Source organism: Bubalus kerabau, chromosome 15 (assembly GCF_029407905.1).
Source record: "Bubalus kerabau isolate K-KA32 ecotype Philippines breed swamp buffalo chromosome 15, PCC_UOA_SB_1v2, whole genome shotgun sequence".
NCBI lineage: Eukaryota > Metazoa > Chordata > Mammalia > Artiodactyla > Bovidae > Bubalus > Bubalus kerabau.
In genome coordinates, this window is record NC_073638.1 from 25,547,461 (window position 1) to 26,124,176 (window position 576,716).

A 576,716-nucleotide genomic window follows, 5' to 3' on the forward strand; every position below is an offset into this window, starting at 1 on the left:
CTGTACTGGCATCTTCTCTGTCCTGTCTTGAAGTACTTTTTTCTACTTGAATTTACAAAAAAAAAAGAAGAAGAAGAAGAAGTTATTTGTGGACTTTTTCAACCTTGCTCCCAGAGGAGAAGAGTAAAAAGTGTTCCTCCCCTAGAAAGCCCTGGTCCTCCATCTGATGTCTCCTGGAAGCCAGGGCGCATCCTCCCCAGCCAATCAGAAAGCCCTGTCCAAATGTGTCTGTCCCTCCCTCCCCGTCCGCGGAATATCCTCCCCACTCCCTGCCCCACCCCACTCTGCATGGAACCAACACCCTTGGGTGTGAGTCTCTGATCTCAGTCACTTGAAAGCAAAGCTCCAGGCTCTCAGGGGCCAGAAGCTTTAGGGTGCTGAAAACCCCTGTTGTGCCATCTCAGAACTGGGCGCTGTTCTCCCAGGATGGGTTCTGGTTCCTCCGCCTTCAGTCTCACAGACAGCTCTCTGACCTGGGAGCGGAGCACAGCTGGTTGCCCCCACTCCTCTCAGGCTCTGTGGTGCAGGCTGCACTGTCGGCCCCTCTACCCTGTATTCACACCTCCATGTGACCCGGGATGCTCTTCAAGAGCTTTTTTATCCAGAGTTGTCTCCCTGCTCTTGACTAGAAGAGAAAATGGATTCTCTGCTCAAGAGTCTGGGAACCATGGTGATGGCATCGCTGAGGCGCAGGAAAAGAGGGAAGCTGGTGAGGCTTCCTAGAGACAGAACCCTACAGGATGGGGCGTTGGTGCCTGCATCTGGGTCCACAGAAAAGCCCCACTGGCAGAAAGCGAAAGGATCCCATCTCCATCCTGCTGTGAATCGTTCGTGCTAAGTCTCTTCACTCATGTCTGACTCTTTGTGACCCCATGGTCTGTAGCCACCAGGCTCCTCTGTCCATGGGATTCTCTAGACAAGAATACTGGAGTGGGTTGCCATGCCCTACTCCAGGGGGTCTTCCTGACCCAGGGACAGAACCTGCATCTCTCACGTCTTCTGCACTGGCAGGCGGGTTCTTTACCACTAGTGCCACCTGGGAAGCCACGGGATGAGGGTAAGGCTGCCAACTTGAGAGTTGCTGGGGGGGTTGGAGATACCGTAGGGGAAGCATCCCTCATTGTGTGTGGCACCTAGTGGGGATTCAGTGCCTGGGAACCGGTTGTTCCAACGGGGCTGGGGGTTCTGCGTGAGAGTCAGGGGAGCAGGCTCACAGATCAACACAGCCCGTCCTTGGCCCTCTTTTCCCTGATGCGGCTGTGTGCTTGGGAGGGAGACTCCTTATCAAGGGCCCCGGGGGCGGGTGGGCCTCGGGTGGGGGGTCAGGACCGGGAGCCACAGCGGAGGATGTGGAGGAGGGAGGGCGGCTCCCTCCAGCTCATCCTTCCCTCACAAACACGACAACAGCAATCAGCTTCTCCTCTTCCCTAACCTGTTTCCATGGTTCCCGCCCAGACTGCCTCTGAAATCTGACACACTTTTAGCATAATGTGCAGCAAGCACCACGGCAAATATTTCTGTGTCACCCATGGGGTCTAGGCCGAGCCCCTTCCTCCTGTGTCCTGGGGATGCTTCTGGCCCCGGGTGGGGGCGGAGGGGTCAGGCAGGGCACCTGAAGCCTGGGTCTCCTTTGAGTGCAGCACTCTGTCCAAATTACCGGTGCTCGCCAGGTCCCTCTCACAGGTGGACCCATTAGCAGCACTGCGCGTGCAGCCTGTCAGCTCCCTAATTACACCTTTCGGTGGAAGGCTGGCTGGGAGAGTTCCATGCTTTCTGTTGGATACCTTGATCCACGCTGTTGTCGGAAATCCCTGGGTGGCCCGCGTGTGTTGGGGGAGCGGCTGCCTCTCTTCAGCTGGTGTCCTGTTTGGGTGTTTTGGGGTTTGTTTTTGTTTTTTGCCCTTTTCTGCCTTTAGCTAAGCTGGATTTTGAACTGAAAATGGCAAGTAGAAAGAACACACAAAAGAAACCAGAAAACATGAATTTAAACCTCGCCTTCATCGTTTGCTTGCTGGGTGATGGTCAGCAGACCTTTCTGGGTCTGTGCATCAGGCATATTAAAAAGACCTACTCCAGCAGAATCACTGTGACAATCAGATGTGATAGTGCATGAGGAAGTCTTTCTTAACTGTAAAACAATCCATAAGTGCTTATTATTCTTGCAGAACCATGAATTTTGGAGCAGAGCATGTAGTTAACTTGTTGAATGCTTCAGATAAAGCATTTAACCTCTCCAAGCCTCTGTTTCCTCATCCACATTGTTGTTGTTTAGTCCCTAAGTCGTGTCCGACTCTTTGCTACTCCATGGACTGTAGCCCGCCAGGCTCCTCTGTCCATGGGATTTCCCAGGCAAGAATACTGGAGCGGGTTACCATTTCCTTCTCCAGGGATCCTTATCTATTAAAAAAAAAGAAAAGATTAATAATATACACCCTTATCTTCTAGAATTTTTGTGAGGACCAACAAAGGTTCAAGACAGGGAATTATTTGAATGTGATTCATTTCTATCTTTGAAAAATATGTTTGAAACAATAGGAAGCGCTTCATACCTGTAAGGCAGTTGTGTTACTTAAAGCAGGCTTGCAAATCAGAATAGGTCTGGGGAGGTAGGGGAGAGATGGGCTGGGAGTTTGGGGTTAGCAAATGCAAACTATTACATATAGAAAGGATAGACAAGGTCCTACTGGATAGCACAGAGAGCAATATTCACTATCCTGTGATAAGCCACAGTGTGAAAGAAAATGAAAAAAATATATTTATATATAAGTATATATACGTGTATAACTGAATCACTTTGATGCACAGGAGAAATTATTAACCAACTATATTTCAATAAGATATATTTAAAAAAAAAATGGGAGACCTCCAGGTTTTGAAGACTTCACTGATCACACTCTCCCAGGCATGTACCAGTGTGTCTGGGAGTGAATACCAGGAGGCGGTGGGCCACGGAGAGGATCCTAGTGGGCAGTGCAGGGATCCCTGCATAATATTACACAAAATAGAAATTTTGCTGAGTGTTTGCCATGTTCCAGACACTGTTCCATATACTTAGGGTCCATCAGATCTCATCTAATCCTCCTACCAGCCCGTAAGACAGTTCCATGAGTATGACCATTCAGCGGATGAGAAACTGAGGCTTAGGGAGACAGAACAACAACCCAATTTACCACATCTAATTAGTGGCAGGGCTGGGACCTGACACTGAGTTCTGATACCAAAGCCAAGTAACAATAATAGCTGCTAACATTTTGTGAGCACCCACTGAGTTCCAGTGGCTCCCGTGTACTAACCCAGTTAGTTCTGGTCCAGGTTATAGGGATTGTATTGTCCCTGTTTTATAGATGACAGAACTTGAGGCACAGACAGTTCAGGTAACTCTCACAGGGTTTCACAGCTGGTGAAACCAGGGCATCCTTTATGTCAAATTTGTGTTAAGGGCATCTCTAATGTCCCCAAAGAGGCTTCCCAGGTGGCTCAGTGATAAAGAATCCACCTGCCAATGCAGGAGACTTGAATTCGATCCCTGGGTTGGGAAGATCTCCTGGAGAAGGAAATGGCAACCCACTCCAATATTCTTGCCTGAGAAATCCCATGGGCAGAGGAGCCTGGAGGGCTATAGTCCATTGTGTCTCAAAGAGTCGGACACAACTGAAATGACTAAACAGCAATAACAAAAAGCCCTGTCTGGATGGGGCAGAAGTCAAGGATTCTGGTTGCTTCCATTCTTCATCCAAAAGTGAAAATAGCTGCTTCCTCAGAATCTAACATAAAAGCTGTGTTACACAGATAAGAGTTTGCCCTTAGCAAAGATCCATTGCCTATGGAAATCATCCTTTTTGTCTAGTAAATACTACAGACTTGTGAATGATGATTTAGAGTTAACACATATTTTTCAGCCTCTTGCCTTTTTTTCTTTGCAAATGCTCATAAGGACCCTTTATTGGGAGGGCTCCAGGCTAATCTGGAACTAGTTTAGGAAAAGGGGGACCACCATTTAATACCTTGTTATGGTCTGTATCATGGGATCACCCACAACAGTCTCATTATACAGATGGGAAATCTGAGGCTCAGAGATATTAAGTTCTTATGACTAGTAAAAGGCAAACCTAGGATTTTAATTCATTCATGAACTTTCCACTAAACCCCAAGAAGCACCACTGAAAGCATCTCTGAGGTCTGTTACTAAACTCACCCCAGGAGATGGAGGGGGTTCAGCCTGGGCACAAATCTCCCGGGACGGGAGCTGGTACCAAATGCCTGAGGAGGCTGGGAAATCCTTAGCAAAACATGTAGTATCACTCCTCCCACAGAAGCAGCAGATCATGGCCACTGTCCCTAGGGCTGTGTCCCTCCTCTAACGCGTGTGCGCATGTGCAGGCCAGACAGAGAGCATCCACTCCACGTGACTTCAAGCCCCAGCCTCCGCTCACCGCCTCACCAGGATGTCACCTGCAGAAGCCATCGATCAGCGGCTCAGCCCTCATCCTCACTGACAGCAGGGCAACGCGCTTCACTCACCTCTGAGAGGCCTGTCTCTCTCAATGGACTCTGCCGGACAGATACAGAAAGTGAAGTTCACAGCAACCTTACCTCGCCCCGAGATTCCCACTTCCTAAAGAAAGCATTTCTTTTTAAAAAAAAATGTATTTATTTTTAATTGCAGGATAATTGCTTTACAACGTTATATTGGTTTCTACCATTCAACAACATGAATTAACTCTCAGTATACATACATCCCCTGACTCTCGAACCTCCCTCCCCACTCCCCCTCATCCCACCCCTCTAGGTCATCAGAGAGCACTGGGTTGAACTCCTTGTGTTATACAGCAGCTCCCCGTTAGCTGTCTATTGTACATATGTAGATGTTTCAATGCTTCTCTCAATTGGTCCCAACCTCTCTCACTAAAAAGAAAGCTGAGCGAAGAAGAAATGATGCTTTTGAACTGTGGTGTTGGAGAAGACTCTTGAGAGTCCCTTGGACTGCAAGGAGATCCAACCAGTCTATCCTAAAGGAAATCAGTCCTGAATATTCATTGGAAGGACTGATGTTGAAGCTGAAACTCCAATACTTTGGCCACCTGATGCAAAGAGCTGACTCATTTGAAAAGACTCTGATGCTGGGAAAGATTGAAGGCGGGAGGAGAAGGGAACGACAGAGGATGAGATGGTTGGATGGCATCACTGACTCAGTGAACATGAGTTTGGGTAAACTCTGGGAATTGGTGATGGACAGGGAGGCCCGGTGTGCTGCAGTCCGTGGGGTCACAAAGAGTCAGACATGACTGAGCGGCTGAACTGAACTCTCCTTCCCCTACTGTGTCCACAAGTCTGTTTTCTATGTCTGTGTCTCTATTCCTGCCCTGCAAATAGGTTCATCTGTACTATTTTTCTAGATTCCATATATATGCATTAAAATATGCAATGATTGTTTTTCTTAATGCAAAAGAAGAGAGCTGGGGAGAGCACCATCCAGAATAAAATGCACCCCTTCCTAGGTCAGCTGCTGAACAACTGTCTCCTGTCTGTCATCAAGGGTGCATCCAGCCCCCGTAACTGGCAAAGCAGTGTGAAAGCAACCACGCACTCAGGGTCTAGAGAGCTGAGTGCAGGTCCGGACTTTGCTGTGTGCCATCAAGTAGTTTAGTTACCCTCTCTGGCCTTCCTTTCCTTTCTCTGCAAAATCAAGAGATGGGACTCTGAGCTGTAAGCATCTATACCCACAGTCTCCACCAGAGCAGTTCATTTCCAGTGCCCTGCATGGAGTGCCAAGGAGCATTCAGGGATGACGAGAAGTCCAGCTTCTCCTCAGAAGCTGGTGCTTGGGACCTTCGGATCCCACAAGTCCCATCTTGGGACATATCACACTGATGCCATCCTGAATGGTGGTGAATCCAGCTCCTGGCAAAGTGACAGACTCAGGAATGGATGGAGGGATGAGGAATTGAACACAGATCTTTGGCCTTTTGGCCCCCTCCCTCCATTATCTCCTGATTATCTCCAAGGTTACCCCTTTCTGGAGTCGGCTTCGAGACCCCACCTGGCCCTATGGCCTGCACTCCGAATGATGGCTTCCCCACAAAGTTGTGGCCCTGGCCTTGCCCATGTCCTGATGGACAGATGTCCTCTGTGCAATGAGTAACCCTTTACCTGACAAGTAATTAGCTATGGAGAAGGCCAATTAAAAGAGACGCCATATGAATAAGAGGGCGTGGGTGTGTACTTGACTACAGATGCACAGTGAATTACTTTAATATGCCAAGAAAACTCTTCTGGTCTGGAGAGCTTGTTTTTGCTGCCAGAAGGATGGAAAGTGCCAGAAGATGAGCCCCTACACTCACTTCACTCCTTTAACCAGCGTATTAGTCCAACACGCATTCAGTTGCCCGGGGGTCAGCGTTCCTCCTCCTGAGACGCCCAAGTAGCCCGCAGCACCCAGAGGAGCCTCTGGCTGCCACCTACCCCCGACCTCAGATGCTGTTACTACATGTTTATTTCTGCAGGCAGTGTGCTTAGGAGAGGAGCGAGTCCTGGGACAGTCTCACCTGGACACTAGAGGGTGCCTGCGATTCAAATTGTGTGCGTTTCTCTGGGAGTGTGCTCCCCACTCCCCGCTCCCCACCCCCCACCAACCACCTTGCTATTGAGTTGAACAAATCCAGTGCTTTAGAGGACTCAGCTAAGACTCTGAGGACACCAGAGGACTCACCCCCTCTGGAAGGCCTCCCCTGCCAAAGCACGTTTGATATTGTTAGTTATCTAGAGCAGCTGTGGTAAAGCATGAGCCTTAAGTCTAGGTATCTGGGTTCAAATCCCTGCTCTGTATAACTTGAGCCAGTGACTTCTCGGGGCCTGTTTACATCTGTTAAATGGGCCAACAGCATCTTCCTCACTGAGCGGTCATGAAAGTTAAATCAAACAGTGCACTAAAGCATCTGGAACAGCATTTGTCACTTGTTAAGTGCCTACTATCACCCAGCCTCATTGTCTGCTTTCTTATTAATACCCCTCTGGGAACTTGCAAGTTCTGAGAAGGCAGGACACACACACACATACACACACATCTTCTCGTAGTTCCATAAGCACTTGCTCAGTGACAAAAGGAAGGACTGGGCAGCCTGACCCACCATATCAGAGGCCACACAGGCTTCAGGAATCTCACACCTTGCAGGAGAGTCTGACTTATCCCTCAGGGCGACTCTCCATCCCCACCTCCTTCCCTGGGAGAGCTGGTTCCTCCCTCCCTCCCTCCCGCACAGGTGGTATTTAACGCCATAAAGCAAAGTGAGAAGGAGAGAAAGAGAAACAGCTGAGGTAAATGGCTCTGAGATTCCCAGCCTCCCTGGGAGGGGCGGGGCCTCTGGGGAGGGACGCCAAGGCAACAGCCCCTGGGTGTGGAACCCAGGAGCTGCTGGAGACATTAAATGCCGATTACCCCTAGGGCTTGTGGTTACAGCGCTGTGGGAACCCACCCCCTGAAGCGCCTGATTGCTTAAGCATCTCTTTGCAGAATGTTTATTTTATTTATTTTTTCCCCATGAATGTTTAATCAGGTACCTTGAGGAGGAGCACAGCGGCCCTCTTCAGAGCAGCTGGAGGTGGTGTGATCAACCCTGGTTTGTACAGAAGGTGGCAGAATGTGGCCACCGCCTGGCACTTGCCTCCTGATTGTCCCCAACCCATGTCTCCCAGTCCCCCATCCCGCTGTGCCCAGCTCAGGGCATCCAGCACCCTGGCCAGCAAGAGGACTTGAAGTGCAGCCACTTGGGCCTCTGCATCCCAGTCTGGTGGTGATGGGGGTCCTTGCTCTCTCCCAACCTGCTGCCTGCAGAGCCTGGCCTCCTGCAAGGAGGAGGCAGGGGTCCCTCAGGCAACCCCTCTACTTGGACAACTCTGCCCAGACCAGGCAGGGGAATCCCCGGGGCCTGCCCACTTGAGGATCTTGAAGTAGTTTAATCCCTTTTTCTTCTGGTCTCCCTTCAGTTTTTATCTTTGTCCAAAGCCATCTGCATAAACAGGGGGCTCTCTCTGCCTCACCCTCATTCTGGGGGGAGGCGTCCCCTAGGTGGCTGTTTGGACGTCCTCCAACTCCAAGGGATGGGACGCTGGGTTCACTGGGGACTCCCAGCTGCAGGGGCAGCCGACCTCTCCTCCTTCCTTCTTCCATCCCTGTTCACTCCACGCTCAGCTCCAGGCAGCCTCCTGGATTCTGCCTCCCCCTCACTTATCCCCAGCCTCCTGGGATTACGGGCAAAGCCATTACCTCAGGATTAAGCTGCAGTTTGATCCTCATCAAAGACTCTGGTCACCGAGTATTTGCTTAACACCAGACCTTTCAGGCCCCATCAAATTTAACAAGGCCTGACAGATTTGGGATTAAACAGAGAAACCCAGACAAATCCATACTTTCATAGGAGCCCCCGGTGACTGCGGCAGGACAAGCAGGATTCTCGAAAGCCAGAGACCCTAAAGTTAGCGCGTTCCTCCGGTGACCACGGCAGGGACTTTCCTCCCCAGGCTGGCAGCCCTCACCTCTGCCCACCCACCCTGAGACTGGATTTCATGCTTCACTCTCTCCAGTGAGAAGGTTTCGTATTGATTCAGGACCAGAGGCTGCAGGGAGAGTTGGAGGGGTGGGGAGGGCAGGGGACAGCATGAGAGAGACCCCCCTCCAAGGTCCGCTCAGTCTGTCCCTACCTCGACCCTGCACTCCGCCATGGTCCTCTGATCTCCGAGGCTCCTCTGGGGTGGGTATCCCCCTCGACCAGATCTGCTCCACCAGCCACAGACCCCCACCGTCATCACCCCAATTCCCAACTCTCCATCTAGCCAGACATAGAACGGCAGCAGCATCAAGCTCTGGGCAGCAGACCCAGTGCAGCCTTGCAAATTGATTTCAAAAATCACTTTGTGACACATGTAATCAAAGAGACAGCAGGATGATGTGGAAAGCTTGGAGGCCGCAAAGCAGGTTTTAAATCTGACCCACTGGTCATGTGGCCTTAAAGCCTTCAGTTTCCTCGCCTCTAATATGGCAGCTGATAGGAAACACCCTCCTCTGAAACTGTTAGGCGAGCTGAGAGAAGCTCTGTAAAGTTTCCCAGGGCGGTGTCTGGGCAAATTTGCAAGTAGATGCTTTCCGACTTCTCTCCTTTACTTATTTGATTATACGTGCATGCATGCTAAGTCGCTTGGGTGATGTCTGACTCTTTTATGTAGCCTGCCAGGCCCCTCTGTCCATGGGATTCTCCAGGCAAGAATATTGGAGTGGGTTGCCATACCCTCCCTCCAGGGGATCTTCCCAACCCAGGGATCAAATGGATTCTTTTACCTCTCCTGCATTGGCAGGAGGGTTCTCTACCACTAGCACCACCTGGGAAGCACCACTATTTGGTTATGCAATTTGATGAATTAAAAAAAAATAATTAAATGCCTTCACCTCTTGCTTCCTCACTTAGTGTTTCTACAAGAAGCACGTACAATAAGCTTTTACCGTCTCAGCTCCTAAAAGGTGTAGTGTTAGATGAAAATTCTACACCATCAACACCAGAGAGTTAACACCACTGCATTTCTCGGAGGCCTGTTACCCAGTTTCTCCCAGGCTCTCTGCCCAGTTCATTTGGCCCTGCCTAACTGCTAATTTGCCCTCCACCCAGCGCCTGGCTTAAGTTCAAACTTCATCCTTAAAAGCCAGAGAGGTGGGGTAGGAGGGCAGGGGCGGCTATGGAGGCTTCATTTTAACTTTCATCATTGATACAAAGGAAAACAATGGCTCGTGTTTACTTGGAAATTAATTTTTTGGGGAAATTACTTTGTCATTTGTTTTACTCTTCTTAATTAAAATTTACTTGGTGAAGAGAACACCCCATAAATTAACTCAAATGCAACAGCAAATTAATTAGCATTTAGTGACTAGACATTACTCACAGGCCGGACAAATTGTTTTCAAGCTGTCGTGCAGGGGCGGGGCTGGCAGGGTGCTGTGGGTTACTTTGGCTGGTTCTCCAGACAGTACCTCTTTGTCACCTTGGCCTTCCAGGGACTTAGGTCACTGTCAGAGCAAGGGCCCTCTGAGTGCAGGTTCAGGCCAGACCTCTGTATCTTCACATTGGGGATACTCACTCCCCACTCGAAAAATCAGGACAAAGGCATCACAGAACAGAAAGACTGAGTTGGAGCAGCCCTGCCCGGGCTGGAAGACAGCACCGTGACCTCGGGGAGCCCCTGCTAGTCACAGGAACCTGAGGATCTCTACAACTTGGGCTTAGAGGATCAGGGCCAACCAGCATCTAGTCTTAGATCACGTGTGGGATTCCTGGGCCTGAGGAAGAGCTTCCCAAAGGAAAGAACTGGAAGGACGGCAGGGAATTAATACAAGAAACAAGCTGGACTGAACTGTTTCTGATGATGAACTGCCCTTATTTCTTGCAAAAGAGAATTGGAAGCTTAGTGTCAGCCAGTTGAGGACCTAGGCAGACTGCCTGGATTGGCATCCCAGCTCATCTTGCTACTTTGTGACCTTGGGCAAGTTACCTAAGCCCTCACCTTTGTTTTCCTTGATCAGGAATAGTATCTATCATAGCTGCTGGGCAGAATCAACCAGAAGGAGCATGTAAGGCCCTGAGGAGGGGTCTGGCATGCAGCAAGGGCTTGGGAAGCATTGGCAATGAGTTTGGAACCCAACCTGGCCACTTCCAGCATCTCAACTACTCTATGCCTCAGTTTCCTCATCTGCATAGTGGACACAAAAGGAGGTTCTTGCTTTGAGGAATAAGTGATTTAACACATGCAAAGTGCTTCAAAGAGTAGAATAGTGTCTGGTGCATAATAAATGTTCAGTAAGTGATTATTAGTATGATTTCATAAATATACTTTTTGTGACCAAGACAGGGACATGGAACCAGAAGCTCACAAGAGGCCAGTTCTCCTCCATTATTTTCCAGTGTACAGGAAGCTCCTTCTGAGAGGGAGTTGCCTCCAGGAAGCAGCCAGTCCTGCCAATGAATGGACAAGTCAACCCAGCCTGGCCTGGCTGGTGGCAGCAGCAATGCCCCCACTAATGCAGCCTGACTCCTTCCTAGCTCTGCAGAGCAGCAGCCCCATAAATAGTCCCCCTTCCTGACAAACGGGAGGAATGGCCTTGCTGGGGTGCTTGCTCACTGATAGTGATGCATGGTGGGCTTCTCCAGAAAAACAATGCTCCCAGGGGAGGGAGGTGGACATGGGAGTGGCCTGACTCTGTGATCAGAAGAAGGATCACAGGGGGCTCCTGACCCACCCAGGAATTTTCCTCCCCCACCACAGTCGCCTCCATCCACTAAGTGAGCTATGGGGTCTATCAGAAGCAGCTTGAAGGAGTAGCTTTGCTGAGTACTCTGTTAAGAACAGGTACCCTGAGTCCCCCTGAGCTGGTTCACCACCTATGAACCACCTACATACTCAAAGCAAGGCTTCCATGTCTCAGTTGTTCCAGCTGTAAAGTGGGAATTGCTGTAGTACCTAACTCACAGGAACAAATACATGTAAAGTGCTTCCTTATCCCAACATCTGGAATAGAAGCAGCACTCGGGAAGCATCTGTGATCATTATTAAATAATAACGTCTTCCATAAAATAAGTGCAATCCACTCACATTTTTGTGGAGTATGTAGGATGTTGAAGATGTTGTATCCCATGCAGGAAGCATGAGAGTAAGTGAGAACACAGCCCCGACACTCAGCAAGCAGTGTCTGTTACATAGTGAGCACGTCCACCCAAGTGGTGGTGTCCCATCCTATCTCACTTTTCCTGCCATCTATTTCATTCAACAAATATTTTAGCAGCATCTACAACATCCCAGGTACTGTAAGACTGGGGTCCCCAATCCCCAGGTCACAGAACAGGGCTACAGAGCAGGAGGTGAGTGGCTGGTGCGTGAGCAAACCGTCATCTGCATTTACAGTTGCTCCCCGTTGCTTGCATTACCACCTGAGCCCTACCTCCCGTCAGATCAGTGGCGGCATTAGGTTCTCAGCATCAATCATGGCGAACCCTACTGTGAACTGCGCATGTGAGGGACCTAGGTTGCACACTTCTTATGAGAATCATCCCTAAACCGTCCCCCACCCCAGTCCATGGAAAAATTGTCTTCATCAAAACCAGTCCCTCATACCAGAAAGGTTGGGGACTACTGCTATAAGAGGCACTGGGGATATATAAGGCCACACAGAAACAGTCCCTACCTTCAGAGCATACAGTCTAATGACAATATTGGTACTAGATGCTATGGTATCTACCCAGCATTCATCACTCCAGTGTTCTTCCTGCTAGAGCCCCCATGTTCCACATCATCCCGCCTGCAAACCCATGAACCTGACTGGCCCAAGGGTCCCCTGCCTTTGACTGTTGTAGGAATGGATCTATGAACCAATTTTTATAGAAATATGAGAGGAAGGTGCTGAAGGGCTTGGGATAAACTTCCCCTCTCTCCCAAGAGAGAGTCACAGGGAGAGAGAGAGTCTCTCTCCTTTCTCAGAATAGCATTGTCTCTGTAGGTGATGCCTGTATCTGCTAAGCCATTTTAGACCAGGCTACAGATCAAGCTGACATCCAGGATGGCAGAAGAGACAAATAGAACCTAGGTGCTGAAGACACCACTGAGACCTTGAGCCCACACACCCTGAAGCTTGATCTACCTTTGACTCTCCTGTTATAGGAGATAGTAAATTTCCCTGTTGTTAAGCCAGTCTCGGTCCTTTTTTTTTTCTGTTCTTTGTTGCTAGAGCATCCTGTGGAATCATAGGCTAATAAAAATACATATTACTATTAATAACTAACATTAAAAAGCACCTGACATTTCGCAATATGCTTTCACATTTATTATTTTATTTGATCTTCAAACCAACACCATCAGAAAGGTCTTCCTTTCATCCTCATTTTGCAGATGAAGCAGCGAAGGCTCAGGAGGTTTGATGACTTGCCAGGTTGTACAGTTGGCAAGTGAGGAGCTGGTTCTGCCTGCCTGGGCTTAGGTATGCTGATTCCATTTCCTGTTTCTTGCTCTTGTCTTTGCTGGGCTACCATTGCTCCAGCATCTTTGGGGACCATCTCTCCTGGAATGGACTGTCATCAATCTAATAAATAACAAACAGCTCCTAAAGGGGCTTTCTGCTGTTTCTAGAGGAATCCAGGCGTGCTGGTTTGAATCACTAGGGTCTTTCCTTCCCTAAGGCTTCAACAGATCTCATCAGAAATATGAAACTCTGGAGCCATCCAGAAGGCAGACAAAAGACTGAACCTTAATGTCTTGGGCAGTGACCTCCATTGACTTCTCCCAGTGGACAGATGGAGTTCAGTCCACGGACACTGCTAGACCGCTGAAGAAGAGGGATGATTCATTGTTGCCCTTAGCAGTGACCCTTGTGTTATCTCTCAGCATGGTTCCAGAGGGATGTGGTGTCAAGTTCATGAAAGGGGAGCATATAATATGAAAGCAGGAGCCACATGAAAGACTATGAACAAGCACTGGCTCGGAAAGAAGTAGGGGACACAGTGCAGCCAAGCTTGGGCATGGGGGGAGAGTCTTAGGACGATAGTTGTCCGGATCAGGATTGGATAAAAGGTGAAGCAGGCCAGAGGCCTGCACATGTTTGTGAATAGAGAGAGGTAAGTCAACAGAGCAGAAACCAAGGCTGAGCTCAAGGAAAAGACCAGAATCTAATAGTGAGTCTGATGTCAGGAGCTCCTCAGATAGTGAGAGGCAGGCCCCACAGGGAAAGTGGAGCTGAGGTCAGTTGCAGGGGAATGAGATGGTCCAGACAATGGCCGTTTTAAAGGTAAAGAGCCCAGGCTGCCTATTGTCTAGCCTCTCGACATCTGCACTTGTCACAACCGTGACTTTTGATCAGGCAGCCCTACTTCATCTTATTTTGGGGTCTGGTACCTCTCTTCAAGAGAAGGTCATTTCTGTTTTCTCTTTCGGTCCCTAAACAGTCCTCACCTCCAATAGGAGAGTATCACCCCTTCCTCAGCGCCCACCCCATTCCCAGGACTAATGGTTCAATAGCAACTCTAATAACCCATCTTCTAAAACTTTCAGAATCTGTGCATGGCTCCTTTAAGAACTAGAGGAAGATAGCAAATTGGCAATGTGGTCAAAGGGCCACATCAGTGAGATAAATCAACATTGTCTTCACTTTTGGTCTTGGTTCACACTTTCTGTAGTCTGAATGATATTGAAACTCTCCATGGTATGCGTGGGCTCGTAGCTTCCAGCTCACAGCAGAAATGGCAGCAACAGAGAACACTAACCAGGCACCTTCTCTACGGAAGCTACTAAACTATTATTTGCATGTAATTTTATGTAACCTTCCCAGCAGGCCTATGAAGTAAGATCCTAATTTCCATATTCTAGATGAGGAACCCAAGGCTCAAGAGGGAAATTAACTTATCCATGGTTACTTGGCTAGTTGTGGGAAAGGCCAGAGTTAATTCTAGTTCCCGCTGGTGCTAATGTTGATGTTGTTCAGTCACTCAGTGGTGTCCAACTCTTTGCAACCCCATGGACTGCAGCATGCCAGGCTTCCCTGTCCTTCACCATCTCCTGGAGCTTACTCAAACTCATGTCCATTGAATCCAGTGATGCCGTCCAACCATCCCATCCTCTGTCATCCCCTTCTCCTCCTGCCTTCAATCTTGCCTGGCATCAGGGTCTTTTCTAATGAGTCACCTCTTTGCATCAGATGGTCAAAGTATTAGAACTTCAGCTTCAGCATCAGGCCTTCTAATGAATATTCAGGATTGATTTCCTTTAGGATGGACTGGTTGGTTCTCCTTGCAGTCCAAGGGACTCTCAAGGGTCTTCTCCAGCACCACAGTTCAAAAGCATCAATCCTTCGGCGTTCAGACTTCTTTATGGTCCAACTCTCACATCCATACATGACTACTGGAAAAACCATGGCTTTGACTAGACAGACCTTTGTTGGCAAAGTGATGTCTCTGCTTTTCAATATGCTTTTTAGGTTTGTCATAGCTTTTCTTTCAAGGAGCAAGCATCTTTTAATTTCATGGCTTCAGTCACCATCTGCAGTGATTTTTTTCCCCCCATCTATTTGCAGTGAAGTGATGGAACCAGATGCCATGATCTTAGTTTTTTGAATGTTAAGTTTTAAGCCAGTTTTTTCACTCTCCTCTTTCACTTTCATCAAGAGACTCTTTAGTTCCTCTTTGCTTTCTGCCATAAGGGTGGTGTCATCTGCGTATCTGAGGTTATTGCTATTTCTCCCAGCAATCTTGATTTCAGCTTGTGCTTCATCCAGACCAGCATTTCACATGAGGTACTCTGCATATAACTTAAATAAGCAGAATGACAATATACAACCTTGACATACTCCTTTCCCAATTTGTAACCAGTCCATTGTTCCATGTCTGGCTCTAACTGTTGCTTCTTGACCTGCATACGGGTTTCCCAGGAGGCAGGTAAGGTGGTCTGGTATTCCCATCTCTTTAAGAATTTCTCACAGCTTGTTGTGATTCACACAGTCAAAGACTTTTATGTAGTCAATGAAGCAGAAGCAGATGTTTTTCTGGAACTCTCTTGCTTTTTCTATGATCCAATGGATGTTGGCTAATGTTGATACTCTTCTTCAATACCACACAGCATCCCAAATTAACTTTTTATATCTCAACATGTATTGTTTCATCTGTCTTCTTAAAACAAAAGTCAGAAATAAATGCCAAGACTTTATTGTTTCTCTTCATCATTCCAACTGTATAGTAGAAGTATAAAACTTCTCTCCAGTTCAGATTTCCTTTCAGGAAGAATTTATCCCTTTATCTAATTTTAACTCTTCAGCTATCCTTTTTTCTGAATGTGCAAAATCTCTGACTTTTTCAATATTTCAACTGGGCCATGGGACAGCTGCTCCATGTATCGCTATGGACAGCTTGATTTTGGTCTCCAGAATGTGGGTGCCTTCCCAAAAGTGATGCTGATATGACTTCATCTGCCTGTGCTGCTTTCAACTTGCTAAGGGTCTCACCTGCAGATTTATTTGTCCTCATCCAAAAAACATGACTTGAAACTTTTGCTAAAGCATCAGCCATGTACTTTCATATCAACACAGGACAAGATACACTTCTGGTCACCAAAGCTACTTCTTCAAAGACAGAGTGATCTACCATATTTTAGCGAGGGTCCGCATCTTCCACAAACCACTCAAAAATTTCATCTTAGCATTCTAGATTCACAGCACAGAGTGATACCCAGATCTCTTCACATAATAATAAGTCTACTCTCTAATAAAATACAAGCTAAACATCACCCTTTGACTCAGTAATACCACTTCTAATAATCTACCCAAGGAAATAATTGAAATACAGACAAAGATTTATGTGATGTTCACTGCATGTTATATATAACAACCCAAAACTGGAAACCATCTGAATATTAACAATAAGAGAATAGTTAAATAAATTATAGTACATAACTACAATGGAATAATAGGAAGTTTTAAGAATCATATTTTCTAAGAATATTTAAAGACACAGGAAAATATACACAGTATAGAAGTAGGGTTTTTTTCTTTTAAAGAAAGAAAACCACTTTCAGATATATAAGTGAAGAAGGAGTTGTAGCTTATTCTGGGTGGTCTTTGAGGAAAGATAGAAGTAGTACCAATATGAGAAAATTACCTAGAAACATATTTGGGGGCAATTATAAGTGTTTCAACATTGTAGATTTCCTGGAAAAGTAATGATCTCCCTAATACAGGAGGAATTTCAAACCAAGGCTGGGCAATCATTTGAAGGGGACATTGAAAAGCAGACTCGGGCACTGAGTGTGAAATTGACCCAGATAATTCTCAAGGGTCCATCTTCCCCCAATATCACAAGATTATGTTAGAGTTTTTGTATTCTACCTGTGTATCTGAGCATGATCAGTGTTGGAGAAGACTAAACAGAAAAGGCATAAATCAAGGCATGAGCAGGGCAAGTATGAAGTCTGATCAGCCAAAAAGTTCCCCAAATGACAGCAGGTGGGTCCAGCTTAGAGGCTGCCCTGGGCTGTATTTTAAGAAAGCATGGCTGCCCTTCATTCAGCCCACATGGGTCAGTCTTTGGTTCTTTCAAAGAAAGGAATTCTCTTCTCTTCCTCAGTGACCTGTTTTGTATGGAACAACCCTCTTGCTCTTGTCCTCTTGGAGTCTATATTCACCTTTCAGCATGGAAAGTTATGGTCTTCATTGAAGAGACTTGCAATACGGAGATGGAGGGACAGAGCAGTCTGCGATGGCTACTGCTCTTTCTAAAAACAGCTTCACCGTGATGTGGCCCACTCCTTCCTCAGCTGTTCAGCAGGCTCATTGTGCATATGTTTAGTTATACCAGGGACTTGGGAAAATAGTGGCTTGTGAGGCAACTTTAAGTTGATGACAGACCACTGTGTTAGATTGGAGGTGCTTAATTGGAAATGTGGAAAAGAGAAGATTTGTGTAAGACAAAGAGGGGGTCTGAGCTTTCAAAAGATCTAAGGAACACCCAGCACCTAGACCTTGATTTTTAATCCCACTCCCCAGTAAAAGGAATGAAAGTTCCACGGAGAAATGGTCGATTCTAAGGCTGGTGCTGGAAAGATGAGCCCAGAGCATCTAATATAGTATCAGAAAATAAGGAAAAGCACAAAAAAATTAAAGGATGAGCAGATCAGAGGGATACAGGAGCCAACCTGAATAGGCTTCCATTGGCTAAAACTGGAAAAAAAAAAAAATTGAGCAACCCAATAAATAATGTAACATGCTATTATAACCCAAAATAAATATATAAAATAAATATCCATGAGTCCATACTGGTATAAAAAAATGATTGAATAAATAAATAAATGGGGAAGGAGAGACAAATCTCCTGAGGGAAAGAATTCCAAATAATTTATGTAAATGCTTTCCATCATGAGGGAGTGAGCAGAACTCCTCACTCCTTATGTGTGTGTTGCAAACAGCGACTCCCTTCCAAAGAGTGTTGTGTGGGAAGAAAGAGGAACTTCACAGGCAGAAACCTGACAAACACGACCTCAGCCAAGGGACCAAGGTCAGCCTCAGTGGTGATAATATATGCCCATGATATACTTGATGAGAAAGCTCCGTTACCTCTGTGGTCCTCCTCCCCATAATGCCAATCTAACCATGAGGAAAGTGAAAAGTGAAAGTGTTAGTCATTCCGTCGCATCCAACTCTTTGTGACCCCGTGGACTATATAGCCTGCCAGGCTCCTCTGTCCATGGAATTCTCCAGGCAAGAATACTGGAGTGGGTTGCCATGCCCTTCTCCAGGGGATCTTCCTAAACCAGGAATTGAAACTGGGTCTTCCATATTGCAGGCAGATTATTTACTGCCTGAGCCACAAAAGCATAAGAGAAATCCTAACAGAGGCACATTCTTTCTACAAAAGAGCTGGCCAGTACTCTTCAAAACTATCAAGGTCATCAAAACTGAGGAGAATCTGAGAAACTGTTACAGCTAAGAAGAGCCTAAGGAGACAGACAACTAAAGGTCATGTAGTGTATTGAAAGGAATCCTGGAACAGAAAAAGGACATGGGTGAAAAAATAACGAAATCTGAATATAACGCCAACTCTCGTTAATAATAAGGCATCCACTTGCTTGTTAGTTATGACAAATGTATCATCCTAATTTAAGATATTATCAGTGGGAGAAACTGGGATGGAGCATGTGGGAACTCATTGAATTCTCGTCCATTTTTTCCCGTAGATCTATAACTATTCAACAATAAAAACTATTTTTTAAAAAAAAAGTGTAAAGAAGAAACAGGAGAGGGTTTGACCTTCGTGAGCACTTTGTAGAAATTGACTGAGGCCAAATGCTCAGAGAAAGAAGCAAATTGGATGGATTTCCAACACTGGCAAACCAAGAAGAACAAAGCAATAGGCAAGGAGAAGCAGGGTGCTTGTGGGGGGAGCTAGTTTCATCCTGAACCTGGGGTTTTGCCCAGCTCCTGCCAGAAATGCTCCAGCTTCCTCTGTCCTCTAGATCTGAAAGAGACTGTCTGCCTGCTTGCGAGGAAAGCTGGAGCAAAGATCAGAGGCTTTGTGTTAAGCAAGACAAAGCCATGCTATGAAACTCTGTCGTACACAAGTCATTTGACAACCTGTGTTGTTCTATAGTCCAAACTCCAGGACTCACTCACCTGGAATGAAGTCACGCTTTCATTTTTAACAAATAGTGAGCAAGTCGATGTCTCAGGCACCTTCCAACAGAGAAGATGGGGGTATAGCTCAGAAGCCAGAGCAAGGTCCACAAGGCATCATTTGGAGTGGCACCGGGCACGTCTTCATTTCATAGTTGCCAATTAGTGTTTCTTGGAAATGGAAAAACCAGGAGCCAAAGAGGATGGATAAGATCTCTGGCTTCTGCCTTCTAGGAACTTGAGTGACACTGAAGCCAGAAGACGGTCAAGGAATAGGGCACCCAGTAATGATTGAAACATTAGGAAGCCAAACACACTCCTTGTTCAGAAATCTTAGAGGAAGATTTGTAAAAGTTTCCTGGGATTTAAATGTCTGTGTACTTAGCCCTTGACTCTGGGCTTCCTACTGCCCATGGGGTCAGCCCCACCTCCCCATCTGTAATCTACCAGGCCTGGGGATCACCACCCCCACAGAACATCCTCCTCCCAGAGGCTGCTCCAGGGCTGGCTGGCTCTTTGGACCCAGACGGTGCCCTCTGGCAGCACCTCCTCATTTCCCCCACTTGCTTACATCCCAAGGCAAAGTAGTAGAGAAAAAGTTTGGGGGGTCTTATGATTAAAAAATTGGCTAGGCGATGTTTTATGCATGCATCTGTTATGCTAAAATAACCATCCTTTCTAACCAGGCCCACCTGCTGTCTTTTTCAATTTTAAGTATTTCTAAGTAGCAATCAAATCAGTATAATTTGTTCTTTATCTCGGCAAAACCATTGTGAAAGAAAAATGTGACCATTATGTTACATCAGGGAAAAAATACAAGCCCTTTATTTGCAGCCTTCTCTATATTCTATCAGATCTCACAGTTGTCATTATGCCAGTTGTATTTAATGTTGTTCAAATGAACAGAGCTTTCTTTAATCACTACAGCCTTCTTTCCCCTAAATGCTTTTTTCCAAGGTTATGGTTTTCAGAGATAAATACATAAATACCAATGTTATGAATACGTTAAGGGTATCCAAGAGACAGCTTTCAGGATTTGTAGCAAGAACCTGCTGTCATTGGAGTTACACAATAGCTGGCTGATGTTTTGAGTACGAAGTTACTGGGTATTAGAAGTCCTGATACCCGCACAGAGGCGGAAGGCTATTTTGAGCCGATCACAATAGACCACTCAGCAAATGCTGACTTTATAAAGCTGGTATCAGGATCCTCGCTGCTAATAACCAAAGCCAGCAAGTCCAGACCTGTAAACGTCCATCCTTCAGATCTGGGTTGGGGTGCTCTGTCCTGAAGGCTTCTGGACCAAACCTGTAGGCATGGTCCCCCATGTCCCTCTGACACCAAAGGCAGGCAGACATGAGGACTGAGGTCAGCCTTTTAGACCATCCACTGTGATACACTTTCTTTGCAAATTAGCAATCAGAAGCATGAAGAAGTTCATGACTTGCCCAAATGCGTATGTCTAGTTGGAAGCAGAGCTGGGATTTGAACCTAAGTCTGTTCCCTGGTGATTCAGACGGTAAAGAATCTGCCTGCCATGTGTGAGACCAGGGTTCAATCCCTGGGTAGGGAAGGTTCCCTGGAGAAGGGAATGGCTACCCACTCCAGTATTCTTGCCTGGAGAATTCCATGGACAGAGGAAGCTGGCAGGCTATAGTCCATGGGGCCGCAAAGAGTCAGACATGACTGAGCAACTAACACACACAGTTCAACACGTATTTTTCCTTTACTGCTATCTCAGGCACTCTAACTTTTTAGCAGACATTACCTGGATGATTCTGTGGTTATGTGAATCCTACATTTATTCATTTATTCATTCAGTCATTCTGTTAGCAAATATTTACTCTTTGCTGAGATGCTGAGGACAGTAGTTACATGTATCAATAGCTAATATTCTTGAGTGCCTGACACCGTCCTCAGCACCTAATATAAATGAGAGCATTTCTCCCTGATGGTAACCCTCAGGGGTAAATGCTGTTCTCCTCCCATTTTACAGATGAGGGAGGAAGTCCCCGCAAGGTTAAGGCACTTACCCGAGGTCACACATCGAGGAGACCATGTCATCCACAGCCTGGGTTCAGAGTCAGCACTCTGACTCACTACAGAGGCAAAATGTGCCCATGTCATCGCAAGTGCTGAATAAACGTTTGTTGAATGAAGCATTGTAACTTGCCCCTGAGAAGCTTACAATACAGAGAGGAAACATTTATGTAAACAAATAACTGAGATGCAGATATGATATAATGTGTTAGAAGAGAAACATAAACAAGTATAAACCGGTGGCGTGCTGAGGATGGCGCGGTGAGAGCCAACCAGGAAAAGTGGGGAGGAGCATAGTGCAGGGAAAGAGCGGCAGTGGGAAAGTGGGCGGGGCCCGGAGATCTAGCTTCCCTCTTGCACCGTCTGTCTTCAGGACAAATCACGAGGTGTCTACCCTTGCCTATGTCTAACAGGAGAATAATGCCTGTACTTTTTATCTCAAGGGGTTAGGTCCAGATTTATAGGAGAGACTATAAGCAAAAGTGATGCATTAATATAAATTGCAAATCTCTTATCGATTTTATGTATGATTAGTGGTTTTTGAGCTCCTTGAGGGAAGGATAGACATCTTTTTCACTGATTGTATGCTCTTTTCTCAGAGCAGGGTCTGACATACAAACAGGCATTGTTGAATCAGAGAGAGAAAGCTAGGAGGGGAGAAGGATGGAAGGAAGAAAGGCAGAAAGGGAGAGAAGGAAAAAGGGAAGGAAGGAAGGAAAGGAGGAAGGAAGAAGGGAGGGAGAAAGGGAAGGAGGGGACAATTAATCAAGAGGTCAGAAAAGATGCTGTTTCAGTCAGGGCTTTCCAGAGAAACAAAGCCAATAGCATCACTCATTAAGCATCAAATTTCATTAAGAAATTTATTTCAAGTTGTTCATCCAACCAATTGAAGGTGCTGGTAATTTCAAAATCCATAGGGCAGGCTGGCAGATTGGACTCTCAAGCAGCAGTTAATGCTATAATCTGCAGGGAGAATTTCCTCTTTTTTGGACAAATCTCACTTTTTGCTAGTAATGCCTTCAACTGATTGGATAAGGCTCACCCACACTATTGAAAGTAATCTTTTACTTAAAGGTAACTGATTGCTGATGTTGACCCCCATCTACAAGTTACCTTCAGAGCAGCACCTAGATTAGCATTTGATTAAATCACTGGGTACTGTAGCCTCGCCAAATGGACGTGAACATAAACTTTTACAGACGCTCTTCCCAAAGAAGAAACTGAAAGAGGGAAGCACAGAGGCAAGGAACAGATCTCAAAGCTAAAAACTAACTTTTACATTGGGATTTTGGTCTGGGTAGGAGCATGGACTGACAACTAGAGACCATGTCCATCATGGTCAGCTGGAGACAGCTGAAGGAACATAAGCATTATGGGTTATCTCCTCTTCAAGGGATGGGTGGACTCAAGGAACTGGTTAAAAGCACAGCTAGGGGAAAAAAAAAAAAAAACGAAGCTAGAGACCCCATTCAAAAACTGCTGCTGCTGCTGCTAAGTCACTTCAGTCGTGTCCAATTCTGTGTGACCCCATAGACGGCAGCCCGCCAGGCTTCCCATCCCTGGGATTCTCCAGGCAAGAACACTGGAGTGGGTTGCCATTTCCTGCTCCAATGCATGAAAGTGAAAAGTGAAAGTGAAGTCACTCAGTCATGTCCGACTCTTAGCGACCCCATGGACTGCAGCCTACCAGGCTCCTCCGTCCATAGAATTTTCCAACCAAGAGTACTGGAATGGGTTGCCATTGCCTTCTCCGCATTCCAAAACTGCTTAATCTGAATTGCTAAGGTGAGCCCAGCAATAAGAACTGTAGAGCTCCCTGGTGATTCTGATGTAACCAACGAACACCATTGTGTAAATCAGAAGTTGGGGAGACTTCCGGTTTCTTTAAGGGGATGGATTGAGGAGTCTCAAAGATGTGGGTTCAAATTTTGCACGTACCACTCATTAGCTATGTGCCCCTCAGAAAGTCACCTTCCCTAAGCCTCAGTTTCCCCATCTGTAAAATGGACCGCTTCACAATGCTTCTGGGGTTGTGAAAGTGAAATAACACATGTAAGAATAAGACCTAGTCCAGGACCTTGAAGGCACCCCTTGGACATTGTGGGACTGGAATTAGTCATCTGGGGACAGTCAGTTCCTGGTGCTGCAGGTACCCCACAAAGTCTGCTACTGAAAGGCTCTGGGGTTAGGAGTGTTGGTGGGCCATCTGCCCCGACACAGCATCACGGCCTGTCCACTGTACAGAGCATGTTGGTTGTGGCAGAGGATCTGGAGCCCACACCTAGGTTCCTTTATGTCACCCTAACCCCAACCCTGCGGAGAAGGCAATGGAACCCCACTCCAGTATTCTTGCCTGGAAAATCCCATGGGCGGAGGAGCCTTGGTAGGCTGCAGTTCATGAGGTCGCTAAGAGTTGGACACGACTAAGCAACTTCACTTTCACTTTTCACTTTCATGCATTGGAGAAGGAAATGGCAACCCACTCCAATGTTCTTGCTTGGAGAATCCCAGAGACGGGGGAGCCTGGTGGGCTGCTGTCTATGGGGTCACAGAGAGTCGGACACAACTGAAGTGACTTAGCAGCAGTAGCAGCAGCAGCAGCAACCCCAACCCTGAGCCCTCTGTTCCTAGCAAACTGCACTTCCCAGAGGTTGGCCTGGATGGAGGACTTCTCAAAGTCTTTTCTACACTAAAGGAAATTCTGAAAAATACAAAACCAACCACTGTGAACCGGAAATCCTTCACTTGTTTATGAATTCAGCTTGCCCACTGCTCTTCTCACTCACTTCACCGTACATTCATATACCTTTGATTCTGAGTTTTCTCAAGACAGAGAAAGCTGGCAAGTTAACAAGTGGTGTAGGCTTTATTCTGGAATTCATCTTCCAGGGCAGGATATGCTCAGCTCAGAATCTTCTACTCTTTCTATGTAGCTCTGTGCAGTGTTTGGAGAGGGGCAGTGGGTCATCGAAGAGACAGATAGCCTATTTTGTTGCTAGCACTACTTGCTAAGGTGGGAAAATAGATTATACTCTGTTTTACAAAGATGTGTGGCTGCCCTGGTGAAGACAAAAGGAGTTTTCTCAGTAACACTCAGTTAATCAGAGAATTCAATTCACCGCCACAGACATTGCCACAAACATTGTGTAATTGAGATGTTAGACCCAGCGATTAAGCACTGTCTGGGAGGTGAAAGGGGGGAGAGGAGTGGGATTCATCTAGTTAGACGGTTCTCAGAACTAGGGTGGCGTGTGTGTGTGCCTGTTAAGTCACTTTAGTCATGTCCAACTCTCTGTTACCCCATGGACTGTAGCCCTCCAGGCTCCTCTGTCCATGGGATTCTCCAGGCAAGAATACTGAAGTGGGTTGCCATGCCCTCCTCCAGGAGATCTTCCCAACCCAGGGATCGAACCCCCATCTCTTATGCCTCCTGCATTGGCAGGCAGGTGCTTTACTATTAGCGCTACCTGGGAAGCCCAGGTGAGATAGGGAAATCTCTTAACACAGTAAGTCCCCTACATGTGATCCTTGAAGTTGCAGACCTTCAAAGATGTGAATGTGCATTCGCATTTGCAATCATGTAAGTGAGTTCACGTGTCTGGTGTACATTGCCACATGTGTGCACCCTCTGTAAGTGGTTGTGCTTTTGTGTACTTTACTGTACCATACTGTATGCAGTACAGTAGTACAGTGTTTTATTTGAAGGCCAGGATGTCCAGAAGCAAGCATAAAAGCAGCGGTGATGTAGTTGGTACAGTACTACCCAGACGTCACCAGATTATCTTCTCAAGGGGGTAAATAGAATTGAATGCAGCAAGGAACCAGAACCTGTGCCATCGAAGCCAGGCCTGAGTGACACTGCAGCTCACCCTCCATCTCCTGTTGCTGATGATCCACCAGCTCTACCATCTCCCACCTCCACTTCCTCCTCCAGTCAGCAACTCTTCTTGCTTGTTCACTCGATGCCAGCCCCTGTACTGTACTACTGTTCATTTCAAGGTACTGCACTATAAGATTAAAAATGTTATCTCTATTTTTGTGTTTGTTTTTAATGTGCCCTTTGTATGAAAAGTATTATAAATCTCTTAGATTACAGTACTATATAGCTGATTGTGTTAGTTGGGTACTAGGTTAACTTTGTCGATGGACATGAGTTTGGGGGAACTCTGGGAGTTGGTGATGGACAGGGAGGCCTGGTGTGCTGCGATTCATGGGGTCGCAAAGAGTCGGACACGACTGAGCAACTGAACTGAAGGTTAACTTTGTTGGACTTAGGAACATGCTCTTGGAATGGAACTTGGTTGTATGTAAGGAACCTACTTTAGCAAGAAGAAGACTTCTTCACTGAGCTCCTACCATGCACCAGATACTGCACAAAGCACTCTGGGGATGAGCACATTTGCTTCTGGCAACAAGTCCATCTGCTTTGACTCCCATTTTAAAGATAAAGAAACTGAGGCTCAGAAAGGTGATGTGATTTGCTAAGGTCACAGAAATAGTAGAGTTGTCTGACACCAAATTTCCGTATTTTATCCTAGCGATCGAAATATCAAAGCCAAATAGCACAGTTTTCTTCATATTGAATACTAGAACTTTATACAGTGAGAGATTGAATCACAGTTTTCCCAAGTTTATTCTCAGATGCTGTTCCAGCTGAAAAAGAACCAGTTTCAGGGCTGAGGGTCCTTTGTTTGAGGCCCTAAGAGGATCACTGGACCTGGTGGATTAAAGGGAAGGGAAGCAGAGGGAACTCAGCTCAGGAGTAGGGAGGCAGTCAGGTTCAAGAAGAAAAGAGGGGATCCTCTCCCCCTCTTCTTCCCCAAACCTTTTGGCCTCCTCCTCCAGCTCCTACTTTTCCAAAATCATTTGTCACTCTCCAATGCTAAGAAAATTCCTTCAGGAACCTCTGGCAGTTGATGAAGATCCAAACTGACTATGGAGAAAATACAAATCATTAATAACCACAAGCAGTAATGCCCAACTTCACTTGTAATACTAGGAAATGGGAATACAAATGAAAATAAGATGCTCTGGAAGATTTTTTAAGTGAGGAAGGATATAGTCAAAATGCTCTCTCAGTAATACTTCTTTGATTAGGAGTTTTAATGCAGCAAATCCGTCCCAGATGTCTCAGGATGTGAACAATTCCAATTTCATATTTTTCAAACTTTTGAAATAATAGTACTCAGTATTTATTAGAATATAATAATAATCTCTTTTAAATTGTATTTATATTATATAAACATTATACTAGTATGTAATAGCATAAGATTATATAAATTATAATAGTTAAATCCTATGATTTTACTATTATAAAAATAACAGTATTTCACACCAGTAAAAATACCAGTACTTTTGTACTTAAAAATAGTATAGTACCCATAATGCTGGAATACCCCAAACCAGGACTGCAGTCATGAATTATATTCTTTTTCTGTATTACCTCCCGTGAAGCCAGTAAATACTGTTATAGCTTCTGGAGAAACACCCTCTGCACATTAGCTCATTCACTCCTCATATCAATGGTACGAAGCCAGAGTGAGTTTGATACACATTCTGCAGATAAAGAAAGCACTCAGTGTCACACAGTTTGAAAACATCTGAGCTGAGCGAAACTTGAACGCAACTTGGAGAATTCCAGACCCCAAACTGTGACTCTATTTCCCCTGGGGTCTTCGATCTGTGCTTTCTTCCAACAGTGGGAGACCCTCTGTCTGAGATTTCCACGCACCCACTCTTGTTATCTAACCTGCTCCGTCCCCGGTCCAAGAGCTTTTCCAGGTGGAAAAAGAAAACAAGAAGAACTGGAGCAGCCAGGCCCACTGGGTCTGCAGACGTTCCCGGACCCTGGCTGGCAATCAAAACCTCCAGATCGCTTCCAGCCAAAGCAGGAGGAGGGTTCCCCTGCTGCCAGGAAAGAAAGGTTACAGTCATTTTCCTGCGAAAGGGTAGGGTGATGGATAACATGCAGAAATACTTTCTCATGTTGGGAGACCTCTTGAAAAGCCCTGGGAGCGGGAGATGGAGGTACACCAGGCAGGAAAACATTCTGCTCACCTTTGGCCCCAGTTCCCAGCTGAACACCCACAGGGAGGCTGCACAGGTATAGACAGAGACCCCTTAGGCAGGATTGGGCAGAGGCAGGGGGGCAGCGATAGGTCAGCCCCTAGGGATTCTGCCCAGCAGCCAGGAGTGGCTGGGATGAAGATGGAAGGTCTGGGGGAATTCCCTGTGGGTCCGATCACTAGGACTCTACCGTGCTTCCACTCCAGGGACATGGGTTTGATCCCTGGTTTGTGAACTAAGATCCTGCATGCCACATGGCATGGCCAAATAAATAAATAAATAACAAGAGGAAGTCTGAGGAGGACGAAGGCTGGGCCAGCAACAGTGGGATCATGGAAGCAGCACTCGGCAGAGTTAAAAGCGGGGCTGGCTCCACATGGCTTTCCAGGGACCTGGGCTCTGAAGGGTGCCCCTGGCTCGGGTTTTCATGCTCTGGAGTTGTCACCCTGAAATTCTTAATAATTTTATCGGTGAATTTGCATTTTATAAGAAATTCTGACTGGACCATGGAGCATATGCTAAGACCTGGAGAAACAGCTCACATGTGGTCCCAACTACCCCACCTCCTGCCCCCACCAAGACCAGTTCTCAGCAGCCAGGTCCCTCAAGGGTGCAGGTATGGAAGGGTCCAGAGAGCCTGCCCCATGTGCGGAGTCACAGGCCAGGGCCCTGTGTGCCTGTGAAAGTCTGTATTTATTGCAAATATTAACATCATGTGTTCAAGTGTTGTTGCTGTTTAGTCGCTAAGTCATGTCCAACTTTTTTCGACTCCATGGACTGTAGCCTGTCATACTCCTCTGTTCATGGGATTTTCCAGGCAAGAATACTAGAGTAGGTTGCCATTTCCTTCTCCAGGGGATCTTCCCAACTCACGGATCCAACTTGCATCTCCTGCATTGGCAGGCGGGTTTCTTACTGCTGAGCCACCAGGGAAGCCATGCCCAAGTGAGCACACGCTATACAGCAAATAAAAACACCATGACATGCCCAGAGAAAGGAAAAAGCTTTTGAACAAGAAGCACACATTTTTATATCTCACTCATCCCTGGAACCACATCACCAATCTTGTAAGCGGAATGGACATTAGACTGGGAACTTAGACAGAGACATAGTATCACTCCACTAGCCCCATACAGCAGATGTGACCAATGTGAAGGATAAACCATCTTATTCTACACACCCCCACATTCTCTGGGGATTCCCTGATAGCTCCATTGGTAAAGAATCTGTCTGCAATTCAGGAGACCCTGGTTCAATTCCTGGTTGGGAAGATCCGCTGGAGAGGGGATAGGCTACATCCTCTAGCCGGCACCCTCTTAACTCCAGGCTTCTTATCTCTCATTCTACTTCTCCTCTCCTCACCTATCAAAGTCAGATCTTAGCTGACCCCACACTATGAAAGATGTAGTTAGTCATACTCTAAAGATACAAGACAATATTGAAGATGTAGATGATTTCAGATCTTTACCCTTCTCAGGGAAACTAGAGCATTTTTACCATAAACAATGCCTTAACTCAAAGAAGTGAGTTACTACTAGCGGGATTTCAAATCCTTTAGAAAGTCAGAATGATAATAATGATAATAAATAGCCATGGTTTATTGAATGCCTATATTGTCAGACACAGATAAAAAACATTATCTTTAATCCTCACATTAACTCTGGAAGGAAGATAATATTGCCTCTATTTTATAGAGGAAGAAACTAAGGTTCAGAGAGGTACCTTGCCAAGAGTTATGCAACCAGTAAGTAGTAAAATGGGATTTGAACTTGCTTTTCTTCTGACCTTGACAAATTTCAGGCAGAATAAAAGCTTTAAAAAAAAATTTTTTTTAACTGGAATATAATTGGTTTGGGCTTCCCTGGTAGCTCAGTGGTAAAGAATCTGCCTGTCAGTGCAGGAGACAGGGTTTGATCCCTGGGTTGGAAAAATCCCCTGGAGAAGGAAATGGCAACTCACTCCAATATTCTTGCCTGTGAAATCCCATGGACAGAGGAGCCTGGGAGGCTATGATCCATGGGGTCAAAATGAGTCGGACGTGACTTAGTGACTAAACAACAACAATAACAAAAAATGTCTTACTACCCCTATGCATAAGGATGGTACTGGATTTAAGAAGGCCAGGAGGGCCTTGATGAAAAGAAATGGCTCTTCCAGCTTCCAAGCCCAGGCCCAGAGGCCTGCTGAGCTGGTAGAGAGCTGCCCAGGTTCATTCAACCTGGTTTAGGAAGCAGGGGCAGTCTCGGCATTGGTCTCAGCCTGCATCTCCTCATCAAGGGAAATGAGACTGACAAGCAGCTCCAGCCATCCAGGCTGCTTCTAATTAAAGTCACCGGTAGCTCAGATCACTGATAATTCATTCATAAGCTAATTTTTTGAAAGCCCCTTGTGCGAGGCACTGTGATAGGCGCTGGTGGTCCAGGATAAATGAGACTGACTAGTCCCAGGCCACGTGGATTTCACAGACCTAGTAGGACTGTCTCTTCAAACAACCACAAAACAGATTAAAAGGTACATTTTACACGTCAACTTATACACAGGACCAATCCACACACCCACATGCTAAAACAAGCTTCACAGATCTTTACTAATCCTTGCTGCTGCTGCTAAGTTGCTTCAGTTGTGTCCAACTCTTCACGATCCCATGGACTGCAGCCCACCAGGCTCCTCCATCCATGGGATGCTCCGGGCAAGAGTACTGGAGTGGGGTGCCATCACCTTCTCCATATCATATACTATTTTGTGTTCTAGTAGTTTCAGTTTTTAAAATCCTAGACAGGAACAAGTGGACTGACTTTGATGGATCGCCAGAAAAACTTCTTGTAGGAGATACAGTCAAGTAAGTTAGTGATGTGCTAAGAGCTTCCAGGTTTATGGAAGCACATGGGATGAAGAGCTCTTCAACCAGTCAGAAGGATTAGGGAGGGCTTCCTGAAAGAAATGACCTCTAAGCTGAGATATGAATCTAAGAGAGGTAAATAAGAGCCAGATAATGCAGAAATTTTTAGTTCTGCAAAGGAATTTGGACTTAATACCATGAGCCATGGAAAGCCACTGAGGACTATTAAATAGGCATGGTCATCACTGGATCTATTAACAGCTCTCCTCTTAGGCTCAGGTTAGCAATGCATTTTCCTCTCCCTTTTGAAGTTAGATGTAGCCATGGACTTACTTGGTCCAATGAAATAATGAGGCTTTAAAAGCCAAAGAACAATTTACATATCTACTTCTTCCTGTCATGGTGACCCTCAAGATGGAACTTAGCAATCATAACTGAAATAGAGCAGAAAGTGACCTGATTCACTGAAGTTCATGCTGTGCTAAGAAAAAGACAAAGCATTGAAAGAGGATATCAAAGTGTCTTTTACATGTGAAGATCTCACTGCAAAGGTAATTTTCAGTAAAAGATTGAAGATGAAGAAGGAGTTGGCCATGTAGCTATCTGGAAGGAGGACACACCAACCAGAAGGAATAGCAAGTGCGATGGACATGAGACACATGTGTGCTGGCATATATGACAAAGAACTAAGGAGCCAGTGTGGCTGGAGCGAACCAAGGGGAGTAGGGTGGGCAGTGTTTCCCAGACTTCCTGACTACGCAGTACTTTCTCCAGGAGACACAACTTCTGGGACTGTACTCAGGATCTCTATGGAAACAAAGAACTAGACTCTCTCAGTTCAGAAAAGGGGCAATGATATGGATGGATCTTGAAGGCATTATGCTAAGTAAAGGGCTTCTCCGATGCTCAGTGGGTAAAGAACCCATCTACAATGCAGGAAACAGACACAGGCTTGATCTCTGAGTCAGGAAGATCCCCTGGAAGAGGAAATGGCAATCCACTCCAGTTTTCTTGCCTGAAAAATCCCACAGACAAAGGAGCCCGGAAGGCGACAGTCCGTGGGGTCGCAACGAGTTGGACACGACTGAGCAACTAAGAACGGGTTAAGTGAAATAAATCACAGAAAGACAAATACTGTATAAACTCACTTACATGTGAAATCTAAAAAAGCAAACTATAGAAAAAGAGATCAGATTAGTGGCTGCCAGAGGGGGCAGATGAACTGGGTAAAGGTGTTCAAAGGCTGTAAACCTCCAGTTATAAGTAAGTACTGGGGATGCAATGCATAACATGATGACTATAATTAATGCTGTTTTATGGTATAGTTGAAAGATGCTAAGAGAATAGGTTCTAAAAGTTCTGATCACAAGGGAAAAAATGTGTAACTATATGAGGTGATAGATGTCAAGTATAATTATTTTGCAATATATGCATGTCAAGTCATTACATTGTCCTCCTTCAACTTACACAGTGTTGTGTGTCAATTACATCTCAATAAAACCGGAAGGAAAAAAAGACACAATGAATGGTTGAAGGACTCATTTCAGAGGGGTCCCCAGAGACTTTACCTGCTAGGGTCAGGACTCTTGGGTGACTTCTACCAAAGTGACATTACCTCCTTTGGTCAACTCTCTCCTGAAGAGGAATGTGCTTTAAGCAAAAGAGGTTGTTCTGAGTTGCTGGGATTTTAAGTCTTTTCTTGCTAAAAATACATCTATTGTGGAAAAATCCCAAAAGATGAAGCACATCACTAACCTCAGGGGGTCGAGCGGCCCTTCCTCACGTGCATGGAGCTGTGCTTCCAGCTCTTATCATTAGCAGTAATCTCAGGTCAGGAGGGGTTGCCTGGCTGTTCCCAGCTACGTGGGCTGCTTGCTGATTTCCTGGGGCCCTTGAGAGAGAGAAACACAAATTCTACTTTAGAACAGTGCCTGTGTTTGTTTATTGGTAATGATCCTTTTCTTAAGATTCTTGAATGCGTGGTTGTCCCTACAGTCCCAAAACCTCCACCTCCTCCCCGATCACTCATAATGTCTGCAGTCCTGAGGGTCTAGGAGATCAAGGCCATGCACCCCTCCCTCCCAGCCAGCACCAAAGGGAAAAACAAAAACAGACCCCATGGCTTCTCTTGGTTTTCTGGAAAATAAGGACAAGAAGCTTCTGCCCCCAGAGGCAATCTCCAGTGACAACGGGGCCCAAATCGCCTCTGCTCCTGCTGCCCCAGGCTCTGTGGGTCCTCACCAGCCTGAACATGTGCATAATAATAGGAGTGGCCGTGTGTCTGGGCCAGGCTCTGTATGAAGGGTCCAAGTTGTTTTGATCTTTCTTGGCTCTAAAGCCACACACTTATTCCCAAGTGGTCTAATGGTCACAGCAGGGACCTAGAGCAAGAATACAGATGGATTAGAAAAACCTCAGTACAAGAAAAGGAGCTTAAGGCACATGTACCACCAAGCATTTAAGCCATTCTATCCTCGTGTATAACATCAATAGAATAGCTGCTAGATGCTGAAGACTAAATTATGAATGAGGCACAGTCTCTGTTCACTACTACATATATAGAGGCGTAGATATATATGTAGAGTCAAGATATACATGTATCTATGTATATATGTATGTACATGTATTATGAATGAATGAATGATTCACGCCATTCGATTCGTGCATAAAAAGCTTGAGGAAGGAACAGTTAGAGGTAAGGGGATGTGAAATGGAGGCAGAGAGTCAGAAAGAGCCAAGAAAGCAACACTGGATTGGACCTTAAAGGAAGAGAAAGAGTGGGCATCTCAGAGGGAGGAGCAACTTGTGCAAAGACACACCAGTGTACAAGTCCTTGACCCAGGTCACCGGACAGCATGTACCATTTCCCAGTAGCCAATGTCAAAGTTCATGGGAATCAAGGAACTATCACAAATGCCTGAACTCTAACCACCTCAGAAAGGTTAGCTGCATCATTCTATCACTGTGTAAAAGACTCTTGTCATCACCACACAATTACATATATATCTAAAACCAACCATGTTCAAGGCCCATGCCAAGTAGGGAAACTACAAATACATTGTTCCCTACAATGTATCTGGGGGGATCTGGTTGGATCTCCTTGTAGGTTGCAAGGAGATCCAACCAGTCCATCCTAAAGGAGATCAGTCCTGGGTGTTCATTAGAAGGACTGATGTTGAAGCTGAAACTCCAATACTTTGGCCACCTGATGCGAAGAGCTGACTCATTAGAAAAGCCCCTGATGCTGGGAAAGATTGAGGGCAGGAGGAGAAGGGGACAACAGAGGATGAGATGGTTGAATGGCATCACCGACTCAATGGACATGGGTTTGGGTGGACTCCGGGAGTTGGTGATGGACGGGGAGGCCTGGCGTGCTGCAGTTCATGGGGTCGCAAAGAGTCAGTCAAAACTGAGTGACTGGACTGAACTGAACTGTCTTTTCTCCATTGCATATTCTTGCCACCTGTGTGGGTTTATCTCTGGGCTTTCTATCCTGTACCATTGATCTGTATTTCTGCTTTCGTGCCAGTACCGTACCGTCTTGATTACTATAGCTTTGTAGTACAATCTGAAGTCAGGGAGCCTGATTCCTCAAGCTCTTTTTTTTCTTTCTCAAGATTGCTTTGGCTCTTCATGATCTTTTGTGTTTCCATATAAATTGTAACTCACAATGATGCTTAACATTTATTGAGCATTTACCATGTAGCCACTCATAACAATGCCTAATTTCCAGTGGTCATGTATGGATGTGAGAGTTGGACTGTGAAGAAATCTGAGCGCCGAAAGAATTGATGCTTTTGAACTGTGGTGTTGGAGAAGACTCTTGAGAGTCCCTTGGACTGCAAGGAGATCCAACCAGTCCATTTTAAAGGAGATCAGCCCTGGGTGTTCTTTGGAAGGAATGATGCTGAAGCTGAAACTCCAGTACTTTGGCCACCTCATGCAAAGAGTTGAGTCATTGGAGAAGACTCGGATGATGGGAGGGATTGGGGGCAAGAGGAAAAGGGGACGACAGAGGATGAGATGGCTAGAGGGCATCACCAACTCGATGGACGTGAGTTTGAGTGAACTCCGGGAGTTGGTGATGGACAGGGAGGCCTGGCGTGCTGTGATTCATGGGGTCGCAAAGAGTCGGACATGACTGAGCGACTGAACTGAACTGAACAGAACATTTATTGAGCCCTTACAATGTAATAGGCGTGACACCAAGGATTTCACATGCATTAGCTCCTGAAGCTTTGCAATGCCCTTATAAGGTCGACACTATTATTATACCCATTTCCCAGAGAAGAAAACTGAAGCACAGAGAGTTCAAGTAGCTTGCCCAACATTACACAGCTCGTCCAACTCTAGAGCCCATGACTCATAAGCTCATAAGTGTAACCCCTGCGGTTCACGTCCCCCAACCTCCGCCATGCTCCGGGTGCAGAGAGCAGGTACAATGGAACTTATATGAGGAAACACAGGTCGTTAGTCTTACCAATGTGCAAGGCTAAGCTGAGCCTTCCAGAAGGACAGGCTTTAGATACAAGAAAAAAGCTGGAGTGGGCAGGAATAGGGCACCAACTGGTCTTGCTCCAAGTCGACAGTCTCCACAGGGCTGCTCAGGGGGGCACCCGTGTCCTTCATGAGTTGCTCCCATCCAGGGTTTGATTGTCAGTCTTGCAGGCTGGAGCACTCGATTTTCTCAGCTCACTAAGAAAAGAGGCATATCTCAGAGGTGAGCTTAGCATATTAGAATCATATTGCCTTGAGACAGAGTAGTTCTGTTTATTTGACTAGTACACCCTCTCCATATGAAGAAAGTCAGCTCATAATCAGAATAATAATAACAGCTGGTATTTGTTGAGTTCTTACTCTATAGTACGTGCATGAAGCATTGTGTAAATAACGAAACAAAAGGGAGTTAAGATAAATTTAATATACAATGGCATCACCCTAAGACAAACTGATGTGCCCATTTCTCCAACATGGAGGGTCTGGCCAATGAGATGGAAATACTTGAAATATAATGGTCATGACGCCTGCTGGAGTCACCATAATAGGGCTCTTGGCCCAAACTCTGTGCCCTTTGTATGGTCATTGGCCTGGTGACTGTCTTTTCTTTATGCATTAGGTTGAGCAGTGTCACTTCTGATTAACACATGCTTCCCGTAGGTGTGTTAATACATTCAATCAGGTTACTGTCAAGTCTTACTGCCCAGGGAACCATTCTGTCTCCTGAAGGTGACTTTGCATATCTCTGCTCTGTACAGATCTTAAAGTTTAATTCTCAGCAGACAATCCTAGTTCCCTTATCTACAGATGCTTGGGAGATGCCTCATTTCAGCCCCCACCTACAGGCAACATTAAAAAATGATACCAAATATACCAAGAAGCAATGTGTTTTACTGAGGCTTCCCAGGTGGCTCAAGTGGTAAACCTGTTGGCTAATGCAGGAGATGCAAGAGACTCAAGTTTAGTCCCTGGGTTGGGAAGATCCCCTGGAGGAGGAAATGGCAACCCGCTCCAGTATTCTTGTCTGTAAAATCCTATGGAGAGTGGAGCCCAGTGGGCTACACTCCATGGGGTCACAAAGAGTCAGGTACAATTGGTTGAGCACACAATGAGTTTTACTGAGGCAGGAAAATTGTGCAAGGGAGTTAAATTTGGAGAGATAGGTTGGATCATGGAGCACTGAATGCCAGAATCATCACTGCCCAAAATTACCACCAGGGTCCGCCATTGTGTTGGGGGTGTGTGTGTGTGTGTGTGTGTGTTTGGGTGTATGCTCAGTCACTCAGTCATGTCCCACTCTTTGGGACCCCAAGGACTGTATGTAGCCTTCCAGGCTCCTCTGTCCACGGAATTCTCCAGCCAGGAAAACTGGAGTGGGTTTCCATTTCCTTCTCTAGGGGATCTTCCCAACCCAGGAATAGAACTCAGGTCTCTTGTGTCTCCTGTATTGACAGGTGTATTCCTTACCCTGCTGCTGCTGCTGCTAAGTCGCTTCAGTCATGTCCGACTCTGTGCGACCCCATAGAGGGCAGCCCACTAGGCTCCTCTGTCCCTGGGATTCTCCAGGCAAGAATACCGGAGTGGGTTGCCATTTCCTTCTCCAATGCATGAAAGTGGAAAGTGAAAAGTGAAAGTGAAGTCGCTCAGTCCCCTACAAAGCACAAATAAAAGTATGTGTCTGTCTGTCTGTCTCTCTCAGAGCATGTGTGTGTGCGTGCGTGCACACACACACACACACACACACAAGACCTGCCCTTTATGAGCTTCTATTTTAAAGCAGATATCACTGCATTACCAACAGGATTATAAATTCATTCATTCATTCATTCATTTTTAATTCATTTTCATTCATTCACTTATTCTGGATATATTTATAAAGTACTTCCTGTGGGTCAAGGACTATTCTCAGAAAGGTATCTTCTGGTCTCACAGAGGCTCCCTCTCCTCCCCAATCTTAACCCTGATAGAATAAAGAATTGATGCAGAAGAGGGAGGAGGAGGAAGTACCTACCCCTTGCCAGACCAAGCTCACTTCCTCCACTCCAAAGGAGGTATTGAAGCAGGGAGAGCACAAAAGACGAGGCCATATATCATTTCTGCTCCAATTCCAAAGCCTGGTTAGGACTGAGGGAAGTGGAACAGATGAAGTTTGAGTCTGATTTGGGATTTGAATTTTAAACTCGATTGGACTTGTTTTTTCCAAAACCAAAGGTCACTGTAAAATTAAAGATTTTACCCAAAGTATCAAGGGAAGGAAAAAAGCCCAATTGAAAACAGGCTCTACAAAATAAGAAATTTAAACCAAGTCCATAAACATTTACATGATTTTTTAAATTGGTCCAATTCTTCACAACCCCACTCCCTTCACTATGGTTTAATCCCCCATCATTTCTCAGGGGGATTCCTGCCAAAGCCTCCCCACAGATTCATCTTTATCCACTGTTGCCCTGGATCCAATTCCCTTTCCAGCAAGAGTCAGCCTGACTTTTGAAAAACCTTCTGATCATGTCAACATCTCACTTAAAACCCTCTGCTGCATTCCCATTGCTCTGGATAAAGACAAATCTCAACAGTAGAATTTTTTGTTTAAAAGGACATATTTGGGAAACATATACTAAGGCATATATTAAATCCATATATGGATTTAATCATGGCTCTGCCATTCACTAGTTGTTAGTCAATTGTTGGCACCATCTCTGTGCCTCGGTTTCTTCAGTAAGATGGGGATAATCACGGGATCACCACATCAGGGACAGTCACAAGGATCAAAGGAGTAGATATGTGTTAAGATCTTAGAACACTGGCTGGCTCACAGCAGTGAATGTGAAGTGTTCCATGCTGATGTGTCCTTGGGGAGCTGGAGTGCTGCAGCTTAATTTACAAAGAATGGAGGGAGCTGCCAGCTATGACTGGAGACTCACTCCTGATTCCTCACTACCTGGCCTGGAGCCTGGCATGCAGGAAGTGTTCACTGAATATTTGATGGATGGATGGATGAGATAGAATCCTCCTCCTACTCACATAGGACCCTGGGCCCTTCTGCGCCTCTTCCCTTCCTCAGCTTGAATGGCTGCATGGAAGGGGCTGTGGTAACTTAGCAACAAAGGGCTTCTGCAGAGATGAAGCTGCAGACATAAGATCAGGCCCCTGGTCCCACCCTGCCCTTGAGAACAGGGTGTGTGAAAACAGGCTCCTGCACCTCTACCCTGGCCCCCTTCAGGCCTTGACTCTGCTGGCAAGAGCAGTCCTGGCCCCAGTGATATGCTCTGGGAGGTGAAGGGACAGGACGCCCTATAGGCTGTCCCACCAGTCCAGGGGATCTGTGACGGGATGGGAACCTTTGGTACCCTGGACTCAACAGAGAGAAAAAGCTGAAGGTTGAGGGTATTATGGAAGCATCTCCCCCCAAACCCTATTTCAGCCTTGATGTGAGGTCCAGGCTGGTAGTCAAAGAAGGATCCAGGATTCTTCAAAAGCCACAGTTAAACAGACAAGATGATCTCAGGATGAGGCAGCTGAGGCTTGTTATGGCAGGCGGGGCAGAAACAGCATCAAAAGACAATAGGGTGGAATGTTCCAGATAAGATGCCTGCACACAGAAGGTAAGATTCTGGCCTGGGAGTGAAGGGACCGGGATTCTGGTGATGATCGGCTGTGGGTGTGCCGCCACTTTGTTCCAGGGCTCATTCTTTCCTTTGTAAAATAAGGAGCTGGACAAGATCTAGGTCCCTCTAGAGCTATTGGCCATGAATCCATGCCAATAACCACCCCACACACCCCCAAAACTGCTCATTTGTATTCCTTTTTTAAAAGAAGCATGCCAACTTGTTTTCTCCAACTCCAAGTTCATTTTACATGTTCCTTGCTTGGAGGATACAAACATTGGCATAACCAATTCCCCCATCCTCCCTGCCCACTCCCCAACCTGCACCATTCACTGGAGTGGGAGATGTATTCAGAGTGGCTGCTCCAGAGCTCAGGGTAAGAGAGAGAAGCTGTCAGAACCAGGAGGTGTCAAGGTGTCTAGAACCTAAAGGACGCCAGACGGGCCCTTTGACCCAAGCCTTTGAATCAGGAAAAATCTAGGAGGATGATCAGATGCTAAAGAGACTCCTGATGGAGCCATGGCCATTGTGATGGAGTCAGGAATCAGGAGATGGGCTACTGTTAAAGGGGAGGAAGTAGTCCTCGTACGTCCTACCCAACCTAGGTAATCATTAGTGAAAGCGGAGGCGGAGGGCTTGGTGCAGGGCCAGGAGCAGGGCAAGCTGTGGTAGCGTGAGGGCGACTGTGGGGGTGCAGTTCGGCACGGCTGCACACCAGAACCTAGCAGCCCTGCCTGCTCCCTTGCCGGTGCTGAGAAGCCTGAGCTGGGAGGAAACCTTCCCAGGGAAATGCCTGCCAAGAGGTGGTCACCCGTAATGAGGCAATAAACGGGGTAATTACTGGGCAATTACTGGCCCTCCAAGTGTCTGGGAAGCTGCAGGTGAGAGAACTTGGCCAGCTTGAGGCTCACACATCTCTCGTGAGCTGGAGGCCCAGCTGATGATTAGACGGTGTGGATGGGCAAGGGCGAGGCTTTGAGAACATGCACTTCATCTTTTCTTGCTTCTTTTTTCCTTTCCCTCTCCTTCTGGCCCAAATTCAAGGCAGTCAGCAAGTGCCCGAGGCCTGGGTATTGGCCAGGAGACAGAGCCTGCTGCAGACTTTCTTGGCATCTTTGGAGACCAGAGTCGACCCCACCCTACTTGCTTCCACCCACTCCACCTGCTCCATCCCACAGAGCCGAGCCCCTGTGCTCTTGGATAGAGGCTTCCAGGAATCCCCCCCTCTCCAGGACCAAGGCTGGGACAGGCCCAGTGGGACCCCACCTGCCAGCAGAGACAAATTCAACCATGCCGCTGCAGCCTAGCAGCCTCAGTGGTAAAGAATCCACCTGCCCGTGCAGGAGACACGGCTTTGATCCCTGATCTGGAAAGATCCCACATGCCATGAGACAACCAACCCGGTGTGCCGCAACTATTGAGCCTGTGATTTAGAGCCCAGGAGCCACAAGAGAAGCCACTGCAAATTAGAAGCCTGTGTACACTGCAGCTCGAGAGTAGTCCCCGGCTCACCACAACTAGAGAAAAGCCTGCACAGCGACAAAGACGCAGCACAGCCAAAAATAAATAAATAAATACATTTTTAAAATGCAACTTCTTTGTAAATGTCTTTTTCTCTTTTCTTATTCAAACTTGAAGTTCTCATCCCTCCTAGCTCCTTTCTTCTAGTTAACCAAGTTGGACTAGTTACCCCAGGAAAAAAAAAATGGAAATAGTTAAACATGCAAAATGTCTGCAACTGTTGAGGCTATTGAATAAAATGGGTTTGTTTGCTCTGGCTGAGTGCAGGGTGGAGATTTGGGGGGAATGTGGAAATGAATGAGAAAATTTTTTTGGTCTCTTTTATATATTGCATGTCACTGTGTTAGTTTAGGAGCATTAAAAATGTATAATATAAAGCTTGTTCTGCTCATAAATGATCCTCTTTGGCATATTAAAATTTAAAGTATAGTTTATTCAGGCAGTAATTACACTTTTACTAATTGAATTTATCTTTAAATATTTCAAAGTTTTGTAATAAGTTGAGCTACAAGATACTAAGCCTCGAGATATTTGTATTCAATGGTGTTTCAGAAATAGGCAAAAGCTGGAGAACAGAAGAAATCACTAGCATTAGATTAAAATGAGAAAAAGGGTTTGCTTTCTGGCGTTCTCTAGTGCCCAGAAAGACAAGAAGCCAAACAATACATGACACGGTGCTTTACTTTATAAAGCTCCTTTACATACATTACCTTATTTGATTTTCACAACAGAAGTCTAAGCAGAAAAAGAAAAGGCTATGCATCTAAAGATAAGGAAAATGGAAATCAGAAAAGCTGAGTGACTTGCCCAAGGTCACACAGGGATGGCAGAGCTTAGATCTGTCTTCTAACCCCAAGGCCCTGGCTTACTCACCCTTGGAAAAGATTCCTGATAAAATGTCCTCAGTGGACGACTGGATTGACAAAATGTGGTCTGTACATACAATGGGATATCATTCAGCCTTTAAATTCTAATACTTGCTATAACATGGATGAAACCTGAAAACATCATGTTCAGTGAAATAAATCAGCAGGAAAGGTTTTATTACAGGTTATTACAAATATGACAGGTTTCCAATTATATGAGCTATCTAGAATAGACAGATTCATAGAAACCGAAAGTAGAAGATGGTGGTTGCAGGGGCTGGTGGGGTGGGAGAAGTAGGAAGTTGTTTAATGGGTGCAAGGTTTCAGTTTGGGATGATGAAAAAGTTCTGCACATGGACATTGGTGATGGTTGGCATAACATTATGAATGTGCTTAATGCCACTGAACATTTTGAAACCATTAAAGTAGTAACTTAAAAGAATATGTCCTGAACACGATTTTTGTCCCCAAGGAATTCATTTTATTTTCTCAACTAGTCTTTTCAGCACATTCTGCTGCCTCCAAACCACGCACCGCCCCCCCCCCCCCACAACTTCCTTCCCATTCACACACTTCTTGAAAGAGAAAGCTTTGCCTTGGTTACTGTAAGCTTCTCTTCCATGACAAACCAACCTAAACCAGTTTGGTTCTTTTTGTAGATAGTTGAGGGCCGTGCTCTCATTTGCAGATAGTATGTTACAACAAAAAGAACTTTTAGGCTGGCTTCTCCCTTGCAGACAGATTTATTGGCAAGCTGACCTCAAAGAGCCTATCCAACAAATTCAGTGAAGTCTGTCTTCTGACCTGTGAGGCCATGTGACAGACAACACCCTGCATGAATGTGTGGCCAAACTCTAGTGATGGGTTAGGAATTAGGCTTTCAAATCCTGTAAGTGGCTATAAATAAAACTTATTTTAAATCTTAGCACACCATTCCAAAGAGCACACGTTACCATTGGCCTTGGTAAACTGTTAGACCTTTCCCACGCAGGGTGGGGAGAGCTCCTGTCTGATAGTCTGCACATGTCAAAGCCTACTTGTTTCACCAAAGAGAACCATTTCTAACATCCGTTATGCTAATGAGCAAGGCCTCTAGTGTTGATAGGAGATAAAAATAACTGAAAGTCTTGGAGTAGCTGCCCAGAGAGTGTGGTTTCTGCTTGGAGTCTTTCAAATGTTAACTAACCAGCCCTGAAGTCTGTATTCCTGATTAAAATTCTTTCCGTGTTAACTAACTGGCCCCTAGAATTTGGATCAAAAGCATATCTCACAGTCAGGCTTTGCCAGATGAAATATACATAATATTTGGGACATACTTCTGCTAAGAAATTATTTGGTATTTATGTGAAATTCACATTGAACTCTGCGTTCCATATTTTTATTTGCTAAATTTAACAACTCTGCTCAACAATACTCTATACAACACCAAAGTATTTTGAAATGAACAACAGATAATATAACACGTAACTTTGAGAGGTAAAAAATGTTACAAGTTAATGTTTCTCTTGACTTGATTGTGAACATTTCTAAGCCTAGGCAGACAGTTCTCAGCAGGTGTGACAATAAGCTACTTGTTTTAAAATCCACAGAAATGAAGGGATGTTCCTATCTCTCTCCGTGGTCCTTCACTTTCAATCCTCGATGCCTAGGAACACATCCACTGACGCTGAGATCAAAATACAGCAAGAGCAGACCCACAAGCAAAGAAAGAGATTCCTGAATCTCCTCTGTGCGTGTGTGTGTGTGTGTGTGTGTGGATGGTATTGCCCCTGGATGCAGAAATGTTTCTTTTACTCTTGCCTGTGAGAATGATACTACACTGCTTGATCCTGGTGGACAAGAATTATAATGATCTGATAGTCCAGGTAGTTTCACATTAAAATCTTTTCCTTGCATTGAGGGATTTAGAATTCACTGGTAGAAGGTGGGGAGGCAGAGGAATAACAAAGACAAGATAATAGCACCTTCGCTGAAAGACTGTAGTCATCATTCTAAAACAAAATGAACATAATTTTTGCCCCTAAAATGAATTTTATTTTCCAAAGTGTTACTGATTTTCATTTTTACCATTGTTTAGGTGGGGAGGGGAGTGCTAAGGGTAAAAATAAAACAACATTGTCCCCCATTCCCACCACTGAAGTATTTGGGGAAAGAACAGAGGCAGGAAAGAAACCTAGTCCTTTCTAATTTAGAATTCAATGACTCCTCCTAAAGGCCCCAGAGCAGGTGAATTGTTTAAAAAAAAAAACAAAAACACACGCCCCTCTCTGGCCCCTGTACCTCCAGAGCTCCTAGGAAAGGTAGCCCAGCAGGTCAGCCCCTCTGTGGGGCCCAGGGAACCTGGACTCCCACCACCTCACTCCCTGCAGCTGCAGCTTAATAAAGCTTAATAAAAGGTGTGATTGCCATGGCAACCTCAGTAACACTTTCAAATAGATAGCCAATTATTATTCACTCATTTACTGTTTATTGTGGCGATGCCAATCACAGTGAACACCAGGAGTGTATTAATGGAGATGTGAGTGGAATTGGGGCCCTGGGGACTGACATTGTAATGCATCATTCATTAGCAGCATGGCTTCAAGGTGGGTGGGCACACAGCCATTCCCTGTGGTCCTTCAGCCCCCAGCCACCCAAGCACACACACACACACACACACACACACACACACACATACACACACACAGCAAAAGGGACTCAGCCTAGAGGTCGTTGAAGGACTCAGTCCCCTTCAGGGTGGCCCCCAGCGCACACCTAGATCACAAGACAAGCAGATGGACCCAGACCTTGGCTCAGCCCCAGAAGGTATTTTCAGTAGTACTTTTTATTATTTTTCACCCTTCCCTATGAACCTGTTCCCCATTTCGCATCTGATAAATACAATGCCTCATTAAAGTCCACCAAGCTTTTAGGGGAAGATAGATTAGCCCATCCCTCTTCCAGGAGATCTTCACAGTTGGAGATTCAGGAGACTTGAAGGGGAAAATACTGGGAGTCCTTCTTTTAAAAACTCTACACTCTACTCGGGTGCCTGCTCCTTGCAACCTGCCTGCGTCTCCTCCCAGCCCGGCAAAGGGTCACAGACCTTCATCTCATCCCAGTGATGAGTGGTCTGGGCAGCGTGACTTAGTGAGATGCTCAACTGTGTATCATTCTGAAGGTAGCCAGGCATTTCCTGAAAGCAGAAGATGCAGGAAGACAACTTCCACCCTTGGTTTCCTGGATGGATTTTGCCAGGCCTTCCCGGGAGAGGGAAGAAAGAGGGCTGGGGGCATCAGAGGGTGCTGAGGAATTTCCAAGGCCAGCAGGGGAGACGGTCTTCCAGGGAAGGCTTCCATGGCATAGCTGTAGGCCTCCATAGGTGTCCCTGCTTGTCCCCAGATCTGATGTGAAAGCAACAAGATCACCTGCCCTCCCAGTCCACGCGGACCTGGAAATGGCTGCATCAGTGGACGCGTGGGGACCAATGGTGGAAGGCTTCCCACAGCTCCCTCTGTGCCTGACCCTGGTCCAAGGGAAAGAAGGATGGGGAAGTGTCTCTGCCAACATGGTGGGGTGGGACCCAGCATCACATTTCCTTTGATTTAAAAAGTCAACACAGCAGAGGCATGATGGTGCTTGTACAATACACTGGAGTGTGTGGTAAAACCCAGACTCACTCCACAGGCTGGCAGCTCCAGTTACCAGGGAGACATCACCCCCAGGCAGCCTGCTCTTCAAGCCAGCAGCTTGTTCTTGCCCTGCCTGGATCCTTTCTAGGGTCCTAAGGCTCCAGGCCCCACCGCAATGCCTGCAGCAGCCCCCACTCACAGCTCCCTGTCTCTGGTGCCAAGCGGGACCAGAGACAGACGGGGGTGGGAAGGTGTGAGCGTGACTCACTCACTTTTGCTTGTCTCTGTCTTTGCCCAGGCTCAGGATGTGGGGGCAGTGTTAAAGAAAAACATTTTTTCTGACACTCATTAAAGAAAAGACTTTATTCAGGACTATCCTGAGCCAGTCAGTCCTAAAGGAAATCAACCCTGAATATTCATTGGAAGGACTGATGCTAAAGCTCCAATCCTTTGGTTACTTGATGCTAAGAGCTAACTCATTGGAAAAGACGCTTATGCTGGGAAACATTAAAGGCAAGAGGAGAAGGGGAAGACAGAGGATGAGATGATTGGATGGCATCATCGACTCAATGTACATGAGTTTGAGCAAACTCTGGGAGATGGTGAAGGACAGGGAAGTCTGGTGTGCACAGTTCATGGGGCTGCTAAGAGTCAGAGACATTAACGACAACAATCCTGACAGGAGAGAGAGAGACTGGGACTCAACCTGAAATATGGCAAGGACAAGTGGGGGTTTATAGCTAAGGAGCACAGTGAGGGGGGTCAGTGCATGGAAAGTTACTAGAAGGAGACTTCCAGGCTCAGGGCCACACCCTGTGGCTTTTGGGATCTCAATTTCCCTACCAGAGATGGAACCGAGTCCTAACCACTGCACCAGCAGGGAATTGCCCAGAGTAGGGGACTCTTGCTGAAGGTAGGCCAACAAGATCAGAAATCAAAGGACTTCCCTGATAGTCCAGTGGCTAAGACTCTGAGCTCCCAATGCAGGGGGCCTGGCTTCAATCCCTGGTGGAGGAACTAAGATCCCACATACTGCAACTGAAGATCCTCCATGCCACAATTAAGACCCAGCACAGCCAATTAAACAAATAAATCTTATTTTAAAACAGATCAGAGATCAATAGTAGGGGGATTTTCTGGAAGTTGGCTTAGCAGCAGCCTTGCTAAAACTGAACCCTGCAAGGGATGGACTTGGAAGCCCCAGTGAGGCTTAGAAAAAGAGAGGGCTCAGAGGAGCCTGACTAAAGTTTGGTCAGGAGAGGCTTCATCTCCACCCCTGGGAAGGAGCTGGGGGACAGGTGGGGAAGGGAGAGCAAAAAAAGAAACTGGATGGGGAGGCAAAGCCATTCAATGGGCAGCCAGCTAGGAAGAGCAGGACTGTTAGGGCAACTCTGAGATCGCTGGAGAAACTCAGGGAGCCACTTCCTGCGACTGTGTGTAGACCAGACTTGGGGATCTTGGCACCCATCACCATCATAAGTCAAGTCATTTCTGGTGCCCAAGAGACTTGATGCCCTAGGCCCTCGCTCAGAAAGGGATTCTAATCCTACCTCAACTTTAAATTTTATTGATGCTTATCAAAATTGGAAACCTACAGTTCCATTTAAATAGGAGTGTATGCATGCATGCTCAGTTGCTCATTTGTGCCCAACTCTCTGCCGACGCCATGGACTGTAGCCCTCCAGGCTCCTCTGTCCCTGGGATTTCCCAGGCAAGAATACTGGAGTGGGTAGCCATTCCCTTCTCCAGGGGATGTTCCCAACCCAGGGATCAAATTCAAGTCTCCTGCATTGGCAGGCAAGCCACTTTACCACTTAGCCACTTTAGCCACTTTACCACCGAGCCACCTGGATTCTTTTCCACTGAGCCTTAAATATGGGTAGAAGGATTCTATTTCTTAACAAAAGTTCAATAATAACAGATCTAGATTCTGAACTTTTTATGCAAATGACACCGGAACCTATTATCCTGCAACGTTTCCTAAAGACTTTTTCATAAAACACCAATAAACTCATTAAAAGTTTAATATTCTATTTCCTTTTTTGATATATTATTTTTTTAAGTATAGATGTTTACAATTTGCCAGGTATACAGCAAAGTGACTCAGTTACACACACACACACACACATATTATTCTTCAGATTCTTTTCCATTATAAGTTATTACAATATTGGGTATAGTTCCCAGTGCTGTACAGTAGCTCCTTGTTTCTCTATTTTTTACATAGCAGTGTATATCTGTTCATTCCAAACTTCTAATTTATCCCTCTTCCCCTTTCCCCTTTGGTAACCATAAATTTGTTTTCCACATCCATGACTCTATTTCCGTTTTTGTAAATAAGTTCCTTTGCATCATGTTTTTAGACTTTTGCTCTCTGGTGACCATGAACACCCCCTTCCAGCTCAGTTTCCTCCTCACAGAGGTGAGGAGATAGAGGGACCACCCTCGGGGTTAGTGGGGTCAGTTGAGTGTATGGTGTTTACAAAGCCCAGGAGAAGTGCTCAGTGAACACGACCTCTCCATCCTCACCCAGACAGGGAGGACCTGATGAGTCCCAGGGAAGACCTCCAGCCCTTCCGAGGCACAAAACCTTTGTCTCAACAATGAGGGGCTGGATTGGGAAGATCCCCTGGAGAAGGGAAAGGTTACCCACCCCATATTCTGGCCTGGAGAATTCCATGGACTGTATAATCCATGGGGTCGCAAATAGTTGGACATGACTGAGTGACTTTCTCTACCACTACACTACCTGTTCATAAAAGATAAAGATGCATGTTCACTTCTGCTTCCCATGGTGGATGGCCACACTGCTCTCTGGTAAAAGTGAGAGACCCTATCTGGTGAAGAGACTCAGAGAGGCCAGAGTCCCCCTGCTGCCATGGAGCAACACGGTGGAGGTGCCAGGACTTGACTCTCAGTCAACAGCTCCTGAAGGAATGAGACCCTGGGGGAGGTTTGGAGGGAGCATGGGTGGGCCCATGGATCTCACAAAGAGCAGTGCCCAGAAAGCAGACCAAGGCGGGCAGTGTGTAGTGGAATAGCTCTGACAATCTGATCTTAACTCAGCCCAATAAGCACTCACGTCTGGCTCCCACACTAGCTCATCATGTGCTGCTGGGCAGGTCCTGGAGTCTTGCTGATCCCCAGGAGCCCTGTCTGTAAAATGAGTATCTCGATAATACCTCCTTTGTGGATGGGCTGAGGATTAACTGAGAGAATATTATCAGCTGCCCAACAGGGTGGTTCTGGCTCACATGAGGCGTTCAAAAAATGATGGTTCGCCTTCAGGCAAAATCATAGGAGGGATGTGTTTGAAGTCAAAGTGAAGGATGTAAATGAGTGTCAAGCCAACAGTAGGCTCTCAAAAAAATATTTGTAGAAAGAATAACAAATTAAATCTGAGTGAGGGGGCAGAAAGAAGCCGAAGATGATTCTGAAGGTTCTAGAAGGGTCTTTTGGCTGGGCGTTGAAGGTAGACAGCAGAGAGCTGACATGGCTGCCGGGGGTCCTGCCATCCTGACTCCCCCACCCACTCTCCCCAAGGCGGCCTCATCCCGCCACCACAGCAAGACCCGCCTGAGAGGACATTCCACCCCTATCAATATTTGGTTCCCCTTGGGCTTCCCTGTGGCTCAGCTGGTTAAGAATCCTCCTGCAATATGGGAGACCTGGGTTCGATCCCTGGGTCAGGAAGATCCCCTGGAGAAGGAACAGGCTACCCACTCCAGTGTTCTTGGACTTCCCCTGTGGCTCAGCTGGTAAAGAATCTGCCTGCAATGCGGGAGACCTGGGCTGGATCCTGGGTTGGGAAGATCCCCTGGAAATGGCAATCCACCCCAGTATTCTGGCCTGAGAATGCCATGGACTGTATAGTCCATGGGGTCGCAAACAGTTGGACACAACTGAGTGACTTACACTACCACTATACTATATGTTCATAAAAGATAAAAATGCATGTTCACTTCTGCTTTCCATGGTGGATGGACACATGGCTATCTGGTGAAGGCGAGCTAGGGGATAGTCATGATCAACAGGGGAAGAGGCTCAAGAGCATCCGTCACATGGCCTCCATGTGCTAGACTCGGGAATTATTCCACTTAGTCCCAACAATAAATTTTAGGTGTCTGGTACTAGTACCATTATGCACATCTCACTGAAGAGGAAAATGAGGCTCAGAGAAGCTAAGGGGCTAGCCTAAGATCACACAGCTAGAAAGTAAGGAAGGCAGGGTCCAACCAGGTTATCTGGCTCCAAAACCTTTCCTTTTCCATCACCCCTTCTAAAGAAGCAGAGACTGAAAGAGAAAAAGATAGATGATAGTGTCTGAGTCCATTTGGCAGCTATGATAAAATACCATAGACTGGGTGGTATATAAACAAAAGAAATTAATTTCTCAAAGTGCTAGAGACTGGGAAGTTCAGAATGGAGGCACTGGAAGATTCACAATCAGTGAGGACCCACCCTCCTGGTTCATAGCCCATGCCTTTTGCTGCATTCTCACACAGTGGAAGGGGCAAGGGAGCTTTTTCAGGCTCCTTTTCTAAGGGCACTAATTCCATTCATGACCTAACCACCTCCCGAAGACCCACCTCCTAATTACCATCCTCTCTGGGTTTGATTTCTGGGTTGGGATGATCCCCTGGAGAAGGGAAAGGCTACCCACTCCAGTATTCTGGCCTGGAGAATTCCACGGACTGTATAGTCCATGGGGTCTTGCAGAGGCAGACACGACTGAGTGGCTTTCACTTCACTGGGGGTTAGGATGCAACATGTGAACTTTGAGGGGGACACAAACACTCAAATCATAGCAGATAATAGTGCAGATGCTGAAAGAAGTGACAGAGTAAGAAAGACTGTAGAGTGGATGTGAAGGTGGTACCTTTAGGATGAGTCCTACCTTCCAGCCTTGATGGGGGCAGCTGACACCCACTCACCCTCTTCTTGACAACAGGTGCAGACTGAGTCCTACACCATCTGCTGTCTGTGTCATTCTGCTCTAAGCTCATCCCCTGTTCTCCTCCCACCAGCTGTCCCAGGGCCCATGGGAGGCCCACCCTCTTCTCAGAGGCTCCTCCTACTCTCCACGTGCTCACAGTCCTAGGGAGTCCAGGTCCATAGACCTGGGACTAACCGCCAAAGAAAAACAGGCTGGAGGAGTCCACCCAGACACCTTGGTGCCCATCTCCTAATATCTGAATAAGCTCTGGGGTCTCTGAGGCTCGTTCAGACCCAGTGAGAGAGGCCCCTCTTCGGTGAAGTCCTTGCTGACTGCAGTACCTGGAATAATTATTACTGTTACTACGCTGTTGTTGAGGGTCTAGTCTGCACCAGACATTCTATATATGTCCTTATTTAAGGTAGGTGAGATTGATTCCACCTTAGAGGTGCAATGATAGAGGTGTAGAGAGGTTAAATAGGTTAAGAGGTTAAAGTCCACATCAGTTAAGAGGGGCAGAGATGGCACCTGAACCCAAGCTGACCTAACTCCAAAGGGTGCACTTTTGTCCTTTATAATGCAACTGTTCTTACAGGCAGCTCTGGGCCCCCCAAGGTGACTGGGCATAGAGTAGATATTTTAAAAAGAAACACACTGTTCTTTTCTACCCACAGGATACTTCTGACACCAACATGTAGACATTTTCCCCATATCAACTGATTTTCCGACTCTTCAGATGCTAACTGGGTGTCTGTGCATTCAATGCAGTTAGGACACTAACTACCTGAGTTAGTCCAGACCCCACAGGTTAAAGGTTCAGCCCCAAACTCCTCCCTCCTCTTCAGATGCCAGCTGCAAGTCCAGGTCGTCACCTGAACAACAACCTAGAAACCAGGCATTCTCATGACTCTCTCCTCAGGTTCAATACTTTGCAGTAATGGCTCACAAAACTCTAACCCTTACATCTGCCTTTATTATAAAGGATTTGCTCAGCAGGTAAAGAATCCACCTGCAGTGAAGGAGATAGGAGATGCAGGTTCGATCCCCGGGTCGGAAAGTTCCCCTGGAGAAGGAAATTCGACCCACTCCAGTGTCCTTGCCTGAAAAATCCCATTCAGAGAGGAGCCTGGAGAGTTATGGTCCATGAGGTATCAAAAGAATTGGACACGACTGAACGACTAAGCGTGCTAAGAACACATAGAACAAAGAATACAGATGAAGAGTCAGATGAACAGGCAGAGAGGAGGAGGTGAGAAAAGTTCTGAGCCCAGGAGCTCCTGTCCCCGTGGAGTGGGAGTCCTTCATCCTCCCAGCATGTGGACGCGGTCCCCAGTCCAGAAGCTCTCAGTCCCTCTTTAGGAGCGCTGATGGAGGCTTCATCACATAGGCATGATCAGTGATTAACTCCAGCTCCAGCTCCTCCCTGTCCCCAGAGGTCAGGGGTGGGGCTGAAAGTTCCCACTTTCTAATCACACCGTGGTCCTTCTGGCATCAGGTTCCCATCCTGAAGCTACCTATGGGTCCCCAGTCCCCAGTCATTCATAAGCATACAAACTTGGAGGGACTTAGGAGCTGTGTGTCAGGAAAAAACATCGAAGACTAAATACATGTTTCTTTTGTCACTATGTTATTCAACAAACATCTGATGAGTGACAAGCTAATACGGCAAGTGGATACTGGAGCCACACCATCAGCAGGAGTGACGACTGGGTCCCAGGAAAGAGGACTGAGAGTCCTGCTCAGCCCTCCCCTCATCTCAGTCACTGCTAAGAATGCCAGGTGGAAGGACAGGGTCCCTGGAACAGAACCAGGTGATGCCCTTATTCTCTACCCTGGTGGGCATCTGAACAAGTCACTTAAATGCTCTAAGTCTTATTTTCTTCATCAGAAAAATGGAAGAGATAAGACGCACTCTGCATTAAGTCACAGGGTTTCATGGGGACTTAATGGGATAATGAATGTGAAACACTTTATAAACTGTAAAGTACCACACAAATGTGAGGCTTTTTCATTCCTTATAGATGAGCACACGCATGCCCACACACCCACATCCACAGGCGCCCATTCACTCAAAAGCACACACTCTTGCACCAAAGAGAAATCAGCATTGTGCTGCGACCCCCTGTGAAATCCCATGCTGGGACCTCCCCCTGCCCTCCATCCTTCCTGGGCCATTACCCACTTAGACTGAGTGGGTTCAGGAAGGTTGAGGAGGGGCTGAAGAGCTTCGAGGAGAAGCAGGTGAGTCTGGAGCACAGACTGCTCAACCCACACCTGCCCGTTCTTCCTGGCGTTTGAGTTTGTCTGCCTCTCCCTGACTAAGAGACACGTGTTAACCATAGAAACCGCCCACCCTCTGGGAGGAAATGCTTGTCAGTGCAGGGCTAACTCTGGGTAAGAGGCTCGGATTCAGCAGCTTTCTTTGGGGGCATGGGGGGAAGTCTACCCTTCATTCATTCACCCTTCCAGTCAACAAAATTTATCAAGCATCTACCATATCCCTAGAGAAGCGCTCTTTCTGCTGGGAATCCAAAGACAAGCAAGTCATCCCTGCCTTCGAGGGGCTCGCAGGAGCAGTTACAGAGGAGGACCAGGCTGCCGGATACAGTGAGCACATTCGGGAGTGGTCGGCCGCTCTGATTGGACAGAGTAGATGAGCCAAGCCAATGAGGATGATGAGGTCAAAGGCAGGGGCCCGCCCCGAGAGGCCTTGGTGCCACACTGATGAGTTTGGATTCTATGCTGTGTGCACTGGGAGCCACTAAAGGAGGTTAGGAAAAGAAGTGACAAAACTAAGTAGATTTCCTTTCTTTTTTTTTTTTTAAAAAAAGGATCTTTCCCCTCTCTTTCTCTTTTACTGTATTTCTCTTCAAAACTGATAACATGGCACTGATGAACCTCTTTGTAGGGGAGCAACAGAGACGCAGACGTAGAGAACAGACTTGCAGACGCACGGGGGAAGAAGAGGGTGGGACAAATTGAGAGAACTGCATTGAAACAAATACACTACCATATGTAAAATGGATAGCCAGTGGGAATTTGCTGTATCACACAGGGAGCTCAAACCCCGCACTCTGTGACAACCTAGAGGGGTAGGAGGTGGGAGGAAGGTTCAAGAGGGATGGGACATGTGTATACCTATGGCTGATTCATGTCGATGTATGGCAGAAATCAACACAATACTGTAAAGCAATTATCCAATTAAAAATAAATAAATTTTTTAAAAAACTGGTAACAGTTACCTAAGTGTACGAAACTGGTGAAAGAAAAAAATGCTATGTGAAGAAAACTTGCACAATTTCTTTCACTTCATTTCTATTACCCGTCTACACCAGTGATTCTCAAAGTTTATTCCCTGAAAGAATAGCATTCCATCATCCAGGAGCTTGTTAGAAACGCAATCTGACTGCAATTAACACTACTGTCTCAAACACTGGAAAGTTGCTAAGAAAGTAAATCATAAAAGTTCTCATTATAAGAAAAAAACTTGTACCTATCTGTGGTGACTAGACCTATTGTGAGCACTTCACAATATATACAAATATCAAATCACTGTGTTGTACATTTGAAACTAATATAACACTATGTGTCAATTACACCTCAAAAAAAGGGAGTAAATGCAAGGACTACCAGCCCTTCAGGTGACTCTGATACTTGCAAAAGTTGAGAACCGTTGCCCTGCACGCAGCAATTTTTCCACACTGGTCTCTGTGTTCATCAAGCAAATATGAGTATGTACACTTACAATGCCATTTTTTGCACTGATTTTTTTTAAAGTACATCATATCCTTTACTAAGAAACCTGCTTATAGCAACATACCTTCTAGTCAGTAGATAACTAGCTCATTTTTTTAAAATGTCTATTTAATTCTCCAGTGCATGGATGTAGTAAATCTATTCAACCATTTACTGTTGGACATTTAGATCATTTATAATTATGTTGACACCACAATGGTGCTTCAATAAATAGTCTTACCCATGTAGTAGTACATATAGGTGCTTTTATTCCCATAGGATAGATTAGCAAAAGTGGGAATGCAGAATCAAAGATTACAGTATTTTAAATTTTTATAGAATTGCTAGTTTACTTTTCCTAAAATTGTAGCAATGTACAGTCCTATCAGAAAGATAAAGGATGCCTGTTTCATCTCATCCTCACCAGTCCTTGATAGCGTAGCTCTTCACATTTTAGAAAGCTCAATATGGCAGTTCTGTTTAAAATGGATTTGAGCCAATGAGGGGAGGCACAAAATTGGAAGTCAAGAGTCCAGTTGGAGGACTATTGGATTATTCCAGGTGAGAGATGGGAAAGGCCTGAATTACAAAAGTGACTATGGGCACTATTTGTAATAGTCAAGACAGAGAAACCACCTACATGTCCATCAACAGAGGAATGGATAAAGAAGATGTGGTACATACAATGGAACACCACTTGCCATAAAAAAGAATGAAAGACTGCTGTTTGAAGCAACATAAATGGTGCTAGATATTATACTAAGTGAAATAAGTCAGACAGAAAAAGACAAATATCATACAATACCACTCATATGTGGAATCTAATTTTTAAAAAATGATGCAAACGAACTTATTTATGAAACTGAAACAGACTTACATATACTGTGAACAACCTTATGGTTAATAAAGGAGAAATGTGGGGGAGAGGGATAAATCAAGAGCTTGGGATTATCATTCACACACTATTGTATGTAAGATAGAAAATCAACGAGGAGCTACTGTATAGCACAGGAAACTCTATTCAATATTCTGTGATAACCTATATGGGAAAAGAATCTAAAAACAGAAGGAATATATGTATACGTAGGACTGAATCACTTTGCTGTACACCTGAAACTAACTCAAAGTTATAAATCAACTATACTCGAATAAAATGAAAAAAAAAAAAAAGGCAAGTGGCCATGGGGATAGGGAGGAGGGACCTGATTTACCTTGGGCACTTTACTGACTCATTTAATCTACATAATAATCTACATCATATACAGATGAGAATTTGGAGAGTTTGATATTGAGACGTTATGACTTCCTTACATGTCTGACAACAGCTAATCACTTCCTAACCCCTCTATAGTCCATTCTAAGGGAACTTGCTGCACCTTAAACCCCCATCACGTAAGTAGCACATGACCCCACTCTTCCAGCCTGAGATGAGTCCATAAGAAGTGGGCATGGAACCTAAGAGAAACTAATCCTTAGGCTAGTGATCTATGGTATAGGGGAATGAGGAAGATCAGGTTCTTCCTGGGGTTTGAGCAAAGACTGTCAGAGGAAAACTGCCATTGGTGGTAGTGAGTGATATAGCAGAAAGCCTGTGCAAAGACAGGGCTGAGGAGGCCATGGGCACAAGTCGGTTGAAATAGGAAGTGAGAAGGAATGATGAGTAAGTAGTGTAAGGTGACTGAATGGAGGAGGAACAGAGCAGTGCGCGGAGAAAGGCCAGATGCTGAGAAGGGAACACCAGGCTGCAGAGCGAGACAGAGAAGCAGTGCCCAAGGGCCACTGTGAGCTCAGACTCACCATCACCTTCATTGCCCGTGCAGCCCTGCAGCCCCTGCCCTCCGCCACCTATGAGATGCCTGTTTCCTCAATAACCTCTCCCCTCTCCTCTACACCACTTGAGTGTCCGTTTAGGGATCCCTGCTGTGCCCCACAGAGTTCATAAGTATTTGAGTATATTTTGTTTTTATTTAGTTGCTCAGTCATGCACGACTCTTTTGTGACCTCACGGACTGTAGCCCTCCAGGTTCCTCTCTCCATGGGATTCTCCAGGCAAGAATACTGGAGTGGGTTGCCGTGCCCTTCTCCAGGGGATCTTCCCAACCCAGAAAGCGAAACTTCATCTCTTGTGTCTCCTGCATCGGCAGGCGGATTCTTTGCCACTGAGCCACCAGGGAAGCACTAGTTGAGTATTTACTGAATCTAAAATTACTTTACTTCAATAAAAAGCTATGCAAAGCAAAAAATAATACCTTAGTATGTCATTTACAAAGTGCTTTTTTATCTACAGTATCTATTTCAGCCTTGTCCCAAAGAGAAAATAGAAGTTTAGAGAAATGAAATACCTTCTCCAAATATGTATCATTAATAGATGGAGGGTAAGAGGCAATCCTGAAATCTGGGTCATTGGATGCAAATCCCATGTATGTCCTACCTGGCTCTGCTGAGATGGTACCCAGCCCCTGGGGACCTATTGCCCTGTCCCATTTCATTCACCCACTTGCGTCCCCTTTGTCACCTAGCTGTAGTTCTAAAGCCCCCTGCTCCATGTTTCAGCTGAAGGGTTCTACTTCAAATCAGGACCTTGGCAGACAGATCCAAACTTCAGCTGGTGATCCATCCCTGGAGCCTATGATGTCGTCTGAGATTAGCTGAAAGTGAAAGGCGCTTAGTTATGTCCAACTCTTTGTGACCCCATGGACTATACAGTCCATGGAATTCTCCAGGCCAGAATACTGGAGTGGGTAGCCTTTCCCTTTTCCAGGGGATCTTCCCAACCCAGGGCTCAAACCCTGGTCTCACACATTGCAGGTGGATTCTTTACCAGCTGAGCCACAAGAGAGGCCGAAGAATACCAGAGTGGGTATTCTTCTCCAGTGGATCTTCCCAACCCAGGAATCGAATCAGGGTCTCCTGCATTGCAGATGGATTCTTTACCAACTGAGCTATCAGGGAAGCCCTTTGAAAGTGAAAGTGAAAGTTGCTCAGTTGTGTTTGACTCTTTGCAACCTATATAGTCCATGGAATTCTCCATGTGGGAGACATCAGCACTCAAAGTGGTTCTGTCCCAGGGGAGTGTCTTGGGACTAAAATCTCCATCTCTTTCTGGTAAGGCCTTTCCTCAATTAGATCTCTGGAAAAACACATCTATTTTAACTTCGGAATGAGTGAATCATTAGCCTCCACCCAGATAGGAACATGAATAGCTTTAAAAACTAAAAATAACCAACATTTATCAGATGTTTATTATGCTTCAGGCATGGTGCTAAGTTCTTTACATAAATTCATTTAAACTCCCAATAACCCTATGAAGTAAGTATGATTAGTCTCATTTCTCAGATAAGGAAACTGCAGCTAAGCTAGGTTAATTAACTTGCCCAGGGATATGGGGCTAATACATGGTGGAGCCCGGATTTGAACCCAGGCAGTCCACCTTCACTAAGCCTGTCAGATTAGCTGGATCCTCTTACAGAGGGCAAGCCTTGAAGAAATGGATCAGAAGAGAAGGAAGTTTGCCTGCAGGCGGAGAGGGGGTGGGGGATGCCCGCAGCATTTGCTGCTCCTTGCTTTCCAGGTGGCACCAGTGGTAAAGAACCTGAACCTGCTAACACAGGAAGTGTAAGAGACAAGGGTTCAATCCCTGAGTTGGGAAGATCCCCTGGAGGAGGGCATGGCAACCCACTCCAGTATTCTTGCCTGGAGAATCCCATGGATAGAGGAACCTGGCGGAGTACAGTCCATAGGGTCATGAAGAGTCAGACACAACTGAAGCGACTTAGCACGTAAGGGCACCGGTGAACAGCCTAGAGAGCAGGTAAATGGTTCCAAGAGGAGAAGGGAGGGAAGAGTGGTTTCCTTGGGGAAACAGAATAACCCTTCTTCACACATGGTTAGCTGGGGGCCAATGGCCATCCACACTTCATGGGTCATAGCCTTATTGTGGTGAAGGGGCTTGCATAACTTAATGAAGCTATGAGCCATGTCATGCCCTGCAGACTCAAGACAGATGGGTCATAATGAACAGTTCTGACAAAGTGTGGTCCACTGGAGGAGGAAACAGCAACCCACGCCAGTATTCTTACCTGGAGAACCCTAAGAACAGTATGAAAATACAAAAAGATATGACTCTTGAGAGTCCCTTGGACAGCAAGGAGATCAAACCAGTCAATCCTAAAGGAAATCAACCCTGAATAATCTTTAGAAGGACTGTTGCTAAAGCTAAGTTCTAATACTATGGTACCGTGATGCCAAGAGCTGACTCATTGGAGAAGACCCTGATGCTAGGAAAGATTGAGGGCAGAAGGAGAAGGGGGAGAAAGAGGATGAGATGGTTGGATGGCATCACCAACTCAATGGATATGAATTTGAGCAAACTTCAGAAGATAGTGAAGGACATCAGAGCCTGGCGTACTGCAGTCCATGGGGTCACAAAAAGGTCGGACACGACTTAGCGACTGAACAACAACAAATGGCCGTCCCTTCCATCTCTCTGTTATCCTTTGGCTGCCTCAGGTCTGGTCTAAGCAACAAAAGGTACCACATCCCTACATAGGAAGCCAAGGAGCAAAACATCCCATCTGGCCCCCACCAATCACTGCCCTAGTTGCTTCCCAGGGGAATTCCACTGGAGGATTCCTAGCTTTCACTGGGGTTTTGCAGGCATGGCTTTTTTTTTTTTTTTAATTGGAGGCTAATTACTTTACAATATTACGGTGGTTTTTGCCATACACTGACATGAATCAGCCACGGGTGTACATATGTCCCCCATCCTGAATCCCCCTCCCACCTCTCTCCCCATCCCATCCCTCAGGGTTGTCCCAATGCACTGGCCCTGAGCTCCCTGTCTCAAGGCATGGCCCTTTAAACTAGTTTGGGGCGCAAGAAACTCACACTCTGGACCCTGAGAAATTTGGAACCTTAACTAAATCAGCTCTCCTCTTTGGTCTTGAGATTCTCCTTCTGAAAAACCTAGGCATCTGTGATGATGCCTCACACTGCTACCAGTTCAACGCGTCCTTGGCTCTGGAGACAGAAAGACCTAGGTTCAAGTCCAACCCTGTGATCTGGGTGAGTTATAGAGTGTCTTTGCAACTTATTCTCTCAGCTCTGGAACAGGACAAGCTACTCTGCTTATTCCCCCAGCTTGCCTGGAGTGAAATCAAGACTCTGAAGTGCCCTAAACTTGGTAAAGGCCTTTACATGTACAAGTGTGAGGAACCCAGATTTGTGAATTCTTCCTTCCCTCTCCTAAAGCCAGATCTGCGAGGATGGCATTCATACCCCAGCTCCACAGGGAACAGAGTCCAGTAGGATGGCATGGAGCCAGAATTACCATCTTCCAGGCTTGGCCCATTCAAGACCCTCGCTCAGGAGGAGCATCCTCCCAGCACCAGAGGTGACTTTCCTTTGCCCACGATTCCCCGAGGACTCTTCCTCCCCTCCTCCACCCAATGTCACCTCTGAAAGTCAGATCTGCTCCCTGGACTGTAATCACCTCCGAGCTGAACTTGGGGCCATGTCGGCTTGTGACAGCCGCTGCCCAGGCCCATCTGCTCTGAAAAGCAGAAGGAGCTCACTGCACCACCATCTCACAGTCCATTTTTCAAAGTTTGACGTCAATTTGCGGCCTTAGATTGGTTTTTGTTTCTCCGTACTTTGTTTTCTTTTTTGTGATGAATGGTTATTGTCAAGCCAGCTTAGAAGAAGCGATAGGCAGGAGGCGGGGGGCCTGGGGTGGAGATGGCACAGCGGTGGGTTTTTCAGTTGGGCTATTGTTTACATTTCTCTTTTTAGGAAAGAAAATGGAGTGGGAGGTACCTGAGGTCATGACTGGGTCAGATGAGATGGATACCGGGGCTGGGCGGTAGCTGTCTGGTCCCTTCATCCAGGATGGGAGATGCTGAGACCTCTACCCTCTGCTTCCCCCACAAGCACATGCCTGGTCTGGGGGACGGGCGGCGTGTCACGGCTGCGGCGGCTGATGCTGTCAACTGCAGATAAATACAACCAAAACAGACCCAGAAAATTATTTCCTCTTAATGGAAAAATTATCAGGCCCTGAGCAGCCTGATCTAAGGGCTTTTAGAAGTGCACAGAGAAATATACTTGAGTCTGCTTTCAAGCTCCTCTTTCCTCCCCACTGTCCCTGGGTGGGGAGGGCTCTGCAGAAAGCACCCCCTCCCAGACTCTCTGCTGGGGCAGAGCACACACCTCTGGCTTGAAGACAACAGGATCTCAGAGGTCAGGGCTTAGGATCACAGAGAACGGTGTCGTAGAGTCTTCAACAATACGAGCTTGAAAGCACATTAGAAATCACCCTGCCCACCTCTCTCATGTCCCAGTAGTTACACCGAGGCCCAGAGAGAAGCGACTTGCCAAAGGTGCACAGTCACTCACAGCAGGACGAGAAACTGAGACTGTTTTTAATTGAAGTATAGTTGAAATGTTGTGTTAGTTTCAGGAGTACAGGAAAGTGGTTCAGACACACATACCCCAGGTGGCACTATGATAAAGAACCCACCTCCCAACGCAGAAGACTTAAGAGATGCTGGTTCGATCCCTGGGTCAGGAAGATCCCCTGGAGGAGGGCATAGAAATCGACTCCAGTATTCTTGCCTGGAAAATTCCATGGACAGAGGAGCCTGGTGGGCTTCAGTAAGTGGGGGTCATAAAGAATCAGACATAACTGAGCATGCGCACACACACAATGCCTTATTAATTCTCTACAATCCTTCTTCCCTTCAGACTCTGCCGAGTCTCACAGTCTGCAGGGTAAACATCTCCACCCGATTGACTCTGGGCTTGTGACTTGCTTTGATGAATGGGATGCGAGTGGAGGCACCGTGAGTGGGAGCTGAAGCCTGCCTGCGTGGTTTAGCTCGGTGGCTTGTGCCTCCGCCATCTGCCACGAGGCTGCGATCCCAGAACTGGAGACACGTGGAGCAGATCTGAACACAGTCCTCAGCCTGAAGCAGGGCTGCCACCCTATCTACAAACAAATCTGTGCGTGAGGCCTGTGAATGCTGCTTGTTGCAAACGGGAAGCTTTGCAGTAGCAGCACAGCAGAAAGCTGCCTAGCACAGTTACTCTAACTCTCCTCCTCTTCTGCTAGTTCTCAGGGGCCACCTCAAGTTTATAGAGGAACAGAGAAGAAGGGCCCACAGAAGCTGATAAGGCTGAAGCAACCTTCACAAGCCCTCACTATAGAGGCTAAAGGTGGTCCAGTCCACCTGCTTCATTTTCTTCTGTGCGTTCCTAATGTATACCTAATGTAGGATACCTAATGTATCAGTCAGGACAGATTAACTGCTGCCTCAAACAATCTCCAAATCTCAGTGGCTTGACATAGTGCATGAGTGAGATCACGTCACAATCCAACATGGTGGTACAGTTGGGTGTTCTGCTTCAGAGACTCAGGATCCATCTATCTAATGTCTTTGTCATTCTCTAGAGCCTTGGAGTCCTCTCATGGATCCACTTCATTCAGCCAGATGCTGAGCAAAAGACATCATGTAGAAGGCCTCAGAAGTGACTTTTGGGGCTGGATCTGGAAGTGGCATGCATCGCTTCCACCCACATTTCATTGACCCCATTTATCTGCAGGTGAGTTGAAACAAGGTAAAAACAAACAAACAAACAAACAAAAATGGTGGTTGAACCATGCCAGGATTAAAAGGAGAAACAGGTATTGGGGAACAACCAGTCTTTGCCACAGCTATAGTGTAACCCTCTCTCCATACCAAACTGGTCTCTCCTCTCTGGTCAAGGCAGCAATTGCCCTATAAAAATTCCCTGTGGTTAACTTCTCAAGGATCAAAAAGTTTCTCTAAGTATCACCTACAGTTGGAGTTCTGCCTCTCTTTTACATGTCTCAGTTCCTGCTGCCTCAGATCTAAAACCCGCTGTACCTAGACTCTTCAAGTGGATTTGTTGCATGGTCTGCCTGACTCTGGTTGGTTCCACACCAGGAAACTTCTTCTTGGATCCACCTCATCTTGTTTTCTTCTCCAGACACTATAGCCACTCCTTAACTTGACCAAACTTCCAAGATACCCTTCTCTGGCCACTCCAAGAGGAAAATCTTACATTTAATCTGAACACTGGAAGTTATTTTGAGCTATTGACTAGGGGTGTAATAGTTAAGTGAAAGTAAGAACTTAAGAAGAGTCATTTATATACAATGGAATATTACTCAGCTATAAAAATGAAGGAAATACTGCCATTTGCACCAACATAAATGGACCTAGAGGTTGTTACACTGAGTGAATTGTCAGAAAGAGAAAGACAAATATCATATGATATCACTTATATGTAGAATCTAGAAAAAGGGTACAAATGACTTATCTGCAAAACAGAAATAGAGTTATAGATGTAGGAAACAGTCATTTAGCTGGATGAATGAGAATGGACTAAAAGAGGGCTTCCCTGGTGGCTCAGTGGTACAGAATCTGCCTGTCAGTGCAGGAGACATAGGTTTGATCCTTGGTCGGGGAGGATCCCATGTGCTGTGGAGCAATTAAGCCCATGAACCACAATAACTGAATCTGTGCTTTGGAGCCTGGGGACCACAACTGCTAAAGCCCATGTGGCCTAGAGCCCTGCTCCAAAACAAGACCATGTGGCCTGAAGCCCTGCTCCAAAACAAGACCATGTGGCCTAGAGCCCTGCTCCAAAACAAGACCATGTGGCCTAGAGCCCTGCTCCAAAACAAGACCATGTGGCCTAGAGCCCTGCTCCAAAAGAAGACCATGTGGCCTAGAGCCCTGCTCCAAAACAAGAGAAGCCACCACAACGAGAAGCCTGCACACCACAGCTGGAGACTAGTGCAGCAGAGAAGACCCAGCACAGCCAAAAATGAATAAATAAATAATTTTTTTTTAAGAATGGATTAAAAGAGATGGAGTCTGGGAAGATGAAGAAATGAGGAGATGGTTGCCATCACCGGGAGACAGATGTCAAGGGTCTGCACTAAAGCTGAGCTTGGAGGGATGAAGAGAGAGGAGGTGTTCAAGGGTTGGCGGGAAGGCAAAGCCAATACTTGGAGGGACATCTGGCTTCGGAGACGGAGAGAGGAGGAGGTGGGCTGCATCCCAGCTTTCTAGCCCTGGGCTGGCAGCACACTTCCCAGTGCCTCTGATTACCTGAACCCACCTCCTGGCCTCCCTCAACTCAGCCCCACCATGTGACAAGACTGCCCGGCCCTTCCAATCTATTTGGAAGGAATGTGGAGTTACATTTAATTAAAAGTATCTACACAGAAACGAGATTAATTAAGTCTCTTTTACCCAGGAGCCCTCTCTTTGTGTTCACTTAAATGAGGTTTTAAATGTTGTCTCAATGTTGTATCTGGGCAAGATTTCTCCAGACAACACTTCGCATGGTTCCGAGACTCCCACCTAGCTGCCTGGAAATTACTTAGTGATGAGAACAATCCAAGGACAGTCTTCTCCCCCCACTCATTCAGCTGAGCTCCAGGCAGGTGGAGACCTTGGGCCACAGAAAGCGGAGTTTTATAATGAAACGGAAGGAAGTTCTCTCAGACAAGAGCTACCTCCCAAGGCCACCTGTGGATGCAGAACAGGTGGCCTGGGACGGTCTTTTGAGTCCTGTTTATGGAGTGCTCACCTGAGCAAAAGTTGTTCTGAATGCAGACATGCAGATGTGGCCTCTCACAACCGACTGTCAGAGGCAGCACCACCTCCAGGCAAAGTGTCCCTTGTAGCCAGGATGTCGATACAGCCCAGTGAGGGAGCGGGAGCCATGCTGAGGGACAGCCTCCCCCGCCACCGCCCCCAGCCACCAACCACTCTCACCATCCCTCGGGCGGCTTTCCTTTGCCCTGGTATCTTAAAATTCATTTTCCAGAAAAAGTTCATGGGCTGGGCTGTTCTCAGGAGCTATGAGCGGAAAACTGGAGATGCAAAGTGTATCACAGGCATCCAGCATCACCCAGAGGAACGGTATGAAGTCACAGCGAGGCAGTGTGCAGACAGGAACAGGCAGCTACCATCACTGCCTAGGCCCCCCAGCAAATCTTCACTGACAACCAGCCCCAAGGCCCAGAGGAGGCTTGTCTATATAAGAACCCAGCCCTGAATTCATCCTTGAATCATCCTCATTAGAACAAAGGTCTCTACATAACCAGCCCATCTCTGCCTCTGAGTTCTACCACGAAAACACAAAAGAGGTTTCCCTCTTTTGGGTCAGATGGTGCTTCTTGCAGTGAAAAATGTAACTACTTGGTTTTATTTGTATTGCCCAGATTTGGATTATTTGTTAATTTAATTTGAAAAGCATTTATTGAGCCCCTCAAAAAGTGTGAGGTATTGTGCTAGATGCTAACATTAGGAGAGCAGTGAGTCAAAGGCATCCTTCTTGGGCTTAAAGAACGTACAGTCCCTAAAGATGAGCAGACAACATCAGGGAGCAGAGGAGCGGTGCTAGGACAGGACCGGCTCAGAGACCGCTGGAGCACGGAAGAGGGGCATCAACTCTGACCTGGGGTGTGGGATCTTGGGGGAACTTCCCAGGAAAAGTGTACATCAACTCCTAAAATATGAATGGGGATGATCCAGAAAGAGGGGGCAGTCCAAAAGCGTGACACCTACTCCCTTTGGTTGGGCTGTGGTGGGGGTGGGGGCGAAAGGACCTGGAGGGGCATGGCATGGAGCAAGACCCAGAGGAGAAAGGCAGCAACCTAGCTCTCAAAGGGTCTCTACCACTTACTGTAGAGCCCATGGCTTCTTCAACTAGAAAGTGTAGGAAATGATTCATTAGGTGTTTCAAAGAGCTTTGTAAGAATCAGATGGAACAATTCCGGAGCCCAGTCCATGCTATGTTCTCCAGAAATCTGAATTTCTCTCCTGACCTCCTGTTCTGTCCGCTGAAATGCATGATTGTAGTCAGATGTGTTAGCTCCAAGCAAGAGAACCAACTCTGGCAGATTTAGCAGAAAATGAATTTATTTAAAAGATGTCCTGCTACTGCTGCTAAGTCACATCAGTCATGTTCAACTCTGTGCGACCCCATAGACGGCAGCCCACTAGGCTCCCGTCCCTGGGATTCTCCAGGCAAAAACACTGGAGTGGGTTGCCATTTCCCTCTCCAGTGCATGAAAGTGAAAAGTGAAAGTGAAGTCGCTCAATCGTGTCCGACTCTTTGCAGCCCCATGGACTGTAGCCTACCAGGCTCCTCCGTCCATGGGATAAGATGTCCAGGGGTTCCCAGTTTTCCGGAAGGTCATCAGGAAAACCAGGCTTGGAAATGGATGACCGTGCAGCCACAGAACTAGAAACTAAAGGGATGCCTGGCCCTCCTTGGAGGGCACCAGCATCACCACCAGCTTCATGAACCTCCGTCACCCGGATCTCCCTTGTTCTCTGTCTTTGACGCTGGGCAGATCAATCTAAGGTGGGAGGACCATATTGGCCCACCCGAGGACACGTGCCCACCCTGCTTAGAAAACAATAGCTAGAATTGTCCCTTTTTTTAGAGAAGAGCATGATCTGTGTCCCAGCAAGACTCAGAATGTGGGGACTCCCCATCCTACCAGCAAAGTACTCAGATGCCTCTGACCGCCCCCCACCACTGCAAAAAAAGAAACCACAGGTGTGCATCATAGCTGTCTACCACCCATCCTGTCTTCCACGGTGCCCCCCTCTGCACTGCCCGTGGGATGACCCAGCAGCAGGCATCTTCCTTGCAGCGGACACTCCCCAGGGAGGGTGGCCAGAGCCTGGACCCCAGGAGGATGGGTTTCTCCAGCTCAGAGATCCTGCCTGTCAGTGTTTCCCCTTTCCCAGCTCACTCCAGAGCCCCAGGCCCCTATTGATATGGTGAGCACGAGCCTCAGTAGCCAAAGATTAATTGGTGGGGGATTGGGAGATTTCTCGTCCATAACAATGGGCTTTTCAGCTTGTACTAATGAGATGCCAATTAGGATATTTACATTTGGGGTTTTGCCCACTTTCCCAGAGGTGGGCCAGAGGGTTTGTAGTTTGTTGTCTAGTCCATCTGACTCTTTGGAACCCCATGGACTGTAGCCCATCAGCCTCCTCTGTCCTGAGATTTCACGGGCAGGAATACTGGAATGGGCTACCATTTCCTTCTCCAGGGGATCTTCCAAACCCAGGGATCAAACCCATGTTTGCTGCATTTAGCAGGTGGATTCTTTACGACTGAGCCACTGGGAAAACCCGGGCCAGAGGGTAGAGTGCTCCTAACTGGGCTGTCCAGGATCGGACATCAGGGTGGTCCTAGGAGAGCTGAGACTTCCCTGGGACCCTGGGAGTTTGGGGGAAGTTCACAGGAAGCTGAGCCCCCTCCCACTCCATTTTTTTTTTTTTTTTAGTTTAGTTCCAACTCCTTGGAGTGGCTTCAGACAGTATCTTATTACATATGCCAAATGCTGTTTCAGAAAAAAACGAAAAGACACAGAGAAAGAAAAACTCCATTAGACACAAGAAACCAATTCTGTTTTAATTTATTTTCACTCTTCTCTTTATTGTCCCTACCTCCTCCTTGAGATCACATCTAACCATCCCCTCCACTGGGTAGAGCCTGGACATCTGGCACTTGGTCACTCACCCTGCCTGGACATGGTCACTTCCATCCTCAAACAGGAGGAAAGCGCCTGGACTGTAGAGCGCATTGCTTTACACCAATAATATGCCTAAAGCAAAGGGTCTCAGAGGCTCTTGGGGGAACACGCTGTCCATGCAGTGCTTGGTCCTCTTCCTGGACCCTCCATGGAGAAGCCAAGGCATTTTCCAAGCTGTGCTAGAAGCTTGATGAACTCAGGAATTAAGATGCATATGTCATAGGCAGGCACTTCATCAAGCACTGTCCTGTTCCCTAGGCTAATTGTTTCAAGCCTGTGTCTCTTTCTTCCTGAGCCAGCCCATGAGCATCTTGAGGCTATGAACCACTGCTTCCAATTCTCTGTGAAGTTCTGAGCACCTCACCAAGGGCTCATTTCATATCAACTGATTGGCTAAGCTCAGCATCATCTCCATAAGCCTGACCCTCCCAGGGCAGGAGTCCTTCTCCAGGGCATTTTCCACAGGGGAAAATTCAGGATAATGTCCCCCATCTCAGAATCCTTAATCACTTTTTCCAAATAAGGACACATTCACGGCTTCCACAATTAAGACCCAATATCTTTGGGGGTCACTATTTACCTCCCACACCCCCTCCCTACCTCTTCTGATCTTGCACGGGTGTCCAAATGTCCTAGATCAGACACTCTGAGTCTTGTTTATCCCTCTGTGATACAGGAACAATTTTTATGGATCTGCTGGCTTCTTCACAGAGTGGTGGTGAGGACTGAGAGGTAATATATATATTGAAAGTATTTTCTAAGCTGTAAAGCCCCACACAAATGCAAGACAATATTATTGCACTGGGAGAGTGGCAAGTTCAGCACTTGAGAAAACTATCAGATTTTAAAACATGTGAGGGAACAGGAAACCAATGTTATTCCAAAACCTCATTTACACCCACACCAAAGCCTCTCTCTCTGCCTACTTTGACTCTCCCCTGTGGCTACAGGGGTGTGACAGAGGCCTGTCTTGGGGGTGGCTCTGTGGCCTGAAAACAAATCATTCTTCACAGCTTGCTCCCAAGTCCAATAAGCCAGAAGGAATTGGTAGAGAGATTTAACGATATGTATTTCAAGAAAAAGATGAAAATGTGTCTACTTTTAGGAGACGCAGTAAAAATGCATCAGCCCCACAATAAACTTTACGGTGAAGATGCATAGAGGAGAAACATAATGCAGTCAGGACAGTAATGTCTCATTTATAGGGAAATCCGCTCCGAGATTGATTAGAATTTGCCCTCCACCCATGCTCTATCCACAGCCTGAAAATTGTGGGTTCTCACCCCTCCAGCTACCTCCAGCCTCTGCAGGGAGCCTGTTGGCTCAAAGGCACCTTGGCCCTTGGTCTCCCTTTGAAGTCCCCATGAGATATTCAGGTTGGCACCTCGCTGGTCATCCAGTGGCTAAGACTCTGAGCTCCCAATACAGGGGTCTTGGGTTCTATCCCTGGTCAGGGAACTAGATCCCACATGCCATAATAAGTAAATATTTGTTTTAAAGATATTCAAAAAAGAGTTTGCAGACCAATTACACTAGAGACATGATAGCCCCCAGAACTTATCTAGCTGGCTTCCTGGTTCTTATGTGTATGTGCTCAGTTGCTTCAGTCATGTCTCACTCTTTTGCAACTCCATGGACTGTAGCCCACCAGGCTCCTCCGTCCATGGGATACTCCAGGCAAGAATACTGCATTGGGTTGCCATGCCCTCCTCCAGGGGATGTTCCCAGCTGAGGGACTGAACCAGTATCTCCTGTGTCTCCGGCACTGCAGGTAGATTCTTTACCTATTGAGCCACCTGGGAAGCCTTCTAGTAAAGCTATTCCATAAGATAAAGCTTAATTGGATCATAGCCATGCTAGTTTTGTCTGTGATTGCAATGGTGCTCTAATAAGAGAGTTCAATAATTGCAATTGAGATCATATGGCCTGAAAGTCTAAAATGTATATTATTTAGCCTTTACAGAAAAAGTTGGTCTACGCCCAGGTGATACCATTAGGTTATAAGTTGTCTTTAGGCAAAACTGCCCGTAAAGCTGATTACAGGACAACAGCTAACATTTTTTGAGCCTTTTTCTGTGCCACTCATGGTGCTGTGCCCATGGGAATGTTACCTTGTCCAATTCTCACATGCAGTCCTATGAAGGAGGTAATACTAGTTGTATAGATGGATGAGAAAAGTGAGGCTCAGGGAAGTGAAACAGTCTCAAGGTCTCAGCAGCGAGAAACTCAGAAGTGGGATTCCCAGCCATATCTGTCTGACTCATGGACCTCGCTTTGGCTGTCACTGTTTCCAGGTGGGCAATTCCAAAACCCTCTTCCGGTCTTCAGCACCTTCCCAGTTGTTTAGGATCTTCAGTTCAGTTCAGTCGCTCAGTCGTGTCCGACTCTTTGCAACCCCATGGACTGCAGCACTCCAGGCCTCCCTGTCCATCACCAGCTCCTGGAGTTACTCAAACTCACATCTATCAAGTCGGTGATGCCATCTAACCATCTCATCCTCTGTCGTCCCCTTCTCCTCCCATCTTCAATCTTTCCCAGAATCGGGGTCTTTTCAAATGAGTCAGTTCTTCGCAACAGGTAGCCAAAGCATTAGAGTTTCAGCTTACTTTCTGTGTCTAATCCCCCATCATTAGCCTGCACACCATGGTCCCTCTGCTAAGGAGTGGAGGAAAGGAACTCTTCCTTCCCCTTCCCATCCTCTGTTCCCCACCCCTGTCCACATACATGCTCCCACCAGCCCAGCTGATTATGCACCACTTTTCTGCAGGACCCCTATCTGGCTGTCTTCCCTGCCTGCCCCACTCCCGGGTGAATTTCTGACTGCTCTGGAGCCTCCGGTCCACGAGCAGCGCAGAGGGGGCGCTGGCAGAGCCCTGGGAAGGGAGGCATTTGCATTCCACTTCCTGGGGCTGTTCTGATCTTTACCTGCAATTCTTCTGACAAATCCTTATCAGCGATGCCCATGGCGAAGTCTGTGGTGACTTTGTTCATTCTTATTAGCTCTGCACAGATTAGCTCTTCACAGCGCTTGGCTGGTTCATACCGATTCCTGATAAATGTTTTGACTGATTTTCCTGACTTGGGAGCGGCTGGGGACTGGAGCTGGGGTGGAGGTGGAGGACCTTGAGGAGAGGGGTGCTGGCAAGGGAAAGGAGAGAAAATTGTGGCCAGGATTACATCTGGGCTATAAAATATTCATCACATGCCTGCGAGAGCAGGGTCAGCACCGCTTCCCCAGGAACAGCTCCCTCCACCCAGGTAGTGCTTTGAAATGCACCAGCCCAGGCGGGCTGCTCCCAGACAGAGAGGCTTCTGAGAGAAGAAGGCAGAGAAAGTTAAAAGAAAAGAAGAACACGCCGGCTCACTTGGGCTTTCCTGTCCTCCTCGGTCCCTCCTTTCTCATCTGCTCTTCCAGAACAGCTTTTGATGGCGGAATGTTGATGTTCCAGGTGGGCTTCCCTGGGTCCTCTGCTGAGTTCCTCCTTCTCCCTCGCTGCTCCAAGAAGCCTTCCCAAGAATTCCAGTCCCCCTCTACTTCCCTTTTCCATGAGCTCCTCCAGCTCCCCTCGTTGAGGACTTTAGACAGTGCTGATTAACAGTGTTTCATCTCTATTTCCTATATTTTCCCAACTCCGTGGGAGTCTGCCTTACACTCACCCCTTCCCCCAAGTTCCTAACATAGGACTGGGCACCTGGAAGCTTCTTGAAGCATCTTTGCTGAATTAGATATTCCCCTTTTCCTTGGCAGGGCCAACGTACACCACTGACCATGCTGTACCAGTGCAGACATTGCTAAATGATTTTTACATGCTTCTTCCTAAACCTAGATGAAGAGTTACAATTTTCCTTAACACAAGGCTCTAAGCAACCACTTCTGCTGCTGCTAAGTCACTTCAGTCATGTCCAACTCTGTGTGACCCCATAGACATCAGCCCACCAGGCTCTCCTGCCCCTGGGATTCTCCAGACAAGAACACTGGAGTGGGTTGCCATTTCCTTCTCCAATGCATGAAAGTGAAAAAATGAAAGGGAAGTCTCTCAGTCGTGTCCGACTCTTAGTGACCCCATGGACTGCAGCCTACCAGGCTCCTCCATCCATGGGACTTTCCAGGCAAGAGTACTGGAGTGGGGTGCCATTGCCTTCTCCCAACCACTTCTAATCAAATGAAATTAAGTAGATTTAAAGAAAATTGCCATCCAGGTTGTCAGGTACCCCCCTGTAAGTTTCTTGCAATTAGGCACTACCTTTATAGTCTAAGAACTTAGCACTGTGCCCATACAAGACAGGTGTTCCATACATATCTGGAGATGAAATAGATGACCGTTCCCCTGTTTAGACATATGAGTGTACATTCTAACACATCCCTGGACCTATGTGCATGCTAAGTCGCTTCAGTCGTGTCCGACTCTTTGCAACCCTATGAACAGTAACCCATCGGGCTCCTCTGTCCATGGGATTCTCCAGGCAAGAATACTGGAGTGGGTTGCTATGCCCTCCTCCAGGGGATCTTTCTGACCCAGGGATCAAACCTGCATTCTTAAGTCTTCTGCACTGGCAGGTGGATTCTTTATCACTAGCACCACCTCCCTGGAACTACAAAAGAAAGCTATTTTGGAACTTTTTGCAAGTATCTGGTCAAGGCTTATCCTCTAAAAGTCCTTTCATGTATCTAACCCAAATTCCTCATGCTGCAGTGTAAGTACATTCCTGGGCTTCTCTCCCACGGGAGATAAAAGTCAGATGCTTTGAGAAGTGACATCCTTGCTCACTGCCTTTTGCCACTGCCCGGAAGTTTAAACTCTGGTGCCCAGTGCCTCACTGGAAAAACCCAACCCATGTCAACCACATGCCTACTCACTCCAGCCTCCTGGAAGATGACCCCCCCTGCACCCCATACTCTTGGAGGCCCTCTCTTGCCGCAGCCAAGTTTACTCATTAGCCTTTTGCCAGATTTATCTTCTCCCCAGTAGCCTGCAGGGCTTTGATTTGTCCTCCTGTCACCAAGGACTAATGTTGATGGCAACCCCCCAGGGGCATCGGGCTCTCCAGCCTCCTGCCAGAGGCCTCAAGGAAAATGGATGAGCAACTGACCTGCAAAATAAATACCAGGCTTCCTGGTTCTGATAAAGATTAAATATTGGAGGAGTCATTTCAAATGAATATATAAAAGCACATGGAAGAAGCCTTTTAGACACCGACAGAGTGAAATACAGGCAAACAAAGAGAGATGTCTTCGGGGGAAGTTCAGTGGCAGGGAAGTTGGAGGCTCAGAAAGCAATCTGCCCACAAATACCCCTGCTGCAGGAAAGATTCCAAAACCGTCATCCCCGCTTCCCTCCCCCTTCCCCACCCAGATCGCAGGCAAGCAAGGAAGAGAAAGTGCTAAGCTCCAAAAAGCCGCATGCCAGCATGATGCTGAAGTCAGCTCTGCCTCCGCTGGCCCATCCAATCGAGGGAGAAGCCCCATTACTCAACACCATCTGCCTTGGGCGTGGGGCAGCCAAGAGCCAGGATTACTGGCGGGGATGGGGCTCTGGGCCCCAGGGGAGAGAGGTACTGGGGAAGAGCAAGGTCAGGCATTGCTGAGACAGAACGGGGAACTGGGAGAGAAGCCAGATGACAGCAGATGGAGCCAGTGTTCCTTGAGCCTGGGGCAGAATGCTGTTTCTGGTCAGAAATGCGTACAGATTGATTGCGCATCCTGAAACCCCAGATAACCAGAATTCCATCTCTAGAGAGGAAAGCTGGGATCCTCTAGGATCAAAGCTGGAAGGGAGGGACTTCCCTTGTGGTCCAGTGGTTAAGAAGCTGCCTTCACATGCCGGGGACATGGGTTTGATTCCTGGTTGGGGAACTAAGATCCCAGATGCAGCAAAGCAACTAAACCCACACGCTACAACTGGAGAGAAGCCAGCACGCCACAATGAAAGATCCCGCATGCCACAATGAAAGATCCCGCATGCCACAACAAAGATCGCATGTGCCGCAACGAAGACCCGATGCCGCCAAAAATATGTGAATGAAGACGTTTGTTTTGCTTCTAAGTTGGAAGGGAACAAGCAGGGAGATGGAATAAGAGGAGAGAGGCAGCCTCAATCTGTCTGGCGCCTATAGTGCCAGGCCTTTTGCACCCATGCCCACTTCCTCCTCCCGACAGCCCTGGGAGACGGGTATCAGCACCCACACTTTACAGAAAGGAGGCCGAGGCTGCAGGAGTGGATGATCATGAGGAAGAGGGCAGCTCACCACCTGAGCACTCACTCTGGCCTGGATGCTGTGCAGATTCTTCCTCCAGCTCAGTGATTCCCCACAACCTGGCTGTGGCAACCACTGACCCCATTTTTACAGAGTAGGCAGCGGGGACTCAGCGAGGTCCAGAGTACGCAGTCTCCAAGCAGAAGTCCCAGTTGTGTCCGGCTCCAAGTCCCATTCTCTTTCTAACAGGGGTGATGTATAGACAGCCCTAAGGGAATGAGGAGGTATGATGCCACTGAGTTTTAGGTGGCGTTTCCCACTTAGTTTGAGCCATAGAAACTGAGCCTAAATGGGTTGGTATGTGGGGGGGGGGGAATGGGAGTGAGGACCAGCTCTCCTCACTCTCCTTTTCAAGCAATGGAAAGAGCCCAGCCAGCCTCCAGGGCTCTAACTGTCCTGAGCGGTTCCCAGGTGGTAGAACTCAGGGCCCAAAGCTTTGGGCTCCTCAGCTCCCTTACTTCCTGCTCAGGCCTCCCCCTTAGAGCTGCCACTGCCTTCACAGAGTAACGAGCCTGCTTTGGGGTCCCTAGTGACCCTGCAGGGCTCAGGCTGGCCAGGTTTACTTGCCTGGCAATCACAGGAGAGAAGGTCTATTGAGTCAGGGAAGAATGAAGTGTCCAGAACAATTCCCATCTCCTGGCCTTCACTCCCTCCATATTACTGTGTAACTGTTTCCTAGGGCACCCGGGCAATTTAGCAAGTGTATTTTGCATCAGTCCAGCAGTTTCTGATATTGACTCTCCTGGGGCTTTCTGCATCTTCTGCACAGACATCACCTCTCCTGGCTACAAGAAGTCAGCAGCAGGCGCCTCCTGGGGCCAGCCCTGCTTCCTTGGGAGACAGACCCACTCCAAGCCGGACTCTCCCAAAGCAAGGCCTTGGGGCTCTCACGGAGGGCCGGGACCTTTGATGACAGACTTGCATTGTTTACAAGAGCTATGGCTACAGATATGCTCAGGCCCATTTTGCAAAGGCTGAAGCCGAGTCACACAATGCATACTTGACCTGCCCCATGAGGATGCTGCCTACTGATTGCCACTTCTGCTTTTTAGTTCTTATTTCCCCATTCTTCTCTCCATCTCCCCTAAGAGAAAAAGCAAAACTGCCCCCATTTTTTCCCCCATGCTTTGGCCCAAGGTGACATTCAAAATGTTTAGCATCCTCTAAGGCAAGGGCACCAACCAAGCAGAACAAATGCCTTAAGGCTCAGCATGGTCTTGAAAGGCCCCTGTTGTGCCAGGTTAACCCTTTAGTGTCTAGGCCTGGAATTAATATCCTATGGTATGTTGGCTATACCTCAGCATGAAAAATTTTAAAAAGAAAAAAAAGACCAAGAGTGTGAACTCTTTGTAGTCCCATGAGGTTTCAAGGGACAGACAAGAGCAAGAGGAGTGGGTGAAAGCCTCAGGGCAGTGAGTCCATCGTCATTTAAATATCTGCTCAACTCCCGCAGTCCCATTGCTCCTCTATAAGCCCCACCTGAGAACCAGTTTCAATCACATCCATTTCAGTCACTCCATCCCCCACCCTCTCCCTCTCTCTTTCCCTCCTCTCTTCTATCATCCACCATTTCTCCTTCTTTCTTTTAAATATAAAGATGAAAGAAAGAGGCAGCTTCCTTCCAATAATTTGAGATCCCCCGCATAGGATGAGGGCACGCCAGGATTTGCGGGTGAACAAAAGGGAAAGTTAGAAGAGGCTGAAAATTACCGCATGCCTATTAAAAATCAGCCGGGCTGAAGCAGTCCTGACTAGCAGGCAGGGCCTGCAGCCCCAGGGAAGTGGTACTTAAGGGAATTTGCAATTAAGAGAAGCTTGGAGCCCTGCCACAGACTGCTTCTCTTGCCTTTATTTATTTATTTAAAAAAAAATCACGGTGCAGGGACCTAAATGGAAGATGACAATAATGTAAGGCGACAGATGCCGGTCTGGCAGAAAACACCAGGAAGACCAAGCCACTTACCTGTAGCATCCGCACAGAGGCCACGTGCTCCGCTCTGCGTCTCGGTCTGGAAGGCAGAGTCTTGGTGGCCGTCCAGGGACAGCTGTCCAAATTCCCGAGAACCAGGCTCAGCAACCAGGTCCTTCCAGCTTGCCCTGGGTAAACATGGGCATCTGCAGGCAGGAGCCCCAGCCCCAGCAGGCACGCCCACTCCAGAAACCCTGCCCATCCAGCTGTCCAGCGGGGGTGGGAGCTGCCACCGCCACCCCCCACCCCCAGCCCCAAAGCCAGCCTTTCCAGGGACTTGGCAGCTCAGTCTGCCAGGAGTCACATAAATCTTTGAAGAAGGCTCATTTCTGTTTTCAGAAGCAATTGACACAGGGACCTAGGAGGGACGGATTGTTGCTAAGGGCTGGGACACTCAAGAGAAAGAGGGGCTGCTTATGATGCTGTCTTTATGAGTCAATGGTCACTCTATTAGGGATTTCCAGCTTGCTGTGTAGCAGAATCATTTGGGACCATTTACAGAATTATAGCAGGAAGATTGCCTGGAGAAGGAAATGGCAACCCACTCCAGGATGCTTGCCTGGGAAATCCCATGGACATAGGAGCCTAGTGGGCTACAATTTATGGGGTTGCAAAGAGTCAGGCATGACTTAGCGACTAAACAGCAACAACAATAGAATTATAGAGTCCTAGGATCCACCTTCTGGAGAAGGTGATGGCACCCCACTCCAGTACTCTTGCCCGGAAAACCCCATGGCTGGAGGAGCCTGGTAGGCTGCAGTCCATGGGGTCACGAAGAGTCCGACACGACTGAGTGACTTTACTTTCACTTTTGACTTGCATGCATTGGAGAAGGAAATGGCAACCCACTCCAGTGTTCTCGCCTGGAGAATCCCAGGGATGGGGGAGCCTGGTGGGCTGCTGTCTATGGGGTTGCACAGAGTTCGATACAACTGAATCAACTTAGCAGCAGCAGCAGTAGGATCCACCTTCAGATATCTTGATTTAGAGGAGCCTGGGTAGGACCTGTGGATATGTGTGGTTTTTTTTTCAAAGCTCCCGAAATGTTTGTGACGTGCAAGCAGGTTTGAGAAGCAGGGGGACCATATGACAGGATTTGGAGGCCTTCTCTCCCTAAGAGCCCCTCATTTAGGGGGTCTGCCCCAGTGCCTCCTTCTGTGGGGTAACAGTTGGTCAAGGTGGAGATACTGTGACGCTTTGATTAGCCTTCTCCATTCTTTCCACAGTGGCTTCTAGCTGAAGCTGCCATTGCTGGGGAAAGGTTGTGTGTGTGTGTGTGCATGCACATGCGTGTATGTGTATGTATATAGATCATCATGTGCATATCAGGGGGATGGGATCACCCACAACGGATGGAGCAGGACACTGGCTCAAGCTTGTCTCCCTCGGCTCTGGGGCACCCTGGCCTCCCTGACACACTTCACTGCCACTCCTGAGCCCAGTTTTATCACCTGCCCAAGACGGTGATTGTCTCCCTTTGGACCATGTCCAGTCACTTTCCTGGCATCAATTTTCAAGACTTAATCCCAGCCATAGCCCCATATAGCACTTTATGGCTTACAAAGTAGTTTTCACATGCATCATTTCATTTCCTCTTTATGGCATCTGCTACAGACTGAAGGTTTGTGCCCCTCCCCAAATTCATCTTTTGAGCTCCCAACCCCAGATGTGATGATATCAGAGGAGGGGGCTTTGGGAACTGATTAGATCCTGAGGGTGGAGCCCTCAGAAATGGGACTAGTACCCTAATAAAAGAAGCCCCAGAAGCTCCCATATCCGTCCTGCCATGTGAGGACATAGCCGAAAGACTTCATCTATGAACCTGGGAAAGGAGTATGACAGGGCCTTATATAGTCACTCTGCTTATTTAACTTATATACAGAGTACATCATGGGAAATGCCAGGCTGGAGGAATCACAAGCTGGAATCAAGATTGCTGGGAGAAACATCAACAACCTCAGATATGCAGATACTACCACTCTAATGGCAGAAAGTGAAGAGGAACTAAAGAGCCTCTTGATGAGGGTGAAAGAAGAGAGTGAAAAGACTGGCTTAAAACTCAACATTCAAAAAACTAAGACCATGGCATCCAGACCTATCAGTTCAGTTCAGTTCAGTTGCTCAGTTGTGTCCGACTCTTTGCGACCCCATGAATCGCAGCACACCAGGCCCCCCTGTCCATCACCAACTCCCGGAGTTCACTCAAACTCATGTCCATTGAGTCGGTGATGCCATCCAGCCATTTCATCCTCTGTCATCCCCTATTCCTCCTGCCCCTAATGCCTCCCAGCATCAGAGTCTTTTTCAATGAGTCAACTCTTTGCATGAGGTGGCCAAAGTATTGGAATTTCAGCTTTAGCATCATTCCTTCCAAAGAATACCCAGAGTTTATCTCCTTCAGAATGGACTGGTTAGATCTCCTTGCAGTCCAAGGGACTCTCAAAAGTCTTCTCCAACACCACAGTTCAAAAACATCATTTCTTTGGCACTCAGCTTTCTTCACAGTCCAACTCTCACATCCATACATGACCACAGGAAAAACCATAGCCTTGACTAGATGGACCTTTGTTGGCAATGTCTCTGCTTTTCAATATGCTATCTAGGTTGGTCATAACTTTTCTTCCAAGAGTAAGCATCTTTTAATTTCATGGCTGCAGTCACCATCTGCAGTGATTTTGGAGCCCAGAAAAATAAAGTCTGACACTGTTTCCCCATCTATTTCCCATGAAGTGATGGGACCAGATGCCATGATCTTTGTTTTCTGAACGTTGAGCTTTAAGCCAACCTTTTCACTCTCCTCTTTCACTTTCATCAAGAGGCTTTTTAGTTCCTCTTCACTTTCTGCCACAAGGGTGGTGTCATCTGCATATCTGAGGTTATTGATATTTCTCCTGGCAATCCTGATTCCAGCTTGTGCTTCTTCCAGCCCAGTGTTGCTCATGATGTACTCTGCATATAAGTTAAATAAGCAGGGTGATGATATACAGCCTTGACGTACTCCTTTTCCTATTTGGAATCAGTCTGTTGTTCCATGTCCAGTTCTAACTGTTGCTTCCTGACCTGCATATAGGTTTCTCAGGAGGCAGGTCAGGTGGTCTGGTATTCCCATCTCTTGAAGAATTTTCCACAGTTTATTGTGATCCACACAGTCAAAGGCTTTGACATAGTCAATAAAGCAGAAATAGATGTTTTTCTGGAACTCTCTTGCTTTTTTGATGACCCAGTGGATGTTGGCAATTTGATCTCTGGTTCCTCTGTCTTTTCTAAAACCAGCTTGAACATCTGGAAGTTCATGGTTCACGTATTGCTGAAGCCTGGCTCAGAGAATTTTGAGCATTACTTTACTAGCGTGTGAGATGAGTACAATTGTGTGGTAGTCTGAGCATTCTTTGGCATTGCCTTTCTTTGGGATTGAAATGAAAACTGACCTTTTCCAGTCCTGTGGCGACTGCTGAGTTTTCCAAACTTGCTGGCATATTGAGTGCAGCACTTTCTCAGCATCATCTTTCAGGATTTGAAATAGCTCAACTGGAATTCCATCACCTCCACTAGCTTTGTTCATAGTGATGCTTAAGGAGAAAAAGTGGAAGCAGTGACAGATTTTATTTTCTTGGGCTCCAAAATCACTGTGGATAGTGACTGAAGTCATGAAATTAAAAGACACTGGCTCTTTGGAAGGAAAGCTATGACAAACCTAGAGAGCATATTAAAAAGCAGAGACATCACTTTGCCAACAAAGTCCTGTATAGTCAAAGCTATGGTTTTTCCAGTGGTCTTGTATAATGTGAGTGTTGCACCATAAGGCTGAGCACTGAAAAATTGATGCTTTCAAATTGTGGTGCTGGAGAAGGCTCTTGAGAGTCCCTTGGACTGCAAAGAGATCAATCCAGTCAATCCTAAAGGAAATCAACCCTGAATACTCATTGGAAGTACTGATGGTAAAGCTGAAGCTCCAGTACTTGGCCACCTGATGCAAAGAGCCAACTCATTGGAAAAGACCCTGATGCTGGGAAAGATTGAAGGCAAAAGAAGAAGGGGTGGCAGAGGATGAGATGGTTAGATAGCATCACCATCTCAATACACATGAATTTCAGCAAACTCTGGGAGACAGCGAAGGACAGAGTCTGGTGTGCTGTAGTCCACGGGGTTACAAAGAGTCAGACATGACTTAGCAAGTGAACATCATGAACCTGGAAATGGGCCCTTCCCACACAGAATCTGTTGGAAACTTAATCTGGAGGCTTCCAGTCTCCAGAACTGTGAGAAATAAATTTGTGTGCTTTAGAAGCCACCCAGTCCATGGTATTTCATTATATCAGATGGCAACTCTGAGACAGCTTGCTTATCTCCATTTCACGGGTCAAGAAACAGGTTCAGAAAGGACCGGGGACTTGGCCCAGGCACACGCCTGGTCAGGATAAGGCAGGGGAGGCCTGTCTTTACTCGCCGTGTCCTCTCCGAAGACATGTGTAGACATTTGGGGAGCTGGGGTCAGGGCACCAGCACTCTACAGGCCCAGGGCCCTGGGTGTATCAGGGTTGGAGGTTGACATCTACCCAGTAAATAACCAGAGTAAGATCTTATATTTTCTCATGAGAAGACAAGAATCACAGGCACATTCATCTCTTGCCTGGTTCAGAGGAGAGCGGACTCTTGTCAGGATCTGTAGCCCTTAACAAGATTCTCTGCCTGTCTCTTTGGGGCCTGAAACCATGCGGTGCATGGGGCCATTCTGGCAAAGTGATGACTCCTGGGCTGTGGAGGTGGCACAGGTTCAGGGTCAGGCTGGTGGCTGCCCCGTGCTTCATGATGGCAGCTGTTTCCTCAGGGAGCCAAGTCTCAGTGGCGGGGCCAGAGCACACCTGTGCAAGTACGCACGCACACGCACACACACACACACCCCATCATGCCTCCAGAGCTCAGGCACAAGAGCCTGCCCTCACCATAAAGGAGACTACAAAGGCAAACATGCAGCTCACCTCCCAGGCAGATGCTCAAAGGGACTGGGTTTGGGGACTTCATGTCCCGGGCCTGGGGTTATCGTCCTGGATGGCTGCAGGAGCCTGGCTGAAACACGATGCAGCTGGCTCTGCTGGGAACTAGGGATCCTGGATTCCAAACCACGTCTACGCCTAGTGAACTGTGTGGCCTTGCAGTAGCACTTACCCCCTTTTTGTTCAGCGTCCTCACCTGGAAATTGTAGACGAAACATCCTTTCAGGGCCAATGCAGTGAGTCTGTGATATCTTGAAATGGCTTAAAAAATAACAGCTCACATCTACCAGCTCTACATGCTAAGTACTTTGTGCCCATGCTTTCACTGAAGGCTCATAATGAGAAGCAGCTTTTATTAACCCTAGTGAGTAGGTGGAAAACAGGTGCAGAGAGGTTAAGTCACTGACTCAATATCAGATGACTGTCAAGTGGCCCTATGGGGCTTGAGAGTTTCAGGTCTTGCTTAACCATGGTGCTATACTTTTTTAAACTGCATATGAAAAGAAAAAACACAAATTTCCACTTCACAGAAATGAAATTAGTTTAGGTAAGAAGCAGGAAACTTGTAGTATAATTACATTCAGTGCTACCGTTCAAGCAGGACAGTCTCATACATGACAGTTTGCTAAGCTTTTGTTCCAGAAGCTCTTCTTTCAGATTCTATAGTGGATGCTTTTTGTTTTTACACACCAGCAGCCATTCAGTATGCTTTCTTTGGGGGAAAAGAACTCCACTTTCTCTCTGTGGAATCACTTGTACCCATGCCTTGGATGTAGTTGGCTCCATGGGGTGGGTGTGCTGGGTACCCTGGAATAGTCAATTGTTTCCCTGGCCAGAATGATGATTTTGGAGATGTTCCTGGGACCTGGGCAGATCCAATGAGACACAAGACTTTCAAATATAATTTTTTTAAATGAACCTATTAAGAACTCTTTTCTCTGTGTGTGTGCCACTGGACTTGGCCTGGCAGGATGTGGACTTAGAGCTGAGGCCAGTCATCTTGCCACCACCTAAACCCTGCCTGAGAAAGAAGCTGAGATAAAAAGAGAGAGCAGAGGGATTTCCCTTGTAGTCCAGTGGGCTTCCCTGGTGGCTCAGATGGTAAAGCATCTGCCTGCAATGCGGGAGACCCAGGTTTGATTCCTGGGTTGGGAAGATCTCCTGGAGAAGGAAATGGCAACCCACTCCAGTACTCTTGCCTGGAAAATTCCATGGATGGAGGAGCCTGGTAGGCTGCAGTCCATGGGGTCGCGAAGAGTCGGGAACGACTGAGCGACTTTACTTTCACTTTCCAGTGGTTAAGACTTTGCCTTCCAATGCAGGGTGTATGGGTTCGATTCCTAGTCATGGAGCTAGGATCCCACATCCCTGGAGGCCAAAAGACCAAAACATAAAAGGGAAGCAATATTGTAACAAATTCAATATAAACTTTTTAAAAAGAGAAAGCAGAGCTCCTGGGTGGAAATGCCATACACCCCTGAAGCCAGCCTCTCCTGAAAATCTAGGTCTATCTACCCACTGGAATTTGCAGTTAGAAATGCCAATAAAGGGGCTTCCCCAGTGGCTTAGCAGTAAAGAATCTACCTGCAGTCCAGGAGCTTCAGGAGACATGGGCTCAACCCCTGGGTTGGGAAGATTCCCCTAGAAGAGGGCATGGAAACCCACTCCCATATTCTTGCCTGGAGAATCCCATTGACAGAAAGAGGAGCCTGGCGGGCTACAGTTCAGAGGGTTGCAGAGTCGGACAAGACTGAAGCGACTTAACATGCCTGCACACATGCCAATAAAATCTTTTTCTGATTTTAAGCCTATTGGAGTCTTGTGGTCTGCCACTTACAACCAGAAGAGTCCTAATTGACCGAGAATAAGCAGTTACTAGAGTCAAGAAGCCCAATTATCTGGCTTCAGCCTCTATCCTGGTGGGAGGTGAGCCACTTTCAGAGTAGAATCTCCATTCTAGGAAAGACCACAATCTGCCTGGCATTTCTGGGGATCCCCAATCCTCTGAACTGAGGGGTACCTGGGTTTTACCGGATAAGAGAGGCTGCTTCCGGGACCAGTGGAACAACTGGGCTGAATTGTTCAAAAGCCCAAGAGTTGGTTGTGAGAAGCAGATGGTGACACCCGTCATTGCTGCCCGGGGTGGGGAGGGGGCTCAGTGCATGTGCGACAGTGCCCTCCCCGCCACCAGGCCACTGCTGGGAAAGGCTAAGGACTGGGGAGCATTGCTGGAAGAAGCATTACAATTTATAAATTTATCAATCAGTGTAAATCCATTGTGCCTCACCCCCATTCACATAGTGAAGTCCCAAGCCCCAGTACCTCAGAATGTAACTGCATTTGGATTTAGGGCCTTTAAAGAGGCTATTATGGGGAAAGGGTGGGGGGGATAAATCGGCAAATTGGGATTGACATATACACACCACTAGAGCTTCCCAGGTGGTGTTAGTGGTAAAGAACCCACCTGCAATGAAGGAGATGTAAGAGCTTCGGATTCCATCCCTGGGTCTGGAAGATCCCCTAAAGGAGGGCATGACAACCCACTCCAGTATCCATGGAGAATCCCATGCACAGAAGAGCCTGGTGAGTTATGGTCCATGGTGTCAAAAAGAGTTGGACATGACTGAAGCAACTTAGCATGCATGCAGCCCAGTATAAAACAAATAACTAATGAGAACCTACTGTATAGCACAGGGAACTCCACTCAATGTTCTGTGGTGACCCAAAGGGAGGGAAATCCAAGAAAGAGGGGATATCTGTGCACATGTAGTTGATTCACTTTGCTGTACAACAGAAACTAACACAGCATGGCAAATCAGCTATACTTCAATATATATATATATATATATATATATATATTTTAAAGAGCTCATCATGGTAGCTCAAACAGTAAACAATCTGCCTGCAATGCCAGAGACCTGGGTTCTATCCCTGGGTTGGGAAGATCCCCTGGAGAAGGGAACAGCTATCCACTCCAGAATTCTGGCCTGGAGAATTCCATGGACAGAGGAGCCTCACAGGCTGTGGTCCATGGGGTTGCAAAGAGTTGCACACGACTGAGCAACTTTTACTCACTCACTCTGTCATGGAAGAGCTCATAGGGGCGGGCCTTAGTCCAGCATGGCTGATGTCGTTAGGGAAAGAGGGGATTAGGACACAGACACACCAAGAGAAAACTATGTGAGGACAGGGAGAAGGCTGCCATCTACAAACTAAGAAGAGAGGCCTCAGAAGAAACCGACCCTGAGACACCTTGACCTTGGACTCCCAGCCTCTAGAACTGTGAGAAAAATCTATTTCTGTTGTTTAACTTCCCTGCTGCCCCTCCTTGGCCCTCCCTGTCTGTAATACTTTGTTATAGCAGCTCTAGCATATTAATATGGAGAAGGCAATGGCACCCCACTCCAGTACTCCTGCCTGGAAAATCCCATGGACGGAGGAGCCTGGTGGGCTGCAGTCCATGGGGTCGCTGAGGGTCGGACACGACTGAGCAACTTCACTTTCACTTTTGACTTTCATGCATTGGAGAAGGAAATGGCAACCCACTCCAGTGTTCTTGCCTGGAGAATCCCAGGGATGGGGGAGCCTGGTGGGCTGCCGTCTATGGGGTCACACAGAGTCAGACACGACTAAAGTGACTTAGTGGCAGCAGCAGCAGCATACTAATATGATATATAAATTAAATCATACAATAGTGTTATAAATATGAAAATAAATATATACTTTAAAATAAAGATGTATATACATGTGTATGTATGTGTATCTATATATCTATTGGGCTGACCAAAATGTTTGGATTTTTCTATTGAATCTTGCAGGAAAACCCAAATGAATTGGCCCACTCCAATAGAAATGGCAACCCACTCCAGTGTTCTTGCCTGGAGAATCCCATGGACAGAGGAGCCTGGCAGGCTACAGTCCATGGAGTCACAAAGAGTCTGACACAACCGAGTGATCACGCAGAAACAATATACCTACATATCTAGGGCCCTATCTCTACCTGTGTATGTATGTATAATCTTGCATGAAGCCCCTCCATTGCTTTTCCATTGTCAGAACAGGTCCTAATCTGAGAAGTGGGGGCCCTCCTTGCCTCCCCAGTGACCGCCACTCCAGCACTTCCTGTTCACAGCTTCACTGGCACCCCACTCGTGGCCGTCTCCGGGACAGGTCACCCTCTTGGCCCCGCTGTCCCCAACCAGTAGCGCCGGGTTCTCAGCCTGCTCACTCCATGAACTTCTGCTCACCCCGCGGCTGCAGAAGCTTTCATCAGCTTTCGGAGAGAACAGGAGTCACTTCCTCCCCTGCTCCCACCACCATCTGGCACACACCTCTATTAAGACATTGATTCCATTGTGTGGTAGTTATTCGTGTATCGGTTTGTTTCCTCGCAACAGCGGCTCAGTTCCTGAAGGAAGGAGCTGGTTCCTTGTCATCTTGGCAGCGCCGGCCAGGTTTTGCGTGGGAGAGGGATGTTCCTGCCTCCCTGGGCCGCTCGCTTGTAGGGTGCGCTGGGGGCCTCAGCCCACGAGCCGCCCCTCCTGTGTTTTTTCCCTCCCTCTCTAGAGGGGCGATCAAAGGCAAATTCGGCGCGCTCCACCCCAGAGTGGCGCCCCACCGGTGGGACAAACAAAAGCCTCGGGTTCAACGACAGGACAGCCGAGACCGAATTGCAGGAGCTCTCGACAGCAGATTAGGTATTTAGAGCCAAAGCGCTGTGGCTTTCAGAGATTAAAGGCATTATAGATTTGCTAAACGCGAGGCGAGCCAAAGAATAGGTAGACAGAGCATCGCTACCCTTCAGGCAGCCGGGGGTGGGCGTGCGGGGGACGCGCAATCATGCCGGCGTGAACGCGAGACACGCGGGCTTAATTTTTCATTTGCAATCAAGGCCACGTCCCCCCTTCTCCTAGTTTCAGAAACACCGGTCCTTCCTCGGGCTCCTTTCACAGGCCGAATTGCCGAGAGAAGGGAAAATTATCCAGAGATAATGGTGCTGATTATGGGACAGCAAGTGGCTGCGAAGCGCAGGCGGCGCCTACAGATGAGGAGCGGCGCGGGCCGGGCTGCGGATGGATGCGCTGGGCGGGGATGTGCGGGGCGGTAATGCTGTGTCCTCCAGTCCCGCATCTTTGGCGAGTTCTCGGGTCCCAGCGTTCAGGCCCTGACCCAACTGCACTTGGGGATTTCATGTCTCTTCCTTGAATGGGGAACACGTTTAGGCTTCATGGAAAGTTCTTTTCTACCCCCCCCCCCCCCCACAAACACACACACATCGGTTCACCGCCACCCCTCTTTTAATCCAAGAAAAGGAGCAAAGACTGTCCTATAATGAAGAGAATGCAGAGAAGGCAGAGTGCATAGGATTACAGGAAACGGGATCTCAGGAGCTAGACTCAAGGAGTCTGAGGACCTGGATTCTGCTCCCTGCCCCTGCCTCGGGTGCGCCTTCATGAATCTGGGTGGGGCAAGTGCCTCTCCGGACCAATAGTCTGCACTTCAGAAGCAGGCGTAGGACCCCGTGAACGTCACTGTTCTGCGCTTCGCAGGTGGAAGGAAAACGTTTCTATACTCCTGAAGAAAAATCAGGAGATAAGGTGATTGTCATTCTCTTCTGAAAAGGAGACAAAAGAAAATTACCTTGAGTTGCAGCCCGATGGACTCAGGCTAGACCTAAAAGAAGAATTCTCACCAGAGGGGCATTGTTAAAACATGAAACCGGACCCAACAGAAAGTTTCAAAACTTCCTACTGGGTAGCATTTTCAAGAATCTCAGTGCGGGCTAGACTCGGCACGTGCCTCTTCTGAGAGGCGACGGTGGATGGACCCACTGCCTTCTGATCTTCCTGACTCACCATAATTCAATCTACGAAGTTCCTCGATGCGCTGGGCGCACATCCAGACACTCTGGGAATACTGTTTCATTACCCCTCCATTCAGACCTAGCAGGTGGATGTTTTATCCCTCAAACAAGCATGCAGAATTTGGCGGCTTTGCCAGGGTCACTGCTGGCTGTACTTGGGAGCTGAATCTGAAGCCGAGTCTGATTGGTTTCAAAAGTCTCTCTCTCCCGGAGGCCCGCATCCTCTCTTGCTGGAAAGAGGCAGCGGGGAAGGTGGGCAGCGAGGGCTCAGCAGGAGTTTCTATGCAGCCTCGGGTAGGACCCACTCACCACCGCTCACAACTGCTCACCACTCAGATGAAGAAACCACATTTCACGGCAAACAGGGGTGACACCTGAGAGGCGCATCCTGCCTACTCCCTTTACCGAGGTGGCTGTAGAGTCCTGGGTGAGGGCTGTGGCCTTGAAGGGGGGGGTGGGTGGGTGGACTCCCAGAGGGCGGGAAGCACCCAGCCCAGGACTTCAGAGACTATGGGCTGACAGCAGCCACCTGTGATCAAATATTCCTTTTGCTTCTTTTTCGGGCTTAAGGAATTGCTTCCACGTGCTTCCTGACTGAGCGGAGGAGCAGGTCATTAAGGTCTGGAAGACAGAGGCGGGACCATCAGCCCTGGAAGAATGGGAGGGTAGCTGGGCTCCTAGGCAGCTCCAGAGACCCACTCATAACCCTGGGGGCTCTGAGCGCCTCGGTGGCTGCAAGGACCCACGCCCAGGTCCTGCCACTCAGGCTCCCAGAGGAAAAAAACCCAACTATCCTGCTTCTCTTAACCCTCTAAGAACACAAGGCTGGAATGCCCTAGTGCTCAATGGGGCTGTCAGGTCGGGGCCCAGAGGCAGGGCAACTAGAGTCAGACTACACTGAATAAATCTCTACCCACTAACTAACTGCAGGCTATGTGTGCTTAGGCACATGTAAACTCTTTTATCCTGTTTCTTCACCTGTAAACAATAATAATACCTGTATCAAGGAGTAAAGAGACAGTTAACTGGAACTTGGCTGCCAGGTTGTCAGCACTGCGTACAGTTAACTGGGATATTGCTGTGACCCCAGTGACTACCACCATACAAAACCACTACTGTGGTTTTGTGTACTGAGAAAAAAGGGTACAAATGCAGGAGCAGGAGAAAGAAAGATGAGGTCATTTTTTTTTTTTTTCCTTTTTAAGATGATCTCTCCCCACTCACCCAAGATCCTGGAGCCTGTCCTCAGGCTCCATGTGGATGTGAGAACCCACCCTTGTTTAGACAAGGGCTTTGCTCTGAAACACAGGCTACAAGGAGATGGAACCAGGTGGACAAGGACCACCAACTAACTGGTCCTGGTTTGAGCACTGAAAAAGCCCCCTGTCTCAGGAACCTCCTTTGTTGTTGTTGTTCAGTCCCCCAGTCGTGTCTGACTCTCTGCAACCCCACAGATGGCAGCACGCCAGGCCTTCCTGCCCCTCGCCATGTCCCAGAGTTTGCCCAAGTTCATGTCCATTGCATTAGTGATGCCATCCAGCCCTCTCATCCTCTGACATCTTCTCCTTCTGCCCTCAGTCTTCCCCAGCATCAGGGACTTTTCCAACGAAGGACAAAAAGAAACCTCCTTATTCCCAGGCAAATCTGCAAAGTTGGTCATCCTATACCAAGAACCACCTTCGAGAAGACAGTGGTGGGACCACAAACTCAGTCACACAGGCAGCCGCTTAGTGTACACTGCGCTGGGAGCACAACATCCCCCCACTCCATCTTCCCCTCCTCCCCTCACTCCCTCACTTCCTTCTTGTGTTTATTTAGCCAAGATTCCCTTCTCCCCTTTGGTCCTTAGTATGTTCACACTGGCAGGGCCAGACACACCAGGGCCAGCTATGGAGGGGCGAGGGAGCCTGTGAGATTAGCAGGCAGGGCCTGGGGTCCAGAAGGGGGCTCTGCCCACCCTTGTCGCTTTTTAATGCGATGGTTCTTGCTGGGGAAAACAGAGGCAGCATTTTCTCATCAGGTCCAAACTCCCTCTGGGTGGCCCTGGAGACACTGGTGACCAGAGGTGACTGGGGGCGTGGAAGAGAGTGGAGAGCTGGAGCCCTAGCCCCCAGCCCTGTGTCCTGAGATGGCTGGAGAACAAGCAAAGGGCCGGAGTGTGGGCAAGAGCGAGTTTGTGTGTGCTTCTGCAAGTAGGCAGGTCTGATGGACCAGATCTTCCAACAGAGCCCTGGCCAATGGTTCTGAGAGGCAATCATGAGAGTGGAAGAGAGAACAGGGGTGGGAGATGAGGCAGGAGGTGATTGGATGGGACTCAGAACAGAGGGGTCCCCGAGTTTTGGCCCTCTCTCTTCTCTGACTTTCCCAGGGTCAGGGATCAGGAGGGGCTGGGGCCTCAGGGCATCATGCTGTCCCGGCCGGTTCTGACCAGGGACGAAGAGCTGCAGCCGAAGAAGGGTGGTGGGAAACCCCTCCTCCCAGCACACAGCAGGTATGTGGCAGGGCTTCCAGCCCTGAGAGAGGGGCCTGAGCTGTTCTTCGTCCCCTCCTGGGGACTTGGTGGATCATAAAAAACAGGGTGAGCACAGCTGAGTGCCTCTCCTCCGAGGTCCTGCCCTGCCTTGCTAGTGGCAACCAGAGAAGGCACTCCGGGGGGATGTTTCTGGGATTGCAAGGTTGTCTCCTGCTGCCTGTGTTCCCTGACCTCCTCCTGCACCCTGGCACCTTTCACAAGCTCTCACTGTGAACCACTGGGCCGGCGGAAGGGGGTGTCCTACCTCCATCAGCCAGTGCAGAGCTCTGGGCAGGGGCTCCTCTGCTCTCTGCAGTGGAGCTGAGCGGCACTGCCTCCTCCCAATCTGGGATGCCACTCAAACTTCTAATGCAAACCTCTCTTTGTAAAGGGAGCCACTGGAAGGCCGGGCACCCTACAGGCAGCGTGCTGGCTCGAAGACCTTTTCTGGTTCCAAAGGCTGGGAAGTCAGGTGTGGCACCCTCGGTTTTGAAGAAGTACAAGCCCATGATGAGTCCCCCTAGAGGCAGGGGTCTGTCCTCATCCTAGCGTCTAATACGGTGGTCCTCAGCCTTTTAGGCACCAGGGACGGTTTTGTGGAGGGTAATGTTTCCACGGGGTAGGGGCGGGTGGATGGTTTCTGGATGATTCAAGTGTGTTACATTTGTTTTGTCACAGATGATCTGACTGTAGGCAGAGCTTAGGCGGTGGGTGATGGGGGCTGTAAATACAGATGAGGCTTCGCTCACTGGTCTGCCACTCACCTGCCATTCAGCCGGGGTCCTAACAGACCATGAACCTATACTCTTCTGTGGCCCCTGGGGGTTGGGGATCCCTGATCTAATATACTGGATATTTGTTTCTGTTTCTTTCCCCAAGAAAATGTAAGCCTCATGAGAGCAGGAACTTCATTTTTTTCTTATCTTCTGTCTCCCCAGCTCCTAGAAGAGTGATGGGCACATCGTAGGTCTCAGTAAAGATTGTTGGGTGAAGGAATGAATTAAATAGAGTCATCATTCCATTCCATTCCCATTTTACAGATGATGAAACTGAGGTTGAGTTGGATTAATTAACTCAAGGCTCCCTGGTAGCCTTGGGCTTTGAGGGAAGGCATGTTTACAACAGTTGTTACTCCCTGGAAGTTCTTCTGCTAGTCTGACTTGCTTCCCTCCAAATCCAAGGATGGCCCATGTCCAGCAGTGAAGACCAGCTGAGGAGCACATTCCTGGGGGGCTGCCCTCTTTAGGTGAAGAAAGAGGTTTCAGGTGAGGCTGCCATCGTGAAGGGAAGGTCCTCAACCCCCATATCCACATGGCTGGTTGTCCCAGGAATCGCTTCCTCTGTACATATGCCTGTTACTGTGAGGAAGGGGAGGGAGGCTTTAAATGACTTCAGCTATAGATCTCACAATTACTCTCCCTCTCTCTAATTTGGATGTTAATGTATTAGCTACAGCTTTGCCTTCCAGGCTAGAAATTGTTTTCCCCCCCCGCCCTGAAATTATACATCCAGATAGAGTAGTGTTCATTAAAGTAAGATTAGGAGAGGATAATATGTGAGAGGTATGTAATCTTTTGCAAATGGTTAGTAAATTGGAACTACCCCAATTACAATCTTGTTCATCACACAGGGCTGAATTACTCTGCCTGGGACGGGAGTCTCAGCCACAGCTCTGCTCGGCTCACATTTCATAAATATTGTATACACATGATATTCTCAGCCATCTGCTTTGCTGGTCGCCGAGCACATTTTCTGACTTTCTGGTCGACTGCAGAGAGCGGTGGGCGTGAGGCGGCCGTCCTGCCGGCCAGCCTCAGAGCCCAGCCTGGCAGGCCCTCCTGGAGGGCTCCTCCCGTGCCAAGTGCCGCAGGCACCTTCCCCCAGGCTGTGCCAGGCCCACTGTCCCCACTAATGCCTCCTGCGGCTCCCAGGGTCTCACCCAGCAGGGACCTGTGTGCAGTGGGGCTTTGCCGGCAGGAATCTGCTCCAGAAGGGGTGTGTGAAGCTGATGGAGCTGATGCTGAGAAGAGCTCAGGGTGTGGGGTCTGGGTGACACCCTGGGTCATCTGAAGTTTTCCCTCTGCCTTGCAGGACAGACAGGGAGTGACGCACCCACGGTTCTCACAGGTTGCTGCTCAGCATTAAGGGTGAGTCTGTCTCTTCCTCTCACCCCTTTGGGTTTGGCCCGAGCTGCTCCTTGTGATCACTTTGTGTCCTGTGTCTTTCAAAGAGGCAGTGAAATGTCATAATTAAGAGTGAGAATCTGGCCTCAGAGTGTCTGGACTTAAATCCTGCTTTGCTATTGACCAGGCTTCCCAGGTAGCTCTCTGGTAAAGAATCCACTTGCAGATGCAGGAGGCGCCAAGAGACACAGGTTCAATCCCTGGGTCAGGAAAATCTCTTGTAGAAGCAAATGTCAACCTGCTCCAGTATTCTTGCCTGGGAAATCCCATGGACAGAGGAAGGCTATAATCCTTGGGGTCACAAAACAGTCAGATACAATTTAGAGACTAAACAGGAGTAATAATCTGGCTCGGAGTGTCTGGGTTTAAATCTTGCTCTGCTGTTGACCAGTTGTGATCCTGAGCACATAGTTTAAGCATTCTGTGTCTAGGTTTCTCCGTCTATAAAAAGGGTATGATAATAATAATACCTATCCCAGAGGATGGTGATGAGTTAATATTTAGGACAGTATCTGGCATACAGTAAGTGCTCAATAAACATTAGCTATGATTTTTTTTTGCAAAGATATTTTGAATCTCTTCCTCAGATCTCAGCATCCCTTGCAAAGAGCATGCAGAAGGTTTGTGCAAGAAGTAAACTCCAGGCAGGAGGGAACCAAAGATAAAAGACTGGATCCACCTGGTAGCACATTTCCCAGAGCTTATTTCATTCCATCCTCACAGGTCTTTGAAGCATATATATTTTTATGCCCATTGCACGGATGAGGATGGTGAGGCTCAAAGAATTTTTAAGAAGCAGATTTCTTCTTGCTTCCCTGTTTAAAACTTTCAGTTTACCCTTTGTTTTAGAGTAAAGCCCCACATCCTGAACAGCCTATAATATCCTCCGTAATCTTGTTCTCATCTACCTGCTTGTTTATCCTCTACTCACGCCTGATCCTATCACCTCACCAAGTTGTTCTTTATCCACATCACAAACCCCCCTGCTCCAGGGCCCTTGCACACGCTATTTTTTCTGCCTGGTCTTGACCTCCCCTTCCTGCTTTACCGAAATAATTCCTATTCATCCCTTAGATTTTTTTTTATTATTATTTATTTATTTACTTATTTGGGGGCTTCACTTGTGGCTCAGCTGGTAAAGAATTCTCTGCAATGCAGGAAACCTGGGTTCGATCCCTGAGTTGGGAAGATCCCCTGGAGAAAGGAAAGGCTACCCACTCCAGTATTCTGGCCTGGAGAATTCCATGGACTGTATAGTCCATAAGGTTGCAAAGAGTCGGACACAACTGAGTGACTTTCACATTTTTGGCCATACTGGGTCGTTGTTGCTGTGTGTGGGCTTTTCTCCAGTTGTGGTGTGCAGGCTTCAGTATTTGTGGCTCTCGGGCTCTAGAGCCCAGACTCAGTCGTGGCAGTGCACGGGCCCAGCTGCCCCATGGCACGTGGGATCTTCCCAGACCAGGGATTGAACTGGTGTCCCCTGCATTGCAAGGCAGACTCTTAACCCCTGGACCACCAGGAAAGCCCCATCCCTCGGGTATTAACTTGCACTTCTCCAGGAAGTCTTCTTGGCCCCACTAATGTATGCTTTGTTAGCAACCGCTGTGTCTCCTTCATAGCATCTCTTACAAGTGTGACTAAACACTCAACTGTGTGTGTGTGTGTTTTCTGTCTTATTAGAGTGCAAGACTCATAGGGCACAGCCTGTATTAGTCAGGAGAAGCTGGGCTAAGCTGTGGAAGCAAAAGTCCCAAATCTCACATTTCTCTCTGCTGCTGTATGCTCCATGCGGGTCAGCAAGGGCTTCTGCTCCAGCTGGTCACTCAGGGATCCAGGACAGTGGAGGCTTTAACACTTGCGGCTGCACCATCTGGCACACCGAGGATCCCTGGAGGCTCCAGCAGGGGAAGGAGAGACTGGAGAATCACGTGTGAGCAGGGACTGCGTGGGCTCAGCCCCAGATGTTGGGTGTCCCTTCTGCTCCATGTCACCTTGTCTGTCCAGCTGGTAGGGGAATAGGATGTATATAGAGGCCATTTGCTTCTCTGGGGGATTTTCCAGACCCAGGGATTGAACCCAGGTCTCCTGCATTGCAGGCAGATTCTTTAAACCACCTGAGCTACCAAAGCTCCAGTATACAGGGGAGCAAGAGGAATATTTGATCTGCTGCAAGGACCCCATCCAGCTAGTTCTCTTGTGTGTTCTCCATGCCGAGCACATTGCTTGGCATGTAGTAGGAGCCCCTGACCCCAAGTGTCTGCTGAATGAATGAAGGTGTCCATGAGTGTGGCTCAGGGGTCTCCCAGCGAGCCCACAGTGGAAGAGCTTTGGACCAGTGATCCTCCCGGGTTCAAAGCCTTTGGCCTGTGCACTCTACCATGTCTTCCCAGGTTTATGACATGTTTTTTCCCCTCAGAATGGAGAAAACAGTGTATCATGCATTTAGGTACTTAATAGATTTGTTTTTCCTGATGAAAGTGATGAAAGTTGCATGTCCTCCAATCAGTCTTGCAATCAGCCATTCAACCACTCACCCAGCCCAAGTGGCAATTCAAATTCAGCGAACGTTTCCTAAATGCCTACTGTGTGTCGGACGTGTCACCTGGGCTGGTGTTGGGAAAGCCTGGCCAGGTGGGCGCTGCAGCTCGTCTGCTTTCCCAGCGAGGACTCTGATGCTCCCTAGTAAGTAGGACCTGGATTCAACTCGGGTTTGCCGACGGCGCCCTTTCTTCTATGGTAACCAGAGGCTCTCAGATTAGAGCAGGCATCAGAATTGCCTGGAGGACCCCCCCCCCCGACCCCCGCCCTGACATGCAGATGGCTGGACCCCATTCCTGGTTTGTCAATTCCATAGAGATGGGCGGGGCCCGAGAATCTGCATTTCCTAATGAGCTCCAGGTGACGCTCTGCTTCGGTTCCCAGCCTCTGAGAGCCACTAGCCTGTGGTGTGCTGCCTGGTGGTGGGCAGCAAGGTGCCCTTCTCTCCTGAGCTTGGCTCCGGAGTCCTGGCTGGGGGAGAGGGGTGAACAGCACAACCTCTGGGTAGCTGCTATTGGGTCCTTGTCTGTGAGGCTGCCTGCTACCCTGGTGTCTAAAGCGAGGGGGTTCAGCCCAGGAGATCTGACATTCAGCAGTCTGTGATTGGATGAACTCAACCAGAGCCACAGGTCCATATGAGCCTCTTCCTAGGTGGGCAGCGGTACAAACGGAAACCTGCGTAACAGCTGGTGCCCAGGGAAGTCACGGAGCTGTGGAGTAGTCAGTGAATCCAGGACCAGAGTCGGGTGTGACCCCACTGCTGCGAAAGGCACTAATAGCCTGCTGTGGAGACAATACAAACGTTCGAAACCATGAGAAGAAAATGCGTCAGCCTATAACCAGGTGCTAATTGGCCTCTCTTGAGGGGCTCCAGGCAGGGTTTGGGAAGCCCCAGGAGGGAACCCGGAGGTTTGACAACAACCTGTGACTACCATCTTGTCACAGCATGGCATTTACCTATGTGGTACTCATAGCCTGGTGGTAGGTGGGCATTTTAAGGAGCAAGAAACAGACTTGGAGGCCAGCCCAAAGTCAGCTTTTATTAAGAGAAGAGTTTTGGATCCAAACCCAGATCTGCCGAGAACAAAGCCCATCTTCCTTGAAAGACTGGGCAGGGGAGCACAAGAGACCGTGCAAGCGAGGAGATGCTGGGGGGGGAGGAAGTCACCGGAGAGGCTGGGTGGGCGAAGTACATGCCGACTCCTTGAACCCCAGAAGCCTCCCTGAGGTTCCTGAGCATGCTAGGGATGCTCAGGATGGTGGAATGGCTGCAAGAAGGGTTTGGTGTTGCTAACTTTTCCGTCCAGGACTGTCCAAGGGGAGCGGCCAGGACTCAGATGGAGCAGAGCCTGTATAACTGGGCCCCTCTGCATTCTGGCAACTCTGGGTTTCCACTGCGTCTCTCCAGGCCACCAAGAGGTCACACGGCATCTTTGTGTGGAGTGGGGAAAAGGCGCGTCTTCCTCCAAGGAGGTGCAACTGGACAGCACATTCCCGAGCTGCACTAGCAGAGTTGGGCTGAATCTCTGTCCACACATACCTGCTCGATCTGACACTCTGGTCAAGGGAATGATCTATACCACTGTGTCTGGGAGCCTGAGGATGTGCACACACATGTGGACCTGACACCCTCTCCCTGCCCAGGGAATTCACTCCCAGAGGGGGACTGGAAACCTCTGTAACTTGAACCTGCTTCATCCCTCCTTCCCCACAGGCTTTCTAACTGAATCTCTTCTAAGGGGGCTGGGTGTCTGCACTGGGAGCTGCCGGGAGAATACAATCCGCAAGGTCAGGGAGAAGCAGAGCCGGAAGCAGCGCAGTGATGCTGTGTGTGACTTTAAGGATGGAGTAACAAAGGAGATAGAGCGGAGAGGCGCAGTCAAGGGCAGACAAGGCTTTCTAGGGGCCCCCTCCCCCATCAAACTGTTAACACGAAATACAAAGCTCAAGTCTTTATTACAAAAAAAAAAAAAAGAAAAGAAAAGCAAAAGGTAGCAGCAGCTGAAGAGTGCAAGCCAGAGAGAGGGGAGAGCCACAGTGAAATCAATACTGGCCAGGACAAGCATTATCCCATGTGGAACACCTCAAGCCTCTGCCTAGAAAATTTGATTGGATCTTCAGAAAAACCTATTAGCGTGTTGTCAGGACCTTCTGGTGATAACTGACCAGCTCTCTCCAATCGATGCTCTTCACTTGTGGAGCTCCTGATTTTTTAACAGCATAATTGTTTTTTTAATAACCGGCTGGCTCACCCACTCCAGCAAGCGGGGAGTCAAAGTCAGACTCCCAACTTAAAATATAGAGAAACGTGATGCCCCAGCCACTTCTTCCTAATTGCACAATTACTTTATGGAGCAGGGGGGACCGAAGGCGGGAGGGTGAGGCTTTTTTTCCCGGCTAAGCCAAGTTGTTAAGAAAAGTCACAGAAGTAATTACACAAGTCAAAATTATTTACTAAATGAAATCCATTCTTCGCAAAGGAACCTTTATTTATTTTTAAAGAAAAATGGCCAAAAGGGGGATGGTTTCAGCATGGCAAGAATACCATAAAGCAACAGTAGAATCAGTCATCAATTATTACAGCATTTTCATTTTCAACTCAAGAACCAATAACACATTTTACTGGGGATTTTAAATGCACTGTAAGGACAGCAGTATTTTTTTCTTTTTTTTTGCCGTGCTTTGGATCTGAGATGTCAAAGTACTTCACAAACAAATAACTGGAAACAGTTTGGGGTGAAGGCTCTTTATAACTGAGAGCAGGGCCCACAGAGGAAGCGATTCGCCCAAGGTCATGGGCTGAATCGGAGGGACAGCTGGAAAGAGTAGGCATGAATACTGGCTCCCACAGTCAGAGCTCATCACCACTAGTCTGCGCCTTCCCACACATGCCAAAACAAGCCCCCAAAGTCGGGAGACAGCAGCAGACCAGAGAAGTCACGTGCCCTCCAATGCCCAAGTTGTCCATGCTGACAATTTGCTGTACAGAATGGAAGCTGGGTGTGCAGGTCAGAGGTCTTTATAGACTGCTGTTGGGCTAAAACCAGGAAAAGCAGTTGCTAGTGAAAATGTAGAGGGTTCTATGCTTGTTTGGGGCAGCCTGGCTTTCCACCTGAGCTCCTGAGTGTATTCATCAGATTCTTCAAGGTGTCAGCCTTCCAGGAGGGCCTAATGGCTCACACAACAGTTGTTCTCAGCCCACCTGGCAGGTCTCACCTTTCTCTGGTCGGTTCCCTCCAGAGCCTAGTCTGTGTACCCAGGGTTGGCAGGGGAGATTCAGAGGAGGAGGGGAGACAGAGCATGGGAGAGGGTGAAAGAGAGGAAAAGAAGAAAGTGGAAAAGAAAAAATAAAAATAGAGAGGTGGGCCCGTTTTAAAACCTTTGCAGGCCCTAGGACCTCTTTGTAAGGAGGCTTTGTCCCACAAATATATTACAATCCCAATATATTACAATCCCACACTGAATACACTTTATTCATGATTATTTACCAGTTGAGTTTGGTTGAAGTTTGCTGGCTGATAATGTTATGGCTTTGTAGATATTTAATTAAACATTTAATAATTTTGATTTTACACTTTGCTTCTCTGCCTTTTAGAGCTCATATTCTTTTCTTTCCAGGCCCTTGAAATGTTTATAAGACATAGGCACTATATGTATTGACCTTAAAACAGCCCAGAGGGCTAGAAGAAGGGAGAGATGGGGCGTGGGGAAACAATGTTGATTAAGACAGCAAGAAACAGACTTGAAACCACATGGGGACAAATTTCACAAAGCAGACAGAGGGAGCCCTCAAAACTACAGAATTGTTGGTTAGAAAAAAGAAAGAAAGCAGGCTTTACCAGGATAGTTCCAGGAAGAAAAAGAAGAATAGATGAAAGACCAATCCAACCACGGATGAGGGAAAAAAAATCTCTCTCTGATTATTCAATAATTTATTAAACACAGGGCCAGATACTGTGCTTGGCTTCTGAGATACCCAGTCAGATCAGATACAGCCTCTACTCTCAAGGAATTTACTGTTTTATTGAGGGAGACGGAAAGGTAAACAAACAGTTCAGATATGTGATAAGGACACAAATTGAAGTAAGCATGAGAGGTTGGGGAAGCACAGAGAAATCACCTAAGGCAGGCAGATGCTCCTGGAAGGTTCAAAGGCACCGAGGTTTGACCAGGAACGAGATGGAACTGGATGGGAAGTCAGGTGTGGTGTGGGGGGTAGCGGGGCAAGGAGGAAAGTGGGTGTGAGAGGAGATGGAGGGTCACGGGTCGGACTGAAAAGGGTCACACTAAACTGAAAGCAGATCATGAGCACTTGGACTTATTCTGCCATCTAAGGTCAGCCAAGAATGGTTTCCAAGCAGGGAAGGGACCACGTGCACTCCAGTTAGGCCTGATTTGGGCTGAGGCACCGGGGATCCAGGGAAGAGGCCATTGCATTCCTGCTATTGAAGGAAGGGGCCTGGAGCCAGCCAGTGCCGTGGAGATGGTGAGGTGGGTCACTCGGAGACGTATTTAGGGGACAGTGGGTGGGGTTGGTAACCAGTTGGAAGTGGGAGATGAGTGCAAGAGAGGACTCAAGGATGACTCCCAGGTTTCTGGTTATTCGTAGAGAAAGGGGATGTAAGAGAAGGAACAGGTTTGGAGGAGAGACTTTTCATTTCCCCCAAACCTGATGATCCTCAGGCTGGTGCCATGCCCCAGTAGGGCCCTTGGAAAGTGGTCAGGAAAACCCAGCAAAACTCTTTAAGAGGTGTGGCAAGTAGGGATGCAGAGTCGCTAGTAGGTTATGAGTTTCTCTATGGGGATTCTTGGCCAAGACAGACACATGGCCCAGAGACCAAATACTAGAGATCTTTCCATTTGGCCTCAGAAGAAATGTGCTTGAAAATAGCAGGGATGAAGAAGGAACTTGATGGGCACCTCTAAGACTGCTGAACGCTGGACTGGGGCTCCAGCTGTGATTCATAGTTGGAAAGGGAGTTTATTGGATGTTAGCTCATGAAAGCTCCAAACTATATCTAGAAGTCTGTATTCTCCCAGACTAGCAACGGAACCTACGTAACAGCATGTTGAATTGAGACACAGACATCTATCAATCGCACCAAAATTCATTGGCTTAAACTCCATCACCCAGAGCTGACCCTTTGCTACCGCAGGAAGTAATGGGCTAGAAATAAGTGCCATCAGAAGCTGAGTCTAAGTAGATCTGTGATCATGGACATTTTGAGACACGGATTCGGTGTGGGCTTTCAAACAGATGGATCTGCTAGCATGAAATTGCCAAGAGTAAAAAGAGAACGCTAGTTTAATACACACGGCTGGGGAAGAGGCCGGGACTGGATTCCCCAGTCCTGGCCCAGGACTTGCTCAGCATTCACAGCAAGTATGCAGCCCCAGAGCAAAGCAACCACGTTTCTCTCCCTGGTTTTTGATGTTGGCAAAGGGAAGACAAACGAGGGTTCTCTGGTTTGGGGACGGCGTGAATGAACCACACGTGTCCATAAATAAACCAGGAGCCCTCCAAACACACTGCTCATTTGTTCGCACAAAAGCCAGGCTGGCAGCCCTCTCACCGAGCCATGTTCACAGTTGGATCCTTAATGCATTGCGAGCGTTCAATCAAACTTTTAGTGGTGAAACTCTGGGAGCAGAAAGCCAGATAAGTCCAAATGGTCCCTTGGCTTTTCCATCTTTTGTGGCTGCCTGGCTGTGCTCTTATGGGTTTTGTTGTCAACAAACTCCTGGCTTGCCTTTGAGCACTCCAAATTATTGAAAATGACTACAGCTTAAGACTGGCAGGATGATTGTTAAAAAACAGCCCTGGCATTAATCATTGCTTAAGAGCTTTTGGAAAATGATTCTAATTCAGAAGGGGTGGCTTACAAAGAGGCTTGTCGAAAGCGAAGCAGGCATCAAATTCTGAAAGGCAAAAAAAAACCTCCTTGGTACCCACACCTGGCTTCTTCCCAAAACCCAGCTGGCAGGAGTGTGGGGGGCGCAGTTCACCCCACCAGCTCATCCTGTCTGAGGCCACCTTGGGCCTGCCACGAGACCCACAGCATGCCTCCCCCGGGATCCAGGGCTGTTGAGATCGGAAAGACTTCTGGGAGTGCCCACAGTCACAAATTTACTAGTGGTCCTCAGAATAAGGAAGAAGTGGCTGGGCGCCTCATATTCTGTCAACAGTTGGATGCCTTAGAACCAGTGCTAAAATAAGCTGTGTGCACAGAGGCAGCTGCGTGGGCAAACACACGGTCAGCATTTGCAAGGAGCCAGGCAGGGCAACGAGCTAATCCTTCTGCCTCTTGCCTGCTTGGCACAACAAAGGAGAATGATTTTTGCCATCAGCATTCTCCCTATCACGGAATCATTGCACAATTTAGTATGATTAATGGTTTCCATTTAGGAGAAGCTGAAAATGAAAACAGTGGGAGAGAGGCGGCAACCCGGCTGGGGGTGTTTGTGGCTGCACCTCGGGCGGAAGGGTGGGGGAGAGCTGGCCAATGGCCTCTACCTTTCCTGCAGGCACGACTGGGGAGGCACTCTGGGGCGAAGAGACACATGGCTTTGGACATGCATTTGCAGGAACAGTCTGAAAGCTGCAAGCTTGTGATGCACTGTTTGCTGTTTCCTCCTTGCAGCCTTCCAAATGTTTGCGTAGGAGAAGCTACTCCCTCTTGACCAGCCCAAGGGAGGGCTTTTCCTCCCAGAGGTTCCTAACTAAGGGCTGGCTCTGGGAGGCAGCGTGGTGATGGGGCCGGATGGCTGAAATTCGCAGAACTACCTATGCCACTTCTTGGCATTCCTGATGGCCACGTGGGGGTGCCATGCAGGGAAGGACCCCCACCTTTGCACTAGGATGGTAGCCGTGACCTTCAACATGGCCACCTCTGTCTCTGGAGCTCTGTGGGTGCACCTAGACTCAGCTCTGAGCGGCTGGCTCCCCCGGGAGTTCTTCTCTGCTCTGCAGCGTCCTTCCCTTTCCGCGTCTGCAGGCTCTGCTTCTGGTCAGATTTCACGGCTGCTGGAGGTGAGTGGTGAGACAGAGGCCACCGTAGCCAGAGACTTGTGGGTGCTGATAGAAACCAACCAGGAAAACAGAGGATTCGAGAGGGCCTGATTTTTTTTTTTTTTTTTTTTTAAGCAATAGCCACTGTTACTGAAGCCAGAGAGGGAGAAAATTGGTGATCTTGGCTGGGTCTAGCATGACTCAGAACCCTTCTTGATGCATTGGTGTCTCTGCAAGGAAATCTATTATTTTCCATAAACTGTCTTAAGCATCTCCCGGGCTACATTTCTGGCTGTGTTAAGAATCAAGCCATCAAGAACAGCTGTGAATGTTACACACTTTCAGCAGCAGCAATGGGCTTTGGCAGGGAAGTAGGAGCAAAAAAACCCAAGTAGGACATTTCAGTTGACAGTAATGGCATTTTCCCTTCCTTGTCCAAACGATAAAAGATTCATGCTCCTAATTGCAACACTATAGCTGCCCCCATCACTTTATTCTGGGAGAGGAGGTTAGAGAAAACAGGCCTAGAGAGAGGGAGAGAAAGAGAGAGAGAGAGAGAGATGGATAGTAATTTCATCACTAGCTAACAGAGACTGATTAGTGCAGAAGGCTTCCTTCCATAGCAATACTTTTTAATCAGGGCTGCTGTGTCTGGGCAAACAGCTTTTGTGGATTAGCTAGACTGGAGCCTGCCAGCATCCGTTGCAAGTTTAAACGATGAAATACACAACTACAGAGAAAACAAACCAAAAAGAGTAATAAAGTCACACATTTCAATATTCAGTAACCATTAAGGGATTTAAATATTTGCTTGCTATTAAAGGCTTGCATTAGGCTCTTCCAACACCAGCTCTGGAAGACTGAAATATCAATTACGGATCAATTTTCCCCCCAAGTAAACACTAATGCAGGATAAACAGTATTAGAAGAGGCAATCGTAACATTGCTGACTTCAGGATGGACTTCCTGCTGGTAACAGCAAGTTTAAGCCTGGTGATTAATTAACCTGAGAAGATAGCACTTAAGGAAGATTTAAGACGATCATGTCTGAAATATGATTGTGAGCAGTGCGCGTCTAGAGGGCAGCTGAAGTCCTGCGTTGATTTCACCCTCAGTGACAGTCTTCATTTTCCCCGGAATCGCCACCCACAGCTCAACACCTCCAAGGATTAGGAGGGAGTAAAATGGGAATTGAGGGTGGGTGTGTACGTGTGTGAAGAGAAAAATCAGTAGATTTTAAGTTCCTTGCTGGAATTAATTCCGTATTTCAATACGCAAGGTTCCAGTTGCATTTCCTGCACTGACCACCAGGGGCAGTAGACATTCTACGTTCACTTTGGAAGGAAAAATAAAAACACACAAAAAACAGATTTTGCCTGGAAACTGAGGGTTGAAAGACTTTAAAATGATTCTTGATTTCAAGTCTCAGTTTTGGGGTGCTCACATTATTCTTGTGCCTATCACCCTCTTGCCAGCCCGTGGTGTGTGTTGGGGGGTTTGGTGCAGGGGTAGGTGGAGGGGTTGGGGGGTTGGCATGGGGATATTGAATGGCTCTTACTGGAGGCACATGTTGCAGTTTTGAGATGAGCACAAGGCAGGGATTATGGTGTGTATTTTCCCAACATGGCATACCTCATTCTAAGGGCTCCTTACCGTATATGTGGGCAAGGGTGAGGGTTTGCTTAGCTGTTCCCAAAAATGTCACCCCCCCCCGGGAAGGACAGATATGCTGTTCCAGTAGGTCCTTGAGAATGATGGGTTGAATAGGGCCAGCTGGCTCATTACTGCAAGTCCAATCTGAAAGCTGCTATATGGAGGATGGACTTATAAATGTCAAGATCGACATGCAGAATTGGTGACCTGTTCAGACTAAGTGGAAGGTGAGATTCGGGCAGTCCGATGCCTGGCTGTCTCCCTGTAATGATCTACTGCTTGCTGAGTGCCTACTACGTGCCTACGACTGACTTCAATTTATTGGCCACCAGGTTCTTTTGGACGACAGCCAAGAGTCGCTTTCCCTTCTCTTGTACAGTGTGTCAGGACGTCTAAGTGCTTCATTCTGGAAATATTTCCCAACTATATAGTGTGGCTGTGGCTACAAATTTCACCCCGAATTTGGCTGCCAGTTCTTCATGACTAAGGGCCATGTACTTAGTATCCTGAGAAAAGGATGTGAGTGTAAAAAAGGTTTTAAGTAGGCATGATTTTATAATAAAACCAAAATGCCTTTGCTTTAGCAGGGTCCTTCCACCTGTAGCATGGTGACTGCCTGGTTGTTTAAAGGCTCTGGATGGCAGAATCAAAGGAACATTTTCCCATGGAGTTAAGTCCACAGCAGTGCAAGAATTACATTGCATGTAGACAGAGGACAGTGAAAGATTGCAATTAACACCCACATAGCACCTTGGGGTTCCAGTTGATGTATTTGGAGAACGCAAGCTGGCCAAAACATTTGTGAAAACTCTCTGGAGGAACTGAGGACCGTTTCACTCCTACACCAAAGGAAGGACCAGGCCACCTATCAAGCTCCTGCTGACATGGGTTGCTTCGGGCACCTTCTTTGCATACCCCGTGGAACTCAATCACCACCTCACATTTGCCTCAGTTCAGTTAAGGTCTTTCTTGGGTCCCCCTTCTCTGCAGGTCACAGCTGCATCTGGAGTCTCATGTGACAGACAAGGGGAGTGGGTGTGGGACTCTAAACATCCCATATGCCATGTGGCCTGGAATAACTACGCTAGTGAGTGGTGAGGACAAGGGGATCCTTGGATGTTCTAAGACCAGCTTCACAAGGGCACGGGGTGTCCAGACGCATAGGAGCCCAGATAGCTCCTTCCACTTCAGTCTTAACTGCATCTTGGTAGCCTTGGGTAACCTTCTATCTTTAACCACCATTTGCGTCTATCCTGTATTATGACTAACATGTAATGGGTGCTTAGTCCACATCTGGCATATTATTCGCTAAGCACTTCCAGCCAATCTGACTTCTCTCTCTTAAGATGGTGACCCCTCCCTTAGAGATCAGGAAAACAAGGCCAGGTAGGTGGGGGGAACTCGCCCAAGGCTTCACAGCTAACAAATGATGGGGTGGGGATAGGGACCAAGGCAGTCTCTTAGATCTCTCCAGTCTCCCTTGATCTCTAGGCTTCCTCACTACAGGTCTTTTTACAGAGTCTGATGATAGTACTCCCCACTGCTTCCTACCCCGGGGCAGAGGCTGGGAGAGGCCTCTAGAATCTTAACTCTGGTCTGGACTTTGAGAACATGCACAAGACTGATCCCACCCTCCATGCTTTCCTTGATTTTGCTTTATTCTTCCCATGCAAATCAGCATGGCTGGGCTTAATGCTGTCTGTACCTTGGACTCACTTCTCTTTCCACTAAACTTTCCTTAAAGGTTCAGCTGGAGTCCCAGCTCCTCCAGGAAGCTGTCTTGAGTCTCCAGCCTCCTCTGATTTCCCTTCTCCAAGAAATTCCCCTGGCACTCTCTGGGCTCCTTATATTTGGGATACCTCCCCCATGGCTGGGGACCGTTTCATGTTTTCCTGTGGGTGTCACTGATGCCCCGGTTAGTCTCCAGGGATGATTTACAGTTCCCCGTGTTTCTCACAAGGCTGAACATGCAGCAGGAGCTCCATAACCACGTGTCTGATTTGCTGGTTTTTACAGAGACCGGTGAGAGGCCAGGCTGGGATGGGAGAGGCTGAAATGAGGCCCACAGCCTCACTTGGATTTTCTGGAGCTTACCTTTTCTCCCACTGCCGAGCTCTCCCCGTCACCTGCCTGAAGAGAGAAAAAGGGGACGGACTCAGCCACAGCTGGGTGAGCGGTGGGAAAGGGCCGTCTGGGGCCGCTCACGTGTGATCTGAGCATTTGAGAGACCGGTCACCGTACAGTGCGGTCACTGCTCGCCTGGGCCTGCAAGGCAAGGGGGAAGGTGACAGACCGAATCAGGCGGTCCACCCGGCCCGGAAGCCCCGGCAGCCTAGACAGTAAGTGAGAACCATCTCCCGCGGGCAGCCAGGCTTGTCCTCTGCAGATCTTGTCTTTTTGTTAAAGGAGAGAGTACTTGAAATGAAGAAGGAAGGATGATTGTGAAGACATGAAATCCCAAAGGAAGAGACAGGTGGAGCAGCCAACACAGGGGAGTGGGTGGGGTGGTGGGTGGAAACAGGGAGTGCGGGCAGGAGACGGATCCACTGGAGGGGCCGTTCCCCGCTGGCCTGCCACTGCAGCCGGCGCGCCTGCACAAATCACTGGGTCCCCGCGTGATGCCAGACACCTGGCCCACCTGGCCGCTAAGAGGGGAGGAGAGAACAAGAACAGGAAGGATGAGCAAAGGAAGAGAAGGCGGTTCCAAGAAGCCCGGCCACTAGCACCTCCGAGCATCTGCTGCCCGTGTTTCCGGCCCTGCGCGCGGTCCTAAGGTGGACGTTGGACCAGGGGCCCAACTTCTCCCAGGCTGAGGCGTCCGTAAGAAGTCCATAATGAGATGAAAGGATCACTTTGTAACATTAATTTTTTTTTTATTAAGAAGACAGATATTTTATAGTACTTCTTTTTTTTTTCTTTTTTTTTTGTAAAAATGGTATACATGAACCAATACAAAATGCGAATGGAACATATGGATATGGAATTTCTTACACCGTCACATCGTTCATGTACACCTTAAAAACAGAACTGGCCTAAAGGGAAAAGTCAGACGTCGGTGTGACTAAAGAACAAGCTTATTTGGCATCAATTATACATCCTTCATTATTTTATATTCCTTTAAAAAACACAAAAAAACAAGTTTGTTCTTTCTTCACTCTAAAAAAAGTGATCAACCTGTACAAAGTAATACTCAACAATACATTTCAAACAGTGCACTGTATACTTAAGAAAAAAATACATAAACCGATATACAACTAAAATCCATAATTTCCTGTTTTTGCTTTGTTTTATTATTATTATTATTTTTCCAATGCGTGGGGCCTACACTTTGCAATCTACCTGAGACGGAAAACACCAATCAAAACACGTGCACCTGAGACATGTCGACATCGTAAGCCATAGAGTCACGTCGGGGCACCGCACTACCGTACACTCGTCGAGACAGAAAGACGGGCGGTCCCCAGAGATGAGATGCCAATTCGATGAGCAATGGTGGGGTTGTTTTTTTTTTTCCTTTTTTTTTTGTTGTTGTTTTTGTTTTTTTCCTAAAAAGAACAGCTGAAAAAAACCTTTCAACGACATGCTAAATGGTTCTCACCCTTTGATACGATTATACTATGGTCGGAATGGGCGCTAAGGGCTCGGAATAGAGCTGCACATTATAAAATTCATTGAAAAAGGGATGTTCATTGTGGCTTTTTGTCTTGGTTAAGTGCCTAGGGATAGGAGAGGGGGAAAACAAAATGCTGCTCGATATGGATTTTCTTTTACATACCAGTCCGTTCCCAAAAGGCCCCCATATTGCAATGGTTCTATCAAAGGTTAAAATAAAGACAAGAAAAATAAACACGCTTTCAAATAACAAAGAGTTGACACTTTTTCCCCTTAAATAAATCAGCGTTAAGTTTTCCACATAATGTAACAATAGTAAAAATGCACCTTGCAAAATCCAAAATTACTCACTGAAAATGTTATATAATATATATTTATATATATATAGATCTATCTTTTTTTTTTTTTTTTTGATGCCATCTTTCCATAGGGACTGTATTCTGGAGTCTGGAGCCTTACCAAAGCACATGGTAAGAGTTTAGTTTTCGTCCGTTAGGACTACTTCTAGATTTCCTAGACGTTTCAATGAAAATCCCATTTCTTTAAAAAAATGTCAATGGTAACTGGACTCCTCTTCCTTTTCCCGAGGCTCCCCATCTAAGATATGTTCAAGGTAACTTATTTTAGTAGCTATGCACTATGGCTGCCATCATGCGAGGATCAGTAATTTTTTGGCAGATGGTTCTTAAGGCTGAGGAAAGAGGCCAAGGCTAGTGTATGAAAGGTAAAAAGATAAAAACACTCACATCTGAGTTTTGATTAAGTAACTGAAAATCCCCTACATGCTGTTTTTCCACCTCTGCTCTGACCTTTCGAGAACTGAGATGGGCGGCGGGCCGGCCTGAGAACAATACCGACCCTTCTTTTGTACCTCCTGCCTTTGTCAAGCCAAATCGTAAGGAATGAAAGTTTCACACGGATTCGAGTTGGAAATCCCAGCATGCCAATATCTGTAATATACAGTACATGCAGGCCACATCCCACTGCCTTCCTAACTAAGCACAAAGGAAAAAAAAAAAAAGAAAGAAAAAAAAAAAACCAAAAAAACCTGTCCCATTCAGTCATTCACACATCACATGGACTTGCTTTCTCCTACAAATTAGTGAGAAGTAAGGCCGATTGGGAAAGGTGGATGGAATCATTTGGAACAGAAATAACCAGAGCAGAACTATCTTTCCCCCCTCCCTACTTCCCCTCCTGTGGCAACTCAAATTCGTCCACTTATATAAAAGGAACAGACCTCACCTGTCAGGTCTGTTTAGGGCACTGAAAAAGGAGGAGCCCTTTCTGCCCCAAACCTTTCTGGACAGCGTGGGGTATTATCTATAGTGAGCCGTCTACAGATACAGAATTAAAGACAGTTTCAATCTCATTGTGACACACCTCACTTGCAGATAACCCTGTACAGTGATGTAGTTCCACAGCAAACAGAACAGTTTCTGAATCACAGTCTAAGTTTCTAGTCTTCACTGCTCTAAAGTATTTGAAACATGGGCAGCAGCAAAGAGTTCTCATGGTTTGTTCACCCAAATCTTTACGACAACAGAGAAGAATGCATTATGGATACACTAAATTCTGAACTATGAAATCTAAACTGTGCTGGTTCTCCTTTTATGAAACTGAATTTTGAACAGAAAGCTTCAAAAATAAACAAAGGAAAGGAACAACAATAACAAAATAAGGAGGGTCAAAAGGTTCTAAGGAATCCCAGCAGGCAAATTCCAAAACGGGAGATTTTTTTGGGGAAAAAAAAAAATCCAAAATTTTTTGGGGAAAAATAAATTCACACAAAGGAGGGAGGGAAAAGAAAAATAGGAACGCAACCAACAAACGAAAAACAAGGCACAGAATTTTCTGCAATCTATCCAAACTAAATCCAAGCGTCCAAGTATGACTTGGTAAGAAGAAATAAAAATTGAAAAACCAAACAATCAGAAAAAGAGGTGTCAAACAGCAGAGTGTACTTTTCAAAGAACATTTCTTTTCATTTTTTTTTTTAACACAGCAAATCCCAAGCCTTCCCAGTCTCACACCTTTCCACCCATTCATAAAAAAACACACGAATTTCTCGCAAGTTCCGATATCACTGTCTCTTTATCATCTAAATAGGGCCAGTTGGACACCTCATTGAAATAAAAGGGCTGATCTAGATGAAGTACTCTTTCTTTTCTTCAGAGTTGTTCTGTCCTCCTTCTGCATTGATTATAGCTGTGTCTGCGTCTGCTGCGTCATCGGCTCCTTTGGCTTCATGAGTGAAGTATGTACCTGAAAGATGAAGGGGTAAAGCACCGTGACTGTCTGATGGCCGCTGTGTAAAGTGGTACAGAGATGGCAACTTGCTTTATGGCCATCATCAGCCGAAGTGGTGTGCAGGCAGCAGAGGGGAAAAAACAATTGGAAGAAGAGAGCGAGGTGGGTGAGACAAATGGGGATCCGGGGGTTCCAAAGGCACCACTCCAACTGAACCGCTGCGATATAATTCAGCAAATGAGACATTAGAGCCGTGATTATGACCAGAGGATGTCAGCAGAAGAAGACGTGAGTGGGAGCTAAAAATGCAGGAAGCTGGAGAGCTGCTGACAGTAAACGCCCAGGACCAATGGCCAGATATGTGCACGTACATGGTTAAAGACCAAAGCAAGGAAGAGCAATTAGCCAATAAATGAATTAGGGCCCTGCTGATTTTCTACCGTCATCTCACACGGTTTATTTGAACCCTCGCCTCCTGTCTTCAGGAAGCACTGGCGCCTGTCCATGAGTGAGCATGTGCTTGAACCCGCACAAGTAGGTTTGATTTTTCTTCTGCCTCCCATTGCAGAGTGGGGTTCCAGATCAAGAAAGAATTTGATGTTGTATCAGCTGGAAGCAAGGCATGGGATCTGCCTTAAGAAACAAGTGATTCTTGCTTCTGATGTCACTCTAGCCGGGACCCAGATTCATGGATTTGCTAATTGGCACAGCCACTTTATAATGACAATAGACAGAACATTAACGGAGTTGGTGACACTCTTTATCAGCAAGTCCCAACGGTTTACGTGGAGAAAGACAAGGGTTGCACCTCTGTATGAAATACAGGTAGAGCTGGCACTGCCCATGATAATCAAATCACCCTCCTCCCGTTAGGTATCGTGCTCGCAAAGATTCTTAAGTAAGAAAAGGCTGTTGAACTTTCACGTTTTCAGAGTGACAAATCCAAGAAGGCAGGCATTCGGATGGTTCTCCCATGTCCCTCTTTCCTCTGTAGAGTACACCCTCCTCCCAGCAACTCGCAGTATTGTGCAGACTTCAGCCCTGCTCTCTCGCCTGACCTTCCTGGCTCTATCAAGCTTAACACCAAGAGGCTGGGAGTTCTCTGCCAAACAGACTGCCTCTTGGGAGTGGGCAGAGTGTATACAGAGCCCTGGGCGTGGGCAGAAGGACCCCCAGTACGGAGGGCCCCGAACTGTTTTACATTCGAGATGGGCACTTTGGATTCTAAAGGTGATTTTGGTCAAGCACCTTGGACCTCCACTGCTGTGCTCAGGGGACCCACCCTGAACCCAAGGTCTACCATCCAGCAGTCTGCCAGCACCTCGAGTTTATACTACAGGAAAGGCCCGGAAGCCCACTGCACAGTGCTTGAGAAAAATACCCGAGAAAGACCAGGGCCAAAAAAGAAAAGGAAGAATAAATTACCGAGAGGGAGAAGAGGCTCAGAGCAGCGTGGGGTAGAGAGGAGCACTCGCAAAGATGATTGCCCATCCAGACTGCACAGTTGATAAGTGTGATGATTAATGGCAATTTAAATCAATTGCACTGATAATTTTAAAAATACATATTTATGTGGCTTTTAAGGCACATCAAACCAAGGAAGTATTCCAGCCGCTGTGACCAGCTTACCCAGCGTTGGGGGCCGGGGCACAGGGCTAGCCCACATGTTTCCCACAAAGAGGAAGGTCACGGGGGTTCTTTTCCCTGTTTATCATTTTGGGGTTCATGCCACACCTCACACATCAGCCCCTTAGACTTTTTACTCTATCCCTGATGATGGATTGTAGAATAACAAACCTATAAAGCTTTTTATTTAGAAAAAAATCCAAATCAAGGAGTGCTACTCAACAACTCTCAGAGTCCTTCCTAATCAGCGGCTGCTAAGATTTTTGTTTTTTTTCTTTCCCAGTTCCAAGAATCAAAGAGGCTGTGTGGCCCCAGAAACCAAACTGCCTATTTAAGGACAAGCTTGCCAAGTCCCACAGAGGCAGCGGCCATGGTGACACGAGGCCTCCTGGCTGCCCAAGCTTACAGGAGGCCCCCTGGCTTACCTTTATGTCTGGCAAAATAGCGCCCCAGAATGATGAGCAAACACAGCATGGCAAACACCACCACAGCCACGACGCCGCCAATCACGGCGTGATCCACCGCCCTGATCGCGCCTTCTTCACCTGCTCGAGAATCTGTTGAGATCAGAAGAGGAATAGGGATGTAGAGTCTATTAGGAGACACCAGAAACCCTGGAGACACTGCCTCCAGGATCAGAGGTCACCTTCTTTCTTAATGGAGGAGTCAGGATAGTCGAGATGGATCGAGTGCCACCGAGGGGACCTGTCCAGTGCTGAATTGACCTGTTCTCCCCTCAAGGCAATTTCATTCTAAGCGGCATCGGATGCTAACACGTGTGAACACGCTTAGGGAGCAGAGAGAGAAGAAACAGAGTCTGTCCAATCCTGGCCTGGTCTTGGCGTTCACCCTCTCTGCAACCACCTGCAGATCCTATGCAGGAGGCTGACCTAACTATTTAAGGGAGCTCGGAAAGGTACCTTCAGGCAGTAACAGGAGCTGTGGAAGGGTGGCTGGAGCATCTTTCTAGAGATGCCCCGCAACTTATTCCCCACTAGGCATTTGCATGGGAAAAGCAAGGAGCTCAAAAGCCCCAGCTGCCTAGAGATAAAACAAGGATTAGGGGACTAGAGACAAGTGACATGCCTGCTACATTTAGGATGTACGAGGGAGTAAGCCTCTGTCTAAAAACCTAAAAACCTATTTCAAAAAAAGACAGCAAGGAATAATTGTCCATTGCCACAGACGGTTTTTCTTTTATTTATTTAACACTCCACGATGCAATTAATTTTCCTTTATAAGCATCACTCCCTTGGGGATGTCTTCTTTCGACTGAGGAACGACATGTTTGGCTGGGGAACAACTCCAAAATGAACCCCGAATGAGCTATGGCCATGCAGAATGGATGTATGGCAGTGTAAACAATTTTAATTTAGGAATGTGGCTACATCACCCCTTGCTGAAATTCTAATGGCACCCGAGATTTATAATGTAGTAAAAAACAATTATTCTCCCGTTGATTAATACATTAACATTTTCGAGTGGAAGCTAAACCATTGTCTTTTTTTTTATTGAGTCAAGTACGACACCTCCATTAAAATGATTTACTAGCTGTACCTTACAATTTAAGCACAGCAGCAACAGAAACGGTAAAAATCTTTTAACTTTACATGATTTGTGAAGTCATATGTGAAGGATTTACCATTTAAATCTTTCAGTACAAGAAGCACATGGCCTATAAATCTGTCCCCGTAGCAGTTGCTGGACGCCTAAGAGAAATGCATTTCACCAGGAAGACGGAGAGTGCAAATTCGAGTCAATTTTTAAGAAAGATTTATCTCTGTCTCTCTCCAAAGAACAGAGCAAATCTCTGAAGCCTCCACCTCTAATAATATTTGAAGTTTATCGATCAAGTGTACAGATCCGTGACAGCTAAAGGTAATGGTGCTCTTTTGAGCCGAAACCTGATACAACGCTTTCAGCAGGAGGGCATGATTTACACTTTCTATCGATATTTCCAATTCTGCTCTGAGATTAAGTACTGAAGGATGTGGGGAAATAACTCGTGACTGAGGGTTCCATGAAAAGTGTTTTAATTAAAAGAGTTTAAATTTAAAAATGGAGTATTTAAAGTGTTTCATTAAGTTACCATTGGAAGGATGACCAAAAAAAAAAAAAAAAAAATTCCCCACTCCAAACCCAAATAGAAATGTGGATGGAATCGGAGGCAGCAGCGGGTCGCCCAGGACAACAGGATGATGGGAATTTAATTGGAGAATGGAGATGGGTTGGAGGCAGAGTGCACTGCAGCCAATTAGCCAGATCTGTGACGCACGGGCCCCTCCAGCCACACGTCTAATAAGCTCGCCTTGAAATGTGGCAGAGAGGAGTCTCCCCTTGCATCCCAAAGTGCTGCCTACTGCAGGGGCAGCAGCCTCCGTGTCTTGAAAGTCATCTCAACAAGGCAGAACTCAGCTACGGAAACTTTTTTTCTTTTCTTCTTTTAAGACAACAGGGCTTGTTGAAGGGGCGCGCTCCCAGGAGGACGTACCACGACACATGGTACCTGCTGGAGGGTAATGCTTTACACACCAGAGACTCTCACCCCAACTGCACAGGATCAAAATTGCTCACAGGGAGACCAAAGTCATGGATAAGCCAGAAAGCTGTGCTTCCCTTAGGGAGCTGTCAAAACAGGGGCTCTTGTGGGAATGAGAATTAACTCCTCTCCAATGGCCACAAGCTTCAGACCTATTGAAATATGAGGCTCTTTCAACTAACTCCCTGTGTCTTAGAATGGGGTAAGAAAAACAAAGTGATTCCAGCTACTGAGCAGCGGGGAAAGCTGGGTTTGAGAGGTGAGAGGTGAAGAGAGGTCCGGTCCCAGGAAGATGGAGCAGAGAGAAGCTGCCCCTTCTGGACTTAACCCACTGGGGGAAGCACTTTTGTGCTCTCTGTTCCAAGACTGCCTCCTCCATGCCGAGGCGCAGGACCATCCTAGAAGCCTAGGGAAAGAAAGCCAGAGAAAGAGAAGTGGGGAGGGAGGGAAGAGAGATGAAGAAGGAGGGGGAAGCTCTGATAAGAGAAAACCAACCAACCAACATCATAGGGTTTGTAGCTATGGGATTAATTTCTCCAGCCAAAAATCATTCATTTGACCTTTGCTTTCCAGGAACTCAGAGCTGAAGAGGCTCATTTCTCCTTGTCCTGTGCCCACATTAAATACCTGGGTTCTAGTTATCTTTCCCATCCTCAGGGACATACATATTTTATAGATACTTATTTATATGGGTAATCTCTCCAGCTATCTTCCGATACTCACTTTGATCAGAAAGTTTACTACCACCACTTAATCACTGAGACATCTCTCCTGCCTTCAATTATTGTGGACGGACACAGAAGGTAAGTGGTGTTGAATGTACAGGGAACAGAGTGGGCTGCAGCTCTGCCCCACCTCTTTCCATCCCTGGCCTGCCCCGGAGTTTACTGCGGGAGGCCCTGATACAGTCCTGGCCGTCCTCCAGCGTCTGGTGTGGCCTGGCATCCTCTATGAAGAGTGGCGCTGTCTCCAGACTTGTCTCATTCCTTTCTGTGTGTCCACGTGTGGGCTGAGTGGGGAGTTTTTCTAGTGTCGTTGATTGGTCCAAGGTGGTAACTCAGTTAGTAAAGAATCTGCCTGCAATACAGGAGACCCTGCTTCCATTCCTGGGTCAGGAGGATTCACTGGAGAAGGGACAGGCTACCCACTCCAGTATTCTCGCCTGGAGAATTCCATGGACAGAGGAGCCTGGCAGGTTATAGTTCATGGGATCGCAAACAGTCAAACGTGACTGAGCGACTTCCACTTTTTGGGTGGGGGGCCCAGGTGAAGGCTGGTTCCCTACCCCTGGATGCAGTGGGCTGGTGCCTCACTCACAGTCCTAAGCAGTTACACAGGACGCTATACAGACAGGAGCCAGGCTTCGGGAGTAGAGTGCAAACTGGAGCCCAGAACAGTACCGCCAACCAATAGCAGCATAGGTTCCCACAAGGTCCACTGGCCAAGTGACCTTCCTTGTCCTGCTCACAACTGTTCCTTGAGCAATTACCTCACAGAGAACACTGTGGAAATGCCCCTGCCTTTCACCATCGCCCACACATCCTGCTCCTTGAGGGGTTCAGAGCCTTTCCCTAGAGTCCCATCAGCTTCCCTGGGGAACATCCTCTCCAGATTTCAGGCTCGCTTTTCAAATCAGGCAGAGAAGGAAACTGACAGATTCTACAGCCGCCCTCACTTCTACACTGTTGTTGTTCAGTCACTAAGTCGTATCTGACTCTTTGTGACCCCCACAGACTGTAGCCTGTCAGGATCCTCTGTCCATGGGATTTCCCAGGCAAGAACACTGGAGGGGGTTGCTATTTCCTTCTCCAGGGAATCTTCCCGACCCAGGGATCGAACGCATGTCCCATGCATTGGCAGGGGGATTCTTTATCGCTGAGCCACCAAGGAAGCCCTAGCTTCTACATTACCTAATGTATAATATAGCTAGCTGCTGGGAAATTGCTGTATAGCACAGGGAGCTCAACCCAGTGCTGTGATGATCTAGACGGGTGGGGAGTGGGTGAGAGGAAGGCTCAAGAGGGAGGGAAATATATGTATATTTATGGCTGATCCACATTGTTGTACTGCAGAAACCAACACAACACTGTAAAGCAATCATCCTCCAATTAAAAATTTAAAAATTACTTATTAAAAAAAGTATGTGGGCATTAAAGCACTAGTAAAGCATTAAAGTGCATTAAAGCACTGATCCTCAGGCAGTGGGCAGCTCTTGGTTTAGAAGGGGGTGTTTTCCTATCTTTAAGAGACATGATTGTCCCTCTCAGTACGGGTGTAAGTGTTCACTTCTGCTGAGAGTTCCTCATCCATCACTTCTCACGGGACTTCAGGTAACTCAGGCCCCGTCCTTCCGTGAGCCGGATTTTCAGGGGCACTATGGAGCTGTTGGGAAGTGTCAACTCAGAGATGGGGCACAATCCTTCCCGCATCGTCCCGTGCTGCAAGCCCTGCAGGTGCTCAGCGTGACATGAGACTCTAAGGACAGATCAATCATGGACTGTTTAGTATTCGTGAGTTAGCTCTTCTTTGGGCCAAAAGCTGGGACAACTTGACTCCAGGTGAGGGCTTACGAGCAGCTTACAGAATACTAAGTTGGCTACCACTGCTTGTTTCAACTACCCGGTCACAGTTTCAACTACCAGGGGTTCCCATCAGCATCTTAGAAACTGCAAGGACAAAAAATTTCAAAGACTGTCCCAAGAGTGATGCCCGGACCTGCTCAGTTTTCTTTACTTTGGGCTGGGCGACCTGGCTCGATCCTTTTCTCATGGGCAGTGTGCAGGGGGTAAATTCTAAAGGCACTCGTTCCCTAGGCCCTACAAGAAAAGTGACTGCTAGGGAACTTTGGTCTCCTTCTCTCTCTGGGGCCCTCCCCTTTCTCTACTTGCTCTTATTCCCCAAATGTCTTGCCAGGGTCTCCTGAGCGCCGGGCTCTGGCAGTCACACCGCCTGTGTTAAAACAGGGTGCTTTAACAGATCCCCGTTTCTATGGCTACTTTACCACCTGGCATGGGACGCCTGACATCAACTGCTGTGTGAATGCCTTAATCATGGATCTGTGAAAAGCCTAGAAGCCTCCGCTGCCAGAGGCAGAGATCCATGGATAGCCACGGAATGGCCAGGATGTCCTAGACAAGCTCCTGGCAGACAGGGACCTTGGCAGGGGGGTCGCTGAGCCAAGAGCCCAGTGCAGCTGCAGCCGCAAGCTTCGGCCCAGGCCACGCGGACAGGACACTAAGCTTGTCACCTTGGAGGGGCCCAAGTGCGATATAGTCATACAGTTCAAACACACGGACCACCACCCTACCTTGGCTTCCTTCACATTTCACCCCTCCCTTGGCCTTGGCTAGAAGGCATACTCAAAAACTTGGGGAGAGCTATTACTCCCCTTAAATGCGCATACTATTTTTTAACAAAGGTTATAAACTACCCGAGGTCTCATCTTTAAAATTAATACCAAAGACATGGGGGAGGTTCTAAGGAGATGGGTCTTCCAACCTGTATTTATTGGACTATCCTATATTTAACCTTCTGCCATTTCTCGATGAATGACTGTTGCCTGTTGACCTTCGGGAAAAGTGAAACTGTTGACTTTTCACAACAGTTCTGTCTGTCACTCGCTTTCGTTCTATTCTTTTTTCCTGGGCTGAGATCTGATTGGACAAGTGAGTTTAATTAGAAACTTCGAGAAGCAGTGTTCATAGCGGAAATGCTGCCCCCTGGGCTACAGGGATTACTCGATCTCAGAGGATGCTTAATGACTATGACGTCATTTGCTACTTTTTACCAGAAAGAAAGAAAAAGCTTGGCAGTGGATTTTTCATATCCGGGATGAAACCAGAATCTGACCTCAAAGATAAAACCAGTCCCCAAACCTGGCACCATCTGAGAACTGCAGCTTCTCATTCTCATCACCTATTGTAGCTCCCATCACGACAACAAAAATAAGTGTGCATTTTAAAAAGCACAACTTTATTACTGAAGGGGAACAAACTGAATGGCATGCACTGACAAAATGCCACATTATTTGCTAATCCTAATATGTTATTCTTCTTTAAGATTTGCTTTTCTCAGCACCAATTCAATTATAGATGCTACAAATCCTTCTGACATTTAATTCCCTCTTGTCAGAGAGTAGTAAATGTACACAGTACATGCACAGCTTTCCCATTAAGATGTTAATACATATTGGAGCACACCGGCCTCCATGCAGCATAACCTTTCTTTTCTGTCTTCTGAGAGAGTGGAAGGGAAGGAATAAATGTAAGGCAAGAAAATCATGAAGGTTCTCAAACAGCATCCCAGGCATCTAAGACTATCCCTCGGCTGCATCTCATTCTAGCAATGTAGCTCCAGCTATGCTAACATTTCAAAAGAACTATGTTAAGCTACTTAAAGAAAAACTGCAGCCATCATCACCACATCATCCTGCCGCCCAGAGCTCCGTAGGCATTCACTGACCTCAGAAGCACTGCTCACGGGCTCTGGTTGTATAATGATCAGGACCCGTGCTCTTAGGCAGTTACTGTCTATTTTTTCCTCCAGAAAGAGGCCCGAACAGCAGATGCCAGAAGAGGTAGGAGCTCACCTCCTGTGTGGCCTGCTGGAAAGGGCACTGGACTTGCCCACAGCCTTCTAGCCCAGGCTAGAAGCTGGGCTTCGCTGCTTTTCTGTGTGACTTCAGGCAGGTCAATGAGCCACTCTCAGCCACTGAGCAGAGACATACAATTCAGAGGACTGTTTTGAGGAGCCAGTGTGTTGCTGAATATGAAGGGGCCTCTCTGGGCTGGGGCTTGGCATGTCATAGCCACTCAACAGGTGTCTGTCAAATTGAAATCCACTGTCATAAAGCCCAAGGCAGGCTTTATTCCAGTTCTAATCACTGATTCCAGGCAAATACTACAGCACTTTGGAGTAAGGGTTATACTGCACACAGTGCTGTTCTCAGAGGCTAAGATGCCCCAGAGACATTAGCTGACGTGAAATCACCAAGCCCCTTCTTTTCATTTATGCAGAAGGGCACACAGTGTGACTGGTGGTCCGGGGTGGTGGTCAAGGCTGTGGGCCTGCCGAAGGCCACCCCGTCCAAGTCCTAACTCAGGTCTACCATTTAAGCATCAGGATATTAAGCTCTTGTTGTCAGCTAAGCATGAGAACAAGATTTTTTTTTTCCCAAATGCTGATTTCTCTCCCTTCTCAAGTGACTTGATTTTGTTAATTTAACCAACAGTGGAAATGACTTGATGCAATAGGATGCAAACGCTCCCAAGGCATTAAGCATCACCAGAGACCACAAGGCACACTCCTGAGTCCTCTCTACTCATCTAATGATGAGGGCTTAGAAGTGTGCTTGCCCTTTCCATTTTAAGCAACAGGAAGGCACTGACGATGAGACTGGAGTTTCCCTTAAAGGAGCAGACATCTGATAAAGAGGGCAAACTTGTGAAGTATTTCCAAACATACATTTCCCACTCGAATCTCTCTCTGGAGAAAGATGCGTCAGTGGACCTCAGGCATTTGGGGGTGTGAGGATGGATTAATGAATATGGTGAAGTCACCCCAAAGCAGTGTCCAACCTGTAGAACTGGAATTCACATTTTGTGTTGGAGCCCGCCAACTTATCAATTTGGAAGGAAAAGTTCCTATTTGATGGTCTCCTTCCTCCCCATGGGGGAAACAGTAGCATGTTGGATTATGGGAAGATCAGCAACATCACGAAATTCAAACTCATGTTGTGGTAAAGTCATGGCCAAGCTGGCACAGACCCAGTATGATATGCCAGTCTACTGCCTTGTATTAAATGGAATTTTGAAATAAGGGAATCTACATGTTTTAATCCTCTGCAACCCAACACCTTCCCATGGCATTTAAGGACCGGCTCAGGGGGCAATCCATCCCACAATTTAGGAGATCAATGGGATAATGGTACTGAAAGCAACTTAGCAGAGTTTAAGGTCGCCACTGGATGGGAAAGAGCTTGATTCAATGCTGGAAGAGATCTTTCCTGGTTGTCAGCAATATGCCTGATGGGCTCCGGAGAAACCAACTTCCTCTGCCTCTTTCTTTCCAAGCACAGACTGAATCAAAAAAGGCCAAAGAGGAAAGGATTCTCAAGATCCCAGAACAAAGGGAAGTGTGGATTTCACAGGGGAAGGATAGTCACTTTTTAAACCAAAGTCTGTATTCTAAAAAGGCAGGAAATTCTATGTTTAAATTCTGATTCTGTCTCTTGAGTAAATCATTTAATCTCAGGAGCCCCAGCGTCTTCATTTGTAAACAGCCCTTCCTCAATGATCTCACAGGATTTTCGGGACGAGCCTCCCACGCTGGCTCACGCTCGTCTCTTGGTCTTCCTGTCCCACTGGCCTCCCCTGGTGCGCACTGGTGCCCTCCACCTCTTCCCAGGAAAGTTATTTGCTTTCATTTTACCCAGCTGTATTTTTCTGACATTTCATTGTGCTTTGAGCCTGTCTCCTGGACAAGAGCATAACTGTGTAAGGGCAGGGTCCTGGCGTGTGAAATCTGGGGCAGCTCCAGCCCCTGGTTGGTTTTGTTCACTGCTGCATCCCTGGTGCCCAGAGCAGGGCCTAGCACATAGGAGCTCAAACAACTGCTGAATGGATGCAGATCACTGGGACCACGTGTGTGCATGAGCTAAGTGCTCAAGCACTATACAAATACAAGCTAAAGAAAACCTCACTTGAAATTTAGGGGCCATATCTTAAATTTGTCTACATAGTCCAGCTGGGTTTTGATGTTTTTCTTTATCATCATTATTATTACTAGTCTAACAACAACAACAAAAAATGCAATTGCATGTTTGCCAAATCTAGGCCATACTTTATGTGGGAGCCAGTAAGGAAAGAGTCCCCCCAAATACCAGGTCTACTGACAGTTCCTTACACATATTTTAAGCAAGTTAAGTCAGACTTTGAGGACACCCACCAGACAGATGGCCGTATATTCCACCCCAGAACTGACAATCTGGATCTGAAGGACTTTCAGGGCTTCCATTAAAGGAAGTGTTAGTTGCTCAGTTGTGTCCAACTCCTTGCGACCCCAAGGACTGTAGCCTGCCAGGCTCTTCTGTCCATGCAGTTCTCCGGGCAAGAATACTGGAGTGGGTTGCCATTTCCTTCTCCAGGGAATCTTCCCGACCCAGGGATCAAACCCAGGTTTCCTGCACTGCAAGTGGATTCTTTCTGTCTGAGTCACCAGGGAAGCTCCATTAACTAAACCATGACCATAGTTTAAGCCCGTGTTTTCTCTGTAATTCATTTAAGGGACTAGAGCTGGCTCACCTAGATCCTTCCTTAACAACTAACATGAATTATCAGGGCCACTTAGAATTTGCCTTCCATCCACACTCTCCTATGGATTGTGAGGGAGAAGTTTTTTCTTCCAGATCACTTTCTTGTATTAGGGCCGGAACTGAAAACATGTCTTTGGGAAGCATGAGAGCTCTGAAATTTCTTGTTGGTGCCTTTGCTTCAAAAGCAGAAGCCTGATGGATTGCTCTGATTGTGCTGGAGGGCTATTCTCTGGCACGCTGTATATTTACCACTGTACTCCACTAAACAGTCCCCAAAGGCCCTTCCATCGCTGAAGGGAGCAAGGCAGTTGGAGACATTTTTTAAAAAGTTTTAAAATAAAATAGAAGGATAAATAGGCTTGAAGCCATTCTATTCCACATGGGTGGCAATAACTACCAGCTGTCACAGGGAAACAGCAGATGTAATTGATAAAACAATTGAAAACTCTTGTGGATCCATCATCAATAAAGTTAACACCCAAAAAGTCAATGAAAGGGTTCAGAGTAGAACTGGAGAAGCTCCCCAGGCCCACCAATAATAAAATCACCGAACTACACACAAGTGTAATTTTGTAATGCAGATTAAAGAGGAGGATCAGCTGGGCAACTTGCTTTGCTGGGTGAGGCTGGGGCACCATCTGGTGCTGATGAAATTGTCATTAGCTGAGGTGGCAGTGGTGAATGGGGGAGGAGGGGAGCAGGGGGCCAGCAGAACACAGACCAGCATTATTTTGAAGGAAAAAGCAGGATGTAACATTTATCCATAACAAGAAAAGAATGAAATTTCTACCCAGATGGAGCAGGGAATGGATGGTAATATTATTCATTACCACACTTTAGCATTAAATGTGCAACACCTCCTCTAATTTATTGATGGACTGTTTAAGACGGGTGTTAACCTGTTTGTCTTGTCTTATAATTGAATTCAGTCTCCAGGCTACAGAAATTTGAGAAGTTCATCCTTTCTCAATCAATATGCTCCTCTTCAGTGACCCATTTCAAGACAGCTTCATAAAAAATAATGTATTTTGTTTTAATAAATTTAAACACTATGACAGCTGCTCAATTTTTATTGGGTGTTTTTTTTTTTTTTCCCTTCAGACGTCTCTTTGCTGCCGAGTGAAGCCATGCTCACAATCAATAGTAATTGATTAATCAGCATCCCCTTTGAACAAAGGTGCTAATCAGTTTTTGATTAGTTCATCAAACCAGATGCAAAGGCAGCCCAGCCCCTGCCTGATGGATCACCAGGGTTCTACTTGACTTATGGCTTCCGTGCAATGTGTGACTGCAGTGTTCCTGGATGGGGGGGGAACAACGTAATTATTAATTTAACCGAATTATTATGAACACAAACAGTTGTTGGTTTATTGCTCCCGACTCAGGGGTGATTGATAGAGCTGCGGCAAGGCTGCATCTGACTTGGTGCAGAGCTGAGAGACCCAGAGTAGTCTTTAATTGATGATGCTGGAGGAAGGGGTAATGGCTGCTTTAGTCCCATTTTCCTAAGGAGGAGAAAAATGACTTCTGCGTATCTGAGTGATCCTTGTCTGGCTGATATGCCAAGAGGGATCAGGGCCAAGGAGAACTCAGTCCCTTCTTAGGATCCTTGAAATGATCCAAAGGCCACTGTGTCACAGGGCTGTTTTATTTAGGGTCAGGGTCAGAAATGAGTGGACTATTTACACTCAGCATGATATTCTAAGCAGGGAGAAGATTCATCTACTCTCACTTCAAAAAAAAAAGATCAGGCTAACGTTTTTGCAACTTCTCTAAATCCATCACAAATGGGAGGCAAAAATAAAACACTGCTTTGATGGCCAGCTATCTTTCTAATCTTCTATTTATTTATCTATCTAAATTCCTTGGGATTTGGAATTTATTTATTCACCCAACAAGCATCAGTTGAGAGCTTACATAGTCTACACCCTGACAACAGGTGTACAGCAGTGAACGAAACCGATATGGCCTCCTGGAGCTTCCACTCTGCAGGAAAATCCAACAGTTCAAGTTCAAACTGGGACACGCTACATAGCAGAAAAATAAAGGCATCCTTGAGGCTTGACAGCACAGAGGAGGCAATATATCCATTGACTGTGAAAGACAGTGGTACTATCTCATTCTCTCACTGGATAAGTAAGACCTGTAGTTAAAGCCACACCTCAACAACCAACTATTCCAGGGAGCTGCAGTGAAATCTCTCCAAGAAGGGCAACATGGAACCCTTGTTTCCAAATGGCTAGAGTCAGCATCTACGGTCCTATGCCTTGGTTTCTCCTAATGAGGAAGGGCCCTTCCTTACTGACTTATTAAGAAGCAACTGATCAAAATGTTTCAGAAGCTGTAGCTGGTTGGCAGTGAAGTACCAGGACATCATGGGAGATCATATAATTGTTTAGCTCTGACCATTTTAAATCTCCTTCCCCTCCTTTTTAGGATATGCTTCTTCTTCTGGATTAGTAACACCTAAATCCTAGAATCAAGCATGAAACCTACTTTTGCAAGAGCTCAGTGTGCTGTGAAAAAGGTCTGAGGTGGATAATTAGTTTACATCATGGTGTGTGACAAAACAATTACCCCCCTCCCTTCCTCTCTTCCCCTCCCTGCCCCCTTCTAAGATTAACTATGACCTGGCTTTTCTAGTATATTCCACAGAAGGGGATGATCAATATGAGCTTTTTTTTTTTTTTTTTTAATAAAGATCTTGTCTCATAATCCAACATCCTTAAAAAGCTTTGAAATGCAACAAATTTTCATGAACCATTATATACTTAGAACATAAAAATTATTTTAAGCCACTGAACACAGTGGCTTTAGCGCAATTCCAAAGATGATTTGACCTCTACCGCTTTACAGAGTCAGCCCCCCAATCTGAAATATACATGCAATATACAATCAGAGAAATACACAGGGAAGAGAGGTGGGTGGGGAGGAAGAAAGTGTTAATAAAAATCTGTTCTTTCTTTAGTCTCAAAACCCACAGTTTTGAATTAACTGTTCAGTGATCCAAATGGCCATGTTGTGGAAGTGGACGGAGGGCCCACAGGTTGGACACTGCAGAGCCTTTTACCTAATAACTAGCCCTTACCTGAGAGGTCCTCACTGTCCAGTTCTTCTGCGGAATTGGGCAACTGAGTAAGGCCTTACAAGTAAAAACAAATCGTTTTTCTTTTCATTCCTCAAGGGACATAAACAAAACACTTAAAAACTGAGGATGAATTTCTTAAAAAAAAAAAAAAAAACATGAGCCAAATCTCTTGCCATCTCTCTCTCTCTTTTGGAGAGCTTAAATGTATTAATCCATAAGTACATTTCTCCAATCATTTCATTTTGTTATGGATACGCAATCGAGGCAGAAAGATTCCTCAGTCTCCACTTTCAAAGCACATGAAACATGAAGGTGAATGTTTCAAATCACTCATTCATAACAGCATGCAGAAAGAAAAAAAATAAAGCCTGATTGTTCTCTGTCGATGCTCTGATAGAGCTCTTAAATACAAATATATTTAGATGTTACATACTGATGTATGTAAGTTTTAGTTCACATTTTACTATAAATTGAAATTCCTGGCCAAGACTGACAAACACAGTTCATTATCAGTTGATGATGATCTTGGATCATTTATTTCAAAATGGTACGGCATCTGCTAACTGCAGATTGCAGGTTATGCTTTCATCAGAAAATCTGATTTGCAAAATATTTTTCAAAAAGAGATTTAAAAAACCAGTGGTATTCCTGGAAAAAAAAAAAAAAAGAAACCCTCAAAGCTGAAAAAGCAGTTAGGTCAGGAGATAATCAACTGGAGCCTGAAATGCCTGTATCTGAGTTAGCACCAACGCTGGCCAGCTGGGACGGCTCTCAGCCAGCTGCGTTTGGAAGGGAAAGAGGTGAAGGTGGAAACGGATACACCACGGGGGGCTTAGCGAGTAGACTACCTCCCTTTCCTCTTGCTGTATTTGCAGGCTACTCCCTTTAATGAAGTTAAAAGCACCACAAAATATTAGGCAATCAAGGGGGCCTTTACTTGTTTCTCCCTGTTTAGCTCAAAGTCATGTCTGGTTTGAGCAGACCTGCTCCAGGCCCCCTGGTCTGCACAATAATCGGCTAATATTTCTCCGATGAGATTTGTCACTTTTGAAGATACCTGTGGACCTGTTAAACTGGAATGAGGGGCGTGCTTTTTTTTTTTCCCCCCATCTTTCTCTTCTCTTATGGTCAAGCACAAAATATACTCAGTAAGTATTTGCTGAATTAATGATTTGGGAGTAATGCTCAGTGAACTGCCAGCAAGAGCATAATAGCAACTAAAACAAATGCTCTAGAAATAAGCAATGTCAAACTGATCACATGATTCAAAAGGTCCCAAATCAACAGAAACACTTATGTAGAAATGGACAGTAAAAGCTTGGATTTTGTAAGTTGTTTTATAAAGAAACCAAATGAATATTGATAGCTCAGTCATGTCTGACTCCTTGCGACCCCATGGACTATATAGTCCATGCAATTCTCCAGGCCAGAATACTGGAGTGGGTTGCTGTTCCCTTCTCCAGGGTTCTTCCCAATCCAGGGATCGAACCAGGGTCTACTGCATGCAGGCAGATTCTTTACCAGCTGAGCCACAAGGGAAGCCCAAGAATACTGGAGTGGGTAGCCTATCCCTTCTCCAGCAGATCTTCCAGACCCAGGAATCAAACCAGGGTCTACTGCATGCAGGCGGATTCTTTACCAACTGAGCTATCAGGGAAGCCCCTTTATAAAGAAGGCAAATGAAAATTGATAGGTTGGTGCTGTGAAAGAGTCATATGAGCTCTTGAAGAATTTCTATCGTGACCCTTGGGTGCCAATATTCAAGGACATGTGCCAATTAAACATGGGAGGATTCAAAATTCATGGATGTTCCCAAACTATGGATTTAGGCAACCATGGGAAAGCAATGAGTAATGCAATAAATTACAGAGGCAACTGAGTAGGGATGTTATGCACTGGTTCTGAAATCTGATTGGTTGAAAGTGTTCCCATTTCTAATTGGCTTTATTCATTGTATAAAGACTGATGAACACAATTATTTGAATAATTGTTATAAATGGGCAACATAAAGAACTTCTTTGTAGTTAATTATGAATTTGCAGTTCTCAGGAGGCTAATCCCTCACTTTTACGTGGCCCAATGAATATCAAAGCATTCTACATACGTGCTTGGCACCCACTGAACCATATTAAACGAGGATGTTTCAAGTAGGCAGCTCTACTGCTGAAGGCTTGTTTCCCTGGGGAGGGCATTAGAAAGCTAATTTTACAAAATAAAGACAAATATGTTTATGAAATATCATTGATATGCAAAGTTTCCCATTAAAAAGTGACAGACAGTTTATACACACCTCATTAAAGATGAAACTGTCATTTTTAATGGCATAAACTTTAAAATATACCAAATCATCTGGAATCTACTGCTCATATTACATCCTAAAGTGGGAAGCCATTTAGGTTACTGGTGTTAAATTTATTTTTGCACAACTACTGCTCATTTTATGAAACTATAGTGCTCCTCCATAGCTGGCTAATTTCAGAATAAATATAATTAGGAAGAGTTTACTGAAGCACTGAGTGTACACGTAAAGACAAGCAAAATTTACCTCCTAAAATTGCTTTGGTTTACGTAGTTTTCTTTCATGATAAAAATTATACAGCTCTCATTTTCTCAAAGAAAAAGACAAAGATGCATTTTATGAGGCAGAGAATAGTCTTCAAAAGGAAACTCCGCCATTTAACAATAAGTGGGAAATCACTTCTAAGTTTTGCTCTTATCACTTGTTGAAACCTTTCCTCGTCACTTCAATTAAAATGTATTCAACACATTTCTCTAAACTTCGTTAAACAACTGAAAGTTTACTTTTGGTCCACATGGAATTTTCTTTTGAGCAATTAATAAAATCCTGAGGTGCAAACATGATGATTTAATACATGAGACTCATCTCTTCCACAGACAGGAATCTCACTTCTTCGTGATGTGATTATGGGCTGCCTATCCCATGCTTTTCTGCAGACAGTGCTTCTGCTGTTGGGATAGCTACTCCTCCTTTCCAGCAGAAATCACTGGCTTCTAAAACTGGTATGAATGGCATGGCAATTTTAAACCAGGTTAAGGAAAACTTCAAAAATTAGAAACAGCAAGAAATCCTAGAGATATTTAAATAAATTCAAGGTCAAGTAAAATCTGAATGTTTGGGGTTGAGTTCATCAGGGTTTCCCCCCTTTTTTCCCCTGAAACTTCCAAAACAGAATGATCAAATTAAACCTCTAGGAAACAAACAACTTCCCACTGGCCCTAGTATTATTCCCATTATGAAAAAGTAGGCGATGGTCTCTCTCTTACCTAAGCAGCACACATCTGATCACTTGGCCATATTATGGAATCTGTTACTTCCATCACCAGCCATTAAGAGTTCAGACGCCCCCGGTTGTTTTATTCTAAAAGCTCAGTCAGTCATCCTGTTCTTCCTGCTTTGTCAGCTTTTCTGGAGAGTTTTCCCCTTCATCCCATTAGCAGAAATTTGGTTCACGCAGTTAAACAGTAGCATATTGTTTGCAAACTGCATAGCAAGGCTGAAACACAATCTTCAGGTCCTGCAGCCATTCGTAAACCTCTTTAGCTTGGTTCTTGAGTAGAACACACATGTCTGCAGAGTCCCTTGACTGAATGACAGCCTTCGAATGCCATTGTTGTGCACTCAAACAGAGAGATGTGCAGAGGGGTGCATACACAGGTGGCGGACATAGAGGTTGTAATAATGCGCACTGCTGGCTATTGCTCCTTAAAAATAGGCTTCAGAATTTCCCCACAATTGAACAGAAAGATAAGAAATTTCATGTGATTTTAGACTTCCATCACGGCTTGCACTACTTATAAAATAAGTCAGAGAAAGAGATTTGTGGGGTAGTTACCTAAGGGCAGTGCTCTAGGAGAAGAGCATGGATCTAGCACAGGGCAAACATTTTGGAATCAAAACTGAAAATGAAAAATTATGTCAGAGGGGTTCCCGGTGTGAGTCTCGCTACGCTTGCAAACTGAATTAAAAACTAGTTACCTCATTTGGGGTTATAAATCATGAGACCATCAGCCTCTAATGTATTAAGAGGTGGAAAGCAAAAGGACAGGTAGCCTTGAAAAAAAAACAAAACAAAACAGCAGGGGGGTAGAGAGAGAAAGAGAAAGACAGAGAGAGAACCCCAAACCCAGAGGAAGCCAGCTGACTGCAGTGCAGCAAAAGCACAAGCACTATTCCAGACCATGGGCATGCTCTCACCCGGAACCTCACAAGAGGGAGGCGGGTGGGGAAGAGAGGGCACGCAGGGCGCACACACAACAAGGCACAAGACACGCACGGAGAAGCGCCCACGTGGGGACGGACAGACAGAAACCACCACACACACCCGCACGGCAAGAGCCAGAGGAACGACGACACCATCCGTGCTCACATCACTCATGCATTTCTGCCATCAATTTCAGACCATACGGTACCAGGATTTGGCAGAGTGTTTTTTTTTTTTTTTTTTGGCATTGCTCAACATGCATACATGACACAGGATTCTTCCTGTCCAGGCCTTAAGGATGAGCTCCAAAAACACAAATGCTCAAGATCCTTCTTCAAAGAAGATCCCTTCAGTCACCCTAGGCTAGGAATCCCATTCTTACACTCACATTTATCTTTACTATCAATTAGATCCTTAAAGAAACACTGTGGCCGATTGTTGTTTGGTTTCTTTTTGGAGAAAATCCATTTGCTTTTGAATCATGCCCATGCACTTCTAACCTTCCAATACATGCTTATTTCAATCAGATATTGGTAAGAACAAAAGGTCAACATACATCAACAACTGATATACTTCATACGTACTCTAGCAACACAAGCTTGAATAAAACATTTTAATGAGTCTTCAAAGGGAAAGTATTTTGTAAAAAAAATTTTTTTTCCTTTTTAGAAAGGAGAAATATGGAAGGAAATCCACTATGAAAACTTTAGGACCAGTACAATGGTCACAACTGGCTGATCCAGTATGTCTTGTCATTTAAGTTGCCAAGTTATCAAACCACATTTTCTAGGCCCAGATCCCCAACACGAACACCTCAAGATAAGTCTTGAGTGAATCTTAGTCACATGGGCTTACCGATAAATCACTTCAATAAAATCAGTTCTATATCCTCATCTCCTTGGAAATCTGGTCCCTTGCTTTGTAACTTCCATCACTTTCTATTACCTTTTCTATCCTGGCAACTGACCTGGAAGACTTTTTTCCCCTCTGTCAAGTCAAATTCTAGATACTACTTTGGCTTTCATTTAAGCTTTCTGCTGTGGGCTGGAGAGTATGCTGTTTAAAAGTGGTAGGATCCCTTTGTGAGGATGCTATGAGGGTTTTAGATAAGTTGGGGCATGTATTTATAAATGCATTTTATAGGCATCAACCTGGATTTTCACGTCTCTCCTCTTGCTGTTAAGGAATCATATATGTACATATATATAGATATATATACACACATATTCTTCTTATTTCCTTTTTTTCTCCCCGAATTTCTCGGCTCAAGATATGCTTCTCATGCACTGCTGGTCAACAGCATCCTGCCTGAGATATTGCTGGCTTGAACACTATCCCTGAACTAGTAAGAAAGTGCTTGCTTCTCACGGTACACAAGCATCTCTTGTTTCCTGTCACAGGAATGTGAGTTCTATTCCAAGTGTCTCTTTATTATACCCTCAAAAGAGATCACCTTCACTTTCTCTTTCTCCATAGAGAAATATATGATCATATGGAGAAAGAAAAAGTGAAGGTGATCTTTTTTTGATCCTATTAGTATCCTAAAATCAGGACTGGCCCCAAAGTTAATTTCTCATTTTTCAGGTCAAGGGACATATTTTTTACCTTGATTATCCCACCCAACTCCAGGACCTAAAACTATTAGAGTCATATAAGTACACAAATTTTATTAAAGGGACCTAGAAAACAGAACTCTGGAGTCTTAGGAGATAAATGATCAATATTTCTTCAAAAGAACTCACAGACTTCAGGAATCTTATGGTTACATTTGACCCTGGAGTTAATTATTGAAAGCTCAGAACTTAAAGCATCCTAAAAAGAATAGAATAAAATCTCTTGAACTACATTAAAATAGCCTTAAAGCTCTGAGAATAATCGATACAAGTCAGGAAGTGCTCAATTAATGATGAAACCTACAAATAACCAAGCTTAATGGAGTGCGATGCCTAAGATGTAGCAGGCACTATGGGGCATTACCTTGGAAAGTGGAAGTTTTATACCTAATTGATTTCTCATGATTGTTGGTGTTTCTGGCCCTTTACCTAATTTTATGAACTTTTCCCTTTATGCCAATAACAGAAAAGGGTGGGGAGAGGTGGATTAGGGCCTGAAAGGGTATTACCCCATACCCACCTTTGTTCTGCTTTCTTAGAATTTCTCATCAGAAGGTCCAGGTATGGAGGTGGTCTGCCAAGTGTCAAGGCCTGACCTTCAAGGCCCACTTACACAGGTTTTGCCAGAGATTTCTAACCGGTAAGGTCTAAATGTAGGTCTATTTAAGAAGGTCAGTTGTGCTTGGAAGAGCTGTTTCTCTAAAAGTTGAATGAACAACATAGGCTTGGCTGATCACTTTTTGTCATTTAAATGATGGATTTCAACTCTGCCACAGTGTGCAAAGTGATTTAAGTAGGCCCTTTACCAAATAATTCCCTTGGATTCAGTTATTAAAATTCAGCCTACTTTTAACTAACATATCTTTCTCCAAAGCACAATATCAGCAGGGTGAGATTTGAGCTAAGTAATAAAGCAATATACAGATGAAACACGATTCTCATTTTCGAACGGGAGAGACATAGAAAAGTGAATAGACCGCTTCCAACCTAGGAAGTCAGAGGAGAAATTGGTAAAAGGATTCCCTGATACCTGCTCCTGAGCTTCACTTACTTGATTTTAATCCACTTTTGGCTGAAATCATAATGAGTTTGTTCTTTTAGTATTCTGTCTACAAGATACCTCCCCACAAATATCTTTTCAAGTCTCAGTTAATGCTGTTGAAATGTATGTATGGTATCCTTCTTAGTCTGGAGATGTTTTCTGCCAAATGTATAAACTTAAATGCACACATGGAGATTAAGCGCAAGTGGTCATGGAGGTAAATACAATTGGGAGTATAATTAAAGAACAAAGTTCTTCCTCATTTCTATGTCATGCATTGAAACAGGAATCTTTTGCCCTGATCTGTCCTACAAATGACTCCTCTTCAAGATGTACCTGGGACTCTCTAGCCTATAAATGAAGAAAGCAACTGGGCCTTTAATTCAGATGCTGTGATTTTAAGGCAAATATTAGTTCTTTTTCTGGAGTCCCTTATGTTTCAGGGTCTGGTGGCATTGTAGAAATAAGGGCTACATGCAGCTAAAACTTCCTCTAACCCAGCTAGCCAGCGTGGAGGCGGCCTCATCTCAGACTGCAACCATTGACCACTGAACTTTCAACAGAAATGACAAGACTCGACATCCTTTCAAGCCTCACAAATTAGAGTACATTTATGAGATCAGTCTACTCGGAACACAGTTTCCCTTGAAGACTACATTGCTCTTTTTCCCAGGCTTGCCTTGCCGCTCAGCAGTGCTGAGAAAGTAGATAAACAGTAATGTGGTACCAACCGTGAACTGCTGGTTCTGTCGTCGCCGTGGTGTCTACAGACGGGAACAGAGGATTGGAGGAAGGGAAGAAACAGGAGGAACGGCATGCAAAAAAAGGGAAAATGGAAAAAAATGGAACAGATAATATATGAGCAAGCTTTCAAAGAACATCGCGTGACAAGCAATAATAAATGAAAAGCCAAAAGCATTTGAAGTGAGTTGCACTGTTTTAAGACATGCCTTCAGCTCAAAGCTGCGAGCCAGTGAGGATAACAGTAAATTCTTTGGTTTTGGGGGCTTGCCAGGACACATCTATTTGCTAGTCAAGAGTCAGGGGAACATGCAAAGTGATGAGAAACACCAGTGCAAACTCAGTGACTGGTGGATGGCTCTGAATGTATCAAGGCTCAGGACTGCGACACAAACGCTCAGCTGAGAGGCTGGCTGAACAACAGATTCATACATTCAAACATTGCCTTTGTTTTAACCCAACCCACCCGGGCACTTGGGCTTTACGACTCCCAATCAGGCGTCACTGAGTCAATTCCATGTTTAGGATCCTTTTACGACTCATAGGCAGATGCCTGCAGATGAATACAGGGGTTCAAGTTTTTCATCCAGTGTGTCATTTCAGCAGAGTTCAGCTGGAAAGTTCAGTTAACTTGGAGGCCATGGGGATGAACATGTTAAAGGTTTTCGGACTGGTCTTTATACACACACACACACACATACACACACAGAGACACTCACCACTCACCCATCCTGCACTCTGCAGATCTTACTATGTTACACTCTTAAGAGCAGAAGTCTGGTATGGAAACAACCAGGTCCACATAATTTGTGAAACGCCACTTCTCATCATGTGACATTCCCAAAGTAAAAGCATCCAGTCGTCCAGACCCATGATCCAGAACCACTTTCACTGCTGTGAGCTGCCAGGAGTCCTGCCTCCAGGGTGAATTAGGAGATGGCACATGATGCTTTTTCACTGCCAGATGCACTTGCTGTGGGAGAGACCGTGGTCTGTCTCTTTCTTCTTCTATTTCTAATGCTGTTCAAGCTTTCTCCTTCAAAACCTTTCAGGCCTCAAAATCAGGCCTGCTGTATTGGCTCCTCTTCATGGAAAATTCCCCAAGGGGGTCCAGAAATTTCCTTTCTCATTTTGGCTACAGAGGAAGTGGGATAAATATCTAACAAAATGCATGGTGACATTCTTTTTCCAAAGTCATTTTAATACCACTCTTCTAGCCAACTTCATTCCACCGTCAACCCATCTGTCTGGGTTTTAACGTTCAGTTCCACCTCTCAAGGGGTCTCCCTCCATGGTTCCCTTCTGGCCAGACCAGTGGTGACACCCACACACAGGCTGGTCATGTTGAGGGGAAGTGGGATTTGGGGTTAACACTGTTGAGTAGTTATCTGTACTTTTTTTTTTTTTTTAAATCATGCAGCTGGTAATTATTTTCATGAGTTTAAGAGACTCCAAAAGACTCTTTCGGACTTGACACAGGCAATGTTTAAATGCACCATAATGCCAAATATGACTTTCTTTTTGGTCCAAGGAGCCTGGTGCTTCTGATTTATAAATATGACACATGAATTCACACTGGTGTTCCCCTTCATTGGCATGCCCTCCTCAGAATCCTAAACCATCAAAAAATTAGAGCCCTTCTAAGGAGCCAGAATTAACTACAAGTCTGAGAGGCCACTGCAGCTTAATATAACTTATAGCTGAGTTTCTGAAGATCAGATGAAGGAAAGAAAAACATAAACCACATCAGAACGCAATACTTACTGACAAGTCTGTATGCATAAAATAGCAGTTAAAAAACAATACCGAAAATTGTACAGTTGAAACATCTCTACATCAGATGCTCACGACACATCTCCTTACTTGAAACATCCAAATCAATGTTAGTTTGTGGTGCTTTTAAAGGAGGGGCAAAATCAAATGCACATTTGCATAGAAACACTTAAATGCAAGTTTACACATTTTATGGCTAGACACTGGTTCTTTTCCAAAATTTTTTTTAAAAAAGCAATAAACATTTTGGTTCATTATTTTTGTAGCAGCATTCTAATATGCTTTATTTTCACCAGTTAAATCATTAATATAAAATGAAAGAAAGGGATTGGGGTAAAACCTAAGGGTCCTCAAAAATGATGTCTTAGCATTAACAGATGACTTGTAGGAAGACAAGTGACTGTCTTCCTACATCACAACATCATGTTGGCTTTATGACAAGATCAAATGAACAGAAGCTGGGTGTACACTACTCTGTGGGTACCAGAGGATAAACAAAAGAAGTTCACAGTGCCGCTTGCCTCCCTGGTCTGGGGATGCAAAATCCATCAATTGCACCCAACAGGGAAGAGAAAGGGAAGTTGAGAAGGAAAACACACAGTTCTAAAACAGTTAAAAGCAAGCACATGTTCAAGTAAACAACACAGTTACTGCAGCTGGGAGTGGCAGAAACCAGGGATCAGCAACGGAGCAGAGACCGCAGCAGACACACAGGCTGGCTACAAAGTTGAGACCGAGATGGAGGGTATACTGCGGGAGTTGCTGATTCCATTTCTCTAAGAGTATCTGGTGTGGTATCTGAACAGAGGCTATTTCAAGTAAAGAATGAAAAAAAAAAAAAAAATCCTTTAGAAGTGACTTTGTGCTCTCCACAGGACAGCACTGTGACAGAATCTAATTCTCCTTCATAATTGCATTACGACTTCACGCAGAAACCACAGACACCCTGGCTCTGAAGTGAGTGTGGCTCTGTGCAGTAGGATTTATTAAGGTATTGTAATCAGAAGGCTGGAGAGATGTGCTAGCCCACCCCTGTGAATCAACTTGTGGGGTCACTATATTGTTTTACAACATTCTAAGCATACAGGCAAGACGCAAACAGTAACTTTCCAGTAGAAGATAACATAGGCTGTAATTAACTTGAAAAATGAGAGTGCCTAATTGCCCTAACGGAGGCTTTCTTCAAACTTCATTCTGTAGCTGTCTTTAAAAAATAATCTTTGCACTAAGCCTAGGAGAAAAATAGGTCACAGAAAGTTGAGGTGGACTTAATGGTGGTATAGGGCTATGAAATTAAAAAGGCCTTGTTGAGCTATTGTCTCTATTTTAATTTTAATTACAATGAGGGAAAAATTTATCGTACATTTATTTTATATGGTCAAGAAAAAACAATCCCACGTTCTTGCAAAGCCAGTAAGTGTGTATGGTCTTAATAGTCACTCCCTAGCTGTTTTATGAGTATAATTAAACAAGGTAACCAAGGACAGGGCCTGGACTGCTGTTTGAAAGATGAACATTTCGCTAAATATCGACTTTCAGTCTCCCAGCCATACAAACAGTTTATGGAACTCTACCTTGAATAAATTAAACATCACCTATATTTCACGTGACAGTATATTTTCAAAATCAAAAGGCTCGGACGATATGTCAGATTAGAGACTCTAGCTGTTTAACCAAGAAGCAAAAAAAAAAAAAAAAATCCCCAAAACAAAACCCACCAAAAAATGTGTGTGAGGCAGCTGGACACTATTTAGTTGAAACAGTCATGTGTAAGCTCCACTGTGGCACATTCTAATCCTTTCATATGGATTCTCTCCAACTTAGAATTGTTCATTGAGTGTGACAGACTGGGGGTTTAAAACTAATCCATAAATTAGTCTGTGGTCTCAAACACAACGGGTGCCATAAATGAAAATGAAAATCCAAGAACAAAATTAAATTTACAACCTTAAATACTTTTTCTTCTCCAATTCCTCTGTGGTGCTCCTGCTTTACAATACCCAGATTCACTGCAAGGCTGACTTTTTGGGGGGGCAGGGAGGGGTGGGTGTAGGGTATGCATTAAAAAATGCACAGGGTAATAACCCAGAGAACCCAATCTGCTCGAAAGCAGAGCTTAATTGTAAAGAATTTAAATTCTGCCATTTTGATTGTCATAAGCTTAGATGAAAGCATGCTAAGCAGTCCAGACATATTTTAATACACTTTCCCTTGGTTTATTTTCTTAACTAAAGTCAATAAGGAGCCAATGGGTTTTCTTAATTGAATTCCCCTTCGGTTTGTGTTATGGTACTGCTTTAAATCTAGATGCCGGGGCAGGCGAGGAATTCCCCTGACAATTTTATTCTCACAGTTGTGCCACACTAGCCAATATATATTATAGTTTTTTTTTCCCTTTTCTTTCTTTTTGACACACTTGAAATTTATTGAAAGCAAACATACATGTTGAAAAATTAAACTTTGAAATTTATTTTCTACCCATTTCCCAGTTAATTTTCTTCCCATCTATGTTAAGTTTTAATTAAACTCCCATTTCTCAGGGATGGGCGAAGCAGATAGGAATGAAGCTAACAGTCCCGAGTATGAGACTCATGAGAAGCTCCCTTCCGTCTTCACGTCGCCTCTCCTCTGAGGGGAGAGACTGACCCGTGAGAAGCTCCCTTCCGTCTTCACGTCGCCTCTCCTCTGAGGGGAGAGACTGACCCGTGAGAAGCTCCCTTCTGTCTTCACGTCGCCTCTCCTCTGAGGGGAGAGACTGTGCACCAAGGATCTGAAAAAAGGGGACTGGGTTTGGTTTTTCCTTTGGTTAATTTCAAGTTTTTTGAAAACCTTGTTCAGAATTGTTCACACGTGCTGCTATGCCCCTGAGATCTTTGCATTGGCAAACCAGATGTTCTGAAAACAATAGGAATCTGTACCGTGGTTTCATTTAACAAGGAGAACAATTCCTCTCCCACGGTGTATGTCAGTGCTGGGTGGGAGGAGAGGCAGAGAGGGGTGAGGCACAGTGACGGGAGAAGAGAGGGACATAGGAGGCTGAGGGTGGACAGTGGGGAGCAGCTCCAGAAGTAGCAGCTGATACTCGTCTCCGGGTAGATACTCCCAGGGCTGGGTCCTTCCTGCCAAGTCCTACAATTCCCAACACTGAGATAGCTCCAACTTTCTAATTCTAAGTAACCTGTATTTAAAGTGAGATGATTTTTTTTTTTTGTACTGTTGTGCATCAGTCTGCAGTATGAAAACATGTCAACTCCTTCTCTCTTGGATTCTTTTTCAACAAGGAACATAAGAGTATGGATGATGACAGAAATGATGATTAGAAGCATTAGAAAAATTTTCACTTCCTATCCCTCATCCCCTTTAAAAAAAAAAAAATGCAGAATCCGGTGCCCTTCACCACTAATTTCTTCCATTCTCTCGTAAGTCAATATGGGTCAAAACCAGTTGGCTATTGACGGTATCTGTAATAAGCTTATCAGCAGCAGTAAAATAAAAATGGGCACACTTGAGACAGTATGGAAAAAAAATGGTCAATGCACTTAGGGGGCACAAACCTGAAAAGGGAGCTCATTACAACAAAGACGGCCCCTGAGTGTCTGCTAGTGCCCTCGTAATAGTCTTGTCACCAGACATACTGGCATATACATCAGCAACATTTGGTAAGTATTCAGTACATGATGAATGAAAAACAGTCTTAATGGAGTAGATACAAACTCAAGAAAAAAGGCAATTTAGTAAACATTCTAGGATCAGAGATGAGTATCTCCTAGCAACAATGGTTTAGTATATACCCAGGATATAAACACACACAAGACATGCACACACGCTGAAGATAGATGCTTGAAGTAAAGTTAGGTCTTCATGCTTAATTTCCAAAATGCCATCCTTTCATATCCACTTTCTATCCATTCCCTGATGGCACAGACCGAATTCTACCTCTGTGATGATCTCGTCAATCTTCTGCATCAGCCCTAAGCGCACAGTACCTCTTGCTGTTGAGTTCCAGTGGGTATAATCTATTCCCTCAGCTATATATATTTCAAGGGGTTCCAGGAATTTACTGTCTCCATGGGTGCTAGGACACCGCTATACATATTATGGGTCCTTGATATTTGGTGACTGAATGCCTTATGAGCATTACCCTTAACATCACACAAATGTCAACAGCAGAGTGTAGGGGTCATGAAGGTAGGACCCTGGAGAACACACAGCTCAATGTGGAGCAAAGCTCTGTAGTCAGTCTTAAGACAGGTGTACTTCTTCCCTTTGCATTTAGGAAGCTAAAAACATGTGCCAGGGTGTTGAGTTTCCCCAATTTGGCATCTTCTACAAATATCCCCAAAGGACAAAGGCTGCTCTCACCTCCTTTATTTATGTGATCTGACCCACAATACACACAGAAAAGCTTACGAACAGGAGACTATGAAAGCCAAAATAATAGTGTGAGCCTAGGGGACATACTTGCTCCAAGGTATATTGAATACTGGGTGCTCAGATGCCAATAAAAAAATCCGTGCTGTTTTCTTTTCCAAGAAACACAAAATATTTAATTGGATATGTACTTTCAAAAACAGAAAAACTCATTTAGAAATGACCTACTTCATTCTTATGAAAGGATTTTTAAATGTGTTTCAGATTTTGGCCCTATAGCTATTCATTTCTTATTCTAAGGTGATTTTAATTTTTTAATTTATGACAGTTGCATGTATAAGTGTGACCTACAGGTTGAACTCCTCCCGGCCTGAATTTTCTATTTAGGCTGCTAAGGGTGTTTAAAACTGAGTGCTGACTATTTTCTATGGTACTTTTCTCACCAAGCATCTAACCCAGGGCACAACCAAGCAGATCCAATACAATATCCACATTAACTACGGAAGGAAACACAGAATATTTCCCTAAGGTGACTGACCCAACTGGCAGACAGGGGTGGAACTATACCCAAACACAAAACAGGTATTTTTATGTACATGTGATATACAAAATCAGCCAATTTCAAAGAAAGCTCAAAACAAAACAATGCTCCCGCCTCTATGGCGATAGATTTTTTCTTTGACTCTGGTTTCTGAAAGGAATCTCCATGGAGGACTGTTAGCATGGGTAATGGTTGGCTGTCTCTGTATTTTAGAAGAGGATGCCAGGGACAATTTAAATTATGCAGTTTGCACTTTCATATTATAGCGTGTATCTTCCATGAATGAAACCACACAGACTTGATGTAAAAAGAAAAAAAAAAAAAAAAAGTGGGGGCCTGCCAGTAGCAATAGTCAAAACAGAAATATGTGATTAGAAGATCAATGTACACGAAAGAGAACAGAGACACCAGAGAATCTTATGGGACATCACAGGAGGCTCTGTGTGGCTCCCATCCCAACTCCATCCCTCAAATGGCTTCTTATTCAGAAAAAGATTCTAATGGTGGGTGAATAGTTACAAAGCCACAACAATGCTCATATGGCAAACTGACATCAAATCATCCTTTCAGGACTCTAGAGCCTGCAAAGATCTTCCAAAGATGAAGCTACCTTTAGATGTGGCCTTTACATGTAAGTCAGGAGAGCTTCCCCACGCAGAATGGATGTGAGGCAGGGATGCCCTACTCCTCCACCCACCTATGATTCTGGGTGGGGAGCATCAAGTTAGGCTGTCGTTGCTGAATAGCTAAGTCATATCTGTCTCTTTCGCGATCCCATGGACTGTAGCCCACCAGGCTCCTCTGTCCGTGGGATTGCCCATGGCAAGAATACTGGGGTGGTTGCCATTTCCTTCTCTAGGGGATCTTCCTGACCCAAGGATCGAACTTGTTTCTCTTGTATTGGCAGGTAGGTTCTTTACCACCAAGCCATGTGGGAAGCCCCAGGTTGGGCTCACAATTCCTCTTTTACCAGGACCTCCAGAATGAAGTGCTAACATGTTTTGAGGGAGTCAGGTAACTGAGAACTCATGAAGGCCTGCCTCCCTAACAAGGGGAACAATTCGATTATTCCGGTTGTGGAAGATAAAAGACAATGCTGGAACACTTCCTTTCAGAGACATCAGAAATCATCTATGACCTTTCGAGTTTAAAAACATTTTTTCGACTGTATTTGTACATTTTGGTTGTAATGAAATTCTGACCTAGGGAATGTGTTTCAGTCATTGCATTTGCCTGGGAGAAAAGAAATAAGATGCCTGTGGGCTTCCTCTTCCTTTTTTTTTTTTTTTTTAAAGCCAACGCTTTATGTTACTGTCACTAGATTTAGCTGTTGAAGCTTTTAAGGCTAATGGTTAGCTGTAATGTACCAAATAGTACAAGAAAGAAGAGGAGTAGAAATTAATTTAGCTCTCCATTTGTCAAGATTCAGTCTGGAAGATTTTTTAGGAACCAATCTAAATCTAGGGGATGGCCTGGACCTTTAAAATGGGACATGGAATCATTCGGCTCCGTAACCTTTAATCTGTTTGAAGAAAGGAGCAAATGTTAAATTCCACAAGTACACTTTCTGGGTAAGATAAATATATATAACACTGCTTGTTAAGACATAGCAAGCCTGTGAGATCACATCCATTAAGGCAACGGATCCTCCAGTGTTGTTTTAGAGGCAGCTTTACTTGAACGACTCCTGGGTGTGCCACTGAGAAATCAGGGCATTCATCACCACAAGGGCATTTTGTGTGTAGAGAGGGTTCAGCTAGGAACATCAAGAGGCCAAAAGTGCATCTATGAGATCATCTTTCGTGACCTTGAGCTGAGAGGCCAGGAGACGAGAAGGAGGAGCAGAGAAGTCCCTATAAAGGTACCTGTGATGTGGCCAGAAACATAGCATTGCTTGTTTTTAAAATTTCCTCTTAAATGGAGTCTCTGTGGTTGGACCTGTGATAACAGTGAGTTGCAGCTGTTTCAGGACGTGCGATGAGCTTCAGTCTGGACTGAAGGATTAGGAGTGTGATTGAAGCGCCTCTGCCGAGTTGCTGAAATTGATGGCGAGAGGGGAGGAGTTGAGGGGCTGTTAAGAAGGGTCTTTAAAACAAATAAAAATAGGCTAAGCTAGTGAGAGGCCAGCCATAAATGAAAAGTACTGGCTCCACACTAAGGAGAAATGTGGCGCTTATGCTGTAAACTTGACTGGTTACCTAGATGGAACCTTCTACAAGGAGAGGTAATCAAGGTGGGCTCATACCTGGGCAACTTCTGTAAAGAAAAAAGACCATTGATGGGTTTTCCCAGTGGATTCACACAGGCAGGGCAGTGGCGAGTGGGCTGATGCAATTTACAATGACATTCAAGGGGTCATTCATAGGAAAATTCATGAAAACCTGGGAACAGGAGCTCAAGCTTAATTGGCTCACTACTGGGATGAGAGGTAAGAAATCATGAAAGGCAAACACCCGGCCCATCGCATGGAGAGACGTTAGCATGGTTGCTCTAGAAATCAGAGTCAGGAAGGAGTGTCTTCGCTGTCCTTATTAACGATACAGAAAGTGGCAGGAATCTATTTGCTCTACTGATAAACTGAGTTTACTTAAGAAGCAGAAGAAACTAACAGAAAGCTAAAAAGGGAAATACACACAGATAAGAATTTAGGAAGCAGCCTGGCTGAGTTTAGAGCGAGACACAAACACCAATTGATGGATTTTCAGAAGCTTTTCAATTAAGGGCACACACTGATGTTTTCACAGAGACCATCCTCACTAGCGGCTTATTTCAAAGTTCTCTGTTCCACTGTAATACTTAAGAAAGGTGAAGAAAACTGAAATTAGACCATCTACTGTTATATTTCATAAACTGATGAGGCCTCCTCTTTCACTGACCACTTAGAATTTTCATTTTGTCTATCTCACCGAGTCCTGTGAAAACTGAAAACATCTCCAGAAAGTTAATGTGAAGGATGTTTGTCATATCTAGGGTGGTAAGGAGGCTAAAGATGAGTATACTATTCAGCGATTTTAAAGAAGTCCAGTGATAGGATTGTACACCAGAGCACATGGTTCAGAGATGGAATGCAAAAGTTAATTTTTAAAGAGTTTTTTTTTTTTTTTGGGTCTCATAGAATAATTACTTTTTCGTGTTTCTGGGGCAGGTACCTGTCGACAGCAGGTAGATGCAGCCTTGTGTAAGGAAATCTTGCATAACTAGCTGACATGGTAAGGCTATAACCTTTCCCACTCTGGTAGGCAGAGAAAACTCCAAGCCTCCCAGACAACCAACATCAAGCATTGAGAGCTGCTGAGGACCAGGAAAAAGGGACTGGAAGGCACACCTCCCCTCTCAGTGGTGGTCAGAAATAGGAGACAGTGTAACTTTTTGAATAAGTTTCAGAGAGTCCACAGAGCTAAACCACAGAGTGGTAGCTGCTATGGCTGCCTCTCGCACTCCTCCAGTGTCTAACGGAGGGCGGCGAAGGGTACAGAGCGCCCAGCGCGGAAAGGACGGTGGGTCCCCCGGCGACACAGTCTCAGCAGGGACTCTCTGGGACAAAAAGGATGATGCATTTAGGAACATGGCCCACACGGGCATGGTAAAGGGTGGGTATTTTCTTTCACGTGGATTAAGATGAAATTAAGACAAGGAGAGGATCCAAAGCCAGGATACTTACCATTTTGCCAACCGTGGCTAAACACAAGCTATCCAGCCTCTAAGAGCTAGGCTGCCATTTTCCCTAGCGTTTTGCTTTGCATGGTGATGCTTAAAAGAGAATTCTGCAAAATAGCTGCTCCTACTGTTAAATTGCTTGGATGTTAAAGATTTTTCTGAGGTCCTTAAGATTCAACTTGAGAACATAGTATGTAATGTCTTTCAAATTACCAAATGAAGGAATACTTCAATTCCAAGGATTCAAAGAGACCTTTTAAGGCTTCTTTTTTTTATACATACCAGAAAGACAATATACATTCAGGACATTTTCAATGGCAATGAAGGTACCGTACCTGTGATGATGGTGAGGATGGTGGTGGTGGTGGTGGTGGTGGTGGAGGTTGTTGTGGGAGGAGGGATAGTTGTGGGGGGATCTGGATAAAAAAAAAAGGAAAATCAAACCCACAATGCTGAACACAACAATGACCAGTAGTGACAAAACAAAGGCATGAAGACACTGAGATGTTTGTTTGATGACTTTCCTCTTTAAAACTCAAAATCCCCATCCCCCCACAAAGATTTATGTCTTCTAATCATATCCCAAAGCCTTATCCAGAAGAGCTAAGAAAAGAAGAAAAGAAAATTTGTACTAATGAAGTGAACTAGGGATGAGAAGACGAGGAGTAGGAAAGGGAGGAAAAGATAAAAACATACGACACCCTCCCATCCGACTTCAAAGGGTGGGGTTAGACCGACTCAGGCCCTGAGAGGGTACAGTGTTTGCAATTTCTTTTATACTTTTACCAGTGGGAGAAAGGAGGAGATGGCGCTGTTCTATCTAAAGGGCTCCTATCGGCCAAGGAAGAGTGCTCGCCTGCCTCTTGCTCTCTGACTGTTAACTTCATTATTCTCCATCAATACATCCCAGCAGGAAGTAAAACTACTTCTATACTTGTAATAAATACAAAGAAGAGAGAATGTCACCACTAAATATCAAGTTCCAGGCATGTGAGATTTTACTGAGATTTTATTTCTTAAAAGTCAATAAATTTTACAACTTATAAATATTAATGAGTTCGTCGCCTTTGCTTAAGCCTGACCTACGTGGGCGACAGTGATAAACACCAAAGAACATTTCCATCTTGTAAACAAGAGAGCTAAATATAAACAAGACTTGACCCTCAAAACCAGGAAATCTGATAGGGAGTTCTCTGTCAGGTGTTTGATATACTGTATATTCTTCTATAATCTCAAAAATTATTTGGAGGGGAAAAAAGGGAAGGCAAATATAAAAGAGAAAAAAATTTTTGACCCAAATGATCAAACTGAATGTGTTAAATTGTCAGCAAGACTTTGAACTAAAGCAATCATTCTGCTATAATACAGCATTAGATGACTTGAAGGCTTTTGATTTTAAATTTTATCTAAAGCCTGTCAACTTTTTCTCCTTGACACATCTGGTGTCCTTTCATCTCCAAGGGAGCTCCCCGACTGTCTAATTAATACATCTGAACTTTAATTATATAATGTACCTTTATTGTTGGCACAACTTCCTGGAAGTTTACAAAAACATTATCTTGGTGTTTGGTTAGACGGTCTGCTTAAAAGATTCTACCATTGATCAATAATCCGAGGTTTTCGTTTTTCTCACAAACTTCTCTCACACATACACAAATGCACAAATGTGACAGGGAAGAACCAACAGCAGACGGGTCTGTTCTAGGGGAGACTCTGTTGATTTAAGCTGAGGGTGCCAGCAAACTACTAGTGAAAGCAGCCTCACACAAGCGCCAAAAGGAACCTGTTAAAAAAAAAATTCATTCTCCTCCAAGAAGCAGAAATGATTAAATTAATAATTTCAAATGGCCTTTTTAGAAGAACAGACAGTACGTGCAGTCGAGCTTTGTGGATACTTGCTTATGGAGGCCACAGGCGGGGAAGCATTTTGTGACCCGGCGGACCACAGGACGCACGCACGCCTTGTGGCAGATGCAGGTGAGGTGGGGACGCAAGGTGAGCGAGGGCACGGGTCCCTCAAGACATCCTGCTCTGCCCACGCCCCAACTCAGCTGCACCCAGAGACGTGTCTTCTTTGTTCTGATTCAGTGACGATATTTATCACTCAAAAGGAACATCTGTAGCTGGGAGACCTCCCCTGATATACTATAAAGCTATTTCTGTTCCTATTTCTAAATGCATTGGCACAAAATGTGTGATGTCCACCACACAATCAAAGTGCACCTGGAGGTGATTTGAAACTATGATTATGGACACGGAGAGGTACAGAGACTAACGAGGGCAGAGATTTCAGAAAAAAAGGTCACCAGTCCCTTTCAGTTTGGGAAAATCACACACTTTCAATTATTTTTACCACTACTGGGGTAATTTGTCCTTCACATGTGGCTCAAGTGACCTAAATGAATTAGATTCTGTTACCAGGTATAATGCTTAGATCACTTCTAGTGTTAAGAGCAATGTGAGGTCACTATTTAAGAAAATACAGAGTGGAGCTAATAAGCTATTTGACACATAGAGGCTAAAAGAACAAAACCAATTGGGGCTGAGGCACTAACTAGATAGATTCTCCAAGTAAAGAAGTTACTTCCAGAGAATTAAACATTTTAAAGGCACGTTAACTCTGAGTTCGTAAAGAACTTTGAAAGTTACTGTAGTAGCGCAATCAATTGGCTTTGAAAAGAAAGCCTACTTAGCATCTTCTCAGATTGCTAGAATGTTTGATCACGAGAGCAGCAACAATTGGAGTGCGCATTCTAGCCTGCATCCGAGTGTTACTGCCAGCAGTCACAGAGGGAGGTAGCACACCGAGGACCTAGCCAATTGCCCAGGCCAGGCAAAGCGCCCCATGCTGGGCTGGGGAGACAGGTGGGTATGGATGCCCTTGCCTAAATGGATGCGTCTCTGTTTCTTGTCTTTTAAATAATGCACTCTGGCCCAGAGAGTTCATTCCCAGAGAACAATCCTGTCCTACCAGGAAGCAGAGAGAAAAAGAGGAACTACAAAGAAAGACACACATTTTACTACAGACTTTGGAGTCCAAGTATAGTGACTCTAAAACACACTTAGTAAGCTTGTGCTTGGGCAACTTATGTGACCCTTTGTAGCTTCATTTTATCATCTGTAAAACAGGAGGATGATGCCATTATCTGGTCATCCTGTTACTATGGAGATTAGAGGTGATCATGCACGTCAGACTGTCATCTTAGCACGTGGAAGGAAGTGAGAGAGCCCTCAATAAACGCTAAGCCAGAAGCTGGGATCCAAAATTATTCAAAACTACCTGTCCATCAAATCCACAAAATGTTTCTCATCTTGAGATGTTGGAATGGTGGGTACAATAAATCAAAGTTGTTTTTCCACATAACTTAGTCTTCTGAATCAAGGAAGCATATAATAGACTGGTGAAAATTTGTATCTGCTTTTTTAACATCTGCCGTTTTTAAAGAGTTGAAAGAGAGTCTGTAAACCTGTATAACAGCAAGGTGGGGGCCTTGCATGAGGCTCAAACCCTGATGTTAAGGGGCGGGGGGTGGTTCATAGAAGTAAAAAGGAGGGGTGGCTGAAAATGGGGACACACAGAACCTCTTCGCACCTACATGGAGAGCCATTCCTTCCACTCTGATCTCCTTAACTACTGAGGAGAATTAATGCTATAATGTGTGGACAACAGGCCACATGGGTTGTGTGTAAAGAAAACACACTCAAAAGTCTACATATAAAGTGATTAGATATGAGCTTTTAATTCTGCTTTATGCTAAGGGAAAAAAACCTCAGGTATAGTTAAGGACTATATTTTAATATCCATGTAAACATGGGGTATATCATTTCATTAAATGATTTTTCTAGTTCATCAGAAAGATTGTTCTCCTATTTTCTTCACAGGGAAAATGGTCAGGTTCTAAGATGTTACGGAGTAGATTTCCCATATGTAGATTTGTGTGTGTATATATCACATACACTTATTCTTGGATTATTTATATGGCTCACTTGAGAGAAATGCACATTCCTGTTCATATATTCACATGACACTAAAATTGTCATGTGTATGGTTATTCATTCTGTGTCAAGTCAGCTCATGACTATTCTTCCTGGTGTAAAACTAACTGAGAGATTCAATTGGACAGGAGAGACTCAATTTGTCATCATAAGACTAGACAAGCAGTGCACTCCTCAGCTAAATAGAGAATATTCACTAGACACAATATTGACCGTAAGCTGTAAATGGGAAATAAGTTTAAAATGGCTGGTACAAGTAGATGCACAATACATATTTGTTGACTAGAGAGTGAAATTCCTGATCACGTGCTTTAATAATCCTGCAAAAAGATATTAAGAAAACAGACAAATAAGAAAAAAAAAAACAAAAAACATTTGTGTCTAAGGCCGTGGCTATAGTGGTTAACGGAGCTACCAGGGACCTTCTATTTTTTTTCCAAGTATTTACTGGCTTGCGACATCTGGGATGTAATAGCTTCATGCTGAAAATAGGATAGTTCTGCTCATCAAAGCAGGAGAAAGGCTAGCCCAGGTATCATCAGAAAATACCACTGGGAATAGACTTTCTGAGCTGAAGAGCCATTAATTGGTAAGGCTGAATTTCGCAGTCATTATTTCTAACATAATCTCCATAGCTTGTGCCTGAGGACACAGCTTTCCTCCTCAGCATGACCCGAGTCTGTGATCTAGTGGGAAACCCCCACGGTTAGAAAAGGAAAAGAAAAGGCGCTGTCCTCCTAGTGGAGGCACTGGGGTCCACCTCGGGCCAGGCTTCTTTAATTCTCGAAGGAAACAAACTGGCGTTTTGGCTTGCAACTTGACCAAAAGCTTTAGGAGTGAATTACAAGCAGCAGCTACACAGTAAATGAGTCAAATGGAAGAGGGCTACATCTTCTCACGTACCGTATACATACAGCATATAATCCGAATGAGCTTTCCCCACTATGTTGGAAGCCTCACAGCGGTATGTACCATTATCTGTTTTGTTTAGGTTATTGATGAACAGGTTGGGCCCCGACAGCACGGCATGTTGAGGCATTTCATCATCGACTCTCACCCAAGTCACCATCACAGGCCTGCAGAAGGAAGGGAGAGAGACAGGTTGCATTATGACTTCCCACCAAGATGTCTGCATCAAACTTCTCACCCACGCAGTAAATGAATCCCATGCAGGGTGACACAATTAAAGAGGACCTACTGGAGATAATTTTAAGTTCACAGAATTACAGCTGTGAAGGCTCCACAAATCTGTTTGGAATATAATTCTCTTAAAAATATTATCAGATGTTGAAAAACTTTCAACAGGCCACAAGCAGGAGTCTCATTATTCCCAATCCATCTTCAACAAACCAGCAAATAAACCATGTGCCCTATTTTTATGCCCTGCTGTGCGGTTTCACACCAATTCAGACAGGACAGAGCTCACCCATTGTTAATCATCTCATTAATTAGGGGGAAAAAATCAAATCCTGGGCTAGTGATACATGCATTAATCTCATGGTTACTAACACACAGAGATACTGGCTTAGAAAGTTGTGATACGTAAGTGGATTTCTTGTTTCGCAGAAAGGAATGGACTTTTACCTCTGAATAGTGCTTTCTTTGGCCTCTGCTGTTTGAAAAAGAAAAAAAAAATCACCTCTTCTCATTCTGGAAAGATGCAGTCGCTTCCTGTCCCCTTATTCCCTACCCTTAACCTACCCTCCACCAACCCAAGCTGCCACCACACCCTCCTGGGCCAAATTCCACCGATCTACATGTTCCTTGGCAAAGTGGTGCCCTCCGTGGGCCTCCAAGGCCGCCAGTGCTGCTCCCCTTGCCCAGCGTGTGCACCTGCAGGGGCCGGGGACAGGCTCCCAGATCAACGGCTGTGGAGTGACGACACCTCCATGTGGACCCCGGGGGCCCCCAGCACTGGCTCATCACAGCCAAGTTTGTTTTCATGATTAGAGACCACGTTTGTAGCCATCAGGAAAAGCAAATTTCACAAGGTACTCCAGAGCCCCAGTTGCACACACACACATAGAGTCTCTTTCAAACTCGCTGAATTTATGATCCTTCAAGGCAACCCCTATGAAATCGAGGCCACATCTAGGACCGGGTCTGAAAGCTGCCATTTCCAAGGCAGGGTCACAGGGATCCGAGCACGGAAGTAGCTTCCTTTCATTTCACGCGCTACCTCCAGGAGCAGCATTAGGACCAAAGACCTGTGCTTCATAATGAACGGACACTCAAGTGGGCCCTGTCAAGCAGCATTCCGGTGTTCCAGGGGGATGCAGAGTCATGATTTTTCTTTAATTACATGTGGGTTTGTCATCACCACCCAGTAAATTATTTAAAAATGAGCCTTGCATATGTCTTCCTCGCAGGCAATGGCGAATGGGTCTGCCTGGCAATCAGACCTACTGTCCCGCTGCTTGACAGCTGAAACCATCAGTGGGGGTAAGCGCCGAGAACATTCACAACATTTAATGGCAAGTTAAATTACCATTTTTATTGTATGCAATTTCTTGAGAAAATAAATAGGTAATATGCTAGGAGGGCCAGCAGCGAGTAACGCGTGCTTGCTCAGAAAACCGTGCACCCAGGCCGATTGGAGAGGAACAAACAAATACCCTCTCTGGCATCAATGTCCCGGAGGAAACATGTAATTTACTGTCCCCGTGGCACATTCAATTGAACACAGTACCTTCTTCAGAGGAAAAAAAAAAATACAGAAACAAAATATAGGTTAGCAAGCCATAGTCTGTAAATGTGGTTAATGTGGCTGGTACTATGTGTGGCAAGAGGCCGGGGAGAATTTATTTTTTTCCGCCACTGGATGGTTTTGGAGGGGAGGTAAGCTGTTAACGGGGACCTAATTCAAACAGTTTACACAAAGAAACAGCTGAAGCTTTTGCAGTGCTCAAAGGAGAAGAAGACTGCTCTGGTAAAGCTGGAAGCACTTAAAACCAAATAACTTCGAAACACCTGAGGAAAAGGAAAGCAAAAGGAAGACCACCTCCTTCCTAAAGATCATTTTTAACAGCTCCAATCGGTGAGTACCGAGAGAAGCAAATTCTCGGCCCTGGAGAGGTACGCATTAAATAGGCAGGGTTGATGTGGGAGGAGCGCCCACAGGCCCCCTCTGGCTCTCTGTTCTCTCAGAGTTCATCGCTCAGCTGTCACAGGAAGAATTCTTTCCAAAGACTTGGGGGAAGCTTTGTGAAGATGTGAAGATGCGCGGAGGTCCTTGTATGAAAACTGTGATAAAGATGCTGGTTAGCAAAACTCTGAGAGGGGGTTGATAACCACAGCGTGGGGACAGCAGAGGGAGCTCAATGCTGTTTTTTGTTGGGGATGAAAAAAACAATCTGAGTGCTCTGGATCCCCTTGCTGACCTGTGGTTCCACGTGGTGAGTCCACACGGTGTCTTTGCCCTCAGTTTGTTTATTCCCCGGTAAAAACAATCTTTTTTTGTCTTAGAAAGATGAAAAGACACCTCCTCCTCCCCAAATGAAACTAAGAGCTAAAGTGGTACCACCACATGGCTTTTGCCGTATCAGTGGTAACATATGTAGTTTCTCTAATTCACTTTCACTCATTTATTTAGCAGGGGCAAATGAAGTAGCTTTTTATCCTTTTATACTTTTCAATAAAATAAAAGAGTAAAAGTCAGTTCTTTTCCCTTCTGCAAATTTTATATATATATATATATATATATATATACACACACACACACACACACATTCCTTGAGAAAAATTCCCAAACCACTCCTTACTAACAAAAATATTTCTAGGAGTCACTTTTCCTTGAGGGAAGAAGCAAAATGAAAAGTAAGGCACATTTGCCTACAGCTGGCCCTAAACACAGCAGCTTAATTTAAGTCTGAAAACCATCTTTCCAGCAGCTTAAGACATTAGCACAGAAGGTAGCAGATATATCATTAGATTGTGGGCACACTAAAAATTTATTAGGATTATTTTATGTGGGTAAGAGAAAATAGTTCTGACAATCATGCTGATGATAATAAAATAGAATTAGCTGAGATTTCAATCTTAGCTGGCATTTCATTTTTCTCCCCAACCACAGATATTTATTCCACTATTCACTGAATATTCTTTTATTTCCTGAGAAAGATCTTGCATCCTCTACAGCAGGAGACAGGTGACAGGCCGAGGAGTTGTGAATGCACATGTCCGTGTTGTGACCTTTACTGCTCATGACCCTCTGTCAACCTTGGCCTTCAGAACTTACTGGGGCTTCCCGATGGCTTCACATGTTAACTCAAGCGCGTCCCCTTCCCGGGTTAGGCCTTGTAGAGGGTAAGTCATCTGAATATGCACTTGAGGCTTATCTGTACGACAACAACACAAAGTATAATGTTTAGCAAATGATATCATCAGGCAGAACCAGACCTGCATGCTGTCACAGACCCCATTCTACCAGCACGCACACACTCCCCATCCTCATGCTTTCAGTAACATCCTTCTAATCAGTGAGTAATCCTGGCATTTGCTCAAATTAAATTGCCTAATAACTCTAAGGAGTGAACCACAAATAGATAAGAGATTCATAAGCCAACTGTGCCACATCAAACATTTCCTGTGAAACACATTTTGTTACATTGAAGTTTATCTCCAGACTCACTCAAGCTAAAGGAAACTCATTTGCCTTCATGCTGAGGTGAAGCCACAGATATCTGTGGTGCTCAGAATTGATACATTTTATCATAGATCATATATTACTATGTGACAATATGTTTGACACTGCATATTAATAAGTTTGCCTCTTGTTTTCAAATAGGAAAGGCAAAACTTCTGAAATCCATTCGAGTGGCTCCAAATAAAGAACTGGGAGGTTTTGCTGGCCGCTAAAGAAACTCTAGGACATCTCAAGGTAAACACATCAGAAGGAAGATGACTGACAGTTACTGAGGGTCTACTAAGGGAGGAACCACCCCTGGTGGTTGAAATGCCGTTTTAGGGATGAGAACACTGGTAGGTACCTAGAGAATGATGTAGGTCGTCCAAGGTCATAGAGATAACATAATGAGACAGTCCCAAGAAATGTATGTTTATAGGAATTCAAACCACATTTCCCAATGGCAATCCATAATTAAAGCCAAGTGTATCGAGTAGAGCTTCCTAATGCAGTCAAGTATTTAGGTATTCTGAAGTGACACTTTCCTAAGGGAGAGAACTTTCACGATGTCAAAGTTTCACGATGAATAGGTATTCTTACTTCCACTACCTATTTAGAAACTGTGAGTTTGTGGGGGTGTGGGAATGAGTGAGGAATGCTAGGAGGTACAGGTACTAGGGAGGGAAGGGGAGGGGTCAAAATTAATTTGGATACACACAAAAATGTATTTACAAATAAAACCTGAATGGGTTTGGGAGGGTTTTTGTCCCCCTATACTGAACTAACAAGCTAGTGATCCCTAAATCAGTTTTCTCATTTAATTTTGTGGCTCCATAAATGTATATTTTTGGAAATGTACCGAAGAGGTAATACATGTGAGAGGGCAAGACATCAGTTGGCTGAAAGGTCAAGCCAATTTCCATAACTTTACTTTCTTGGACAATCACATCATTCAAACAACAGCCCCTTGGCCTTTTATAAGCAGTGGTTCGCTCATTATTATTCGCCATGTGGAATCAGGGTGCAATGAGAAATACAGTGGGGTTCAACCATCTCAACCTGCATACAGCCAAACAAGCCACATGAGGTCCTCTCTAGGGATGGTGGCATTGCAGATGCATTTTTACAGTCGTGTTCCTAGCACTGGATCTTTCTGACTCTTGAAAACCATGTGGCATCGAAAATCTTTTGAGAGCGGCTTCCTGTGCATCGGTGCGCACTGCGCGCTGATCTGGTAATGCTTTCTGAGGAGCTAAGTCACTTGCCAGAGAACATAAGTTAACAGGACTGAAAGCTCCAGCTGACTCCTGCAAGCAACACGATTCTATTCTTGGACTTGTTGGCAAAGGAAAATGGCATAGAGGTCTCCAGATACTGATAACTGGGTGGGGATGCTAGTCATTAAAGAAAGCCAGAAATCCTCATAAACAGGATGGCCCTGAATGAACACTGCGGGTCAAGAGCTCCTGGACACCCTCCTTTGAGAGTTGCAAATAATACTGTAGGCTATATGCAACCGGTGGGTGACATGGGGGTCTGTTATTTTGGGTGGTATAATACATGTGCACACAGAACTGGGTGGTAAAATTTATTTTAAAAAACCCCACAAGATATCAAAAAAGGGGAAGAAGGTTATGCCATTGAAAACACAGACAATAAAATCCTGGCTCCCTTACAATTCATACTCAAAAACAGCAGCACTTTTGGAGTTTCTGGTTAGGAAACCTCTGTCATCCTTACCCAGGAACTGTTCTGAGGAAAGCTAAATTCAAAGCCTCAAATTTGGGCTGAAATGTAATACTTGCTTATAGGTTAATCTCTGATCCAAGCAAGGTCTACATTTTCCATGCACCGATGACTTTGGTCCATTAATTAAGGAGAAGCAGAGTGCTTGCTGGCCGATGTGGAAGGCTTTTTTTGGTCCTTTTCTTCTTTGTGTAATTTACAAGCAAACAGAGAGAGCATATTTTTCAGCACTAAGGGTTTTTACATGCTCAACTTCCATTAATAATAAAGACAGTGTTGAAAATCTATCCACCCTGCCTTTTCAGTACTACTGAGTTTGTTTTAGTTAAATGCCTTTTATGCTCCTAATGGCTATTTACCAGTTGTCAATGGCTCACATAAATTAGGAAGAACATGCTAAGGTCTTGCTATACCTGGGATTTACATTAAAAAAAAAAAAATCATATACTTAGCCTTAGAAAATACACTTTCCAATGTTGATAACTGATTTTCCCAATTTACTCTTTAGGTTTCTAGAGAAACATCTACCATCTACTTATAGGTACAGCTGCCACAGTTACCTTAATAGCTGGCTAGAAAGGTGAACATTAATCTCACTTGTATTATACAGAAAAATGTCCTCCTCTGTTGACACATGTAGTATTTATAGGTTTATTATTCGACCGTGGGCAGCTGAGCTATATTTACGCCCAACCTAGAAACCAAACAGAGGGTTTATGTGCCAAGATCCATCTCCGGGTGAAGGAAACTTAGAAAACAAATTTGATCTCCACTCCTTTGTCCTGAAAGAGGAACCTAAGTCTTCTCAACAGGTGGAATAGAAACCCTGGGGCTCTGCTGGGACCTCTAGAACCCAGGGCTGTTAGATTTCCCCAGGAAGATCCTGACTACAATCTGAGTGTGTCAAAATACTGAACAATCCAGATGGCTGATGGAATAGTCCAGAGCTCATCATTTATGCTTTAATTATGTTCATAAATCAAATGTTATAACCCACCAAATCTTTTTTGAAACAGAACCAGACTCCAAGATTTATTTTTAAGTAATGAGCTAAGTAAGGCCTAGTACATTTTCTGGGTGATCATTTTACGCCTCAGTTGGTGTTGGAAGGCACAAGGCTAAAAGCCAGATGACACTTTCTGCCCAAGTGCAATAACTGTCCAGAAATGTATCGCTCGGAATGGCTTAATGTCATTATAAAATGGAACTGCTGTATAAAAATAAGAAAAATAGTTAGGTCTATGCACTCATGGAACATTACAGTTACAGAGATGGCATCACCAACAGACAATCAATTAGGTCGAGGGATCTGAGGTTTTCATAATACACTGTAATTTTTTAAAAACCCCATAAAAGACACATTTAGCAAGACTGCTATAGCAGACAAAATTTGGCCATTAGTCAAAGTCGCACAGAGGGTTAAACACCAGGAGACTTTAGGTCACACTACAGTAGCAGCCAATTAAAAAAACAATATTAGAAAGACATTCTGATTTGATGAGACTTTCCTTAAATGGACTTTGCTCTCTATAAAGGCGGGGGGGGGGGGCGGAATATATATATATATATATATATATATAAAAGGGAACTCTTAAAGAGGTTAGAATGGCTTGCTGGCAGATTACAATTGATTTCATGCCAGTTTGACCTTGCACCATATTCTACGATCTTTTCAGAAGATGAAACTCAAGACTCTGGAACCTGTATTTCACTTTCCCATGTAAATGAAAAGTCACAGTCTCCTTCTCTCTAGATTACTGCGCTAATGTATCAGGTCTTTACAATTTCTTATTTTTAAAAAAAGAACACTGTGGTTTCCTTTTGCCTGGGATATTATCCTTCCCAGGTACCAGAGAGGAGCGTTGCTGAAATAAGACAGCACGGCGGGAGAAGACCTGTTAGCCCAGGGGCTCCTGACACTTTCCCTGCCTGAGAATTTAAGTCAGAGGATGTGGACCTCACATATTTGCTGATGCGCTGACTGCAAAGCAGATCTAGAAACATGAGCACCAATGTGCTTCTCCAGGCTCTCCGTGTGACTAAGATTTCCTCCAACATTCTGAAACACCTGTTAGAGTGAGACTGGAGGCCTCTGGACCAAGTGTTCATTGTTTTGGGCAAAGACAAGGGCAGGGTGGGGGCCCAGATGAATCAGACTGGCGGGAGGGCAGTGTGGGTCTGTGCCTGTGCATTCAAGTGGGGAAGATTTACCTGAGGGTCTTTGTCAATCATAGAGGATTACTGCAGTTCAGAGGAGCATGAGGATGCCAAGATGAACCTAAGATTTGGTGAGGGCTTAGGGGTAAGAACTGACCCCTATAACACGGCTGCCTAAACTGTTGGGCAAGGCCAGTTTTGCTCTGAAGGAGGGTGATGTCTAGTGACACAAGGAGGTTGGGGCTAGTGAGAGAACAGAGTCACAGCAAGCTCTCTGAGGAGTTAAAGAGAACATCTTGCAAAAGGCTTGCTTTCCATTGTCATCATACATTCATGAATAATTTTCACTGCCATTTATTTTGTTTGTTTGCAAGGTGAAGGCCCTCCTGCTGTTACATCTGCTGTATGAATCGGAGCACTTAAACGGCACTTCCTCGAAGAGGGCTGAGCTATGATGAGTGGGATGAGTCAGGCCTTGGAGGATGGATGTGGGACCGAAGAGCATGTGCCACATCACACAGTAAAATACAATTTCCTCTTGTTGCAACTTGTAAGTAGCTTTGTGGATACTGAAATGACTGTTTACTCAACAAAATCAAATTTTATTCTGTGATGTTGTGGCAGAGAGTTGCTCCAAGTGCCTTTGAAGTGGGGTGCACACTCACCCACACAGCACTCTTTCAGATCTATGAGAAATCTTCAAAATTTGAAAGTGAACACTGGGTGAGAAAACCCTCATAGCAAGAGTGTCCGCACAAGAATGTAAACTCTGTAACTAGAAAAGTTTTCGTTTTTTGTATCCCTGGTGCCTAGAATAATGTCAGTGACTGGAACATGGTAGGCATTTAGTATGTATTTACCAAGCAGATGAATGAATGAAAAAGTTGGGAAATGTTGGGGAATGGAAGTCTAGCTCTGCTACTGGTTAAACGAAAACTAGGAGACCATGAATCCACCTCAGCCCTGTTCTAAGACAGACAAGTCACATTAAAATTTTCAAGTGTTTCTTTGAGCAGACATCCAGTTCAACAGGGCAGTCCAACTGAAAATAATTCAAAAGGAGCTGGGGGAAAGGTTTCTATAAAGACGACATGGAAGAAAAGCAAGGGAATTATTTGATTGTCTAGAGCTAAGCAGTTGCCTTCAGAGAAGGCAATGGCACCCCAATCCAGTACTCTTGCCTGGAGAATCCCAGGGACGGGGAGCCTGGTGGGCTGCAGTCCATGGGGTCACAAAGAGTCGGGCACGACTGAGCATCTTCACTTTCACTTTTCACTTTCATGCATTGGAGAAGGAGATGGCAACCCACTCCAGCGTTCTTGCCTGGAGAATCCCAGGGACGGGGGCTCCTGGTGGGCTGCCGTCTATGGGGTCGCACAGAGTTGGACACGACTGAAGCGACTTAGCAGCAGTAGCAAGCAGTTGCCTTATTTGGGAAGCCTGGTTAGCTACCTGTGACTGGCTGGGTTTTATCGTCCTGGAGCGCACTGGGTTTGGTTTAGGTTTTGGTTTGCTTACGTAAGTTACCAAGGTATTAGAATCACCTGATTAGATTGGTTTAATGGCCTCCTTGTTAGTCACTTTTAACAGCTCTTATTGCAAAACAATCTAGCTCCCCAAATTTGAGGTTCAACCCATGTGTTCTGATTTACATACTTTCATTTCATTACACATTTCTTTAGCATTTTGGGTATTATTCCAAGGTGGTATCTTAAGGGAAATCATAAACAATGGTGTTGAGCCATTCTTTTTATTTACTTTTTTGTTAATCACCTTAAGTATAGGAAGTTTTCTTTGGTTGTTCAATATTTTTTAAAACTTTTTTTTTAAATTGAAGTATAGTTAATTTACAATGTTGTGTTAGTTTCAAGTGTACACCAAAGTTGTTCAGTTTTATATATATACGCACATTTATATATATATATATATTCTTTTTCAGATTCTTTTCCATTATGCTGCCAAGTCGCTTCAGTCGTGTCTGACTCTGTGCGACCCCATGGACTGCAGCCTACCAGGCTTCTCCGTCCATGGGATTCTCCAGGCAAGAACACTGGAGTGGGTTGCCATTTCCTTCTCCATTTCCATTATAGGTTATTACAAAATACTGAATATAGTTCCTTGTGCTACACAGTAGGTCCTTGTTGCTTACCTAGACCATATACACTAGCGTGCATATATTAATCCCAATGTCCTAATTTCTCTCTCCCACCCCTTATCGCCTGTGATCCCCTTTGGAGCATTCTTTTTAGATTTTGAGATGTTAGCTCTACAACCATTTAAACTTCCACAGACTCAAAATCTGACCTTGAGTTAAAAACCATTGAGAGTGCACATTAGAAGACTAGTTTCACTACACGGTATTCAATGTTCACAGCCTCAGAGACTCATCTTTCCTAAATACATTAGGTCAGACATTGGGTGAGATGTGGGGAGACAAACCTCTTTCTACAGGGTGTGCCTACAGGAGGCAGGGATGACGGCAAAGGCTTTCTTCCCTGGGAGTCATGTCATTCAAGTCTTGCTCACAATGGATTTGGCCCAGTGTTTTCTCTTTGATTTTTCAGTATTGGTGACTCAGCCTCCTGCCCCTTTGGGCACTGCAAAATGCCTTGCTAACACGCCAAAGAGTTAATAGCATCGGAAAATTGGACCTGCCTCTACTCTGTGTTAACACAAAAAACAACAGTTTAAAACATTAGTTTCAATCAGGGGGTCCCCCATGCCTTCATTAATTTTCAGAAGGAATAGTAAATACTGAAATAACTTCCCTGAAACTCAATTCATCACTTTAAAAAAAAATAAAAGAAGGGGACAGTGGGAGGAAGAATATATATTCTATTAAAAAAAGAGAGAGAGAGAGAAAGATTAGAGGAACAGGCCAAATCTGAAAACGCCAGCTATTATGCTTGAAGAATACAACCGGGGAATAGAATTGATGGGGGAGAGGATGGGACACAGGAGCTGCCATGGCAAACAGTGTCTTATCCTCCACTCCAAAGACGAAAGATTTTCCTATTTTCAGGCTTTTCTCCTTCCTTCACTGCAGGGCTCATCAATACAAGAGAAACATTTATTTTGGCCCAGATAAAGAACAGGTTTTGATCATCTTCTCAATGCCTAATTTTCCCCCAATTGAGGGAGGGAAAGAAAAAAAAAAATCTAGCCTTCGGTGGACCCTGGATGAACAAGAATATGGATTTACAAAATACCTGGCTACATCAAGTCAATAAAACTCATTTTGAAAATGATGCCCATGAACACGATTAACTGGCAGATGATAATTAGAGCAGGGAAGGCGTTCAAAACACCCATTTTTAGAGGCTTTGTCTTCATTCACCCTTTCAAAACTCATCTCTTAAAATTTTTTTTTCAGATATGTGCATACACAAACCCCTCACTTAGATGAGGGTTTTTGCAAAACATTTTAAAGAGCAAGGCTACGATGGGAGAAAGCAAAAGACACATAACAGTAATTCCAGAGCTTCGGATTCACCTCGGTCCAGAGTAAGGCTTCCCCCCCTTGCACAGCAATCTGAATTCCACACTGAGGGTCACAGCTTCTCTTTAAATTCCCAGCTTATGTCTCTATGTGTTGCCACCTTGATGCTATTTAGACAGTTTTCTTTTAACGCTCAGACAGTGAACTGTTCTCCTTTAAACAGGCTTTTATTTGACAAGAGTGTTGGCTCAGAACTGAAGCTCCACTAACCGTGCTACAATTCTACCACGTTCTGCTATAATCAACCCTGTTGTAAATTTCAGCAATGCTATACACACAGACATGGGAAAGAAAGAAAGAAAAAAAAAAACTGCACAGAAAGAGTTTAGGGTCATACATTTCAGAACATTAAAGAGCAAAACTGTTCTCTGCCTAACATCTAAGGAAAGAGAGCTTTGAATTCCAGCTCGCGAGCATAATTATTTTCTGTTTTAAACATTTAACTGCGTGCTGCTGCCGTATCCTTGCTGAGTCTCAGAATGAAAGCTGGAAAACTAAGAGCCCTACTGTACGTTCTTCCTTCCCGGCAACGGTCCTATGAGAAAACCTTATTAATGAGCTTGCAAACGAGCACCCAACAGGGAAATGTCACAAACAAGAGCGGCTAATGCCCCAGAAAATCAAATAACTGAACACTTGGCTGATTGTGGTGCTTTTCATATTTATAATAAAAAAAGGGAGGGGGGACTTTAATTCACTAATTCTGAGAGGTCAACACCTTGCTGAACAAAACAACTCATTTATTTATGTTCAGAAATCTCCAGATGATAAATTACATCGATGTTAATCACTTCAATGCATACTACACAATTAATAGCTGTACTCACTAAAAACGTAAGGATTATTAAAAGTATGACAGCATACACATCTGGCTGATTTTTCACGTAATTGGGCAAAACAAAATTCTCCTGGTACCACAAATAAGTGTCCTAACAAACAAACACTGCAAAATTCTGTGTTCAATTAATTAGGTCTTAAATCCACAAGAGCAAAGCATTTCCAAGTTGGAGCTCAAGCCTTGTCTTCCAGGCAACATGATGGCACTCTGTGTCCAGTGGGTGGGCAACCCTTCCCTTCATTTTATCCCTCCTCCTTGCTCCTGTTATTTAAAAAGTAAGACATTCAATGGCATACAGTGTAGGTTTTCATTATTTCATTTCGTTTTTGGAAATAGTATTTTCTAAAAGGACATAATTTATACAGTATTCAAAGCCATTATGTGTCATTTTACTCTGTTCTTATCCTGATTAATATCTATCCATCTTAGAAGAGGCACAGAGAGGCTTCCATAAAATTTCTTGCAGCAAAAGGGCCAGGGTTGAACTCAGTATCTTTAATACCAATCCTATCAGGTCAGATTTGCCTCCAAGGTAGTCTCATTTACCCAGGGTAGAGTACTTCTTAGTCTGAGGTCCATGGACCAGCTCAGGATGTCCTGCTGATAAACTAATGTTTATCACCGATAGTATAAGAAATCTTTTTACGTGGCAAAGGGAAGGAAATTCAAAAATAATAGTTGTATGCTTATTTTACTGTTTACTGGATAGAATACACCTAGCAAGTAAAACTCACAATTTTATAGGTATTTTTGCACAGGTCTTGGTTAGGTTAAAGTAATAAAATAAAATGAAAAATTCTAAATGAGATAAGGACACAGATGACCTGTGGATTTGCTAAAGCTTGTGATGAAATTGGCTCTCGAATAACTAAACTTAGTAAAATTGTATAGGATAAATAGATTCCTTATACTGGAAGCAAAACGTGGTGAATGTTCATCATTTCCAGCTCTATAGCTGGAAAAGGATTTAATTTTTAAAGGGGTCAATGATCCACAAAAGGTTAAGAAATGCTGATGCCAGGGTTTGGGCCAATTAAAAAAATAATGGTCTATTGTAAATAGTGCTGCAATGAAATAGATAACTAATAAAGACCTAATATATTGCACAGGGAACTCTACTCAATACTCTGTAATGGCCTATATGGGGAAAGAATCTAAAAAAGAGTGTATATATATATATATATATATATGTATGTATGTATGTATGTAGGCTGATTCACTTTGGTATACGCCTGAAACTAATACAACATTGTAAATAAACAATTGCTGTTGTTGTTTTCCTTCAGTTGTGTCTGACTCTTGCTACCCGCTGGACTATAATCCTGCCAAGCTCCTCTGTCCATGGGATTTCCCAGGCAAGAATACCAGGGTTGCCATTTCCTTCTCCAGAGGGCCTTCCTGACCCAGAGATCGAATCAGAGTCTCCTGCTTGATAGGCAGATTCTTTACCACTGAGCCACCTGGGAAATCCATGAACTCCAATTAAAAAAAATAACAGTCTAATGTTACTCCTCACAGAGTATCTGGACTAATTCACCACCCAAGAAGACTGGCTACTGAATCTTATGCATTCATTCAAGTATCTCTTCTTTTCTCAAGCCATCCAGATATGGTGTGGCTTGTCTGTAGAGTGGGGGTGACCATGAGAGGAATGGAGTTGAACCCCCAACACCACTGGCCAGGGTACGAGAAAGCTCTAGCACACAATGACTGGATGCTTTAGGGATCTGAAGCACGAGGCTTCTTGTTATCCATAGCTGCTGGTGTTCAAGCAGAGTAGAGCTGGTAGGTAATGAAGTACAGAATTCTGATCATGTCTGAAGATGCTACTTAAGGAATTTCTGGCTGACTGGGCAGGTTTTTCAGTAGTGCTCTAGGAAGGCAGGTAAAGAACTGCCAGGTGACCTTCTTGAGAACAGAGCATCTTATTTAAGGTGCCAAACCAGACTATGAATTCCATTCAGATTAACGTAACACTTTGTAATTCTTAACCCTCTTTTACACAAAAAGACATGACATTTTCCCTCACATACATTCCAAGAAGCAGAATATCAAGGATAGCTGTTTGCATGGCTTATGCGGAGTAAAAGAATGCAGGCTCCCATAAAAAGGTGCCATGTTAGACCTAAAAAGGATCCAAAGACGTGTCTTCGATTTGAGGAAGGCATTATAGTCACTTTCCTGCAGTTAAGGGCTAGCAAGACTTTGTAAGATTGAAGTCAAATGGATTCAGATATGCAGCTTTATTCCTTTTCTTAGAAGGACAAATCTCACTTGAATCTTCAAAAGAAAAGGCTTTAGAAAGATCATTAGCAAGTCTTCCAAGGGGTAGGAGGTGTAGTGCTTGAAATATTTTGCATTTGGGAGAGAGTATAATTTTTTAGGTGGGTGGGGCTATATTCTATTTAGAAGACGCCCTGGGAAAGTAAGAGTTTAGGGGTGGGAACTGGGTGAATAACTACTCAAGTCTCACAAAAGAGCTAATGCATTATTAAAGCTAATGGGCCCCTACAAGGAAAGTTAATGGATATTAAGTTTGCTTAAATGAATTACAAATTAACAAAGTCACAAGAAATCTACTATCTGCCAATTTAGGTAATATCTGATCGTTTCTGTTTTCCCATTATAGGGACATTACACCACAATAGTTTTAGTGATATAAAAATTATAAGCATGATGCCCATAATGAAGGTACATAATGAAGTAGATGAAATGAGTTAACAAGAAAAACCTGCATTATGTAATGTTAAATTGAGCCAGGCTCATAGGGTAGCTTGCAGTGGGATAGCCTGGTAGAAGCAACTTTTTATAATTTTTCCCATTCTCTGTTTTGCAACTTAAATAAATGATAAAAATTGTAGGGGGTGTGAATGATGGCCCCTCAAATATATACCCACTTCCTAACGTCTGGAACCTGTGACTGTGACATTATTTGGAAGTGGGATCTTTGCAGATGTAATTAAGCTAAGGATATTGAATTGAGACTATTCTGGGTTATCTGGGTGGGCCCGAAGTCCAATAAGTGTCCTTATAAGAGACACACAGAGAAGAGAAGATGGCTAGATCAATATGCAGACAGAGACTGGAGTGATGTGGCCACAAGCCAAGGAACACCTGGAGTCACCAGAAGCTACAGAAGGAAAGGAAAGATCCTTTCCTAGAGCCTTTGGAGGGAGTCTGCCCTGCCAACACCTTTATTTCAGACTTCTGTCCTCTAGAACTGTGAGGGAATAAATGTCTGTCGTTTATTAAGCCACTGAATTTGAGGTAATCTGTTATGGCAGGCCTAGAAGATTAATAAAATGATCATAGAGAGTAATGCTTTCCCTTTATTCAGTGCTCTGTCACTGTCATCCAATCAAACTCTTGTAACATTTCACTAAGCACACTCAAATACCACCTGGATCTGCAGAGGTCAAGTTACAGAAGCCTTTTGATAAAAAGTTGAGAAGTTGACTACTTAGCCACAACCTTAGTGCAAGAAGAACTGTGTGCAGAAAACACCTTATTCTTATCCACAAGTAGGAGAGTCCAGAGGAGAAGATGAGGAGACAGGTCTCAGAGAGGAGAGACCTCACTTATATCATGATCCAGCTTTTATTGATGAAGCCATCAAAACTGTGGCACCCATCCCAAAGAGTTCCAATTTTAAACTCGTCAGTATAATTTAAGCTAAAATGGAAGAGAATGTGCAATTTAAAACAAGATGCTGATGTTCATTGGGAATAAAATCCCTTCTATAAAAAAAATCCAGCACTTATGATAGGGTTAATAAAGCCAGGGGGTGGAAATTACCCTAGATTTTGAAGTTGGCATAGAAATGATTACAGTCAATATTCACAAAATTTAATTAATTAAGTCATGCGCTAGAGCAGATTGGAAATATTTTCAAGTTTTACATTTGGGTTAAATGTAGCATTTTCAAAATCCTCATTGGCATTCTGTAATATGGCAGTGTTTCAGTAAAATAATCCTTTGATTATTTTTCTACCAAGACAACAAGATAAAAATTCTATCTAAACTATATAAAAACATATGTATTTAATAAGTGGCTTCTGAAGTGTTTTTTTTTTTTTTTTTAAACTGCTACTCTATATCCTCAGAATAAAATACTTGGGTAATGCTATGGTTTTAGTATTTGTGTCCCACCAAATCTTGTATGTTGAAATCCTGATCCCCAGTGTGATGGTAGAGCCTTGGGGAGATGATTAGGTCAGGAGGGTGGGACCCTCACGAGTGGGACTTAGTGCCCTTATGAAGGTGGTTCCAGGGAGATCTCTAGCCCTGCCACCATGCAAGGACATAGCCAGAAGGCACAAGCCAGGAACCAGGAAGAGGGATGTCACTGGGACGAGATCATGGTGCTAACTTGACCTTAGACTCCCCAGCCTCCAGAACTGGGAGCAATACATTTCTGTTGTTTATGAGCCACCAGCCTGTGGCTGCTTGTCACCGCAGCCAGAGGACTGGGACAGCTACTCACACTGTACTTCCAGGTACCGCTGGGTCTGCAGGTTTCCGGTGACAGCAGGGTGCTCCACCTGACAGATCACGGGAACCCCGTCATCCTCCTTGTGCACCTTCAGCATCAGCTGACTTGTCACAGTGTACATGTCTGACCACTCCTCCACCTCTGACTTGCCTGGGGGGCAGGGGTAGACAGGAAACATACCAGGAAACCAGAGCTGAGTCAATTTCACTCTTTTCTTAAATATCCCCCCCTCCCTCCGTGTGCCCACTATTACTATTTTAACAAACACACACAATGGAAGTCACTTGGGATAAGGGTAATCTGGGGGTACATAACTGATAAAAAGATAATTTCCTACTTTTCAGCCTCATGGGAAAGTATTTAAGATAAAATCACCTCCACATACTACTGACTATTATTTACATTTTTGGCTGTGCTGTGTCTTCATTTACGTGCCCCTGCTTTCTCCAGTGGTGGTGAGCAAGGGCTGCTCTCTCGTTGTGGTGTGTGGGCTTCTCGTTGTGGAGCACAGGCTCTAGAGTGCTGACTCAGTAGTTGTGGTGTGTGGGCTCAGTTGCCCCACAGCATGTGGGATCTTTCCAGGGCTTGACCAGAGATTGAACCAGTGTCCCTTGCATTGCAAGGTGGATTCTTATCTACTGGGCCACCAGGGAAGCCTACTATTTACTGTTTTTATTTAAATACATGCTGCTTCTATCTTAAAAATCTCCCACAAAAAGGCAGCTGCAAGTTGACCCATTTTGACATCTGACTGCTCAAGGCATTTGGGAGGAGGAAAAGAGAAGCACTTCTTTTCCCTGACAACCATCTGAACTTAGCATAGCTACTAGGCTGTCGTGCAGTTTAAAAATTCCAGGACATCATCCACATCCTTAAGTAATTCAATTGGAGTAGAGATATAAACAACCCCCTTCACCCACCCCCATCAGCAACAATTAAGAGGGAAAGTAGCTAGATGGATTGGCATAATTGAAACTGTAATTGAAATGTTTAAACTCGGAGACTTTTGGAAGAACACAACAAGTGCAGTGGCAGTGGGCAGAGCAAAGTGAGATATAGGCTTCAGGCCAGAAGCGGGCCACGTCCAAGAACACCCGAAAAAGGAGGGAAGAGGCTTCCGGATCGGATGAATAGGCCAAGGAGGCCCTTTTCCTGAACTCAGCACTCCCTGGGACATGGTGCACCATTAACTTTCTTTTAATGTTTTGTACTTATCGGTACACATTTAATGGCTCAGTTCACTTAGACAGAAAAGCAGAGGGGAAATGAGAAACGCCTTCCTTCCAAAAACCATACCTAGGAAACAGGAGATTAAAACAGAGCAAGCTTTTTGAAACTTAAGCCGTTATATATAGATTTTTCTGTTTCTAGATATAGATTTTTATATCCCCTTTCTAAAAGGACTTCTTTTCTTCCTGGTACTCTTTATTTATTTAACAAGCACATAGAGAGCACTTTACCTCAGCTTAGACATCAGCTCTGTGTTTTACAAATATTCACTCATTTCATCTTTATAAGAATAACACAAGGTATGTAAACATTATTATCTCCACTGTAGAGGAAACTGAGGCACACAGCAAGCATTTCTGTCAAATGACCAGGCAGGGGTGTTCAGCTGCTGAGTCCTCTGTTCTGGGTACTACTTGCAAGACAATCTTTTGCAAAGAAAGGAATCAGAATGCAGACATGCATGAGAAACTTAGAATAACTGACCAAAAAAAAAAGGATCAAGAGGGGACTAGCTGTATCCTTCAGCCAATGCAGTGCCTCAGAGGGCAGGTATCCAAGGATCCAGGAAGCAGATCTGGATGGCCCAGTGCCGAGGGAGAGACAACGGAAGCAGGGTTAATGGAGCCGCCTCTGTTGCCAGCACAAAATCAGAACCTTGCAGAAGAACCGGATGCTGACATGGGCAAGTCAATTACAGATTTCATAAGAACAGTGGTGCCTCCAAGTTTACAGTTAAGATAAATTCTTCATCCACTTAGCATAACCACCGTTGCAGGAAAGGAGGTTGTCAAAACAGCCAACAGATATTAGAATGACTTGGTATTCGCTATGGCCGAAACTGCTATGCATTTTTTTCCCCCAATGTACAACACAAGTTTGGGGTCCTGATCTACTCTGGGTCATAGGGTAAAAGCAAGGAGAACTAAGGGTACAGTCAGGGCCAGTCTGATTTCAGAGGGTAACTCAGTGATTCTAACTGGTCTACAGAGCTCTGTTGGATTGGCCAGAAAGTTTGTTCGGATTTTCCCATAACATCTCATTCACAGATAACCTCAAATGAACTTCATGGCCAACCAATAGTTTATGGGTCTGGTTCTCTCTAAGCCTTTCAGTAAGCAACTAGCAACGTAGATGCTTACTATCACCAAGCATCATATCACCGTGAACCCTCAAAACAACAGAATAAGGATATGAATAGAACAATAAAATGCCCTTACACTCTGGCCTCAGACACACTTAGTAACTGATGACAAACCATACATAGGTGAGTATTTTTGTTTTGGGGTGTGTTTTGTGTTTGCTTTTAAGTCCACAAAGATGTACTCCTTCTGGGACCAAGTGGGGACTGGCTTCCTCAGTCCTGGGCAATCCACACCTTACCTTTGAGCTCTTTGTTCCCTTTGAACCACCGGATGGTCGTGGCTGGTTTGCTGGCCATGGCGGTGCAGTTGACTTCAATCTCCTCACCTTCCACCGCAGTGTCTTTCTGGATGTCGATCATCAGATTACGTGGTGGGACTACAAATTAAACATATCCTTTTTAAACACAGAATCTATTTCTGGGCATATTCTTCTATTCATTAGAAATTAGGACCATTGCTCTTAAGAAAAAGAGATAAATAATTCTTGCTGGGAATTTAAAACGAACTGCCACTGCAGGGAACAGAAGAAAGACAAAGTCATCATCAAATAAAGTTATGTAAAATCGCTTAAGTTAGAATTTGTGTCTAAAGTTATCTGATAAAATGACGAGTCTTCTACTCCTAAGTTATGCGTGACCAAGCTACAACAATATAGGCACTAGTGAAAGTGTTAGTCACTCAGTTGTGTCTGACTCTTTGTGACCCATGGACTGTATAGCCCCCCAGGCTCCCCTGTCCATGGAATTCTCCAAGCAAGAATACTGGAGTGAGTAGCCATTCCCTTCTTCAGGGCATCTTCCTGACCCAGGAATCAAACCCAGGTCTCCAAACCATCTAAGCTACCAGGGAAGCCTCTATAGACACTTGGTTAGTTATCAATCAGTCATTAGAAAATTGACCAGGGGAAGTAGATTAAAAAAATAAGAGGAAATCACACTACTGACATCCTCTTTATCTGGAAGTCTCTGAAAAAAATATTTCTCCTTGAATTCAACCCTTAGATTTCACTCTTCATATGAAAGATTCTGCAGTCAACCAGCAAAGATCTAAAACAAGGAGTCCCTTAAAAGAATCATTCACCATAGACATCCATAGAAAAACTGTGCCTCATAACCAGTTACATTCAATTAAAATTATTCATAAAATCCAGAATATGATCATGACCTCTGATGGGTGGTGTAGTAATAAAATCTGTTAGCTATGAAGATGCAGTAATATAGGAAATGCCAGTTAATTTGCAATGATTTTCCATATGCTGAAAGCCAAAGCTCCAGATTTTGGAAAACCAAAGGTGAAAAGGATTATTGAGTTTGTAAGTAAATTTCATCTTCAGAATGAAAACCACCCTTCTCTAAGCCTATTAAACATATATGTAATGAAATGATTAGAACAAAATATTGGAGCTTAAAAGGCTGAATGAAGTATGCAGGATGATGGTGATGATGAAGAAAGCATGTTTTCTTTTCTGAAAGTGAGGTGACAGGGAAGCTTCACATACGGTGCAACCTTACCTTACAACTGAGCTTCTAGAGATAAAAATCAGTGAGAATACTGTATTCAGCAGATTGAATCTAAGAATCTGTGCCCTGACCACCATGAATAAGCTAAGATGGTTCTAAGACTTATGATTAATAAGTTCCTCAACTCCGAAGAGAAACAAGAAATTAAATATGTATAAACATGCCATCCTGATGATCAAGTTGAATAATAAATCTCTGATACAGCTTCAATAAATTATGGGATTAAACTGTGTATTTGGGATTTCCAACTGTTCTAGTCCAATGTGAAAATTCTACCCACAGGAAGAATTTTATACTGAATTGAAGCAGTTGAAAATTTCTATCGAGAATGATGGAAAAGGAAAAGGAAAATGATTTGTTGTATATGTTTCTCAGCAAGATAGATGGGGGGGGGGGTGTGGCGGGAGGGAATATAACCATCAGAGCAAAAGCAAGCCTCTTCTTTGTTCTCTTTGTAACAGGAAACTAACACAGTTGCTCAACTGGATGTGTTGCTAAAGTGACATTGCCCCAGTGAGTAGTTAAACATGGCCAAGAACTACCCTAGTTTACATTTTAAGAAAAAATAAGCATAAAGAGACACAGTCAAAGATCCAATTTGGAGCTGCATGTCTGCCAGTATTCTAAGGGACAGAAGGTGAATGGGATGGCCTCAGCTAGTTATTTCCTCAATGCACTTTAGTCTTCCTAGATGACAATCAGGTGGGTTATAGATTTTCATTACACGTACCTAGATGGTTGATATGGAGTACACAAGAGATGTATTGAGAGACTAGATGTGTAGGGCCAACAAATACTACTAAATTCTGAGTGAAGTATAATGGGAATATTGAAAAAAATGTTATTGTTAGAGCAAATGTCAGACAAAAAGATTGTCTGAGACTAAAGAAAATAAGGTCTCAGTGAGCTGTGAGGAAGAGAATAAGAGGCTTAGACAAAAAGGGACTAAGTAAGGAGTAAAAGAGTTAGAAATGTCTTCTCAACAAATGTAGGGATGAAAGTCAAACAGTATTAATTCTTTTCAAGGTCCAGGCAGAAATAAAACAGAGGGCTGAAAACAATTCCAGTGTGCATGGATAACTTTGGGGAAAACACCTAGACAGTCATTCTGGTAATCTTCCCGAGGGGAACAGATCCAGGAGTTGTTGAAAGGTTCCAGCAAGTATCAACCATCGGGTCTTGATGGCATTAATGTTCAAACACAGTGTTGGTCAGGTATCTGTTTTCTCTGTGTTCCTGGGTATCTTCCCATCATCTTCTTTTTCGTGATCCCGAAGGCTCCTCCTCACAGGCTCCTTCTAACCACCACTGACAATTCACCTTCAGCGGTGTTTCTTAGTGAAAGCAGGACTTAATTCTCTCCATCAGCTGGAGATCGGCACAAGGATGAGTGTGTGTTCTTTCCCATTACCAGTAACGTCCAGGGACTCAAAGTAAGGACGTGGCGAGGGGCAGGTATAAATCAGGGCTTCCCTGGTGGCTCAGTGGTAGAGAATCTGCCTGCCAGTGCAGGAGACATGGGTTCAGTCCCTGAGTCAGGAGGATCCCCTGGAGGAGGAAATGGCAACCCACTCCAGTATTCTTGCCTGGGAAATCCCATGGACAAGAGGAGCCCAGCAGGCTGCAGTTCATGGGGTCACACAAGGAATCAGACATGACTTAGTGACTAAATTACAACAAAAACATATAAATTAGGCCAGAGGAAAATTTACCAATGTCTCTTAGATTTTGTTTAGGGGCTGAGAGCGTGACTGGCAGCATCCTTATCTGGATCACCCATTGTTTGGTATTACTTCCTCTACTGCAGCAGGTACAATCTACAGTTCCCTAACCCTTCCTGGGAATTCCTGTACCAATGCTAGCTGCTTCTGCAAAGTTGACCTCACCTTTTCCTTGACAGGTGAAGTAAACATGTGGAAAACTTCAAAAGTATTGGAAAATATGACCAGTGTAGAAAAACAAAGGACTTGTTTATTGTTGAGAAGAGTGTCCTGAGAAACGGCTGAATGACTGTTTCCAAGTCCATAAACAGTTTTCTCAAGATTGTGAGCAGTATTTCTGACTTTTACTAAGTTCAGAAGAATAAACAGTCAAGTATAGTAGGGGTTGTTTGGTTTACAAATACAAAACAAAATCCAATAATGTGAGTCAGAATGGTTCATTGATATCAGTTATGAAGTTGACTTCTTTCAGATTTTTTTAAAGCAAGAAAGCGTTAGAAAATATGAGGTGATTTAAATGTATCTTTTGGGGGGAAAAGGGGGTTTGGACAAGAAAATCTTAAAGTTTATTTTGGTCTATTCATTCTCCCCTGTTTTCCCTTTAACTTCATAATGTCTATTCAAATATGAAAGAGGTTAGTAAAGTATAAAAATCCATTTATAAGGAAAAATGAATTAAAACTGCTACTAACCAGAGAATACACTTATACATGGTACACCAAACAGACACATTTAGTAAAAACTGCAGCCATTAATGAAAATAACCAAAGATGTATGTAAGGAGATGCATAGAGATGGAAGTAAAAATACAAGTCACAGAGAGGGAAATACTAGAAAATAGCAGACAAATGCCGAGGTTCTTCTTAGCTAACCTCAAATCTATGGGTGCTAATTATAAACATTACACCTACAACATAAAAAAAAAATCAGCAATATCAAGATGAGCCACATTAATTACAACAAAGAGGAGCCTTAAAGCTGATCAGTAAGTGGAATCTCACTTTAAGACCCTTTAAAATAATTAGATTCTCCTGTTCCTGGAATCTTAAGAATGAACACTAATCTTAGAAGGACAGGATTGTAATAATATTAGTGATTATTATCAGTAACTATATTCATCATAAAGCAGTATATTCTCTCTTCTTCATCTCCTCTTATGAACAGTACTATGAAGACAGTCCTACACTACAATGCCTTTGGATTCTCAGGTGGCTCAGCAGTAAAGAATCCGCCTGCCAAACAGGAGACACGGGTTCAATCCCTGAGTTGTGAGGACACCCTGGAGAAGGAATTGGTGGCTCCAGTATTCTTGCCTGGGAAATCCCACTGACAGAGGAGCCTGGTGGGTTACAGTCCATGGAATTCCAAGAGTCAGACATGACTAAGCAACAACACTATGATCTGGAGACAGGAACAAACTCATCACAAGTGGAGGGAGTGGATAAATATCCTAAAAGGCACCAAAATGCATGTAAAATATCATAGGAGAGTTTTAAGTTTTTACAGGGGTAAGATAATAAACATAATAGTAACTAACAAATCCCCATCTCTATGTCTTATAATTATGCTGAAAGCTTCAAGCGACTAATAAAGATGCGTGTACTAAAATGAGCATCTTCAACCGATCAAGAAGTTTGACAGCTGTGTAAGTACATATGGGGTCCTTTTCAGAGAACCACAGATAGAAATGAAGATGATGCTAATAGATCATTCTTCATTCATTATAATATCTGAAAATGCTAAACCTTAGAAGGAAGCTTTGAATACACGAGTATCAGTGGAAATTGTCAGATTTTGGAATATGAAAGACTCAAGCACTGATGATAACAATTTGACTCCATCAAGGAATCCTAGAATAAATTCAATGGAAGGAATATTAAATGAACGCATTATGTATGCAAAAGGGACATCTACCAGTATTGCCTTCAAGTACCTTTAAGTTAATGCTTCTAAACAATACAAGCAAGAAACCTATTACTTCTAGGCTAAGCAGACCTCCAAAAGGATTACAGACATGAAGTGAAGTGAAGTGAAGTGAAGTCGCTCAGTCGTGTCCGACTCTTTGCGACTCCATGGACTGTAGCCTACCAGACTTCTCAGTCCATGGGATTTTCCAGGCAATAGTAATGGAGTGGTAATAGTAATTACAGACATAACGCCTCTCAAAAGTCTAGTGCTGGGTGTATTCAGTCCAACTGGACCGACCCAGTGGGTCTGAGAACAAATGTACCAACTACTGAAAACTGACAGGCAGGAACTGTTTGCCAAAGACCAGATACACTCCTGCAAACAAAATACGTTACCTTCAGAGGGAAAATCTTGAAACAGCAACATTCAGGATTTTATTGAAAACAACCTAGACTAGAAGACCCAGAGCTATGAGCCAGAAGAGTAAGGTCTGTTTCAAACTCTAAAATTCTTGATTCTCATCATGTGCTTTGTCCTGGGCAAGATGGCTAATATCTATTGTTATCTCTTTCTTTGAAATAAAGACATTCATACTTAAAGGTATATGAAACAAAACATTCTGAAAATTCAAAATGCCTTAAGTATATTTCATCTAGTTTTCTTTTGTGGGCATGCCATAGGCAATGGTGGGTCAAAGGGAATATGGTCAATTTGAAGGTTAGGCAGCTAATGACCTACTCCAAAATCACTGCAGATGGTGGCTGCAGCCATGAAATTAAAAGACGCTTACTCCTTGGAAGAAAAGTTATGACCAACCTAGATAGCATATTCAAAAGCAGAGACATTACTTTGCCAACAAAGGTCCATCTAGTCAAGGCTATGGTTTTTCCAGTGGTCATGTATGGATGTGAGAGTTGGACTGTGAAGAAAGCTGAGTGCCAAAGAATTGATGCTTTTGAACTGTGGTGTTGGAGAAGACTCTTGAGAGTCCCTTGGACTGCATGGAGATCCAACCGGTCCATTCTAAAGGAGATCAGCCCTGGGTGTTCTTTGGAAGGACTGATGCTAAAGCTGAAACTCCAATACTTTGGCCACCTTATGTGAAGAGTTGACTCATTGGAAAAGACTCTGATGCTGGGAGGGATTGGGGGCAGGAGGAGAAGGGGACGACAGAGGATGAGATGGCTGGATGGCATCACTGACTCGATGGACGTGAGTCTGAGTGAACTCTGGGAGTTGGTGATGGACAGGGAGGCCTGGTGTGCTGCAATTCATGGGGTTGCAAAGAGTTGGACACGACTGAGCTACGGAACTGAACTGAACTGACTTACTCCAATAAGCAAACAAAGACATCTACTGAAAACTTTTGGTGCATCCGCCAAATACCAAAACAGTCATCCCAGCCAAACCTTCTACACTTACTATTTCTGTCCGTCTAAAAGGGATCAAAGGTGCAATTAAAGATAAATATATATACACCATCAAACACAGACCACGGAGGAAGCAGAATGGCTGGACATAAAACACGACTTTCTAAAATCAGTGTTCCTCTTATCAATAACATATATGTAAGCATTAGGGATACGTTTTAGTTCAATGAATTAAAAAAATGTTCCCTATTACAGCTGTGTTTAAATAAAGCAATGAGGCAGCAGCTTAATACGTACATCCATAAATACATATATGTTCACACACACTAAGCAAAAACGTCCTTCATATTTATCTTTCCCCTTTAATCTTCATATCATTACACTGAAAAGCTGCAGTCTGCTGCCTCAAATAGACTTTGATTCATCATCTTCCCAAAGGTGTAAATCAGAGATCTTGCCTCTTGTTATATGTACATCCTTGAAAACTCAGTTTCAAAAACAGCTGGTGTTATGTACTGGAGCATATATTTGTCTAAAAGGTGACTAATTCAGACCACCTTTACCCCAGGAATATCTGCTCATTCTGTCAAAACACACACATGGAAACCTGGCTACCGGGATTCTGCTTTAAGTCACAACCTAGTGATCATACATGAAGATGGGGTCCCCAGTCTCAGGGCCGTGGACTGGTACGTCCTGTCAGATCAGTGGCAGCATTAGATTAGAAATAAACTGCACAATAAATGCGATGTGCTTGAATCATCCCCAAACCATCCCCCTCCACCCTCAGTTCATGGAAAAATTGTCTTCTTCGAAATCAGTCCCTGGTGCCAAAAAGGCTGGGGGCCATTGAATGAAGACACTCAACTTGTTAGAGGAAGAAGTGTACCCAACAACGAGTCCACAGTCCTTGCTTAGTATCAGCCTTCTCTCCCTAGAAGCTCTTCATTCCTTTATGTCCAATGGTTGCAATTTGTGGCAAAGTATGTGTTCATGGGGTATGATTTTTACAGCATCATCTTGAGTATGAGCAATAAACAAGGCAATAAGTCAAGCCGAAGAAAAGGAGATCAACAATATTAAACGAGATGTAACTCAGAAGGAAAAATCATTAAGTGGATTTCATCACAGAGCTCTGCCACAGGGTGCAGATGTAGGAGCCCATCACCCCCTCTTCTGCACAGAAGGAAAAAAAAATTCTGGAAGTTAGAAGCAATGACATTGCATGTGGTGAGTGATTCATTTGAGGGCTCTAAATTCTCTTGATCTCTGCTTCTGAAGCTTGAGGGTTGAAACCCAAGAGCAGGTGGAATCTATAAAGCCTGCTGATTGCCATTCCTTAGAGTGTTTGGTAAAATAGGCTATTTTTAAAATTCAGCAAGATGGGCGGTGAGTCTTCCTAAAACAGTAAAATTTACCATTAACCTTTTCCTAGCTGCTGGAAGCCACCTGGCAGTAAGCGCGAGCCCTCTCATCTGCGAGGACAAGCCCTGATGCAGCCCTTACCCAGGACTGTGATTGTGGTGTAACTCTCCTGCGGGGGGTCAGTGTAGAGCTGGCAGAAGTACCTTCCTTCATCAGAAATGGAGACATTTGTCAGGGACACTTTCAGTTCACTGCTCGAAAAATTCAGCAGCTGGAACCTGCTGTCCTTCAGAGCTGGGAAACAAAACACAGAGTTAGTCAATGTGAGAAAGACGACCGTCTATTTGCCTTCCAGAGGGGAGGAAAAAGCCAGGGGACTAGAAAGCCAGCTACAGAGTAGACACACGGATTAAGTCGTTCTGCACCTGGTGGGTACTACTTTGTCCTTCTTGAGTTCTTATTTAGGGCTTCTGCATTATCTGCATGTAGACAAACGTCCCTGCTGGAAAAGGAAACTCACACACGTGGCTGTGTGTTTCTGTACACACACACACACACACACACACACACACACACTCTCGCACACACACCTCTTGCTGTCAGTTTTGAGCACTGATTCATAAATTGTTTCAAATCTTCTATCAGAAATAGGCAGAATGAAAACAGGAAGAAAGGGCAGGCCAGGAGGCCCCTTTGGGCACTGAAATTTCAGGGAGTAGAACCCATGGGCTTTTAAATTGTCTCTAAAAATCTAAGGCCTTAAAAGAAATAGAGGTCCTAATGTTATGAGAGAAAAATTTTTTAAAATCATTGGTAATTTCAAAAGCAAAATGAAAATCATTAAAAAAAAAAAAAACTTTATAGCAAAACAATCCAATTTAACCGGGATGCATCTCTGCGTTTGATGTGATTTGAGGTGGAGCTGCCCAACGTCTGTGACCTGGGGCTCAGGGGCCCTGAGCTCTGACCCTGTTTCTATCTGTATTCAGCTTCACGGTATGAAACCGATTAGGCATAAAGTAGGAATTCAGAGTCATCACAAAAATAACATACGTGGGCTCTTTACTGATTTCTAATATCCATTTAAAATCCTTTTATTAATTTGATAAAGGTTAGATCAGTATATACTAATGATAAAAATTCATTCTCAGAATGAGAAGCTGGCTTCTCTCCTCTTACCCTCCTTCATCCCCTTAACGTTCCTTAGGTTTGTCGACTCTTTGCACAGGCCGTGAGTGTTCTGAGGCGTCGGGGATAATGGGGAAAAGCAGGTAGGAAGCGACGTGTCTGAACCCGCTTTGTAGCCAGCGGTGCTCTCAACAGCAATCTTTCGAAAGACCTAACTCTTGCTCTTGCCAAGCCCTGGCACCCATATGACCACTGCTATAATATACAATTAAGTTTCCATTATTGGCTTTCGTGGTCTTACATTTGGAAGGATTTCAGCCCATGAGCACCTCCATCTTCCACAGGCTAAGATGACAGGAGATTTGGTTTTGTCTTTATGGGCACAGATTCCTTGAAAACTTCAATCTTCAGACCAAACAGATTACCTTTGAGAATGCTATATTTTCCTTGCCTAACCCTATTTGAGTTGTTTGTGTCAGCTAAGTATTTGGGACTCAATTGCAATTCACCTTGAATTACTACAATCAATTCCTATTGCAAAGGAAGACTGCCTTACTTTTAAAAAGGACCATTCAAGCTTTCTATTAAGTAGGAAGATTATGATTGCATGTCTCTTCTTCCCTCTGAAGAACTGATAAACTTTAAGCATCTAACATTAAATTAAAAGACAAAAAAAAAAAAAAAGGCCTTGGCAATCTCTTTATCAAGACAACATGTAGGGGAAAAAAATTGTCATCTAATGCTATAGAGATGGAAACTTACGCCGGAAGTCCCTGAAATAAATGGTCTGTCTGTTGGGATTCAGTAGTTGAATAACAGAGTCGTCACTCTTATTGACTTGGCAGCTGATGGTGGCAACTTCTCCTTCAATCACTGTCACATCTTTCGTAAACAAATTCTGTCCATCACCTTTGAAAAAAGGAGAAAAAAAAATTCCATCAATTAACACTTAGTTAATAGGATCAGTTAAAATTAGAAACAAGAAGCAAATTAGAAAATAGACACAATGGGAATCTCCTGGTGGTCCAGTGGTTAGGACTTCATGCTTTCACTGCCAAGGGCTAGGGTTCAATCCCTGGTCAGGGAACCAAGATCCTGCAAGCCACATGACCAAAAAAGAAGATAGACATAAGCAGCAACATTTGCCAAGGCTTGCACACCTTTCTCCATAGTCCACAAAAAGAGTCTATTAAGCTGAGCTAGATCTAGGGGCAAAAAGCAACAAAGCCTGGAATCAGTGTGCTCCCAGAAGCTATGATGCCCATGCTCCAGCCTCTGGTGTCTTTACTTGCAGCGTGTATGCTGGAAAGGTAAGGAAAGCAGAGTACTGGCTGTCATGAGGGACAGCACCTCTCACAAAGGGAGTAAGGGAAATACACAGATATCAGTCTTCCTTATCTGAGAGTTGGGCATCTGAAAATCAACCAAGCACAGATAGAAAATACTAAAGAAAACAAAAAATTTCAGAAAGTTCTCCAAAGCAAAACTTGATTTTGAAACACGCCAGCAACTATTTATATAGTACTTACATGTATTTACCACTATTTACAAAGGTCAGTTTTCATTCCAATCCCAAAGAAAGGCAATGCCAAAGAATGCTCAAACTACCGCACAATTGCACTCATCTCACACGTTAGTCAAGTAATACTCAAAATTCTCCAAGCCAGGCTTCAGCAATACATGAACCGTGAACTTCCAGATGTTCAAGCTGGTTTTAGAAAAGGCAGAGGAACCAGAGATCAAATCGCCAACATTCACTGGATCATGGAACAAGCAAGAGAGTTCCAGAAAAACATCTACTTCTGCTTTATTGACTATGCCAAAGCCTTTGACTGTGTGGATCACAATCAACTGTGGAAAATTCTGAAAGAGATGGGAATACCAGACCACCTGACCTGCCTCTTGAGAAACCTTTATGCAGGTCAGGAAGCAACAGTTAGAACTGGACATGGAACAACAGACTGGTTCCAAATAGGAAGAGCAGTACATCAAGGCTGTATATTGTCACCCTGCTTATTTAACTTCTATGCAGAGTACATCATGAGAAACGCTGGACTGGATGAAACACAAGCTGGAATCAAGATTGCCGGGAGAAATATCAATCACCTCAGATATGCAGATGACACCACCCTTATGGCAGAAAGTGAAGAGGAACTAAAGACCCTCTTGATGAAAGTGAAAGAGGAGAGTGAAAAAGTTGGCTTAAAACTCAACATTCAGAAAATGAAGATCATGGCATCCGGTCCCATCACTTCATGGCAAATAGATGGGGAAACAGTGGAAACAGAGGCAGACTTTATTTTTGGGGGCTCCAAAATCACTGCAGATGGTGACTGCAGCCATGAAATTAAAAGACACTTACTCCTTGGAAGGAAAGTTATGACCAACCTAGATAGCATATTGAAAAGCAGAGACATTACTTTGCCAACAAAGGTCCATCTAGTCAAGGCTATGGTTTTTCCAGTGGTCATGTATGGATGTGAGAGTTGGACTGTGAAGAAGGCTGAGCACCGAAGAATTGATGCTTTTGAACTGTGGTGTTGGAGAAGACTCTTGAGAGTCCCTTGGACTGCATGGAGATCCAACCGGTCCATTCTAAAAGAGATCAGCCCTGGGTGTTCTTTGGAAGGACTGATGCTAAAGCTGAAACTCCAATACTTTGGCCACCTCATGCGAAGAGTTGACTCATTGGAAAAGACTCTGATGCTGGGAGGGATTGGGGGCAGGAGAAGGGGACGACAGAGGATGAGATGGCTGGATGGCATCACTGACTCGATGTATGTGAGTCTCAGTGAACTCCGGGAGTTGGTGATGGACAGGGAGGCCTGGCGTGCTGCGATTCATGGGATCGCACAGAGTTGGACACGACTGAGCGACTGAACTGAACTGAACTGACATAACATTTACATTGCACTGGGTATTGTAAGTCACCAAGAGATGACTTAAAGTAAACATTTCAAAGGACTTGAGCATCCTGGGATTTTGGTGTCTATGGGGAACCTGGAACCAATTCCCCGTGGATATGAAGGAATGACTGTACTCAACCTCCTCACATCCTTTAGCTATTTGGTCACCTCACAGAAAACTCAAGGGGCCCCTTAATAGAAGTAGGAGGGAGGGTTCAATAAACAATCTCACCTTGTTAGTGGATGTCAAGATTCTCAGAATATAGGCAGCTCTGTTATTCATTGTGTAGGGGTGGATAACTGACTATGACTGGAATCTCTATAAAATCCTAGGAAGGCTTACACTTCAGTTTGTTATCCTGTTCTTCATGACTCACCCAAAGCCCCAGGCAATCCTGAAACACGCCCTCTCTATAGACTACACTCTTCCAGCCAGTTAGAAAATCTCTTTGTTGTTGTTTAGTGGCTAAGTCCTGTGCAACTCTTTGCAACCCCATGGTCTCTGGCCTGCAAGGATCCTCTGTCATGGAATTTTCCAGGCAACAGTACTGGAGTGGGTTGCCATTTCCTACTCCAGGAGATCTTCCCAACTCACAGATCGAACCCGTGTGTTTTCGGTAACCTGCATTGGCAGGTGGCTTCTTTACCACCTGGGAAATCCCAGAAAATCTGCAAAAGTCTAGGCTTTCAGTCCACTGATACCTGGATTATCTCCAGATCTGCTCTAGTTTGTTGTTTCTTAAGACAAGTGAAGCAGTCGGGGCCCCTCAGAAATGTCCTAAATGATCCTTCAAAAGCAAAAGATGAAATAATGTTGAATGTCCAACTCTACACCTGGCATAGCACGGGATACAGAAGTACATGACATCGTCCTAGCCTGTAAGACGCTGCAGTATTGGTGAAAACTGACCTCTAATCCCCACTTACAGAACAAAAGGTAGAGTACAGGCAATACGTATGATGGCCAATCAGGAAGGGGATGGGAGAGATTGCTTTTCAGCTGTAAGATCTTAGGTAAACCATTTCAAGTCCCTGAGACAGTGTCTCATCTGCAAAATGGGGACAGTAATGAAAAGCTATCTCACAGGGCTGCTGGGAGGATTAAGAAAGATGATAAATGTAAAGCATTTGGCCCTGTGTCTGGCATCTCATAAAGCTGAATAAATGGGAGCTGTTATCATCACCATCATCACTTCTCTAGATGTCAGATCCCAACTAAGCAACTATACGTGTTGGGAGTAGTGTGAATACAAGAATGAAATCATGATCCCTGCACTCAAGGAGCTCTCTAGGTAATTATATATCAACTCAGGGTGGCTTATTCACTCTCTAAAAAAAACTTTGTCACATTAAGAAACAAAGGTCAAAGATAAATACTATTCTAAAAAAGAAGTGAGACCGCATAAATAGAGGTGCAATTAGAGTAAATGGAGGATTTCCACCTGCTATCATTTTTCTGCTGAAGGATCCTTTTTTGGCAGGACACAGTGGGGAAGTATGAGAAAGGGTGTCTCAGATGGCTTTAAGCCAAATCCAACTAGAAACAGACCAGCCTCTGGGAGAGGATTAGAAAAGAGGAAACTAGAGGGATAAGGGAAAAAAAAATTATTAGAGCCACAGATAAACAAAAATTCCTGATGCTTGAGGAGCAAACCAAAATGAAACCCAACCTTGAGGCCTCTGATCCAGGGAATTAACCTGAGTGTGAGAACAAGGCCCACAGGGCTTGTAACGAGTAAAAAGGTAAATTTTCCCCAGCTTGATTCAGCAGTGAAAGCTTAGTGGGCTGAAGAGTGTGAGAGAATAACAACAAAGAGGAAGAGTGATCAGAGGAAAAGGAGAGACGTTTATTTTTTCCTCGGTGGATTACTGTGGCAAACACAGAATTTAGAACCCAGCTGGAGGGAGCAGCTTATTCCCAGATCTGAGACCAGAACAAGGGACAGGGAATTCCTGCCAATCAAGCATGCTTTTCGTGGTGGTTTCGCTGGCCCTTGAGAAGGTCTGTACAGAAAGGACCATACCCTATTTCCTCTGGTAACCCAATTTAGTACAAAAATTAAGGAAACATTAAACTGCATGATTCCAATGCTATACAGTGGCAAGTCATGGGACTTGCCTTGAGGAGATCAGAATACCAAACTGGTCCGCTGGGTTGTGGAGATTTCTTCTACCTCAAGGAAGTTTATTAGCACCAAATAAGAATCTTCAGCTTATAAAAGGAACACATGGAAAGGCTATCCAGCAAAAGGCCTTAATCCCTTTGGCCTTATAGATCCTGACTACATCATGCAGGTGGCTTTTCCAGGTGGCTCAGTGGTAAAGAATCCACCTGCCAATGCAGGAGATGCCTTCGATCCCTGGGTTGGGAAGATCCCCTGGAGTAGGAAATGGCCCACTCCAGTATTCTTGCCTAGAAAATTCCATGGACAGAGGAGTCTGGTGGGCTACCGTCCATGGGGTTGCAAAGAGTCAGATACGACCGAGCACACACACGCACACCATCGCAGATAACAGGACTTGAAGCCAACTGCAATTCAATTATGCTCTAATGGGATGGTTTCTGTGGAAATAACTATCCACTCTTAATTTTAGTCTTTACTCAGAACCCTAGTATATTTGGTCTGTATTCATAGTAAGGTTATGAAACATCTGCAAAGGAGATGGGAGCAGAGGAGTTGACCGTGATTTTGTATTTTAAGCAAGATAAGTATTACAACAGAACCAGAGGAGTTTTCGTTTCTTTGTTCATTTCTTAAAAAGTCTCAACATTCTTATTTATTACTTACAATTAAGTAATATAAGATCAGATCCCTTTAATGTGTCATTACTGAATAAATCATTCAGGTTAAAATTTTTGTCATCTGCAAATGTTTGCCCTTGCTGTGCTCTGGCACATAACATGCTCTGCAAATCCATGGTGGTATCATCATCATTACTGTATTTTTTTTATGAAATTGCTAAGGCCAACCTAAAGTCCACTGTCTCAGAAAATGACACTTCCTAGCTATGTTAACATGGTTACAATACTAATGCTAAAAAATTAGAAGTGCTGCAAGATATCAAAGTGCCTTGATGGATGGTGGTGGCCCAAGGGTATCGGTCTGTAAAAATCACCAATAAATTATACGGGTCAGTTGGACAGTAGTTATATGAAACAGAGCTCCATATTTGGAGCATCAGAAGATGGCTGCAATGGAATAATAATGACCTATTTATTGGAGGCAAAGGAAGTGAATGACAGTGATGAAAATACGATATGTATGTCAGGCCTCTTAACCGCCTGAAGCCTTTATGTAAAAATAATTTCTGCTCACATCCTCAAATACTTCTTCCAAACAGAAGGGTGTACTGTGACTCGATAAATTTCCCCTTGACATAGATATCATGACAATTAGGTTGTTACAAAACACAATTTGATGTGTAGCAGGATACAAACAGGCAACTCTAGTGCCTTTCTTAAATAATCCATTTAAAAAACCTTTCGGATTTTCTAAAACTCAATTAGCAGATATACTGTCAAGGTAGAAAATAGCACATGTTCTGGGCAAAAGAAATCAAGGAGGCTTCAAGCAGGTACGATATAACCGTAGCCATTAAATAAGGCTGTTAGCAGCAAGGTAATTTATTTTAAGGGTGGAACAATGTCTGACACATACAGACATTTTTGACTGCTAACTGGTATATGTGGGTGAGGTTTAAGAGACAGAACCAAACTAGGTTTTAATTTATACCAGCAACTGAATTCCCTATAACATACCTATTTGCCCCACAAATTCTAAAAACAAAAACTTCAGCATTAGAGAGGCCCATTCACTCACAAGCAAGTCTCCCATAGTACTCTAGAAGTTGCCAAGATATTCATGACAAGAATGAAAAAGCATCTTATCTAAAGCAGAAAAAAAGCTAAAATTTATTCTGATGATCACTAAAGACCGTTTCAGCTGAGGTGGTTCGGGCTGGAGTGGATGCAGTGGACTCATAAATCCCCTATTAATTCAATCATCAATTCCTGGATTCCTTTCTGAAACCTCATTTAGTTACAAACACTATGTAAATGGCATCACAGAGAATGCTAGCCTGGGCTGGAATCTATCGGACCAACAAGAGAACTGCCTGGACTGGGGGATGACGCAAATCTTCAAACAAGAAGCTGAAAGGAGAAGCGGCATTCTCAGGCACAGGGACGTGGGGGAAGGAAACGTAGGCTGATCTGATGCTAGGCGCTTTCTTAGTGGCTTTGAATGTTTTTTCTTCTCAAACTCTTGGAGTTTTCAACATCCCCACTTTAAGGACCTGAGACACGAAGAAGCTGAAATAAGCTGTCTAATGTAACCCAGCGAAGTGGCCAAGCTGATGTTAGAATCCAGTTCTGTCGGTTCCTCCCGCCCATACAGCTTGTACTTTTCAACCAGCCAACCCCAGGGTCTGTTGCCAAGGTTCTACTGTCTCTGCCTTGGAAAATTTACTTGTTTTTAAAGAGGGTGATTTCCCTATGAGCAACTTCTGATTTTTTTTTTTTTTCCATAATTTATCCAGAACACAATTACACACTTCAAGATGAGAGAGAATCTGTCCTGAATGTAAAACACCTTGCTTACTACTGCTTCCTGCTTTCAGCACTCGGCACACTTTGCCCCTGGAGAATGCTTTTATTACCACGGCATGGCCGGCATTTGCCAGCACCGAGCGCTCTGGCCTCCGCCGCCTGGCTGTTAATAAATAAAGCACTTCATTTACACTGGGGGAGTCTCTCCAGTCAAGTCTATAATAAAAGGGCAAGTCACAGTTAGAACAGGATTCAGCTTTTACTATGGCAGCTATGTAAACTCTTACTGACTTCAAGGAGCACCAATGACTCTTCACTGCGAACAGTTTGCCCACAGAAAGAGCAAATAAAGTCCCTTGACCTATTCCTTTAGTAGCAAAATCATATTAGGGAAACCTTTTTTTTTTTTTACCCTCTGCTGTATGGAAGACTGAACCTAACATTAAATCAGCACAGTCTGGTTGTCTGAATAGACAAAAGTGAACCAACAGTACAGGCGGTCCAAAAAAAACCAACCAAACAAAAAAACCATCTTACTAATGATCATGGTAGTTACCAATTTTAAAAAGCCACCGGAGTTCTTGAAATTTCACACCAATTCAAGGTTTGGGATTCTCAGTTCTTTCCCTTTAAGAGGCATCTGAGTGCAGATTCTCAGGAGTCAAAAAAAGGTGCATGATTTCGAAGCCCTTCTTTCCTGTGGAATGTGAGCTCTGTGTCTTGAAACTTCACATGTTTTCTCCCCCATTCTCATTTCTGTTGGATCCCATTTTTACAACCATGTCAGTTACGTACTCAACTTGAAAGACAAATGCCTTTACCCCAACCCAAATACAACCATCACCCGTAGAGGCACTGTGATTCCTGCTAACTTTTCTGAGAGCTTGCACTCGAACTGAGTACATTTCAGGAAGAGAGAGAGAAAAAAAAGAGAAGATTCTGCTGAAATCCAGAGGGAAAAATCTTTCTAACTGCTTATGTTCCCCCAAGTCAACGTAAACACAGTGTTCACTACAAATCATTAACAAAGCCATTAAGATCTGATTTCTATCTAAGCAATTATTGTCAGCATATTTTGTACATTTCCTTTAAAAGACTCAACCCTATCTTTCATTTCATTAAACTGTTCCTTGAATTTACAGAGTTTTATATCAAATCAGAAACCTATTTGAATTAATAAGAATTACAGTAAAAGTAATTTGAAAATAAATTATATGAAGTTCAAGCCATGAAAGCTTTTGATGAAAGAATTTAGTCCCTTTTCAATATTACAGTAACATTTTCGGTCACCCAGCGTGCAAATAAAAGGCAGTGAGAACCACTGTTGAAAAAGATGGGCCCATCAACCATGGATTAAGGTGAAGGGTGCGCACACTTCAACATAAATACAACTCTTTATTTCAAAGAGAGGCAATACCTTTGTGAATACTTGAATATTTATTTAAAATCAAAAGCATTCAATCTGTCTGCTGTTTACAAAGCTACTTTTAACCTTTTTGATCCTCACCCATGTTTTGCCATCCCAAACAGTAAAGTAGAATCTGTTGATTGTCTGCTCCAAGGACTGTCTACTCAATGGTCAAAATAATTATGAATGCGAACCATACAGTTCATAAACTTAAGAGTTAAACTAAACCAATTCAATAAATAACTGAGTGGGCAATAGTATGTGGCATGGACCAAAACATTTCCTTTATGTCATCTTCTTTCTCATAGAACCCTTGTGGAATCAAAGCAAGCCAACTAAAAGGAATCTGCCGATCAATTCTCTCATTTACAGATGAAGACAGTGAGATCCAGGGAGGAGATCATGCGGCAAGTGTGAGGCCACAGTTCCTAATGGCTCATCAAGGTATTTCTATTCTTGGCTATTTCTAAATAACATTTATTGATTTGTTTCTAATTACAAAAGTAATACATGTTCAAGGTTTGTTTATATGTTTATTAAAGGCTTGTTTCAAGTGTAGTGTTCATAACACTTTATCCTATGGCATGGAGATAGTCAGGATCGCCTAAGAATCTCACGTAATGTAGTAACTGTTGTGTCACTAGCGCTTATGGAGGGAAAAAAAAAATTTGAATTTAATCTAATCTCCTCTTATAATCAGTAAAAGGTGAGGCAAATTTTTGAACAGCAAGTTAAAGAGTAATCTTCCTTCAGTGCTGGTTTTTTCTTCAATTAAACTTGTTGATTTCCCCTGAATACAAAACAAAAAATATCATCTGACACAACATTAAGCTATTCATGAATATTCTGTATACACATTCTTGTTTAGTTGACTAATGGCAAATTAACGCTCTCTATTTTAGCTTAAACACATACTATAGGTATGTTTGATTAGCATTGAATTCCAAAAGCTGATTACTATGCATGCTTTGATTATGTAATTACATAATAGGGTATAATGGCTCCTTTGGAGTCATTATGATCTATATGGCAAATATGTTTCAGTTTTGCTATAGTTTAAATACACGTTGAGATGACAGCTCATAACAAGGCTCCACTTTTAAGTCTTATCAGCTAAATGGGCATTTCCTCATTCATCCCAACATCTCCTTGACACCAATTAAGGCCTATTGTGTCAAGCAGCATATACTTCTGAGAAATTCCTTTTGTTTTCTTGGCATTCAAGAAAGGACATTAATTTTAAAAGCTGTATGATGCAAAAGCCCTGTGGTTTTTTTTTTTTTTTTTTTTTTTTCCAAAAAAGAGGCTGAAATTCCATCCTTCATCCACCCTTTGAAAAGTCTGCAAGGAATCATATCGAGTTCATTAATCACTGTTCAGGCAACCACAAGGGGGTTAAAGATGGAATTTCACCTTTAACTCCAAAATGCACACGAAGGAGGGACAGCTAAGAACACTGACGCTCATAGTGGTGACTTCCCACAGCACATTCAGCCACATCAACTACACAAAGGTCTGGTTCTGCAGATCTCATGTCTTGTCATAAAATCCTTTTTAGAAGGGGTAGCTCTGAAACAGCAAGGCCAGATTTTGCCTTCAAATTTCCAAACCCAAGATTTATGGTTCCAAGGCCAAAAAGTCTACCTAATGAATAGATTTTTATAATTCCACCATCAACTTACAAATTGGAAAGTGGCTGGGATTGAAAACAGGACAAAGGTTATTGTACAGGATGATGTCAAGATTCTCTTGTCCCCATGAAATCCTTTAATCTTGCGCTATTTCATTTGTAAGAAGAGCTGTTTCTGCTTTTCTCTGCCAAGAGAATGAGCCCTTATACCATGCCAAACCCAAGGTGACCCGAATCTTAACTTTAAAGGCTAATAAGCATCAAGCTGTTTTTTACCTTTGGGTCTATTGGTTTTCAGCATTAAAGCTCAAGAACTGCGGTCAAGCACTGTCCAACTGATATTTACATATAGGATGAGAATCTCTTTTGTGAAAGGAAACATTGATTAGATGTGCGAAAACTCTTTTCCAGGAAGACTGTGACAAAAGAAAGTAGTTACAGCATCTTCGCCTATGCTATTTCAATTTTAACCATCACATTAGCTGCCTTCCTCTTAAAAGACTCTGAGCTCAATAGGACTTTTTAAATCAGAGCCCACAGCACTAAGGGGGCCAAGCAATTACGATGCTTATGATCTGAGCTGCCTGATTCCATAAAGTGGAGAGGTGCAAGGCCCTCTATACAATGTTTGTGGGGAGTGATACCCATCCACCAAACGTGAAGATCTGAATTAGCTTTTCCATTAAAATCCACGTATCCAAGAAGTGAAAGGCAATCAAAGAAAGAGAATAAAGAATAAACCATGCAAGATAATAATAATCACTGAATACTTTTGCTCCTCACACAGAAATGTTTTTTCTCCTCTTACTCCTTTTCATGGCTGGATGGGTTTCATGGTCTTTTTGTTCATCAAAAAGACAGCATCTTTTTTGGAGAGAAGATATCCTCACCCTGAAGAAAAAAACTCCCTCCAGTGGACAGGATTTTGGAGAATTAAAAGAGAGAGGGAAAAATTGAGCCAATAAAGTAGGAAAGTCACTGTTTTCTTTGCTTGTAAGATGGCATTGAAATCACCTTGTGGAAGAGTCATTTTAAGCCTGCTAAATCTGCTTAGAGGCTCTTGGGAGAAAAGGGGCTCTTAAAAAAATATTAATTAAAAAATAACGACAGCCATCCAACTTGGATTTTGGAGGAGAACAATCTGAAGACAGAGGCTTCTTACAAAACTAATTGTGTTGGCAAAGCAAGGAATTTCTTCTCAATGGATTTGATTCTGTGATGCTCGTTTATGGCAAAAGAAGAATAAAAGAGCAGTTTTATATTGAGCTGTTTCAGTAGCAATTCAAAGCTGGGGAGTGTTCCAGCATTTCAAAATACATTGTCTCTTTCAGATGAAACAGTGCTGAAGCCCAACTGTTGATCTTCTGCACAAACCACTTTGCTAATGAACTGATAATATAATACTCTATTCCCTGGGGTGTATTAAATGGTTACTTTGAGAGTGAAAACTAGTTGTACAATCCTGCTGTCCATGAGCATGGACTATTGGGAAAGAAAATCACATTCTAAAAGGGATGATCTCTGTAGGAAGAAGAAGCTGGTAACTAACGGAGCATAGGCCTTCACAGCATCCAGTGGGGGTGGTCACTGATCCCAAAGTTAGTTGACAGCTGAGGTAATGGGAATGGATGATTTTAATTCACATATAGAACTATCTGCATTTCTCAAATCACAAGCTATTCATAACTAAAACAAAAGGTTTACATGATGAAAATGCAAAATACATATAAAAATATTTGAAAACCACAAACGACAATACACATATTAGGCTCTATTATTCCTCTAAAGATTTAAGGGAACTGGGACTTCTTCCATACCCCAGAAGAGATATTGGTAGCTAAGCCATTTACTATACACGCCGAAGCAGTCTCTGATGAACCCTCACTCTGTAAGAAAGTATAATGTTGCCTTTTTTCTAACTATATGAAAAGAAATTTAGGATTTCAAAGCTATGGACACAGCCAACTCTACTACGCTCACTTCTTAACTGCTACTTCTCAATTTCCTTGTGTTCTAAGCATATTAGAGATGGAGATTGTTTGTAATACTTGCTGTTAAGTAACTGTCCCTCTAGATAGTACTTTATATTGAATTTCCTTAGAACCTCAATGGAGATGGCACCTGTAGCTCCCTTATTTTTTTATATCGGGCTTTTAAGCAGCTAATTTAATATCACCTTTCCCATTGATAAGAGATAGCATTATTAAACCAGGTCACTTGCTTCAACTTAATAAAAGCTATTTTTTTTCTTTACATTTGCCTTCAGGGTGTTAAAAGACTAACAATTAGTGTAAGATACTTAAAATCACAACACTATCACATATAACAATAAATACTACACACAGAAAGGAAAAGGGAAGTGACTACTTTTCTCCATGTATGGAGGCAAAAGAGACAAATTATTTCTTTTCTATAGGGTTCATTATTATTTTAATTGTTTTAATATCATGAAAACACTCATTATTTCTGGAGGGGGCATTATTTTAATTGTTTGCATGATAACAATAGCTAATATACTTTTAAAATGTTTTCTGTGTCCCAGGCATTGTTTTTTTATATTATCTTATATTACCATTAATTATCTTATATTACCATTTTATGTTATCTTATTTAATTCTCACAACCATCCTATGTGGTTCAATATCTTATCATTATCCCCATTATACAGATGAGGAAACTGAGATTTAGAGAGACCAAGTAAGTGGTTGGAACGAATATCTAAACCTCCCTCTACTTAACTCTGGTATTATTCACAATTACAGTATGTTAATGAGGCTTTAATTTATGATGCTAAAAGAGTGGTGGGGAACTAATGAAAGAATCTACTGTATCTCATTTATATGATTTAGGAATAAAACTAATATTTTCAGCATAGAAGGAATTTGAAGCCTATCAGCAATCAGCATGTTACAATATGCTCCAGCGATTGAATTAGCCCTATAACCAGAGTCTAAATATTGGGCCGTTGGTATTTAGAGAGAGGGAGTCTGTTCTGCTGAATGATTCTGACTCATAAGGCAGTTCAACTCCAACTTCAGGCATTTACAGTATCCGCTTCAAGGGCATTCATTAGTCTTGACAATCCATGTGACTGAAATTTGGCTGTAACAGCAGTCTCTCTCTGCATCTCCTGGTTCATTTTTTCCTTCCAACAAGAGCCATTGAAAACCTTCCAAATTTAAAGCTTAGCGCCGACAGGACAAGCAAGTAAGGATATCAGTTGGAACACATCAGATATGGACTTAGAGTGAATGTCAGCTTCAACTGACATGACTACAGAAACAGAAAATGGGGAAATGGGAGGGGACGGACGTTTCACATTCTTATTCTAGACAGTATGCCGAGTGAGTGTAATATGGTTTGTTCAAGAAACACCTGTAAAGCCATGATAATCATCATGCTGGATAATGTGGCAACATTCAACTCACTCACATCTCCTATCAGGAATTCAAGCAGCTTTGGACTACTTTATGAAATGACAATTTCTTAGCTGGAAAGTTGGGTTCTGTGACTAAGGCCCTTATTATTACTAAGGCGAGTGGCTTTTTATTTATTTATTTTTTGAACCTCTGGGCTCTTGAGTTGCTGGTCCCAGTGAGTCGGAAGAAACATACAGGTTAGAAGGCACTTCTTTAGCCAGGGTTTGATGAAGAGATTGCATATGGACAGCGGTCAAAGGAGATTCCAGATTCTACTTTCCTGACTTGTACCAAGTCCCCAGTGCAAAGCCAATGTCAGTCAGAAGCGCACTGCAGCTATCCGAAGTGGTGTTATTATGAAAATAACTTGATTAGTATCATCTGAATGTGGGCTGCTGATTAATCATCATTGAAATTAGAGCTATGTGATAAGGACATCATTTGTGCCTTATTTTTACTTGTTAAGAGGGTGTCTAAGGCAAATGAGACCATATGACTTGAAAAACAGGAATAAGTGCTGTAGTTCTGAGCTTACTGGTGATGAAACTGGGAAAAATTCCGAATTTGTTTTCACATTTTACAAAGGGTAAATGGTGTCTCTCCTCCCAGAGGATTATGAGAATCGAGTCAGAATATGTGTGTAAAATTATTTTTCAAGCCCTATGAATGCTAACTAAAGGATACAATCTTCCCCTTCTCCAACTTCTTCATTAGCATCATCACTATCTCCATGCAGTCTCTGTCTATACGGCTTCTTAGGAGCTTCCATAATGTGCTGGAATTATTTTTTAAATTTCAGAGCTTTAGCTATTATTCTTTTCATTCTAAGGCTAACTTTAAGAAGCACAGAGTAAATTAAAACATCTCCATCACTGATGTTAAATTGCAAACTAAAACCATTCTCAGTAAGAAAAGTATAAGGTAAATAGCAGATGTTGGCAGAGGACTGGACATTTGAAATTAGGTTCAATCTATGATTTATCTTCTGGTTTCTCTCCTTTAATTATATGGCCATAGTTAGTTCAATGAACACTCTCCCTGCTCTAAGGTTGCATTAGGTTAGTCATGTAATACACGACATCCTTGCTGGAAAACTTCAACCATCAACACCTCAGATACCTAGCTACTAAATATGCTGTTCCACAAATGTGAGCTTTCCATATCATTGAATCTTTCTCTGAAGGCCAAAATTAAAACGAAATGAAACGAAACAAAAACAATTTTCACAAAGCTTGCTGACTTGCCACTTTCTCTGTCCTATGCTTCTATCTAGAGAAGATGCCATGAGTTAATGACATATGTAGGACTATGTGGCCCTTCTGGACACAATCGCATCCTGTTAGGCTTGTGTATGTCCTTGCTGCTCCCTTCCAATGCTGCCTGTCACTTCTGGAAGATAATTCCATCCTTGATTACTAAGTACAAGAGTTTTGAGAAAGCTACTGGTGCTAAGACATTTCCTGCTTACTAATCTGGGATGTCTGAGGTCTCTAGAAACCTAACCTTCGTACTGTGGCATGAAGTGGGGTGTCGCATTCCCCCTTCATTTAACACTGGAAGAAAGAAAAGTGTGAAGACAAAATTTAATTAACAATAATAGTTGGCTTAGTTTGATAATTATACTTTGACATTAATAGACATTCTTAGGGGAAAATATAGTTTGAACGCAGGAGACAAAGCAATAAAAATTGGTAACTGACACTACTTTGTTCCTGACAGTAATTTCTAATATTCACGCTATTTGATCCAATCCATCTAAGCTGTGTCTAAAGGCAGGTAAACTGACCACGGAGGATGCTGCACGGTTCGACTGGAAGTCATTTGCTTTCCCTATGAAGCTCTGATACCTCCCCAAGTTCCTAGACTTCTGGCTCACAGTGCATTGTAATTGTCAGCCTTGCTGCTTATGACACTGAACAGTTCTTTGATCATTCTTTACAGGCTGGTTTCCTTTTCTTAAAAATCCTGATCTAGATGCAACCGCTAGCACTGCCAGTTATTAGCTAAGTCTTGAAAAAGTTACTTAAGCTCTTGCAGCCTCGGGTTTTACACATATAAAATGGGTCTAAAAATTATTATTTTAGCTCCTTGAGAATAGTTATACTATCTATATCTTTGTATTCTAAAAGCATAATACAGGGTCAGTTTATAGAGCAAGTATTCAATCAATGCTTGTTGAATGGAGTTACTAATGAAGGGCTTTTAAGACCTTTATGCTGAGGCACTCTCATTTGTGGAGACAAGTCTCTTAACATCAAACATTAAGTTGCACCTGTGTGTGTGTGTGTGTGTGTGTGCGTGTTCGCACGTGTGCCTGCATGTGTTTAGTTCAGTTTAGTTCAGTCGCTCAGTCGTGTCTGACTCTTTGTGACCCCATGAGCTGCAGCATGCCAGGCCTCCCTGTCCAACACTATCTCCCAAAGCCTACCCAAACTCATGTCCATTGAATCGGTGATGCCACCCAACCATCTTATCCTCTGTCGTCCCCTTCACCTCCTGCCCTCAATCTTTCCCAGCATCAGGGTCTTCTCAAATAAGTCAGCTCTTCGCATCAGGTGGCCAAAGTATTAGAGTTTCAGCTTCAACATCAGACCTTCCAATGAACACCCAGGACTGATCTCCTTTAGGATGGTCTGGTTGGATCTCTTTGCAGTTCAAGGGACTCTCAAGAGTCTCCTCTAACACCACAATTCAAAAGCATCAATTCTTCGGTGCTCAGCTTTCTTTATAGTCCAACTCTCACATCCATACATGACCACTGGAAAAACCATAGCCTTGACTAGACGGACCTTTTTTGGCAAAGTAATGTCTCTGCTTTTGAATATGCTATCTAGGTTGGTCATAACTTTCCTTCCAAGGAGTAAACATCTTTTAATTTCATGGCTGCAGTCACCATCTGCAGTGATTTTGGAGCCCATAAAAATAAAGTCAGCCACTGTTTCCACTGTTTCCCCATCTATTTCCCATGAAGTGATGGGACCGGATGCCATGATCTTCGTTTTCTGAATGCTGAACTTTAAGCCAACTTTTTCACTCTCCTCTTTCACTTTCATCAAGAGGCTTTTTAGTTTCTCTTCACTTTCTGCCATAAGGGTGGTGTCATCTGCATATCTGAGGTGATTGGTATTTCTCCCGGCAATCTTGATTCCAGCTTGTGTTTCATCCAGTCCAGCGTTTCTCATGATGTACTCTGCATAGAAGCTAAATAAGCAGGTTGACAATATACAGCCTTGACGTACTCCTCTTCCTATTTGGAACCAGTCTGTTGTTCCATGTCCAGTTCTAACTGTTGCTTCCTGACCTGCATACAGGTTTCTCAAGAGGCAGATCAGGTGATCTGGTACTCCCATCTCTTTCAGAATTTTCCACAGTTTATTGTGATCCACACAGTCAAAGGCTTTGGCATAGTCAATAAAGCAGAAATAGATGTTTTTCTGGAACTCTCTTGCTTGTTCCATGATCCAATGAATGTTGGCAATTTGATCTCTGGTTCCTCTGCCTTTTCTAAAACCAGCTTGAACATCTGGAGGTTCACGGTTCACGTACTGTTGAAGCCTGGCTTGCAGAATTTTGATCATTATTTTGCTAGCGTGAGAGATGAGTGCAACTGTGCAGTAGTTTGAGCATTCTTTGGCATTGCCTTTCTTTGGGATTGGAATGAAAACTGACCTTTTCCAGTCCTGTGGCCACTGCTGAGTTTTCCAAATTTGCTGACATATTGAGTGCAGCACTTTCACAGCATCATCTTTCAGGATTTGGAATAGCTCAACTGGAATTCCATCACCTCCACTAGCTTTGTTTGTAGTGATGCTTCCTAAAGCCCACTTGACTTCACATTCCAGGTGTCTGGCTCTAGGTGAGTGATCACACCATTGTAATTAAATGTGCTCAGTGGTATCCAACTCTTTGTGACCCCATTGACTGTAGCCTGCCAGGCTCCTCTCTTTATGGACTTTTCCAGGCAAGAATAATGGAGTAGGTTACCATTTCCTACTCCTGGTGATCTTTGTGATCCAGGGATCGAACCTGAGTCTCTTGCATCTCCTATATTGAAAGATGGGTTCTTTACTACTGAGCCACTTGGGAAGCCCTGTACCCATATCTCACATTAAATAAAATTGTGAGTAAGAATTAACAACATCAAGAATTTTCATAATTTTGCTTTTGAAATGATTAATTCCAATCATCTGTTGTATTCTGAAGCTAATCATTTTCTTTTCCATGGCTTGACCATGTTTATAAGGCTCTTGAAAAGAAAAAGGCCTTAATAATGTGCCTCCAGTGGTCAACAAAGCAACAGCCCTGCTTCCAGAAGTTCCTGACATTCTGAGAGAGAAAGACATAGGTACGTACAAGGACAGCACAGTGTGGTGAAAACTGAATCACAGGATGCTAATGAACTATGGGAACCTGGAGGAGGCCGTAATGACCCTGTTGGGATGGGGGTGCATATTCCAGAGAGGATGAAGAGGAGACCTTGGAAAGAAGGATCATGGCATGTTTAGAACAAAGGCAAGAGTGTGATATGCTCTGAAGAGACAGAGGAAGGGGTGCTTTCTAGAAAGGTCATTAGGTCCAGATATTGAAGGACACTGTATGCCAGGCTAAGGAATTTGCACTTTATCTTGTAATTAATAGGGAGCCATTAAGTGATTTTAATCCAGGGAGTGATATGATCACACCTGTGTTTTGAAAGATAACGTCTGTGCAGAGAGGGAGGGAAGACAGGAGGTGGGAAAAGGTTGGAGCCAAGATCAGTTAAGAGACTTCAGTCACCAAGTACTCGAAGCTGATAAGAGCCGAGTAAGGGAATCCGGAGGGGGATGGCAGAGCTCAGGGTGGGAGGAGGGAGAGATTAGGAGGGACGGGGAGCCCTTCCAGGTGAGGCACATCAGCGGGCTTTCAGCTTCTTCAAGGGGGCCCTAAGTACTCCTCAGTCATCTCTGCTTAACTCCAGCTAGTGTTTAGTGACCTTCTAAGGAAAGATCAGGAGTTGGAAGGCAGATTACACACCTGTTCTCATCACTGATCACCAATGTTCACCACTGAGAGGGGTTTTTGTAGCCTCACTTGTACCAGAAAGAGAATTAGGAAACCTGGTTGTCCCACCCCCACCCCAACCCTCATCTCCAACGTGTGTGTGTGTGTGTGTGTGTGTGCTGAGTTGCGTCAGTCATGTCCGACTCTGTGTGCCTCTATGGACTGTAGCCCTTGGGGTTCCTCTGTCCACAGGATTCTCCAAGCAAGAATACTGGAGTTGGTTACCATGCCCTCCTCCAGGGGCTCTTCCCGACCCAGGGATCAAACCCACATCTCATTATGTCTCTTGCGTTAGCAGATGGGTTCTTTATCACTAGTGCCACCTGGGAAGCTCTCATCCCCAATAGAGCCTTGCTATTCAGTGTGGTCGACCAGCAGTTTTGAAAATCCCTGTGAGATGATTGAAAATACAGACTCTTAAATCATATCAGACCGACTGAGTCAGACTCTGTAATTTAACTAGAGACCTGGATCATTCATATGGACATTACAATTGGAGGAGCTCTGGCCTAGAGTACAGTATTCTGTCATGATCATAAACATTGAGACTGATGGCTTAAACAAGGAAAGTCACAGAAAGAAGTGTGTTGTTCCTGGACAATAGTTTTCAAGGAAACTAGTAATCAGTAAGTCATGGGATGAAGAAGAACGTGAATCTCCATGGCCAAGTGAGGCCCACCTCCAGGGATAAACACAGCTTCAGCGACTTCTCTGTATATAAACACTGACTTGAAAATTCAAGTTTGCATCACGGTGATAAATTGACATGGGTGCTTCATAAAGTCAACAGGAACTAGAACCTCGGGTTCTTCCTCAAGTTTCACAGAACAACCACTATATAAATGAAAAATCCTCTCTCAAAGCAGCTGGCTGACTGCAACCAAAGCAAATAGATTATTCTGCATTCAGTTGCAAAAAAACCCTGACTTTTTCCAGCCGGTGGTCTCACACTCAGTGGGTTTGTCACTTTGCATGCTGCACCCTGGTTAATTTTTGCTTCTTCAGTTTTATTGTTACTGTATGTTTTGTGCTCGTGTGCGTTGAGCCAGTGAAGACAAAACAACAAACAGGAAAATAAAACAAGCAGTCCAAAATGGAAACTGAAAAGAGGCTGCCTAGGTTTGTTACGAAAGTGATGAGATTCAATTATATGATCTGAAGGGAGGGGGCAAAAAAAGCTGCACTATCCCATTAGAGCAGGCCTTTTCACTCTCTGTCCAGGAGATAAAATTTGCTGCAAAAATACAGGTAATGACATAAACAGACGTTTAAGGGAAATAATAAGAGTCTTAAGCTGGAGGCAGAAAAAAGCGGGCACAGAAAGAGCCTCGTAGAATGCTCAGGGGAAGAAAAGGTAAACAGGAGATTCACTTTTCCACAGCCTCTTAATGAACATCCATGGATCAACCTGGACTGGCTGCTGCAGCGAATGTGCCTTGCTTTCCGGATGCAGGCTAACAGCATCCTTAGCAGCTGCTCACTGGAAGAAATGACACTTACCTTGAAAGCAAAGAACAAAGCCTTCACCTAAAGCCTAAGAACCTCAGCTTGGAAAGGTTCTCTCCTATCACTCTGAAACTTTATATACTTAGAATTTTGACCATATCCATCCCAAACTCCCCAACTACACCTTTCCCCACCCCAGCAACCATAAGTTTATTCACTGCTATGTTTAAAATGGATAGCCGATAAAGACCTACTGTATAGCACATGGAACTCTGCTCAGTGTTATATGGCAGCCTGGATGGGAAAGGAGTTTGGGGGAGAATAGATACATATATATGTATGGCTGGGTCTTTTTGCTGTTCACCTTCAACGGTCACAACACTGTTAACGAGTTATACCACAATACAAAATAAAAAGTTAAAATAAAATGCCTAAAACATAAAAATAAGAGTTTTGACCACTATGTAAGTTTCTTAGCAAACTTTTATAATTTTTTTTGATGGGAGGGAAGAGAGGATGGACCAGCACAATCGTCATTGCCACCACTGAGTTTCTGTTCTTCTGGTCGCTTCATAAAGGGTGATTGCAATCGGTTCTCACTTCATCCCCCTAACTTGTGTGTTATATGAAAGTGTTCAGGATTCTGACTGCTGGCACACCCAGATGCCTTTCTTGCAGTGGGAGCAGATCTCTGAAGGGTTTTCTGTGGGGTTACCAAAGTGCAGTTTCAGAGAGAATGCTGTTCTGAATTTCAGTCTCTTAAAAAAAGTCGTTAGGTTTACGGCCAGTCACGCTTGTCACATTTAGTGTGTGAATTATGGACTTTGGTGGAAAACAGTTAAAACTCCACAGTTGTACACAGCCATAATTTCTGCAGAGAAAAGACCAACAATTGCGGAAGTTTATTACTACTACTTTTCATGTATAAGATGCAAAAATAAACTCTTCCGACATTATAAGGTGTTCCTTTAAAAAAAAAAATACAGAAAAAGAAAAAAGAAAACCTCTAATGGGCTACTTGCTGTTCTATTCACTTTTTAGATTTGTCAATTTTTGAGTGACTGCCAGCACCAGAGACTCTTTGTTACACCTTGTACTTGGGGTATAATAAAAACATGAAATGATTAAAAATACTGTGAGTGTAGCCACAGAAGGGACTATATATTCTGGGCCCTAAGGAAGGACGTTTCTTTGCAGAATCAGACAGACTCCATTTATGTTATTAAATTGTTGCACTATTCACTATCCAGGCTGGAAGCTTCCTGACATGTCAAAAGCACTAATATGTCCAAAGCACACATTAGAACATTAACCTTTAGGATGCTGGTGTCCTCTAGCCTTGTAATTCAGAGTGTTGAAATTAGATATCCAGTTCTATAGCACTGCTTACATGTCCCCGATGTCGATATGTCAGAAAATATTTCATTTTCCTAATTCATCTGTGAGTCAACAAAAGTATGACGACTGTAGAGTTTGTAAGCAGAATACATTATTAATATAAATGGTACGGCTAAATAATAATAAACGTCAACTAAATGCTGCTTCTCTGAACCATAGCTCCGTGCCAGGCACTATGTTGATGCTTCTGCCACACCTAATGGTTCTGAACGTGTTCTGGCATGCATGAGAATCGTGGGCCCCACTCTGGGGTTTTAAATTTGGCAGGTCGGGGCCCAAGGATTTGCATTCCTGGTAAATGCCCAGGCGATGTGATGCTGCTACCCTAGGGACCATAGTCTGAGAACTGGCATGCATCATCTTACTGAACCCTTCACTGCGTCCATTTTACGGATGAGGAAACTGAGGCTCTGAGAAGAGTTCTGATACTTCATAGCTGTCTACATCAAGATACTTAACTTCTCCAGGTGTCCGTGAGGGTGGCCATTCCCATTAGGAGTTTACTCATGGCCAAGTCTTGTCCTTTCTCTCTAAACGTCCCCCTGACTTTATCCGAATGTTAATCCGTGTCCCTTTTCTACCGCCCATTACTATAGCACCATATCAGCGCGGATTTATGATCTGCCAGCAATGTTGTGATGAGATGTCATCCCTGTCTTTCTATTAGCCCGATATTGATAGATAAAATTCTGTGGTGATGCATCGCCTGCCCTTTCAAAGGTTACTGCCAGCAGATGCTAGGAATCAATACAGTTCTTACCTGTCACAAACCACAAGAAAACCATGGTAAACAAGGCTCAATGAAAGGCCTGTGAATAGGTCAAAGGGAGAATTCCAGAGGCACGGTGTTCCCATGGTGTCCCTACCTAACCGAGAACCTGCTTTGGAGCTCAACTATCTGTTGAGGATTTGGGCCATATAATATAGTGGGGCTCAGAACTAGGCCCTGGGTCCAACACGACCTCTGGGGACCCTTTGTCATGGGAGCTAAGGTCAAAAGAAGTTAAAAATCTACTTTTACTATAACACACGGCCAAGATCGATAAGATCATTTGAGCTCTTTGAGGGCAAAGGCTAAATAAATCTAAGGAGATACGGTAGGTTTACATACCTGCTATTTTCTCCATCCATCTTTCAATAGGAAGAGTCTTAGTTTAGGCAAAAATGAAGATAAAAAGCACAATATTTTCATTTTTTAAATGCTTGTAACTCAATTTACATTAAGAAAACCAAATGGTAGTTATAGATGCCCTAGAAAAACTTTTTTTTGTTTGTTTTAATGAGGGCAAGTCAACTTTCTAACTTGATTTTTTTTTTTCCCAAGGGAAAAGTTGCTTTATCTACAGAAAAAAGCATGCCTAGGGTCCCGCTGAGCCTTCCTCAGTGATCAATACAAAGAAATAGAGGAAAACAATAGAACAGGAAAGACTAGAGATCTCTTTAAGAAAATTAGAGATATCGAGGGAACATTTCATGCAAAGATGGGCTTAATAAAGGACAGAAATGGTATGGACCTAACAGAAGATATTAAGAAGAGATGGCAAAAATACACAGAAGAACTATACAAAAAAGATCTTCATAACCCAGATAATCACGATGGTGTGATCACTCACCTAGAGCCAGAAATCCTGGAACGTGAAGTCAAGTGGGCCTTAGAAAGCACCACTACAAACGAACAAAGCTAGTGGAGGTGATGGAATTCCAGTTGAGCTATTTCAAATCTTAAAAGATGATGCTGTGAAAGTGCTGCACTCAATATGTCAGCAAATTTGGAAAACTCAGCAGTGGCCACAGGACTGGAAAAGGTCAGTTTTCATTCAAATCCCAAAGAAAAGCAATGCCAAAGAATGCTCAAAGTACCGCACAATTGCACTCATCTCATACGCTAAGTCAAGTGATGTTTAAAATTGTCCAAGCCGGGCTTCAGCAATACGTGGACCGTGAACTTCCAGATGTTCAAGCTGGTTTTAGAAAAGGCAGAGGAACCCGAGAACAAATTGCCAACATCCACTGGGTCATTGAAAAAGCAAAAGAGTTCCAGAAAAACATCTATTTCTGCTTTATTGACTATGCCAAAGCCTTTGACCATATGGATCACAACAAACTGTGGAAAATTCCTAAAGAGATGGGAATACCAGACCACCTGACCTGCCTCTTGAGAAACCTGTATGCAGGTCAGGAAGCAACAGTTAGAACTGGACATGGAACAGACTGGTTCCAAATAGGAAGAGGAGTACGTCAAGGCTATATATTGTCACCCTGCTTATTTAACTTCTATGCAGAGTACATCATGAGAAACGCTGGGCTGGATGAAACACAAGCTGGAATAAAGATTGCCAGGAGAAATAACAATCACCTCAGATATGCAGATGACACCACCCTTATGGCAGAAAGTGAAGAGGAACTAAAGAGCCTCTTGATGAAAGTCAAAGAGGAGAGTGAAAAAGTTGGCTTAAAGTTCAACATTCAGAAAACGAAGATCATGGCATCTGGTCCCATCATTTCATGGCAAATAGATGGGGAAACAGTGTCAGACTTTATTTTTTGGGGCTCCAAAATCACTGCAGATGGTGACTGCAGGCATGAAATTAAAAGATGCTTACTCCTTGGAAGGAAAGTGATAACCGACCTAGACAGCATATTAAAAAGCAGAGACATTACTTTGCCAACAAAGGTCTGTCTAGTCAAGGCTATGGTTCTTCCAGTGGTCATGTATGGATGTGAGAGTTGGACTGTGAAGAAAGCTGAGTGCCAAAGAATTGATGCTTTTGAAGTGTGGTGTTGGAGAAGACTCTTGAGAGTCCCTTGGACTGCAAGGAGATCCAACCAGTCCATCCTAAAAAAGATCAGTCCTGGGTGTTCATTGGAAGGACTGATGTTGAAACTGAAACTCCAATACTTTGGCCACCTGATGTGAAGAGCATTTGAGAAGACCCTGATGCTGGGAAAGATTGAGGGCAGGAGGAGAAGGGGACGACAGAGGATGAGATGGTTGGATGGCATCACTGACTCAATGGACATGGGTTTGGGTGGACTCCGGGAGATGGTGATGGACCAGGGAGGCCTGGCATGCTGCGGTTCATGGGGTCGCAAAGAGTTGGACACGAATGAGCGACTGAACTGAACTGAACTGAAGTGTCCCCGTGTGCCTCTTAAAAGTCTACATCTTCAAGTCTGAGTACAGCCCAAATGGAGGTAAAGTAAAGTTTCCTCAAAAGACTACGATCGTGTCAGAAATCATGTCATCCAAAGAGCTCTTGGACTCTTCTGCATCCTTGCCTGTCTGCACGCCTCTCCTCCACTTTTCCCCTTGGTGCCAGCCTCCCATTTGCTTAATTCTGTCTCAAGACCTGGTGCCTTTATCAACTGACTTGCTTCTCCATCATCTACTCCATTTTCAAGACGGCAGCTCTTCTTCAACCTCTTGTTTGCATGCGCTTGGTAAGGCCTGTCTGGCTTGGTCTTAGAACAGCCTCTAATGATCTAGGGACATAGAATAAGCCCAGGCAGGCAGGGCTCAGCATTTTAAGAACTGGTCCCTTCCTTGGTTTGAAACCTAAGCATACTGTTATCAGGAAGGTCCCAGTGTGGCCAGTGGACCTCTGTCTTTGTGCCTGATGGCCCGAGTGGCCTGGGTCAGACCTAGGCTTTTGGAATAATGATGGCCACAGTTGCTGACAACAGGTGAAATGGCCACATGAGAATGACTGACACTGACAGATGAGGCATCATGCTTATTTACCAGGTTATAATCGATTTTCAGAAAAGATTTCCAAATGCTTTTAATGATACTCTCAGTCCATTCTGAAGGAGATCAGCCCTGGGATTTCTTTGGAAGGAATGATGCTAAAGCTGAAACTCCAGTACTTTGGCCACCTCATGCGAAGAGTTGACTCAGTGGAAAAGACTCTGATGCTGGGAGGGATTGCGGGCAGGAGGAGAAGGGGATGACAGAGGATGAGATGGCTGGATGGCATCACTGACTCGATGGACATGAATCTGAGTGAACTCCGGGAGTTGGTGATGGACAGGGAGGCCTGGCGTGCTGCAATTCATGGGGTCTCAAAGACTCGGACACAACTGAGCGACTGAACTGAACTGAACTGATCGGCACCTTTTAGGAATTTGCATTGTAAAATTCACTCACTTGTTGCACAGGCCAAATACTTTTCAATGCTTGAGACTTACAAGCCATGAGACAGGAACCATGAGGTGGGCTAAGCGTCCTGAGAGTGTACCTCAGGACTGAAGCAATTACCGAAGTACTGCCGAAGCAATGTTTTTTTTCCCTGCACGAAACTATCAAAGACATTATTTAAAAACATACTGAGAAAAGGTACACAAAAATGAAGCTAATATGAGCTTATTATTTATGCCACACAAGACAACTGAGGCTAACTTTCCTAAGATTTTTCTGAGAAGGATTCTCATCTTGTGTGGTTAGTTGATCAGTTGTGTACAACTCTTTGCGACTCCATGGACTATAGCCCATCAGGCTCCACTATCCATGGAATTCTCCAGGCAAAAATACTGGAGTGGGTAGCCATTCCCTTCTCCTGGAGATCTTCCTGACCCAGGGACCAAACCCGGGTCTCCCACATTGTACGCAGATTCTTTACCATCTGAGCCACCAGGGAAGCCCCATCTTACTGAAGGCATTTGTTATTAAACCACTGCATTAGGAGTCCTGAGACCCCTATATGATCACTTTTAAGAACTAATATTCTTCTCAAAAATTTATTCTAATTATAAAAATCATGCATATTCTGAGTAAAATAAAGTATAAACAAAAAAATCCCACAGTTCTGAAGTAATCATTATTAATATTTTAGTGTAGTTCTTTACATAAATGGGGTGTACATGTGAATCTGTGTACGTGCCTGCCTGTGTGTGTATAAAATTCTTAATTACTGAATTATGATACGTCATAAACGTATACCAGAAAAGTAATTTAGATATCCTGCTCTTGTTATAAATTTAGATTGCTTCTAAATTTTATGATTCTAACAAATGCTACAAAGAAAATCCTTTTGCAAATATATTTGTTCTGATTTCAGTGTATATCAAGAACATCTTTTTAACATCAAAAATTTCATGGACTCCAATGTAGTTTTACTACTCAATTTTTAAAAAATCACAGTGGCATCTATATAGCTTATATTACGTATTTTTACATATATCTTATTATTGCATATTTTGAGTTGTAATAATAATAATGATTCTAACCCAAAGGGATTTGAAGATGCTTCAGTCTCATACAAAAACTATGTAGTGGGACTTCTCTGGTGGTTAAGAACCCACCCTGAAAATGGGTTCGATGGCTGGTTGTGGAACTAAGATCTCACATGCTGCAGAGCAACTCAGCCCAGGCAGTCACATCTACTGAGATCACGCATCACAGAGAGTTCGTGCACCGCAATGAAAGATGCCGCATAATGCAACGCAGGTCCCACATGCTGCCACCAAGACTCGAAGCAGACAAGTAAATTAACTAAAAAATAAACAAACAAAAAAACCATGTCGCATTCCTCTGGATCTGAGGCACACAAAAACAATTATGACACTATTCTTATTTTAAAGGCATTCAGAAACTAAGAGGATGAAATCAACTTCTAAATTTAGGTCATAAGTATGTTGTTCCTATAGAAAACACTGAAAACCCTTTAACTGAAAGACTAAACAATGAATTTACTCATATTGCAAGGGGTGACCAGGGAACCCTTCTAGTCTTTCACAGCTGGGTTAAGTGCCACTCTTACATGCTCCCATAAGCACACCACTTGTCCTATTTCAGCACCTGTTTAAAGCCCTACATGCCCCACGAAACTGTGATACTAACAGAAACAAGGGATGACCAAATATTTCCTCTGACCCAAGCACTGTTCATTTAGTCAAGGCTATGGTTTTTCCAGTGGTCATGTATGGATGTGAGAGTTGGACTATAAAGAAAGCTGAGCGCCAAAGAATTGATGCTTTTGAACTGTGGTGTTGGAGAAGACTCTTGAGAGTCCCTTGGACTGCAAAGAGATCCAAGCAGTCCAGCCTAAAGGAGACCAGTCCTGAATATTCATTGGAAGGACTGACGCTGAAGCTGACACTCCCATACTTTGGCCACCTCATGCGAAGAACTGACTCACTGGAAAAGACCCTGATGCTGGGAAAGACCGAGGGCAGGAGAAGGAGATAACAGAGGGTGAGATGGTTGGATGGCATCCCTGACTCAATGGACATGAGTTTGAGTAAACTCTGGGAGTTGGTGATGGACAGGGAAACCTGGCGTGCTGCAGTCCAAGGGGTCGCAAAGAGTAGGACACAACTGAGCAACTGAGCTGAACTGAAGCACTGTCCCAAGCTCTGCAAACGAAGAGCACGTGTGTATCTTCTATACCACCACCATATCCTCAGGATTCCATACAGTGTCTGGCAGCAAATATTTGCTGAATGAATGAAAAAATAAATAAGTGAATAAAAGAGAATTCAACTGACCATTTTTTTTTTCAACCTTAACTTTTCTATGCCCTTGAGGTGTCATATTCTTAATATTTTCTTTGGAAATGCTTTAAGGCTTATAGAAAAGTTGCAAAAATAGTAAGAGTTCTTATAACCTCCTTTCTCCTAATGTGAACATCTTATTTAAACAGGGCACAATGATCAAAACTGTGAAATTAACACTGTAAATGCCACTGCATCACCTGGACAGTTTGAAGAGTACTGGTCAGCTATTTTGTAACATGTCCCTCGACTTAGGTTTCATTGATGTTTTCACATAAATTGAGTGAGGTCATGGATCTGGGGCAAGAATACCACAGAGGTCATGTGCCCTTCTCACAACATTTTGCATGCGTGCATGCTCAGTCATGTCCGACTCTTTGTGATCCCACAGACTGTGGCCCACCAGGCTCCTCTGTCCGTGGGATTTTCCAGGCAAGAATACTGGAACGGGTTGCCATTCCCTCCTTCAGGGGATCTTCCCGACTCAGGGATCAAACCCACATCTCTTGCATCTCCCGCACTGGAAGGCAGTTCTTCACCACTCGCCACTGGGGAAGCCCTCCTCACATCGTGTCAGCCTAGACATGGTATCAGTTTCCACTGATGATGTTAACCTTGGCCACTTGGTTATGCTGACGTATGCCAGGTTCCAGCTTGGAAAATAACCATTTGTCCCTCTCTGGTAGAATCAGAGTCACTAAATTTCTGTCCATGAGAGGACAGAACCTCTAGGTCCACCTCCTAGAGGCAGAAATCTAAAGAATTTGTGGACATATATACACACGTTGAAATCACTAGAGTAATTAATAAATATTTTGGGGGAGATACTTTGAGGCCATGCAAGTCTCCTGTTTCTCCATCAACTTTCGCTCATTAATTTTAGCATTCATGGATGGACCTCACCTGTGGCAATCACTACTATGGTGTCTGAGTGGTAATTTGCTGTTCCTCCCACTCCTTTAATTGAATTTCTCTTCCATAGAAGAGTTTTCCCTTTCTTCCTAACCATTTATTTATTCAGATATTTATTTATATTAGTATGGACTCCAATGGATGTTTATTCTTTGATTTTAATCCAATACTATCATGATTAATGTTATTGAGCAAATTGTTCCATCTTGGCCAGGGGGTGCTCTTTCTATTACAGCCGGCCCAACAAAATTAGGGAGAGCTTAAAACTAAGTTAGCAGGAAGCAGTGAAAACAGGCAAATATTGGGGGGGGAGGGTGGGGGAAAGCCAATCGAACATCATTTTTGAAACAGATTTTAGAAAAAGATAAAGAGAGGAAAAGTACATCATTGCTCAAAATAAGAACAATAATAACAAAAGATTTGGGAATCTGGCTTAATACTATATTTACAGAAACCTTTTCTAATTCCAATGAAAAGGACCATTTACATTCTTACAAGGCAGCTGGGAGGTAAGAACACACTAATAAGAGGAGGAAGATGAGATACAGAGTCAAATTCTAAGAGACTCAGATGCTCCCTGCAGACTGCAGCCTCCACTCTGTATGTTTGAATATTACTCAATTAGGATCAACATTCATTTTTTATTAATGTTCTTCTGAGACAATGGCTCTTTTATCTGTGTTTTATCTTCCAGCTACATTAAGACCAAGGACACTTTTGCAGAAGATCTAAAGGAGGAGACCCTGATGAATTGGGAGTTTAAAATACAAATGGAACTTCCTTTGTCTGTCTTGACTTGTTTTATTAACATCTGAAGGTTGATTTATAGCAGATTAGCAGGCAGGAGAGGACTGTTTGTCCAATCACTTTACTTAACACACACAATTAGAAAAAACAAACATTAAAAAACGGGCTCCCTTCTACGGGCTAATAGGTGGCACGTTCAGTTATAAAATAGTCACTTCCATCCCCAGTACGTACTGCAGTGCCAAGGACATGTGCGCCCCATCTCAGAACCACAGAAAAGCGCTGTGTACAAAACGCTGGTTTAAGGGACCTAGTTTTTCCATAAACACAATGAACGCTCCCATACAAGGATGTCTGTGGTGGAAACGGTGAAGTCAGATGGATCCAGGATCAAATCCTGTTTCCACATGAAGCTCTGTGACCTTGAGGAAGTAATTTCACCTAAGCTTCAATTTTGTCACCTACAGAAATGGAACTTTTGAAACAAATTTTGTAATGGTATCGCTATATGTGGAATTAAAAAAAAATAAATAACAGAAATGAATTTACATAGAAAACAGTAGTAGACCCAAGGATATAGATAACAAACTTGTGTTAAATGAAGGGATGACTGTGCCCAGGACCTGACAATACAAGGGTTCAATAAACACTGGGATTGTACGATAATAATGATGATTTCTCTTAAGATCCTCATTTCCTAAAACACGAGGATAAGCTGTAAGTGGGGTGACTTCAGTTACCAAATAGGAATGCCATGGAAGTAAGCAGATGGTTGCACTTCTCTATCTCTTAGGAAGGAAATGGATATATGCAAAACCATTACATCCATTAGTAATGAAAAGCTGGTCAGAATGAAGAAAAACTTATGGCATGAAGTAGACTTGTATTTGCACTTGAAATGAAGTAAGTTAGACTGCCTCGGGTTTATCTGCAGCACAATGGTCTGATAATTTTTAAAATCAAGGAATCCTAACATCCGTCCACTTGTTTTTAGGAATTCAATAAAGGTGAGTCTAACCTCTGTGAGGGGAGGAACTTGTTATGTTTTGTCCTTGGTTCCTTCTCCAGCACCTAGAAGAATGCCTGGCTCTTTTTAGAAAAAATTTATTTTCTGAAAGTATAGTTGATTTACAATGTTGTGTTAATTTCTGCTGTATAGCAAAGTGATTCAGTTATACAGATTTATGCATTTTTTAAAGATTCTTTTCCATGATGGTTTATCACAGGATATTAAATATAGTTCCCTGTGCTACACAGTAGGACCTTGTTGTTTATCCTTCTTATATGTAACAGTTTGCCTCCACTAATCCCAAACTCCCAATTCATCCCTCCCACACCCCGCTCCCCCTTGGCAATAGCAAGTCTTTTCTCTATGTCTGCGGGTCTGTTTCTGTTTTCTAGATAAGCTCATTTGTGTCATATTTTATCTTAAGATTCCACATAGAAATGATGTCGTAGGATATCTGTCTTTCTCTTTCTGACTTACTTCACTTAGTATGATCCTCTCTGGGTCCAGCCATGTTGCTGCAAATGAGAAGAATGCCTGGTTTTAATAGTCCCCGGCCTCTGTGTCTTATGCCAAAATCTGGGCCCTGTGGCTGCTGCATGCCTACTGTTGTTGCGTTTTTAAGTTCCTGCAGTTTTATCCCTCCTAAAAGCAGCCACTGCCCTATTTCCCTCCAAAAAGAAAATGCTTTTCTGCATATATGTCTTATGTTCTTAAAGGCCCCAGCTCTCTGATTCCTCATAATATTGTGGCAAAGACTTCCTCCTCTCCGCCACTGTCAATTCCTTCCTGTGGCTAAACACAGACGCTCCTCCTACAGTACAGAACATTTCGTCAGATGTTTTGGGGGCCATCAGTTCATTGGTCAAAAACATGGCATCATGAGAAAGCACAGAAAATAATACATGTTGTAAATATTTTAATTTAAAAGTAATTAGCCTCCAATTAAATAAATTAAAAAAAACCATAGAGCTGTACTTTTACTGACCAACCTCTTATGTAAAACCCAAGCCTTTTCTTTCAAGTGCTTTGAGAATCAGTGAGGTTGCTTCTTAGTAAGCATATAACTCAACTAGCAGGACACCATCCTTAAACTATGGTTCCTGGACCACAGTCTCACAGTATAAGGAAAACCTGTTAAAAATCAAATTCTCAGGCTCCCATCAAGATCTACTGAGTCAGTAACTCTCAGTGTGAGGCCCGGCCATCTGTTTCAATAAACTTCCAGGTGAGTCTGATGACTCCTGAAGTTTGAGCAGCACTGTGGTGACAGATGAGATGTACAAGTGTAGATGGGTGGCCTCTACCTGCCAACATCCGGTGCACCGTGGGCATCAACCAAGGATGTGCAGAGTGTCTGGGTGCACCAGTCACTCCAGTGAAACAGTTACTTACATTAAGATAAACACAGCATTATCAGCTGTGCCTTAATATCAGGCAACTGTCCTTTAGAGTGTCTTTGACAGATGCTGTTCATAACCACAAGATGCATCTTTTCTGAGCCATACCTAACATTCACAACTCCTAGTTATTCTGGTTCTCAGCCGGGATCTCGGAACAAGGCTTACTGTGCTACCCTACTCTGCCCGTGGCCTCCTGTTAGGAGAGACGAGAGAAGCATCCATTAGCCCGTGGGGGTGGTGCGCTCATACCTCCAGCCACACACGACTGGACCACAGAGGAGGTTGCGTACCTCGCCATGAAGCAAACCACGACACACACGGTGTGTTATTTTCCATATTTACCAACTTAATACCTGCTCCATGCAAACCAAAGAACAGCACTCTTTTCTTCTACTACTCGCTAATTTATAGCCACATGAGTATAAACCTTTTCCTGGGTTCTTTCATCATTCATAACTTTGTTCTGTCAGTAATATCTGTCATCCTTTGTAGTTCACTAAGCTCTTTCAAACCTGAGATATCTTTATTTCTAAATGGAATCTGAGATGAATTTTGATAAACATGCATTTTGTAGCTTAATAAAAAAGGGATTTTCCCCCTTAACTACCTGAATACATAAATGTTTAAAAAGTTTCTGAAACCTGCCTTTGCATCAGACATTGAAAATTCAATGTCAAAATAATATTAAAAATACACAAAACTGTAGGAAATTGTTTTAACCATGATGTGATAAATAATAAATCAGAATACAAGTTACTCTGCGATTATGGGTTTTCTCCATTCTTTAAGCTTCTCGCCTGTTCCACATCAGTGGATCGACAGCCCTTTAGTTTAACAATTATGCACAGAGGCAATCTTGTTAGGACTTGATAAAACACTGTCACTGTCTTTGTTCCTGCCATGCAAAGATGCTACAGTAAAAGCTAGAATGTACCGAGCTGCCTCCACTAAGGCAATGTGCCCAAACAAGAAAGTTAAAGCAGAGTTCCAATGGACTGAACATAAGCTGAAGGACTTGAGGGCACATGTAGGTGACATCACTCAAGTATGACTTTGTTTGTAGATGACTCTTTAATTACAGCTCAGACTAACCGTTAGCTGGTTGGGCTGGCTGGTCCACCTTGCCCCCTTTTGGAAGCTAACGCGTTTCAGGTGTGGAGTCTTTTCCCAAGAGCTGAGAGCTGCGTTTTGAGCAGTGTGTTCTCAGGCAAGGCCAGCCAGCCTGCTATCTCCTTGAGGGATATTTACCTACATATTCAGTTCAAATTTACAGTGCCTGGCTTGCGAATGAAATGCCACTTAAGAAGAGAATGCCATATCATTGTGAGAGATAAATCAAACAAGCACTTCTTATTTTAGCCCACGCTGGAAATCACACATTGCTAAAGCTGTATGTAGGTTATCGGCCCAACAGAAACACGTGCCACCCCTTTCAGCGCATTTCCCCAGCTACTACACAAACGAACCTAAAATTGCTTTCTTCCGCAGAAGTCTCCTCCCTGAAGAAACCAATTAACCCCTTTGATTCCTTTAAAGAATATGGTGACTGAAAGGCAATCGAATTGGGTGGAAAGTGTAACCTTTGAGAAGAACACTTTCAAAAGAAGGAAGATTTAGGAACAGCACCCCACCTCCACCCTGCTCCCTGGAGGTCAGAACTGTGTTTATGATACAGTCATGGGGCTGAATTTAAACCTCAGGGGAACAAGACTTGGTAACTAAGGTTGGTCTTGTGAGCAGAAGGGTTATTTACTTTTAGACTATATCGTTAACACATATCAAACTCGGAGGAATGGTGATGTCATATAGCGGCTCCCTTCTGCCGAGGGTTTCACGGAATCATCTTGCAGTGAGTCTTTACTAAGAATTGTTTTGCCGGTGGTGTTGATGGCTTTGCTCTGAATTGCTCACACCGCTGGCCTTGCAGGCGACAGCCCACACATTTAGGGGGCAGCTAGCTGAGGGTAGGAGGCTGGTGCCTAGGATTCTCAGCTGTGGATATCTACTCACAATACAGAGATGCTCCGTGTCCTTTCTTTCTTTCTTTCTTTTTTGCTTTCTAAAACTTTACTGCAACATAACTATGCTTACAGAAATATACTCATATGGGTTAATAGAATGCAACTTAATTTATCCTACACCGTTTGGACCAAAAACTTGGTACATCAGTTCAGTTCAGTTCAGTCGCTCAGTTGTGTCCAACTCTTTGCGACCCCATGAATCGCAACACGCCAGGCCTCCCTGTCCATCACCAACTCCCAGAGTTCACCCAGACCCATGTCCATCGAGTCAGTGATGCCATCCAGCCATCTCAACCTCTGTTGTCCCCTTCTCCTCCTGCCCCCAATCCCTCCCAGCATCAGAGTCTTTACCAATGAGTCAACACTTCGCATGAGGTGGCCAAAGTACTGGAGTTTCAGCTTCAGCATCATTCCCTCCAAAGAAATCCCAGGGCTGATCTCCTTCAGAATGGACTGGTTGGATCTCCTTGCAGTCCAAGGGACTCTCAAGAGTCTTCTCCAACACCACAGTTCAAAAGCATCAATTCTTCAGTGCTCAGCCTTCTTCACAGTCCAACTCTCACATCCATACATGACCACTGGAAAAACCATAGCCTTGACTAGATGGACCTTTGTTGGCAAAGTAATGTCTCTGCTTTTGAATATGCTATCTAGGTTGGTCATAACTTTTCTTCCAAGGAGTAAGCGTCTTTTAATTTCATGGCTGCAGTCACCATCTGCAGTGATTTTGGAGCCCCCAAAAATAAAGTCTGACACTGTTTCCACTGTTTCCCCATCTATTTCCCATGAAGTGATGGGACCAGATGCCATGATCTTCGTTTTCTGAATGTGTTAACCTGGTACATGGTTTGCTTCAAAAAACACAAAGGGTTTGCAATCTGGTTTTTCATCTATTACAAATGTATATAAAAGAGTCTTCATCAAATGCTGCTAAAGCTAACAGCTAGAACCTTGAGGAATTAACCTTTGGTTTGCCTCTGGAAACTAACATGTATTGCACTGTAAAAGTTTATAAAACTGGTGCAATAAAACACTGTTGTCAGGCTTCAAAGCCAGTTTACAAAGTTCAATAACTAATGGATATTGGTTGAAAAGGGTGGGAAGAGCCTATGTATACTTGTGGAAACATAAAAGGTATCCAATCTAGTTAACATTACATGTAGATTCCAAATTACTTGAACCAAGATTCAGATAAATTTTAAAATCTGAATGAACACTACCAGTCCATTGCATCTGCTGAAGTCAACAAGCAAACTCTGCATAGTAGGTGTTTTTCTGATTTATGCAAAAAAGAAAACTTTCTTCCCCATAAAGACAATCTTGATTTTTACATTTGAGCTTTGGGTCCATTTGATTTGGCCACTGTCCTAAAATATTCGCAGACCTGAGGATATGTAGTTCAGCTTGGGAGGTGGAAAAGACGCTGAAAAAGTTATTGAGGCGCCTGGTAGGCTGCAGTCCATGGGGTCGCGAAGAGTCGGACACGACTGAGCGACTTCACTTTCACTTTCATTCTGAGACCATCCTTTTCATGCAAAGAAAAAAGAAAAAACCTCTCACCATCACAACAAAACCAGTTTCCCTTCCTCTCCCCAGTCACTCTTAGAGTACCTATTGGTGCCAGGGAAGTGTTAGTCATTCAGTTGTGTCTGGCTCTTTGCGACCCTCATGGACTGTAGCCTGCTAGGCTCCTCAGTCCAAGGGATTTCCCAGGCAAAAACAGTGGAGTGGGTGGCCATTCCCTTCTCCAGGGGATCTTGCCGATGCAGGGATCAAACCTGGGTCCCCTGCATTGCAAGTAGATTCTTTATCATCTGAGGCACCAGGGAAGGCCAGGAAAGGGGCCACCAAAAACCTCTGGCTCTGTGCTCAGTAAAAAAGCCCCAGATGTGGGAGGAACAAAGGATTGCTGGCCCCCCGGCTCAGGGCCCTGCAAGCAGTAATGAGAGGACCCAGAGCCGGGCCCAGCACTGAGTCTGTTTATTGTCTGCACGTTTTCTTCTTTGCTTTCTTGATGAAACTGTCAATCTTCATAATGGTGTTAGCAATCACAGGGATGTGCTGTGAAGCGGCTTTAAAGGCATCCGATAAAGAGAAAACCTGTGCTCTCCCGGTCCTGAGCCCCTCTTTAGAGTCAGTTACCGGTGATAAGGTTGGGCATTCTGACTTGTTCGGAGGACGAGAAATTTGACTTGGCAAGTCAAACTGCCAAGGTGGCCCCTGAGCTGGCCTCCTTTTAGTCCCTCACACAGGTGAAGCTGACATCACATCACTGCCCCATTCTGGTTAGCTGCACTGACCAGAAGGGGGTGAAAATCCTTGGGCATCACATGGGGACTGGTATGTTTGGATGCCCTGATTTGAAGTCTCTCTCTTGACTCCTAGACTGGTGTTCCATGAATAACTTGTTCCTTGTGGGAATTCCTTGGTGGGCCAGTGGTTAGAACTCTGCATTTTCACTGCCATGGCCTGGGTTCAGTCCCTGGTCGGGGCACTAAGATTCTGCAAGCTATGAGGCGTGAACACACACACACACACACACACACACACACGAGACAGAGAGAGAGAAAGAAAACAGAATATCCCCACACATGACTGAGCATCATGGTGTGACATCAGCAGGCCGACTAAGCACCTTCAACATGCTGGCACGCAAGCAAATCCAAACTAACCTGGTGCCCACGCTGTGCTCCTGGATGGCAGGACAGGGACCCCGAGTGGTCAATGAGAACGGCCCAGCTGCATAAATTCCCCCTAGCCACTGTCAGAAACAACCCGCAGACCTGAGCGCCTGGCGTTCCTTCCCAGAGCAACTCTGTACCAGCAGCCTTCTCCGGCCAAGTGGGCAAACCATCAAACTGCAGCCTGCTTCAATGCCTCCTTTGTCGACCCTCCATTTCCGTTATTCAGGTCTCCTAAACTGCAAACCATTCAAGGGCACAGTGAGGTTGGTGCTCCCAATTAGTTATTCTTGAAAACCAGGAGCCGTATTACACATTCAGAAAGGAAAACTGCTTAGTACATACTCTGTGGGGGCCTCCGAACGGCAGGTGATTCCACACGCCATATGCGATGCAACATCTACAGGAGCTGGGGGGGAGCAGGGAGCAGAGCTCGAGCCTCCACTCTGACTCCCAACCACAGAAGCCAAGAAATTCAGGTTCAGAATTGCAAAGTAGTGTGAATTTCACACACAGTAATACCCATCGAGTCACGTGACTGAAAGCATCTGTCACCTGCCCGGCCTGCTTGCCCTCTGCGTGGTGGAAGTGCGCACGCACGCTGACACAGCTGGATAGGGGCCCCCGGAAGGGAAGCTGCGTCCCTCTGGATTTTATGAGGCTTTTAAGGAATAACTTCTCTGCTCGAGTATCTTAGAAAGAGTTGACTGCACCAAAATAGGCCATTTGTCAGGCAGTTATGTGCTGTATTTTTCCTGCTGGAAATTATGCCTTCTGCAAGGAAGGTTTAGGTGACGCAGGATTTGTGTAAAACTGTGCGGTAGTCAGCTCCCACGATTTCCTTCTCAAATACATCCCAAAAGGGACATGCATTTAAGCAGCACAGCAGGCCAGTGTGACCAAAATGACAGTGCTCTTTCCAATTTATACTTCTAGAAGAGAATAAGCAGACACACAATAACAAAAGCCTTTAGTCTAGATTTCATATCAGACACTTTGATGAATAGTAACCTAAAGGGCAACATATTTATAAGTTTTAAGTCTCTCTTGCAACACAAACTGTCCTGATTTATCCCTGTGATAAAGGCAGTTCTGAGAGCTACTTTACTGTATTTATTATTTTACAGAGGGGGGAAAATGTTGATTCAGCCCTCAATCTGCCACTGTTGGAGTTATAAACGTTGGTAAGAGACCAGTGCTGATGTCTATAAATATTAATCTCTTCTCCATAAGTTCTCGGCAGCCCCCTCCCCTTTTCTTCCAGAACGTTTCCCCCTTATTCTCGCTGCATCTACAGGATTTGCTTTATTGGCTTAAACCTTAAAAGGACTGGAAAGGGTAGGCTCTTTGAAGCCCATTACTGACTGGGTAGGTGATGGCCCCGTATAGCTCCAATTCAATGTTTATTTAAAAGAAAGCTCTGTGGACAAATGTCGATACCTCTTTTATGAACTGATAAACAGGCACTCTTATCTGTCTGTATATTCTTCCGACTCTCACCTCTACTCCCAATAAAAACTTCAATATGGAGTACAATCTAAGATGATTAAGTTCCTATATTTAAGATAGAATCCTCCTTACTCGGATCCTAGAATTGAAAAACACACACACACACAAAACACTCCCACTTTCTCTAAAATCCATTTTCTTGGTTTAAGGCAGTTAATAAATCATTTTGGGGACACACCTCAAGTCGTGGCTTCCTTCAGCTACCTGTGAACCATGGGGAGTTTATTCATTAGCAGGTACAAAAAAACATCTGAATACAACCGACAGTCTGTGTTTTTCTACAGTGTCAAAGTGAACTGTCCATTAGCATTTGTGAGAAACGACCAAGTCACCAAAGGGTATTAAGCCAGCCAAGATGAGGGACAGAGGCTTAGGGACTGATGTGTTAATTCCCTGTCCTGGATTATACACCAGAGACAGGTCCTTAACAGAGCTTCATCTTTACTGGGCTAAGCACCAGGTTAGAAATGGATGCCTTCCCAGGAAGTAAAGGGCCAAGATATATAATTATAGCCATTGCCAAATTATTAAATTGAAGCTCTTCTACATATAAGATCTAGGGCTAGCTACAGTCAACTACTTACTCTACACTGCTGTATATTTGTACCCATTATAGGTGAACACGAGTTATAAATTATTTCTATTCAAAGAAGTACTTTTTGGAGATGGAGACTCTTAAAAGAGAAGACTCTACAATACAAAGACTAAGGATTTTCAAGGCAGTTTTCAGAAGTTTCACTAATACCATTCTTGGCTAAATTAGAAAAATGCTTGGCATAAACACTCTATGTGCTGGTTGAATTGGCTGCCAAAGATCCACTGAGATGTGGTATTCCATGTGGATATGCATCTTTAATTAGTCTCAATAGATTTTATATGTATTCAACATTAATCTATACCACCTGTCCCAGACTAAAGGCATGAAAATGGTTCTTCCTAACCACTCTTCCACAAAAAATTATTCTGTTCCTTTTTCCAATAACTTCTGAAGGCTCTCTGGAAGGTCTTAAATGTTGGTTTAACATTACATCTTCTATTATAGTTTTTTTTTGTTTTTTGTGTTTTTTGGAAATTGCAAAGACTATTGCCCTATGATTTTGTTAAAGGCAAAGGAAAGCAGTTCAGAGATGTGTTATTAAAATCCTGACCTGAGACCATAGTCTCACACCTGCATTTTAATTGTACTCAGTGCATTTCTCACTTCTATTAAGCCTCCTAGCCAAGGGATTATAGTCAGCTGCAACATGTCTTCAACTGTTCTATCTCAGCTCAGAAATCGGTTTATTTGAGCTCAAGCGCTATAAACAGAATTTTTGTTTCCTGTCAAACAGTTCACTAGGGTTTCAGGTTTACTCAGGTGTACATAAATAGCTGGTGCTCCTATTTTAACATGCAAAAAACAAAAACAAGCAATTAATTTAAAAGTCACTAAGAACTACTGGATTGTCCAAAAAAGTTCCTTTGGGTTTTCCCTGTAAGCCATGGAAAAACAAAAATGAATTTTTTGGCCAACTCAATAAATGAAACTTATTAACTAGATTGTGATGAACGTAACCTCAAAAGAAGAAAATCTTAACCCCTCCAGAATTCCACAGAGTTTAAGCTTTCAACAGGATCCGACGTGAACTGTTTCAGGGGGACAGATTCCACAATATTCAGGAATCATTCAGTAACTGTTTTTCAGAAGAGACTCAAAACAAGAATATTCCTATGACCAAACACTTTAGAAGCCACCTATTCTGACTGAGCTTTATTTCTGGGAGAAAGAAAAAACCATCCCAAAGTTTATACAATGGAAAAGCAGACAGAGAAGACAACTTTAACTTCTGCTCATCGCTAAGCAGGTCAGAGGCCTTCATTTCGGGGCAGTAGGGTCACGACAGCCCTGGAAGATAAACCGCTACTATGCTCGCCTGTTTCCTTGAAAAGTGCTCAGCTGTCCCCTTGTGAACACACAGTAGCTCTCCTGGCCAGATACTGGAAGCTGTATTTCCGGTCTGACATGAAGGCCAGAGAAGGAAACTGTTTCGTTGTAGTAAGTCACCTCCTTTATGACCATAAGTGGTCCCCAACCTTTTGGGCACCAGGGGCTGGTTTTGTGGAAGACAATTTTTCCACAAACCACGGGTGGGGGGATGGTTTCAGGATGATTCACGCGCGTTACACTTACCATGCACTTTATTTCCAGTATTATTACGTTATGATATATAATGAAATAATTTATACAGTTCACCATAATGCAGAATCAGATCATCAGACATTAGATTCTCCTAAGGAGCCCACAGCCTAGGTCCTTCACATGCACAGTTGACAGTAGGGCTCAGGCTGCTATGAGAATCTAGTGCTGCTGCTGATCTGACAGGTAACGGGAGCGATGGGGAGTGGCTGTAAATACAGACGGAGCTTTGCTCACTCCTCTGCCACTCACCTCCTCCTGTGTGGCCCTGTTCCTAACAGCCACGGATCTGTAGCGGTCTGTGGCCCAGGGGTTGGAGACCTCTGCTCTAAAAGGTCCAAATGGCTCTCTCCAGGCTAGATGTCAGCACACGTGCATGTGTGCTCAGCTGCTCAGCTGCATCTGGCTCTTTGCGACCCCACGGACTGTAGCCCTCCAGGCGCCTATGTCCACGGGACTTCCCAGGCGAGAATACTGGAGTGGGTTGCCATTTCCTCCTCCAGTGGATCTTCCTGACCCAGGAATGGAACCCATGTCACCTGCATTTCAGGCCGATTCTTTACTGCTTTACTAGCCACCAGGGAAGGCCTAGATGTCAGAATACACAAAATATCAAATCACAAAGTAAAAGCCCACAAAACTTGGCCTGACCACAACCATCAGGCTTGAAACATCATCGCTGTCTGTCTATACCTCCACGCTGGTTTATCATTTTGCTATCACATTAATTTTAGAAACTCCTCTTAAATGTTCCTCATTAACTGAACACATTATTCAATTCTGTGCTAAATTTCAAAATAGCTCTTTTAACTAGAAATGAGAAAGAAGAAGTCATAGCAGATATCAGCTTGATAATTAAATGAGTTCACCCATGTTTCAAAGAGAGAGGAGAAAAACACGAAACCCACTGATCTTTGTTACTAGAAGCATCCTGATTATCACAGATTTAACCAAAGAACTAGGTACCTTAAATGCCAGATACAAAAATAAATTGTGTTGGGTTTTTAATTAAGTCTTTATCTTTGTGTTAAAAAAAAAAAATTTCAGGCCTGAGGCTTTAGATTGTCATTTTACACAGAAGTAAATGGTAAATGCCTTTCTACATGTGAAGCCATTAGATATAATTATGCAATGGGTAAAGCATGTATCACGCTATAAATGTCATTTGGTTTTACAGTTATAAACTCATCAACATTTATCAAAACATCGCCTGGAGAAAGAAGGAGATGGCTAGAGCTAGTGACAAATTTAATGCCATCTTTGAAAGTACATGACAAAGAAGTGTCACTAAAAAACATACAGCTGACGTATTGAAGTGGTGATCTTCATACCCATTTAAAAGAAATTCCGTTCTCTCCAGAACAGTCTCCTGATCACAGTACATTTCAGTGGGGTTTCAAGGCCTATTTTCCTCCCTGGAAAATCATTCCCCCTGCCCCAGGCTCCTAAACATCGCCATCGGATGTGTGCAACCCTGGCCAACTTCTGCAGGTAGAGGAACATGTGAGTTCATCTCGATGAGCTTGCGGGTTTGATTTCAATTGCTCATTTAACCACGAACCTTAGTGCTTCTTAGTTAGTAATCTCTTAATGGAGTTGTGTTCAGACGGAAACCCAGGGACTATTCCTGCCAAGTTCTCTGTAGACGGCTGGGGCTCGTTTCCTATTTCTTGCTCTGAATCATGCCACGGCCCAGGTGCTTAAGCACGGGCGCCAGCTCGGCTCGCACACTGGGTTAACAGTCCTCCTTTCTGAGTGCCATTTCACTCTCCCCATCAATCCGGTAGTTATCACCCAGGGAGACTTGTCCCTTGAAAAACAAAATGGCTGGGCTTAAAAGAGTGTCCTCTCCCCTTGTCTCCATTTCCATTTCACACAAACTTGTTAATATGAAATCTTGACAGTGGGCCAGGGTAATAATGCTACAGGCAATGTTTCTGTCCTTTATAGCTCGGTGCCTGAAAACTGGGGGGTGGCTGGGTGGCGGATGACAACAAAGCAACAAAAGCTGGGGGAACAATAACTAGCTCTTGGACTGGTACAGAAAGGAAGTAAGCAGATCCCTCTGAAGAGATGTTGATGTGTACAGTCCTCACGCCGTTAATAACTTCATTTTATCTTTCCTCACCAGCTGACGGCTTCAGGGATTCCCAGGGTGGGGGTGGCAGTCCGCTTCCCAGGGGCCCAGCAGCTGCGGCGGGAGCGCAGACCCCGTGTCCTCTCCCCAGCCTGGACTTGCATCACCACTAGCGCTTCTCCTTCTGTCCCTGTCCTGACTCCTCTCACAGGGACTGGCTCCTCTTCAAACCCCCTTCCCAGGAGCTTGGTTCAGGACCCCTTCCATCCCCACCATGGCCCCTTTCAGCAGAGGCATGTGAGGTCTTTCTTCCCCATCAATCAAGATTACCCATTTGGGGACTTGCCCTGATGGTCCAGTGGCTAAGATTCTATACTCTCAATGTAGGGGGCCTGGGTTTGGTCCCTCATCAGGGAACTAGATCCCACATGTGCAACTAAGAGTTCACATGCTTCATCTAAGACCCAGCAAAGCCACATATATATATATATTATATATATATATATTAAAAAAATAATATATATATATATATAAGGTTACTCATTTCAACCACTCTAAAGGATCACCCACCATTCTCTCAGCCAGCTGGAGATGGAGAATCATCAAAAAACACTTGGGAAAACCCAGCTCCTTTCACTCCACAGGTAAACCTTTCCTGTGCTGCCTCATTGCTCAGAATCAGGTCCTCTTACAGAATCACGATGCCCCTTCAGCTTCGCCATGGTTGCAGGGATTCGGCTATTTCTGTGTGTTCCAAAAGCAACCTGTTCTCTCTCTACTTCCTTCTCACCCTTTTGCTCATTTTGCAGATCTTGGCTCAGATACCATTTCCTTCACGAGACATGACCAGACTCCATCCTCTCCAGACAGGCTCAGGATCCCTAGAGGGTAGGTCCCACGGCACCCTGTGTTTCCCTGTCCTGGGACTTACAAGCTGTTTAATCACTTTATAACAACCTTAGGAAACAGATGCTTTAGTGCTTCCCATCTATAAGATAGAGAGAAAAATCTGTCAATTAAATTTGTGTGGCAAATAAGATTGAAGTTTAAAGGTATCTACAGTTCTTTGATAGCAAAAAAACATAAAAATTCAAAATACTATCATTATTTGCTCCTCTTGTATTTTGTAAGTCCCTTATTAAATAATAAGTGAAGCATAACTAAAAATAAAGGTATTTTTAAAGGGATTTTATGGGGGGTTGGAGGGAAAGGAATAGAAATGTATTATAGTTAAAGATTCATTTTAACTATTGTAAGAGGACTCAGTAAGCCTTAATAAGGAGACAAATAAGAATGCATTAGAGGATAATGGTGCATTTGCTAGTTAAGGTTCTACATTTCTTGTTTTCCATGAACAGAAATGTATTTTTTCTTCAAATTCAAGCTGATCCCATTAGCAGCAATTTTCAATTTTCTAATCTTTTCAAATAGCCACAGACCATCTAGAAAACATAGGAAAGTGTCTATTCCATGACTAAGGTTAGCAGAAGCTTAGTTATTACTATTACTTGTATTTAATTTCAAGCTTGCCAACTCATAGCTTTGGAAAGAGGGAAGGAGAAAATAGGTTATTTAAAATTGATGTGTTTTATCATGACCCATCATTAAAAAATGATGCTGTTGTACCATTTCAGAAGTAGTAGGCAGTGAATATTTAATGCTTATGCTAGTATTTATTAAATTCACATTTCTACAGTTCTTTATAGAATGACTATTTTAAATGACTGTGATTTTTATTTCTTAGAGATTCTCTGGCATTTAACTTCTATTCGCAAAGCATTTGTATCTGTGCTTAAGAAGCTACCCAGTCATACCTATAAATCGAGGAACTGTTTGAAACAACAGGCACCATCAGGATTAGGAGGGAAAAAAGTCACATGTGTGGGCATTTGTTAAAGAGGCAGCATATGGGAGAAGAAAGAGGAGGTGCAGCACGCCACTCACAACTCTCTCTGTAGAATACATTAGACCAACATAACAGAGCCAAGGCAGCAGACAAAGCTAGGTGGAGACCGATCGGGATGTGCATCTGAGAGTAGGCGGATACATCCTCACAATGAAAAACAGAACATTATACATAAAGATGTATATGTGTCCGCCATATCACTTGGAGGGTTATCAACACACACATTAGTTTTGTGTTCTCATTATATGTATGTATCTAGAGGGCAAAAGCTGTCACTCACATGTACGGTAAATTTACTGTTCAGGTATCTAGAAACTAAGTTACTCCATTTTTATTGACAAGTACATTTCCTTGTGATTAGTCGTTGATCAGAACGCCCCCAAAAGCCCCGTGGGTGCCAATGAGCTGCCTCTACACTGTGTGCTCAGGCCGTCTCTGTGTGAAGCTGGGAGTCCGGTTCCGAGCACTGAAAAACTCCCGTTCTCCCGTGCCCTTACTGTCACCTGTCCCATCTCCTCCCCACACTGAAGCATCTTACCAGTCTTGTGGAAGCGGACACAGAAAAGTCGATCTGTGCCAAACACTAATAAAGACCACATTTTCTCAACAAGATTGCATCCAGTAAATTGCGAGCCTAAGGGCAGAGTACAGAGTCGGGGAGGCTTGTCAGCACGGGAGCATCTCACAGCTGGCAGCCAATAGCCAGCCTGAGTAGACAAGAACATATTGCTGACCGGCAATACCATGCCTGCCACAAAGTCGGCCCCAGAAATCTCCTCTGCAGTGACGAGTTTTTGCTTTGTTTTCTCTTACCTATTAGTATCATTATACGGCATGGGTACCCTGAAAGCAGACGTTCAGTCACCACGCTCTAATGGTGCTGCAGAGACTTGATGAAAGCACAGCCTCACAAAATACACAGGGCGCACAGCTCTCTGAAATGCGGGCTAGAAGAGTAAGGTACGCTTTCTTCTTCAATTTAGTAGCACAGAATTGCAGGACACCATCATTAATATCAACGACAAAACAGTCCGCTGAAATCATGGCGACCATTCCACCGGATGTCAAGATGAAACCAGAACTTAACTAGCAGGAGTGCTAGTTATAATCACCCCAATCCATCCCTTCTGATAACAGAGGTTACAGCACTACGAGTGCGGTCAAACTGGTAAAAAGGCAAAACTGAGAAGCCCTTCTGCACTCTGTAAAGTCCCTCCTCCAAACAGGGTTTCCACGCTCTTCTGCCTGCTTCACAGGAAGGAGGCTTCTATTAACAAAGGGAAGGCTGCCTGTTATGAGAGTTTAATTTTTTGCACCACGGTCATCATCAGATGACGCTGATTGTGTATGTACTACAGAATGAATGAATGCTAAAACTACAAAAATGAATCAGCTATGTTTCCCTTCCTACAGGACCGTAGGGCTAGGGGAGAGACAGGATAGACAAGCAAAAAGGAGCAGAAGAATACAAAACCCGTTGTGCTAAGTCCTGAGTGAGTGCCATGGGCACGGAGCTCTGTGGGACTCCTTTCCCGGCTGTTTGCCAAGGTGCGGTATTCTTTTCCATCGGCGCCTTCTTCCACCCCTGACACCATACTTACAGTCCCATGTATTTCTCCACCTACTCTGCAACTCTTGCCTCCTCTCTGATCATGTCATCAGGCCCCTGTTTCATGGCTGCCCATCTGCACAATAAACTTCTTCCCTACTGTACCCTACGGATTATCACAAAGCCTTGCCTGACTATGTTGCAGAGAAGCGATCTTGTCTGCCTCTTTGAATTTCATGTGCACTGTTATAAAAGGAAATAACAATAATAATACCTTTTCATGAACTAAAATGAGAAAAAAAATGTATGTAAAGCACTTTGAATAGTACTGTAATCAGCACATAGTTAATGCTCAGTGAATGTCAGCTGTATTTATTATTGATCTGTTGATTACATGGTAGCTATGACACGTGGTAGATATAAGTAAACTAAAGAAAACGAATTTGCTCTCCAGGCACTCAAGATTTAGTAGGATAGACAAGACGGGTCTTCAGAGAATTAGGATAAAAGATAGGGTGTGATAAAGATCCTGTGAATATTTTAGAGGAGAGTAGACCTTAAGGTGGGCGAAGCAAGGCCTTACGTGGAGATTACTACGGAGGGGTCTGAACATTTGGGAAAAAATAGAGACTGTAATCTTTGGATGCTGCAGAGGGAGAGGAGGTAGTTAAGCTTATGAGTGTGGATGGAATGGAGTAAGAGGTATCATAACCACACCATACTCAGGAAGAGGGATTCTACAGAGGTAAGATGGACAGAACGTCGTGTGTGTGTGATAAGCATAGGAAGCAGGGGACCACGGACGCGAAAGACTTTGCTGAGAAGTTACTGGAGCACCGCCAGGCAGGCCGAGGCTGGCCTGAACAAGGGTGGGAGGAGCAGCAGTCATAAATAGGAAAGATCAGATCCTAGAATCACAAAGGGGAAGCTATACAACCCGGTCCATCTCTGAACGGTGGTGTGGGAGAGGCACGGTGACAGTGGAGGTAAACGCCAAGAGTGAGTCTGAAGGGCGAGGACTCCTCTGTGAAGATGGGAGGCCTGGGGGACACAGGCAGTGGGGAACAGATGAGTGATGTGTAGCTCTACATTTTCACAGGACAAAGAAAGATGCAGACTTGGGAGTCAGGTATATCAACGTGACAGTTGAATCAGGCCCTCAGAGGCCACTGGAGAGTAGGCAAACAGGATCAGGCAAGACAGTCACTAAAAATGTTACCCCTTCCAAGCTCACCTCCCACCGCACCCTTCGTCAACAGACCCTATAACAACCCACAAATCAGAAAATTAGATGCACTAGCACTTATTTCTAATTACAGTATCATCAGAGAGATGTTTCAAGGTTACAAGAATGGCATTTGGGTGCGATCCATGCCTATCAATGGGCTCTCAAGTGAAATTGGCCAAACTTAACATTTTTGACCCCTTAAGTCAAAATATTTCACAAAGGACATTTAACAGAAAAGTGTCAGGCTAAGAAGACGAAAATCCTATGTTCAGCTTTGACCTTCTCTTCAATATTCAAGATCTACTTCATCCTAAAGTTGCTTTTCTTTTCTAAATGAAAACATGTTAGAGCCCACGGATCTGTACATGGGATTTGATATCAGATAATGCAGAAACAAATAATGTTCTTTTGTTTTCCACCTTATAGGAGAAGCCTGAACTCATATTCCCTATTCATTCAAAGAAGAGAAACATTTCGGAGCTAGGGTAACTGTCACAAGTTTCTAGATTTTATTATGCTGTCTGGTAACAATAATGAAATAATTCTTCTCTGGCAATTCTCCAGGCCAGAATACTGCAGTGGGTAGCCTTTCCCTTCTCCAGGGGAATCTTTCCAACCCAGGGATCAAACTCAGCTCTCCCTCATTGCAGGCAGATTCTTTACCAGCTGAGCCACAAGGGAAGCCCAAGAATACTGGAGTGAGTAGCCTATCCCTTCACCAGGGGATCTTCCCTGACCCAGGAATCAAACAGGGATCTCCTGCATTGTAGGCAGATTCTTTACCAACTGAGCTATCGGGGAAGCCCTCTGCATTAGATAATGGAGAAAAAATAACACTGTTTTGTTTTCCACCTTATAGAAGAAGTCTGAACTCATATTCCCTATTCATCCAAAGAAGAGAAACATTTCAGGGCCAGGGTAACTGTTACGACTTTCCAGATTTTATTATGCTGTCCCGTGTCAGTAATGAAATAATTCTTCTGTGCAAACAATATTCAAAACAAAAGCCCTTCAGCAAGGATGAGAGAGGGAAAAAAACCAATTTATGAAAATACATGTAATTTTTCATACATACCCCAATATATTAAGCACATACTTTGCCACAGGCACTAGATTCAGTTTAATTAGAACAATATTCCTTCCTCCATCTGAAATATTTAGTTCCTACCCAGCTCGCCATGCTGCAATGTTCCCTGGTCCCCAAATGAAATTACAGCAAAACCAGCATCCTAGGACGATATGAGACTAGCATACTGCAGGGTGGTACAAAGCTGAGCCCTTCCCATCAAAGTACAATGGACTTCACCACACTGTATGCTAACATCAAACCACTGCATTTAACCCAGTTAAATACAAGCCTCAATTAGTAAGACATCTGCTATGCAGTTAAGAATGTGAATCTCAAGTTAATACCTTCTATAGACTATCTTATTTCTGTTTTAAAAACTATAAACAAGAGAAGGAGAACAGACAGTGGGGTATGTGCAGAAAATGCACTGGTAGTAGAAATATCTCAAACAGATTCACCATCTTTTCTGGGTGACTCTCAGAAGACCAGACACTTGTCCCAGTTGCAGCTGGCTGTCCTATGTGTCCAGCACGTGGTCTGAGCAGTACATATAAATGCGGCCACATAATGGAATGCCTTTTTTCACTAAAATGGAATCTGTGCAGTTTTCTTTCTAGAGGGGTTATAAAAATAAGCTTTTTATTGCTTGCATCTCCCAAATTGCTTTATTTGGCATAGTGATGAAAAATGCTAGAATTTATATATAATGTAGCCACCAGATAAGAAAGCAGAAAAGAGAAAAAGAACAGGGGATTAATTATCAGTCCGACAGAATGAACTTTACCCTGATATGGTAATATAGTTCCTGTAGGCGGAGAAGATGAAAAAATTACGGCATGCCTAATCCACAGACAGTTATTCATATTGTATACAAATCAAAGCAGGCCTCGCCCAGCAGCGATGACTCAGGTCTTCACAGATCCACAGTGCATCACCATCATCAGGATGGAACGAGGCAGCCGGCTCTGGGTGTGCGGCAGCACAGCAGACCAGGCCGGCAGACAGGAGGGTGTCAAAAAGGTACATTTTCTATCAAGATGTGGCTTTATCCACAAGGTTACCGATTTACCTAGGAATGTGGTCCCCCTGTGATTAATGATGAGCAATTCCACCATGACCAGTGACTCATCCTTAATGTGTCCTGCTCAAAAACAGGCAGCAAAGAGCCATGCAGCTCTGTAGACAGTTTGTCAATTTCAGCTTCTCAACGGAACAGAAATAAGAACTCACTAATGACAACTTGCGGGGACCATGGCCCTCTGGCCATGACCTAATGCTGGCTATTAATGGATTGGGCTCCCCGTAGATCGGGAAACCCACCCAAGTACCAAGTAGAATCTATTTCCCTCATGGAAAAGGACTGAAAAAGAACAGGACTGTGTCTTTCTGCCTGAGCCCTCCTAAAGCCACGGCTCATGGAAGACCTCTGACCACAGTTATGTCAAGCCATTCTGAGCTACCAAACTTCTCTACAGCATAGAAGGTGGGCTCTTTTGAAATACAGGGAAGGCCACAGAACCCTCAATGAAAATAAATAAGAAACAATGGGAGTATTAATTTCATCAAATCAAGAGATTGGCTCTGGGAAAGTTGTCCCCCTCAAGACTCGAGCTTAAAGAGAATATCAAGATAAATGTTAATTTTACCTTTGGCGGGGGGAATGGGCTTTTTAAAAAGGGGGACATTTTCAAAACAATTCTTCAATATTTTTTAGACACTATCCTATTATTACTAATGCATAAAATTATTTCAAAGTTGCTGAGGTTTAAAAATTCATTGCTCTCCACCTTATGATTCTGAATAGCCACTGCCAGTTTCATCAACCAAATAGTAAAACTTGTTCTTCAAGGAAATCACTTAGTTCTATGAGAGTCTGAAATGAGTCTGCTAAAAAAAGATGGATCTTCAGATTCAGGGCAAATATGCAGTACAAGGTACACCTTAAGTGGAAATACATGAGCTGTCTATAACTACAATGAAAGAAAAGCTTAGTTCTTAGGACAAAAAAAAGAGTTTCCTTTTCAGCTAAACAACTGATGTGCAAGGAGTAAAAGTCATATTACTTCATTTAATGGCTAACTGAAGAAAGAGACAAAACACCATGCCGTCGACATTTAATCATGGAGTTAAATAACGAGTTCATTTTTCAGGTGGACTTCTATCTACACCATATTCTGAACTGGCTTCATCAAGAACAGCATGGATCAAAGACATACAAGTCATCCCTCTTGGAGTTTCACTGAAACTCCTGAGTTTATCTGAATTTGGTAAGTCCCTTCTGAGTTCCTCTCCTTCTAATAGCTATGCCTAAAATAAGTGCCAATAAACAAGTATTGGTGATTATTGTATGCCAAGCACTACTGTGATTTTTATGTGGATTATGTCATGCTTTCTTCACAGAAATCTCATGGGACAGGTTCAGCGATTAACCTCATTTTGCACATGAGAAACAGAGAGGTTAAGTAACCTGTCGAAGGTACACAGCCGAATAAATGTCTACACCAGGATTCCAACCCAGGTTCATCTACTCTGTGGCCTAAACCCTTAACTCCCAGAATATCATCACATACGTACTTTCTTAAGTGTGATGACCTAGATAACGTGATCATGAAGAAACATAAAAGGTCAGACACAGGATCTATCCTCAGTGTTCAGATACGAATCACAGTACAAGAGGTATCTTAAGTTTTACTGAGGACGCTAGGGTTAGCAACCTGGGTTAACAGTCAACACTGAGGTTCTACTATGGACAGCGTTCTTTCATTCATTTCCAGGAAAATGTTGGAGAAGTGTAAGGGGAGGACCACAGGTTCTCCCAGGGATTGTCAGAGCTGATAAATGACCCAAGTGATTCTCCATGAGGCTGCACTTTGGGTTTCTAGCCAATGCATCGTCACATACCAACCTCAACAGCTGAAGACAGCAGATATTAGAAGGGCCATGGATGAAGGCACAGTCAGGGTCCTGGCAATAATTTATAGGGGAAAGAGAAGGGCTATAAATGAGGACACATTGATATTAAAATGGAAAGGGAAACTAAGTGGGATTAAGAAAGAGCTCAGAGTTTACAGTAAAATAGGGTCTTCCACAGAGCTTAGAAATTACTGGCCTTTGCTGTAGACCAAGGCAAATGGCCCCATGAATCCATCTTTTGCCTTCTCTGCGGGCTGAATTATACTCCACGTGATATACTAAAGACAACCATGAACAGCTTTTATAGCTTTGAGGAATGGCTTTTTAGTTTAGGTTGCATTATGAGAACAAAACAAGTGGTCGTGAATCATAACATTTTATGGGTGTACTGCTTCATAGAGTTTTCTAAAATTAAGCCCTTAAATTATACTCTACCCTCATTAGGAAAACAGTCCCAGAAAGAGGACACCACTTTAGAGGCTATGCAAAAGAGGGCATGGTAGATCTGTGCCTGGAGAGCCTGAAGTATAATTAAATTGATGGGCCCCAGTACAGAGTCTGCCTGCAAAGCAGGAGACGTGGGTTCGATCCCTGGGTTGGAAAGATTCCGTGGAGAAGGGAATGGCTACTACTCCAGTATTCTTGCCTGGAGAATTCCACGGACAGAGACACCTGGAGGGCTGCAGTCCATGGGGTTGCAAGAGTTGGACATGGCTGAGCGACTAACACTTTTACTTTTTCTCTTTCATGAGGACAGATGGATGTAGTAGCAGAAAAAATTCACATGTCTGCCTGGAAACCAACCTGCTGGAGTTCACTGGCCAGAAGCAAACAAGTGTCAGAAAACAACCATTTTCAAAGTATGGGCTCATGCAGGAATGCAGCCAAGGGAAGCATTCCTGTGCAAGTCAGAAGAGAAGGAGGCAAGCGAAGAGGTGCTAAGTAAATCGGTGTTTACTGTGTCTTTTCCATCCACTAGTGTTAAAAATCTGCATAAAAATTAAAATAAGGCCATTACCCTCAAAGGAGTTACCATTCAGCTGCGGAGATAGCACACAAGAAAGAGAGCAATGTAAGGCAGCATCCAATTAAATGCCAGTTCCCCGGAAGTTCTAGAGCTACTCTAGATGTTCAGCGCAAGGTGAGATCTGTGGGAAGACTGGGCAAGGTCTGGACAAGGCGCCCTGTCTGAGTTCCCCCAGCACCCTGTACCCCGTGTCTCAGCACCTGCCATGCTGGTGCAAAGCCTAACCTCACCCACCTCTCCCCTGCCCTGAGGTCTCTGAGAGCAGAGGCTAGGCCCACTTTGCTCAGTGTGGGAACTCCAGGGCCTCCCACACTCAAGAAATACATCTAGAATTGGACTGAACACAATCTAGGGAGGAAGAATACAGAGAAGCTCTTAAGGGGATTTGGCTTTGGACTAGCTCCTAGAGATGACAGAATTACTGAGGCTGAAGGAGGCATTCAGGGCAGGGGGACATTCAGGAACCAGGGCAGAGGCTCTTGAGCACAGGCTCTGTGTGTGCGTGTGCGTGAGGGCACGTGTGCCCAGGGAAGAAAAGGCAAGGCATATAGACTAGGGCTGGACAGAGAAGCACTTTCAGTGTGAAGACTTTCTGCTCCTAAAATGGGTCACTCATCTCAAGGCCTAGAGATGATGTATTATTGTATCATTACTAAAAGAAATAGATTGAAATATTTTAATACTACTACTGCCGATGTTGCCTGTTGCCAGAAGAAATCATTCCCACTCAGTAGGAAATGGGGGATAACAGGCTGGCCGGCCCTTTACTAGAATAAAGCTCCCTCCTTCCAGTCTGTTCATTAGATTTTAGTGTCAGTTTCAGTGCTTCAGTTTACCAATTATTTAAAGGTTATAGTCAGTCAGACAAGGTTGTGGGTTTTTTTTTTTTTTTTAAGGAAAAACACAGGGGAAGATAGTCATCAAGAAAGAATAAAGCACATTCCCGTAAGTTTAGAATCTGTCACCAGTCACAATGCCAATGGCTCGGTTTCTTCTTTCCCATTTTCTCCTCACCACCACTCTACCCCAGCATCCAATAAACAGTCACTTTGATGAATTACAAAAGAAAGACAAGGAACACATTTTTTCTAATGCCTTAAAGGTACAATTTAGGTTGTATGTTAAAGTCAAAGGTTACATATTCCTTCATGCCTTAGTATTCGCCTAAGCTCAGTAACATTCTCCTATTTCCAACATGCCCAAATGGTTAACACAGGGTTTTCTGACTTCTTTCCTATTAAATGAACTGACCAAAGTCTTTACTTCCTAGTTAAATGGACTCTATCCAAGAATGCCATGGAAGACAAAGAATCCAACTGGTTCAGTGACTCAATCCAATGAAGCGCTCACCCTCGGCCTCTGACAGCTCAATCTCAATGCTTCCTGACAGTATGAAGGATTGCTAATTTCTTACGCTCTCACTGGTGGTTTTTAAATGCTCACCAATGAACCAAATGTTGATCAGTCAATGCCAAGGAATCAGAAACCAAATTGCCAACCCTGTGATTTATACAGTCCAAAGACTCAGGTTTAAAATAAAGCTCAGACACATCAGAACTGACTAAAATGTTTTAATAGATGCACAGTAAAAATATTTGTGAATTTAATTTATAAAGGAGAAAAATATTATGGCTCATCATATTCAGTAACGTCTTGAGCACGTACTCTGATAGGAGCTATTCAAAGTACGTCAGTTGCATTAACTTGTATATCCTCAGCAGAAACCCAATGAAGTAGTGCTCTTATCCCCATTGTACAGATAAGGACACTGAGGCACAATTTGTTCAAGGTCACCAGCTTGTAAGTGTTGAAGCCTGGAAACTTAGATGGAGGTTTATACGTGTGATATCTGTGATGCAAAGTGGGGTTACCAGGGGAAACATTAGACTTGGGATAGAAATATAAGAAAAAAACGAACTTTTGCTTAATGTTTATTAAATGTTTTCACTTACTTCATTTAATCCTAGAACAAAGACAAGGTGGGTATCAGTAGCCTCATTCTGATAGATGAAGAAACAGAGGATTTAAGTCATCTGTATGAGAGCACACAGGTGGTGATGGCTGGGACCAGAACTCATGGCCTCTGATGAAGCCACCGCAGGTCCCTTCCTGCAGGACAGAACTTGGCTCTTGGAGACCATGAGTCCTCTGAGCCCAGCCAAAAACTGAAACCTTGACACTCAGTATTTGCTTTTACCTGGTGATGTTAACTCTTCTGAGCCTCAGCATTTTTCATCTATAAAGTTATCATAGACGTGGCTGTTGTGAGAGGAAATAATTTTTCCACCCAGCTTTTGTTGTTGAGTCACTAAGTAGTGTCTGACTCTTTGTGACTCCATGGACTATGGCACGCCATGGACTGGACTGTGGCACGTCAGGCTTCCCTGTCCTCCACTATCTCCCGGAGCTTGCTCAAACTCATGTCCATTGACTTGGTGATGCCATCCAACCATCTCATCCTCTGTTGCCCCCTTCTCCTCCTGCTCTCAATCCTTCCCAGCGTCAGCATCCAAAGAGTCAGATCTTTGCATCAGGTGGTTTGGAAGTATTGGAGCTTCAGCTTCAGTCCTTCTAGTGAATATTCAGGGTTGATTTCCTTTATTGGAGCATAACTGATGGATATATATTGTATATATTTAGGCTGTATGTGTGCTTGGTCACTTGGTCATGTCCAACTCTTTGGGACCCTATGGACTGTAGCCTGCCAGGCTCCTCTGTCCATGGGATTTTCCAGGTAACAATACTAGAGTGGGTTGACATTTCCTCCAACAGGATCTTGCCAGGCCAGGGATCAAACCTGCGACTCTTGTATCTCCTGCATTGCAGGTGGATTCTTTATGGCTGAGCCATTGGGGAACCCCCATATATTTAGGTTATACAACATAATTTTCTTTAAAGGTGTACAACATCATAGTTTAATGTATGTATACATTGCCACTGTAGACGTATAAATTAGCATTATATCCGTATAAATTAGCCATTGTCATTGTATACATATAAATGAGCAATCTTTAAGAAGCACCGAGACACATGTACACATACTACAATCAAGGTGAGTAACACATCCATCACCTCTCTTAGATACTGCAGTAATTTCTCAGAAAGCATCATGGACCCTCTAAAGTCAAAGACATGGGTGAACTGTAAAAGTATAAAGAATAATAAGTATAATGAGTTTTTAGCTTTTCTATGAGGTTTATTTTGTATGCTGAGCAAACACGTATCACTCACTGAAATATTCAGCGAGGGGTAATATAATACTACATTATAATATCTTTTTCCATACACACAGACACACAAACAAATAAACAAAAAAGGACATCAAAGGGGGTTTTCTTTTTCTCAGGCCGTGGAAACACCTATTAGTCATTTTGTTAAGGCTCAGGGCATTCAGCTTATATACGAAACTCATTACTGTCTGCATTTTAAGGGAAATTTAAATGCAGTGACCTGACCATGGACACAATAATGAAACAAGATTCTCATTACCATGCTCTAAATAATAATCTAAAAAAATTAAACCTCGGTAATATTTTAATGTTCAGATAAATGCCTGCTTTAAACCCAGTCCATGGATGCTCATGATTTCTAGTTGAAACAAAACCTGACTTGGGTAAAACATACACTCTTGTAGTTCAATTTGTTATGCTCTGGATAGCGCCTGTCTTTAAAGAATTACCTTTCCCTCCAACTAAGGAACAATTTTGCCAATCAGTTTTCCTGGCGACTCAGCCTCACAAAAGAGAGAGGGAAGGGAAGAAGCAGGGGGTGTCAGGAAGGTGGCTGCACCTCCTGACACATCACGACTGATTAAAGAGGCTCTGAAAGAACAGAAGGAAAGTGCGTCTCAAGAACAACAGAACTTTCAGTGAAAGTACATTCACCTAATTGAAAAGCGGCTCGAAGCTGTTATTTTTGTACCCCAAAATGCGGAATTATTCTTCAAACAATTTCACAAAATCAATAAAAGAGAAGTAGTGCTCTCCCGACCCCTCATCCTAACAGTTGCCGGTCTGAGATATCGCCTCTCCTTTTCTCTGTTTAGATTTAGGCCCAAGTATCTAAAGAGAGGCAAGAGCAAACTGTGGTCTCTCACTTAAGGAAGACACCATGAAAGAAAATGGCCATGTATGTCTTGCACCAAAGTTTTCCTTCTAATGTTTCTACATCGATAATCTACAACACCAATAACAAGGTTCTGGGGGATGTGACTTGAACAGGAGACTTGATAGGGATTGTTTTACTTTTAGCGTCATTATTCTGTTGCAAAGTATGATGGGAGGAAGAAAGGGGGGGAGGGGAAAGAGGCAAGCCTGGACCGTCTGGCTTAAAATCAGAGCCACAGGGTGGTCCTGTGACAGTTCCATGATCTGGCTACACATTGCCAGCACTCCAGTCACGTGCCATTGTTCAAACACAGCAAATTGTACTTGAAGGTGCTACCCTAGAGCCCACCTCGGTGTCTGACGGGACAGTACAGGCCATCAGCTTTGCCAAATGGTTACTTGGTGTAGTGAAAATGGGAGTAGACTCTGATCTGGTTATAGAGAATCACTGAATTATAAAAGGGAAATATCAGTTATCTTTTCAGAAGCTATAAAAAACAATCGAAAGAATAGTTTAAGAAAGTTGGAATTGATAATAAATATCAAGATAGAATTTATTCACTCACCATGTATTTATTGAGACCTACTCTATGCCAGGTGCTCTAGTGAGTGCTGAGCATATGATACTGAACAAATCTGAGCGCTGTCTTCGTGATGCTCATGTTCTCAAGATGGGAGTCAGACCATGAAGAGATAGTAACACATAATACTCCAGGTGATGATCAGTGCCTTGTAAATACAGCAGGTTAAGGGGAGGTGGGCAGTACCATGGGTGGGAGGCTAATATTTATGTAGGCCTCATATCCCTCCTCATCTATTATTCAGAGAGAGGCCTTTATATAGGCAAGGCCTGTGAGATGAAGGAACATTTGCGCAGAATCTGGAGGACAGGTGGGAGAGAGTAAAATGGATATCTGAGAGGAAGCATGTTTTAGTTCCAGGCAAACGGAGCAATAAAGCAAGGGCCCTATGGGGAGAATGGCCTAAGTGTGTTCCAGAAACAGCAAGGAAGCCAGCATGGCCAAGAGTAAGAGATGGCAACAGAGAGAAAAATGGCTCATCTGCTAGGAATTCACACCTAGAACAAAATAAAATAATACTCCCCGTCCAGAACACCAGCAGCAAAGTTACATTTTACAGCAAATATTTCAAATGAACTACTGAACTTTGCTACTTGAAGAATTTTATGATGGCTTATTTTATTATAATTGACAATCACCAAGCCCTGTCTCTACAGAGCCTAGAGTTTTAAACTAGCTTATGCTAAAGAAGGGCACACTGAACACAAACCCCAGGGACGCACAGACCGACACTCTCCCCAAGGGGCCTCCCCCCCGCTTCTCGCCCTCTTCCCACGTGCCTAGAAGGCGGGGTCAAGGCCCTAAGAGACTTTCGTGCGCTCCTGTACCATGGCAGCCACCATTGTGTCCTGTCACTATTTAACACTTGCCTCCTTCCACTAGATACAAGGGTTTTACTTCCTTCACTGCAATGGCCTCTCAATGCTTAAGAAAAGTTTGTGGAAGAGACGGATGAAAAGTTAGATAGGGCTCAGCCTTCCCATCTTAACCTTGCTCACTCCACCAGGAGGGGGTGATTCAGACAGCTCACAGGCAGCTTCAGCTCTCTTGGGCCTCCTGCCCTCCTGGTCCTGGGCAGGTCCACCTCACCCTGCCCCCAGATTATGATGAGCCCCATGTTGATTTTGCTTACAAATGGTGTTTCAGGATGACTCTCCTCAAGAAGAATTGAGAAACCCAAAGAAGCTTAAACATTTCTGGAGGTCAAAGATTAAGAGTGTTATTTATTTACATATTTGCCTCTTTGATCATCATGTAGCTATAAGAAATGGGGATGTTCCAGAGCAGCCTGGATGGTAGAACTTCCTGTGATAACTGGAAGTTATCCTGTTCTCCTCCTGTACTGTCCAACAGTGTAGCCCCCGGACGCCTGAGGTACTTGGAGTGTGGCTAGAGTGCTTTACGAACTGAATTTTAGTTGTATTCAGTTTTGCTCGACTTAAATTCAAATACCCACATGGGACTGAGTGGCTTCTGTGAGGCACAGCACAGTTCTAGAACTTTCTATCATGATGTCCTCTCCTTCAGACAGGTCCAGATTGATTCGGATGCAAGTTGCACGAGGACCAGAGCCTTGTTCGTCATGCTCACAGCCCATGTCTGGGAGGTTCTCAGCGAGTGTCTAAGGAATCACGTGTGCACCCGTGCACCATGAATAGCTGAAGGATGAGAGGGTGAGGACTGCGTCTGCAGAGGCCCTGCTGCGCTGACTGCGGACACAGTGATGTTTTCTACTCCAATGGGGCCATTTTTCTACACGGACTCTACAACACACAACTGTGTTTGTCTTTTTAAACAATATCTTTAAATGAAAAAAAATTTTTTTATATGAAAGCTGACTCTAACTGCTGACCAACCTCGCTATTATTGGCTGCTACAAGGAGGCCGGCAGGACACAAGTCACTAGGTTCCCTGCTCTCTAAACATTTCAAAAGTTGGATACACAGAGCAGGAGGGCACGCATTTTTTTTAACCTCATTTGTGATTTTGAGTAGGAAATTAAAACCTGTACACAGGAAAAGAAAGAAGATCCAATGTATCTGATCAGGGGTGCTTTATGAAGAATTTATTATCAGGGAGGAATATCAAACGAGGAGCAGAAACAGCACAGAAGCCCAATAAAACACCAGCATTTGACAAAATAAAACAGATGCTGATGGGCTGGAACTGTTGATGGCTGAGGGGATAAGGGAAGGAAAAAGAGGAAATTAGAACAAATAAGATGAATGATGTAATTAAGAACTGAAAACAAGTAGAGAGGATGAGAAATTTGAGCTGGTTGGCCATAGGAAGTAAGCTATTTCAACCTTTTTAAATACAAAGGGGGGCAGGTTTAGAGTCTACCTGCATCATAAAAAAATCTGCTTTAAATATCCAAACATCAAATTGGGCCCAGGGTGGGTTGAGAGTTTGTACTGACCACCATCTGGTCTTCAGCAAACCAAAACATTTCCAGATATAATACTGCAGCTCCCCTCTGGCCGCCTGACATTAACTCTGCATTGCTCCCCACTCCTTGTTCTCCTCTGATTGCCTTCAAGATAGTGCAGGGCCCAACATGAAAGGATTACTATAGCAACCCGGGAAGCTCTTTTATCGGCCTGGAGGAGGTTGTGCACAGTGGAGCCGGATGGAAGATCTGGAGGGGAGAGCCCTGAGGACTGCCCACTGTCAAACCTTCCTGGAGATGCTTAGCATGAGGATGCATGTTCCAGAAAATGATTAATGCTTTGAGGGGGAAAAAATGTTCTAATTGAACATACAGTAATTCTGAATTTTCTTTTTGTGTGACAGATAAGATAATAATCATTGAATTTCTTTCTCCAGAGGCTTTGGAGGGAAAAAAAGGAAAAGAAAAAAAAAAAACTCTTTGTGGAAGCAGTATCTTCGGTGTCTGAAAGATAGTCTTTTTATATGAAACAAATTCTGCATTGGGTTACTAAAAGCATCCACCTGCTTATCAATCTAAAAGCTGCATCTTTAAAGGTCACAAGTGAAGGAAAATCAGATAGACTCATTCTAATTCCTAGCAAACGGGAGCTCATTTCTCACCAATCCACCCTGCAGCGCTCAGTAGCATGACCTTTCACTTACAAAGAGAACAGCAGATTTCTGTCTCTCATGTGCTACCCTTCCTTCCTCTTCATGAATTAAATGCGGTTTTGATATTATCATTACACCCTTCCAGAATATTCCAACGAAAGGACCTACGAATTAGCATTACTTTGCCAAAATGGCCAGCCAAATCTCACAATCATTTGACCCTGAAAAGGAACATTAATGAACAGTAATAATAATAAACAGAGTTGACTGCCACAGAGTCAGAGAAATCTTATAAAACCTGTGATCTGGAGCAGTTAAGTGAATTTTAAAAAATAAATAAAAATGGGTATCTAACTACATGTTGCTCTTTTAAATTTGGCCCAACAAATTCAGCCAGGAAAATAATTCTGAGAGATTATAGAAGAGTCTTTCTTTGGCACTTCTGAGAAGATGGGTGTCTGAGTGACATTAGCAAGTAATCTGTATGTTGGGAACCTATGGAAAACACCCTGGGAGAATTTCAAGCCTGAGCGTCATGATGACTGGGGGCTTGTCTTGGTTTCTTACCACCCACTGAAACGCCAGCTGGAGGGTTCAGTGACCTAGTGTGACGGCAAAAACACTCATTTCTGAACAGTCACTGCCAACCTTGTTCAAGTCTGAAGTTCAGGGATTCCAAATACATATATGCACAGCCAGATGGGAGAACTGAACAGAATGCAAGCTGTCCTGTTTACGTTAAAATGGCAGGCATTTGTAAGACTATCATTTAACTTTCAGGAGAAATCCTTTGTTGTAGCTTCATGCAGCAATTTCAGGCAAGCTGAATTTGATTTCTACTAAGTGTATTAAGTTCATTAACAATAGGCAAAAGAAAACGATTCAAACGAAACAGAAAAAAGCAGTCGATTTTATTTCTATGTGCCTCAGTTTCTCTAACATGAGAGAGTGGAAATTCATCACATCCTTATCCAAGGCCAACGTAAATTCTTTGTGGAAGCTAGAACAAATCAGCTGCTTCATACATTTTAAATGAGTGATAATTAAGAATTCATAGATGACAAAGTTTCTTCTGAAATAGTAACAATCTACACTTGTCTGGTATATTACAGAGTACTAGGAATGTCATCACATTTGATCCTTCCAGGAACCTGTATTGGGCAGGACAGACAGCAAGCAACTGTTCCGTGGATGAGGAAAATGACACGAGAGGTGGCAGCTCGGCTGATACCTCCCAGAAGATCATTCGCTGGGGCAGTTAGAACTCAAACCCTGATCAAATCTGGACATCCAGATTTCACTCTCCTGAGACGGGATTAACATTTGGTCAAAAATATTGTTTTCTTTTTGCACATGTTGAATCAATATTGATATTCTAATTTAGGAGACAAGGACGCCCCTTGCTATTTGCATATTGTAATAGCCTTCAGGATAATTACTGGATAGATCTTCTGAAAAAGGAAGCCACATGTTTACACTGCTTCACTGCTTTTAGAAAAGTAGGGTACATGACATTTACCAAATGCTGCAGCACGGTTAGCTGTCATTTAAACTACTGTGAAAAAACACATGAAAAAAGGGAAATAAGCAGAAAAATCAAAATTTTCAATGCCCTTTTTTAATAGCTAAAAGATTAAGTATAACTCTTCTGTTCTACAGAGATCCCACAAAACCCATTAAAGATCTCAGGGGTTCTTATCCTTTATTCTACTACATGAACAACAAAAGCTAACTTGTACCTAAAGTTTCTACATGACAGTCTCATCTAACTCAAAAGCATTACTTTGAAGCAAACAAATAAATGCTATACTGTACTGCTCTGCAGTTAATATTGCTGATGAAATAAACAGTACTTTTTGTCTGATCATCATTTAATACTATTTCTTATTATTGGCTATAATTAGTTCTGATATTATTATGCTGCTTAAGTTTAAACAGCCCTGGATTTTTTTTCTGATTTCGATTAGTAATCAACATTATCTAATTTAAATCCTCATTTCAGGCCTACGAACAGAACAGAAAGCAAATCTTTTTTCATCTAAACCATTAGGCTGGTTATACCTCATAAACAATCTTTTGGATCAGGCTCTATAATTAAGAGAAGTAAATAAGAAAATCAAGACAACACATCTTAAGTTATTTCACAAACACAAAGAAGAGAGACCAGTTCTGAGATATGGCTTCCCAAGGGCTGCCACAGTACAGTTTAGAGCACCAGGTGGAGAGATGCATCTTGGCAGAACAGGTACCAACCAGGACAGGGCTCATATGGTTACTGGCAAGGGAACATAATCAGAGCCAGTCTGCCTCTTCAGATGCTGCCTCTAGCAGGCCCCTACCATGGGCCCCTGAAGACTCCTCATGGAGAATCTTGAGTCATAGACATCTGCAAGGAGAGGAGGCTGAGGCTTGTACCCCACAAAAATCTAGCCTGCTCTCCAATAGTGCCTATACTCATGGCTTCTACTTCCTCACCAAACACTCCTTCCTCAGTTTCTACATTTTTCTTTAAAATTGATGTACAGTTGATTTACGACATGCATTAGTTTCAGGGAATACAGCAAAGTGACTCAGTTTTTTACACACACACACACACACACAAAATACACATTTATATGTATATGGGCTGCCCAGGTGGCCTAGTGGGTAAAGAACCCGCCTGCAATGCAGGAGATACAGGAGATATGGGTTCGATCCCTGGGTTGGGAAGATCCCCTGGAGGAGGGCATGGCAACCCACTCCAGTGTTCTTGCCTGGAGAATCCCATGGACAGAGGAGCTTGGCAGGCAACAGTTCATAGGTCATAAAGAATCGGACACAACTGAAGTCACTGAGCACACATGCATATATGTGTATACAAATATATACACACACATATATATGTATATACTTGAATATATATAGATACACACATACATATTCTTTTTCATATTCCTTTCCATTTTAGGTTATTATAAGGTACTGAGTATAGTTTCCCATGCTATACAGTAAGTCCTTGTTGATTATCTATTTTATACACAGCAGTGTGTATATGTTAATCCCAAACTGCTAATTTATCCCTCCGCCCTTCCCCCTTTGGTAACTGTATGTTTGCTTTCTATGTCTGTGAATCTGTTTATGGTTCATAAACAAGTTCATTTGTCTCATTTTTTAGATTCCACATGTAAGTGATATCATATGATTATTTCTTTCTCTAACTTACTTCACTTAGTATGATAATCTCTGCGTTCATCCATGGTGCTGCAAATGACATTATTTCATTCCTTTTCATGGTTGAGTATATTCCATCGTACATATGTACCACATCTTCTTTATCCCTTCATCTGCTGGTGGACACTTAGGTTGCTTTCATGTCTTGGTGATAGTAAATAGTGTTGCTATGAACACTGGGGTACATGAATCTTTCAAATGAAGGGTTTTCACCTTTTCCTGATTGATATATGCCAGGAGTGGGATTGCTGGATCATATAGTAACTCTATTTTGAGTTTTTGAAGGAACCTCCATTCTGTTCTCCATAGTTGTTGCCAGTTCTTACAACTGCAAACAAGACACAGAACCTACCCTCTTGAAACAACATCTTTCCAGAACACTACATCCAATAGACTGTTCTCATCCACCTTAATATCGTCCAGTATTTAACCCTGCGCTGACCCACTCCCATCTCAAGACTCCCCCTGCCCTCAACTTCGGGAGTCCCCATTTTCCTGCCAACTTTTATGGTTTTTGTTCCTTCCTCCTTAACTCACCTCCTCTTCCTGTCTACTAAATGTATCAACAGTTATTCCCAAGGATCCTGATAAGCAATATAAAGAGAGGAATCTCAGATAATTGTCAAATTTTCAAAATGTATTTGAGATAAAGCTCCTAACTCTTGCATAGCATTTATCAGCTCAATGAGACACAATGTTTATTACTTAATAAATATAGTTTCCATAGGCAAATTTTATCAAAAATTTCCTATCAATTATTAATTGCATATAGAAGACTCTCAAATCCCTCCCCATCAGCCTAACACACTTCATCCACTCCCATGTCCCTAATGACAACAGGGTCTGGGACATTTCCACCTGGGTCAATGAGTGCTCAGTAAGTCAACAACAAAGACTATCACATCCATCCGTAGAGCTGGCCCTCTTCCTGGCCCATTAAGGGCATCCTCTCAAGTCATCTGACCCCTCACATTGCCCTGAGTTTGCGCATTCTACACCCTGGAGGTCACATCTGTCCTTCACTGCGTTGGCCCTGGTTAAAGCTCTCACCACTCCCTGGCTGGACCACCATGATCCTTCAGCCTTCAGTTGGTCCCTTCTGCAAGTCACAGGTACTTCCACTATTTCCCCTTCTTAAATGTCTCCAATAACTTCTTGGTTTCTACTGAGGAAAATCCAGAGTTGCTAACATAATACTGAAATCTTTAAAGGATCCTCTGTAATCCCCCTTTCCTGCATTATTTCCCGTGATTAGTCACCCCAGGTTTCAGATAAACTAGCCTATAACACACCATCCTCCCAACATGAGCTGGGATTTTCTGCTTCCATGCTTTATCTCATGCTGGTCCCTCTATTTAGAGTATCTTCAACTAATTATAATCTTACATGTTACAATCTTCCCCATTTGCCAATGTCAAACTTCAGGGTTTCTTATTTTATGAAGCTGTTTTTGACCTGCTCAACTAGAAGTGAGTTCTTTCTCCACTGACTATCAGACCACTTTATGAGTACTTTTCTATCAAAATCAACATATAACATTTCTCTTATAATTAATCTATACATAGCTCATCTCTTTTTAGAACGGGTGCAGTATCTCACTTATGAATGAGGCACACAGTCCTACACATAATGGGCTTGTCTTAATAAGTGTTTAACAAATGAACAAATCGAGTGAATTAAATTCCTGCCTTTCTCCTGTCATTATTTTAAACGAATCAGTATTTAGTAGATTGCTGCCTCTGAGAGCGAGCTCCTTTTGTATCCAATAAACATAATGCTTCAAGTACTCCTAAACCACACTCCCCTCCTTGCTATACAGTATTTGGCTTTGAAGGATAAATTAGCACAAGGGCCTCACTGGATCTGCAATAGAAAATTAACTTCTCCTAAAATGGTTTGGTTCACGTTTATTAGTAAGTTTTCGATTTTACTGGCTTGCTTTGCAGAAAATTTTGTGTTAACTATGATCAGAAATGGTAGAAAGCTGAGCTGCACTGACAGAACCGTTGAGGATCAGAGAGACGGGGATGATGCAATTAAAAGGTGGACAGACAGGTAGACAGATGCTCAGCTGCATGATCAGGAACAAGACAGTATAAAAAGGCTTCTTTGATCATTAGAGATACTGCTGTAATGAAGCCCTGGATACCTACTCGGTGTTTCTGCCGGCTCTCATCTCCACCAGGTGTCTTATAGAGAAAATAAGGCAAACACAAACAGATCCACTGCCAGCTAGTCAAAGCCGCTTGGCATTTTTTCCTGTTGATTAAGCCACAAATAAAATCATACATGTTGTGCTTCTGACACAGGCAGAGTATGCAGTTCGTGAATCTTTACAAAATACATCTTTCTGAAATATTTCAGCATCCATTACTCTGCTGAGATCAAGAAACTAATATATATTCAACAGTGTATCCTATGTGATCTGAAACATTCCCAAGGGCCAAGAACACGGCACAAACTGTAAGTGCCAAAGTGGATTTAAAAGCCAAGCAAACTACAGGATGGCAAATTTGGAAAATGAAGGTAAACTGTGAGCCAGTAGGCAGGATATGGAGGCTTAAGAAGGACTAACTCTTGATTATTTAGAAGAAAGGAGAGCTGCGCTAATGGGGGCCAGTCAAAATGGCAGTGCTTAATATCATTCCTATGTGCCTCTGGTATGCACGTCCCTTGTGGCTCAGACGGTAAAGCGTCTGTGTACAATGCGGGAGACCTGGATTCGATCCCTGGGTCAGGGAAGATTCCCTGGGGAAGGAAACAGCAACCCACTCCAGTACTCTTGCCTAGAAAATCCCATGGACAGAGGAGCCTGGTGCAAGCTACCGTCCATGGGGTTGCAAAGAGTCAAACACGACTGAGCAATTTCACTTTCACTTTTCATGTACTGCATGGTCCCTTAGAAGTAATGCTGGCTTCTCATTTCATTTCTGCATAGTTTAAAATGAGAGCAGACTCCCTGATCACACACCAACTGACAGGGATGTAGGTGGTAATTAGGGGTTCTTTGGGGAATCATAGTGGCTGTGAGTAATCCACACAGTAGAGACTTGAGCATGACTCTCAGCACTTCAGCGCTGTTACCGACAGCCTTCTGTGTTAGGCGTCCCAATTCATCTCCTTGTCTTGGGCTCCTCCTCTGACACACGGAGACAACTATAACACTTGCTATCTGTCTGGGAGGGATTTTAGGGATGTAAGTAAGGTGCCAGTATATTGCATCCCACTCTTTAGAAGAAGCTATATGACTCACGACAGCATCATTTCTCACAGAATCTGTTGACTTCTGGCTGTAAGGTTAGGTTGAGGAGGGCAAGGAGAAAGGGAAGAAGGCAGAGAGAGAGAGAGAGAGATCCAGTCACTAGGACTATTTTTATGGCTTGGGGCAGAGGTGAATGCCCCAGTAAATCATACTTTCAAAGACAGATGGCCTCTTTAACAACAATCTCTCCTTCTAGAGTCATCACTTCATCTTGTAAAAGACTTTAGCTCCATATGTTCATGAATCACTGATCCTGCGACAACCGTAAGGGCACGGCTCTGAGAGGTCTGATTTCATTACACCAGCGCGGGGTGGGGTGGGAGTGGGGCTCTTTGATGAGAAAATGGAGAGAAATAACATTTTCATGTAGAGGATGGAAAATCAGCTAAGGCACCTCGATGTTTTCCCCTTTCCTTCTCTCCACTTTACGGTTACCAAGCCCATTCCCAACACACTTTAATCAGCCACTCAATATCACACGGCTTTTGCTAAATATAAAAGTATGTCACAGAGCACGAGCCAAGAGAAAAGCATGGCTCTCTTCTTCAGTCACTGTGCTGAGTAGATTTCCACGAGCAGCCCTTTGCACAACCACTTGAAATCTCAATATGATGGCCCAATCTGTGATGTTACCTGAACACTGTCAGGTCAGACTCTCTCGGAATACTAATGCTAAGAAGATCACCATGACATCTGCCTACTGTAGGCAACAATGACCAACCACAAAGGTAATCTTAAATTAGGTTCTCTTTCAAGATATCAGTAACTCAAATTGCTTTTGTCATAGTTCTTTTCAAAAAAGAATATTTTCAATTTAGAACTGGAGGGAAACATGAAAGAGTAGGCCTGAATGCCCATGAAGTTCACTGCTATCGCAGTGCTAAGTGGGCACAGGCTGGGAAGACAAATGAAATAAGACAAATGCACTCTCGCTTATGCTCAAGTACGGTATTTAATACAGTTGAACACTGCATTTATTTTTATCTTTGACAGGTCCAGAAATGGCCACTTACTTTATCTGCAGCTGGGATAGTCTCAAAAATATGTTTTCTTGCCCTACAGGAGAATAATTTATTTTTTCCAGAGTTTATTAGCAGCAAAAATTGGTGAGCACTGAATATGGACTTTTTCCCCCCTTCAACCATCATTAAAGATTAAACATCAGCAACTCTTTAGAAACAAGAGCTAAAAATGAGTGAGACGGCAGCCTAGACACCAATATGCATCATCGTGCAAAAGCCGTTTAACAGGTATTTCCTCTCAGTTAAGAGATATTTATACAGCATATAGAATCTCAAAGTTGGACTGCTTTATTATTTTGAAATTCATTCTTCCATTCCTGCAGAGTTTTGCAGTCTGACCTATTTGTCTTAAGGTTGGACGGCATTATACATTCTTAAGAAGCAGGAGCAAGTTGGAGATGGCCTTGAAAATCACCATCAACATTGTAATCAGTCTCTTTGATAGAGGTGATATAGAGCACCGACACTTCAGCAGCCATTTTCCCTTAAAATGGTATTCTCATTCATTTGAAGACAGAAGCAGAGGCCCCTATCCTGAATTTGCAATGTTTAAAAATGGGAGAAACATACTGTTGGATTCAATGTTCAAACATTAGCTAAGAGCACTCAAGGAATCTAAATCAGAAAAAAAGGAAAGCAAACTTAGTTTGTAGTAATCTTTCCATAAAGACATTCAATATTCCTTTCTGATTGAAAAGTGTGATTTCAGATTAGCTAGTCTAAATGCATTATAAAAAGCAAATCCAACAGGCTTTTCAGCGGATCCAGCCTAAATGAGGCTACAAATAGGGAAGTAAAATAGTAAAATATTAAAAAATAACCCATACCTGCCTAAATAGACACATAAAACGCACAGTACTATTAGCTGCTCAATGATAATCGTGAATAACATTACTAGGGACAAGTTAGTGCAAGATAAGAATTTTCAGGGGGCTCCTTCAGCTAAATTATGGCAATAATTCCTACCCTCTTCCTCATGAATAGTTTTACAAACAGAAGAAAGTCTTTTTCTGGTTTTAGACTTTTAATACTCACATCCTCACTTTAAAAACAGACCTTGTCATCTGTTTATTCCAACAGGAGGAAAGGTCTACGATGCTGCTTTGAGAAGGAAGGATCACATTAAGGGATCAAAGAATCTAAAAAAAAGATTTCATGTTAATATCAGGCATCTTTCCTTTTTTTCTTACCAATATGAGGTGGATCTTATTTCTTAAGCACATATATGTATATCACACAAAGGAAGTACTATCCAAATTCTGTCCTGAAGAAGAACTCGAAACAAAATTTCAGGAGGAATATTCCTGAACTTGTAAAGGCGATGCTCATATTTTTTATTTGCAATGTATCTTAGCCTAGATCTATTATGATTGTATTAAAACTAAAACTAGAAGGAAACAAGAAAATGAGAATATGTGGTTTCTCCATGATTATCAGCGACTGTGGCCACCCTAAAGAGGTAAATACTGTTTAGCATGCACGTACGCTCTGGTCATAATCACATTTATCCTCCTCAAGCTCAATTTAAGATGGCACTCTACACTAGGAAAGTTTTGAGAAGGGAGCTTCTCTGACCATCTACGAAGCACTCGCCTATCCCTGAACAAAGCATTTTACCCCCTAATTTTTCTCCAAATACAACTTTACTACTTCCTTTTTTGCTCATAGTTTCTTTTGCACTTCAGGGGATTTATACTGAATGATGACAGAAGAATCCCTAGTCTGAAGCAAAATTCTGTATTGATATTTAGGATGATTTGGGCTTCAGCACATCAGACTGAAAGCGTGGATGAAAGATTCTAGTTATTATTCCTAAAGCTGACTCACCCTCACAGAAGAGCCCACAGCTACGGAAAAAGGTTTTATTTTTGAAAAGAGAGATAGGACAGTGTGAGCTGACCATGGCTAATGGAAAAGCCCAGCTCTGGTTTCTGTGTAGCTGGGTGACACAGCCTTGGGGGGAAGGGCAGCATGACAGGAATGAGACACGGGTGTTGGGCAGTTTGGTCTGGTCTAGAAAGCATTCATGGTTTCTAGGTGAACCAAAAAGATGTTCAATTCAGTCCTGTCACGCGACCCCGTGGATTGTGGCCTACCAGGCTCCTCCATCCATGGGATTCTCCAGGCAAGAACACTGGAGTGGGTTGCCATTTCCTTCTCCAGGGGATCTTCCCAACCCAGGGATCGAACCTGGGTCTCCTGCATTGGAGGCAGACGCTTTAACCTCTGAGCCACCAGGGAAGCCTCTTACCAGTCTTACCTGAAGTCAAAACAAAGGAAGGAGGTCCCAGAGGAAGGGGATATATGTACATATGTGGCTGATTCACTTAGTTGCATAGCAGCAACTAACACAACATTGTAAAGCAATTATACGCCAATACAAAAAATAAAGATAAAAAATAAACGCGTGAAGCCCTAGTCTACTAGGGTCTTTGGAGACTGCGTCACATAAAAATATCCATGATCCTTTACAAGATGCAACATCATTTAAAACTCATATGAAGACCTTAGAATATGACCCCAAGCTGCTTTTGTAATTGGTAATAGGGAACAGTGCCTGAGAGCTGGAGTTCTAGACTTTAGACAACCTGGGTCTCAAGTTCCAGGTTTGGGTTCCAATCCTGGCTTTATTCTTTATTAGGTGTACAACCTTGACTCAGTTGCTTCATTTCTCTGATGCTTATTTTCCTCATTAAAAAAAAAAAAATTAAAAAGAGATATAATGGTACTACCCCATAACATCATGAGGATAAAACACATTTAAAATGTTTATCATGTAACATGATAAACTTTGGGGTGACAGAAATGTTCTGAAGCTTGAATGCATGCACATTTATTAAAACTTACAGAACTGGACACAAAAAAGGAAAAAAATGGAAATCTTACCGTATGATAATTTAAAATGAAAATTTAAACATATACTACGTGTGTGTGTCTGTGTGTATGTATATACACACACACATACACAACCTTGGGTAAAGCATTCAATAAACACAAATAAACAGCACAGAACTGATCACAGTTCCTGGCATACACTTGGCACTTAAAAGTGCCCATTGCCCATGGGGCCTTTGCTGCTGAGGCTGTTGCTGTGGTTGTTATTAGCAAGTCAGAAGAACATGAGTAACAAGGGGGATAAAAATAAAGGAGGCAACTGGTAGACCCAGGTAAGGCTCACCGATGAAAGGGGATGGAATGGAAAGGGAAACGGAGCTGAACCAACTGCCACTGGGCTCCAGCTGGGAGCCGGGCTGTGTGTGAGTGGGAAAGTGCAGTTGTCTCTGTGCTGCTCCCAGGTTAGGAAGAAGACACATTACCAGTCGCAATTACAAGATGCCAGAAGAAAAGGGAAAAAAAGGGAAGAAAAAGAGCAGCTATTTCTGCTGCTAGACATGAAAACAAACCAACTGAGAAAAGTGCTTTGATGAGCAGAGTATATGCTGCTGGGTGTGTGGGCTGGATTCTCCCTCATCCTCCAAAAGGGAGGGGATGAATAATCCTGCAGGTTCAGACTCAGATGGGTGCGGTACAGAAAAGCCAGCCAAGTATACATTCTGTTCTTAATAACCTTAAATTTTGTTCTTTTTGGTGTAAAGGTTCAGCATACAAAGTTGGAAAGAGGAACCTTTTTTTTTAAGGAGGCAAAGAATATGGGAAAAAATTTCAACCCCAGATTCCAGTATACATGTAATCACTGAGATTTTCTAATGCCTGCATTTTTTAAAAAAAAATATGATGTTTCTTGCTCAAGAGCCAGTAAGCCATTGGCTGCCACAGACCATATAATGTGTTGACGCTCCCCGAAGGGCAAGCAGACGACAGGAAAGCACTTATCTGGTTGTAAAAATATGTTCCCTCTCAATATGCAAGTCTATTTTTCTTCCTGCAATAAAGTACATTTGTTTGATGCTGTATCTGATAGTTTTATAGTATTTGTTCACATACTCACTAATTTGCAAGACTGGGTAATTTGCAATGGGTCTCATAGGTCATTAGTACAAATTAACAGCATTCTGTAAAAGATAAAGAAAGAAAAGCAGATACTTTGTCATACTACATGGTTAAGCATCATATTTCAATTTAGAGATCTGATGCCTTGTAGTCATTCTTCCATAGTAGAAAAAAATGGATTTCACCACCACCATGTCCTGGAAGGGAGCAGGGAAGCATTAATGAAAGAGATTGTAACCCACCTCTTTACTCTCCAGGTTGTGATATATTTTGAAAATATACAACTGTATTAACATCCCTTCCTGGCATTGGTCCACCCTAAACAGTTTATTTATATTTGAACCTGAAAAGAAGGCACAAAGGCCTTCTTTCCACACAATCCCCTAGGCCTTCTTTTTGGCATGGAACACACACACATTTCTGCAAAATTACTCAATGTATACAGCTGCCTTCTACAGTCTTCATTAAGAATTCAAGAGACGAAAACTGTTGGCTTCCATAGGAAGGTGACCAAATCTACAGGGATATTATGTACAAATAGTCTGGTTAGAATAATAAAATGCTGCATGTGCTTTATAATGTTAGACATGTGCAACATGGATTCCTTTGTGATCTGAGTCTCAGATTTTTAAAAATGGATCCTTACTTGCCTTGAGATAAACTTAAGTAAATAATGTTTGCCATCAACTCTAAATGAAGAATGACAGTTAAATTTTATAATCATCTTCACAGCTTCAGGACTTACTTTATATTTTCTCAGGCTCATGACCCAAAGGTTGCCATAGCAACTAGGAAATCCTACCTTATCAAGCGCTTACATTTACATTCCTTGCAGCAGCTTCTCTTTATGAATTAAATCCATCATGGTTTTCTATTCTCAAAATAAAAAGTTCTTAGGATTATCTTGCAGAAACAAGGATCAAATGCTTTGATAGAAATACACTATGCAAAAGTTAATTCAATGGTGGTTTTCTTTAGGAAGAGATACAACTATGGCATAATAAACAGCTTATGCCCAAACTTCCTAGCTTCAAAGGAAACTTAAATAGAGACATTGTGCTAAAAATGACACATCCACTGCCTATGCATTTCATCTTGGAATTATCAAGGAAATAATCTTATTGGATAGTATACTTCAAACAAGTATACAGACATACAAAGAATTAAAAACTGCCTACAATAAAGCCCTATTACACACACACATAAATATCGATAAAATGGGTAACAAATATATTTCAATTCGCAACTCAAATAAGGAAAACAAAACAAATGACAAGCTTCACTTTATTAAGTCCTCATGTTTATAGAGCCAATTTTTGTCCTTGTTTTTGGACTAGTTGTTACCTGGTAATATGCAATTACTGCCTTGTGTCCAAAGTTGTGCACAATAATTATGCAGACACTGGGAAAACCTATCAACCTGCCATCTCTGACGATAGATGGAGAGTGAAGGAATGACTACTCCTGATCATGGGTACAGCAGTCCAAGATGGCGAAGATCGTCTCACCATGGAAGAAACGGAACCTTAGGGGGCAGGCACAGAAGCTCAGACAGTGAAATGCAGACTCACTCAACCAAGTGTGAAACCAACTTCTGAGGGTTACGCTAGAATCCAAGTCACTTGGAGCCCTCAAGTCACTGCGTGACAGGTGCTTAATGGAGATGATGTCAAAGACAGAAAAAAATTAGATTCTCGCCTCACCTGCCATCCAACTCCCAGAAGGCCGCAAGATTTATCTAGACTCCCATTCATGGGCTTCTTCCAGCTCAGACAAGTCGTTGATTGTGTACACAGAGCTCAAGCCAGTTTGCATTATCCGAAAGAACTTTCTTCTCTTTCTGGTTTCAACATGCATCCATCCAATCCTGTCTTTGAAATGCCCCTCCCTTTCTGTGTTGGCAGTCCTCTGCTTCCTCTAGTCAGTTTTTGCTTTTTTGTCCTTTTGGTCTCTGCTTCTTATCCACACTTTGATTCACAAGCTTTTCTCTCCCCTCTAGCTTGGCGAGTCACAGCACAATGAGATAAAGGATAAATAGAGCATTGGCTGGCCACAGTGAAAGAGGGATTCTTTAAAGTTCTATTAAAACCTAGTTCCTTCCATCATCACTATCTCCCTCACTGCTGTATTTTTGGAGCCAACAGGTAACTGGCATCTTGATTTCAAATTTTGGGGGGATGGACTAAAGCATTCAAAGGGGTGAAGCGCCAAGAGTGCACTCAATGTTTTATCTGTGACTCGTGTTAAAGATAGAAACACTATTCATTATTCATTTTAGGATGTTTAGTTCTGAAAAAATTCTGTTTCAAATGAAACTGAAGAATATGCAATGCAAACTTTCAGGTGGTGTAATATCCTATTTCTAGTATATTCTCAACACATTTTTCTAAGCATCAAATCACTTTAAATAATAAGTATTATGTAACCTCAAAATTTTATTTAAGGTATATTTGTGGGAGAAATACACAGATATGCACACACAGCACACACACAGACACACACACACGTCACCTACTAAGACTACTAGTCATCCATTCACTTTAGCAATGCACCGTTTAAAAGATTCCCATATATAGACCATCAACATAGACCAAAATCTGAGGAAACGTTTATTTGTGTACTGAATACAGCTCAAGAGAAAACGCCTGTAACTTTTTTTTTTTTTAGAATTCCGAGTCATTGATACTTAGAACTATCTTACATAAATTGGTGAGCAAGATGAACTGTCACAGAATTAGCGCCCCGTAACCAATTTCGAAGTAAACCAGAACTTTAATACCAGGGAAAATTCTGGGAAGCTCTTTGATGAACATGATTCCACTCTACAGTAATGAAATTCACAGTCACATCAATAGCCAATATATAGACAGGCAAGAGTTTTAATTTGGCTAATGCACTTTTTATTCATTATTGGGCTTCAGTAAAAACCTGATTTCCAACTTATGGATGCATCATTTAATTACTCATGCTTCACTTTTCAAAATGAGAAAGACTTAACTTGCCATGAATAACCGATCGGGTGAGCAAGCAAGGGGTGCAGAGGCAGACAGTCAGAGCTAGCATCAGGCTGTTGCAGTGAAACAAAGAAAGCATTTCAGACCCGTCACTCGCTTGTTACAAGATATATATAACATATAGTTTAAATGTTTTCATATCTGTTGATCTGGATTTCCATACTTAAGGGCAGATTTAATTTCCCACATTGTAGAGATATTTGTTATGGATTCTCCCCCAACCCATTAAAGTATTTGTTGGTCTTGCTTGCTTGATAAAAACTTCAAGCAGATGTAAGCATGTATGATCACGAAAGCCTAAATAACTTTTTGACGACATAGTTTTCCTTTGCAAAAAGCAACTTGGAAAGGTAAAATGCCCTTGGTGGCCATATTCCGCAAATGTGAAATTCAGAAATACGTTCTGAAAAAAGCCTTACTTTCCATCAGTAGGAAGAGGACCAAAGAGCACTTACTGTTTCCAATGAGACGAGAAGGCAAAAAATATAAACACCAAAAAACAAGGTCAGAAGGAGATTTTAAAATGGATTTTCAACTACTTAAGCCAGAAAAAAAATATATGCTGTGGCCCAATTACTAGTGTCATCTAATGCCAAGGCTGATGTTGAACCTTACGTTCTCCTTCACGTCTTTCAGACCAACCAGGTCCTAAGTGGGCTTCCCAGGTGGTTCAGTGGTAAAGAATCTGCCTGCCAGTGCAGGAGACGTGGGTCTGATCCCTGGGCCGGGAGATCCCCTGGGGAAAGAAATGGGAACCCACTGCAACATTCTTGCCTGGAAAATCCCATGGACAGAGGAACCCAGCGGGCTATAGTCCATGGGGTCACAAACAGTCAGACACGACTGAGCGATGAAACGACAGGTCCTAAGGACCTAGGTTCTTCTCGCCCTAGTGCTGCACACCACTGTTCAAGGCTTTGTAGGGTGAGGCTTTAATTAATGAAGCTAAAACACTCATGAAAAATCACTGGACTTTATAGATTTAAAAATTTAAATGCATATTGTCCTTAAAATTGTATTACTATTATTGGCTTTATTTTATGCCTTGAAAGGCCATCTGCTTACCCAGTTTATGCTGCCATGACCCCCACAAAGCTGAACTACTCTTTTATCTTCTCGTCCACGACAGTCAACGTGACACACTTGTATCCTAGCGTCTCAGGGCTACCCCTGGCCATTCCTTCTAAAAAAAGCCACAGCTACAATGCCCACCTCAAGGCATGATTTCAAGTGACTTTGGGCTGCTTCCAAATATATTAATTTTCCCCAAAGGATAAAGATCTGCTACTTCTGAGACTATTCAAATAATCTAAAATAAAAAGCATAAAGGGAAGTAAAAAAAAAAAAAAGGTTTTGCTCAATGACAGCCTCAATGAAATATCACTATGTGACTTTCTAAAATGGCAACTGTAAAAAAAACAAAGTATATTATGTATTTTTTTTTAACCTACAAAAAGATTTTTGTCCTTAACTGGAGAAAGTTTTAAACATCACAACAGAAAACTTCCACACTCTGGAGCAAAACATTCTACCATCAGCTAAATAAATAAATCCAACTCTGTTTTCTAGTAGTAATTTTGGGGCAACCCATGGTTGAAGTTCAGACTTAAGAAGAGTAAGTCATAGACAGCAGTAAATGTACTTAGATATATAGAACCTGTAACCATTATTTATTCTAAATCTGAGTTTTCAATCACTAAATATATTAGAAAGCGTTTAAAAGTCCAGGAGAGAGAACTTCCACTTAGTACAAAGCTGACCTTTGAGGTCTCTTTGGAAAATATTAGAATCTTAAGAGTGAATTCTTTAATAAAGCAACATATTAAAAAAAAAAAAAAAGGCAACATATTCCATTTTTCGTACTTGGGTTTTCTTGTAGCAAGGTACAGGTATCAATGACACAAAAGACTTTTTTCTAGTTTTTATCACTAACTTTTGTAAATTATAACTGTTACACATAGCCTAAATGCTAATACATCAATTTTTACTTTTTGAATGAAATTTGTTCATTCATTCTTTCATTTAGTCAATCAACAAATATTTATTGAGGCACTGTGCTGAATATATTTATGGATGGTGATTTACCTCTTTTCACTTTAAATTATCTATATAGACAATGAGCACTGAATTATGCTACATTTTACACAAAAGGTAGGGATTTGCTTCCACAAGCTGTCAGGAAACCTTGAAGCAGGGCATAAACGGTATTCACAGTTTTGAATTAAATCAGAAATGCTCTGCTGAAACCAATAATTTGGGGTTTCATTTTTCTTTTTATCTTCTTTATTCTTATTCCAGCTATAAATCATATCACTACCCATTCATTCTTCTAAGACATGGGAACATTTAAGTGAAGGTTCTGTTTATTCTTTCCCCAAACCAGTGACTAAATTTAAATAAAACGTTCTTGAGGTTAAAGGAACACGCCATTTCTTTTAAAGTTGTCAACCCTCTAAAAAAAAGTTTCAAAAAGGAAAACCAAAAGGAGTGTCAATGTATAATTTTAAACATACAGATTAGCTGTAACTCATGGGCTTTTCAGTGTATAACCCAAGAATTCTGTCAAAGTAAAGAAAAGAGTAGTTGAGTGGGGCAGGGGGTGGGGGGGTTGGTTTAAGCATGAAATCTCAGGGCTTTTAAAATACTTCATTTTCTGAGCTAGGCAGCTATGCCAATTCAATCAACCAGAGAAGTTTAATAATGGATTTCAATCAGTTTTGTTTTGTTTTTTTCTTTTTGTCAATTAAGAAACAGGAACTCAGTTCTTCTAAGTTACAAAGAATTGAAATGGCAAGTCCAGGAACACTAAGCTTCTCTTGAAGTTGAGCAGTGAGCATAGCAGCTAATATAATACAGCCTTGGCTACAGGGACTACTGCCCAAGCTTGCTGTGGCTGTACCCTCTGGCTGTGTGACGCGAGGCAAACCACTCAGTCTCTCTGAACTTCCAAATCTTCATGTGTAAATGGGACTAAAAACAGTTTCTATCTCAAACAATTGTTGCTGCAAGGATTACTGAGCACTGTCTCTGTGTGTGGCATGGTGCTAGATTCTGGTGATGCTCTGTAGAATAATCCCTTGCCTCAAGTTTCTAATTGTAGTTACAGAGGGGAAATAGACATTAATACAGTGCTTTTTTTGTGGGTTTTGGTTATTGTTCTGTATTTGGGGTGAGAGTGTTAATGCAGGATGGGATGCTCAACACTAAAAAATCAAACTTTGACAAATTCAAATATTCGAGACACCTTAAGTTTCTCTATAGCTATCTAAATATCTGTTTTAAATCCTTTAAGGGGAAAACTAAGGTTGAGGAGAATCATATATGAACAATGGGGAAAAGCAGAAGAGGAAACTTACTCAAAAATAAAAAACCAAGATTTATGCCTCAGGAATGCCATGCTATTAATAGCAGAAAATGCCAGAGAGAAAGGAGAATTCTTGATTCATCTGGAATTGTCAGGAAGCGCTCCATAAAATCAGTTTCTTTCTTATTTAAACTATATTGAGGACAATGTTCTACAAGTTTATATAATACCCATCGTTTTAATGAGCAAAATAAAAAGAATTTCACTCTCGCAGCTGGTTTAGGTCACATAGGCATCTGGCCCAGCATTATCCGTGAACTTCTCCTTCTACTTGAGGCTACTAGAATCTAGCAACATCCCCCTATCCTGTACCTCTCAAATCTCCCATCTTCTGACTCCAATGTATGGACACTGGAGAAAAAAAAATAACAAGATAGATAAGATTTTGTACAAGTTCTATAGGATTGTAAAATTCAGAAATAATTTGGTCTTGGTGAAACCCTGGGGTGCTTTCTTTGAGTGATTTGCATACATTTTAATACAAAAGACTTTGTGACATTTTTTATGGCAGGCAGTTCAAGAGGCTTTTCTGGTTTACTCAGGGCCCAGCCGCTGTGTTCCAGATAGCCGAGGTCATCTGATATTAAGACCTCCAGATAAGCGAGGAGGCACTGCACCGCATCACTAGAGCCTAAACAGAATAGAAAATTCCTTAACACAACTGTCGACCTAGAAATCTGTTCTTTAAAACGAAGGGAAAAAAGAGTAATATTTGTCGGTAACACAAAAGTCTGTGGCAGCTTATCATTTCACTGGGCTTTGAGCAAGCTTACAGAACCATCTGACAGGATGAGATTCTATTCCTTACAGGCATTATATGTTGAAAAAACAAACAAGTGCCACTTTACATAGTTCATCCGATGCATGATCTGACACCTCTATAAAGCAGGGAGAAAGGTGATCTTATTACATCCTGCTTTCCGTGACGGAAGAGAGCCAGCTTCACCTAACTTTCCCTAAGCCCTGCTCCTAGGTATGGAGGATGCCACTTGATTTCTAGGGAAACAGTTCTGTTTAAAAGCATAATAAAGGAAAACAAGCACAAATAAGTAATAGACCTTGTAAATATTTAAACAAGGAAGACTTCTGAGGAAAAGAACAAATCATAATTATCCTCGTTATCTTTATAACTAATGCATGTTGGAAGCTTAGTACCTGTGAGCCCCTGGACTAAAGTGTCTCCTTCGGTTCACACAGAGCCTGGTGAGGTTGTCAGTTTCACAGGGGAGTAAACAGGCTCAGGGTGGGCATCGAGCTTCCAGCAGAGGGGGTGGGTCAGACACTTGTCACAGGAGAAAATCCCCCCTCCCAAAAAGCTTCTGCTTTTACAACGAGGAGAATAAAAACAACAGATTCATCATTTTAGACCAATCTACCTGGTATGTATTTTTTCTTAATTTTTAAAGAAAAGAGTAAGTAATCAGACGGGCAGATGAGCAGAGATGGACAATGAAAGATTCTCGGTGTCCAGAAAACATATTTAACATTTTTTTCCCCAAACTCTGAGGGTCCTTAGATTAGTTTCCAACAACTGACATACGGACAAGATTTTCCTGCTTGAAGATACTTATCCCTCCTTTAGTTCATTCGTCACCCATTTATTGAGTAGCTGTGCCATGCAAACTTGAAATGAACGTGTCGCCTCCTTCCAAGAAGCTCACAGTCTGGTACGGAAGACAGAAATATAAACACAGAGTTACAGAATGACGTGACAGAGCAGTGACAGTCACACGAGATGCTGTAATAAGTGAGCGAGGAAAGGTGGCAACTGGTTAAATATCAGGGGGGAAAAGTGATCTGTTTCTTGCTCCAATGCTACTTTATTTACATTTCAAGAACTTCATTTTTGGATAAGTCCTATTTTAATAATGTCCATATCCTAGACATTAAGCGCATTCACAAGACACGGAAGATAGATTAATATCACCTCTGGAAGAGTGCGTTTTCTGCCCATCATCACCTTTAGCAAGCCCTTCTACACTGAAGCATCTCATGGTTTGATCACTGGAGGGTAGGAAGCTATATAAATACACTGCAGATATGTACTCATTCATTAATAGTAGCTTCAATATAGCTGAAATCACAGAACTGTGACCTTATAATGAATCATACTCAGAAAGCACTTCACAAAACAGCAACTCCTACTTGATGCACTATCAATAGTGGAGCAACAAGATGTATCAAAATATTGTGTATTTAAAATGAAACTATCCCCTACATCAAATAAAGAACATCTACTGACCATGGCTTAGAATATACCTAACTTATTTCTTGGTCCTCTCTCACCAAAAATAAAACAAAGCTCAAGGTGATTTGTGTCTGCATAAAACCAAAACTGTCTAGTTGAGCTAAGACTTAAGTCAGATGACTATCATTTAAATCCTCTCTTTAAAAATAACATTTCTTGCACAGCAAGAACTGACAATCCCTCGTTTGTGGTAAAGTAGCCAAGGATACTAAGCCAATCTCAACACAGGTTTAAATGCCTTAAAGATCTTGACATATTCCATCCTAAAGCATCAGGAGATAGCTAGGAGTATAATTTCTCTGAACGGTGTGAGCAGAGAATCAGACATTGTCTCTAAAATCTAATCAAGGTAGGCGAAAGTCTGCTGTCGATCCTTGGAGGAAATATACTAGAAAAGTCAAAACCGATAATACTGGCAACAATTTCTCACGTCAACTCAAGAACTGTTTCTGAACAAAGATCCTGAATAGAAACCTAATTTTACGTTAGGCAGTGACCATCTGTATACACTAGACAATAATATTTGCAGAAAACAGTATTGATGCTGTCCAAGTTTTCCTGAATAATGATGAACATACCGATGGTATGTACAATATCTTCCCAGATGAAGAAAAAGGGATTACAAATCTACGAAAATGTCTCTATACTACCATGCTTCCCAAAAACAAAAAAGTGGAGGGAAATTACACAAGCTTTCCAATGTGATAAAATGGGCAGATAAGCTGGTCAGAGGATTGACGTTGCTTTCAAAGTGTTAAAAAAAATACATACGTGCATTGATATTAACCAGAAGGACATAAGATAGCTGCTCGACCAGTGATGTACATCATCGTCTTCATGAACAGCTTGACCCCAAGAAACGAAAGAGGGGAGTAATCAGACAGTGTAAAGTCTATGGTAAACAATGGAATTTTGCAAGACCAAGAAAGCCTGTGGCCCAGAGCCTGCTGTCTGTCACTCACCCACTCTCACCTTCATCCAGGCAGCCTGGCACAAGAGTGGCTGTTACTCTGCATTTCCCAGCCATCCCCGCGGCTAGGCTGGTCGGGTGACTGAGTCCTGCCGGAGTGAGCAGAAGGGATGTGTGTCCAAAGAACAGGCTGCTCCCCTCCCTTTCCCTTTCTCCCTTACAAGAGGCTAAAAGGGTATGACTGGAACGACTCCAGAATCTTGTAGAAGGCGGCGGAGCCACTGTTAGCCTTGGTCACTGAATGGCTGGGTAGAGCTAGACTATCCATAGAACCAGAGCATCCACCTCAAACTATTAAGCAAAGGAAACTTAATTTCTAAATATCCAACTCACTGCAAAATTTGCAGCTTTCTAACTTCACTAATAGGTTCTCAGAGAATTGCTATTAGAGATGCAAGAGTATCCATGACAAAATTATGAATAATGCTCTCAACCGACTTGTCAGGAGCGACCTGCTAATCGTCAAGGTCAAGAGTGAGTCCATGCAGCACTAGCGCCTCAGGACACCCCTGTACAAACAGCACTGTGAGCCTCAGTTGGGTGTGGACCCGCGAGCACAGGGAAGGGCAGGGGTGGAAGCCACTCTGCGCGGCATTCTCTAATCCAAGTCCACGGGTAAATACTGCATAAGGGTAAGAGGGTGATCACAGGGGACAAAAGCATTGTCAGGGACCACTAAGTAATTAAGTTAACGAGCTCTGGTCCCTATTATGCATCAACAGAGTCACTTTTCCTTCTCATTCCCAGTAAATTATTTCTTCTGTGAATGTAAAAAGTTCACACACACACAATAATTGCCCCTGTCCTTCAACTTCAAAGGACATACCTCACTATAATTGATACAAGTGAGCCTTCCTAATTCCTAAGAAACACAAGGGTAGATAAGCGGGCCCTCGGAGTCAAGAGTCTAGGACGACCACGTGATCATGTAGAAAATGCTCATTCTTCATTCATTTAGTGCCTCCCAGGTATTACGCTGGGTGCCCTGGATACAGCTGTCAACAGAGTACATGTAATTCCTGTGCTCAGGAACTATCACCAACCAGCAGAATTTCTGGTGCCAGATTGCATGATAGACACAGCACCAGGGGAAAGATGAATAGTAACAAAAACACCCACCAAACCATCATCCACCAACCCTGCCAGGAGAAATACAGACTGAAGACAGGATTTCATTTCATAGGCAAAGTGACCGTACGAAAACAAATAACTCTAAAGCTCAATCGATTTTGACCATGACATATTGGCATCTAGAACAAATGGTCACTTTGAGTGAGAACTCGTTTCGTAAATTAGGGGAGGAAGTTCATGAAATGCTAGAAATTCCAACCAAGCCACTGGATGTAAATTGTGATCCGATTCAGAGCTGACACGTTCAACAGTTTAATTTAGGTACAGCTCTCAGCTGCGCTGGGCACATGCAAGAGAAACAGATGCTTTGAATCATTTCAACGTACATTCCTGTCAGAAATGTCCTCTGTGACACTAAAATCAATTTCCTACGCCTTTAACTAACTGTTCTACCAAAAGAAAAAGGGGGGAGGAGGAGAGGAAAAAAGATTCTTTTAATCGAAAGCCTTCCCACTGAAGCAAAATTAAACCCAAACCTATTAAACAGTACAAATTTATGTTCAATTTTTATAATTAGTGTTGCTTTCATAGAAAGGATGGTGATAGGACAGAATGGGACACGATCCGTTATCACCGTGGTGACCAATGGAAATTTTTGACTTGTCCTGGAGAAATGAGGTAAATTTGACAGTGCTATTATGTGAAAAAGGCAGACTCCGATTCTTGTCCAAACTAGCCCAGAAAACTGCAGGAGAACAGACTTGGTTTTGCTTGGGAATTTCAACTACTGATCCAAACTCAGAACCTGTCCTCCTGCCCCCTACAGATTCTTAAATTTGCATGGCTGCCTCTCTTAAAAATCTGTAAAGCATCTTTAAATATACTTTATGAGGGCGCCTGCAGAGTTGGCTTGGAAATTCAATTAAACTCATGTCTCATATGTTTAGCCAAAAAAAAAAAATCATCCTGTGTACGAGACAGCAAAGGAGACACTGATGTATAGAACAGTCTTATGGACTCTGTGGGAGAGGGAGAGGGTGGGAAGATTTGGGAGAATGGCATTGAAACATGTAAAATATCATGTATGAAATGAAAAAAAAAAAAAATCAAAACGTCACCAAACCAAACAAAAATGGGAACACACACTGAACATCTAAACACTGCAGCATGTCACATCTCTCCTGAAGGAGGAGAAAGTTCCCCAATACCCCTACCTCAGGCCACACCAATTAAAGACACAATTGTTTTTTCCTTTCCTATTGCAGTTATCTTGTTCTGTATGGATGTGAGAGTTGGACTACAAAGAAAGCTGAGTGAGGAAGAATTCATGCTTTTGAACTGTGGTGCTGGAGAAGATTCTTGAGAGTCCCTTGGACTGCAAGGAGATCCAACCAGTCCATCCTAAAGGAGATCAGTCCTGGGTGTTCACTGGAAGGACTGATGCTGAAGCTGAAACACCAATACTTTGGCCACCTGATGCGAAGAGCTGACTCATTAGAAAAGACCCTGATGCTGGGAAAGATTGAGGGCAGGAGGAGAAGGGGATGACAGAGGATGAGATGGTTAGATGGCATCACTGACTCAATGGACATGAGTTTTGAGTAAGCTCCGGGAGTTGGTGATGGACAGGGAAGCCTGGCCTGCTGCAGTCAACGGGGTTGCAAAGAGTCGTACAGGATTGAGCTACTGAAGTGAACTGAACTGAACTGACCCACCACAAAAGCCCATACTCTAGCTAAAAGCTGAAGCGCAGTTTTCCTGAGGCCTGGAGGGTGTTTTCTAGCACATGTCCTCTCTGCTTTCCGCTGTTGATTTAAGGCAAAGCCTGCTGCCAGCTCCCCCTGCACTGTGAAGACAGTGCCTGCAAAGTCACATTCCACCAGAACCCAAATCACTTTGCCAGCTGTGACCATGCCTCAGAATACCCTTCAGGAGTTGTCATTTATTGGACTGAGATATATATGTGTGTGTGTGTGTGTGCTCATGCGTACACACACACAAATCTGTTTTTAAATGTTCAAAATGTGAGGTTTTTCAAGTTATTTGACTTTTAGGCACTCATCATTTGAGACCAGCAAGCTAGCCTGTATCTGAGAATATCTGATCACAATGAAGTTGGCTACAAGAATCTCTAGAGTCACTTATCGACAAATGATGAGAAAAGGAGTAAGGAGTTCATCTGAAGTAGAGAGTCAGATGACTCAGTAGCCGCATTTCAACATCAGAACAGGGCTCTGTTCATACCTGAACTTGCTGACATTTTTCATTCTCTGTGACAGCCAATGAAGGCAAAATGAAGAGGCAGAGGTTTGGGCCACAGTGTGTGTGTGTGTGTGTGTGTGTGAGAGAGAGAGAGAGAGAGAAAGAGAGAGAGAATTCTCATCCCTTCCATCCAACACCTCTTGCTAAAGCCAAGAGGAGACCCAGGCATCAAAGAGAGCATTAAGCAAGTGCAAGAAACCCCCCAACACAAGGAGCAAGAAACCCATCCTTCTTACACACAGTGTCACCATGAACAGTCATTGTGAACTCAAACCCAGAAACCTGTTGACGTCCCATGTTTAAGGGTAGGTGATTGACTCTGATGTAATGACACAAACTCCAGAGATCCCTCCTTAGGGCCCCAAAAAGAAGATTTAGTACCCTGGGCATCAATAGGAGTTGTGCTTAAGTTCCTTGGAAGTGTTCAATGAACATCTCTTACAAGGAATAAAACTGACTAGATAGCAAGATAAAGCAAGAGAAAATGCACATCGTAATACTGACTTCCCAGTCAGCAAAAGTTAATGAGTTGCAGATCACGAGCATCTCAATGTAAAACCACCGTGTGTGCATGTTATGAAATTACTCTACAAAAGATTGCTTAAGCAAATTTACAATGAAAAACAACATCAAAACACCAAGGAAGTGGAATGAATATAAATAGGAAGCACACTTAGACACCTAGGGTGTCTTATTTTAAGGAGGAAAAAAAAAAAAAAAAGGATCCTCAACCTTCAACAAGGACTTTTTAAAACTACAAAGCAAGATCAGACAAGCATCCAGGTCATCTTCATAACAACATAAATTTTACACAAGCAAATAAACCCAACTACAGAAAATTGATCTTCCATTGGCCCTGCAGCCACACAGACAGCGTGCAAAAATCCATCCACTGGCACTCTTCAAAGGGCCGAACTGAATCTACAACACCTGGAGATGAACAAGAAAAATTTAAATGGGGCCTGTGGGTCTCTAAAGAGCAGTTTTTAACTGGCCCATAAGCTAATAAGAGCGGTTATAAACTGTGAACAACCAATGCCCTACCAGGAGGAACATTTATCACACTAACATGCCTGGAAAAGTGGAGAGGGTTCATCTACACTCTCTCTGCAGCTTCTATTAGAATGTTAATTGTTCAAACTGAAGAAAAGGAGACAGAAGGAATGGCTTTTACCATCATGTGTTAAGTTTATTTTTGTTCATCTGACCAGTTCCCAAGGGGCAGGAGGCTAATGACGGTTCTTCATCATCAACTGCAAAGGATATTTACATCCATCCCGTAACCATGACAGCTGTGTCACTAATTCCCTAACTGCCTCCACCACATGAACCAATCATCTGGCATGAAGCTGCAAGATGGAGTGCCCTGCAGTCATTATTCACCAAGCACTTTCATTAACAAACTGCCCTTAATTACAGCGGTAATTGCAAAATTATTTCATAGCAGCAATTATTTTTCTCAGCCAATCCAGGCTATTTAAGTAGGACATTGCCTACGAGAATGGCAAAAGGCCAAGTAATCTATGACCAAAGATATGTTTTAATTGTACTACAAACTTAGTTTTCCAAATATTGCATCAGAGGGCTTTGAAATTACATTATACATCCCGTTAGGCACTCCACACACAGAGACACACACAACCTCAATAGAGCTAACCTTCTCTACTTCATTTCAATTTGAAAGCAAAATGCATCCATAGCATTCACATTAAGTACCTAAACTAATGCTATTGTCTAGCAAAGTAAAAATAATGAGTTTCAAGATCTAAACCAATACTTTGAAAATTGCTGAACATGCTAACCTATCCATTTGAGAGACATCAACTCCCCTCCCCCCAAACCCACTCCTTTCACTCAAGAGCCCTTTGTTCTTTTATCCTTACACACTTAGGTACCTCGTTATGATAAGGAGTGCCATGCCGGTGTACCTATCTATCCGCTGGCCTCATAAACAAAATCCCAAAGTAGTTGCCAGAAAGCAAATCTAGATATTCAAAATTACTGACTGGAATGCATCTGTGCTTAGTTTCCTCATGTTTCAACTTGAGAATTCTTCAACAGCTATCCTGGAGATGAAATGAGAGTCACAATGCCCCATCTGGATAAGAGGGAGTTTTCAGTGGAGCCAGAGAACAAGAAAGGTGTGATCTGGAAAAACTCGGAAGGAGCGGTTGAATCAAGGCAATGCCAATATCGCAGTCAGATTACAGGGATTACACGAAGACTTTGACTACTGTTCTCAGGAGTTTGGACGTTACCTGGTAGATAGTGAAGACCTGTGGAAAGCGAGGGATGAAGACAGCTTGAATTCCGATAGTGGTAATGGACACAGAGGGACAGGGTGGAGAAATCCATGAACAATTTTGCAGGCAGAATTATACTTGGTGACTGCTGAGTACAAATGGGAACAGAGAGCTATTCAGAGACTGTTCTGTGGTTTCTAGCTTGTAAGACTAGATAGATGGTGAGCAAGGGAAGGCAATAAGCATCTGTAATACATTTGAACATTTCAAGTTTGCAATATCTATGGGATATTAACCTAGAGATATTAAGGAAATAGCTAGAAAGAATAATAACACTTATGGCTTATTTATTATATGTCAGGCATTGTGTTAAAGGCATTAGATGTATGAACTCCCTTGATACTTGAAATATTAGGGTCTATGAATTAGATTCTATTTTTACAACCATTTTTAAGGACAAGGAAGCTGGGGCTCAATTACTCAAGGTCACTATGGCAGAGGATGTTAGTTGCTTAACAAATATCTATTCTTCCCTGCTGCCGCTAAGTCGGTTCAGTCGTGTCCGACTCTGTGAGACCCCATGGACAGCAGCCCACCAGGCTCCCCCGTCCCTGGGATTTTCCAGGCAAGAACACTGGAGTGGGTTGCCATTTCCTTCTCCAATGCATGAAAGTGAAAAGCGAAAGTGAAGTCGCTCAGTTGTGTCCAACTCGTAGCGACCCCATGGACTGCAGCCTACCAGGCTCCTCCGTCCATGGGATTTTCCAGGCAAGAGTACTGCAGTGGGGTGCCATTGCCCTCTCCGATTCTTCCCTTAGTGCTCGGTTAACAGAAGCCTTCTTTTCTGGCTGGCTGCGGTGAAGATAGCATTTCCTACCTCCGTCATGGGTAGGTCATGCACTGTCAGCGGAGCGGCTGTGTGGATGGGTAAAGAAGTCGGTTCTGCCTGGAGTATTCTTCATTGTCTTTCCTTCTGCCTAAGGGGCAGCAGCTCTACCTGCAGCCCCCGCAGTCATCCTGGACTAGAAGGTACCACCTGGGGACTATGAAGCAGAAAGGAGGAGGCTGAGTTCCTGCAGACTGAGTGGAGGCCCTGAACTGCCCCCCTTCCAGACTACCGTTAGGTGACAAAATAACCTAGTATTTAAGCCACCATTCAGGGGGGTCTACTGCAGAGCCAAAAGGAATTCCTAAATGATAAGAGTAGCACAGCCAGGATCTGAAGGCAAGTCTAATTCGAAGTCCTATGCTCTCAACAAAATGGTCAGACCACTCAGGAGAGAATCAAGCGATATGTGCAGATTGTCAATTACTGGTATATGCACATCTTGATAGACTTCATTACTTCCTCTAATACAAAAATAATGCAAACTATTCAGCATCATCATAAAAGGGAAGTATTATCGTTAGATAAACAATCTGGATGCTAGAGAATTAACATATTACTGATTTTAGAGAATGAAAATAAATAATTCTAACGTTCCTAAAATTACCAGGCATGATTTTATCTTCCTGGTAAGGTCTTCTTTTGGAGTCCTGTAGAATATTAAAAAAAAAAAAAAAATGAAAGGATTTCCTTTGCTTTTTAAGGGTGTTGTCACCACAAAAGCCAAAAAACTACATCCTTCCAGATCATCTTCGGGGAAACCTTTTAAAATTAATTAAATGAAGCATTTCTTGAGAGTCCCTTGGATAGCAAGGAGATCAAACCAGTCAATCCTATAGAAAATCAACCCTGAATATTCACTGGAAGGACTGATGTTAAAGCTGAAGCTCCAATACTTTGGCCACTTAATGCAAAGAGTTGACTCACTGGAAAAGACCCTGATGCTGGGAAGAGGAGTCAAGAGGAGAAGACGACGACAGAGGATGAGATGGTTGGATGGCATCACTGATTCAATGCATATGAGTTTGGGCAAACTCCAGGAGATAGTGAAGAACAGGGAAGCCTGGCATGCTGCAGTCCTTTGGGTTGCAAAGAGTTGGACACGACTGAGCCAACTGAACAACAGGAATATATATACTAAGCAGAACTACAAAAGAACTGGCAAGATACTTACACACCAAGTAAATGGGAAATGATCTAGTCCCTTCTTTTCTAAATTTTAGTTGGATAAATAAAAATCCAGTTCTGTAAAGAAATGAAATACTACTGATTTTGCAATGAAGTATGTTTCTATAACAAAATAATTTGTAATTTCTCATATCAAAATCATTAATAATTTACAGGCTAAAATAAGTTATTACATTGGATTTCCTATGCAGTTAGGTGTTTATAGATATTTCCTGTATTACACACTGCTGAATTTTAACTAAAAGGTTAAAAATCTTGTATTCCTACAAGAAAAATTGCAAGATTAGTGTGTACACCTTCAATTTCATAACTTCAGTGCCAGAATGTGCTGGAGTTGGTGGGAATCCAGAAAAGAAATGCTTCATTTTATTAATTTTAAAAGGGCTTCTAGAAGATTATCTGGAAGGATGATGTAGTTTTGGCTTTTGTGGTGACAACAACCTTAAAAAGCAAAAGAAATCCTTTCTTTATAATTAAAAAGAAAAATCAGTATAAAACATGGGTTTTCCCAAAGAGAAATTATATACTCTTTGTTAAAATATTACTTTTGAAGTTCATGATTTAACTAGAATCCCAGTCTTTGTAGCAAAGAAACAAGACAAATGCTTTCTTCTACCTAAAGCAATGATAGCTATATTTTAGAATATCCACATAGTTCATACTTTTAACAACATTATAGCCAGTAAGTGATTGTATTTCATTTTGATGATTTCATATATTTTATTAATGAGGAAAATCGAGGTATATTATCTTAGGATCTAAAACATTGTGTAATTACAAGTTTTATACCAGCTTTCAAGTAATTCCGTTTTTCAAAGACAGTAAAGGGAAACGAATCTGAACCAGACAGATATTCTCTCTTAACAATAAAGAGAAAGTAATTCAACTTAACATTTCAGTTTTCTCCCCAAAGAGCCGCATGATCAGTGAGAAGAACTGGATTAATCCCATATTCTCCCTGCTTATGTATGTTTTTAAACATCCTCTGGAGTGAATATGCTAGCGGTAAGCACACAGTATTTGGGGAGAAAAAAATGCATATTGTGGGACACTCTCTGGGCTCTCCTAGTGGCTAAAAGCAAACATAATAAAACAACCTGCCATAAATTCAACGCTTCCCCATTTACCTGTTCTTCTCTGAGCACTTTAAAACATGCAAATCGTATTCCAATGCATTCTTAATGTTTGACCCAGATTACATAAAAGAATACCAGGGTAATAAAAGTCTTCCAATGCTCTACTTGCGAATATTGGAGAATAAAGATAGGCAGTAAACTACTACAACCATGTCACGTCACGGATTCCTCTTTGGAACACTCTAGTTCCAGTCGCTGCTAACTATCAGAACTTCCTGCGGTGGTCAGATCTTCTTGCAAAACGTTCCCTAAGATTTTCTAACTATGTTAATACCACTTGTTTGTCTTCCAAGTCATTTTGCATCAGTGGTGTGACACTCTAGGCAACGCATTCCATGGGGTTAGAGCCCTGCTTGAGGGAACCAGAGGAATGCAATCATCACCCACAAACGCACCATCTGCTCCGTCTTACTGCTTAATTAAACTAAGACTGGTAGGTTCTTAATTCTCACAGCTCATAAAAATAAAGGTCACAACAGAGTCTGAGCATTGTGCATCATCCGCATAACATACAGTTGCTACAGTATATTTTGTCAACCTATCACTTAAAGGAAAAAAGGAAGACACCAACTAGCTGACATCAAGGTATCACATGATTCTATCAGTCCTGGTCGCAGATCAATGACAGGACAGCTGAACTGTCAGCCTGAGTGACCAGAAGGTTCCATTGTTGGCCATTGTCTTTACCTCTTTCCTGTAGTACTTGCCAAAATTCTTCCACATATTATAAGTTGTTGCTGTTCAGTCACTCAGTCGTGTCCGGCTCTCTGCAGTCCCATTGACTGCAGCATGCCAGGCTCCTCTGTCCTTTACTGTCTCCTGGAGTTTGCTAGTGCACATTATAAGACTACTCATAATTTTGTTATTTCATTAACTCATTCATTCATTCATTTTTCAACCATTTATCTAAGGCTTCCTTTTGCAAGGCATTGTTTAGTACTTTAGAAGATACAAGGATGAATCAGATGCAGACTCTAAGCACGCACAGCTATTAATGAGATATATGTGTGTATACATATATGCACATAAGTATATACACACGTCTTTATGTGTGTATTATACAAGAGCTTTAATTAAATACAATTCATAAGCATACAATTTATTCAAAGTATACAATTCAATTGTTCGTATATTCACAGAATTGTGCAACTATCACTCAATTTCAGAAGATTATCTTCGTTTCAAAACTAATTTTACACTCAGTAGCAGTGACTTCTGTTCTCTTCCCCCAGCCCCTAGCAGACCACTGATCTATGTTCTGTCTCTATAGACTTCGTATTCTATACATTTTATATAAATGGAATCACTTAATAAGTGACCTTTGGTCTTTTTTCACTCCGCATCATGTTTCCAAGGTTCAACCATGTTACAGCATGTGTCAGAACCTCGTTCCTTTTTGCTGCTCAATAATATTCCAGTGTGTGTTTGTGTGGGTGCATACATTCTGTTTATTAATTCATTGGTTGCTGGACATTTGGGTGCTTCCCACCTTTTTGGTTACTATAAATAATACTGCTATAAACATGCATGTACTTGTTTTTGTGTGGACATATGTTTTAGTTCTCTAGGGTATGCAGTTAGGAGTGTAATTGCTGGGTCATATGGTAACTCTATGTTTAACTTTTTGAGGAACTGCCAAGCAGTTTCCCAAATTAGCTATTTTACATTATCACTAGCAAAGCATGAAAATTCCAATTTCCCCACATCCTTGCCAACACTTATTATTGGCTGTCTTTTTTTAGTTTAGTCATCCTTGTGGATGTGAAATAGTATCTCATTTTGGTTTTGATTTGCATTTCTCTAGTGACTAATAATGTTGAGCTTCTGTGTTTATTGGCCAACTATATATCTTCTTTCGAGAGATGTGTTATATATTTTGTGCAACTTTTAATCAACCATTTGGTAGAAATATATGAAGCATTATATTTGTGATATTCCAGCACCAATGTGTGACATTTTCCATCAAACCATGCATATATCTTCTTACCCTAAAGTTCCTTTTGATGTTTAAATGAAAACACTAACTTATATGTCCAAATACAAAAAAAAATGTCTTAAAATTCTGTAGCATAATTTAATGTGGGTTGGGGAGTAAGAATGGGTGAGTGAAATTTCACTTGACTAGTATGTTCCTTCTAGCCAATGGCTCATTTTCCAAATCTAGTAAAAGTCAACTAATAAGAATTTCTAAAGAAGATAAGTGCCTTGGAAGTGGCTGAATTAAAATTCAGTAAGAGGAAATGAGAAGAAGGAAATGGCAGCCCACTCTAGTATTCTTGCCTGGAGAATCCCATGGACTGAGGAGCCTCGAAGGCTGTAGTCTATGGGGTTGTAAACAGTCAGACACAACTGAGTGACTAGGCAAGAGGAAATGATTGTGAAGAAAATGAAGGACAAATTCAGCTTCAGAACATAGAAATCCAAGAGGTAAAACAACAGCTCTGGACAGTAGTGTGGAGAGATTTTATAGATAACTAAGAGTTATTTCCTGGGGTTTCCCAGGTGGCTCAGGGGTAAAGAATGTACCTGTCAATGCAGGAGGCCTGGGCTTGATCCCTGGGTCAGGAAGATCCCCTGGAGAAGGGATAGGCTACCCACTCCATTATTCTTGCCTGGAAGATCCCATGGACAGAAGAGCCTGAAGGGTTACAGTCTATGGGGTCACAAAAGAGTCAGACATGACTTAATGACTAAACAAGGATGACAGCAACAACAGAGAGTCATTTCCTAGGAAAGTGGATGAATTATGGTGTCACTAGCCCAGAAGAAGAGGAAGGATCAGGAGCGGGAGGAGAGGAGCAAATCAAAAAACAGATCCACTCAAGGAGGACCAGTTATATGGTAATGGGTTTTGTTGCTCTTTTAAAGAAAGGGATATGAAAAAGGAAAATAAATGGGATTAATCCAATTTGGGCCATGGTGGATTTGGTCTGTTATTTGTGAAGTGCTGTTCCAGGGTAGGAGAGGGGAGAGCCATGTAAAAAACCCTGCAAGACAGTGCTCAGAAGAAGGTGTGGGAAAAGAAAGAACCGCAGTCTCTTCACACAACAGAGAAAAGCCTAACATTGTTCTTAACTCCTTTCAAACCAAATCATTCTCGTTGAAAACAATGGAGTAGTTGATTCAGTGATATAGTTATGAGATACTGATGAATGAAACTATGCTCCGCATCGTGCCTGTAAAAGTGATCACGTGTCTCCCTCTAGATGTCTCTGAACTGACTCATGCACCTTCAACTTCTTCTCTGTGTAGGTTTTTTAAGCTTCATAACATTTCCTCCAAATAAGACAAATTAAAAAAACAAATGAACGGCATCAACAATAAGCATGATGATTTGGATGCCACGTTCTCTATGAGAAATGGGAAAAAAAAAAAAAGCAAAATTGTAAAGGAGCCAGCAGTCAGGCGATATACTCCAGGCTCCCAATCCATCTCTGTTCTCTCCTGTTGGAGTGTCAGTGGATACGGTGCATGACAGCAGAAACAGAGACCTTAAAAAGCAATTAAGGGTGAGCAATCTCCTGCTAAACTGCTAGGACAGATGTAACCTTTTTTTCCACTGAGCTTAGCTTCATTCCATGGTCAAGAAGCAGCTTGATAAATACTATATGATGAGCAAGTGATCAAATTTATAAAAACTAAAGATGAGGAATGACCAATGGGAGAACCCCAGGTGCTACGGAGAGTGGCTGCACTGATTTCTGTGCTTCCTGCTGCCGGTAGGTGGCGCCAAACTCCTTGAAGAGGAAACGCAGAGAGCCAAGTTAAAGGGCTGATGTGTGTCTAGAGGGAAGCGCTGAAGGATTGGCTTGTTAGTTGACAATTTCTCTTTCAGGGCAGCTTTTCTTCACTTGTATCGGCAAGCTTTAAATTTCAGAAGTGGTTCACCCACATCACGTTATTTATGCGCTTCTTTTCTCCCCTCTAATGTGAAGTGCCTAGCTTCACATTAACAGTGTGACCATCTTCACTGCACACAGCTCAGCTGTGTCCATCAGATAAATGGAAGGTTCCTTACAGCATCTATTAAAAGGATTTTCAAAGGGAAAATAGCATTTTAAAGCAATTTGGATCCCGGAAGTTAAAATCTACAGGAAGAAATGTTACAAAACTGCTACTTACAACCGCCAACCGGAAAGAAAAACAACAAAAAACTGTTTCTGGTCCCCACAATAGCCACAGGTAATCAACAATAAGGTAAATCAGCCCTCTGGATTACCTTCTCAGAGGGTTCTCATGCCCTTAGAAGCTCCAAGTCTTTCATGCCTTGAGGGGAAAGAGCGTCAACTTCCAGAAATACACTTCAGACATGCATCTCCTGGTGGCCCTGCTCTGGGAGGCAGCCACGGGTCAGATCTCAATGCCACCTCAATCACGGTCCTTGCCTCAAACGAGCAGTAGTGATGAGCTGGGGGTTGAGTGGGGATGGGATAGGAGGTTTGGTCAAGTTGGGATAAAAGGAGGATGAAGAGAAGGGCGTGTCTCTGAGGACCAAAGCAAGCAGGTTCTTGCTGCTAGAGTTAGATCTTTTGTCCCAGGTTTTCACTACCCTTCCTCTAGATCCAATTTTTATAACAAACAAACATTTCCTGCCAACCTCCTAAAAATTTTAAACAGCAGCCAAGGCTGACTTCTATTCGGCACAATTACATAAGACCAAGCAGCGCACTGCTCTCATTTTTGGAGCTTTGTTTTAAGCTCCCTCATTAATCTTTCAGTCTTTTGCCATCTCTGCTTGACTATAACTGCCCTGAATTTATCCAAGCCTGCAGCATGCCAGGCTCACTGGTGTCTAAATCACCAGGAGCTGAATACACATGCTACTCATGGGACTCTACACTTCCATCAGAAAGAACCAATCACAGCTCAGGAGAGGTAAACCTCTTTTTAATTGTATTCTATGATACTAACAGGCATTCATTACACATGGACCTTAAAACAAGATTTGCTCTTGGCTGCTCATAATTGTATTTCTACAGCAGTTTAAACCGTTGGCACCTGCAGTTGCTAGCAGGCCTAAGCTAAGAATTTCTATTATCCCAGTTTCAAGGGTTACATTTAAAATAAAACTCAGAGAGGCAAAACATTACATACACACATATTTACACAAATTAAATACTATGCACAAGTCAATACCTTCTGCACACAAAACTACATTAAACTCAATTAGCCCTAAGCAAAACTACAGGAAGCAGGTTTTCTGTGAACCAACGTAGGAGCTGTTCTGTATAATGAAGAATATAAAAGCAGCGAGATTACAGACTTCTGCAGAATTGTCAATAAATGCTTTTAAAAAATCATTACCAAGACTGATTTCTAAATTAATTAACGTAAATGAAATTAACATAAAACAGTCCAAGCCAAAGAATTTATACACAAATAACCTCCGACTTCTGGATTCTAAGAAAGAAGGGCTTTTGAAGTGTGTTTCTGTTGTCCGAGGTTTTTCAGGCTATTCCAAATACTGAGGCACAAAATAGTCCCCAGACTTGTCCTGGTTACTGTTTCCTACTTGATTATGACCACAATTAAATTATACAAATATTTCACTAAATATCTTCTCAACCTTATAAATATTAATATGAACTCAATCTCCTATGTGCCTAGCATTTAAAAATCCATTTAAAAATCTTGGAAACTAATTTAAGATTTCCATCTAGAATACAAATCAGCACGTCCTCTTCCTCGCTCTGTTTTGCTCGGCACCCATATCTGCACATTTAGTACTGAATGTCAGTTGGTAGCACTTAAAGATGATGAATATTAAAAGCATGCTTCTGCCTGCTAGCATATTAGAGCCTAGCAACCAGTGAATTTGTCATAAGCTACGTTTTCGGTGAACAAACTACTGCCTTGAAAGCACCACAGTGTTCTGTTAATTGCCAAATTGTGAAGAAGCTATACTGAGGGTGAAATTTTACATCAGGTGAGAGCATTGCAGGAAACCAAAATCTTTTTAATTTTTAATCTTTGAAAACTTACCACCTTACAGCACCGCTTGGCTGTATTTTCTAAAGTATTTCCCTGAGGACTACATTTGAACAATGCACACTAACAACACCAACTGCGAAGAACTGAACAGCTATTATGTGCTCGATACTGAGCATTTTACCTACATGTATATGTGCATGGTTTTGAGGTATACATGGTACCTTATCTACATGCCGTCTTCACATGTAAACTACCCTGTGCTGGGCTGTGCTCAGTCGCTTCAGTCACGCCCAACTCTTTGCAACCCTATGGACTGTAGCCCGCCAGACTCCTCCGTCCATACGATTCTCTAGGCAAGAATACTGGAGTGGGTTGCCACGCCCTCCTCCAGGGGATCTTCCTGACCCAGGGATGGAACTCTGCATCTCCTGCATTGCTGGTGGATTCTTTACCACTAAGCCACCACAGAAGCCCTATAAATTACTTTATTTGCATATATTCATCGGAGAAGGCAATGGCACCCCACTCCAGTACTTTTGCCTAGAAAATCCCATGGACGGAGGAGCCTGGTAGGCTGCAGTCCATGGGGTCACTACAGTCGGACACGACCGAGCGACTTCACTTTCACTTTACACTTTCATGCCTTGGAAGGAAATGGCAGCCCACTCCAGTGTTCCTGCCTGGAGAATCCCAGGGACGGGAAGCCTGGTGGGCTGCCGTCTATGGGGTCACACAGAGTCGGACATGACTGAAGCAACTTAGCAGCAGCAGCATATATTCATTCTATCTTTACATATACATCACAATATGAAATTTCCTATGCCATAAGCTAAGCTACTGCTTTCCTTGGAGAGGTCAGATGACTTATTTGAGGTCATGAGCAAATGAAAGGTAGAGCAGAATTCCCCACCCAGGTCTAGCTCTCCAATCCCCTATACGTTACTATGCAGCCAATTTTCTGTCATATAAAACCTCCTGAAGGGCCGACACTTGCTGGATACGCTTACTCTGTTGAGTCCTAAAGTTTAATGTCTATTTCTTTTACATTTGCATTAAGTAAGTCTTCTAGTATACAGATCTTTTTTTCTGTAAGGATTCATTCATCCAGAAGACTGAACAAAAATGCAACTTTGATGGGACCACAGAAGAGATTATTATTACTATTATTTTTTACTCAATTATAAGTGGATTGCTGAGATCACCTATTTAGCATATGGAAGAGCAGCTGGTTTACTCTCTCAAATCTCTGCACAATACACCTCTTCCATATACCCAACTCTGTGCCATATGATCCAGCACTCCCACTGCTGAGCATACGCCCAGATAAAACTACAATTTGAAAAGATAGCTGCTGACAGCAGCGCTGTTACAACAGCCAAGGCCTGCAACAGTCTAAATGCCCGTCGACAGATGAACGGATGAAGAAGGGTCCCGTGTAGCGGGGGAATACCACTCAGTCATCAAAAAGGATGAAATAATGCCATTTGTGGCAACATGGGTGGGCCCAGAGATGATCACATTGGGTTGGCCAAAAAGTTCATTTGAGTTTTCCTAGAAGTTCCAAAAAGCTCTAAATGAACTTTTGGTCAACCCAGTACTAAGAGAAGTCAGTCAGACAGAGAAAGACAAATATCATATGATATCACTGATACATGAATCTAAAATATGGCACAAATGAACACATTTATGAAACAGAGACAGACTCACAGACATAGTGAACAGACCTGCAGCTGCAAAGGGGGAGGGCAAGATTAGGAATCTGGGATTAGCAGAGGAAAAGTATTACATATAGGATGGATACACAGCAAGGTCCTACGCTATAGCACAGGGAACTAGAGTCTACATCCCGTGATAAACCATAATGGAAAAGAATATGAAAAAGAATATATATATGTATGTAACTTAGTCATTTTGCAGTCAGCATAAATACAACATTGTAAATCAGCTATACTTCAATCAATTTTTTTTAAAATATACCCGACTCTGTCAAGTTTCTGCAAATTGTATCTGTTCCATATATCAACAATATACCCAACTGCCTAGCTTGGAAGGAAGAAGTGTATGGTAATTGGGATTTGGCTATGTGACAGGAGCTGAAAAACAGGTGCTATTTCCTACCAGCCATGTGACCAAGCCCCAACATGAACATTTAACAAAGGAGGCAATTAATATCTAGTTTATAGATTACTGAGGAGGTTAAATGAAGTCATGCATATAGGATACCAGATACACAGCAAGCGCTCAATAAATGTTAGCTGTTGTCTTCCTTTGGGGTACCAGATTTTATCAAAACATCTTTACTACTTTCCTTGGATGCTATATGGTTCTTTAATTTGTCTATTAAGAACTGTCTTACACTCAATAAGTATTTTTTCTAAATCAATTTTATGCTATCAGCTCTACAGCTCTCCAAATCATTCTAAATTATCCTTCTGTTTCTCTAGGCTTAGAGAGATTCAAATTCTTTTTCCAAATTACAGACTAAGATCTTCTTTTTGAGCCTGATTTTTCTAGTTGCTTAATCATTTCTGTTGACCTCTGATTTCCTACCAGATTGCCCAAATCTTTCTGATATGATGACATCCAGAACAATCTCAATTAACCTTTAGAGAGCCTAAAAATTAAGACTTATTTAAATTCTGATTTCTGCCTTCCCCAGCACTTACCAACATGTTCATTACTGCATGCTAATCTCCATATCTCCTCCATGTCTTACCTCAGGACAGATGCTTCGTCCAGATTTCAGAGTAAAAAAAAATTTTTATCTCTCTTATAATGCAAGAGTAACAGAGCAATTACTTATAAGGTTGTTGTTTGTAGATGAAATTACATTTTCCAAGAATATAGTTAGTTAATTTATATATGTCTTTGTGCATTTCTTTAACTAATACCATAGTAGTTGGATCACATACTTTTGAAATGAAAAGATGAAGGCTTAGGCACTAAATTCTGCTGTCTGCCTAGATCACACAAGTTGTATGAAAAGAATATTTAAAACTTTTAAGTGTCAAATTAATTATTCATGTATTATCTAAAAGTATATATGCATATTATATTTATATTTCAAAATTCGATCTCTCTTTGAAAATGAGATATAAAAGTGAGTCTGCTAATAAATAAAAGAAAGAAATATAAAACTATTTGGGTTTTCTATAACTATTCTGTTTTTCTATCCCTAGATGGGATTATCATGTTCATTTGATTCTATTTTCTGTACTGAGTTTTATAGGCATCCTGTTTTTTTTACTTAATTATAAAAACTTTTAATAAGTCTTAAAACATTATGTGGGCTTCACATTCAAAAAACTAAGATCATGGCATACGGTCCCATCACTTCATGGCAAATAGATGGGGAAACAATGAAAACAGTGAGACTTTATTTTTTGGGGCTCCAAAATCACCCCAGATGGTGACTGCAGCCATGAAATTAAAAGACGCTTGCACCTTGGAAGAAAAGTTATGACCATACTTGACAGCATATTAAAAAGCAGAGACATTACTTTGCCGACAAACTCTGTCTAGTCAAAGCTATGATTTTCCCAGTAGTCAGGTATGGATGTCAAAGTTGGACCATAAAGAAAGCTAAGTGCGGAAGAATTAATGCTTTTGAACTGTGGTGTTGGAGAAGACTCTTGAGAGTTCCTTGGACTACAAGAAGATCAAACCAGTCAATCCTAAAGGAAATTAGCCCTTTCCAAATATTCATTGGAAGGACTGATGTTGAATCTGAAACTCCAATACTTTGGCCACCTGATGCGAAGAACTGACACATTTGAAAAGATCCTGATGCTGGGAAAGACTGAAGGCAGGAGGAGAAGGGGACGACAGAGGATGAGATGGTTGGATGGCATCACCGACTCAATGGACATGAGTTTGAGCAAGCTCTGGGAGCTGGTGATGGACAGGGAGGCCTGCCATGCTGCAGTCCATGAGGTCACAAAGAGTCGGACATGACTTAGCGACTGAACTGAACTGAAAACATTATGTCTCTACTCTCAACATAACCCCAAAAGATCACATTAATCTTTTAATGGAAGACTCATAATTTAGCACTGTTATTTCCCTTACTCTATCTACTAGCTTTCCACTTAAAAAAGAAAAAGTCATCAGAATAGTCTTGTGTTGATCTGAAATTAGAAACTCCACCTGGAATGTAGGATCAATACCTAAGATCAAGGTAGATCTGAAAAATGTCCCTCCAGTAGTGATCACAGTTGATACATTGGCATTGCATTGTCTTTCTTAATACCCCTGCCATTTCTAGGATGGAGCTGTATCTTTCTGGCTTCTCTGTTGCATTCTGGGCGGTTTCATGAACTTTATTCTCCATCACTGACTGTGTTTTCCTTTTTTTAATTGGAGGATAGTGCTTTACAGTGTTGTGTTAGTTTCTGCTGTACAACAACAAGAATCGGCTGTAAGTATACACATATCCCCTCCCTCTTAAGCATTCCTCCCCCCTCTCCAACCCACCCCTCCAGGTCATCACAGAGCACCAAGCTGAGCTCCCTGTGCTGGCTGCGTTTTCCAAATGAAGTCTCCTTCTAATATTTACAACGAAGATTTATTCTACCTATTATAGTTTTCGTTTCATTATACCCTTTCTAAAAATTCTCATTTACTAGATGCAACCTCTTTATGAATCTCATTGAATTTACACAGAAGAGCTTTTCTGACAGATTCTTGTTTCATAAAGCAAATCTGTTTCTGAAAGATTTTGCTGCAGATTCCTACAACCTCTTTGCTTTAGAGCTTTATTGCTTTTTGTTTTAATTAGTCATCTATAATATGTGCACTGCTTCCATTTTTACATCATTAAGCTTGGTTTGTTGACCTTGGTCTTCAATGCTTACCCTATGTGAGGACTGCTTTAAAGCCCTTACCAATGACTGAGTTTCGTTAACGCATCTGACAATCTCTTCAATGATCACCACTTACTAAGAGCTGAGCAAGCTGCAGGGGGTTCAACAAGAAAGGATCCACCACCTCTCCAGCTTCCCTTCCCAGCCCTTATGGAGCTTACCAACCTGGGAGATGAACAAAATGCACACTGTGACGAAGGGAGACAAAAGGGTGGAAGGTGTGGCAGGTGCAAATGCTGGAGGACTGAAGGTCACAGACCAAGCCAGAAACTGGATGGGGCCCAGAAGCCATCTGCAGTGATATCAATCTGCATTCCCTTCCCTAAATCCCAAGGAAAAGCTAAGTAGAAGGAGCAGGTAGCTGATGTTTACCAGCTCAGCTAAAGCAATGAGTGGCGCTGGAGATGAGCAAAAAGAAAAACAGGTCGGTACAGGTAGAGAGGCAGAAAAGAACCAGAGTGCGGGTTGCGGGGGTGGTGGGGGTCAGGCCAGGATGGGGGTCACTGAAGAAGGGGCATCTCTTCCTCTGTTTTCAACCACAAGGAAGAAGCAAAATGCCTCCCAGAAACTAGAATGGGCTCCATGCTTGATTCTCACTGTGGTCACTTTGGGGGACCTTTTTTTGTTTCGTTTTCAGACAATTTCATGGGAATTTGAAAGGAAATAAGGAAGACGTTATTCACAGCACTTCCACTCACTCTGCCATATTCTTGGAAGTCAGTGGTTCAATCTCAAAAGAAACTTAGTCACTAACAACATGCTCCTTATTTCTGCACTGAAACAATGAGTGCTGTGGGGCAAAGATTTCCCGGCCCACCCAACTGAACAGAAGAGCGTGCCCCACACTCAGACACACAATTCCAGCCTGCAGCCCTGCGGGCGTATCTGTGAAGCTCGCCATCATAAGACTCACTTAATTTTAAATTAAATTAAGGGCCCAGTAGGTAAGCACATAGTTCGGGTTATTCCAACTAATGTCCTAAACTTACAATTTCAATGATTCTCCATCCAATTGATGACTCCTGCTATAATAAAGAATTCATGAACCATGGAGCCAACTGACAAAAATAAAATAAATAAGTATCGCTCAGACTTTAGAAATGAGAAAAAGCATCTGCAAAGTCCCATTCCTAACTGGAAAAGGGTAAGTATCTGGGGGAAATTTTCATTTAGATTTTTATCCCATCTATACCTGTTGAGGAAAAACATGAGGGTACAAAGGCTGATTTTCTAACAAAAACAAAGACCCTAAATTTTTGAGATATCAGTTGATACATACAATATATTTACGCACACACACACAATGATCAAATGAACTAAAATGAAATACAGATCTATTTTCTTCAGCACAGCTCTATCGTTCCCTTCTCCCTGAGTGTGTGTGTGTGTGTTGCAAGCAAGGGGGGGATGTTGATAGATTCCTTTATTCTCCATACATTTATTGATCCAATTGCCCCGGTTTTTGTGAGGTTTTCTAACAATACCCCATTGCCAGAGAGTAGGAGGGGAAAAACAAACCAAAAAAAGCAGGTGACAGGAAGGAATCTGAGCTGGAAATTCTCAAAGCACACTGCATGAGGGGATACGCAGCACAATCGTGCCAACCATCTGATTATTTCTGAGCTGGACACATCTGAAGGGAGTAACCCGCCTCCTCTTGCCCCACGTCCACCCCACCACCCAAAAACAAAGAAGAAAGGATGAGGGCAGGGACAGGGAGGAGGAGAGAAAACTGCAAACTCAGGAGCAAAAGTGGGGGCTGGGTGTGGGCAGATGGAAGTAAGGAGGCTTTTTCCAAGAGGAGCCTAATGGAGTTTGAAATATTGAAAGTGGAGCTGGTCTATTAGGTGTGGCATGTGTGTGCACAGCTGAAGTGGACTGGAGATGAAGGTCACTTCAGCGGAGGCAGGAGAACTATGAGATCTGGGTATCAGCAGAGTCATCAAAAGGAATGCTATACACACTTAGTGAGGAGCCTGCCTTCAAAATCACTGAAGAAACTGAGACACTCTCGAAGCGATTGCGGTTCTGGAATTGTTACTGGGAAGGTGAGGAGCCTATGGGGAGTGGGGAGGTGTTTAAAATTGGATTGGTAAGATATTACATATGATCGATACAGTGTCAATGTCCACATCTAAGAATATGCATGTGTGTGCTCAGTTGCTTTGTGTCCAACTCTTTGAGACCTATGGACTGTAGCCCACCAGGCTCCTCTGTCCATGGGATTCTCCAGGCAAGAACACTGGAGTGGGCTGCCATTTCCTCCTCCAGAGGATCTTCCCAACCCAGCGATCAAACCCGTATCTTTGGCATCTCCTGCATTGCAGACAGGTACTTTACCCACTGAGCCACCTGGGAGTCCTGTCAACACAGCCTTGGCTTGATGTCTCCACTGACTTGAAGACAGATTACAGGGATATCAGATTTATGGAAATTTTACTAACGCACATATATGGAATTAAGAAAGATGGTAACGATGACCCTATTGCGAGACAGCAAAAGAGACACAGATGTAAAGAACAGTCTTTTGGACTCTGTGGGAGAAGGTGAGGGTGGGATGATTTGAGAGGGTAGCGTTGAAACGTGTATATTATCATATGTGAAGCGGATTGCCGGTCCAGGTTCGATGCATGAGACAGGGTGCTCAGGGCTGGTGCACTGGGATGACCCAGAGGGATGGGATAGGGAGGGAGGTGGGAGGGGGGTTCAGGAGGGGAAACACGTGTACACCCATGGCTGATTCAAGTCGATGTATGGCAAAATTTACAGTATTGTATACCACTACAATACTGTAAATTAATTAGCCTCCAATTAAATAATTTAAAAAAAAAGTCATTCAGCAATGATGGAGTAATCTGATAGTAAATAAAGAGAGTCAAGAAAAATCTTTAATTCCTACTTCTCTACTCGGGACTAGAGGGAAAAAATGAAGTGATGGTCCTCTTGGATTTCCCGGGGACTTCCCTGAAATATCACTGGCCAGTATCTTCTCACAGTTCTGTCCCTGGCACCCTTCCCTGCTTCACCTACACACTCAAAGCAGTGTCAACCTCACCTCACCAGCCCCAGCCCAGCACTTGAAATCGATCGCTCATCTTTCTCTCTGGCTGTCCATCAGTTCTTCAAATCAGCATGATTAAAACTAAGTTTATAACCTTCCTGCTCTCCCCTCATCAACCCTGCTTGTATTTACTTCATCAAGAGAGACAGAAAGTCATCCTCAAATACTTTTGCCCCCCCTTACACTCCCCTCCCTACAAAACCAGTAAGTGAAAGTCACTCAGTCGTGTCCAGATTCTCCAGGCCAGAATACTGACATGTAGCTATTTCCTTCTCCAGGGGATCTTCCCAATTTAGGGATCGAACTCAGGTCTCCCTACAAAACCAATGGGTAAATAAATCCCAAGGATTTCAATGATTTTAAAAATTCATCATGTTTTCAAATCTGACTACCACAAACTTAGGGTCAATCATCTTTTCTCACCTGATCTTCTAAATGACCTTCTAGCCAGCTTTTCACTCTTCAGAAACATCCTCTACACCCTTAACAGGGCATTCTCTCTAAACAATGATCTGATCAACAGGGCATTCTCTCTAAACAATGATCTGATCAGATCATTTTCACACTTAAAACTTCCAATGGCTCCCCTCGCCTACAGGAGGAAACTCAAATCTACCGAAGCTCCCAGTCATGTTCTCCTTTAAGGGGAGAGAGAGAAAGAGAGAGAGAATTCCTGCCACGTCTCCCTCAGAACTGTTGGGAGAATCAAATAAAAATGTATGTAGAAGCACTTTCAAGGCTATAAAACATTATCCAGTGGTTCTTAGCCTTCTATGGGGTCACAATCCCTTGGACGAGCCTGATAAAAGCTCTGGGGTTTTCTCCAAAACGTAAATATCACCATCTACCTGCATGTACAACTTGGCATCCAGTTTCAGGGCATCTGTGGATGTTCAAAGACAATCCAGATTAAGAAGTTACTTAGGTATTTATTATCTTCACGTTGGTACCCAGAATTAGAGTCAGCAGCATCTCGATGGCATTTCCAGCCTCATAAACAAGCAAGTGGCTCTCCTGTGGGCAGTCTGATTATTCATGCAGATGTCTAAAATATTCATCAGCAGGGTCAGTGGGTACATAGTGAATATAGGCAGAAAATTAGTACAGTAGTTAGAGGGTAGGGCTCACAGTCATTTCATCAGAGTGCAGCTGTCCCTAAACACACAACTGTTTGAAAAGAACAGGTTATTTTGAAAACAATCAGCTGAATTGAGTCCAAAAAAAAAAAAAAAAGTGGCCAGTGGGCCTTCCTCTAGCTGAATGAAAATTAAGCGAGGTTCCTTCCATTTCACATAGCTCATCGATGCAAAAACAGGCACACTGAAGCTATTCCATAGCATAAATGTTCATTATTCATGAGCTGGTTTCCTGCAGCTGCATCTTCCGCAATTTGGTTTTGACTCTGTCTGTATGTCCTGCAACATGTCTGTGCATATTTCCACGGTATATTTTAGTCCTCAGAAACTAGAAGGCAAGGAACAATGCCTACACTGCATGTCTGTCCAGGACTCATCACCTGGAACTGCCAGGACGTATCCAACGGCAGCAAATCCAAATTTCACGACAAGTGCGGGCCTAAATTCCTCATCACAAAAAATTGATCACATCCTCCTTCAGAAGAATGTGGTCATCAAAGTTGTGTTATTGACCAAGGACTAATCTTAAATCAATCACAGATTATGATGCCATCAAAATGAAATACCGCCCAATCAGTAAATTTCAAACAGTAGATAACATGTTTCATAGTCTATAACACCATATATGAGGCAGCTCCTATACACTATGAAATATACCTACTGAATACAGAAACTAAGTATGTTCTTATTTAAGACTGGCCTAAAACCAATGTTGCTGCTGCTGCTGCTGCTAAGTCACTTCAGTCGTGTCCGACTCTGTGTGACCCCATGGACGGCAGCCCACCCGGCTCCCCCGTCCCTGGGATTCTCCAGGCAAGAACACTGGATAAACATTTAATTACCTGTTCTTTGCTTGACTTCTGAAAATTAATATTTTGGGCACATATATCTCAAGACATGTCCCAGCGAAATATGAACTCTTGTTTTTTTTATTTTTCTCTTGATTAATTTCCAAGAAGCAGTCATTCAAAAATGTTAAAAGAGCCTTACTGCTGAGTGCTTTTAAAAGCCTGCATTTCCCTATTTTGTCACGAGATGGCGATATCATGCATTAGTAAATGGTAAAAATCATTAAGTCTTAATTTCTCTTAAGAAATGGGGTTCTCAAACTTCAGGATGTCAGGGCCCTTCAAAACTCTTCAAAATCATTGAGGACCCCAAAGAGTCCTGTTTATGTGGGTGTGTGCTCAGCTGCTTCAGTCGTGGCTGACTTGGTGCGACCCTATGGACTGCAGCCTGCCAGGCTCCTCTGTCCATGGGATTCTCCAAGGCAAGAATACTGGAGTGGGCTGCCATGCCCTTCTCCAGGGGATCTTCTCAACCCAGGGATCGAATCCGTGACGTCTCCTGCGTCTTCTGCATCGCAGGAGAATTACTGCTGAGCCACCTGGGAAGCCCTTATGTGGGTTATATCTATCAATTTTACCACATTATTTAAAACCAAAAGTTTACATATTTCTATTAATGAAATTACTGCTACTGCTACTGCTAAGTCACTTCAGTCGTGTCCGACTCTGTGTGACCCCATAGACGGCAGCCCACCAGGCTCCCCCGTCCCTGGGATTCTCCAGGCAATAACACTGGAGTGGGTTGCCATTTCCTTCTCCAATGCATGAGAGTGAAAAGTGAAAGTGAAGTCACTCAGTCGTGTCCGACTCTTCGCGACCCCATGGACTGCAGCCTACCAGGCTCCTCCGTCCATGGGATTTTCCAGGCAAGAGTACTGGAGTGGGTGGCCATTGCCTTAAATACCAATAAATCCATTACATGCTAACATAAATAATATATTTTTTGTGTGTGAAAATAACTATATTGTCCAAAGCAAAAAGAATAGGGAGAGATTTCTGCAAATCTCTTTAATGTATGCCTAGCATAAGAGACCTGGATTCTTACATCTGCCTCTTTATTCAATCTGTTGTGATATATTGTTTTGATTGAAGTAAATGAAGAAAACTCAACCTCATGCAGATATGTAGATGAAAAGGGAAAATATTTTAATAGTCTTTTCAGATAATTCTGAATATTCTTCTTTGATACTATGCCAAAACTCAACAAGGGGTAGTTGCTTAATGCTCAGTTAGAATGTAGAATCAGAAACCCTATCGTAAGAACTTCCCTGTGCTGCTACATTAAAATCCATTGGTCTATCTTGCATTTTGAATGGATCTTCTACCCATGCTTGGGTTTTCTTGGCATCATGCATTGGCCCTTTGAGAAATACTAGTTCACTAAGTTACACGGATCTTCCAAACGTTGACATATTTCATTATCATTTTAAAAAATTACATACATTTATCACCACTAAGCTTATCAGAAAAGTCTTTAAGTACTGGAAAGCTGTCAAATTCACAGATTCAAGTTTTCTAAAATTCTTGTTTTCATTCGAAAGCTTGAATTTTACTACAGACAACAAACAGTGTCCGTTGTTTCCCTTAAAATGACAGGTTCACTTTGCTTTCAAGAAAATACCATGTGTAACACCCAATTTTGAATACCCGTGGTTTGTTCATTGTTCCTTTGAGTAAAACGGCGCTCCATGAAACATTCAGCTAGTTCAGCTTGTAACTCAATCCCAGGAATATTCTTCCTTAGACAAGCATCATACTGACAGAGGCAGAAGTACTTCATCTGTACCTGCCCTTTCATCACATGGACTATTAAAAAGATGTATACTCAAGGTCAAGATTTGATAAGTTCTACTGCTTTACCAGGACATTGCTTTTTACTGAGAGTGGAATGTGTAGAGGTGAAGAATATAATGACTTCTAGGGTAGTTTGGTTGCCACTGACTTCATCCAGGTTAAGGTGCCAGTAATTTTACCCACCACTGCATTTGTCCATCAGTGTAAATATCAACAAGTCAAAAAGGACAAATGATATCTCTGCACTGTAAGAATAGTTTCTATCTTATGGATCCCCAAAAGGATCTGAGAGATTCCCAGGTATCTATGGGTCACATTTTGAAAACCACACTTGAGTTTATAAAAGATATAAAACATATATTCAATATGTGCTATGTCATGTGCTAAGTCTATTTACTCGTGTCTGACTCTGTGTGACCCCATGGACTGTAGCCCGTCGGCTCCTCTGTCCATGGGATTCTCCAGGCAAGAAGAGTGGAGTGAGTTGCCATGCCCTCCTCCAGGGGATATTCCAAACCCAGGGGTCAAATCTGCATCTCCTGCATTGGCAGGTGGGTTCTTTACCACTAGTGCCACCTGGGAAGCCTCCTATTATATATTATATATATATATTTTTTTTTCAAATATATTATTCTAGTCCATCCTAAATACTTTGTGAAATACGTAGGTTAAGTATCTTGACCATCCTCATTTTATAGAAGGTGAGACTCAAGTTTATGAAATCTTTTAAAAAGCTTAAAAACGGCTCAGAGGAAATTTAACTTAGGGTTTTGTTCAGTCTGTATTCTTTTCACTTTATTACACTGCATAGAAAATTAAAGTGGACTTATGATGATATTTAAAAACAAACTGAGTGACAAATCTAGGGAGAAATAAGAAGGAAGAATTCACAGTACAGAAAAATCTCTCTATTACAAAAACACTTGGTAAAGGGAAACTCGTATTTAATTTTATCCTTAACTCTTCCATCATACCTGCTCTTTTGATGCCTACTCTTCTTAAAAAGTTAAACTATTTTAATTGGGACCAAAACATGAACTTAGTAAAATACCAAATTTAAGTCCTTTCCTGAAGTGTTTGTTCACAACTTAGTTCTTTTAAAAGCATTACTGTATCTCATAGCCATAACTAGAAGCATTTATCATTTCACAGCAGTAGGGCTAAAAAATAAGTGTATACCATGAGTGTCATTCCAACTTTTTCTTAAGAAGTGGAACACTAAATAGTTAACAGTTTACATGGCATCTCAATATGGCAGGAAAAAAAATGAATCACAGTTATTCTCTCTGGTGAAAACATACTGTGTTGCTGTTATTAGAAGGCACCCTTAATTAAGTACTCACTATATATGTTTGAATTTGTAAGAGGTTTACATATATTATCCACCTCATTTAATCTTTACATTTCAGAGTTGCCACTTTCCTTTAATATTACCACCATTTTACAGATGAGGCAATTGAGGTTCAGAGAATTAACTGTTTACTAATACAAGTAGCTAGTAGCCAGGCTGAATTTAAAACCAGTCTAAGAACATGGAAGCAACCTAGATGTCTTCTGACAGATGAATGGATGAAGCAGCTGTGGTTTATATACACAATGGAATATTACTCAGCCATAAAAAGGAACACATTTGTGTCAGTTCTAATGAGGTGGATGAACCTAGAGCTATTATACAGAGTGAAATAAGTCAGAAAGAGAAAAACAAGTATTGCATATCAACGCATATATATGGAATCCAGAAAGACGGTGCTCATGAACCTATCTGCAGGGTAGCAGTGGAGACGCAGACATAGAGAAGAGACTTGTGGAGGGTGGGGGGAGGAGCCAGGGGAAGGTGGGAGCAGTTGAGACAGGAGCATTGAAACATGTACATTATGTAAAAACAGAGAGCCAGCGGAAGTCTGCTGTATGATGCCAGGAGCTCAAATCCGATGCTCTGTGATGCTCGCTGACAACCTAGAGGGGTGGGGTGGGGTAGGAGGCGGGAAGGAGTTTCAGGAGGGAGGGGCCATATGTATAGCTACGGCTGATTCATGTTGATATATGGCAGAAGCCAGCACAACACTGTAAAGCAATTATCTTCCAATTAAAAATAAATAATTAACAAAAATAAATAAATAAAGCCAGCCTATCTAAGCTTGACTGACTCCAAAGATGAACCTATTAGTTCCTGCCTCTGTTCAGGGGTTCCTGGGCCAGCAGCTCTCATGGGTACCTGTGAATAGATCCCTGATGCTCTCCAGTGAGCCAGCTTCCTATGGAGATGTAGTTGGTGGAGTCAGTGCTAAAGACATGTGTTAATTTGATGTTCTATAGACATTGTCTCATAATCAACACAAATTTCATTCCTTCCACATACTGTATATTTTCACAGCTTACCAACTTGGTATTCAAATTATTCCTCGATATAAGCTCTCTTTTCCAGTTAAAACTAGGTGGCTCATGATTTCTTCAGTTACACCACAGTCTTCCTCTACCATTCAGTCTGCACCCCTTGATTTTGCCTGTTGAAATCCTGCCTTTTATACCTCTGTGAAGTCCTCCCCAAGACAGGACATAGGTATTCTGTCTCCTTACTATCTACCCCCTCACTCTTTATCTTTCTTTTTTTTTATTTATTTGGCTGCATCGGGTCTTAGTCTTAGCATGCAGGATCCTCGTTGCATCGTGCAGAAACTTTTGTTGAGGCGCACAGACTCTCTAGCTGTGGCACACGGGCTTAGTAGCAACTTCATGGCATGCGGGATCTTAGTTGCCGGACCAGGGATCAAACTCGCATCCCCTGCCTTGCAAGGTGGATTCTTAACCGCCAGACCACCAGGGAAGTCTGTCTTTATCTTTCTTAATGCTACTTAACCTTCCATATGCACTTGCTGTATCTCTGCAGTGAAGCTGTAATTGATTTTGCCCTCCTTGTATTTCCTGCAACTTCTATCACAACCGTATATATAAACTAGAGGCCTGCAAATGTTATTGAACTAATACTGTATGGAGTTGTGATAAAGATTTATTAAAAATCCATTTCTTAAGGAACTTGTATTAGATAAACATGTTTTAAGAGGGTCACACTGATGCTTCTAGTAATAAATCACTTCCAAGATAACCAGAGAAAAGCAACTACCATTACCGAACTAAGACTGAATTTGTAAGACTTGCCTCCAAGAGATTAGCTGGGAATAAGCACAAAGCTGGAGACATACTGAGTGGTCCTAAGTGGACTATAATCATTTGGGATATAAAATACTAGACTGGAAGCTTGGTTCTCCTAAAGCAGGGAATGACTGAATTAGGAGAAAGCTCAGAGTTCTATGGGTTTCCCTGGTGGCTCAGATGGTAAAGAATCTGTCTGCAAGGCAGGAGACCTGGGTTTGATCCCTGGGTCAGGAAGATCCTCTGGAGAAGAGAATGGCTACCCACTCCAGTATTCTTGCCTGGAGAGTTCCATGGACAGAGGAGCCTGGGGGGCTACAGTCCATGGGGTCACAAAGAGTTGGATATGACTGAGCAACTAACACTTTCACACTTCTATATATACTAAAGGAAGAAGGAGGAAGAGGAGAATACCATCATCCTCATTCTCATCGTCACCACCATCACGGCTAACATATTATAGTGCTCCTCTTAGCCGGACACTATTCTAAGCACCTGACATGTTCACTCACTTAATACCCACAAAACTCTGAGAATTTGTAATTGGATTTTATAGATGAGAAAACTAAGTCACACTCAAAAAAATATACAAGTGCCTAAGGTTACACAGCTATTAAGTAGTAGAGCTGGGATGCAATAAATTCTCTTAAATGTTCAAAATATTTGTCCAGTACTAAATTACCTAGGGTTTTTGTCTCAAATTTTAGAGAAATTATCATTTGGAGAAAGATTTAAAGGACTACTAATATCTAGAGCACACACCAGTGCACTCTCCCCATAACCTTGACGTTGCTGTCTTTTGAAGAATATTAGAAATCCGTAAACCCGACATGGCTTTCAAGTATGATAATCACTTAAGCCCTCTGAAGGCTCCTAGTGACCCATGGCAGATGCCCACACACAGAAGCCACACTGTGCAGGAAGCACTGTCTCTGCCTGCTGCCATAATTGGTCACAGCATCCCTACTCTGGTCTCTGCCACAGCTCAACTCTCCTTAAATACTGGGCAATTACATCTCACTCTGTGTTCTCTCCAAATATCCAGATTCCTCAGTCCTTCCTGGCATAGAGCTGCTAAGGAAGGGGAAGAAGACTGCAAGTGCTCTACATTTTATAAGATCTGATACCTTGGTATTAAAGAGGTTTGTTCCATCTTTTTTACCATTTAATGATGTAATTTAAAAAGCAAACACATCTAAGTTTCATGGAGCTTTGGTCACATCTGCTCTATAGAAGCTGCCCTTACCTTTTGCCTCTTCACTCATTTTACTTAGTTCAGAATTTAGTTTTCATTTTTAAGTTCTCCATTCAGTGATTAATGACCATACAAGTAGATACCTAATATCAGAATATAGGGAATGCAGAAAAGAGTATTAGCTCCAAAATTAATTACCAGTTGGGGAACTTTAGTTTTGCCAAATCTCTTAACCATCAAATAAGAGAACAAATTTCCTTTCAATCTACAACATAGAATAAGAGCATCAAAGCTTTTACCAGAGAGTTCAGGCATGAACTCTCTTCAATCTCCATTTCATAAGCCCAGCTGAGATTCATAATGTTTTAGCTGAAAAGAGGTAGAGGAAAAACGTATTGATCTCTCTAGGTATTCCAAATTTTGTCTGTTTTTCCAATAAGATCACCAAATTACCTGGGATCAAATTTAAAGTAAGTTTATTTTACAAAATGAATTTATTTGACATGTGAGCTTCACTACCCTAATCAGAGCATCTGAATTATAAGGATAGGATTCCAAATTACCCAGTGTGCATACTGAACCCTGGCTGACTTCATACATGGTTATTTCCGAGTCCACTCTGATCATGTCTTTCTCCCTCAATGACTGAAAGGTTGTTTTGAGAATGCTGCTAAGTCGCTTCAGTCTGACTCTGTGGGACCCCAGAGATGGCAGCCCACCAGGATCCCCCATCCCTGGGATTCTCCAGGCAAGAACACTGGAGTGGGTTGCCATTTCTTTCTCCAATGCGTGAAAGTGGAAGGTGAAAGTGAAGTCTCTCAGTCGTGTCCGACTCTTCGCGACCCCATGGACTGCAGCCCACCAGGCTCCTCCGTCCATGGGATTTTCTAGGCAAGTTTTGAGAATAGTGACTACTTAAAGAGATTCCTATCTAACATACCTAAGTGGTTTATTAAATAAAAAGAAAGCGAAAGTAACATGTAGCTTTATGGCTGCATTTTTGCTTTTATGGCATTTGGGTCACAACTACAATTATCTTAGTTGTATCTTTGGCTGCAAATGCAAGCTCTATTGTTCCTGTGAGGAGATACAAAACCCTTTAGGACAATTTCTTTTATGATGTGTCTTTCTAGGAACTCTCTGACAAACAGCTAAAATTGGCTATACTGAAAAGAGTTTTAAATAATGAGGCTTATGCAGTAGCCAAAATGTACTAGAATTTTAGGGTGGAGCTGCAGAAAGAAAAAAAAAAGTCAGAGCATAATCCATGTGAGATAATGACATGTATTTAAAATCAAATTTCCCATAGTCTGAGAGTTACAAAACAAAATAAACTTTCAATCCATGCAGATGGAAGAAAATACTGGTATGAAGTCCTAAAAGGAAATATATTTCAAAAATAACATGAAGAGGAGCTCCCGTACGTAGTTAAGAACTGGTGACATATCCTACCTGAAAAAAAATTAAATTCATACTCACTCAAATAGAAAAAGGAAATGCCCAAAGTTACTAGCTCTCAGACTGATGGACAGGTCTGCATATTCTAAACTACTTTTCTAGGTTTACATCCTCCTAAGTCAGAAATGTAATCTGTTTACTCATTCAGCATTTCTTGAGTATTTTCTGTGGCCAGGCACTGGGTATATTTCAGTGAGCTGAACAGGCTTATATTCTGATCAATTTAAATAGCCTCCTGCTGGGCTATAACAAAGCAAAAATAAATAAAAGTGAGTAAACAATCAGTAATGACTACTAACTAGTTCAATTAACAAGATTTGAAACCCTTAAATAGGATATTTATTCCACCTGCTGAAAATTTAGACTTAAGTAGAACAGAAAATAAGCCACTAGATAACCTCTGTATAAACAAAGCTCTCCATGGAGGAATGTGAGAACTAGAAAATTCTTTGTTTTGCAGTTTCAGTTTGAGTAAGATAAGAAAGTTTACAAAGAAGCAGTGTGTACTGCTCAGTAGATAAAACATTAATCTAACTGTTGGCCTAGAAATAACATATAAAATTATAAATTTGTCACATGAAAGCTTTAAGGAAACAAGCAGCTCACAACATTGGTTATTGGTGGATTCGGTTAGACTGTGGATTTACCAGTATGTGGCAGAGAATTTTATGAGGATCCTTTTTTCACTGTTTTGAACAGAAATTAAGTAGCAGAACTTCTCCTTTACCTTCGGGAATTTAAGTCTAACACATGCTGAAATGACTGTCAGCTCTTATACATGTAGCTCAAGTCTCACAGCAATGCAAAATTACCAATACAAACATGGTGAAATGGGCTGCACATGATTATACACACTGGATCAGAAAACAATTTACTTCTCACTTGTCAACACAAAAGCTTTAGCATCTAATCTGAAATTTTATGAATTCATAAAAAAACGCACACCTGATATAGAAGATCCCCAGTTAGACCCATCTACAAAGCAAAAATAAATTATGCCAGCCATTTTTCACAACTGTCACTGAAAAAAATAACAACTGCAAAGCTTTAACTTAAGAATTTTGACTACATTAAACTACTTCCACTTGCAAAGTCTCAGCATAACACTATAACAAGAGATTAACTTTTCTTCAGAGAAATCAGAGGCAAAAATCATTGAGAACCTAGAAATGAATTTCAATTTGAGGAACTCAAGAGTTGCTTGTGTAGTCTAGCCTGAATAAGACTTGAGTGACACATGGTGTGGGCTTCCCAGGTGGTGCTAGTGGGAAAGAACCCGCCTGTCAAAGCAGGAGACATAAGAGACATGGGTTCAATCCCTAGATTGGGAAGATCCCCTGCAGGAGGGCATGGCAACCCACTCCAGTATTCTTGCCTGGAGAATCCCATGGACACAGCAGCCTGGTGGGCTACAGTCCATAGTGTCGCAAAGAGTCGGACAGGGCTGAAGTGACTTAGCACACTTGCAACATATGCCTGTGTTCTGAAGGAGATGGAGGGAAGATAAAGAGAATCTAAGTGGAGGAACAGTGAGTGAGTGGAGAAGATAAGCTTCTTACCAGTTTTCAAGTCTCCAAGGCAATGGCTAGTATATGTGTTTGAACCCCAGGGCCTCAATGACAGAAACAGCCATATGGCAAGTCTTGCTCTGTCAAGAGTAACCTTTCTGCTCTCCATCTATCAAAAGACTAAGTGCCACCAATATTCAATTCTGTCATCTCTTTCATGAAGCCTTTCTTAATTTTCCCCAGGCAAAAAGTAGTCTCTCCAATTGATGTTCCTCCATAGAAACTTCTTCCTGTTCAATGACAAGTGTTATGTTGCACATTTTATCATAGCTAGTTTAATCTCTTAACTGTCACAAGTGTGTGTGCGTGTGTGTGCGCGTGCATGCTCAGTCGTGTCCAACTCTTCGCAACCCTATGGACTGTAGCCCACCAGGCTCCTCTGTTTGTGCTATTTTTCCAGGGAAGAATACTGGAGTGAGTTGCCATGTCCTCATCCAGGGGATCTTCCCAACCCAGGGATCAAATCCATGTCTCTTGCATCTCCTGCATTGGCAGGCAGATTCTTTATCCCGAGCACCATCTGCGAAGCCCACGTTAGATTATAAGGTCATTATAATAAGTAAATGTTCATTCTTGAATAACTTACTATGCCTAGATCAGTAAATTGCACACACTACATGCTCAATAGAAATTTACCATTTGTGAAAACATAGGTAGGTTTGTTAAGGACATTTTAAAAAGTCAAGAGGAGCACAGCAATTCTACTTCTAAGAATTTACCCTAAGGAAACATTCACAAAGACATACAAAGGTTTATGTGTGCAGAGGTTCATTACAATATTATTCATAACTATAATGATTATGATGGCAATAATAAAAACAATTACCATGTATTGTGTCCTTATTTTAAGTTAAGCACTGTGAAAGCACTTTATCTATATTACCTCACTTAATTCTTATAGCTGCCCTATAAGAAAAATATTATTATATAAGCTCAGAGAAGTTTAAGGTAACTGTCCAAGGTCAAACAACTGGTATAAGATGGAGCTAGAATTTGAACCCAAAAGGTCTGACTCCAAAGTCTATATTCTTACTACATGTGTGGGTACATGTCAAGTAGCTTCAGTCATGTCCAACTCTTTGTGACCCCAAGCACTGTAGCCCCAGGCTTCTCTGTCCACAGGATTCTCCAGGCAAGATTACTACAGTGGATTCCATGCTCTCCCCCAGGGGATCTGCCCGACCCAGGAACAGAACCATGTCTCCTGTATCTCCTGCACTGGCAGAAGGGTTCTATACCACTACCACCACCTGGGAATTATATAGAGCTTGCCAAGCACCAAAGCCTGTCCTAAATACTTCACATATCCATCCTCATTTAACGCTCGTAAGAACCCTCTCAGGTCAGTAGTATTACTGTCCCCATTCTACAGATAAGGAAACTGGGACACAAAGGTCAAGAAACTGATCAGAGATCACGTAGACAAGCAACGGTAAGCCCTGTATTTAAACCCAGACAGTCTAGCTCTCTTTTCCTATTTAAAAGAGCAAATGACTAGAACCTACCTATTCAAAGACTGGCTTAAATATAAATATTTATGAATGTATGAATGAAGAAGCAAAATGTAAAGGGCAAAAAGGCAGGGACTGCCAGTATCTCCATTTCTCCAAATTATTCCATCAGAATATACACATCATTTATCCTTTATTTTCACACATAAAGTTTATTTCTGTATCATATACATTCTAGAAAAGATAGCATGGAATAAGAGAAAAAGCACATGGAAGGAGAATCAGAAGACCCGAGTTTCAGATCCAAGCTACCACCTATTATCTTGGTGACATTAGTCAAAATCTTAACCTCTCTGAGCCCTTGTTTTTTCTTCTATAGTAAGAGTTCAGATAGAGTTTCTTCTTGGCATCAATATTCTATATAATCTCATGATAGTAGAGAAGATAACTTTTGTTCAAGTCAACACTTAAATTGGCCAATTAATATACAGTTAGGTAAGAGCTTAAAAAAAAACAAAACTTCAATGGAGTTTTAACAAAATTTATATGTTGTCCAGATAAAGTACCCTAAACATCTACTTCCAAATGCTCACTACACCAGCATTAATTACAAGATTATTCTTGATATGCTTGCAATATGACTGGAGATGTAAAAGTATCCACATGCAGAGTTCAGCACCAATATGGACATAACAACTTGAGTTATCTCTACTAATTTATCCCTAGCCTTCTGCTCCCCACCCCCAATCAAACTGTAAGAGCAAAATAAATTTCACATCTCTACAAACCATCTCCAGTATAAGTCTCTGGCACTGATTTCTGTCCCAAATTTTAATACTGTAGCTCTATTTACTGGATGTTTCTCCTTTAATTGGCATTTTTCTAAGTCAGGTCCAGTCACAGTTTATTACTCCAACATCCTGATTCTCTACTTCAGGCTGTCACTAATTCCTAATCTTTCTTCTATTGGATTGTGGGTTATATTTAGCAGGGGCAACATATGCACACAATACGTGCACCATCCCCTATTCTTTCACCCATGACAGACATCACTAACAGATCACAGAACTCCCTCGACTGAGCCCAGACACGGCTCTACGATCCATACTATCATAGCACTCCAAGGAGCCATAGCCATTGGCTGGAGCTGGGATATAAGATGAAACCCAGTTCTCATCCCTGGTCTCCATACTGTTAACCATGACGAGTCCTGTCTCTTTTCTACGAGCCATTTATCATGGCATGACTGCACTACCTCAATAGTCCTCTAACCAGACGCTCCAGTTTATCCTTGCATCATCTCTCTCCAGCCCAGTCGTCCTCAGTGGCTCCCCATTATCTGTCTGCAGGGAAAATAAAAACGTGTTCACCTCTGTCAGATGTTCAGGAACCTCTACAATTTGGCCCAATCTTCCTTTCTAGGCCTGTCTCTCATAAGTCTCCAATATCAGGCCTTTTCAAATATTTCTCAGTTTCTAAACTCTTCCATCAAATGAAATCTTGGGCAAAAAAAACAGTAAGTTCAAATGACAAAAACATCACTGCCTGGGCTGAAACAGACGTAATGGTCCAGCAGCAGCATGCTACTCGGGGGGCCCTTTGGCTGCTCAGAAGGGGCTGAGGCTCTTCTGTAACCCACCACAAAGAACCAACCGCAGCCATGCTGGCCAGAGAACATGAGAATCCAAATTAAACTCCTAACCAGCACTGATTTATAAGCTCTTCTCAGACGACAAAACAAACCCAGGACAGAACTAATCAAAAGAGCCCAAACACTTAAGACCAGAGTCTAGCAAAACACACAGACACCCCCCCTCCCAATACATAAATTTAACATGATTTTCTTCTGCTCTGAAAATGTCAGTGCTCAGCAAGGGACAGGACAAGGTTAAGAGAATCTGACAGGAAGGATTGGATGGAGTTGAAAGCTGAAGTCCTGCAAGTTTATCTACACAAGCAGCACAAGTTCCCCTGGCATATTCCCAACTCAGCCCAACGCCCTGCAGCAACGCAAGAGCAATAATTTTTTTAAACACCCTCATTCTGTCCTACCACATCTCATAATGTGTAAAGCCCAGCTGGATGGTGTGTAGGATTTTGTCAAGCTGTCTTCAATCTTTAGCTTTACCTCCATTCCTAACAACTGAGCTGGTGAGCACTTAAGTTGCTGATGTTTATTTACATCCTGTTTTTTTAATATGCTTTCCAAGAATCACTTTTTGTTGACAGGGGCCAGGGGCAGGGATGCCATTTGTCAGAGTTTCTTTCACCACGGTGCTCCTCACCCTACCAGAAGCTAAGAACAAGGGACCCTCTTGCTTTACCTCCCAGATGCTCAAGTATTTCTTTACTCAAGTTATTTTTGGTTGCACTTCCATTTTATTTATTTATATTTGGAATTCTAAATTTACAAAGAAAATGTATATGCATCTAACTGATTTTTCTGAAAATATACTCTGAAATTTTCTTCAGTAGATTTCGTGGACGTCCTTTCTTTTTATCCCACATTCAGTACACTATCTGTTGATCATCACCACTGAAACCAGACATCATCTCTGATGAATCTTTTTGCTCATATGAATGGTATTATTTTAAAAAGTTACTCTTCCTAGAAATCCTCAGTTTGCAAGCTAGACAGGGACACAGAAAACACAGTCCCCTCTCCAATGTCCACGTGCAGTTTAGCATTATCCCAGACAGCCTTATTAGTCCCACATTGATGCGCTGGGTTTCCCAGGTGGCACAGTGGTAAAGAATCCTTCTGCAATGCAGGTGACTTGGGAGACTCAGGTTTGACCCCCGAGTCAGGAAGATCCCTTAGAGAAGGAAACAGCAACTTACTCCAGTATTCTTGCCGGGGAAATCCCATGGACAGAGGAACCTGGTGGGCTACGGTCCACGGGGTTGCAAAGAGTCAGACAGGACTGAGCATGAGCGTGCATGTGGCAGGACTTGTCTTCAGAAGTTTTGGGCTTGGGGACTGTTCATGAATGCCAATGTGAGAATAAGCAAGACAGGTAAATTTTACAATACATCACAAAATCAACTCTAAATAATTTTAGGAACCCACTGTCAAAAGACATTCCACAAAGATTCGTTTCTGTTGGGGTGAATAATGAGCTGACCAGCATTCTTTTCGGAACTCCACTTTTCCCTGGCTTCTTTGGGATGAATAGAAGCTGCCAGGGAGAGGCCTAGATTGGGCCAGATGGGGAGATGGACTCCCCCCTGGAGTCCTCCAGAATCCATCATGTTTCATGAGGACTTTTATATTTTGTTTGTCATTAAATTGCTCTAGTTTGGGGCGTTCCTGGCGTATAGCAGTTAAGAGTTTGCCTTCCAATGCAGGGAATGTGGGTGTGATCCCTGGTAGGGGAACTAAGATCCTTCTTGCCTTGCAGTTCAGGATGGGGAACACATGTATACCTGTGGCGGATTCATTTTGATGTTTGGCAAAACTAATACAATTATGTAAAGTTTAAAAATAAAATAAAAGTAAAAAAAAAAAAAAACAGAAGCAATATTGTAACGAATTCTAAAAAAATTGTTCAGGTTTGGGTTAATGACCATTACTAGAAACAACTGCTAGCAAACTCTTCAAAGTAATTCCTTCTATCTGATTAGATGATGTACAGCCCTATATATCTCCTACCTTGTCAGGGGAAAATACCTATGCTATGCTATGCTATGCTAAGTCACTTCAGTTGTGTCTGACTCTGTGCGACCCCATAGACGGCAGCCCACCAGGCTCCCCCGTCCCTGGGATTCTCCAAGCAAGAACACTGGAGTGGGTTGCCATTTCCTTCTCCAATGCACGAAAGTGAAAAGTGAAAGTGAAGTCGCTCAGTCGTGTCTGACTCTTAGAGACCCCATGGACTGTAGCCTACCTCGCTCCTCCGTCCATGGGATTTTCCAAGCAAGAGTACTGGAGTGGGTTGCCATTTCCTTCTCCAGAGGATCTTCCCGACCCACGGATCGAACCTGGGTTTCTCGCATTGTAGGCAGATACTTTACCGTCTGAGCCACCAGGGAAGTCATAGAAGTATACATTATCAATGCAACACCAACCTGAGCCAGGGGTATGAATAAGTAAAACTATACTCACTGCCAATACATCTATCCATGATAGACTGCTATTAACAATCCAAACTCCTAAGCAAAAGACACCTAGCTTACTCGTAATGTTGCAGCGCATCAGCCCCTCTCAGAGCTTCTTCCCAGCATACGTCTCACTCCCTTCCTTCACCATTACACTCACCCATTCAATAACCTAATGAGACTGACATAAGCGGAGAGCAGGAGTGTGCAATATGTTGTTTGTGTCTCCCCACTTGGAGTTATTAGCACCTCCCATCACTCAATTTGGCAGGTCCATTTTAATATTAGCATCACACACAAGCTGCATCCTTGAGAAAGGAGGCTGTTTCAGAGTTTTCTGGTGAACTATTACTCAGATAATAGAACAGTTATTTCATGTCATTATAAAATTAAACTTTACCTTTGGGTCTTGAAAAGGCTAACAGTTCAACTTCCCTTTTTGACATGCAGGAAGATAAGATTCTTCTGACATGAAAATAGGAAAGGGCACAGTTTTACTAGGCCGCTCGGGGCAGTGTATTATTTTCTTCAACTGTAACAGCATATGTACACTAATATACTTTTAAACACTGTACCATATTACCCGCGTGAAGAAAGCTGAACTCCCTTTCTTTGCCATCTACAATAGTTTACATCTCAGTTGTGTACCTCCAAAGTAGGTTTCAGAATCATTCACAATGTCAACTGCATATTATGGCTGAGCTTTCAACAACAGTTTTGTCCATCACACACAACTACAACCCGTTTAAAAAGAAAGAAAGACATCTGACAAAGTGGGGCATGAAAAATAAAATTAATATAATGCTCTGCTTCCTTTTATACAACATTATGTATTTTGAGGGAGTTCTTCAGAAATGTATTCAAAAGAAGGGAGCATTCATTTCTGGAAGTTAATTACATTTTATTAAGTTTCAAGTTTCACGGGAATTCAGTTTGAGTGGTTAGGCTGTGCTTGAGGACTGAAAAGAGAAATCACACCCAGAATTATTTGTTAAAGGTGAGGTGGGTTCATAACACCTCTGATATTTCTAGATAAACTTTACCAGAACAGAGTTGCTGTGAGTAAAAAGATCACTATTAGAAGTTTTCTAAGTTTGCTAATAAAGATGGCAAATTACCAGGCTGAAATCTGTCATTTGTTAATCAAATTGAATAGTAATTCCTTTCTGCAGACACATGGAGAAGACAAATTATCAATTTCTGTAAATCATAATTAGTTCAGAGGCAGATTCCAATTCTCCGAAAGATTAGCTCAGTGTAGTTTAAATGAAAGGCACTCAGTTACCATACACATTGTAGAAAACCTGAGCCTTCAACTGAGGTACTTGAAATCTTGGATTATGACCACTTGAAGGTTTGCGGTACTAATTCAAAACGCTTTTACTTTGTTCTCTTCGCTGAGGCCAATTTTCACTAAGTATGCAGGCAGGGACTGTGGAGACAAGTGTTCACCGCAGCTCTCCTCTGCGCTGTCTGTCCCCCAGCGTGGATGGATGGCTTGGCTGCCACTGAGGCTCCGGGCCCTTTCCAACCTTTAATTTTCTTTAAGAGTGGATAAGCGTCCTGAGCAAAACGGCTCACCACTGCACTTGAGGCGCTTACTTAAAAAGAAATAAAACATGATTAATTTCAAGGGCTTTACAATTAAAAATATATGACAGGGGGGTTGTCTGGGCAATTTAACTACATCGGGAAGGGTCACAGGGCTACGAAGTTTGAGAAACTCTCAGCGAGCCTCAGCGCGTGGATTCACTATCACTGGTAGCATCTTAGATTATTAAAAGGGACATGCTAATGTGACATTTTACTATTACAAAGGAAACTCAGTACTAAAATTAGAGCATAAATCAGGCAGATATGCTTCCAGACATGCAATCAACTCTGTCTTCCACTCATTTTCTTCTACGCATCAAGAAGTTATATTAAATTTCATTTTGTATTTATTTATTAACTATGTGTGGCGCTCCTTCCTAAGTTCAATGTGAGGAACAAAAATTTAGCTACATTCTCGTAAAACATCCCAGGAAAGATGAAGTTTAATGCAGACAAAGGTGGACGATTATGGTGTCACAAAAATATACTTTCCAAATCAAGATTAAAATATAAACCTATTAGTTTTGAATATTTATCCAGATTGCATTTCATATGCAAGAAAGCTCTCCTTTTTATGGCAAGAAAGTATCTACACCCATAAAACAGTAAGATTTGTCTTGGAAAAAGAGCCTGACAGCCCAACCAATTCTGTTCTCAAAACAATGGCTAGTTCGCGGGTATAAACGGCAGACAACATAAAGTAAATCACTGTCATGAAATAATAATTAGCATTGTAAAAATAACCTCCACTGCCTCAGCTGACTAATGCACAATCCCTGCTCAAGCCCATATTTCAAGTCTGAAAGTCACCAAATGAAATTAGCACTTGGGTTCCAAAGGCAGATTCTGTTGGTATTTTTGCCTGGAAGGAAAGGGAAACCATTTCAGACCTTCTCACTAATCCAAAATAGCAAAAACTTGTCATCTTTGTGGCTTAAAGGGAAAGCTGTTCCAGGGCTTGGCAGAGAAGATCATAGTTCAGTCCAACAACATTCTCCTCCCTCTCGTCCCCATCCCACTGGTCTAGGTCCTCCCATCGGCAGAGGGATTAATGATGCATTTCTCACTCAGACGGTACATGTCCACAGAACTGTGGGGTCGGGCAGTTCGGTGACAGAGTCCTTAATTACAAGGTCAAAATCATGGGCGTGACACCCACGTGGACCAATTTGTTTTCATCTGTTTCACTGCCTTACCATCTTTAGTGCTAGCCATCCAATCATAGTTGATGCTGTTGGTCAAAGGGTGATTCGGGAAGTGCATAAAAATGGTTCAGTGGATCCCAGTCACCAAAGGGAGGGAAGAAGGAAGATGGAAGGGAGGAAGGGAAGAACCACAGAGAGAAGGACCCTGCAAAATCTTAAAAGCGCTCTGCCTTCCTGTCTCAGAGCCTATGACCACTATCTTTCTATTTAAAAGGACAACATATTCAGGCCATATGTATTTAAACATCAAACAGGGATACACAGTGATAACACAAATGGCTAGCTAGCTAATTTATTCTGAGTTTGCCCTATACTAACTTTCAAAAAATTAACTAAATCTATACAAAATTAAACAATGCTTATGAATTAAACACTATATTTCATGCCTTAAAAGAACTCAGCACATTAGCAATTAGCATTTTCTTTGTTTTGAATTCATTGAATTTATATCACCCTTCCACACTGTTTAGCTAAAGCAAACAAAAACAAGAAAATCACATTATTCTTTCTAAGCCATATAAAAGTGATCTGGAAAGTCACGTTTAAAATCGCTATCATGGATTAGCTTAAGGCAATTATTTCACTTGCTGCATTCTTTTACGAGAAGTTTAAAAAAAAAAAAAATCAAGCTTCTTGCCTAACAAGAAAAATGAAATCCCATTAGCTGTGTCTCCAGTGTATATTAACATTCCTTTTGTTTAGAAAGGTTAATATCCCCCAAATAAAGGAGCATACAGTGCCTGTTAAAATAATTACATCATGACATTTTAGAAAGGTTGGCAGACGTGGTTCCAAGCAAAGAAACAAACAAAAGTAAAAGCGAGTACTTTTTAAAATATCCATGACTTCAAAAAATGGAAAGCACTGGAAATTCCACCATGTTTGCAATTTCCTGCCAGCTTGTCTGAGGTCTGGTATTTGGCTTTTCTCCCTCATCCTCAATATCTTTCTGTCATAGAAACTTAGGAAGGTGTATCTTCATGCTCTAAATCAGATGCTCTATTATCTGAAAAGGAAACTACAAATCTGACAACAAAAGAATTTCACAACAGATACGTGGCTGAAGCATGAGGTACCAACATAAGCCCAAGTATTTCATGGCCACTTGGGAGTCCCGAAGGACAGTATTTAATGTCCTTAAAGAAAAAATAGCTTTTCTACTCTAGGCAAGTTGATCTGAAGGCCCAGCATCAGTAAGACTGAAGCCAGCGAACAATTTAAGTCTCCAAACTCACTCCTCTAAGACCTAAAAGAAAATACTTTAAATTGTATGCAAATAGAATACGGCACTCTGATTCCGAAGCCTGAGGCAGAAAGACACAAGTCTCCACATAAGTAAAATAAATTATTAATCTCTCAAACCTCTGGATTTAGCAAACATTTTTAAATCAAAAATAGGCACAACAGTAATATAAAACCTAACTGGCTCTCCCTCTCTAGGGCATGAAAACCCCTCTGGAGCTCTAGAATAGGGTGCCCTGTTCTTCCACTGCTCCAAGGGAGACAGTCAGTAAAACAGGCAAGACAAAGGTGAGGAGAAAAACAATGGTTTTCCCCACCAGCACTTAAACCATAGAAAGCTGCCTCAATTAATGATGCCTCAGCCTCTGGACAGCAGGTCAGTGAATCTAATTGAACAAGTGCTTTAAGAGGCTTATTAATATTCCCAAAAGTCACAGAATGTTTAACAATGGAAATTCCCAATAACACCCATAACAAATTGTACATGTGCAGCGGTGAAAAGGATTCTGCCTAAAGAATCCAGGGGAAAAAAAAAACTCATAAAAAAAAAAAAAAATTACAGGGCCCCAAGTTACCATAACAAAAATTCCCAAATAGTATAAATCTACAGAAGGGAATTCAGTGCAACATCTCAGCCAAGAGTCTCACAACAGACCTTAAAGGAAAGTCTATCTCAGCTTCGTACAAAGGGTAGATATCCCTTCAGCACAGGGCTTTTCAGCATTGAATGATGCCACTGTGTCCAAGCTCATGCAAATACAGCGCCCTGCACGCAAGAAGCAATCCCTGCACACTTGTTGAATGAACGAACGCATGAACAATTTATACGGAATAGTCTTCCAAAACAGCCTCTAGCACCTCTAAATTGACACAGGCTATGTAGACTGCTGGCTGAAATAGATGGATTACATTTTTTTCCCCCAGAAGCCAGATAAGAGCACATCTCCAGGAGAGAAAAAGAAAAAAAAAAAAAAAAAAAACTAGAGAGTGAGCAAAGTAAACTCATTTCTCTTCCATATTCAAGGAGCATGTTTTTCTTAATAAGAAGAGAGAAAATGATAATGATGATGGTGGTGGTGGTGGTGGTGGTGGTGACGGGAAACACATAGCATGTGTTTGGTGCTGGGCACTGTTTGAGGTATCTTATATGAATTAACTAGTTTCACCCACTCAGTTGCCTGTGGACAGCAAGGAGATCAAACCACTCAATCCTAAAGGAAATCAACTCTGAATATTCATTGGAAGGAAAGATTGAAAGCAGGAGGAAAAGGGGGCAACAGAGGATGAGATGGTAGGATGGTGTCACTGACTCAATGGACATGACTTTGAGCAAACTGAGAGAGACGCTGAAGGACAGGGAAGCCTGGTGTGCTGCAGTCCACGGGGTCGCACTGAGTCGGACACGACTTAGCGACTGACCAACAACAACTGCCTGTGAAATTGGTATTATTATGCCCATCTTTCGGCTGAGTTGAGACGGAGCTAAGTGCCTGGCACAGACTGCAAGGCCAGACGGTTAGCGCCAGAGCGTGTTACGCTATTTGTAACACCACTGGTTCAACAAAACTTTCTGTGATGATGGGAATGTCGACATCTGCACTGTCCAGTACAAAAACCACCAGCCACGTGTAGCTACTGAGCCTTTGGGTGTCGCAAGAGCAACTGGGGAACTGAGGTTTTCATTTTTACTCAAGTCTAAGTGTAAAGAGCCACATGCTGCTACGTACACCTCAGTTTCATTCTATAACATAGACAATGTTCAGCTAATGAAATACCAGATGCTGTAGATGTCACCCTTTGTCAAATCATCTCTTAGCAATTTTCTGCCTCCGAGTTCACAAGTCAAAGTTCAATAACTACTCATTTTGCCATAGAAGTGATAAAAGTATTCTGACATACATAGAGTCTTTGATAATTTGTGTCATATTATCTATATTTCCTACAAGCATATGTGTTTGTTGGTGGGGGGTGATGGAGTCAACAGAAATTGTTTTCATTCTAAGTAGTATTTCTCAAACAATCTTCCAGGAATCTTTCATCTAATTCATTCAAAAATATTACCGAGCAACTACTATAGGCTATGATGAGGATAAAAACAAAATATTACAAAAGCACAATGTTATTGCTGTTCAGTCACTAAGTCGTGTCCGACTCTTTGTGACCCTGTGGACTGTAGCACACCAGGCTTCCTTCATTATCTCCCAGGGTTTGCTTAGATTCATGTCCATTGGGTCGGTGATACCATCCAAACATCTCATCCTCTGCCGCCCTCTTCACCTTTTGCCTTCAATCTTTCCCAGTGTCAGGGTCTTTTTCAATGAGTTGGCTCTTCTTATCAGAAGCAAAGATGTACAGAAGCTATACTCAAATACTACATACACATTTTTGGGGGGTCCAAAATTTGACACATAGTATATATCCAGTAAGTGCCTCATTTCATTTGGATCTTTGTGATGGTCTCTGTTCTAGGCTTCCTTCCTCTAGTATGGCCCCTTTAAAATCCATCTTTCACAGAACTCTTAGAATGAATTTCCTAAAATGTAGATCTGACCTGGGTACACTTCCGGTTAAAATCCTTCAGTGAGTTCTCACTCTTATAAAATCCAAGCTCCTTAGTATGGTACCTCCTAGACACAGTAACTTAGCCAGGGATGATCTTTCTAGCCTCATCACTCACTTGAATCTTTTAGGGAATTAATAAACACCTTGCAAAATTCTGTTTATATGTTTGTAGACCTTAATTTTTTCAAGGAACCCTACATTGTATATCTCCAAAATTGAGCACAATAGTTCTCAGGCAGTAGGCATGAAGAGACACTTATTGAACTAAATAAAATATAAGAAAAATGATAATGACAGATGGAAGTTATATTTGCCATAATGGATACAAAGAACTTGTAGACTGCTCTGGGCTGACAGGAAAAGGAATAAAGAATAAATCGGGAAGACATTCTAAGGGGCACGTGAGCCACAGTAAATTTTAAGCAAAGGGAATATCACAAACATTATCAATTATCAGCTCATGTCATATAACAGGAGTCAAGAGAATAAAACATTTATCCCATTTTTTTCCATGCCATCCACTTTTACCCAATGCCTTTCTAGATACCATCCAGCTCATCTCCAAGAAAGCAGGATTTTTTCACCTATAATGAGAGCACAGAGTCTACAGCACTGAGGTTCCAAGTGGATAGGCACTGGATGTTAAAGGTTCGGCACCTGTTTTGAATACTCCCTTTAACCTCTTGCTTCCTGGCTTCATGTAGTAAGCAGAGGTAGAAAAGGCTCCATCTCTTGAGGCAGACTGGCTGTCCTATTTGTACTCACTTTGACTTTGGAGCTCTAGCTGTTCCTTCTCTCTTCTCAGTCTCAGTTTGTCTTTAGTGTGGTTGCCAGAAAGCAGTAAGATTCCAAGATTAAGACTTGGAACAGACAGAGGAGTTGAAGGCATCCCTTGCGTTCAAGCCTAAACCCCCGATCCTATCCAGCTTCTATCAGAGCCTAAACCCCCGATCCTATCCAGCTTCTATCAGAGCTCTGCACTGGAGTCTCGGGTACTAGTACTTAAGATTCCCATCCTGTACCTTCTTGCTCTGGAAAGAGAGGGTAGTAAGTGGATGAGCTGATTGACAGGACAGGGTCTGAACCTACCTGGGTCCCTGGATATCTCATCCCAATCCCTAACAACTAGAAAAGAACTGAGGGTTCAATTTGTAAGGATTGTAGAGTGAAGGCAAAAAGAAGATGAGGCTGGATAACTAGATTTGGTTCAGACTGACTACCAACCTAAGTAAATTTTAGTCTCTAGGTCAAAGCAGTGATGGGTTCTTTGTTTATTTAGAATCATGAACTGGACAGAAAAAGCCTAGTGCCTATCATATAGTCAATAATTAATAAATATTTAATCTGGCAGCTACATCTAACCTGACCTGAAAGCAGAAGAGACTGAAAACATCAAGGAAAACACTTATGAGGCTATTATACTCTGGTGTGAAGAAAGATTTTTTAAATTATTGAAGAGGGTTAACTGTTTTATAAAAGGAAACTATCATTTACTGAGGACCCACTATGTGCAACCATTATGCTGATCATTATTTTTCTTAGCCTTCTCAAGTTTACAAACTAAGCATGATGATTCATGCTTTCAAATTAAAAAAACGAAGGCCCCAAGAATGTGTAACTTACCCAAGGTCTCGCAGCTGATAGGAGATAAGCAAGCTTAGATCTGTCTGCAGTCTCGAACCAAGGACTCTTAAGTACCCACGCAATCCTGATTCTCAAATCTTGGGAATCAACTGCTCAAAGCAGGACAAGGGGGAGGATCAAGAAATACTACTGAGGTTTCTGAGCATTTTCTGATGGACCCTTCAGTTAAGTGAGCCAACAGTTTCTAAAGCTGACTGTATAAAGGGCCTTGATCAAAGTCCTGGAGACACAAACTTTAATGTGACATAATCTCGGCCTTTAAGGGATTTGCAAGTGGCCAGATAATTACAATTTAAGATAAACTAAACCCTAAATAGCAACAGGGAGGTCATGAGAAAAAGCAAGTTTATGTGCATAAGAAATTTCCCTGGAAACTATAGCACTATGGTAACTAGAATTTTTCAAAAATACTGAAATTAAGGATAAACACCTCAGAGTCTCCAGAGTGTTTCTCGATATCATTAAAACGAAGGACTCTCTACAAATTAGTGATCATTAACTTAATTATAACATATTATGCATTCATTTTACTCACCGCCGATACACTGCAGAAAGGATTTCCCTAAACATCTCTAATGTATCCACCTATGTCAGTTAAAAGGAATCGTGTCCGTGCTAATTTCCCTTCTACTTGAACAAAAACACTCCTATGCATCTTGGAGAAGTATAATTTGGAGAAATGACACTAATTGAAATTATCAAACCCCCAAACTTTCAGCCATACAGAACAGAAAGATAAGGAAATAATTAATTCAAAGGTCATCTCAAGAGAAACCAAGAGAAACCATTTCTAGGCAAACTACCTAGAAATCAAAAACTAAACCGACTTAATTCAGCTTCAGATCTCATGCTTGCACACACACACACACACACACACATACAGTCACATGCACAAACTCAGAAAGTGGGTTAATCACTAAATTATTCTCTTATACCTTGTGAATTTTTACAACTCTCTTCCTGAAGTACGTTATTTGTTATATAACTCACATGGGAGAAGCAGTTACTATGCCCATTTTATAAAATAAGAAACGAGGGCAGTTAGGCCAAGCAACTTGACCTAAATAACCTGTGATTTTGGCAGAGCTGACAAGTCAATATAAAAGGATTAACAATTCTCATGCTTCTAATATCTCCAAAAGCAAAACTACAGGCAGAAAGGACAAATTCCCTCCACGAAAGCAGAAGGCATTTATGAATGTACCATATATTAGCCATACTTAACACAGACCCTGGCAAGGAATGTGGCCTTGATAAATAGTTTCTGAATGAATAGATGGACAAATAAGAAACTGTCAATGAATGATGCATCTAATGAATGGTACATTATACTTTTTTAAAAAAATGGAGCTATAAAGCATAGTTTTTTTTTTAAGTAGCACTTAAAGAAAAAATAGCAGTCCACATAAAATCCCAAAGTGACCACCTACCTAGTAGTATATAAGAAATGACACCACTGTTCAGGAACTACTCCTTTCAAATTCAAAAAATGTTGGCAGCTTTTGTAACTTTAATGTACTACCATTAAAGACACACGCACACAAACCGGAGATAAATGGATGTTATAACAGGCTTAAAAAAAAAAAATAATTACCTAAAAAAGAAAAAAAAGTATGTATTTTCAGCAATGTATCCATTCTTTGTATTCTACAATTCAAACAGGATGGGTATTATAACCAAAAGGGGAAAAGAATGTATTCCAACCATGTTATAATAGTACAATGCAAACATTTTTGTAATCCCTTTTTCGAATTCTAATGTTAGCTTACAAAAATCCACTGGCTTTTAGAAGACCCTTACAAATAACACAACTGTGAAGGAAATTTAATGTACGCTTTCTTCTCCCCTCCTGGCACAAACTCACAACACGACAACGGAGAGGACCTGCTCAGGAGCCCCCACTGGAGGTGTGGGCAAAAGCCCACCTGGAAGGGCTTTCCTCTGCTGGCCTGGCCCCGCACCTCATTCAGGTTTCACGTAGTACAAACAGAGCGACATGTAATATGTCAACTTTGCTCTATTAATACTGGGAAAATAAACAAAAGGAAAAGGATTTTCCTGGAAGAAGACCTTTCAGCACCAGGTTCATTCATTCATTTTTAAATGTTTACTGAGTGTCTATTGTGTGGAAGGTGAAGTGCCAGGAACTGAGTCTTATATTCTTGCAAATTTCCCTGTCATAGCTTCATAAAAATCCACATAAGCTATAAAGAAATGCCACAGGGTTCAAGAGCAAAGGTTATCACAGACTAACTCAGACAGTTTGCCCTTAGCTGCCCCTCCATCCTCAAGCCAGTGATGTCCAGCATGTTACCTAACTATTCTGAGCACTGTTATCCTTTCTGTTAAATGGGGCCCAAAAGATTGTCTCTCTCAAAAAATACGTTGAGAAGCTTAATAAAATATCTTAGCAAAGTACCTGGCACATAGCCAGTGATCTGTGCATGAGGGCTGGCTGTGTGTCATGGGACATAAGTGCCATGTCCCTTCAGTCACGCGCCACTCAGATGAGTCCTTAGAAGGTTCCACTCACAGGAAACACTGAGGACACAGACAGAAACAAAATAGCAAAAGCCTACCTTCCTGGAGCTTACAGTCTGGTATATGAGAAAGACACTAAAGAAATTAGTGGATTACAAGTAAGCCATAAGAATGTACTTTTCCTAGCAACTTTATTAAGGTGTAACTGACACACAGTCGACTCCATATATGTAATGTACATGGAGTAACATACACAGCACAGCTGTGAAACCATCACCACTATCCAGATAATGAATTGACGCGCCGGCCCCTGAATGTCCTTGGACACACTCGGAATCCCTCCTTCTGGGACCACTGCCTCCCCATCACCTCTCAGTCATTAATCCTTTTTTTTTTTTTTTTTTTCCCCTCACTGTAGTTTCTTTTGCATTTTTCTAGAATTCTATATAACAGGAATCATAGAATATGTACTCTTTTTACCTGGCTTATTTCACTCAGAGCAATTACATTGAGATTCATTCATGAAGTTGTTTAGTCGCTAAGCCGTGTCTCTTTCGCTACCCCATGGACTGTAGCCCACCAGGCTCTTCTGTCCATGGGATTTCCCAGGCAAGAATACTGGAGTGGGTTGCATTTCTTTCTGCAGGGGATCTTCCCCTCCCAGAGATCAAACCCACATCTTCTGCTTGGATTCTTTACCCACTGAGCCACCTGGGAAATTCTCATTCATATTGCATCAATAATTTTAAAACACACTGGACAAGAAGGTCATCTCATCTACTCCACCACACACAAAATTGTACCTTTTACTTCAAATCTCATCTCTCCCACTAAATTCACGGCTTTAAACCCTGAAGAGTACAAATCAATCTAGAATTAACCACTTTTCAAAAGGGTTGCCTCCCATATACAACATGCTAAATACTTTCTCCCCATTAATTCAGTGTTTCACATCCCCTTTGAGAATTTCACACAGACCACTCTTTTTACTGTCAAAGCAGAAGGAGAAATGTTTTTTGTTTCTCACATCAAGTAGGCAAAACTAAGATGAGTAATCTTGAATCAATCATCAAAGCAGACTCTCAGAATAGCTCTGTATACATATATGCATTACCATTTTAAAAAAAATATTACAAAATAAGAGACAATCTGTATGGTTTATCATAAAATGGTGGGGATTTTTGAGAAACTATTCCATCAGTGTTCTAGGATCTAAAATGTTATTCCTACGAAGACTGATTATTTTCTAGCTGAGTGCTCAAGTACACTGCTCAAAGGCATGGGCTTCCGATAGACAACTAGGTAATGTCAGGATATAAAATCTGGACTAAAAATTATCTTTCAACATGAAATTTCTTATAGTTTTAAGTAGTGTCATATACCAAGGTGAGACGATACATTTCAAGAACTAAGTACAATGGTTGGTACATGAGAGGTACCTCCATAGAAGATCAGCCCAAAGTAAAGGTAAGACATAGTCATACTGCAAGCTTCTTTAGAGATATGGGTTCCTTTCTTGATTACAATGAATCCTACATTTTCATTGACTGTCTTTTTTCTGCCCCCACTGTGGTGGGATGCAGACCTTCCCCAACCAGGGATCGAATCTGTGTCCTACAGTGGAAGCATGGAGTCTTAACCACTGGACCACCAGGGAAGTCTGTGGATCCTACATTTTGAGTCCTTCTAAAAAACTGCACGTCCCCCATGTATTCAGTCCTGAGCTAGATGGCCAATAAATAATTTACTGAGTGCTTCCTGTGCCTAGCACTGAATAAGGCTCTGTTAAGCACAAGTAAGACAAATGCTTCCAGGTGGTGAAGTGGTAAAGAATCCACATGCCGTGCAAGAGATGGAAGAGATTTGGGTTCAATCCCTGGGTTAGAAAATCCCCCAGAGAAGGAAATGGCAACCCGCTCCAATATTCTCGCCTGGAAAATTCCAAGGATAGAGGAGTCTGATGGGGTTGCAAAGAGTTGAACACATCTGAGCACTCATACACACAAGAAAAAATGATCCTGACTCAAACTTTGTTGAATGCTCCAAATTTCTTTAAATACACACACACACACACACACACACACACACACTGGCTTTGTACTGTTCCAAACACAATTCTTCTAGTAGGGTTAAGTTTGAGACTCTCGAAAATAAGTCATACACTAAAAAGTGTACCGGGATCTTTCAGTTCCTTGGTCTCTTTCACTCAAACTTATTTTGAAAGGCTTGAATAACAACCACATTAACGGCTGGATCTATTGTTGTTCGTTGGGTACCCACTACATGCCCAGCACTGCTACATCAGCTGGCTAAGAAGATTAATCACACAGAGAAGGGCATACATAAGCCTTTCTTTGGCAACAAAATAATACACCTGTTATTTTGACTTTTTGCTTAAAGCCCATAGAAAAAGCTGACAGTGATGTTGCACTTGAAATTGAAGACTCACAAAGCAGCCAAACTGTATAAACACAACTACAATACAAATGAGCTCCTTGAAAACAACGAGCTTTTTGCTGACTTTGTGGCTGCACCCTAACCAAAAATATACGGTGAAATTAAATTATCTTGCTGATCAAAGTTTTCCGTTCTTAGGCATAGATGAAATGGAGCATTTGCCAAAACCTGCTAACACTGCTTACGTGATTATGAATGGTAACGGGGACTGCACATGAACTGCATCCAATGAGTAACTGGAGAGAGAAAACCACACACACACACACACACACACACACACTCCAAATGAAATCCTAGAATGAAATGCTGACACCCAAAAGCCGTGCAGGTTCAGCGACTGCAGCAGACGAAAATATTTCAAAGCTAGATACATTTCCTGTTGCAAATTCCTTACATTCCATGACAGAATCCTAAAGGCCTAGAGCAGCCTGGCAGTCTGATGCACAGAAAGGGAACTCTAAGTGTGTGGTCGAGCTGTCAGCAGAGCCCCTAGACCAAACACCGCTGAAAGCGAAATAAAAGTGTCTGGGAGGCACTTCACAGGTTTTCAAAGAAAGACTGATGACTGTGACCTTGAGCCCCTTCCAAAAGGTATTCTTTCTTTAAAGTCTTACTGGGCCCCTGCAGCCTACTCGCAAGATTCAACAAGAATTTATTTTTTTGAGATTTTCATTTGACAGTAAGATGAAGCTGCCTGGGTACATTTGTGGTCCTCCTGGCGATCACTAATATTTACCAAGTACAAATGGACTTGGCCTTCAAAGTACTCAAGCTATATTTTAACCTATAATTTACATTTTGACTAAGAATCTCTAAAAGACTGTGTCCAAATGTAATTGGGAATGCTCTGCTTCTTGGATTTCAAATTCTGCTAAAATGACAAAAGGCTGAGGGGCGTGGGGTGGGGTTGGGGGGACTTCACTAAAAAATGAAAAATAAAGCAGCACCCAAGCAAATAAAACACCATTCATACAGCATAAGACACTGAATCCCCCTCCATATCTACTATTTGTCTCTGAAATATCATTAAACTGGTGCTATGACAGTCTTCCACACACGCAAAGCTGGGTATGCTGGTAATTCTCTTACCAGAGAGAAATCTGTAGGGTTATAATGAAGCAGCAGTCAGTGCTGTAGTTAACCTCCAGCTCATAAAGGAAATCGGACTATGTATAACTCAGATTCTACCTATGACTAGCCAGGACTCACAGAAAAACATGTTAAGAGTCCCAGAGTAGATTCAGCACTGGAGTCTCTGAATGTCTTGAGTGACCTGTGTCTTGTTGAAGGTGACCCTGAATCGTGTGTACAGCCATTATTTATGACTGCTTATAGCTCTTCACCATATTTTGCATCTGAGTGAGAAGGAAGCAATTCTAAGAACTGAATTTATGCCAAGAAAAATCCATACTGTATCTTCAGATTGTGCATGCCTTGGGGCACATGTGCACCCATGCCCACACGTGCCTGCACACACACACACACACACACACACACACAAGCAAGCAACTCTGTCCCAAATCACATACTCAAACCTGATCCTTCCACGTCCAAACCAGGCTTAAACTCTGTTGGTTCAGTATGGGTATAGGTTGGTGCAGTATGTCTCATTTACATGACGGAGTAATATTATTCAAAAACAAGTTCTAACAATAGCTTGTAATAAACTCTTCACTGAGGTTAATGATGCCTACCCCTATGGAATACTGATGAGGCAGAAATGCCTAAGAAGCACTTGGTATAAAATAAAATGAAATCAGATGCCAAAACATGGTCAGCCCCCTTTGCCCCCATCTTGTACCACTGAGAATTAACTAGATTAGCCATTTGGAATGTTGTTTCTCAAAAGAATATACCTCAATATAAGAAAACTGACAGTTTTGTGTTTTACCTTTTAAACCTGACAAGGTTTTCTTACTATCTTAACTTCAAGAGAAAAAAGAGCAAAAGGCAATTCCCACAGGCCTCAAGAGTACTGAGACCTAGTCAACAAAAATAGTTTTAATTACAGATAAATTTGTGGTTTAGCTGGTAGGAAATTTACTGAAAACTGTTCTAGGGAAATGCTTGGAGAATAACAGTATAAACCGATTATTAGAGTTTGTCTTTTTTTTAAAGTATCTCTATAATACAGTCTTCCATATCTAGGCAGATCTTGTCAGAGACAGATGGCCTAAGCCTGTATTTAACAATGAATGATTAAAAGCAAAGTAAAAGAGGCAAGATACTATTTAATCCTTCTTCACAAATAAGCATCAATAAAGCTATGAGGTCATTGAGTATTTTTATGCTTATAACCTCAAAAGAAGTACACCTTATTGCTTATCCATAGTTCCGTCATCACTCTTGCAAATCCCATACAGGAATTCATTTTATTAGACATCAACACAAGGGGTCTTATCCAGAAAATGCAGTGCCACTGATCTTTCATTCAATAATCAAGCACCTACTACGTGCCAGGGGAAAGGAACACAGAGAAAGCTGCCATTATCTGCTAAAGGATCTGAATTTAATGTTTATCTCATTCACTCATTTCTTCAAGCCTCTGCCAACAGAAAAATCATACAGACATGCCCAATCCAGATAAATCTTCCCATAAGGATCAATGGTACAAGCTGAGAGCTCAGCTTCCTTTGCCTCTTGTCGCTACAAAGTTCCTTTGGCTGCACACACTACACCTGGCACCAGTTTCACAATCAGCGGGACATGGCGTAACTGGTGCCAAAGTACCGCATGCATTCAAGCACCAGTGACCTTAAATGGAGGTCATTATTACCATCTCCTACCGCTTTTTGACAGTTGGCCGCTGTTCTCTGAATGTCAGAACCCTCTAAATTCTACCGAATCACTGAACTTGTGGACCAAGGTTGATGAGGGGTGCTCCAGGTAATGGCTTTTCAGTATTAAAGAAAACAGTTCCTTCTCTTCTTATAAGAAATATGTTAAAAAAGATTCAGAAACCCCAGACAGTGATAGATCTGTTTATTTGCCAAGTCCATTTTAAGGTAATTTCCCTTTTTAAACAGCAATCTGGATGACTAAGTTAAGAATAATGGAAAGAATAAGATGAATGCATGCAAAAACACAATAGGGGAGGTTTAAGATAAACAGAAATTTGTTTCCTTAGATTCAAGGTCCACTGATCAGTTCATCAGTTCAACTAGGAAAAGCTGAAGAATGTACTTTGCTCTTTAATAGGAAAGGCTAAGATTCTTGGACTATTCCAGGGCTTTCACTGGGGCCTGAATCAAATGATCTTGGGACTGTTTCTTCTGGTAATTTTCAATACACGTGTGATCCCTCTCAGTGAAATCTAAGCTATGTTCATTCTTATTCTGGCATTGAGTGTCTCTCATTTTCAAAACCTATTTCAGGAACTGAAATACGTGCTTCTATAAACTCTAAGGCCAAGTTTTCCTTTCAAAAGTGTTCCTAACATTTACATTTAGACCCACCGTTAAGTCTCTTTTATACATGAAACCCTCCCAATCAACACTCTCTTATATCTTTCTTTCATTCCTCCTTTTTAAGGAGGTATTTGTTTAAATCAATGCCTTCCTTCCATTTCTAATGAAAACACCTGGACTTGGCCTGGTAGAAGTACACATCTATTATGACCAGAAATACCACCATTTTAAAAGTGCCCCATGCATTTTCTATAGCAGAGTAAGTTATAAGGCAAGAGGAGAAGAAGGAGGAGGAAATGAGGGCAGGGAGGAGGAGAAGTCATTTATTTAACTTGTTTGGTAGGGATCAGATCCACTCTGGCAACATCATATTTCTGACAGAGTATATAAATATCCATGACACTTCCAGAATGTCACAGTCAGTCCTATACTTAAGTCATTGGCTATTTCACCTCTCATACTCTATTATGCAGTTGGAAAGCTATCACTCTGTACTCTTAAATTTTTTAAAATAGCATCACAAATCTGGTAATTAATGCACTATATATAATAAATGCTCAAAGTAGTAAAATTACCAATTCAGAACTTATAATATCGTTGACATGTACCTCATTTAATAATGGTTTCCCTAATATCTACATCACTATATCTGGCTTTTAATTTGAGAAACAGAAAGGAAAACAATGGTAAAAATTAAATTTATCGGTTTTCAGCTGTAGCTCTTTGTAGGTGTTTATAGAAAACCTTAATAATTGATTAAACAATGCTCCCTATCTCCCTGTAGAACATCCTAACCGAAGCCAGGGTATTCTGCAGAGTCATACGTGTGGGATTCTCTACCAGCCGAGTTGCACAGTTACCATGCGTTCACTGGGTTTGCTCCCAAACCTTTCTATTCTAGTTCTCTTTGTTAATGTAATTTCAAAGTCTAATTAAATCGTATGTGAACAGATGATACCATATAAATCAATGAAATATGAGTGTAAAAAGAGTGATTTGCTGTTTCTACCAAAATTAAGCAGAATATTTGAAAGAATTTCATACAGATGAGTCATTTAACAATTATCACTGACTACATGGAGGTTAGATAAAAGTTTCAGGGGAAATTTAATAAAAGTCTAGAAGGATTCTGCATGTAGGTATTTCACAGCATTTTTAAGCAACGTGCTTGATTCAGATAAATATGGACTGGAAATCAGAGGGACTGCACTGTGGGTGTGGTTTACACAAGAAAGACATAGGGAAGTCCACCCAGCAAAGAAAGTGCTTTGTTTAGTTGCTATAGATGTTTAGTGGCTGAGTCGTGTCTGACTCTTGACTTAACATCAAATACTGGCAAATACAAAATGAAAATATTTATGTGTGTCATAAATATAACTATAAATGTTAAAAAGCTGAAAGTTATGTATTTATAATTTTTAGATTGGTCAGAATCTAAAAAATATGTTAGAATTTTTTGATTGGTCAACTACTGGAATCAACCAAAGAAAACTTCTGGACAAGAAAACTTCTACTGTAACTTCTTAATGACCTCATATGATAGATAGCTCGGGTGTCCCTAATGCAGCAAGGGGAGACACAAATTTGTATTTTCAAAGTATCAAACTCAAAATGCTAAAATGGTCACACTGCTAATCTTGCTTAAACCAGGAAGCAATTTTCAGATCAGAACATTTAGAAATTCAATCTTGATAATATGGGAGGATTTTACCCAAGTGCATCTACCCTCCACCCCTCCCCCCCGCCCCCCAACCATCACAGTTAACATGGTTTAGCCATCTAGTGACCTGGCAACTTGTGTGAGCATGGAGTAGGTTTTCTGCATAAGGGCTGCAGCCATGAAAGGGCCAGGATTAATCGACACCTGTGTGGTAATATTTTCATCTAGATTAATGGCTCCTTTTTTGCCAGCGCCCAGTGATTTCTGTCACTAGGGTCACATGTTATCATACAGCCTTCCACAGATAGCGCTGGCATGCTCTAGACTCTGCTCTGATCATATAATGCATGCGCATTTGGAATCATCAGAAGCTAACATCACACTTCTCTGCGGCACAAAAACAGGCGAACAAAAAGACTTGCTAAGCAAATTGCCTGTCTCCGTGCCTCCTTGATAGGAAAAGTCAGGAACCTACTTAAATATTTATTTTTAATTCCTCTGGCTAAGATTCTGACATGCAAAAAATCCAAAATGCATAGCTTTTTAGTGTCAAGTGATGTCCAAAGCAACGGGCAGCATATTTTACATGCAGGTCATCTGTACTGCATTCTTGTAAGGCTGTAAAGAGAGTTAGTCTTGTAGGACCCTGAGTCCACATCCCCTGGGATACCTTAAAAAAGTCTCCTTCGAAATGAGGCAAGTTTCTAATCTTTTTCTTTTACTCCTCACAACATGCAGAGCAGTAAGTCTTTTTGTTACTGAGTTTGTGTGATGTAACAAGTGGCACTAGAGAAGAAAAGAAGAGAAATTGCATACCAAGAAGAGATGTGTTCAAATTTCTTAGAACATGCATTTCTTCCAAGTAGGTCAAATAATTTTACCAAAAAAAAAAAAAGCTTCCTTAAGAAATCAAATGAAGAATATAATACAGAGGAAAAGAGAAATATATAATTTGACTTACTCAAGGTCATAGTGTAAGTCCATGCCAAAAAAAAAAAAAAGGTCCTAAATTACCTTTACCTCAGAAGTAATCTTTCTACATTATTTCACCAGGAATTAATGTGAAATGGTCTGAAAAGAGCTGAACACTTGGAAACTACTTTACATGCAGTCAGTCCTTCCCCCTAGTATCCTAGCATCCTGGCAGTGGGAATGTAGAATATTTTGGACCTTGGATTGGTCATGCCCTCATATATATTGAGGAAACCAAAAGTCTCAATGATTTACATAAAAATTGTCAAGAATTACTTTTTTTTTTTTTTTGGTAATATAAGCATTTATTTATTTTTTTTTTTTTATTTTTTTTTTTAATTTTATTTTATTTTTAAACTTTACATAACTGTATTAGATTTGCCATTCTGAGTACTGTAAAAGATGAAAACAAACAATAGGAACTGGCTAGACAGTATGTTTTCTTTTAGAAAAGTGTGCAGTGCCCACTTGGAACCAGTCTTTATTCAAAGAAGCTCCTTCCCACTTACTTGAACTAACATATGAAGTATGGACTCATAAATCAAATCAATAGCTCGCTTTAATATGTTCTTTTTTAAGTGATAATTTAAGTTTTCTCTTTATTATAATATGAATGCATATTCGTCATAGAAAATGAAACAGAAAAAAATAAAGGAGCAAAGAGAGATCACAGGAATCTCACCACTCAGAGTCAACCTCTGTTAGCATTTTGTTTTACTCCAGGTTTTTAACATTTTGTGCATTTTTAGCACATTAATATATGCATCAATTTTATAAATTTTAACAGCATTTTAAGAGGATTATTCAGTTGTCTTCTGATTTTATTTTCATTGGTTTAATAAATTTGAGATGATTCTCCTCTGTGAACAAAAGAGTTTCTTAGAAAAAAAATTCAGTGAGATCTCTAGAAGTAGACATTTGATAGATCCAAATTTAAGTGAATCTTAAAGGTAAGAAAATTTCCCTTTTATTCCATATGAGATGATCCCCTCAAAATATGAAGTTTTGTTTCATTTTGTTTTTAACTTGACTATAGTATACCTTTTAGGTCTGAGATTGAGATGGCTAAATGTCTAGGTGTATTTCCTTCCTTTAGTTTTACGTACATGTTCAAAATCACATGGAATATTGCAGAGTATATTTAGGAAAGTGCTTTGCTGTTTTCTCCTTTCACATTTCATGAAGAACTCCTCAGGAACAAAATTGTCTTACCATCCCTAGAGCTACTTTTTTTTAGGGACACCATCCTGAGCAAATCATTTCTCCTTAGAGGCTGTTTTAGACACAGCACTTCTAAAATGCACGTATGACACAGTTGCCACAAGCACCAAGTCACTCAATAGTAGCACAGTTGTTCACACATCTTTCAGGCACACAATTGAGATCTTCATAGCAAAGACATTTGCAATACTTTTTATCTGTTCTTTAAAAGACTTGGTTAATAGAGTTGCCATATGATCTCATCATCCCACTCCTGGTCATATATCTGGACAAAACTATAATTCAAAAAGATACATACACTCCTATGTTCATAGCAGCACTGCTCACAATAGCCAAGACATGGAAACAACCTATATATCCATTGACAGATGAGTGGATAAAGAAGACGTGGTGCACACACACAGTGAAAGTGTCAGTCGCTCGGTCACTTCTGACTCAGTGCAACCTCATAGACTGTAGCCTGGCAGGCTCCTCTGTCTATGGAATTCTCTAGGCAAGAATACTGGAGTGGGTAGCCATTCCCTTCTCCAGGCGATCTTGCTGACCCAGGGACTGAACCTGGGTCTTCTGCATTACAGGCAGATTCTTTACTATCGGAGTCACCAGGGAAGCCCGGTGGAATACTACTCAGCCATAAAAAGAATGAAATAATGCCATTTTGCAGCAACATGGATAGACATATAGTTAATCATGCAAAGGAAGTAAGTCAAAAAGACAAATACCATGTCATGTCACTTATATGTGAAATCTAAACTGTGATACAAATGAACTTAACTATGAAACAGACTCACAGAGAGAGAGAACAGACTTGTGGTTGCCAAGGGGGAGGAGGAGTGGAGGAAAGATGGAGACGGAGCTTGGGACTAGCAAATGCAAACTAGTACATACAGAACGGATAAACAACAAGGACCTACTGTATAGCACAACAAATGATATTCAGTATCCTGTGATAAACCATAATGGAAAAGAACATGAAAAAGAATGTATATGTGTATAACTGAGTCGCTGTGCTGTACAGCAGAAATCAACACAACATTGTAAATCAAGTTTTCTTCAATAAAAAAATTTTAAGGGATTGAAAAAGGCTTGTTTACAATAATATCCAGCATGTCATCTAGAGGTCATACCTAAATCATTAAGCTTGTGCTAAATTTCTATCTCTCTTTTTGAATCTGACTCTGCATATTCAGCAAGCATTCATGAAGGCTGTTTTGATGTTCAAAGTAACTGAGAGACTGATCTATAATATGAGAGAGTTTTAATAAACTTGAATATATATAATGACTTCTCTCTTGGAGGAATAATATTTGGGGGGAAGAATCCTAATGTTAGCAGCACATATGGTGACAAGAACACATCAATAGCCCATGGTAATTTTGTTTTTGGCTTTTGTTTTCCTGTCTCCCTTCTGGTTACTGTGATTCTAAGACTGAAAACAGCACTACAACAACCACACTTGGGGATAAATGAGTTAGTATAATAACCTCTTGTGCAGTGCTATCCAAGAGGACTTTCTGCCATGAGAGAAAGGTTCTTATCTACACTGTCCAACATGGTGGCCAATAATCACATGTAGCTATCAAGCACTTGTCAAGGAGCTAATGCGACTGAGGAAATGAACTTTTGTTTTAAATTTCAATAGCCACAGGTGGCTACTGGCTATCCGGCTTGATAGTGCAGCTCTAGGGCAAAGAAATGTGTCAGTCCTTCTGACAGCTTCCTCCCCTCACTGTTCAGCAGAGCAAGAGGGACCTTGTTCTGCTTTAACTTGCAATAATAATTTAGATGAATCCTAAGAAGAGAGGCCTCTTTTTCTTAATAAGGGCATCATGGAATCACTGAAAGGAGCAGAACAACCCAGTCTCATTGCAGAGCAGCTCCTGAAAGAAAAACAAATTCCACAATCCAAAATTATTTATGGTACCTTCTTTGTAACCCGTAGGCAAACCTTCAAAACATTGGAGAGGCAGTTATTTTTAAACTATCTAGGATTCTATGGGCATGGTTAGTCATTTGTTCAGAGAAAGAAATATAAACTGGACATGCAAGATTTTATAATCCCATTTGCTAGAAGAAGCTGGCAGAAGATGCATTAACTAACAAAACATAGTCATCATTTTATTTTTCAATTAATTGTTAGAATGCAAAGAAAACTCTAAGGCTTCTCAGACTTGCAGAGGAAAGACAGCTAACAAGCTAAAGAGTAAATTAAAATACAAAATTCTGATGCCACAAAAAATTCCAAACAAAGCTAAAGGCATACTGGCTTCCCAGAATCTCTGTAACAAAACAAGTATATTTGCATTCACAACATTAACAACTGAAATAAAATTCAGCCACCTCACTCACAGATGATTTTTTATTTTGTTAATATCCTCACAGATTTCACCAGTCCACAAGCATTGATTAGAAAGAAAAAAACAGCACCATGTCTGATCAGGCTTCTGACTCTAATATTAACTGAAGGGAGAAGCACAAGCAAAAATCGAGCTACAATACATTATTCTGAAATGCTGCCACAGGAAAAAAGACACAGCACTGATTCCATCCACTTCCATTTTCTTTGCAACAAATCTGTCACTTAAGACTAAGATGTTAAGATATGACTTATCCTTGCCGAAGCCATCTTCTTATAAATGCAGATCTCCCAACAGGCTTCATAGCCCTGATCTCTTCCCACAAGTTGCTCCTGATTCAAGCAGATAATTTTGCTCTCTTTAATCCAGTGGAAGTGAGTTCTTGGCACTTTAAAGAGAATTATGAGAACAAAAAAATCTCTTGCCAGAAAAGCACAGGTAAGGCTCTAGTCTCTTGATGGGTAAGAGTTCTTTATTTTACCACAGAGCCTGCTAGAGCAGTAAGAGAGATCAGAGCAGATGTGTGGTTCAGGAGGCCTTAACGATATTCAAATTACACAGAGAAAGATTCAGGTTCATAGGACAACACTACACTTCCCTTGGATTCCCTTGTGGCTCAGCTGGGAAAGAACCCACCTGCAATGCGGGAGACCTGGGTTCGATCTCTGGGTTGGGAAGATCCCCTGGAGAAGGGAAAGGCTACCCATTCCAGTATTCTGGCCTGGAGAATTCCACGGACTCGATAGTCCATGGGGTCGCAAAGAGTTGGACCGTGACTGAGCAACTTTCACACTCATACTTCCCTTATGGCTGCTGTTGTGAACTGAATGCTTGTATCCCCATAAAATTCATATGCTGAAGTCCTAACCACAACCCCCAAATGATGATGTTTAGAGATGGGATCTGTAGGAGGTAACAAGGGTTTGATGGGGGTCATCACTGTGGAATTCCTGCCTTTATAAGAAGAGACACCAAAGAGCTTCCTCTCCCTCTCTGTGCACAAAGAGGTCATGTGAGCACAGAGCAAGAAAGCACCTAGCCACAGCACTGGTTGCACATGTGCCTATTCCCACCAGGCAGCCAAAGGAAAGGGTCTCAGAATTCAAGCTGACTATCGCATGTGTGTAACGAACTATCTGGGGCTACAGGGAAGCTACCTGAAATGTTAGAGGGAACGGTGAGCAACAGGCTGGAAGTAGTGCCTATTCCCACCAGACAGCCAAAGGAAAGGGTCTCAGAATTCAAGCTGACTATCGCAGCTGCACCCTTAATTTGGATTTAAAGTTGGTCTCCCTGATTCCTACGTACCCACCTCTGAAGGAAGAGTTAGAAGAATCCCACGGTGAATACCTAGTACCATCACAACTCCGCTATTAAAGAAGTCAGCATTAAGTATTGGCTACTTAACCTACATTTAAAACTAATTAAGACTTCTGCTTCCTGCCAATATGGAGTCACAGGAACCAGGCTGACCCTCCTACCTGAAACAACAAAGTGAGTGAAAAAACAATGGTTTTCAAGACACTGGACACGAGGAAACAAAGGACACTGGTTCCTGAGAGACAGGAATCAAACGATGTAAGCCTTACTGCTGTCCCAATCTTACTTTCTAGAAGAGTTTCCTGGACACAGCCTAGGGAAGGCAAACTGAGGTGAAGTTCAGAGAGACAAAGGCAGCTAGACTGTGCAGGACCAAGTACTGAGGAGAAAAGAACAGCCTAGCGAGGGAACCCCAGAGCTCTGTAGAGGGTCCCTCTCAAGTACTCAGCAGAACACTGATCAGGGCATATAAGTATGATTAACTACCTGGAGCTGGAGAAAAAAAAACTATCTGAGATGTTGGAATGGTGAGCAACACACAGCAAGCTGGGAATAGTGCTCTTTCCCATCTGACAGAATAAAAACCCTAGAAAGGTATTGCCTCAGTAGTGGTAATAATTGGTCATAGACTAAACACTGCTCCATTCCACCTAACAAACCTTAAAAGCAGAACCAAAAGGATCAAACTATTTCCAAGTAACATAACTCCATACCAAAACCAAGCTCAAGAGTACACACAAAAATATCCAGCACCAAACAGGAAATATCACAATGTCTAGCAACTAATCAAAGATTAGCAGGCATGCAAAGAAGCAGGAAAATAAACCCATATAGAGAAAAAAAAAATCAACCAAAACTGACACAGATTGACACAAACGATAGAATTAGCAAAGATATCAAAAGACACAATGTAACTGCACTAGGTGAGTTCAAAATAGAGACAAAGATTTTTTTTTTAAAAAAAGCTCAAATAGGGAATTTCCTGGTTGTCCAGTGGTTAGGACTCTACACTTCCAATGCTGGGGCCCAGGTTCAATCCCTGGTCAGGAAAATAAGATCCTGCAAGGCACACAGTGTAGCCACAATAAATAAATAAAATAAAAGCTCAAATAAAACATCTAGAAATAGACTTCAAGAGGTGAAATGAAAAATACACTGGAATTAACAGCTCATTAGACATTCAGAAGAAAAAAAAAAAGTTTTGAAAATAAAGCAATAGAAACTTTCCAAAATGAAAGAGACAAAAAAAGAAAAAACAAAGAAATCAGAACAAAATAAAACAAAACAAAAATAATCATTAAGCTGTGGAACAACCACAGACATAATAAGTTCAATTAGCTTCAAGCACAGAAACAAGATGAAAATTACACCCAATCATGTCACTCTAAAATTGCTCAAAATCAGTGATAAAGAAAACGACATGCTATTTATATAAAAAGGAAGATAAAGATAACATCAAATTTATCATTAGGATCATGTAATCAAAAAGACAGTAGAATATCCTTAAAGCATATAAAGAAAGGAAATCTGTCAACCTAGAATTAAATATCCAGTGAATTGCTCTTCTGAAAACAAAAAAAGAGGGTTTTAGTCATACAAAAGTTGAAACAAGTAATCATCAGTAGATCTGAATTACAAGAAATGTAAAGGAAAGTTGATAAGGCAAAAGGAAGATTATTATCACCTGGATATAACTCTACAAAGAGGAATAAAGTATACCGAAAATAATAAATGGATAAATGAATAGTGATGTTCTATTACTATTTAAAAGATACTTTAAAATATTTATTTTAAAGCAAACTAGTAGACTATTTACACAAAATAATAATGTGCTGTGAAGTTTCTAGCATATGTTATAAAGTAAAATGTATGGTCAAAATAGCATATAAGCTGGGAAAGAAAATTAGAAGTCTAAGATTTAAGGTCCTTGTACATGAAGGATTTAAGGTTCTTGTACATGAAGGGTTATTATATCACTTACAGATGGATTTAACAAGTTAAAGATGTATACTATAAACCCTGAAATAACCACAAATGTTTCTAAAAGCACTTATAGCTATAAGCCAACAGAGGAGATAATTGGCATCATAATACGTACTCACTTAACATAAAAGGCAGAAAAAGAAGAAAAGAAGAAGAAAGTACAGATGGGACAAATAAAAACAAACAGCAAAATGAATTAACCTAACTATATCAATAATCACATTAACAGTAAATGATCTAAATACTTCAATTAAAAGGCACAGATTGTCAGACTGCATGTTTCTCAAAAAGCAAGCCTCAGCTATATACTTACTACATGAAAAATACTTTACATATAAAGACACAAATAGGTTAAAAATAAAAAAGATGGAAAAGACTTCTCATGTCAACACTAAAAGCTAGCATAAATGCTTCCCATAAGCACTGTATTTCTAGTGTGTAATATACCTCATACATAAAACTCTATCAAAGAATTCACATAATAGTGGTTAAGAGAAGTATGAAAGTAGCTCTTTTGCATTTATTTTTATATCATTTACAAAATCATCTGGGGAGGTATAATTCATTGTAACCAACAAAATATATAGAGAGAAACGTATATTCAATTTATATTCTCCTTACATAATTCACTGCCTGGAAAATGTCTGAATTCCATGTGAATTCATCTCCTTTCTTTAATCATAAGTACTATAGGAGCCAAAGTCTTCCTTTTATGTCTTGGCTAACAATCAGACAGCCAAAGCTTAATTTAGTGCCAAAGCCTAAAATTAAATTCACTCCCCCGCACTTAGGCTTATTTTCACTCTCTCCTTCTAATTGGTTGTTGAAGTCTAAAATCATCTTGCTTGCACTATAACACTGGAAACTACTTTGGATTCTTTACGAGTCACATTTTACAACAGAAAGAATATCAGGAACAAGATATGAGTAAATTTGTTCCACCACATATAACATGTGTGACCTAAATTACAAAGGTTGATAAAAGCTCTGAAGTTTCATTTTGCACCATAAAGTGAGAGTAACAGTGGCCACTCTGTCTCTCCCTCAAGATCATTAATAAAATGTGAATGTTTACAAATGCAAAACAAAGCTAAACTAATATTAAATGAAGCTAAAGGATGATCAAAATTGTGGTTAGATTTTTAAACCGAAATCTGATCTTAAGAAGCAGTCATTTCCAGATTAACTCTTTTCCCCCCATTTTTAATATTAATTCAAAACTGGAGGGACCCTTAGAAAACTAGAGCATGTTCTAAGAGAGGAGTAATAAAATGACCAGACACAGTCAGTTTCAGAACTCTGATGCAGAAAAAAGAACAAGGAAAACACCAGCACTCAGGTGAGCATGGATGAAAGAAGGCTTAACCCAAACTAGGACTGGATCTGCAGAAGTATTAAAGATAGGCCCCCAAAGACTTGTGAATTCAGGTATGCACTTGTTACTCCTTTGATTGTCAATTAATATTTCTGCATAAGAGGAAAGGAAGGGAACAAGGGTACAAGGACATAAATTGCTCTGATATTTTATCAAATGAAGAATTGCCCTTAAGCAAATCTACTCCAGTACCAGGCACTCTGCTCTAAGCAGTGAGAATTCTCCCTCTGGCCTCAGGCACAGTCTTAGTTGTGAGGTTCACCTGTATTTTAGCATTCTGAGTGGTCAAATATAACAGCAGCCTAGCTTTTATGGGAGTGCAATACTAATAACTGTAGTCTTTTCTAGTAGATGTATAGAGCAATGAGTTAAACAAGAAAAGAGACTTCAGATGGTACACAGGTGGCTCATCAAAAATACAGCCAATCAAAAAAGAAAAAGGGTAGGGCAAGAAAAGGGAATGTCTTAGAAGATAATTGGAGGCATAGTTAAATATCTATACCGTAAAAGTATTTTATAAAATAGATCTGCAGTTCTTTCATGTTGGTATTAGAATCACCTATGGAAATTTAAAATGCAGATGCCAAACTTTATCCACCAGAGGTTACATCAGTGTGTGTCTGATACTGAGAACCTCTAATATTAATCTCATTAGGAACCAGGATTTGAGGTATAAACAAATAAATAAAAACACAAATGCATGCTTTACAGGGCAGCATGCATAAGCCACTTCCAGCCTTGCAGCACTGTTCAAGGAGAAATCAGAAATGGCCACAGAGCTGGTAGATGGGGAAAAAATATGTGATTTAAGTAAATGTGTGGTTTTTAAGTAAAATCTGTGTAGTCTTGAACTAGAAGAGACAAGATGAAGTCATCATGCATTTTATCCTTACGACAATAAGAACAATGCCTCCCCCAGCTCTGTACACTAAAAAGATCTAAACACAATGATCTACTTGGAAGCAATAAGCATCCCCTAGTGACCAGATTATAGTTTCTAAATAATATTTCCCACCAAAAGGAACAAGTCCCTAGAAGAAATAACTGATTCCAGGTGTGAGGGGGAAACAAAAACAAAAATAAATCTTATAAAACAAACCTGGAGTATATCATCATATCAGGAAAAGTGACATTAACAAAGAATCTAGAGTCATGTTAAAAGGTCTCAGGAACCAACATGAAGAGGCAAAAACAGGATAATGTGAGCATCAACAGAATAATAATTGCAATAGATGAAAGTGTGTTTCAAGCTATGAGTTCAAAATAATACTAAAACAAAACAAACTCCCCATGATTATCTTAAAAGGATACCAGAGAACCAACTAATTATTTGGAAAATTAAATAATCAATGATTTATTTGTCCTTCCCATATGTAGCACCTTAGGGTAATAAAAGGAAGTTTCTCCTTATGAAGTAGGGATAACAAAGTAAGATTACCACTATCTTGTAGGTTCTATTGAAAGAATCTAAACACTGATCTTCAAATAGTTACCAACATCATACACTCCACAAAAGGTACATTTATGATGTGCCTATTTATGGAGTATTCTTGTCCTTCATATACCCCACCCACCCCACCAAAAGAGAAAGAAAACCAAACCCAAATCAGATATACTTCAACTATGATTTATGGGAAATTAAGAAAGAACAAATATGCTGAAGTTGAAGCTCTAATACTTTGGCCATTTCATGTGAAGAGCCAACTCATTGGAAAAGACCCTGATGCTAGAAAAGACTGAGGGCAGGAGGAGAAGTGGGCAACAGAGGAAGAGGTGGTTGGATGGCACCACTGACTGAATGGACATGAGCTTGAGCAAACTCTGGCAGACACTGAAGGACAGAGAAGGCTGGTGTGCTGCAGGGCTATAGTTCATGGGGTTGCAAAGAGTCAGACACAACTCAGCAACCAAACAACAAGAGACAGATATACTAAACAACATCATGAGGACGTAAAAACCAAAATCTGATTGTGGGAAATGCTATAGATCAAACAGTCTAGTTTCTTCAACAAATACACTTCAAGGGGGAGAAAAGGATGAGGGAGAAGCTATAGGTTAAAAGAGATGACATTAAAATGATTCGGCAGTGTGAAAGCATAGAAATGGGTGAGGTTATTAATGAAATAATGCTGGCCTTGAGTTAATAACTGATGAAGTTAAGTGATGGGAACATAAGGGGGTTCAATACACTATTACCTCTACTTCTGTATGTTTGACATTTTTCAATAGTCAGAAGTTTAAAAATGTCAAAATCAGTTCTAATGAGGTGGATGAAACTGGAGCCTATTATACAGAGTGAAGTAAGCCAGAAAGAAAAACACCAATACAGTATACTAACGCATATATATGGAATTTAGAAAGATGGTAACAATAACCCTGTGTACGAGACAGCAAAAGAGACACTGATGTATAGAACAGTCTTATGGACTCTGTGGGAGAGGGAGAGGGTGGGAAGATTTGGGAGAATGGCATTGAAACATGTAAAATATCATGTATGAAATAAGTTGCCAGTCCAGGTTCGATGCACGATACTGGATGCTTGGGGCTGGTGCACTGGGACGACCCAGAGGGATGGAATGGGGAGGGAGGAGGGAGGAGGGTTCAGGATGGGGAACACATGTATACCTGTGGCGGATTCATTTTGATATTTGGCAAAACTAATACAGTTATGTAAAGTTTAAAAATAAAATAAAATTAAAAAAAAAGGTCTGGAAACAAAAAAATAAATAAATAAAATAAAAATGTCAAAATCAAAAACTAAGAAAACTACAAAACTATGGCATTAAAGTTATCTTTGAGGAGAAGAAAAGAGTAGTAATTTTGAGAGGGCATGAAGGGAGACTTCTGGAGTATAGGCTAAAGTCTAATTCTTGAGCTGAATAACAGTTACTCAGTGCTTATTTTGTGGTATTACTGAGCATTTATACTTTGTGCAACTTTCTGTTGTTGTACATCAACCAAAATTAGTTAAGACTAGCATGCAGAATCTAGGTTACTATTCATCAATATAATTAATCAATAAGATGGGGATACTTAGTATTCCATAATGCATAATATTTCCATAGTGTTTAAGAAATTTATGGATGTTAATCAAAAGGAAAAAAGATAGTGTGTTGTGAATGCTATATTGCAGCCTTTAATCGCATAGGAACTAACCATAAGATAGAATCAGGACATATTAAATACAAGGAATACACTAAAAATAATAGGAAATACCTATCATAAATTGAGTTAAAAGATGGTTATAAATTTTTTAACTATTCTTTTAGATAAAGTATAAATACTCAACTTTGACTTATAATTTTTTTTTGCTGGTATACTAACCAGTCTACATTTATTTACTGTATATTATACAAAGGTAAAACTAGTAAAACTATTGTACTGCCTAAAGATGAAAGCACAACAAACACGTAACCTATTTTGAAAAAGCCAAAGTGAGTTGAAAGTCATGTTGCTAAATGGCTACAAGCAAGATTCTTGGTGTTACTCAGTCTTAGATAGGAATCCTCACTCATCTATAAGTTCTGAGACATCAACCAAGTACTTAATCTATTTGTGCCTTTGTTTCCACATTTGTAAATGGAGTGATATCATCCCATCTAGTTACTATGAGAATTAAGTGAGACAGAAGTCTTAGCTCAGTGCCTGGCATACAGCACCTGCTCATTAAATGCTAATTACCATGTATTTATTACTGTTGCAATTATAAAAGGATACCCCTCTGCAATATCTCCCTTGGTAGTTTCAAAATATTCCTCTCAAAGAAATATGATGAAGAAAGTTACAAATACAATATGTTTATACATCATGGGCTCTGCAAAAAGGAGAGAATGCTTTACTTCAAATCAGAGGGGGGAAAAACATACACAAAAATAAAGGGGGCTAGGACACAGCACAAGTAGATGGTCAAAAATGTAAAAGCAAGATACCAGAAAAGCTAGGATCAAAACATAATCACTGGTTTTAGGCTGAAAAAACAAAACTGCAAGGCAGATTTAGAAGAAATTATTCCATAGTCATAAACCACTAGTCAACAGAATCAGGTTATGCGGTGCAAAACCCTTGGGAAACCCCCCTGAACCAGAGAGCCATGAGAAGTATATTAGCTCTTGCTGAAGCAGGTACCACTTACCTGAGTATGAAGACATAATGCCAGTCACCGGGGATCCGTCAGGTAATTCCGGAGGACAGTGGTGGCCCTGGTCTCTCTCTGAGGCTCCACAGCCTCTCAGAGCCCACAGGACTTTTAAGGTACTTTTAAATATGTGGTATATTTTGACAACAGCATGTTTTATAAGTCATTTGTCATCAGCAAACTTTAGACAAGGTTAATGAAAGTTCTGTCACTTTAATGTCTAGCCGGCTTTAAATTACAAATGTCATGCACCATGACTAAAGAAAGGGCACTGCAATAATACCATAAACCATCATCTCCAGGGACATACAGGTAATTGCATAGCTCATTAAAAAACTGTTTTAATTATTAATTGACCGTGTCAGAGTTGTCCTTTGAAGTCAATTTTAATTTTTTTTTTTCCTTGCAAGCATTATGATTTCAAGCTGACCTAGAGAACTTTGTATACCACCTAAAAACTACCAGCACTGGTTACCAAGAACGCTCTCCGATACTTGGGAGTTACTTTCAAGTCATTTGCAAATAATTTGCTTATGGATGGGGGAAGGAAATGGTAGAACTTTTCTGAAGAAGTCAGCTATGTTCTAATCACCTTACAGAGACCACAGAAAAAGAGAAGTGAACCAAAATAAAATGCCAGGATTTAATTTTTCTCCCATGATGATGTGAAACAAGGAATAAAAGTTTTTACAAGAGGAATAAAAGTTTTGCAGTCCTTCTGATCAGGAAGAACTTAGCTAAACTTACAAAAGAGAGAGCTAGATAAATGTTTTAATAAACAATTCTAGAAATAGGCTGGTTGCAATTACCAAAGTTGAATAGTCATCATTCAAAAATGTCAATAGTAATAATTCATACACTTAAAGACAACAGAGGATGAGATGGTTGGATAGCATCACTGACTCGATGGACATGAGTTTGAGCAAGTTCTGGGAGTTGGTGATGGACAGGGAAGCCTGGCATGCTGCGGTCCACAGAGTCGCAGAGTCAGACACAACTGAGCGACTGAACTGGAATGAAAGGTATCTTTAAGTTCCACCAATCAAGAGAAAAACTAGTAGACTTGCTTTTTTTCTTTGAGTAAATCTAGAAGGTATCTTGGGGTTTCCCTGGTGGCTCAGATGGTAAAGAATTCACCTGCAAATGCAGGAGACGAGTTCAATCCCTGTGTCAGGAAGATCCCCTGAGAAGGGAATAGCAACCCACTCCAGTACTCTTGGCTGGAAAATCCCATGGACAGAGGAGCCTGGTGGGCTGCAGTCCATGAGGTCGCTAAGAGTCGGACACGACTGAGCGACTTCACTTTCACTTTTCACTTTCATGCATTGGAGAAGAAAATGGCAACCCACTCCAGTGTTCTTGCCTGGAGAATCCCAGAGACAGAGGAGCCTGGTAGGAGGCCGTCTATGGGGTCGCACAGAGTTGGACATGACTGAAGCGACTTAGCAGCAGCGGCAGCCAGTATTCTTGCCTGGAGAATTCCATGAACAGAGGAGCCTAGCGGTCAACAGTTCATGGGGTTGCAAAGAGTCAGACATAACTGAGAGACTAACACTTCCATTTTTTTTTTCAGAGGTATCTTATAGAAAGACAAGAGCATGTCCACTCTTGCAAAAGATGCCAGTGGCAAGCTTAAATGACTAATTCTATATTTATAAAGAGACAAGCATCCATAATGTCAAACGACAGAGTTTTCACTGATTTACTAGCAAATTGAACTTTCACTATAAGAGAAAATAATTTCTCAAAATCTGGATCTTATAAATTAATCCAGTCCTTCTTGAAAACCATTTTAAAAAGACAACGCCAACCTTAAGTTTCAATGATTCATTGCCTCGTAAAAATTTGAGGTGAATATGTCTGATAGCAAATTTCCGGAACAAGAACCCTATTACAACACAACCTAAAAATCTACTGTCATGGGCACTAAACAGTTAGGCTGCAGTCGGGAAGCCGCGCTCAGAGTATCCATCAACACAAATACTGACAGCAGAGTCTGTCCACCAAGCTTGCAGGGCCAACAACTTACAACTCAAATCTGGGATCAATTTATGAACTCCGCTGTTGTTAATGAACACACAGGCTGAGGAACACTGGAAAAATGACGGCATTCTCAGGACTAACATATCATCTCTCGGAATGTGAAAATGAGATAAGTCAATTCGGCTGCATTGTCTGCACCTCGAGAATTAAACAACAACTACCAACTGATAACAGAAATTACTCTCACTGATGGCTCAACACCGGATTCTCCTTTCCCCCATCAAGCAGAGACTGGCAGATAAGGGGATGACAGGAAAAAGTCAGTCGGCCCACAATTCCTGCATTGTGGAAAGTGAACAAGCAGAGATACAGAGCAAATCACCGAAATCAGTCAGTAAATATACAAATACATAAAATAAAAATAATGCCTGGGTCGGGAAGATCCCCTGGAGAAGGGAATGGCAACCCACTCCAGTACTCTTGCCTGGAGAATCCCATGGACAGAGGAGCCTGGCGGGCTACATGCCCATGGGGTCGCAAAGAGTCAGATTTGACTGAGCGACTAACACACTAATGTTATCTGCAGCAGCAAGGATGGACCTGGAGATTATCATACTAAGTGAAGTCAGACAGAAAAAGACAAATGTTATCACTTATATTCAGAATCTAAAAAAAAAAAGTTGATACAACAGAAACAGACTTTATAGGCTTAGTGAATGAACCAGAGGGGAGGAGTGGTATGAAGGATAGCTTGGGAGTTTGGGATTGATATGTACACACTTCTATATTTAAAATAGAACCTATTGTATAATACAAGTATTGTAAACAAGAACCTATTGTATAGTACAAGGGACTCTGCTCAATACTCTATAATAACCTAAATGGGAACATAATCTGAAAAAGGATGGATATATCTGCATGTATAATAAATAGCTAGCTAGATAGGTAGGTAGATAGAATAAGAAACTGGACCCGACAGCTCAGGCGTCAATAACTAAGGCTCAGGAACCAAATCCGGCCTGCTGGCTTGTTTTTGTAGAGCCCGTGCACTAAGAATAGTTGTTACAGTTTTAACTGTTTAAAAAAATTTTTTAGGAATAAAGCTAAAATCACAACAAGAAAATTACATGAAGTCCACATTTCAGTGTCCATAAATAAAGTTTTGCAGGGACATATCCATGCTCGTTGGCTCCAGGAGTGTAACACATTTACTGGCTTGCCCCTGACAGAAAAAGTTTGCCAACCTCGGTTATAATGAAGTGGTACCTGAACTCCGTGCCTTGGATGGCATATCAAGTGAGACAGTCTCATCTTCATACCTTCAAGCAATCTTGATTATTTAATAATTTAAAGACTCCCCCAACCTTAAAGAGGAGAGTTAACAATAAATGATAAAATTCTCTAGCTGGAGGGTACGGCATGAATGTTGCCAAATTGATGATCAAATTCTGTCTCTGGTATACACATATAAGTACAATACAATGTACAATATTCTAATTAAATTGAAAAATGGCTGCACAAGCCCTGTTTCTATTAACCAGGTCTTATTTGATTTAGCAGCAGTAATGAATGCTGAATCAGGTCAGGGTTGTTAAGCTTATCTGGCTTTGCCAATCTACTGAAATTAGGATAATAAAACCGAAGATATATAATATGGAAGACATTTAAAAAGAAAACTCGTTTATCTTCAATTAAAATATCCACAATACTGACAATAAACTTATTACTCCTCCCTATAGAAAGGTTAGGTTGAGGAAAACAGCACATTAAAAAGAATTCAGTCCAGCATGGGGACCATGGAATCACATTTTAGAAGACCAAAAATAGCTTGGTTTTCTTGTGATACCAACATTTCACACATTTGTAGGGGGAAAAAAAAAAACAACAGGCAAAACACAGAAGCTCAAAATATTCCTCTGACAAAAAGCTGCACTAGATTTCTGGCTTCAATAAAGCTAAAATTCTCTACGTGGAATAGGGAAGGAGCCGTGAACCAGTTTCTTGAAATGAGCAGTGTTCCAGGTGGGCATGTTGAGTCATCTGCTTGTTTGAGTCATTGGGGGAACGAGGTAGTCACCACTTCTGATTCACTTTACCTTTTCAGACTAAAAACAAAATTCTGGCTCGTTTCATTTTCTTAATTTTATGTATTTATTGACATAAACACACAGAACATAAAACTCCATACTGAAACTGTATCAGTCATCTTGGTATGTTATAAAATACAGTATCTTTAATAATATTTGTTTTAGGCACCAATTAATTTTATGAGGGAATAATAAAACAGCAGCTTCTTCCTCCCTCTACAGTATAAACTATATAATAATATCAACAGATATAGGCCAAATCAATGGCGTGAAAACAACCTATTTGACATTGGCTATGAAGATGCACTAATTCCAACTCTCATGAGACACTGACTCCTAGGACCCAGTACCTCCATTCCACTCAAAACCAGAGCAGCTAAAATCTATAATTAAAAAGCAAGATATGCAGTTCCTCTATTTCCCCACTTCCCATAATTTAGAAAATATAAAATGAATACAGTAAGGAAGCCACGCAGGAAAATCAAGAAGGATACAATCTGAGAGAAAAAAAATAAAGAAATATAAAGTCCTCTGGGTCAGAAGCTGAAGAGAAGTTCCACAAAAGTGCACTTACACGAGCTGAGATGTCCAACTCAAGCAATTCACATCCCTCACATACCAGTCCTGATCATTCTCTTAGAAATGCTATTGTGTGCTATATTCAAAATACTAAACCATCATCAATGTAAGTGATCCTATTAAACAATCTCTGGATATGCCATCCAGCTGAATGTAAAGGAAACTCTAATAATGATCTGAAATGGGAACCAAATAATTTAAAGGGAACTAGAAAGTGGTTTTTTTTAATTTATCAAAAGACAAATAGTAATTTTAAAACCTTTTTCTATTTTCTACCACCAAAATAAATAAGTTGAGTAAGCAAGCATTAGACTAACAACTCTTAAATATTAGGAAATTTGTCTTGAAGTACTAAGTTTCAGTTCAGTTCAGTTCAGTTGCTCAGTCGTGTCCAACTCTCTGCGACCCCATGAATCACAGCATGCCAGGCCTCCCTGTCCATCACCAACTCGCAGATTTCACTCAGACTCACATCCATCGAGTCGGTGATGCCATCCAGCCATCTCATCCTCTGTCGTCCCCTTCTCCTCCTGCCCCCAATCCCTCCCAGCATCTGAGTCTTTTCCAATGAGTCAACTCTTCGCATGAGGTGGCCAAAGTACTGGGTTTAGGGTCGCCTAAACCCTCTATCAGTTTTCACTAACAGAGTAGACAGTGAGACTCCATAACTGGAGGTAATCAAGCAAAGGATCATGCATGTGTGCTGAAAAGGGATTCAAGCACTCATTTTGAATACGGCTGGTGAATTGGATCAGATCATCTCCAAGCTTCATCTCCAAAGTATAACATGATTGAAGCCACATAAAATAAAAACTACAGAGATGACATTAACTTAAATAAGGAGCTTAATATTTATTTTCAACTCTTAATTAGTGATACTTTTAAAAAATAAAAAATGAGCAGATTTCCTCAGAAGTGCTGAGAGGCTCCCTTTCACACAAGACCTAAAAGGAAGGTGATAACAACAACTTTCAAGATCATGTAAAATGCAATTCCAGAGGAAAATCACAAACTATAAATACCACTCAGAGGAAACTATTTCAATCACAAAGGAGTAACAATGGGTAAAACCAACCATTATATTAATGCATGCATAAGGTTAACTCATTAATCTTATTAGCCAACAGGGAGTCAGCAACATGTAGCAAAAATAGCATAGAATTTGGAATCCAGTGGCCTTGGGTTCATATCTCAGTTCTAATTTTTATTCAGCTACTTAACCTTAGGAATGTCACTTAACCTTTCGGAGCCTTGGGTTTCTTATTTGTAAAATGGTAATATCTTCTTTATTGGGGTTATTAAAAGGATTAAATGAGAAAACATCAAACTATTGAAAACAGTATTTGACACAGTAAGTACACCATAAATCAATTCCCCGCCTCAGTTCAGTTCAGTCGCTCAGTCATGTCCAACTCTCTGCGACCCCATGGCCTGCAGCACGACAGGCTTCCCTGTCCATCACCAACTCCTGGAGCTTACTCAAACTGAAGTCAATCACATCGGTGATGCCATCCAACCATCTCATCCTCTGTCATGCCCTTCTCCTCCCGCCTTCAATCTTTCCCAGCATCAGGGTCTTTTCCAATGAGTCAGTTCTCTGTATCAGGTGACCAAAGTATTGGAGCTTCAGCTTCAGCATCAGTCCTTCCAATGAATATTCAGGACTGACTTCCTTTAGGATTGACTGGTTGGATTCCCCACCTACACTAAAAAAATATTTGCTCAATGTGTAAGGCTAGGACACAGTTTCTCAAATGGGAATCATGAAATAATTTTAAATGGAATCTAAAACTTCTAAAGTTTTAGTATTTGAGATTTTAATTTAAACATGTATGAAAGTATAGCTCCCCCCAAAACCCTGTAATTTCATGGCAAATATTTATTTGGATAAGGGTGAGTAAAAAGATTAATCAACTTAAAGGGAAATAGTACATAAATAATAATATTGGCAATATAAAGTTAAGGCAAAGAGTACAGGAAAGGAATACTATGTTAAATATATAAATATATACATAATACACACACATATATATACATATATATGAATACACACACACAAGAGGGTTTCTGTCATTGAAAAGTTTAGTCTAAGGACTGTGTGGATCACAAGTGAGCAAACAAATTAAATATGCCATATATTTCAAGTTCAGAGCCACATTCAGAAGAATGGTGTTAAAGTCCCCCTCTTCTTGGCTCTTTTAACATGTATCACATATAAAAGCTCTTTTAAAATAAATGAGTTTAACAATTGTCGTGCTGAGTTGTAACATAAGCTGATTTGGAAGTTCCTGTATTGTAGCATGTTAGGGATTTGTATGTTAAATCTTCTCTTTGAATTATCCAGGAAATCATTCTTTTCTCACCTTTATTTTCTTTATGGGAAACCAAGAAAACAAAGGTTTCTGCTGGTTTAACACCCAAATCACTCAAGACACTTGGAACAAAACAAGGAGCAATCTACTTAAAACTATAAGATCCAAGAATGTGAAATGGTTTTAGATTTCAGCAAGTTTCATCCTTAGAGACTCTACATGCCACAAGAATAAGCTGAATTTGCATTTGAAAATCGAGTAAAACAAACTAAGTGTCCTTTTTCAAGGGAAATGAATAGCAAAATAAGAGAAAAGCACTTCATATGTATTCCCAAGGAAAGTAACAGACTCCTTAAAAGCACTCAAAACAGACAGCACCTTCTTGAAACTTGTACCTATCTTAAAAACAAATGTCCTCTTATCATATAATTCATGCAATATATTAACTTTTGCTCTTTAATCTCTCTTCAAGTTGTCTTCCTGCATGATTCCTCTACAACATTTTAATAGTAACCCTCCATCACGTCAAAATTCATCTATACACAGTATTAGTTTAAAATATTCTTTGATAAAAAAATAAATAAAAAGCTATATACAGACAACTGAAACCACGCTGAAAGAGATTTAATGCCCAGGGAGCACAGAGTTCTATAGCCAAAACATACAAAAGGGGAACATTCTGTGCAAAAGGTAATATATAAAACAGAATCAGTAAAAAGATAGCTAGCAGTGACATTCTCTGAAACACAAGCTATGCCTCTATAGTTTGGACCATACAAGGTGAGAGCAAGTTAATGGCTAATTAGAATCCTGTATTAGCTAATGGGAAAGAAGAATAAAGCTTCAGCATACCACAAAATCACTGTCATATTGACATTCATTCCAAATGTCGCTAGCACATTGATTTTCTTAGAAGCTTCATGATTCAGCTGCCTCTGAGCCACAGTCAGAGCAGTACCCACCTGCATCGCTGGCTAAATACAGCTCTAGAAGAGAAATGGATGGAGGTGGCAGAATTAATAAATTATCATTTTTCTTCACAACTTGCTAGGAAATACGCACGGTGAGAAAAATCTGTAAAAATAGGCTTTGGATTGAACAGAGTTTCTAAAAGAATTTCTTAGACAGGAATTTTTGAAATATATTTTTAAAAATCCAGTTTTCTTTAAAAGCAATATTTTAGTCCAAACAGCTGATCTTTATTCTGGTTCCTCTGTTTTCTGGCTTTCTTCATCAATCATTTTTAATTATCTTTTGTATCAAGAACCAACAGAAAGGAACTGGGGGAAAAAAAAAGATGTCAACTCAGGAGACCACAAAAATTCCCTATGAGTTCCTAAAAAAAAAAAAATAGCCACTGATTTTCAACTGTGTAGAGAAATACAAACCCCAGGGTCATTGCCACTAAATCGGCAGACCAACATGATGAGTGCTGCTGTCAACGTGGCCAGTCTACCTTGACTTTTGAATGTCAAAAATAATATGGACGGAATTGACTAAGCAGTCTCCGAGGTACTGCCTTTAAAATTTTTAACTTTATGGCCATTAAATATTGAACAGATAATTGGATTTATCCCCTTCAGTGCTTTACGGATGTACAAAGTACCTACCTTCTCCTGTTTTATTCAAATTAATGGTGCTCTTTTAAAGTGTCTGCCCTGAGCACACACTATAGCCGACTCATTAAAAGGATGCTTCCTCTTCTGCTTACCAACTCTTTTCTCCATTTGTAATAAGAGGCCAAAAACCACACTAAAAACCCACAAGTACAGTTAAGGGCAAATCTATTGTGAGTCACCCTGAAAATGAGAATTTTCCCTCCCTCAACTCACATACATGGTGTGAATTTGGCAGTTGACTAGCCGTTATCTTGGAAAACCACAATAGTGAATCCATTTTTTGTTTTTAATTAAAATATTTATAAATGCTTCTTTGCAACTGGATGGCTTACTGCTAAATTCTGAAATCAAGTCTGGAGAACATAAGGGTGCCAGTATCTCTCTAGAGGATTAGCCAAATGAAACCTTGGATTGTGAATTGGCCAGGGGAAAAAAATATACCCATGGACAGGCTGTGCAATTCACACTAGCGATAAGGTATTTCTATCAAGTATGACTAACACCTACAAAAGTACCATCTGAAAATAACTCCGGTGGAGATGTGAGTGGAAAGGGGTTAATGGAAATAATGTTTTCATTTTAAACAATATAAATCCACAACTGGCATCCCACTGGCCCGTGACCTCTCCATACCCAATCCTTGTTCAAGTCATTTGCTAGTGTAATTGAAACCTTCTTTGAGAGTCTTTAGATTTCATTTCATGTTTGGGGGACAATACAGCTAAAAGACATTTACCATCCATCTTTCTTAACATTCCTAATCTAAATAGAAGACCCAAATCCAAGACTGTGCTTTTGATGGATCGCTCGCCTTCCTATACAGTAGAGCTTAAAGAGATCCCATTATTGCTTTCAGAAAACCTTTACAGAAAACATATATTCATACTCATTTTAGTTTTTACCACACAGCTTAACAATATATATTTATTTTTAATGGATTTTTTAAAGAAACAGATAAGTTTGCAATTAAAATATTCAAAAGAACAAGATAAAAACAAACACATTAAATGTAGGTGAAAAAAAAAGGCTCAGCAACATGACATGTTAAAAAAATATAGAAATGTAGAAACAAGATTTGCTGCTCCTGAGTAAAATGCTAAAGAAACTTCAACACTTTTCCTATATGTGAGTACTTTTCAGTACAGGTTTCCATCTACTCATTTCTCATAGTTGAAACAGGCTATAAAGAAATGCTTCCTTCTGGCTATCCAGTGTTATTAACACACCATTACTAGGGCACCATTACTAGGGGACAGACTTTTGATGATCACTTCAATTATTCTATTAGACATGCATTCAAAATAATGGGTTTTATTTTAAATTTGTCTTGGAATATATATGAGGGCTATCAATATGAAGACAAATTTTTAACTGCTATAGCTAGGAAAATTTGAAAGATTGAAGGAAAAAAAAAAAAACAACAACAAGCCACCCACCTCAGTTAGGTACATTTTAGTCTAGTGGCTAACTTAAGAAAATTTCACAATCTGTCAGAAAACCGTCACATATAAAGCCATAACTTCAACATTCAAATAGGCTCCTCAGAATAGCTAATGGGCTGCACAAACACAGCCTCCTTTCATATCCATTTCTAATTATTTGACTTACAAGCGTCACAACTGTATCAAAAATACAAATAAAGCTGGCTGACAGCCCCTCAGACACTAATTCTGAAGTGTCTTTGGTGTACACGCTGCTTTATTGCTTTCTGTGCACTGGGATTTTTCCTATATAAGAAAAGGACAAAATTGGACACATTCTAATATTAAGATTACATAGGTTACCTCTAACAAAATTACCTGCCGGACCTAAAGGAGCAACTGTGAAGTTCATTTCTACAAATCAAGCCTGTCCTGGAACACTACTTCACCTGAAGCTATCTGGCAGTTCATTTAGGCATTTAGGATTAACTGTAGTGAGTCTATCAATCCACAAACCCCAATTGTAATTTTGAACAAAGAGAAGATAAAAGAATATCTCATGGCTAAGTTCACAAACTCCAAACATTTAATACAGAAAAACTATACTTTTCACCTTGACCCAAAATGGGAGAACATATTCATATTCCATGTGGAACTAGAGTATATGTCAGTCTTTTCATATTAAACATACTCTAAACTTTGCTGTTGGAAAAAAAAAAAAAAGATATTTAAATAAGGAGCTTAACGCCTGAAAAATGCACACATTTGATAAGCCCACCTCTAAAAGTTGTATTTTTTGAAACTAGAAGGGTGGAAATTAGTAAAATGTATCATTGGTAAGCTTATAAAGGAGTCAGACAAAGAAAAAAGTCAAACAGGTAACAATAGTGATTAGAATCAGGGAACTTGGTCCCCAAGACACACAGACAAATGGGCTAAGAAAGGGCATGTCACAAATGCCCAGGCATTGGCCCCACTGTTAACCAAATGCTTCTGATTATCTTCTCTACCAAAAACTTAAGAGTGGTGCAAGAATCAAGATAGGTTCTTGTTCCCTTTAATTCCCAAGAAATAGCCTTGATTATGAAAAAAAAAATTAGAATAATAAAATAAGAGGATGATTTTAAACTTCAAGAGAATGAGCCGCACTTCCTTAAAATAAATGACCAACTTCCTACAGTGACACATGTCTCAGTATGCTGCTGCTGCTGCTCCTAAGTCGCTTCAGTCGTGTCCGACTCTGTGCGACCCCATAGACGGCAGCTCACCAGGCCCTGCCGTCCCTGGGATTCTCCAGGCAAGAACACTGGAGTGGGTTGCCATTTTCTCCTCCAATGCATGAAAGTGAAAAGTGAAAGTGAAGTCACTCAGTCGTGTCCGACTCTTACCGACCCCATGGACTGCAGCCTACCAGGCTCCTCCATCCATGGGATTTTCCAGGCAAGAGTACTGGAGTGGGTTGCCATTAGAGTGTGGAATTTGGGAAACATGTTAATAATGTTTTACATATCGCAGCACTATTTACAACAGCCAGGATGTGGAAGCAATCTACATGTCTAGATGTCCGTTGACAGATGAATAGATAAAGAAGTCGTGGTACATATATACAAAAAGATATTACTCAGCCACAAAAAGGAATGAATGAGTCAGTTCTAGTGAGGTGGATAAACCTAGAGCCTGTTATACGAGTGAAGTAAATCAGAAAGAGAAAAATAACATGCATTAATGCATATATTTAGAATCTAGAAAAATGCTACTGATGAACCTATTTGCAAGGCATAGAGAACAGACTTACGGACAGAGCAGGGACAGAAGTGGGTGGGACAAATTGAGAGAGTGGCATTGTAATACATAATTACCGTATATAGAACAGATAACTAATGGGCAATTGCTGCATAACACAGAGAGCTCAACCTGGCGCTCTGTGATAACCGAGGGGGTGGGATGGGGTGGGAGGTGGGAGGGAGGCTCACGAGGGCAGGAACATATGTATACCTGTGGCTGATTCAGGTTGATATATGGCAGAAACCAACACAACATTGTAAAGCAATTATCCTCCAATTAAAAATAAATACATTTAAAAATAAATGGAATCCTGAATTGATGTTAAAATAAACAAGGGTGGGAAAAATAAAAACCTAAAATTGAAAGCACAGTGAACCAAATGAACACAAATGTCCCTCAAATTAATGACATAACCACTAGGAAGGGAGAGGAGAAAAGATACAAGTATGACCTCAGTATTTTACTATATTCTCCATGCTGAGGAGGCATGGAGGGAAAACAGCAGACACGTCCTGAATGCTTGTTTTTAGTAGTTTTCTGTAGTGGCAAGAGTGAAGCAGTTTTGAAAATATTTTTAGGCATACTATAAAACTGAGTAAATGAGTATCTGTGTTAGGAGCCAGGATTTTCATTGTGGAAGAAGGAGAATCAAATATATTGATAGAATGGAGGTAGGCATCCTCCTTGGAAACGGTTTGGACTTGGAAGTACTGTAAAGCGTGCGGCAGGCAAGAGCTATAGCAGCCCTGCTCAGCCTTTGGTTGGCACGCAGTGGGCCTCTCCCCCAAGCAAGAGACTGTTAGGGAGCAACTGTCAACCAGTGACCGTTAGTGGTCCTGCTCAGTGATTGGTTGGTGCCACAGTGGGCCCCTCCCCCTTTTCTGTATAAAAGAAGCCTGCACTGGGACTATGGGGAGATGGTTTTTTGAAATGATAGTCTGCCATCTCTCTATCCACTAGCTTTCCAATTAAAATTGTTATTCCTTGTTATAACAACTCATCTCCCAATTTATTGGCCTGTTGTGGGGCAAGCAGGATGAGCTTAGGCTCAGTAACAATACTAGTTCAAATGCATGATTTCTAAACTATGTACATGTGTGCAAGCATGCATGTATGTATTTTTCCTCACTGACTCCTAAAGATGGCCTAGAAAAAATTGCTCCTTTAGTAAGGAGCACACCCAGCACTGAAACATCAGTTTCTAAGACCACTTTCCTCAAAAAGGACCCAGAAACCTGCACAGAAATGGCTGACTATAGGGCTATGGTAGAGAAGGCACAAGATGAGCCTACAGCATCTTGTATCAGAAAGTTAGTGCTCAAAGGAAAAAAAAAAATGGAGGCATGTCAAAAGAACACAGAACACAGGTGATGCAATCTGATTACTCTCATTGATTAAATCTAGAATTCGAGCATAAATATATTTAAGAAAAGTAATATGTAATAAACCATTAAAATGGAGAGTCTACGAGTCAACAGCAATAACAGAAGAGAGAATGGATGGATGGATGATGGATGGGTAGGTGGGTGGGTGGCAGGATTTCTCTTTGTAAGAGAATGCAGACTGCTAACTGGTAAATGCTGATGCTCTAATTCTAAATCATCATAGGAAAGACTAGTTCATGCAAGAATCATCAAGAGAAGTTAAATCTAAAGGGAAATTTTGGAAGATGAATAAGATATTTGCATGTTGCCACAGATTGCTTATTAGTATCAAGGGAAAGTATAGTATCTATACAGTGGAAAAAATATATAATCCTTTGAGCAGATAATCAAATTTAATATCAATGAAGGGAAGAACACTGGGTTCCTCTTGATGTAATGCTCCAATAAGGACATGTCACTTAATTATTTCAGCTGGGAATGTATGGTCTTAATTTCACCATGAAGAAACATTAGACAAACCCAAATGAGCACATTTTTATTAAAAAAAGAGTCCTATATATTTTTTCATGTCAATGTCATAACAGACAAAGAAAGCCCCATTAAATGAGATATAACAACTAAATGCAATGTGTGATCCTGGAATGGACCTAGTACTATAGGAGGAAAAATGCAGAAAGGACATCATTAGCTCAATTGACCAATCTGAAATATGAACACAAGATTATAGCGTATCAATATTAAGTTTCCTGGAGTTAGTAAGTATACTGCAGCTAGACCAAAAATATTCTCCTTCTTTGGAAATACACTCCTAAGTATTTGGAAGCCAAGGGACATGATTATGCAGCATACTCTCAAAAGGTTTAGGAAAAAATTGAATAGAAAAAGATGGGGAAAGAAAACAGAGAAAAGTGTTTAAACAAACAATCCATAAAGCATACAGAGTTCAAGGACAGCAAGAGACAAATATGTGTAAAGGGAATATGGGTGTTTTTTGGTACTATTCCTGCAACTTTTCAGTAAGTTTCAAATTATTTCCCCAAAAAGTTAAAGAAAAAACAACTACTCCCCTAAATGACCCAGAGAATTTAAAATGACTAATGTAGTGTTCCTAATCTCATACTTTATTTCTGTTAAGGTCACTTAAATGTGAAGTGTTACACACAAAGATGCTGGTCACAGTATAACTGCAAAAAACTGACATGTATTTACAAAAAATGGGATAATAAAATTATGCTACATAAACTCAACACAATGCAGCCTTTAAATCTGCATACAAAAGTTATAATAACAATTGGAAATATATAATGAAAAACAGGAGGATTAAGGATGATATATAGTATAATCTCATGTAGGTAAAGCAAAGAGAAAAAAAAATTAGAGAAAAGATTAAAAAAAAAACAAGCCAACACTGGTTCTCTCTCCCAGAGGTGGTTTATGGACGACTTTTTTCCCTTCTGCTTTCTTTATATTTCAAATATGTAATGCTTGTGTCATAATGCTATGATAAAAATAAGGTTTATTCTTAGAATAAATAACATAGTAGAAGTAAACAGAAATAAGTTTAAGTTCCTCATATACCTACTGTATACTTAAGGTGGATGTTCAACCATCCAAATTTAATTTGACCTACTTCTGGTCTCAAAGATGGGAAATAGAATAGAGTCATGCTAGGAAACAGTCTCTAGTAGAATTTATTTAAGGTGGTGAATCTGTACATTCGTGAGCCACAGATGCCTCCTTTCTCCTTATTCTGAGCCAGGGGAAGATGATGAGATCACTTTACACCACTGCAACCCCCACACACACCTGCCCATAAAGAAGGGGAAAAGAGAAGCAGGGCACCAACAGGGGCTGGCATGTGATGGGGGCCTCCGTCCACTACACTGTACCGGGCTAAGGTCAACAGTACACTTCTCATCACTCCTGTTCAGATGCTGGAGAGCATACACTGTAGCTGAAATCCTTCAATTCAGTCCTAGTCAACAGCTTTGGTGCTCCGCAGGGAAATGGTCCAGCCCAATGATTCTGTGCAGAGAACTTGCCTCTGCATATAGGGTTCTCTGAGGTAGTCATCGGGGGTGGCGGAAGGTAGAGAAAGGAGGGATGTGTGCATGTGTGTATGTTGCAGGGGGAAGGGAGGGAAAAGGGGTGGATAGTAAGGGAAGAAGGAACAGGAGGGGGTAGAAAACATCAGAGCTTTTCAGAAGCAGGTGGGACTTCCTGGAGGTCCAGCCATTAAGACTCTGGGCTTCCACTTCAGAGGGTATGGGTTAGATCCCTGGTCAGGGATCTAATATCCCACATGCCACACAGCATGGCCAAAAAGTGAAAAAAAGTAGATGAAGATGATGAGAGGTAAATGTTTGGTTAACTGAAAGGCTGAAAAGAAAACTGAAACACATCACCATTCATTTTCTAAGAGCACAAGAGTCTCCCACAGTCATTGCCAAAAAGTCAGGTTATTAAAGGGTTGCTTTTTTTTTTTTAAGAGAATTACAGTAAACAAAAGAGGAAGCTTCTAGATTAAACAATTATTAGAGCTCAGTTCCTGTTTAAGATACACACATTTGGAAGCATTTAATTATATTTATTTCTTAATATACTCTGGTGTGAGCAGTCTTGAACTTTGAATCTCATAACTCAGCCAATGAAATAATTTAACATTCTTTTGCCAACCTGATTTGGATGAAAAAGTCAAACACTTCATTTAAAATTTATGTGAGGTACATTCATAAGAATACACTAATTTCTCATTCAGATTTCAATTGAATCAATTTAATGACTGCCGATAGCAAAGCAATAGGAATGCAAAGAAGAAAAATAGTCAGACAATTGACAATTACCCAAAGTTCCTGTCATGTTTTATGAATCAACAATTGTCTCCAAACTTGTGAAAGAAATCAATGTGCATTAATTTCTAGAATCTTATAACCTATCTGCACTTAACTATAAAAAATGAAGACAATTAGACATACAATTTAAAGAATTCATCGATTTGAATGAACAGAAATAAAGAGCACCTCTACAATCCCATGTTCCCTTTCAAGGCAGCACAACTTCCAGGGCTGTCTGGTTTACCACTGTTTCTTCTTCGCATTTCCTGTTCTTTATCAGCAAAATGGTTACAATGGCCTTTCAGACTTGAGTGATGCATGACAGAACAACACAGTTCCATTCTCAAATATGAATAGCCTGGGAACACAGCTCCAAGAGGCAACCGCAATGGTTAAGCCAGAGAATAAATAACACGGAGCAACATTATCACATTCTAAAATTAAGCACAAAAAGGGGGTAGAGATAAAAGGAGGAAGAAAAGGCAAAAAAAAAAAAAAAAAACAAACAAAAAGAGGGGGGACCCCTGCAATTTCAACACATGAAGGGAAAACGCACTGCCGTCACGCTCTTCCTGCTTTCCTCTGCAACAGAGCATTAACACTAGGACTTACTGTGGGATAGATTAGATTTTTTTCTTTCCAAGTGGTGAATAAATCTCTAGTTTTACCACTTCCACTTGCCTCCCCACACTCCACATTTATAAAACTTCTTTGAAGCTATACAAAGAGAGGCCACAAAGCCATCACTCTGATGCTGCAGCTGGTAGGGCCCCAAAAGCATAGTATCCAAGGATGAAGGCATTCAGACAAAAAGACCTACTTCAAAAACCCTCCAGCAATGTGTAAGGTTCTAGACCAAGGTGATGGATTTGTCGGCCATCCTAAAAAAGAGATAACCTGCATAGCCGAGACTTAAACCCAATTAAACCTGGATTGTTCCTGGCCTACAGGTACAATCACACCAGGAAGGATACAGTTCTACAGAAGTAAAAAAATAAATTCACATGTTGCTCAGCTGCCATATATTCTCATTACGCCCAATGCAGATCATCCCATCTAAAATTGTAACCCCTCTCCTCCCATTCCGCACTCTATTTTTTCCATAGTTGTTGCCACACTCAAAACACTAAAAGATTTGTTCATTTATTACGTTAATTGCTTATTTCTCACTCCCCCATCCTCTGCTCTCCTGGATTGTGAGTTCTAGAGGGTGGAATATTTGTTCAGTCCACTAATATATCTCAGCACATAACAGACACTCAGTAAATATCATACAAATGAATGAATCATTCATCAAATTAAATGATTTCTTAAAGCTCTTCCTATTCAAGTAGAAAAGGCAAGAATTAGGCAGGGAACCTTTAAAGAGTTATAATAGGACAGATAAAGGGTTCAATCCTGGGTCGGGAAGATCCCTTGGAGAAGAGAATGGCAACCCACTCCAGTATTCTTGCCTGGAGAATCCCATGGACAGAGGAGCCTGGCAGGCTAAAATCCATTGGGTTGCAAAGAGTCGGACATGACTGAAACAACTTAGCAGCAGCAGGAAAGGGTTATTATCTTTACTATAAAAAGCCTATTTACATTGATTAAAGACCTCTCTCTCTAAAACACTGATCCAGAAATGAGTAAAGACCCTAAACAACAGTTGTTTAAAAAAAAAAAAAAATGGTTTAACCATTTTTAACCAAGTGGTTAAAAATATTTGAAGAAAAATAAACTCACTAATATCAAACACTAAAACAAAACATTTTTTTTCTCCTCTGAGGAATTAGCAAAGATTTTTAAAACTAAACATTTCTATCACAATGACAGTGAAGTAAGATGATCCTTCCTAGACAGTGGACATAAAATTAAAACAACCATTCTAGAGAATAATTTGGAAATAAGAATTCAGAGCTAAATAGGTCCATATCTCTAACTCAGGAATTTCATTTTGTGAACACTTATTGCAAAGAAATACTTTGAAATATAGACAAAGATCAAATACAAAGATGCTCATCAACGTATTATTTACAATAGCAAAATTCTGTAAACAATCTAGGGGATTAACAATAGAGAAATGACTCAGTCAATTATGGTCTAGCCACTAAATTGAATATTATATAGTCTTTAAAAAGGGCTTCCCTGGTAGCTCAGCTGGTAAAGAATCTGCCTGCAATGCAGGAGACCCCAGTTCAATTCCTGCTTAAAGAACTTTCAAAAGGAGAAGAATGTGAATAATACAATGTCAAATACAGTAAGTTTCCTACATATGAACAAGTTCTGTTCCAAGAGCATATTTCTAAGTCCAACAAAGTTAGCCTACGTACCCAACTAACACAATCAGCTATGCAGTACTGCACTGTAATAGGTTTCTAATACTTAACACACAAATAATGCATAAAAAAACAAACACAAAAATAAAACATTTTTAATCGTACAGTACAATACCTTGAAAAGTACAGTAGTACAGTGTTACCGCTGATATACAGAGTCTAGCATCAAGTGAACAGAGTTCCTGACTGGAGGAGGGAGAGGAGGTGAAGATAGAGATGGACAGTCAGCAGCAGGAGATGGAGGGTAAGCCGCAATTTCACTCACACCTGACATTGACGGCCCAGGTTCTAGCTCTCTGCTGTATTCAACTCTATCTACCCTCTTGAAAAAATGATCCAGTGATGTCTGGGTAGTAGCTCTTTTTCTCTCGTCATAAATGACACGGGAGCATTGGACTGCATTCTGAGCAGCTGCTGCAACCTTAAGGTACCACTCTACACGCAGGTCCTGTGCCTCGAAAGCTATCAGTGCCTCCTCAAATAACGGAAATCCCCCTGCCAGCTTCCTGCGTCATGAATCTCTTCAGTTCTTCAGTTGGTTCTTCCTCCTGTAGCTCCACTGAATTATTTTCACCTTTGTTTCTATCATTACTGCTTGGTGCATCTTAGCAGTACCAGTTACATCACAGGGGCCTTTACGCTTGCTTCTGGATAGCCCTGGCTTGAAATAAAGACTGTACTTTGTGTGTACAGCACACAAAGGCACAGCCTGTGGAGGATGCACGCACGTGACAGTGTATGCCAGGCATGTGAACTAAGTTACACGATTGCACATACAAACACATGTTCATACCTTTGCAAGTTCACAACTCGGAAGATTCATATGTAAGGGACTTACTGTAAATGAAAGCAAGTCAATCTGTTCTGAACCATGTAGGGTGATATGCAAGGAAGGCAAAAATATCTAGAGTATTCATCTGAGTGGTAGGCCTATAGATGAATTTTATTCTCTATATGCTCATGGGTTTTCTTATTTATTTTAAAACATGTTCTACCTTTATAATAGAAAGAAAATCTAAATGAAAGAAAGATTTCATAGAAGAGTTGAGACAAAATATGCTTTTATGAGTTGTCCATATTAGCAAGGAGAATAAAATCTTGAAAAGTCTTGGAAAAAAAAAAAAGTAAATGTTAGAAGAGTATCTGCAAAAACACAGGAGTAGCATTCTTAAGAAAGAGAACACCCTTAATCTTCTTTAAATAAAAAGCAGCAATTAAGAAACCACAGCCCTGAATAACCTCTATAAGTCCTTTCATTCCAAGAGCATATTCTTAGAATTTTTCTTTTAAAGTTCAATATGAAATTTGACAGGGAATCGTTTTATTTCCTAACTCACGTAGCTATGAAAGACGAACAAATCTTTAAAAAAAAAAAGGGAGAAAAAATACAAAACATTTATGGCATGTGTCCTTTGCCATAAACAAATTATTGACAATAAATGGACTTTTCGATACATCAGCCAAATATATAGAGTCACTGATCACAGCTATAAATCATCTGCTAGAAAAAGGCTGAATTTATAAAAACAAAACAAAAAAAGCTCTATCAGATGGTCAGAAGAAAAACTAAACTCTTAAGAAAGCCTTTTTTCCCCCTAAATATCTGTACAGGCAGAATAATCATTTAAACAATTCTAAAACAAATTTAAACATTCAACACAAAACGTTTGTGCCTACAGATAGAGACCTACCAACGTAATATCTGCACATGCTCTTTTGGAAAGGAAATCTACAGAACTGTGTCAACAAATATAAAGATGCTTTGCCGTCATCTGACAGCACTGCTTCATGCGATTGCATCAAATCTCCATCTAAACCAAGTTTTAGGGCTATCCATAGAGGCAGGAAAAGCGAATGTGAAGATAGGTAAGAAAATTCAAGCAAACCTATTACTTTTCTTTTAAGCTCAAATCTATTTCTTAAGGCTAAACATCAGAAGCAAGATGCTCAAATACCAAGACTTTCTTTCCTTCATAACCTTTGCTTTGAATCTAGCTCCACAGGGAAAAAAGCATGTTTACAAGAACCATGAGACACATGAAAAGCAATAACCAAGGTAAATGAAAAAATGCCAGGTTAAGTTTTAGTTAGAACTTTATCGCAAAAATACTTTGTTTTATGAAATGAAGAAATCTACTTTTCCTCTTCTCCTCTAGCGTTACATATTGAAAAACGAAAACATGATTAAACTATTCTTTTAATGTCATCTCATCATTTATAAAGAGCTTAAAGAAAACAATTTGCATGCAGGCTGAGCACGATGGTGCATCGTGTGGAACCCAATGTCAAAAACTCAAGTTCAATTTCCAGTGCTAATCAAGTTTCTAAAACAGGAACTCTGTTCTTTTCCCTTCTAGCTGCGTGCTTTGATTTTCTTTTGCAGTCTTAATTCAAAATGTTCTAAAATTTTGGAGTCAATTTTTTTAACAGACAAATGTAGCATGTCAAAGAAAACATCAGAGGTAATTACTTCTCGCCCACTGTTCCCATTCCAGTAGAAAAGACAAAAACAGAGGGGTCAGAACTTTTGGATTATTTTAATGGTGCATGTTTATGAAAGAGAAAGTGAGCGAGTACCAGGGAGATTCATTCAGCTAAAGTAAGGAGTGACAAAGCAGATTTTTAAAAATCGTAATACATCTGTGATACTTCAAAACTTGTCCTTGATATTTCAATTTCTGGCCATTACTACATATAAAACTGAGGATTGCCAAATTTGTCTGGATGTTAGAATCATCTAGAGAGCTCTTAAAAATTCCAAAGCCCAGGTCTGACTTCCAAATAAACTACAATCCTTTTTAAAAAAAACATGCATCAACACATCCAGAATTAATTGCTAACATTTTGTTCCTCTTACTTTTAGCTCTTTTTTCCCCTCTTTTTTTTTTTAAATTGAAGTATAGTTTATTTACAAATCATGTTGTATTAGTTTCAGGTGTACAACAAAGTGATTCCGTTTCACTTGTTCACAAGAATATAGATATACTTTTTCAGATTATTTTCCTTTTTATATGATGACAAGATATTGAGTATAGTTGCTAGTGCAACTAACTACCATAGGTCCTTGGTGGTTATCTAGGTCCCTGGTAGTTGTCTATTACATATATATATACATATTTGTCTACATGTATATATATATATACTTGTCTACATGATTGTCTACATTACTATATATATAGTAATGCAGACCACAATCTTTGAAGAATGAAATTAGGCATCAGCGTTTCTGAAGCTCCTCAGGTTTAGGAACCACTGACACACAGTACAGAAACCAAATAAATTCTCTCTCCTTTGAGATTTACCATAGCTGTCATTCCAGGGAATTTAAAAAGAAAAGAAAGAAAAATCACTCAACCAATGCATTAATCTATACCTGTTTTTAAAGAAAATCATTTATACATATACTCACTGCTGTTACTGAAGCTGGCTCAACAAAATGCTGGAAAAAATCATTATCAGAGTACACGGCATATTATGCTGACATGAGTTTATACTGCACAGCATCATTCCTTTGAGAAGGATGCTGATTTGGATGAAGGAGCAGAAAGGAGAGTGTCTTATTATAAACTCAAAATGAGGTGATGTAGATTCCAAGGTGACTATCACAGCTTTCCAGAGACAAACTGGCAGCAATTAGAGATGTTTGAAGCACATCAACTTGCTTAGCCTCCTACCTTAGTTTTTATTCTAATAAGGGAAAGGACATTAAAACCTTCTGTTAAGTATAAATATGCAGAAGGAGAGAGGGAAGAAAATCCCAAAGCCTTAATTCCATTTAAAAAAAGGATTCATTGCAGCTAATTTTCTGAATCTTCATAACACTTAAAGATGTCCAGAAAGATCTTATTCATTAAATATCATTGTCTTCACCTCTTGTTCCTTCTCTCCCCTGCGTCTCTATAAAAAAAATGAGTAAGTTACATGTGTTCTGTTTGTACTACTGGTTCATGACATTCAAAGAGTTCATCATGTACAGAGCACCACCTGTGTACTTAGCTTCAATCTGCAGAAATCTTTCATCCCTAGGAAAGAGTATAGATTATTTTTATGCTATCCAAATGGGAGAATGTCCCAGATACCAGATGATGAAGGGGCCCCAGAGGGACCATAATGCTAACATGCTTATGAGCACTATAAAATTTGGCTTCAAAGACACTCTGAGTTTGGCAGTGCTTCCACAGATCTCCGTGAATAGTAAAGACATAGTTGTTATTGGTGGTGGAAGCAAAGGGCAAGAGGCAAGAAGCATGCCCTTGTGCGTGCAATCACACTCCATTTAAGACACAAGGAATTCTCTTAGAGAAAACCAGGAGAATCGCTGCATCAATTTATGTGCTACAAACATGGTTTGCTTCATTACTGTAGCATAGAATTAAACACATAAATCTGGACCACTCTTCAAAGACCTAAGGTCAAGCTGCAAAACATTTTTCCTCTGTGCTGGCTTTTGGCATTCTGGTGATTTCAACGACATTTATGCCAGACCAACCTTCGACAAAGCACCGTTTAACTTTCTTTTTTTTTAATAGCAGATGAAGGTGAAGGGAATACTTCTTGGCAGAACAGATATGCTAGAAATTTAGAGTTGTTCTCTTTTGTCCTAAATTTTCTTCTGCCTCAATCCTGCAGTGAAGTCACGATACATCTGTGACAGAATAAGTCCCATGGCAGCAGACTGACATCATAAACACCAGATTAAGACTTGGCTGCAAAGCCAAAGGAGATGATGGGCTGGGAAGGAAGAGGCTATAATTCAAACAAATCTCTTCCATAATAGCTGTGGGAATACTAAACATTACTGGCCGAGTAAATTGCTTTTTGTATAAGTGTTCTCTTTTTTGAAGTTTGCCCCAAAGTGAAAGTTTCTCTGTTAAGTCAGAACCTTAGCATTATTTTAATGTACTGTTCTGTATTTAATAATTTTATGCTTTAGACATTAGTCTGTTACCATGGGAATGACAGCAGCACAAATACAGGATTACGGCTATCAAGCAAGAGAAAAGAAATTATGAATAAGCCTCGTTATGTTCAATAATTAGCAACTACATGGAAAAAAAACAAAACCATGAATTTGGGTTGATGCATTTATCTCAGTGTTTGAATACAACTCTGAGTGTGTTATTGCTTTAAAATGAGACTTTAGCAAACTGCAAAAAAAACAAAACCTTGACCAGCAGTTGCTACTCAGTGCTATGACCTGAAAACTCATCCTGTCCAGCTCTTTCCTCCTGTTTTAATTCTTTCCTTGCAAAAGGGAACTAATGGATACAACAGTCAAGATGGATTCTGATCATTCAAACCAACGCTTTGGGGTTAAAAGTAAGGAAATATTGAATAGAACTGGCTCCTCTACCTTCATCACAAAATGAGCAGCTTCCAGGAAAATGATGCTGCCTTCTTCCCACAATGAAAACTCTATTATTAAATATGGGATGGTAGGTACAGAAATGGACTGCTAGGCATGAGACAAAAGTCCAACTAGGATAATGTAAAATCCATATACGCCTCTGTTGCTTCTGAAGTTACAATAAAGAAAATTGTACTCCAGGACATTTACCTTGATGACTAAGGAAGAGTTCCATGCATTTAGTGCAAGGCCTGCAGTTGCACTAATTGCAGCAAAGATAACCAAAAGGGTGGACAAGCATTTTGAGATGACCAAAGACTGCTAAAGAAGTAAGTACTTCACTAAACCAAAGTCCACCCCCAAGTATGAAAGGGCAAAGTCATAGTATCCAGTCTTCCCCAAGTACGTGGGGAAGCGGGCACATTGCCAGATCTCTGGCATCCTGTGGATTCATTGCCTTACTCTACAAAAGCAGCAATGTTAACATGATCCATTCTAAATCAGGGGGCAAGAATCAAATTTTAATCTCTCAAACAGGTAAACAGTTAATAAAGATTGACAGCTCCTTAGGACTTTCGAACGTCCCTACTTCCTCTTCCATGAGGTTTTCTGCATTCTAAGGCAACGACACAACACATCATTGGAGGAAAGTAATTTTAGAAAGTGCCATCCAAATTATCTGGTCGTGAATAGGCTCTGATTAAAATATAAAGAGCTTTTAAAATAATTTAAAATGATTCACTGGAACTAATTTGGAGATATTTTAATCTCTGAATGTGCAATGAACTGTAGTCTCCCTTGGCCCCAGCCTCTCCTTAGAGAGGGACGTTTCTAGTTAGGCCTTTTGCCATTGGTAAGAGGCATCAGTCATAACAACTCAGATGCACTTCACCTGTGCAGTTCCCTCCACCTTTTATGATTTGTGTCTTTTCAACTGGCACAGTTCCCTTCTACTTTCCAAACTTAGAGATACTTCCCCTTCTCGATGAATATCAGTCTTCTGTTTACTAAAGGCAGATAGCTAGATAATTCTGAACACAACAATGTGACAATTATTTAAAGAATCACATGAGATCAAAAGACCTCAGCTTACATTCTGTAGTCATTTGTTTGAATTCCATCTTGGATTAAACAAAGGAATGTTTTCCCAACATAATGTTCCAACATATTCTCAGAGACTCCACTAAGGCCCACTGTGAATCAACACCTAAGCTGCTCTTAACTAGGCTTTTCTAGTGTGACACGAAGTTCAAGGAGATGTTTGCTGCTTTGCAAAGTTCCTTCTTAGATGTACTACAGATTCCTTCACAAAATCCTTTGGTGCTCAGTGTGCAAGATTCCCTAACTCTCAGCCAAAGACACTTCAGATAAGAGGAGGACGGCTGATCTCTATTTTCTTGCATTCTAGACCTTTCAGTTTCTTTCTGAGACTCTGGATAAAGAGCTAAAGTTGAGAAGAAGAAATGAGGGACAAGTCTACATATTGGAATAGTGTGATAAACACAACTATCCCTTGATCTAATCTTCCCAGCAGTCTAAGGAAGCAGGTATTTTTATATGTTATTCATAAATGAAGATCTTGAGGAAGAAGATACCCAATAATTAGTAATGGAAGAGTGAAATTCAAACTCAACACAATTCCAAAACTCAAATTCTTTTGGCTATATCCTTATTGAAATCCAGGCTTCTTGAAAGCAGGAACCCTGGCCTTTAATTTTTCTATGTCATCTTGAGAGACTACATGTACAAATAGTCCTTAACAAACATGTACAACAAGTAAGAGGCAAAGCATTTAAAGGAAACTGTGTAGTTTCTTTTGTCAAGGCAACCCCATTGCCCATAGCAGATCGGAGCATGTCAACCAAAACTTACTACCACAGCGTCGAGACAGCAGACAGAGCCCTCAAACCTCCACCCACTCTGAAGTTGATGCATCCGAGCAGAAGACAGCCACTTACCTAAAAGAAAGATGAGAGAAAACACCATTATTGTTAATAGGGAACACTGACCTCCTAGAACCTAGATCGACAGAAATGTAAACATTTACTTTCATTTTACAGTTAATGAAATGGATCCTGAGCACAGTAAGCATAAAGAAGAGCTAGTTCTTCATATCTCTCAGTTCTTCAAAAGCCAGCTCTCATTCTTCATTACTGTGTATTTAAATTCATTCACCTTAACTTCAAATAGTCTTGAAATAGAGTTGATTTATAATGCCGTGTTAGTTTCAGATGTATATAACAAAATGATTCAGTTTTATATATTTTTTTTTCCTTTTTCAGATTTTCCCCCCTTATAGGTTATTACAAAATATACAGCATAGTTCTCTGTGTTATACAGGAGGCCTTTGTTAGATATTTTATATTTAATACAGTGCATTTGTTAATGTCAGACTCATTTTGGAAGTCCCAGCCATAGCAATCAGAGAAAAAATAGAATCCCAACTGGAAGAGAAGTAAAACTGCCATTACAGTGACATGATACTGTCCATACAGTATATGCTACCATATGCTAAAGATGCTGCCAGAAAGGTGCTAGAGCTCATCAATGAGTTTGGGAAAGTTGCAGGATACAATATTAATACACACCATCAACAAAAGGTAAAAGAAATTAAGGAAATAATCCCATTTACCATCACAGTCTTAATTTTTTTGAGATGTCAGAAGACTGATGAATCCTCTCTCCATAAAACTACACAGAGACATCTCCTTCATATAGTTTCAGTGGGTTCACAGCCCTCCTGCACCCACTGACCCTATTACTAATATCTGATGTGAGACTGGGATGCAGGATATCTTTGAAGCTTAAACATGCTTTCCATTGCTTCAGAACCCACATAAATTTTAAATTCTTAAAAATGTTAGCAATATATGTACAAAAGCTTGTATCCAGCAAATAGATAAACGACATTTGAAAAATTGGTCAGTACTAGATGGCAAAGAAAGTCTCTGGTAATAGCAAAAAAAACTACTTGGATATCAACTAGAGCTGTTGGCAATTAAATTCAAAATTTAAATAAGTTAAAAGCAAACAAACCCAACAAAGAAGTATCAAGAAAACCTGAGAAAGAAAAGGTGTGTGTGTGTGTGTGTGTGTGTGTGTCCTGTATGTTGAGGTGGAGAAGGAACAACATATGAGAAAGCTTCTATAAGTAAAATAGTGTGGTTTTGTTCCATAAGAAAATAGACCAATAGAACAAAACAAAAAGCTCAGAAACTGACTCAAGTATACACGGAAAATTAGTATATGATAAGGTACCAACTCAAATCAATGGAGGAAAAAATGGACTTTTTAATAGTGTTTGGACAACTGGATAGTCACTGGAATAAAATTAATTACATCTGTATCTCACATCATATATCAGAGTACATTCCAAATGAATCACATATCTAAACTTAAAAGTAAAATCACACAATTATTGAAAGAAAACTTGAGTGAACTCCATTATAAACTGAGTGAGAAAAGGAAGCTCCATAGATAACAAAAGATTATAAAAAGTACTGAATCACCATGTTGTACACCTGCACTAATATAATACTATAAATCAACTATACCTCAATGAAAAATAACTAAAAAGAAAACAAATTTAATAAAAGATATCATTAGAAAAGACCCTGATGCTGGGAAAGACTGAAGGCAGGAGAAGGGGACAGCAGAGGATGCGGCGGTTGGATGGCATCACCAACTGGAGAGACATGAGTTTGAGCTCTGGGAGTTGGTGATGGACAGGGAAGCCTGGTGTGCTGCAGTCTATGGGGTCGCAAAGAGTAGGACATGACTGAGCAATGAATTGAATATATAAATATGTCTACATAAAAATGTATTTAAAATTAAAATATTTTGCATAGCAAAAAAATGCCACTAGCCAAAGGGAAATCATATACTTGAAAAGAATATTTGCAACTTACAAAGGGATAATAATATCTGTCACATACAAGCCTCTTTAAAAAATTGAAAAGAAAAATACCAACATCCTCCCTGCCCCAAAAATAAGCAAGCAATATAAACAGGGAGTATACAGAAGAGTAAGTGAAAATGGCCCAAAACGTATGAACAGATGCTCAATGTTACTCATAATAAGAGACATGTATTCATTTTTCACTGTTAGATTGGCAAAAATCCAAAAGTTTGACAACATACTTTGTTTGTGAGACAAAGGGGAAACAGCACCTTTGTATACTGCTGGTGAGAAGGCAAAATGGAACAAACTCCTGAAGTACGGGACTTGGCAGATTACAGCAGAAATGTAGATTTCTAAATCGGTATGGAGGTAAAAGGAAAGACAGTGAAGAAAAAACAGACTCTTCAATAAATGGTGCCAATATAATTCCAATAAACAAATGAAGAATTATGGAAATAAAGAAACATTTGGCAACCACTGCAAGCAAGAATAGATACTAAAATGGCAATGATAAAAAACTATAACTTGTGGGAAAGTGTGGCTGATGCCCCTAAGCCCATTTTGGTTATGTAAGATGTTAATAACTAGGGAACCTGGATGAAGGTCTATGGTATTTGTTGCATGATTTTTGAAATTTTTTCCAAGTCTGAAGTTGTTTTTATGTTAATGTTTTTACTGAAAAAATAAAAACAGCTTCTTAAAAAAAAAAAAGTAACTCAAAAAAAGGCACTGAGACAATCAGACATTCACATGGAAAAATTAAAATTAGATCCTTACTTCATGCCATACACAAAAATTTCTCATCAGTAAACTGAAAGTAAAAAACGCTGAAATTCTTAGAAAAAAGAGAGGATATTCTCATGACCTTGAGTTTGCCTACATTAAAATTAAACTTTGTACAATAAAAAATAGCATGAAGAAAGTAAAAAGGCAAGCCACACTTGAAATGCATATAACCGACAATGGATTAGTATTCAGAACATAAAGAATTTCTACATATCAAACAGAAAGACAAAACAATCCAATAGAAAAACAGAAAAGATCTGATCAGGCAACTGACAGGAGAGAAAACCCAAACGACCAATAAATATGAAATGATACTCAACCTCACGAGGCAGAAAAATGCAAATTAAACTGAGAAGGTATCTTTTCACTGCCATCAAATTGTCAAAGAAAATGTTATCTGGCACTACCGGGATGGAGAAGAAGGGGAGCAACAGCGGCTCTCACACAGTGCCTATGAGAGGACCAGTGAGCACAATTACACTGGAAAGATATCGATTCATTTATCTAGAAAAGTGAGGGGTGTCCAAAGAAACTCCACTCTGGGTAGTAGCCTAGAGAAATTCCCACACGTGTTCAAAAGTAGAAGACTTGTACAGGGTGCTCCATATAAGAACGTTCATCCTATTTCTGGGGATAAGAGTCAAAAACTGGAAACAAGCTAGAAGGTCATCAAAAGGTTAATAGTAGTATATTCACAAAATGACGTATCATACGGCAGTGAGAATGAATAAACTAGGCTACATGCATCAGAAGGCTTCCCTGGTGATTCAGGCGGTAAAGAACCCGCCTGCAGTGCAGGAGACCCAGGTTTGATCCCTGGGTCAGGAAGATCCCCTGGAGAAGGAAGCGGCACCCACTCCAGTATTCTTGCCTGCAGAAGTACATGGACAGAGGAGCCTGGGGGCTACAGTCCATGGGGCTATAAAGAGTCAGACACAACTGCTGCTGCTGCTGGGGCTGCTAAGTCGCTTCAGTCGTGTCTGACTTGACTCTGTGCAACCCCATAGATGGCAGCCCACCAGGCTCCGCCATCCCTGGGATTCTCCAGGCAAGAACACTGAGGGACTAACAATTTCACTTTCGCATGCATCAAAATGAATAAATTTTACATATAAAGGGTAAAGGTAACAATTTTCAGAATCTGACAGCATGATGTTTATATTATTTTTAACACTTTATTAAAAACATGCAAAAATTACTGCATACTATACATGGACACCGGAGAAGGCATTGGCACCCCACTCCAGTACTCTTGCCTGGAAAACCCCATGGACAGAGGAGCCTGGTAGGCTGCAGTCCATGGGGTGGCAAAGAGTCAGACACGACTAAGCGACTTCACTTTCACTTTTCACTTTCATGCATTGGAGAAGGAAATGGCAACCCACTCCAGTATTCTTGCCTGGAGAATCCCAGGGACGGTGGAGCCTGGTGGGCTGCCGTTTATGGGGTCGCACAGAGTCGGACACGACTGAAGCGACTTAGCAGCAGCAGCAGCAGCATACATGGACACACGTTTGCAGGAAAATGACTTAAAAAGATATGGGAGTAAAAAACACTAAATTCAGCATTATAGTTTAACCCTTGGAAAGAGGTGAGGGAAAGGCAAATACGAAAGAGATTTTTTGGCACACGTGGGAAAGTGTTAAGATATGACAAAGCTAGTATGTGCATCTGTGAGTATATTACTCTAAGTACTGTAAGTATTTCCTATATTACTTTCCACAAGCTTTTTAAATAAATGCAAAATATATCATTTCAAAAAGAACATGCATAATAACGTATCAGTTAGTTCAGTCACTCAGTCATGTCCGATTCTTTGTGACCCCATGAATCGCAGCACGCCAGGCCTCCCTGTCCATCACCAACTCCTGGAGTTCACTCAAACTCACGTCCATCAAGTCGGTGATGCCATCCAGCCATCTCATCCTCTGTCGTCCCCTTTTCCTCCTGCCCCCAATCCCTCCCAGCATCAGAGTCTTTTCCAATGAGTCAAATTTTCGCATGAGGTGGCCAAAGTACTGGAGTTTCAGCTTTAGCATCATTCCTTCCAAAGAACACCCAGGGCTGATCTCCTTTAGAATGGACTGGTTGGATCTCCTTGCAGTCCAAGGGACTCTCAAGAGTCTATGGGCCTTTATTATTCAATGATTCTTCAATTGGATTTTGCTTACCTATGATGGGGTTTTGCAGTTTTTTAAGGTTATTTCCTTTTTCTTGATTTTTATATTGGTTATATTGGAATAAAAACATACAGGGCATCTTTAGACTCCATATTCTAAAAATAAAGCTGCTTTTTGTTTCCTTAAAAGTACTCAAATACTTTCTCCCTCGTTATTCATATTATTCAGTTGCTTCAGAAAAAATTTAACCAAATCCCTCTGGAGTATGTTAGACCCCAGAATATAATCAGAATGTTAAGATGTTTTAAAGAAATTTGATTTTAAAAAAATCAGCTCATTTACAATGCCTTTAGTAGAGATTAAATAACCAAATAAAATTGCATTTTCCATAATGAATGTCAGGTTATACATTACTGTACAATTTGAATGTTGAAAAGTAATATATAATTGTGAAATACCCAATGGTTGAGGAAGCATGATAAAAATTTAATAATCTAGCATAGAGTATATATACAAAAGAAGTAGTTTTCCATATCACACTGTATTATACACTATTGTTGCTGACTTTCACTATACTGATTCAACACCTAGAAGGTCAACACATTCTAGCCTTAGAAGTGCTACAAAGTTTTGGGTGAAGGCTAATAAGATCCCCTTTAGCTTTTCACTGCACTTTTCTAAGACTATGAGCTCTATGGGTTAATAACGTTAACTAAATTTGAGACAGGGAACCTAGGTCCATTTCTCCCACATATTAATTTCACACAGGAAAAAAAAATTCAGGGCTATGAATTTTACTGTCTTTCAAGTTGAACCACTAGACAGTTGAATGCAAATCCACCACCACCATAACAGAAAAGAACCAAAGCACCAGTATGGAGGCTGGACCAGCGGCATCTCGGTGGAGAAAAGATAGAGCATGCGTTTGAAACGCTGCTCAAACAGCTAGATATGCACCAAAAATCTGATAGTCGATGTCAAGAATGTTTCCAAAACCCACGCCAAGAGGACGGCTTTTATTTCAACATTCACTTTGAAATAACAAGCTGTTTTCTAAAGCTGGAGTTTTAGTTCTTGTATATTGAATAAGGATAAGCAATTTTAAATAGCAAATAAGCCCCTTAGCTACCAAATTTCTAAAAAGTGTTCTCCTTGCACTAAAGGTGGGAGGCGGAATAATTTGCCCATGGGCCCAGAAACTGAATGACAAGTTTTGGTCCTAAGCAAATTTTCAGTCAACAGAGTCCTTTAAAAAACTAGAAGGAGGAGGTGGTAAATGTTGGCATTGGCAACAGCTTAAACAAAAGCCACACTTTTTTTTTTTCATGTGAACACTGGGAATAAGAAGGAAGCAATGATGTTCCCCTTAAAAAAAATAGCAATCCAATGTATTAACTTCCCTCTGTCTAAAGAAAATGTGTCAATCTTAGTTTCTCAAACAACATATTTTCCCCAACACAATAGCTCATTTCCTTATACTACAGCTAGTTGGCCATCCTTGATCAGCTGAAATCACTGCACAGCTCAAGATCTGGGACTGAAACCAAAAGGAATAAATCAGTAAAGGCCTGAATTTCTATCCTACCAAGCAGGCCAGACTCTCCTAAGATGAGGAGCAGCCAAAAGCAGCAGGGGAGTTCACAACTGTGCTGGTCAGTGATCTAAAATTACATGACATGGGAAAGGTACGTGCCCATCAAAATCCCAGGAAATCTCCTTTAATCTTCCCTTTACTACGCTATATTGCATCGCAAAGGTTCTATGTAGCTCCTCCTCCTAGCACTTTTGCAGAATCAAATCTACTCTAAGAAAATTAGTGAAGACATCACTCTTATGTGGAAGGGCTTTCTAAGTAATCAAAGTCCTGCAATAAAGGAAGTCAGCATTATTTCACTGCACAGAAGCTGGGGGCAGGGGGAGATATTGGCCAGAAAATACTTAACTCCAAACAGAAAAGTTACATTTTGAAATTGTTCCAAGAAGAGGATATTGGCAGGAACTTCAAGATTTTGTGCTTTTTGCTGCTACTAAAATGAAATAGATTTGAATTCTAATCCAGTAATATGAAACAAACCAAAAGCAGACACTGGCAAATACTAACTCTAGCTGCCCAGTGTCCCACATCAGTTCAAAGAGGTCAGAAAAGAAGCCCAGGCAGTTATAAAGAAATATATGAAGAAATGAACAGTGCACTTTTTTTTTTAATCCTGATCTAGTGAGAAGGTATAAAGGAGTCCACCTGAGCAGAAGACTTCAAAAGCTAGATAAGGGAGGACAAAGAAAGAGGCTTAAATGGAAAACTCATCAACAAGCCAAGAATATAATAAAGCAAAACTAAACTTCAATTTTTGCAAGAATACAGGCGTTTCAGCACTCAAACGAGACGCTGTCGCTACACCTCTCCGTATACAAAGGAAATGTGAAATCCTGAAATCCCTGTAGCATGTAGTCACTGAAGCAACTGCCAGGTAGAGCTAATCCCCAAACAAGATTTCTTAAGAAATCTCACTCTCTACTTTATCCCTTTTTTGTTTTTTGGCTTTTCATTTTGTTTTGTTTTCTCTTTCTCTTCTTTCATTGTTAAATATTAGCATATTAAAGAAAGGAATCTTGAAAAAAGAATCTTCACTCACTCAAGGGGCTATATAAAGTCCTCTTCAACCCATGGGGCCCACCAAGATAAAGGGCACTGGAATGATGAGTTTTTAATGAAGCAAGAACTGACTAAGTAATAGGGAGGGGGGTGGTGCTGAAATCTGACCTAGTGGCAAAGAGGTAAAGTCAACATAAGCCCATGGAGAAAGCGTGCAGTTTAAGGAATCTGAGCTCTTTACCCTCAATACAGTCTTATTCAGGGAATGCTTCCACATGCTTAAAAAAATCCACTTTGCCTGCTCCCAGATATATAGCATTAGGGCAGGGATAAATTTCAAGCTGGCAATAGTCCAAATCCAACAGTTGCAGCTGTAGTAGCTGCCTTGTTTACAAAGCAATTGAGGAAGCTTTTAGAGGGCAGAGTGCACCAGACAGAAGGGGGTCTGTAAGCAAAACATGGATGGATCCCGATGCATTCAGAGCAGACAACACATCTGTTCCCAGGTCCCCCTTGGAGACATGCCGACTATGGATCCAAGTCAACCTTTAATGCTCATGTTTTTTCAGGAGAGCATATCTACATAAGCACTGAAATCAAAATTATATGCTGGTAGTTATTGGGCCTTTGGGTCATCTCCCACATTCTAACCAAAACTGAGAACATTCCACACGAGGTTTTGAGCAGACTGCAATCAACTATGACCTGAACTGCTTTGCTCAGTAAGAACACCAACTGTAAGGATGCCTTCAACTGCTATTTTCTGCCTCTTATCAACTACATTGCTAGCTTCCAGCTGACCATGCCTCTGGCCAGCATAATTACATATGATGTCCCAGAAACAACTCCGGCTCCCCTTGCTACTTTCTCACATCCAGTAGATTTCAATAATCTCACTAGATTCTATTCCCTGTTAGTCCTTTCCAATCCTGTCTCTGCCATTCTTCTACTCTTGGCATAGTTTAAGTCAGAATTCCTCTCTTAAAAACAAATGAAATACACAGTCAAAGGAGGGAAGGGGACGGATGGGGAAAGAGCAATAGAATAAATGCTGAAAAGGAAACAGAGTACCTTCTGCCTGTTTACAGAGCTTCAAAAAAAATGTGCAATGATGCTGACATGAGTGAGAGTATGATGGGCACAGATGGGTATAATTAAAACAGAAAGGCACTCTCAAGATGCTTAAAAAGGGGGTAGTTCAGCTCCCTTAGCTCAAAGTAACCAAACATATTTAAAAGATACAGTTACGTGTACTTGGATGACAATGAATATTTGAATTCACAGGGTTTAAAATTCATGCTATCTGTCTATCCATCCGAACTCCCAGACAGTGGGCCATAGTTTCTACCCACTGCAACTTGATATTTTTATTCCTGTGAGGCAAAACATCATAAATCAGGCCTACTTACTATACGGACTCTGCCAGATTCTTATCCTTCTTTAAGAAAGCCCTCTGTAATCCTGATCTATAAAAGTCTCTGTTCCTCAGTGGTTTAGTAAATAACTGATGAAAAGATTTTCTGCTAACACATACGATTGAAAAAAAAAAAAAAAAAGAAATTTAATATGGAGTTAAAATTTTTCATCAATTAATTAAAATTAAAGATTATACAGTAGGTATGGAGAAAAAGGAACCCTCTTATACTTCTGATGGGAATGTAAATTGGTGCAGCCACTACAGAAAACAGCACAGAGGTTCCTCAAAAAACTAAAAAATAGACTTGACATATGATCCAACAATCCCACTCCTGGAGGACAAACTAATATGGAAACCATAATGCTCCCCTCTGTTCACAGCAGCACTATTACAACAGCCAAGAGATGGAAACGACCCAAATGTCCACCGACAGAGGAATGGATGAAGAAGATGTGGCACTCACATACGTGGAATATTATTCAGATATAAAAAAAGAGCAAAATAATGCCACTTGTAGAAGCATGGATGGATGGACCTAGAGATAAACATACTAAGTAAAGTAAGTCACAAAAAGACAAATACCATATGATATCACTTACATGTGAAATCTAAAATATGACACAAGTGAACTTAATCTATGTAACAGAAACAGACTCAGAGACAGAACAGAATTGGGGCTGCCAAGTGGGATGGTGGGTGGAGGGGGATGGACTGGGAGTTTGGGGTTAGCAGATGCAAACGATTATATACAGAATGGGTGAACAACAAGATCTTACTGTACAGCATAGGGAACTATATAAACATCCTGTGATAAACCATAATGGAAAAGAATATGAAAAGGAATGTGTTTATATATATATGTATACATATATATATAAATATGTATATAAGACTGAATCATGTTGCTCTACAGCAGGAATTAACACAACACTGCAAATCAACTATACTTCAGTAAAATAAAATTTGAGAAAATATAAAATCTGTATATTCTCAAGTTGGGCTAAGCCTAGCACAGGGTTCACACACTCAGGAAGGACCATAACATCATGCCAAACCTTTCTTCCTCGGGCTTCCTGGGTAGAATATTTGACATAGCCACAGTAAAAGACAATCATGACCCAGTCACTCCCAAGCCCATAAAAGTGCTTCTCCTGCATTCAAATGAAAGAGCATGTGCCCCAACGACAAACCACTGCAGATTTACTGTGGGAGTAAACGTTGAGCATAACATTCTAACCATGTCTTTGTGCACACAGCGTTTATACAGTAAATCAGCATAGAGCCCAGCACAGTATACCTCTCACTATGTAATTACACATATTAATTACAAGTTTAATCACATATGTTAACACCTAGTCCACAACTGCAATGTATTCATGTAAACCTAATCAAGGAAAACTAGAATTATTTGCATAAAATTTACAATGAAAACTATAACGACTATACTAACAAGATAGGGATAGGAACGCGTATCTGTGACAAACTGTTTGTGTCAAGAAGAATAGAAAGTGATTCTCTTTCCTGAACATTATTTCAGGCCCATTTAACACAATCTGTATCACTCAATGAATGTGCAGTGTCCTACACACATCAAATCAGATTTGGATAATGTTCCTGACTTCAGATAAAATTTCATTACTATAGTTATGGAATGATAGGAAGTGCTTACATTTTTAAGCTTTAATAAAAAGTGAGATAGGCTAAGAATTAGGAGAGCCTGACTCCAATCTGCCATTGATATTTAAACAACAAAACAAGTCTACCCACTGGTGACCTCTTACAGCCTCTGACTTAATTCCACCCTTAAAACAGCTTAAAAAGTGTGGTCAAAGGAAGTGGAAGACGATGGAAATCCTATTTAGAAGACTTTCACAAAACCAAAGGCAATCATCAGTCATTTGTTGCATGTCAATGCATTAAAAAAAAAAACAAACTCATTTTGTATTAGGTTATAGCCAATTAACAACGCTGTGATAGTTTCAGGTGAACAACGAAGGGACTCAGCTATTCATATGTACGTGCACCCATGTCACTTTATACACCCTCTTGGGCAAGTTGGCATTTCTGGGAGACAGTGAAGGACAGGGAAGCCTGATGTGCTGCAGTCCATGGGGTCGCAAAGAGTCAGACACGACTGAGTGACTGAACAACAACACTGGCAAAGTGGTACTTCCTGTGTTTCTAAAGTTTCATTTCTCCAAACAAAACCAGAATTTAATAACAGAACAAACAGTCAATTAAAACACTACAAATGCTTTGAAAGCAAATAATAACTTAAGACTATAATTAAGTCTCTTCATTCTAATTGTTGTCTGATTTTTATGAAGCACTTCCTTACCAGACTAAAAACAAAAATGTTTACAAAACCCAACATGATAGACTTCAAGATTTTATTCTTCATGTAACGTCTGGAAATATTCTAGTTTCACTTTTAGTAATATATGCCTTTTGTTTTTTTATGACTAATCAAGCTGAGGTGACAAAGTATCAAACAGGCATATGAAACAGAAGCGATTTACAAAATGAATACTGAATCTGCTCTTATAAACAGCTTTATGAAGCAAAGTTCAGTATTTTTAAAAAATCTATTGAATCTGCTTTTCAAAAATGATTCACAATTTCACATCTATATGAGGGAGAAAGATAGTCTCCCAATTGATGCCAAAGTAGAGGACCAGGGAGGCAGCGAGCACTTCAGTAACACAGCCCTCCTGTGAGTCATTATCCTTCCGGCAAAACAAGAAGCAAAGTCTTGTTGCTGAAATTTGTTTTGCACTCAGTCTGTCCTTTAGGACCACCAGCATCTACTTCCACAACATCACTTACATTAACATATCCCAAGCCAGTTCAAAACTACAGATGTTTTACAAGCAGCAAGAGCTCTTACCCGTTAAAAATAGCTAATAAATAGCCACACACCCTGATGGAAGAATGTAATATTTTCCACAAGAAATGATATCATTTATCTTTTCCAAAATTTTATTCACACCTCAATTACTATTCATCTGTCATCATCACTCCTAAAACCCAAAGTAATCAACTGAAAGAAAAATTCTCACTGAACTTCCACCGTGTTTACACACAAGAAATTTTAAAACTATTTCTTTCAGCCATTAAGTTAGACACCTTAAGGTTTCTTGGTAAAAACTTAAAGAAATGCCTGGTTTTATTTACCCATGGAGGGGAGTTAAGAGAAGGTACATTTTTACATTTAAATATTTAGAAGATCTCAAAATACGCGCTCAAAAGTGCGATGAGCTCTCATATGTCATTCAATATATAGCAAATCAATAATGATTTATAAATCATACTTTTTTCTTTCAACAAATGTCTATGAGATTATTGTTTTGTGGACAACAAAAACAAAAGTAGGCCTATATTCTCAGTCCAACTTAAACCAGTTTTCTTCAGGGATCCTCTTTGGGCAAAATCTCGAAATTATTCGCAATAATCTAAAACAATGAATCACAACCGCTAACATTTATCGAGTGCTTACTACATGTCAGGCCCCATTCTAGATGCTTGGCAAATATTACTTAATTCTCAAAACAGGTCTGGGAGGATGACTCTGTGAGTATTTCCACAGTCAGCAGGGAGACTGGCACAATGAGATCGCACCACTTGAATGCGAGCACACAGTTAATAAACGGCAGAGGCCAGACTGGCTCCAGGATTCAGCGCCCAGGAGCTACAATTATGTTCCCTGGTTCGGGAAGATCCACAGAAAATTGTAGCTCTTATCAAAGACACAGAATTTCATGAAATCAATGAAAATGATGATAAAGACTGTTTGGATCACAAGCAAGATTCTAACCAGTCAAAGAGCATCTGGCAAAGTTAAACCAAATAAAACCAGGAGGTTTTGGAAAGTTGGAAAGGATAAAAACAGGCTAAACACTTGGAGATGGGAAGGATATTCAGTCATTCAATCTATCAGGAAAATTGCAAGGCAAAAACAGTTAACACTTGATCCTTTGCTCATTCTAAGAATTACAGACTTGCAATTATATTTTAAATGTTGTTAAACATAAGATAAAATAACATTCCTCACTTTACCTTCAGTGTCCATGACAAAGTTCAATCAAATCTCTTTAACTTGCTTTAAGTGACTTTCACTTCAGTGACCTTTTCAAGGCATCAATTATCCTCAAATAAGGAGGATCTCCTATACCCAACCTGCATTTTAAAAGGAATTCACAACTTCAGAGTGGTTTGACGGAGAACTAGGATACCTCCTAGCAAAGCAGTCTAATAGGGGAAGAGTCTGGAGTCTGAAAAACTGGTTTCTAATCCCTGTTGAACTGCACAATAGCCAACGTGAGTTTGGGACAATCTCTTAACCTGTCTCAGACAGTTTGCATACTTAGAAATGGAATATTCCCTACTTCACGGTGCTCATTTGGGGAGACAATGAGACAGCACACGTCTGTGAATGCCTAGTGAAATGCTGGTTATTCTGAAACACTCAACTGCCATCTCCATGAGTTGACAGTCAATTTCACCAAGCATTCATCATTCATATATTACATATTGATTGACTTTTAGTTGTATACCTTAGAGGCTGAGGGAAGTAACCAAAAACTAAAACAAAATGTCTGTTCTTAAAAGTCTGCTTGAGTTGTGAGTTTTCAAAGCGTGTAAAAAAAGGTTTTGCTTTAAAAATTTAGCACATGAGGCAAATGCGTAATATGATATTAAAGCTGTAAAAACAGGAAATAGTGGAACACCTAAGAAATAGTTTGATTCCAACTAGGATAATCAAGGTAGACTTCCTGAAAGAAGCTGCACGAAAGAAAGATTAAATCAGAGTGGTTTAAATCAGAAAGACCTTACATCCACTACACTACATGTTTGTTCATCCTGCCCCCTTTCTGGCCCTGTAAAAGGAGTCCCCAAAACGCAAATGGTGACAAAGCAATAAGGGGCTTGTGAAGACATCCAATTCATTATTATCCCCCATGCCACCTGCCATATCTGGCACGCAGTGTAAATACTGTAGTGGCATGGCTCATCTACTGATAATGCCAAGTCAAGCCATTAATACACGACTCCACTGAAGACAGTGACAGAAAATTTTAGCTTCACATCATGCATTTATGAAGAGATAATCAAAGGCATATTTCTGTGAAAATCAGGAATCGTATTCAAAAGCTGTGCATCTTTGGCCAATCGTTCCCTGCTTTCCTGTATTATCTCTCCAGAGTGGAAAAAATACAAAACAATATATTTCTATTTTGGCCCATCAGAATCACTAAACCCTGATATGAAGCGAACTGCTCAGATTGTAAACATGGAAGGAAGGAATAAATCTGCTGGGTAACAGTAAACTCAAGTAGCACAAATCACATCGAGTATTCTTGTAGACTCTCCTTATCAGTATTTAAGCAGCAGAGACAGTTAGAACCAACAACCACAGATAAAGCACACCACACTATTTAAATTCATCTACTGTTCTGGTGTCCTAGTCGTCTGTCCTGTACAAACTGAGATGGCTTATTCTCGGATTCAACACACAATCACCATGCTAACTTGCTGGGTCCACTATCTGAGACTGTAGCCACTGACCCCCTTCATGCTGGTTAATTGCAAGGATTACAGACGCACAAGCACAAACTGACCGATTTTGTACTCAGTCTAAAAACGCAGGCAAGCAACAAGATGTGATCGGCTAGTCAAGAGATAAAATTAGAAAATGTTCTATACGCTCTTCTGGCTCTTTTAAACTATTCAAATAATTACTGTTTGGACTCAATCTTATCAGCCACAGGGCATTCGATTTAACATAGAGATGAGAAAGGGGAAAAAATCTGTAAAACAATATAGCAAAAGCAGTTTCAATGAATTGAGTGTTTTTTGAGATGGACATTTATTAACTATAAACAGACGTTTAAGTAATTTTAATATACAAGTGTAGGTGTGGTTACAGAAACACAGAAAAGGGGAAATGTTTAGGTGAAAATGTGGTCCAATACATGTCTTTCTTTCACCATTCAGGGAAAAATAGATTTCAACTCACTTGAAAACTGGCTGGCTGGAGACTACACAATTTCCCCCTGTAGCTCATTAAACTGTTATATCACCTTGACAGTCAATTCCTGCAAAGTTAAATGTAAATCGAAACATTTTTAATTGAATCATGCAATACATGACTAAGGCAGCTCGCTGTTTAGAGGAAATTTGTGAAGTAATTCATTACTGCACTAAGGTAACTATACCACCCCAGATAGAAATAACTCAGATTTTAACATATCAACTAAAAGCCAAGGATACCTGCAGTGAAAAGATGCTGTGTTTCTACTTATCTACCTCAAGGTCTATAGTGCTGACTCTCTGACACCTTATTCAGAAGTGGATAAGAAGCAGTATCAGTGGGACTTCCCTGGTGGTCCAGTGGTTAAGACTTTGCCTTCCAATCCGGGGGTTCAACCCCTGGTCAGGGGATCCCACATGACTTGCATCCAAAAAACACAAAACATAAAACAGAAACAATACTGCATCAAATTCAGTAAAGACCTCAAACAAGTTTTAAACACAATAAAAATAAAAGAAGCAATATTGGTGAGTAGGAAAGGACTTTAACTTGACAAGAAAAAAACCTGCTCCCCCACCCCTCTCTCAGCCTTCACACATAAAAACAAGTCTTTCTTCAACAAAGATTTAACAAAGACACTAAGAGAGAAACCTTTGCCTGACTCATTCTGGAACACAAAGATCACCTGTGGCTCTATGGTGATGCTCTGTATATTTTGAAAATGCACACACAAAAAGGAAAATTCTTTAACAACACAGCCCAAGGGTGTAAGGGAAGTGGACCACTCAAGCGGTTTATACGATTGGCTTAACAAGAAGGGACATCCACTGTTCTACTGCTTCATGTGATCTATTTATAGTCAAGATGGCTATATTTAGAAAATTCCTAGAGTACATGAGAACTGAGAGATAAATATCAAACTACTACCCTTCCAGGCTGCCCTAAAATTTCTATTAGCCTCAGGAAAGCATGAGCCATTGGGGGTTTGCTTCAGCAGAATCTGAACCAGAACTATTACTCTATATTATACTTTAAAAAAAAAAGCGCTGCTGCAAACTGTGTTCAGCGCAACACTTTAAATCGCTCCATATTTGAGATCAGAGTTTATACATATTAATGTGAAAGAGCCTATAGCCCAAACTCTACTGTTTATCACTACCTGAAAAATTAAATTAAACATACCACATTAAGCAACCAACCAAATTTGATCTCCATTAAACCCAAGCCAAGAGTGAGGCCTTGACAATAGGATTGAAGAGATTAGGGCTTAATTTAAACAGAGTGACTGCAATAAAACAATTCAAATGTGAGACTTTATAGGAGCAAGTACTTAAGCACCTGAAGACAAATATTTACATAAACTATCAGATCAGATCAGTCGCTCAGTCGTGTCCGACTCCTTGCGACCCCATGAATCGCAGCACGCCAGGCCTCCCTGTCCATCACCAACTCCCGGAGTTCACTGAGACTCACGTCCATTGAGTCAGTGATGCCATCCAGCCATCTCATCCTCTGTCGTCCCCTTCTCCTCCTGCCCCCAATCCCACCCAGCATCAGAGTCTTTTCCAATGAGTCAACTCTTCACATGAGGTGGCCAAAGTACTGGTGTTTCAGCTTTAGCATCATTCCTTCCAAAGAAATCCCAGGGCTGATCTCCTTCAGAATGGACTGGTTGGATCTCCTTGCAGTCCAAGGGACTCTCAAGAGTCTTCTCCAACACGACGGTTCAAAAGCATCAATTCTTCGGCGCTCAGCCTTCCTCACAGTCCAACTCTCACATCCATACATGACCACTGGAAAAACCATAGCCTTGACTAGACGGACCTTTGTTGGCAAAGTAATGTCTCTGCTTTTGAATATGCTATCTAGGTTGGTCATAACTTTCCTTCCAAGGAGTAAGCGTCTTTTAATTTCATGGCTGCAGTCACCATCTGTAGTGATTTTGGAGCCCAGAAAAATAAAGTCTGACACTGTTTCCACTGTTTCCCCATCTATTTCCCATGAAGTGATAGGACCGGATGCCATGATCTTCGTTTTCTGAATGTTGAGCTTTAAGCCAACTTTTTCACTCTCCTCTTTCACCTTCATCAAGAGGCCTTTTAGTTCCTCTTCACTTTCTATAAACTATACACTTTCACATAAACTATACAACATCATAATCTACTAAAGATAAAAGATTCAGAAACCTATTAAATCATAATTTAGAATACAAATATTACAGGAAGGAAGGAAAGGAGACCACACCACTAACTGGGTCCTATAAATGAATGTGCAATGTAAGGTTCTTTTGAAGGCAAGAGACAAGATTAATAAGGGGTGAAAATATAAATGTATTAACACAAAGCAAAATGCGATTCTTATTTTGCTATGGTCTGCTACTGACAGCATATTGTACTTTCTAGACAGATACCTTTGAAGTTTTTTATCCTTAAGAATCCCCTTCCCATTTCATTCCACCCTTATATGTCATGATCACATACCTTTATCTTTTCTCCAGTTCAAGAATTTCCCATCATTTGCCTCTTCCAACATAGCCTACACCTTTGCCCTGATCTCCTAACCACTCTTTTCTCACAATCCCCTAGAAACACTCTTAAACACTCCAGTAATTTGAAACATTTCTACCCTTTGCCCTCTTTTCCCAATCCCAAGATAAGGTTAAAAAAAAAAGAAGGCTGGTTGCTGCCTCTGATGCCCATCCCCTGCCTTTAAGAAACACACCATAGGGACTTATCTGGTGGTCTAGTGGTTAAAAAAAAGTCGCTCAGTTGTGTCTGACTCTTTGTGACCCCATGGACTACACAGTCCATGGAATTCTCTAGGCCAGAATACTGGAGTGGGTAGCCTTTCCCTTCTCCAGAGGGATCTTCCCAACTCAAGGATCGAACCCAGGTCTCCTGCATTGCAGGCGGATTCTATACCAGCTGAGCCACAAGGGAAGCTCCCAGTGGTAAAGATTTTACCTTCCAATGCAGGGGGTGTGGCTTCCATTCCAGGTTGGGGATCCCACATGCCTTGTGGCCAAAAAAACAAAAAATAAACCAGAAGCAATACTGTAACAAATTCAACAGAGACTTCAAAAATGGTCCACATTAAAAAAAAAAAAAAAAAACCCTATAAATAGATACATACATTACTTTAAAAATTTTCTATAACTCCCAACTACTCCTAATAATCATTAAAAATTACTATCACCAGGGATTCCCAGTTTGCAAAAATCTCCCAGTTAATGAAAGCTATGTTTTCAGGTTCATAAAGCCAATACCCCATCTGGTCTTTTAAAGTAGGAAATTAACTGAATCCTCTAGAGAACTAAGAAATCTCTGACCATGAACCTGAAAATGAGCCCCTGAGAGTCAGTAATCTGATTAGTTAAACTGGGTGAACACAACAACAGAATGGACCTTACATGGGGGAGATCCAGAGCTGGGAACAGATGCTAGAATCAGGAAGTGGCTTCCATCCAAGCCCAAAGACAGTCCCGTGGCTCTTCTACAGAGATGAGTCACGGGAACACATTTCTGTCCTTAGCTTCTTTCATATCAATTGTGCCCAAGACCCAGATGATATTTCTCTGCATAATGAGTTGATTTCTTGATCAATGGATTCAGTGTGAGGCTTCTCACGACCTGGTCCAAAGCCTCTTATACTCTCCATGCTTCCTCGGAGACACTCAGAAGAATATTTCTCAACTGGTGCAAATGTCAGAATTACCTAGGGGTCTTTTAAAGAAGAAATGCACACGCCCAGGGTCCCCTACCACAACTACCGAATCAGACACTCCAGGAAGAAGCCCGCAGATGGGTATAGGTTTTAAGCTCCTTAAACATCTCTGAAGCACAGCACTGTTTGAGCACCACTAACTTAGAATGGAGACAATGGGTACAATGCAGCAAGCAAAGGCCCACAGGATCACCCCATAGGAAGGAGAGAGTCACGAGCAGAGAATTTCAGGCTGACCTCCTCCCGATGGTGAGCATCCTCTCCTCCTCTGCTGGTTGAAGTGTCAGCCAGGCTCTGGCCCCCTGGGTAAAGGAAACATCCAGTAGCCTTGGCACTCGTCTGAAATATCCAACAGGTTGCTCCGGGGGTATGGCCCTTGAAAGTTGCCATTCTACCACTAGAGCTGGCATCCTGGAGTGTCACAGGTGTATTGGTAATTGACTCAGTCTGTTTTGTGTACAATTTCCTGCCCAACAAATTGCATGTTTCTGCAGATGTCTAACAAATTCAGGACATTTAATTCCTCAGCTGCCACCATCCTGCTGTTTCCGCCCTCCTCATCCATTGGTTATGATGGTGTCCAAAGACACATTCACCGGCATTAGCAAAGGTCATTAAAAAGCTCTTACAGCCATCTGTACCCAGATGGACAGGTCTCCAGCCAAAACAAGAGAGGTTCCCCCTCAAAGGAGGCCCAGAGGACCTGACTCTAAGTGGCGCCACAGTTGGTTTTTTTAATTATTGTTTGTGGGCCCTGAATTATTTACATTTCAGCTGTAAATCTTAATGACCCATGCCATGTTCTTCTTGGCTTACTGATGGTAAGCAAAGCCAAACAGTTTCATTTACCTGATTCAACGCTGCTGTAGGATGGGGGCCAAAGAAAAGTGTATCTTCCTAAATTGTCTTACAGAGGTCCTTGGAGCAAATCATTCTTGCTTGGATCCTTGGCTAGGTCATTTGCCATACACTTATCAGTTAATTCCCTGATCCATTCACCCTCCTTAACATCCAGCGGTACATCTCTATGCAAATGTCTCATTTGCATAGGGTTCTGAATTTTCAAATTTCTTGTTCTTTGAATTCTGCATCCCACACACAAAAAAATCTGACTTTATGTGAAATCAAACCACAACATTTTTTTTTACAGTGTTCCTATAACATGTTATAGATACTTAATATGTTGGAACCAGTTTCCAGAACAAAAGTTTAAAAACCATAATGCACCCTGGCAAAGTTTGATAAGATCTTCACAACAAAAACCAAATGCCTAGAAAGATGGGGTCAAAGACTTTCCTAGAACACCCTACACCCTGCCCAGAGAAATCAAACAAATCTGGAGTTTCAGCTAACCTTGATCAAATGAATGAGGGAAGAAAGGATTCTACTGCTCGCATCTACCTGATAAAACCAGAGATCTCTTTTCTAAGTACTGACCTCCAAAACATTAGGAAAAGTGAATTCTGAATTTCTGGCCTCCAGCCTCTGAGAGGAGGCTCTCAGCCACCGTCAGCCATACCTTTTTCCCATAGCTACACTGCTTTTCCACGCTCTTTCTGCCCGCCCTTCAGAACTCAAAGCAGACGTGCTCATCAGCGGAGCCAAATTGTTAGACTCATCAAGTTTATGAACACTGCATACAAAATGCAAACATTTCCTTCCATTTGGGCAAACATTGGCACGGGAAACTTTCTTTCCAATGTTAACAGCAGGGAGCTTAAATGAAAGTTCAGTTTCTAGAAGGGTGGGGGAAGAGAAAAAGCTAATTCTAAAAATATGTCATCAGCAGCATGCCACTGCCAGAGAAAATGGTACATGTTTCCCTCAAGCACAGTTCACTCAAATGAACTTGACAGCTTCAGAGATCACTTAAAAGAAAGAAAATTTGTTGCACGAGCCCTGCCAGATACTAAAGAGATCACGTCTCAACAGATAAGACTTGATAGATCCACATCTTAAATATTTCTGTACGAAGATTATGTGAACTCAGAACTAGCACTTTGTCACATATCTGCACACAGACGTATGCCCTAAGGGTATTCTTCCAGTCCATTCATGGGAATCCTTACTGGAATCTGGCAATTAACTTTAACATCTTGCTACTGTTACCAATTCCCCTGAAAATAAATTAAAGGCCATCTGGGCATACAAGTAAAAATTACACAGCTAAACTTTAAATAAGCAGCTCTCCCCCTGTCCACAAGCATGTGCAGACAAGGTAAACAGTTTTAACTGGGTTACAAATTATAGGTGTCAGTGCCTTCTCTCAAATCCACCAAATGCTGGAAAATGCTGCTCTCCCGGCAGACCATTTCCTAAAAGGGGACTATCCAGAATAGTTTCCCATTTAAACATAATACTCAAGCTACTGAAAATTCTGTAAAAATCAGGTGTGATATGCTCGTTTGACCCGAAGCTGCAGCTCTCAAACATCTGATTAAAAGGAAAAGCAGGCAGGCATTACAACTCCCCAGAAAGCCACAAAAATAAAAGCCTCCATCTTCGAGAAGATGATCTCCAATTACAGCACAGTGCTGGTTTGAAGAAACGCCCAGTGTAGTGCTGGGTGGAAACGTACCAGGCAAAAGGCTTCCCCATCTCAACGGGGGCAACATGGCGGCTAAGCGGTCAAGTCCCTAGTGCAGAACCTGAACAGCTCTTATTTGTTTTCTCATCCTCCTAACCATAAACCTAGATTTCTGGATCCCGGTTGAAACTGGATAGGCACTTTCACAAGTGCAGCTCCTTAGAAGGGCATCGATGGTTAACTTTGCCCTTGGAGAAGATGAGAGAAGAACTATAAGCTGATCTCTAATATTAAATATTTAATGTGTTTTTAACACATCAGCCCTTTAGATTTAATTCCAGGCTTAATGCACCTGTCATGATACTGACTGTGATGGTATTATTGCAACCATATATTTTTCTGGCATTCAGAAAAAGATTTTCAAAAGATTTGCATCCCAGAAAATTCCAAGTAAAGTTCAATTTAACTGTTTTTAAAACACACTTGGAAAAAAGAAACATTTTCTCTACAGAAAACATTTTTTCTCCACCCCAAAAGAAAAAAAAAGATAGCATGTTACTAAGTACAGTAAAATATAGACCTAGAAAATGCTGCAGGCATTGCGTTTTCTAAACACTGCATTTTTAAGACGGCAAAGACAAAAGCTGAACCTTAGTGACAACAAGGTAAAGCTTAAATATGTTCTAATTTATGTAGCAACCCACCTCCAACATCCAAGGGAACCCCTATGTAGGACAACTGTTAACATTAGTTTGATGCTGGAAGTCCTACAAATTCCATTAGGTGATGAAATGGCAGAATATGCATAAATGATGTGACCATACTTAGAAATATCAGTGGTTGGTTTTTTTTTTTTCCTCAAAAGAAAATCTTCAATGGTATGCTTTTTCACTCATCTTTATGGATTGTACTAGCACCAGGATAAACTTAAAATACCCATTACTATGAGGCAGGGGACATGGGGCAGAGGAGACACAAAATTTAGATTAATACATTATGAGCATTTCCAGGAGGGACAACAAAGTTTTAAATACATAGCAACTGATCCCTTCTTTTTAATTAGAGAATGTGGTATGTTCTCTAGCCTTGCATCATGGCCCCTCTCCTCTCCAAGAATATGACGACAAGCTCACTTTGAACATTATTAACTAATATTGATTTAAGTGGAGAGGGAACTCTTGAAGTTTTTCACTCATCTGAAATGCAGAACACATACATATTTTACCAAAAGGTTTACTATGCATATTAATCTTTTATGCATTTTACTCCTCCAAGCGTGAAAAGAAACAAGTTGAAGTAATAGAGGTTGCCAGGTGCTGGTGGCACCCATTCCACTGTAATGACAGCCGTGACTTAAGGTTTTGCCTCGCTCTACACTGCCTATGAACTGCAAATCTTCAGGTTGCCACAGCAGCTCTATACACTGACAGGTAAGCTTCGGGGAAGCATCCTGGTCACCCTTCCCATCTTGTTTGCTGGGCCTCAGAGCACTGCAAAACATCAGGGGATGGATCCCCTTACAGAGTTACTCCAGCGCACTGTCCGGTCACGATTCATCATTCCTGCTTCTTGAGCTGACAAGCTGAGGTGGGGAAATGACTTCCTAAATGAGCGGAGCTGATTACCTGGGAAAGCAATTCTTCAAGATAGCACAGCTAACTAATAGCTCCATCTGCTACACATAAACACCTCCCAGAGCCCCCAGAAGCCATGTCAGAAGACGACGAACAGAGCTGAGTCCTGGATGCCAGACGTCTGTGCGTCATCACAGGTGTCTGACGAGCACAGAAAGCACTTGAACTTTTCTTCCTCTGTGGGGTAACTGGTGCTATATCATCTTCGGATCACAGGCTCCCCACAGAAGAAGATATTTCAGTAGGTGTTCCCAGTTCGATTTTTTTTTTTTTTAAAATAAATGTGAAATGTGCTCTCTTCGGCAGCACATACACTAAAAAATAAATGTGGGATAAAACTTCAGTATGAAGCCATCTGAAGTATACACAAAAAAGCGGTCGGACAGGCCTGGGGCAAAACACACTTCTCTGAAACACAAATGACAGCAAAGTTCCAGGATAACCCAAAGACGAGAAGCTTTTCCATTGCCCGAAATAGATACTGGTATATACTGTGAAAGATTTGCAGCTTGTTTTAAAGTGATCAAATAAAAATAGAAGCTTTAAAAATGGCGACAGTGTATCCTGGTTTTGTAACTTAAACAACCTTAGGAAGGCTGTGTGGTTAGAATGCATCGATAAGCTCAGCAGACAGTTAAATACAATTTGGCGAGGAGAAGCGTTGCTGTACCAAGCTATTATTACAGATACAGACGAAACTATAAATGGCTCTCAGGATTTTTTTTTTCTTTAGAAATCTAAACAACCAGCCACTTCCTCAGTACCCTAAGGGTTCTGTCTGCTTTTATTATTAATAAACCTTTGATAATATAAATCAAATCCTAACATCTCAATATTGGGTGTTTAAGGAGGCTGCACATGTCTACTCTCCTGACCAAAGTCTTGGCATTTTACAGTAGCTGCATTTAACACTGCTTCTGTATCAAATGGGAACAGGCTCCAGCTCTTTCCACATTAGCTATGATTTTAATAATATGCCAAGCAAAACAGGCTAGCGTAATAAGTTTCATTGCACCCACTCCAACAACAGATAAGCAGCGCATTTTCATACAGTTTCCACTTGTTGCTAGGTAACCACACCGTAACGAGACATCTCCCAGCATTATGCATCCTCTTCGCCCAAATTTGATGTGCTTTGGGCATTAAATACTGTTATTTTAACCATATCTATCACTCAAAACAGTTTAAAGCTTTGGTTTTGATTGCGACATAGGTTTTGAGGATGGTTGCTTCTGAGGGGATTTTTTTATGTGCAGAGATTCTAAAAGATACACTACAATAACATCTTTCTCTCTTCCCCTGAGCAAACCCACTGCATCATCCAATGAATTGATAGCCTGACACTTCACAGAGAAAGTAAACCCTCTCGAAAGATGTCCACACTCTGCCCTCTTAACAGTAGACAATGTCAATTAAAAACTTCCTTACTGCTTTACGTGACCATGAAGGGAACTGTGTAAGCAGGGGTCTGTGTGGAGTTGGGCTTCACCTGCGGGGTTCAAACAGAAACCCTTTAACTAGGAGCATCCAGGCCAAAGCGGGAACCCCATCTGTCAGCCAAACAAACCAGCTTTCTGCTGGAGAAAGGAAAAGCTCTGCGGGAACAGATGCAGCCCGACCTGAGATACTGAAGGACTCGGGCAACGGGGAGGCAGGAGGGGTACCTACAGGAAAGGCAACAGACACTGACATTTTAAAAAGAAAATAAATCTTAGCAAGCGGCACGAGGCATCTCCCAAACATGAATTTTCTTTTGAGCTTCAGGAATATTTTATCCTACATGATTAGGGGATGCCAGAAAATGTTTTATCACCTCAGATTGTCAATGGGGCTAAATGTCTCTCTCACAGATGATATAGAATTGAAGGGAACTAATCAATGGGGCTGAATGATCTCTCTCACATAGGATATGAAATTGAAGGATATTAATCACACTCCAGAGTAGGATGCAGACAGGGCGCCAGATTCCGAGCCTCAGCCTCTTGTGGACCCAGAGCCTGTTTCCTGTCCTTTCAGCGCCCCTGAAGGTACAGCTGCCTGCTCCCTTCAGAGGCAGAGAGGAGTTGGAGTCCCAGGCCAGCTTCAGTCCCTACCTGCCTTCTCGGTGTGCTGAGCAATCCTTCCCCCTCTTAGGTGCCCCCCTGCGGTCAGAGAAGCAGTTCAAAGGGTTTTGCCTCCAGGCGCCCCTGGATACACCTGGTGTAGGGGCACCAGGCTGGAGAAGCGCCTCCACTCCCTCGGGGACAAGGTCTTTGGGGGTCTGCTGCAGCACACTGGGTGTCACCCATGAAGCTCTTCTTCCATTCACCATCCCTTCCTTTGCTCCCTCTGGGTCTTTCCACAGCTTGGACGGTTTGACCTATTTTAGTTCTTTTTAAAACCTGGATAATTTTAGGTGGAAAGGCAGGGCTGGATCCCTACCATTCACGAGGACAGACTAAGATGAAACAGAGAGAGTGGACAGATAAAGCAAGAGCCAGGAAAACACTGCCATGTCTCCCAAGGCATGTATGTTAACAAACTTCACTTAATTTTTCAAAATTCCAAGAATGCTACAGATCCAGAGGGTGGGGGAACTCGGGAGGGATTAATAAATTCATCTTTCTTTCTGCTCCGTATGAGAACATCACTTGGTCTATTCTGTTAACTCAAAACAAACCCACCGGGGGAGGAGCCAAGATGGCGGAGGAGTAGGACGGGGAGTACACTTTCTCCCCCACAGATTCATCAAAAGAGCATTTAAACATCGAGTAAATTCCACAAAACAACTTCTGAATGCCGGCAGAGGACATCAGGCACCCAGAAAAGCAACCCAACTCTTTGAAAGGAGGTAGGAAAAAATATAAAAGACAAAAAAAGAGACAAAAGAGGGAGGGACGGAGTTCCATCCCGGGAAGGGAGTCTTAAAAAGAGAGAAGTTTCCAAACACCAGGAAACCTTCTCACTGCCAAATCTGTGCCGAGCTTTGGAAGCACAGAGGGCAACATAACAGGGAGAAAAAAATAAATAAACAATTAAAAATCGCAGATTGCGAGCCCTACAGTAACTCCCCCAGCGGAGAAGCAGCGCAGACACCTGCACACGCCATTAGCAAGCGGGGGCTGGGCAGGGAAGCGAGGCGCGGGCTGTGTCCCTTAGAGTAAGAATCGGGCCGAATGTCCTGAGCGTTATCTGAGCGAAATAATTTGGGCTAGCAAACCAGACTGTGGGATATCTACCACGCAAAAAGCCAGCCCTAACCTAAGACACCGCCAGGCCCGCGCACGGAACAAAGGACTGAACAGAGATAGCCGGCTGCAGACCTTCCCCCTCCGGTGACAGGCAGCCAGAGCCAGAAGGGGGCAATCGCAGCCCCAGAGAGACACTATCTATAAAACTGTAAGCAGGCTTCTTTGCTAACTAAAACTTCTTGGGGGTCTGGACGGTCAACATCTGCCTGAGAAGGTGCGCCGGTTTTACACCCAGATAACCGAGTGGCGGGGAGGCGATAAGTCGCAGCATTGGCGCTCGCCAAACACCTCATCACCTGAGCTGCTCGGACCTGGGAAGAGCACAAAACGCAGGCCCAACCGAGTCTGCGCCTCTGAGGACTACCCGAGTGCCTGAACCTGAGCGGCTTGGACCTGGGAGCTCAGCCCAGGGCCGGCCTCTGATTGTTCCCGGCGGAACAACCTAGAGCCCGAGCAGTGTGGGCAGGGAGGCTACACGCGCAGTCAGCGGGGGCAGACCCAGTGTGGCTGAGGCACTGCGAGCGCACGCCAGTGTTATCTGTTTGCAGCATCCCTCCCTCCCTCCCCACAGCGCGGCTGAACAAGTGAGCCTAAATAAAATAAAAAAAATAGTGTCCTCCACCGTCCCCTTTGTGTCAGGGCGGAAACCAGACACTGAAGAGACCAGCAAACAGAAGAAGCTATAACAGAGGGAAACGCCTTGGAAGCTACAGGCCATAGATTAAAACCCTGTGGTTACTACGGACTACATAGGAAGGGGCCTATAGATCTTGAGAAATAAAAGTCGGACCAAGGAACTAGCCAAAAATGAACTGAACCCACAATACTCACAACAAAACCAGAGAAAGACCTAGATATATTTTTACGATCAATCTTTCTTTCTTTTTCTTTAATTTTTTTTAAAAAAAAATTTTAAGTCCTCTATTGTCCTTTAATTTTCACTTTTATAACCTATTACTTTGCAAAAAAAAAAAAAGACCCTATTTTTTTTCTTCTTCAGCAAACTTTATATATATATTTTATAATTTTTTGACCGTGTTTTTTTTTTTTCTTTTTCTTCTTTTCTTTAACATTGTATTTTTGAAATTCCAAACTCTACTCTAGATTTTTAATTTTTGCTTTTTGGTATTAGTTATCAATTTTGTACCTGTAGTTTCTTTATAATTTTCGCGACCTTGTTTGTTTTTCTTTGTTCATTTTTTCTCTCTTTCTTTTCCTCCTTCTTTTCTTTAACATCGTATTTTTGAAATTCCAAACTCTACTCTAGATTTTTAATTTTAGCCTTTTGGTATATGTTATCAATTTTGTACCTATAGTTTTTTTTATAATTTCTGTGACTTTTTTTTTCTTTCTTTTCCCTCTGTTTCTTTCTCTTCTTCTTTTATATAACATCGTGTATCTGCAATTCCAAACTCTACTCAAGATTTTTAATTTATGCTTTTTGGTATTTCATATCAATTTTGTACCTGTATTTTCTTTATAATTTTTGCAACATTGTTTTTGTTGGTTTGTTTGTTTTCTCTCTTTATTTTTCTTCTTCTTTTTTTTTAACATTGTATTTTTGAAATTCCAAACTCTACTCTAGATTTTTAATTTTGGCTTTTTGGTATTAGTTATCAATTTTGTACCTGTAGTTTCTTTATAATTTTCGCAACCTTGTTTGTTTTTCTTTGTTCGTTTTTTCTCTCTTTCTTTTACTTCTTCTTTTCATTAACATCGCATTTTTGAAATTCCAAACTCTACTCTAGATTTTTAATTTTTGCTTTTATGTATTTGTTACCAGTTTTGTACCTTTAAGAACACAATCTTCAGGACCCATTTTTCACTAGGGAACGAGATTACTGGCTTGACTGCTCTCTCTCCCTTTGGACTCTCCGTTTTCTCCACCAGGTCGCCTGTATCTCCTCCCTAACCCCGCTCTACTCTACCCAACTCTGTGAATCTCTGTGTGTTTCAGACGGTGGAGAACACTTAGGGAACTGATTACTGGCTGGATCTGTCTCCCTCCTTTTCATTTCCCCCTTTTATCCTTCTGGCCACCTCTGTCTCCTGCCTCCTTCTTCTCTTCTCTGTATAACTCCGTGAACATCTCTGAGCAGTCCAGTTGTGGAGTGCACATAAGGAAGTGACTACTGGCTAGCCCACTCTCTCCACTATTGATTCCACCTCATCTCATTTGGGTCACTTCTAATTCCCTCCTCCCACTTCTCTTCTCCATGTAATGCTGTGAACCTCTCTGAGTGACCCTCACAGTAGAGAAACTTCTAATCTTTAACGAAGATGTTTTATCAATGGTGCTGTATAGAAGGAGAAGTTTTGAAACTACTGTAAAAATAAGACTGATAACTGGAAGTAGGAGGCTTAAGTCCAAACCCTGACTCCAGGGAACTCCTGACTCCAAGGAACATTAATTGACAGGAGCTCATCAAACGCCTCCATACCGACACCGAAACCAAGCACCACACAAGGGCCAACAAGTTCCAGGGCAAGACATACCAAGCAAATTCTCCAGCAACAAAGGAACACAGCCCTGAGCTTCAAGATACAGACTGCCCAAAGTCACCCCAAAACCATAGACATCTCATAACTCATTACTGGACATTTCATTACACTCCAGAGAGAAGAAATACAGCTCCATCCACCAGAACATCGACACAAGCTTCCCTAACCAGGAAACCTTGACAAGCCACCTGTACAAACCCACACACAGCGAGGAAACGCCACAATAAAGAGAACTCCACAAACTGCCAGAATACAGAAAGGACACCCCAAACTCAGCAATTTAAACAAGATGAAGAGACAGAGGAATACCCAGCAGATAAAGGAACAGGATAAATGCCCACCAAACCAAACAAAAGAGGAAGAGATAGGGAATCTACCTGATAAAGAATTCTGAATAATGATAGTGAAATTGATCCAAAATCTTGAAATTAAAATGGAATCACAGATAAATAGCCTGGAGGCAAGGATTGAGAAGGTGCAAGAAAGGTTTAACAAGGACCTAGAAGAAATAAAAAAGAGTCAATATATAATGAATAATGCAATAAGTGAAATTAAAAACACTCTGGAGGCAACAAATAGTAGAATAACAGAGGCAGAAGATAGGATTAGTGAATTAGAAGATAGAATGGTAGAAATAAATGAATCAGAGAGGATAAAAGAAAAACGAATTAAAAGAAATGAGGACAATCTCAGAGACCTCCAGGACAATATTAAATGCTACAACATTCGAATCATAGGGGTCCCAGAAGAAGAAGACAAAAAGAAAGACCATGAGAAAATACTTGAGGAGATAATAGTTGAAAACTTCCCTAAAATGGGGAAGGAAATAATCACCCAAGTCCAAGAAACCCAGAGAGTCCCAAACAGGATAAACCCAAGGCGAAACACCCCAAGACACATAGTAATCAAATTAACAAAGATCAAACACAAAGAACAAATATTAAAAGCAGCAAGGGAAAAACAACAAATAACACACAAGGGAATACCCATAAGGATAACAGCTGATCTTTCAATAGAAACTCTTCAAGCCAGGAGGGAATGGCAAGACATACTTAAAATGATGAAAGAAAATAACCTACAGCCCAGATTATTGTACCCAGCAAGGATCTCATTCAAGTATGAAGGAGAAATCAAAAGCTTTTCAGACAAGCAAAAGCTGAGAGAATTCTGCACCACCAAACCAGCTCTCCAACAAATACTAAAGGATGTTCTCTAGACAGGAAACACAAAAACGGTGTATAAATTCGAACCCAAAACAATAAAGTAAATGGCAACGGGATCATACTTATCAGTAATTACCTTAAACGTAAATGGGTTGAATGCCCCAACCAAAAGACAAAGATTGGCTGAATGGATACAAAAACAAGACCCCTACATATGTTGTCTACAAGAGACCCACCTCAAAACAGGGGACACATACAGACTGAAAGTGAAGGGCTGGAAAAAGATTTTCCATGCAAATAGGGACCAAAAGAAAGCAGGAGTAGCAATACTCATATCAGATAAAATAGACTTTAAAACAAAGACTGTGAAAAGAGACAAAGAAGGTCACTACATAATGATCAAAGGATCAATCCAAGAAGAAGATATAACAATTATAAATATATATGCACCCAACACGGGAGCACCGCAGTATGTAAGACAAATGCTAACAAGTATGAAAGGGGAAATTAACAATAACACAATAATAGTGGGAGACTTTAATACCCCACTCACACCTATGGATAGATCAACTAAACAGAAAATTAACAAGGAAACACAAACTTTAAACGATACAATAGACCATTTAGACCTAATTGATATCTATAGGACATTTCATCCCAAAACAATGAATTTCACCTTTTTCTCAAGCGCACATGGAACCTTCTCCAGGATAGATCACATCCTGGGCCATAAAGCTAGCCTTGGTAAATTCAAAAAAATTGAAATCATTCCAAGCATCTTTTCTGACCACAATGCAGTAAGATTAGATCTCAATTACAGGAGAAAAACTATTAAAAAATCCAACATATGGAGGCTGAACAACACACTGCTGAATAACCAACAAATCACAGAAGAAATCAAAAAAGAAATCAAAATTTGCATAGAAATGAATGAAAATGAAAACACAACAACCCAAAACCTGTGGGACACGGTAAAAGCAGTCCTAAGGGGAAAGTTCATAGCAATATAGGCACACCTCAAGAAACAAGAAAAAAGTCAAATAAATAACCTAACTCTACACCTAAAGCAACTAGAAAAGGAAGAAATGAAGAACCCCAGGGTTAGTAGAAGGAAAGAAATCTTAAAACTTAGAGCAGAAATAAATGCAAAAGAAACAAAAGAGATCATAGAAAAAATCAACAAAACCAAAAGCTGGTTTTTTGAAAGGATAAATAAAATTGACAAACCATTAGCCAGACTCATCAAGAAACAAACGGAGAAAAATCAAATCAATAATATTAGAAATGAAAATGGAGAGATCACAACAGACAACACAGAAATACAAAGGATCATAAGAGACTACTATCAACAATTATATGCCAATAAAATGGACAACGTGGAAGAAATGGACAAATTCTTAGAAAAGTGCAACTTTCCAAAACTCGACCAGGAAGAAATAGAAAATCTTAACAGACCCATCACAAGCATGGAAATTGAAACTGTAATCAAAAATCTTCCAGCAAACAAAAGCCCAGGTCCAGACGGCTTCACGGCTGAATTCTACCAAAAATTTAGAGAAGAGCTAACACCTATCCTGCTCAAACTCTTCCAGAAAATTGCAGAGGATGGTAAACTTCCAAACTCATTCTATGAGGCCACCATCACCCTAATACCAAAACCTGACAAAGATCCCACAAAAAAAGAAAACTACAGGCCAATATCACTGATGAACATAGATGCAAAAATTCTTAACAAAATTCTAGCAATCAGAATCCAACAACACATTAAAAAGATCATACACCATGACCAAGTGGGCTTTATCCCAGGGATGCAAGGATTCTTCAATATCTGCAAATCAATCCGTGTAATATACCACATTAACAAATTGAAAAATAAAAACCATATGATTATCTCAATAGATGCAGAGAAAGCCTTTGACAAAATTCAACATCCATTTATGATAAAAACTCTCCAGAAAGCAGGAATAGAAGGAACATACCTCAACATAATAAAAGCTATATAAGACAAACCCACAGCAAACATTATCCTCAATGGTGAAAAATTGAAAGCATTTCCTCTAAAGTCAGGAACAAGACAAGGGTGCCCACTTTCACCATTACTATTCAACATAGTTTTGGAAGTTTTGGCCACAGCAATCAGAGCAGAAAAAGAAATAAAAGGAATCCAAATTGGAAAAGAAGAAGTAAAGCTCTCACTATTTGCAGATGATATGATCCTCTACATAGAAAACCCTAAAGACTCCACCAGAAAATTACTAGAACTAATCAATGACTATAGTAAAGTTGCAGGATATAAAATCAACACACAGAAATCCCTTGCATTCCTATACACTAATAATGAGAAAAAGAAAGAGAAATTAAGGAAACAATTCCATTCACCATTGCAACGGAAAGAATAAAATACTTAGGAATATATCTACCTAAAGAAACTAAAGACCTATATATAGAAAACTATAAAACACTGGTGGAAGAAATCAAAGAGGACACTAATAGATGGAGAAATATACCATGTTCATGGATTGGAAGAATCAATATAGTGAAAATGAGTATACTACCCAAAGCAATTTATAGATTCAGTGCAATCCCTATCAAGCTACCAACAGTATTCTTCACAGAGCTAGAACAAATAATTTCACAATTTGTATGGAAATACAAAAAAACCTCGAATAGCCAAAGTGATCTTGAGAAAGAAGAATGGAACTGGAGGAATCAACCTACCTGACTTCAGGCTCTACTACAAAGCCACAGTTATCAAGACAGTATGGTACTGGCACAAAGACAGAAATATAGATTAATGGAACAAAATAGAAAGCCCAGAGATAAATCCACACACATATGGACACCTTATCTTTGACAAAGGAGGCAAGAATGTACAATGGATTAAAGACAATCTCTTTAACAAGTGGTGCTGGGAAATCTGGTCAACCACTTGTAAAAGAATGAAACTAGAACACTTTCTAACACCATACACAAAAATAAACTCAAAATGGATTAAAGATCTAAACATAAGACTAGAAACTATAAAACTCCTAGAGGAGAACATAGGCAAAACACTCTCTGACATACATCACAGCAGGATCCTCAATGACCCACCTCCCAGAATATTGGAAATAAAAGCAAAAATAAACAAATGGGACCTAATTAACCTTAAAAGCTTCTGCACATCAAAGGAAACTATTAGCAAGGTGAAAAGACAGCCTTCAGAATGGGAGAAGATAATAGCAAATGAAGCAACTGACAAACAACTAATCTCGAGAATATACAAGCAACTCCTACAGCTCAACTCCAGAAAAATAAATGACCCAATCAAAATATGGGCCAAAGAACTAAATAGACATTTCTCCAAAGAAGACATACAGATGGCTAACAAACACATGAAAAGATGCTCAACATCACTCATTATCAGAGAAATGCAAATCAAAACCACTATGAGGTACCATTTCACACCAGTCAGAATGGCTGCCATCCAAAAGTCTATAAGTAATAAATGCTGGAGAGGGTGTGGAGAAAAGGGAACCCTCTTACACTGTTGGTGGGAATGCAAACTAGTACAGCCACTATGGAGAACAGTGTGGAGATTCCTTAAAAAACTGGAAATAGAACTGCCTTATGATCCAGTAATTCCACTGCTGGGCATACACACTGAGGAAACCTGAAGGGAAAGAGACACGTGTACCCCAGTGTTCATCGCAGCACTGTTTATAATAGCCAGGACATGGAAGCAACCTAGATGTCCATCAGCAGATGAATGGATAAGAAAGCTGTGGTACATATACACAATGGAGTAGTACTCAGCCATTAAAAAGAATACATTTGAATCAGTTCTAATGAGGTGGATGAAACTGGAGCCTATTATACAGAGTGAAGTAAGCCAGAAAGAAAAACACCAATACAGTATACTAACGCATAAATATGGAATTTAGAAAGATGGTAACAATAACCCTGTGTACGAGACAGCAAAAGAGACACTGATGTATAGAACAGTCTTATGGACCCTGTGGGAGAGGGAGAGGGTGGGAAGATTTGGGAGAATGGCATTGAAACATGTAAAATATCATGTGTGAAACGAGTTGCCAGTCCAGGTTCGATGCACGATACTGGATGCTTGGGGCTGGTGCACTGGGACGACCCAGAGGGATGGTAGGGGAGGGAGAAGGGAGGAGAGTTCAGGATGGGGAACACATGTATACCTGTGGCGGATTCATTTTGATATTTGGCAAAACTAATACAATTATGTAAAATTTAAAAATAAAATTAAAAAAAAAAAAGAGTGCAATGGGCCAGCCCATGCACACACACACAAAAAAAACCCACCTAGTTACTGACAGAAAGCTTAAAATGACCAACAGTCAGACGAAGAAGATATCAATGAAGTTTTCCATGTGCAGACTCTGCGGTCCAGCAATGCTCACTGTCGGTGGGTATCCTTGGCACACGTGCACAAGGAGACACGTACACGAATCTTCACTGAAGCAAGAAAAGTCTGCAAACAACCCATATGCCTATCAATAGGGGATGGCTGAATAAACAGGTATATGTGTGCTTTGGAATACAAGGTAGCGGGTAAGTGGAACAAGCAAAACCTGCATGTAACAACACGGCCAGGCTTCTGGGGCACCGCTGAGGAAGGGACTAAGCTGCAGAATGATGTGTGCGGTATGCTAGCACATATGCCATCCCACAGCAGTCCCATGAATTATATGTTTACATCTCCATCTGGATGGACAGACACAGATACAGACAGACAGGTAGGTAGACAGAGACATGAACAAATACAGAGGAAAACAAGTTAGCGGACCCCAACTAGGCATCCATCAAAGAGGACTTCAGCCTTTTCTAAAATACTTTTAAAGGGAAATATATTCATATATTTCTTGACTAATTAGAAGTTAAAGAAAAAATATATTTATAATAAACTGGGAGGTAACTGAAAGGGACAACGTCAAGAACTAAAGGAAATACATCTGAGTCTTTCAAGTTCTATCAAAGGACTAGCAGATGAACTGATTCTACCTCCTCTAAAAGTGTTACTTTTGAAAAGCATTTCAAGACAAGGATACAAATATCTAGAATATTTGTATCTAGTTTTGGTGGATTGTGAATTTATGTAAGTTTAAAATATCTAGACATTTATTTTAAACATCTAAATATTTATGGGCTCCTTTAGAAAAGAGCCAACTTTATCAATATAACTACCTTACTACAGCATGGCAATACATCCATTAAATGGAAAAAAATAATAAAATATTAATTCTTCTAACACCTTCAGGATAACTGGCCATGGGAGAAAATATATAAATGGGACTCATTTATATCAAAGTGAATCCATTAAGAATGGCAAGAGTCCTTGCATCTGGTGAATTTTTTGTGTTTGGAAATGTGCCTAGAAGTCATCAGATTTGTTGTTAGTGAACCCCCATCCGTCATAGCTCGTATCTGAACTATGGATAGCTCTTAGTCCCCAAATCAATATGCTGTGCATTCGTGTCATCTAGCATCCGGTCTAGAAGCTCTGCAATTGTCTATGAGCCCCTCATTCTTATTTTCACAACCCTGTGCTTTGTTATAATTCTTGACATCCAACTGACAGAATATAGAAATATCATTTTAAAGACTTCACTCAAGAAAGCTTGGCTATGGAGAAAAAAAGGCTACTTCTGTGTGTGCGTGTCTGTCTGTCTCCACCCACATATGGAAACTCAGAGAGGATAAAATTATAAAACATTATACTTCATTACGGTTAAGAGGTTATCACCTCAAAGGACTGGAACGTGTCTCAGGCAAGATACTTTCAGCAGTGTCTCATCTATGAGGCCAGGTATCCAGCAAGTCCAGCCTCCCAGAGCATCAGAGGGGAGTGTCCGAGCTCCATGGCGGGCACCAAGTCACACCAACGCGACAGGCCTACTTAAGCCCTAAGCACATCATGGACAAGATTTTACTCAATGGAAGATGATGGGCCAGCACCATTTACTCTATTAACATACTTTTCATATATATCTGGTAGTCTTAGTTATCTAGTTTTCCAGCTTATAACAAAATCAAAACAAATTTTTTAAAAAATTAAAATAAAAAGCTGAGGGCAAAAGAAGAGACAAGAAAAACCATTTTTAAAAATTACTGAGAACTAAGAAAAGCATAGCCATCTCTCTGAGTGCAGAATGGACAAAACAACCAATCCATATGAATGGACTCGAATAAGTTGATTAGCATTCTACAAGATCCTGGGTTATTCACACAAAACAAAATTCAATCTATGTTTTTTAAAAGGCATAGAATTGTGTATGCCATTTTGGGACAATTTTCATCAAACAGCAGGCATTAAGTTTCTCTGGTGAGCTCTACTGAGTTGTCAATGCCATGACATTACCAAAGAAAAAAGAAAAAATGGATAAGGTGATTTTCAGTTCAGTTCAGTCGCTCAGTCGTGTCCGAGGTAATTTTAGGTGGTACTAATAATGTGTGTGTGTGTGCTAAGTTGCTTCGGTCATGTCCAACTCTTTGTGACCCTAAGGACTGTAACCCATCAGGCTCCTCTGTCCATGGGATTCTCCAGCAAGCATACTGGAGTGGGTTGCCATGCCCTCCTCCAAGGGATCTTCCTGACCCAGGGATTGAAAGTGAGTCTCTATGTCTCCTGCATTGGCAGGCGGGGTCTAATAATAGTAGTGTCCAAAAGAAAGATGTCCATGAGGGCAAAGACTTAGTGTAGCTTGTTACCTGCTTAGTTTCCATGCGTAGAGCAGTGACTGGAACTCAGCGCTTCTAGAGGGCATGAATGTATAAATGAAATGAATGAGAGGCTGAAGAAATGTATGAATCAGCAGATTGAAAACAAATGGACTCAGGATCTCTTCAAACTCTACAAACCTATAGTTTGAATGAAATATTAAAAACTTCAATATTTCAGGTTCACCTTTGGAAAAACAACTTGTAAGGAATACCATAAATGAAAAGGTATGAGGAAGAGAAGGCAACAGGAAACACATTTACAAAGAGGAGAGGAAGGAAAAAGTTCATGTCTTTAATTGCCTACCTTGTTCCTAAGACTCAAGAGCTCTTGCATTTTCTCTTTTCACCACCTCATCCCCTCCAGCTGAAGGGTGGACATGCATGGCACAGGTCCACAGTTCTATAGAGATCTCTAAAACTGGGTGTGGAGAGAGCCTGACAGCCTTTGTTTACTTAAGATTTACCTCAAAACTTCATTTTTTACTTTGAAAGGCTTTCGTCCTATAATGTGTTTCAAAAATAAATTCCATCAACATTAAATCACATCTTCTTGAATTATAAACCTATCAAGCGGAAGGAATTAGCCTTAAGCTGCCAACATCAAAGCAAAGGAGTCCGGCCTTCCGGTGAGAACCGCCTACCTGATTGATGGCTCTGTCCCTGCATTCAGAGTCATGCTAAGTAGAAAACAAAGAGGTTATCAAATTTCAGTAATTAATATGAGTAAACATGAGTTGAGCTAACAAAAGCAATTACTTGGAATTTTAGTGCCATTATCTCAACATTTCATGTTTTGCCTATTTCAATGGAAAGCGGAGATTAAAATGAATGCCTCAAGACTGGAGATTTGGTCATTTCAATTCCAAAGTTACCATCCACCTGTGTAGCACAGTTGACAGCTAATTTAATACTCTCCTCCAGATAAAATAAATTACTCTGACTTCAGTTTATAAAGAATAAAAAGACTCCCTAGTATTTTCACTCATTTTTGATATGAGAAAAATCATTTCAATTTTCTGAATTAAAATCGGCAGGAAAGGTGGGAGGGAGCACATGTTTGTTTCTGATGATATCTTTACATTTTGCTGACATTAGTGGAAATATTTCACTTTGATATTATCTTCTGGCTTGGGTCCTGCGTCTTTTTGCACTTCTTTCTGGAGTCATAACTGAGCACTTCTACGGCCTTAATTATACTAAAAGGAACAGGAGGGGTAAGGATTGTGATTTTCTTTCTTAAAGATACAAAAAAAGTCCCAGAAAACTGGAAAACAGATTGACAACTTCTATTAGAAATACTCCCAGTATAATCTCGGAGCAGTAAAATATGAATTATTCCGGATTATTTAAGTGTCAGAATAAAGTGTCACTAAACGACCCTGACTCTATCATCCTGGGACCATCCACCTCCCTCATAAGACCATATTCAGTCCATCACCAAGCTTGCAGATATGGCCCCTAAATACTGCTCAACTTCACCCACTTCTCTCCTTGCCCCCACACCACCACCCTAATACAAGCCACTGCCACCTCTTGTCCAGACAGTAGCCTCCTAAGCTATGGGGCCCCATCAGCATCCACTCGTACCCCTTTACACTGGAGCCCGAGTGCTCTTTCTCAGAAAATGACTAGGATCATGTTACCCCTTCCTAATTTCTTAAACCCTCTCAAAGCCTTTCCATGTTTCTTAGAATAAAGCCCCCAATTTTTCCCAGAGCTACAGGGCCCTGAGCGGCCTGACCACTACCCACCTCTCCACTTGCCCTCTGACTCCAGCCACAGTGGCCTTCTTTCAATCCCTTTAACGCACTTGGTTCCTTCTGGAAAGCACTTCTGACAATTTATGGCCTGGTTAACTCACACCGGCCCTTCAGTCACAGGTCAATCATCACTTTTCTGTGGTTCCCACTCTGGCCATCCAGACCACACCAAGTTCTCTTAGTTTATGATTTCATTGAGTATAGGTTTCTCCTCCATGACACTTGGACCACTTAATAACTGTACATTTGTGCGACGTTCGCTTAATAAATAATTATACTAAGTATATTTAATAATTGCTCCTTGACTGCAAGGCGCATGAGGGCAGAGGCCAAATCTGCTTTTGCTTACCACTGGCTTCTTCTACTCAGCACCTAGCACATACTCATTAAATAAAAACATCCTAAATTAATTGTTGCATGCGTTGCAATTATCCATCTGGGATCTGCCTTCCTTGGTGAGCTATGAAGTCAGAGATTATGCCTTTCTCCCCCTTGGCCTCCTCATCATCCAGCCTAGAGCCTGGCCCATGGTAGACTGTTGATCAATAAGTGCTTAATGAATGCCTAAGCAGAGTAAACAAATGTTTTTTTAAAAATATAAAAGCAGTAGCTCTGACCATCTCTTGGAATGATTAAGCATCCCAATATTTGTATTGCTCAGGAGAATCAATTATCCAAACTTCCTGCAATGTTGTTATATGAGAAGAGATTTGTGGAAATAAGGTGGCTCTGATAGCCAGAGGGTCTGACACATCCACCCACTTAAAACTGCTCCCTTTAGACCAACGCAACATGCCCAGTTCACACATGACAAACAAAAATCTGTCCACACACATTTTCATTTGAACAGGAGTCTATCTGTGCAGAAGGAGAAAGAAATTAATTTCTGTGCACTTCTGAGAGTTTGACATCCTACCTAGATTCGTACAGCACACTCAGATGATCAAAGCCTAGCTTCCTGGTTAAAATCAGGTGAACAACAACAATGAAAACACTAATGTTTAAACAACATTCCAAATTATGGAATGTTCAAGGTTCAACTTGTCAAGTTCAAGGTCCCTTTAAGGGCTTTTGTATGTCTAATGAGGGAATCCAAACGATGTAGCCATATATCTGCACCGGTGTTTGGTGGGGAGAGATGCACAGCCCCCAAACCATTACAACATCACGAGACTTAATGTGTTGACTGTTGTAAGGGGCCTTTTCTTCTTCTGCAAAGCCATGTAGATAATATTTCAACAATAACCACACATTTCTCCCTGCGGTATAGACACATACAAAATGCATTAGGAAAGATGCCAATAACTGAAATGCTTTTCTCCGTAGCTCTATTCAACTGAGTGTCTCCCAGGTGCCACAGAAGTGCACAGCTTTCTGAATCTGGTTCCAAAGGGAGCTCCGAGTCAATAAGCCTCCTCAGCTATCATCCAGCATGACTAAATCACTCCAAGGGCAAACCTTTCTGAGTTATGTGACCATTTCTTTTGCAGAGTTTTACCGAAAATGGCATGCCATAAACCAATTTATCTCAAGGTAACCCACACTGCTGGATGAAAAGGAGCCCCAGAAACGAACAGAAGGAAGAAAATGCTAACGTTTCAAGTTACACAGGATCATCGATCACACAGAGAAATGAGCATAAATGAAGAAACCAAGGTTTCCAGAACCTACAAGGGATCATTCCAAATAGCAATAGAATCCCCCTATCCCAGGATTAGAATAAACCTGTCACTACGGTGGGGCTTTGCCTTTTAAAGGGGTGCGGCAAGGAAATTCTCTGCTGATGAGAAGCAAGCTGTGCAAACACATCGGTTGGTTCAATGATGTTCAGAGGACATTCTGGGATGCCTTTTATGTTGTTCTCTTGCGAGCCTTGGACAGGAAGACGAGGAAATTCTCCACTCAGAAAATACTCCATTATTTTAATAGGATTACATTTTAGATTGACAATGTTTAAAATAGCCCCCTGAATTTATCAGCCTGCCAGCACTTCAAGTAAGTAATTTTAATGCAAAGATCTTTTAAGTTTAAGTAAATGACTGGCAATGAGTCAAAAAATTCCCTCTAGCTTTCTAAAACACGACACTCCAGCCATCAAATGGGAGTTCATGAACTCAGGAGTAAGGACCTTCACACTGGGTTCTCTGCGTCTATGATTTGCCACATTTTTAAATACATGAGTTTCTCTGAACTTTTATTTTTTATGACTCCTCTTTGGTTTCCAAAAGCATATTTTGGCTTGACAAGATACAGGCTGACTGCAAGGTTCAACTGAATCTCTGACAAAGGTATTGTATTCTTTAGTCTCTAAAGCCTCATTATTCCTTCCTTCATCACCCGTCCCTTCTCCTTTGCAACAGACAAATCAATAATATTAATACATACCCAGGACCGACCATATGCCAGGCCCCAGCTAAGTGCTCTAAATCAGCCAAGTGATTTTTGTTTCCTGCTCCAACTACCCCCCTTGTGTCAGAGATCCTGGGTTAGAAACCAGGCTCTGCCATTTACTATCTTCAAGTTTCCTAGCTCTATATGCCTTGTTTCCTTATCTGTACAATGGGTTGAAAATAGTTCTCCCCTCAGGCAAATCTCGTGAGGATTAAATGAGGTCATCTGCGCACAGCAAGAGCACAGTGTGGGCGGGAGGCAAGGGCCCTGTCACTGGCTGGCTTTCACCTCTCCTCCCTACTCTTCAAGCCACTGGCCCGAAATCAAATGGAACAAACAACACTCCTTACACGAGATTTTCTGAAAAGCTGAGTTCCGATTAGAGGATCAGTTCTCTGAGGACTGTGATGAATGTTTTGCTTTCTCACATAGTTGCTACCACATTCCATTATAATATGATAAAGCTTCAGATTACCTAATAGCATGGGTTGGGAAATATAAACAGTAGACGGTCTGGGGTAGGGGTTGGCAAACTACCACTTGCGGGCCAAACCCACACAAAGCTAAGAGTGATTTTTATGCTGTTTAACGGTTGACAAGATCAAAAGAGGAATAATATCTCATGACACATGAAAATTGCATGAAATCCAGATTGCCAGTATCCATAATAAAGTTTTATTGGCACACAGCCACACTCATATGCATTTCCTATGGCTGTTTTCATATTACAACCGCAGAGTGAACTCAGTGACAGAAATCTGTGGTCCAAAAGGCCTCATATATTTACAGAAAGCATTTTCCAATTCCTGGTATAGACCAGTATTTTCTGGTTTAGAAAAAGCTTAGTACACGATGGTGAACATTTAAGAATCTACAAACCCCTCTGAGAAACCACAAATGGTACTGCTTCAGTATCTCTTGGTCGCAAAGAGTCGGACACGACTAAGCGACTTCACTTTCACTTTCAGTATCTCTACAAAGACACTAGGCAACAGGGTTTAGGCTAATAATAGATATCACGGTGATGGGGGCTCTGAGTATGAAAAAGTTAACTATCTTCTGCTCTTCGTTTTATGCACTAACCCACTTCACTCAATAAAATAAATTAGGAAAAAAAGGACCATATGCACACACATACATCTCATACAAAACCAACCAACAAGGACCTACTGTAGAGTACAGGGAATGATACCTGTTCTATATTACAAGGTATCTTGTAATACCTTATAATGGAAAAGAATTTGAAAAAGTATATATACGTATATGTATGTATACATTATCTATAGATTATGTGTATAGATAGATAGATAGATTCAGGCTTCCCAGGTGGCGTTAGTGGTAAAGAATCCACCTCTCAATGCAGAAGACATGAAAGACCTGAGTTCGATCCCTGGGTAGGGAATATCCCCTGGAGGAGGGCATGGCAACGCACTCCAGTATTCTTGCCTAGAGAATCCCATGGACAGAGGAGCCTGGTGGGCTACATCCATGGGGTCGCAAGGAGACGGACACAGCTGAAGTGACTCAGCTCGCATATAAGTGAATCACTTTGCCATACACTTGGAACTAACATAAGACTGTAAATCAACTAGACTTCAAGTTTTTTTTAAATGCTTATTTTATGTCTATCATAAGACACAAAGGGTCAAGATGGTCACATATCTTCTTTTTTTTCCAAATCTGAAATCTTTTATATCCTTTAATGTGAATAAATATTCTTACAGCTTTTTCCAAACGTATTCCTGGAAACATGAGTCACCTACTGTGTCTTTGCTGCTTTGCTCTCAGCTAATAAGTGTGCTTCTCAAATTCAACTCCCACCTATTTACTGAATTTTTTGGGGGCGGGGAGCCCACCTGGCATTCTCTTCTCAACTCTTCTATGTCTCAAGTTCCTTTGTCATGTACTTTGACTCTTTTGGATTTATATACATCTGAGGTCATAACAATGACAATAAGTGTAATTGGTAAGCTCTGGCCCATGAGTCCAAGTCTTGAACTTAATTCTCAGTGGACCATTTAGCTGCTCTGTCCTGTAATTCAGTAATTCATGCACTTAGTTTTCAAGAGAAACAACTAAGAGAATGGGGATAAATGAAAGCAAACCCACGGTCCCCAACACCCCAGCAGGAGAGCAGTGTCCCAAGTATGACGTGCTTGTTTCTGAAACGAGAGGGACTGACTTACTGATCATGCCATCCCCTCTACTTCTAACACAAAGCCTGGAATGCAGTAACAGCACACTTAATTTTTGCTTTAAAAAGGTCCTCTTTCAGTGGTCAGTCAATAAACCAAAGAGCTTATAAAAGGTGCCTGAGTCTGAATTGAACTTTGTTCTCCTAACTCCTAGCAGCTTCAGAGCTCTAGATAGCACTGGCAATAAATATGAAAGAACAATAGAATCCAAGTAATCCTTCTTGTGAGTAAAATGTCTGCTGGAGAAGTCTGTGGGGCAGCACCAAGAATTACATGTACTCACAGACAACAATGGACATGAGTTTGAGCAAACTCCGGGAGATAGTGAAGGACAAGGAAGCCTGGTGTGCTGCAGTCCATGGGGTCCCAAAGAGTTGGACACGACTGTGACTGAACAACAACAGACAACAAAATCTGGCCAAGTATTAAGCTCTCAGAGTCCTTACATCCTTGGATGGAATATTTCTTCCCACTGAGAGATATTTATACTCCCAGAAAATTCAATAATGGTAAGAAATGCAAGAATCGCCCAAAGGTAGAATGGAAAGTTTTATCACTTTATTTGTTTGCCTCATCATGCAGCATGTGGGATCCAGTTCCCCAGCCAGGGATCAAACCCACGCCCTCCGCATCGGAAGCACAGAGAATAATCTCAACCACTGGACCACCAGGGAAGTCCCTCCATCACATTATTGAACAAATAATTCTCAGCTTGTTCAGTTCTTTCATGATCTGAAAAAGAAAGCCTTTCCCTTTTTCTTTTCCTGATTTGAGGGAAAGGGAAGAAAAAAGCTAGGCCCAGATTTATAAGACATAAGGACAAGACCAAACGGACTTAAGAAACTAACACCATTTTAAATTACATTGACAAAACATGTGCCCAAATTTGCCAGTTGTTGCCACCTGATTCATCTTGAGTATTTCTATAATAACAAATCAGCACAAGAAGAAGTGTTCATGACTACAGAATGCTGTCCTAATCCTACCCAAAAGCTGGTGGATAGTCAGCAACTTCACTAAAGAGAGGAAAAAAGAGGAATGCCCCCAAAGCAAGAGGCTAGTAATATCCCTGAAGTTCCTCTCATCCCAAAATGTTGAACTCCCCAGTCCAAATCAGACTGAAATGACAACTTCAAAGTCGGATGAGAGAGGAACTACACAGAGCACACGCTTCTTGCTGGCTGGCTTTCCTTCGGAACCACTTTTCTACTGCAGATTTTTTATTTATTGCCATGAAAATGATACCTGTCACCAGAAGTTACAGTATAGACAGCACCTAACTCATTATCAGGGTGGAGAAAAAGGGAGAGTTTGAGGAGGTTTCTCTCCTCTCAATCAAAAGAAGTGTGTACTAGAGAAAGGAAAACAAATACAGGAGAATCTTTGCTAACAACGCCTAGCTTTAAGGCTCCACATGAATAAAAAAATTTAACAAAAAACAAAGCAGAACTAGGGGAGTATTGTGAAATGCCTGACTGCTGAGCAAGCGTATTTTAGCATACTAGTTGTCATAGCAAGTCAGTGGGATTTGAGAGCACATTTCTGTTTTGACATCTGGCCCATAACAAAATTACTATTGATCTGTTGTGAGCTTCCAGCAAAAACAGTATCTCCTAGTCTTAGAACAAAGAATCATACACTAAATAACAGGCAATAATCATCCTGTATTTGTGCCTTCGGCCCAAAAATCACATCTCTGCTGGTGTTCTGCTTGGTCCATTTTGGGATGAACGTCCTATTCCTGAATCGAGGTGTCCAGATCGTTTTTAAAAGTGAATTTTACCACAATAGGATCAAGCCCATCCTTCCGGTAGCCTGGTGGCAGCGGCAGTGTGATGCTGGCACCCACCTTGAACACACACTTCGGTTTGCTGCTGATCCTGGAAACTGACAGGACAAGCATTATTTTCCAACAGATGTTCTAGAGGCAGTGGAAGGAAACAATGAAACAAATCAGACAGTCAAAACTGTTCATGAAGGTTTGGAAGAGGCAAAAATAAATAAAAGAAGAAAGTAGAACCATCAGCCTTGTTTCTAATTTGTTTTCACAGCTCTAAAAATAAGTATAGGCAAGTACCACTCACAAATGATGCAACTTTCATTAAAATGATCATTTATGATTTTTAGTGAGCTATATATTTGTCAATGACAGTAATAATGTATTAGAGAACTCTGACATAACATTGTGTGTGCCAAAGAACCAGGTTCCTCCTGTAGCATTGTTTAGCTGGATATTGCCTATTTATTGTCCAGACTGGTAAATATCTTCTTTGTTTCAGGCCTTGGCATATGCACCCCCAAATACATCACAGCCTGCTTTTCAGACCAAAGCTGTATTAACCAAGAAGCTATCAAGTTGTTGTTTTTGTTTTTGTTTTTTTTTCGGTCTGCATCAGTCAAAAGAAGACAAACAATATAGATCAAGTGCATCTGCGCTCTAGTCTCCATTGATTTGTTGCATGTGTGGTTAAATCCTGTCAAGCAGTATTAAAGGTGGCACATTATCATCAGAGCACCCACTTGAGAGGGGCTCAGTGAGTCACCAGAGAGGCTTCTTCCTGCCATGCAAAGCAGTTACAAAACTTACTCCACCTCAAAGGACTTTTCAAACATGCAACTTATAACCCTCCCGCAGTACTTCAGCAAGGAGCTCTGAGTGCAACGATTTTATAATGAAAGGTTAACCACTACCACCCTGGAGTGGAGGGAGAGATGATATGAGGGGCACAAGGAAGACCATATACTCAAAGATTTGGTGCCATGGCATCTTAAAAGAAACCTAGTGTGTGCTAAGTTGCTTCAATCATGTCCGACTCTTTGTGACCCTATGGATTGTAGCCTGCCAGGCTCCCTTGTCCATGGGATTCTCCAGGCAAGAATACTGTAGTGGGTTACCATGCCCTCCTCCAGAGGACCCTCTCAACCTAAGGATCAAACCTGTATCTCCTATGTCTCCTGCATTGGCAGGTGGGTTCTTTACCCCCAGCAGCACCCAGCAAGTCCATCCATCTTAGATGATTTAGGTGTAACCTTGACTGCAGGGGCTTCCCTGGTGGCTCAGAGGTTAAAGCGTCTGCCTGGAATGCGGGAGACCTGGGTTCGATCCCTGGGTCAGGAAGATCCCCTAGAGAAGGCAATGGCAACCCACTCCAGTACTCTTGCCTGCAGAATCCCATGGAGGGAGGAGCCTGGTAGGCTACAGTCCATGGGGCCGCAAAGAGTCAAACACGACTGAAAGACTTCACTTTAACTTTCACTTGACTGCAGGTAAGAGTAGACCAGATAGATGCTCTTGTCTAGAACCCATTCATGACTTTAAACATGTTTCCCTTCTAGTTCTTTCACCAGAGACTAGAGACAAGAGACCACTCCTGTTGGTCTGTGGTTCACTGATTGCTGTGGATTAATACACTGAGTCCCTTGAACTGCAAGGAGATCAAACCAGCCAATCCTAAAGGAGATCAATCCTGAATATTCACTAGAAGGAGTGATGCTGAAGCTGAAGCTCCAATACTTTGGCCACCTGATGTGAAGAGTCGACTCATTAGAAAAGACCCTGATGCTGGGAAAGATTGAGAGCAGAAGGAGGAGGGGACAACAGAGGATGAGATGGTTGGATGGCATCACCGACTCAATAGACATGAGTTTGAGCAAGATCCAGGAGATGGAGAAGGACAGGAAAGCCTGGCATGCTGCAGTCCATGGGGTCACAAACAGTCGGACACAACTGAGCAACTGAAAAACAACAACAAACACTGAAGCACTGCACGTTTCTCTTCATGGCCTCAAAGGATGTGTTCTGCTGACAGACTGCAGCTTAGGAGAACCAATTCTTTAATTAATGTTTTGCAGAGATGTCCACATGCTGACCTCAGCAATATTAAAGGCATACAATTCTTATGCAAAGTCACGAATGCAAACTCATTTCAAAGTTATCTATGAGAAATTGTCAGATCAACTCTAGTGACAAAGCACAGCCAAGTGGTGCTCTGAGAGAGGGAATCCATTACACTGCAGTAGCACAGAAGGTCTTTTCATAATATCTGCACGAAGAACACGAACAATTGCTCGCTTTTTTCTAGTTTATTTTTTCCCATCAGAACATTGGAATACGGTTCAGAATTTCTAAAGTAAATCATATTTTTAATAAACTCTGTTATGTTTTTATTATACACTTGTAAATTTTTTAAAAATCTGTTCCCTGTATTAACAGCTCTACAAGTGGCAGAAATCAGAACAGCAAACATTTATCCAGAATTTGCCAAGGCAGCGCTGATTTCAAATATTCTCCCCCCTTAGTACTTGTTTGTGTGTTGGTTGCTCAGTCATGTTTGACTCTTTGCAGCCCAATGAACTGTGGCCCGCCAGACTCGTCCGTCCATGGAATTCTCCAGGCAAGAACACCAGAGTGGGTAGCCGTTCCCTTCTCCAGGGGATCTTACTGACCCAGGGATAGAACCCAGGTCTCCTGCATTGCAGGCAGATTTTTTACCGTCTGAGCCCACCAGGGTGATTGAAATGTCCCAGAAATTCATTTTATGTCCAAACTATATTTTCAGTATCTCCATCCACATGTGATTTTGGCAGGAAAAAAAAAATTTATTTGGCATAATCTTCTTCATTTCTCATAATCTTTTGTGGGGTTTTGGTTCAGAATATATCATCACTGCATCAATATGCCGAACAGCACACATTTCATCCCCTGACAGAGATTTTCCCTATACTTATCACACATAATATGCGGTAACTGTTTCAGGGCCTTATTCTTACTAGACTCTGAGCTCTTGGAGGAAAGGCATCCTATCTGCTTGTTAACCAGTATCCCAATATCCAGCATGGTGCCTGGCACACATTTGCTCAGCAAATACCTGCTGAATTCTGGAGTGAAACATAAAGCAAATACAAAGACAGAAATGACACACTCCACCCAGGAAAATCTCTAAGGAATCAACTAAAGGCAACAGGGTGCTTTACTACTTCAGAGAGACGTGAACTGTTCCTCCTCACAGGCAAGTATGTGTGTATGAACTCCATAAAGGCAGCAAAGGTGAATTTGGGGCAAAGACCACTACTCCATGGAGTGAGCTGCTAGGTCAAATGGGACCATAAGACCACCGTTTGAATAATGAGCCAATGGACTCTGCTTCCTGAAGTTTTCCTTCAGAGCTTCTGAGAAAACTGGATACTCAGTGGCCCTTTGGCTTTCATTTTTCAAGGACAATAATTTAAGTTTGGGCTTCCCTGATGACTCAGTTGGTAAAGAATCCACCTGCAATGCAGGAAATCCCAGTTTGATTTCTGGGTCAAGAAGATCCCCTGAAGGAGGGATAGGCTACCCACTCCAACATTTGTGGGTTTCCCTTGTGGCTCAGCTGGTAAAGAACCCACCTGCAATGCGGGAGACCTGGGTTCGATCCCTGGGTTGGGAAGATTCCCTGAAGAAGGGAACAGCTACCCACTCCAGTATGCTGGCTAGTCCATGGGGTCACAGCAAGTCAGACACAAATGAGCCATTTCACTTTCAATCTAAGTTTAGTTCAAAATTTTAGCTATCACAACTCTTAGAAATAGAGAATAGAAATGCATCTTTTTCCTGGGGGAAAAAAAAATACTGTTAAACAGTGAAGTCCCTGCCTTCTCAGGCCTGTCCCTGGAGGTGCTGGTTGAGGGTCTCTCCCCTTATGTGAACAGACGGGGATATGCACCAGGAAGGGTGGAACTCAACAATGAAGAGAACGCCTTGAAGGTCTGAGCATTTGAATAAAAAATGGAACTTACAGAGAGACTTAGTATGCTATGCTAAGTCACTTCAGTCGTGTCCGACTCTGTGTGACCCCATAGACGGCAGCCCACCAGGCTCCCCTGTCCCTGGGATTCTCCAGGCAAGAACACTGGAGTGGGTTGCCATTTCCTTCTCCAATGCATGAAAGTGAAAAGTGAAAGTGAAGTCGCTCAGTCGTGTCCGACTCCTAGCGACCCCATGGACTGCAGCCTACCAGGCTCCTCCGTCCATGGGATTTTCCAGGCAAGAGTACTGGAGTGGGGTGCCATTGCCTTCTCTGAAAGCAGAAACAGACAAAACATTGTAAATCAACTATTCTTCAATTTAAAAACAATAAAATCTAAAAAATTATCTGATATATAAGGGAATTTAAGACTGTGCACAATCAAGGATGTCACACTAAATGGACAATTGACAAGAAAGGACTAGACTCCGGGATGCAAGGAAAGGGACAGAGGAGGGGATGTCACAGGGGGTAAAATGGCACCCCACTCCAGTACTCTTGCCTGGAAAATCCCACGGACGGAGGAGTGTGGTAGGCTACAGTCCATGGGGTCGCAAAGAGTCGGACACGACTGAACGACTTCACTTTCACTTTCATAATATATGTAAGACCATTCTAATATGGCTATCCAAACATGAAAAGGCCTACTTTAAAAAAAAAAAAAACTGTATTGATGTATAGTTGATTCACAATGTTGTGTTAGTTTCTGCTGTACAACAACAAGGGAATCAGTTGTACATATACATGTCCATTCTCTTTTAGATTCTTTTCCCAGATAGGCCATTACAGCGTATGCATTGAGTAGACTTCCCTATGCTATACAGTAAATAGGTCCTTGTTAGTTATTTTATATACAGTGTGTATATGTCAATCCCAATCTCCCAATTTATCCCTCACCTCCTTCCCCCCAAGTAACCATAGCTTGTTTTCTACATCTGTGACTCTATGAAAAGGCCACTTCTAAGCTTTATGCTGAGTACAGTCTCTAAGGTCTCTTTCAGCTCTGCAAGAAAAGTTCTCATTTGTAACACAAGAGAACAGACAGGATATTACGTTCTCTCCATCAGTGCAGGTACATTAGCCAAATCCAGAAGTTCTTCCTCTCATTGGAAGACCTAATGTAGCCTTAAAAATAGATACCTAACACAAGCAATGATTTATGACAGATCAGCAATCATGCACATTTATTTCCCAAACTTCTAAGTTTTTTGCTCTTTGCCAAGCTAATATCAGGCTGTTAATATTCCCAATAAACAGCTTGTCTAAAAGAAACTTTGTACTATAGCAACTCTTACAACAGGCCATTTGCATCTTCAGAAGCAGAAGTCTGCAGGCATTAATAAGGATAAGTGCAGCTATTTAGCCCAGAACCCCTGAGGACAAGATACATGATCTAACACCTTTTACTTAACAAGTTTCCAAGCCATGAGTCCTCTCATCAGCATGTTTATAAGCTTACTCGCATATTCTAATGGTAACAGTGCCAGATGACAGATCTGTACGTAGGTACAAGAGGGTATCATTTCTCCTCCAAGCATATGCCAAGGCACAGAGCTGAAGAAAATGCTGCGTATTGTTCACAATACACTCCAGGACCTCTTCTATTGAAAACTAAATTTAACTATTTTGATGCTAACATCAAGCAGACAAACATTCTCCAGATCTGAGCCAAAGATTAGTAAATCCCAGGATTTACTAATTAGGTGAATGAAGGGGAAAAGATTTGAACCAAGGAAAAAAAAAAAAAATCCACATGTAGATAAACATAGTTAATAGGCCCCATCCATTAACCAGCTTCTATAAAAGCCAAACAACCTGGTTTTCAAACCATCACTGTGACCACCACTTTATACATTAATTGTGCATCAAAATAGATCACTGGTATTTTTGATAATACAAGTAATGGTAAAGTGTACAATCTGAGCACAAAGTCCCAAAGCAGTGTAACCTGGAGTTTTTTCCAAAATTCTTTTGTTATGGAAGCCAGAAGTCAATGGTTCTAATCCCAGCGATGCCTCTCTCCAGAGTTTTTTTTTTAAGTATAGTTGGGATTACAATGTCATGTTAATTACTGATACATAAGAAAATGACTCAGTTATACATATATATGCATTCTTCTTCATATTCTTTTCCATTATGGTTTATCACAGGATATTGAACATAGTTCCCCATGCTATACAATACAATCTTTTTCTTTTAACCATTTATAGCAGTATGCATCTGCTAACCCCAAACTTCCAATCCTTCCCTCACCCATCCCTCAACCAGTCTAATTTCTATGTCCATGTTTCTGTCTCAAAGATAGGTTCCTTTGTGTCATATTTTAGATTTCACACATAGTGCTATCACTGGAGTTTTTAATAGCTGGCAAATCATTAGTAACCTGTAATCTCAATTTCTTTCACCTTTAAAATTCAAAGACTACTTGTAATGTGCAAAATTTTTCTAGATGGAATAAAAATGATTAAATACATGGTTATAAAGGATTTTAATGTCCTCAGAAGATGCTGGATCTCAATATTGTTGAAGAACTTTTAATTATAAATATCTCCCAAAGAAGAAATAGAAAGCATTGAATCAGGCTTCCAGAAAAATATTTTTTGTCTATCTAACATGTACCTGGCATTCTGCTGTGTTTGTGGATGCAAGGATAAAACAGCCAAATTGTACGGCTGCCCATAGTCCTGAAATTTCATAATACTTGGGAACAGGAAATCAGATATAACAGTATAACATGACATGTGAAGTGCTACAATAGAAGAACAGACAAAATGCTATAGGAGCACAGAAGGGAGTACCCACGTTTTTTCAAGTCAAAGTAAAAGATGAGAGGTGAGTGGTTGAGTTTTATATATGTACTATATTTCTAATCAATTCTGAAATCCAGATGAACACAGTCTGTAGCCAGCATTAGGACAATTAACATAACTCTGGCTGAAATTAAGAAAAACACTGCTCCATGCAATTCTAGCAATCGAAGAACATAAAAGATGAAAATAGCTGCCAGTCAAAATCAAAAGTAAATCCCAACCAACACTCAGTGATAAAGAGAAAATTCATTTGGAAAAACACATTCCAGGAGAAATCAGGAAAGAGTTAATAAAGCTTTCTACAAACTTAAGAGAAAAATATCTCTATAAAAACGTACATGTAATAAGGCTACAGATCATTGGTTAGCTGCCAGAAAAATGATGGAATATGGCATAGTTTACTTATTTCTTTTTAATGGCTCCAACATTCCACCTGAAAAATTGGTCCCGGAGCTGTATAATTGGGGATAAAAATTAAATGACAGTTTCCATTTGTCATGATGAAAGCTGATCACTTGTGTTTTTTCATTTATCCACACGTTGACTAAAGTGGTTCCTGAAGTCTACCAAGCCAATCTTTTCCCTAACAGTGCAAATCATGCTGGTACTAAAATAAAGGGAGAAACAGAATAAGCTTGTTGGCATCGGAACACATACTTCATTCAGGTTCCTGAGTTCCTGGGTCTCTATCTCCAAATTGTCTAGAGGCGGGAGCCAGAAGACAACTTTTGGGGCCTCATTAATGTAATATGAGAATAAGCCACTGGTCCCTTTTTTTTTTTAATTCATCAATATTGTGAAATTAAATTACTAATATTTCACATTATCAGTAGGAAATCAAATCCTCTTTATCATCGTCATATTTAAAAGACTACTCACACAGCAAAGACAATGTCAGTAAACAGATTTAGGACGCTACAGGGAGAAACTAACCCTAGACCCCACACAGGGAAGACGGACGTGCACAGAGCTTGAGGCTGTTACTGCTGTTCTGTTTTCAGGGACGGGGATGTGGAGAGGAGAGGGGCGGCTAAGTGTGAGGGATGCAAGAAGACCAAAAACTACTGCAAGAGACCCTGGCGTCAAAGACAGTTCTAATATTAAAACATAACAGGTACACGTGGGCTTTTGCTCATCCTGATCTCAGAAGGTATTTGGAAAGAGGAAGGCAATCCCCCAGAGATATATTTAAAGGCTTAAAAACAGATTTTGTCAAGCTGCTTTGAAGTATACACCTTCCCTTTCTAGACTGGGCTGATTTGAATTTGACTGGATTTTCATCAGTGACCTCTGATGAAGTGTTTCAAAACTCAAACTGAACTAGGTAATTCAATATCAGAGTGAAGAACAGAGACTCGGAAGTCAGATGGCTGCTCCCCCTGATGCTAGCTGCATGATCTGAGGCAAGCTGTTCAACCTGTGGGTGCCTCAGTTTCCTGTCTAGAAGGTGAAGATTAAAAGAAGGGTGTAAGTATCAAAGGATTAGTGCATGTAAATTGCCTGGACTAATGACTAACATATAGTGAATCCTTAATAATGTTATTATTGTTACTATTATGCCATATAAGAGTGGTTTTTTAAAAAAATCATGTCATCAGACTGAAAACTACTGACAAGAAATTTAATAAAATTATACAGATGTACTGTTTAAAGATACAATAATATGTACAATCAAGCTTATAAAACAGATATAATATATATAATATATATATTATATATAATAATGATAATCCAAGGCGATTATTCCTACAAAAAGTGTTTGCCTGACAAAGATACTCAGCTTGGAAAGGACTCTCCTAGTGGATGTAAGCATCTTAGTTCAAAGTAAGGATGTTCCAGAGTGCACATAAGCAATTCAAGGATGACCAAGAGTCCCTTGGACTGCAAGGAGATTTAACCAGTCAATTCTAAAGGAAATCAACCCTGAACACTCAATGGGAAGGGCTAATGCTGACTGAAGTTGAAGCTCCAATACTTTGGCCGCCTGATGCAAAGAGCTGACTCACTGGAAAAGACCCTGATGCTGGGAAAGATTGAGGGCAGAAGGAGAAGGGGATGACAGAGGATGAGATGGTTGGATAACATCACTGATTCAATGGACATGAGTGTGAGCAAACTCCGGGAGATGGTGAACGACAGGGAAGCCTGGCAGCGTGCTGCAGTTTGAGGGTTGCAAAGAGTTGGACACGATTGGGCGACTGAACTATAATAATGAGATGGGACCCTGGCCTTAAGGAACTTATACCTCCCATGTGCCAGTAGCTATATGAAGAGCTTTAATTATATCATTTCTCTTACTTCACATGAATAAAATAAGCAAGGCATTGCTGTGGCTATGAGACAAAGTAACAGTCTAGGATACAGAAAAATAAAGAACTGGCCAAGGCCTTGTGACAGTGAAGTTTTAGTACTAAGATTTCTACCCCGGTGGATCTGACTTCAAAGCCACATTCTCACCAGTACATCACACTGTTTTCTATTTATTTGTAATTCATTAACTACTTGCCAGGGACAGGATCAGGCAACCAAAAGCTCACGTGTTTGGAACTGCTGCCAAAAGATGTTAAACTAGAAATAGCCACTGAGTGTTTTTAAGATAAGAGGAGCGTTAGAAAGGCCACCCCTCTTTACAGACTTAAGAATGGATGAAAGAAAAGAACTAAGCCCCAGAGAGGTTAAGTAATTCACCTTAAGTCAAAAGATAAAGCAGCTGTAAAAATTACAGTGTAACAGTATGAAAATAACACTTCTTTTACAAAAATCTTAAGTATAAATCTGTTATCCCAAATGAGGTGAAAGTAAGAAGCTTAACAGGACCAGAGAGGTTCCAGAAGAACAGGGTTACAAATTCAGCCTCAACCAGCAAACAAACAAGAGCAGAGTATCCTGGAAAGGCAGTCTTGGGGAGAGAGGCTGGGGTGAGAAAAAGTAACATTTTAAATAAAAAACCAAGATTTGCCACCATCTTCCCCTACCCTCCACAGAGCCCAGGTTGAGACCCTGGGAGCTGTCAACTGGCCGAACAGGTATGGAGCCTGAACTCGACTACGATACGGTTAATAAGAGGCTTCCAGACGCCACTGAAATATGTACAACCTATCACTTTAAAACCTAAAATATGATCTGCTGCTACTGTTACTGCTAAGTCACTTCAGTCGTGTCCGACTCTGTGCGACCCCATAGACGGCAGGCCCATCCCTGGGATTCTCCAGGCAAGAACACCGGAGTGGGTTGCCATTTCCTTCTAATGATTCTCCACATCGTCCCTCTTGTCCGTAGGTCCAGTGGGACCTGAACTATATGATGAACTAAGTATATAATCTCTGATATATTACCTAGATAAGGGTATTTGGTACAATTAGCAGCTTCCACATTGGACTGTAAACATCTGCACTTCAAAGAGGCCAGTAGAAAGAACATGGGCCTTAAAAGTTATAAATCTGAGTTTGAAGTTGTGGCTCTGCCATTTATTAGCTATATGGCCCTGAATACATCATTTAATCTCTTTGAGCTTAAATCAATTTCTTCTCCTGTTGAAGAGGAATAAACAATAGCTAGTTCTAGTCTCTTTAGGATTAAATGAGAAGAAGCATAGATGTCCTTGCTGGTTATTGGCTTGTGGTTGTTCAGTTGCTAAGTTGTGTTTGACTCTTTGTAACCCCATGGACTGCAGCATACCAGGCTTCCCTGTCCTTCACTAGCTCCTGGATTTGCTTAAATTCAAGTCCATTGAGTCAATGATTCTACCTAAGCATCTCATCCTCTGTTGCCCCCTTCTCCTCTTGCTCTCAATCCTTCCCAGCATCAGGGTCCCTTCCAATGAGTTGGCTCTCCACCTTAGGTGGCCAAAGTATTGCAGCTTCAGCATCAGTCCTTCCAATGAATATTCATAGTTTATTTCCTTAGGATTGACTGGTTAGATCACCCTGTGGTCCAAAGGACTCTCAAGAGTCTTTATTGGTTTATTGCCTCTCAACTTCAAATTCACCCTTTTTTGCCTGCTCTGAGAAGACGGATCTGAGCCTTTTAAATGTTCTTCCTTTACCCACTGACACACTGTTAGGTTTGTCAGTAGAGGGCGCTGGAGGGACACTGCGGAAGGAACTAGGTTTCAGTATCCAGCTCGTGAGGTGCTCACTGATTCCTCAGGTCCAACAGAGCTAACTGACCAAGCATATCCAGAGCCTTGCAGCTTCCCCAGCATGCTCTTTAGGCAAATCCTGTATCAAAGTGCCCCCTAAGAGACACGGTCTACTGATCAGTTTCCCCCAGCATTCTAGAGAACAAATTTCCAGCAAGTTCCATAGCAGCACAGCAACCTCCCTGCCACAGCGTGCCACAGCTGTGCCCACTGCAGTACCGCCTGGGGTAGGAGGCTGGAGCTCTTCCTAGGGTTCTCTATCCCAACCTCGGCACAGTGGCTGCTCTATATCTGCTATTCCTATACTCTAGAATTCTCTTTAAATAGTACTAGCAAATCCCTCATTATACAATGCTCTGTTCAAGTGAACGAGTCTTTACCTCTTGAAATAAGTGTGCTTTCTCTCTCTTAATTGGACCCAGATTAATACAGTTTCACAGACTAGTGCCTGATGTATACAGTTTATGTTCAATAAACAGCACATCCCTGGTGGCTCAAATTGGTAAAGAGTCTGCATGCAATGCAGGAGACCCGGGTTTGATCCCTGGGTCAGGAAGATCCCCTGGAGAAGGGAATGGCAAACCACTCCAGTATTTTTGCCTTGAAGAATCCAATGAACAGAGGAGCCTAGCAGTAGAGTCCATGGGGCTGCAAGAGTTGGACATGACTCAGTGACTAGACCTGTAACAACCATATATGTTGGAGTTTCTCTCATCCCTATTCCTAAAATGCACACACTCCTTTCCCTTTTTCATCCTACTGACCAGAACATGAACTTATTTCTACTACAAAAGTCCCTACATGGTGTCAGTGGAGTACTGAATAAATAGAAAAAGAATGCCCCAAAAGTTTCTGTCCAATATATGAACAGAATAAAAAAGAACACTGCCTTCCAACTAACTGACCCTTATTCAGCATGCAGCTTAGAAAATGCTTTTTGCAACTACCTTGGTTGACCTAAGACAATGTGACAAAGTGTGAAAATGCCTTCTTTTTCATGCCAAGGATATTTCCAAAATGACCTAAAGAACCAAATTCATTAGTATGTTAAAAAATTTAAATAGGAATCATTTTATTTCCTCTTGCTTAATTCATGGTAATAATAAACTACAATATTTTGAAAAACCATGGAAAATATAGAACATTACCTGTCCTAGAATAACTGATGAATTTGTGTTAGAGGATGGGGTTGAGAGCACCGCGTCCAGGGCAAGAAACAGTGGGTTTAGCAGCAATATTACAAGGCCAACATGTATTTCCTCATCTTGCAAATGTACCAGCTTAATTCTTGGGTAAAGGAGTGTAAAAATACATTATTCAAGGTGTCATATATTGTTGGCACATATTTTGAAATGAAATTACTATAAAAATAGAAAATCTCAAATGTATTAAGTTTCTGTCTTCAAATTCTTTATTTCTAATCCTCAGAATTATTCTTCCTCTGAAAGAAAAGCTATCTCACCTTTGACACAATCCCATGTCATCTGTATTTTTACTTGTGTCTAAAAGTCTCACTTAATTATCTATTTAACAGGAGCAGAGACTGGATGGGGGTGGGGGGAACCTCATCATCTTTTAGGCAGGCACCTTGTCCGATTTCAAGAGCTAACCCCCACGTTAAAACACCCCAAAATAGATATTGTGAGCCACCGCAGGACCCCAACATAAAGCAAGGCTCCTCATTAAAAGTTGGAATGGACCCTGCCAGCGATGCCTGCAGGGATGCTCAACAATAGCAATTCCACCCCATGCCTTTTCCGACCTAGATTAAATTACTGACAAAACGGACAGACTACCCAAAACTGTGAGCAACACATTTTGCCAATGAAAATAATGATCGCGCTGGTATAGCACACATGCTTTCTGCTCAGCTTGTCAGTGTTTCCAGTTAAGGGGCTCAACGGTCTTACCAGCCAACCCTTCCCCTGCCAAAACCAATAAGCTACCTTCATTTCTTAAGCCCCCTCAGGGCTTTGAATTACTGTCCATTCTGCACTGAGGTCAGTCCTGTAAAACTGTTTTATCCCCCGAGAAGAGCCAGAAGCAGAAGCAGCCCCTACTGAAAAGTCGGATGGAGAAGATGTGCGAGTATGTGAGCTTCCTGTCATTTTCCACTGTCAGTGCTGCACGTCTGTATTCTTAAAACTTGCATCTACTGCTTGAGATGGCAAGGTGAGCTTCCCAGCAGCGGCATCCCTTAACGCTCACGGTGTTTTATATGAAAACATGTATTTCTCTACACCAGTGTGTAACAGGGTAAGATTTCAAAATGGCCTAACTTTATAGTTCCAAGCATTCTAGTGAGTTCAACAGTCTCTTATACAATATAGTGAAACAAACACATACAAACACAACACACCCCTTAAAAGTATGCATTCTTGTTGGATTTTTCATTTTATACCAGAGAAAACAAGATCATGCCAGATCTCTTGACAGCAAACAAAACCTGTTTAGGAAAAAACAAACCTTGCCATTTATTTTTTTTTTATTTGTTCATTCAGTCATTCAATTCATTTATTTATGGAATAACTTCCCACACTAAAAATCTGTTAGAATTTTTTTGGATAGAAAGAGAGCTCCTTTCATCCACCCTATGCTTTTCCATACTACGTGAGAATCGGATACAGTCACTCTGTTTGACCTGGCAAGCTAAACTGCTGAAAACAAGATCCTTTCCCCTAAGGAGGGGTCTAACCGATGCCAGTTTCAAAATATGACTTCAAGGCTTCAATAGAAGATGTGACAAGAGCACCATTCTTATAAAATACTAGTCCCCAAAGGCCCATCTTTCGGTCCATTTCTTTCCACCTGCATCCAAGTTTGGCTTTCCAGGCACAGTCACTGCTACTTACTTTCTACCTCCAGGCGTCCCACGATTCTCAACTTCATTCACAGCTTTTATTCTTGGTCCTAAACTATGCCTCTACTCTGGTAATAAGGGAGGAGGAAACCTGCTAAATGCATCCTTGATGCTGATGTGATCTTTCCAGTTATTGAATGTTTCATTGAATTTTACACTATACAACTTCAAATGCAGAAAGCCGCCGATTCATTTTGTTAACTGTTGTTCAGTATAGATAGCCAGCTCCATAACTATACACTTTGATTTGGTACATGAGAAAACGTATTTTTCATTACAGCCCTTATCCTCCTAATGACATTTCCAAACAGGATTTTAAGAACTGTGAAGCAGAAATAAAATTATGCTCAAGCTCCAAATTGATCTCATGGAATGGAAAATGGATATCATTGCCAGTGAGTATTAACAGGACTCTAAGCAGGCAAGTTAAAAGTTCAGAAACATTTCTCAAAGAAGGATCATCTTTCAAATGCCCCTTACATTAGCAATCACAACAGAGATTCTTTGAAAGAACTGAAGAGTCTCTGATGAGATCCAAGCCCCAACTCCTAGGTCCTTTATACGGTACTTGGACTTCACCATCTGCTTTGGTGTTCCTCCTTCCTTTTCAATAATGAATCAGGGCTAACATTTCAGTTATCTGGATTTGCACAAAAACCTAAAGGAGCCATGAAATTGCTTCTGTAAAGCACATTCTGTGGTGACTTTTAAATAGCTTTAAGAATAATTTGGAAATAAAAATACCACTGTAGCAAGTTTTATGTCTTCTACACACATAAGCTAGAGCAATTTCTTTCTCCCGGAGAGAGAAGGGAGGGATATGTCTAAACTTCGTAACACGCAACCAATTATGGCCCACTGTCATCGTGACTGTATTAATTATCTGCCTTCCCTAAGTTATCAAGACCTGAGAGAAGCCCACTTATTTCACGTGGCCGTGGTTCCACTATGGAAAGTGCTGTAATTTATCTCAAGGTCTTTCTGCGTTTACACAGGTATGTGTACACTCAGCACAATCTCAGAGTTTTACTTGCAGCCTTTGGAGGATGTCAGTTACCCCCAGCCACGAGGCGCGTGCCACCTCCCCTCCCCATTATCCTGTACTGGCTGAGGGCTCTCAGGAGATGCAACACAAAAAGGGATTAGATGGTAATCTGCAGCCCAGCCCTACACTTCAATGAGTTATATGAAACAAAAACAGGATTATTCACAGAACAGCAGCAACTATTATTATTTATGCAAATGACCTTCATAGACCACTTCAAGTTATAGACTATTCATAGGCTTCGGCATAAGGCCCGCGTCATCCCAACAAAGAGGCTTCTCTTGAAGTGGAGATACCATGACCTTGGAAGTGTGGGAAACACTTGTCCTTGATAATGTAGGCATTAGATGGAGTTCCTAATTGAGTTGGGCCTCCTTCCTAACTACAGGGAAACTATCAGAGGGGTAAATGTGGATAAAAGACCAGTACACAAATTAGGATTATGCTCTGGAAAACACTAAAAGCCAGTCTCCTAAGAGGGTCCTGGGTAGAGACAGCAGTGTATCCAGTGCCAGGAGAGACCAGAAAGGTTCTCAGAATAGTTTTAAGGCAAGTGTGAACGGCTTGAAGCTGACTGTGAAGGATAAGCAATGGAGGGAGAGTAAGGAGGGAAATGTGTTAACTTTCTTCACTATGTTAATTTCTTATTTAACTTTCTTAACATCAGAGATTTGGGGAGGATCGCCTGCAGAGACAAACTGATTTACGCACAGAATAAAGCCAAAATCTCTGTTTTGGATGCTTTCTCTCGTCCAGATGACCCAAGGTTTACTCTGATTATGTGAACTAGATCTCGGTATCAATCCCCTTGGCCAAAAGCTATGAAATCCATCTGAACTACAGCTCACCAACTGTACTTTCACCTGGAAACTAGAGGTGAAAGTCAAGTGCTTTATCTGCTCAGACAAGCGGCTCCTTTCCAGATCAGGAGTATTTTAATGAAATGAGACTTAAGTGAATTGTTGACATTAGCATTAAATGTTGTCATTTAATATCAACAGTGTGTTTGATTTGTAAACAGTTATGAAATGTCATTCGGACCAGAGAGTTATATTGAGGTTTACCACATTATAGGAATGGATTTCCAGAGGGAAGTGAACTGATCTGTCTCAAAATAAAATGTATTTACATTAACACTTGGGGGAAGCAGACAGCCCTGCAAACATAGATGGAGAGATAAAAATAAGACCAGAACAAAACTCAACTTGTAAGAATAATAGAGTAAAATACTGTTTTTGGGTTCTGTGTATATGTAATATTTCACTGTATATTTGTTCTTTGTCTTTTAAAAAAGAAAAAATATAAGTATGAAGTACATGGGAAAGAAATATCACTACTGGGAATTACCTATTATAATTTAGTCTCCAAAATAATTTTTAAGGGGGGAAGCTGGGAGTGATTAATATTTAGATGAAAGAAATGATTCAGAGGTAGACTCACTTCCTTAGAGGGGAAAAACCAAACCTGTAAACATCTAACGTTTGCAAGGAAAATTATATTAGTTTAGTTAGATTAATTTTATCTAATCTAATTTCCTAGAAAAAATTACGTTAGTTGTCTAGTTAGTCTAGTTGTCACGTAAATACACTGGTCACATGGAATGAAAGACACTCATCACAGGGCAAGTGTCTTTAACTTTCATCCCAGAGGTGGTTGCAAAGTATTACTACACCGAAAACATACATTCTGATCACAACTCCAAATCAAAGAGGCAAGGCTTCATGAATATTTTCCCCCAACACACAGCAGCCTAAAAAAGTTGAAACACTATTAATTCCTTAGTCCCAAGGTTAGCCTTGAGCTAAAAAAATACTGGCGAATTCCAAAATCAATCAACATATAAGAAATAGCCACCTAGATCTGGAAGGCACTTTCACTCACTTTTTTTTTTTAATGACTGTATATAATCTATTGTTAGGTGGCTCAGATGGGAAAGAATCCACCTGCAATGCAAAAGACCCAAGTTCGATCCCTGTGTCGGGAAGATCCTTTGGAGAAGGGAATGGCAACCCACTCCAGTATTCTTGCCTGGAGAATCCCATGAATAGAGGAGCCTGGCGGGCTACAGTTGACGGGGTCACAAAGAGTTGGAAACGATTGAGCTTAGGACTAAGCACACATAACATGAGAACAGGGATAGAAGAGTAGCAGTCACTGCTGCTAGAATATTCTTTAAAAAAAAAAAAAAAAAAAGCCCTTACCTCTCCAAGGATTTGGAAGCAAAATTGACAAAGGCCTCTCTCCTAGAAAGTCTAACTCCTCTAGGTTCTAGGCAATTAAAGTTGACTCAAAGGAAAACCTGAAGGAAGCTCTAACAGCAGAAAAACAATACTGTGATGAGCCTTTGTTTACAACAGATCTTAATTCTTTATCCTTCACTTGAGAGAGCTGTAAGGTCTTTGGCACCCGGCTAAAAATAGCAGAAGTAAAGCAGGTGACAAAGATGAATGGCTCCCAGAGACACAATTCAAAGTACAGGAATTTAAGAAAAACTTCAGTAGAGCCTGCAAAAGATACTCTCCTGCCAGGTAAATCAAGGAGGAAGTAAACTGCTCCTCTTGGAGCAGAATCACAATCTGCCAGGCAGACATTTCTCTTTCAGGGTTTCATATTCACTTTTGTGCTATGTTTTAAAAATATCTTCAAACCCTAAGAAGCTGGTTTTGCCAGGGGGTCAAGGAAAAGAGTTTCAATGTAACCTCATAAAATGCAATGACACTGGATCATATCACGTTTCAAATTCCTTGAAAGCTCCTGGCAAAATGACAAATCAAAAAGCCCATTGAATTCCAGCAGGAGATGGGACGTAAGGTACATGCCTGCCCTTCCGATGGAGGCCAGGATCCACCCACCTGCTGTCAAGACCCCACCTCCTCTCTGTGAAACCAAGACTCTGAGTCTTTTCAAGAGCTCATTTCAGGACACCACTAGAGAGGATTACAGACCATTTCTTTGGGCAAATTTCATCCTAAAGGGTGTGTCATTTACTGTTGCTTTTCTGTCCACCTTCTATCTTAAGGGACAAGTCTTGCACCCCATCTTCTGATATTTTAGAAAGAAACCATTTCCTTGCCCCCTTCCCAGTTTTCTTAACAGTATATACAATCAGAAGGCTTATAAAATAAAAACTCTTGATCTCTTGGAAGGACTGGAGAAGTTTCAGACCTTCCTTCCATCCAGAGATGGCAGAGGGACTTCCCTAACAAGAGAAACAGGAAAAGGCCTCAAAGGAGTGGCAGTCACTCTTTCTGGGCTCTCTTTTCCAGGTTCTTTTTATCAATATGGCAACTCCTTCTTGGATCCCACCAGCTCCTAGCTTTAGGCCCTTCCATTTTTTCATAATTGCAAAGTCAAAATAAACTCAAAAAGCCTCATACATGAAACCAAAAAAAACTCATGAGAAACCTCCACTGAAAAGTTCAATAATCATTTCTTTGCAAATCCTCAATGCATTTAGAGGAAAAAAAAAAAAAAAGGCCTACATGGCAAGGGAGCAGGAGTACCTCTAAGAACAGAAGTACCTTAAAGGAAAAAAAAAAAAAGGTAAAAAATACAGATAAAAGACACTGAGGACGTGTCTGGTGAAAAATCGCCATATGTACTCTAAATAAAAACGTGCTAAGAGTTCAAAATGTGTCAGGAACTACATTCAATATCTTATAATAATCCACAGTGGGAAATAACCTGAAAAAATACATATGTAAATACATATATGTTAACTGACTCACTTTGATGTACATCTGAAACAAATACAATATTGTAAATCAACTAAACTTCAATTTAAAAAACTAAATAAATTTCAGAAGTAGACAACTAAGCCATGGTCTTAGAATTCCTGGTTTCACTAGAATCTAGTTTCACTAGAATCAAGATTGCCAGGAGAAATATCAACAACCTTAAATATACAGATGAAAACCACTTAAATGGCAGAAAATGAAGAGGAACTAAAGAACCTCTTGATGAAGGTGAAAGAGGTGAGTGAAAAAGCTAGTTTAAAACAACAGTCAAAAAACTAAGATCGTGACATCCGATCCCATCACTTCATGGCAAATAGATGGGGAAAATGTGGAAACAGTGTCAGATTTCATTTTTGGGGGCTCCAAAATCAATGTGGATGGTGACTGCAGCCACGAAATTAAAAGACACTTGCTCCTTGGAAGAATAGCTATGCTAAACCTAGACAGTGTTTTAAAAAGCAGAGACATCATTTTGCTGACAAAGGTCCACATAGTCAAAGCTATGGTTTTCCCAGGAGCCATGTATGGATGTGAGAGTTGGACCATAAAGAAGGCCGAGCACTGAAGAACTGACGCTTTCAAACTGTGGTGCTGGAGAAGACTCTTGAGACAAGGAGATCAAACGAGTCAATCCTAAAGGAAATCAGTCCTGAATATTCATTGGAAGGACTGATGCTGAAGCTGAAGCTCCAATACTTTGGCCACCTCATGCAAAGAGCCAACTCATTGGAAAAGACCCTGATGCTGAGAAAGATTGAGGGCAAGAGGAGAAGGAGGCGACAGAGGATGAAATGGCTGGATGGCATCACTGACTCAGTGGACACGAGTATGGGCAAACTCAGGGAGATAGTGATGGACAGAGAAGCCTAGCATGCTGCAGTTCGTGGGGTTGCAAAGAGTCAGACAGAACTTAGTGACTGAACAACAAGTTTCACTAGTAATTCACTTTGTAATACTTTGAGACATGCATGAATAATATGTACCTTTTCTATATAGTTCAATAAAATTTTTAACTCTCACTTTTATCATTTAATAGTTATGCAACTTTAAGTTATAAATTTTCTAAGTTATACTTTACTCATCTATAAAATGGGAATCATATTACGATGATCAAATCTAACAAAGTACTAAGACAAGTGTTTAATACCAGTGAATGTTAAATATTTCCCTCTTCTAAAAAAAAAAAAAAAAAAAATTCAAAATGTGAACAAAGCCTCTGGAATGTTCAATGACTCTCTCAACTGTGGAAAAGGTTCCAACAGAGTCAAGTCCCTGAAGAAAATCTTTCAGTATTCCAAGAAGGCCACACAAGTTCTGTGACCAGCACAGCCAACCCACATACCTGAGCCACCTCTTTGCTAACTGAAAGGAACAACTGTAAATTATCTTCCCTGCAAACCCTGAAGCAGCCAGTTCTTGCAAACTCTTTTCCTCAGCAAAGCAAAGAACCTGTTAATTTGCTGTGTGCCCAACAAGGTAAAGTATTTCACAGATTGCTGGCACCTTAGCATTGCCATCCATTCACAGCAACTTCGTATTCAAAGATCAAGTTGGCAGCACTGGCATGTTCTGCATTCTCACTGGGGAATGCCAATAACTGGCAGGATCCAAAAGCAACCCCAGGTTCAAGTAAGTACTCTCTAAGAAGTAGGGCCGTACTTCTCCCTTTCGTACTGAGCATCCTATAATTGGCGCGGTGGCACAGTTCCTGGAGCAAAGAGAATGCAAGTGGCTGGGGGTGGGATGGGTTGTGGAGGTGGTTAGTTTCTTGTCCATGCATTTAAAATCAATTTTGGCACAAAATTTTTAAAAATCAATGATGGCACAAGAGCTATAATCTTAAAAATTTCAACAAAAATCCAATGGGTTTGCATCAAGTATAGTGAAACAAAAGTGGGCCTTTAAAGGGAGTATCTCCCCTAAAGTATGTACTCTTGTTGTTAATGGAGAAGAACAGTCAGAACAGGCTATTAATTAATTGTACACTCAGCAAATCTGAATGTCTAACTAGTGATATGTCCATTCAGTAAGAAAACATAAAACATATTAATACAAAAAGGAACCTACACTCTAAGTAAAATTTAAGGGTGAGATTTTGACTCTGCATTACTCTGGTGAGAGGGAAAGTGAAAGTGAAGTCGCTCAGTCGTTGTCTGACTCTTTGTGACCCCATGGACTGTAGCCTACCAGGCTCCTCCTCCATGGGATTTTCCAGGCAAGAGTACTGGAAAGGGTTACCACTTCTTCTCCAGGGGATCTTCCTGACTCAGGGATCAAACCCAGGTCTCCGGAACTGTAGGCAGACGCTTTACCGTCTGAGCCACCAGGGAAGTCCAAACTAAACTTTATTTATTTATTTTCTTTTTAATTACAAGGTTGCAAGTGACCTACATGCAGAGACTGAAGTAAAACCTCAATTTGATTTTGTATAATTTTATCTTAAGTCAGATGAACTTGAGTAAAAACAAATTTGAGTTTAGAAAAAAAAAAAAACATCCTTAAAATCTCATTAAATTATCATTAAAGGCTTAGCATCTGTGTATATAGATGATCTACACCACTAGTTGAATGATACAGTGGAAAGAGCACTGGACAGGAAATGCAAAAACCCAGACTTTGATCCTGGCTCTTCCATTACCTATATGAATGTGGGTAAATCACTCAAATCCCTTATAAAATAGAGATGGTAATCCCTTTCTCCGGGAGTTGGTGATGGACAGGGAGGCCTGGCGTGCTGCGATTCATGGGGTCGCAAAGAGTTGGACACGACTAAGCGACTGAACTGAACTGAATTGAATCCCTTTCTGCCAAACAGGGGTTTTGCAAGGATCAAATGAAATAATATATGTCATGTGTATTATACACCTCAAAAACACCACATCAATTTAATATTTCCAATTATATTGATGTTAAGATTAAACACACTGGAACATTAACAGTTCACCGAATAACCAACTTTCATGGTTCCAAACCTACCTCTGCTCAGACTAGTCCTGCTTGAAATTTCCTCTGCTTTGCCACTGCCAGACTACCACCAGCTCAGTAAAGATAGGAATCTCTCTGTCTTAACCACCTCAGAATTCCTAAAAGTTGGCAGAGTGCCTGGCATAGAATTGATAGGTACTGCATATTGAGTGTCTACTAAACACTAGATACCATCAGACTTTGCTATACGGTTCCTTAACCCCCACGCCTCAACCCTATTCGATGGGTAACAGAAGAGGAAGCTGACGCTCAGACAGTTTAAATAACTCTGCAAAGGTGATAAAGCTACACTAGCGCCAAGGTTAGGCTCCAAACCCAGGTCTTTCATATTCCAAAACTGTACTCTTTCCACCCTGCTACTCCCCCTTTCACACTGCAGATGCCCAAGGAGTTGTATTTGATTGAAGTTGTATTTGATTCATTTTAACCATGTTACATAATAAGACATAACTTAAAAGCAAGCATTTTGACAATAAACTAAAATTGCAAACTGAAATTTTAAAATCCATGGGCTTAAGCGTGGGTAAGATTTCCCCAAAATGCACCTAGATTCACAGATAAAGCAAAAGCAAAACACGAGTGAAAACTTCATTCTTTGTTGGCCAACACAAAATGGGATGGCAAATACTGAGTGAGGGGTAGGAGAGAAAGGGATCTTCTGTCTTGCCAGAAAACCCTTAAATAATTCAGCTCCCATTTATTTAAATAATTAAGCAATTTCAACTTTATTTAAAGAGCACTTACATGAATCTAAATGCTTAGGCTGCCAAGAAAAGTAGAACAGACTTTAACACCTCCCCCCAAACCTCTTTTCTGAGAGGAAAACCAGCCTAAGGAGTTTCAGTCTGATAGGTAATTGTTTTGTAAAATTAAAAGCCACAGAAAATTGGAGTTTCGAATGGAAAATGTCATCTCAACCGTAACACTAATAAAAACAGCTAATGAATAAGTGCATTCTGGCAAGAATATATAAAAACTGCAAAGCCTGATGTGGACAGTACAGAATACAGAAGGAACTCATGTGAGTAAACATCAAATGAAAGATTATCCTTATTTGTGAAGAATCCATTCCAGCAAGAAATTGAACTAGAGACCTTTTGCATCCAGAGCAGCGGGACTACCTGTGGCACCCACAGAAAACAGTTCTGGGTGAAGCAACAACCTCATGTTCCAGGGGTGCTAAGATGCCTCCCCAAATCTCCACAGAGACGCTTCAACCACATCAAGCTCTGATTCGCTCTCAGATGTAGAAATACTTATAAGTAGTGAGGAACAACATGACTAAAACAATAAAGGCTTTAAAACAATGAGCTATGCCTTGCCAGCCTGTGCTATAGCAGAGCAAGTGGAATCAAGAACTCCTCTCTTCGTTAACTCTGTGATCTTCAGACAGGAAAATGAAATAATCTATCCAAGGCTCAGTTTCCTCATCAGTAAAATGGGGACAACAGTAGACACCAGAATAGCTGTGATAATTCAGTGAAACAATGAAGGTAGAATGCTTTAGGACGGTGCTTTGCAGGCAGCAGGGCTCCCAGGTGTCACAATGGTAAAGAATCCACCTGCCAACGCAGGAAACACAAGAGAGGTGGGTTCAATCCCTGAGTAGGGAAGATCGTCTAGAGTAGGAACGGGCAACCCACTCCAGTATTCATGACTGGAAAACTCCATGGACAGAGGAGCCTGGTGGGATACAGTGTGTGCTTGTAAATATTAGTTGTAATAACTCTAACAATAATAATAACAATTATGTTACGTCCTGCCCCAGTCTGTACCTGCATTTCCTCTCGCAAGTTAGGGGAAAAAGTCTCTGGTCTTTACCAACAAGTCCTATATAAGGTCCCCTTTCTCTCCATTCACATTTAGCACCACTCTCATTTATAGGGGTTCAGTCACCACGCATCTCTTGAAGGATTCTTGAATTTACACACTACTTCTGCAACTTGAAATCCCACTGCACACACCAATAACAGGTTAGCAGGCAGAATTTCCTTGAACAGGGCCTCTGGAATCAGATAAAAGACTAGAAAGTGTTAAGTCACTCTGTCATGTCTGACTCTTTGTGACCCCATGAACTGTAACCTGCCAGGCTCCTCTGTCTATCGAATTCTCCAGGCAAGATTACTAGAGTGGGTAGCCATTACTTTCTCCAGGGACCTTTCCAACCCAGGAATCAAACCCAGGTCTCCTTCATTGCAGGCAGATTCTTTACCATCTTAGTCACATGGAAAGCCCCATAAAAGTCTAGTCCCAATATCAAAGTCAACCAATACTTCCATTTACGTACTTCTAAGTTAAGGCGTACATACTTACAAAGATCTAATAGACTTTTTTTTTAATTAATCAAAGCCCTTCAAAGTTAGAGCAGGCAGATACCCCCTTTTCTCTTCATTTTCGTGGATGATGCCTAGCAAGGCTCCACAATTCAGTTAATCACACATCATGGAAACAAAGAAACCTCTCCAGAGCCGACGAGCAGCATGTGCACGGATCGCCGATGCAGAAGGGTTTTTTCAACAGGAACAATGCAATCTATTCAGTAGAGAAGAGTATACCGTGCCAATTAAATATGTTGGGTTCCATAATTATAACTGCAATAATGAATGGAAAGAAGTGTGATTGCCACACAATGCCCTTCTGTATCCCGCTCAGTGATTCGTCTCCCGGGTCTGCATCCTCTAGATTCTTCCTCTGATTAGATCTTCCTGCAGACGCCACTCTACCACAAATATACTAACTGCACCTACTTCCCGCATCCAACCAAAGGCCTAACTCTAAAACTTGACCAAAACCATGTCTAGTCTCTTGACAGAGTTTTGTTTTTAAAACATAAAATTTCTAAATCCAATGTCATAATTTTCCTCCGAGAGACCAAAAGCTTTGAATAAAATTTCATTTAGACCTGCCTTGCTCTCCAGGAAAGAAATGCAGAGATCTCCTCCCCCACCCCACCCCATTTCCATTCCTAAAAGAGAGAGCAGAGCAGCCCAGAGTCATGACAAGAAGGGTCCCATTTCTCTCCTGCAAGTCCCCCTAACCAGATCAATGCCTCATTAGTTGTCTCTCCACCACTAGAGAACCTGTAGAGGCCAAATCAGAAGGACTTTCACACACCAAGTTCATTCAAAATGGCTTAGTCATTGATTGCAACCATCTTAGAAATCTGAAAAATTTTATTCTGGGCCATATGTGCATATGGCTTCTCTTATCCTCAACACTTATGCTTCAGTGGGTTTAATAAATTTTAAAAATACATTACCTCCTAGTACTTCACCAGAACATTCGGACTTCCCGGCCTCTCCACACTCGGGCCAGACTATTTCTGTGTGTATACGTATAATTTGTTTAAACTTCTATTAAACCCTCTACTGATTTCCCACAAATAGGATTTAAATTTTGGAGCTGGACATGTACTGAGGGGCTTTGGTAGCTGCAAAGCAGCTCCTGAACACCTGGCACCTTTTCTCTCCAGTTGGCAGGTAGGCTCACGAGAGATTTCTGTTTCTAGAGGAGCTCTCATCAATGCTGAGGCTCTCCTAGGCTTCCCGATCTTATCTTCTGGCAACAAATGCAGCAGTACAGCAGTCCACACAGGGTTAAGGAAGCCACACACCCTCCCTTGTCATTTAAGTTGACTCCCAGTGCAAACCTTTCCCTTTGGCCATGGGTACTGGTTTGCCACAGTTGTAAACAGCTCTTCGGATCAGTCCCAAAGGTCAGGCTTTTCCAGGTGCTGGAAGTGTGTCACACAAAATATGATTTACAAATAGCCCGAAACAATACACCTTAGTTACACATAGTGTTACTGGTAAATCTGACAAAAATTCTCCCTCACCAGTAACAAAATGTTGTAGAAATATGTCTAAGGGCCTAAGAAGCATGCATTAACCTTTTATGACTCGGTTTTCATTATTCCCTCTGAAGATCTTTAAATGCACTGTACACAGTATTTTTTTTTTAATGACAATACATGGTGAAAATTGGAGAAGGCAGTGGCACCTCACTCCAGTACTCTTGCCTGGAAAATCCCATGGATGGAGGAGCCTGGTAGGCTGCAGTCCATGGGGTCGCTAAGAGTCGGACACGACTGAGAGACTTCACTTTCACTTTTCACTTTCATGCATTGGAGAAGGAAATGGCAACCCGCTCCAGTGTTCTTGCCTGGAGAATCCCAGGGACGGGGGAGCCTGGTGGGCTGCCATCTCTGGGGTCGCACAGAGTCAGACATGACTGAAGCGACTTAACAGCAGCAGCACATGGTGAAAATACAGTGGCAACAATAGTAATAATAATGAAGTTATTTATTGAGTGATTAACATGGTCAGGGCCTCTGTATTTTCTTTCTTACATGGATCTCATTCTCCCATGTCTCAGCTCTTTTAACCATATGTGGTTCTGGTCTGGGTCACTGGATGTAAAAGCCACCTTATTCTACCCATGCGCCAGAAAACAGAAAAAGATTGTACCACTTATATCAACTACTGGTCACTGGTTCTCTGTTTCCCACTTTTCTTTTACTAAAATCCTTTTGCAGTCACAGCCTGGTTTCTTTCAAGTATAGATTAATTTACTTCAGTTTCTGAGTCTATGAACCCATGCTAATTTGTATGGCCAAGTAGAAAGACTCCAAAAACAATTAGTCAAGAAATCTTTAGTAGGAAGAGGTCTTTAGTAACTTTGGGTTAGACTGCCAACATGAAGCAGAATTTCAGTGTGAGAGTTCATTAACTCTTTCAATAAATATTTATTGGGCTCCCTAACATGTAGACAGTACTGTATTAGGCAGCATATGTGTGTGTGTGTGTGTGTGTGTGTGTGTGTGTGTGTATATAAAATAGATAAAGCTCCTAGTCTGTCAGTATTTATAGAAAAGAACCTGCCTGCCTGTGCAGGAGACGTAACAGACCAGGGTTCAATCCCTGGGTCGAGAAGATTCCCCTAGAGGAGGGCATGGCAATCCACTTCAGTATTCTTGCCTGGTGAGCTACGGTCCATAGAATCGCAGAGAGTCTGACACGACTGAAGCGACTTAGCACAGAACAGGATGATAAAATGAAAACACATATAACTCTAACAAACTTGAACAGTACAGATCTCATAAAAGAGTGAGGATAATAGTTCTGATAAAGCCAAGGCAATCAGGGAAGGCTCCATCTTCATAAAGAAATATAAAAGATGAAAAAAGATGAATAGTATCTCAGTGCAAGCACATGAAAGAAGATAAAAAAAATTTTGTAAGGTGAGAAGTTACAAACCATGGATGATGGCAAGTTGGGTCAACATGATAACCACCAGTTCTTGGGTTTCTCCAATCAACAGAAACTGACTGGAGGCCAGACAAGAAATTCAGGCAATGCTTTACTGGGGACCACTTTAGCAGGAAGCAGAACAAACAACAGATTCCCTGCTCATTCCCCAAGGCAGGGTGAGCACATTCCTTAAAATATGGGTGAGGGCAGGGGTGAGCCCAGGGGTGGAGCTGGAGGGGTGGCTTAGGTGGTTTGGCAGTCCCTTTGTGGTGCTAAGTGCAGAGGGGCATATGCAGTACCCTGCTTTGGGGTCACACACCCAGTATTTTTGCTCTAGGCTCTTCAGAAATGGCAGTTGGCTGGGTTTTTTCTCTTTGTATTTTTTGGTCCAGAATTTGCCCCAACTGCACATGTACACAGTTATTTCTAGTCCCATATAATTTCTTTGTATCTTGTAGCTCAAGGAGAGGTGTATCCCAGTGCAGCACGGGGTCCCAGGTCCCAGGTCCCAGCCTGTCTCAAACGGACTGGCACAGGGAAGAATCTGGTGAGTCCAGCAGGTTAAAGAATTCTGCTTTTAAAACAAGGAAGCTTTGGAACCAGGGAGTGATCAGAAGAGGGTTTCAGGAAAATAAACCCATCCACAGTCCATGGGATGGACGGGGTCTGTAAGGACAAAAGCCACAAGGGAATAAATAGCTGAGAGTGAGCCATCGCAATGGGAAGTGTGAGGTGAGAAAGGTTTTATTAGAAAGGGCCAGAGAACCTGGTTCCTGCACGTACACCAAGTGCAGAAGGAAGACGAAGATGTCTGCAGAGACTTAGGCCTGGGGCTGCCTGGAAAAAGGGTGGTGAGTGATGAAAGGAAAAGGGAAACACACAATGACCTGGGTAGCAGGTGCCTGCTTCTGGAGGGGGTTGCAGGGACAGTCTTTCCAATTGGGGGTTTTGTCTTTGGTGGATGTATTTGTATATTTTTTTGTGACCCAAGACAAGGAACAGGTGTGGATAAACTGTTAGAAATCAGAGTTTGAGGGGCAATGGGACTCCCAGGGTTCCAGGGTGACAAGAACAGCAGGAAGTTGACAATGCAGAGCATTGTCAGTGCAGGGATTAAAAAAACAAAATCAGGCTGGAGAGAAAAGCCACACTTGAAGGTATGGGAGTGAATGAGATATAGAATGAGATCCAAAACACCAAAGAGGGCCTCTGGAAAACAAAACCACTGAGGACAAAACACTGGGTAAAAAAACGCAGCTGGGAGAAGAAAAAGGATCCACACAAGTGCCACCAAAAACACCAACCTAAAAGGCGGTGCTGCAGCAGAAATGGTGGCATTTTTCAAAGGAAATAGGAGTTAACGCTGCCAAGTACTTCAAGGCAGGCAAAGAAGATGAGGCCTAACTAAGGACCTCTGGTGCTTTGTGACCTTCTAAAGTATCATTTCAGGACTGTGGAGGGGGCAGAAGTTAAACTCCGAGACCCAGCTCAGAAGGCTGAGAGCTTCAGCTGGACACAAGGATGGCGGGAGAGCAGCAGAGAAGGCAACAGTTAAATTGGAAAGAGAGAGTCTGGCATCTCACCTGCAGAACAGCCAGAGGCACCTTGGGTTACCAGAAGTCCTCCCACTCCGCAGCATGAAGTTCCTCTGCTGATCCACCCAATTTAGGTCTGCTGGCCACGGTGACCTGTGCTCCATTAGGGGGTCCGACATCATCAGTGGCCCCTGCTGACAAGTGCCTCATCTCATCTCATACAGAATGAAAACAGCTAATGCTGGTGCAGAGCCCCATGAACCCATTAAATATTCTACACGTAATTTCTTTTTGATGTGGAGGAGTTGGAGGGAGGAGAGAAAGGGAAGTCAGAAAACCATCATTACGCTGGGAAGTATCTGAGTAGCCGTGAGCGAAGGGGTGTAATCAAACAAGCCTTAATGGCTCTGCCCCAGCAGAGCCTAGGAGTCAATTTCCTTGACTTGAAGGCAAGGATAGTTTAAGAAAGACCCCTGAAGTTTGTGTGTCAGTCAATCTAGCAAGCACCCAGATCATCCTTTTTTAAAACTGTGCACAAATAAGGGAAGCAGAGGTGTAAAGGATAAAGGAGGAGAAAGAAGGGAAGGGGATGGCGGGGGTGGGGGCAGACATAGGTGTGCTCGGCCGGAGGACAGTGACAGGTAAGGGAAAGAACGCAATACACAAACTTCACGTCAACCTGTAAAATAGGCACTTAAGACAGCTGGCAGGAGTGGCTTAACCTCAGTATATTTATTTCTTGAAACATAGATCCTTTCAGAAAAACGCACACCAAACATGGCGTGTAATTTAGGCAACTCGAGAGACCTGCTGAAGGCCATGCATGTATCTCCTGAGGGATTTCATGGACTGCACACGGGAGCCCAATGCTTGATGCCACCAAACTGATTCTTTCCAGCACCTACACTTCTGACCACAACCACAGAAACAAGTGTATCCCTGCCTCAGTTTCTAACATCACTCATCCAGAAAAATAGAAGAGTTTGGACTAACTCCTAAGACCAACATTTGCTTCAACATTTATATTTCCTGGTTCTAAGTAATTTCTTACCGTGCCATTAGACTTCTTGGATTAAAAAAAAAAAAAAAATCAATTCAAAGCCAAAACTGATATCACTGTCACAACTGCTTTTCACCTATACACAGCAACCAACATGTATACCTGTGGCGGATTCATTTTGATATTGGCAAAACTAATACAATTATGTAAAGTTTAAAAATAAAATAAAATTTAAAAAAAGATAAAATAAAATAAAGATAAGCCAAAGGAAAAAAAAAAAAAGAAAGAATGAAGCCTATATGTACATTCATATTTCAGAATCATATTATAGGAAACTTAATGCAGGCCTGCCTCCCTTGCCTTTGTAAAATCCCGGCACCTGACATTTTACTGCCATTGGGTACTCTCTGAAAGGTTATGTTTTTATAATGGAAAAATTCTCTCTGACCCACTGGGGTTTCTGCTTCCTCACTCATCAATTAAAATCATCAGCAAATTTCAGCTTGCTTTAGTGAAGTAGAGGTAAGTGTTTTAATGCTCCCAACATGCAAAAAAGATGATACTGCCGGAAGTCTACCTCACCTGCCATCTCCCAATCTATATCTGAAGCCTGAAAACAAAAGGCTCTGAGGGAGGAAAAAAAAAAAAAAAGTGGAATTAGAGTCAAATTCTCTGTAGAAAACAGTTACTCGGTTTTCCAGCTCCCAGGTGGAAGTTAATCTTTTCCCCATTTCAGCCCCATCACCACCTGCAAGAAATGCTATATTATCCAGAGGCCGACAGCCTCGGAGATGAATCATCTTCAATTCAGACTTTCCGCAGCCTTGTTTGCTCAAGTCCGCTGACAGGGACGTGGGGCATTCTGCCTCTCTTCGCTTTTCCCTTTACATTGAATCAATTAGCAATGTTAAATATTTAACACATTAGTCTTATTTCACTGAACAAAACAATTCACAAGCAGCCTGGGGAGTGGCCGTGGGAGATAGGGAATGGACCAGACGTGGAGAAAATTGAATGAAGGGAAAGGCAGGTTTTAGGTGAATGTGTATTTTTATAAAAACCTATTCACAATTCACTGAAGATGGATCGCTTGTTTCTTTCCTTCTCCTGACAGGCCCTGAATCTTTATAGAGAGCGTTAAATTAAAGCACATAATGGGTTTATGTAGCATAGTGCACGAGGCAGACATTAGTCACGTCCCTTAAGCATTTTTCTCATTTTCTAAGCCTGACTTAGGCCCCATTTCCCCATTGATGAGGGAAGTCTGTACTAACCCACAAACCACATCTACAGTCTGGTGGGCCATTTTTCACACTTGGTGTTGTCAACAGGGGCTGTGTCCTGCACTCAAAAGCAGGATTATTACATTTCCAGCATAGTTTATAGGAAACAGTGAAAAGCTGAGAGGTCATTCAAGGGAGAATTTTTGTTTTGTTTTTCCCTCTCTCCGCTTTAAAACTTACAGTGGCATCAAAGAGGAGGGAAAAACCATCTCCCCACCCTGCAGAACCCTGGATGGATGAGCTGAATAATCTGTACTCAAGCACACAACCCAAATTCACATGTAACACAGTCAGAAGCTCAGAATCAACAACCATAGCCCACTTAGGGATATTGTTTGCATGGTCCAGAACAGGCTCAATGGTAAAGCACCCACCTGCTAATGCAGGAGACCTAGGTTCAATCCCTGGGTCAAGAAGATTCTCTGGAAAAGGAAATGGCCACCCACTCCAGTGTTCTTGCCTGGGAAATCCAATGGATAGAGGAGCCTGGTGAGCTATAGTCCAAGGGATCTCAACAGAGTGGGACACAACTGAGCGAGAGTGACTAAACAACAACAAATCAGCAAACTTTATCAATCTCCTAATCTGGTCTGATACTGTAAAGAGATTACCAGGAGGCTCTCCTGACTGCCGAGCACAGAGCTTCCCATGTTGTACATTAGGCTGACCCCCACGACTGCTCTTCAGAAGATACCCCAACTGTACAGCTGTTTAGCAGTGCAAATCTGATGTTAATGAGGAAACTGAAAAGAACAAGGTGCTTGCCACATAGCTAGATTTCATTAGCATCAGGCAAATTCCTGCGTTATACTATTTTTACTGGGAAATAATTAGAGCCCTTGATCTCCGCCTGGGAGCACTACTCCCTCAGCACACTGTGTCAGTGACGGAAGGAAAAAAGGCATTTCGATGGGATTCAAAAAGAAAAATAAGATGACTGCAGCAAGCTTCCCCCACAACCTGCTCCATGAATCTGGGGATAGTCTCATCACAGCCAATACCGTATCCTCATCAGGAACTTCTCAGTTGTTTTAGACAGCTGCGTTCCAAATGACAGAAGAGGTTTTCATACAACTTAGTCAATAAAAATAAGATGACTGGTTAATGCCTTGGCATTTGAAGCCCAGTGCCTTTCCATAGGTATCTGAAAGAGGAAATAAATTTACTTTGGTTACAGTAACTGACATTGATGGAGCCCTTACAAAATGCCTTGTACTTTGATAAGCATTATATAGACAGAAATATAAATACTGACACAGATACACAGATAGTCCCATAACCTCACAAAGGAGATATTATGCCCATTCTACAGATCAGAAAACTAGGTCACAGACAGGTTAAGTTACTTGCACAAATACACACAACTGGAATGGGGAAAGTGAGATCTGAATTCTGAAAAGTCTTATTCCAGAGTCTGCCTTCTTCACTGATATACTTACTCCTTGTATTTGATATCCTTCGATTCTTTTCTCCCCAAATGGTCAGTTTTGATTAAAAAGCCTCTGCTGCTCTTTCTAAGAATGACAAGTAGAACCAGTGCTCTAAGTTTTAACCTGGGAATTTAGAATGCATTTGCCTAGGTTCTTCTTGATGTTTTGATGAGCACATTAGCATCAATTCTAGAATACATTTCTGCTGGAATGGGTACCAAGTAATTTACTGCCTTGCAGGTCAGAGTGGGCAACAAATATGATTTCCATGTATCCAATCCATAATGCATTATGGGACTCCAGCAGTAAAACCATGATTTTCAAAGAATGTTCATTTAACCATACAGGTAATTAATAATTGATACGTTATTTACTTTACGAGTCAAAGATGCTATGAGAAAGCCTCTATCACTTCTCTCAGCCTGGATCACCCTAAAACCAGGACAGTGAGGGCATGTAGCACCTCAAGTCTACCAGGGTCCTGGCCCACCAGAGTGAACGAAGGCAGAACTGGTTTGACATTTCCTGCTGACTGTGATTAGAACATCTTTTAATGAAGCTCACTTCAAATCATTTTAAATCCATTTGCTCATGTCAACATCAATGTACTCAGCATTATCTACCAATTAGTAAACCGGAAAATATTCTTTAGATAATCTGAAATCTCAGTAAAATATTCAGCATGCCATTCATTTACTATAAACTGCCCTGTAAAAACAAATTAGCAAAACCAGCTGTCACAGGACAACATAAACATCCATTAATACAGCCCAACTACTTCAGTCTCTGGCGAGATTTTTCAGGAAGGAGAAAATGCAGTAGAAATACAAATTAACAAGAATTTCAATGTGCTGCACAATATTAAAGGATCCATTTACCTTCCCCATGTGTGAGCCCAAACTTGGACTGAGACAAAAGGGGTTAAATGAGACCCTCTTGACAATTCTTTCAGTGAAGGATCTCCAGTCTTTGTGCTGCAGTGAGTCTAGAAGACCAAGAGAGTTCTAACACATGTCATACTTTGGAAAGATCAGAAATGTCAAGGAGCATGAAAGCTGGCCCAATATGAATCTGATTATAAATATGCGAGGGAGCAATCAATTCAATTGCAAGACCCAGATTTTGCACGACTCTCTTATACACCGCAGAAAGCACCTTCCAAACTTACAGGAAGCCAGTGAGTACATCACTTACCAGCCAACATTGACTCGTCCTTTCCACAAATCAGCCTGACAAAATTCTATAATTTAAATACGGCAATATTTCAATAGCCGCCTTCCACTTAGGACCCTTTCAGTATTTTTCATTTTAATGCATTGGTTATAAATAAACTGCAGCAGCACCTGTTAAGAGGGATTAAAAAATGCTTTTATGTTATGAGAGACCGGGTGAGAGCTTGTTCTCTGATGAACACACTCATGATATGCAGAAGACATCTGTAGTGGAGGAGCAGTATTCTTCAACAATGATTTCGATTTAAGAATCTAAATTAGGCTTCAGTCACTGATGACTACTTCGACCTTCTAAACGATATGGAACACTTCAGAGTGGGTGCCTACCACAAAGGCTGCCAGTCACAAGATGGAATATGCTCCAATACGCACACCCAGCCGATTGAAGGTAGAAAGTCTTGAGCGGGTGGGGCAAGCTCACTCTTTCCTTAGAAGACCCATGATCCCCCCAGTGATGGACAGAAGCACCAGAACCAGCACCAAAGGTGCCCACAAACAGCTTCACATAGGGTTTCCGAAATGCTGGTGGGGCCACCCAAGCAGCTTGATTTCTAGGACATTTCCATTTTGAGTTTTGCTAGGTATTTCAAGACATTAAGAAATATACATGCTGAGCTGAACATGGAAAAGAGAGGACCCATACAGAGCAGGGACCACAGACCAACACCATTGCAAGCACACAATTTCTTTAAAGAAGGAAAGAAATCTAAAGCATTCTCATCCTTTAGGTGAACGAGTTTATAGGCACACTAGGGTTGGCTCCTAATTCTACAGCAAGTCAATGCTGAAGCGTAAGGACCTCCAAACCAAAGGGGGAAAAAAAAATCAAATGAACTGAAAAAAAAAATTGTTTTAATCAACTCAGTCACATCCTCTGGAGAGAAGTCATAAACTTGCCTTAAGTTTACACTTGTCTTCTTGACATTAATTATTAAGAAAAGCTTTTCATCTTGATTATAGCCATTAATAAATCAAAAGTGAATACATTTCTATAAGTACTTCATTTCATAACCAGGTGCGACACTCAGCCTGTGACTTTTATATACAAAGAGACTCAATTTAATGCAAAAGCATCCTGTATATAGTATCTATAAGAAAGGTAAGTATAAACTTTAAGAATAATTTGCAATTTTGCAAATGTTAATTCTCTACTTTCAACATTTACCAGAATTTTAACATTTAAATGAGTTTTCCACCTTGTATAAAACAAATACATGTTCACTGAAAAAAGATTCCAGCCACATATAAAATTGCCAAAAAGAAAGGCTGTAAGTACTGTAATGTCAGTCTTGTACTCCTTGGCACTACATTATACGAGATGAGACAGGAGGACTGGGAAGAAAAAAGCTTGAAGACAGCCAGATCTGGAGCGTCTCTACAATAATGAAGGCTCTCCTGGAACAAGTGATTCGCCGAATCCAGGAGAAAAGAACAGACAAAACTTCATGAATAGGGTATTTGTTTCACTTGCGAAAATCCTAAAAGAAAGACTACAATTTCTAAAGAAACCAATTAACAACTTAGTTATCATGGAAATGGCTAATGTACCTTATTTCTATCTTAGGCTGTGTGTGTGTCTGTGTGTGTGTGTGTCTGTGTGTGTGTATACGGTATCCATGTGGGTGGTGTGAGTATGTTTCTTTCAGAAGGTAAAAGAGTCTGCTGGTATGGGGGCAGGGGTGCACCTTATTGTATTTCTTATATGGGTTGAGTTTTTAGAAACAAAAATCAGGTACTCCAAATTTTCATTTATCCCAGAGCAGTAAATGAACTAAGTCTATATGAAAATTCAGATGGGAAATGACACCTGCCTAAAATGTATATATTCTACAATAACAGAGGCTGGCTTACAAATTACACAATTCTGTCAAAATAAACTCTTACAGAAGGAAGTCTAGATTTCCACTTCTATAATTTTAGTTATGTCTAAGGACAATCCCTTACCTTTCAAGCAAGGCACTTCAGCCTCTCCACTATAATATTAAAAATAATAGTTAACACTCATATAGTATGTACTATGTCCCAGGGATAGTTCTAATAGTTTTACATTTATTAATTTTAACACAACAGTTCTATGCGGTAGATACAAGTATCCTCCCTATTTGACAAATGAGGAAACTGAGGTGCAGGGAGGTTCAATGATTTGCCTAAGGTCACACAGAAAGGAGGCAGCAGCACCAGGATTTGAACCCCATGTGGTCTGACTCCTGTGTCACATAAATAAATTGTGAGAGACAGTGCTTTTTGGATGGCATGAAACTGTACTTCATCTCTATGTCTAACCCCATGAGGAAGTGGTACTGCTAATCATAACCATATGACCTTTAATTTCTGGTTCTGAGATCTTAGATGAGTCATTAATCTGAACATCATCTCTGTAACCAGCAAAATAAGAAAACAACCATGCCCACTTCAAATGATGGTGAGATATGATACAATGAATGTTAAAATACTTTGTAAACCACAACATTTGTCTGAAATGTTACTTGTCATTTTATTTGTTGTTTTTCAGTCGCTAAGTCATGTCCAACTCTTTGCAACCCCATGGACTACAGCACGCCAGGCTTCCCTGTCCTTCACTATCCTACCCAGAGTTTGCTCAAATTCATGTCCATTGAGTCATTGATGCCAGCCAAACTTCTTATAATGCCACCTTTTCTTCTTCTTCATGTTAGACCACTGGACAGTTCCATTAATTAGATGTGGTAGGAAAAAGAATTAGAACTAAATAAAGAACCAAGTACCCAGTGTAGTTTGAAACTGTCTTCAAATAACACTGATTAAACTAGCCATTGACTATGAAACAACATTCGTGGTAGGGCCCTGTGTCAAAAAAAAAAAAAAAAAAACCATTTAGCTAGCTTAATTTATTCTACTAGAAAAAAAACATAAAAGCCTTTCAGATACTATTAGAAAGTAAGCTATCATTCATTAAAACTAAAGTTGAATAGAAAATTTTTAAGAAATGCAATAGATTTGTCAAGAAGTAATATTTCTTACTATTCATTAACAATTATAAAGCACTAAAAATTCAAAGCTCTGTGCACTCAGGATTCCTGCGTACAGCAGGACCACAAAGTGCCATATATACCAGCCAATACATTTACTAAGTGCCTACTATGCAGAGAACAGAACTGCTTCTGTGGATTGACGTTTTCTTTAAAAATACCCCGTTCTAGTGGAGTTAGTAATAAAAGGTACCATTTATAAACCCCCTAATGTAGGACAGGGATTGTATGGGACATTACCTATGAAATCGCACTTAATCCCCACAATACAACAATCACATTTAGTGGGCTGCATTATCCTGTTTCAAGTGAGGAAACTAAAGCCAAACATGTACGTCAATTACTGTAAGTAGTGAAGGACCCAGAAACCAAGACTAGACCCACTGTCTGCGGTGCCTTTCCCCTTACCTCACGTCATCCAAAGTGCCCTGGCCTTTTTATCCAGGATACCTCAAGCATCATAGGAGAGGGAATTAATGACTCTAAGCAGCTTATGCTAAGTCCCTTCGGTCGTTTCTGACTCTGTGCGACCCCATAGACGGAAGCCCACCAGGCTCCCCCGACCCTGGGATTCTCCAGGCAAGAACACTGGAGTGGGCTGCCATTTCCTTCTCCAATGCATGTAAGTGAAAAGTGAAAGTGAAGTCACTCAGTCGACCCCATGGATTGCAGCCTATCAGGCTCCTCCATCCATGGGATTTTCCAAGCAAGAGTACTGGAGTGGAGTGCCACTGCCTTCTCTGCCAAATGTTACCTGAATACAGATATCACTTACCTTGAAAAATCACGTTATGTTTTGCATTCTATATGGTAATACACAGGGCTTCCCTGGGGGCTACGATGGTTAAGAATGCACCTATAATGCAGAAGACCCAGTTTCGATCCCTGGTTCAGGAAGATCCCCTGGAGAAGGAAATGGCAACCCACTCCAGTATTCTTGCCTGGAGAACTCCACGGACAGAGAAGCCTGGCGGACCACAGTCCATGGGGTCACAAACATTCAGACACAACTGAGCAACACACTTTTCACTTTCATCTTTTTATGATAACATGTATTCACTGATTTTATATTTAATATATTATTTTTCTCAAATATTCCAGAGAAATTGATGTATCACAAATATGTGCCAAATATATTCTATGCCAGTTTAAGGAAACACCTCACATCATCCTCCCTGTTGAAAAAATGGAGCACACCTATAGCAATCAACCAAAGCCATTCCAAAAAGAGTGGGCTCAAGGAGAAATGAGAACAGCACAACAGAACACCTATTACTCAGAGGGTAAGCCAAGCCTTCCTCATGGAAGAGAATTTTCAGCCTGATATTTTACACGAGGAACTACAAGTGGTTGCAAAAGAGAGAAGAGGGTATTCAAAATGAAAAAGCTGACAGATGCTAAGAAATGGAGGTGACCTAACAAGTAGGGTAATACGATGCAGCGTTTTGGACTGAGCATAGAGAGGGCTGTAGTTATCAAATGAGTGAGCATCAAGGAGTGGCTTTTTAAATGGAGGTTGCTAGCCGAGGCCCTTCCCATCCCGGCATCGAGTTCCTCTGGGTCTGGAGTTTTGCATTTCTTACAAGTTTCCAGGTGGTGCTGCCGCTGCAGCTGCTGCTAGCTGGAGCACCTTGCAGACAGAGCTTCCAGGATCAGAGGAGGGAGGGAGCATGCCCACTGGAAAGGACCGGAGGGTTTCAAAGATGAATGGGTGGCTGAGTTATGCCCTCGTTTTCAATCTGCAGATACTGAAGAAGGGAAGCGTTCTGGGTGGAATAAGTAGCATGAAAATTGGCTAAAAAAGAGAGAGAGAGATCTGGCTTGGAACGCATAGGGTGCTTGCATAGGAGCTAGTAAGGCACTGAAGTAAGCTGACGGCCATGAATCAAGGGAAGAGAAAGAAGCAAGGGGCCCCAGAAGGAACGGTTAGAAGTAAGAGGAGCCGGGTCCAAACCAACCTGTGCAGAAACAATGAACAGGAAATGGCAACGGACTTAACCATACCAGGGCTGGAAAGAGAGAGGTCCAACTGATTCTGAGGTTCCAAAGAGCAAGACCATCTTACAAAAAATAAAGGGAAAACTGAGAATGGTTGCTAATTTGTGCCTGGGGGGAGAAAGAAAACTCAGTTTTGTGTGTAAGTTTCCAGTGTCAAAAGGTCATCCGAACAGTTGTATCCTCTCCTCAATTAGCTATCAGAGGCTGCAGAGCAAAAACAAGATTAAAAAAGGGATGTAGATACGGTTTTGGAGTCATTAGTCTTAGGAAGCAAGTGAATAATGGGCTCTCACAAGGAGGAGCATATTTAAGAAGAGTGAAGTGAAAGTGTCAGTAGCTCAGTCCTGTCCAGCTCTCTGTGATTTCATGGACTGTGGCCTGCCCGGCTCCTCCGTCCATGGGCTTTCCCAGGCGAGAATATTGGAGTGAGTTGCCATTTCCTTCTTCAGGGAATCTTCCTGACCCAGGAATCTAACTCAGGTCTCCCACATTGCACGCGGATTCTTTACCAGCTGAGCTACAAGGGAAGCCATTTAAGAACAGAGTGCCATGTTAAAAAAGTACTGAACACAAGAAAAAAAAGAGAAAAACTGCTCTAACTATGTTGGTGATGGATATTAACTAGACTTACTATGGTGACCATTTTGCAATGTGTATGAATATCAAATCATCATGTTGTACACCTGAAATTAATATATTATGTAACAATTACATCTCAGTTTTTAAAAACAAGAAAAATCACAGAGTGCCTAGACTAAAGTCATTAAAGATAATTCTCAAAAACTACACATTTATAGGTGTGTGTGTGTGTGTGTGTGCGCACCTATCAATGTACAGCTTGGTTTTTAAAAATCAGAAGTTAACTAAATATGACATTCTTCAAAATTCCCCAGTTTGCCAATATTGAAATGTTAATTTATTATTCACTGCCACATTAACATCACTCTCACCTCTTACTAAGTTCCTTACATAAGCCATCTGGATTAAGTCACTCTCACCCATCTGTGTTCTCACATTCACAAATCCTAAACATTCTTTTCTTGCCATACAAGAAACATGTATTTATATTGCTCTCTTTAAAATAAAGGAAAATGACATACCGTTACCCTGGATTTAGGAAAGAAGGTTATACCTTGTCAAAGGTATTGATAACTAATTATAGTCTGGTAATTAATAGCCTCGCAAGCAGAAAAAAACTTTTGATTTCACATTTTAGATAATCCAATGTAATCTACTTCTCACATCGAGCCTTTCAGAAACATACTGCACAAACAGTTCCTTAGAACCAAAAATTTAAACCAGGAGCAAAATAACTAAGATGGCAAAACAACTTCTCAATATAACATGGGTTTTGATGCCAGACAAACCAGTCTGAGCACTGGTTCAACCATTGGCAAGGCATTTAATTTGACTGAAACTCAGTTTCCTCATCAGTAATCTGAAGTTTAAAAAGTATTTGCCTCAACTGGCAAAAAGATATTCATATTACTCAATTAAACCAAAAGAAGGTCCAAAAATAGAACCACACAAATATGGCCAATTGATTTTTGACAAACGTACAAAGACAATTCAAAGGAAAGGATTCTCTTTTCAACAAATGGTTCAGAAACAAGTGAACATTCATATGCAAAAAGATAAATTTCAATCCATACCTACTATATTATACAAAAAATAACTCAAAATGAATCATAGACCTAAACATAAAATGTAAAACTATAAAACTTTTACAAGTAAACTGGACAGAATCCTCATGACCTTGGATTAAGCAGTAAGTTCTTAGTTACTTCATCAAAGGCACAATCCATAAGAGACAAAGCTGATAAACTAGACTTCATAAAAACTAAAAACAGTAAAAAGACACTATTAAGAGAATAAAAAGACAAGCTACAAACTGTGACAAAATAAATGCAAATCACACATCTGACAAAGGGCTTATATCCAGTACTTTCAATACTCAACAGTAAAAAAAAAAACCAATTTTTTAAAAATGGACAAAATATCTGAATAGACAACATTTCACCAAAGAAGAAATACAGATGGCAAATAAGCACATGAAAAGATGCTCAACAACAGCAGTCATTAGAGAAAGATAAAATAAAACCATAATGGGATGCCACTATATATCTATTACAGTGACTAAAATTAACACACACACACACGCACATGCACGCACGCACACACACACGCACACACACACTGATATTGTTAAGTGCTGACGAGGATGCACAGCAAATGAAATCTTTATGCATTCTGGTAGGAATGAAAAATGGTACAGCCACTCTGGAAATCAGTTTGGGCACTTCTTATTAAAGTTAAACCTATTAGAAGTTATACTTACTATACGGCCTGGTCATCTCTCCTGTAGGCATATAACCAAGGGAAATGAAAACTTATATCCACAAAAAAAGCTGTACACAAATATTTATAGTTGCATTACTGAGATTGCCAAAACTGGAAACAGCCTAAATGTCTGTCAATAGATGAATGGATAACCTGCAGTACATCCATACAATGGAATATACCAGCAATATAAAGGAATGAACTGCTGATTGATAACAAACAGCACTGATGACTTTCAGATGCAAAAGGCTAAGTGAAAGAAGACTGAATCAAATGGTTGCATCCAGTATGATTCCACTTAGATGCTGTTGCTGCTGCTGCTGTTTAATTACTAAGTTGTGTCCAACTCTGCGACCCCATGGACTGTAGCCCGCCAGGCTCCTCTTGTTCATGAGATTCTCCAGGCAAGAATACTGGAGTGGGTTGCCATTTCCTTCTGCAGGGGATCTTCCTGACCCAGAGACAGAACAGGCGTCACCTGCTTGGCAGGTGGATTCTTTACCACAGAGCCCCTTGGGAAGCCCTCCACTTGGATGGCATGCTAGAAAACACACAAAACTATAGGAATGGAGAACAGGTCGGTGGCTACTTATTTCAGAGCTTAATGAATTAAAGTTAGGTGGACTAAAGTGCATTCTTTAAATGTATACTAAAGGGCTGAGATCAGTAACTTTAACATTAAAGGAAGCAGACTTTCTACACTCTTGAGAAGAGATGCAGATATGCATACATCATGATTAATCACAGTACTCAAGTATCAATTCAAAAGATGTCAAAGAATGGGTTTTTTTTTAAAATTATTTTCTTCATGGTAGTCTTGGCAAATTTAGTAAACCCTCTGCATAAAGAACAAAATAAAGGTAAAGTATATGAATATCTTTTAATGTCTTTTCTGGTATGTCTTCTGAATTTAAAAATGTGAATTTTTACTGATTCCTTTATATTTTCACTTTGCATCACTGCAAAATTTTATTGACTTACATTCAAAATGAAAGGTTTATTTTACAAATTATTTCATTAAAATACTATACATGTCTTTTTAAAATCAAATTAAACCACAAATTCTTTTAAAAGGGTGGGGGAAAGGTTTGACTGCCAAGGGACAGCACAAGGGGGTGTGGGTAAGTGAGGGAGCAGAGTCCTGACTGTGGTAGTCATAGTGAAACGATTCTGTGCATTTGCCAACATTTATAGAACAGCGGGCTTCCCTGGTGGCTCAGCTGGTAAAGAATCCATCTGCAATGTGGGAGACCTGGGTTCGATCCCTGGGTTAGGAAGATCCTCTGGAGAAGGGAACAGCTACCCACTCCAGTATTCCAGCCTGGCACTCTCAAAAAAAAAAAAAGAAAAAAAATTAGTTTATGTAAATATTTTTTAAATTTCCACAAGTATCAATTAAACAAAGTTATCACTAGAAAAAGAACCTCCTTGAGCAGTTGTGAGAACACAACAAGATGAATATGTACTAAGAGTAAGCACTCCATAAACTTTAAAATTCTTATAGTATTAGCAAGTCTCAGGATTTAATATGCAATCACATTCAAATCAAATCAATACACTATCAAGGATCAATTATGTTCTGACACAGAGCTGGCTTCTACAGTAAATAAAAGATATACAGAGTGTCTGTACTCTATCCAGTGTCTCAAGAATATACGTTCTGATTCTATAACCTAAAAACTAAAAGTTCAGCTATAGACTTGTTCAGGAGCAAAGTCAACACTAAATTATCACTAATAAAAGAAGACTAAGGCCAGATAATCCAAGGTCATCTCCATGTGGCTTTCAAGTATACTGGGGGGGATTGGGGATTTGCTTGTTTGCTTTTTTTGCCCCCTCACTTTTGAGGCTTAGGCCCAGAGGCTTAGTCCAACATGACAATGGATTTCTATTCTCTATGCAAATTAGTAGATGGCAGCAAGAGGGGACCAGAAACATGCTGGGTGGTAGGAGAAACCGATCCTAGAATTAAACACTCTGTAGCGCATCACCCACGCTGAGAAAATGCAGACTTTATTAGCATCATTACCTACTTGGACTGCTCAACATTTACATGATAAGAGCCTCCGGATGATAAAGATGTCCTGGTTAAAAACTTTCCCAGAAGAGAGATGACTTAGAGCAACAATTACATATCTCAAAATGAGGTGGCTTAATGTTTGCATCCCACTACACTCTCAATCAAGCCATGCGGGCAAACCATAACTGACTTCCACAGGAAATGGCAGACAACACTCAAGAAATAAATACAACATCCAAGCCCTTTGGCAATTTCATTTACTGCAATTTGTCTTCCTTCCCATCAATGATTTTCAAATGGTGGGCCTTAAATTGAATGGGTCCCACCCAGCATTTGTTTAAATGAAATAGACTAGAAATGGATGGGGAGAAGAGAGTAGGGTACAGCAGGGTAAGACAGGATACAAAAAATGAATGGGGAGATTACAGTGGACAAGATACAGAGATAGGTTAGGACTGACAGAAAAGGGAAAAGAAAAACACGAAAGTACACTCAAAAAGCAAGGCACACTAAACATAGTAATTTATTGTGTATATGACTGCATGGGTTGTGGTCTAAATTTTTTTGAAAGAAGCACTGCCTTAAATCTTAACCCTTGGTATAATATAATCGCTTGTTTTAAAACTTTTTCAAAAGCATGTTTTCACACTCTTCCCAAGGACAAGAATCTAATGGATATTTTTTTTTTAAGGAATTACCTATCTAGCTTTATGTAGCCAAGGCAGAAGGGGAGAAAATAAAAAATGTAAAGCTAAATTTTTATTATGTCACCGGATCCGTAAAACATACCCACAGTGTCAGCAATGTGACCTAAGATCTTCCTCAGAGTGCAGCTTTATCCTCACAAGCATCATCACTGTACTGCAACAGCCTCACTCACAGCAAGGGTCTTTTCTGCTCCACTCTGTGTGCTAACACACTGAGCTTATGTGTTGAAAATGGCAATAAAGGGCTGGCCCATGCGTAGTTTCTTCCTAATCCTATTTGCATTGATGACTCCTCTCCAAAAAACACAAACTGATTGTACTACACAAGCCTCTTCTCCAGACTGCTGATGCAGTTGGGGTCCAGGCAGAGACTAGGATCAAACAGACACACACACACACACACACACAGAAACCTAGACATTTGGTGCAACAGAGTCAGGAGCTAGCAAATCACAAGCAGATGAAATCCTGAAGACCACAAATTCTATTCCTGAATTCCATGGTTTACAGAGTTTATATAACTTTAAAATAAAAGAAAGCCAGTATTTGGGCCATGAAAAAAATTCTTTTAACAAAAAAAGCAAGACATCAAAGCATAAATGATAGCAACGAAATAATAGAAATAAAAAAGGCTGCCTTGTAAAGTGATAATCTACAGAGAAAAGTACACTGGAATGTAAATGAAACATGAGAAAATAAAACAGCTGGTAGATATCTGGGAAAGAGTTAAATATCAGTCAGTATAAAGGGTTGTTGCTGTTCAGTCGCCCAGTCATATCCAACTTTTTGCAACCCCATGGACTGCAGCATGCCAGGCCTCTCTTTCCCTCACCATCTCCCAAAGTCTGCCAACTTCATGTCCAAGTGTAAAGGGTATAGAGACATAAACATAATGCTTCTTCAAAGTCCAAGGTATCTAGACAAAAACAAACCATAAACATAAGGTTTCTATAAAGCCTACTATATTTACATGCAGTGTTCATTTCAACAGATTTTTTTAGACCTTTTAAACAGCAGGCTTTGCATCTTTTAATTACAAAGGTATGCCATATTCATTATAGAAATTTCAAACAACACGCAAATATAACTTAGAAAGTAAAAGTCCTTCATAATCCCACTCTCCAGACATATCTTTTTTTAACAGCTTTATGTTTGTTCTTCAAATTTTAAATGAATATACTAATTAGCTAGTATGCATTATAGATTATACACAAAATATAAGTTTTTAAGAAAAATAGGATCATTCTACATACGTAGTGTTCTGCAAGGTGCTTTTTTGCAACCTACTGATACACATCTTGAAAATCTTTTCCTGTCAGTAGACATAGATCAACATCACTCCTTTTAATGGCTGCACAGTATTCTATTATATGGACAGACCATAATTTACTTAACTAGTCTCTTACTGATGGACATTTGGGTTTTTATTTCCAATTTTTTTGCCATTAAAAATAACGTAGCAGTTACATCCTACTGTGTTTGAATTTAAACTATTTCTGTAAGCTGAATTCCTTGAAGTAGGTTTTTGTTTGGGGTCACAGAATATGCTAAAGTTTTTTTTTTTAATTATCCACTTAACTTTAATTCATACTACCAAAAATCTTCAAGGTAGCAATTGCTTTAATTGCTTAATGATTTTGATTTTCATCTTTAATACTTTTTTAAGAATAATTTATTCTACTCAAAATTAATTGCATAGGAATTAAATCAAAAGGTATGTTTTAACACATTCCTGATCATTTATTAGAAAATACACTTCGTATAATTTTACAGAAAAATATTCCAGTTTTAAGAAATTTCATGTACCCTCCCCAAATTATTCAAGTCCTCCTAAGTCCCACATTAGACTTGGTAGTTCTTTTTGATTCAAGTAGATTCACTGTAATCAGTTTCCTGTTCGTTTACCAAAAAAAGAAAAATATACATACACAAGGATCCCCAGCACACACACAGCTTTAAAATCCAACCCCCCAAAAAATCCTACAAAACTGTCACTCCTAAATGAGCGCATAAGAAACTCAAACGCAAAAAGTCATGACACTCAGAGTCTGATTTCCAGTAAATCACCCAGGACATATTTCATGGCAAACAAAATACTTGCTGAGAAATACAGTTACCAGGGCAACCATAGCTGACCTTTTTGTGTTTTATTTATCAATCATATTGCTGAATAATTCTTATTCTTGGAAACAAAGGAGGAAAATGTATTACAAACAATGGTAATTAATTAAAGGTCCCCTGCTCCACACTAAATAACTCCTGCCAAATCTGTGTTTAACTAAAAGACATGCTACTTATCTGCTTCTTAGTTCTTGCCTAGGCCAAGAATGGAGGTGGCAGATCCCAAGGAGGCATTCACAAGTTACTGATATTAAACTTGATATCCTAGATGGAAAGGGTATAATAGGAGAGCTAACGCTCAACAGACATTCGGACAGATATGGGAATTCATGCTACTACATCATCACAATGCCTGGCACCTAGCAGGCACTTACTCTGGAAATATGGAATAATTGAAACTTAGAATGAATATATGCATGAATGAATAAATCCATCTATCTTTCAAATTAGATAGTTTCTAAGACTAGAAATTTCAAACATTTTACCATTTAAGCTCTACCTTTTTACAAGTCCCAAATAATATTCTCATCTAATCAAACATCAGCTCCACTTAGGAAAAAATAGATAAGCCTACTTATTTTCAGCAGCTGAGAGCATGGTTATAACTGCTTGAACCTGGCAGAGAGGAGGGGGAAAAAAGTTGGAAGAAAAAGAAAATGGCACTGGATTCACAGTGTTTATAATACAATGTATGTGTGCTGTGTGCTCAGTCGCTCAGTTGTGTCTGACTCTTTGTGACCCCATGGACTGCAGCCTACCAGACTCCTCTGTCCATGGGATTCTCCAGGCAAGAATACTGGAGTGGGTTGCCACGCCCTCCTCCAGGGGGTCTTTCCGACCCAAGGATCAAACCCAGGTCTCCCACATTGCAGGCGGATTCTTTACCAACTGAGCCCCCAGGGAAGCCCAAGAATACTCAAGTGGGTAACCCATCCCTTCTCCAGAGGATCTTCCCGATCCAGGAATCAAACTAGGGGCTCCTGCATTGCAGGTGGATTCTTGACCAACTGAACTACCAAGGAAGCCCCCATAATAGGATATTAAGGGCATTTACAATGCATGGAATTTATTCATAATCCTTATCAAGGAGGCAGCAAGGGTACAGAAAAGAGCCCCATGCTGCAGGTCAGAACCTGGGGCTCAGTCCTGGCCTTTGACTTGAGCAAATCACTTCATTTTTCTGAGCCTTAGTTTCCTGACTTATAAGATGGGAATGCTAGTCGGTACGCCCTCTGAAGTCCCTTTGGCTCTAAATGATCATGATATAATGATCCACCACCCCTCTAAAGAGAAGGATCAAGGACTCCTCGGGAGCAAAGTGTCCATCTGGGAAAGAGGCGTGTTCAGTCTACTGCCCAGGAGAGGCCAGGTGGACTGTGGCCAGGTCACTGCAATGTGAGGTTGCCACCCACAGCTGGGTGTTCTCCATATCTTCTGAGCAGCCCCCACCTCACCCTGGGAGGGGCTTTCAAACCTTCCCATGTCTCCCTCCAGCTCCATCTGAGGCAGGCTAGGACCTAGGACCTGGAACCTTTTGCTGCTGTGCTTGAACCTGGACAAACATCTCCTTGAGCAACAGAATACAATGAAACTATAAGGGTCTAAAAATAACTGCACACCTGTGCCGTTGGGGCAAATTCTGGGCAACAAGATACAAAAAGGCCAAAAATCCAACCACCCCTTCTGAAGAACTGGAGCAAAAACAGGATACTACACATGCCACCCGCATCCACATCACCAAAGGAGTGGGCCCCTCTGGCCTAACCACTGGACATACCCCTACCGGCACCCCATATTAGGAACCAGCTCACCCCACTTTGAGGAGCAAGAAAGGGAACCTGTCAGTTGTTTTTGCTCCCTCCTGCAGCCTCAGGAGCCCCAGGAAAGCCTTGCCTGAATTTCTTGCCCGGCCTCTAGCCCAATTTCTATTGTTTCGGGGAAGGCCAAGAACCCTGGTCAGTCTCACACCCAACATCAGCAGGCTTATACAACATGGACTCCAACTTTCCCAAAGAGAACAACCTCCGACTCTTGGGTCCTCAGCTCCTTCACATACAATCCAGCCTATACCCACACTTCTTCTCAAGGCTTTCTCATTACCTCCATCCCAAGACAAATGCTCTCTCTCCCTCCTCCTCTCTAAATCAAGCCCCACCCCCATCCCATCCTGGCCTTCATCATGGCCTTCCTTCCTTCAGTGATCACTGCCACTTCATCTTCTCTATCCCTCTGGTTTTTATATAAACCTTCTCAAGTCTTCCCAATTAAAATATATATATATATATACATATAATATACATATACTTAAATTACCCTCAACTCTACATCTCCTTATTTCCCCTTCCTCCTCTCTCGCCTTAGCCTCACCAGCTGCATCTCTTGAAACACATATCAACTCTCCTATTCTGTATTCCTATTCCACACTCCCCATTTGCCTCACCTACTGCTACCTGGTTTCCACACTCACTCAGCCCTGAAATTGTTAGACTGAGCTTCCCTGTACAAACTTACGTGCTGTGTCCATGAACAGCCTCCTTTATGCAATCTGAGCCCCTGTAGCATTTGAGAGTGCTTCTCTTTCTTTCTTAGAACTCCCTTCCCTCTTGGATCCCCAAAGTCTTAGCTGGTTTTCCTCAAAACTTGACAGTTCCTTCTTCCTTCCTGCCCCTGGTACATCATCTTCTGTCTACCTTAACTGTTGATGCTCCCTCAGGTTCTGGCCTCTTCTCTCCTTATCCAATCTTAGGAGAGCTCATCACAGCCACGGCTCCAAACAAGCACAGGAGATGTCTCCACCTGGACATGCCACAGCTGCCTCCAAAGCTAAGCACAGCATCTTCAACTCCCAACCCTGTCCACCTTCTAAACTTCCTATCTTGGGTAGTGTATCTATCACCCACCTAAGTGGCCACCCCAGCACTTGATCATTTGTCTAGACTCCCCCTCTTCTCACTCCTCGTTCAGTCGTGAAATTCTACGCTCTTCAAAATATCCTCAAACCAATTCCTCCCAAACTACCCAGCAGACACCTTAGCTAAAGCCCTCATAATCCCAGCTGCCCTCTTCCCTAACTGCTCTACCACCTCTGGTTTCTAATCCCAATCCATTCCATGCGTAGCCAATCAGATTCTCTGCACCCCCACTGACACCCTCCCTGGGATGAAGCCTTGACTCCTCATTCTCACCAAGTTGACCCTTTAGGATCTGATTCCCATGTGCCTTCTCCAGCTTCACTTTTTGCTGCACCCTCAAAGGCTTTTTACCCCTGACCATGCCAAACTATCTGCAGTTCCCAGAATACCCCGTATCTTTGATGCCACCACATCTGTCCACATGTGATCTCTCTACCTGGAAAAATTCCTAATACCACCCACATGGCTCTCTCTTACTGTTCCTTCAAGATCCAACTCAAAGACCCCTCAAACTCTTTCCTGACTCTAAGTCTCCAAACTGAGTTTAAGAATTCCTCTTTCATACTTATGCAGTACTCCCAAACTATGTCTGTTATGGTTCTAAGCACACAGCATTGTTGTTAGTTTTACTATCTCCTGTGCGAGAATCTGAAATATAAGTCTCTGAAGGAAAGAAGCCCTATATAATTCATCCTTGTAAATCCAGTAGTTATATCTGAGTCCAGCACATAGTAGGGGATACACATACCCACACCCACACCCACACCCCACACAGATATGCATGCAGTATTTACTTAAAAGGCTAAGGACAAAATTTAAAGTCACATTAATTTTAACTCTTAGACAAACATCACACCCTGAAGCTTCTCTATACTCACTATAGCACACAGCCTTCTTGAGTTGAGTCATGGAGTAGGTTCCATTTGTCATGGGAAGTAAAGGTGGGAAACTTATGATTCTGTTTCTCCTTATAAAATGGTCGACTTCACTTGAGAAATATAGCTGTGCACTAGACATCACAGATTCTCCTAAAGAGTTCACTCCTTTCAGGAGTTTATAGTCTTACAATCTGTAGAATATATTTCAAGAAAAAATTTGTGGTGAGTTTTTGGTATATATGCATTTCTGTGCATCAGTATTCTTTAAAATGTCATAAAATGAATGGGACCACACGTGAAAATTCTGTTTCCAAATGGAATATTCATTTTTAATGTTAAGTTTTGAAAGTTAACTCCAATGTCCTTCTGCTAATCTCTCAGTTTGGTTCGTTATTAGGCTTCAAATCACTGTCACTGGGCAAGCAGTGAACATGGAATAATTATTTCATATTTTTCTTCCTCCCTCTCTATCATCTTTAAATCCACAATATCTCAATCCAACTGATGTCCGTAAATCCAGGCTGTCGCAACTTTTCTCTAAAACTCTTAAAACTATTTGAATGAGGTGTTGAGCAGCTGTCAGTTATGGATTTGAAAATAAAAAAAGAGCCTAAAAATTGTACGTTCAGTATAAAAAGATTAGGTGAAGCAATTCAGAATGTTTAAGAACTTTAAATCAAGTTAAAAGCAGTTACTATGGCCAGATCTCATGAAGCTCTGCTTAAGAGCCACATTAACCTGGCAGTCAAAACTATTTAAAATGAATAATGTTTTTTTCACATTTCACTCACTTTTGGCATCATCCAAAAAAAAGAAGAAAAGATAACAATGTGAATTGGCATATGGCAGTACAGTCGTGTAACAGTAACCTTCAAGATTTCGCTAAGGACAAAAAGCTAGAGCTATTAATCTGGGAACTAGATAAGCTACACCCCTCTAAGGCCAAAAGGGATAATTCTTCAGATGAAAAAAGGACAATTGAGATATTCCAGAAGCTTTTAGGTATGAAAAGCAAGAAAAGAGTAGAGGAAATGCACAATTTGGAGACCCACAGCAGCCGAATCCATGATTCAATATGAATCTACTGAATTTGGCGTGAATGTTAATACCCTCAACCCAGCCTCTGTACAATAACAGTAAGCATAGGAATTTGGCTTCTTACTTTTTAGTCTAGAGCTATGCTGTCCAATATGGGAGCCACTAGCCATATGGGGCTATTTAAATGTAAATTACTTAAATTAAAAAGAATTATAAAAATGCAGCTCCTCAGTTACACGAACTACATTTCAAGTGCTCAATGGTCACAGATGGCTAGTGGCTACGCCACTGGGCAGCATAAATTAAAAAATCCTTCCATCATCATAGAAAGTTCTACTGAAAAGTGCTGGAGACACATGGCTGGAAAAAAGAAGCTAAAGTTGCTAGAGCAGAGTTTGTTTCTGATCCTTCTTCCTATAGAAGGAGACCTATCATGCCCTAAAGGTAATATGCAAAAATTCCACAAGGATTTATCTTTTACATGGAAGAGTTAAGGAAATGCAGACGACAACTCAGCAGGCTGCCATATTAGGCCTGAACTACACTCTCACTAGTCAACTGTAAATCAAAATGCTTCCACACATCAATTTAATTCATGACCCCCTACTGACTAATAAGCGCTAAGGAACCATGTCCAGTCTTTCTGGACTTTACGCAGCATGTTGAAAGCCAGGGTAGCAAACATTCATCTACCTAAAAAATAGGAGTTGCCTATTCTAGTTGCTGACCTAGATTCTTCCTGCCATCCTGAAAGTGCTCCCTGCGCTACACTAGGATTTGTTTTTGTTCTCTGGTGGTGGTTGTTAAAGAAGCACACTACCAGGAAAACGGCTTCCGTCTATTCTGCCTCCTTGCTTAAACCTGCCAAAGTTGTCATTCGTTACGGGAAATACAACAACAACCATGAGGTTCATTAACGTGCTTTTTATTCAACATCACAACCTCCAGAATCATAATTAAGCCCTTCAAGTTCTATGGACAGACTGGGCAGGCTCTCACAGCCCCCCGCACCGTGGTAAAGGCACACTGGTGGACTGCTGCACGACAGTGAGCCCCGCACTCACTGGAGTACACGCCAGTCCAAAAATCTGGGTCAGCAATCAGTGTTCCCACATCTCAGCTACTCTCCTTCTTATGCCACCCCTCCCCAGAGTTCATTCACTTCCAAGAAGATCCTGCCTCCTTCAAGTCTTTTCAGCAACTTCGTTAACAAACTTTCATCAACCCTGCCTACAGCTCCCTTCTCCTTTCACAGCATTAACCTGACTAGCTCATTACAGCTCCTTATCCTCTTCCTGTTGCCTAAAAACAGGCCCTCCTCAAGGTTCCACCTCCACGATCCTCTTCAGGATCACGCATACATTCCTCTCCAGCCCCTAACACAAAGGCACACATCCAGCATTTCGGTACACGTCTATCAAAGAAATAACTGAATGAGTGCATCATATAGAATTCAGCTATGGACTCTTTACAGACAACTTTCAAATCTGTTAACCTCTTCGCTCCACTCTCAACTTCTGTCCCAAACTCAAGCACCATATTTGAAATGACTTTCTAGAATGTCTACTATGTTCTAATGGTAGCTCAAGTTTAACATGTCCACAACCAAGTTCATTGTCTTCCCTTACAAAACCTGCCATAAGACTCATTTCTGTTCACTGGAAGAGCCATTCTTCTAAGCCACTCAAGTTCAAAATCAAAATATGCCTCTTCATTTCTTGTCTTCATCTCCCCTCAAGTCCCATTCTCCAGTCAATTCCACCTCCATTTTTCCTCCAGTGCCCTGAAGCAAGTTTTCATAAAGTCATACTTGAACTATTATACCCCTAACCAATCTCTCATTTCTAATCTAATCACAAACCATTGCCAGATTCATAGTCCTAAAGCACCAATCTGACATTACTTCCCTGTTCAAAATCCCTTCAATAGTTCCCAGTGACCTCCAGAAGTAAATCTAAATTTGGCATTCAAAGGTTTTCCACAATCTGGCCCCCAGCTATCTTTTGCTAAATCCACCTCTCACATGCCATTTTAGCTCTCCTAATTGCAAGCCTATATTCACATGATTCTCCCTCAACCTGGAATGTACTCTCCTTACCTCTTTCTGGGTGGAAGTCCTCCCTGTGCTTCCAAGACTTTATTTAAATGAAAAGACAAAAACACCCCAACTCCACGTTAGCTCCCTTCCTTATAGCCCTCTGAAGTTTAGACAGAGATGAGTGACCTGCAATCTCAGCTCCTTATCCAGTCTTCTCCTGTGGCCACAGTCATACCTTCAGGGGCCCCCAAAGAGAATATGAGGAAAGGAAAGATGAGGTGGATGAGCAGTCCTTGTTTCTGTCTATGGCCTGCTTGTAATCTCAGGATCTGGGGCATCATTCTCTCCAGCCTTGTTGTTTTGAATCTGAAGGACTCATTCTGTTTAGATCTTGAAGTTTTCATACCTTTTTTAAAAGAGTGAAGCACTTTCTCAAAGGGACTCCTATAGAGATCCAAGATATAAATGTGGGGCTTCTCTTACTGAAACGGTAGAGTGCTCTGCGAACTAGCACCAGATAAATGTTATAAAATGATTTTAACTCTCATCAGTTATTCCATTATAAGTAGATTATATATTCGTCTTTTTTTTTTCAGTCGATCCTTTTCTTGCTCCTTTAGTTCATGAAAAGTTCAGGTCAAAATCTTCAAGGTTATGACCTCATTTAAAAAAAATACCAAGACCTTGAAAAATATTCTATTAAAGTGTAACCGTAGCACACACCTTATGAAACAGGGATAAAGGGATGTAATCATGGCTAAATTAATATGAAAATGAGATATCATTTTTGGTTTAAAAAAAATAAAGGTGAAGAAAAGTTCTGTTACCATGTTAGCCTAAACTTCTAACTTTCCAGACCATATTCATGCTATTACATGAATGGAATACAATCCTGGAGGAATAACATTTTAAGAGGAAAAGAAGACTGGAGGTGGTGGTTATTTAAAGAATCATCAACTGGTTTTCATGCAAATGACCAGAATAACGAAAAAAGCAATCCAGCCAACAGGACCTAGAAGCAATTGTTTTTAAATAGGATGCTTGAAACATTAGCTAGAAGAAACTGATTCCCTAATCTTTTCTTTTTCTTGGGTAATACCAATCATACACTACACATTAACACACTGACAAATGTGTATTTCAAAGATACAATTTTTCGTGAACACCGCTATCACATCATTATTAACTTGACAGTAGGTCACAGTGATAAAGATTATTTACCAAGATTTATAGTGGGAAGGAAGGGTTTAATGCCTCTACCTTGAAGGATTTCTTAAGAAGGCAATCCCTGAAAAAATGTCTACTAAGAAAGGAAAAACGGCAAATGGCACAAAATCAAGGAAGATATGTCATTCCATTCAAAACCTCAACTAATTGCAATAATCCATGCACAATGCCTAAGAAATGCAAGCTGTGTAACCTAAGACAATACAGAGCTAGACAGCTACAAGGGAAGTATCAATAAAATGCTAGGATTCTCCATAATTCAAAGCATTTAAAGCACCAAACACAGATGAGGCTCGATGCAAGCCTTAGGCAGGGAAAAGACAAGTCTAAATGGATGGATGTGAATATAAAGGAAACACTTTAGAAATAGGCCATAAAAACAAGTTACGATAGATCCTCCTCCCCTCCCAATACTGTCAGGAAGTTAGAGTTATTGAGCAGACATCACTTATGACAGTGAGAAAAAGGCTAGCCACCCCCTCCCCTTCAAAACCGCCTCGACAAGGTCACAGATATATCAGTGCCACAAATGCATTTAAAAAATATTACAGCAATAAACTCTGGTTAGAGTGGGTTCCACCTCTATATTCACAGTAAAGAACAAACTCCAAACTTCTCCTAAATTAAAAGGTTCTGTTAGGAAACTCTCTCCCCCTCTGCCTGCATGTGAAATCTCTCCCATCTTCCATGGAAGAACAACAGGAAATCTTCTGTCTAAAACTAGAGCAGTTGAAGGCAATTAACTTTATTATAAGTTTAATTTTGCCACAGTCTTATTTAGTACCAACTATACAGTAACACAAATAATGGAACCATCGCCACAAAACAGACTGCCTTACCCATCTCATTTTTTTAAAAAACACAGCAACAAGCCATTTCTCATGTTTGATCCAATGACTGTGATCCATCTTTTGATCCTGAAGTCACGGACTCCACATATATCTTTATTATGGTACAAGGAAAACTGTTACCCTGAGGTTTAAATTTCCCTATGTGCACCATGCCTCTCCTGAGAATGTGCCTGTTTTAAGACAAGACTCTCATGAAAACTGAGGGGCAGAGGGGTAGGTAGATGGCCTCAGAGAGAAGTTTCCTGGTTTGTTGCTTCAACTCTAATGTGCCATTATGACATGAAGTCTAGCCACGCCAGGACTATACAGTGATTCAGTAAATGGAAAGAGGCTCTCTTACTTGCTGCTGCTGCTAAGTCGCTTCAGTCGTGTCCGACTCTGTGCGACCCCATAGACGGTAGCCCACCAGGCTCCCCCGTCCCTGGGATTCTCCAGGCAAGAATACTGGAGTGGGTTGCCATTTCCTTCTCTTACTTGAGTGGCTATCTAATTGTCTCCAATGACCACCCAACAACTAAGGATGAACAAACACATCAGAAGTCAGTCCTTCAGGCTATGAAAACAGCCCTTCATCCATTATGAGAGAACAACTTCTACCAAGAATTATAGTTCTAAAAACTGATTATTAGACATACACTAAATTAAATTCATACACACAGGCCTAGTGCGAATTCTAAACCCCAACTACCAGTATTCATGACAAATGAGAAAAGATAGGCTACATACATATTGGAAATCAGATTGTATAACAGGAAAACCACAAACTCCAGGAGATAATGAAGCCACAGGGAAGCCTGGCATGCTGCAATCTATGGCATTGCAAAGACTCTGACAAGACTAAGCAACTGAACAACAACAGGAAAACAGTGGGTAAATAAACCACCTTTGAAGTGATGCATCTTTACATTGGTCTTTAAGACTGAATTATTATCACCACATTCTCTGTTCACATTTATACTGCAGGGCTAGATATGACTTCATGGCTAATGGATACCTAATTTCCAATTCATTCATAGCTTTCAAAGTGTTAGTTGTTCAGTCGTGTCTGACTCTTTGTGACCCCATGGACTATAGCCTGCCAGGCTCCTCTGTCCGTGAGATTTGCCAGGCAAGGATACTGGATTAGGTTGCCATTCACTTCTGTAGGGGATCTTCCCGACCCAGGGATCGAACCCAGGTCTCCAGCATGGCAGGCAGATTCTTTACCGTCTTGAGCCCTCTATTCATTCATAGCTTTAACAAATGTTTATTGAGCACATACTGTGTCTAGGGCATTCACTCTATGCTGTTATGAATAAGAAATAGTCCCTCCTATAGAAAGGCTAGGAAACACATATCTGTGGACACATGTCAACATATAATAATGTGCGTGTGTGCTAAGTCACTTCAGTACCGTCCAATTCTTTGCAAACCAGTGGACGGCAGCCCACCAGGCTCCTCTGTCCATGGGATTCTCCAGGCAAGCCAGTTGCCACGCCCTCCTCCAGAGGATCTTCCCAGCCCAGGGATGGAACCCGCGTCTCTTAAGTCTCCTGAATTGGCAGGCGGGTTCTTTACCACTAGCACTACCTAGGAAGCATAATAATATAAAAGGTGTTTAATATCATGAGATGGCTAGAGAAATTATAACAGAAGTTGAATGAAAATACTGCTTTCAGGCTGGAAAGCACATTAAGATTTGAAAAAGCAGCACTGCACCTGGGTTTTATGTATACGCAGGACTGAAACCTGGTGACCTGGAAGACCAGAGGGAGGGGCGTGCTGGTGAAAACAAGTTGGACAAGCATGAAACACACTGGTATAGAGATGGAACCTGGGGCGATTTGGAAAGGAATGCTTGACAGGAAGAAAGAAGGTAAGACTGGGAAAGCCCTTAAGGAAGTAGAGAAAAGGGCCACAGAGAAAAGGCACCTAACCCACCTGAGAGGTCCTATAAGTTTCCTTGAGAAACTGGAAGCTTGATCTTGAAAGTTATGTAGGAATCAGCCGTCTGGATAAGGGTGCTTGAGGAGGAGGAGGTGACATATAAAAAGCCTGAGAGAGCATGGCATATCTAGGACACATTTGCTTTGGTTAAGTAAAGAGCACAGTGTGCAGCTCCTAAAGCAAATCCTAAAGGGAGAACATTGTGTGCACAGCTGGCAAGAGGTGCGCCTGAGAGGAAGACACAAGAGATGAAGGGCGCCGAGGGCCAGGCAGGAGAGCAGAAGGCCCTCTGCAACATGCCAAGAAAACATTCAGGATTGTATGCAAGAAAGTGACAATCTAATGTGTGTTTTAGAAAGATCTTCCCAGAAGCAGTGAAAAGGATGCATTAGAGAGGATCAGACTGCGGGTAAACAGACCAATTAAGGGATTGTTGTCATTTAGCCACTAAATCATACCTGATTCTTTTTGCGACTCTATGGACTGTAGCCCCCCAGGCTCCTCTGTCCATGGGATTTCCCAGGCAAGAATACCAGAGTGGGTTGCCATTTCCTTCTCTAGGAGATCTTCCCAACCCAGGGATCGAACCGGTGTCTCCTTCACTGGCAGGTAGATTCTTTCTCACTAGCCATCTGGGAGCCCCTAAGGGACTGTTAGATCAATTTAAATCTACTTTCCTCATCTGTGGAATGAGGATATGGGTAGTTAAGACAGTGGTGGTGAAACTGACAAGAGTGAACACAAGAGATAAGCCAGACTTAGTTACTAACAGAGAGGGAAAGGGCAGCAAAGGAGGAAGTACTCTAAGATGTCTCACAGCTTCATTTAACTCATTGGGTGGACAGTGATAATCTCCATCAGGATAGAAAATATAGGACAGCAGAAGGTTTGGGGAGTAAAAATGCTAAGTTCAGTTTTAGACATCTTGAGCTTTAGGAAAATGTAGTTGAATGTTTAAAATGATGGGTTTTGAAGACAGACCTGGTTCTATCCCTTATTATCTGTGCCTATTGGACAAGAGACCTATTATTATCCTCTTAGCTTCCTCATCTGTAAAATGAAGCAAGAGAGATTAACTACTTCCAGGGTGACAGTAGGGATTAAATTTCATGAATAAAGTTACTAAATAATAGTTGCTCTTGTCATTAATATTATTCGAGATAACTGTGGAATATCAGATTGAAATGTTCAGTGGGCAGCTTTGGATCATGATCTAAAGGTTTAGATGCAACAGGTTATACACTTCATAGTAAGTAAAGTGTTTACTTACTTTAAGTAGAGTTGTGTTAACAATCTTTTTAAAAAGGGGGAGGTAGGAAGAATTACTGGAGAAAGCAATGGCACCCCACTCCAGTACTCTTGCCTGGAAAATCCCATGGACGGAGGAGCCTGGTAGGCTGCAGTCCATGGGGTCACTAAGAGTCGGACACGACTGAGCAACTTCACTTTCACTTTTCACTTTCATGCATTGGAGAAGGAAATGGCAACCCACTCCAGTGTTCTTGCCTGGAGAATCCCAGGGACGGGGGAGCCTGGTGGGCTGCCGTCTCTGGGGTCGCACAGAGTCGGACACGACTGAAGCGACTTAGCAGCAGCAGCAGCAGGAAGAATTACTGGGAAATCCCATGGACAAAGGGGTACTGGGACTTGAGGCATAGATTTCCCAGTTTATTGGATGAGAAGGGTAAATGATGACTGCTGAGAAGCAAAGTAGACACAGTTATCAAACATCAGACACATATTGCATTATATAAAAAGGGGCAGTCCCTATTTTCTTACAAGCAATTTGGTGAATTAATTGAAAAAAATACAGAATTCTTCTGACTACTCGAAAAGAACTAATACTCTAGAAGGAAGAAATGAAAAGATATGAATATAGTAAAAAAAAAAAAAAAAAATGGTTTCCAAAGTAAAATAAAGCCAAATGGGAGTAAATCATCAAATTAATAAGAGAAGCCAGGATGTGTCAAATAAGAAGATATTATAGGCAGACATTAACATGGTTCATGAAAAAGTATGAAAACAAAGAACAGCACTACTTATTATTTTTTCAAAAGGAAAAATAGGAAAAATAAATGATAAAAGAATGAAATTGGCTACTATTGGAAGATGAGTGGGAATGGACCAAAAAGTACAGGAGAAGGAGCGACACTTCTTTATACAGTTTTGATTTTCAAGCCACGGTAATAATTTATATATTCAACATAAAAAACTAAATCAAAAAGGATAGGTAAAACACTAAAATTGAACAGAAACAGAAACTAATGCTCCTAAGTACACATCTCATTGATCTCACGCACATGCGTGATACACGCGCGCGCACACACACACGTAGAAGGAACTAATTTGTGAACTTGTGAACATAGTACTCTGATCGCCAACCTTCAAAGATGGAAATAATCTATTTTAAAGGCGGAAAGAATCTATTTTAAAGGCAAAAAGAATGGCAAAAATCTTCAGCTTCACTTGGTAGTTTTGTTGTTTACCTTGTTCTCTGTGGAGTAATTCCAAAACTATGTTTGCATTAATTTTAAGACACTGATACGGCTAGGAACCAAGGTTCACACCATGGGGGAAAAGTACAAATAAGGAATGAGAGAAAGGAAGAAAAAATCTTAGTCTTACACTAGAACTGAAGACATAAGTATGAACTCATCATTTAAATAAATAAGTATAAATTAAAAATGTTTTCAGATAGATATGTAAATTCATTCATATAATAGTAAATATACATGTAATCACCTAGTTCTGTCGACTGAAACAAGTCAATTGCAATGAAAACAACTCTTTGGTATCTAAATACCATTTCTCCACTAAAAGGAGGGGCTTCCCTCATGGCTCGGACAGTAAAAAATTCGCTAGCAATGAAGGAGATCGGGGTTCAATCCCTGGATGGGGAAGAACCCTTGGAGAAGGGAACAGCTGCCCAATCTAGTATTCTTGCCTGGAGAATTCCACGGACAAAGGAGCTTGGTTGGCTACGGTTTCACTTTTTCACACACTCACTAAAAGGACCCATGACTTCTCGGGAAAATAGCTGATTCCAGATCCGGAACAGGGAAAAGACAAGGTGAGCTTGGACATCTTCTTGTGACCTAAAATAAGAAAGAACTTAAAAATCAACAGACATATGTCAAAAGGATACAAGAGTCAGAATGAAGGGGTTCTCTCTGGCCAAATTTGATGGTAAAGAAATATTATCACATTAATTTTTTTATTTATGAGTCTGTTCTGATTTAAAAAAAAAAAAAGAGAGAGAGTGGGGGTAAGGCATGCTCTTCTTTACTCAAGAAGGCCTCTACCCAATGCAGGGGAACAACAATTAGAAAAAGTACAATTTTGTAAACACTGGGGCAATACTTGATTTAGACAAGGCTTATCAATGCTGCTAAAACCACTAGACGAACTGTTTGAGAACAGGATCTTCAATCTCAAAATATCCCACAAATTACTTATTAATGACAAAGGGACAAAAGTGGAAAATTCTGTAAATCCACTTCTACCAAGTGATTAAACATACAGTTAGCCAAGGGATCAAACCTGTCAGCACGAAAATCAGGACAAACTGCAATTACGTCCCTTTTGATGTGATGTTAAAAAGTGGCAACACCAGCCATGCAATGTTCTTGCTTATAGTTACAGTCTCAATCAAACTATGAGGAAACAAGAAAACAATCCATAGAAACATGGGACATTCTACAAAACAGCAGATCTGGACTTAACAAAATGTCAATGCCATGAAAGACATCCCCCCCCACACACACTCCTTCAAAGAATCTTAACCAAAAAAAAAAAAAAATTGAAAGGCAGGGAACGGTTCTAGATTAAAAGAAAAAGAGACATGAAAACCATATCCAATATGTGATCTCTGATGGAGTCTGGATCATGAAGGACAAAGAAACATAAAGAATATTAATGGGACAACTGGGGAAGTTTGAATATGGACTAGACATTAAATAATAATGCTAGCTTGTGCTGTGCTTAGTTGCTCAGTCATGTCTGACTCTTTGTGACCACGTGGGCTGTAGCCCGTCAGGCTCCTCTGTCCATGGGATCTCCCAGGCCAGAATACTGGAGTGGGTTGTCATTTCCTTCTCCAGGAAATCTTCCTGACCTAGGGATTGAACCTGGGTCTCCTGCAATGCAGGCTGACTCTTTACCATCTGAGCCATCAGGGAAGCTCAAATAACAACGGTGAATATTAAATGTCTTGAATGTAATGAGGTTGAGAAGGAAAATGTTCCTATTCTCTGGAATCTCATGCTCAAGTATTCAAGATGACATGTTACTATGCCTGCAACTTGCTTTCACATGGTTCAGAAAAAAAACAAAAAAAAAAGATATGTGGATACATTATTTAGAGAGCTAGAGATAAAACAAATGAGCAAAATGTTGACAGTTGATGAACTAAGCAAGGAGTATACAAGCATTCCTTATACTTTCTACTTTCCTGTGGTTTTGACAGTTTTCAAAATAAAAATTGAGAATAAAATGCAACCATATCCGTCAGGAGTCAGCATACCCCACGATGACTGCATCAAAGACAATGCCTGGTATAAAAACTTGATTTCACAATAATTTTTAAATTCTCACTTTTCTACCAAGTGCCTTATGGGTTAGCTACAGAAATACAAGTTCTTGATTTAAATATAATATATAAAATACAGGGAGTAAGTAAAATCACAAAGTCTCGTCTGTGTTGCTGCTGCTGCTGCTAAGTCGCTTCAGTCGTGTCTGACTCTGTGCGACCCCATAGACGGAAGCCCACCAGGCTCCCCTGTCCTTGGGATTCTCCAGGCAAGAACACCGGAGTGGGATGCCATTTCCTTCTCCAATGCATGAAAGTGAAAAGTGAAAGGGAAGTCACTCAGTCGTGTCCGACTCTTAGCGACCCCATGGACTGCAGCCTACCAGGCTCCTCCATCCATGGGATTTGCCAGGCAAGAGTACTGGAGTGGGGTGCCATTGCCTTATCCACTCGTCTGTTAAAAGTCCCCAAAACTTGAGATTACGATCACTGTCTATTTCTCCAAGTTGACTGGATAATTCTATTTATTTCCAAAAAGCATTCAACTCTGGGTGGGACCTTAATCTTACTGCCACCTTATTCTTCAGTTTCACCTTAGAGACAGTTGACTACATCCTGAATTAACCCTTTCAGCACAGAATTTTTCAATAGTCTCAAATATGTGAGGGATTTACAAATGTGATTAGTAGTAATAGTAGCCAGAAACATAATGCCCATCAGTAAACCATGGCTGTTTTAATAAAAGCCATATATGTAAAATACTTCCTTGTCAAGAACATTTACATCTGCGATCTTATTTTATTTGTAACACCCTGTAAGATAGGCTGTTTTTAGCCCATAAGCAAAGCACTAGGTTTATACTGTTCTGTAACCTAAACCGGGTATTCTTCTTGCCAACCCGGCCCAGAGATAGAGAGATTTGCTTCAGGAAAAGGAAACAAACAGCAACTAACATTCATGTGATTACTAACAAAACTAAAAGGTCTCTTCACAATGATGCGCACAAGATATGCACAAGGAAAAGTGAAGTTCAGTGTCATTTAAGCTAATCTCTATTCAAACCTCAGAGATAAAACCATTTGAGCAGTAATTTAGGACTGAATTAACTTGTTTTTTCCCTCCCTATCTTTGAAGCTTTCGTTATTTAAGTGTTTCTGCAAGAAGCAAGGTTCTCTTCTATTCAGAAGCTGATGGTGTGTAGTAACCTCTGCACGGCTCGGCTTATCCCAGGCTGATAATCAACAAACAGCCAAATACATACTACATCTGACATACAACCTTTTCCCCCAAGACTGTCCCCAAATACTCCATGATAATCACATGTTCGTATCACTGAATTCTTGTGCTACAAAGCCTTCCAGTAGCAAAACTGAACTCTGCAGAGGCAGGACACCAGCCGAGGGGAAAAAAAAAATAAGAGAAGAACCGTGGCAGATATTCGTATCAGATAAAAGCTCTGAAAAGATCCTTCAGATAACAAGTTTAGCAGTTAGACTGAGAAACAAAAGATTTCATTTTTTTAAAGGCAAGTCGCTCAGTCGTGTCGGACTCTTTGCGACCCCATGGACTGTAGCCCACCAGGCTCCTCCATCCATGGGATTCTCCCGGAAAAAGTACTGGAGTAGATTCCCATTTCCTTCTCCAGGAAATCTTCTTTCTTTTTTTCTTAAGCCAGTAACAATTCATCCCGGATGTAATCAACTAAAATGCAATCAGCCATGATAGAGGGAGAAGCCTGTGTTTAGAAACGCAGTGCTGCTCCCAAAGTCAACGCTAATGTTAGCTAATAAAGACCCGGGCTTCCCTGGTAGCTCAGCTGGTAAAGAATCCGCCTGCAATGCAGGAGACCCTGGTTCAATTTCTCAGTCCGGAAGATCCCCAGAAGGGGTAGGCTACCCACTCCAGTATTCTTGGGCTTCCCTGGTGACTCAGCTGGTAAAGAATCTGCCTGTAATGAGGGGGACCTGGGCTCAATCCCTGGCTTGGGAAGATCCCCTGGAGAAAGGAACTGCTACCCACTCCAGTAATCTGGTCTGGAGAATTCCATGGACTGTACAGTCTATGGGACTGCAAAGACCTGGGTTTTAGTGCACTTTCTCCTGGCTCCCCAGGGTAGGAACTTCTTAATAACTGACACAGCACCAACAGCATGAGCATCAGTTGCTCCTCTAAGGCTGCGTCTTTTGGAATCTTCAGAGAGGCTGATCTCATGTGGGCCAAGTCAGCAGTTCCAGATGAAGCCCCCTAACTCTGACTCTTCCAAAGTCTTCAACTCCTCAAGGCTTAACATTTTGCCCAAAAATCTTAACTTAGCCAGCTTGTAATTTTTTAATTCAATTACACTGTTTTCAAGCTATAGTAAATGTCAGTATTCCAACACGCACTGCCAAACAGGCATAATACATTTTCAGCATTCTAAGGTTTAAATTTTTCATTAAAATATTGGTGATAATATCTACACACTGTGGCTTACTGGAACAAAATAAGAGTCATGTCTATACCTGTAAAGCAGAAAAAGAAACGTCTGTGTCGGCATACATTTTAGATAAGCATGTATTAGTTAAACTGGAAGATGCAAAGGAAAGAGATTTATTCTCAAGGTGGGCAAGGGGATTCAGCCGTCCTACAATTATAATCCAAAAGAGTTAAGAGAAAAACTGAACAGAGCAGATTTATGCAAAGGCAATCAGCTGAAGGCTGATCAGTGGAACCACTTTCTTCCTCAGTTTCACTGGAGAATCACCAGTCTTCCAGTCTCATCAGGGTTGGGCTGAAAAGTAATAAGAAACGAGGGCAGTTAGAAAAGGAGTGAAAGAGCAATTGAGGAAGGAACAACCTAAAGACAAAACTGTGGATTCTGAATCTGGTGCGAGGAGCAAGAATTTGAGATTAGGTTTTCTGCTAGGGCAGTGTCATGATCCCGTCCAGGAAAAAGTTACAGCTGCGGTTGTTGTTGTTTAGTCGCTAAGTCGTGTACAACCATTTTAGAATCCTGTGGACTGTGGCCCGCCAGGCTCCTCTGTCCATGCGATTTCCCAGGCAAGAATACCGGAGTAGATTGCCATTTCTTCTCCAGAGATCTTCCCGACCCAGGGGTTGAACCCAAGCCTCCTGCATTGGCAGGCTGATTCTTAACCACTGAGCCACCAGGGAACCCGACAGCTGTGGAAGGTGGACTTAAATTCTGACTCACAGAGACTGGGAGTAGGGAAATCAGTAGGGAGCTTCTGCTAGAAAAACATGGTTTGGAGAAGACGTTGAGGCATCCCGAAAATATAGTAGAGAAATAATCAGCCCCATTTTATCCCATAGTGTTTCTGTCCAAGGGCGAAAGCTAAGGAAGAGAAAAAAAAGACTCCCAATTTCAGGGCCTTGGAGACCAGGATGACAGTGGTGTCATTCATTGGCAGTAAGAGAGACTGTGAGGAAAGTTGAGGCCTAGGATGAAAGGCTCAATTTCTGACATGTTAACTTCTAGACTATTGCTAGCCAAGTGGAGATGTGGTACAGACAAAAGGAGAGATGGGGCCTGGGAACCTTTTGTTTTTAGGTAGATTCCTCCCTGCCCCCTTGCAGGACCTCATAACTTAATTCTAACTTGATGTCGCCGTCTAGTGTGGGATGGCTCAAGAGGATTTAGACTGCCTGCCTACCTTACCACGGAAGACTGCCAAGAGCAAGCTACTTACTCTAAGCATTTTTAGAAGTCCATGTCACTAGAATATCAACTTCAAACACTGAGTAGCATTTAAATATATATCAGAGCACTTTCATTTCAAGCCTATTTAACATTTCTGAAATATCTAGATCAAAATGTTGGGTCAAATGACTGTATTCCAGTAAAACATCTACTAAAAGAAAAATTTTCACCAGCCCACATCTCTCGTAAGATAATCACCCCATTCAAGACACCTGTCAGTCATAATAGATTTTCCTTCCTGCTTGTCTTTCCTGAAACCTTACCGTCAAGTTCCTCTTTTGAGTAATAATAAAGGCCACATGTCACTTTTGCTGTGCATGTATATAAATACCTCCATCTCCCTTTCTTCTAACCCTAGTTCAAGGCCAACTGCTCCAAAGCTTTTGAGAACCAGCACTGGAAGATCTTCAAAGAGAAAGTGCCCATTAACCACGACAGCAGCTGCTGGCTAGAACCTGCAATTTAAATATCTGAAAAAGAAACTGTGGCTTCTGAAATTTAAACAAGGAGGTGCCACTTGTAATTACAAACATTCCAGTGGGTTCCTTCGTTCATTGATGGTTTCCAAACAAAGGCTTTTTATTCGATTTTGGTGGCGCTCCCCAAACCCTGGATGTAGGCATTCCTTTGTGCTTTTCTGGTGCCCAGGCCAACTCAGAAAAGGGGTACAGGAGGTGGGTTTTACCTGGCCGAGACTGCTCCAACCCCCCCCCCACCACCACCACCCCACCAACCATCTCATGTGTAATTCTTGTTTGGCTGGAAACCAAAAACCCAAATGCTTCAGATTTATAGTCTACATTAAAAACATTTGAGTAAGAAGCTCTTAAAAGACACACACACACTGTGTATGATAACTAATGAGAATCTACTCATTTGTTAGCACAGGGAACTCTAATGCTCTGCGGTGATTTAAATAGGAAGGAAATCCAAAAAAAAAAAAAAAGAGCAGATATACATATAGCTGATTCGCTTTGCTGTAAAGCAGAAAATAACACATTATAAAGCAACAATACTCCAATAAAAAATAATTTTTAAAATTAAATTAAATTAAAGACACACACACACCCCCTCACATTTCAAGAACTTTGGAAAATGGAACCATCCTGTTTTCCCAGAAACCAAAAAAGTTCTGAAATTAACCCCGAAATATTCGAACATTTCTAGCTGAAATTTTTAATTTACATTTTAAATTAATGGACAAATACTGAGAAGTAAAAACAGTTAACATTTTCTCTTCCTACCACCCAGTACCCTCCTTCTACAAAAACAAAGCCCAAATACTTACAGCTCCAAATGGGTTTCCCACACCAAAGAAGGCATTTTGTGATCATTTCAGTTACAGAATACAAGCTGAAATTAGCACTTAGCTAATCCAAAAAAAAAAACATTTTTTTTTTCTTTAAAGCCATATATTCACAAAACACCAAGGCATTTATACCACGGAGACATTTAAAGAAAAATATACCGAATGAGGGTATCTCACAGCCATCGAACTAAAATAGCCTTTCCTACAGAAGTCTTCCAATGCAAAGTATTCATTATGAGAAAGTCTAGAAATGGCCAATCTCGCCAAGGGTGATTTCCATAGCTTGCCACAGTTGAGGGATTAGCTACAATTACTGCATATTTACACAACCATATTTACACAACAATAAAACTCATCTTAATCCGATCCAAACAAAACCTTGCTCAAAATAAACCAAACCACACGAAAAGGTCTCTTCAGTGCAGGCGGTAATCACGTAAACACGCTCTGGCTTCTCTACTGCCTGCCTCAGCTCCTACCGACTGTATCAAGCCTTCACTCCACCTTCCGGGGTGCAGCAAGACTAGGGCGACAATTCTACCAGTGGAGAAAACGTACATTCAGCTAATGATACTGTGCTTTCGGGTGTACAGGAAGAGCCGTATCATAAAGAGATTCGTTCTAAAGTGATTTATGGAAGAACTCGTAGGATACGCAGGATTTGTTAAAAATTACCTGGGACAAGGAAGGGGTATACGGAAGGTTGATAGACCATGGGTAAATTAATTATCAAACCGTATGATTTGCACAGAGGGTTAATATGGCATTCTTTCTCCTTTTGTGCATAATTGAAATTTTCCATAATAAACTTAAAAAATAAAAGAAAATACAATCAACATAAAAAAGGTCATCTTGCAACAATAACATAATTTTTGTCTTTAAGAAATTCTCAGCTTTGTCCCAGGCTTAACGCAAAGGACAAGTACCTGGTGAGAAAATCAAAGATGCCTTTTTTGTTCTTAAGGGCCATTTCTTTATTCTTTAGTTACATGGAACCAGTTCAACTGTTAACATTACTCCTTGAAATGACAAAACAGAGGCTTAAAAGTCTAAAGCTGAAGTTTCTGTGAAGCCTAGTTTTCACGCATCTGACTTAGGACCGCAATACAAATCCAGAGCTCTCCCCTCTGCAGGTGCTTTGAACAACATTCACGTGGTGGTTGCTAGATAAAGTCCACAGGTTTCAAATTCACTTGTCAACACCACAGACAACCTTACCAAAAACTGGTCCTTTCTGCCCAGAGATTACACCTCTGATCCATTGGTTTATTACCGAGAACAACAATTATTCCTGTTGCCTTCAGAATATGAACTCTTCCTACCAACGATGATGGCTAACCCACGATGCAAATCCCTTACTGGACATCCTCGCTGGGAGATGGGAGAGACAGTTCACAGGCTGGACATCAGGAGACCAGCTCCTTGTCCAGGAAGCATAGCTAACTGAGCCTCAGTTCAGTCGTCCTTCCTTCTTTGGGCTTTGGCTCCCACACTGCAAAATAATGAGATTTTACCGATGATTTCTAATTCCTTTCCAAAATTCCATGACTGTAAGACACTCTGATTCCTCAACAGGTGATATGAAGAAAAAGAACCTTGCAATAAAATGTTACAAGTTTCTATTAAACAATTTTAAATATGACTGACTATGAATACTGGGTGAACTTCTGTATAAGTGCATATATATACACATATGCATGTGGCTGTATACATATTTGTGTGAGTACACACAAACACATGCACACACAGGCTAACTGATATCATTAGGTGCTTATATGGGACTAATTGCTTACAACTCAAAGCAGCAAATTTTCAATACTGCAACAGATGTCGCTGTGTGATTTCTCCTTTCTGTCCTGGATTTTCTGTTAAAAATGCCCAGCGTGATGGTCAGTACTATTCTTCCCAAGAAAGAGATACAATATTTGAATCCTTTGGATTTATTTCTCATAAAATTTCTTCATATGCTGGTAAATTTCCATTCAAATCATAGCATTGATTCGTTTGGCCCAATTTAAGAGATTTCCCTGCATAAAAATGGGCCTTTTGTTAACACGCAGGCACACACAAAACCATTTTTAAAATGTAAATTCTTAGTGGCCAGTTTAGCATCAAAATGTCACATACAGAAACCGAGAGATTGCGTTTATATTCACAGCAATATTATAAAGTTTTTAAAGCCGGAAAATCACTTAGCAATATAGGCCAAAGAATAATTAAAAAAAAAAAACCTCACTTATGTTTAAGGCCAAAACGTACCAGGTGTGGGCAAAACGCACTGAAAACTCCAAAAGCACCTTTCATGATCATGAAAATTTTGGATTTTAGTTTTCAAAGCATTTCTTTAAAAATAAATAATAAGGCAAGACCTCTTACCCGTCTGGCAGTCACTATCAACCACTTTCTGACACATGTCATAGAAAAGTGATATCTCTTTCCATTCAACCAATATATCCAACAACAACCATCCATCTCAACAGGTAGCTTCCACTTTCTTCCGCTTAAATTCAGAGCTGGGAGAAAGTATTTCAAAATCTCCCTTTTAGACCCAGGAAACCATTACCTTTGGGGGTTTTAGAGGGAACCAAGCGAGCTGAGCAGAGCAGGCAGGGAGTCCAGGGAGCCGAGGACCAAGTCGGATAAGAATATGAAGTCAGGAAACCAGAGAGGAAGCGCCAGTGTCCTGCCTTGGCTCTTCCCTGTCCCACTCCCCTTTCCCAGGAGGGCCATTGGGGAAAACTGGATAAAGCATGTACAACATCCATATGAATAAAGCTCTTTGTTCCGGAGCACTGCCTGCTCTTTTCTTCCCCCCTTTTTCCGTATTTGTTCATTTCAAAAGATTGCTCAATGGGTCTCTTGTTCCACCAAAATGTCCCAGGCAAATAATGCAAGCTTGTCTCGTCACACAAGTCACTAAATGAAGCCTTGTGCGTCTCCAGTGACACACTGTAAATATAAAGTGGCATTAATGAGGGATATTTTATCAAAGCTATCACAGACAAGTGTGAGTCCCTCCCGCGGCTACTGGATCTGATGCAGGGAAAGGCGACAATTGCAGGGCGGCACTTTTGTAAAGTCTCTAACCTTCCCCGGTACACAAGCCCCAACAGGCTGCGACAAGCAGAAACTCAGCCCCTGGGCTCCCCAGCAGGCTACACACCCCCACCCATTGGCCATCCTTTCTACTGCTGAAAAAGGGAAAAGGAGGGTGACCAACCCAGGGGTTCACTGAGGGTCAAAAACAACAGCATGCCAGCATCCCAAACCTAACGGTCATGATTTACACTGAGTGAGCTTTGATGATCCCATTTTAGCTGCATTCCATTAACATCCATTTCTTCCAAACACCACAGGAAGGATGGGAGATTTTCTCCAGGGGACAGATGGGTTCAGTTACAGGGGAAGAGAGAACCTGGACCCCACTGCACAATAGCCCTGGATGGCCACCCTAGTGAGGCTGTGAATGAAACAAGCCTAATGAAGTTCAAAGGCAATGCCAACAGGTTTCTCTAACCCTGGAGTAGGAACTGGAGACTTCGGAGAAAGCTTAAAGTAAGAAGAGTAAGGAAGAGAAGTCCCTGGGTCCCCACCTGAAATCTACTCTCCGGGTCTACGACCTGGGGTTAGGCCAAAATCCCTTCTCAAACTGAGCACCAAAATACACATTAAAAGCAAAGAAATAAGATTTAAAGAAAGTTGTCTCGTCCCCTCACTACAAATTAAACCCAATTACTTTCTAATTTGAACACAATCTGATAACCAGCGTACAAACAGGGATGTACACAAGAGCAAGAAGCTGCTTCCATGGTAACTGGCAACAGAATTTTCTTGTAGCTTTGACATGCACGGTTGAGCTCCAGACCGCTCCTTTCCAAGTCGGCATACAGCCCTCGCTGGGGAAGGCAACTTCTTACCGCGAGATACTTACAAATAGAGTACTGCCGCTACTACTCCGAGCCTTCAATAAGCAGGCTGGACAGAGGAGGTATAATCTGATCCTGTTCTGCTGCCAAGCGGCATTGCACGGCTCCCATTTTTACTCCAAAAGCAATATCCCTGGCCAGCGCTCCCCCTACCCAGCCCCCCCCTTTTTTTTTTTTTTGCTGCCAATACAAGTCTATTGTTGCCTTTATTATGCGCCAGTTACTGAGCCTGTACTCACGCTCACGTTTAAACAGCACTGGCGCTTTTTACAATGCAGCGGCAGAGGGATCTCGTTCAGAAACATTTTATTGAACCCATCCAGTCAGAGACATCACCCGAAATGAAGTTGTAACCACAACGGCATCGGCTGAACCCAATTATCTCGTAACTCATAAATTAAGAATTCACAGTGGAAAAACACATAAACAACATCCAGAGACAGTGGCAGGGACGAAAAAATCCTCAGCTCTGGAACTGAAGCTGCCGCCAGACTTCCACCCCAATGGATCCCCGATAGGTTTCCCAAGCCGAGTTCCCTTGCAGACCTGTCCGGGGAGTGGGGTGAGCAAGCACCCCAGCATTCCCCCAAATCCAGAGCTAGCGCTCCGCAGATCTCCCCATTTCCTACGGCGTGTCTCCTGCGGTGTTTACGTAACTGTGTGTCCTCTAGCGTGTAAACAAAAGGCACAGCCCAAGTGGAGAAGCGCCCCGGGAGCCGCACCGTGGCCCCCAGAGCTGCGCCCGCCCGGGTCGGGGGTTCCGCAGGTGGGGGCTGAGCTCTCGGTGTCCTCCGCCACTTGTTGCTCGCGGGTCCTGCGGCTCCCGAGCTGTGAGGAGGGGCTTTGCAGGCGCCGAGCCCTGCTGCAGCCCCTCCAGCATCTCCCCGCCCCCACGGCCCTGAGCCTGGGAGTCCTGGCTTCCAGCTCCCGGCCCGCGGCGGGCGGCCAGGGGCGCGGGGACGCCGCGCGGCCGCGGAGTGCAGCGGTGGCGGGAAGGGGAGGCAGAGTGCAACACGGCTCGGCTCTCCGCTGGGGAAGAGCTCCGGCTCCCTTTTGTTAGCAAAAGCAAACACTGCCCTCTTCTTTCCCGACCGCGCCAACGCGCCGCGCACACGGGCAGCCACACAGCGTGCTCCTTGCCGAGTGCTCGGCGTCTTTAGGGAAGGAGCCGGGCGTGCAGAGCCGCCCCTGGGCAAATTCCCAAGACGGCTCGGCACACAGAGGGCGCCGGGAGGCCCGCAGGGTACCCGACTGGCCGCAGAGGCCGAGAACGCTCCCTCCACCACCCTCGAGCTGCCGAAAATGACAGGCGGGCTGGAAATCCGGTGTCCCTGCTAGCGGCGGAGGACGCCGTGGGGCAGGCGGATTGCGGACTCCCGCTTCTGCCCGCAGAGGCGGCGACAGCAACCGCCCCCCGCCCCCCCGCCCATGGGGCCGGGCCCGGGGAACTTTCCCTGCCTGGAGCCCGGCCAAGGAAGCCCGCAGCCGGGCAGAGGGGGCGGGGGGGGGGCCGCGATCCGGCTGGAGGGAGACACGAGGGGCGAGCGGTTGGGGACAGGGGAGGAAAGGCAAAGCGCGGGGAAAGCGGGAGCGATCAGACCAGACGAGTCGGGATGTCCTGTGGACCAGTGAGGAATCGCGCAGGAGGCGGCCTCTAGTCAGCCATGGGGAGGTTACGGGGATGGGGAATGGGGGGCCCGCTGGAAAGGTGGGGGCGAATGGGCAGCCCTGGGAGGCGGAAAGACCTGCAAGTTACGCGGACGGCAGCGAGTTTGGGAGGGTCTGGAAGGTTTGCTGGGGGTGCCTTCGATCCATCCCCTTCCCCTATATTCTCTAGCCCCCGGGGCCCCTCATTCTCACTGCACTCCGCACCAAGCAGGGGAGAAAAGGTGTGGGTGCAGCCATCCCCAAGGGCTCTAATTCGCACAGAGCTGGGCAAGGAAGAAGGGATTTACCGATCCCCTCAACCCTTTCCATCTCAGCCCTTGAGTTTTCTCTTCACACTCCCTCCGATTTGGATTTAGGAAGTGGGGGAAGGTTGTCATGGAAACGTTTCCCCCCTCCATGGCTACGGCCACTGGAGCGCCTTAAGAGATTTAGGGGGCCAACGGGCCGGTGCCCACACCTACCTGTGGGGATCAGTGCCGCGGCAGAAAGGAGTAACAGCAGAAGCCGGAGCCGGAGCCCGGGAGGCGCCGCCGCCGCCGCCACCGCCGCCGCCGCCGCCGCACACTGGGGTCCGCTCGGCAGCACAGCACTCGCCATGTCGGGCACCTGCCTCAGACTGGCGGCGGTGGCTTCCTCCGGAGCCCGAGCGGACCGCTAATGAGATGCTAATGACATGCGCTGGAGGCGGAGTCCCGGCCGACCAATCACGTCGCCTCGAGCCGAACCCGGCACTCGGAGGACTCGCCCCCTCCCCCACCCCTCCCCCTGGAGCTGGCGTTCGGCGGCGCGCCCGCGCCACCTAGGGGCGGGGCCAGGAGGAGGGGCGTATGCAAATATGTTTATGTTAAAACTCGTTTTCGCTTCCCCCGGATCCAGGAAAAAGTGTTCTCCTGGGCCCCAGGCGTGTAAGGGGCTTCAGCTCCGGGGGCGGGGTCTAGCTTCCTGTACACCTTTATTAGGAATGTTTATAGCCATCGCTCCAGGAGACCGACGACGAGAATCTCCCTGGGAGGCTCCCCTGCCCGGTACACCGGGTGCAACCGGCCAGGAAACCAAACGTTGCAAATTTCCGTCACTCACCTTGCACCGAAGGAATAGATCTTTGGGAATCGGGGGCTGTTCGAGAGTAGAGAGTGAGAAAGCAGGTCCCCGGATTGACAAAACAATCTGGGAGAAGTGCATGCGTGCTTTGCACGTCCGGCGGAGCGGGAGAGCCCGCTCAACAACCTAGCGGTAGACTTGGGCATAGTTGGGAGAAAGGAGCCGGAATCCGGCTCTCGGATTTTCGAGTCGGTGTCTTTGCGGTAGATTCTCGGGAAAGGTAGATCGAGGAGGGTTGACTCAGGATCCCCCCAGCATGCTGAAGGCCTCCTACCTGGCTTTAATATATATGTCACAGATGTGTATTTACATGATGCATATGTATTATTAGATATTTACGATTACACACACTCAACAGAAAATCTTTTCTGTGAAGACTTCGGGGTGGAGGGCGGAGGCATGGGATGTGAAGAGAGGGTCTGCCATCGTCTTCCTTCAGGACTCAAACCCACTCCCCTTGCCGCCCCTTTGCCCCTACTCGCGCCTCAGATGGCTGGGGACCAACAGGTGTTCTGAGCTTCCCGCTTCTCTGGGAGAAAGAAGCTCTAGGCTGAAGCGACTCGCTTCTCCGGACTCGCTCTCCCTCCCCGAAATTGCCTTTGCTTTCTTCTCAACCAGGCAGCCGGCTCTCTTGTTTGTCTGCTTTTTAATTACTTATTTTCTTCCTCTCTAGAAGATCGTGTGCGCTCTGACCCTCTGTTGCTCAAGCATCAAATTGAAGGACGAGCCATATTAAGTGTAAAGGTTTATAATAATTTAAGTATTCATAGAATGCAGAACAATAAGATGTAGGAAATACAATTTGCATAATAAATATCAATATCACAACAGCTAAAACAAACCATGACAAATTATCTGTGGCTAAATGACCAAGAGATTACTGAATGTAAATTGCTGTCTTGAGCTATAGTCTAGAGGAGCCCTCTGTCCTCATCTTGCTAAAAAAAAAAAAACATAATAAATAAATAAATGTTACATATCAAAAAGGAAATCAAGATCTGCCAACCCACCAAATGAGTTACACTTAAAAACAGCCTCCTATTATCCATTATGCATAAACTAATTTCAAGACTGCCCTGTCTTCACAGCCCTGGATATTCTGCTCTGTAATTACAGGCCCTAATACATGAACTGCAGGCAGTCCTCCAGAAGTCAAAAAGCTCCAGCAGGCAGACAACACTACAGGACGCTGGAAACCATCACCACATGGTCACTGGGATAATGTCCAGTCGGCAAAGTCCGACCTATTCTTATCACCCCCGGAAGGAAAGCTATCTCGATCAGATTAAATGCAAAGGAGAAAAACACTGACACCATATGTATGATGAAAGACATGGCTCAGATGGTTAAAAATCTGCCTGCAATGCAGGAGACCAGGGTTTGATCCCTGGGTGGGGAAGATGACCTGGAGAAGAGAATGGCAACCCACTCCAGAATTCTTGCCTGGAGAATTCCATGGACAGAGGAGCCATGGCGTTGCAAAGAGTCGGACACAACTGAGCAACTTAGTTTCAGGTTTTCAAGGTCCTATATCCCAGTAAACCTAGACCCCTCAGTTCAGTTCAGTCGCTCAGTCGTGTCCGACTCTTTGCGACCCCATGAATCGCAGCACGCCAGGCCTCTCTGTCCATCACCAACTCCCGGAGTTCACTCAAACTCATGTCCATCGAGTCGGTGATGCCATCCAGCCATCTCATCCTCTGTCGTCCCCTTCTCCTCCTGCCCCCAATCCCTCCCAGCATCAGAGTCTTTTCCAATGAGGCAACTCTTCGCATGAGGTGGCCAAAGTATTGGAGTTTCAGCTTCAGCATCAGTCAGTATAAATGTATATTTACTATTATTATTATTACTACTTTGCACTTATAGAGTTCTAAGTATTTTGGATGTGTAGCCTCATTTAATCCTTAGAACAATGCTCATGGCATAGTATTCTCCCCCATCTTGTATTTTTTAAATGAAGAAAGATTAAGTGATTGCCCCAAGGTCAAAGTTTGTAAGGTGCAGGCAAAGCTTATGCAATTAACCACTGTATTATACTGGGCATCAATAAATATTTGTTAAATGAATGAATAAATTTCACATTACAAGGCATGAATAATAAGCTACATTTTTAACATAAGGTGAAAATGTGGCCAGCAACTCAGAAACGTGGTTTTTAAAATAAATAAATAAATAAATAACAGGAGTGCATTATACTCCTAAGGAAAAGCATTCCTCATGAGGCTGTAACTCCAAGAAAATCCAGTCAGGCCCCAGCCCTCCCACACGAGGAACACAGTATGGGGACATTGGAAGATGCGGAGTGTTTTCATCTCCCTTCATTCTCTTGGCACATCAAATGAACACCTACACAGATTTCCAGTTGGCAACGAACAACACGGGACGTTTCTGTAGGAAATGCTAATGCTGTATGACTTACCTCCCCAGAAGAATACAAATAGCTTTCGAAACTTCCACCAGAAAATGCCACCCTTGCCATGAGTTTGAGGAACTTGCACATCTGATTTCCCAGGTCACGGAATATCTTGAGCGCTAGGTCTTCATGCAAAGAACCAGAACTGAAAATTTAGGATGAAGCTGTTGCAACCCTATCCACTAGCCACACTCCTCTGCCACCCTCAGCTCTTTCACACTGAAGATCTCGCCAAACGATTTAACATATGGAACATGTGAAGAACGTATCAAAATTCCTGCAGCCGCTAAATACAAGTTATGACTACTCTGGCTTTCTCATAGTAAAGCTCGTCATTTTCTGCTTCATGGACTAGAACTCCTCGCCAGCAACGAGTTCCAACATTTCTTCCCCCAGCTACATGAATTTAACCAATTTTGAAAACCAGATGGTGTTTTTGCTATTTATAACTGATAATCAATTGTTTTGTGAATTTAATTTTTTAAGAAAGAGCTGAAATAGTTATCAGAATTGCAATCTGGGTGCTGCTTGTATTAGAATAAAATTACCAGAAGCACCAAGAGCCTGGCTCTTTTCTTATTTCCATAAGAAAACGTGACAGAGCGAGAGAGAGAGACCCTCGATTATTTGCCTTCCCTAAAACAGTGGAGAAACAAGGGTAAACATAAATGAAAAATAAACATGAAAGCAAGATTCGTGTTTGGGGAACACATCAGAGACAATCAATGAGAACTAGTGACATTCTGTTTTTTTAAAATGCTAATTATTTGAATGTCTATGTATTGTTGTTTAGTCGCTGAGTCGTGTCCAACTTTTTGCAACCCCATGGACTACAGCACACCAGGCTTCCCTGTCCTTCACTATCTCCTGGACTTTGCCCAAACTTATGTGCATTGAGTTGGTGATGCCATCCAACCATCTTGTCCTCTGTCACCGCCTTCTCTTCCTGCCTTCAGTCTTTCCCAGCATCAGGGGTTTTTCCAATGAGTCATCGGTGGCCAAAGTGTTAGAGCTTTACCTTCAGCATCAGTCCTTCCAATGAGTATTCAGGATTGATTTCCTTTAGGATTGACTGGTTTGATCTCGCTGTCCAGGGGACTCTCAAGAGTCTTCTCCAGCACCATAATTCAAAAGCATCAGTTCTTTGATACTCAGCCTTCTTCATGGTCCAACTCTTACATCCATACACGACTACTGGAAATCATATATTGAAACAACACAAATTATTAGGGAAAAGAAAACAATATTTGGCATCAGCTTTGGCCTTGCTCCAGGATTATTTGAGTACCCATTAAAGTGGTTTAATCAGTTTACAGACTAAATGCTTTTGTACCCCCACCCCCAAATTCATATGTTGAAGCTCTAACCCCACCCCCTAATGTGGTGATATTTGGAGGCCGGACCTTTGGGAGTTATTTAGGTTTATATGAGGTCATGATGGTGGAGCACCCCTGATGGAGTTAATGCCCTAGGAAGAGACAGCAAGGTGTTCTCTCTCCAACATGCAGGCCTGAGGAAAAGTCATTTGAGTACAGCTGGAAGGCAGCCATCCCAAGCCAGGAAGAGGGCTCTCACCAGAATCCAACCACACTGGCACCCTGATCTCAGACTTCCAATCTCCGGAATTGTGAGGAAATAAATGTCTGTTATTGAAGCCTCTCAGCTTATGGCATTTTGTTATAGCAGCCCAAGCAGCCTAAAATAATCCCTAGGCCTCAGCTTCCATTGTCAAAAGGTGTATTAAAATTATAACAAATGTCAGATCTTTATGGAAAGTCTTCCATAAATTAAATTAGCTGTATGTTAGATATTGGACTGGAGAGACTCTTGGTCTACCTAGTAGACATCTCACCTATACTTAGAATATTAAGACCAAGCAATTCATCTTTGGGAGCATGAGTCTGTGAATCTTTGTGAAAAATAAAGCCAGGTAGATACATATTATTATCATTGCTACTATTATTATTTTGCCTGTGCTGGATCTTTGTTGTGGCATATGGGCTCTTCATTGCAGTGTCATGGGCTTAGGTGCCCCATAGCATGTGGGATCTTAGTTTCCTAATCAGGGATGGAACCCACATCCCCTGTGTTGGAAAGCAGATTCTTAACCACTAAATCAGCAGATTAGTCCCCGAGAACCAAATCTTTAAGTTAAACACTTTACCCACAAGTTTATTCTTCTAGAATCATAAAGTTAACAATAAACCCTTGAATATCAAGAATTGAATATCAGTGTGAAGGAAAGGGAGGTACCAGAGTAGGTTGCAGAAACTACTACACAAACACCAAGTCAAGAAGCAGCCCCGATGGCCATGGAAGGGTAATTTGTCATAGAGACTCATGTCATAGTTTGTTCCATCATATCTAGGAATATGTAAACATGGCTGATCCAAATTTATATTCAGTAAAAGGGAAAAAACATATAGCACACCTCAGTGGAACAGTCACTGTTAAGTTATGGAAATACAAAGATGAATAAGAAACTACTGTCAAGGAACTTAAGAGGATAGTTGGGGAGACAGATGAATAGCACAGCTTTTATATATGATAAGTGTTTTTATTATATGTGCACAGAACTATGTGAACCATAACTATACCCAAGAGGCAAGTGTGAATGTCTGTGTATCAGGGGAAAATTCACACAGAATATTCATAATCTGAGTGCTAGACATTGAAAAAGACACCACAGAGTGGACAAGGATAGAGGGAGAAGATGTGACTAAGGAGGTCATTTACAAGGCCCCAAATCTTAGGAAAATATGGATCGCTTAGGAAAGTTTAGGATCATAGGTTACCAGAGGATAGGTGCCAAGAGAAGAAGCCAAGGAAAATATACAGGGACCAGGGAATGCCTTGATTGATATGCTAAGAAGTTTCAATTGTTGATGATAGGTAATGGGAAACCACTGAATAAAGAGAATTTCATGGTCAGATTTATATTCTGGAAAAATTATGCTAGCGCTAGTAGTGTTCACTCAGTTGTGTCCAACTCTTTGCGACCCCATGGACTACAGCCCACCAGGCTCCTCTGCCCAAGGAATTCTCCAGGCAAGAATACTGGAGTGGATAGCCATTCCCTTCTCCAGCGGATCCTCCTGACCCAGGATCAAACCTGAGTTTCCTGCACTGGAGGCAAATTCTTTACCGACTGAGCCACCAGGGAAGCCCATCCTAGTGGTATCATGTTTTTTGTTTGTCTGTGTGTTTTAATCCTTAAAATGAAGCTTGATTTGTATTTTCAGCATTTTAGTAAATATTGGTACTCAAGACACGTACAAGGATACGGAACGAATCCGTTTGATCGCTTCTTCTTTGTTTAGGGGAAGGACAGCAGAAAGAAGATGATTATTTCACTTTGGGACAAATTGGCTTCAAGGTGTCTTTGAAGTATTTAGCCAGGCAATAAGTCTGAAACACTGGTCTAGAACTCAGAAAATTGAGCTGGGAGTCAAGGACATGTAGGCAGAGGCTGAGCCATGGACTTGAGTAGGGGGTGGGGAGAAGGGGAAGAGGAAGTCACCTAGGGAGAATATATCGAAGGACATTTGAAAAATGAGTTAGGTGTACCACTCTGATGAAAACCAGTTATTTAAGGAGTGGATGGAGCTTGAGAAAGAGAAACGTGGGAATGGAGTAAACATAAAAAGAGAGCTAAATAAGGAAGAGGCAGTGATTAACCATGTTGATTTGTTGCTACAAACAAGTAAAAAAGTACATTCACAAGAATGATCAAGAGCTGACAATAGAGATGAAATGCTAAGGTCCAGTATGTGACCAATCTCACCTTCCATCTAAACAGTTTGATTCAAGTTTGACAGAACAAGGAGAGAGATATGTGCTAACTTTACTTATCTTGCCAGTAGAGGAGGAAGATGTGATTTGCTAGTGATTTTCTAATATGGAGGAAATAGCTTTAGAGTTTTCTCAATTTGACATTCAATTTCATTGACACTGACAGACAGCCTTGGGTGGGATAGAGGGAGCCTTGCAACTGAGGTAACTCAACTAATTATCACATGTAACTTTAGTTTTTATTTTCAAACTAAAATATGATTGGCCATGAGGCTGTAAAAGTTTTTCCCAACACTTTTAAAAGTCACATTATCCTGATATGATATCATAATTGTCAGATCTAACTTTGTGATAATTTCATAGCAGTACAGCGTAACTTCCCCAGCAGCAGGATTTCAGCAAGATCCATTAAAGACAGATATTGATATCTATAGATTTTCATAAAGCTGCAAATATAAAATAGCCATATTATGAATATGAGATTGTATCACTCATGCTGCTAAAAGATGACAATGGTAATATAACTTTTGTAATGTGAGTTGTAAACAGGACAAGTTCTGAATAGAAATTGTCTTGATCATTTATCTTGCAGTCCCAAACAGGAAAAGCTTTTAGGAAAATGATCTCACAAATCCATCCTTGGGGGTCTTATAATGGCCCTGTCCAGGTTTTCATGTTTGACCTTCTAATCTCTAATGACATGTAAATCCTTCAACTGCATTTTTAATCGATATTATATTACATTATTCTTCTTCCTGGTTATCCCTGCCTGACTAGTGGGTTACTTTGAGATTTTGAGTTTTGCACCAAAGTGCCCATGTTTATTCATTCTTCAAACTGTCGAGTTAAACCAAAGCATCATCGGACTCATATCAAACAACTAAACCCACAGTTTCCAAAGGACGACACGTAATGTAGCCATGTAGCATACATTAAAGCCGGTGCCTGCCTGAGTCCCATGTAACTTTTTGAAACTGTAGGGGCTTGTCCAAAGGGTTACCAGAAGGAGAATACTCATCTTACTCATTTGCAGATTTAAGTAGCACTTTTCCCCCTTTTTTATAAGTTATTTCAGCTCTCCAAAGATATCCTTCTATCAGCTAGCAGGAACCCCACATGGTGCTTTGAATACTGCCTTTTACCTGTCCCCCGAGTGAAGAACTGAAGTTCGGTTTGTTTAAAGACCATGTTTTGAGGAAAAGCAAGGCTTAATTTCAATCTTTCATGTTCATTGACAGCATTGTCACTTCCTAAGCTATTTCTCTAAAACTTTCGTTACAGTACTAATATCTCTCTCTATATTTTGCTTATGTGGCTTGGTCTGTGATGAATAACACATTTATGCAAAACTCTCAATACATCTACAAGATACCAATAGACAGAATAGGCATGCTCTCATATGCTGCAGTTAATAAAATGCAGTAAAAAGCATATAGTTTCAGAGGCAATTAGTACAGTTCATGACTTCAATTACCAAAAAAAAAAGTCTTCATGATTTCTAATAATTGTTATTTATCTTTCATCTAAAGTGTTCCTCTTGTCTGTGTCAGCTTTGGCCCAGAAATAGCATTGCCGCTGGGGAAAGCATAGAGCTGCCGCTTACCACACTAGGATAAAGAAGAGAAATTGAGGATCAGGACCCTAGAAACTCCCACAGTCTGCCCTTGGTATTCACAGATTCGGAGGGTTGCAGATTCAACCAAATTCGGATAAAAAATATTCAGGAAAAAAAAATTCCACAAAGCTCCAAAAAACAAAACTTGAATTTGCCATGTGCCAGTAACAATTTACATAGTATTCACATTTTATTAGGTATTATAAGGAATCTAAGAGTGATTTTTCTGGCAGAATCCCATGGACAGAGGAGCCTGGCAGGCCACAGTCCATAGAGTGTCAAAGAATCAGACACAACTAAGCATACACACGTACACAGAAGTGATTTAAAGTAGGCAGGAGATTATATGCAAATACTACGCTGTTTCATATAAAGGATCTTGGTACCTAACTGGGTCCTGGAACCAGTCCCCCATGGATCCCAAGGGATGACTATACTTCTCTTAGAGAGCTACTCCAAGGGAAAGTCAATTACCAGGCTTCTCAGTTCATACTGCCAGCCTGAGGACTATGTTTTGCTTGCTAATGCAAAGGATGAAAAAAATCTCATGAAGTTAATTCAAACTTAGGAAAGATTAGCAATTCCAAGTTGATAAGGTCTCTGGCATATTAGTCTCCTAAAGACGCACTTTGTAAAGCAAGGTCATCTTAATATCAGATACCACCAACTCCCTCCATCTGACTCCATTCCTGTTTTGAGAGTGAAACAAGCCCAAAGAGGAGGTTTTCAGTCAGTCACTTGTCCAGCCTTCCATCTCCAAGCAATGCCTGTGGGATTTTTCCTTCTCCTAAAGGATCTTCCAGGGAGGCTGAAATCACAGAGAACCTAGGAGTCTCATCTTGATGTTTAAATTGTTCTGTTCCCTCTTCTCAAACTTACAAAGCATCCATCACACTTGTATTCAGCATCACAATGTTATGCTGGTAAATTACATATGTTCAGTGTCTACTGCAAATAGAATTTCTGATTTACAATTTACAAAATTATGTCTTCCACCCTCTGGGTTTGCATTGTGGCTCATCCAGGGGCTTTTACTCAATATGTGTTTTGTTATGAAAATGAAAAAGAAAAAAGAAAAAGCCCTCTCCTTCCTTTCCCCCCTCCTGCATCGTAAGTGCTAATAAAACAAGTCTTTTGATTTAAAAGAAATCCTATTGAGGACCTAAAGGCGTGTCATCATGGGAGCATCACTTCTTCATTATCTGATACTTTTCCCAATTGGAAGTGCTTTGCAAAAAGCCATATTCTTTCGAAACCAGTGATAAAGAGGTATTTGGAATAAATAAAAGAGCCCCTGTCATGAATCGCTCAGACTGTTAGGGATGGTGACTTTTAATGCCAGTTCCTAGGAACTCAGTCTTTTTATCTTCTAATGTTCAAAATTAATTTGCCAAGCCATACAGATGGGTTCTCTCCCCTCGCCATAATCGTCTTTAAAATCACTGAAGTTTAGACTTTGCTTTCCATATGGAAACAGAGGGGACAGTATTTCTAGTGTTTCTTCTTTTTTAAAAAAAAAAAGTATCATTGATTTATTTAGCTTGAATAATTGAGAAAAGAGATCTGTTTTTGCAGAGGGCAAGAGGGCTGCAACTAAAGCATAAATATCTAGTACACAGCTGTAGCTCAACTCAATTATCTGGGGTCTGGGGAGACTCCAACCTGCCCATTTCTGTCTAACCGAGGCAGGCTAAAAACCACCCCATGTGGAACTGGTTTGCTGAATCAGATTACAATGGTCAATTCTATATTCTCATCATCTTCAAAAGATTGCTCCTCTACTTTTGAAAGGCACTGCAAATAAATAAGATGAAGAAAAGGAAAAACCCATTTTCTCCCTTGAAAGACCCAACTAAAGAGAGCTTAGTATTCTTTTTTTATTAATTTTTATTGGAGTATAGTTGCTTTACAATGTTTTGTTATTTTCTCCTGTATAGCAGACTGAATCAGCCATATGTATACATTTATCCCCTCTTTTATTTTTATTTCCTTTCCATTTAGGTCACCACAGAGCATTGATTAGTGTTCCTTGTGCTATATAGTAGGTTCTTACCAGTTATCTGTTCTATACATAGCAGTGTGTGTATGTCAATCTCAATCACCCAATTCATCCCACTCCCCACTTCTTGCCTTGGTGTCCATACGTTTGTTCTCTACATCTGTGTCTCTATTTCTGATTTGCAAATAATCTCATCCGTACCATTTTTCTAGATTCCACATATAAGGGATATGATGCCACGTTTGTTTTGCTTTTTCTCTTTCTGAATTACTTCATTATTTCATTCTGTATGACAGTCTGTAGGTCCATCCACATCTCTGCAAATAGCAGTTTTGTTCCTTTTATGGCTATTATTCCATTGTATATGTACACATCTTCTTTATCCAAGAGAGCTTGCACTCTTGATCCTGGTATTCCCACAAAGCTCCCCAGTTCAAAATCACTGAAAGGGCACCAGGAGAACAACCCAGAAGTCACCTTAGAAGGATGGCCACCATAGCCCCTGTGTGTGTGTGTATGTGTGTTCAGTTGCTCAGTAGTGTCTGACTCTTTGCAGCCCCATGGACTGTACTGCATCAGGCTCTTCTTTCCATGGAATTTCCAAGCAAGAGTACTGGAATGGGTTGCCATTTCCTACCCCAGGGAATCTTCCCAACCCAGGGATCAAAATCCTGTCTCTTCCATCTCCTGCATTGGCAGGTGGATTCTTTACCACTGCGCCACCTGGGAATCCCACCATAGCACCCTCGTCATTACTAAATAGTCTTTTTTGCTTCAGAGTATTTACAGGATGTCTTTTTAGGTCTCCTAGTTGCGATAAAATGTATCATTTTAGACACTTTGCATTTCAGTTAAACCTTTGACTCTGGAAGGAATTATAATTTTTCTGAAGGTTAGTTGCTCATTACGTTGACTTTTAAATTTGTTTATTAGGGTGAAAATGCAGGACAACAGGAGGAAACCGATATTTTAGGACACAATGTGCCAGACTATGTGCTTGTTTGCCTTACATGAGTCATGCACTCTCTTTTGAAAGCTCTCCACTGATAAGCGTATCACACAAAGGTCCCTTCTGGCAAAAATTTGAAATAGACTCATTCTGATTCTAAAAAAAAAAATGGTGAATGGAACGTTATTTGAAATTTTGTTGAGGGGATTCAGATTGTCAAACTGCTTCACTGGATTTATCACTGGATAAATGGATATAAGAGAAAATCTGTATTCAAATGCTTTAGAACTATTTTTCTTTGGTTAGTTTGAAATTCATTTTGACAGAGGTGTACACGTTTTAATCAAAGCTGAGACACATGGACCAAGAAAGAGAAGCATCAATATTTCCCTTAAGGGTTAAGGTACTTTTTCCTAATATCTCTTTCCATGAAGCTCAAAAGTTAAATGGTTCTGCCTTCATCTTCCTTTACAATTGCTTTCCTGGGTATTTTAAAATTAATCAATCAAGCAAATATTTATTGACGAATATACCAGTTCTGGCACTAAGAAAGATATGAAGTGTACGAGACATGATATCTTATCTTGAAGAATTTATAATTGAATTAAAGAGGCAAGATCTGTGGAAAGTTAAGTAACTGCTTCAGGCAGTATACGAAAAACATCTGATATGTAAAAGGGGAAAAGCTAGGCAAATATATTAGAATCCAGTTAAATGATTTCTTATCATACAGATATAGTTACTTCAAGAAACTGTTTATGTCTCTTATATAAATAAAATGAAAAGCTTTATATAATGTAATTGACCATAAATACAATCAAATTTCAAAAAACATTACTATGATTGTACATCCAAATCATATATCTACTCATGAGCATGCATGCATGCTAAGTGTCTGACTCTTTGTGACCCCATGGACTGTAGCCCTCCAGTCTCCTCTGTCCATGGGATTCTCCCAGCAAGAATACTGGAGTGGGTTGCCATGCCCTCCTCCAGGGTATCTTCCTGTCTGAGGAATCGAACCTGCGTCTCTTATGTCCCACTTTGGCAGGCAGGTTCGGAAGCCTATATCTACTCTTATTGATACCTTATTATTCTGAATGGCCAACTTGAGAAAAAAAAAATCAGAACAGGATGCTAAGTTTACATATAGTTTCATTTCATAGGAAAAGACATCCTCTCCTTTTCTACTCTTTTCTCACTCTTTTCCTGCCATTCAAAAGCCTGAAGGACATTGTAGTAGGCTGATGAATGCCCCCCTAGAATTTCCAGCTCCTAATTCTTGGAAATTGTGAATGTTCCTTCACAAGCAACTTTCATATTATATGGAAAAGTGATCTTTGCAGATGTGATTAAGGTAAGGATCATGAGATGGGGAGATTATCCACGTAGGCCCTAAATGCAATACAGTTATCTTTATAAAAGGGAGGCAGAAAGAGATGGAACATGCACACAGAGGAGGATATACAAAGAAGAAGCAGAAACTGAAAACTGAAGTCACTCAGTCTTGTCCGACTCTCTGTGGCCCCATGGACTGTAGCCTACGAGGCTTCTCCATCCATGGAATTTTCCAGGCAAGAGTACTGGAGTGGGTTGCCATTTCCTTCCCCAGGGGATCTTCTCAACCCAGGGTCGGAGCCCGGGTCTCTTGCATTGAAAGCAGACGCTTTTACCGTCTGAGCCTCCAGGGAAGCTCACTGTATATAGAAGGAGCAGGGGGAGATTGAAAGATGCTGATCTTGCAGACTGGAGTGATGCTGCCTCAAACCAAGAAATCAGGGGTCCCCAATTGTTAGGAAGCGGGCCGCCAAGCAGGAGGTGAGCAGCGAGCCAATGAAGCTTCATCTGTGTTTACAGCTGCTCATTTTACCCATAGCTCTCATTACGATCTGAGCTCCACCTCTATCAGATCAGCAGTGGCATTAGATTTTTGTAGGAGCAGGAAGCTTACTGTATACCGTGTATGCAAGGGATCTAGATTGCACGCTCCTTATGAGAATCATCCAGAAAACATCCTTTTTGCCATGATCTGTGAAAAAATTATCATCCACAAAACTGGACCCTGGTGCCAAAAAGGTTGAAGACCACTGCAAAAAAAATAATAGTAGCACCCAGAGGCTGGAAGAGGCAAGGAACAGATTCTTCCTGGAGTTTCTGGAGACTGTGCAGCCTGGCCAGCACCTTGCTTTTGGCAGTGGTACTCACTTCAGTATCTAACTGATGCTGAAGCTAGAGCTCCAATACTTTGGCCACCTGATGCAAAGGGCTGATTTATTGGAAAAGACCCTGACGCTGGAAAAGATTAAGGGCAAAAGGAGAAGAAGGCAGCAGAGGATTAGACAGTTGGATAGCATCACCAGCTCAACGGACATGAATTTGAGCAAGCTTTGGGAGATAGTGAACGACAGGGAAGCCTGGTATGCCACAGCCCATAGGGTTGCAAAAAGTTGGACATGACTTAGTGACTGAACAGCAACAACAACACACTTCAGACTTTTGGCCCCTAGAACTGTGAGAAAAACACATTTCTCTTTTTCTAAGCTGCCAAGTTTGTGGTGATTTGATGCAGCAGCCTCAAGAAACTAATACAGACACTAATGTTTATTGAATGTTCGCTACGAGTCTGTTACTCTCTATAAAACATCTCATTTAATTCTTGCAACAACTGAGTTGTAGTATTATTATGTGGATGAGAAAACTGCAGCTCAGAAAGGTTAAACAACTTGCACAGATCTATCTGAGTTCACAAGCCCATGCTCTTCATATAAGGTCATATTTTCTCGGTGCTTTTCGTTCCTGTTGATTGGCAGTCATGCTTGTGTCAGGGGAGGATAACCCAGCCCGAGGTGGAACGTAACCAGCTTCAACACGTACATGTGTAGATTTCTTTCCCTTTGTCTGCTTCACAGGTTCTATTCTAGCCCAACACATACACTCAGATCCTGACAAAACAAAACACCCTTGCCTTCTTGCTGTGGAAACTGACAATGATTTGGGGCTGAAGGTCCCCTTTGGGACAAGCGCTGTGGCTTAACCCTTACCTGGCTGCAGGAGTTGTATCTTGGCCCCAAACTCCAAATTTCCTCCTGTGCTGCTGCTGCAAATCTCATGTATCTGATGGTGACAGTGTGCATTGCTAGTTAACATTTTGGCAAAGGAGGATTTCTAATAGAGCAGGGAGGCTGAGATGGGGGCAGAGAGTTAATTTCATCTCTGTTTTCTTCCTCCCTTTGATGACTGCCCTGGCCTTTGAAGTTGGGTAAATACACAGCATGGTGGGAGGGGATGCCAGCTGCCCAGAAACCACTGGCAGAATATAGAAGGGCTGTTGCCTTCCCTCCCCAGCCTGGGAGGTGTGCCCTGTGGCAACACTTCTTCCCTGGGGTAATTCACATGGGGAGCTGTCAGATAACAAGTCCCAACTGGTACGCTGCCTGTGAGGCCCTAAACAGGGATCGGCTTTGGATGAGGGTTTTCTGACTCCAGCATTGTCTTCTCAGATGATATTCCACTCTTGAAGTCATTACCTGTGGTGGCAGGAAAAAGAGGAAAAGCCCCTCATCTCTTTCCTTTTGTGCCTTTACCCCCACTTCTCCCCACCACCCTCCTTCCCAATCCTTTTGCAGTTTCCAGGGCTGAGCTCTCTAGGTCTCCTTCTTTCTTTTCTATTAAACTGTAAACTGCTACATGGCCTATTCAAGCCACAAGCGTTCATCAAGCCCCTACAGTATAGAATACCATGTGTTAAGGTTTCTACTGTCCGAAGGCTTAGCTTGGTGCCAAAAAAGAGAGCCACAGTGGCTGTGAGTGGAAGGGGCTATAAGAAGGAGCAAAGGGCTGTGAATAGGATCCAACCTAGCTTTTCTTGTAGGAAAAAGAAAAAACCTTTCAGAGGACAGCTTCCTACTAAAGGAGACACACCTAGATACCAAAGATTGCAATTGAAAAAAAAAAAAAGTCCACAAGAGACAGTTGGACCATACTGACAAGATAATTGGAAACAACCAAAGCAGGGAATCAAAGAGTGGAAGAAGAGCAAAATCAAATGCAAGAGGGGAAACTTTTGAAAGGAAGAAAGAGATACAGCCTGCAGTGAATCTAGTAAAGACTCTGTGAAAGGCTGAGGAGAATGGCCAAGCTTAGCAATCCACAGATTAGGAGAAAATGATGATTGAAAAGCCGGTGTTCTCACAAAGGAGACTGGCTTCAGCCATGAGCAAGCTCAGGTAGAAACTTCTGGGCCCCTGTCACTGGATTCTCTTCAGTACCACCCTTTTCTCCTTGGAGATTCAACTCAAACTTCATCTTTTCCAAGAAACCTTTTGAATTTTAGGAACAATATTAATGTTGTTACTAGCTCAGCTAGTATAGAATCCACCTGCAATGAGAGAGGCCTGGGTTCGATCCCTGGGTTGGGAAGATCTTCTGGAGAAGGAAAAGGCTACCCACTCCAGTATTCTGGCCTGGAGAATTCCATGGACTGGATAGCCCATGGGGTCGCAAACAGTTGGACACGACTGAGCGATTTTCACTTTCACTATATCTATTAAGAAGAATGATGAAAATGTGTTGAACACTTGCCACATACACACCAGGGTTTATCTATCATATCTAATATTATGTTTTATTGTGAAACACTATTCTTATCCACATTTCCTTAACCACAGATAAAGAAACTGTGGGTTGATAATACTAAGTAGTTTACTTAAGATAACCATTAGTAAGTGGTGGAACCAGTTAGGAACTTGAACTTAAGTGTGTCTAATTCTGAAATTCATTCTATATTGTCAGATATATGGTAAATAGTATGGATGTACAGCACACATAAGAGAGTTCCAGAAAAAACATCTATTTCTGCTTTATTGACTATGCCAAAGTTTTGACTGTGTGTATCACAATAAACTGTGGAAAATTCTGAAAGAGATGGGAATATCAGACCACCTGACCTGCCTCTTGAGAAACCTGTATGCAGATCAGGAAGCAACAGTTAGAACTGGACATGGAACAACAGACCGGTTCCAAGTAGGAAAAAAGAGTACATCAAGGCTGTATATTGTCGCCCTGCTTATTTAACTTCTATGCAGAGTACATTATAAGAAATGCTGGGCTGGAGGAAGCACAAGCTAGAATCAAGATTGCTGGGAGAAGTATCAATAACCTCAGATATGCAGATGACACCACCTTTATGGCAGAAAGTGAAGAAGAACTAAAGAGCCTCTTGATGAAAGAGGAGAGTGAAAAAGTTGGCTTAAAGCTCAACATTCAGAAAACAAAGATCATGGCATCAGGTCCCATCACTTCATGGCAAATAGACGGGGAAACAGTGGACACAGTGGCTGACTTTGTTTTTCTGGGCTCCAAAATCACTGCAGATGGTGATTACAGCCATGAAATTAAAAGATGCTTACTCCTTGGAAGGAAAGTTATGACCAACCTAGATAGCATATTGAAAAGCAGAGACATTACTTTGCCAACAAAGGTCTGTCTAGTCAAGGCTATGGTTTTTCCAGTTGCCATGTATGGATGTGAGAGTTGGACTATAAAGAAGGCTGAGTGTTGAAGAACTGATGCTTTTGAACTGTGGTGTCGGAGAAGACTCTTAAGAGTCCCCTGGACTGCAAGGAGATCTAACCAGTCCATCCTAAAGGGAATCAGTCCTGAGTGTTTATTGGAGGGACTGATGTTAAAGCTGAAATTCCAATACTTTGGCCACCTGATGTGAAGAGCTGACTCATTTGAAAAGACCCTGATGCTGGGAAAGATTGAGGGCAGGAGGAGAAGGGGACGACAGAGGATGAGATGGTTGGATGGCATCACCGACTCGATGGACATGGGTTTGGGTGGACTCCGGGAGTTGGTGATGGACAGGGAGGCCTGGTGTGCTGCAGTTCATGGGGTCGCAGAGAGTCGGACACGACTGAGCAACTGAACTGAACTGACATGAACAGCACATATACACACACAGACACATATGTACTCTCTTCACCATCATCTTTATGGAGATTGTTCTCTACAACAACTCTTTGCTTCTCACCAGATCCTCGGATGTCATGACAAGCCTTCAACCAGTTTCTTCCTGCCACTCTTTCTAGAAATGTTGGTCAATTGTCCCAAGATACAGTAGGACTTACCATGGCCTCCGTAATATAAAAAAAAGTACCCATCTGTAATTCTGTTTCATGGATCATTTATTTTAACACAACTCGATCCTCCATGAAGTTTTTAACACTCAGCAAAATAGTCATTCTCTTTTTTTCCAAGGTAAATTCAGTACTATTACATGCACAATTTTTTCTTGGTCATTTAGGTTCAAAACAAGAATACAAATAAATGGCAAGAAGACAAGCCTTTGTTTCCTCTATAGGATAGCAGAGAGCTCAGTGGATAAGCACATCGCAGTCTGGTGTCTTTATAGTCATTGGTTGAGAACAGACCCTCGCCATGTTCGCTTAATGGTACTCAGTGGCTCTAAGACTGAAATAGACATCCGATTCACCCGGATGGCTTGTTAAACACAGATTGCTGGGTGCCACCTCCGGAGTTTCTGATTGTGTAGCCTGGGGTGGGGGCTCTAGGATTTGCATCTCGGACAGGTTCCCAGATGCTGCTAAGCTGGATCCCACATTTTGAAAAGCACTGGTGTCAAGAAATGGATTTATATGCCTATCTTAGAACAAAATAACATAACCAACCTGGGCTGCATGGGACAGTGTTAAATGAATATGTATGTATACACACACACACACACACTTTCTCTCTGTGACCCTATGAACTGTAACCCGCCAAGTTCCTCTGTTCCTAGATTCTCTAGGCAAGAATACTGGAGAACGCTATGCCCTCTTTCAGGGGATCTTCCAGACCCAGGGATCAAACCTGTGTCTCTTATGTCTCCTGATTGGTAGGCAGGTTCTTTACCACTAGTGCCACCCCGGAACCCTATACACACACACGTATGTAAATAATATATAGCATGTATATGTATATATGTATGTGTATCACAATATGTGAGCATGTATGTATTAATATAACTGTCCAAAACACGTTAGCTCAGATCACTTCTTTTTATCATAACTTCCCTGTGAAGTAGTATCATAACATTGTGTATCTAAGGCAATGGACTCTAGGGTCAGACAGACTTACATTCTCAAACCCAGTCTTCCCATTTCTAGTTCCTTTGAACAACTCAGTTAGACTTATTTCCTCATTTCTAAAATTGTAAAGTGTGAGTGTGTACTTTGTCACGTTGTTATGAGGATTAATTGAGATAAAGCAGGGAAAATACTTCCCACATTGATATTTGATAACTATTCCATGAACACAGGTCCCATCTTTCTCATCCTAAAAGAGTAAGGGACTTGGTCAAGGACCCTAACCTGATGGGGGCAGAGCTGAGCTTCTTGAATTCCAAGCCCCGATTCCCATCTGGGTGATTTCAGCACGTGGCAGTTTCTATAGGCAGCTTTGGGGATGGTGGTACCTCGGTTAATGAAGCCTTGGGGAATGGAGCTCTTTTATTTCACATTTTAAAAGCAAACAAAAAACCCTTCATAAATCATTTGAAGAAAAGCTGCATGTATTCACAGCTGCCCATGACAAAAATACCTCTGAGCACAGCTTCTATTTGTCCCTTCCCAGGTGAATGTAAATAGGGCTCATCCTAGGCAAATCTGTTGAAGAAGTGGAAGATTCCTTTATTCCACCTTGGTAGCAAATGTCAGGCTTGCTCTTTCCTCCCTCTGCCTTTCAAAATAAGAAAGTGTCTGCTATCCGTCATTTACTCTTATCGGTAGATTGACTTTAGTGTGAATGAGTTGCAATATATAATCACATTTGTATTTTAAGGCTTTCATATTTAATTACGAGAACCAAAACTTTTTCTTCATTAACATAAATTTCAGGCATTAGCTGGCAGACAGAGAGAAATGAGGGAAGTTAAGAGAACCCTGAGCTATCTTTTCTGTCTCCCTGAGACATTAAGAGAATGCACTGGGAACTGTCAAGTTCTTTCCTCCAAACCAATGACTTGCTGGGGAGTTGGATAAGATGAAGTGGGAGAATTTTTTTCCCCAAAATTTCCATAACTTATTCCCCTGTCAAGTTCCCCAAGTAAACAGAGAGGTAAAAGTCAATGCTTTGCATGGCCAACAGAATTTTGGGGCTAGTCTGCAAACCCCACTCAGATTGTCATCTGTACATCTTTTGTTTATAGAAATTCTGAAACGGTCAATGTTCCAGACCCTCTCTCTGCCCCTCTTCCCGACCCCTTAGATTTGACTCCATTTTCCAGTTTAGGATGTGAACGTGAACAAATTACTGGGCTGGCCAAAAAGTGCATTCAGAAACCAAACGTTTTGGCCAACGGTGAGCAGACACTTGTTCTCCCCGCAACATGTATGGTGTAGTGCAGTGGTTTCAAGCTGGCTCTAAATACATCAGAGCCTCTGTGGAGGGGGCTTCTCCTGAACCCCACCGCAAACCTCCTGACTTGGAGTCTTTGGGAAGGAAACTGATTTATCAAAATCTCCTCTGATGACTCTGGTGAGCAGCCAACACAGAATCATCCTGGGGGTTCAATCTCTCCTCTTCCTTTCTCCTGCTCCCCCCCACAACATAAAATGTGCTCTCCCCCATCCTTCCCTCTATCCAGGGAGACAGCACAGTTTAGGTATTCTGATCCATCCTTTGTTATTTTAGTTACCATTTTATATTTTAGTTAGTATTTAATATTGTTTTGGTCATAATCTTTGTGGTCTAGTATCTTGGCACCCACACTTCTCCTGTCTATATATTTCTATGTCAGGTAATAATGTTTATGACAGAGAGCTCTGTCACTGAAATGCATCTTTGTTGTTAATAACGGTTCTACCTGTAGACTGAACCATGTTGTCTGGGTTAGAGCTACTGTTTTTCTAGAGCACCAGGATTCCTTCCCGGCCCTCTGCCCTCCAGCTTCAGGTCTGATCAGAGCACCTGGCTTCCTTTGTTTCATATTAAATACTGTAACAAATTGTGGTAGTTTGGAGGTCAAGTTTCTCATCTGTATAAGGACAGTTACTGGTTGGTAAACGAGATCTGCGGAGAAGGCGATAGCACCCCACTCCAGTACTCTTGCCTGGCAAATCCCATGGATGGAGGAGCCTGGAAGGCTGCAGTCCATGGGGTCACTGAGGATCGGACACAACTGAGCAACTTCACTTTCACTTTTCACTTTCATGCATTGGAGAAGGTAATGGCAACCCACTCCAGTGTTCTTGCCTGGAGAATCCCAGGGACAGGGGAGCCTGGTGGGCTGCCGTCTATGGGGTCATACAGAGTCGGACACGACTGAAGCGACTTAGCATGGCATGGCAAACGAGATCTGAGTGCCAGAGGCCTTATGGTTACTAAGTTCATACCAAGTGTTGTAATTATTGTGATGATTTATCACTCAAAAAACCCTTGATCGTACAACCAAGTCCTTCAAAGATCCATCCAATTTAGCTCTGAATCAATACCAAATGTTATCCAAAAGTCAAGTTCTGTTATAAGACACTAGACCCAGGACTGATCAATAGACAGATAGACAGATACGCAGGCTATAGGCTGGTCAGTTATAATTCTAAACTGCCAGTTTAAAAAAAAAATTTTTTTTTAAGGAAAAAAAAGGAAGAAAAAGGTTAAAATCCCTAGATTGGATAGAATGAGCTGAAGTGTTTTCAAATGGATTTGAGAAACTGAACTGTTCCCAGGCGGAAAGATAAAATGTGAAGCTACAGTCAGTCTGGCTTTCTGGCTCTCCTAACCTTTTTACTGCTGGATAATGAGGAATCAGCTATAATTTAGACATAGTATTCTTTTCACAGATTATATTGAGGTTTGTGGGGTGGGGAGAGAGAGGGGAAGGGAGAGAGTTTCACTTTATAGTGTGGCATCATCTTTCTCCAGCAAAAGAGACAAGCACACCCTCCTGAGAGCCACCTCAGGGATATGCGGCCCTTTGCACGCTGTTGTGCAGACTTCCAAGTCAAGAGGGTGCACCAATTGGATTTATTACAATTGGAAGAAAAGAAATTGTAATCTTTAAAAGCCAACGACATGGCGCCTTATAATAAGAGAATGAAGGATCATTTCACATTTAAAGCAAATTAGATTACTGGGGTCAAATCCTTCAGTAAAGACATCATGTCTTCTGACTGATGCTCGTATATTTGACATCCTTCTCCAAGTTTTGTGTTCACATTTGAGTTTTTTTTTTAACATATTTATGGAGTGAAATAAAAAGGCCAGATAATAAATGGAAGGGAAAAGGTGAAGCGCTGATCCATGGGGTGAACCAAGGCTTACCTTCATTGCTTCTACACCTGAAAGTCACCTCACAAGATTGTCTGGTCAAGTACCAAGTGTCTAGGTAGGAGCAAACCCAAGCCACTCAGGAAAGGGTGTCACATTTCCAAATGATCATGGAAGGAGATTTTCTAGCTTTTGCAATTGCTTGTTCTGATTTGGTCTGTAAGTAACACCAGGAGATTCTGCCTATTTGAACTCTTGCCTTACAATTTAAGATTTTGCCGCCAATCTGTCCTTTTCATTTCTCTCAACTTCCTCCAAAACACCCACCAGCCACATTGTTCTGATCTAGGATATTGCCTGTAATTAAGCTTCATTCCCATCCAAAGATCTTCCTCATAATATCATTGAGCTTTTAAGGAAATATATAAATTGACATCCATATATGATAAATGCAATACATATTCATCTTGCCATAGGTCTGTTCTTTCTGTTTCTCACCAAACCAGGAGCCCGTAGGGTCTCTCTCCTTCAACCCCAAGGCTAACTCTGCACTCCTGTCCCCTATTCTTGGTCATGATCCCAAGCTTCTAAGGGGTCTATCTACTTCTTTTCTACTTTTGATTCCTTATGTCTCTCAAGAAATTGCAAAGTAATAAGAAAAAGATTCAAGTTCTAATCCAGCCCTGGTCTGTGATCCATTGAAAACTAAAATAAAGAATTCTAATCCAATTCTGGTCAGGGGTTAGCTGGATTTGGGAGTGCAAGGATGAAAATGAATAGATGATATTTTCCATTGTCCTGCAGTTAGAACAATGGATGGCTGGAAGTTCAAAGTGTTTTCTCTTCAAGCTCTGTCAAGGTCTGTGAGTTTTTATAAACAATACTGTCTGTCTTCTATCTAATGGTTTCAACATACCTTGTTAACACGTCTCAATAATTACCCCATTGCAGAGGCAGAGAGTGAAAGATGGTAATTAGGAGTTGGGCCAAACTGTTCTCAGCAGTGGTGATCAGAATTAGAGTCAAGGCTGCCTACTCCCTGGTCTATTTACTTTCCAGCCAATTCATTCCAAATGGACCTCCCTTGCCCCTTTCACCAGCATCTCCCTTGAAACACAAATGGGCTAGAAGACCCACAGTCACCTCTGGAATAGTAATTTCTCTGCTCCTAAGAAAGGTCTCTCTGGAGATCTTTTGTGCCAAGTGGAAGTTTAGATGATCCAAACATTTAAGTGCATATTGATTGCAGTTGGATACTGTACCCTGACCCACATCTCAAGCTCTGGACTGTATTTCTCTGGAATACCAGCTTTTTATGTATTAACCTTCTAGCAGCTCCTCATGGAACAGAGCAGAGGCCAAAATTAAAGGCCTGGACAGGGGTCAAAGTTTTACCTATTAAGCTGTGCTGGAACTTGACCTTGAGAACTGAGTTTTGCATTAACTTAATATTGCTACAAATTCTTTAAAGAATCTAAATAATTGGGCAACCATTCTGCTTAATTCACTCTTGTTTTGACATTCTTCTTTTTGAAAACAAGACTAAGGAAAAAAAAGACAACAGAAGCACAGATCTCTCTCTCTCTCTCTTCAAATTACGAGGTTACAGTTTATTCACATCCAACTCTGATTGTGGGAAGGGTCAGGATCCCCAAGGAATGTTGACTTTACAGACACAAGGGAGAAAGGAGTTTCAGGATGGACAGGTGCTCTGTCATAGAACCATGAATCCTTGAGCTGTAAGAGACATTAAAAAAAAAATCATCTGGTTCAGCCACCTGCATTCAGACAAGGAAAAACCATCAGAATTACCTTTTCTTTGGGAGAAACGGATCCAGAAGAGGTGACTGGTCAAGTGATTTATCCAAGGTCAGAAGTGGCCTCCTGCCACTGCCTCGAACTACAGTGCTGGCCAAGGAGAGCTCAACTCATCCACAGAAGGGCTATAAATGTCTATTCCTCCGGCAGAAACCAACTACCTTCAGGCCAGATGGCTAGAGTGATAAAACTATTATTAATATTTTCCAAAAAGTGCTTTTTAGAATGAAGAATGGAGCCGTGCAATTGAAAGCTCTATCCGAGAAACATGAGAGGCACGCAGGATGGGCTGCTGTCAAGGACAGGCTGGCACCAGGCCCTCAGGAAGCTTCATGGACTTCAAACCAAATTATTATAGTGATTTCAATCAGCAGATGGGATTCCACAAACAATAACATTTACAAGATAATCTCCATTCTAAGTAATTGCTATTTCCCAAGAGCCGGATGGTGGGAAAGAGTATAGCCATTCCAAGGAAGATACACCTGCTTCCGAATATCTTTCCCCCCTTCAATTAGCTTTCGGTTCAACACACATATAACACATTTTTGTGCTTACCTACACACACACATGACCATACATACGCACAGGGCCCCTGAAAAGCCCACAGGGCAGCTCATTGGTAGGATCTTAATCATCGCACATGTAAGTTTCAGACTGGCTCTCCACTAGTAAAGAGCAAAACAGAGCTGGGCAGCGGTGTTCCCGTATCAAAGAACAAAGTTGAAACTCCCATACAATTATGTTTGATCACAGTAGAAGGTGAAATCATTAGATATTAGCTAGGTGCAGTGGAATAAAAATGATGTGTTAGCGGGGGTTCATTACACTGTATTTTCAGAGCCAGGAAGATCAATGCGTTCATGCATCATGAATTAGGCTCCGGCTTTAGCCTTCCCTGATCTCCGGAAACCCAACATGATCTATCACCAGCCATACATCACTGTTTCAGGATTGCACATTAACGAGAAAGCTGCAGTTTCCGCCTGTCAAGCTGACCAGCTGCCTCTTTCTCTGCAGAAGGGGGAATATTTCTGGTTCAGGATTTTACTTTTAAAACAAAAAGGGGGCACGAGAGGTCAGTATCCACTGGACAGTCACACGGTCTGATCTTTATGCTGCCCCAGTGCTCCAACTAGTGATCCTGTCCTTCCTGGTTGCTGACCATCCTGAACCCTGGCTGGCAGGAATTCACCTTTATGGCTTTAGGTGTTACACAAGGACACAGTCCACGTGACACATCTAGGGTCTCCTGGGGCATGCACTCTATCCCCTTAGGGTTGGCTTAACATCATTGGGTATATTTTGAAGTCTCCGAGGGAGATCCAGGTGTTAAAGGTCCCCTCTTCTAGGTCCGCTGCCCTGCTATGCTCCCCACCTGCTCCTTTTCCCTTAATAGAGGCTCTCACCACCCAGCACTCTGCTGCTACACTTTCCCTTCATTTATTCTCAGTCCACCTCACCTCCCCCCTGCCTGACCCCACACCTGCCAGCGCGGCCCCTCTTCCCTGCTGGCGTTCAGATACCCGCAGACAGTTCTGATCGCTGCTTTTAATCGGCGTTTAGCCAGTCTGTCCATATTTAGTTCCTTTAATCTCTCCTCATCATTCAATCCCTCCAGCCTCTTCATCATCTTTTTTTTTTTTTTTTGGTGTATTGCTCTTTCCTGAGTTTTATCTAATTTGTCTACATCATCCTTCTGGCTGTGACATGCCCACCAGCCCTGAACTCCATCACTTTAGGAAGAGAGGCTGGGAGGGCCTCAATCCACACGTCCCTTCTCCTCCAGCCTCTTCTCAGGTCTATTCCTCACCAACAGAAGAATCATGAGAAGTTTGGGGGTGAATATGGCCTGGGTAGGGCTTCCCAGTGGTAAAGAATCCTCCTGCTAATGCAGGAGATGCAAGATATGTGGGGTTGATCCCTGGATCAGAAAGATGCCCTGGAGGAGGGCATGGCAACCCACTCCAGCATTCTTGCCTGGGAAATCCCATGGACAGAGGAGTCTGGCCGGCTGCAGTCCATGGAGTCACAGAGAGTCGGACATGACTGAGCGACTGAGCAACTGTGTACACACACACTGGGCTGGGCAAGACCTGCCCCTTTCCTGTCTAGCTCATTGCTGAGACAGGTAAAGGCAATAGAAGAGGGGATGTCCGAAGAAAAGAGACTGAAGTTAAGTACATTGAAAACTTCCCAAGGTCATTCCTTGGGAACAGAAGAGACTGTGGCCTCATCAGTCTGGACTCTGGGAGAAGGAGGCTGTCAAAGGAGGTACCACTGTGCCCTCATTACCTTGTTTCTAGCCAACAGGGCTGACAATGAGCATCAAGGCTGACAGCTTGAGGATTGTGATCAGCTCTGTTAATCTGGGGGAACCATCCTTCCCTGATAACATAGGACATGTAAGGAATCTGAGCACTTGGAAAGGGGTTTCCAGCTCCATCTATGAAGAAGAGTTAGAGCTGGCTCGAAGCCTTAAGAGCATCAGTTTGGAAGGTCACAACTCTCTAAGAAAACTTGAACTCAGAGCAGGAATTAGAGACTGTAGATGACGGGTAGATGGAGACATTCACTGAAGGATGCATGGAGCAAGATCCCAGACTTGGGAGGCTTATATCCCTAAACCATTGGAAAGCACTTTCTGGGGAGAAGACTTGGGGTTGGGGCTGGTTGGAGGAGGGCAGATTTTCTTATTTGCGTGGGTAAAAGGAAGCATCGTATGTTGGTGAGAGGCTTTCTATGTATTGGGAATTTGGATCGATTATTTCAATCAGGTCTTTTCTTAAATATCACTTCCTTAGAAAAAGCTTCCTTGAAAACACCATCTAAAATGGAACTCTACTTTGTCCTCTGTCCACTTTCCTGCACATATCCAATGTTCTATTGGTTTAGCACTTTATTATTCAATTTCCCACCAGACTATAAGCTCCCCGAGAGCAGGGGTTTCCTCAAAGCAAAAACGGCCGTGTCAGACACTGACTCCAAAGGTTGTCTGCGCACCAGCTAACTGCTATCTTGTTTGGGTAATTTTACCTCACGGATCCCAGTTCAGACTGGCAGGATCTGGTGCCTGGATGGGCTGGCACGGTCTGAGCCAGTCTGGTTCTCCTGCGATCTCCAATCAAAGCCCTGCTGAGTTCAGGGGAGGGAGAATGAGCTGAAGAAACCTGCCCCTTCCATATTGTTTCCTTCTTAACAGCTTGAAATGGAAGAGAAAGAGTCAGTTGTGGAATGAAGGAAGCGGAAGGCTCAGTCCCCCTCTGCCTTCCACAGGCTGCCATCAAACCTGTTTTTCCTGTTTCGCTGATTTTTTTTTTTTTAAGCCCTGTACCAAGGAGAGCTCTGTCATTGGCTGTTTCTCCCATGAAAACACAGCTGCTGTGTCTTCCAACTACCACCCTTGTTTTATGAATGGCTTAAAGCTCAGGAAGACACAGGAACATGAATTTGAGCAAACTCAGGAAGAGTAGAAGACAGAGGAGCCTGGCATGCTGCAGTCCATGGGGTCACAAAGAGTCAGACACAGCTTTGTGACTGACCAACAACAATAAGACACACAGGGAAAGAGTTTCTGACTCTCTAAAGGAAGATGTTCCTACTTCACACTTAAATCCAAAGTCAGTGGGATCCTGGTTGGTCTCCACCGAGATACCTCCATCCCCAATGCCAGTCACCCACCAGTATGTTCTGATAACCTAAATCTAGGGTACCTGAGACTTGTGTATGTATTTTTCAAATCCACTTTATATAGTGTATAGTTACTCTGTCTCTATCTATTGTTGTTGTTATTAGTCGCTAAGTCTGACTCTTTAGCGACCCCATGGACTATAGCTGGCCAGGCTCCTTTGTCCATGGGATTTCCTAGGCAAGAAAAAACTGGAGTGGGTTGCCATTTCCTTCTCCAGGGGATCTTCCTGACCCAGGGATCAAACCCAAGTCTCCTGCATTCTTTACCACTGAGTCACGTGGGAAGCCTTATTTCTATCTATACTTTTTTTTAATTTTAAATTTTTTAATTATACTTTTTCCACCCTCATTTCCCACCAAACACTGAAAATTCCAGAAGAATAGGAAACTTTACTGATTAGTTCACTGTATCTTTAGACTCTAGGCCTGGTGCATAGTAGATGTTTAATAAGCACTTGTTAAGTGAATAAATATATTTGTATATCATCTGGTCCTTTGAGATTTGTAGCTTTTAACCTGAGATACCCTAGAGTCACCTGAGGCACTTATAAAACATCCCCATACCCGGACCCCATCCCAGACCATTTAAGTCAGCATTTCTGAGGATAAGGTCTAGCTGTTGTTGTTCAGTCATTCAGTTGTGCTCAACTCTTTGGGACCCCATGGACTGCAGCACACCAGGCTTGCCTGTCCTTTACCATCTCCCAGAGTTTGCTCAAACTCATGTCCATTGAATCGGTGATGCCATCCAACCATCTCATCCAACTGTTGTCCCCTTCTCCTCCTGCCTTTAATTTTTCTCATAATCAGGGTTTTTTCTAATAAGTCAGCTCTTCACATCAAGAGGCCAAAGTGTTGGAATTTCAGCTTCAGCATTGGTCCTTCCAATGAGTATTCAGGGTTGATTCCCTTTAGGGTTGAATCAGTATAGTCAGTATGTATATATGTGTGTATATATATATATATATATATATATATATAATTGGCTCATATGATTATGGAATCTGGCAAATCCAAAATCCTCTGTGAAGGCTAGAAGGCGAGAGACCCAGGAGAGTACAAAGTGCAAATGAAGTTTTGAAGACTGTCTGCTCCCTGGAATCAGCATTTTTGAAGATCTCAGGTGATTCTAATCCGAGCAAGGATTGGGAGCTACCACTCTAGATGCATCAGTGTGTTTGTAAGGAATCGCTAAGCTTAAGTGGGACCACGTTTCAGATATAGCCTGGACACAGCTGCCGTATCTTGAGATTCTGTGGTCATGGTTCAGTACACAGAGTGGGTCAAGAGGGATGAGATTCTACCAAGACCTACTCTTTGGGACATGTGATGGGGGAGTAACTTATTTACAAGAAAGACTGAAAAACTGTCCTTCTAATAGCACGGCAGATGCTGAGTCTATAACAGAGGGTCCATGGGAAAGGTGCAAAGTTACCTATCAAAGGAAAAGAATATGATAAAAACAAGATGGTGAACTGGAGTTGAGTGTTAAAAATCAGACAGATGGGCATCAATGAGGTCTCTCTACAGGATTTGGGGACCCAGACAGTGGATGAAGTTTGAGATAGAACTACTGTAATTGGGTGGTTAGAAAGGGACTTATTAACAGTCTTCTAGGGCAACTCCACTACTGCTGTTGCTGCTGCTAAGTCGCTTCAGTCGTGGCCAACTCTGTACAACCCCATAGACAGCAGCCCACCAGGCTCCCCCGTCCCTGGGATTCTCCAGGCAAGAACATTGGAGTGGATTGCCATTGCCTTCTCCAATGCATGAAAGTGAAAATTGAAAGTGAAGTTGCTCAGTCCTGTCCGACTCCTAGCGACCCCACGGACTGCAGCCTACCAGGCTCCTCCATCCATGGGATTTTCCAGGCAAGAGTGCTGGAGTGGGTTGCCATTACTGGATCATCAAAAAAGCAAGAGAGTTCCAGAAAAACATCTACTTCTGCTTTATTGACTATGCCAAAGCCTTTGACTGTATGGATCACAATAAACTGTGGAAAATTCTGAAAGAGATGGGAATACCAGACCACCTGACCTGCCTCTTGAGAAACCTATATGCAGTTCAGGAAGCAACAGTTAGAACTGGACATGGAACAACAGACTGGTTCCAAATAGCAAAAGGAGTACGTCAAGGCTGTATATTGTCACCCTGCTTATTTAACTTCTATGCAGAGTAAATCATGAGAAACGCTGGGCTGGAAGAAGCACAAGCTGGAATCAAGATTGCCGGGAGAAATATCAATCACCTCAGATATGCAGATGACACCACCCTTATGGCAGAAAGTGAAGAGGAACTCGAAAGCCTCTTGATGAAAGTGAAAGAGGAGAGTGAAAAAGTTGGCTTAAAGCTCAACATTCAGAAAATGAAGATCATGGCATCTGGTCCCATCACTTCATGGCAGATAGATGGGGAAACAGTGGAAACAGTGTCAGACTTTATTTTGGGGGGCTCCAAAATCACTGCAGAATGTGATTGCAGCCATGAAATTAAAAGATGCTTACTCCTTGAAAGGAAAGTTATGACCAACCTAGATAGCATATTGAAAAACAGAGATAATACTTTGCCAACAAAGGTCTGTCTAGTTAAGGCTATGATTTTACCAGTGGTCATGTATGGATGTGAGAGTTGGACTGTTAAGAAAGCTGAGCACCAAAGAATTGATGCTTTTGAACTGTGGTGTTGGAGAAGACTCTTGAGAGTCCCTTCGACTGCAGGGAGATCCAACCAGTCCATTCTAAAGCAGATCAGTCCTGGGTGTTCTTTGGAAGGAATGATGCTAAAGCTGAAACTCCAAAATTTTGGCCACCTCATGGGAAGAGTTGACTCATTGGAAAAGACCCTGATGCTGGGAGGGATTGGGAGCAGGAGGAGAAGGGGATGGCAGAGGAAGAGATGGCTGGATGGCATCACTGACTTGATGGCCATGAGTTTGAGTGGACTCCAGGAGTTGGTGATGGACAGGGAGGCCTGGCGTGCTGCAATTCATGGGGTCGCAAAGAGTCGGACACGACTGAGCGACTGAACTGAACTGACTGAGGGCAACTGGAGATTGGTCAGGTGGTGGAATAGGAACTCAGGGTGGAGGTGAAGAGATCTCTGTACCAGAATAAGGGGCTGCCAGTGAGCTGAAACTCAGAAATAAAGCTGGGAGTATATAATTATGCTGTTGGGTAGCTCAGCTGGTAAATAATCTACCTGCAATGCGGGAGACCTGGGTTCGATCCATGGGTTGCAAAGATCCCCTGGAGAAGGGAAAGGCTACCCACTCCGGTATTCTGACCTGGAGAATTCCATGGATTGTGTAATCCATGGGGTCGCAAAGAGTCAGACATGACTGAGCGACTTTCACATTAGGAAAGTAAAGTGAAAGTGAAGTCACTCAGTCGTGTCCGATTCTTTGTGACCCCATGGACTGTAGCCCGCCATGCTCCTCAGTCCATGGGATTTTCCAGGCAAGAGTACTGGAGTGGGGTGCCATTTAACCCTGAGTATTAATGTAAAAGGATACTCAATACTAAAACCATCAGATAGTTAGAAGAAGGAGATATAAGCTACTTAAACAATTCTCGCTGTGTCTGTTCTGTTCATCCATGTGTAGCAGAGTACCTGGCAGATAAAAAGTTCTCATTGAATGAGAAAGGAAGAAGCTGGAAGAGGCTTGAATCTGCCTGCAGCTGAGGGTCATTAGTAGATTTCTTTTCTTAAAAATAGCTTTATTGATATGTAATTCGCTATACCATAGAATTCATCTATTAAAGTATAGGATCCAATGGGTATGCTTCAGTCTATTACATTATTAATTTTTTTAATTGTAAGATATAGATAGCATAAGATGTGTCATTTTAACCATTTTCATGGATACAATTCAGTGGCACTAATTATGCTCACAATGTAGAATCATCATGTGCATTTCCAAAATGTCATCAACCCAGACAGAAGCTCTGTAACATTAAGCAATCACCCACAGGCCCCCCAGGAACCTCTAAACTATGTCTGTCTCTATGAATGTGCCTCTTTTAGATATTTTATGTAAGTGAAATCACACACTATCTGTCCTTTTGTGTCTGGCTAATTTTGCTTAGAATACATAGTTGTGAGGTGTCAGGAAGGCTGGCAGTATGGCAGGACTTTGAAGTTGACAAGTCCATTTTTTCATACTGGCCGTAGTTTTGATCTTATTGCTGAATCTGCTAAGATCTTGTTTTGTTCTACTAATGCTCTGAGGGTTAGCATCAGTCCCTTCCAACCTCCCCTACCCACCACCCCAATCACCTTGGACTGGATTTTCTCCTCAGAGTTCCTTTTCAAGCCAGTAATAGAGCAAGTATTAAGAAGCTGCTGCAGCCTCCCAATTAATACACATCTCCATAATAATTAGTTGAAGGAATCCTTTGAAGTCCTGGAATAGAGTGTTGAAATCGTTCTCTTTCTGAAGGAAGGGATAGGGCTTCCTCTGCATTATCAACCCAGAGGGAGAGTTACTCTCAGCTCATCACAGGCTGCTTCTTCTGGAAGTTTCTATCACAAGGACCCCTTCCCTCGAGTCTACCTCCCAACCTTCTGCCTGCTGCTTTCTCCTGCCCCTTCGGCTCTTTCTGTCTCTTAGGATAGCAGCCAAATTCCCTTAGGTGTGCTGGGGGCCCAGCTGAGCCGCTGGTATTCATCTTGGGTCCTTTGATGCAGAGTTGTTCTCACAGCAGTTGCTGAGGCCTTAACGGGCAGGAGGGGCCATCATGGATAGTTGTCAATTATAGCAGAAGGTCACGGTCTTTTGTGGCAGAAAGATGTTCCCATTTAGTCAAGTACACTGGGACACTCAATGTGATATAGACTAGGAGTCCAGGGTCATCCTTTCTAGAATCTCTAGACAAGGAAAGCCAAGGACTTGGGCTGGAGAAGAAGATGGGAAAGTGAGAGGCAGTCTGAAAGATGGGGATTATTTGGGGAGAGAAAGGAGAACAAGGTAAGAAAAATGAGAATTGTTAGATGGCTTTGTTGGAATCTAGGTAACACTTCTAATCTTACTGCCCAAGTCACATTTATGGCTGGGACATTTAACTGGACATTCTACAAAGGCTATTTGTGGGGTAAGAGCTTTGATAATCTAGAGATTTTTTTAAGAAATTATATAATATGTGCAGCATACTCACAGAATAAAACCTGGTAGTATTCTCATTCTTTTAGAGTGCTGCGGGGTTGTACACCCCACTGTGGGATACAGGAAACCTGATTGCAATTTTCAGCCGGGTCTACGGGTTCAGGCATGCATCGTGAATGATACCTGATCAAATTAACTGTAAACATACCTCAAGCAGAATGTCATGTTTAATGTGGTTCTAACTCCAGTTCCCTTTTCAGGAGGAAATTTTAAAAAATCTTTAGCCAAGCAAATCCTGTTTTGGTTTGAATTTTTTTTTTGGTCTTCTTTTGTTCTGGATCTTTGACTATATTCCCTGCTATTATAGAGAGTCCACCTAATTTTGAATGGTTGTTCCCTTTTATACTAATTGTAAAAAATTCTCAGTCTCTCTGGCAGCAACTTCTTAGTTTTCTCTGCAAGTAGAGAATCTGCATTCACTGTATTTCTGTAGGTCTAGCTACCACTGTTTATAATAGCCACTGTGTTGATCCATGCAGTACAGAGCCATTTCTATAATCATTCTATGAGTTTTCTATGAAATTACCTAAAACCCCAAGAATATTATCTTTTTACAGACCACAGCTGAACGCTGTGCTTTTTTGTGCTCTGTGAGCTAATGTGAGGAGCACTGGGGAGAGATGATGGTCTCTGACTTATTTAGGGGCAGGGGAGTTGGTCAGAAGCGAATCTCTGCTCAGTTTAGCTGTAGCTAGACAAGTTTCCACTGACATCTAGAACTCACTGACTCTATATTATGTCTCCTGTTAGTCTGCTGTTGTTCAGTCACTAAATCCAACTCTTAGTCACTAAGTCCATGGGCTGTAGCATGCCAGGTTCCCCATCCTTTACCATCTCCTGGAGTTTGCTCAAATTCATGTCCATTAAGTTGGTGATGCCATATTCTGCTGCCCCCTTCACCTTTTGCCTTTAATCTTTTCCAGTGTCAGGGTCTTTTCCCATGAGTCAACTCTTTGAATCATGTGGCCAAAATATTGGAGCTTTAGCTTCAGCATCAGTCCTTCCAATGAATATTCAACGTTGATCTCCTTTAGGATTGACTGGTTTGATCTCCTTAACAGTCCAAGGGACTCTCAAGAGTTTTCTCTCATTAGTTACTTCATCACTAGATGGTTTTTCCTGAACAATTTCACGGTGACATTCATGTGAACATTTATGTGCAGCAAAAACATAGAATTAAATGACTTGTTTTAGTTGCTTATTTCTGTTTAGAGATTTTATTTGTAATCCCATCAACTGGGCATCAGAACAGGCAATCCAAAATATTCCAGAAGAGATATTGAGGCTCTTCTAAGTTTGAGAGGGAGTGGTGGAATCTGTGGAAACTTCCAATGGGAGAATGCTTTTCAGGGAGAGAAATGGGCATTTTATACACTGTGGTGCTTCTTCTCATCTGAAATTAGACAGCCTGGCATAGAGTAAGACTCTTCTTGGGGCTTTTTGGAGTGAATTTGGTGAAGGCAATCTATGTATTAGTTGGGATAAGTAGGGCTGGCTCCTGTAACAGATAAGCCCCCATATCTCAGTAGTTTAACCATGGAAGTTCATTCCTCACTCACACCATATGTCAGTGAAGCTTCTAGTCTAGGTGATCATGAAGGGACTAAGGCTCCTTCCCTCTTATGGAAGGAGAACTTCAAAATCCTCTTCATGAAAAAGAGGAAACAGGAAAAAGGGATGGAAAAAGGAATTGGAAACAGTGGATTACAGGAGAAGAGGTCTATGGGTCAGACCTGTAAGTGGAAAACATCTTCTCTGTCCACATTTCAGTGCTGGGAATTCAGTCGTATGGTAGTACCTCTCTCTAAGGAGCTGGGGAAAATCTGCCTAGGAGGAAAAGGAAACAAGATTTGTGAGTTTAGACAGGCTTTCCCACCCCATTTATAATTTACACATACAAAGGAAATCAATGAATTGCCATCACTGACCCCGATCGTCTGTTTTGTCATTGTTGTTGCTTTTTTGTTTTTGTTTTCCTTGAAACATTTCACTTCAAGTGGTGACCCTCCTTCCCTCCAGCCCAGAGTTACCTGGCAGGATGAACGATGAACTGCTCTTGGATCTGTCACTCGGAATTCTGCATGCTGGCACATGCCACGCATTGACTGGCCATGGAGGGTAATGAAAAGCCAGTCCTTCCCAGCTGGTCAGCACGTCTTTCTCTGCAGCTGCTCCACATTCTCACAAACACATCCAGATGGCTTATACCTGAGAGGGAGGAGGCAGCCTTGGACACATGCATGTGGAGCCTGATTCTGGATCTGGGCTTTGCTGCCCTCACTTCATATGAGGAGGAAGGTGGCTCCATTACAGAGATCAGCACTCCTAGACCTGCTAGGCTGGTCCAGGTACATCCAGGCATTCCAGAAAACATGAACATGGCCCAAGGTTTTCTTCATGAATCCTGAGAAGCAATCTACATAATGACTGCAGAATTATAAGTTTCTTCTTTCTTTCTTTCCTTCCTTCCTTCCTTCAGCAAATCCTTATTATGCCTAACTATTATAGACATCTGCAGAAGGCAATGACACCCCACTCCAGTACTCTTGCCTGGAAAATCCCATGGATGGAGGAGCCTGGTGGGCTGCAGTCCATGGGGTCTCGAAGAGTCGGACACGACTAAGCGACTTCACTTTGACTTTTCACTTTCATGCACTGGAGAAGGCAATGGCAACCCACTCCAGTGTTCTTGCCTAGAGAATCCCGGGGATGGGGGAGCCTGGTGGGCTGCTGTCCACTGGGTCGCACAGAGTTGGACACAACTGAAGCGAATTAGCAGCAGCAGCATTATAGACATCAAAGTTACAGAAATCAAGGAGGTCCAAACCCTTGCCATCTTCTAGTGGGAAAAAGAGAAGCTGAGCAAATGCACAGAAAAGAAAAATAAGAAACCACATATAAAAAGATTTCAGCAAATGAGAAGTCCTTTCTCAGTCTTGATGGGGAAGTCACATTCTTCCCACAGATGGAGGACTTACCCTCTTCTGGGTCTGAATCACAGATCTCTCAGATGATAGGGCCCTCTTAGCCTCTCAGGACATCTAGGCACTCTGACAAACCCACATTCTCTTCCCCCTCTCCTACTCCTGGCCGGAAGCAGCCACCTTCCAAAGCCCAAATCAGCTCACTCCTCATCCTTCCTGAACCCATGAGCAAGAAGTCAGGCTATCAGAAAGAGCTGGGGCCGAACTGGCATCCTTTGTGTCCCATCAGGCCTTACCTGGTACCCAGACTTGGTGCACCTCTCCTCCCAATATTGAATCTGCTTGGCTGCCACGTCTGCAGCCTCAGCTCTGCCCAGGTTCCAGGAGCAATTCTGACTTCAGGCTGGGAGAATTCAAGCTGCTGTCATCCAACAATGTCAATTTGCTCTTGTCACCCTGGCTACTTTCTTGTTTTCCCACATCTTGTGACTCATTCTGACAAATGGATAGTCTGACATATACCTCTGTCCCCAAGTCACCGCCTTGGTTATTTTCTTGGTTCTCAGGGCCTCAGAGGCTGAGGACATTAGTTCCTTGCTTGAGTGTCCTGCTGTGGTCTCCAGTCCTCTTGGGGTCGGCATCTTGCCTTTTGCCCTTGTGCCTGCAAACAGACATCCCTGGAGATGGCTTCCTGCCTCTTGGGACTCCTGAGTGCTGTCCTTATTTGATTTATTCCTCAGGTGCATCGCTGTGCCCATCGCCCCAGGAGGTGGCCCCCAATATTTCCCAAGGAAGCCCCACAACTAGCTTCCTATTCCCACTGGCATGTGGCCTGTTACCGCATCTGTCAAACTGTGCATTCTGTGTCCCCTGCACTGGGCTGGTCATTCTGCTCTCGCATCAGTGTTTGCCCCACCTGAGTAGGTACACCTAATTCCAGATCTCAGCACGCTTGCTATCTTCCCTGTCCTAATGCAGTTAATCAGTCCATGCCCAGCTGTGTCCTCAGATATGACTCTGCCTCTCCCTTGGGACTCACCATCCTTCTTCTATCTTTTAAGTTCCCACAGAGGTCTCAGTTGGGTAATCAAGAGGTACTTAGGGCATCAGATATCCGAGATACAGAGAGAGGGGCTGACACAGTTCCTTTAGCTCTAGTTGGAAAAAAAAGTCAACAGAAGGCTAGGGCAGCTGTAAGCAAGACATGGCAGCCTTGCTAAGTAGGGATCTCAAATCCCTGTGGTGTGAAGACAGATGTCCCATAAACCCGCATGCAGCCTAATTTATATTGGATGGTTAGTTCTTCCATGGGAAGGTTATCTTGCCTGTGCTGGAAGCAAGGGTGTCCAGTGGGAGCCCTCCTCTCTAAAGCTTGCCCCGTGCCAAGAAGGGAGCACCAAACTTTCCCTCCAAGGGATACTATTGCAATCCAGTATTTGCAGGCTTTGTCCTAACAGCCCTAGCCTGATAGCCCTTGATCCTTCTTTATGTGATGTGCGTCTGACCCCAGGCTTTGCCCTTCTGGTTTCCTGTTAGCTCCAGCCAAGACTCCAGCTTTGGTGCCTCAGTTTGCCTGCTTCTCTTGCTTCCAGCTGCTGCTTCCTCCTCCCCACACCCCTGACTCATGGTATTCATTCATTTATTCAATCAAGATTTCTCCTCTCCAGGAGCTTATAATCTAGAGAGAAGAAAATGATACAACTGTTTACTGGGTATGATTGTGATAAACATTACATGGGGAAATTTGAAGCTGTTATGGAGAGATGATCAACTTTATCTGGCGGATCAAGAATGCTTTGAGGAGGAAGGGATTTAGGAAGCAAGGTGAAGGGACTCTGGGTGCTGGTGTGGGAGACAGGAGGGCATGACAGTGTTTTAGGCTCAGTGGAACAGCATGGGCAATTGTCCTGGGGCAGGTCAGTCCTCATCCACATCTTTCCTCCAGACTCGGCATTACTCACACTCTCTGCCCGGTAGCTGACCACTCAGATTCTTTGGCCCAAGAACGTTCCTTTTGGCATTCTGTTGCAGAAGCTCCGTGGGTACACTCTGGTTTTCCCAGGGTGCATCATGGTCTTGACTTTGGCTCTTAGGGGTTAAAGTGAAGGTTTATGGCCTCAGGAAGTTCACCTAAGACTCTGACTTTCTTTACTCCCCCTCAATCTGACTGCAGTAGTCATGTACAGATGTGAGAGTTGACCATAAAGAAGACTGAGCACCGAAGAAATGATGCTTTCAAATTGTGGTGATGGAGAAGACTCTTGAGAGTCCCTTGGACAGCAAGGAGATCGAACCGGTCAATCCTGAAGGAAATCAACCCTGACTATTCATTGGAAGGACTGATGCTGAAGCTGAAGCTTCAGTACTTTGACCACCTGATGCAAAGAACTGACTCATTGGAAATGATCCTGATGATGGGAAAGATTGAAGGCAGGAGGAGAAGGGGATGACAGAGGATGAGATGGTTGGAGGGCATCACTGACTCAATGGACATGAGTTTGAGCAAACTCCAGGAGATGGTGAAGGACAGGGAAGCCTGGTGTGCTGCAGTCCATGGAGTCCCAAAGAGTTGGACAAGACTTAGCGACTGAATAGCAACAACAACCTGATTGCAGGGGCTCCCTCTTCTCTCTGCGTCTAGTGCATCGCCTGGCTCACAGCAAACACTCCAGGAATGCTGGCTGATTTGATTAGCTTTGATCTGAGTCCATGTAAATAGGTACAGGAGGAGAAACAGAAGCGAGAATCAAAGGATGATGACTATAAGGGGAGCAGTGATGTAATTTTAACCTGAAAATTATCTGTGAATAGACTGCACAGTGTATTCAAACTTCAGTCTTTCATAATCTAATTGCATGCAAATACCTCATGTGGTCTTCCTTACAAGCTTGTGTACCTGGATAGAGCATTTTGGAGAATCCAAGTGGAGCTCCTTGGGGTAAGAAAAATGAAAAGCAGGGATTTGGAATCTTTGAATTGAAAGGTAGCAGCAGCCACTTAATATGAAGCAGTGCCGCCGCCACCCCCACCCCGCCAAGACGGTGGAGTGGCCTTCTTCAAACACCCCTAATCCTTTCACTTGGATCACACACGCTGCTTGACTCCATTTTTGGAAATCTCTAATTGGTAGAAATGCCTCATCATGGGGTAAAGTCGTCATTTCTCTTGTTGGTCTGAGTCCGGCCTTTCAAACCCCCCTGGAATAAATCCGATTCTTTTTCCATATGATTTCCATCCAAATGTTTGTATTTCCCACTGTGTTGGGGAGCCCTGTCCTGCCAATTCAGCTCTGTTCAGGGGCTGGACTGCAGGAAGGAGCTCGGAGGGTCTCTGAACTGCAGCTCCCAATTCCTGCACTGCTCATGCAGCCCCATCACTAGGTCATGTCAGCTCATGGTGAGGTCCAGCTCCTGTGCCTAAAGCCATGTTCATTCTCTCGTGCCTAGATGCCTGCTTCAGGTCCCTGCCTGGGACTCCCCACTTTGGATTGGATCTTCCCTCACAAAGCCTTCCTAGAACTGGAATCAAACCCCATCCCTGTGGCTGAGTCCCAGTGTTTGATGCCAAGTTTTTCTCCTTTGTCCCTTACCTGCTGCCAGACTCTGCTGATCCTTTCTGGGCCAGCTGTTGACATCAACTTCCTACTTGACCTCTGATTCCCTATTTCTAGCCCATACATAGAATGCATTTGAGTATATCAGTGTTATAAAAACTAGCCATGACTTAGAAACAGCTGAGGGAAACTTTATGCATGTATGTGTTAGTTGCTCAGTCATGTCCGACTATTTGCGACCCTATGGACTGTAGCCCTCTAAGCTCCTCTGTCCATGGGATTCTCCAGGCAAGAATACTGGAGTGGGTAGCCATGTCCTTCTCCAGGGATATTCCTGACCCAGACATTGAACCCGGGTCTCCAGCATTGCAGGCGGACTCTTTACTGTCTGAGCCACCAGGGAAGCCATGACTTAGAAACAGCTGAGGGAAACTTTACAGAGTACCAGTTCCCATGACAAGGACTAGGATAATAGGGCATCACTCTTGGGGCCCACCTCTCACTTGTATGACCCCAAGAATGATATTTCCTTACATTTTGTGCCACAGGAATCTGGCTTGCCTCATCCTAGTCCCAATTCTGCCAGGAGCAAGGCCAACACCCAGAGATTCTAATGAATTTGGTTCAGGAAGATGCCCAGATACCAGTATTTTTAAAAATATGATGCAGGGGGCTAATATGTGCAACCAGAGTTGAGAATCACTGGACCAAATGACCTCTCTGGGGTCTCTTCCCCAGAAGTACCAGCACCGTGGAGATCTAAACTGCCCTGCCCAACCCATGTTTCACCTTGGGACTTTCCTAATCACTTGTGATGCTCCACTGTTTCCTGGTGGGTCTCTCTCACTTGCAGATCCCAGCCAGGCTCAGTCTAGCCCATCCTCCTACTACCAGGGCTTTGCTCTGACCAATCTTCTCTTCTCCAGGCAAAGCCTCCGTTGGATAACCAGGGTTCCAAATTAACACCCTGTTAGCTCTCCTTTGGAAATGCACCAGGTGTCTGCATGCCTTCTCCACAATGTGATCTGGAGAGTGTGTGAACCTGTTGTGCTCTGGTATGTTCTTTTTCATTCATTCAATAAGTATGCACTGAGGACTTGCTTTGCACCCTGCTCTGTGCTATTTGATGAGGAGGACAAAGATATATAGGATACAGTTCATGCCTAGTGTAGTTTAGGGTAGATCTGTCTTTCCCAAAGCCTGTTCTGGTTGTTAATAGATGTCACACAAAAAACTATGGTTTTTCCAGTAGTCATGTACAGATGCGAGAACTGAACCATAAAGATGGCTGAGCACTGAAGAAATGATGCTTTTGAATTGTGGTCTTGGAGAAGACTCTTGAAAGTCCCTTGTACTGCAAGGAAATCTAGCCAGTCAATCTTAAAGGAAATCAATCCTGAATATTCATTGGAAGGACTGATGCTGAAGCTGAAACTCTAATACTTTGACTACCTGATGTGAAGAACCGACTCATTGGAAAAGACCTTGATGCTGGGAAAGATTGAGGGCAGGAGGAGAAGGGGGAGACAGAGGATGAGATGGTTGGATGGCATCACCAACTCAATCTACATGAGTTTCACCAAACTCCAGGAGATGGTGAAGGACAGGGAAGCCTGGTGTGCTGCAGTCCGTGGAGTGGCAAAGAGTCGGACATGACTTAGAGACTGAATAAAAACACAAAAAAAGAAAACAAAAACCAAATAGCCATTTCCTGGAAAAATAATTTAGGAAGGCCTTTATTACAGCACTTGTCACCACCTTTAACATGCTAATAAACTCTATGCGTCTCTTAAAGGGGAACCCAGAAAAAGTGATGCTCAAAATATGTGACCATCAAACTCCCATGTAACATGGAATATTCCAGACTTTGGAAAATGCTGTCATGGATCATAAAATGCTATATCCGGAATCAAGATTAAATCTAGAGAGAAGAACTCTATTAATGGGACTCAAGATTGCATTAGCTTTTCAAGCATCTACACAGTTCTGTGGACTCATCATGAGCTTCAGGCTGGCTAAATTGCTTGGGTCTTTTTCCACATAGCCATCCTTAAGCAGGTCTTTTTCTTTGAGAATCTGAGCTGTAGATATTTTTGGAACCTGAGCATAGTGCCTATCAAGTTTAACTTCATTGGTTTTGGTCCATAAAATCTGTTGAGATCTTTTGATCTGAATTCTACCCTCCCACATATGAGCGAGGTTTCCCAGCTATCTGTTGCCTGGAACTTAAGTATGTAAGTCTTTCTCCAAGGAAGGTCTTCATCTGAGCCTCTGAAGAACATGCTGAATGAGTCAGATCCCTCTGTCAAACCACTGGAGACTTTCCTTGGCATTGATCTTTTAATCAATACTATTTAGATTTAGTCATTTAACAAATCTACCCAGGGAAGCCATTGCTGAGTCCATAACTCACCATCTAGGTCAAAGGATAACAGGGGAGGTTTTGAGAAACACTTAATGGAAATCCACATTCCCCTGGTTTACCAGTAAAGTGATCTTCTTGTTGTTTAGTCTCTAAGTTGTGTCTGACTCTTTGTGACCCCATGGACTGTAGCCTGCCAGGCTCCTCTGTCCATGGGTTTTCCCAGGTAAGAATCCTGAAGTTGGTTGCCTTTTTCTTCTACAGGGGATCTTCCCAACTCAGGGATCAAACCCATGTCACCTGCATTGGCAGGCAGATTCTTTTACCACTGAGATGCCAGGGAAGCCCACAATGATACTTATAAAGAGAATAAAATGAAACCAGTTTGTTATGACTCTTTCAAAGAGGATAGTATTTTTTATTTCTGCAGTTACAAAAGCAACCTAGGCTTATTATAGAAAATATGGAAAATAGAGAGAAAAAAAAATCTAGTATTCAGAAGAAAATTAAAACCAACCAAGCTCTAACCACCCAGGGATAATCTCAATTAACTGTTGCTATGTCTCTTTCCAGTATTTTATTATGCACATAAATTGAGTTATTAAAAAATATTTATTGAGTACCTTCTATACTCCAAGCATTGGTTTTAGGTGTAGGAATGAACAAAACAGGATCCTCCCACCCCACAAAAAAAAATCCCTGCCCACAAGAAGCTTACATTCTAGTAGAAGTTTATTAATGAATGAATAGTATTTTAAATACAATCTTTAGTAAAGACACTTTAAAAAGCATCCTGCATGTTTGTCCCAACTTGACATACTATCAGAACAACCATCCCTGGAATGACTTTGTGTTAATGGCCCCAGGCCAGCGCCTGAAGCTTCTTGTTTTCCTTACTAACTGTTCCCAATCTTCTCTTTAATCCTGCAATCTAGAAATTTGTGAGGAGTTGGTTATGAAGCTCAGCCGCTTATGGTTTCCAGCATGCAGCTTTCCCCTCGCTTTGAAAATTGGGACAAATGTGCTTATTGCCAGTCACTTGGCACCTCTTCCTTTAGACTATTTCTCTAAGATTACAGCTTGTAGTTTCCCCAGCCCCTCCTGTCTGGGAGGCATTTTTTCTAGGCTTGAAGACTTGAACTCTTTTACTGTCTCCTCGCCCATTGTACCTTTCAGGCTGTTTCTACTTGAGTTTATCCTACCCTTCCCAGACCTAGATTAGTCTCTGTGGAAGAAGAGAAGGTGGAAATAAAAGGAACTGAGAGGGTCTGCTCTCTCTGCTGTCAATTGACACGATGTCCTTGCTCCTCTTCTCCTTTTCTTCCTACCCTGAATTCGAAGATGAAAGATTATGGAGGAGCCCCAAGGAAAAGCTTTTTAATTTTCATTAGTCTCAAATGACTGTCTTTCCAAAAAAAATTCCTGATCATGTTCTTGTTGGGCTGAGTGATTGGTGTTTTCCTTTTGGATTTGCCCACTCTATCATTTTATAAATAAGGAAACTGAAGCTTATGTTTATAAATCTGATCCCAAACTGGAATTATAATATCCATTTGAGTCAACCTTGCAGTAGTTGAGGAAAAAAAAAAGTCTTATGAAAAACCAGATCACTAGGGGAGAAAAGGGACCACAGGAGAAATTTGACTGAGAACCCCTCTCATGGGGAAAGGGCAGTGGATTTCACTGAATGAGTCCCAGATTGTAGCAAGTTTTCCCTGATTGTAGATGTCCCATGGGGCCCATTCTGGTCCATTCTGCTTGGGGGAATGGCAAACCCCAACCCCTTTGCCTTCAGCTTTGGGGTCCCACCTGGGAGGCCAAACAGCTGGTTCTTCCCCACATGTGGGCTCCCCAGCCTTACTCTCTGCATTAGCTGAAGCCCTTCCTCAGGGGAGCTGCTGACAGCTTCCTTGGATTGGCTATTGACAATCATGCTGGGGCTTCTAAGCAGCTCCTTGTTAACCTTGAAAGATGACTATTTTCAGTTTTTTCTTTAATGGAGTCTCTGTCATCACCTGCAGATGGAAGCAAATGATTTAAGAGGTGAGTAAGTAGGAATTCTGTGACCTTTAAACAGAGAACCCTAGAATCAGTGGACACAGCTGAATTGCTACCTGACTTGCCTGTCTATATGCCCTGGCTCTATCCCCAGTTCATTGTGTTAGATAAGAGGTTTTCTGTTATCCTCCGAAGGGCTGAAATTACCAGGCAAGCTCAGGAGACATCTACAACACCATTCTCTGTAAACATCGTTTGCAAGTGCTGTGTTAGTACCAGACCTGGGCAGATGCCACCTTGGCATTGACAGTGCCATCGTGTAGGGCAAAGGGTGGGAGGGGAACCCAAAACATAAAAGTCGAGTTAATTTAGTCTAGTTAAATGTATCAATAAATAAAGCGGCTTTGCTTGTGTATTTTCTAAACCAAGACCAGGAAACATAAAATTCTCTGTAATAAATAATAAGAGAAAAACGTTGGTTTAGTTTTATAGCCAGAAGAGTCAGAAGAAAGCCAAGAAAAGGAGAAAAGATGGGGGTAGCGAGGAAAGGGAAGGAGATTGGAGACTGCGTGGGACAGGAAGACGGATGCTACCTTTTTAATCTTCTGTCTTGGAGATTATATCCATCAGCTGTTAACACTTGAAAGGTTTTCCCCCCAAACTCTAAATTCTTCAGGAGCAGAAACAAGGAGCATCAGTTCAGACTCTACTTTGTGGAAAGAATAATATGGTTTATTTCCAGGTAACAGCTCTACCTAGTACACTGATAGAACTCTGGTTCCATCCTATGCCTGATACCCCCAGACCCCTGGTCCTGATGCTCCTCCCTAAGTTGAATTCTGCTGGATTAGCCCTGGCCACAAGTCCCCTTCTGCATCCCCAGCCAGTGGAATTTGGACCCATCCCTTCCTTGCAGCAGAGTTGATAGACCAACTGCAGAACTGTAGTCAGCTTCTAACTGTTCACTCCAGAGTATACAGATGCCTGAATTTCTTCCACTTTAGCTATTTCTGCTCCTGTTTGCTAGTGCACATATTCATGCTAATGGAGGAATTTCAGGAGGTGCAATTGTCTTCCAACCTAAACTTGTTCCATGAATGCCTTCTGCAACAAAATGCTCCTGCGAAATGTCTGTGAATGTCTTCCCCAGCTGTTGAAGAAGGGATTTTATCATCTTCTGTGGGTTTAGACAGGAGAAGAGTTAACTTTGGGGTGAAGAGCTGCCTGAAAGACTCCCCCTTTTATCAGTAACAGTTTCCATCCCCAAGAAGGTTGGATCCTGTGTCCAGTCATTGAATGGACCTCAGACACAGCCCCTGAGGCTGAAGGTTGTTTTGTTTTAATTAACTATCTCCCCCCCATTATTTGTAGCCTATTCTTTTATGCTTTCCCCTGATTCCTGATCTTGTTTGCCACCCTTCATCGTTGGTTCTATCAGGCATTCCATCCTTCCCATCTTGATGACATCCACCTTTGATACAAACCCAGGCCTCAAGACCTCAGTTTCTTTTCCACTGGGAGCCTCAAGTCTCCATCCAGCTCTCATTAATAGTCTTAGGCTAGGGTCTTCCCTCTGCTCCAGGTTTCAGGACTTTAGCCAACAGCCCTTGCCCCCAACCACATTAAACAAGCAGTTGGCTCTCGCAAGATCTCTTCACTCCCTTCCTCGCACTTAATTTCAGACCGCAGCCGTCCCAGTATCCCCATGAACACCAAGTACCAGGGACTGGGTTAACGCCATGGAAAACCCCTCCTCTTTCTTTCTGCCTCCCACCCTCCTTTGTGAAAGCCAACTGCTGAGCATTTACCAACGTCGTTCGCAGCTGTGCTTCCTTTGAGCAGCTGAGGATGAAAGTTTCTCTACAGAGTAGAGATAGGTGCGCATGCAATCATATTGCTCTTAATCTCCATGAGGTTGTCAGGGGCCGGAAGCAGAGAGAGAACAGATATATTTAGCAACACAGAGAAGGCAATGGCACCCCACTCCAGTACTTTTGCCTAGAAAATCCCATGGACGGAGGAGCCTGGTAGGCTGCAGTCCATGGGGTCGCTAGAGTCAGACACGACTGAGCGACTTCACTTTCACTTTTCACTTTCCTGCATTGGAGAAGGAAATGGCAACCCACTCCAGTGTTCTTGCCTGGAGAATCCCAGGGACGGGGCAGTCTGGTGGGCTGCCGTCTATGGGGTTGCACAGAGTTGGACACGACTGAAGCGACTTAGCAGCAGCAGCAGCAGCAGCAGAGGGGTTCTAGGGGCAATGAGATCTGGAGGATCCTGAGCTTTGACTAAATAATCTGATTCCTTCAGGCGATGCTTCTCCAACATTCACATGCAGATAAATCACTTGGAGATTTGCTAACATGCAGATTCTGATTAACAAGGTCTATGGGAAGAAGTTTTGATGTGATGACAATATCAGAGGTCCCACCAGCCTGTGGAAGAGGCGTTCAATAATAAGGGGCTACATCTCCTACCCCACTCAGTTCTCAACTTGTTGCCATTGCTGGTTCCTTTTACCTGCCCGAAATTTATGATCTGTAAAATGAGAGTATAGATCTGCCTGGTCTCTCAGGCCTATGAATATGAAATGTTTGATATAATGTGTTATAGTTTGGTCAGCTCACATGTCACTCCTCTAACATCTTTCTGAATTCTCCAGTGGAAGTTCTCACTCTGAGCTCCCTTCATGCTTCAGTTCAATTCAGTTTAGAATAGTTCAATTCAGTATAACTCAGAAGCCTTCACTGAACATGTCAGGTTGTAAGTTTCTTTCTTTGAGCCTGAAGAGATGATGATGCCATTTACAGAAGTGGAAGATTTGGTTATACAAATGGAAGAGGAGACTTGGGGAGAAGATAACCAAGTTTCTTTTTTCCCCCACACATATTTATGTTATTTCAGTCCATAAATTTTCTTGATAACCAATTTATACTTGCCTAATATATGTCATATTCCTGTAATGTGTAGAGGTGGAGAGGCAGCTTGGCATGACAGCCTCTAGAGCCAGACCACACATGTTTGGAACTCAGCCTCGGTGTTCCCTAGCTGTGTGATCTTGGACATGCTACCTAATTTTTCTGTCCCTTAATTTTCTTGTCTTTAAGATGAGGATAATAGCACCCACCTCATAGGGTTGTTACGTTGTTAGAGTTGACATTTGTAAAGCACTTAGAATATTACTGATATTGGTATTTTAAAGAAATGTTTGTTCAAAAAATATATATCCTGGACGTGTCACCCAAGAAAAGTGAGGGTAGGAGATGTGGATTTGGGAACTGTCAGTATATACATGTTGTCAGGACTTAGGAGCAAAAGATATTTTCCAGGGAGAATGTCAGCTGCAGAATGAATGGTAAAGAGAGAAAATGGAGTCTTTAGGGAGTACCGATGTTTAGGGGGTCAGCAGAGGGAGAGGATTCAATAAAGGAGACTTAGGAGTGGTCTCAGAAGTAAAGATAACCCAGGAGAAAGTGAAATCAGAAACTAAGTAGGTAGAGAATTTCAAGAAATGGGCTGCAGTCAACAGTGACAAACGCCATGGCAACATCCAATAAGATAAAGAACAAAGCAGAGCCAGTTGTTCATACGGCTAATAAAGCGTGTTTCAGGCTACGTATAATTCCTCTTTCTGCCTGTCTTTACCCACTAAGCTTTGAGTCCTCAGCATAGAGGTTCGAGTTTATTATTCAGCCCCGTACACCCAGGGGCTTGCACGTGCCTGCAGCACAGCAGGCTTGCTCTGTGTTGCTGAAATCTTATTTTCGTAGCTAGACTTTCTAATGACACTGGTTCCTTAGTAGCCCACGTCACCCTGCTTGTCTACTAAATAATGGGACAATCAACAAAGTGGAGAGAATTTCAATTCTTTCTTCTTGAGGTCTGCAAGAACAGTCTTGCTCAGTACTGGGTATCCTTTCCACTGAGCTTGGACCATTGCAGAAATTGAGATGAGGTCTTAGGAGGTGTGGGGTGGGGAAGAACTGGTGGGGAAAATCTCAGACAAGGCCATCTTAATGGCATTCCTAGCATCTCCATGCAGTAATGGCAGCTCTCCCTACTCGCCCCATGTGCACCAGCGTGTTCTCACAGCTTGTGTGCAAGTCTGGACCTGAAAGTCTGTGTGCTTCCAATGGCTTTCTGATAACTGTCATCTTTGCCCCATAGGAGACCAACTGACCACATATGGGTGGTGCTGACGTTTAAGGCCCCATCCAAACTCAAGATTCTGGCCTGGGCGGCTCCTGAAGGGGATAGTGGAGCAGAGCCCAAGAGCTTCTCTAGGTGGAGTCCGACGATGGCTAAGGGGGAATTTCTGGGCATGCAGCTCTGAGCTGGGTGTTTCAGCTTCTGCAGGGTTGTAGGATTAATTGAGACAGGCAGGGAGGGAGGCTGGAAAGCTGAAAGAGGGCGGGTGGGGTGTGTGTGTGTGTGTGGGTTGTAGGACTGCAGAGCCCCCTGCTGAGAAATTGTAAGGAATAGGGGTGTGGGCTGGGATGTGTGGGGAGCTCTGATTCACGCAAGTGTTGACAAATAGGCTAGATTCCTTTAACGCCGCTGGACTTTGCTCTTTCAGGATGTACAGCCAGCGTCAGCACACTGCTAATGGGGCTTTGAGAGTCTCCTTTTGATGAGCGCGTCCCAGAAAGCAGGTATTAGCCATTTCTGCTGGGGAGGCAATGAAGGCATTTGCAGCTGAAATCGGCTTTCCTGGATGCCCTAATAAAGCAGAGACTTTCAAAGCCCCATTAGCGGTGTGCTGACTGCAGCTTTACATCTGTACTAGCCCAGTTCAAGAGCAGAGCATTGGACATTCACATCCCAAACCCCAAGGAATGAACTGCCTTCAGACAGAAGTCAGCTTCTTTTCCATCAGTAGTCTGTGAGCTCCTTGGGAGAGAGACTTTGTCTCCCTACCTTGGGGGATGCTAGTTCGGTACCTAGCCCAAAATAGACTCTTAATAAACGCTGACAGAATTGGCAAATGTCTTTGGAAGGTGGGGAGTCTTCTGTTCAGGGGAGTTGGAGCATCACGTTATGAACAGTTCCTTGCATGGTGTTGGCCCTTGGTAAGCACTCAGTATGTGCTTATGAGATGAGTGAATGCAGGGAGGGCTAAAGGGGAAGGGGAGGGCAGAGATGGGGACTGATAAGGAAAAGTAGCTTTTTCCTCGGCCTTCCATCTGCCAGTGCGTCGCTGCATGCTCAGTCACTTCAGTCATGTCTGACTCTTTGAGATTCCACGGATTGTAGCTCTCCAGGCTCCTCTGTCCATGGGATTTTCCAGGCAAGAATACTGGAGTGGGTTCCCATGCCCTCCTCCAGGGGATCTTCCCGACCCAGGGATCCAACCTGTGTGTCTTAACGTCTCCTGCATTGGCAGGGAGATTCTTTACTGCTAGTGCCACCTGGGAAGCCCCACACCTGCAAGTAGGAAGACTTTCTTTCTCCCTTAGCCAGAAATAGCTAAGCTTCTCTACTAAGTAGCAGACCCCATGGTCTCCCTGTCTCCCTGGAGTGAATGAAGGCAGTGGACCTTTCTCTTTTTAAGTCCTAAATGTGGGGAGTGGCATTTGGACAGGGAGGCCCTTGTTGTTGGGCTCTTTACAAATTGTGTATGCCAAGGAACTAACAGAGATGGGGTGATAGTCCTTCTGGATGAGATAACTAAGCCTCTCAGAAGCAGTGTGCCTTGTCCAGATTAACACAGATGTAAATGATGGTGCCAGAATTGAAATCCAAGTCGGTCTGCCTTCCAAGCTCCCATCTCTCTAACCACCTCCCACTTTCCCTCTGACCACAGATCCCTCTGAGGCTGTCACTCTGAATGTCAACTGTTTCTAAACAGACGACCTTCTCCACCTGCCTGACTCATGGGCACATGCCCTTAGTTAGGGAGTGGTCTAGAGGGGGATCCTCATCTCAGGTATCCATCAGCTTCTTCCCCTTCCATGATCCAAGGCAAATTCCTGGGGGCGGGAGTGACAGATGGATCAGTGCAGCAGACCTTCTAGTCTTCGGTTTCCAGGGACCAGCCAGTATTTCTCCAGGTGGATATGCCCTCCTCACCTCTCATCTCTTCTTTCTGAATGCATGCAGTTCCAGACAAGGCTTTCCAAGAAGTTCTGGAGAGGAAAATAAATAATAAACAAACAAATGGACTGAAATAGATAAATACATAAACACCTACCAGCTTGCCCTTGCACGCTCATTCTTGGTTTGACTCGGAACGTGCCGGGTCCCCGAAAGGTCTTTCTTGGGTCTGCCGCTGGTGTGTGACTGCAGCTCTGGGCCCCATCATTCTGCTTGAATATTTCCAGTCAGGGTTTAGTCACTGCCCATCTTTGAGAGTCCTCTAATCAGAGAAATTAACTCTCATCAGACACAGGAATTAATCTTTGTTAGTGTTGTTGTCAGTCTAACTTTGCCTTCCTTGGCGCCAGAAGAGGGGGATGCCCCAGGAGGGAGTCATTGCCACCACCGCCAAGGGCCTCACTGGGGACATCTGGGGCTTCACCCAGAGAATAGAGACTGGCCCCTCCTCCTGCACACAGGGTATGTGGTTCCCTGAGGAGCTGTGTCCTGGGGTTGAGCACTGAGCAGCGCTGTGTTGAGGGACTGCAATATGCGAGTTATGTAATGGTGGCTGAAAGAGAACTGGGGCTTTGGGAAGGATGTTTCCAAAGCGAAATGGCAACCAGCTAGGACTCTTAGATGATGATCCACAATGGAGGGAATTGACTGTTAACCAGTTTGCCAAACTATAGACCCGTCTTTTGAAGCCAGCCTTCAATGGATGTGTGTGTATATGGTGGGGACAGACCCTCGGTTGCATTTGTGAAAAGTCTGGAGCCAGCTTCGGGTTTCTCAGCATCATACCATCTCCAGGCACAGAGACGGCACAATGCGAAGAATATCAGGTTGCTACAGCATAAACAAACATGACATTAATACAGTCTCCTGCAATATCTATTTCCTATCATCTCATTTGCTCATGAAAACTGTATTATGGAGAATCGTCTGTTAGTATCACACTTATTCACACCTCAACGCTTGGTTTTGTCAGTGTCAAGCCATCTGCAGACGCCTCAGTAGTCACCAGTTGTCATCAGTGTTCTAGAGCAGATTTCCATTTTAAATTACAACATTCTCCTGCTTAAATGCTTCTTTTCTCAGGCTTAGAAAATCTCAGGGTCTTTGTTTCTGAGTGGGGGTGCTAAGGAAAGCACTGGGAATCAGAAAAGAGGACATTCATCTTGGTTTGTTACCGTGTATTTTGTGACCTGGGTAAAGTCCCTTCTTTTTCTCTGGTCCTCAGCTTCCGCATTCATAAAATGTGGTTATTTGATGAGATTTGCAGCTACTGAGAAAGCAGAGCAGGGGAATGGCTTTAACTATTTGTGATGGGGAAAGAAGGGGGTCATAACTTTTTTATAATGTGGGGCACAGTGACTGGAACTTATGCCACTTCCAAGGGCACATATCAGAGCCACAGGAGTATCCCACCTGGATAGGGCTCTCTGTTTCACACTCTCCATTTCTTGGATGATTGCTTTCTCTGCTTCTGGGATTTAAAAAAAAAGAAAAGAAAAAAATTCTTCGAGATAAGTCACTTTCTCATTGGCCTGTGACATGCTACATGAACCATCTATATTATGGATGCAACCATGGATGCCGCCAACGTTGATTCATACCTTAGTGACCTCGTGGATCACTGACAGCCATGCCACCTGGCAGGCTGCCTGGAATTCACCAGGGCCTGTCAGAAGCCCCAGCTGTACCTCCATTTTTGTGACCACAGGCCGGGTGGCCACCCTTGAGTTTCAAGCCTACCTACCATTGTCAGTCTGAGGAACAATCACATCCTCAAATCAAGAGTCAGTAATTCTAAGAGGAGCATTGCTGCTCATGGAACTGAGTGGCAACTTGCAGAAGTACAATGAGATAACAAAGTCTCTTTCAGACATCTTTTCATAATTCAAAGCCCCAGGTAGCCGATAAACAATGCACCGCCAGCCTGCCGGAGTTCTTGCTATCTTGTTGACTGAAGCATTCATTGTGAGGCTTCCCAGGTATCTTATTATGGGGGAAAGGAGGACTCTGACCACTTCTGCATAGTGTAGATTAATCTGCAGACGGCACGACATCTTTACTTTGTGGTCTTTGTCTCATCGGGTGTCATGAGGGAGGGTGAGCAGCTTTCTCTGGTTTTGAACACTTGCTTTTTAATCTTTTTTGCTGCCTTTGATTTTTACTTTCAGCTCCAGGGAAGACAGGTTGTCATGGATAGAGCCTCGTGCCCAGTGTAGCACACTGTGTGCTGGAGGAGCATCCCTCTGAACACTCACCAGTGGGTTCAGTGCCAAGGTTACCGAATCTCCTTCCTTGGCCTTCATGCTCAAATGATCTCATCAGATCAAACAAGGAACACAGCTACAGACCCACCCAAAACAACCACCTCTGCCACCAGTGCAATCCTGAAACTCCTCCCACACGTCGAGTTTCAGGCAATGGAAGAAGGATCAAAGGCTGAGTGATAACAGATCATTGTCATTTTCTGAGAACATGGGTACCATTGGCAGTAGAAAAAGTCACTATTTCCCAAACTTACAAACTGACCCCTTATTTAGGGTCTGGGTCTTAAATAATGCCACAGATGTAAAATATAATAGCAATGGGACTAACATCGGTTTGAAATAAGCTTTCCCTTTTTGTTCTTTTTCTGTGATTTTTGAGAATCAGCAAGCAATGCTATAGAGGAAAACAGTGGTTTTGAAATCAGAGTGAAAACTGAGTTTCTACCATCTCTGTGTCCCCATTTACAAATCTGTAAAGTGGGGATAGTAATGCCTTCTTTTCTCTTGTTTAGAGGTTAAAGTGTATGTAAAGAGTCAAGCACATAGTAGGTACTCAGTAAATGGAAGCGCTACTTATATGGGAGCACAATGAGAACATTTGATGCCAAGATGTTCTGTTGCTTTTTTGGTTCAGATTTGCCAAAAGCTACCAGTATAGGTTTAGTAATATATTTGGTCTGTGAGTAACAAAGTGGGAAGATTTCTCTGCCTGGGGGCTCCCTGTGATTTTTCAGGAAGATGCAACCAGTAAAGAAATCCTTACTATTTTTCTAGGTCGGAAGGACTATTGCTGGTGTGGGTCCTGCATTGTGAGATTTGTCTGACTTGAAAAAGAATATTGGCCACAATCCCTTATCAAACCCCCATGGGGCCAGATGTGTTTCAGAATTTAGAATTCTTTAGATTTTTGAAAAGTAATATGCTACAGATCTTAGATGTTACATAAAATCTGCAGCAGAGTCAGGAGCTGCAACTTGGAAAAACCATGCCGATTTCTGCAGCAAATATTCATCTGAAGCAGAATAAATGAGGTCTACAAAGAAACCCAGGTCAGTTTGGGTCAGGTTTTATTGCCAAATGAGTTACAATGGATCTTTCAATATTCAGTGCTTTTAGGTTTCAAAATTGCAGATCGGTGGTTTATAATAATACTAGAGATGATGATGAATAATAACAACAGTTGCATGTAATAAGTATTCTTCTGGTACCAGAGATTCTAAGTGCCTTACATATAATTTCTTATTTACTTTCCAACAGCAGTCCTGGCAGTTGGTATTATTACCTTCCTTTTAGTGAGAAAGCAAATCAACTCAGAGATATTAAGAAACTTGACCAGGGTCACACAGACAGTCAATGGCAGCCTTAGGATTTGAACTTAGATCCAACCTGATTGCAAAGTCAATGCTGGTAGAAATACAGGTTAATGCTTTTCTCTGCATGGTGGGAGGTTGTCTCACACTGGACTGCCGAAAATTCATCTTGTGGATGATGGAATATTTGCAGGGCTATTTTAGCTCTGTGATTTGAGCCAGGCTGAAAGTGTCTTAAAGATGCGTGTGTGTGTGTGTGTGTATGTATGTGTGTGTGCACGCGTGTGCACTCAGTCACTCAGTTGTGTCCAACTCTTTGCAACTCCATGGACTATGTAGCCCGCCAGGCTCCTCTGTCCATGTGATTCTCCAGGCAAGAATACTAGAGTGGGGTGCCATTTTCTCCTCCAGGGGATCTTCCTGACCCAGGGATCGAACACGCATCTCCTGAATTAGCAGGTGGATTCTTTACCACTGAGCCACTAGGAAAGACCTAAAGAGGCTAGCATCTGAGAGGAATAAAGGGAAAAGAGGTAAGTGGGGCATAGGTGACCTAAATCTGGCTGTTGCAATACTGGAAGCCAACTATGCAAGCCCATCCCAGACAGCTTTTGACCTTGGTCTGATTTCCTACCCTTAAAGAAAAGCTTCCTTCAGTTTCAAGTGGCCTTCCTGGTAACTTAGCTGTTCAGAAAGGCTAAGTGACCCACCTCAGCCTCAGCCCTGTGTGTGACCTCTATTGTGTGGGTTGAGTACTACAGAGGAAAAAAATCCTAATGAGCTTTAATGGGGGAGGAAATGGCCATCCTAAAAATAACGCTCAGCCCTGTGGAGTAATGACATCATTAGCCAACCCCAGCCTTGACGGATTCTAAGCACTTTTGACCAGACATTTTATTTTAGCACAAGATGTATCAAGCAGCTCTATTATGCTTGTCAGCCCAAGCAAGGGTGGCGAGGCAAGAATTAAGTGAAAGGCGCCTGAGAAGGGCCGTGACACTTGCTTTAATCACATTTTACATAATTGGGAGAGTTGCTATTTCCGAATCTTTGGCCGGTAGGTCTTCATGACCACAACAAAATAGATATGGGAAGAGAAGAAATTCCATCCTCTGGAGAGGAGTTGGTGTTCTGATTTAATTCTAGGTCTTGGGGAGGAGAAGGGGCCTGGGGAACTGGGTTAACCAGGAGCTGCCGAGACAGTAGTGGGTGTCACGGTGATCTCCTCCTCCCCAGGGTTATCCTTCTCTCTCTTTTTTAAAAATTTTAAAAAGATTTATTTGTTTGTGACTGTGCTGGGTCTTTGTTGCTGTAGACGGGCTTTCTTTAGTTGAAGCAAGTTGGGGCTACTCTCTCTAGATGTGATCCTCAGATTTCTCATTCCAGTGGCTTCTCTTGTTGCAGATCACTGGCTCTAGGCACGTTGGCCTCAGTGGTTGAAGCATGCAGGTTCAGTTGCTCCATGGCATGTGGAATTTTCCCAGACAGGGATCAAACCCATGTCCCTGCATTGGCAGGTGGATTCTTAACCACTGGACCACCAGGGAAGCCTTCCATCTTTCTTTAGCTAAGAAGGTGTGAGCGTCTTCCTGTGGTCCCAGCCCTAGTAGGGCTCTTAGGACTGTGCATGAAATAACAGTTTGTAATTTCATCTGTCCTTCATGAGATCACAAACTCCATGAGAGCAAGATTGGGTTCATCCAGACCTTCATTCCAGCGCTCAGCAAAATGCCTGGCAAATAGCAGGATGCTCACTAAAAAATGCTCATTTAGATCAGTGACTTTGAATTTGTTAATATTAATAAATGGTGATGGGTGATGTTGGACATATGTTTATTCACCTATAAGGATGGAAGAGGAAGCCAGTCCTTCTCCAAGATGGTAGAGCAGTGACATATCCCCTGGGCTGGGAGCAAAGATCCTGGATCCTGTGGTTTTCTGGCAACTCAGGCTACCTTCATGTAAGTAATGATAAAACCCTTTGTGTCTCCCAGGTTCACAGAGGGACTGGAGGAATAAATGACATTCAACCTAATTATGGTTTCGAGGTAACTCAGCCTACTATCGAATCTCAGATCTAAAGGATCTTCCCTTCTCCATCAGCAGGCATGGCCATGGGATTCTTATGGGTTCACAGCCCCAAGGAGGCAGGGAAGGTGAGGAGTGGCCACTCTTTGTGTCTTCTAGCCACGTCCTGTTTCTTCTCCCCAGAACAAAACGACAGCTTCAGCGCCTCCCTCTCTCCCCGCTTCCTCTGCCCTCCTTTCCCACTCGCAGTCCTCACTCAGCCTTCCCCTCTCTTCACTCTGGCCCCCCGGGGCCTGTCATAATTAGAAAAGGAGGAAGGAGGGGAGCCATCCTAGCCCACCGGGGCTTCCGAGGGAGTTAGGGCTGCGTGCTGGGGACACGGGGCTGCCGAGGTGTCCGTGTCTTTCTTCTCTTCCAGTCATGGTGCATCCCAACACAGGCAGACCCTGTCCTCAAGTCAAGGAGGATCCAAGGCCAGGAACATGGCTTTGCATGTAGATATGTGTATAGAGAAATGTGTGTGTATTAAGATGTGTTACAACTGCGGGTGTGAATGTATGATGTGTCATGCCATTGGGGAGCCATGTAGCAAAGGTGGTTTTTATCCGATAACTTTAATCTATGTCAACTTTGGGAGTTCAGCTGAACTCCCTTTTTCAGCTCTCTCACTGCTCCCCCAGACCTCCCTTCTCCGTTAATAATAAAGGAAGCAGTAGATAGAGTTGACGCTCAGAGCCACTCTAAATCTTTCCTCCCTTCTCCCATGACTATGTGTTGGCCTGAGCTGAGTACATCAGGCTCGGTGAGTCACACGCAGGACCGGGATGCAGGCTGTTTCAGCTTCCGCTGGACCAGTGTCTCACTCCTGGGCTGGCATTTTCCTGGGGGTGCTAAAAGGATCATTAATCTGTCTCCTTGCTATTTTTCTGCCCCAGCCAAGGGAATGACTCTGGCCTATAAATCGGCTCAGTACAGAGTGAGAAACTCAAGGAGGGATCCAGTAAGAAGGAAAATAACCACTTAGGAAGGATATAGACCTGAGGTATGGGACCCGGAAAATCAGAGGAAGGAAGAAGAGTGATCTTTTGAGGAAATAACAAGAAGAGAGAAAAATTGTACCAATCCAGCAGGGCCAGATCTGGGACAAAGGAGATCTAGATTCTGATCTTCAAGATGTTATTCTAAGCTTCTTGTTTCAGCTAATCTCGCTGGGCTACAACTAGGCCATCTGTTCAGGTGGGCTCTCTCCAGGTCTTGCTCAGCCTTGTGCCTTCCTGGGAACTAGAGCATGTGCAGAGAAACAAAACAAATTCATACATGCAAATGACTCCAAGCCTATATATTTACTCCTGCAAGTTAATTAATCAAAAGTACCCATGGTAAAGACTTCTAAGGTGCACCGGGAATGCTGGGGGGCAGAGTGGCCAGTGGAATGGGTCTGGAATCAGATGTGTTCCTAGTTTTCTCTGGATTTCTGGATCTGTTGTTGTTCAGTCACCAAGTCATGTCTGACTCTTTGTGACCCCATAGGCTGCAGCATGCCAGGCTTTCCTGTCCCTCACCATCTCCTGGAGTTTGTCCAAGTTCATGTCCATTGAATCAGTGATTGCATCCAACCATCTCATCCTCTGTTGCCCTCTTCTCCTCCTTCCATCAATCTTTCCCAGCATCAGGGTCTTTTCCGGTCCATTAACGCTTGGCCAGCACCTCAGTTTCCTCACCCTTTAAGGTCAGTTTGAACTCCAGACTTCTGTGATGATGCCTGCTGTCTCCACAGTGGTAGGAAGCACTCACATCTCTCAGGGACTCTCCAATATCTTGGCTGTCACTGACAGGAGCCACAGCTAGAAGGGAGAAGGGGAGGCCTTAAAGGGGTCCAACACTCCACATCTCACTCAAGCTCATTGCTCTCCAGGCTGTATGGGCTGGAGCACTCCCTCCTGGGACTAAGTCTGCTCTAGGGGCTGTTATCTTCTGAGAGTCAGCTTGGTGGTTTCAAGAGCTCAGGCTCTAGAAAGAGATGTATTTGGGTTTTAAAGTCATTCACGAGTTATGTGGCCCCTGGGGAGATCCTAAGCATGTCTGAGGTCCTGTAACCACATCTGTAAATTCAAAGTGTTAGTCATTCAGTCATGTCTGACTCTTTGTGGCCCTATAGACTGTAGCCTGTCAGGCTTCTCTGTCCATGGGATTCTCCAGGCAAGGATACTGGAGTGGGTTGCCATTTCCTTCACCAGGGGATCTTTCCAACCCAGGAATTGAACCCAGGTCTCCTGCATTTCAGGTGAAAAGGATCACAATACCTACCTTGTTGGTTTCTTGTGTTAGAGAGAATGTATAGAGAACACCTAGCAGAGTGGCTGGAACACGGAGGCACTCGATGAACAATTATTATTACTATCATGGGAGCAGTGGAGTTGAAACTGGGAAAGAGAGAGGAGTAATGGGAATGAAGGTCCCCTTCAGGCAGCTATGTCATAGACCAAGTAGTGTGTTCACACATCTGTGCTTGCGCATAGGTCTGACTGTGTGTGTAATTGTGTGTGACAGTGAGTGCATATGTGTGTGAAAGAATGTTTAAGAACAACGCATACATGTGCAGGGAGCTTAACTCGTGCTCTGTGATGACCTAGAGGGGTGGGATGAGGGGGGAGGGAGGCTCAAGCGGGAGGGGACATATGTATACACATAGCTGATTTACTTCCTTGTACAGCAAAAACTAACACAACATTGTAAAGCAATTGTACTCCAATAAAGAATATGTGTATGTGTGCATACATACATGAATGTGTGAATACACACTTGTCTGTGTGTGAGCATGTGAGTGTATCTGTGTGTCTGCTGGGGCGGAGATACTTCCTAGTTCTCCAAATGGACCTCACCTTTTTACTCGCCTCTCCTTCTACCTGGAGGGTGCTTTACTCCCCACCTTTCTACGAATTTATCAAGATTCAACTCAGGCCGCCTCTTTGTAGCATCTCTGAACTCTTTGGGAAAAGTTGCTCATTCTTTCTTCTGTTTTTCCTTTGCCTTTACCTAGGGAAGCAGCAGCAGGTGGAGGAGTTGATGGTATAGGCTCCAGGCTTCCCTTGTAGCTCAGTTGGTAAAGAATCTGCCTGCAATGCAGGAGACCTGGGTTCGATTCCTGGGTTGGGAAGATCCCCTGGAGAAGGAAATGGCAACCCACTCCAGTATTCTTGCCTAGAGTATCCCATGGACAGAGGAGCCTGGCAGGCTACTGTCCATGGGGTTGGAAGAGCCAGACACAACTTAGCGACTAAGCCACCACCAGGCGCACAAATCATGGGTTTGAGTTGTAGCGCTTCAACTTGTAGCAAAGTGATGGCAGACGAACGAGTTCCCTGACCTGGACCTGTGGAAGCCACAACATGCGTATCTGCAACATGGAAATAATAATGTTGTCTTCCTCATGAGGCTGGTAGGAAGGGTAAAGAACTGAATGCATTCATAGCATTTTCTATGGTACCTGGTACATGATAAGGGCCCAGTCCGTGTCAGGTGTCATCGTTACTGTATTATTGCATTTGTCGTGTGGTACTGTACTATCAGGATGCTCCATTTACACATCCATTTCCCCAAATCTGTGACTTCTCTGAGAGCAGAGGTTTTTCCTGTAGCATCCATGCTGTGCTTAGTTGCTCAGTCATGTCTGACTCTTTGCTACCCCATGGAATGCAGTCTGCCAGGCTCCTCTGTATATAGGGATTCTCCAGGCAAGAATACTGGAATGGGCTGCCATGCCCTCCTCCAGGGGATCTCCCCAATCCAGGGATTGAACCCAGGTCTCCTGCATTGCAGGTAGATTCTTTACCAGCTGAACCACAAGGGAAGCCAAGCTAGCATCGACCTGGTAGCTTTAGATCCAGGAGTAATGGAACAGAAATTGAAAGAAAAGGAAACATTACTTATTTTTTCTTGTCCCTAGTTCTTAATTTTCCCCTCCCAGGCCTCTCCTTTTTGTGCTGCTGTCAGAAGGCAGAGTGGAGCCTGGAGTGCAGCTCACCCCCATAAAAGACGTCCTCAACACATAAAGATCCCCGCTGTGTCTATACTTAGCATTCGGTGCCCACATTTATTACATCACCAAGGCTATTTTTTCCTGATGTTGTCTTCAATGGACTCAATTGAAATAAGAGAAAGCCCCTCCTGGCCCATCCATGGGTCCAAGGCCAAAACTTCTGGCAGGACAACACCCTTCTGTTGCTGCCCATAGAAAGTGCCCTGAGGCACCCTGGGCGACTCATTCCTCAAACATGTGACACCCAACCAAACTGCACACAGGGGGAGAGAAGGCCAGCTCACCACAGAGAGCTGACCCCCACACGCCACAGTGCAGAACGCAGACAAGTCACCCATTGTAGAGCACATGGGCTCTCAGTCTCCCTAACTTGTTATCCTGTCTTAGTTCTCTCCCATCCCTCCATCTTCTAAAAGGGATTGCAGCCGAGCCTCCCTAGCTTCTAAGGCAATCTTCACTGATGCAATGGCAGCAGTCCGACCATCTGCTGAGATTGCTACTGATTTGTGTTCCCTTCAATGAATCCTGGGTGCCCAGAAGCCTGCTAGTCAGAGCATGTCCTTATGTGTCTGCTATTACTCAGTCCATTGTCTAGGACGTCTGCTCTAATGCCAGCCTTTGGCATTTTCTCTTCTGGACTCCTTGTCTGGAAAGACCAAGCTTTCTCCAACTGGGACTGCTGCGCTGAAACTCATCCATGATGAGGTCTAAAAGTTCTTGTTTGTGTTCTTTCCTGGTGTGGATTCCATCTCTTTGCATCCCTCTGCCCATTACTAGAGTCTTGCCACATGTGGCTAGATTATCAGTTGCTGTATCCCTTCCTTTTGGCCTTGCTGGTCTCTGATCTTTGGGAGGCATCATCCCAGTTTTGTGTGAGCAGACATATACACACTTTTGGGGTCCATCTTAAATTTCCAGCCAGCAAAGTTTGTCCAGCTGCTCTCAGAGCTCTGGGGATTACGTGAAGCAGTGACAACTGCGTGGCTATTGATTTTCTTTCTCCACCCTTCCCCTGTTTAATGGTAGCTGATGGTGTCATTCCTGAGCATGAGGTTTGGCTGATGTGTTTGGCTGATGTGTGTGTGTGTGTGTACATGCATGTACACGAGTGTGAAGAGAGCAAAAGAGGACTTCAGTTTGAGATGTAGTCAAAGTGAGGTTCTTCTAGAACATTCACATAGAGATCATTCAGTAGATGATTTGATATACGAGGGCAGGACTCAAAGCAGAAGTCTGGGCTACAGCCTCAGACCTAGTCGTCATCAAGGCATGGAAGAGTGTTGAAACCGGGTGTCTGTTTGGGAGGACCACAAAGAAAGGGAAGAGGCGACATCCGAGGCCTGACTCTTGAAGTTTCCCAGCACTTATGGGATGTGGGGTGGGAAAGGAGTTGCCATGGGATCTGAGAAGTAACTGGAGAAGTTGAAGTAGAATTGGAAAAGAATGGCTGCCCTAAATCCTTGGGGAAAAAGAATTTCCAGAAAGAGGGATGGCAAGTAACGTAAAGGCTGAAGAGTGGCTGCTGGATTTGGTCATATGACATCACTGGTGACTTTGGAAAGAGTTGTTTCAGTGGTCGAGCGGCAAAAGCCTACCTGAAGTCAGCCATGGAGTCAGTGTAAGAAGAGAGGGTGCTTTGGGAAAAGCTGACTGAGAAAGGAAGGGGCGTTGGGGTTAGTGGCTAAAGAGGAGTTCAAACTGCAAAGAGGGCTGGTTTAATTGTTTTGATTTTAATGGAAGGGATTGGTATATTTTTGAGCTCTGAAGGAAGTTCAGTTCAGTCACTCAGTCGTGTTCAACTCTTGAGACCCTACGGACTACAGCATGTCAGGCTTCCCTGTTCATCACCAATTTCTGGAGCTTACTCAAACTCATGTCCATTGAGTCGGTGCCATCCAACCATCTCATCCTCTGTCATCCCCTTCCCCTGCCTTCAATCTTTCCAAGCGTCAGGGTCCTTTCCAAGGAGTCTGTTCTTCACATCAGGGGCCTAAGTATTGGAGTTTCAGCTTCAGCATCAGTCTTTTCAATGAATATTCAGGGCTGATTTCCTTTAGGATTGACTGGTTTGATCTCCTTGCAGTCCAAGGAATCTCAAGAGTTTTCTCCAACACCACAGTTCAAAAGCATCAATTCTTTGGTGCTCAGCTTTCTTTATAGTCCAACTCTCACATCTATACACGACCACTGGAAAAACCATAGCTTTGACTATAGGGACTTTCGTTGGTAAAGTAACATCTCTGCTTTTTAATGTGTTGTCTAGGTTTGTGGTAGCTTTTCTTCCGAGGAGCAAGGATCTTTTAATTTCATGGCTGTAGTCACAATCTGCAGTGATTTTTGAAGCCCAAGAAAATAAAGTCTGTCACTGTTTCCATTGTTTCTCCATCTATTTGCCATGAAGTGATGGGACTGGATGCCATAATCTTAGTTTTTTGAAAGTTGAGTTTTAAGCCAACTTTTCACTCTCCTCTTTCACTTTCATCAAGAGGCTCTTAGTTAACTCTTTGTTTTCTGCCATAAGGGTGGTATCTTTTGAGGGAAATAGAGAGTTCGGAGAAGGCAATGGCACCCCACTCCAGTACTCTTGCCTGGAGAATCCCATGGACAGAGGAGCCTGGTGGGCTGCAGTCCATGGGGTCGCTGAGAGTCAGACACGACTGAGCAACTTTACTTTGAATTTTCACTTTCATGCATTGGAGAAGGCAATGGCAACCCACTCCAGTGTTCTTGCCTGGAGAACCCCAGGGACACGGGAACCTGGTGGGCTGCCGTCTCTGGGGTTGCACAGAGTCGGACACGACTGAAGCGACTTAGCAGCAGCAGCAGAGAATTAAATATAATAGTTATGAGACAGGCTGGAACCTGGGGCCTGGGGCCTTTGCTGCAGTGTTTGCACCTGCAAGATAAATGTCTCCTTGAACAACAGAATACAAAGAAACTATAAGAGACTAAAAATAACTGCATGCATGCTCAGTTGAGGCAAATTGTGTACAACAAGATACAAAAAGACCAAAAACCCAACTGCCATCTCTGAAGAGCCCGAGGCAAAAGCAGGGTGTTGAAAGCAAAAGCAGGGTGCTGGGCATGAACCCTTCATACAACACCTCCAGAGAGGTGAGCAAACCTCGGAAACCACTCCTCCAACCCAACCTCTGGACACACCCTGCCCCCCACCCTGTACAAGGAACAATGTCGCTTGCCCCACCTCTTAGGGAACAAGCAAGGGAATCTGTTACTTATTTTCACTCCTTCCTGCTGCAGCAGGAGCCCTAATAAAGCCTTGCCTGAATTTCTTGTCTGGCCTTTTATCAATTTCTATTGATTAAGGAAGGCCAGGAGCCCTGGTCGGTAACAGTTAAAGAGAGCATGACTGATGGAGAGAAATGGTTGGTGCAGCAGCAGGCCTGGGAGGATGCCGAGCACAGGTGGTGAGCTACGCCTTCACCAGGAGAGGGCCACCTCCTTGCCTTTGGACTCGACCTAGCAATCACTGGACGAGGCAAGGGACCAGAGGATGTCAGGTGCCCGATCAGTGACCTACCGTTTGGCAGAGAGTATCCACAACAGACAGATAAGCGTGGCCTGAACTTGAAATACCTAAAAGAATGAAACTCTCCAAGTAGCACACCAAGGACTCTGACCCACATTCACAGTGACCCATGCTGGGACAGGAGGGCTGGCAGGTGACCTGGAAGGGCTCCACGGAGCACTTGCCTGATGCTCATGGGAGACGTCAGTCTCGCTAGGAGTTGAGGGTCACCGTGGGTGGCACAGCTCCCCTGAGGGAGGTGCTGGCCAGGAGGCTTCCCCTTGGGGACCGATTGCAAGGCTTCTCCATGGGGCCCTTCTTTGCACGCCACCATTTTTCTTCATTATTTCTGCTATGTCAGCCGTCATGTTGTCAGTTTCCTCTCAGAGCGGCGATAAATGGCGCCTCTCATGTTGTGTCCTTAGGGGACACCTGTTATTTATTTCGATGATGGGCAAGATGCCATAGCTAATTAAGAAAAATTGTGGGCTGCCCACAGCCAAGCCACAGATTCATGTCAGTTCAGTCCCACAGTCCTTCACCCCACGTTGGAGCCATTTTCCCTTAGAGCTGGTGGTGGGCAGGGGACCAGGGGTGGGAGCATCACTGCCTCCCTGTATCCCTGAAAAGAGCCCCACACCCCTCTTCCTGCTGAAGGACATGGGATGTCATGGGGCCCAGCTGGACTCCTAAGTCTCGGGCCTCTATGGGGGGAGTCATTCAAGTCTTCCCTTCTGTCCCCCAAGAGGAACCTGGAGTCTCAGCCAGTGGAGCTTTCTCCTTCATGACTTGGCAGGGCAGGAAAGGCAGCTTCTGTGACCAGGGTCACTCAGACACGGTGACCCAGATAACAGAATTGACACCTGGCTCATGCCCCTGTTACCTCAGTCAGCCTAGTCTGAGCCACGCAAAACAATGGACGCTGCCGGCCCTACCCATATGTAGCTAATTTCTTCTGAATTTCCCAGATTTCTGGGCCCTGTTACAGGTGGTGCAAACTTTTGTGTATATGGGTGGAGACGTTCTTACTCACGAGATGCTCTCTGGGATCAGCACAGTAGGGAGGGGGCTCAGGGTGAAGGGAGAAGGGGAGGTGCTTATGTGGAGGTCGGTAGGTGCTAGCATGGGGTACAGAGGCGGGTGGATGAATCTTTGTGTAAAGTTTAACAAGAAATCATATCCCCAAGGTGTGATCTTTTTTTCGAATATTTATTCATTTATGTGGCTGCATCGGGTCTTAGAGGCGCCCTGAGGGATCTTCGTTGCCGCATCTTTCATTGCGGCACATGGACTTTCCAGTTGTGGCATGGGAGATCAGTTGCTCCGCGGCATGTGGAATCTTAGTTCAGCCCCACAGTCCTTCACTCCACGTTGGAGCCATTTCCCCCTAGAGCTTGTGGCGGGCAGGGGACCAGAGGTGTGAGTATCCCTCCCTCCCTCTGTCCCTGAAAAAAGCCCCACCAGGGATTGAACCCTTGTTCCTCGCATTGCAAGGCGGATTCTTAACTCCTGGACCACCAGGGAAGTCTCCCCAAGGGTTTTAGAGGAAGGTACCACAAGAACCAGTGAATTACCCGAATACTTCCTGTGTTCCCTGATCCCTGGATCTTTTGGAATTCTTGGCAGAAATTTTCTTCTAACTTCAGGTAACCACATCATCTCTGTGTCTGGAGGACTCTTTACAGTCCCGACCAAAGCGGCAAAGTATGGCTGGGATTCAAGAGCAGGCAAGGGTGAGGCAGGCGTGGCTGGACTTAGAGGAGGTTTGCTGGAGACTGAGTCCAAGCCCAGCAGGAAGGCGCCAGCGGTCTTTGTGCCCCAAGAGGGATCCAAGAGGAACCTGAGCCCAGGGCTGGGGATGGCAACATCAGGCCCACTGTACCCTGTCCCTCAGTCAGGATGCCTGGCATCCAGCCCTTCCTGCTGGTCAGGCTATCAGAGCCCTGCCCAAGAAGAAATTACATTGTATTTGGAGCCCCGATAACTTCAGAACAGGCTGTTTTCTTCACACTGGGATGCAACACAGCTTCGCCTTTTATCTCTTCTTTGATGTCATGTTTGTACTCACTTTAATGCAGAATCCAGGGGACAAAAGGTCCCTATGTGTGACTCCCTCCCCCATCTGGCCCTGACACACTCCTGGCTGACCACAGAGATGCGATCTGGTGCTGGCTTTCCAAGGACCCACGGCATCAGGAATTGCAAATATCTTGGATTAAAACCAGTAGGGCTAATCTGAATGCAAGTTGCTACAATACTGAAGAAAATAACAATTTTCATCTGACTCCCCACTTCCGGGAAAGAAAACATTCACAAGGAGAAAAGGAACAAAGAAGAAAAGGGAAAGGAAAACACACAGGGATGCGTGGCTTTGGACCCCATTTTGCCCAGACGGACTGTGTTGCACTCTGTAGGATCAATGCTTATTCCTCGTCTTACCTCCACCAGCTTCCTGGTCAGATGCAACCGCTGGAGATCACTGGGATCACCCAGGGGATCCTTACCGTTCTAGATCCCTGAGATTATATCAGTCCAAATCTAACTGGATCAGGATCAACCTGCTGATCTTGATCCAGTTAGATCAGACTTCATCTCTTGATCAGAGCTGATCAGGCTTGATCTCCCGAGTCCAGATCAGCTATGGATCAAGAGTCCCCCTAGCAGGGAGAAATGGTTCTGCAGTTATGGAATAAGATTTGTTGTTTAGTTGTTAAGTCCTGTCCGACTCTTTTGTGACCCCATGGACTGGTCTGCCAGGCTCCTCTGTCTGTGGGATTTTCCCAGCAACAATACTGGAGTGGGTTGCTATTTCCTACTCCAGGGACTCTTCTTTACCCAGGGATTGACCCTGCATCTCCTGCATTGGCAGGCATATTCTCCATCACTGAGTCACCAGGGAAGCCATGGAATAAGATAGGACTTCCTTATTACCCCTGGAGGTACACATACTTTGAAACTTTCAGTCACTGTGTTTTGTTGCTTTTTTAAGCAACTTTGCCACTGTGTTTTGTACTTTGCCTCTGATTATTGACCATTTCTCGGAAGGTCAACTGTTAGGCTGAAGAGGGTCAGCAGAAAACAAAGGAAAGGGAGTAACCAAAGAAAGAACATCGATACAGAAATCCAGTGTCCCTTGGAAACTCGAGGAACCCGAAACTCATCTGGCAGACTTGAGATTTTTGACTGTCATAGCGATGAGTGTTTTTCAGAGCTGGTGGGGGATGCTGGGGATGGGCTGGGGGTGGTAGCAGAATTCACCCACCAAGCTCTCCTGGGACCATAGTCAGCACTACAGTGTAGCTGTAGTTTTGCTTATCTCTGCCACTGTGCAAGATCTCAGAACACCAGCTGCTCTTCCAGCCATGTTCCAGCTCTACATGTATAAATGTGGAGTCCAGTTTGGCAGAATTTTTCTGAATCCCCATGATTCCAGAAACATTTCTCCAAGAATTAGGAATTTTCCATCCAAGTCCTTCATTACTTCTCTAGTCAAGCAAGAATTCTGTATTCTTTCCTTAATTCATTTCATTTAGAAAGAACTGACCTGAACACATGTCTAAGAGCTCACCAGACAGATGGTATTATTTTCTACCATTCATTCAGCAGGCATTTATGCCTGATTCAGAATGCCATGTGCTCTGCAGGTATTGGGTTTACAAAGATGAGGTCACTGACTTCAAGGAAGATACAGTTTAATGGAGGAGACAAACCTAGAAATAATTAACTATGATAGAAGGCTGGATGGAATAAAGGCTAAATAGCAGCATTTGAAATGATTTCTGCCTGGAGATTCAATCTGCTGCTATCTGAGTCTGGGCTAAGCGGCTGACGACCTGAGGAGTGTGGTCGTTTTCCTCTAGTTCTGAACTCACTCAACATCCCTCAACGTTTAATTCCTTCCTCTGAGTGTCTGCCTTGTTTCTTCTGCCGAGATTGTCTTGATGCGGTATTTCAACCGAATGACAACAATGACCATTTCTGAATGCCCAGTGCCTCACCAATATCTTTAGACCTTAGAGAAATCATTGCGCAGGAGACACAAGAGAGGTGGGTTCGAACCCTGGGTGGGGAAGATCCTGGAAAGGAAATGGCAACACACTTCAGTGTCATTGCCTGGAGAACCCCATGGATAGAGGAGCCAGGTGGGCTGCAGTCCATGGGGTTGCAAAGAGTCAGACACAACTGAAGCAACTTAGCATGAATACACACACACACACACACACACACGCACGCACATATACATCTATCATTCAATCAGCATTTATGCCTGATTAGGAGAAGGCAATGGCACCCCACTCCAGTGTTCTTGCCTGGAGAATCCCAGGGAAAGAGGAGCCTAGTGGGCTGCAGTCCATGGGGTCGCTAAGAGCCAGACAAAACTGAGCGACTTCACTTTCACTTTTCACTTTCATGCATTGGAGAAGGAAATGGCAACCCACTCCAGTGTCCTTGCCTGGAGAATCCCAGGGAAAGGGGAGCCTGGTGGGCTGCTGTCTATGGGGTCACACAGAGTCGGACACGACTGAAGTGACTTAGCAGCAGCAGCAGCAGGAATGCCATGTGCATATATTCTTTTTCAGATTCTTTTGTGTTATAGGCTATTACAAGATATTGAATATAGCTCTCTGTGCTATACAGTAGTCCTTGTTGATATATTTTATATACAATAGTGTGTATCTGTTAACCCCAAATTCCTAATTTATCCCTCCCCCACTTCCCCTTTGGTAACCATAAGTTTCTTTTCTATGTGAGTCTATTTCTGTCTAGTAAATTTATTAGTATCATTTTTTTAAGATCCCACATATAAGTAAATGATATCTTATGATATTTGCCTTTGTCTGACCCACTTCACTTAGTATGATAACCTCTAGGTCCATCCAGGTTGCAGCAAATGGCATTATTTCATTCTTTTTATGGCTGAATAATATTCCATTGTATATAGGGGTAGATGTAATTTTAAATCTCTAATTCTTGTAATGAGGTCTAACTCTTATGATTTAGATCCTGATGTATACGTTCCTGGAAGTACAGAGAGGTATTGTGATAGTAATACTGGAAAATTCGCTAGTGCTTTGAAGTTTTCAAAGAGCTTGCATTCACATTTTACCATTTCATCCAATTAACCACTTACCTGTACAGTCAGATGGCAGAAACATTAGTTGCCCCAAACATATCATCTGTCTGAGTGACACTGAGTAATGGCTCACCCTAATTCATGAGAGTCTCTTTTCTAACTGTTTTACGTATATTAACTTATGAGACCCTATAGGGAATAATAATGGTGATTACCATTTCACAGATGAGGAAACTAAGACACAGAAAGATGAAGTAACTTGCCCTGGATCAGTACAATGCAGAGCTGGGGTTTGAACTCAGGCAGTTTGTTGCTTAGATACTGTGCTGTGCCGAGGATAACACCTTCAGCTGTTCTGAGTCAAGTTTGCAGCTCTAAGGGGTCAGGCTTTATCCCAGTTCCCAGTTAGCTAGAGATCCAAAGTCTGTATGTGTTTGACTTATTTCTTAGGGGTTTCCAGGGGCAAGATGTGCTGTCTTGAATTGTGACCAGATGGCTTCAGGCAAAAATGCTTAGACACGAAGTTGTATAAAAGCATGACATTTGGAGGGAACAGTATTTAGTAGGACTGACTGTGGGTGCAAAGGCTAGAATAGTGTAGAGGAATGTGAAAGTAACTGGGAACAGTGTTGCACAGGGCCTCATGTGCAATGTTACCTGCTATTGCTACTGCTAAGTCACTTCAGTCGCGTCCGACTCTGTGCGGCCCCATAGACGGCAGCCCACCAGGCTCCCCCGTCCCTGGGATTCTCCAGGCAAGAACACTGGAGTGGGTTGCCATTGCCTTCTCCAATGCATGAAAGTGAAACGTGAAAGTGAAGTCGCTCAGTCGTGTCCAACTCTTAGCGACCCTATGGACTGCAGCCCAGCAGGCTCCTCCATCCATGGGATTTTCCAGGCAAGAGTACTGGAGTGGGGTGCCATTGCCTTCTCCCATGTGCAATGCTAAGGACGGTCATATTACATGGGAGGTGATGGAGAGACATTGCAGGACTTTGAGGGGGTCGACACCACTATATTTGTTTTTCCTATTCTATATCAGGATAGAAAAATATTCTTAAGTCAGAATGGAGGGTAAAACAGAGGAGGCTACAGCTGGCTACCATTAGGAGGCTTCTGCAGGGGTTCGAGCAAGAGAGGAGATTAACATGTGATGACTGCCAGGCTAAAGAAGTGGCAGGGAGAATAGGAGAGATGGGAGAGACCTGAGGACTCTTTGAGAGCAAATGGACAAGACTTTGTAACTGGATTAGAAGAGGCTGGGGAGGAGATATGCTTCTTTCTATTTGGCTGACTTGGGAGATGGTGATGCTTTTAATAGAGAGAGAGGGGAAACAGGGCTAACTGGTCTTTATGGAAGAGACAATCAATTTGGCTGTGGAAATTTTGGTCTGAGGGGGAAACCTATTTATTGCCAACTTGTAAGTACTTAAAAAGAATAGGTGTTTCATATAGATCCATAAATAAAAGAACATCTATAGAATAAGATGGACAAAGAAAACAGAGAGGCAATTTTCAAAGAAAGATATACAAATGGACAACAAATAGGAAAAATTAAGAAATACTATTGAAATAATGAGAAACATATATAGATAAGATTAAAACTAATACTGTTATCTATTCTTGGTAAGGTTTTGGGAAAACTGGTACTCTCACTCACTGCTGCTGGTATATATATATTGATACAATCTTATTTGAGGGTAATTTGACAATATTTATAGATGACCTTAAAAGTATTTGTATGATTGCTCCCAGAAATTCAGTCACAAGGATGGTTACTCTGTGTTGTTTATAGTAGTGGAAAATGTTGAAATGAGGTTTAATGTATAAAAATTGGAAGAAAAATTTAAAAGAATTTTGATACAGTTGTACCTTGGAATGCTGTATAGTCTTTAAAATAATGTTGTAGAATTATATTTAGTAATTTGAAAGACAAAAAAAAAAGATTGCCAAGTCATATATAAAGTATGACCAACATTTTTTTAAATGAGAAATTTTTATGCCAAAAATTCAATATTTTGCATAGAAAAAGTTCATAAAGTTAGGTATGGACTAACAGTTGTATTTGAAACATCAGAATATCATAGCGCTTATCTCTGGAAGTTTGAATTTTAGTTTTTTGCATTTTATATTCTTTTGTCTTTCCTACATGTCCCAATCTTTGGTAGAAACCAAGTGTTACTGGTGTTATTTTAAAAAATGGCTTAAAATCTAAAGCATTGGATAATCAAGACTATTTTTTACAAAATGAACAGATCTGAGTTTTAGGAAGAGGTGGGCACTGAAGACAAAGAGTTGGGAGTCATTGACTTACAGGTGAAGGTGGATGAAATCAACCAGGAAGAGCAGAGAGGAGCAAAACTGAGTCCTGGACAATATCAACCTTTGTAGAGTTAATAAAGGGGAGTCAGTGAAGAAGCCTGAGAAGGAACAGTGGAGAAATGATGGTAGGACAAGAGCAAAAGTGTACTGTGACAAAGAATAAAAGCAGGAGAGGTGTCTTTTTTGAAAAATTATTTTATTGAAGTGGAGTTGATTTATAGTTATGTGTTAATTTCTGCTATGCTGCTGCTGAGTCACTTCAGTCGTGTCTGACTCTCTGCGACCCCATAGATGGCAGCCCACCAGGATGCCCCATCCCTGGGATTCTCCAGGCAAGAATACTGGAGTGGGTTGCCATTTCCTTCTCCAATGCATAAAAGTGAAAAGTGAAAGTGAAGTCGCTCAGTCATGTCTGACCCTCAGCGACCCCATGGACTGCAGCCTTCCAGGCTCCTCCATCCATGGGATTTTTCAGACAAGAGTACTGGAGTGGGGTGCCATTGCCTTCTCCAAATTTCTGCTATACAGCAAAGTGATTTGGTTGCACATATATACACATTGTTTTTCACATTCCATTATGGTTTATCACTGGATATTGAATATAGTTCCTTGTGCTATACAGTAGGACCTTGTTTTTTTATCCGTTCTATATATAATAGTTTGCATATGTTAATCCCAAACTCCAAATCCATCTCTCCTTCACCCTTCATCTCCCTTGGCAAACACAAGTCTTAGGAGAGGAGTCTTAAATAAAGAGGTAATCGATTCTATTGTGTACAGCAAGGAAGTCAGGGAAGTTGGAAGAGCAGTTCCTAGACATAAAAATGAGCAGATAACTTTAGTGAGTGAGGATTCAGGAGAGTTCAGGAGGCAGAAGCCAGATGACTACGAGTTGGGTGGTAAATGCATTGTGAGGAATTGGAGATCACAAGTGGGAACTACTCTTTAAAGGATGGTTGTGGGCAGAATGATGAAAGGTCATTAGCGTTAAAGTGGAGATGAATAATGGGACATTTTTAATGAGAGGAAATTTGAGACCAGTAGGACATCCCCCATATCCACAAATTCAGCCAACTCAAATCATTCAATTATTTACAAAATATTTTAATTTCAGAAAATTCCAAAAAATAAAACTTGAGTGTGCCACTCACCTGGCAACTATCTACGTAGCGTTTACATTGTATTAGGTATTGTGACTAATCTAGAGATGATTTAAAGTACATGGAAGGATGGGAGGATTAGAAGTTGTGTGTAGGTTATATGCAAATACTGAATCATTTACACAAGGGACTTGAACATTTATAGATTTTGGTATCTACAAGGGTCCTGGAACCAGTCCTCTGTGGATATTAAGGGATGCCCTGGGATTTCTTTGGAAGGAATGATGCTAAAGCTGAAACTCCAGTACTTTGGCCACCTCATGCAAAGAGTTGACTCATTGGAAAAGACTCTGATGCTGGGAGGGATTGGGGGCAGGAGGAAAAGGGGCCGACAGAGGATGAGATGGCCGGATGGCATCACTGACTCGATGGATGTAAGTTTGAGTGAACTCCGGGAGTTGGTGATGGACAGAGAGGCCTGGTGTGCTGCGATTCATGAGGTCACAAAGAGTTGGACACGACTTGAGCGACTGAACTGAACTGAACTGAGGCTTTTAGGGTGAGTGAAAGGAGCTGTTATGGGAGAAGAGATTTAAGAGATAAGGAAAAATGGGGACAATTAATTGGAGAAGATTTGAGGGAAGTGGAGGAGGAAGGGCATCTCTCTCAGGGGGGTTAGGGTTGGGGTGGGGGGCATCTTGGATGCTAGGTTGTGCTGCCCACAGCTGCCCTTCAGGACTGCATCATTTATCTTTTCCATGGCTGGGCATTCCCAGCTTCTTTTGAGAATTGCCTCAGTTGAAAGGAGTCACTTCAAGAAAGCCCAGCCCTGTTCTGGGGCATCCTGCACCCATTGATGGTTGACAGCTCCATCCTTCTAACCCAGACAATTCTAAGGACCATGCCAGCTCCAAAGCCTCTGTGGGGTTGGCTGAGACCACACAGTCATGGCGCCACAGCCTGGTTTCTCCCTCTGCCCAGTCTTGATTGCTTCCCTCCCCACACAGGTGTTGCCTCTGAGATCAACTTCCTCTAAAAAATCTCCTGAATATTAAGTTCCTTCTCAGAGTCTGCTTCCCAGTGAACCCAGCCAGTGACAGAAAGAATTCACTTAGATGGAAATGTATCTACATTTGGGAAAGAAGGATTTCGTTCATGTAATGTTCCATTTTCTTCTGTGAAATTGAAGGCAAAGTCCAGGTTCGATGCACGATACTGGATGCTTGGGGCTGGTGCCCTGGGACGACCCCCAGGGATGGAATGGGGAGGGAGGAGGGAGGAGGGTTCAGGATGGGGAACACATGTATACCTGTGGCGGATTCATTTTGATATTTGGCAGAACTGATACAATTGTGTAAAGTTTAAAAATAAAATAAAATTAAAAAAAAAAAAAAAAAGAAATTGAAGGCAAGTTCATCTCGTAAGGGATGCGTGCCTTCCCTTGCAGTGCTGTAGTGTTAAAAGAAAAAGTAAAAATAAATAGACAGCAATAGGTAAATGGCTGAGAAAATTCTGGTATATCATTTGGACAAAATATGCGGCAATTAAGAAAACAATGTATCAACACAGAACAATTGTGGTTTAGTAGGAAAGCGGCAACTCAAATCTAGAGAAGAGGTTTGAAAACTGGTCTAGGATCGCCACCATGGAAACAGGAAAGGGAGCTTGCTGGAGTCTGATAAATGGAATGCCAAGTAGCCTGATGGTCCCAAACAACTAGTGATATGATTTTTGCCAATGATTTTTGACAGAGAAGCAGTGATAAGCAGAACAAAGCTAAATTAATACTGTAAGAAAAGTGATATAATTGAGTGAGTGTGTAGCTATATAGTGCTTCAGAGCCTAGGCTCTGGACTTAGGGTTCAAATCCTGACTTGTTTGCGTGAGTGCTAAGTTGCTTCAGTTGTGTATGCGACCCCTGTGGACTGTAGCCTGCTGGACTCCTCTGTCCATGGGATTCTCCAGGCAAGAATACTGGAGTGGGTTGCCATTTCCTTCTCCAGGGGATCTTCCTCACCCAGGGATCGAACCTGCATCTCTTACATCTCCTGCATTTACCACGAGCACCACCTGTTAAATCCTGATACAACCACTTAATTAAGGACAGTGCTGGTTTGTTGGGAGCAAAAAGTGCCATTGAAAGGGTCCTGTTCTCCGAAAGGTCCTGCACTTGTTTAAAAGCCCTGCTGATATTGTCTTGAAATTCTTAATAATTATGTCTTTGAACTTGTATTTTGTTAAGGTGGATGGGACCCCAGAGTGTGCATATGAGCAGAGGAAATAGCACATGTGCATGGCCCTGGTTACTTGCTGTCTCGCTTGCAGGTAGTATTCCAGATGCCCTGCAGCTTCCATAATATAGATTTCTAATCACTGAGTCTTGCTGAATTCACATGCATTGCGGGTCCACTGAATTGTATTCTTATGCTTCATACCAACAAATCTAGAACTGAGCAAATGGGGCACTGACAGCCCCAACCAGGTGTGGCTTTCCTATCAACCAGAACTTGCTGGGAACACAAAAGCAATGGCGTTTTTCCAAACAACGGAGCAGCCCACTCACATCCTTTCTTACTTGCATCACATTCCTGCATTAGCCAGTTACTTACACTGAAAACCATGACCTATGAGGAAAAGGTAGAGTTGCTTGTAGTTTTAAGTCTTTCCAGTTGAAGATAAGAAGTGTTGATAGAATGTGTGCATATCAAGAAGTGAAATAAAAATAGCTAGTTTTGTGCAGCGTTTTCACTATTCTGATAAGAGTGAAATACAAATGCATGCACAAGCTGCATGAGAGTTAAACACTCTATTTGCATTTAAAATTGGCATCACACAATATAAACAGTAAAACTTATGCTAATAATTTAAACTTCTTACCTTATTTAGAATGATGACTTATCTCATTATGTTTTGTAAGTCATGAAGTCTTTCAAAGGAAAAAACCTTATATATTAGTATTTTAGGGGCTCTTTCTCCCTCTGATTTTTGAAAGGGGACCTATATTTTCATTTTTCACTGGACCTTACAAATTATGTAGCTAGCTCTGGCTGGGGCCTTGGGCAAGTTACTCAAGTTCATTTTCTTCATTTGTAAGTTGATGAAAAAGATGAGGGAAGTTAATATACAGAAAGGGCGCTCACTAGGCTTAGCCACAAATAATACCATGCATTTGTCACTCTTTTTAGACAAATGGCTATGTGGCTGCACTGGAGCTAAAGGAAGGGAAATCAGAAAGACCAGCCAAGAGAAGTTGGAAGAATTTAAGAGATTGGCGGTCTTGGGGTCTTGGTATAAACCAAACTGATCAAGAAGAGAGCCTGCTCTTATTGGCTTTGTTGATATATAATCCTGTGTTTTTAAACATTTTGAATCCTGATTCTATTAATGTAGTTAAAAATATCTTTCCTAAGCTCACTGTCTTGTTTTCTTCTGGAAGGTTGATCCCTGTTCCGGCCCTCATCAGTGGATTTCTGATGTTGTTTTTCTTAAGCGTCAGATTGAAACAGAAACATGGGGTCAAGGCTCCCTGGAGTAATGCCTTTGGCCAAAGATTTGGTCAGATCTTTGTTCTGATCTCTAGGTGACTGTCTGGGGAATGCGGTCAAGGTTTCTTCCAACAACCAGTCACAGATTCCATTATCTGAGTTGGTTAAAGAATCTTTTTGGAAATCCTGTGAATCTATCAGTTTCCTGGGGAAAAAAAAAATTTTACATTTGATCTACAGACACACAATCAATAAATAAAGTTTTTTTAAAAGGATGAACATTTCTAAAGGAGTCATACATGAAAAGATAAGAGGTTGGGTTTGGAGAGAGGGCTTTTTGAACTTAGGAGTTGGGGAATGGAACAATTTTAGGTGATGACAAGTTCAAGGGTGCTGCTGTAAAAGTGGATCACTTAAATGGAATGGAGGCTAAATTTGTCGAAGTAAAAGAAGTCAAGAAACTTCAGAGTTATTAGATGAGTCATTCACTTGAAGACTGAAGCCATGGGGATGATGACAAAGGTCCAGGTGGGAGGAAGACAGAGGTCAAAGATCTACAGAAATCTCTGAGAGTGACTGAGGTCAGCAGATGGCCACTGTGGGCCCCAGAAGTATGCTTAAAGGCTCGAGAGAGGAGGAAAGCTGAACACAGATATTTGTTCCAATGTGAAGCTAAGCTCCCAAGGCTGAAAAACAAGAGTAGCTAAAATTTAATATAAGAAGGACCCAAAGCATATATTGAATCCTAAAGGCAAGTAGGCTGAAGTCAGAGACTAATGGGGATACATGAAGATCTAATTGGGAGGTAATAGGATCATAGACACAAAGATCAGAGAATAACACAGACCAGAAAGCAACAGAGCACAGAGAGGAAATAAAGATAGCGAAGTCCAGTAATCAGATGAGCAGCATCAGACTAACAAGGAATCCAGTTAAATGCCTGCTGGCTCCAGCTGCCGGAGTCCTGAAGCAGCTCCTGGGAACCTGTGTGACTGTTGGAGGCCCCTCTTACTTCTGCCCCCAGAGGGTAACCACTGCTGCTGGGTCTCCAGAGACAAGCACCAACCCCCTAACTCCCTGGCTCTGCGGTGGGTGAGCATGTAATACAAACAAGCCCAGAACAAACTCCCAGGCTGCCAATGTCTGTATGTTTTTAGGGCATCCTCCCATTTAGTAAAAATGTAGGTGGGCTTCTCAGCTGTCAGAAGGTCGAGGTGAGGTATACTTGGTCGGAAGTCCTTGGTCTGAGAAGTCACATTGATCTTGAGTAATTTCTGCTTGCAATGGTTTGGAGCACGGCTTGATTCCCGGCCAGAGACTGAGGCTGGGACACGGTGGTGGAAGCACCAGATCCTAGCCACTAGACCAGTGATCAGTGACAAGGGCCCTGGCCTTCGACTTTGCAGAAAAGAATTTCCACAAAGATGAAAAGTAGTGGAACAAGTATTTTTTTTTTCCAAATTAGAAGATAATTGCTTTACAACACTGTGTTGGCATCTGCCATACATCAACATGAATCAGCCACAAGTGTACATATGTACCTTCTTTTGTGAACTTCCCTCCCATTTCTTACTCCATCCCACCCCTCTAGGTCATCACAGAGCACTGGGTTGAAGTCCCTGTGTCACATAGCAAGTTCCTGATTGCTATCTATTTTCCAAATGGTAATGTATAAGTTTCTATTCTATTCTCTCAATTCATCCCACCCTCTCCTTTCCCTACTGTGTACAGAAATTGTGGTAAATATACACAATGGAATATTACTCAGCTATGAAAAAGAATGGATTTAAGTCAGTCCTAATGAGGTGAATGAACCTAGAGCCTATTATAAGAGTGAAGTAAGTCAGAAAAACACAAATATTGTATATTAACGCATGTGTACAGAATCTAGAAAGATGGCACTGATGAACCTATTTGCAGGGCTGCAAAGGAGACAAAGAGAAAAAACTTGTTGACACAGTAAAGCATTTATTAAGAGGGGGAAAAAGTGTTGCACTCAATATGCCAGCAAATTTGGAAAACTCAGCAGTGGCCACAGTACTGGAAAAGGTCATTTTTCATCCCTATCCCAAAGAAGGGCAATGCCAAAGAATGTTCAAACTACCACACAATTGTCCTCATTTCATGTGCAAGCAAAGTAATGCTCAAAATTCTCCAAGTTAGGCTTCAACAGTATGTTAACCAAGAATTCCTAGATGTTCAAGCTGGATTTAGAAAATGCAGAGAAACCAGAGATCAAATTTCCAACATCCGTTGGATCATAGAAAAAGCAAGAGAATTCCAGAAAAACATCTACTTCTGCTTCATTGACTACATTAAAGCCTTTGACTGTGTAGATTACAACAAACTGGAAAATTCTTAAAGAGATAGGAATACCAGACCACCTGACCTGCCTCCTAAGAAACATCATGCAGGTCAAGAAGCAACAGTTAGAACCAAATATGGAACAATGGTCTGGTTCCAAATTGGGAAAGGAGTACATCAAGGCCATATATTGTCACCCTGCTTATTTAACTTCTATGCAGAGTACATCATAGGATATGCTGGGCTGGATGAAGCACAAGCTGGAATCAAAGTTGCCAGGAGAAATATCAATAACCTCAGATATACAGATGACATCGCTCTTGTGGCAGAAAGCAAAGAGGAACTAAAGAGCCTTTTGATGAAGGTGAAAGAGAGAGTGAAAAAGCTGGCTTAACACTCAACATTCAAAAAATGAAGATCATGGCATCTGGTCCAGTCACTTTACGGCAAATAGATGGGAAAGCAATGAAAACAGTGACAAGCTTTATTTTCTTGGGCTCGAAAATCACTGCAGATGGTGACTGTAGCCATGAAATTAAAAGATGCTTGCTCCTTGGGAGAAAAGCTATGACCAACTTAGACAGCATATTACAAAGCAGAGACATTAATTTGCCAACAAAGTTTCGTACAGTCAAAGCTATGGTTTTTCCAGTAGTCATGTATGGATGAGAGGCTGAGCACTGCAGAATTGATGCTTTTGAACTGTGGTGTTGGAGAAGACTCTTGAGAGTCCCTTGGACTGCAAAGAGACCAGTCAATCCCAAAGGAGATCAGTCCTGAACACTCATTGGAAGGACTGATGCTGAAGCTGAAGCTCCTATACTTTGACCACCTGATGCGAAGAACTGAGTGCTTGGAAAAGACCCTGATGCTGGGAAAGACTTAAGTGAGGAGAAGAAGGTGACGACAGAGGACAAGATGGCTGGATAGCATTAGCGACTCAATGGACATGAGTGTGCTCAAGCTCCCAGATATCGTGAAGGACAGGGAAGCCTGGCATGCTGCAGTCCATGGGACACAACTGAGCAATTAAATAACAATAAAAGGGAAAAAAAGTACAGCACATATGGACAGACCCACTCAGACGGCAAGTCTCTTAGTTGTGCCCTCATCAGTTCAGTTCAGTCACTCAGTCGTGTCCAACTTTGCAGCTCCATGGACTGCAGCACCCCAAGCTTCCCTGTCCATCACCAACTCCTGGAGCCTATTCAAACTCATGTCCATTGAGTCGGTGATGCCATCCAACCATCTCATCCCATGTGCTCTCATGGCAGCTTGAATTACTTTTTTGGGATATTTCTTCAGATTTCCTTTGGCCAATCATTTTGACTTGCCTGGTTCACAGTTTCTGTTTGGTATATCTCAGGATCCTCCCATGTGTGCGCACACATCTCTTAGCCAAACTGGATTCTGCCAAAGAGACCTGTGGGTAGCCTGGCATTAGTTAGCATCATTCCCCTTTGACCTCCAAGGAGCTCTTCTGTGCCTATGTGTTTGGGGAGGTCTCCTGACTTTGAGAACGAGAACTGTGTAGTCTGGGCAGGATCCAGCCTTTCCCCTTACTTGTCCTGCTATTCTTGTCTTGGAGTCTCAGTCTGCAGTGAATAAATCTCCAGTCACTTTACCCTGGGAGGGGGGCCGATCCGCCTGCTGCCTCATGGTGGTTGTGCTCCTTGTCCAGACCCACACAGGTGAACGGATATAGAAGTGCTAGCTCAGCCATGCGGGGCCCTTCCTGAAGGTTCCCAAGGACACGGCCAGGGTGCTTGGTCTTCACAGGCACCCAGGCAGCTCTCCTGCTCTGACTCCTCCCTACCCAGAGGTCTGTGTTCCCTGGGGCTCAGGTCTCTGCTTCTCTGGAAGCTGTTGGCCTTCTTCTTCTCCTTCCCACTTCTGAGCATCAGTCATCCTCCCTGGGGTCAGTGACAGGCCCTTCTCCACCAGCCCTTTCTTTTCAAAACCCTGAATTTGGAAGCCACCAGGCTTGTCCCCTGGAGGACAAATCCCATTTAATCACTAGATTGTCCGTGAGTTTTAACAAACATATAATAGCCCCTGGCAACTCCTCCTTTGTGCTACAAAACAGAAGTAAATGTTATTAACCAAGTGAAGAAATTCAGACCTCAAGGACACAAAAGCCTGGGGAGGGGCTGGAAGAAGGGGTGGGAGGAGGGAAGGAAATACCTTTCGTGCCTTTGTGTTGGGCCCACTGAAGAGAAAAACAAGACTCAGGTAATTTTGGAATCAGTTATTCTGCTTTGTTAAAGTCTCAATAAATTGCCTGCTCTCTGCAAATTCCTTGGTAGGTGAGGTGGTCTTTGGCAGATTCCAGATTCCAGACTTACCCAGGAGGGGAGCAGGCTGGAGATGTAGAACTGGTTAGGTGCCCTGGAGGCCTATCACTGGGGCTGGGAGGAGGCGGCTGAGCCTGAGACAGGAACTGGCCAGGCCTTGGGCATCGAATCCCCCAGAGGGGCCAGGTTCGCCCTGCGCCCAGTGACCTTCCGCTTCCTGCTGTTACCCAGAAAATGACATTAAACCCAATTGCTCCGTGTGTTCAGGCATATAAATGGATAGCAGAAAGCATTTGCCTGAGGTTGGGGGTGATAAAGGGAATGTATTTCTGAGCCAAATACAATAAGCAAAGTGCACAAACCTTCTCAGGATTACTTATTAGCCAAGGGAAAAGGGAGTTGGGGGAGGGGGAGGGCCGAGAGCTGAGGCCAGGAGTCTTGCAGCCACGGAATCCAAGCAGAATGTGGGCTTTCTCTCCATTTCTGATAACAGGAGGGAAAAGTTACAACACTTTTTTTGGTTTTGTTTGTTTTTAATTTTATGGAAAAACAACCCTCTTGGGTCACTCATTCCCAGTCAACACTCACCACACCACCTGAGCTCTTAATTCAGTGCCAGGGTCAGGGAGAGACTTAGAAAATAATAGCAGCTGCTGTGTTTTGCTAGAAACCACATTGTTTTTTCTCTGTGTTTTCCTTATTTGCACCTCATTCATTTCCAGAAGTGGTAGCAGGCCCATGTTTTTTGTTTTCTGCGGCAATCTGTGTGTGTGTGTGTGTGTGTGTGTGTGTGCCATAGATCCCTGGCAATGAGCATTAGTAAGGAAGTCGATATTTTTTTCAAATGTGAAATTTACAGGAAGGACTTGGGGGAGGAGAGAGAAGTTGAGGCAGAGAGCTGGAATGCTCTGGAAGAGAGCCTTCTTGGAGAATGGCCAGCCAGTGGAGGAAGAAAGTCACCCTGGGGCGCAGAGCTGCTCCTCTGGTTGGCCAGACAGCAGGCCCTAAACAAAAATGGCCCCTTGAAGGCCTGATGCACAGGAAGGGCAGCTGTGGATGAGGCTGGCAGGTGTACCGGGCGGTCCTGAAGGGTTTCCTCTAGAGCAATGATGGGTGTAGGAATCCTAGGCCCACACCCCCAGGGGTGAAATCAGATTAGTGCCACATTGGGCCTTTCACCCACAGCCGGACGATGTAGACAGTGGAGATTCTGGACATGAGTCAGAAGATAGAACTTAGCCTCTGGCAGGCCTCTGGAGTCTGACACACAGCCCTCTGCAGTAGCTCAGAAACAGGAGTGGGCACAGTCCTTAGGCAGGAGCCAGGAAACTAGCAGAGCTGGGTATGATGGTGGAACCTTGGCCAAGTGGGGAAGGGGCCAGCGTCATTCTCCAGCCCCAGACTCAGGCAGGAAATAGGAACAGGAGCCCACTGCATTGCCCAAGCCAACATGGGTAGGGCCTGCTGAAGCTCAGGGAGGACATGGGGGACCTAAGCCCCCGAGACACTGGGTTTAGGATGGTAAAATCCAGGCCATTCCTCTGGGTGCAGGTGGAGTTCTCACGTGCCCCTGGGTGAAGTCACCTTCTACCCAGAAGAGTAGAGTAGAAGAGTCTGGGCCTGCAGAGTAAAGGTCCTCAGGGCATACGTCTGAATGGAATGGAGACCCTGCCGGGACTGAGAGACCCAGCAGAAGGCGAGGACTGAGGAAAATCGGCCTTGGTGGTTTTCTGGACGAGGCAGTGGCAGGAGCCCAGCCTGCCTCTGCAGGTGCAGAAGGATGTAGAGAAAAGCAGCAGCCATCCAGGCTTGACCACTGGTTGTGGGTCCTCAGCAAGTGGACCTTGGTGTGCCTCGGTTTCCTAATCTCAGGGAAATCATATTTCACAGATAGGAATCTCATCTGCAGTTTAGGATTATAAGACATATTCTAAAAATTTCTTTAAATCAACTTGAATCCAAATCTGAGTTCCCATTCTTCTGAGCAAGTTGGAAATTTAGTCTTAGTCATCAATGAGACTCCCCATCCCAGGATGATGCAGAAACCCTGGGGTCTCATGCATTGGGCCAAGGCATTGGGACATTGTTTCATTTATTGAACAGACACTTTCTAACTCTTACTTGAGCCATGTACTGTTCCAGGCACAAGATCTATGAGCAAAAGAGAATTCCTGCTATCAAGGAATTATTTTTCTGTAGAGGATGGTAGAAGAGGGAGGTGTGTGTGTGTGTGTGTGTGTGTGTGTGTGTGTTGGTGGAGTGGGGAGAGTGTGAATGAAAACAATAGATGTATAAACAAATGAATCAACCAATAAATATGATGATTTCAGGAAGAGGGAAATATTGTGGTTTAGTGGAGCCCATTAATGACAGAGCTGTTCCCAGACCGAGTTCTGAACCACTGGAGAGACAGACACATGAGTCAGAGGAGACACAAACAGCAGCTTTATGGCTCATCAAAGCTAGGCTGGAGGACGAGGCCCTGGAGTGCAGTAGCGATGGGTTGACGTCATGGTGCTGACCCTGGAATCAGACAGACTTGTAATCCAGTCCCAGGCAGACATGGTCAGTCACACATGTTCCTCCAAGGGGCAGAACCTTTACCATGAAGCCTACTTCTTGGTCCAGGGCAGAGCAGTGCTCATGCCCTCTGAGTGCAGCAGATCCTAGAAAGAGAGGGCCACACCAGATGGTTCCAGCATCTTCTCCAAGCTCACCAATCAGGTAAGACACTTGCCCCGTGGAGAAGTGAATAAAAGCTAGGGAGAGAGATGAGTAGTGCTACCCTGTCTAATGCAAGGACCCCCCCTACATGTAAGGAAACATCAGTGAAGTTCCCTCCTAAATCTGTGAAGAAATAATACAAAATCAGAGGCTAGAAAATAACAAGTGGGCATGGGAACATTGGGCTTATTTTAGCTAGAGTGGTTAGGCTCCTGAGAAGGTGCCTTTTGATCAGAAACCCAAATAGTGGGCAAGAGCCACCCCTTGAATATTTGGGGAAAAACTCTCAAGACCAGGGTGAAGGCTCTACATAGCGACTAAACTTTGTGTCTTCAAGGAATAGAAAGAAAGCCAATGTTGCTGGAGTGAGCGGCAAAGCAGGGAGTGATGGAAGACATAATCAGAAAGATAAGTGGGGTCTGGGTCATGGGGACCCTTTGTGGGTCCAGGAGAAGAGACTAGGTGTCATGCTAATGGCAAACAGAATCTCTGGAGTGCTGTAAATGTGGAAGGATGCAAGAGCAAGGGAATGGGCCAACCTGGGGGGGAGGACACCTCTTGATGCTTCATTTGATGTTCTTTCTGCTACTCTGTGCTGCCTCTGCCCAGAAAGGAAGGGGCCTACGACCCCGTGGAAAGGCAATGTCTGTAACGGTGCTTTGGAAGGTAGCAAGCTCTGTTTACAAATACAGGTATCAGCTATCACCTTGTGGTCCTTGTCCAGCTGCTACAGACTCTGGCCAGACCTTGTGGCCAAGTGAAGTTGAGGCTGAGAAGCTTGGGAGGTTGAAAAAAGAGGAGATAAGAGATTGAAGAATTGAAAGGTGCCCCTTGAAATGGTAGAACTATCCCCTCTTCAGATGAACCTGCTCCAGCCATGTAAGGCAGCAGGGCAGGGAGTGCAAAAGTGGGGGTATCCCCCAGGATTCGGGTTCCCAGTCTAGAGTTCTTCCATTGTGCTGTTAAGGTAATGATCTCATTTCTTAACACAGAGTTCATCTTCTGCAAGACAAATGAGGAGTGAAGCTCAAGCATTCATGGAGCATCTGTTATAGTCAAAGAATTTCTACTTGCTTGACATTCACTTCATTTCCCTTTTCTCTTCCCTCTGTTTCTCCTTTTCTTTGTCTTCTAAGTATTTCTTCTGAACCAATTTTGTGCTGAGCTCACTTTGGGATCTGGAGTCTCCCCAATAGTTGGTTCCCCATCTATCCACAGGCCAGTTGTGACCACCTCACTGTGTTGCTGGGTAGTTGTGAGAATTAAATGAAGTTTAATAGGTGCAGAACACTTTGCAACCTATAAGGTTTGACTAAGCTGTAAGGAGACACGTTTTTTTATCATTAGTTGATTTGGTGGTGGTGTTCAGTCGCTCAGTCGTGTCTGACTCTTTGTGACCCCATGGACTGCAGTACGCCAGGCTCCTTTGTCCTTCACCAACTCCCAGAGTTTGCTCAAACCCATGTCCATCGAGTCGGTGATGTCATCCAACCATCTCATCCTCTGTCGTCCCCTTCTCCTGACCTTAGTCTCTCCCAGCATCAGGGTCATTTCCAAAGAGTCGGCTCTTTGCATCAGGTGGCCAAACTATTGGAGCTTCAGCTTCAGCATCAGTCCTTCAGATGAATATTAGCTGATGAGAAACGTTCAGGCGTCCCATAATGTCGCAAGCTCGTCCACACTCCTTCCCTGGACTTCTCCCCCACCCTGCTCTCCTGCCTGTTTTCTTTTCTGCCCTCTGCCCTCACTCCCTCAGGGGAAACTCAGCCAGGACACAGCAGCTGGTAGTCAGCCAAGTGCCTGTTTTTCTAACCTGATTATCTGAATGGGCTTGCCTGGGGCCTGGAAGGTCAGGGCATGAACAAGAGGTCACACCACAAACCTCCAGGTTTCCTGGGAGTAGGCGTTCCCTTGGCCATCTCCCAGTGCTCTGCCCCATCCCAGCTACACAGGATTTCAAACCTAGGCAAGCCAAGAGGAGAAAATAAAAATAGAGGAGTAAGTGTGTAGCAGGGTTCCTCGACTTACTCTAAATTGGGCCAGATAATTCTGTGTTTTGGAGACAAGGTTGTCCCAAGCACTGTAGCAATATCCCTGACCACTGAATGCCACAAGCACTTCCTGCAGTTCTGACAACCGCAAATGTCCCCAGACGTTGCCACGTGACCCTGGTGGTGGAGGTCATTGTCTTGGATCCGCTGGTCGAGAGTATTACAGATTCGACTGTAATAAACAGTGAAGTAAACAACAGCTCAACTTTATTTATTTATTTAGTATTAACCTATGGCTCTATTTTTTAACTTGGCTCTTATAAGGTACTCTGTGTGCGTGTGTGCGGGTGGGTGCAATAGTAAATGCCTGGAAGAGTCTTCTCTGATTAAAGGTGGATTTATTTCAGTGTGATTGGTATTTTAGTGAACAATTTCAGCATCATGCAACATTTGCATTGCTTATGTGTAATTTCATCCTCTAGAACACTGGTTGAACACAGAAAATGGAACTCTGCTGAACTGAGCTGCATGCATAGGAATCCACAAACTACATGCCAAGTGCATCAAACACCAACAGAGAGAGAGATGGGCAGGGGCGATATAGAGGGAGGAAGGCAGTGCTTCCCATGTTGGCATTACAGATATCATGTTCTTTTTACGATCAGCCTTCTGCCCTTTTTCTTTCTTTGCCCAACAGATGAGGGCAAAGAGGATAAAAGCTGATTTGAGGCAGGGAGAGGCTGGGTGGAGTGCAATCTGAGGGCGAAGAATGTCTGTGAGCGGTTAGGGAACTAGACGAAAGCAATGGAGGAGAGCAGTAGGAAGCGGGAATAGAGGACGTCAACCAATGGGTGGAAATGGTAAGATGACAGTCAAAGCAGCTTGAGAAGATTTTTCTAACAATCAGGGCCAACAATGGAATGGGCCACTTGAGATGGAATGAGTTTCTGGGTGAGTTCACTCATTTCTGGGTAAATTCCAGAGGGGTCTGCCTTGTAGAGAGAAGGACGGTGATGACAGGCAGGAGTTTTGACTCAAAGACCGACATGGTTTTCCCTGTACATAGGATTCCATAGTTTTGAGCAAGCTGCTGTAATGACAGGGTGTGAGTTTCTGGAGCTGGTGGATTAGGAGGATTAATTTGGAAGGTCTGAGGAACAGTTTCTTTAGGAGAGTAAGATGTTGTGGAAAAATGTGCAGAGGAAAGATCTCAATTGCAAAGACCTCATCATAAGGTACTGAGGGCCTAAATTCATGTGCCACGGTGAAGAGGAAGAAAGGATGGGTACAAGGGATGTTAAGGAAGAGGCACTGGCAGGTTTAGGGGATTGATCAGATTTGGGGCAAGAAGCAACAGACCAAAAAACAAAACAAAGCAAAACCAAAAAAAACACTCTTTTTTTTTTTTTTTAAATTGGTGTTGTTGTTAAAACTTCATGTTATAAACACAGATGAATGAAATGATGGTCAGCCATGGGGAAAGATGATGAAGCTGGTTTTATATGATGCTATTTTTGAGATGGCACACACTGTAATCTGCTTGATGATAGGTTTTATGTAGCAGTCACCATTGTATCTCAAGATGTATCTAGCACAATACCAGGCACGGAGTAGGTACCAAATGATTTCTGGACAATTTGTTGATGGAGTCCTGGTACAAAATACAGGCCCTGATATCTCAGGCAAGATATAGATATGGATAGGGATATGAATATAGACATAGATATAGGTATAGGTGGCACTAGTGGTAAAGAACCCACCTACTAATGCAGAAGACATAAGAGACACAGGTTTGATCCCTGGTTGGGAAGATCCCCTGGAGAGCATGGAAACCCACTCCAGTATTCTTGTCTGGAGAATTCCACAGACAGAGAAGCCTGGCAGGGTAAGTCCATAGGGTCTCAAAGATTTGGACATAACTAAAGAGATTAGCACATAGCACATAGATATAGATGGGCTGCCCTGGTAGCTTAGCTGGTAAAGAATCCACCTGCAAAGCAGGAGACCCTGGTTCAATTCCTGGGTTGGGAAGATACCCTGCAGAAGAGATGGGCTAACCACTCCAGTATTCTTGGCTTCCCTGGTGGCTCAGACGGTAAAGAATCCACCTGCAATGCAGGAGACTTGGGTTTGATCCCTGGGTTTGGAAGATCCCCTGGAGGAGGGCATGGCAACCCACTCCAGTATTCTTGTCTGGAGAATTCCCATGAACAGAGGAGCCTGATGGGCCACAGTCCATGGAGTCACAAAGAGTTGGACATGACTGAGTGACTGAACTGAACTGAACTGAACTGATAGATATAGATAAAGATATAGATATATAGATGGGCTTCTCTGGTGGCTCAGATGGTAAAGAATCTTCATGCAATGCAAGAGACCTGGATTTGATCCCTGGGTCAGGAAGATCCCCTGATAAAGGGAATGGTCACTCACTCCAATATTCTTGTCTGGAGAATTTCAAGGACAGAAGAGCCTCGTGGGCCATAGTCCATGAAGTCACAAAGAGCTGGACATGACTGACTGACTAACAGTTGATATAGATCTAGGTATAGGTATAGATATATTATATCAAGACAGATCTAGATCTAGATAGATAGATATTAAGACAGATCTAGATAGGTCTAGATATCTTCTTGAAAAAGTGAACATTCTCATCTCAGCTGACTCATTTGATAGCATAAACAAGTTAATGCGTTGGTTTAATAGAGACCAGGTTAGTGTGTGAAGAAAGCTGAGCGCCGAAGAATTGATGCTTTTGAACTGTGGTGTTGGAGAAGACTCTTGAGAGTCCCTTGGACGGCAAGGAGATCCAACCAGTCCATTCTAAAGGAGATCAGTCCTGGGTGTTCTTTGGAAGGACTGATGCTAAAGCTGAAACTCCAATACTTTGGCCATCTCATGCGAAGAGTTGACTCATTGGAAAAGACTCTGATGCTGGGAGGGATTGGGGGCAGGAGGAGAAGGGGACGACAGAGGACGAGATGGCTGGATGACATCACTGACTCGATGGACATGAGTTTGAGTGAACTCCGGGAGTTGGTGATGGACAGGGAGGCCTGGTGTGCTGCGATTCATGGGGTCGCAAAGAGTCAGACACGACTGAGCGACTGAACTGAACTGAACTGAACTGAGTGTGGACTAATGAAAAATGAGAGAGGTGTTTTATATTTTCTCAAGATATTTACAGATCTTATTATACAAAAGTAGCACTCACAGGGTCCAGAAAGATTGAATGCTAAGTGACTCAGAGGTATCTGAATAGAATGTCCAGAAGGCAGTTGGAGAATGCTCAACTGGTTGGAGCCTGAGGTACAGAAGATGTTGCACTTCAAGGCAGAGAGTGTACAGACTGGAGGGTCTAGGACTACATACCTGGGCCTCGGGCAGGCCCAAGGAGGTGAAGGAGTGCAGGAATGGGGAGGGAGGACCAGTGGAGCAGGGATGTCGGATGAGGGGGGCAGAGGGAGGGGTCCAGGAGGCAGAGTTGGGGCTCTCATATGTCAAGTGCTGGGACCAGCAGGCAGCAGCACCCTGGAGGATGTGTCAGATTGGCTCCGAGGATGGCACTGAGGTGGGGCTGCAGCTGACATCATGGAATGTAGTTCTAATGGGTTGATGAGGAATACAATCATTGGCTGGCAGGGTGCCAGCCAATCAGTGGGCAGTCAGGAGATGGAAGTAGATATATAAATCGACAATTTTGTCTATGAATGGAAGAAGAAATTTACAGGCTGTGGTTAAAAGTGATTCCGAGTGTAAGGCCTTGAAGAATACAGGAGTGTTTAAGAAGATGTCTACAAGGAGACTGCGTTTGAGTTGGGTCTTCAAAGTCAATGAGGCCTGGCTGGGCAGAGAGCAGGGCAGGCAGATTGATGTTGTACTTGGCCTCGGGGTAAAGTCTGGAAGACCTGGGCTGGTCAACCAATGTTCCCTTGGAATCTAATCCAGTCCAAGTCAGGAAGCTGTTCTTAGGATGGTATCCAGTGCTTTTTACTACTAGGATCCTCTGAAAGTGGAATAATCAGTAGCCTCTAGCAGTTTATACATGCAAATTGTCAAGGTGTTTAAAAACTCTGGCTTTAGGGGCCAGAAACAGACCTCTGAATGCCTTGAGCTCTCCCACCTGTGAAATGGGCACAACAGCCTTCAAAGGTTTGTTGCAGGGATTAATGTAGACTCTAACTCGAGTGACCAACACAGGGTCACCACTCAGCTACTGTTATTATGTGTGATCATCAAACCACCCAGCTATGTATTATCTTTTGTGACAGAAAATGGAAGTTGTCAACCAAGGTAACTCAGTCTGAACAAGTGGATGAGAGGCAAATCCTATTTCTCTGTGCCAATGTCTGTCTCCTTCACTTACTTTCCCTTTCCCCTCCCTTAACATTGGGAATATTTAATGCTCCCTTTTAGGTGAAGGGATCAAGAGGTAAGACTACTAGGTATAAAATAAGTAAGTTACAAGGATGTAATGTACAACACAGGGAATATAGCCAAGGCTTTATAATAACTTTTTATGGAGTTTAGTATATAAAAACATTGAATTACTATGCTGTACACTTGAAACTAACATCATACTGTAAGTCAATGTACTTCAATTACAGAAAAAGAAAAAAGTTCCCTCTTACATTTGTTAACTACTTATGGGTTGAAAGGTAGCTGTGCAAGGTCCTAACTCTTTTTCTCTCTCTCTTTGTGCACTCGTTTATCGATATGTGGTGGGAGTGGGGCAGAGAGGAGGATACGAAGATAAACAAGGCCAAGATTCTGTCCTTGAAGTGCCCACGGTTCAGGCTAGTGGGGAAGGCATTATGTAGACAGCTAAAATAAAATAAAATAAAATGTGATAAGCACCAGAACAGATCATAAAGCATATTGTGGCAGCCCCAAAGTGAGAGAAGCTATCCCTGGCAAAGCTGGGAAAGGCTTCCCAGAAGAGGTGTTGTTCGTCTCGGATCCTGGAGAATAAAGCAGCATCTGTCAGGTGCAGACTGGGGAAAGGCAGTCCATGCTGCAATTGCTCAGGGTGGAGGTGCATGTTCTCAGGACACCACCAGCACTTTCTGTTCCAGGACAAAAGAGGCCTGGGGTTTGGGTACTGGTCAAGTAGAGTGGAAGATGAGGCTGGAAAATAGGGTAGAGCCAAACTGTTAAGGGGCTTTTTTGGTGGCAGGCCAAGGAGCTTTTTTTTTTAATATTTATTTTTATTTATTTGGCTGCACTGTGTCTTAGTTGTGGCAGGTTGGATCTTTTAGTTGCAGCATGTAAACTCCTAGTTTGGTGAAGGAAATGGCAACCCACTCCAGTAATCTTACCTGGAAAATTCCATGGACAGAGGAGCCTGGTGGGCCACAGTCCACGGGATCGCAAGAGTCAGCCATGACTTAGCAACTAAATGGCCACAACCAAACTCCTTGTTTCCCAACCAACCAGGGATCTAACCCAGTGCCCCCTGCATTGGGAGCCCAGAGTGTTAGCCACTGAGCCATGAGAGAAATCCCCAGAAGCTTGGGTGTTATGTTTGGGTGATGGGAAGTCAGAAAAGTCTTCAGCAGGAATATGAGGAGATTTAACTTGTTTACCTCAATTTTTTTTTTTTTTTTGGTAATGGTTATATTGAGATACTGCTCCTTGGAAGAAAAGCTATGACAAACCTAGACAGCATATTAAAAAACAGAGATACCCCTTTGCTAACAAAGATTTGTCTAGTCAAAGCTATGGCTTTCCAGGAGTCATGTATGGATGAGAGAGTTGGACCATAAAGAAGGCTGAGTGCCACAGAATTGATGCTTTTGAACTGTAGTGTTGGAGAAGACTCTTGAGAGTCCCTTGGACTGCAAGGAGATCAAACCAGTCAATCCTGAAGGAAATCAACCCTGCATATTCATTGGAAGGACTGATGCTGAAGCTCCAATACTTTGACCACCTGATGGTAAGAGCCGACTCATTAGAGAAGACCCTGATGCTGGGAAAGATTGAAGGCAAAAGGAGAAGGGAACGACAGAGGATGAGATGGTTGGATGGCATCACTGATTCAATGTGACATGAGTTTGAGCAATCTTCAGGGAGAGAGGGTGAATGACAGGGAAGCCTGATGTGCTGCAGTCCATGGGGTTGAAAAGTGTCAGACACCACTGAGAGACTGAACAACAACAATATTGAAATACAATTTGCACACCATACAATTCACCTATTATACAATGTTTTTTTTTGTGTGTGTAGTCAACCACTAATCTACTTTTTGTTTTTATAGCTTTGCCCTCTCTGGACATTTCATATAAATGGACTCACATGATATGTAGCCTTTTGTGACTGATTTTTTTCATCAGCATATTGCTTTCAAGATTCCTTCATACTGCTGAGTAATATTCTATTGATGGATATACCACATTAAAAAAAAAAAGAAAACCTTTGGCTGCATTGGGTCTTTGTTAAGGCATGCAGGCTTTCTCTAGCTGTGATGCACAGGCTTCACACTGAGATGGCTTCTTTTCATGCTGAGCTCAGGCTCTAGAGCACGGGCTCAGTATTTGTGGCGCACAGGCTTAGCTGCCCCATGGCATATGGAATCCTCCCAGACCAGAATCAAACTCCTGTCCCCTGCATTAGCAGGAGGATTGTTAACCACTGGACCACCAGGGAAGTCCTATACCACATTTTATTTATCCATTCATCAGTTGACAGATGTTTGTTTTTTTCCCACCTTCTGTTGTGAACAATGCTGTTGTCAACATTCATGTACAAATTCTAATGTATGAGATGAGATGGTTAGATAGCTTCACCAACTCAATGGACATGAATTTGAGCAAACTCTGGGAGATACTGGAGGACAGAGGAACCTGGCATGCTGTAGTCCATGGGGTTGCAGAGTCAGACATGACTTAGCGACTGAACAACAACATTTTCATTTCTCTTAGCTAGGAAGAGAAACGCTGGACTGGAAGAAACACAAGCTGGAATCAAGATTGCCAGGAGAAATATCAATAACCTTAGATATGCAGATGACACCACCCTTATGGCAGAAAGTGAAGAGGAACTCAAAAGCCTCTTGATGAAAGTGAAAGTGGAGAGTGAAAAAGTTGGCTTAAAGCTCAACATTCAAAAAACGAAGATCATGGCATCCGGTCCCATCACTTCATGGGAAATAGATAGGGAAACAGTGGAAACAGCGTCAGACTTTATTTTTTTGGGCTCCAAAATCACTGCAGATGGTGACTGCAGCCATGAAATTAAAAGACGTTTACTCCTTGGAAGGAAAGTTATGACCAACCTAGATAGCATATTGAAAAGCAGAGACATTACTTTGCCAACAAAGGTCCGTCTAGTCAAGGCTATGGTTTTTCCAGCGGTCATGTATGGATGTGAGAGTTGGACTGTGAAGAAGACTGAGCACCGAAGAATTGATGCTTTTGAACTGTGGTGTTGGAGAAGACTCTTGAGAGTTCCTTGGACTGCAAGGAGATCCAACCAGTCCATTCTGAAGGAGATCAGCCCTGGGCTTTCTTTGGAAGGAATGATGCTAAAGCTGAAACTCCAGTTCTTTGGCCACCTCATGAGAAGAGTTGACTCATTGGAAAAGACTCTGATGCTGGGAGGGATTGGGGGCAGGAGGAGAAGGGGATGACAGAGGATGAGATGGCTGGATGGCATCACAGACTCCATGGTCGTGAGTCTCAGTGAACTCCGGGAGTTGGTGATGGACAGGGAGGCCTGGCGTGCTGCGATTCATGGGGTCTCAGAGTCGGACAGGACTGAGCGACTGAACTGAACTGAACTAGCTAGGAAGTAGTGGAATGTTGGGTCATATGGTAACTTTGTTTCACCTTTCAAACCTTTTCCAAAACAGCTGTACCATTCCCACTGGCAATGTATATTCCCACTGGCAATGTATAAGGGTTCCAGTTTCTCCATGTCCTTGCCAACACTTGTTATTATCTGCCAGACTTGTTTCTCAGGAATATTACAGGGCAGCAGTTTGAAACATAGACAGGCACAGGGGGAGTCCCATTAGGAGGTCTTTGCCATGGTTTATGTGAGTGATGATGGCAGAATGGCTGCTTATGTGGCTCAAGTTATTACTGACTGAAGAAACTTCTTGACTTAATCTCTAAGCAATTTACAAATGGGGAGGTGAGTGTTCTACCATGACAATGAAGTTTCTACTTTTATGTGGGTGGCAGCATGTGCCTTCAGGGTCCCTTTTAAGCCAGCAGGAAGGGCTTTTAATCAAAGAAGAAACAGCTTTCTGGGTTTACTATTGACAGATTCTGGGGTCAGATGGTGGTTGTGAGAACTTCCTTAGTTCAGCTTTGTGACCAGGGATTAAGGTGGCAGGCCTTGTCTTCACATGGAGGGGCTCAAACAGACAGCAGACTTCTTTGGATGGAGAATGAGATGCAATAAATCATCAGCACGTTGGAGAGCAGGATGTTGAGTTCCTTCTGACTGGATGGAATCCAACAGATAAAATTGCCTAAACCAGTCTCAACGATCCTTCCCATCAGCATCACCTTCCAACACGTAGCATTTGCTTCCTAAGGTGCTGACCTGGTTGAGAGAATGTCACATTCTATTAAGTCCTTGCTGCCTTGCCTCCAAGGCTCTGGGTTAGCTGCTGCCTCACCAGTATCCCCCCTCAATGCAGTGGCCACGTGATGGTTTTCTCTTTTCCTCTGAGGACAAAAGCTCACCTAGAGATCCATCTCTCCTGGCATAGCAGAGGCTCAGGAGATATTTAGAAACATCATTAAGGTTCAGCTGGGCAGTCGTCCATTCAAGCAACTACCCTGTGCTGAGCTCTGTGATATGTATTCGGGAGACCCTGAGCAAGACCAAGATCCTACCTTCAGGGACCGCTCAGTTCAGATAAAACCACTTTAAATGGAGTGTATGTGTATGTGTGTGTGCGGATGTGTGGATGCAGACTTTGAATACGGTGTAGTCACTTGCCCTTGAGTTGGTTAGAATTGCACCCTTGCTATACAGTAGTCTTATCAACACCAAAGGGCTACAGTGGAGCGCTGACTTTCTTCTCCAGAAACAAAACCTAAAGATGTGTGGGTGTGTTTCCTCCCAACATGAAAATCTAGAGTCTAAAGCCCCCTCCCCCTCAGTCTCCATTTCCCCACCCCAAACAAAATACCCAGTCGACTGTAGGACAAAGGGAGAGGAAATTGTGGGTCAGCAAAACCCAAAGTTTATACAAATACAGCACACACCGATGCCACAAAGCGTGTAAGACAAAGGCTTCCCTTTAAGAGCGGGAGCTCTAAAGTGCAGGGGATCACAAAAAAAACAAGGAAGCAGTACTTCTCGCCCAATTATTGTGCACTCTCAGCTGTATTTTGTTGACCTCGCTGATTTCAATCAGCTTTCAGCACATCCAGCCTTCACCTGCTATGAATCAAAACCTGGAGGGCTCTCTGTTCTTCGTGCTCAGAAAAAAACCCTTTGATAAGGTTGTTATGGATGCAAGGCAGAGCAGGTTGGGCTGGGTTCTTCCTTCGACTGGCATTATACATTTATGATGCAAACCATTGGAGAAGACAGGGCTCTAGAACAGGGGCTGAGAGGGGCCGAGTCAGAGGCTCTGGAGGGCGGAATTTGACTTGGGGGAATTGGAATTTCCTTACTCTGTTGGAACAAAAGGCTGGTGAGGGAAGGGCAGCTCTGAGAGTATGTGGCAACAGCCCCCATATGGAGAGCTTAGCACCTAAAGCTCCAGCACTATCTCTGGACTCCTTGGTGGATTGACTTTTCTTGCATGAAGGTGAGTGGGCTGACGGTCCCCAGAGCTACAATCCTCTTTGGTAGAACATAATCTCCATGAAGGCAGGGTCTTTTTTTTTTTCTTCTCTTTGTTCACTGGTCTGTTCTGGTACCTAGAAATGTGCCTGGTATATGGCAGAGATTCAACAAATATTTGTAGCACGAATGAATGCTGGGCACCCTCTTTTTTAAAATTTATTTTATTGAAGTACAGTTAATTTACAATGCTGTATTAGTTTCTGGTGCACAGCAAAGTGATTCAGTTATATATGTACACATATATTCATATCAGTTCAGTTCAGTCGCTCAGTCGTGTCTGACTCGTTGCGACCCCATGAATCGCAGCACGCCAGGCCTCCCTGTCCATCACCAACTCCCAGAGTTCACTGAGACTCATGTCCATCGAGTCGGTGATGCCATCCAGCCATCTCATCCTCTGTCGTCCCCTTCTCCTCTTGCCCCCAATCTCTTCCAGCATCAGAGTCTTTTCCAATGAGTCAATTCTTCACATGAGGTGGCCAAAGTACTGGAGTTTCAGCTTTAGCATCATTCCTTCCAAAGAAATCCCAGGGCTGATCTCCTCAGAATGGACTGGTTGGATCTCCTTGCAGTCCAAGGAACTCTCAAGAGTCTTCTCCAACACCACAGTTCAAAAGCATCAATTCTTCGGCGCTCAGCTTTCTTCACAGTCCAACTCTCGTATCCATACATGACCGCTGGAAAAACCATAGCCTTGACTAGACGGACCTTTGTTGGCAAAGTAAGGTCTCTGCTTTTCAATATGCTATCTAGGTTGGTCGTAACTTTTCTTCCGAGGAGTAAGCGTCTTTTAATTCCATGTCTGCAGTCACCATCTGCAGTGATTTTGGAGCCCCCCAAAATAAAGTCTGACACTGTTTCTACTGTTTCCCCATCTATTTCCCATGAAGTGATAGGACCAGATGCCATGATCTTCGTTTTCTGAATGTTGAGCTTTAAGCCAACTTTTTCACTCTCCTCTTTCACTTTCATCAAGAGACTTTTTAGTTCCTCTTCACTTTCTGCCATAAGGGTGGTGTCATCGCATATCTGAGGTTATTGATATTTCTCCCAGCAATCTTGATTCCAGCTTGTGCTTCTTCCAGCCCAGCGTTTCTCATGATTTACTCTGCATAGAAGTTAAATAAGCAGGATGACAGTATACAGTCTTGACGTACTCCTTTTCCTGTTTGGAACCAGTCTGTTGTTCCATGTCCAGTTCTAACTGTTGCTTCCTGACCTGCATATAGGTTTTGCATGAGGCAGGTCAGGTGGTCTGGTATTCCCATCTCTTTCAGAATTTTCCACAGTTTATTGTGGTATATATACTCTTTTTCATTATGATTTATCACAGGGTATTGACTATAGTTCCTTGTGCTATACAGTAGGACCTTGTTCTTTATCCATCCTGCATATATATACTGGTTTGCATCTGCAAATCCCCAAAGCCCAGTGCATTTCTCCCCCACTGCCCCTCTCTCTTGCAACCACAAGTCTGTTCTCTATGTCTATGAGTCTATTTCTATTCCATAGATAAGTTCATTTGTGGGCACACTCTTATAGAAGCACCCAGTTGTGGGTGCAGAGAGTGCAAAACTTCTTCTTGGCTCTGGTGAGATTAGGAGCTATTGTGGGCTCCAGGCTACTATAGTGATGGGCTGCTGGGGGTTAGGTAGGAGAAGACTGTGTGTCTGGCACACAGATGGTGGAGGAGAATCAGGGCATTCAGTTAGCTTGTACCAAAAAATACAGGTGCTCAAGTACCTGTCACCCTCCCATAACCCTCTCTGGCTTCCAGGGGAAAGGAAAAAACCCTCTGTCCTTACTTTCTCCTATGTTTAAGGTCCTAAGTATGATTTAAAAAAAATTCTTTTTCTTCTTCAAGGCTACCCATAACATTTATTTATTCCTATTTGGATGCTGAACTCTTTATGTAACCTTGGTTTTAACCTCTAATATATCAGTTTCCTCATTTGCAAAACGGTGTTCATAAAATCGATCTCGTAAAGCGGGTGAGGAGAATGAACGAGTCTATGTAAATAGTTACTAACACATAAGAAGTGCCCTGTGAATGCTGACTGTTACTACTACCATTGCTGCGAGTAAAGCTGATGAAGGCTTCTAGATACATATGTGCAGTTAGGACCACCCTTTGTGATTCAGGCCTGAGGCCCAGAGAGGAAAGGAGAAGATAGTCATTGCTCGTGGCTGGGACCAGGGCATTTCCTGAGCTGAGCAGGCACCCTCCTGAGAACAGAGACGCTCCCCTCCAATTCCTCCTCTAGGCCCAGAATCAGTAGGAGCCACCCTTGAAAAAAAGAAAAGTGAACTGTTAGTCGTTCAGTCATGTCTGACTCTTTGGGACCCTATGGACTGTAGCCCACCAGGCTCCTCTGTCCGTGGAATTCTCCAGGTAAGAATATGGGAATGTGTTGCCACTCCCTCCTCCAGGGCATCTTCCTGACCCAGGGATCGAACCCGGGTCTCCCACACTGCAGGCAAATTCTTTATCATCTGAACCACCAGGGAAGCCCAGGAGCCACCCTTGGGTCTTCCCAAATGGTGGTGCCCATAGCCTAAGCTGGTCTCAGTATTCTCTAGGGAAACAGTTTGCATCTCCTTGGAAAGCAGCCCTCACCCTTTTAATGTTTCTTCAACTTTTGGAGGCTTCCCCTTGTCCCTGGAGCTGCACAGGATCCCTTTGCCCCCTTTTTTGCACATAGGGTGGTCAGATTTTATAAATTAGAAACTGGAGCATATGATCTTTCAGGGGGAAAAGTCCATCTAAGAGCCTTATGGAGAAAAAGCAGAGTGAGGGGGTTAGGAATGCAGGCTGTGCCGGGTGGGGATCTAAGGGGCAGGTGGCAGTTAGGTTACCTGGGGTCACATCTCACGCAGCCCTCATCTGTTGTGTGATGCTGGGCATGCTGTGAAATCTTTCTGGGGTCTAGTCTAGAAAACAGGGGTGATGTTCATTTAACAATATTTTTTTATCGCTTCCGTGAGCTAGGTACTTTTAATAATAATATCTGCATCACAAGTAGTTGCACGGATTAGATGAGATAGTGAATAAATTGCACAGAACCTGCCCACAGAGAGCCTGGAACAGATATTAGCTGTTGTTATTTTTTCATAAGGTTCAGATGCTTGATTGTGGACCTTCCAGTGCCTGTCATTGGTTCTCTTCCATTAAAGAGAATATTTAGAATTGGAATTGTCTGGAAAAATCTAAGCAATGTGGTCCATGGATCTACCTACCACATGATTTAAAAGTAATTTTTTTTCTTTAGCACCTCGTACCTTAAAGACACTGAGTAATCACTTGTGGCTTGAGTCTTCCATTATTTCTGGAGTAGGAAATGGCAACCCACTCCAGTATTGTATCCTGGAAAAATCCCATGGACAGGACTCTGGCAGGCTACAGTCCAGGGGGTCACAAAGAGTACCTTAAAGACACTCAGTAATTACTTGTGGCTTGAGTCTTCCACCACTTCATGGGAAATAGATGGGGAAACAGTGGAAACAGTGTCAGACTTCATTTTTCTGGGCTCCAAAATCACTACAGATGGTGACTGCAGCCATGAAATTAAAAGACGCTTACTCCTTGGAAGGAAAGTTATGACCAACCTAGATAGCATATTCAAAAGCAGAGACATTACTTTGCCAACAAAGGTTCGTCTAGTCAAGGCTATGGTTTTTCCAGCGGTCATGTATGGATGTGAGAGTTGGACTGTGAAGAAGGCTGAGCGCTGAAGAATTGATGCTTTTGAACTGTGGTGTTGGAGAAGAATCTTGAGAGTCCCTTGGACTGCAAGGAGATCCAACCAGTCCATTCTGAGGAGATCAGCCCTGGGATTTCTTTGGAAGGAATGATGCTAAAGCTGAAACTCCAGTACTTTGGCCACCTCATGCGAAGAGTTGACTCATTGGAAAAGACTCTGATGCTGGGAGGGATTGGGGGCAGAAGGAGAAGGGGACGACGACAGAGGATGAGATGGCTGGATGGCATCACTGACTCGATGGACGTGAGTCTGGGTGAACTCTGGGAGTTGGTGATGGACAGGGAGGCCTGGCGTGCTGCGATTCATGGGGTCGCAAAGAGTCGGACACAACTGAGCGACTGATCTGGTCTGAGTCTTCCATTGTTTCATCTCTAACATATTCCTAACTCCTCCCCAAGTCATCATCTGCATTTTTAGGGGAAACCTCATTACTGTAATTGCAGCAATGATAACACCACCTTGTGAGCATGCTGCACTGAAATCTCACCATTTTCAAAATGCTTTTGAGACACAGAACCTCATTTGTTTTAGTGACTGGGGTTGGGGGAGCCTGTACCTGCTGGAGTTTGTGTAAAGATGATGGTACAACTCTGTGACTTTGCATAACCATGCTCTGGCTCAAGTTTGGGAGGGTGCTGATCAATCCCGTGTCACTGCCTATAGTATCTGGGCTCTTCGCTGAGAAGAGCTGTCAAGAATTGTACCCACCACCCACTCTAAACAGAAACATTGTCGTGAACTGTGAATGACTTTGAGGATCAAACAGACAAGGGTTCAATGCCAGGTCTCCTAGTTAATAGGGAAAAGGCCAAGTAGATTCGTGACCTCAGTTTCCTGAGAGAAAATGGGGCACAGTATACATTTCAAGGAGATGTATGAGTATTATTACATAAGAATCTAGCAGAATATGTGTACGCCTCAATAAATATGACTTCATTTCCCCTCTCACCACCACCGTCCCAGAAACTCTGCCTTCCCTATTTCCCTGTGGGTCCCCTGATGTTCTCTGGGTTTGGTCCTTATTCTCTCACCTCCACCACACCCTGATTTGCTGTGGATTGTGTGTGTGTGTGTGTGTGTGTGCACGTGCATGTGTGCGTGGAAGGCAGCAGGCAGGGACGACATGGAGCCTGGCTCCTTCTCTGATATGTCCTGCGGGAGGAACCTAGCCCAGCAGCCCCATGTGGCTCCCATAATACCATAAGTTTAAAACACAAACAAAGCAGAGGTTGTTCTGCTTGTCAGCCTCCGAGACCATATGGAGCTAAGACATGATTGTATTACCTCTGCTAGACTGCAGTTGAGCTAAACAGAAAAGCCATTATAAACTATTCTGGGGAGGTTCCCGAGCTCTGTGCATAGAGCACAAACAGATAAACAAGAGGGTGACTGAAAATTTTTTAAAGAAAGGAGCACCAGAGAAAAACAGGGAAAGAGAGTAAGGAAAAATGAAGGGGGAAGAGAAGGGACAAAAGAGAAAGTAGGAGAGAGCGCTATGGAGCTAGAGTAGTGGAAACGCATCCGTGCACATTTGCTTCCAAAAGGATTTATACCCCGTGGGGACTCTGTGGTGTCACCTAGGTAGACGGTAAGATCTGATTGTAATTTTGGCTTCTCCATGGTATCTGGTCTAGGTTTGTGTGGAGTTGGAAGTATCGAAGAGAAGATGCAGAATGGTGTTTAGGAATATTTGCAGCAACTTTAAATCCCCTCTTAGTTTCTTTCTCTTCTTCCTCCTTGTGTCCCTCACTCTCATGATTGCAGTCCAAACAGGTTGATAAAACTCCTGTCTTCTGACACTGACCAGACCCTTATTTTGTGTTCAACAGAACTGGGGTTGAGTGCCCAGGAGTCCGTGTATTTGTGAGAGTGCACAGTGAGAGGGGGTAGGTAGGGAGAGGTATACGTGATTCAGATAGAAGATACATTGCCTCTCTGCTTGGGCAGACTGTATGCCCACTGGAAATCTTCCTAGACCTCAGGGAAAAGGTAGAGAAAATAAATAAATCAGGGAGGAAAAAACACCCCACAGCCACCAGATGTTGCTTCTGAACAAAGCCTTACAGTAAGAAAGAAGGATTCCCAAAGTGGTAACAAACTCACATGGAAATGTCTGCAAGGTTAAAAAAAAAAATCCCCTGTTTGCATGCTGTTTATTCCAGGTGTGAAGAGCAAATCCCAACACTTTGAGAACTGTCATCTGTTTTGAAAGTTTGTGCAAGTGTAGAGTTCAGAAGCAACACCATCACCAACAGTAACTATTTCCATATAGTAGTTGCCTCCCGCTCAAACTTTATAGCCACTCTTTAGAAGGCTTGAATTATAGAAGCCATATAGCATGGTAGCTATGGGGGTGGGATTTTGATGTAGCCACACTTAGGTTCAAATCTGAGGTCTAACACTTACCTGCTGTGGGTCCTTTGGGTATCTAGTATAGGAAGATGGTAAGAGCCAAGTCCTGGGGCAACAGTCCTGCACCTACCTCAAGAGGAAAAGTTTGGGTTGAAATGGGAGAATGGAGGACCATGGGGAGAAAAGAAATTGGTGGATATAAATATTTTGAAAATTATTGCTAGGTGATTGATCAGTTGGAACATTTGGAAGAAAGAGCAGGATAATTGGTTCACATAAAGCGGCAATTTTTTTTTTTTAAAAAGTAGGCAATTAGAAACCCCAGGAAAAACAATCTATGAGAAATGACACATAATTATGGTAAGCTATCTGGCTCAACAGTGAATAATACTCATGCAGTCAGGATGGTATAAAAACAGGCTACTAATTTAACCCCAAACTGTTACATAGTTACACTAAGAAGGATAGAGGAGAGACAATAGAAAGAAGATGGTAGTGTCCTAGAGAGTGAAATCCTCAACTGCAATGATAGGAATTTAGTAGAAACTGTACGAATCTGAGAACTCAAGAAATAGCAGCATAAGCATGTTATTTAAAATTGGAGGTAAAGGCCAGTAGAAAGTACTGAGTTGAGAGAGATTAATTCTGTGGGACAGAGGAGATGAGGAGGGGTAGAAGAGACGACTACTGTTGTTTGACTCTTTTATTTATTAAAAAAAATCATATATGTTCTTTAAAGACTTTTTTGATGTGGACCATTTTTATTTTTAAAGTGTTTATTGAATTTGTTACAATATTGCTTCTGTTTTATGTTTTTTGGCCCCAAGGCATATGAGATCTTATCTCCCCAATCAGGGATCCCACCTGTACCCCCTGCATTGGAAGGTGAAATCTTAACTACTAAATCACCAGGGAAGTCCCTGATTGAGTCTTTTAGCACTATTTATTGTTTTAGACTTTGATAAGGTTACTTTGTATGCAGATTACTTTGATAAATAGCTTCAAAAGCTATAAGATGCTTAGCATGGTACTTGGCACATAATAAATGCTTCATAAGTGTTAGCCATCATTCTAGAACTGGAATGGATGTAAAGTTTTCTTTCATCTATTCTCTTGCCTCTAGCCAGTACTATACCTAAATTCCACTACAGGGCTGACCGTATCATGGGGTAAATCCAGTGAATCTGCCAGCATCTGCTGGTTATGCGCCACTGGCCAAGACACTCTCCCATAATCCATGGTGACCTCAGTGATGTACAGCGTCAGGGTCAATCCTGATTCAACTGTTAAATGGGCAAAGTTGCTGTAATGGTCAATCTGTTCCTGTGGAAGGCTGAAGAATGCCCAACCCCACCCCCCACCGTGTGTCCTTATCCGAATCCCTAGAAACCGGTAATGTGACTTTATACGGCAAACAGACTTTGCAGATATAACAACGTTAACAACTTTGAGATGATCACCATGGGCAGAATGTAATCACAAGAGTCCTGAGAGAGAAAGAGGAGGAATCTGAGTCACAGATAGGAGATGTGATGACAGAAGGAAAGGATTGGGGTGATGAACTCCGAGGATGGAGAAAGGAGCCACCAGCCAAGGAATACAGGCAGCCACCGAAACTGGAAGATGTCAAGGAAAAGATTCTCCCCTTGGAGGCTGCAGACTGAGTCAGCCCTGCTGACATCTTGACTTTAGCCCAGTTAAATGACTTTAGCCCACTGAAACTGATTTCAGACTCAGGCCTCCAGGACTGTAAGAGACTAAACAACATGTTGTTTTAAGCCCCTAAATTTGTGGTAATTTGTTACAGCAGCCATAGGAAACCAGTAGAATTCTAACCCCAAAAAATTCCTCTCCCTTTCTATTCAGCCTCTACCCTTTTCAGCAATATACACCATGTCTGATAACCAAGGCCTCTCTGGGAAATGTAACAGTGTATTTGCATTCAAGTGTTGTGAGTTGTTGTGTATCTCTAAAAGACATTTTACTTCTTGCAAAAAGATTCCAGGAAGAAAGTCTCAAAGGCAGAGAATTATTTTTTACTCATATCTGTATTTCTAGTATCTGGTTAATAAATGATTGCTGAAGGATGAATAAGTAGCTAAACACATAAACAAATAATAAATAACTAAATAGGCCTCTAGACTCAGAGAAGACTCCATCGCCCCTCACTAGTTAAAGATATTTTAAAAAGTCTTCTTGCTGCCTAATTGAAATCCCCCATGTTGAATTTTAAGTGCCGTCTTTTTTATCCTCAGTGGGTTTAGTGAACAGCTGGTCATCAACCAACATTTATTAAGTCACTCTTAGCTTTCGTTTTTCAGGCTAAATAATCCCAATTCAATGAACTATTCATTCCAATCTTCTCTTTGTTGTGGTCCAAGCAGGCTAGTTTCCATGTTGGGTTTTTCTTTGGGCTCCAACCAAATGGAACTGTGATGGGGTGAGGCTTCTAGTATATTCTCAGTCTCTAAACTTTGTACACATTTGATTACGGACAATGAAGGAGGGATTTCTCTGTCTTTGTTGCCAGCGGCATGCTTCGGAAAAGTGGAACAATCAGAGTCCCTCAGGGATGGGCCTGTATCAGTGGCGTATCTCTGTAACCTGTGGACGCAACCCAGTAAATGGCTAAAAGCACAAATTTTATCCTCTGATCAAACAAGTTCCAGGCCTGGTTCTCTCACTCATGATTTGTATGACCTTGAACAGGTCACAAAACCTCTCTAAACATTTCATATTGTAATCTCTTAACACAATGGGCCTTATAATGTTGGGAGGGTTAAATGAGATGATATAAACAGCACTCTTCAATGTGCCCAGTACAAGCTTGTGCTTCCTAAATGTGAGCTATTACGGTGAAAGCACAGGGAAAGGACTTCGCAAAACTTGTTTTTCTCCTTCCATAACATTCTGGGCCATTTCTGCCGTGGGGTTGGGGGGGTTCAGATCAAGCCACGTTGGGCAAGGAGGATCAGAATTCATTTATTCAGCCTACAGGCATTTGTTTTGTTCTCTAAAGGGATTCTCAGTGTAGTGGAGAAACATACAGATAAATTCAACATTGCAAAGCAATGTGATAAGGAGTTGTAGAGTGGCTTGGAGAGGGGACACATCTGAATGAGCCTTGGAAGATGAATAGCTGCCTTCTGGGAGGAGATAATGGCATTCCAAACAGAAGAAACAGAACATACAAAGCCACTGAATGTGAAACAGCGTGATGGGCCCAGTGAAGAGGGCAGCCGTAGTCCTTATTTATCCTGTTTCCAGTTCTGCACTCTCTAAACACGTGGTGGACTGCACGTCTTGACCTTAGAGTTGGGTTCGGATGTTTGACCAGGTGACAGTGAATTGTGAGCAGAAGTCACGAGTGTCACTCCAGGCCAGAGCATGTTATTACTGATGCAAGATCTTCCCAAACAGGCTTTTCTTTCGCCGCACTGACTGGTAATATTTGCAGTAATGACTGTGCTGTTAGTCTAGTCCTGGAGTGAGGATATGAAGAACGAAGTCCCCAGCTCTGTTCTACATTTTATGATATTGCTTACAAAATAATACCCTTTGTTATTCCAGGTTGGTAAGACTTTGTGTTTATTTGTTGCTTCAGCATAACCTAGCCTATTCTAACTGGTGGGGTAAAAGCAGTTGGCGAAATAATGACATGTTTTATTTTCTCTCCTCTCCTAAGACCACCCCACTCCTGACCCCAAGACACAGTAGAGACAGAGTTAAATAAATGTGAAGGACAACTTTAAATGGAAGAGATAAAAAGCAAAGCCTATCCACATATGTATTCACCAACTCTTGCCTTTGAGGAAGAAAGGCATTGTTCAGGGATTGGCTCTAAGTATGGGCACCTTCATTTTCCTTGGTCCCTACTCCCTGCCTGAGTCATTGCCCAGTAGTCTGGGTTCTTAGAACGGAGGCCCAAATAATTCCTTATAATAATGATGACTTACTTCTCTTTTGCATGTTTCTGCCCACGATAATGTGCTTTCACAAATTCTATTTCTTTGACACATCACAACAGGCTAGGGAAGCTGGTATTATGATTAGTCCCATTTTACAAATGGGGAAATGAGAGGTCAAAAAGATTTCATGACTTGTGCAAGATCACACAATTAGTACATTTAAAAGACAGATTTCAGTTTGAGGTCTGTCGACACCAACTTATGAATTCTATCTGCTCCACTGCCTCCATTTTTCTTACCCTGAGGTTGTTCAACCTGCCTTTCTAAATATGCTCAGAAACAGGATTTTTCAACTCAGAGTTGTGGTAATTTCAGGGACAGAGTGTTAAAAAATATCAACCTTAGGAAGTTTTCCCAAGCTATTGACTTTTTTTTTTTCCATGAGAAGGAATGTGAGGAGGATTATTATGACCATCAAAATGCTTCTGTTAATATGCCAATGTCTATTGCTTCATACCTACATGGATCTAGATGTTAGCATTGCAGAGCTTAGTCTTTTTTTTACCCCAGAGCTTTTGCTCATTTTGCAATACCCTGGACTGAAGTGTTCTTTCTGCATATCTCTGGTCCAGCTCAGAGTCCTCCTTTTCCATGGACCCTTCCCTTCTTACCCAGAATCTCCATGTTCCTGTGGCACATACTCCTGGTTTGATTATTATTTGAAAACACGTTCTCTAATGGTTAGTTGTGAATATGTTGGACTCTGTCACTAAAACATAAGCTCTTGGATAAAAGAGAATGTGTCATTCGTTTTTGAGGGGGACAGTATAGCACAGTGAAAGACTCTGGGACCTAGCCTGAGCTCTCTTGTTAGCTAAACTGTATAGCTTTGGCTAAATCACATCAATTCTCTCTTCTATCTAATATGAGAGTTGAGATATAGGCATCAAAGTTATATGACCCCCCAATTATATACAAACATATATATCTGCATGCAATTTCTTTAGAGATGATCCAAAATATTCACTATATTTTAAAAGAGATCTTATTCAAGAAATTTTTACAAACCAATAGACTAAAGACTTTCAACCTCTTCTGCAAGCTCCAACATTCTAAGGATTTGTTCTTAAAAATCCATCAACCAGTAGAGCAAAAATGAGAGCCCAGAAATAGGCATATAGAGACTTTTGATTTTTGACAAAAGTGTAAAAGCCGTCTGGCAAAGAATTGGTATCCATAATATAAAAGGACTACTACCACTCAATGATGAAAAGATAAAAAATATAATTAAAAAAATAGATTTGAACAGATACTTCACTAAGGAAAGTTTACAGTTGACCAACAAGCCCATGAAAAAGTGCTCAACTTCTACATATCTATTGGAATAACTAAAATTAGAAAGATTGACAACATCAAATGTTGGCAAAAAAAACTGGACTGTCAGTGATTCTCAGACATTGTGGATGGCAGTACACAACTACTTTGAAAAAGATTTAGGAGTTTTTTCCTAAAACCAAACATACTCCTATCTTATGGTCAGCAATATGACTCAGTGATTTATCCTAGAGAAACAAAAATGTGTATTTACAAAGAGATTTGTAGGAGAATGTTCATAACAATGTTATTGACTATATATCCCCAACCTGGAAATAGCTCAGGTGTCCATCAATGGGAGCACAGATACATGCAAAGGAATGCCACACAGCAATAAAAAGGAACAAGCTGCTGACATATACATCATCAGGCATAATGATGATGTACACAAGAGTGTACATAATGTGTACATAAGAGTACACAGTATCCTATTCTACTTACCTGAAGTTCTTCAAAAGGCAAAATTAATATACAGTGAAAAAAGTCACAACAGGTGATTGTCTCTGTAGGAAGGAAAGGGGGATGAGAAGGGCCATGATCATCACTTCCTGGGGTGATGGTCATGTTCTGTAATTTTATAGGGTTTTGGATTACACAGGTGGATGCACTTATCAAAACTCATTGAATGATACACATAAGACCTATTCATTTTGTGGTATATAAATTTTACTTCCAACAACAACAAAAAAGGAACAGCCATAAACAAATATCGAACTCTAATGATATGCATGTTAAAGTATTTAAGGGTGAAGTGTACTGATGTCTGCAGTTTACCCTGAAATGCATTAAAACACATAAGATAGATTGATTGGAAATGGCTAGATGGACAGTTATATAATAAACAAATACATCAACACATTAATTGCAGAATCTAATTTGTGGGTGTATGGGCGTTCACCACACAATTCTTCCAACTTTTCTGCTATGTTTGAAAATGTTCATAATATAATGTTGGGGGAAGAATATCTGTCAACTAAAAAGCCACCAAGCAACCAACCAACGAATCAATTAGTAAATCAGCTAATACGGTGGTTTCCAAACTTGATTCTTCTTGATTCTTCTTGTAGTAATTTACTTGAACTTAACTCATCTTTAGAACTTATGGTCTACATTTGCCTCATCCTGAATAATAATATCTGTGAAGTTTTGTGTGATTTTGAAGTGATAGTTGCTCAGTTGTATCTGACTCTTTGTGACCCCATGGACTGTCGCCTACCAGACACCTCTGTCCATGGGATTTCCCAGGCAAGAATACTGGAGTGGGTTGCCATTCCCTTCTGCAGGTGATCTTTCTGACCCAGGGATCGAACCTGAGTCTCCTGCATTGCAGGCAGATTGTTTCTTGTCTGAGCCACCAGGGAAGCTTTTGTGACTATATATGTGTGTGTGCTGCTGCTGCTGCTGCTAAGTTGCTTCAGTCGTGCCCAACTCTGTGCGACCCCATGGACTGCAGCCTACCAGACTTCTCCGTCCATGGGATTCTCCAGGCAAGAACACTAGAGTGGGTTGCCATTTCCTTCTCCAATGCATGAAAGTGGAAAGTGAAAGTGAAGTCGCTCAGTCGTGTCTGACTCTTAGCGACCCCATGGACTGCAGACTACCAGGCTCCTCCATCCATGGGATTTTCCAGGCGACAGTACTGGAGTGGGGTGCCATTGCCTCCTCCCATATGTGTGTGTATGTGTGTGCAATTATATATATACATATATATTTAACACAATAAGCTGTAATTATATATAGTTTTTTTAAAAATTTGAAATGTTTTTAATTCAGATTTCTCAAAAGAAGTAAAACAGGAAAAGCTAATGATCTGGTCAGATGTACAGTTCAAAACTGCTTTTGGGAGTTAACAACCATTTCTAGGAAAGAAAACTGTAGGACAAATAGATGACCACTGGCAAATCTATGGTACTAGGCTTATACACAATTAAATTAAGATATATATCTAAATGTTAACTTAAAGGGGGCGTTCTTGGCCAGGAGTGTGCCTCCTGTCATCCTCTAGAAGTTCTGGTCTCTGCTGTGTGGTGGGGGAATTAGAAGTGGGGCATGTGGTTTCTGGCCTCAAAGAGCTTTAGTGAGAGCCCCATGAATCTGCGGACAACTGGGAGAACAGGCTCTGTGCCCCTGGGGGCAGCAGCCTGGGCTGGACATGAGTTCCCTGGGGGACACCTGCAGCAGGCCTCACCCACGGGAGATGAGGACAGAGACCACTGGTGACGTGGGTCACCAGCATGGGTCAGTGGCCTGTCTCCTTGCTCAAGACAAGTGGAGAAAAGACTCTCTCAAGCCTCGGGAGCAGACACTCCATGGGACAGACCTTCAGATTTGAAGCTGGGCCACAGCTTTGAAGAGAAGGAGAAAACACACAATCCAGCCACCTAATCAGAGGGCGCCCCTGTGGCTGCCACCACCCTCCGCCTATTCCACTCCTCTTGATTGTCAATTAAAATAAACAGCCTTGTATTCCGAGGCCTGGCTTCAATCTATCTCGCCTGGGAGGGTACGCACAGATTTGTGGCAGTGCCCGAAAGTCCTTGCTCAACCTTTTTAATATCTGAACAAAGCAATCAAACCCGATAAGATCTAGCGAAGGCGAGATCACTCTCCTGTCCCTGGGATGGAAGCTTATTAGTCTGTGGCCCACATCATCAGAGTTATTGTGCCATGTTAAATTTATTGGTACTATCTCACCTCATTAAATACTTAAATAGACCTGACAGGACAGAAAAACGGGCTTTTTAATTTTTTTCCCCTATCCAAAGGGAGCCGGTGTTTCCCCTGTCCCAGTTCACCTCTGTTACAGCTGTTGGCAAAGAAATAAGACAGCAGAGCACAGGATGGAAGGCTCAGGCTGGCTGTTTAGAGGCTCGTGGGGTCTTCTCAACGCCAGACTGAGTTGGGCAAGAGGTGACAAACACGCCCCTGAAGTGCGTGTGTGTTTCAGTGGGAGTGGGGTGAAAAAGAGGCAGAGGAAACCGTGGTGTTCCCTCCCTCTGCTGCCTTCCCGAAATCTGTCTGATCTGCCTTGTCTAGGAGGAATCGACAAAGACCAGAAATAAAGGTCATGGTGCTCAAGAGTGTGCCGGACATCTGTATGCTTATAGCTGATTCGCGCTGTTGTGCAGCAGAAACAAATGCAACATTGTAAAATGATTATCCTCCAAATAAAAATAAACGAAAAAAAACCCCAAAGCGTACTGTTTAGCACAGGGAACTATATTCAATATCTTGTAGCAATCTATAACAGAAAAGAATCTGAAAATGAATATATATATATATATATAAAATGATTATATATAATAATATATATATATGGGCTTCTTGGGAGGTGCTAGTGGTAAAGAACCTGCCTGCCAATGCAGGAGACGCAAGACATGTGGGTTCAATCCTTGGGCCAGAAAGATCCCCTGGAAGAGGGCATGGCAACCCACTCCAGTATTCTTGCCTGGAGAATCCATTGGACAGGGGAGCCTGGTGGGATATAGTCCATAGGGTCTCAAAGAGTTGGACACGACTGAGTGACTTAGCGCAATGTGCATATATATATATATATACACACACATATATATAACTGAAAAAAATATATATTTGCTATACACCTAAAACTAACACAAAATTGTAAATTGACTCTACCTCAATAAAAGAAAAAGGTCAGGATGAGTGAGAAGAGGCAATTAGGGTGTATGGGAATGGGGACAGGCATGGCAAGTGAGCAGCAAGCAGGCAGCCCTCAGCCCCTCCTCCAGCGCTGGGACCTGTGGTCTTTATTTAGCAAATAGCCCCAGTATCCAGGGCTGGCTGGTGGCCAAGGGCAGGATTTCCCCAGATTCAGAGCTAGAGAACTTGGCAGGCTGGTGAAGGCTTGCAGGGCCTCAAGGCCTCCAGCAGGTTGCGGATGATGTGAGGGGGGTGTCAAAGAATGCAGACTTGATCCTCTGCCTAAGCCTCTCCCCAGCACCTCGCTGTGCATCCATGAGTGCTGGGGTGAGGAGTTGTGGGCAGAGTGGAAATTCAGGACCTGGAGAAAATATGCAACCTGGAAAATGTTCCTTAAAGACTTCCATCTAGAGCTTGATGCCTTTTCTTCATTTATCAAGCCAATTTCCTTCTCAGCCAAGGTGATTTGGGACACGGCCTCCCTGCATCTCCTTCCTCCCCTCACATCTCTACCTGCAGAGAAGGTCTCTTTTCTCCAGTTGTTTCCCTCTCCCAGCACAGGTCCTTGTTTGCACCTTTTTAATAAGGTGGGCACGGGGCCAGGAAGCAGCTCCCGAGCGCCTTCCGTTCCTAATGCCCTAAATGGCCATGACACCGCACTTAATTTCCGTTTTACTGCAACTGCTGGCAGGACATAGGCAGGCCAAGACCCAGGTCCTTCAGCTGTGGCCATCAGCCTCCCAGTAATTGGATGCCACTGGGAGCCCACCGTCCTGCAGTGCCAAACTCGGTGGACTTATATACCGGTCCCCCTGTTCAGAGCACAGGGCTCTTTACAAGCTCCGAGTCTCCCAGTGTTAAAACAGCCATAATCCCTTGCCCACCCTGGGAGGGAAAGCAGGCTGTGGCCAGATGGGTTATCACTGTTATCAGCTTAGAATACTGTGGGGCACGTAAAACCCAGGGCTTGTGCAGAGAACCTGTGTGGTCGACATTTACTAACCGGAAAGCATTGCTCTTTATCTTTTCTGGAAGTTCCACAGTAGACTTAGGGAAGTGAGATGGTCCGAAAGCATGGTGGGGGCTTCTGCTCATACACATGTTATGTGGGGAGCACTGTGAGTTTTAAGTGAGGAGCATGGAGGATGAGTGGTGGTGGTAATCAGAGTCTGTCAACCATGTCAAAGTTTGGGAGAGAACTGGAAGTCTGTGGATACAAGAGCCCAGTTTGGTCTCAACCAAATGCCAGCTGTGGGGAGGGAGGTGGGGGAGGGTAGAGGAGATGATTAATTACGTACGGGTGGCAGTATGTCTTCATTTACAAGCTGCATCCTCAATTATCTTTAATTACTTCCCCATGGCCTTAAATCAAGGGCTAATCCAAAATGGGGGTCAGTTGCTGAAATTTGTGTTTCGGGTGGGGCTGGTGAAAGGTGGACTGTGGGGTGCAGAGTCACTTTGGAGCAGTTTTGGTGCTGTCTCAGGTTAGCCTTCCCTCAAGGAATGAATGATAAAACTGACGATAATTGACCTTGGAATCAATAATACGCATGTATGCAGAGCATCTTCAGAGCAGCCCAGGGTCTTGTTTTGATCCATTGATTGTGTTTGTTTTTACTCACTCACGGGGCAGGTCCCGTGGTATGGATGGACAATCGAAATCAGCCCCATCTATCCCCAAACATGGTTTCATACAGCTGCTCTCCTCTAGGACAGAGTTCCCAAACTCAGTGGATGGAAATCACCAAATGTGCTAGAGAAAACTATAGAACTCCATGCTAGGTGTACGGAGTCAGTTTTCAGGGGTATGGCAAGGTTTTCTGCATTTTTTAAGTAACATTTTTAACTAAAAAAGTTTATTTGGCTGTGTTGGGTCTTAGTTGTATCACGTGGGATCTTTGTTGCCTCCTGCGGGATCTTTAGTTGCAGCGTGCAGGATCTAGTTCCCTGACCAAGGCACAAACCCAGGCTCCCTGCACAGGGAGCACGTGTGTGCATGCTAAGTCGTTTCAGTCATGTCTGACTCTGCCCTATCCTATAGACAGGCTCTTCTGTCCATGAGATCCTCCAGGCAAGAATACTGGAGTGAGTTGCCATTTCCTACTCCAGGGAATCTTCCCAACCCAGGGATTGAACTCACGTCTCTTACGTCTACCTGCATTGGT

The 576,716-nt window shown here is 42.5% G+C and overlaps 2 protein-coding genes, 6 long non-coding RNA genes and 2 other non-coding genes across 49 annotated transcripts; 3 read left to right on the top strand and 7 right to left on the bottom strand.

The window, feature by feature from the left end:
• Positions 1-2,021: 2,021 nt before the first annotated feature.
• Positions 2,022-8,674, bottom strand: LOC129628021 (uncharacterized). Its single transcript, XR_008702692.1, has 4 exons — positions 8,038-8,674; positions 4,522-4,551; positions 2,864-2,982; positions 2,022-2,397 (listed from the first exon to the last, which is right to left on the bottom strand). It is a non-coding gene; the product is annotated as an uncharacterized LOC129628021 (long non-coding RNA).
• A 97,379-nt stretch (positions 8,675-106,053) lies between these two features.
• Positions 106,054-367,346, bottom strand: CADM1 (cell adhesion molecule 1). 13 transcript variants are annotated; one of them, XM_055548137.1, is made up of 12 exons: positions 367,304-367,346; positions 172,351-172,497; positions 170,602-170,754; positions 162,815-162,952; positions 160,196-160,354; positions 147,086-147,185; positions 143,752-143,924; positions 139,188-139,268; positions 128,501-128,533; positions 120,892-120,945; positions 108,378-108,509; positions 106,054-106,341 (listed from the first exon to the last, which is right to left on the bottom strand). In XM_055548137.1, the coding sequence occupies exons 1-12, from the start codon at positions 367,329-367,331 to the stop codon at positions 106,223-106,225; spliced, it is 1,317 nt and encodes a 438-aa protein (XP_055404112.1). In that variant the 5' UTR covers positions 367,332-367,346; the 3' UTR covers positions 106,054-106,222. The 13 variants fall into 13 exon arrangements, with proteins under 13 accessions (XP_055404112.1, XP_055404111.1, XP_055404113.1 ...); XM_055548136.1 differs by lacking the exon at positions 367,304-367,346 and adding an exon at positions 208,992-209,061; XM_055548138.1 differs by lacking the exons at positions 120,892-120,945; positions 367,304-367,346 and adding an exon at positions 208,992-209,061.
• LOC129628662 (uncharacterized) lies at positions 145,133-155,171 on the top strand. 5 transcript variants are annotated; one of them, XR_008702868.1, is made up of 9 exons: positions 145,133-145,290; positions 145,751-145,885; positions 145,996-146,243; positions 147,635-147,727; positions 151,065-151,294; positions 151,750-151,925; positions 153,315-153,430; positions 154,749-154,879; positions 155,038-155,171. It is a non-coding gene; the product is annotated as an uncharacterized LOC129628662 (long non-coding RNA). The 5 variants fall into 5 exon arrangements; XR_008702865.1 differs by lacking the exon at positions 151,065-151,294; XR_008702869.1 differs by lacking the exon at positions 151,065-151,294 and having other exon boundaries at positions 145,760-145,885.
• On the bottom strand, positions 207,232-208,977 carry LOC129628664 (uncharacterized). Its single transcript, XR_008702871.1, has 2 exons — positions 208,638-208,977; positions 207,232-207,490 (listed from the first exon to the last, which is right to left on the bottom strand). It is a non-coding gene; the product is annotated as an uncharacterized LOC129628664 (long non-coding RNA).
• TRNAW-CCA (transfer RNA tryptophan (anticodon CCA)) lies at positions 241,493-241,564 on the bottom strand. Its single transcript has one exon. It is a non-coding gene; the product is annotated as a tRNA-Trp (tRNA).
• LOC129628663 (uncharacterized) lies at positions 275,758-364,718 on the bottom strand. The gene is made up of 3 exons (XR_008702870.1): positions 364,326-364,718; positions 349,365-349,450; positions 275,758-293,809 (listed from the first exon to the last, which is right to left on the bottom strand). It is a non-coding gene; the product is annotated as an uncharacterized LOC129628663 (long non-coding RNA).
• Positions 317,309-317,380, top strand: TRNAG-UCC (transfer RNA glycine (anticodon UCC)). Its single transcript has one exon. It is a non-coding gene; the product is annotated as a tRNA-Gly (tRNA).
• Positions 367,347-402,124: 34,778 nt separating the features above from the next.
• LOC129628665 (uncharacterized) lies at positions 402,125-409,642 on the top strand. The gene is made up of 4 exons (XR_008702872.1): positions 402,125-402,260; positions 406,970-407,106; positions 408,075-408,189; positions 409,507-409,642. It is a non-coding gene; the product is annotated as an uncharacterized LOC129628665 (long non-coding RNA).
• A 25,348-nt stretch (positions 409,643-434,990) lies between these two features.
• Positions 434,991-466,225, bottom strand: LOC129628661 (cell adhesion molecule 1-like). 23 transcript variants are annotated; one of them, XR_008702853.1, is made up of 7 exons: positions 465,947-466,225; positions 460,051-461,383; positions 459,871-459,952; positions 457,384-457,652; positions 443,275-443,465; positions 438,196-438,279; positions 435,012-435,957 (listed from the first exon to the last, which is right to left on the bottom strand). XR_008702853.1 is itself a non-coding variant. In XM_055548152.1 (3 exons), the coding sequence occupies exons 1-3, from the start codon at positions 466,080-466,082 to the stop codon at positions 435,936-435,938; spliced, it is 255 nt and encodes an 84-aa protein (XP_055404127.1). In that variant the 5' UTR covers positions 466,083-466,206; the 3' UTR covers positions 435,023-435,935. The 23 variants fall into 23 exon arrangements, 2 of the variants coding, with proteins under 2 accessions (XP_055404127.1, XP_055404126.1); XR_008702852.1 differs by having other exon boundaries at positions 459,871-461,383; XR_008702854.1 differs by lacking the exon at positions 457,384-457,652 and having other exon boundaries at positions 434,998-435,957; positions 459,871-461,383.
• A 41,236-nt stretch (positions 466,226-507,461) lies between these two features.
• On the bottom strand, positions 507,462-510,856 carry LOC129628024 (uncharacterized). 2 transcript variants are annotated; one of them, XR_008702694.1, is made up of 3 exons: positions 510,614-510,856; positions 509,723-509,835; positions 507,462-509,146 (listed from the first exon to the last, which is right to left on the bottom strand). It is a non-coding gene; the product is annotated as an uncharacterized LOC129628024 (long non-coding RNA). The 2 variants fall into 2 exon arrangements; XR_008702695.1 differs by having other exon boundaries at positions 510,601-510,856.
• Positions 510,857-576,716: the final 65,860 nt, after the last annotated feature.

Coding starts and splice junctions, on each gene's coding strand:
- CADM1 (XM_055548136.1), bottom strand. CDS start 209,046: ATGTTGCATCGCATATGGCGTGTGGAATCACCTGCCGTTCGGAGGCCC. Junction 160,355..162,814: donor AGGGAACAAAGAGCTCAAAG/GTAAGGTGTGGA, acceptor CCTGCCCCCCAG/GCAAGTCAGAGGTGGAGGAG. Junction 120,946..128,500: donor GACAGAACCAGCAGTTCACG/GTTGGTACCACA, acceptor TTTACTTGTAAG/GCCTTACTCAGTTGCCCAAT.
- LOC129628661 (XM_055548151.1), bottom strand. CDS start 466,082: ATGGCGAGTGCTGTGCTGCCGAGCGGACCCCAGTGTGCGGCGGCGGCG. Junction 453,450..465,946: donor CGCGGCACTGATCCCCACAG/GTAGGTGTGGGC, acceptor TTCTTATTTTAG/GTCACAAGAAGATGTCCAAG. Junction 435,958..453,360: donor AGAAGTCATGGGTCCTTTTA/GTGAGTGTGTGA, acceptor TGAGAGTGCCAG/GCTGGAATACTGGAGTGGGT.